Source organism: Rousettus aegyptiacus, unplaced genomic scaffold (genome assembly GCF_014176215.1).
Source record: "Rousettus aegyptiacus isolate mRouAeg1 unplaced genomic scaffold, mRouAeg1.p scaffold_m13_p_5, whole genome shotgun sequence".
Lineage (NCBI taxonomy): Eukaryota > Metazoa > Chordata > Mammalia > Chiroptera > Pteropodidae > Rousettus > Rousettus aegyptiacus.
In genome coordinates this window covers 74,252,744-74,669,763 of record NW_023416308.1, presented here as the reverse complement: position 1 = coordinate 74,669,763, position 417,020 = coordinate 74,252,744, and the positions used below count along the sequence as shown (strand labels likewise).

The 417,020-nt window shown below is 40.3% G+C and overlaps 3 protein-coding genes, 1 long non-coding RNA gene and 7 pseudogenes across 11 annotated transcripts; 7 read left to right on the top strand and 4 right to left on the bottom strand.

Moving 5' to 3' along the window:
* Positions 1-15,924: 15,924 nt before the first annotated feature.
* On the top strand, positions 15,925-16,043 carry LOC118603659 (annotated as a pseudogene).
* A 2,231-nt stretch (positions 16,044-18,274) lies between these two features.
* DGAT2 (diacylglycerol O-acyltransferase 2) lies at positions 18,275-87,677 on the top strand. 3 transcript variants are annotated; one of them, XM_016161587.2, is made up of 10 exons: positions 18,275-18,414; positions 22,765-22,915; positions 55,210-55,257; positions 70,966-71,094; positions 76,159-76,266; positions 76,684-76,754; positions 82,707-82,911; positions 83,544-83,718; positions 84,590-84,792; positions 86,463-87,677. In XM_016161587.2, exons 1-10 carry the CDS (start codon positions 18,352-18,354, stop codon positions 86,615-86,617), a joined length of 1,308 nt encoding a protein of 435 aa, XP_016017073.1. In that variant the 5' UTR covers positions 18,275-18,351; the 3' UTR covers positions 86,618-87,677. The 3 variants fall into 3 exon arrangements, with proteins under 3 accessions (XP_016017073.1, XP_016017074.1, XP_016017075.1); XM_016161588.2 differs by lacking the exon at positions 55,210-55,257 and having other exon boundaries at positions 18,276-18,414; XM_016161589.2 differs by lacking the exons at positions 18,275-18,414; positions 22,765-22,915; positions 55,210-55,257 and adding an exon at positions 55,956-56,201.
* LOC107519115 lies at positions 32,380-38,689 on the top strand (annotated as a pseudogene).
* On the top strand, positions 45,513-45,628 carry LOC118603654 (annotated as a pseudogene).
* LOC118603517 lies at positions 54,725-54,843 on the top strand (annotated as a pseudogene).
* Positions 87,678-92,906: 5,229 nt separating the features above from the next.
* LOC118603701 lies at positions 92,907-93,031 on the top strand (annotated as a pseudogene).
* A 7,707-nt stretch (positions 93,032-100,738) lies between these two features.
* UVRAG (UV radiation resistance associated) lies at positions 100,739-350,220 on the top strand. 4 transcript variants are annotated; one of them, XM_036221513.1, is made up of 16 exons: positions 100,742-101,062; positions 101,393-101,514; positions 122,884-123,001; positions 129,870-129,904; positions 136,930-137,091; positions 143,251-143,325; positions 164,128-164,213; positions 203,148-203,253; positions 215,902-216,028; positions 229,371-229,455; positions 231,090-231,177; positions 232,099-232,159; positions 241,721-241,886; positions 282,815-282,893; positions 325,954-326,045; positions 348,328-350,220. In XM_036221513.1, the coding sequence occupies exons 1-16, from the start codon at positions 100,930-100,932 to the stop codon at positions 349,025-349,027; spliced, it is 2,235 nt and encodes a 744-aa protein (XP_036077406.1). In that variant the 5' UTR covers positions 100,742-100,929; the 3' UTR covers positions 349,028-350,220. The 4 variants fall into 4 exon arrangements, with proteins under 4 accessions (XP_016016966.2, XP_036077406.1, XP_036077405.1 ...); XM_016161480.2 differs by lacking the exon at positions 101,393-101,514 and having other exon boundaries at positions 100,739-101,046; XM_036221512.1 differs by lacking the exons at positions 101,393-101,514; positions 348,328-350,220 and adding an exon at positions 331,750-331,768 and having other exon boundaries at positions 100,745-101,046.
* On the bottom strand, positions 166,074-166,192 carry LOC118603400 (annotated as a pseudogene).
* On the bottom strand, positions 265,548-279,683 carry LOC118602946. The gene is made up of 3 exons (XR_004951036.1): positions 279,580-279,683; positions 279,241-279,362; positions 265,548-265,778 (listed from the first exon to the last, which is right to left on the bottom strand). It is a non-coding gene; the product is annotated as an uncharacterized LOC118602946 (long non-coding RNA).
* LOC118603453 lies at positions 276,572-276,690 on the bottom strand (annotated as a pseudogene).
* A 41,356-nt stretch (positions 350,221-391,576) lies between the features above and the next one.
* Positions 391,577-412,650, bottom strand: WNT11 (Wnt family member 11). 3 transcript variants are annotated; one of them, XM_016161627.2, is made up of 6 exons: positions 410,714-412,650; positions 408,348-408,528; positions 400,417-400,652; positions 398,459-398,736; positions 395,415-395,707; positions 391,577-392,431 (listed from the first exon to the last, which is right to left on the bottom strand). In XM_016161627.2, exons 2-6 carry the CDS (start codon positions 408,428-408,430, stop codon positions 392,257-392,259), a joined length of 1,065 nt encoding a protein of 354 aa, XP_016017113.2. In that variant the 5' UTR covers positions 408,431-408,528; positions 410,714-412,650; the 3' UTR covers positions 391,577-392,256. The 3 variants fall into 3 exon arrangements, with proteins under 3 accessions (XP_016017113.2, XP_036077302.1, XP_036077303.1); XM_036221409.1 differs by having other exon boundaries at positions 411,506-412,650; XM_036221410.1 differs by having other exon boundaries at positions 412,374-412,650.
* Between the last annotated feature and the right edge of the window lie 4,370 nt (positions 412,651-417,020).

Genomic DNA, 417,020 nt, shown 5'->3' with positions numbered 1-417,020 from the left:
CAAAACAGAGCTTTAAAAAAAAAAGAAAAGAAAAGAAAACCTTAGACTCGAACAGGATGAGAAGACAATTCTGCTTAAGTCAATTATCTGTTAGACTTCCTCCTACTTGGGTCTTTGCCTCTTGCTGATTTGATTTGAGTTTCACTAATAAAATGATGCCTGGAACTGTTTTTCAGTCATTAGGAGATACGTTTCTATAAACAATATAATCTGATCTGACCCTTCCTCCCCCTTAATTCTACAGAACTCTTTGGTATTTGGCAGATGTCTTTTTAATAATAATATTCAAAGGTAAAAAGAGAAACTAGAAATTGGAGGGCAGGCAGGAGGGAGGGACTATTGAGATTTTATCCTTTTTCCATTCAGCAAGTCTAGTCTCCTGATGTTCACTCCGTGTTTGGGCACTGTGGAACACAGATGGATTCTATGGACCCTCAGAGGGGGGTGTTATGGGAGGATTGGGAGACACACACATAAATAAATAATTAGCAAACACTAAGGTTATCATATCAGAGGTTCATTCTCAAGGTGCTGAATGAGTGACTAATGAGAGATGAGTAGTGGGAGCTTTCCTATCAGATGGTAAGTAAGTGTTCCAAGCAGAGTAGTTTTGGAGTCAGACAGACCTGATTTGACTCTGACACTTACTATCTGTATCACTTCTTTTCTGAAAAATGGACATGGGCTAGTGATGAATCACCACCCTTTACCACCATGAGGTGATAAGCTTGAGGACAAAAGCTGCAAGCTAAGGATTCCGAAGGGACAATCTGGAGCATTAATGACGTTGTGGGGCTGCTGTACCAGCCTACCTCTGGATATTTTTTATTTATTTTTAATTAAAAATTTTTTTTTATTTCTAGAATTCTTTTTATGAAAGAAGAGAAATCTGTTTTTGATTAGGTCACTTTTATATGGCTTATAGTAGAATACCTAATTGATATAGATAAGGATTTAATTTTTTACACATAAACAGCCAATTCTTTAAGCATGGTTATTAAGCATGAATTGTCTATCCTTTCCTCGCTGATTAATAATTCTTTCTTTAGTATATAACAAGTTTTCATTTGTATGTGGATCTGTCTTTAAACTCTATATTTTGTTTTATTGGTTCATTTATTTACCCCTGAGCCTATATTATAGTCTAAAATTGATAGGGTTTATCTCTCTTCTTCCTTCTCTTTTTCTCCTTCTTTTTCTAAGTTATCATTCATGTGTTTGCAAATATTTTTGAGCACCTACTAGGTTCCAGGTACTGTTCCAGACTCTGGGATATGGAATTAAGCAAAACGGACGAACGTCTCTGCTCTTATGGTGCTTATACTGCATTGGAAGTCTAGCCCTTAATCTTTCCATATTAATTTTAGAATCAGCTTGCCAATATTTGAAAACTTTATGAAAACGAAAAATTTTATGAATTTTTTAAATGGAATTGTATTGAATGTATTGAATGTTTGAGAAGAATTTCAACTTTATGATTTTGAGACTTTCTACTCATAAAGATAGCAAATCTCTCTATTCAGTTCTTTATGTTCTTCTGTAATGATTTTTGTTGTAATTGGAAATGAGTTTCTTTCATTTTTATTTTTAAGTAATTTTAAACTTACAAGAAATTGCAAAGCTGTTACAGAGAGGCTTGCTGTACCTATCGCCTTGCTTTTTCCAATGGTAACATCTAAAACAACTATAATATTTTACCAAAACAAGAAAACTGACATTAGTATCAGACAATTAACTATACTATAGCCCTTACTTGTATTTTGCCATTTTTTACACACTCATTTTTTTTGATATGTCTTCTTGTATAGTTCTATGACCTTGTATCACATGTACAGATTTATATAAACACACCACAGTCAAGATAGAGGACTGATTTGTTAACACAAAGGATCTTTTTCTTGCTACCCTTTCATAGTCACACCTTTCCCTGGTTTCCTTGGCAACCCACTGACCTGTTCTCCTTCTCTAGATTTTTGACATTTGAGACTGTTGGAATCTGTGTGTAACCTTTGAGGTTGACTTTTTCCCTCAGCATAATTCCCTTAAGATCCATCCATTTTTGGTGAAGAAGCTACAATGTAGATTTTAAGAAAGCTTCTCAACTCGAAACTATACTTTATATTTTGAGGATTTTATTATATTCTTCTCCATTCATATTTTTGCTCCCAAGAAGGAACATACCATACACACATAGAAATGGAGGGAAGCCTTCTTTTACACACTTTATGTTAGTCTCAGAGCAAATATCAGTATGAAATCATGGATTAATTGGCAACATCCCAGTAATAAGAAAATATACTCTCCTTAATTTTTGCAAGCAACTATTTTTAAATATGCCATTGCCATGCAGATTGTTTTTGGCAGATGTTATTTTCTTTTTCTCTTTTTTCTTTTTAATTTATTTAAATTAGTTTCAAGTATACAGTGCATTATATTAGACATCTACATAGTTCATAAAATGATCCCCCCAATTGTTCCCTCCTTCCCCTCACCCTCCACCTAGCGATCATATTAATGCTAACTGCATTCCCTATGCCGTACTCCCCATCCCTATGCCCATCCATCAGCTACTAATTTGTACTTCTTTAGCCCTTTACTCTATTCTCCCAGCCCCCCAAACCCCCTTCTCCTCTGTCCATCACCAAATTGCCCACTATATTCATGAACCTGTTTTTGATTAGTTTGTTCTTTTTATTCCTTAGATTCCACATATAAGTAAAATCATATAGTGTTTATCTTTCTCTGTCTGACTTAAACACCTTCTAGGTCCATCAAAGCAATATATTTTTCCATCCCTTCCTTTTCATATGTAGGGGTCTTGTTTTCTTATCCTTTCAGCCACTCTCTTTCGGTTGGAGCACTTAATTCTTTTCCGTTTAAGGTACTTATTCATAGGAATGTAGTTATTACCATTCTTTATTCCTGTTTTTGATACATGTTTTTTCTTCTTAAAGAAGCCCTCCAACATTTCCTGTAATACTGGCTTGGTAGTGATAAATCGCTTCAGCTTATTTTTGTTGGGAAAGCTCTTATCTGTCCTTCAACTCTAAATGAGAGCGTCGCTGAATAAATTATTCTCGATTATAGGTCCTGTTTAGTATTTTTTTTTTTTTTTTGCCAGACCCTCTGTCTTGCATAGTTTCTTTTGAGAAATCAGCTGCTAGTCTTATGAGTGTTCCCTTATAGGTAATTATTTGTTTTTCTCTTGCTGCTTTTGATATTCTTTCTTTGTATTTAAACCTTGGCATTTTAATTATTATGTGTGTTGGTGTGGGCCTCTTTGGATCCCTGACTTTTGGAATTCTCTGAGCTTCCTGGGGTTTTATGTCTATTTCCTTCACCTGGTTAGGGAAGTTTTCCATCATTACTTCTTCAAATAGCTGTTCAACATCTCGATTTTCTTCAGTTATGTCGATCAGATGATTATTTGGAGCCTTAAAATGTCCCATATCCTCCTTAAATTATTTTTATAGTCTTAGCATCTTTTTTCTTGCCATTTTGATTGAGTGTCCTGATTGGCTTTACTGAATTCATTGATCAGTTCTAACAGATTTTTATTAGAATCTTTAGGGTTCTCTATAAAAAGTATCATGTCATTGGCAAAAATCAGAGTTTTACTTTTTCCTTTCCAATTCAGATGCCTTTTATTTCTCTTATTTTATTGCTGTGGCTAAGACTTCTAATACAATGTTGAAGAGGAGTGGTGAAAGTGGGCATCCTTGTCTTATTCCTAAAACTAATACAACTACAAGAAAAAAAAAAGGAAAATACACAAACACATGGAGGCTAAATAACATGCTCCTAAACAATGAATGGGTTATTAACGAGATCAAGGAAGAAATCAAAAGATACCTAGAGACAAATGAAAATGAAAACACAATGACTCAAAATTTTATGGGACACAGCGAAAGCAGTCCTAGGAGGGAAACTCATAGCAATACAAAAGCTCAAATAAACAATCTAACCTTACAATTAAAAGAGCTAGAAAAAGAACAGCAAACAAAGCCCAAAGTGAATAGAAGGAAGGAAGTAATAAAGATTAGAGCAGAAATAAATGAAATAGCATCTAGAAAAACAATACAAAAGATTAACGAAACCAAGAGCTGGTTCTTTGAAAAGATAAACAAAATTGACAGACCTTTAGCCAGACTCATTAAGGAAAAAAGAGAGAGGACTCAAATAAATAAAGTCAGAAATGAAAGAGGAGAAATAACCATGGACTCCACAAAAATACAATGGATCATAAGAAAATACTACAAGCAATCATATGCCAACAAATTGGACAATCTGGAAGAAATGGACTTGTTTCTATAAACATACAATCTCCCAAGACTGAGTCAAGAAGAAATAGAACATTTGAACTGACTGATTACCACCAGCGAAATCAAATCGGTAATCCAAAACCTCCCCAAAAAACAAAAGTTCTGGACCAGATGGCTTCATAGGCAAATTTTACCAAACATTCACAGAATTATCACGTATTCTTCTCAAACTATTCCAAAAAATTCAAGAAGAGGGAAGGCTTCTTAACTCCTTTTATGAGACCACCATTACCTTGATTCCAAAACCAGGCAAAGACATTACAAAAAAAGAAAACTATAGGCCGATATCTCTTATGAACATTGATGCAAAAATCCTTAACGAAATATTAGCAAACCAAATTCAGAAATACATTAAAAATATCATACACCATGATCGAGCTGGTTTTATTCCTGGGATGCAAAGTTGGTTCAATATCTGCAAATTAATTAATGTGATACACCACATTAACAAATCGAAAGGTAAAAACCATATGATCATATCAATACATGCAGGAAAAGTGTTCGACAAAATCCAGCATCCATTTATGATAAAAACTCTCAGTAAAGTGGGAATGAGGGAACATACCTCAACATAATAATGAAGGCCATATATGACAAACCTATAGCTAACATCATACTCAATGGGGAAAGGCTAAAAGTATTTTCCTTAAGATCAGCTTTGTTCATTTTTATTGCTGACTGTATTCCATTGTATGGGTATATCACATTTTGTTTAACCATTCATCCATGAAAGGATATTTAGGTTATTTCCAGTTTGGGGATATTACAAATAAAGCTGCTATGAACATTCATGTGCAAGTTTTCCTGTGAACTGGTTTTCATTTCTCTAGGATAAGTGCTCATGGGTATGATTACAGGTTGTAAGGCGTATATTTAACTTTTTAAGAAACTGTCATCTGTTTTCCAGCGTGTTTGTACCATTTAATATTCCCACCAGCAGTGGATGAGAGATCCAATTCTCTACATCCCTGTCAGCAGTTGGTACTATCATTCTTTTTGGTTTTAACCATTCTGATAGGTGTGCAGTGGTATCTTATCATGGTTTTAATTTGTATTTCCCTAATGACTAGTGATGTGAACATCTTTTTACGTGCTTCATTGAAATGATATATTTTTAAATTATATCTTTCATTGTAATTATACACAACAGGATTGTTGAATTTTTACTTGTAGTGATCTCTATTCAGCAACCATACTAAACTCTAATTATCTTTAATAGGTTATGATGACTTTGAATTTGTTTACAAAAATGACAGTTTTGACTCCCTCTTTTTATTTATACCTCTCATTGCTTTCTCTTATCCCCTTGCTCTTAAAATACCTCCAGAATTACTATCCCCAACTTCATTGGAAATGCTTCTAGTATCTCACTGTTAAGCATGATGTTGATTTTTGGCATAAAATATTTAGAAATTATCTGTCTGCTCCAATTTTACTTAGAAATTTTTTAAAAATCAAGAATATATGGTGCAGTTATCAAATGTCTTCTTGGTTTCTTCAGAGGTGGTCGTGTCTTTTCTACTTTGGTCTTTCAACATATTTAATTCCAATATACATGATTAATTAACCAATCTTGTCTTTTTTGGTATAACGCCAATTTGGTTGTGGTGAGTTGTTCTTTTAATGTGCTTCAGAATTCTACTCACAAAAATGTTCAGGATTTTTTGTATTAATACTTATAAGTAAGCTCAGTATATTTTCTTTTTTCTGGGCCTTTTTGTCAGGGTGGCTAAGAGTGTTATGATGACTTTACAGAGAGCATTTGGATGCTTTACTTTTCTGTGCATTATAACAGTGTAAATGGAATTGGAGCGATCCCTATCCTAATGACTTGAGATAAGTCACCTATGAATCATCTGGACCTGGGGTTCCTAGGGGGCAGCTCCTTGCTTACCTGCCAGAGGGGTCATGGCACTCCCTTGCCTATGATTCTTCAGTGGCTTCCCACTGATCTTAGAATAAAACCTGGCTGCTCACCATGGCCTTCAAGGCCCTACATGACCTGGCTCAGGTTATTAACAGCCTGCTCTCATATGGTATCTTGCTGTTCACTGCACTCCGAGCTGCATGGGACCCCTTTCAGTTCCTGAATCTCACCAGGCTCTTTCCAGCCCCAGAACCTTTGCACTTGCTAGTTCCTCTGCTGGAATGTTCTTTCAGCTCTTATATTGAGCAGTTTGTTTTTGTCCTTCAGATCTTGCTTAATATCAACACCTTCAAACAAGCTCTCCATCACCATCTTATTTAGTGTGTACTCCCTTAGTTCTTTGTCATCATTCTGTTTATTTCTCTGACTTATCATTCATTGTGCTCTATAATTATCTTGTTAAGTTGTGATTTGCTTACTGTTTAATACACTACCTTCCACCCTACTGTTGGCTGTGAACTCCTTTGAGTTCTCTAGGACCTTACCTGTCTTATCTATTCTGTTCGTATTCCCCAAAACTGGTTTTGGCACATAGCAGATAGTTAAAAACAAAAACAAAAACAAACAACAACAACAACAAAACAAATGATCAAGCAAAAATATTGTCAACTAAATGAACCCATCAGAGGACCAGTGAAGGGGGACACTGGGAGGAATAGCAGTACTGTACCATTGTTAGAAAAAGTGGTAAGGAAAGTGGATGGCTGGATGCCTGGTGTCCAGCTTCTATCAAAGTATTCCTGTGAGAAAAGGTAACACAAACTTGGCACACCCTCTGCTTCCTATCAAAACTTCCTGTGGCATTCCCATATCCATGCCTTGGGTGGAGTTCAGGTTTGTACAGATTTAGTTTTAGATGACAGCTAAATGATAAGCATTTGGAGATATAAGAATGGAGTGAGTTGGAGAAGGTTATAAATGTAGATTTGAGAGTTATCCTTAATCACCCATTAAAGCACTTAATCACCCATCCACTCATTCATTAACCCATCTGTCTCTCTATTCATCTGTCTGCATCCATGTTCATTCCTGGATTCAGACTACAAACATTTGAATAAATCATGAGCCAAGCCATGAGAAATGGGGATACATTGACTAATAGACAGTCTCTGCCCTCAACCAGTATAAGTCTGGAGGAGATGAGGGAGTAGTGGACATAAACTTAGAATAGATTGTGTGGGTGAAAATAAAGAATTTAATCTTGAGGGCATGCCAGAAATTATGGAGTATTGAATAGGAGGATCTGACAAGAGCTCACAAGCAAAGGAAGAGGTGGGTCAGGGAGATAAAAGGAAAAACAGGAGAGAAATTATGTCACAGTAGAAAAAACTTGGACTTCAGAGTAAGAGCAACCACATTTTCAATTTCAGCCTTCCTTCTTACCAGCTGGGTAACCTTGGAGAAATAATTTATTCTCTCTGAACTTTGGTTCTCTCCCTATTGGAGAAATAGAGATAACTAACCTCATAACAATGTTGTAGGATAGACTTTATCTGATAAACAGTAGGCGCTCAAAGATGATAGTTGGGTGGTGGTGATGCTGTTGCTGGTGGTGATGACGAGGGTGGTTGGATGGTGATGATGGCGATGATGACTTAGCGGTACTGATGGTGATGGCAGTGGTGATGGTGGTGGTGGTGATAGCATTAATGGTGATGGTGGTTGTGAAGCTGTTGCTGCTTGTGATGATGATGGTAATGATAGTGATGAAGATGATAGTGATAATGACTAGAAGACAATTTGGAGATCTAACTCCTTGCTCGTTGAGCAGTATTTGACTCAGATTTCTCAAGGCATTACCCCTGGATATGAGAATGCCACATCAAGTTTCGATGGGGAACAGAGGGTGGGTCAAGTATGTGCTGCCATCTTTTATAGGAATACTGCAGTTTTGACAGAAGCTGGACACCAGCCATCTATCTTCTGCAAGGAAAATGCATTAGCCACAATCTATCATACCGATTTGCTGACTCAAAATATTTCATGATGCATGCTGAAATTAAGTGATTACATTTTTTTTTTCTATTTTAAAAGGTATGTCTTCCTGCTGGGCTTAAATAGTAGGGTCAAATGCAGTGGTCAGAGGAAATAATTTTTAGTTAGAATCAGTTTTCTCTTGATCGACATGAGGGATTGCTGCTTAGAACTTGGCCAAGAGGGTCCACAATTTGTTCCTCTGTGGAGTGGCTGAATACTGGGAATACTGAGGGCGAGGAAGAAGGAGCAGAGCCTGTTGGGAAAAAATACATATTTGTCATTCTGGCCTTAAAAAGTGATAATGTCACCCAGCACTGTGCCCTGCACACATTAACTATGAGGCAAATTGACCTCTCATTCTCTTGTTCACATAGGATTGACATACTGGTGACCTGGTGACTAGGACCACCTAAAAATGGAAGGAAGTCAGGACATAGTTGACCAAATTCAGTGACTGGTAATATTGTGGGTTCAGAAATGGCAGGAGGAAAGGAAGCCATTCTTTACTGAGTGCCTACAGACTGCCAAGCACTGTACTAGTGGCTTCATATTTGATCCCGGCAATAATCCATGAGTTGGTATTATTCATCTCATTTTCGAGATAAGGAAATCGAGGCTCAGAGAGGGGAAGTGACTTACCTCAAATCATAGAACTACTTCAAGGTCGAGCCAGCATATGGGTCCAGGCCTCCAGTCTTTCCATTACACAGCTCTGTGAGGTTGGAATGCTGGGGAAACGGAACACTGAAAATGAGACTGAGGTGTGGGAGAACAGGAACTCTGATCTCTCTCCACTTAGTCATATCAGGGCCTTAAGTTCTTCAAGGCGCCAAACTTCAAGAGACCTATGTCTGAGCCAGTAACACGTGGGGTGGGGGACAGGTGGACAAGATAACAGCAGGAGGGTACAAGATTAAGTAAGGGATGCTCGGAGTTTCCTGGATCTCCTCCCCACCCAAAGCCTCTTTTCCCCTAGTGCTCATCGCCAGGCCCTCTATGGCACAACAGGGGTAACCTTGATGCCCCCCGGTGAGGAGCTTGGAACCCTCCTGCCCCAGCCACTCAACTCTGATGCAAGCTCAGTCCTAAGCACTCTGGGGGGCCAGGTCTCTTTGCAGAAACCCAGGGATCTTTTCACAGTCTCAAAGCCTCATGGCTTGGGGGCCCATGAACTTTTCAAGTGCTTACACAAATATTTAAACCCTGAGAAGAAAAATATATTGGCTCTAAAATGTGAGCAGAAAAAGAGCAACATAAAAATTAATATATGTTTAATTAAATATCTCCAAATGCAATATTATGTCAAATAGTCATGGGCATCCCACACCAATTCTTATTTAGTTATAACAAATAGAGTTAAGTTATGAAACAAAATGAATACTTTACTTTCCAAAAAACTCAAAATTGTAGAAATTCTTTTCAAAACTTTTACTATTGCAAACGGTATTTGATGAGGAAGCAGTTTCTTATGCTTGTGGCAAGGGTGGATCCTCAGCCTATGAAGGCCTTAGAAGGGCTCAGCTGGCTTTGTAGTACAGGATCTCTCCTGGTCACAGCGGTAGCCACAGAGTAGAAAGCAGCAGCTGTTTCCTAGTGGAACTGGATATCACAATGAAGTAGGCAGAGATGGGGCTAGGGGCCATCTGCCATCAGCAGGTGTGATCTCTTAGAAAGTACTGAAGAAGGGCAAGGAGCAAGGCGGCCCATTGGCTGCTGGAAACCAAAATAACTATCTGTCATCTGCTCTGCCTGAGCAAGGAGAACAACATGTTCAGATGTTAGCAACTCTTTCTTACTGCTACTGTGTGGAGAAGGGGCTGGCTGGGTCCAGCCTGGAAGCAGAAAGACCAGGGAAGAGGCTGTTACATGATCCAGTGAAGAAGTGATGGTGGTCTGGCCTGCAATAGAAGCAGTAGAGACAGAGGAAAGAAGATGGATTTGAGAGAAGAGGCTAAGAAATTACAGGACTTCTTAAATAACTGAATGTGGAGAGTGAATGAGAAAGAGTCCTGGATGACCCCAAAGTACTGAATTGGAAGAGGGTTGGGCAGGGGAGTAGTCAGGGAATGCATGAGAAGCACGTGTGTGGTACATGCTGATGCCAATTTGGAACATAGTAGGCTTGAAAGACTTGTGGGATGTCCAAAGGAAACTGTTCAGGATGCAAAGTAACGTACTGGCTTCACAAGGCAGGTCCAAGGTGAAGGCACAGATGAGGGGACATACCCAAGTCAGAGAGAGCACATGTTTATTTCACTGGAGGACTATAGGGCAGAGCCATCTTCCACCATGGGCTCTCACATTATATAGTATTCACTCATTCCATCCACAGAACTACAGATGTTCAGGCTGGTGGGGAATTAGACATGAATAAGGGCAGCTGTGCTGTGAGATGGAAAGGATTCCCTATTTTGAGTTTTGTGGGTCTCCAGTTTTACCTGGTGAGATGGTGTGGGATTATAGCAAGCTTTGTGGAGGAGGTGGCGTTCGAATTTGGTTTGGAAGCGTGCATGGGATACATATGGGAGTCATTGTAGGCAGAAAGAGGAGCAGGTTAGCTCGTGGAGCACAGATTATGGGCTAAGTGTGCTGCCATGGCTGTTTGGGAGAGGAGGAAAAAAGAAAACTTTCAGAACCAAGACTTACTGAACCCCTGCAAAGCACTTTATTAGATTTTTATCGCTATTGTAATAAATTGCCACAAATTTAGTGGCTTAAAACAGCACACATTTATTTTCTTACAGTTCTGGAGGTCAGAAGTCTGAAATCAGTTTCACTAAGCTAAAGTCAGGGTATTGGCAAGGCTGGTTCCTCCTAGAGGTCCTGAGGGGTAAATCTATTATCTGGCTTTTTTCAACTTCTAGTGGCTGTCTATATTCTTGGCTTGTGGCTCCTTACTCAATGTTCAAAGATCATCACTCCAATCTCTGTTTCCTTCATCACTTCATCTTCTCCTGTGACTCTGACCTCCCTGTATCCCTCTTATAAGGGCTATTGTGATTATATAGGGTTCACCTACTTATATAGCATAATCCAGGATAATCTCAAATGCCTTAATTTAATTACACCTACAAAGTCTCCTTTACCATGAAAAGGTAGCATTCACAGGTTCTGGAGGTTAGGATGTGGTCCTCTTTGAGGACCATTATTTAGCCTACCATAGATGCCCAGTACATTCATCATTTCTGTAAGACTCCCTCACAGGTTTTCCTATTACACAGGCTTCTTCCAACCCCTTGCGGATCCTGCCCTGGGAAAACAAGTCCATCCTGCCAGCATCTTCTCATAATGACCACCAGAGGGAGTGCGTCCTCACAGCTGGTGCTTTCAAGGCTCTTCCCTCCTCCTCCCGGCAACTCTCTCTTCCCTCCCTCCCTTTCCCCTCTTCTGTATCTTTCATCAAAACTTTCCTCTCATCTTCTCATACTGAGGACACAGGGTTCCTGAGCTTGAAGATTTCATGGACTGTTCGAGAAAAGAAACCAGTTATAGTGATGGAATGGAGAATGTGATGTACAGGGAGAGGAGGCTCTGGAGTAAGAAAGACCCAAACTGTATCTTAATTCTGCCTTCTATGAACTGTGAGATCTCGGATAAGTCACTGCACATCTCAGAGCTGTGATGGAACTAAATGGAACCTACATTGGAGAGTTGTGGGGATTGCATGAGATGTCAGTTTTCATATGTATAAATTTATGCTACTAATAGCACCTACTTCATAGGATTACTTTGTGAATTAAATGAGATAATGCACATAGATTGCCTTTTTCATACTAAGCACTCAAAAATGCTAGCTCTTTAATAAGCATTTATATAAACCACGACTCATAGTAGGCCCTTAATGTCAGTTCTTTCCCCATAACTCTAACCCTACCTCTTTTCTGCAGATGTAGAAATTGAGGCCCAGAGAGGGTCTGTGCTTCTCTAAGGTAATTTAGGAAATGAGGAGAACAGGGATCTCTCTACATCTGTCTTCTGTGCCCAGCATAAAGACAATAGCACAGACAGAAATCCTGGGCTCTCAGGGCCAAACTGTAAAATAAGTTCCCTTCATTGTTTGCTAAAGGCAAGAGGCTACCAGAATGGCAAAGCAGGCAGGAACTTGCCCACACAGGCTAGGGCTCAGCATCCAGTAGTTGATGGAGTCCTCTGCATAGCAACCACCTGCAGCACTCGCATGAGTCTCAAGTCCGTTTGGTTATTTCTGGTTAGATAATTAGCATTCAAGGCCTTTTACTAACTGGCCCTAATTGAATTCCTAATTCCATACTTGTATCCCTCCATTCCCCCAACAATTTGTGTTACTTACTTAATTCGTTTATTCATTTAATAAATATTTGAGTGTCTACTACATCCCAGACAAGGGAGCTCTTGCCACTCATAGGCTTGAAAGGGCAAGAGGAGGAAGCTATAATTGGAGCCTGGGAGCATGGCCATATGGAGAGAGCCACATGACAGAAACTAAGCCTTTTAGTAGAGGGATGCAGCCAACCAGTGGAGACCCGGAAGGGAGGGAGTGGAGGAGGCCGCTTTGCTGATGAGGAACTTAGGCAAACACCGCACCAAAGGAGTGTGCGTGTCTCAAAGGCACGCAGGTTCCGGCACTAAGAAACGAGTATTAAAATTAACGGAGATGGAAACAATAACAGAGTCAAAATGAAAATACTAGAGCTAAAACACAAAGATGAAGAACTTCTCTGGGTTCATTAGTAGACTCAACACATCCAAAGAAAGGATCAGTGAATTTAAAGATAGGCCAATGAAATTACCCAAACTGAAAAAGAGAGAGAAAAAGGAATGAAAACAGAACAGAGCATTCGAGAGCTGTGGTACTGTGTTGAACAGTCTAACATCCATGTAATTGAAATCCCAGAAGGAGAAGAGATAACAAAGCAGAAGAAATATTTAAAGAGATAGGCTGAACATTTTCCAAAATAATGACAGATATGTTTTTGGAAACTATAGATCCAAGAACACAGAGAATTCCAACAGAATAATTACCTTTAAAAATCTAACACATTATATTAAAGCTGCTTGAAAAAACCAAAGGCAAAATGAAAATCTTGAAGGCAACCAGAGAAAAAAGATACATTATATATAGAACAAAAATAAGAAATACATCTTTAGAGAGTTAAAAAAAAAAAACAAAATTGTCAACCTAAATATCTTTCGAAATTTAGGGTAGACAAAAATAGGGATATTTTTAGACAAACAAAAGCCAAGAGAATTAATTCCTAGCAGACTTGTGCTGTAAGAAATATTAAAGGAAGTTCTTCATGCAGGAGGAATATGAGAATATGATACCGGACAAAAACTTGGATTTACTCCAAGAAATGAAGAACTCTAAAAAAGATAAAAATGAAGGCAAGTATTAAATACTTTTAGGGGTTTCCAGGTACATAATCACATCATCTGCAAGGGATAGATATACTCCTTTTCTCTCCAATTCTTAAGTCTCTTACTGATTTCTCTTCTCTGACTGCTTTGACGAATGCATCCAGTACGATGTTGAATAGCACTGGGAGTTTATTGCTGATCTTGGTGGAAATGCCACTAGTACTTCTTCATTAAGGAAGAATCTAGCTTTAGGAACAAAGCATATATATTTTATTATATTAAGAAGACACTCATCCATTTTGCCTGATGGTGAGTTTTGTCAAGGGCTTCCTCAGCATTTATGGAGATAATTATATGATTTTTTTCTTAAATCTATTCATCTCATGTATTATATTTATGGTTTCCCTAAACCCACTTGTTCATGATATATGGTAATGTGACATTGAATTCTTTTCTAGCATTTTTAATATGTTTTCTAATATTTTATTTAAATATTTTTTGTTAATATTCACAAACAATTCAATAAGTCTATGGTTCTCTGTTTTTGTGTTTTCTTTAAAAATGAATTCAAATATTAAAATTACAATTGCACATAAGAAATTGGAAGTTGTAGGGTTAACTCAGAATATAGCCCTTCTACATACTCAGAAGACCGATAGCTGCCCTGCCAGCAGCCAAGGAAGGCAGTGCACAAAGTGCTTTCAGCAGCGCCTACTCCCAAGGACGTTTTCTCCTGCTTGCATGGATGTTATCTGCTCCTGCAACCAAGCAGCACATCTTGCTCCCATCTGTCTAAGAAGGTAGCTTCCCCCGCTCCCCCCCCCTCCCCCCCGCCAAAGATAACCCATTTCTCTGCTTGTGTGCATAAAAAACTCTGCTTGGTCTTGGTCAGTAGGCTTTATACTTGCAGCTCGATCAGCTGACCAGTCAGTGCTGAAGCTTTCCTGCCTTGAGAGTAATAAATGGCATTTCTCGTCCTTCCTTTTGATTCTTCCGGTCCTCCTTGTGGTTCTTCCAGAATATCCAAACCCAGGTGCAAGTTCCAGGCCTGGGGCTCCTGCATTACACAAGTTTTTCTTCATTTTAAAAGCTGTGTAGCAATTTATGAAGTGCTGGAGCTATCTAGTCTTTACAGATTTAGTAAACTTCGCCTGTTTACCAAAAAAACCTGGTGCTTTTTTGTGGGGAAATTCCTTGTTAATTTTCTCTCTTCTATGGAAACGAATCTAAGTTTTCTATCTTTAACTGGATCCGTTTAGTAAATTGTATTTTTCTAGGAAGCTCTCCATTTCATCTAAAAATGCGAATTTCTATAAATTGAAGTTTGCAAAGTATAGGTGCTTCTCAACTTACGATGGATTTATGTCCTGCCTAAATTGACACTATTGTAAGTTAACATATTTAATGCATCTAACCTACCAAATGTCATAGCTAAGCCTAGCCTACCTTTAATTTGCTCAGAACATTTACATTAACCTACAGTTGGGCAAAATTATCTAACACAAAGCCAATTTTATAATAAAGTGTTGAATAGTTTATTATGTATATCACTTTTGCCCCATCATAATAAAAAAACTGTAAGTTAAACCATCATAAGTTGAGGACCATCTGTAGTTTCTTTTGATTTTTAAAATTTCTTTTGTTACAATTATTTCTTCATTGTCCCTTCTTATTTTGTTTGTGTGATTTGTCCCTTTAGTCTTTATTACATTGTTTATTTCACTGACTTTTTTAGAAAATCAAAATTTTAATTTATTAATTAGCTCTATCCTCTTTCTCATTAATTCTTGCTTTTATTTATTTTTTCTTCCTTGTACTTTCTTTTAGGTTTCTTTGTTGCTCTTTTGTTCGATATTATGACCTGGGAATTCAGTCTTACTTTCATTGTTATTCGCATGTGTGCTTCCTCAAAATGAATTATGGATTCAGTATTTCATGAATTCCAACATCCCAATAGAGATTTTTTTTGGAATTTGTTAACATGATTCTAAAATGTCATGGAATAGTAAAGGGTTAAGTAAGGCCAGGACACTTCTAAGATAGAAAGGCAGGGAAGCTTACCCTCTCAGATATTAGAACAAAATAATTAAAATGGTGTGGTGCTGGTAGACATAGATAAATTGATTGATGAGAAAGAATAAAAGCCTTGACATAGACCATGTATGTGTAGAAATCTGTTGTATGACAGAGGTGGCACATTACATCATTGGGGGAAGGGAGGAGTGTTTGATAAATGGGCTTGCAAAAAAAATGATTATCCATATATTGAAAGATAAAACTGGAACTTAAGTTATACTACATAAAAATCCAGATGAATTAAAAACTTACATATGAAAAAGCAAAACTTAAATTTTTTTTTGCATCTATGGTCATACAAGCTTGAACAAGCCCGATTCTGTCTGATCTCAGAAGCTAAGCAGGGACAGGCCTGGTTAGTACTTGGATGGGAGACCACCTAGGAAGACCAGGTGCTGTAGGTGTAAAAAGTAAAAAATAAAAAAATAAGGAATTGTAAACTGACAGGGTCTTTGCAATCTATGAGGTCAACCCAGGATTGCCTTGCCCTCCCTCACAATAAACAAACAAACAAACAAACAAATAAATAAATTTTTGCTATGTATTAATTTTTAAATTAAATTTGTTGGGGTAACATTGGTTAATAATATTATATAAAGTTTACATGTAAAACATCATAGTGTGACATCTGTATTCTAAATTGTATCCTCACTACCTGATGCCTAGTTTCCTTTTGCTACCATATATACGAACCCTTAACCCTCTTCATCTTCCCTCCACGTCCCTTTCCCTCTGTAGTCTGTATCTATCAGTTTGCTTTCTGTTTATAACTTTACATTCTTAATAGAAAATATAGGTAAGAAAAGATTTTCTAAATCAGACCAAGCAATGTCTATTTAATAAAAAACTGATAAATATGAATAGATTAAAATTAAAAATAACCATCCAATGATATCTTAAAAGTTAAGCTAAAAATTGGGAGAAGAGATTCACAATATACAGAATGAACAAAAGATTAGTATCATGACTGCATAAAAAACATCAAATTCAAACAAAAAGTGTAAACACTGTAGAGAAATGAGCAAAAATTAAGAACAAGTTTTTCACAGAAGAGAAAATGCCTGTGAATAAAGACCCATTTAGCATTTTAAATCAGGAAATGCAAATCAAGGCCACTACAAGATATCACTTTACACCCTAGCAAAAAATAAGAAGTCTAACCAAGGATCAGACAAGATATGCATCTATGAGATCTCTCATATATTTCTGGTGAGAGTGCAATTTGGCGCTACTCTTTTGGAAAACAGCTTGGCACTAATCCCAAGCTTGAGCATTCACATGCTCTTTGGCCCAGCTGTGTTGAAACTGTGGGAGGGAAAATGGGGATAGTGACAGAGAGATCTTAAGTAAAATAGCCAGTGACAGCATCAGAGAGATTGGCTGTGGGAGTGGAAAGCGGTTTTCCATTGCAAAAGATGTTAAAGTCAACAAAAGACAAGAACAAGAGCTTCACAGAAAGTGATATCCAAAGGGCCAATAAACACATTAAAATGTGTTCACCCTCATAAGCTGTTAGGAAAATATGAAGTAAGTACCTTTACACATTCGCTAATGTGATTAAACTGCGGAGGAGGGTGTAGAGCGACCAGAATTCTCACACAGGGAGTGTATATATGCACAAGTGCTTTGGAAAGCTACATGGCTTTACACCAGAAGGTCCAGCAATTCTGCTCCCAGAACACACTCAACAGAAATGAATAAACATGTGCACCAAAAGACAGGTACAAACTGCCCAAACTGCTGTGCAATAGACAGGAAAGTTGTTAAGAAAGTGGGTCCTGAGTGTTCTCATCACCAGGAGAATTTTTTCATTTTCTTTGTATCGTATCTACGTGAGATGATGGGTATTAACTAACCCCATTATGGTAATCATTTCACAATATATGTAAATCAAATAATCAAATAATCATTTCGTACATCTTAAACTTATACAGCCATGTATGCCAATAGTTTTTCAATAAAGCTAGAGGGGAAAAGGCCCATAGCAACACGGTTCATAACAGCCAGAACAGGAAACAACCCAAATGCTTCTCAGCAGCAAAATGGGTAAGTTGTGATGTATTCACACAATTAAATCCATATAGCAATGAAAACAAAATGACCACAAATTTGGATAACTTTCAAAAAATATACTCTTGAGCTATGAAGCCAGCCCTGAATGAGTACCTAGTGTAAGGTTCACTTTGTACAAAATTCAAAAGCGGAGATGAGGATAGTGGTGAGCCACAAATATGACCGCATGTTTGTGGAGGCAGAACAATGGACATGACAGGAGAGGGAGGAGACAATTATTGGAGCCAGGTCATTGGGCAGGTGGGAAGAGGACAAGATTGTATTAAACTTGAGACTTTACCTGCTCAGTGAAAGGCAAGATGCAAGGAATCAGAGAAAAGTGATCTCACAGGTAAGTCATCCTCAGGAAAGGCAATTGCCCTGGATAGGGCTGTATACTTCTCTTCCTTCTTATTTTTAGCTGGGCTGTGGACAGATGGATTTAAAGGTTTCTCCTAGGAAACAGGTCCCTGCCAGGGTGGGGATAGAGAGGCCTTCGGGCTAGCCTGGACAGGTCACCTCCTCCCCTACCCACAAATGCTTACGCAACCTCTGCCAGCAATAGAAACCAGTGGATGCCCCTGACCACAGCAGTGCCAGAGAAACCTCCAGCACCAGCAGAAGAACCAGCATAGTGAAGTTCGCACCTTTGTTCGTGCCATGGGAACGCAGGCTGCAGACCCTTGTGGTCCTGCAGTGGGGTCTTCTCTTTCTTGGCCCTGGGTAAGCGAAGCTGGACTGGGGTTCAGAGAGACCATGGGCACCTGTTACTGAAGGGGACTTTGCTGTGCTCAGAGCCCCTGACTGGAGGCCTTTGGAGGGTGTCATCAGGTGTGGGGTAAGGTGGAATAGAAGTCACCACCTGTGCCTTTGAGCAGGTTACTTAGCTTTCCTCGGCTGTGTGTTCTACCTGAGTACTAAGACGGAGCCCCGCCTCAGGCTGCCTGTGGTGTGGGGAAGGATCTAGGCAATGGTGGGAAAGTTCCAGGCTCCTCAGGCTGTTCAGAGGAGATGGATGGATTTTCTTTTTTTCAGAGAGGAAGAAACAGAGGTGGTGGGGGTGGGAGGAGGGAGTGGGGAAAAGAGAGGGAAACAGGGAAAGAACAGGAAGGGGATAGAAGGTACAGGCTGAAAGTATAGTGGGGAGTGAGCAGGTAACCAGGCAAACCTGGGTCCAACTTCAGCTGGGCAACTGACCAGCCGTTTGACCTTGGTGGACCCATGCCTGACCTCTCCAGGCCTTCATTTCGTCATCTGCAGAATGGGACTGAAAATCCTGACCTTAGAGAGCTGTTGTGGGGTAAAATGAAGAGACGTGCTTACTCTGCCCTGTCTTGGGGCCTGGGCTGGGATTGTATACGAGGGCCCCTTACCTCCCTCACCCTGACAGTGAACACATCAATTGTGGCTGGTGCGGCCACACTTGCCCAAACTCCAGCTTTGCTGAAGGAAATGTTTTCGAGGAGGGCCCAGGCCTGAGGATTGGGAGAAAGAGTGAGTGGAGTATGCAGAGTCTTCATTTCATCTGTTGAGACCAGACCTGGTAGGAACTGCTACCGTCATAGCTGGTGTTTAGCCTGTAACCAAATGCCACAGTCTTGGTACTAAAATATAGACGTACTCTGTACAGGTTGGTCAATAGCAATCACACATGCACACACACACACACCACACCACACCATACAGACATACACACAACACCACAACACACCACATCACACCACACCAGATGCTTTCTTAGAATCTCCTCACAATTTTGCAGCTCAGAGATTCACCTCCAGCAAAACAAGCCCTTCAGTACCCTGCCCCTAGCATCCCTTATGTTGATCTGTGTCTCCACCTTCAGGGTTGTTAAACATTTTAAATATCCCTTGTTATGCCCATTACACAGATGAGAAGAGAAACTAGGTGTCTTAAATGTCCAAAGCTATAGATGCAGAGTCCTGGGCTTTTCCTGCTACCAACAGATGAGAAAGCAGGAGACAGAGGGAGGAGAGAGGGCAGAGGGAATAGGAGCAGGTGTGAGAGGAGGTGTGGGCTAGGAGGCTGCAGAGGAAGAATGGGGAGGGTGGTCTATATCCAGAGCAGGCTGCAAGTGCTGGCTCCTGGACAATGGGCTGTGGCCTAGGACCACAGGGGATGAGGGACCTCATACTCCGCTTGTCTCGTGTGAGCTCTGTGAGTGAAAGTGTTTCCGACTGGCCGTGCCCACCTCCAGCCCTGTGGACCTGTGCCACAGGAGTCTTGGAATGTCAAAGTCACCCTGAGCCTGGAAGACTAGAGGGAAAATAGCTGAGAAAAGAGATCTGGGCCCACTGGTTCCAGGAGTGGGAGGTTTTACCTTATCCCTTATCCTGAGGGAAAAGGGGAGTGCCAACGGGGCTTTAAGTAGGAGAGTGACAAAATCCAATCTCTGTGTTAAAGCTTCCTGTGGGTGCAGTCAATAAATCTACTGTGTTTGGGGTGTGATACAATAGACCTATGGCATGGAGCAGTCACCCTTTAGATTAGGGGTTGCCAAATCACGGCCCATTAGTCAACTGATTGTTTTTGTATCTGCACAGTCCATGAGGTAAGAATGGTTTTGACATTTTTAAATCAATATATTTTAAACGGTTATGTGCCTATGTAATATCCTCCAAGTTGCCTCATGAGCTGCAAGGTCTAAAATATTTAAAGTGTGGCCCTTTAAGAAAAAGATTGCCAGTCCTGGTCTAGGGAGGCCAGCAGTAGATGGAGAGAAGTGGCCCCTTTTAAGAGATATTTAGGAGATAGATTTAAAGGCTGGCAGGAGAATAAGGGCTTCCAGTAGAGACGTAAAGACTCTATACACTTATTGAACAGCTGGCTCACACTGAAGTTAGAAGAGGCATTTTGGGGAGTGGTAAAAAAGTGGCTAGAGAAGTCAGCTAGGACCTGTCACTGAAAACTCAAGGCCCAGAGCCAAATATTTTCCCAGTGGATTACTTTTTACTGTCTATTTCCTTTCCTCTTCTCTATAACTCACACAGTCACACAGGAAGAAAAGCTCCATTCAAACAGTTCGTCTTGTTCTCAGCTGAATCTCGAGCTCCTAGAACAGTTGGAGTTTATAAATATTTTTTTGAATGAATAAATGGGAGCATGATATAGCCAAAATAATGAGTTGAATCCCAGGTCTCATCCTACTACTGTGTGATCTTAGCCAATTTGCATACCCTCTCTAGACGTTATAGAGTGGGGTTTAAAATTTTTCCCTCTTAAAGTTGTGAGGATTAAGTAAAAGAAAGTGTCTCTCTTCCTAAGTGAACTAGTTTGGTTTTGCCTGCTAACAGGAGTTAAAGGGTGAGCCCAGGATGAGGGGGCTGATGTGGTACAAATGCTTTGTGTATATTTTTTCTAAACTTTTTTTTTTTTCTGACAGCAAAACTAATATATTCTATTGTAAAACATTGGAACAAAATATGAATCTTAAAAGTAAAAGTCTCCCCCAAAGCCCTCCAGGTAGACACTGTTAACAATTTGTTTTTATTCTCTGGAACTGGTTTCCTTAAAGTGGGAGTCACACGCATGGGCTTTAGATTTTGCCTAAAGGAGAGAGCCTTAGCTGGAGATCCTTATTATTTTTTCACGTGAGCTTTTTTAATGTGAGAAAAATAAATAAATAAAATTTAGGTCAATCTCCGAGCTACCTTTATCCCCTGGCACCCTGTCTCCTTCCTCCAGATCAGCAGAGTCCTTCCATCCTCTGTGCACGCGCAACCACATGTGTGCAAATGTTCTTTCCAACATCCCGTGCCCTTACTTAATTCACGTGCCTTCTGGTAGCTTCTTTATAAATTCCTTAGGACAGTCTATGTATTGAGTTGTGTGTTTGTGAAGAGAGACACTTTGCTTCTTCCTTTCCAGTCTTGATGCTGTCCATTCATTTTTCTTGCCGTGTAGTTCTAGCCAGGACCTCTGGTACAATATTGAAGGGAAGCGGGGACCTTCTTTCTTCACCAGGAGAGAGCATTGCATGCAGAGAAAACAGCACGAGCATAAGCTAAGAAACTGATAGAGCTCGGTGAGCTGTTGGAACACTGAGCAGTTCAGTCCGGCCCAGGTGTTGGTTGTATATGCCAGCGAGGTGAGGCTGGAGCAGGAAGCGGGTAGGGCCAACTGTGCAGAGCTTGATTGCCATGCCGAGCTGCGTGGGCTGTGCCTTGAAGTCATGGGAAAGCCATGGAAGGCATTTCATTAGAGGGGAGATCTGGTCAGACTTATCTTTGGAAAGGTGGGCCAGAGGGTGGACAGACAGAGGGCTAGGCAGAAAGAGTGTCTCCTTTTTCTCTAAAATCCCAAAAGATCAAAACTAGAAACAGTTAATAAAACGGTTGTCCACCAGGCATTTATTGAATACCTGGTGAAAAGCAAACTACAGTTGACCTTTGAGCAATATAGGAGTTAGGTGTGCCAACTCCTCCCCCCACTGCTGTCTAAAATCCATGTATAACTGTAACTCCTTTAAAACTTAACTACTGATAGCCTACTGTTGATCAGAAGCCTTAACAATAACATAAACAGTCAGTTAACACATATTTTGCATATATGTTCTAGTTATCATATGTTATATTCTTACAATAAAGTAAGTTTGAAAAAAGAAAATGTTATTAAGAAAATTATAAGGACAGACTATACATTTACAGTGTTCTATATATCTATTGAAAAATAAAAATCCACATATAAATGGACCAGTGCAGTTCAATGCTTTGCTGTTCAAAGGCCGACTGTACTTTACAGGAGAGAGGGAGAAGGAGGGGAAAGACCGGAGTGAATAAAGCAACCTGGTGCAGTGGGGAAAAAGAATTTTGGAGTTCGGCCTACCTAAGTTCAAGTCCATGCTTCCAGCGTGACATTGGGCTAGCTGCTTTCACTCCTTGAAGGCATGGGAAGGTGATGTCTTCTTCCTGGGGCTAAGGGCTGGACAGGACAGCTAGTGCTGGGTATGTGGGAGACTCGATTTGGGCAGTCTCACCTCCCTTCTGTCACACCTCTGACACTGACAGCTGCTACTTCCCTCCCCAACACAAATATGCATTGTGGTTTTCACAGGCCTCCCGTTCACAAGATTCTGGTTCTTTAGTGTCCCATGTGCAACCTGGTGGTACCTCGACTGAGAGAAACAATGGCAGTGGGCAGGCGCATCCAGATCCTAAGACACTGGGTCATATGGAAGTACATGAAAGAGTATTTCCCCATCTCGGTGAGTACTGGGGCTGGGTGAGATGCGGCCAGGGTCAGAGTGCCCCACATCTCATGGGGGAAAGTGTGGTCCTATGAGCAATGAGAAGAACTGGACTGGGAGGCAGAAGCCAGAGCTTCCACCACTGTGTGGCATGGGGAAGAGTCCAGCTCCTCTCTGGCCATCTGCAGGGATGTGGGGCCAATATAAAGATTGATAAATGAGCAGAATTTGAAGGAGATCTGTGGGACATGTACTGTGGCCCACATGTATAACTTATAGGTGTAAACTCCTCAGGTTTGGGGATGAAGATAATAAACTCAGGGTCCTGAGAGACCATCTAGCTCTACTTCATCAGATGAGGAAATTGATAACTGGAGAGAGACAAAAGTATGACCAAGGTCATACAAGTTCTTTAACTGGTTTTAAAGTTTGTGCATTAACTATGGGTAAAGCGGCAGGGGAGAGAGCCCCAAATTGGTTCTCAGGTTTTCTCCTGCCTTTAACTCTGGTATATTATGTGTCTTTGGCCAAGGCCTTGTCCCATTCTGAACCTCAGTTTCCCCATATATCCAGTAAGCCGACTGATTCCTCCTACTCTGAGTGCTTTTGAATTTCTGTCTCTGTGACTCAGGGTACCTAATGGTCATTGTGGACAATTGACCCTGGGCCCAAAGATCAGTCCTAAGTGAACAGACCCTTTAGTTCCTTTGCCGAACTACAGACAGACTAACTCTTGAATGTAAATAGCTGGGCAGGGTTGGTTTATTGGCCAGATGGGATAGGATGGGGCAGGCAGAGGGACACAGAGAAATGCCAGGCAGGGACAGTAGGCTCTCTTCTGGAAACAGGAGAGAAAAAAAAAGGTTTGGAATATGACCTTGAGCTAGACAGACTAGGTTCTAATACCAGTTCTGACAAATACCAGCTGTGTGACTTTGGGTGAGTTACACAGACTCTCTGAGCCTGTTTCCCCGTATGTAAAGTAGATATGATGCCACATACATCACTGAGTTGTGTGGATTCAGTGAGACAATGAGTAAAGCATTTTGTAGGTTCTCAATGCATTAGTAACTAGGATCATTTTTCTGAGTCCTTGGGGACTCTGGGGAGGCTTGGCCATGGCTGCGGGTCTGGGGAGGACTCTGGTAGCCCAGAGTCCTGTTGCTCTGATCTTCACACCTGTATAACTTCTTCCTACTCCATCTGAGAGCCCCACCTCTTCTTGCCCCTCAGGAGTTAGGTCCCCAGCTGGTAAAAGGGGAGGGAGTGGAGGAAACAGGCTCACAGAGGTTAAACAACTCACCCAAGTCATGGGCACTTGGTGGCAGAGTCAGGGCTCCTGCTTTCTCCCTTCTGATAGTCCCGGGGCTCTGGAACTAGGGCACAAGAGCCCTTAATGCCCCAGTAAGCAGAGCCTCCTGGGCAAAGGGCAAAGGTGGGACAGAGCAGGGCAGTAGGTCAGCGGCTGATCAGAGAGTAGGAAGTTGGCCGGCAGAGACTTTCATGCTCATGTGGAGTGATAGATGTTGAAAGGCAGAGCAAATGGGCAGCACTGAGCTAACCTGAGGGCCCCAGGTGGGGGTGATCTTTCTCACCCCCTATGTCTGCTTCTTCTGCAGTGTGTCCTTTCAGGATCTCGTCATCAAAGATAAGCAGGGCTTGCTGGGTCCAGAAAGGGGGCATAGGCATGTCATGGGCAGAGTCCTTCATTCCCATCCAGGACCTCTGAGCTTGAGATTCTGAATTCTCTTCTCTTCCTCTCCTCTTCCCAGGTCAGGGCTTGTTCTCCAGAGCCAAAGTCAGAGTTTCCAAGGGAAAGTGTGTGTGAATGTCAGCTTCCAAGCCAAAGAAAACTTAAGCAGGCTCTGGCCTCTAAAAGAGCTTTGTGGGTTCTGGCTTTGTGGTCTCACCTCCCACTGTGAGCTGAATCCTGAGTTCACCAAGGAAAGAAAGGGAAAAGTATAAGTGCAGGCCCGGAAGCTGGCCACAGTACGGCTTTTGAGCAATAAGCCTGATGTCCAGTGTGATTAAAGTAAAAGGTACGACTAGGATGAGGATGGAGAGGTTTTCAGCGATAAGGTAATGGAACCCACTGAAGTCATTCCACAGAACTGGGATGCTGCAACTAAAAGTTCTCCAGGGGGCTGTCTTCCAGTCACTCAAGAGTTTACAAAGGATTGCATCTAGCTCTTTGTACCTGGAGTTGCTGCCAGTTGCAGGTCTTGTAGAAAAAAGATACTGAGATGGCTCTCTGCCTCTCCTATCCACTGCCCTTCTTGATTCTTCCCCAGCCAGGCAGCTCTAAGCTGAGTTTCTCAATCTCTGGGATATTGACCCTGGCAGGACACTGGACTTGATTTACAGAAATCCTACTTGCACACTGTTTCAGGATTGGTGCCCCTTGCAGGCCTGTAGCATCGAGTGGCCAGCAGAGGGCCAGATGACGTTCATTTTTACTTTGCCAGTCCTAGGCTGGGAACCTGCAGGGGTCGATTGTGGCCTGAAGATTCCTTTCCCCAGAGGCTCCCAGGAGACCCTCAACTCTTCCAAAAGGATCTACAAGAACCTTGGGGTGGGCAGGAGATAGGGAAGTCCCAGGGAGGGAGTCTCAGATCTGCAGAAGCTCTCCCTCTTTCACAAGCCTCTGCACGCCCCCATCAAATGCATGTGGCTTTCCGAGCTCCTATCAGTTCTAACTGTGATGTTATAACTAGCGTCTAATGGTGGAATTTCAAGCAAAATTAGGAATCTGTTTCCAGGCCCTGGAGTTTTCTAAACTCACGCTACAGGGTTCCTTAAAAGCTAATAGTGGAGAACCAGGCGATGTTTCACATAGGGAGGAGCTGTCTCCACCTCATACTGAAGACCATGAAGACCAGCTGGGGAGCTGGGCTTCCCGTGGGTGGATGTCATCATCCTGGACAGATACTGCTTACACAGGCCAAGGCCTGAGGAGGGGCGAAGTGCTGTGACCAGGGCCGTGACCTGCCGTCAGGAAATGGCTCAGTGCAGGATACCTCACTGACCCCTCCTGCTCACACCTGCAAGTTGTTCCTCCACTGCCCTGTAGGCATTGCTAGGGTTTGTGCTCCCCTTCCCAGCCCTGCCACCTCTCAGCTCTGAGGTCTCTTAACCTAAGTCAGAGAGACTCAGGCAGCCAGCCACCCACCTGGGACAGAACTCCAGCTTATATTGTCTTTGGATAGGACACTCGCTTTCTCCTGCAATGGCTCCTTTCATTGTGGGAGGGCTCTGCCTATGAAAAAGTCTTCCCTCACAAGGAGCTGGGGCTTGTCTCCTGTGCCTGTCCCCTCAGGAGTCCTGCCTCTGCTATGGGCACAGGGACCTGGCACAGACCACAGCTGTCCCCTCAGCCCTAGGGCTACCCTGAAGGGATTGTGGGAGGGCCTCATTTCTTCTGCCCTTGCTGCCATTCCCTATTCCAGCCAGGTAGCTCTCCAGGAGGCTTTCTCAGCATCATTGACATTTTGGACTGAATGATTCTTTGATGTGTGTGTGTGTGTGTGTGTGTGTGTGTGTGTGTAATGATTCTAACTTCATCCCTGGCCTCTACCTACTAGAGACCAGTACCACTCCCATCTACTAGTTGTGACTCCCAGAAATGTCTGCAAACATTACTAAATGTCCCCAGTGTGGAGGCGGGGGAAGGGGGTAATGAGCCCTGGTTGAGAGCTGCTGCTCTAGAGCCTGGGGTCTGTCTCGCAGAGTCCTCCAGACCTGCCCTTCTCTCCTCCTGACTCTCTAAGTCCTGACCATAGTCACCTCTTCATCTGGGCTCCACTTCCACGAACGCCTCCCTCCCCAGTCCATCCTTCACTCAGCAGCCAGAATAATCCTCATATAATGTTAAAACATAGCAGTGACTCCCATCACACCTACAATAAAATCTAATTTTTGCTGCGGCCTATAGACCCCTGTACCCCAGACCCCTACTCACGCCTCGCCTGCCTCTCCTTCCCCCTTTGCCATCCCAGTTCTGCAGGCATGAGCTGGGTCACTTGTGCTGCTGCCTTTACTTGAAGTGCACTTCTCCCCCCACCCCCGTTTAACCCCACCACCTTTCACCTGGGTTCTCCTACGAGGCGGCCGAGCCCACTGGTCACACGCTTGCACCTATGCTGACTCTTTGACCTGCCCCTGCCACTTTACTAGCTATGTGATCTAGACTGAGCCAATTAACCTGTGTCTCAGTTTCCTCATCTGTAAAGTGAGGGCATTGGTGCCAGTACTTCCTTCCCAGGGCTAACAGAGGATGAAGCGCATTGTGCCTGGCACAATAGATGCTGGGGATTCCCCCCTTGGGCACTGTTCCCAGCTTTCGGTACCTGGCACATAATATACTTCTTCAATTCTAAGATAGCCTCAGTGGTAAAACATACCAGCTTTTAAGTACCACTAAGAAAAAATTCTTCCAATTAGAATTGTCAGTTGTATTTTGATAACAAAATGTTTAAGATGTGAAAGAAAGTGTGTCTTAGAATAGAGGGAGTAGGTCTGTGGTTGAGTGTCTATTAACTGAGCACATGACTGTTGAAGGATGAGAGGATGGAACTGAGAACTTATCAATGGAGAAGGCTAGGGATGCCGAAGCCTGACTTAAGCCATGATGAGTCACTGCCAGGGCCAGGGAGACTATCCAAGCCTTTCATTTTATCTGGCCATGATAGGAAGAGTCAGGAAAGGATTCCAGTATACACACACGCGCGCGCGTGCGCGCGCACACACACACACACACACATACACACGCACACACAGAGCCAGCTACCTGAACCTGGAAGGGGACTCTTGATATATATCAGATTTCCCTAGGAAATTTGTCACACATCAGATGCCCAAGGCCAGAACCAGACCTTTAAAATCAAACCCTACTTGCTCTGCATTTTTATTCTACTTAGTTATCGAGGTACGTTAATAGGCCAGGAACAGGTTATCCATGGATAAGCTGCTGATGCAGGAACCTCTGTCCTGGAGTGGGCTCCTGAGTGCCCTGGACCTTCCAGGACCAGAAAGGAGAAGTTCCCCAAGACAGTCCTGAGTCTCAGGTTATTTCCTCGGGCCTGGAGCAAAGGCTTCCTGGTTCTCTTGGGTGCTCTCTGCAGGAGACGGCAGAACTCAGACATGGTCATCTGTGTGCCTGTAGGCAGGTCACTTACCCCTCTGCATCTCAGTTTCTTCTGTTGTCCAATGGGAGCTCTTGTCCTGCAACTGGCTTCCCTACGACCATGGTTAAAGAGGCCAGTGGTGTGGGTGTTTCATGACCCATAAAAGAGCCATCAGAACAGTAGGCTCTTAAGGCATTTGGGTTCCCCGAAGGATGTGAGAGGGCATAAGAGAATTTGTCAAAAGATGGGACTGAATAGACATGGGAGAACCACAGCCCCTCACTGTCCTTGCTCCCATCCAAGGTTGAGATGTCCTCTCCTGGAATGCCTGTGCAGGGCTGTGATCTTCTAGCAAGGGTCTTGGGGTTCAAGGTAGCAATGCCCCTGGGAGAACTGAAAATATGTTTGCACAAAGACTTGTACAGAGTGTTCATGATCACATTATCTGTAATAGCCAAAGGCCATTAAATGGGCAAACAAAATGTGGTCTATTCATACAGTGGAATAGTATACAGTCATAAAAAGGAATGAAGTGTCAATAAATGCTTCAACATAGATGAACCTTGAAAACAGTCTGTGAAGTAAAAGAAGGCAGACACAAAGCCACATATCGCATGATTCCATTTATATGAAATGTCCAGAATAGGCAAATCCACTGAGACAGAAAATAGATTAGTGGTTGCCAGGGTGGGGGCAAAGAAGAGTGACTGCTAATGGGTATGGATTTCTTTGAAGGATGTTGAAAATGCTCTGGAGTTACATAGTGGGGATGGTTGCACACCTCGAAATATACTAAAATCACTAAATTGCACACTTTAAAAAGGTGAATTTTATGGGGTATGAATTATTAAATTAAAAAAATAGCAACCCCCATTGCCTAACAACCTGACCATCCTCTTCCCCAGTTGCCTCTACCTGGTGCCATGCCCAGCCTGCCATGACATATACCCAGAAGGGGCTTTCCCCAGATATCTGTTGTTGCTTAGTCACACTCCGCTCCCCTAAGAGAACCGAAGGAGCAAGCAGAGAGCACAACAGTTTACAAACCTTCCTCCTCTTGGTTTACCTCACCTGAAACCAGTAATGACTCTGTGAGGGAGATGTTATCACTGTCCTGTGGGACAAAGGGGAAGCTGAGGCATGGAGAGGGCAAAGGTCAGATGATGGGCCAGCGGCAGAACCTAGGTTTCTTGACTCGCAGCTCAGTGAAACCCAAGTGACATGTCAGGACAGGGGCAGGGACAGGAGCCCTCCCTTCCAAAGCCAGCTCCCTCAGCTTCATCCATTCATGGTTCATTCTTTCCTTCCTTCATTCCACAGTCTCTCAGGGAGCATCTCTTCCGTTCCAGACCTGCACTGGGGACACAGAGATGCCACCACCAGGTGGTCTGTAATCTCAAGGCCCTCACCATGATGGTGGGATATCACTTGGGCATAGAGGGGCAGATGGAAGAGGTTCGCCCAGAAAGTGAGCAGGAGAGATGTGGACCAGGCCTCAGAGGAATAGCAATGGCCTCATCAGTGTACACTCTTGAACATGCACATGCAAATATTGACACACTTTCCTAGACACAGACCCTTACACTCACCAGGATAGCTCTCCACACACAAAGACTTCTTTACTCAAGGAATAATCATTTTTTCATTCGTTTATTTATTTTATTTATTTCATTTGTTTATTAATTCATCGTTCATTTAAAATAGGTAATGCATTCTTTTTCAAAATGTGAAAGGGACAAAAAGATACGTAGTGAAAAGTCCTGTCCCACTTCACATCCCATCTCCCCACTTCCTTCCCCAGAGGCAACTATGAGAGGCAACCAGTGTTTGGTGCATCTACATATCAGCACATGTATGTTCCCCTGCTTTTCCTGGCACAGTCGGTGACATTCTGCACACATCGTCTTGCCCTTTGCTATTTCACCTGACGAACCATTGTGGCCATCTTTCCTTCTCAGGACCAGAAGAGCTGTCACACTTTTCTATGGCTGCATAGTGGTCCATCATGTAAATGTTTCATAATGTTTCTAAACAGGCCTTGTTGATGGATGTTTGAGTAGGTGCCAAGTTTTTGTTATTACTAAAAAATCATGCTTCAGTTAACAATCTTGTTTTGCACAAATACAAAAAATTCTGTAGCTAAATTCCTCAGCAGTGGAGTTGCTGGGCTGAAAGATGAATTACACATTTGGGTTGTATTGACAAATCGCCTTTATGGAGGTTGTACAAAATTACCTTCTCACTTGGTAATAAAAAGAATTTATAAGCCAGTGATTCAGTGCAGGGAGCCAGGTATGTTTTTAAAGAAACATCCGAGGAAGCAGCTTTCCCAGTGAGCTGGTGAGAAATTTCTTGTTATATTATATCTCCGTCTTTATTTTCATTTCCAATGAATCCCCACTGCATAAATGGAGGAGGTTTGTCCCTGTCTGGGAGGCAATGGTCCCTGCAGCCTTTCTGCAAAGTGTTGATGGTTTACCGGAGGGCATACTGGGAAGGGGAGTGGGTTGCAGAGACCAAGTCCAGGTCAAGGACAAGAGAAGTTGGATGAGACAGACAGGCTCAGATCTCCATTGCTTTCACCCACGTCCCTCCAGGCTGCTCTGAGGGTGGGCGGCCAGGTTTCTGAGGCCTCAAAGGCAGCAGCAAGTATCCTCAGGGAGTCACCTACTAGATGTTTCAGCTTGATGACAGGATGAACTTTCACTTTCAAAAAGCTAAGTCAGAGTGGAAATTGCCTGGGCCTGAGCAATCCTATCAGGGAGAGCCTCCTGCCAGGGGCTTGGGGCCCCAGGGACCTTCAAACTCTAATGGCTGTGGTTCCCAGAGTGCAAAGCACTATAAAGCGTGGGCCTTGCAGTACCCGGAAGGGTGGGGAATGGATTGGTCCCCCACCCACCCACCTACCCACATACGCTATCACTGCCCATGGCAATAATCTTTGCAGACTGGGTCACATCACAGACTGTTCAGTAACTGGCTGGGAACAGCATTTGTTAACTCGGTTCCTGCCTCCTCCACTCATCCAGGTTCACCTGGAAACTGCTAATGACGAAAGGCTCTCCTCTCCCACTCAGTGTACAATGTCTGGTAGTCCCTGCTACACCCTCAATGCTGAAGGCCTGACCAGACCCAGGCAAGACGCTGCGCCAGCAAAGCTACCTGTGGCTGGGGGAAGAGTGAACAAAGGGCAAGTCAAGTCTGGCACGGAGGGAGAAGAGAGCTGCAGGGGAGACACCTGTGTTGTAAGAGGTGAATAAGACTAGGGCTAGCCTACTGGTCTGCATGCTCTTTCAACATAACAGGAATCCACTCCAAATATGTCTTGCAAATGCTTATTCCCTATGCCAATTTTTATATTGAGTTTTGTAGAACCGGGCTCTTCTATGGTGGTGCCCCTAGAATTTACATTCAGCCTTATAGTAGCCTTGGTAATTCCAGGGCACCCTCAGAACCAAGCTTCTCGGCAATTCTGGGAGGTAGGTGGGACAGAGCCAAATGTCCCTATCTACAGGTGAAGAGCCTGGGAGAGAAGCAATTTGCCCAAAGCTAGCAGTGAGTCTGAGACACACCCAGCACCACGATATCACCAGGTACATTTACACACTACGTCTCAATCTTCATGAACACTAAGGCTCAGAGAGGGAGAATGACTTGCCCAAGGTCACACTGGAGAGAGGCATACTCAGGCTGCAAATGCAGATCTGGCTCTGGCTCACCAAGTTGCTGTCCTTGCAGCTGGTCAAGACTGCTGAGCTGGACCCCTCCCAGAACTACTTTGCTGGCTTCCACCCCCACAGGGTTCTGGCCACCAGAGCCTTCGTCAACCTATGCACCGAGAGCATGGGCTTCCAGAGCTCTTCCCCAGCATCTGCCGCCACCTGATGATGCTGCCCCTGTGGTTCCAGGCTCCTTTCTTCAGGGATTATCTCATGTCGGGGTGTGAGTCTTCCCCACTTGGGTAGCTTAGGAAGCAGGCATGGGAGGAGGGATCTTAGTGAGGGCTGCCAATAGTTGTGTTCTTCCAAGATCATGTGCAGTGGCAGAAGGAGGCTAGACCCAAGGAAGCACTTCCCATAGCGCCAAGTGGGACAATGAGCTCAGTGAGGGGGTTAAGGAGTTCCCAGTCCTCAGGGAACCCTCAGCTGGAGTGGGAGGGGTAGGGGACCCAGGCCTCTGTGGGCACTTTTGGTATTCTTTTCCTTGGACCACATCTACCCCCACAGTCCCTGCCACTTTGCCTTGTACGTGACCATCATCTTCTCTCCCCAGAGCTGGTCACATCAGACAAGGAGAGCGCTGCTCACATTCTTAACAGGAAGGATGGTGGCAACCTACAGGGTGTCATTGTAGGGGGCGCCCAGGAGGCACTCAATGCCAGACCTGGCACCTGCACACTGCTGCTGCGGGAACCACAAGAGCTTCATCAGGCTCGCCCTGATGGATGGGTATCTAGGAAGAGGGCTCTGGGTTCACCTGGAGATTGGCGAGAATTATATTTTGGTAGGAAGACAGCAGAGACTAATGGAGATTCTATTTTGGCAGAGAGATCTTCAGTCCATTCACAATACCAACGATATTTTGGAGAGCAATGTACTATCTCATGCTCAAATACCCAGGAGAGATTGCAGAGGGGAGACTTGGTGATCAAAGGGACTAGATGGGAAGGGATATATTGCCCAAAGCTGACACTGGATCTAAGACCTGTGGGATCTGGGATAATGGGATTTGAGGCATATTGTAGAGCTGTTCTCTTAATTCGAAGTATCTTTGAAGAATCCAAGCTAACTGGGGCAGAAGAGATTGTTCTACAATGTTAGTAGGTGTTTTCTATCTGAGAGGACTCTCTGATGTAACAGAGGTTGTGGCCCTGAGCAGGGCCAGGACCTGCTCAAGGTCAGAAAGCAAGCTATGTATGACAGGTCTGAGAGACAAACCCAGGCCTCCTGCTTTTGGCCCAGAGCTCTGTCTTCTGCTCCAATTCCTGGTTACTGGGTCCCTGCCAGAAGCTAGGTGCCCAGCTGAGGCCTTCCTTAGGGCCTCCCACATGCCTTTTCTCCTCTGTCTCCCTCCAGGGCAGCTCTGGTACCAATATTCTCCTTTGGGGAGAATGACCTCTTTGACCAAATCGAGAACTCTCCTGGCTCCTTGTTGTGCCGGATCCAGAACCGGCTGCAGAGAGTCACAAGTGTCTCCCTCCCACTATTCCATGGCCATGGCATCTTTCAGTACAGCTTTGGTCTTTTACCCCACTGCCGGCCCATCACCACTGTGGATAAGCCAAGACCCAGGCTGGGAGTGGGTAGGCTGCAGGGAAAGGGGCCTGGGCTGAGTGCTGCAAGGGGACATGGGATGGGCCAGGTACTTCCTTGCCCTCATGGAGCTCACATTCTAGACTGGGAAACGGTCACACAAGCAGATAACCACAATACAAGACAGTCTGGGATGAGAACTGTAACAGAGGCACAAAGAACTATGGTCACTACCGATTACTGAGCTCCTGCTGTGTACCAGGCACTGCATTAGCTCCCTTACATGCAGCATCTCGGTTTGTCCTAACAACCTTCAAGGTAGGGACTATGATCCCTATTTCATTGGTTAGAAACCGAAGTTCAGAGAAGTTAAGAAACTTTCAAAATAAAAAAAAAAGCACACTGCCTTTGAGTAACAAAGTTGAGGTTTGAATGAGAATCTATTCAACTTTTTATTATACCAGAGAAAGATGGTCTAATTCTGACCAGGAGGATCTAATAAGGCTCATTGGAGAATATGGATATAAGGTAATTGTGTAAAGTAACAATCATTAGAGCGGAGGTGGGGGGGGGGTGATTTCCTGTAAATAATAGGCGTGAGCTTTAGTGTTCGGACTTAACGTCATCTTTTTCAGCTATTTGGAAACTTTGTTTGCTCTCTTCTTGGATTCCAACTAGGTTGCTCTAGCAAAGCCTGTAGAGAGAGGTCCATTTATCTCCAGCCACCTGTTTGTTAGCGGAACACAGACTTAGTGACCTGCCCTACACCATGACTTTCCTGTGCTGTGTGGCTACCTTTCATGAATGTTAATATTGCTGCTGCCTCCAGAGCTATTCCCAAGAGAAGGTGGGAGAGGTGCCTTCTCAGACCCAGAGAAAGGAGGTTAGTTAGGGGCTTCCTGACTCCTCCCTAGAATGAAGGGGGCAGTGCAAGCCAGCATGGAGGGAGAAGAGGGAAGAAGAGCTGCCTGGGCTGCAGGCCCACCTCATCCTAGAAATACGTGTGCTTCTAATCATGGCAGCTTAGATTCCCAGAGGTTAAGAAGACATCACCCGTTTTTAAAACCTGACACTGATTCTTCCTGGCTATTTGACCTTGAACAAGTTACTTAACCTCTCTAAGCCTCATTGCCTTACCTGTCAATGGGAATAATACAGGTTTGATCCCCAGAGGATTATTATGAGGCTTAAAGGGATGTAATCTTCTTTATGTAAAGCATCTGGCACATTTCCTGGTACATTACAATGCTAGCTGGTGGTGTTGCCATTATATCTGAATCTTGGAGTTTCTTTAACATCTTATAAACCATCACTTGAAATAGGGTTGAAAGGGATGGTAATAAGAGCACTTTCCTGCAGGGATGATCACTGGGGTGGGCACCTACTCCAAGGGCCCCTACTCTGAGCTACTGTTCACCTCTGTGCTTGCAGTGAGAAGCCCATTCAGGTGCAGAAGATACCGAATCCCTCACAGGAGGAGGTGAACAAGCTGCACCAGCGCTATATCAAGGAGCTGTGCAATCTCTTAGAAGCCCACAAGCTCAAGTACAATGATCCCATGGACCAACACTTGGAGTTCTGCTAAGCACCTCCCCAGAGGAGGGGCTGCCCCAAAGGGCAGGGCTAGCATTAGGGAGCCCAGTGGTAGGTGCTGTGATCTGAGAAGGCTTCCTAGAGGAGTGTTGAACATATCTTCAGAGCCTTCCCAGACTCCTGCAAATCTAACCCCAAGTCACAACTGGCAATGTGAGAGGGGACACTAGACTCTGGCATTGGTGATTTTTACTCCTGTGCAACACCTCTGCAAATTTCCCTCTCCTTTGTCTGCTCATCTGTAAAATGGGAGAAAGGGCTGGAAGAAAATGATTTTTGAGGTCTCCTCTGTTGTAATCTCACTCAATGGGCAGGAAAAAGAGTAGCAATCGATTACCAGGGTTTTCATCCTCTATCTTGAGTGACAGCACAAAAGAAGCCACCAGCTCCAGCCTCTTCTACTAGCTCCCTCATCCTGCACCCTGGGTGTCCCAGCTCCTCCCTCCCTGAGCTGGAGAGAAAGGGGTGGCCATGAAGCCCCTGCAATTACCCTAGGCACCTTTGCATTTGGGGATCCTCTGAGCTATGGAGTTGCAGCCAGAAGGTGAATAAGGAGAAATGTACTCTGTCACTGGCTGTATGACTCTGGGCAGGTCTTTTCATGCTCCCTCTGAGTCTCAGTTTCTCTGACTGACTAAGATGATCTCTGAGTCTCAGGTTTGACATCATATAGGCCGAGAGCTCCATGAGGTACCTCATATTTGAACTTTGTAATTTCAGCACTTGACCTTTGCACAAAAAGTGGGGAGGCTCCATAAATGTCAATTAGATAAATTAAGGGATCCTACTTTAGCCTTCTCTTTCTCCCCACCCCGCAACTAAGAGAGCTGGTCAAAACCTCACCTCTGACCACCAGCCTGGGCCTGTGGCCCTAACAGCCTTGTCTCATCTTCCCAGAAGGTGGATCTGATTGGGCCAGAGAAGGCCATGTTGGCTCTTCCTTCCTGACCCATCAACCCCAAGCTTACCACCTCAGGCCCTGTTGTTTTTGGAAAGAAAGGGGAAGGAAAGAGTATGTTAAGACACAGTGCAAGGCCACTTCCCACTGTCCCGGTGCGGCTGCAGTCTCTGCGGCAGCACACTGCCTGGGGGACTGGGCGATCCAAGAGCAGCAGCAAAGGCACAATGACAGATTATGGCAAGAAGCTGCGCAAGGAGCTGGAGGCCCTGGAGTCCATCTGTCCTGACTCCTTCACAGGCAGATAGATGTCTCTCAGCTACACCTGCGTAGCTCCAGTCCTGTTCGTGTTCTCTTTCTCCCCCAGCAGCACAGCTGTACTGAGAGGCTATAAAGGGGATGAATGGAGAGGGGTTTCAGAGTGTCAGTAACCGGTATTATCAGAAAATCTAACCAGCTTCATCATTACTGTGACATCTGAGGCTGAAGAAAATGATTAAACTGTCCAGGCTACACTCACGTTTACATATGGTGAAAAATATCCAGATGAAGCCCCCTTTTATGAAATATTCTTTAAGGAAAAATCTAGAATATAATGATGTTTCAGGCATTTAAAAATTATTAGCATTACAGCAGAAGAAAATCTTGGTATAGTGATGATCTTTACTTTAGAGACATTTGTACAAAAAAATTAAAATAGTAGATCAGATAAAAACTAGAAGAGAACAAAAGAAACAAAAAGAAAAAGAAGCAGAAGAAGCTGAAAATCAATTATTTCATGGCATTGCTATTGCAATTGAGAATTTCTTAAGTTGGAAGGCCAAGGCTGATGCAGAACTCTTGGAAATTAGAAAAGAAATAAGTGAAAGAAGAACAAGTAGGAGAAAATAAATTAAGTGGGAAACGGCTACTTGAAATGGATCATAATCTCGATACATTTGATATCTAGTATTTGGAGGGTGCTGGTACCAATGAGGAAGTCAGTGAGTCTTTGTTCTGGGAAACAGATGACTTGGAGCTGGAGGAAGATGAGGATAATCCAGTCTACAATCCTGCTGAGTCAGAGAGTGACTTGACCAAATTAATGGACTATCCCATCTGCAGAGAGGTTTGACTGCTACAGCATCTGTGGCTACGCTGAGAGGGTGTTGGTTTTCTTTTCTTTTTTCCTAAGAAAAAATATTTTTTAGGAGAATATTTTTCTGAACTTAATAAACTGACCTTAAGATTAACAACAAAACTCAGGATAGACCATCACGGAGAATGAAACCTAGACGTGAGGAGTAGATATTTGTATGTGTCTGCCAGGTGAGTAAGACAGGGACAGATGCCCTGACAGAATAATTCTGGATTCCTGGGTTTGGTATATGCATGAGGGGACAGGGTGCTGGGTAGGACCAGAACCTGTGAATCCCCCTCATCCTTCGGGAGGGAAGCAGCGTCCTTTGCCTCTAGGAGCAGGTCATAAAAACAACTGCAACGTGGGAGGCATTTGAGAAGTGTATGTTTGGATTCCAATCCCAGCCCATGCCTTTTCAGTAACTCTGGGCCAGTCACATCACCTTCAAACCTCAGTTTTGTCATCTGAGAAATAAGGATGACAATATCTACCTCTGGTGTTTTGAACATAATACGGCATCTTACAATTTTAAGCCACTCCACATTCTTTCTGGAATGACGGGGATGACATGTAAACTAGGAGTCGGGTGATGAATGTGCTCAGTGTCTCATGGAGATGAGGCAGTGTGCTATCTGGGTTGCAAGAGAATTGGGATGAAGAGCAGTATAGTTCAGAGGAGGGAGCGTTCAGACAGGGGAAGACTTGGAGGACCAGGCAGGCAGGGAGGACCCTGAGGAAGGATGAGACTTGCAAAGGAGAGAAGTACCTGCCCATTGTAGTTATCCCTTGCCGTGCAATGAACCACTCCAAAACGTAATGGCTGAAGATGGCAAGGACTTACTATTTCCCACAATTCTGTGCATTGGCTAGGTGGTTCTTCTCTGTCTTGCCTGGGCTCTCATGCTGCTGCATTCAGTGGGTGGGTTGCCTGGGGATGGAAAAGCTGGGGAGCTGGAACTGGTGAGCCTCTTTATGCAGGTGGGCACTGAGTCCCTCTCTTATTGACTGGTCTTTTAGCATACAGTGATGGCTGGATTTTAGAAGAATGAGAACAAGGCTGCAAGTTTTCTTAAGTCCTAGGCTTCACAACTTTCATGGCATCACTTCCACTGCTTTCTGTCCATCGAAACAAGTCACGGATCCTGATCAGATTCAAGGAGAGAGAAATAGACTCTACCTATGCCTAGGAAGAGCAGCAATGTCACAGTAAGAAAGGCTGGAGACACCTGGAGGGACTCTTGTGACCATTTTTACAAACAATCTACCAAAAAGTTATAAATGAAAGTCTGCAGCAGAACCGCCCCTCCCTCACATACCAGGAATTTCCCGTGTGACAATGACAACAGCTGCAGTGTACCCCTGGGCCCCCAACTCTGCCTCTGCATCACTTTCCATCCCCATCTCGCTCTCCTACTTCCATCCTTCATGCACAGCTGCAGTGAGCTGTCAAAATCGCAAATCCAGGTCAGCCATACTCAGAATCCTTCTATGGCTTTCCATTGCTCCTAGAGTTTATATCGGCCCGGATTCCCGCAGGGACCACATGACATACGAAAACAAGGATAATTTTCTGAAGTGTGTGTAGTGTTGGAAAACCACACAGAACAAACAATAAGTCAGTAAGCCAGTAAGCAGTAAGCCAGGGCTAGGCTGTGGCCACAGTGCAGACCACTGCTGCCACCCTGAGGCCTGGAAGAACAAGTGGAGGCAGAAGTTACCTACACCAGGAGAGTCGTGGGCAGGGGCCATCGTTGCAGGGAAGGAGCCAGGTGAGCATTCCCACCTCACTCCCCTCCTTCCATCTCCCGCCAGGGCTCCCTATTGCCTGAACCCAATAGGAAGTTAGAAGGTCTGAAGGCCTGAGGTAGCAGTCCATGCAGGTAAGTCTCTCAGGAAGGAGCTGGATGGACATGGGTAGAGTGGTTCTGGAGGGGTCAAGGAAGACAGAAGATGTTCTGCTCAAAGCCCAAGCTTCTTAGCTTGCCCTTTGCCATTCTCCACCACATGGCCCCATCTGTTCTGTCCTCATCTCTCCTCCTCCCTCAGCCATATGCAGCTTCCCATCATACTGAACCATTTGCACTTCCATGTATCAGCCATGCTCTCACTCTCACCTCTGGGCCTTGCCCATACCCTTCGTTGCCTGGAATGCCTTGCTCCCCATTCCGGTTCCCCCTTCGTCTGGGTAATTCCTACTCATCCTTCAATACTGATTTCATTGATTCAAGAAAGCCTTCCCTAATGCTCTTGGTTGAGACAGGGTTTCTGCTCTGTTGCCCAGACTTTCTCTTTCTCTGTCATAGCACTCAGCACCTTGGGTGAGTGCTATGGATGATCCATGTAATAAGGGATGAGAGTGGGAGACATCCATATAAATTTGTGTTTGGTTTAATATAGATACAGATGAATAGATACAGAAATTATATATGTATGCATGGACCAGTATACATACATATTTTTCTTGGCTTTGTCTTTACATTTAGAGCCCAGATAATCTAGGACACTCCTCCTGTCTTAAAATCTTTCACTTATTCATACCTGCAAAGACCCTTTTTTCTCTTTATAAGGTAACATTCACAGGTCCTAGGAACTAGCATGTGAATATCTTTTGCATGGGTGTTTTTTCAGCCCACAACACATGCCAAGTAACTATTCATTCTCTCTGAGGCTCAGCTTCCTCATCTGGAAGTTATAAATGCAAACGTATGTAAATGAGGAGACCTGATCTGCTCTGCTACTGGACTGCTAATTGGGGAAGGCAGAAGCCTGAAGAGCATTTTGTTCTGGTCATGAGTTTTGACATTGCTTCTTCCCCACGTGCTCCTCCCTTCCAAATTAGTAGGGGTTTGTGGCAGGGACAAGGCGGTAGGGAACCCTGAGACTTGGGTTCAAAGCCCAGCTCTGTCAGCAACTTAAAGTGTAACCGCAAGCATTTCATATCTGGGATATAGTACAATTCCAAGAAACATATTTATGTTAATCTTGGAAGAGGGACCTCTGAGGTCACACTTGCCCTGAGATGTTATGATTACAGATGCTCATATTCTTGGTATCTTCCTATTGGCTAAAGGATCTCAGTCTCTCCTGTTAACAAGGGTATATCTCAACTGGAGCCCTCTGGAAGCAGTGACCTCTCTCAAAGGAGAGGCAGGAATGGTGGAGGTCCAAGTACTGGGCTTGAAGGAGTGAGGAGGAGAGAGGAAGCCTCCTTTGTTTCTCACTTGTTTCCACTCTGGCCTCATTAGTCTAGACCAAGTGTTTGAATGACCTGTGAACTAAGAATGATTTTTATAGACGAACATTTGCAATCAATGTGATGGCGGAGAACACTAACTTTGTGCCTCGGTTAAGCAAAATGTCATTCTCCAAAAAATTCCAGTCTTCTCATTAATAGATCTGTATTACAAAATATTGAACTCAATTATTTATTTTGAAGTTTGTCAATTAAAATGTAGAAATTTGTTTCCTCTTTCGTTATATAAGCACCTTCCTAATAGCCTCAATTTGCCTCTTGGCCTACAAAGCCCCTACCAGCTAGCTGCTACTTAATTAGTTGCTCTATGTTCTATCTCAAATCAATATTAAGCCATGCCCAGATTCACCCTGCACTTTGAAGCCAGAAGGATCTTCCCAGTATAGGTATGACAAAATCATTTTTCTCATGAAAACCTGGTTGTTTCTCTGTGCCCTCTGGCTGCCCCTAGCTTCTTAGCTGGCTTACAGCCCTTCACAGTGTGGCTCCTGCCTCCTTCTGAGCTACTCCCTACTCCCTATCCACTGCCTGCCTTCTGAACTTCTTCCAGTTCCTAGGGCACCTTGCTTCCCTTAGAGTCAGCATTTTACCTAAGCTGTTCCCTATGCCTAAAATGTTTTTTACCCTTCTCCCTTCTACCCAAATCCAATTCTTTTTGGTGTTTTAAAAGTCATTTCAGACATCACCCCCAGAAAGCTGTCCCTGATCCCACCTCCCTCCAGCTGTCAGGGGCCTCCTCTGGGCTTCCACAGTCCTCTGCTTTCTTCCAGCCAGCATTAATCACACGTTTTAAGTGCTTATGACCTATATCAGACTGGGAGCCCTTAAAGGTGAAGAAGTCAGCTTGAATGGACACTGATGTCCTTTGCTTCCCAATAACAATGGTCCTGCTGGCTCCTAATATTTGGAAAGGAAGTGGGCTACTTGTTGGGGGCTGTTGCTACCCGCTGGGTGCACCCCCCCTTCTCTGGATTGCAACTCTACATCCTTACAATGGAGACCTGGTCGGGGGAGGAGACTGGCCCACAGATGGACTAAGGCCTGGGTCAAAGGTGGGAGCAGAACCTTGGGGGACATGGAAGGAGTGGGGGAGGTAGCAGTTAAGCCTCCAGACAGCTTTATCAGTCCTCCACAAGCAATCCCAGACAGATATGAGCCTGGGCTCTGAAATTGCCATGATCTAAGCCATTCCAGCCAAAGTTCAATCCTGAGTGGTCAGCTGCAACTGGCCTGGTCCTGAACCCTGCCTGACCGTCTCCCTATTTTTCCCTCCCCTGAGAGCCAGGAATAAAAAGAATCTTGGTCGGCCATACTTCTGGGACGGATAAACTCAGGAATAGGTGTGTGTCACTGAGTGTGTATTTCTGCAAGAATATCCATGTATGTACATGGGCTTGTGTGAAAGTGTGTGCATACCTATGCATGAGTCTCTGTGCGTGCATATTCATATAGGGGCGTTCCTGTGTCTCATGTGTCCAAGCATGCATGGCTGTGGTATGACTCTGCACATGTGTAAAGGCAGGAGTTGAGAGGATAGAAGGAGAGTCAAGGCCACTCAACTCCGCCAAACTGTGACATCTGATTCTTTGGGGCTCCCCTGATGCTATATTCTCCATTCTTACTCCAAAGCTCCCACAGTCTTTATTTTCCCAACCTATTGGTGCCCTTATCCCTTCTCATAGATCTAGTATTATTGGGAAAGACCCAGAATTCTAAAATACTAGGATGAATCAATCCTGAGGGTGATTTAGGGGACACTGTGAGTATTCCACCAGATTCCCTTTGATCATTGCTGTGGACCCCATTCTGTGCTTCCATTGACATTTCCTCAAACCACCTGCCCCTGCAACTCTCCTGGGCTTGCCTGAGGCTACCGAAGATACTTTTCCCTCTGTGCAGAGTATGGTAAAACCCTGGGAGCTTCCCCTCCCACCCACCTGACACCCCAGGTGAACCTTAGCCAAGTCTAATTGGTGAAAGCCCTGCTAACTGGAACAATCTCCCGGTATCCTTTTCATTCCAGGGCTCCCCTGTGGGATCTGGCTGAAGCTACTCCTGGTCTGAAACCACACCCTGCTTAGCTTCTTCCCCTTCCTTGCCCTGCTATCCCAACTCATTCTCAGTTTCTCCTGCAGGCATTTCTTCAATAAACCAGTCTCACAAGGCTCCTCATCTGAGGGTCCGTTTCTAGGGAACCTGACCTAAAACATGGAGATGGGCTAGAAACTAACTCCCCACGACCTCACTGAACAAAGAGGATGCTGAGGCCTAGACAGGGGACTCGTGCTTCCAAAGCCTCCCCCTTTGGCAAGCTGTACTCCTACCCTTAGTCACCTGTAGCGCCACCTGTCACCATATTCCCTACCTCCCCTGCAGGCTGGAGGCTCTCTCTGCAACACTCCCAACAGACCTGGGTTAGGAGGTTTCTTGAGCCTGCCTGGGTCCTCCTTTCCTGTAAGCCATCATCTCTCTTTGGAAAATGAAGCAGTCAGAGTCAGAAAGCAGGAAAAGAGAAATCTTTTAATGTAGGGGTTAGCGAGGCATGAACTACTCTGCCAAGACCCTTCAACACACGGCCTTCAAGGCTGCACAACTAGGAGGCAGATGGGGCTCTGGTGGACGACGTCTACACCTTTCCTTCTCAGATGTCTCCTATTATAGAAAAGCCACCATTCTGGGAATTGGGAGGCCTGAATCCCCATGGCAACTCCACCATTGCCTGGCTGAGTAATTTTGGGGAGTCAAGTGATGCTCTGAGGGACTCGATTTCCCTACCTCTGAAAGGCTTGCAATGGGGTACAGCAAGGCATTGCATTCAGAGCACATGATTCAAGCCTCAAACCCACTTCTGATGGTGTAGCACTCTCTGAATGAGTGAACTAGCAGCTTACCTGTCTGCGCCTTGTTTCCTCTTGTCAAAGTTGATGACGGCAGGATTGACCTCAGGTTTGTTTGAAGGATTGAAAGAAATTATGCACGCAGAGCATTTGGCAGGTCCCTGGCACATGGTGAACTCTGGAGAGCGGGTGGCTATTTTTGCTTATGTTATGTACCATCCAGTGTTGTATAACTGGCTGGGCTCTGTGGCCTCGCTGACTTGACACAACTCCCATACTTTGTAAAAGCCAGAGGTCATCACCAAAGGGGACACTCTCTGGTAGACAGAGAGTTGAAAGGGCTTCCTTTCTCCCGGTCCCACCTGCCTGGCCTCTAAGCCTCCCCTCTCTTCAGAAAAAAGAAACAGATTCCCCAGGATTTCCAGGCCAGGGCTGGATGCCCTCAGGGCAGGTACGTTAATCCAGGTAGGGAGCAGTGTGTGCTCATGTATCTGACAAACTCATGGCCTTTTCATTTGGTGAAATGGACAGAAATAATGCAGGCTTAACCTTGTTTTGTTTCTTCTGGTTAGAAGGTGTGTTTATTTGGTCAGATTTCTTTTCAAATCTTTAAAATTATGGTAAAATGTAAGTAACATAAAATTTACCATCTTAACCATCTTAAAGTGCACAGTTCAGTAGCATTAAGTACATTCACATTGCTGCAACCATCGTCGTTACCATCCATCTCCAGAACTCCTTTCATCTTGCAAAACTGAAACTCAGTACTTATTAAATTACCTCCCATTCCACCCTCCACCCTCTTGTCTTTTATTATTATTATTATTATTATTATTATTATTATTAATCTGTGCAAGAATTGGTTTTGGTGGTGTGATCCCTTTAAAAAATATTTACTAGTGGTTTCCTATGCCCTGGTACTGTGCTGGGCCTGAAACACAGGAGGAACTCAAGGCTCATCACCAGCTCTGAAGGTTTATGATTCAATAGGCCTGAACAAAAATGGAAGAAAATTTTTTTCATTTCTTCATTCAACAAAACTCTACTGACCCTGTCAAGCTCATGGGGCCAGGAAATAGTGATAAAGGATACCCTCTTCCTGCCAGAGGTCCTTACATTTGGTACAGGGCTTCAAACACCGACCATCCAGGTGATCCTCCCACCTTCCCACAGACGGAGGCACAAATTGCTGCAGAAATGTAGGGAGCCAGGCACCTCCTGGAGCTCTTGGAAGAGCACTGGATCCTGGGTTCCAGCCCAGGTTTACTCCGACCTCACTGGGTGACCTTGGCCTAATCTGCCCCCCCCCCTTTGGGTATCACTCTGCTAATTGTCAAATGGAGACCAATAATCTCTGACATGCACACTGCAAGCAGCCCTTGTCATAGCTAAATTAGATCATGAATATGAGTGAACTCTAACAAAGTACTCTGCAAACACTTTAAAAGATAATTGACTATCCAAAAATAGTAATAATATAACATAGAATTTATAACATCTGTAGAAGAAAAATGTATACCAAAAAATAGCACAAAGGATAGGGATGAGGAAATGAAAGAATTCTTTTGTAAGGTTCTTACCCTGTACATAAAATGGTACATTATATTCAAAGGTAGACTCTGGTAAGTTTAAATGTGTTGTAAACCCTAGATTAACAATCAAAATATTTTTAAAAAGGTATGATCAATAACCCAGTAGTGGAATACTAAATTCCTTCCAAAAAGGTATGAAAAGAAGAAAAAGGTATATTAAATCAGCAAAAATAGAAAATAATTATCAAGGTGGTAGATTTAAATCCGGCAATATCAATAATTATATTAATGGTTAAAAAATCTAAACATCCAATTAAAAGGCAGAGAGTGTCAAAATAGATTTTTAAAAAAGATCCAACTCTATGCTGTCTATAAGAATCTCACTTTAAATATAAAAACATAAGTTAAAAGGGATCAGAAAAGTTACACTATGCAAACACTAATCAAATACTAATTGAGAGAAAGATAGAGAGACTATATTAATCAGACAAAGGAGATTTCAGAACAAGAAATATTACAGAAAGAGAGATGGATATTATTTAAAGATTAAGGGGCCAATTTATCAAGAAGACATAAAAATCCTAAATATACAGAGCCAAAAAACCCCAGGTCTTTAAAATACATGAAGCAAAACCTGACGGAATTGAAAGAAAAAATAGATAAATCCACAGTTATGGTTGGAGACTTTAAATTTCATCTCTCCATTCAGTAATTGATAGAACAATAGAAAACCACAAGGATATAGAAGATCAACATAACGCTACCAGACAGCTTGACCTAATTGACATTTATAAAATACTCTACACAGAATTGGCCAAACACACACTCTTTTAAGTGCATGGTAAAGATTTGGGGGAAAAAAAATTGCAAAGATAGACCATATTAGCATATTAAAAGAATTAAAATTATATGAAATATGTCTTCTAATCTAAATGGAATCGATCTAAAAATCAATAACAAAAAGATCTCCAAATATTTGGAAATAAACACTTTTCAAGAAACAATGGGTCTATAGCCCTCCTACCCTGAACAAGCCTGATCCTATCTGATCTCAGAAGCTAAGCAGGGTCAGGCCTGGTTAGTACTTGGATGGGAGACCTAGAAAGACCAGGTGTTGTAGGTCCTTATAATCTGTGAGGTCAACCAAGGGTTGCCTCGCCTAAAAAAATTAAAATACATACATACATATATACATAAATACATAAACAATGAGTCAAAGAAGAAATTTCAAAGAAAATGTTAAGACATTTTGAACTAAAAGAAAATGAAAACATAAGATATCAAAATTTAAGGGATGCAGCTAGAGAAGTTTGTAGAGAGAAATTTATAGTATTAAATGCTTATATTAGAAAGTAAGAAAAGCTTAGAACCAATCACCTAAAGAAAAAAGCAAATTATATCCTACACAAGCCAGAGGAAAAAAATAACAAAGAGCAGAACTACATGAAATTGAAAACAGAGAAAATTACTGAAACCAAAAATTATTGGAAAAATAAACTGATAAATCTCTAGTCAGACTGGTTAAAAGAAAAAGAATGAAGATACAAATGACCAATATCAGGAATGAAAAAAGCAACTACAACTCCTATAGATATTAAAAGGATAATGATTGAATATTATGAACTTTATGCCAATATATTTGATATCTAGTTTAAGTGTCCTAATGGAGGGCTCTCAGGGTGGCAAAGCTATTTCTTCTCCATCTGTGCCTGGTATAATACTAAGGTTTAGGGCAGACAAGAGATGAAATGTGGCCCAAGGGAGTTGGCCTGGCAGAGGCCACACTGGGCTAGCTGCCAGGTTTAAATTCCCCAAAACTTATTTCATGTCTGAGCCTCTTTCTCAATATTAGGTATATAAGAAGGGACAACCGTGACTTAATTCTGAGGGTTGCCCAATGGCAGTTTTAGGGAATCCCCAGCTTTCGGCTATCCTTCTTGCCCAAGTCACCTCCATAGCACCATCGCAATATAAGACTGAGAAGGTGGTTAAAAACCTGGATTCAGGTTCTCTCTCTCCCTCTCTACATCCCTCTTTTTCTCTCTCTCACTTCCCCATCCCCCCCTTCCATCCAGGCTCAGGTAAATTAGAATAAGCAAGAGCTTTGGCATCAGACCAAGCAAGATTCAGTCCAAGATCTTCCTCTAACTAGTTATCACCTCTCTAAGCTCTAGCTTCTTCATCTCTATTTTAAGGTTGTTGTGAAATCATACTTCCAGGGTTGTGAAAGTCAAATAACAGGACATATGTACAATGTTATACACAATGTCAGGGCTAAATTCATATCAGTCTGTGGTCTCTTTCCTAAAGGACACTTTTCCTAAAAACTCCAGTGAAGACTACTCCCTCTTCCCAATTTGACCTCGAACTGCAAAAGCTCCAGGAAGGCAAAGACTGGATCTCTTTTCTCCTAACCATTGCATCCCCAGTGCCAACATAGGTCTTGGCACATGCTAAATGTATTCAATGAGTGAATAAATGGATGAACGGATATTCTGGGCAAATAAGATGTAATATTGGATTCCACAATATTATTTTCCAAGTCCTTAGAATACACATACACATGATTGCAGCAATAGGGAGTGGGCAACGAGATGAATAAGATCCAGTCCTTACCCTTGAGGAAGTCAATACATTTTTTTCTGATGTCTTCTGTCTGTTTCAGGTCTTATGCTAGTGCTAGGAACTCTGAATCAGCCTTGTCTCTGCCTACAGTCAGGTGGGGGAGTGAGGAATTTAGATGGATAAATTGTTATATAAACAGTATCTTCAGAATGTGTGTTTCTCCAAATTATGTACTTCTGCAAACTGTAAACTTCCAAAAGGCAAGAACCCTGCCCTTTATATGTCCAAATTCCCAGCCCAGGTCCTACTGTTAAAGTTTAAGTGAAAGTTGGTTTTATGTTGTTGTCGTTGTTGTTGTTTTTAAGTGGGTTTAGTTCCAAGGAAGGCTTCTTGGAGAAAGGTTCATAGAGATGAGAAAGATGGGCAAGGTGTGGAAAAGGGAAGGTTGGGGGAAGGATATTTCACTTTAAGAACACAGTGTGAACACAGACCCAGAGGAAGAAAAACACATTCAAAGACACAGAAAGTGACCTGATGTGACCAGAGAACTAGATCCATATCAGAGAGAGCTGGCAGGGAGAAGAGTAGAGGGAAGTTGGAGAGGGGTTAGAGCAGGATCATGTGAGGCCTTGAATGCTAAGTTAAGGAGCTTGGGCTTTATCCTAGAGCAATGGGAGCCAAGGGAGAAACTGATTAGATTGTGTCTTCCAGGGGTCACTGTGGAGCACGAGGCTAGAAACAGGGGACTAGTGGAGAGCTAGTATAGCTGTCTCTGCAGGGGGAAATGACATGGCCAAGGAAGCAGAGATGGAGAGCACCGTGTCCTGCTTGTGGAGGTGAATGTCCGAATGTATGTTTCTAGACGTGCTCATGAATGTGTGCACAGATGGTCAGCCTAATTAGAAATCCCAATCCTACTCAATTTCACAACCCATCATACCCCAAAGCGTGGGGGAGGCCAAGGATACCGAAGAAAGAGCCAATGCCTGGCTTTCTATTTCCTCCTCTTCAACTTTATCCTGTTAGATTCAATGTTGTTTTATAAACTTTCAAGTCTTCTAATCTTGGTTAGCTCACAGAAAATATTTGCTTTCCTGTCCTTCTTTATGTCTCCTGCACTCTGTATCAAAATCCTTGTACAGGTTGCTGATTTTTAAAACACTCCAAAGACCAGGCTAAGACTAGAGCCTGGCGTCACTAGAAAACCTCATTTTAGGATTAGCTCCCTGCCAGGGACCATGCTGGCCTGCTGGTCATCCTCCATGCTCAGGATCTATGCCGACACCCACAAGCTTAGGCCAGCTTGGGAATCCAGTGAGGCTATTGGAGAGGGAACTGGTGCTTTAAAACCACTCCATCTTAGTGACTCAGCCTCAGCTCCTGCTACTACTAACCAATGCTTCCTTCTCTTAAGGGCCACAGGACATCCTTTAAAGTATGAACTGGCCAGGATTTTGTAGTTATTATAGAGCATGGACTCTGGAGCCAAACCACCTGGGTTTAAATCTTTGTTTTGTCACTTATTGGCTGCATGACCCAGGACAATGTTTTTAACCTCTTTGTGCCTCAATTTCTTCATCTGTAAAATGGGGCTGATTATAGTGTTTACTCCATAGGGTTGTTATGAAGCTTAAAAAAATCCATATATGTAAGGTACCTAGAGTAGTAACTGGCAGATAATAAATGCCCATTGAAGCTTAGCACCTGTTACTCCCCCCACTATAGTTCAGAAAAGCTATTTTTCCTTTAGAAAAAGTCAAAACTGCTTGAGCCCACATCCAGTCTCCCAAGGCTTCTCCATCCTCACATTTCCGGTTTCCTCTGACCTGGCTGCCACTCCTGCCAGGACCCTCACTCGCCCTGAGGTTTTTCTTTGGGAGGAGTGGCTATCTTCCAGGTTGAGATGCCTGTTTCCCATTTCTAGTGTCCTTCAGTTTCATTGGTTTCTCTCGACATTTTACTCTTCCCTCCCTCAGAATGTCTGTTCAAATCCTTTCAGTCAGGTTGCCCTGTCTCCAGGTAAACCTGTCCTCCTAATTCTTTTTTTTCAATCATGATACTTTTACTGATAACAACATTTGTCAAGTACTATATGACAGGCCCTGTGTTGGGCAATTTATGTTTATTATTTGAGTCCTTACAACAACTCTAAAAAGGAGGTACTTTACCTATTCCCATTTGGATGGAACATAGGGAAACTAAGGCTCGAACACAGTAAGCAACATTAACATGTAGCAAAGTTAGGGTTTATTCCGTCTAGGGCCCAAGTAATATGGATTAGGAGAAGTGCCTTGTCTAGGCATTTTTACTATAATTATCATAAAAATGATTCATTAACAAACCTGTCCCGAGCCCCTGTTCAGTAAGATGGACCTGACCTGGTCCCAGCCCACCAGGGGATGCAGCTTTCTTCCAGTGTAGGGGGCATCAGCTGCACCTTCCATCTTCAGTGAGTTGAGTCCCCTGTCCCAGCACTTACTAGTCTGTACTTTAAGAGTTTCAAACTGTGTTCCCAGAGCCCTGGGGACTGGGGTGTGGGAGCTGGATGAGTGAGCGGCTGACCACGTGGAACCCTGGGACCACTCCTGGCAAACCAGAACAGCCCCATCATCTGTGTCACCTCATAGGCTTCTGAACAAGGCTGCATTTGAAGAAGGGGTTACACTGCTAAAGAGAGCTGAAAAAGTACTGCTAAATAGTCATTGTCTTTTTAAAAACATATACTTGATATATAATATTACATTTATTTCAGTTGTATAACATGATTTGATATATGCGTATATTATAAAATGATCACCACAATAAGTCTGGTTAATACCCATCGCCATGCATAGTAATTATCTTTTAATGTGTCTGTTTCTCCCACCAGAATGCAGGCTCCTGGAGAGCAGGGACTGCACCTGCAGACCTCACGGGGTTAGGAGGGTCTCAGGAAAGGTGGGCCAGACAAGATGGATGAACAATGAATGAATGCATAAGGAGCAATCTGTAAATGTATGGTTTCCCCCCCTTTGCCGGCAGGGGAGAGGTCTTGAGGTAGTTGAGTCAGAAACTTACAGACAGAATGATGTAAGGGGAACTTTCCGTACATATTGCAACAGAGCATTCTAAACTGGGGCCAGGGCTGCTCTGCTGGCCTGTTCCCAAGGATTTCCGGTGTACTCCTCTCTAGTTGGTCAGACTTGTCACAAACAATAGTGCCAAAGGCCACTACTGAGCCCCACTAAGACCTGGCCACAGAGCTGGGAGATCAGTATTTCTGGTTTGAACACTAAAGTCATCTTCACTCATCCCTTGTTACCTTCTGCCTTATTTCCATGTAACCAAGTCTTAGAGACTCTAGGGCCTCAGCATCTCTCTAACCTTCCCTTACTTTTTGTCCTACTGTGTACCTGTTATTTCAGGCTGTGTCATTATCTCTTGCCTCCTCCCTCTCTCCCTCTTCTCTCCTTCCTTTTTTCCTTCCAGCATTATCAAGTCCCTCCTATGGGCCAGGCCCAGTGTTTTGCACTGGGACACAGAGAGCACTTTGATTCCACCTTTGCCCTCAAGTAGCCTCTCCTGAGCAAGACAGGTGCTCTGCAAGAGAGAAGTTAGGGGTCTGCTGGAGGTACCGAGGTGAGAAAGGTTCCTCCTAGGGCTATGTGCTATGCGCCATCCATTTATCCCCCAGACCCACTCTCCACTTTTCTCTACCTCACGTCTTCTTGGGTTCTCTATATGGACGGCATCGTTGGGCTCCCTTACCCTCTGGTCAATGGAAAGTCCTGGCAAAAGACTGGAGGGAGGGAGCAAGGGAGGGACTCTGCCAGGTAACTGTGGGTTGTCTGTGCCCCTTCAATGAAAGCCACAGCTATCGGGCAGCCCTCTTCACACAGATCCCACTCTACCTGGCTTCCTCCCTTTGCCCTTCAGGCCACATCCCCCACAATGTTATTAGCCTCAGGGTACTGCACCATCCATAGAGTCTTCCCTATGCCTTGGTTACTCTTTACAAATGGTTTTTGTATTAAAATTTCCTCAAATTACCCAATTACAGATGGGCCTTTTCCTTTCAGGACCCTGACTAATCCAGGTTAGAGGTAATTAGGAAGGGTGCCATGGAGGTGACACCTGAAGGTATTTTGTGCTTTAGCATCTTTCTAAAGCACAAAACTGGCCATACATCACCCCTGCTAAAACCCTATGTTTCCCATTGCTCTGGCACTCAAGACTATACACCATTTGGCCCCTGATGACCAAGCAGCATGGGGTGAATTCTCTCAGAGAGGGGGCAGTAGGGGTTTGGAAAAGGAGGGTAGGAGTCCCAGGAAGGGTACAGCCATGTCGTGAAGCATCCCTGGCTGGCAAATTCCTGGATAGGGAAGGAGGAGGTGGGTAGTTTCTATCCCACAGGGCCATGCCTGCCTCTTCCCCTTGCCATAACCTCTGCCCTCTCACCCTCCAAATGAGCTTAGTACTGGAAATGAGTTTGGCCCAGACAAGCCTTAGTCTCAGGGCATGAGAACTGGTCCAAATCCCAGCCCAGAATTGACTCCTGACAAGCTCTTTGATTCCCTGAACTTCGGTTTTCCCAACTGCAAAGTGGGCATAACCTCACAGGTCTATGGGGGAAGCTATAGGAATTTGCTTTTGTCAAGTAACTCCGCTGTTTGGGTTGGTTCATCTCCCCAGCCTTGTGAGGCAGGGAAAGCCATGGGCTTGCGGCTCAGGAACACTTGGGTGTGAATCCCCAGCTTTACCATTTACTCATGATGCTATCCTGGACAAGTCACTTTACTTTTCTGCACCTCATTTGCAAAGTGGGGTGAGATTCACCCCTTGCACAGTGGCTGTGAGGACTGGGTAACTTCACACAGGCCAGGGCCTAGAGTGGAGCAAGGTTCTTGGTAAATATCTGTTTCTGCCATTTGCTCTGTGCCTCTCTTAGGGCAAGTATCCCCTCTGTCTTACAGGCTGGCCACTTATCCTCCTCATCTGTGCAATGGAGGAGGTAAGGCTGCCGTTACATAAAAGGTCTCAGAAGGACAAGTGTCCAACCCCTCACAAACTACCAGGCTACACCCATAATTCTTAATGGCAGCACAACACCGATGACTGAAGGGGCATGGTGGGATGTGCCACCCCTGGTTAAGCCCCCCTGGTCAAGACTTGCTTGGTAGCTTGACTTGACTTCTCTATTTGTGGTTTGGCCAAAGCACCTGTGGGCTGGATTGGGAGCTGACAAAGGGAAGATGAGTCAGGCCCCAGAGCAGTCCTACCCACACACCAGCAGAAGGAGCAGGACAAGCCATTACAGACAGGAATGTAGGGATGGCAGGATGTGTGGGGAGGGAGCAGGAGAAGTCAGTGCCCAGTGTGAGCCTCCATGCCCATGTCAGGCAGGGGACAACAGTCCCAGGACACAGAAACCTGTCGAAAAATTTCCTCCCTGGGGTACTGTAATTCTAGGTTTGGTTTTTCATCCAAAGCCAATCTGGACCAAACTGCTTAAGCTTTTGCTCTTGAGAGCTGGGGGCCAGCAGAAGGGAGTTGTCACTCTGTGAGATGGCCTAGAAGCAAATGAAAGCTCCTCTCAGCCCTTGGACTTCCTCCTGCATCTTTTGGTGGATGTTCCCACATGTGTATGAAGAGTTCAGATTGGAACAGGTTCATTGCTCCATTCCCCAAGCCCCAAGCCCCCTCCACACCACCAACCCACCTGATCTGTCTAACCTTCCAATTTAATCAAGGTGCCCTTCTGCTTACACCCCTTGGGATGAAGCCCAAGCTTCTTGTCTGAATTACAAGGTCATTCAGATCTTGCCCCTGTCGACTTCTCCAGCCGCATCTCCTACACCTTCCCTGTGTGCAACCCTCTTCTAGCCCCACCAGGACACTCATGGCTCCTATTTGCAGGCCACTGCCTGATCAGCCTTCTTCTTCCTCTGCCTGGCATTATTGTACTCATCATCTCAGATCCAGTGGTAATGTCATCTCCTCTCAACCTTCCCAATTTATATCCCTCCTTAGTGTTCCCATAGCACTTTGTCCCTGACGCTATTGTACTCATTCAAATGGTCATTTCACCATTTATTGAGACATTATGCCAAGTCAGGTCCACACCGAGGCACAGAGTGATGAAATTGCTGCCCTTGAGAAGCTCCTGGCCTAGCAGAGAAACAGACACAGCAAACAGTAACAGCACAGGAGTGAAGGAGTGCACTCAGCACAGCCTCCCACATTCCCCTGCATTACAGCAGCCAGTGGCTGTCTGGCTGCAGCCATTGGCTTAGGGAAACCATCTCTTGGTTGGGTCTCCTCAATGGCAAGGACTATGTTTCATTACTCTCTGTGTCCCAATGAGAGCCAGGCCCAGGAAGGTGCAAAGGAAAAATATGCTGAAGGAGATGAACTTAGGATCCAAACGTTTCAAAGAGGCCTTGGAGACCCAAAGTCTTACCATTTAAAGTAATGATATCTTACTTTTCATAGCAGAGTGGTAACCCTTTTACATGTTACAATTTCATTTGATCCTCAAATATTCAAATAAAGTCAGCAAGATAGGAACTGTCACCTCTGTCTCATGATTCAGCAACTGAAACCTACACTGGGATAGGGACTTGCCCAAGGAAAGGCCAGAACCCAGATCTCCTGCCCCCCAGCCCAAGCTCTGCCCCTTGGATAATACTATGAAGTGAATGAGTGGGCCATGGGTTCCAGCCTAAGGCCTCCTCCACAGGAGACCCTCTGGGCAAGCACTAACCTGGGGTCTTTCTATGCCAGCAGGAGCCTTGCCTCCAAGAGGACCCAAAAACACCTCTGGAAAAATGATGCAAGAATTCAGTGGCACCATCAGCATCTACCTGGCTGTACTCCTTATCCAGAAATACATTATACCTGTTCCTACCACCTAGCCTTTGCACATACAAGCTCCCATGTCCCCTCACAAAACTGGTATGCCACTAACCTTCCCTCAGTTTTCCTTAAAGACACCAAGCTCTTTTCAGGTTTAGAGCCTCAACACATGCTCTACCTAGAATGCTGTTTCTTCTACTCTTCTACTCTTGGTCAACTCATGCCTCAGGGCTCAATGACATTTTCTCATTGAGGTTTACTCCTATGGCCTTGAGAGAGTTGAACAAATAGAATTGTTTCTAGGTCTCATCAGTGGCATTTGGCACATGTTCCCCTGGCAATGTCACTTCTGTCATGGCCTCCACCCACCTCCCACTCAGATGGTAAAGACCTCAATAGCAGACTCCCTTTCCTCTTATGCCGAGATCCCACAAAAGCTTGCTCAAACTGTGCCCAATAAATTTCTTTTCACTAAAATGCTTGTTTGTCCCCAACCCTTCTTTCGCTCACCATATCCAGTAAGTCATTCTACCTTAGTCCAGCAGATCTCACTACATCCTATGCTTTTCTCTAGACTAGGCCTTTCCCTCCATTCCCTTCACTATTGCCCTAACTCAGGGCACATCCTCTTTTACTTGGGTTCCTCCCACAGTTCCTCACTGCCCACCTGCTTCTATCCATTCCTCACTATAGTTGGGGACTCTAAAAACTAATTTGACCACCGATATTTCCCTTCTCAAAGCCATTCCAAAATCCCCACTTCCACCCCAATGTCCCAAGAGTAGCACTTGAGGATCTTCATAAAAATCAAGCCCCAGTCTACAGCCATACCATCCTGAACGAGCCCGAACCTGTCTGATCTCGGAAGCTAAGCAGTGTCGGCCCTGGTTAGTACTTTGATGGGAGACCAGCTAAGAAGACCAGGTGCTGTAGGTGTAAAAAATAAAAAATATGCGATTGTAAGATGACAAGGTCCTTGCAATCTGTGAGGTCAATCAAGGTTGTCTCTCCTAAAAAAAATACAATAAATAAAATAAAATAAAATAATAAAATCAAGCCCCAGTTTCCTTTCACACAACTTCTAGAGCTCCAGCCACTTCAGGCACCCTAGCCAGATATGCTGGCTTTTCTAAGACTTCATGCCTGTCCTGCCTTACCCTCAAAATTTCCATCTACAAAACTACTAATCAGTGTGCAATGAAAACAATCTATGTACCTGGCACTATGCTAGGCTTTTTTCATACCTAACCTCATCTAGTTCTCAAATCACCTAACGAAATAATTGTTATTCCCATTTTACAGACATGGAAACTGAGGTTCAAGAAAAAGAGGGCCGGAATTGGACTCCAGGTATATGATTTCGAACTAACCTTTCTGGGAAATACACCCAGCTCCCAGCCCAAGGCAGGGCCTTCTCTCTTGTCCCAGCATTGCGGCCAGAACCTGTGTGTGGCTGTCTCTGCTAACACCTGTTCCCAACTTTTGCACCTCAAAGACAGGGCCTGGGCTGACTGGGCTGAATACCTGGCACGCAGCAGTGTATAGACTGATGCTCTGTGGGATTTCTTAAAAACAGATGGAAAGGTAGAGGCACCTGGGATGGTTTAGGAGCCCAGCCCTAACCTAAATAGTCTCAGATACCACCGACCAGGGCGGGACCATAGCATCTGTAGCCAAGGAAAGGCCTTGCCAAAAGAATTAAAACGCAACACTCCAGTCCGCACCTCTTCAGCCTGCCTTGCACGTGCTTGGTTTCCTGGCCCACATTCTAGCTGCTGGGACATACCAATCTTCGCAAAGGAGCGCAGAGGGGCGGACAGAGAGAGCAGCAGGAATAACCAGGAGCGCTTCCTGCAACAAGGGCTCGGCCTCCATACCTCTCCAGCCCGCCTCCTCACACGCGAAGAGCAGGGGGCCCCGGCGGCGCGGAGCCCCAGGCGCGCTCCCCTGGGAGGAAGTGGGGCCGGCCCCGCCCCCGCTCGCGTCGGGCCCCGCCCCGTTGTGAGGTTATAAAGTGCCGCGCTCCGCTCAGTGAACGCAGTGGCGGCCGCCAGGGCTTCGTTTCGGTTTCAACTCTGGACGCGGCCGGCTACCCGTCCGCCCCCAGCTCCCTGTGCGGCAGCCGCTCCGGCGTCCGCGTGGTCCCCGGGCTCCGGTGCTCGGCGTGAAGCCCTGGCCCCGGCGGCCGGGGCATGGGCTAGGGGCGGCGGGTAAGGCGGCTTCCCGCAGGGCCGTGACCCGCACCGGCTTCAGCATGAAGACCCTCATAGCCGCCTATTCCGGGGTCCTGCGAGGTGAGCAACGGGCCCACGCTGCCTCGAGTGAGAGCTTTAATGGAAGATCTGTGGTATCGTGCGAGGGGTCTGGGAGATGACCTGTCACCAGCGAAGGGTCTACAGGGCCTTGTGGGCTTTCTTCCTGGGGTTATGAAGCTGCAAGTTTTCCAGGAAAGGTTGTGATAAAGGACTCTAAGGCAAGCAAGAGCATGTTCTTATAATGAGGATACGTTGCTGGAGGAGTAGCCACTATGTAGGCTGAAGTCCCGACCTCTTTTCATTTCAGAAAGCTTGCCGCCCCCGTTCTCCTTAGATCATGTGCGTCTGGGATGAGGGGAGAATCATGGTTACCTAGTCTGATCCAGGCAGTCCGGCATGGTAGTCAAGTCTGGGTTTATTCTCCAGTCTGGCACTCATCAATATTTGCAGTTTCTGTTACATCACTTCCCTCTCCTCAGCTTATTCTTCTCATCTGCGAGATAGGGGTCATATTTGAGAATTCCTCTCCAGCCCTTAGCATTGTTGGTGGTCCTTGGCAGTTCTTCCCCTCTCCTAGCCAGGCAGAGCAAGGCAAGAGAGACTGCAGGGGTAGAGCGGCAAGGGTTTTGCAATCCCCTGAAATAGCCATCAGACAGAGAACATGCTTGGCTGGGACAAGTGTGCCCGTACCTGCCCTCTACTTCACACCCATCCTCCAGCCCAGGCTCTGGGACCCACTCAGCAGCGACTGTGAACTGGCATACTTAGAAGGAGGGCCAGAGGACCCTGGGTGCCCTTTAGTGTGGAACTGAGTCCCTCAGTGGATCAAGGGCAGAGCTTTTCCCAAGTGAAAGAGCATCCCTTCCACCTCCCACACTGCCCACCTATAGTTGGAAAAAACTGTGGTTGTAGAAGGCATAACCCGCCCAAGGTTTTTTAACAGATGCCTTGGCCATGGGATTAAATACAAATCCAGAAGACCGTGGGAAGTCATCATAGCTGTCCTGATCTGAGTGTGTCTTGCTTGAATCCTCCTATCCACTAAGACTTTTTTCTGCTTGTTGAACCTGCCCTACTTAGGGTTTTTCTTTAGTAACTAACAATCGCCTACTCCACCCACCTTCATTATAAAAAATAAAACATGCTAACTATTGGAATTTTGAAAAATATAGAAAAACAGGATGAAAATAAAAATCGCTGGTATCAACTACCCAAAGTTAGTTTTCTATTGCCATTTTAGTATATTCTTTATAACTCATACACATTATATAGATAAAGTTGAGGGCATGCTGTAGATTTAGTTCTGAATCCTGTTTTCTCCCTCTTGATGTTACATCATGAGTATTTCCTTCTCTTACTCAAAATCACTTATAATATAGTGGCTGCAAGGTAATATACCCTAGAGCTGTATCCCAGTTTAACCGTGTCCTGGGCGTTAGTGGTGTTACCTGTATGATTGTTGTTGTGATTGTCCCTCTTGGTCTGGATGCTGCTTGTTGCCCTTGGAGAGGTACAGAGCTGCTGTTGTCTTCTTGGATAGCAAGCAGACTGAGCTGCTCTATGTACCTGGCCCAATAGCCTCTCACTTAGAAGTGCTGGTCCGTTCACCGTGCTCTTCGATGCCCATAACAGGAGAAGGAAGGGACTTACTCATGTTCATGCTTTTAAAAATGCCTTTATCTCTAGGGAATGGGCCAGGTCTCTGTGCTAGTCCTTCCTGGAGATACCTTTTCTTTGCCTCTGCTGTCCAAGGGCTGAGAGCTGTATCTTCTAGGAGCCGGGGACCCTGACTTGCATTTTTGACCTAGAGTTTGTCATTCAGGAAGACTTCTAGTGAATGATTTTGACCAAGTCACTTAATATCATATCAGGAGCATTTGATAACCATGTTGTTATCACATCTTGAAAACATTTTTTTTTTTTTAATTGGCTGCAAGGAATTCCATAGTGGGATGTAGTAAGGGCTGATATGAGATGCAAACCAATCACTTCAGTTCTCTGTGATCTACTTTGGTGACAGACTGGGTGGGGTAGGGGAGGGTGCCAAAGCAAATTTTGTGTTATCTAGGCATCTCTGTTAGACCTGCTTTCTACATCCTTGGTTTTTGATGACACTTCCCAGTGTCCTGCTTTGCCTCTGCAGTTTCCATTGTTGTGAGGTGGTGAACACCTTGTTAGTGGCGGTATTCAAGGAGAGAACATGGATTCTGTGAAGGGAAGTCCTATGATGGGTGAGAGATTGAAATAGATATCCTGGTATCTGGTTTCTTAACCAAAAGAAAAGATCACTTGTGGCAGCATGGGTAGGTGGGTGTCTTTTTTGAGGCAGGGAGATGGGAGTCTCTGTTGGTATTTTCTAATCTCTGAAGGTCTATCCTGGAACCAGGGTGGAGGCTGCAGAGTTAGTCATATTTGCATCCCTGCCTTTGCCCCTGCATGGGAGGCTCTTTGGGTCAGATCCCTCTGATACCTGCCTAAATCCCTAGAATTTAGCACTTGACCCAGCATAAAATGGTGGCAGCCTCGGTAAAATTCTGAGCTGATTTGTTTTGTGTATCTCCAAAGAGCAAGGCGAGGAACAGGGGTGGGATTATGGGTGACAGGTTTTGATATAATGGAAGAATTATTTCGAACAGCTGTTGCAGATTGCAGCAGCCTTGGTGTGGGTTGTGGTGGATCTCCCCATCACTGGGGATATGCAAGCAGGCAATTAATGGAGGTAAAACGAAGAGGCTAGATTGTTAGGGGATAACTCTGAAACTGAGGGTTGGCAGTTACCTAGCCTAGTCTTAAATTATGGGATGAGAACATCATTCTCATGTTCCCCTGTCCCTCAATTCTTTGTAGCTTTCCCCTTCCTCTATACCACTTCCCCAACTGCGCAGAGGCCATTTTGAGGTTATTTGTGTTACCGAGGACTCTTTTGGGCTGGGAAAGGAGGGCCAGGAGTAATACTTTATTAGCATACTTTATTGGATGAGTCAGCAGTGGCCAGTGTGGAAATCCTGCCCCACCCCCCAGCTTCCCACCCTCAAATTCAGCAGCAATAATTGAGTCATAAAATCATAGCTATCTGTTAACGCTGGATCTGGCCCAACCCTCATGTTACAGATAGGACACTGAGAGCCTCAGAAAAAAGGCACTCCTTAAACCGAGAGAGAAGTATGGTGAGACAACTGAGGGATGAGCACGAGGCTCTAGTCATTGTAGATGCTCAGCAACTTCCAGTCTCCATGATCAGGGTGGCAGATCACGGCCTTCGCCCCCTACTCCCACCCCTCCCCCACGGAAGCTTTTTGAGGAAGCTCTCCCAGCTTGCCTGGATGCAAAGAGGCACCACAAGCCCCCAGGGCTTTGATGTCGGGTGAACTGCCAGTTGTCCCTCATCATACTTCAAACCTTCCAAACTTTTCCTTGTGGCCATGAAGCTCCACATGAGCACCTCCTGACCTAATCTCCTATAGTGGTATACTCCAGAACTGCCAATGGTCTTCCTCTTCCTGCAACATTCCCACCAATTTAGACCTATCTCAGGGCCTTTGTGTGTGTGCAGCCCCCCTGCCCAGTCTTTGCATGGCTGGCTTCTGATCATTCAGTCTTCTCTCATAGGCTTTTTCTGTCCACACCACCTGGAGAGCCTCCCCCTAGTCACCACATCTTGTTTTATTTTTCATGGCCCTTATCATTACCTAAAATATCATATGTACTTCTTAGTTTGGGTAATTGTCTTTCCCATAAGAATATCAGCCCCTTGGGAATGAGGACCTTGTCTCTCTTTCTCAGTGTTGTGTCCCTGGCATCTAACGCTGCACCGGCATGTAGTAGGTACTCAGTAAATATTTGTTAAATGAACGAATCATTACTGGGCCCTCAGCCCTCCTGGGAGCTGCCCCATTCCTCTTGGCAGGAAGCCCTGCTTTTAGCCTAAGTGCGATTCTTCGATCCTTTCTCAGGCTTCCTCTATGCCTGCCTGTGCTGGGTGCTGGGGTGCAGCTGGTCCCTGCCCTAGAGACATGCACAATCTCATGAGGAACTGAGGACCAAGTGGGTATAGCCAAGCTCACCATGGTTCCCCTCATCACTTCCAGGGCTTAGAAGCCAGGGAGCAAGGATCCAGCCATGGCTTCCCTCTGTGATGTGGCTGGCAGCTCACTTCCCTTTGGGGATCTCACTCCCCCATATGGAAAATAGGATCAGAAATATCAAACTCTCAAGAATGTGAGCTTTGAGTGAACGTGAATGGAAAGTACTTCGTAAACTAACTTGTGACGCTCAAGTTAGTCCTTGTCATTTATCCTGTGTGACACGTGCAACAGGCCACCAACACTATGGAGAATTGCAAGCTTTGCTCTGGAGCATCTAAGAAGTTTTGCCGTGGTGGGGACCATATGGTTTATGGATGTGTTGGTCAGCCCTGGTCTCTGCCTTTGAGGAAGTGAGACTGGGGAGATGTACACTGGTTGGTCAGCCCTCGTCCCTGCCTTTGAGGAAGTGAGACTGGGGAGATGTACACAAGATAACAGTGTACAATAATCCATGCAGTGACAGGGAAGGAAGCAAGGGGAATTATGGGGACTTGGAGGTGAGGGTGGGGTAGCTAAATCATCTTGGGGTCAGGGAAGCCTTCCTGGAAGAGTTGCTATTCAGTCTGGCTATTGAGAGATGAATAGGCATTAGCAAGGCAGGCAAGAATAGTCAGGACCTGGGAACAGCATAAACAGAGGTATGAGATTTGGGTGGGGGAGGGGCGGTCTGACTGCAGGTCCTCTTAGCGAACAACACAGGCCAAGGTCCTGGTGTGCTGAGAGGCCTAGAGACAAGGGAGACAGTGGACGCTGTGTCCAGGCCCGGAGTGGTTTACCTGAGCCCATTGGGAGCTGGTTTGAGAGTATTGGGGTAATGGGGGAGATTCGAGAGGTCCTGGGAGAGTAGCATAACACATTTAGAATTTCTTGGCCTCCACCACTTCTGGGGCCTCCTGATATGGAGATGCTGCTGGCAAATTTGAGCGCCTGGAGCTAGGGGTCAGGCCTGGGTTCTCTCTAGCCCCTGCTCTGCCCCTGAACTGCTGTGAAGCCTGAGCAAGCCATGACCCCTTCCTGACTCTCAGTCTCCTGATCTATAAAATGGGCAAAAGCATGATACCCAGGTTGACCTGCAAACCCCAGGATGCTGAACCCTTGAACTCTGTGTACAAATCAACAGAAGTAGGAAATATGAATCTCTTCATTATTCTAGCAGATTTAACAGCCCTGAGCAAAGGGCCAGGAACCTTACTCTGCATCTGCTACCCATGTGGCCTTGGGCAAGACCCTGCCCTCTTTGGAGCCTCATCCTCCTCATCTGTACAGTGAGGAGGGCTTGATGAGATGACCCCATTGGGTTCGTTCCAGTTCTGTGCTGCAGAAATGTGATTCCAATCCTGCTCCAGACTGTGGTGGGACTCTGGGGCTCAATCTCCTCCTCATTCTTGTCCTCAATTTGTCTTTGTGAAAATGGGCTCAGGTCCTGCTTGGGGCCGAGGTAAATGCCCCCAGAGCTTAGCTCCCCATACTTGCTTATGTGTAGTGATAGGGGCCTATTTTAAGGACTCCTTGGTGACTGGTGGTGTTACCATGGCAACCCCTTCCACTTCAGTAGCTGGGTTTTTTGTTTTGTTTTGTTTTGTTTTTATGTGTCAGAAGGTGGAGGTGGGGAAAGGGGGCCATTTGGGTCCTCAGCAATCATCTCCATGGTCCCAGTCCAAGTTCCAGAGTGTCAGGAACATGGAATTACTAGAGCCCCACTTTCTTGACCTCACCTCCCAGGACTCTCCCTACTTCATGAAAACCAAATTCTTGAAAACCTCTGGAGTAGCTAAAGGAGGGGCCTGTCGTCTCTTTAGGGGATCTTTTGTGAATGAAAATTCATTAGTAGATTCTAATAGAGCACAGAAGACCCAGGTTGTCAGGACCTCAGATTTCAGCTGATCCAACCCAAACCCCTCTTAATGGCAGTGGGGGAACTGAGACCTAGAGATGGTTTGAGGAATCCCAGGTTCCTAGCATATCCGTGGATACTCAGGATGCCTGGGTCCCTGCCCAGATCCTCTGCAGAAGGCCCTGAGGACCGAGAAGCAGAAATCTACTGAGCCCAGGCAGGGTCCTGATAGGCCAGCCAGGGGCTTCCCAGTCAGCACACCTGCCACAGCTGTGTGTTGGCTTCCCAGTGGTTTGGCTTCCCTCTTGAGTTATTGTCCTCATAGCCTTGCTTTAAGGACTCCTAATTTGCAAAACAGAACACTTAAAGTGGAGATTATTAGCCCTTCCAGAAAAGAACTCACCAGTCTGTTGGGACCAGGTAAGTGGCTGGCTAATTGCATAGAGACCCTTAGGCACCATCTGCAGTGTCTGGAGAGAATAAGAGGAGTGGGTAGCAATCTTCCTGACCTTCAGGGTTGAGTTCAGGACTCCTTGGCCTGGCATACCCAACCTCTCATAACTCTCTCCCCACTTTCTCACCTAGACTCACACACTCACACAGTCTCTGCTGTAGCCTGGCTTAACTACTTACAGTTAATTCCTCAAACTTATGCTCTCTATCTTCCAGGCCTTTGCAAAAGCCATTTGCAGAACTCTAGTACCTGAGGTCCTGACTCTGCACCTCCCTCCTGTCAGCCTGGTAAAATCTTACTCATCCTTTACATCTCATCTGACCTATTACTTCCTTCAGGAAGGCATTCCTGAGAACATCCTCTAGGCTGGATTGGGGGCCCCCTCTGGATTCCCTGGCCCTGACTTAGCCTCTGTGTCTAATTATTCACAGCCCTAGTTCCTGTGGCTGTCATAGCTGGGTCAGATAGACCTGGGAAAGAGCTCAGCCTTCAGCAGGTGCCCAAGAAGCAGAGGAGGAGACAGGGTCCAGAAGCTCTCACCCTGGTGCAGCACCTGGCATGTAAAGGGTACTTAGAAAGCATTTGTTGAATGAACGTTAATGTTTGGCTTCACCCTTCTCTCCCTTCCTCTGGAGCCTTCCATTGTTGCCCCTTTCTTTAACCCTTCAGCTGGAGGAGACCTTGCCTTCCTGATTCCCCAGAAAGCTCCCTTTGACCCTCTGTTATGGCCTAGGTCAGTCAGCTATGGACTGGGCTTATCTCTGTTCTTGTCCGGGCCCTGTTTGTTCATCTCAGTCTCCTCGAGCATCCATTCATTCAACAGACATTGACTAAGCGCCTGCTCTGTGCCTGACCCTGTGCTGGGCACAGGGAGCTAGATGAATAAGATATGGTCCCTGCAAACAAATGCACCTACTTCCCATAATGAGAAAGGCTGAGTTGGGGAGTGAGGTGGGGTTAGGGGGAAGAAGGCTTCCCCCAGGAAGAGGCAGCCTGGATGAGTGAGGAAGATCTTCAAGGGGCCAGTGCCCAATCCCTGGCAGGTGCTGAACCACTGACCAGACTGGACTTAGAGGTGACAAGACTCTACCTGGGGAAACTGCAAGCAGGGCCAAGAGTGTAAGGAGACTTCTGGAGGGAAGGAGTGTCTGGCTGAACATGTGGTGAGACGAAGAATGGGACAGCTTCGTGTACAAGTTTTGCCACAGCACAGCCTAGACTTGGGCTCTGAAATAGTAGGCAAGCCCCTCTAGAGCTATGATGGGCCCTGTTGTTATCACAGGTGTGGACTCCTGCTGAAAGCTACCTTGGGGTGGGGGGGGGGGGCGGCGGGGAGCAGAAGAGAGCTTGCCTCTGGCCTTGAAGATGTGGTATCTCTTTGGTACTTGTTTTAGCTTCCTGGACCTCCCTGGGGCTGGAAGAGTCAGCCAAGGGGTTGGTATGTTCTTCCTCTGCTTCCAGGCAGACTTGTACTCAGCCCTTTGGAGTAGCTTAGAGCAATTTCCTCACTGCCCACTGGCAGTTGGTGACTCAGTGACATCTCTGAGGAGCCACTGAGTATCTTTCTGCTCTCTGACAGACATGCCAGATGCTGTTTCTTTTCTATAAGTTGTTTAGATTCCTCACAACAATCTTGGATCATAACTAAGAATGACACTGAGTCTTAGATAGGGGTAAAGACTTTCAAGGTCTCATCGCAGGTAAGAGGTCAGAGCCAGGATTTGAATCCCAAGTCTGCTGATGCCAACGCTTCTGCTCCGAAGCAGGGCAGCGGTTGTTATTACCATTAGGCAGGAGGGTACACCAAGGCTCACTTGGTAATTACTGGCGTTCATGTAGGTCGTTACTTTTTATGTAGCTCTTGCCTATACATTATCTCATTTAATTCTCAACAACAATCTGGTGAGGTAGGTATTAGCTTCATTGTACAGATGAAGAAACTGAGGCTTGTGCAGGAAGTGACTCACAAAGCTATGCTTCCGACGAGTTAGGGGCCAATTCTCCTGACTCCCAGCTTCCTGTCCTCCACACCTTCCCCAGGTCGGGTGGCCCCCTCCCCAGATGCCAGTAGTGATGGTAGGTGGAGGAAGCATTGTGGGCCGTCAGAGTCACGACCCTTGTGCTCCTGCCTCGCTGTGGAGACTGGCCATGCTCATTGCTTCCTCTCCATAGGTCAGAGGGTCCTCTTACACTGCTCTCTAGCTTATTATTCTCAAATTATTTTTCTTCATAGCTCTCATCACTGCCTGACACTACATCATACCTTAACGTATAAGTTCTTTCTCTCTCCCTCAAAAGAATTTAAGGGCCCTGTGGCTAGTATAGTGCTTGCTACCTCCTAAGTGCTCCATGCTTCAAGTCCTCTCTCTGTTGCCACTCACCTCAGGAAGCCATTTTTGACTACTGTTGCCCATTCCAGCTTCTCTATTCTCAGCTTTGTTTGGGGTAAACATGGACCCCCGTTCTTGGGTTCTAGAACATTCCCTTTGGGCCTGCCTCTTTTTGACTCCCTCCCATACTGTTTGTTCCAGCAGTTGCCCCCAACCACGGCGCCCGCTTTCTTCCTCTTTGCCTCCCAGATCTTGTCCTCAGAGTCCTGCCGAGGCCTCATCGCCTCTGTGGAGCTTCCCCTGTCACTACCCTCCCTCTGCTCCCTCTTCTCATAACACACAACTTTGTGTTTTCCCATTATTAATACCCCTTCCCACTCTGGCAGATGGTAGAAGCAATGACAGTAGCTACCACTTAATCACCTAACATGCATTTTCTTCGTTTAGTCCCCCTGACAACCTGTGAGCTGGGCTTATTGTCCTCATTTGACAGATGAGAAAACTGAAGCCAAGAGAGCCTAAGTGACTTGCCCAAGATCACAGAGCTATGCAGGACCAGAGCTGGCCCAGGGCCCTTTTTCAGATAATGAGAATTAGAGATCAGACCCTGCCCCCTCAGGCTTATGTGAGGGGAAATCTTGGTTTCATCAGCTCTGGGTGTGCCTCCCTGGTCACGGTGCTATCAGATGTTGGGCAAGGAGGTTTTCAGACACGCAGATGCCCCCCCTTCCAAGCTGGGCCTATGAAGAAAGAGTGTTTGGGCCTACTGCCATGGGCAGCTCTAGCTTAGCCCTTGCAGAAGGGGCTCGGCTTATGGGAACACGTGTGTGTGGGGGGCGGGGGCCGGGTTCACATTCCTTTCGTAGCCAGTCTACAGGAGAATGTTCCCACTAGACTTGGGGCATGGAATAGGGCAAAGCATGCAGTCTTCCCTCAGCTGGGGGTGTGTCCCTGAAGTGTGGACTGGTTTGGTTAGTGGGGGCCAGCCCTCAACAGCATGGCATTTGGAAAATGAGGGACTCGGAGCTCAAATACCTTCCTTGAGTCCTGGTTCCCCTACACTCTGACCTCAAGGAGGTGGTTTAACATATTTTGGCTTTTCCTCACCCCAGTTTCCTTTTATGTGAAATGGTGTTGCCCATCCCTGCCTTGTCTACCTTCTTTGGGAGTGCTGTGGATAGCGAAGTCCCATATAGACAAGAGGAGAGACGATTCTTTTCTGGGTGTAAGAGAGCCGCTCTGGGCCCATCTGGCAGCTCCACCCTCCCCAAACCTAGGAGCAAGTGAGCCATGTAAAATGAATGGTGCCTGGGAGCAGCTATTTGAATTTGACGTTGGGAACCTTTTTTCATAGAACTAGTCAGCTCGCTCTATAGTTTGTCTTGTCTCCCTGCATGAAAAAAGCACAGGGGTTCTGTTCCCATTACAGGTGGGAAAACTCATGCCGAAGAAGGGTAAGAGACTCACTTTCCCCACCTCATCGTCAGGGTCCTCAGTGATGGGGCTGGGGACCTTCCTGTCAGGCAGCCCAGTTTAACTTGAGCATCCAGGCCTTCAACTGCCTCTGGGCCCTATGGATTTGCTCATTCATGTAGTGAACAGGCTTTCTTTCACAGGCCTTGTGTAGGCTCAGGGCACACAGATGAATCAGGTGGCAGCCCTAGTGCCCGGGAGACACTGGCAGTGGAGGATGGCCAAGTAAATAGACACTGGCTGCAGTGGGACTGATGTTGAGAGGGCGTGCAGAGAGTTCCATGTGCCAAGGGAGAATGGGTAAGGAGTGCCAAAGAAACAGATTAGAGTTAGGACTTGGTTAGATGCTGAGGCTTCTCTCTGGCCCCTCCCAGTACCTGATTGTGAAGGTGTTGGCAGTGGCAGCATCTGATTGCAGTATTGGCATCCAATCAGCTTTGACTGGACCCATCCTAGCCACAGCCAAGGCAGAGGAGGTGCTGACAGCTGAGTGGTGAGGGCTGGCAGTAGCCTAGGGGTGCCCAACTGAACCCTCACTTCCCACCTACCGGGCGACTGTGCCAGGGCTGTTGCAATGTGGTGAGGCTCTAAGTGGTGTCCTTCAAGCAGTTGAAGAGATAGATCATAGAGTTCATCCTCCCAACCCCTATTTTATAGATGGGGTAACTGAAGCCCAGAGAAGTTAAGGGATTAGAGGTAGGACGTGGTGGCAGAGCTGGAACTGGAACCCCAAGGCTTTCTGCCGCTTCCACTTAGACTTCTGCTACACAGGACCCCTGCTTCTGACTTGCTCCTCTGATGGAAAATAGGTCATTCATTTCCCTCCATCCCCTCCCAACCTTCCCCCACTTTGTCATGGGGAGACGAGAGGAGGAACTTGGGGGACCTATGGCATAGAGATAGAATGCTGGCCCGTATGTTAAGGCTGAATTGAGGCCAACTCTAGCACCCTTTGGCCAAATGTCATTGGCTATGTCACTTCCATGAGCTATTTTTATCACCATCAGAATGGGAGTGATGATGCCAAACACACAGGCCTGATGAGGAGTCAGAGAACCTGTGGAAGTGCTGTGGAAGCCCCCAAAGCTTCATGGACCATGTGGGCACATATCTGTCACCCAGCCCTACAGGGAGGGAGCCTGGGGGCCTGAGGAACAGCCAAAGCAGAGACCTCCTCTTCCTCTCACTTAGCAAACCTTATTGAGTGTTCACTCTGGGCCAGGCCCTGGCAGGACACTAGGAACCCAGATGTGGCTCAGAGCCAGGCCTTGCCTTTGGGCAGATTCTGGGATGATGGGAGGATGGACTTATAACCAGAAGTGAGAACAAGGTGTGGGGCTGTGGGAACCCAGAGGGAGGACTCCATTTCTCTCTTATTTCTCCAATCTATTGGTCTCTCCTGGCTTCATCTTTAGGAAGGGCAGGGGGCGGGGGATGGGGGGCCAGTGATCTGGTGGTAAAATGGGCCCTGACAGTTCCAGGCTTGTAGGTCTTAGAGTTTATAATCCCAGAGAAGGAAAGACTACCTCTCTTCTCTCCAAAGGTTTGCCCTGTCTGGGTTTTGAAAGAGAATTGCCTTATCCCATTATCAGGGGATCATCAGGTAGGCAAGGTGAGAAGAGGCTTCCTAGGCAGAATAGCAATGACTCAATATTTCGTAGGTCCGTATGGGGCTTCCATGGGGCTGGGGCTCAGCATCATGGACAGGCCAGCTCCTGGGGTTGGGCTCTGTGGTCAGCTAGGTTGGAATTATCTGGCCAGGAGGCAACCAAACGGGCCCTGGGCTGAGGAGTGTGGAATGGTAGCTTGCTCCTGGCCTCCCTCTCTAGGCAGCCTGTCCCTGATTCCCAAAGGGACATCCGACATTCCTCAGTGGACTTGCACATTTCCTACTTTGTTGCAGAGCTGGCTATGGGCCGTAGTTGAGACGAAGCTGGTTGAGAGCAGCTTGGGTAGCATGAGAAAAGCCTGGCTCTGGCCGACTTGCCGTGGGGTTTGTGCAGGTCCCCCAGGCCCTCTTCCTGTCTGGGTGAGGGCTGGACAAGATGGTCTGCAGTTCCTGCATTCTGCTCTTGTCTAACTGTGAGAGACTTCTAATAAGCTTAGCAGTCCCAGGTTTTTTCAGTTGTTTCAATGGGGGATACGTTGCCAACATGGAATTCCTATATATCCCCCTCCTCTCCATGCAGGAAAGCTCACATAGTGGCAATAAGTACAACCGGTTGGTTGGCTCTGACCCAAAGGCAGGGACTGGACCCAGAGGCCTTATCTTAAGCACTCATCAAGAGGTTGGCCTCAGGTCTTATTGCAGTAGACAGTGGTCAAATGAGACAATGTCTGATGTCCTTCCCCGCATTGCCTTTTTTCCCTGCCTAGGGGATGGTGGAGGCCCCCAGCTTCTCCCTCTCCCCCTGCCCCAACCCCAGACTTGCCCGTCCTGAGACTTTGGACTGAGGAACTTGTGAAAATGCAGATTTTGATGTGAAAATGCAGATTTTGATTAGGTAGATCCACTCTGGGGCCCTGTATCCTATACTTCTAAACAGCTCCCAGACCACACTTTGAGTAGGAAGGTGCTGGATGGAGTCCATTCTGTCTTCTCTTCACCCAGGGCACCGGCCTGTTCCAGACCCAGAACAGGGACTTGCCTACCCCCAAGCCTACTCTTAGCTGTCATGGCCCCTGCTTCACCTCATCTGGCATAGCTCAGGAGGTAGAGCCAGCTGCTAGAGATGACTTACGAGGCTAGCCCTTGGAGCAGGGGTTCAGGCCTATGCTTGGGCCTCACTTCCCTCTCCCATTTACCTCCCCAGGCTTCTCCCCATTTCTTAACAGGTTTAACAGGCCCTGAGCATACCCTATCCTTGGACTTGGCTGTGTCCTGTGAGCACTTAGTACCTGCTATGAGGGGAAAGAAGATACCCTGAGCAGGGGGCAGGAATCCTGGGCTCCAGCCCTTGCTCTACTGCCTGGGTAACCCTGCACAAGTCAGTGAATTTCAGAGTCTCCCTGATGGTCCCATTGGGCTATTCTAGATGACCTCAGAAGGCCATTAGTCTCCAGGATGGGTTGTTAGGAAAGTGTGGAGATGGGAAGGGCCTGTGACAGTAGGATTTTTATATGGAGGGTGAAGGAACATTTATGTGCCAAACCTCTAGAATGCCTCTGTGGCCCAGCCTTTTTATTTATTATTTTGCCACCTCCAATCCAGTTTACCTGTGGAGTGGTAGATGCTTCTGAGCACCCAATTTGTGTGCCATTCCCTGGGGACATGTTAGGAGGCCCTCGTGGTATTTTCCGGAGTCACACAGTGTATGGAACCAAGGTTTGAACTGGAGTCTGACTCTTCTGCTGCATAAAGCCCCCTCCCTCTGATCCATTAGACCAGGTAAAGGGGAGAGGACTGGTATGCCTACCTTGAAGCCTAATGTTATCTGTGTACCTCCTAAAAGTCAAAGTAATTGTTGACTTTCAGGTGATGAGTGTTATGTTCCTTTCTAAACTCACTGTGACCTTGCTGTTCTATAGATTTTGAAGAAATACAAAGGCTTGAGTGTAAGCCCCTAAACCCTCTCCCTCCCGCTCCCAGCAGTAGGCCAGGGTGAAAGGTCCTGAGACCCTCAAGGACAAGATTATGACTTAGTATGAAGGAATGTTTGACCAGCACACAGTAGACACTCAGTGAAGATGTGCTGAGCATAGGGCATATAGCTGGGGCTCAGCAGACGTAGGGTTTGAAATAGCCCACTCCTTTGGTCCCGCTGGCTGAAGGAATGCATTCGGAACCTTGCCCACGCTCTTCCCCAGTGCTGTCTCTCCCGCCATCACCAAGCTTTCTGGTCACACTGCCCATCAGCCACTGGAGTCTGGGATGTCATCCTGGGGACACAGCCACAGAGTCAATTAAGTGGGCATATCTTGTTCTAACTTGCAGGCTTGGTACTTGCTTGGTAGCAAACATAATTGCAGCCCTCATTGTTCAAGGCTGCCTGAAGCTCACTGGCCACTGGGCGCTTTGCGGAAGTAAAGGCTCTGGCCTAATTCTTCTCTGGGCTCCAAGCTTTGGGCACTGAGATGAAGATGAGAGTGCTGGTGGTTATGATATTAGTGGTGCTGAGGGTAGGGGAAAGAGGCCTCAGCTCTAGGGAAAAGGGTATCAGTCCTGGGGATAAGGGAAGTGGGGTGGGCAGGGATTGGGCATGCTCAAAGTACAGTTGGAGAAAAAAACATTACAAACTGGATGTTGAACCTATGTCCTTGGGCTCACAGAAACAGATAGCACAGATCAAATATTTGTACTGGATCCAGATAAAGGAAAAGGACAAGAGTTCGATTGGGGTGGAGGGAGGGAAGAGACTGGGCAATAATGGATAGCCTTCCCCTAGCCCCTTTAGAGACCTCCAAAGTAAGGGTCTCTAAAATGACGCTCTTAGAGGACATTATTCCAATTGGGTATATATAGAAACTGGGGCACAGGAAGGCCCAGAATTATAAAGCTACTGGGTGGCAGAGCTAGGATTTGAACCCATGCTCTTCTCACATCTAGGAAGGTGACTATGGGCAGTGTTGGGGACTCTGAGGTTGGAGGGAACTGTGGAAGCCAGCTGACATCTTTCCTCTGTTATAGGCACTGGCTCCAGCATCCTCTCTGCCCTCCGGGACCTCTTCTCTATCACTTGGCTGAATAGATCCAAGGTGGAAAAGCAGCTACAGGTCATCTCAGTGCTTCAATGGGTCCTGAGCTTCCTCATGCTCGGTAAGCCAGGGCTTAGAGGGTGAGGGCAGGTGGAGGCCATATCCCAACAGAGGTTAGGGCAAGAGCTCTGCTCTTCAAGGGTGAGGGGTAAGAGCATCCTCCTACTTTCCACTTTTTGGGTCCCCAATCAAGTGCTCTACCTCTAATCATGCATGAAGATTCAGTGGGATTCGGTGGGAGGTAGTGGTATGGTTCCCATTTTATATATGGGAAACCTAGGTCTCAGAGAAGGTAAGTTACTTGTCCAGAGTCACACAGATTTTAATTCAGGTCTATAGGACCCCAAAGCCTGTGCTTTTCCCGTGTGCCACCCTGCCAACCAACAAACATTTCCAGCAGGTATATTACTTTGTCTTAAGGTACTATGTGCTGGGTTTGAGTCTTGACTCTACCACAAATGAACTCTGTTCCCTTACCCAGGTTCTTTGAGCTGTCTGAAAGTTAGTTTCCTCATTTCAGATGTGAGGAACATATTGCCTATTTCACATGGCTTTTGTGGGGATATGGAATGAGAGCAAGTGACACAGAGCCTGGTTGTGGTGAACTCTCACACACCCTGTGAACAGTCCCCAGCTGCTTTCCACAGCAAGCCCATCTAATGCTTGCTCCCTCCCTTCTCAACACCTCCCACATCAGTGCTTTGGTTGTTGCTTCTGCAGGTCCAGGTTGGTGCCCTCATTCCCTAGATTGCCGTCCAGACCAGGCTCAGGACATTGTGGGTTGTGTGGGAGGAGGAAAGAGTCGACGCTGGGGCCACCTGTTATCTCCCAGCAGCTTCTTGTCTTCCCCAGGCCTCCGTGTCCCCAGCATAATAAGTGGCTTTCCCAGCACATCAGGGCAGACAAACCTGCAGCAGAACGGCATAGAGTACATGCCAGTATCTGTGGGCAAGTCCCTTTTAGTGCCAGTCTCAAAACTGAACTGTCCAGGCCGATGGGAATTATCAGGAGTTACTCTGTTAGTGCTGAGCAAGCATACTTCCAGTGGGCATGGGGGCCTCTGAGCTTACATTTCCAGGCAGCTCCATGCTGCCTTTCCTGCCCTCTGCAGGGCACAGGGTGGTACACGGGTACTATTTATCAAGTCCCCATAGTGTACCAGGCACTTTCCATGTATTGACTCCCCACTTTACAGGTGAGGAAGTGGAAACTCATGGAGGCTCAGTGAAGCCCATTAAGTACAGAGCTGGGATCTGGGTGGAGACCAGGGTGCCCACCTTAACAGGGAGTGCAGAATTGTTGGACCTGCTCTGAAACGGCCAGTCTTCAGCTTTGGGCCCAAGAAAGGGCTTTAGAGGGAGGTGCATGAGGCCCTAAAATTCAGCACAAAGTAATACATGAGAGTATGTGCACATTTTTCTGGGGTCAAAGGCAGTTGCTGATCTTTTCTTACAGGGACATATGGCCTCTAGGGAACAGGGCAAATTAAATTGGCTCCCTCGGGACTCAAAATCCCAACTCAGCCTGCATTCGGCCACTTATTAGAATCCTGGAGTAAAGAGCACAGTATAACCCAGATTATTCCATTTTCAGGTAGGAAGCAGAGGCCCAGTGGGGACAGAGCCTTATCCAGAATCACATGAGAAGGAAGTAGTAGCACCAAGAAAAGACCCTGTAGACTTCAGCCTCCCAGACTCCTGCTTTGTTTGTGGCAGCAACTCCCTTAGTCCCCATTTGCACCAAGAAGCCACCACTATCCTTGTCTGAGTGGGTCAGAGCTTGGTTGATGGGGAGTTGAGCAGCAGGTGAAACCCAGCCCATGCAGCACACAATAGGCTCTGGCCCTGTGCTGTAGGTTAACAAGCCCAACCACAGCCCAGAAACCGGCCCAGCATCTTCCCAACGCCCTCACGGAGGAGGGAGCCAAGCCTGGTTGGAACAGCAGGTCTGTTGAGCTGCTGCTAATTATTACTCTGAGCAGCCCAGCCACTCCCTCTTGCTGCCACCCATACCTGCTGGCAGAGGCTCCCCTGCAAAGGTTGCTGTGGCCCCATCAGCTTCCGTCTGGAACAGAGTGACTCTTCACTACTTTTCTTTTACCATGGACCCCTCTGGCATCCTGATAAAGCTATAAACCTTTCTCAGTGTTTTTAAGTATATAATACAAAGTACATCAGACTTCAAAAGAAACCAATGATACTGAAATATAAATATTCACATATTAAAAAATCAAATTAGACATATAGTAACACATGTGCTTTTTTATTATTATAGCAAGTAGAAAGACCTAGCAGCAGGCATAATCATTGCTATAATTCTTAAGTAGTAATGAGAATAAATGATTTTTCGAGATATCTGCAATAGCTATAAACATGATAGGAACACACCTCTATTTTCTATTGGTGTCACCGTCAATAGCACTGCTAATATTATTGTGGTCTTAACATTTTTAAATGAAGGAAGTACCAAATATCTGTAAGAGATGGGTAAAAATTAATATGTCGGTTTTTTTCCCCATCCAAGTCCATGGAGTTTTGATTAGACACTTAACTGTCTGTTAAGTCCTCTTCACACTCATCTCATGTAATCTTCCCAACACCCTGTAAGGAGATTGAAGGTCAGGGATGGGCTGTGGCCAGTGAGTGGCAGGGCCAGGGCTTTGTGGAAGAACATGTTCTTGCTCTTCATAGGGCCTTCTGCTGCTTCTCTGCCACTGAGCAGCCACAGGCTGCCATGCTCACGGGCCACAAGGACCAGAGTTTTGAATCACAAACTTCACCATGATGTGTGGGGAGTGGGTGATTGTGCAGATGGTCCTGAGCCTTCCACATGTGGAGCCATTGGGGCTTTTAAGCAGTTGTTCACATCTCATGACCCTGTGGTGCTGGTTCCCGTGCAGCCCCACAACCTAAGAGAGTGGAGCAGGGAGCCCATTGTTCAGAGGACTGGAATTAGGCTGTGAGAAAGGAAGGTTGTTTGGTAGGTTTAGTTCACTTTTGCTCAATAAACCTTTGATGTGTTGGTTGCTGGGGCTGGAGAGGTTAATCTGACCCAGTTCTGGCTCCCAAGGTGCTCAGGAGCTGAAGGGCTACCTGACAGAAAGAGTCTGATGGGGGAGGCAGATAATGACAAGACAGGTGATGAGTTCTGCAAGAGAGGGGCTGTGCACATACGGGAGTTAGGGAGAGTGGGCACCCCAGGCTGAGAAGGTTTGGAACTGGAACGCAGTCTTTGGACTCTTGTCTGTTCTCTTTACCTCCATCCAAGCTGCCTTAGCACCAGAGAGAAGATAGTAGGTAGGGATTCCTACCTTCCCAGAAAGCCTAGACATCTAGGCAGTAGGCCTGGGGTTCAGCCCCTCTGGTTCTTCTACCTCTCGGGAGAGTTAGTAGTTTGATGGCAGCTAAGTTTCTAGGCTGTTCAGACCCTCACCTGAACTTCACAGGCCCTCTCAGGTCTGCCTAGAGCATCTACCTGGCTTCTGAAGGAACTTGGATACCTGTGGAATCTAGGGGGCTAAAATGTCCCTTTGCAGGCCTGAGAAAGGAGACCAGAGGCAAACTCCTCAACAATGCGTATGACTTTGTGAGTGGCTTTAACTTAGACATAGATATTTACCAAGTCACCTCAAGTACTTCACGGTTTGCCTTTAACAAAGTTTGGTAGGCTGCAAGTGTTTCTCTGGAAACTCACCTTACCTGTCTGTGATGTCATACTCACTTTAAGCTGGTCCTAAAAAACTGGATGCCTGGTCATTCTATGTTCACTGTCCTTCCCTAGATAGTTGTAACATTTCACCTACCTTGGGTAGAGCCTAGGTCAGGAGTCTAGAATAGGACTGGATTGTAGATGACAAGGGACTGCCATTTTCCTGCGCTTCGACTCATGGAGAGTCTATGCTGGCCCTCCCCAGGAAACCAGAGGAGGCTCAGCGTGGGGGGAAGAAGAGAACATGGAATTAGAGCTAGGTAGAGCTCTAGAGCACCCCTGACCGGCCCAGTGCCCAACAGAGGGTGGACATACAGCAAGGGTTGGCTTCCTTCCTTGGCGGTGGAGAGGGTACTAGATGGAGGCCACGCTCCTACCAAGTATGAGTACCTGCTGCCCCCAGCCCTGTGCTGAGTGCCAGGTGGCAAAGGAGACATGCGAACCCCCCTCCTACCCCCCAGTGTGGAAAATTCAAAGATGAGAGATCCATGTGAGAGGACAGTATCATATTGGAGAATGTCTTAGCCACGCCTTGAAGGCTAGGGAAAAATCGGAAAGATAGAAGCCCTGATGAGGGCATTTAGGGGCAAGCCATGAGGCAAACCAGGCCTGGCATGGACCTTCCTTCCTCTCTGTGCCACGTTATTCAGCTTTCTGGCCAACAGGCCCAGAACAAAAGTGACTACATGAAAGCTGGCCCCAGGGAGGCTTCTGAGTGTCCTGCTCATGGGCTCTAGGCTTTTGCTTGGGACTACCTGGCACTTTGTCATGTTGGAAGCAGCCAGTCCTCTTCCTGGGGCAAGACCCCTCTCACAGGTCTGCCCTGTGATAATCAGGGGCTTCTAATTTTTGGTGACTTTCTAAAGCCTAGTACAGATTATGGTTTTAATCCTGGCTCTGCCACTGGCCTGCTGGCTGACCTTGGACAAGTTACCCTCTCCTAGAGCCTCAGTGTTCTCATTTCTAAAATGGTGTAAAAGTCGCCCAACATCAGGTTTAAGACAGTGGCTCAGCCTATGTTGTGGGACGTGGAGGGGCTTGGTAGGTCCCTCCCCTTGTTTGTGGTAACTATGCTGGGCACTGGGGTGGAGAGAACGCGCAAGGAGGGGACAGGAAGAACAGCTCTAAGGCAAGCTTCACAAGAAGCTGAAGTCCACCTTCACTGTCTCTTTTGCCCAGACGACATGGAGCCCATGGGCCGTTTGATGCCAGCACAGTCCGTCAGAGCCTAAGAGACAAGACTCATGTCCACATGAGCTTGCTTCTCCCCAGGCTGTGCCCATAGCCCCAGCTGTGCCTAGCTTAGTGCCACAATAAAGGCTCACTCAGTCGCTTGGCGAGCCCTCAACCAGAGAGGAGAGTAAGGCCCAACTGGGAAGGACAGAGCCTGACCTGTGGCCATCTGCCTGCCTTCCAGGAGTGGCCTGCAGCATCATCTTCATGTACATTTTCTGCACCGATTGCTGGCTCATCTCTGTGCTCTACTTTACCTGGCTGGTGTTTGACTGGAACACGCCCCAAAAAGGTAAGGGCATGGGTTTCCCTGCCCCACCCATGCACCCTTGGAACTCTCCCTCTTGCCCAAGCTGGGGTTCCTCATTGTGGGTCCTGCTCCTTTTTACTTAATACCTACAATGTGAAAAGCATCGGGCTAGGCCAGGGTATGGTTTTGAGTGTGTATGGGGGGAACAAGGGGGTAGTACAAGTTCCTCAAAGGGCACCATTCAGGTTCTGTAGGAGCTCACGCTCAATCAAGGGTTTGCATAACATGAGGGAACAAACATAGAAAGGGAGAGGTGCAGTGGGAAAGGGAGAAGATGCTGCATAGGGTGATAGTCACCTACCTCAGAGTTTCACCTTGGCTCTGTCATGTCTGCCTTGCTTGAATGTCACCCTCCTTTACTCCCACTCCTTCCCAACACTGTATTTTGTTCTCTGGAAGGTGGCAGGAGGTCAGAGTGGGTTCGAAATTGGGCCGTGTGGCGCTACTTTCGAGACTACTTTCCCATCCAGGTAAAGACTCGCGGGTATTATCTTGGGAGAGTGGGGATGGATGGGAAATCTGAATTGATGCCTGAACGTACCCATCCACAGTGACCACATGTGCTGAGTTGAACTATGTGACATCTCCCACTATGATCATTGGTTCATATTCCACACTGCTTAATGCAGTATTTGAGCAAGTTAGGATACATAAAATGCCATACCAGGTAAAAAGAAAAATCAATACTTGAGAGAAGAAAATACTAGTATTTCAGCCATAAGGGTCCACAAAGTTGTGGTAGTTGAGCTTCATCATTAGCTCCGAGCTTCCTGGTAGCCAGGGCAAAAGGGGAAATGTGACAGTTGTTGGAGAAAGGAAAACGCTTGCTAGTTCCTTGGGAAACAAAACTCATTCTAGCATTTGGACCTAAAAGATGTTTCAGACACTGAGATCCTGAATGATATAATGAGCAGGTATAATAGCAGATATTCTGGCCATTGCTTGTCTTCCTTTCAGTGAATGTGAAAGGCATGACTGAAAATGGAGTTGATTTATCAAGAATAATGCTGAAGTAGTCCATCGGCTTAAACCAAGGTTAGCACTGAACCAAACATAGCAATAGGTGTGAGGGACCTTCTTTCCTTCTGAAGCTTTTACAGAAATATCACTTCTCTCAGACAATCATGGGTGGGTTGCTGGGGATCACGGCCATAAAATTAGGGCCCAGGAAATTTGATATGTAGTGAAAGAAGAGTAAGACCCTAGTTGCTGAAGGGCTTGGGGAAGGCTTCTAGAGTAGCTGCTCCTAGGACTGCAACCTAAAGATAATTAGCACTGAAGAGTCAGGGAAAACAATGAGAGCATAGGCACCTGAGTTTGAGAAGAAACCTGTGGAATGAAGAGGGAGGATCTCCATTTACTGGGCTTTCCAGGAGCCAACGCCTTTCTCCAAGGAGTCTCCTTTAACCCTTACAGCACCCTGTAGGGGGTATTAACTTTATCCCTGAAAGCTGAAGGTCAGAGTAACAAAGATGACTGGGGTTAGTGAGGGGTAGAGCCAAGATTTCAACTGCTATCTTTCCTCAAAGTCTGGGTTCTTTTCACTGTAGCACGCTTCCCTTAGGCTTGGCAGACAGAGGCAGGAAAAGCCCAATATGGCCCTGGGTGAGGCACCATCTCTTTCAGGGTGCAGTCTCCCCATATGAAGCAAGTTTAGACCAGTTTGGTCTCTGGGTTTTCTTCCTGTTGCACCATTGGCTCCTCTGGGAGCCCCACACTGGTCTGCTGGTCTTCTGAGCCCATCTTCTCTGAGATCAACATTTAGGTCCTGACAGAATAAATGGTGGCTTGGTCTGGCTCTCGGTCTCATCCCAGTCACTCTGCCTGTGGTCTGCAAGCTCGGTTGACAAGGCAGAGGAATCTGGATCCTGGTGCATATGAATGATGCCGGTAGATTCTAGATAACTCTGGCAGAATCTTGAAGGTTTTCCCTGCAGGGGAAAGACCTGTCTGGCCAGCTCGCTCAGTACCTCAGCCCCGGCACACCCTAGCTGCTGAGGTAACCCAGCAGGAGGCAATGGGGTCTGAAGAGTATGAAAGTGTGCATGACACAGCATGGTATGTGTTTGCTGTTGTGAGTCAGTGACTGGAACATCCTGGCATGCTGCCTAAGGGAGATGGCCAGGTAACCCCACATTCCTTCACTGCTCTTGGTGTTGTGGGGCAGCCCAAGGGCTAGCTCCCTCTGCCCACCTCAGCCTGAGCCCACTTCTCCCAGGATCCTCAGGGTCAGGGTTCCCACTCCTCTTTTTCCCTGGCCCCATCTCTCTGGCTGCAAAGAATTCGAGGATGTTGTTGCTGCGAGGATGTCGCATCATAAGACCCAACCCTCTCATTTTGGAAGTGAGGAAACACTCCCAAAGAGGGGCAAGGACTAGTCCACATCGCACAGGGAGTCCATGCCAGCGTTAGTACTAGAATCTGGGCCCCAGGCTCTTTCCCACTGGATTCTTACCGCCTCTTTCTCTGCGAGAGATTCAGTCCCAGATGTCCTCTTGGATTGAGCCTCGCTTCCTGAGTCTCTCTCTATTTGGCTGTTGTAGATCTGGGTTGAGTTCTTGCTCTTTGTCACTCCATTCATGGATCGGCAATGTCGCTCCCTGTGCAGTGCTAGGCATGGGGACACAGAAGGATCAGCCTTAGTCCCTGTCCTCAGGTGGGCTCACCATCTTAATTGATCTTGCTAGACTTTGTCATTTTCTGCCCTTGGGACCACAGGCTCACTTTCTGAAGCTCAGTGAGCTTCATTAACCTTGTACAGAATGGAGATGGTCATGTGATAAAAAGTGGTAAATTATGGTTAACTGTGAGAGACTGTAGACTGTTCTCTTTACTGCGGCCCTCACCCAAAGGGCTAGGCTTCAATGTGCAGGGTGGCCTGCCTCTCGGGAAACCTCCTCAAGGCCAATAGGCCCCTCCACCCAAAAGGAGGGTGACCTGATGACTCTTGGTCAGAACCGGGACAGACAAATGCTTTTCCCTGGTGATCTTTGCCCTTTTGAAAAAACAAAAACAGAATCCCATGTTCCTTATCACACTTCTGTTCTAAGAAGTCAGCTGGGAGTTGGAGCCACAAGATGCATGTGAGCTGGCCCTGGGAGGGCCCCTGAGCACCAGGACCAAAGCCACGCTGGATCCGAGACAGGCTGGGCCATTGGATCTCAGTCTGGGCTCTCTTCTCGCCTGCTGATAACTTTAGCCAAGCTACTGCTTGGGGACTCAGGCTTCTCTTCTGTGAGAGGGTTTGGCCTTGGTGACCTGGTATCAAGGCTGATACACTGTGAAGTTGTATATGAGCCTCTTGTCTCACCCCCTTCTCCCAGCCTCTTGCCAATGGTTGTAGAATAATCTTTAGCTGTACCACCTACCCACACCTCACCTCTCCTTTCTTGGTGAAGCTCTTTACTCTTTGCCACCTGAGCAGTGCAGCTGACCCAGTGAGCATCCCTTCTCTCAGCAGAGGTTGGGCTCATGTGTTAGCATAGCCACCAGGACTGTTGGCTGGGTGGAGGAGGAGTGGCTAGTGCCTGGGTCACTGCTTTCTGAGGGAGAGGCAGGATCTTTGGAGAGGAGACTAGGAGGGACTCTCTGAGCTTAGGATCATCTATATATATGCCTAATTTCACATATGGGCCTACTGAGGCCCAGAGAGGAGGGACTATCCCAAGGTCACAAGACAAATCAATATCAGGGCTGGTATAGGAACCAAGGCTGTCTGCTTTAGGGCTCAGGTTCTCACTCCTGTGTTCTTCTGCCACTCTGCCCTCCTGTGTTAGCTCAGGCAAATCTCTGCTCTTCTCTGGGTCCGAGTTTCCCTGTATATGCTTCCAGGGTGGCACAATCCTATCTGAGCACCTTTCCTTCTCTGGGAGGCAGAGTGTGAGGAGTGACTTGCTGAGAATGTATTCCAGGCTTACATGCGCTAGCAGGCCTGGCCTGGCCACCACATTGGACAGAGACTTTGTTATGGGAGGCAGTCAGGGGACACAAGAGCAGACATGACAATAGAGCCTTTACCAGTGTCCTTCCTCTTCCCTCTAGGATGGACGCTCTGTACAGTCCTAGGGGGAAGGTACTGTGACGCAAAGACAGATCAAAGCTGCATCAGATGACTGCACTCTTCTGGGTACTGCACCAGGGCCATTAACTTGTACTGTGACCCCAAGGCACCTCATTTAACCAAATGTCCTATCAGACAGAGTCTTGGGGAAGGAGGAAATGAGTTAAAGAGCCAGCTAGGGTTCCACCCGGTGACACATCTATAATCCAGGCCCCAGGAAAAGCACAGCTGAGTGGCCTCTAGGAAACTGAAATCTGAATCTTCAGGTGAGGAAGACTGGAGAGGTAGAGGATGTTTCACTGTACTCTCTAGGAAAGCAGCAACTCCTTTCTCTAGGCCTCAGTTTCCCCCTTCTTATGAAAGGAATGGCATAGATGAGGGCTCTGCCAACCCATTCTGTACTTTGGGCTCCCAGGCCTAGCCACCAGCTCAGGAGCAGGTTTCCAGCGTGCTACTGGCTGCCTCTGCTTACCTCAGCACCTTTCTTCTTCGTGGAAACTGGCACAAGGTGCTTTTTCATTCTAGCTTACTGAGAGCGAATGTGTTGGGCAGACGTGCTCTTTAGGTAACGAAACCTCAGGACGACCTCCTTGCAAAGCTCGTAAAGCTGGGCTCCCATTAGATCTCATTGCCTCTACCCCACTAATCATGGATTAAGCTGCTGCTTGTCTCCGTTTATGTAGTTGGCAGCTAAGAGTTGTTTGGGTTTTGAGCAGCTTTAATCTGCTTGCCAAAGGCAGAGTGGGATAAAGAGTAAGAATGCCCCAAGCAACAGTGGGTAAAACTCAAGAGGTCTTGCTTACCCTTACACATATGGGCAGTTACAGAGCTGGCAATAGTGCCAGCCAATCTCACTCCCATCTCCCCTCCAGCCTACCTCACCTGAAGATTCAGATTTCAGTTTCCCAGAGGCCAACCACCCTGCCCCCACTCCCCACCCCGCCCCCATAGAAAACCCAGGTCCTTGGTATTCTGCCAATGACCAGTGTCTGCTTCCCGCTGGCGCCAGTGCATGGAGGTGGCACTTTCATGCGCTGCAGGTAGCAGTGTCATCAGTGCCACCTGTCCAGAGAGGTGGGGCAGCCCGTAGGACCAAAATGTTCATATCCTTTGACCCAGGAACTGTTTTTCTAGAAGTTCGTCTCAAGGAAATAATCAGACATGTGGGTAAAAATGAGATATTTATAGAAGCAATATTTCTGAGAGAAATTTCGGAAGCTTTTTAAAGGTCCATCAGTTGGGGTTTGATTATAGTTCCATTACGTGTAGCATAGCTGTGTGACAGAATAATACAGCCATAAGAAGACATGTTACGAAGGAATCGTGTTAAGGAGAAATGATATCATATGCTTGGTAATAAGTTATATAAAAATGGTATCTAACACATGACCTCTATTTTGTAAGTTTTTTTTTTTTTTTTTAAAGCATGTGTATATTTGAGTAGAAAAATGACTCAGCATATCAGAGTAGTTTAGCCGGACAGAGGTATGACAGGTGCTTTTGTTCTTACTTTCCAGTATTTTGAAAATTCTCTCTGGTTAGTCATTGTTTTTCTAACTAGCAAAAAAAAAAAAGTGACGATTTCCAAACAATATTTCAATACTCTCCACCCTTCTTTCTACCCTCCACCCCCACTGTGTTTGTTGTAGCGCTGGGTAGGTGCCTCCTGTTGCTCAAGATTCAGGGAAACTTGGCATCATCCATCCCACCCTCCAGCCACCGGCCCCAGGGCAGCGGGTGTGCCCCAAGGAAGCCAGTCATTCTTTAGAGCATCCCAGGACAGCTTTCCTAATAGTACCACACATCAGCTGCCCAGCTGACCTCCCTGTCTCCACTGTGGCTGGCACAAGGTTTGTTGCTTGCCCTTGTCCTTCCTGCATCAGAGCCGGAGCTGAACCTTGCTGCCCAGAAGGAAGTTTCCATTCTGGCCAGCTACACTGTTCGCTCTCTAGCCAGACTAAGGGACTTGGACTTTATCCTGATGGGAGCCGGAGAGTGACAGGTGTTGCATTGAGTTTTAGAACAGTCACTCTGGCTGTGGTGAGGAGGATGGTCCCAGAGGAAGGGAAGGCAGGAGGCTGGCAGAGTGCGAATAAGAGGACTTGGTGTGTTTGGCTGGAGAAATAGGAAGAATGAAGGAGAAAGTCTCCCTACTCCACATTCCCAGAGACTCGCAGTCCAAATGATGACCACCGAGCACCAGGTACTGTGGCCCCAGTGATGAGAGTGAGGTCAGGTATGGAGTCACTTCAGGCCCAGAGTGCCAAGGGGCATGGCACACCCAGTCTGTCTCCTACCTTCTGGGCATGCCCCAGTACCCATCACCTGGTCAGTTTCCTCTCACCTCGGGTTTTCCCTACAGCTGGTGAAAACACACAACCTGCTGACCACCAGGAACTACATCTTCGGATCCCACCCCCATGGCATCATGGGCCTGGGTATCTTCTGCAACTTCTGCACAGAGGCCACGGAAGTGAGCAAGAAGTTCCCTGGCATAAGGACCTACCTGGCCACATTGGCCGGCAACTTCCGGGTGCCAGTGCTGAGGGAGTACCTGATGAGTGGAGGTGAGAATCCACCTCTGTCTGTCCTTGCTGGGCTCCACTGTCAAGGCCTGAGCCTCTCAATTGGGCAAGGTGACAGAGAGGCCAGGAAGCCAATACACCATGCTCCGATGGCTGGTCCTTTGCTGAGAGATGCAGCCTTCCACAGGCACGGTGGGTCAGGGTTGAATAGGAGAGCTGTTGATATGGTCTTCAGGATTCAACTTGGATAACAGCTTTCCTAGGAAGCCTTCTCTGACTCCTTTTCGCCGCACCCCAGTGCCTGTGCTGCCCTCTGCACAATCTGATTGTTATCCATGGCTGTGTCATTATCCCCCTGCCTGTGACCCCCTACCAGCTTGATTCACTGGACTTCCCAACACTTGGCACCAGCCTGGCAGAATTAAAACCTCAGGGAATGTTTGCCAAATGAATGAGTTCCCTAAACAACCTTGTATTGTTGTCCTAATTTTACAGATAAGCAAGCCAAAGCTCAGAAAAAGAATAGCTTACTCAGGGCTATGCAACTTCTAAGTGGCTGGGTTAGGTGTGGGGCCCAAGTCCAAGGCTCTTTATTTTTATATGTGACTGTGGTCAGGGGATAGGGGAGTGCTTCTGTGAGTGGCCCTGACTGTGTGCCTCCCCTCACCCCCAAGGCATCTGTCCCGTGAACCGGGACACCATAGACTACTTGCTTTCGAAGAATGGGAGTGGCAATGCCATCATCATCGTGGTTGGGGGCGCAGCCGAATCCCTTAGCTCCATGCCTGGCAAGAATGTAGTCACCCTGCGCAACCGCAAGGGCTTTGTGAAACTGGCCCTGCGTCACGGGTAAGTGCCTCCTGACACACATACGCACACAATGCATATACGCATGCACATGTACGTACACATATACCCCTCCGAAGCTTTGCTTTGCCCAGGGCAGCAGCTCCTTGGCTCCTGGGGGCATGGCCTAGACCCCAGGAAGGCACAGAAGGGAGTTCACCATCCTATGTGAGAGGGGAGGTTGGAGCCCAGACGTTCAGGCCAAGTTGTTCAAGTATAGCCTGGGTGTCTGGGCTCTGGGCAACCCCAGGAGGAGGGCCCTGAGATGTTCAACCTCCACCAGAGATGTAGCTGGGTATGAATGTAGCCTGCTGTCAATCTCGAGCTAAGGATGGTACTAACCACCTAGGCCCCACCCAGGCTTCCTCTGTCTCCTTAGGACATTACCTCAAGCTTCAGAGGAGGCTGATCTTCTGGGCCCACAGGCACTGGGGACACAATCAAATCAGACCCAGTCCCTGCGTTCAGGGCAGGGGCAAGTGGGGAGGAACAGATAGTGACAGCACAGCATGCTGAGGAGCTGTGACACAGAACCGGGAGAGGCCTAGGTTGGGCCTGGGACAGGGAGAACGTCCCAGGAGTGGCAGGCCCTGAAGGATAAGAAAGAACAGGCATTTTAGAGCAAGGCTCTCTACCTTCCCTTTGCCTAGTTGTCCCAAAGCCCTGACATGCTCTGCAGTCACTAATGGGTGCAGAGTGAGGGCCTGTCCGAACCTGGTAGTGGGGGGACAGATGGTTTGGGATCCTCTGGGAAATTCTGGCATAGCCCTGGAGGAAGAGGGTTTGGCTAGCGTCCAAAGCCTCTAGAGCCGACAGAAGGAACCGAAGCCCGTGATTGGGGTGTGACAGACCCTGGACTGTCTCTCCCTTGCAGAGCCGACCTGGTTCCCACCTACTCCTTTGGGGAGAATGAGGTCTTCAAGCAGGTGATCTTTGAGGAGGGCTCCTGGAGCCGAAAGGTCCAGAAGTTGTTCCAGAAGTCCATCGGCTTTGCCCCATGTATCTTTCATGGCCGAGGCTTCTTCTCCTCCGACACCTGGGGGCTAGTGCCCTACTCCAAGCCTATCACCACTGTCGGTAAGTCCCCCTGCCTGTATGCCCTGAACCTGAGGTGCCACCCCGCTAGTTAGTGATAGAGTTAGGATTCAAATCCAGGCCATCGGCTCTGCTATCCATGCGCTAAACCATGAAGACATGTTGGGTGCTGCCATGTGGGAATGATTAGTGGGAGGTGGGTGTAGGGAGATGGAGACTATTTATACTACTGTGAGCCAAGCTGTGCAAGAAAGAAAGCAAGACCCAGCAGTTCTGTGTTTTCAGAACCCAGTTGTCTTATCAGGGAAGACCTTTTTATAGTAAAGACCAATGGGGGTGTGAGAGGGATGTGCAAGGTGCCCTGGGGGTCATAGTGGACCCCAGGGAGGAGGTGACTTTTACACTATTCGCTGAATAGGAATTGTCCAGCAAAGGAGGTGGGGGAGAGAGAGTTTTGTCAGAAACAAAAGCCTAAGTAAGGTTCACGGAGCAAGAGTGTGTAGATTTTTGAGGAGCAGAAATAAAAAAATCAGCATGCCTGGAGCATAGGCTTGTGAGAAGTGTAGCAAAAAACCGGCTGCATTTGGCCCTCAGCTATGTTGTTTTGGGTTTATTTGGGGCCATTTAGAGGATTCCAAAGGATTACCTCTTGTAGATGGTGTGCGTGTGTGTATTAGTGGTTCACAAGCTAGAGCATGTGAGCCACAAGCCATGGACGTTAGGAGCCAAAGCTCACATAGATCTTTGAATTATCAGGGCCAGGTGTTCTGCTTTGCACTTTATACAGAGACTGACTTTTTGCAGTTTAGGCTACATGACCGAGACTCATCCTTGACTCATGCTATATATAAATTCCATACCCAGTTTGATCTCTGTGAGGCAGCAGGGACATTTCCATACTCAGGGGGCGTCTGAACAGGGACAGGATCCTGTGGGCAATGTGAAGGAATTTGCTCTTCTCCTTAAGAATGAAAAGTTACTTGAGGGTTTTGGGGAGAGGAGGTTTAGATTTGCATTTTAAAGTGATCCTTGGAGTTGCTGGATAGAAAATAAGTTAGAAGGGGCAAAAAGGGAAGCCACAAGACCAGTCAGGAGGCTTTAGTGGTAGCTGGTGCCTTGGACCAAGGAATAGCAGTGGAAATGGAAGAGGCTTGCAATGAACTTGGGGGAAATTTTAGAAATGTCTTTGAGAGGACTTCATGATGAATTGAGTATGGAGATGAAACAGGATTAGGAAATGAAACATAGAGGTATGAATGTTGGTCTCCTCCCTCGTCCGCCCTTCTTATCACACTTCTCAAAGCATGTCACCTTATTTCACAAAATCCTCAGCAAAGCCCCTGTGAGGAAGGTTCTCCCTGTGATAAGATGAGGAAACTAAGGCTCAGAGAGGCAAAGTGACTTGCCTAGAGCAAGGCAAAAGCAAAGCCATTCCCTAATCCCACTCGCAGGAGCTTCCAGCTGAGTGCAGTGGGTGCAGCCAGTTTTTATCCCACCTGCTGCTTAGTGGCTCTGTGGCCTTGGGCAGGTCCCGTCCCACCTCCCTGGGCCTCAGTCTTCTCATCTGTAAAAGGGACAACCTGAGACAGAGCACATTCGGCACTTGGTTGGCACATAGCACAGGGTTGCTGCCATCAATATCATGGTGGACGCCCAGGGAGGGTGGGCCAAATAGCATTGACTAACCAGAGGCCTCTGTCCCATTGCTGCAGTGGGTGAGCCCATCACCATCCCCAAGCTAGAGCACCCGACCCAGCAGGACATTGACCTGTACCACGGCATATACATGGAGTCCCTGGTGAAGCTCTTCGACAAGCACAAGACCAAGTTCGGCCTCCTGGAGACCGAGGTCCTGGAGGTGAACTGAGCCAGCCCTCAGGCCAGCCGCTGGAGGAACCAGCTGCAAATCATTTTCTACCAAGTTCTCAAGTGATTTTTGTTCTGTAAATTTGGAAGCGTCATGGGTGTCTGTGGGTTATTTAAGAGAAATTATAATAATTTTGTTAAACCATTACAATGTTAGGTCTTTTTTAAGAAGGAAAAAGTGAGTATTTCAAGCTCTTTCACTTCCAGTTTGTCCTGTTCTAGGTGGTGGCTAACACGTATGGGTTTCTATGGTTTCTCAACCAACCCCTCTTCTTCCTTTCCCAAAACTACAGAGAAAACTCAGTCCTGGTGAATTGGGAAAGAAGAACAGCGATTAGTGGCTCAGGCCAGTTAGAGTATTTATTTGTTCTTTGCCCCTGGAGGATGAGAGGCAGAAACTACTTCTAATACAAACACCTCTATTCCCAGCTACCTTGACTTGACAGCAGGACTAGTCCCTCTTGCCAAGGGGAAGACTCAAAGGGCACAATTGTCCCCATTTTGAAGAGTGCAGTGATGAGCATCTGGACTGTTCCAGCTTGATTCTCCTTTCTACCACTCCCCACACCCCCAGTCTTTCAAATCTGAGCCTGGACTGGCCTCCAAAGTGACAACAAGGGTAGTGATGACCCCATGCTGGGAAACAGGGCTGTCCCAGATGTGCCATCTCGTAGATTATCCAGCCACCACATTCTGGTTGGAGTGACTGGTTTTCCTCAGGGGGCTGATGGCACGGCCCCAGCACTGACCTAGCTTTCGTCTGAATTCCATACTTCCAGTGGCTTCAGTTTGCTTAACCCACACCCCAAGTGTGGGCGTGAGGAAGGAATCCCTCTTCCTGTTCACAGAGGGGCTTGACATTCTCAACAGCAGATTGGTTCCAGAACAGTCGGCACCCAAACCCAAGCCTCATATATGTGTGCCTTTCTGAGAAGGTGGGGGCCAGAGAAGAAACCAAGCCCTTCCTTTGCGTGTTCTGTTTTTTCTTAATGAGATCATTGTATCATGTCAGACTTTTGTATATTCTTAAACAAATAAATAAAAACAAACATCCTCTATGAGTTCTTGCTGGGGCTACATCTGCATCACTTGGGGAGATCATGGCCCCAGCGAGGCTGCCTGCCAAGCCCTCTCCCCCTTCCTCCTTTGGCCCATGTGACCCTGTGTACTATATTAGTTTTCTGTTGCTGTGTAACAAATCACTCCAACACTTAATGGCTTCAAACAACACCGTGCCCACCATTTCTGAGAGTCGAGATACAGCTTATCTGGGCCCTCTGCTTCAGGGTCTCTCATAAGGCTGTAGCCAAAGTATCCATTGGGCTGCAGCATATTAAGGCTTGACAGGGGGAGGATCCCCTTCCAAGGTTATTCATGTCGTTGTTGGCAGGATTCACTTCCTCACTGGCTATTGACTAGAGGCCATTTTCAGTTCTTTGCCACGTGGGCCCTTTAATAGAGTAACTTACAGCATAGCAGCTGGTTCCATCAAAGTTAGTAAGCAAGACACACCAGAAAAAAGCGCGCGAGACAGAAATCAGTCTTTTATAACCTCATCTTGGAAATGATAATCTATCACTTTTGCCGTATTCTCTTCATTAGATGCAAGTCACAAAGTCCAGTTCACCCTCAAGGATTACACATGGAGTGAATACAGGAGGCTGGGATCCTTGGAGTCATCCGACAACACCTACCATATGTGTTAAAGGGCTGCTGTCCAGCTGTAAGGTCCCGGAGTGGATGAGCCATAAAGGTCCTTATGGATTGCTCAAACTGTGCTCCTTGCCCCTGGCCTCGTTCATATCATGCAGGGGGAGACCTGGCCTGCTGTCACTTTTGTCACTTTAGTGCTTTCATGCCACACACCGGTCTCACAAAATACCACCACTCTCTGTTCTGATTCTATTCAGTTCAATGGGTACTAGGCACCTGGGAACCCTTCCCAGCTGAGACTAAAGGACCTTATTCCAACTTTCCCACTGCCTGAATGCCTGTCGTTGCCATTTATCCACCTCAGGGACCACTCCTCTGTGCCAGAAACTGTGAGCGAGCTCCTTGGGAACAGAAACAAACATCGGAAAACAGCTGAGGATATGCAGGAGAGTCAGAACTGTGACAGAGATGCCTCTACCCCCAACCTGGGGTGCCTTATTGAACTGGGATCTTGATGCCTGACTCAAAAGGTGACTGAAAATTTGACAGGAAAGAGTTGAAGGGCAGAGCAGCAAGTGCAGAGGGAGGAAACTTGCTGATTTGAATGACCAAGATGTGGCAGTAGAGAGGTCTGCAGAGGGATCTGCTGTGGGGCTTCTCTTGGAAGAGCAGGGAGCTGGCTCCTCCAAAGGTTCTCGGGTGGGCAGGAGGCCAGGGCAGAGAGAGGAGGTGCCCTCTCTCTGTTGGAAGGGCAAACAGCAGCTGGATGCTGTAGCACCAGGCAGGCCTCAGGCCACAGAGCCCAGGTCAGAAGACATATACTTTAGGATTTTGGAAAGGCCCGTTATCTGATGAGTCTCAGCTCCACCCCAGCCTCAGCCTGAGAATAGCCATAACCCCTCAGCCTCTGGTCCCCACTAGGTCCTGGCCCTAATCTAAGCCACCCACAAACATAGGCCATTATTCTTAGCATTAATTTTGTGGAGACTGAACACCTACTGTGTGCTAAGGAACTCCAACATCTGTCTAAGGACAGCGACAATAATCAGGCCCTAAATCCCAGAAGGGTCACCTCACCCAGGGCAATGTATATCTAGCAGGAACCTGTGCAAAGCAATGTGTGGGGAACTCTGGGTAAATTCTGTAGACATTGCCTTGGGTTGGGAGTTGTTGCCTTGGGAGAATGAACTGGAACCTCTTTTTCCTCTGTCTTTGAGCGAGTGGAACTGCAATCTCAGCCTGAGTCATCAAATTCCATGATTCTGCTTGTTCCCAGATATGGCCACCAGGGGGCACTAAAGTGACTTCTGAAGCAAGTGCCACACAGCTTCCTAAGCCTTCCTTCCACATTTTGACACTTATTCTACCCTAGCTAGAAGCTAGAGATAGTAAAATCACAGACTCTCAAAAGCTCAGAGCTAGACAGGAATTTAGCATTCATGTACAGCAACTCCTCTTAATCTGTGAAATGGCACAGAGAAGCTAAGTGCCTTAACTCTTATCACATAGCAAATCAACATTTACCACATGCCTCCTTTTGACAGGGAACGAAGGGTTCCAAAGTGAATGTCCCCTTGTTATTAGGTGTTTGTAATGTAACAAGGAAGGCAGAAACTGTAAAGCACCTACTTTTTAAAAAACTTTACCTCCTTTTATAGTTCCTACCTAGGTTATAAATGTCACTACTGCCCACCAGTCAGCGAAACCAGTCATTCGGTCACAATGGACTCTTTTCCCCTCCTCCTTCCTTACCCGACTCCAACATCTGCCTGCTGATGCTACTGCTGAAATTTTTGTCTCTCAAAATATTCCCTCTTTTATCATATTTAACAACATATACTCATGAGTGTGGGGTGATCCAACCTGTGACATTGCCATTACCAGCTACATTACCATGTCACTTAACCTCTCTGAGCTTCAGCTGCCTCATCTGTAAAATGGGAATAATCTATATTCCTGAATAAATGAGAGAATATATATCTAAATATATGGTATGTGAATGAAAAGTATTCATCCCAGGGCTTGGCCTCTAGTCCCTCTATAGGAAGCGATAACTGTGAACACCATCGTCATCACACCCTCAGCTGGGGCTCTCTGACATATTGAATTGAGCTCCCTGTTTCCAGGCTGCTTTCCAGTTCACTATTTCAGCCTGCCTTCCTTTTTATAAGTAAAAGTTTTATTGATATATAATTCATATATCATAAAGTCTATCCTTTTTAAGTAAATTCGGTAGGTTTTAGCATATTCACAAATTCGTTCATCAACTACCACTCTCTAATTCCAGAACAATTTTATCAACCCCAAAGAAATCCTATGTTCATTAGTAGCTACTCCTTATTATACCCTCGCCTTTATCCCCCCAGCTAATCAATAATCACTAACCTACTTTCTGTCTATAAGAATTTGCCTATTTTGGAAATTTCATATAAATATGTAACCTTTTGTGTCTGTCTTTCACTTAGCATAATGTTTTTGAGGTGCATCCATAATGTAGCTTGGATCATGAATCAAAGGTATCTTTTGTTCTTTGAAACACAGAAGGGTTTAATCTTGATGTAATCAAGTTTATCTAGTTTTCTTTTTGTAGTGTGTTTATGTATCTAAGAAGCCATGGCCTAATCCAAGACCACAAATATTTGCTCCTATGTTTCCTTCTAAAAGTTTTAGAGTTTTTAGCTGTTACATTGGGATCGCTGGACTATTCTTAGTTAATTTTTTTTTTTTTAATGTGGTTGAGGTAGAGTCCAACTTCATTCTTTTGCATTGGATGTCCAGTTATCTCAGTACCATTTGTTGAAAGATTATTCTTTCTTACTGAATTGTCTCGGCACTTTGTCAAAAATCAACTGATGACAAATTTAAGGATTTATTTCTGGGTTCTCAGCTTCATTCCAGTGATCTATATTTGTTTACAGCACTTACTTCAGTACCACACTGTCTTGATCACCTTTGCAATAAATTTAGAAATTGGCAAGTGTGAATCCTAACCTTTTTTTTTTTTTTTTTTTGAGATTGTTTTGGTTATTCTGTGTTTCTCGCATTTGAATATGATTTTTAGGACCCATTTAGTGTCTGCAAAAAAAAGGCAGCTGAGATTTTGATAGGGATTTCATTTGAGTTTATCGAGTGATTTGGTGAATATTGCCATTTTAACAATATTAAGTCTTCTGGATGTCTTCCCATTTTTTTGGGTTTTCTTTACTTTCTTTCAATAGTATTTTGTAGTTTTCAGTGTGCAAGTTTAAATTTCTATTAAATTTATTCTTAAGCATTTTATTCTTTTAATGCTGTTGTATGTGGAATTATTTCTTAATTTCATGTCCACATTGCCTAATTAGTGTACAGAAATATAATTGGTTTTTGCATATTGATCTTGTATCTTACAACTTTTTGGAACTCCTTTTATTAGGTCTCATCATGTATTACTTAGAGTTTTCAATATACAAAATCACGTCATATGTGAACAGAAATAGTTTTACTTCTTACTTTCCATTTGGATGCCTTTGTTTCTTTTTCTTGACCAATTGCCCTGGGTAGAACTTCCAGTACAATGTTGCATAGAAGAGGAGAGATCAGATGTCCCTGTCTTGTTACCCATCTTAAAGCGGGGAAAGCTTTTGGTCTTTCACCATTAAGTATGTTTGTTAGCTGTGGGGGCTTTCTTTACTAGGTTGTGGAAGTTTTTTTACAGTCTTAGTTTTTTGAACATTTTTATCACAAAAGGATGTTAGATTTTGTCAGATACTTTTTCTGCATCTACTGAGATGATCATATGGTTTCAGTACTTTATTCTATTAATATGGTGTATTAATTAATAGATTTGTGCATGTTAAAGCAACCTTACATTCTTAGTAAAATTCAAATTGGTCATGTGTAAATCTTTTTTGTATGTTTGGATTTCATTTATTAGTATTTTGTTTGTGATTTCTATGTCTATATTCATAATGGGGTAAAGGATGTTGGTCTGTAGTTTTCTTGTCTTTGCCTGGTTTTGGTATTAGGGGTCTTGCGGGCCTCAGAATAACTTGGGAAGCCTTTCCTTCTAGCCTTAGAAGAATTTGTGAAGGATTGATATTAATTTTTCTTTAAATATTTGGTAGAATGTAACTGTGAAGCCATCTGGGACTGGGCTTTTCTTTGTGAAAAGTTCTTGAATCAGTTATTTGTGTGTTTCTAGGAATTTGTCAATTTCATTTGATAATCTAATTTTTTGGTACACAATTGTTCATAGTACTCCCTTATAAGGAACTCCTTTGCCCAGAAACACATAGCTAGAAGGTGGCACAGCTAAGATTCCAGAAGTGCTTGATTCCTGTTGTATTTGACTCTAAAACACTTTATTCTTTGAGCTGCATCAGTCCAGGTGGTGGAAAAATTCAGTTTGGTGGGGGGGGGGGGGGAGGCAGATCAATATCCTGCAGAAAGACTCAATGCTATTTATTAAAGATTTGGGGGGGAAAATTGCGAAGATAGACCATATTAGCATATTTTGCTCATGAAACAAACCTCAACAAATTTAAAAGAATTAAAATTACATGAAAAATGTTTTCTAATCCAAATGAAATCAATCTAAAAAATCAGTAACAAAAAGATCTCCAAATATTTGGAAATGAACACTTTTAAATAAACAATGGGTTTATAGCCCTCCTACCCTGAACAAGCCCTATCCTGTCTGATCTCGGAAGCTAAGTAGGGTCAGGGTCAGGCCTGGTTAGTACTTGGATGGGAGACCACCTAGGAAGACCAGGTGCTGTAGGCATAAATGATAATAATAAACAAACAAACAAACAAACATGAATGATATATATTTTAATGTATAAAGATATAAAAATATATTTAGAAAATAAATATAACTTTACTTTAGAAATAAAATTTGAAATATATGCTGTTACACTCTTTCTTTAGAGTCAGTAAAATGTAAAATTAATTAACATTGGAGTCAGACTGCTTTCAAATCACAGCTCAGTACTGGGAGAAACATGACCTTGGGCAGGTAACAGCACTCTTGCCTTAGTCTTAATTTCATAGCACCATTGTGAATACACAGAAACTGCTTACAACAATGCCTAGCACATACCAGCACTCTTTTTATCTGAAAAAGTTCCTCAGTCTTTCCTTGACTATCATGACCTTGACAATCTTGAAGATTACAGGCCAGGTATTCTGTAAAATACCACTTAGTTTTGTTATGTCTAATCTTTCCTCATGATTGATTCAGATTATTCATCTTTAGTAGAAATATCACAGAAGTGATGATGGAATCTTTCTTCTCACTGTATCCTATCAGGTAGTGCATGATTTCGATTTGTCCTACAGGTAATGTTCACTTTGATCACTTGATTAAGGTGATCAGGCTTTCATGCTGTAAAGTTACTATTTGTCCACACTTTGAGACTATGTAATATCTTTTTCTTTATAAAGCAGCTTATTATTGATTTATATGCATAAAGACTCATGGATTCCTATTTATTTAATGGGCTATAAGCTGTTCTACTATTATTTATTTCAGTGCTCAAACTACCCCAGATTTAGCCAGTGGAATACCTTCAAATTGACTTCTGTTTCCTTTTGACATGCGTCCATGACCTTTTTTTAATTTTTTTATTTTTTTGAGAACTTCCTTACTTTCTGGCCCAACTAAATGTCCTAGGATCATGTTGTACTTTTTGTGGCCCTGTCCTGGAACTCAGACACTTCTCCAAAGAATCTTGGTTCCTCTTAGTAGAGGATGGTATTTAGAAACCAGGATCTGGGTAATTTTAGTCTGCCACCATGGGATTCATCCTAGTTTTCTCTCTTCTTGTATTTGTAATGCCCCCCCCCACCCCACCCCCTTTCTGATAGAGAAAAACTGACTCCCATTATCCTGTTAAAAAACAAGAGAATAGGCCCCAAATGAAGTCATTTTATGCTAAATCCCACATCACCAAACCAAGGCTTCACTTAACTACAATTTCAACCTCTCCCAGAAATGGAATCTTAAACCAGTCAATCAGGAATCACCTAGTCAGCACTAGCAAAGTAATCTGCCTGATAGACCCCTGTATCTATCTCCCAAAAGCAAGTGACCTTGATATAATGCTGTTGCCTTCACAAATTATGGAGCCAATCCTCTACTTGTCCTGCTTGGACTCCGACACTTTGCTCTAGGCTGGCCTCACACACGGACATCGTATTCAGCTACTCTAGTTGGTTCCCAATCTTGTGCCAGGATCTCCTCCTTCACCACTTCTGGCCCTGTGTGGACATCTTCACCTTGCTCTGGTTCTGACTCCCTGCTCTGGGCCACCGCACCACCTCCCACCCTGTGCTTACCCTGACATAGTTCTTGGCCCCACCCTAAGGGCTTTTGGACTAAACTATTCAGGAAGAAAAAGAGGAAGAACAGGGTAGGGAGTTTAATCCTTTGGATTTTTGCACGTATACTTTGCTGTTGATGGGAGTAAGATTCTCATCCTTTTGGTAAAATCCAGAGTCCTTAATAGTGTATTTCAATTAATGCAGGAAGTGTGGTATGGGGAACAGAGTCCTGGCCCAGGAGGCAAGAAACCTAGGTTCACAAGTCAGTCTGCTATTAAGAACCATGAGAATTTGGGCAGTTCATTTCCATTTTCGGAGCCTCTTTTCAGGCTGCTGTAAAACTGGGGCAAAATACCTACTTCAAAGGATCCCGTGGGGATTGACCACAGTAATGTCTGTGCTTACCCTTATTTAGCAAAAGTTAATTCTCTTTAGTCCCCAGGGAAACCTGTAGGGGAGGAAATCAATTTGCCTAAAATCATCAGCCAATAAGCTACAGGTCCAGAAAAATCTTGTGATTCCTGCCTTCTGACTTGGAGCTCTCTCAGTCACACCGCTTTAGAAGCAGAATGCTCATTCTCAGGAACCCTGTGAAACCATGCTCGCCTTGGGGCATGAACAAGGGAACTCAGGCATCCTTTGAGCTCTTTTGTTTCCAGGAGCTTAGCCATATTCCTTTCTTTTAATTGTCTTCTGACTCGATGAAGTAAAGTCACAATTTATTGTTACCATGTTCACTATTCCACCCATCCCTGAATTCACTCTTCACACAGCAGACAGAATGACATTTGTAAAATGTAAATTAGGTTATGTCGCTTCCTTGCTTAGACCCTTGTCCATGCGCCTCAAAGGCATACTCCACAGGGGCTGAACACCTGGCAGGTTCTGGCCCCTGCCACAATCTCCAATTTCATTCTGTGCCATCAAGGCTGGATTAAAACTTCAGAGTCTCTAAGCACTAAAAAGATAACGTTACTTCTGCTGTCCAAACAAAAGCAAACTAAACTGTAAAATAAATTGAAGGAGGTCTTTGATTTTATTTTTGAAATATTAATTTATTTCAAAAGAACAAAAAGTTCTTTTCCTCCTCTGCCCTCGCTGCCTCTCTCTGCCTACTCTAGCTTGGCCTCTTTTAGGTCCTTTGATGTTGCATGCTCATCCAGGTTATTCCTTAAATTGCACCTCTTGCTCTCACTAACCTCCATTGTCCAGTTAACTCCTATTCATCCTTCAGACCTCACTATAAAAGTCAGTTCCCAGGGGAAGCTTTCTCTGGGTGACTCCCAGTAAACCAGCCCCCTGGATTAGATGCACTTGGATCCCATGTGTGTCATCCACTGGCCCATGAATTCACAAGCTCATGTGCACAAATTGGGATGTTAATGTTCCATGGCAGTGTGAAAAACACTGGTATTGAGGAAGGAGTGCTGGTCTAAGGGGAAAGAAGCCCGAGTCTTTGTCTCAGCTTTGGTACAAAGTTGGTGTGACCATGGGTCAGTTCACTTCTTCCCTCTGGAGCTATGTCCAGTGAGGGTGGTATGGAGGCCTGTGTCATCCAAACATTCACTTACACAGACATTCAACCATTTATTCACTGATTTCATTCATTTAGTCAGTCATTTCTCATGGAAGCCTATGGAGCATGTCCTGTAGGTCAGGATGCTAGGGAATCTGAACAAAATCAAAAGCAAGAATTCATGGTAGAGCAGGTAAGACAAACATACACTTCTTAGTATATGACTAGGCACATGTATATGTGTACTAATGAGAAGTCAGGCAGCCGCAGTGGGAGCCCACAGCGGGTAGCAATTAGTTCAGATCTAGGCAGTCTTTTTCAAAAAAGTCACCTTGAAGGCTTGAGGAAGGAGAAAGAGAAATGCTGCCCAGGGACCTGCCTCTCAGGTTTGTTGGGTGTGTGCAGACTCTTTGGGTACTAACCTCTTTGTTTTCCAATTCTCACCTGGTCTTCTGCAAGATTCCTGCTCTTCTAGTCCTGCCCCTACAAAGCTGCCTCTCCAGGGCTGCCTGAGGATCTTTCTAAATGACTTCCTGTTGCCTAAGATGAAGCCCAAGTTTCTTCAGCATGGTAGTAAAGTTCTTCTCACCGGAACTGTCTTCCACTTTCAGCCTCTTTGCCCGTTGTTCTCTGTGCAACTTTTGTTTCAGACACATTAAACTATGCAAATGAGATGGCCTCTGCCTCAGTGCCTTTGTTCTTGCTGTTCCTTCTGCCTAGAGTACTGTTTCTCCTCTAAAAAGCATTCCTGCACAACACACAGCAGTTAGCGACTTCCTCTTCTGTGCTTCCATTATACTTTATACATCATCTCAATAACTGCACTTACCTCTTTGTACTAAAATTATATGTGAACTCCTTAAGGTCAGGGTTTCCATCTGCGTCATTTCTGTAAACAGAGTGCCCAGTCTGGGCACCCGGTAAAGGTCTGATGGATTTTTGACTAAATGAGTAAGTGAGTAGAAGAGGACTCTGTCGAAAGAAAGGGGATAGTATTAATTTAATTAAATTTGTCATAGCAAAAGACCAATCAGCCCCATTTTGCTCTGATTTACCCAATCATGTCTATGAGGTCTCGAGAATAAGGAGGGAGGCAGAAGGAGGCAAAATGGATGGGAGAAGGTTTGGCTTTTTGGCTCTGCAAACCCAAATGTTTCATTTCAGTATCCAACATGGTAACATAGTTTTAGATGTTAAAACAACAGCCATCCATGAAACAAACAGATCTAAATCCTGTTGTTCATCTATCAAACTCCTAAGCATCCTTCAAGACTTTGTGAAGTCCGCTCTGATCTTGCCCCTCAGCCTCTATGGAGTTGGTTACTCTATCACCACTTAACCCCAATCCTTTTTCTATCATTGCATGTATATTGTATTTGGCCACCTTAGACTCCATGCTCCTTGAACTTGGATACATTTTTCTCTAGGGAATACATAGCATCATACAATATTATAATACTCTAATTCTAAATGATTAAAATATTTCGATGTTGAGACAAATACAGCCTTATCATAGAATGGGACCTAAAATAATACAAGATTTTTAGAATGAAATAGGACATATAGAAATAATGATAAGAGCATCAAATCTGGCCACATTCTTGACTGCCGCTGCCTCCCCCGCCCCCGCCCCACCACGCACACTAATTTGGGTTCCCCCTGCTTCCCCTAGAACCTAGATACAGGCCAGGGGAGGCTGGGCCAAGTTTGATGACTTCAAATCATTCTGGAATCAAGACAAAGGTTGGTACTGTCCCCCTTCTTGCCCTCACTGTGCCAGTGAGCCCCAGCTTTGGCTCAGTGGAAAATGTTTCACTTTAAGAATGGAAAACTATTAAAAAAGAAAGAAAGAAAGAATGACAGGTAGCCTTTATTGAACACCTACTATACCCAAGGCACTGTGCTAAACACTCTACATGCATTTCACATATACTTTACATGCTGGAATATTTTGCCAGCAGCAAGCTATTTCAGTTTTCTGCCATGTCCCTAAGGGTGAGAGTTCCTGCTCTCCTAGTTTGTGGCATATGAGTGGAAAAGTTTGAAAACAATTGTTTACTTGAGGCCTGTATTTCCGGTGCCCAGCACCAGCCTAATGCAGAATTGAAGCTCAGTAAAGTCTTGTGAAAAAATGGATTCTGCTTTCTCTGCTGAAATATTCTTTTCTACCTCCTTGCCTAGTGAATTCTTATTGGTCTTTCAATACCCAGTTTACATGTCCCCTCTACTGAGAAATCTATTTTCTCTGGCTTCCACAGCCCCTGGACTTCTCTTAGGCTCAGCACGTAGCAACTGGATTATTACTCCTTCCCCATAAGGAGGGCAGGTCTTTTGGAAATGAATCTGAGTCAGATTTCCCAGCACCTAGCAAAGGGCTTGACATATGGAAGCCCTCAATGAACATTTGTTGAATGAATGAAGTAACAAAATCAGCTAATTTTCAGAGCCGATCCCTAAAGGAAAAAGAGGTGATTCTGTGTTCTGTCTGCAGGCTCATTTTCTTGGCTGGTGTAGTGGGTTAAGTGATGCCTCCCACATGAGTCCATACTCTAACTCCTCAAACCTGTGCACATCACCTTATTTGGAAAAAGAGTCTTTGCAATTATGCATCTCAAAATGAGATTGGGATTATCTGGGTGGACCGTAAATTCAAAGACAAATGTCTTTATAAGAAATAGAAGACACAAGAATTGGAGAAGGCATGTGAAGATGGAGGCAGAGATTGGAGATATGTAGCCACAAGCCAAAGAATACCCGGAGCTATCAGAAGATAAAAGAGGCAAGGAAGGATTCTCACTTTTGAGAGAATGTAGCCCTGCCTACATCTTCACTTTGGGTTTTTGGCCTCTGGAACTGTGAAAGAATAAATTTCTGTTGTTTTAGGCTACCCAGTTTATGATAATTTGATACAGTAGCCTCAGGAAATTAATATGGCTTGGAAACAGAACAGTGTTTTCTGTGAAATTCCACCAGATCTTGGCACTATGTGACTTGAACCAGATGAGATTTGGGATTTCCCAGCGACTCCCTTCTCAACAAACACCTGACCACACACCCTAGGCTCTAGCCATGAGGAACCACTCAATGTTTCAGAATAGAGACAGCGTGTCATTCATATTAGTCAAGTCTGAGGTCAGATCCAACGTGTTTCCAGGCTTCTAAATAACCCTGGAAAGATAGTATGCTTATCTTTCATTAAAATATTTTTAGTACAATTATATGTGAGGTCTTGAACTGGGTACTTTACATATGTTGACATACGTTGACTGATTCCCTACAGCCACCCTTTATAGATTACTCTTTAGAGATTGGAAAAATAAATCTGAGAGAAAGGAACTCGCTTGCTAACGAAACACATAGTTAGAAGGTGGCACAGCCAAGATTCCAGAAGTGCTTGATTCCTGTTGTATTTGACTCTAAAACACTTTATTCTTTGAGCTGCATCAGTCTAGGTGATGGAGAAATTCAGTTTGGGGGGTGGGGAGGCAGATCAATATCCTGCAGAGAGACTCAATGCTATTTATTATAGAAGTTGCTATAGACATCATTGTGATCAAGGAAGTCTTCATGGAAGAGGTGGCATTCGAGTTGGGCTTTCACTTCAAAAAGACAAAACAAAAACATATCCTGACTATCTGTCAGGAGCTAGGAATCCAGAGATGAATGACAAAGTCCTTTTTCTTGAAGAATTCAGTATATATGTGTGTATGTTTGTGGGTTTGTGTGTTTGGCTGCATGTGTCTGTTGTACACTTATTGAAAGACAATGTAATAGAATACGGTAGAGGTAAGGTTCCTAAATCGGGGTCCCAGAATGAATCAGGGTAGCGTTTGGAGAGTCCCCAGCCCCAGATGAGATTTAATGGGAAGTTAAGCATCAGGAAGAGAAAAGTAGCCAGGCTTTCTAGGGACAGCATAGCAACCCCCCTCATAGAGATGAAACAGCGTCCTGGGTGTTTGGCACACCTTGTAGCTCAGCATACTAGTTAGTAGAGTGCGAGTAGGGGCAAAGACTTGTGGGTTAGAGTTAGTCATGGAAGTACTGGTGGTATTGCCTGACAGGTTTCTGATCTCAGTGCATCCTGCATGCCTTTCTGCTAAACCATAAAGTATTCCTTTTCAAATCCCCGCACACTGACCAGAGTATTTCAGGAAAATTGTTTAGGGAGCCTGTAACTCATCGCGACTCAGCGGGTGCCAAGAAAGTCCCCGCCCTCCTCTGAGGCCGGTTACTATGGCAACTAGGTTAGGGCGGAAGTGGCTCCAAAGACTGACTCTCACTAATCAGGTGACTCTTGCCTCCTGCACGTGACAGCGGAGCTCAAGCGCACTCCCTACCTATTTTTACCCCGCCCCTATTTTTCTTTACTGACAACTGACAGTGACCTAGAGCAATGGTCTTTGCGGCTCCACCAGGAGACTCCGCCTCTAGTAGTGAAAGAACCAATTAGACTTGGAAAAAAAGAAGCAACGCCCCAGGTTTCACTCGGGTTTGACAGAGGCAATTTAGGCCAACCTCAGGTCCCTCCGCCCCATTCCCATTCCGGCGGGCGATGGACAGACCTTCTATCCAATAGCACTCCCCCTGTCTGTCGTTGGGTCCCGCCCCTGTAGAAGCTGAACCAATGAGCGAGCCAGGTCTCGGCGGGGTGGTGAGTATTGCACTGCGGTAATATGGCTCTTCCTTAGCCAGCGGTTGCGGCGGCCGGAGGTAGGGTAGAGCAGTCCTGCCCCTTGGGCGGCTGGTGCTTGGGCTGCAGAGGCTCGGCAGATCGTGGCCGAGCATTGGTGGCGGATGCCGGAGGAGTGCCGGTCCCGCCGCTTGGCGGCCCTTGGGTCAAGATGAGCGCCTCAGCGTCGAGCGGGGGCCCGGTCCCACTGCCGCCCCCGGGCCCGTCCTCAGCGCTGCCTCCCGGTTCTGCCGCGCGGGCCCTGCATGTGGAGCTGCCGTCTCAGCAGGTAACCCCGCGGGCTCGTGGCGCTCGGGAAGGGCCGGGAGGAGGCTGGTGAGGGGGCCCCGTGGGCGGTGGGCTGACTCCGTGCCAGCCAGGAGACCGAGAGAAGTGGCCGGGAGATCTAGGAGGACTGACAGGGGCGGTCCGCAAGTCTTGTAAGGGGAGGGATCCAGTGATGGCCGAACCTCTGGGAGATCCCCGAGTCCCGGGAGAAATCCCGTTGCTGAAGATGAGCTATTAAGGGAGAGGGAGCCAGTGAAACTCCCTGGTGGCTCGGCCTGAGTTCGCCTCTCCCCTGGTGGGGAGCTGGGGATTCCCTTGCTCAGACCCTCCCCCTTACCGCCCCAAAGAATGGACCTGGGGAAGCCCTGGTGTCCCACGAGAGACAGGGACAGCGCTTTTCCTTTTTCAGCCTACTTGCAGAGAATCTAGTTGGTACTCATTCTTATGGGAGAAGCGAGGAGTCATTAGGGTTTCTAGCGTTTACTTTCAATCTCTCCTAATTATGAACTACTCTCCTCAGCTTCTGAAGAGAAATCCTCTGGGACCTTGGGGTTTCCTTCCTAATTTCAGACTTCCAAGGAACTCATTTTAGCAATTTAGGGGGCTCTTTACTACCTCATTCCCTCAAATGCATATCTGTGGAAGGAGGATTTCATGTATATTTCCATGTCTTGAGAGTTTCTTGGATCCACATTGTAGGGTGATAATGAGAACACCGACTTTGGAGATCTGACAAAATCCTTTGTCACCCATATAAACTGTAGAGTATTTCTTTCCTTCTCTCCCTTGCCCTATTTCTATCTCCCAAGAGGAGACTCTTCGGGAACGTTAGCATTTAAGAGACTCTCAGACAGTACCTTTTATTTTGCCTATTCTTTGTTCCAAAAAGGAGACCTGAGAAAAACTGTCAGTTATTGAGAGTTTACCATGTTGGTTTTGTGCAAGGTGCTCAAGGACCGGTAGTTCATTTAACCTTCACAACTCTATGCGATAGCTATTTTTATTAGCCCCATTTTTTAGTTCAGGAAACAGGCTTAAAGATGCAGAATCACTCCTGCAAAGCCTTTCAGTTATTAAAAGTGGTGGGGCTGGGCGTCTGGTTCTAGCCCATCCTTGCACGTGATTATATGCTTGAGACTTGACCCACTACCTTCACACAGGACAGATTCCTTCATACCCTTCCTCCAAATTTCCATGCCTGCCTTAGTACTTAGGGAAAATCTTCAAAGAAAAAGATTGGGAGCAGAGGGCAGATGGGAAATGGGATGGCTTTGAAATCAAGAAAGTGGGGAGGGTGCTAATGGGAAGAGGGGAGTTGAGGTAATAGATACAGTGGAGGCCATTGAGCCGTACTGTTTGCAGAAGCAAGGGTTTGTGTGTGTGTGTGTGTGTGTGTGTGGCATAGAGGATTTAAAAGACTAGGATAGCATATGCCCTGGTTTTGTGGTGCTGTGGGAAGCACGTCTGTGGAGAATATTAGGAGTTTGAGGGGACTGAGGTTTGGATTGTATTTATGAGGCACTGGGGAAGAGTAAAAGCCTTGGGAGGGGACACTAACCTTTGGAATGAGCTGTAATGTGAATTTTCGTGTGTGCAGGGAGGTGGACTGTGAGGGTGGATACTAGGAAAGGCAATGGTGGACACTGTTATAAACAGCCTGGAGAAATCCTAAGGAGTTGAGGGCTTAGAGGGTTTTAGATTGGGTGAGTTTTGGGAAAATGTGAGACTGGTAAAGAGAAAGCATCGTTTCTTGTTCTCTGATAACAGTTAACAGTTTAATATTGGGAGAAATAATCCAAACAAACTGTCCGTGGAATAAATTCAATTGCATTTGTGAGCGTTTGTCAAATTTTTGTATTTGTGCCAAAGGATATATGGTGGCTTAAGTGTACAGTGAATGCTGTATGAGTGCTGAGTATGGTATTCACAGCTTTTTGGGGGTGTCATCCTTGAATTCTTGGAGGGCAGCTTATAGTATAACAAAACACTTTTGCTTTCATTAATTTAGCTTTCTGGGTCAAAATGCTCAGGTTTTAAAGCTATAAATGTATATTACAACATTTTTAAAATAAACATTTTTGTTAAAACAATCTGTATACAGTAAAGTGCACTGATTATTGGTATACAGCTTGATGAATTGTCACAAAGTGAACATAATTATATAACTACTCCCTGGATTACGAAATACAAAATTATTAGCATCCCAGAAGTCCCCCTTATGTTCTCTTCCATCTCTACCTCTCCTTTCTGAAGGAACCACTCTTCTGATTTCTAACATAAGAGATCAGGTTTTCCTGTCCTTGAACAACTGTGTGTAAGTGGAATCATGCAAAAATGTATGATTGTGACTGCTTTCTTTTGCTCAGTATTGTTTGTGAAAGTCATAGGACGTGTGTGTGTGTAAAACTTTTCTTTTAGCATTAATTCATTGTCTTTTTTTACTACAGCTTTTGTAGAATTTCGAAGGTTTAGATAAATTGGAAATCCAATTAATTAACTGTCTTTTAAATAACACTTTTTGAAAAGCATGTTATTTTAATAGATCCCATGCTATTTGATAAGGTATCAGTATCTCTAAACAAGTTAACCCTGTCGATTTAGGATTTCTATGATAAAGTTGATTATCTCAAAGCATAAATTTAGTGGTTCCCCATCTTACTTCTAGGGCAGGATTTTTCAGCTTTGGCACTGTTGACATTTTGAGTGGGTAGGTTGAGCTATAAGACTTTTTAGCTACATCTATGACCTCTACCCAGGAGATGCCAACAGCACCTGCCCAGGCCTAAAAATCAAAAATGTATTCATATGTTGCCTATTGTTTCTTAAGGAGCAAAATTGCTCCTGGTTGAGAACCACTGTTCTAAAGTATATTTTCATTTTAGGATAGAGAGTATTCCTGCCATTATCTACTCATTTATTCTAGCCTTCATTGAATCCCATTGATTCTAATGGCTGTAATGTTTAAATATTAATTTACAAAAGATTAGTTCTAGAAGCATGGGTCTCCGCTTCTGCCTCCAGAGAAAGACTTACTTTGTTTTTGCTCAAAGAAAGTCCACAAAACTATGTATAAGACTTAACTTATTTTTGCCTTATTTTAATTTACTTATCTTTAAAAAGAAAAAAAACTTTAGTTAAGACTGCATAACTCCTGAACCTTTATATGTATGAGCACTAACTATAGTCCATATAGCTACTCAACTGTGTCAAATGGAACTACTACTTAATCTTTGTCTCCTTTTGCTTCTGTGTGATCTTTAACTGTAATTTCAGTATGAACTAGTCACACATTTTGAAGACTGTTTTTGCTCTTTAATTTTTGGTCAAGGTTTGTAATTACCTAGGAAATACAAGCTCATATGAAGAATAACTTCCTTCACATCCTTAGCGTTAGGAGTCTTGAAGTAAAATTGTGTTCTATGGTAGAAACATTTAATATTTCCTTAAACAGTTTGAGAACGTTTCTTTTCTCCCCAAAGGCTTCCGCACTTGAAACTTAACTATGTTTTTAGATATTCAGAATTGGGGAGGCTTTTTAGTGATTGTTTAGGGACCCTTTTGGTAGGTCACGTATTTCTGTAAGATTTGGTAAAAGCTATAGACTCTCTCCTTAAAAAATGCACTTACACACGTACATAAACACACCGTTTTGCATGCAGGTTTGGGTTCCCTTGAAGTATAAATAGAAGAGCTCAGATTAAATAGTCCTAATCCAATTTAATCCCTTTCTTTGAAAAAAATTAAGATTTTTCCAATTTAATGTTATTTTTCTTAGTTGTCCATGTCAGTATACTTATGTCTACCATATGTTGCATAATAATTGTTTAGTTATGTTTAACCCCCCCATTGGTAGTCTTTTGGACTCTTTCCAGTTTTTCTTTATTACATTGTTGCAGTGAGTTTCCATACACAATTTTTGTAGGGTAAATTTTGAGCAGTAAAATAACTCAGTCAAAGGAAATATATATGTGTGTGTGTGTGTATAACTTTTAAAGATATTAGCAAATTGTTTCCCTAAAAGGACATGCTTGTTACACTCCTACTGAATTATAACAGGTCCTTTATTGCCACTTTTTTGGTCAGCTTTGGGCATCATAAGTTTTCTCAGTGTTTTCCAATCTGATTTTATGTGTGCAGATTTTATATATGTTTTACTTACACACACACACACACACACACACACACACACGTTTTTGGTCTTTAAATGAGCATTTCTTTAATTATTAGTTGTATTTTAATAGCTTTATTTTTGCATACCAAACACTATGCTAACCACATGATCTCGTTTATCCTTACACAAGCCTATAAATTTCAGTATCTTTACACAGATTTATGTAGCATTTTAACCTCTTTTGTGAGTTGCTTGTTCATATTCTTGCCATTAATTTTTCTGATTGCTTACTTTTGTTTTTCATTGAAGAGCATTTTTGCTTGTCAGTTTTTCGGAAGGAAGTGCAGCATGTTAGTGTTATAAGCCTGTATCTTCCTTGCATTTTTTTGGAAGTGAGTATCTTTATTGTTACTGTTATTATTCTTAATTATTATTATTACTTTTTCTCTCCATCATTCCTCCTGCACTTACTCTGATAACTGTCTCAGCCTTTGGGAAATTGCTTCCCCCTCTATGTAGCTTTTTTCTTAATTGAGATATAGTTGACATATTAGTTTTAGGTGTACAACATAATGATTTGATATTTTTATATATTTTGGAATTTTTAATAGGCTAGTTTTAGATTTATAGAAATATTGTGCAGAAAGTTCCCATAGAGCCTATACTCAATTTCCTTGATTTTTAACATCTTCTATTAGTCTGGTACATTTTTTACAAGTAATGAACCAATAGTAATACATTATTATTATTATTATTGACTGAAGTCTGTAGGTTGTCCACATTTCCTTAGTTTAAAAAAATTGCGACAAAATATATGTAACATAAAATTTGCCATTTTAATCATTTTTAAACATATAGTTCAGTGGCATTAAATACATTCTCAGTGTCTAGCAACCATCACCACTATCCATTTCAAGAATTTTTCATCATCCCAAACAGAAACTGTACCCATTCTCCTCCCTCTTCAGCCCCTAGTAAATTCTGTTCTGTTTTCTGTCTCTGAATTTGCTTTCAGAGGTACTTTAGATAAGTGGAATCATACAATATCTGTGATTGGCTTATTTCACTCAGCATAGTGTTTTCAATGCTCATGTTGTAGCATGTATCAGAATTTCATTCCCTTTATAATAATATTTTATTATATGTATATATCACCTTTTGTTTATCCATCTGTTGACAGGTCTTTAGTGTTTACCTAATGACCTTTGTTTGTGCTAGGATCCCATCCTGAATACGCCATTATACGTAGTTGTTGTATCTCCTTAGCCTCTTCTTGGCTCTGACAGTTCCTGAGACTTTCTTTGTTTTGGATAACCTTGACAGTTTTGAGTACTGATTAGGTATTTTGTATAGGATACTTTATTGGAATTAGTCTGATTTTCTTCCCCTCATGATTAGATTAGGGTTATGGTTTTTTGGGAAGAAGGCCAGAGAGGTAAAGTGCCATTTTTATCATACCGTATCAAGTGTACATACTGTTAACATAACTTATCGCTGTTCATATTAACCTCATCATCTTTGGTTGACATAGTATTTGTCAGGTTTCTCTGCTGTAAGGTTACTGTCTCCTGATACTTCTCCTTACTGTCCTTTTAGGAAAGAAGTCACTATGCTCAGTGGAAGTTTTGCTCCCCTTCTTGAGGGCAGAGTATTTACATAAATTATTTGGAATTCTTTTGAATGGGATATTTGTATCAGTCGCCACTTCCTTTTACAGATGAGGGATCTAAGTTCTAGGAAACTTCCTCAGAGTCACACAGTGTCAGCACAGGGATGCAGTCTAGATCTTTGATTCCTAGTTGCCATAGCATCCACTTTTTATAGGGGTCTTGTGCAAAACAAGTTTTAAGTTGCGTTGAAGTTTTTTTTTTTTTTTTTTTAATATTTATTTCTCACAGTACTGTGCTGATTACATAGTAAGAATTCAGTATATTTTTATTTTTTGATTTTTATATGGGTTTTTCCTTTGAAGAACTTGACAGCCTAAAGAGAGGAAGGAAATAGAATTGAAACATTCAAGAAAAAATGATAGAAGCACAAAAGCTTAATAAAGCTTAATTTAGCTGCACACGATATATATTTCCCCATTACATATTTATCAGATATTTTTGCCAATCTAATTTAATCATCTTTTTATTATGTTTTTAAAAGATCTGTTTTGTTGATAAGGCCACTGAAGGTAGAGAGTAAGCTATATTTTATTGGAAACATACCCCATGCAGCAGAGTGCCGTGATATGTACATTACTCCTTCCACAGATATTTATTGAGCCCCTTCCTTGTGATTCAAATAAAAAGAATAATACGTAGTTGTATATCTATGAAATAATAATGGCAATTTTTAAACTGCTTTGGATCTTTTAAATAAAATTATATGAGGAAGCTTCAGAAACAAGACAACATCAACATCCTAAAATCATTTTTATGTGACAAAAGCCATCAGGAATTTAAGATTCTTTTTTCCTGTGAAAATAGTTTTCCTTTGAAAGGAAAAGCTATTTCTTCTTTAGTGTTTACTTTAAAATTTCTCCACAGAGGCGCAATTCTTAACTTTGGCAGAAAATTCAGAAGTGAAACGGACTGGAAATAGAGCAAGAGCAGAATTGAAACTAATAAGTTGGGCCTGAAATGTGTGGTAAAATGAAAAAAAAAAATTAGATCTTGGTAGTTTCCAAATGTGTACTTCGATAATTCTGTGTATTTTAACCTGTCAGACTGGGACAGGGAGGGAGCATTATTTGTCATTTTTAATGTACTCAAATGTGTGCAGCTACAAAATAGGGGTGTTATAGAAAAGTTAAAGACAGATTTATATCAAGAAGAGAGTTGAAACATTTTAGTTTTTATGCTTTGTTTTAGGTTTGATGACATGTCTCAGGTAGAGTTACATTTTTTTTAATGGCTTGTATTTTAACAGTTGCATCCTTAGATTATCCAGGTATAGGAGCACACAAAGAATGGAAAACTTGACATTGGAGTTTTTAAAAAACATAATTCATAGTATACTTTCTTGGTTTAGTACTATATAACCTTGTTTTCTATCTTATTAGATGGAAACGTGAATTTTGAGTGATAGAATTTGATAGATGCAAAATCCGAAGCCCTCAGGTGAAACTATTCCCCTGGCCATAGCCTTGTTCCATCCTTTTATTCTGGTCCTCTAGGAGTTAATAAAGAGTATTAGTTTAACAAATCTGAATCGAGTGTCTTGCTGGTCCTGCTAGCCTTAAAGACTTGACCAGACCCTAGGTCTCTCATGAGTGGTTCCACTGTGCTTGGCTTGGTATTTTGAGAACGTGTTTCTTAAAGTAATCTCTGTGCTTTTACACATATGCCCAAAGCTTTGAGGATTTTAGGCTAGAATTAAAATGGAAGGAAGGCTGTATTTTTAACTTCTCTTCACAGGTTGAACACTCAGACTCTATCCCCACCCCTCTTTTATGGTGTGAGTTAGAGTGAAACTTTGGAATGTCCCTCTGTAATTAAGTGATCAGTCTTCCTGTTTTGTCCCTAGTTACTTACCATGCCTATTCTTTTTTGAATATTTCACTTAAGATGTCCTGATTCTTTACTTATTTAAATTTCTGAACAGCATAGTGATTGTGGGTTTTTGAAGTCAGGAATTTTATTCTGTGTAATATTTGATGCTGATTGCCGTAGACCTCATTTATTAGTAATGTTATTAGGCACTGAACTCTGGTTTATTGGTTAAGAGGCTGAGACAGATAATGTTAAAGCTAAGCATTAGAACCCAATACTTAGGAGTCTTGGTGCGTTTGTTGGTCCATTGAAATACCTAGCACTTTTTTCCACTGTGGTTTTTAGAATGTCCTAAAAGATGCAGTCAGACTTTTTTCGAATTTAATGAGGAAAACCAGGAAGCTGAAACTGGCAGCTACCTTTGTCTTTTGTCAGTACTCTTGAGTAAAAAAAAATCCACACACACACACACACACACAAATGTGAAGAAGACTTTCTAATTTTTCATTCTGAAAATAGATCAGAAAATAAGGTAGGCTGTGGAGTATTCTGTATAGGTCTAGACTACTTTACGGGACTACATTCATTATGTGGTAGAGTTGGTCCCATTATAGAATTGTATATATAGTAGGTATTTCAGGCTTGTTTTCATGAATTGACTTAATGGAGTTTATTTTATATGGAAGGTATTTAAAATAAATGTAAAAATAAAGAAGTTGTCCAAGTGCTCTGGAGTGACTGTTTTACTTTTGATATTCATACATTTCTATCAAAAGACATCAGTCCAATTATCAGATGGGGACACTACAACTGCAGAATTTCTTAATTGTATATTAGCCTCATTTTTGATATCATTCAAACTCAGCTATTTAAAAATTATCCGATGATCAACTTGTTCCAGGGTAGTGGATGGGGGCAGAGATGTCAGGAAGGTTGTCTCCAAGTGGAGATTCTGAAGATGAGTCCTGAAGAACCATCCGGTGTTTGTCAACTTAATTGTAGATATTCATTTTACTCCAACTTCGGGATTACCATTTGCTGCTGAATTTTCCCCCAGACAAGATTCATGGCTCATTGTCACACACCATTAGCAATTATCCATGAACAAATTTCCCATTCTTATCTTTTTATCTTTTGCCATGCTGCCTTGTGTTTTTAGTAGCTAATCTCTTTAAAACGATTCTTATAGTATTTTTATCCATAGTAGTTAGAACCATTTTTCCCATTTTATAGGTGAGCAAGTCAAGGCCCAGAAAAGAACATGGAGGAGACTGGGTTCAAACTCCACTGTTCTGGTTCTAAATTCAGAGTCTTTCCCATCTTCTTTTTCTGTTTATTTGTTGGATTTAAAATAGATTTCCATTTCATCTTTGTTTCTAACTTCACAAACCTGTATAGCTTGACTTGGCTGGGTAGATTTTGAAGCTACAGATAAACTGATCACTAAAGACTGAGGAAACTTTAAGGAGATTGATAATAATAATTTTGTTATTGAACTATCACATGTGCCAGCACTCTGCAGTTACTCCATTAACTCTTCATTACAACTCTGTGAGATAGAAACTGTTATTAGCTCCATTTTACAGATGAGGTATCTAAAGCTTAGGTTAAAGTTTAGGTTATTTCTCAAGTGAAATAGCAGAACCGGATTTCAGTGTTTGAGATAATGAAATAAACATCTGATTTGGAACTGAAGCACTCTTTGTTTTTTTCAGGTTGATTTAGTTGAACTTAGTTTGAACGAGGGAGTCTCTAGAACTGCTTACCCTAGTGCTGTAGTGTACATGTACAGACTGTTGCACACAAGCTAATGTCCATGTTCTGGGTGGCTTGTTCTGTCTTTCTATTCTTCTTGTGGCTGAACATCTATAAAAGTCTTCCCATATTATTTGCTCTAAACAACAAAAAAAATCGAAACTTCTTGGTGCAGAAGTGGAAATGGGACAGATACCAGGGCTTTTTTTTTTTTTTTTTTTTTTTTTAATTAATCACGCCCTCCCCTTTCCCTCTCTGCTCCCACCTTTCACCTCTGGTCTTTCACCTCTTGCCTATGGATGTTACCATCTCCCCTTAAGAACTCAACTCTGAAGGCAGGGCGTCTCCTCCCATGTGCTTGTGGATGCACCCGGGGCCTGGCTTGCACCCAGGGCCTGGCTTACCCGGGGCCTAGCTTACCTGGGGCCTGGCTTACCTGGGGCCGGGCTTACCTGGGGCCTGTCACTCCTGGGGTGTGGTCCAGGGCTCCACCTGGGGCATGAACCCAGGAACCTCTGTGTGTAAAGCAGACTGCTAACCACTACTCTATGGAGCCAGGGCTTTTAATTTTATTGAAATAATGGAAATGAAGAAGACATGAAGGTTTTGGGTTAGTTTTACCAAGTTGTAGTTTGCTAGTTTTGGTAGGTTTCAAACATAGATTCTGCCTGAATTCAGTATGTTAACATTTTATGTCTTGAGCTCTTGTTTGCACAAGAGGAAGTTGATACATCCATAGGAGAAGGAAGCTAGTTTTTCATAATATAAAGAGCAGGAGGAATTTTAGGGCAATGAATGAGGGCTATGATAAAGAAGACACATATGCCAGAGATACTGTGAAGAAAGAATTGATGGGCTGGATGGCCGATTAGAAATGGGGTTGGGGTAAGGGACATCGGCCAGGCAAAGATGTCTGAAAGGTTTTGAAATAGGGTACCTGAGAAACCGTTATATGGTGTAGACGCATGTTCATACACAGTCCAGGGTATCAAGCCTGGGTCCAGATCTTGATTTTGCTATGTATTAACAGTGTGAACATGGATAAGTCCTTTTACTTAGGGCCTCAATTTTAGTATCTGAAAAGTGAGTAAAATGGTTTAGATTAGTGCTTTTTAAACTTAAAATGTACATACAAATTACCTAGGGATCTTGTTAAAATCTAGATTCTGATTGAGTAGGTCTGTGGAGGACCCAAGAGTCTGTATTTCCAACAAGCTCCCGGGTAATACTGAGTAGCAAAGGCTTCAGTGACCTTCAGGAATTTTTCCAATCCTGCAGTTCTATATTTCTGTTTACTGAATGTTTGTCCTCTGGGGATCTGTTCTCTCTTGTGATTTTTATCACCTCTGTTTAGATAAATGAATTCTAAATCTGTCTTTTCTCTTCAAATTAGAAATGCCCAAACCAATTCATCATCTTACCCTGATAACCACATTCCTTTCTTGACATCTCTATTTCTGTTAATACTCTTTATAAAGTCCTTTACAGTTTTTAGGAAAGCTTGTATATCCATTATTACATTTCATCCTAAAATAACCAATAGGCATGCAGGAAATATCTTCATTTTATGGAAGGGGAAACAAGTTCAGAGAGAGTTAAGTGATTTGCTCACTAGTGAGTGATGGACCCATCCTAGAGTTCAGGATTATTTACTCTAGTTTAAGGTCTTACTACTATGTCACAGTAATTCTAGTAATGGCTGTCACAGATGTCACTGCTTAAGGGTTGGTTACCATCAGTTCTTTAAAAATATAAATTAGTTTTATTTTTAAAAAATAGATAATATATTCGTGTGGAACATTTTCAAAAGTTATATAAGGGGATAAAGTGAAGGGTCTCCATACCACTTTCTGCCCCAAATACCCATTTTCCCTTCCTTGAGGCAATTATATTTTATGCATCTCTAATAATTACATAATTATATTCTTTTCCCCTATGAAACACAAATAACTTGTTGAATATATAGACTTCATAAACTTTTTACTTTTTAAAAAAACAAATAGTGTGTCTTACATATTGTACCATATCCGTCTCAAAGGGCTGCCACATCATTTATTCTTCACGGCCATTCCACTGTAGGATATATCATAATTTAGCTAGTTCCCTATTGATGGACATTTAACTTATTTCAAGTTTTTTGCTAATATAAACAAGTGTATTATACACATTATGTTGCATATCTGCAAGTATATTTTTAACACAAATGCATAAGTGGAATTTCTGAGTCAAAGAATATGTGTGTTTGTAATTTTGGTAGATATTTCCAGATTGCTATCTGTACAGGTAAACATTTATACTCTTTTCAGCAAAGTGCCTGATTTGCCACTACCTTGCCTCTGAATATGTTATCAGACTTTTTGGTTTATGTCAAATTTAGTTTTAATTTACATTTTTCTTATGTGTGAGGTTGAGAATCTTTTCATGTTTGAGCACTATTTGTATTTCTGTTTCTGTGGATTATCTGTTAATATTCTTTGCCATTTTTTTCCTTTGGATTGTTGAACACTTTCTTATTGATCTCTAGGAACTCTTTATGTTTTAATGTCTTTATTATGTGACAATTTTTTGTTAGTTTTTTTTCCTTTGATATTGCATAGGATAGTTTTTGCCATGCATAATTTAAAAACATTTTATGTGGTAAAATTTATTAATTTTTTTCTTTAATAACTTCTGAGTTTTATGTCATTCTTAGATCTTTGAGGTAGTAAAATAATTCTTCATGGTTTCTTTTAGTACTTTTATGCTTTAATTATTTACATTTAAATATCTTTAAGCCACCTATAATTTGATATAAGTACAGGATATGTTGCCTACATATATACCTTTCATTTCTTCTCTTCTCTTTTCCAATGGCTACTCTATTGCTCTAACATCTTTATTGATTAGTTCTTATTTCCTTAGGGGTCCTTTGACTTATTTATCTCTTTTATCAATCTTCTCTTCATCCTCAACTATATTCATTATCTATTTAGCTCCAATTAAGTCCACTTTCTCCAGGCTCCTGTATGATCTTATTCTTTCCTTTTGTTCCTATTCATATTACTTTAAAGCTTTTTTTTCATTATGGACATTTCAATGAATAATGAAGTATGTATATTAAAATGTATATAGTTGTGGGAAATTGGTTCCCGGATCCCCCGATACCACCATCCTCAGATGCTCAAGTCCTTTATATAAAATGATATAGTATTTACATATAACCTATATATATATAGGCTACAGCAGGGTATGCCCGCTGTAGCCTTACTTTTTTTTATGTGGATTAAGAGTAGTACTCATCAGCACATGACAAACTCAAGGGGGAATATGATGAACTCTCAGGTACCTATTACTCAGCTTCAATAACTGTCACCTCATGGCAGGTCTTGTTCTATCTATACACCTACCTACTTGTCCTCCCTCACCCAATTATTTTGACACTGATTACAGGCATGATATTAATCTTAACACTTGGACCACTGATAACTCTCTTCTGTCTTCCAATTTGTATCAGCCAGGTCATCCTGTGTAATTCTGTGTCTTTCTTTTTTTGGCCTTATAGTTCCAAAATAATAGTGCAATAATAAACGCTCATTGAAAGTATACTGCTGGATATATATATATATATATATATATATATATATATATATATATATATTTTGCCTCAAATTGACTTTTTTGTGTGCACAAACTCCAGTATTTTAATAAGATTACATACAATTCCTAGCAGTCTGAAGGAAATGACAGCATGATAAAATAGAGAAGGGATCCAAGAGAAGGAGGATGAGACACACACGCAGAGGATAGTACTGGATCTATCACTACAAAGGACTGCTTCCTTAGAGCAATACTACTCAGAGGAAACTTGGAGAAGAAAAGGCAGGTTTGGACCTTCCACGAAGATTTGGGGTGAGTAGGTTGGAGATAAAAACAACAACAACAAAAAACCCAGAGCCAAAAGTTCAGAGAATTTTTTTTTTCCTGTGGAGAAATCTGCTTTATAATTTAGTAGTGTTTAGTAAATGACTGAATTAAATTCTAGGACTGATTTGAGAGCAGAGTTAATGTCAAAATAAAGGCTTTAGTTCCAAGACTGTGTGATTTGTGTCAGAGAAAGCTCGTAGGGGCATAGGTGTTATAAAGTATTTTATGAGAGATTAGAGTTGGTAGATTGTTTATGTAAATCTGTAACATTGGCTGTTGGCACCATTTGCTTATAGTCAGGGGGATCAAGTGCTAGTTTTAAAGAACTTTTGTGTTCTTTCAATACTTTTCACAGTGAGTCTTTCAGGTGGTTTCAAAAGATTAGAAAAATAGGTGATTGATACTGCTATAATATAGAAGGGGCTTTTGTATTTTTTTTTTTTTTTAAAGATTGACCTAATTTATTAAGCTTAAAATTTTGATTCAGTAATTCAACATTTTTACCTTCTGTGGAAATTTAATTTTCTCCTAGGTTTGCTTTTGTTGCCCCTCAGAAAAGTATGCCAAAGTACCAATAATCTGAGTTTACCTGAAACAACCTTGGCCTTAATGCTTCTATGCCATTTGGCCTGGTCACAGACTAAGAATAAATGCCTGACCTGAAAACAAAAGACTAGGAAAGCAGGGAGATGTCCAGAAGTTTGACTACATTTCCAAACCAAATGCCACTTAAAAAAATTATCTCATAAAATCTGTGATTATCTACATTAGGGGTTAACAGACTATGACCAATAATCACTGTTTTTTGTAACAACTGATGAGCTAAGAAAGGTTTTTACATTGTTAAGCAAAGAACAAATCAACCTCAAGAATAGGCAGAGACTGGATATGCTCTGAAAAGCTTAAAACATTTACTCTTTGACCCTTTACAGAAAAAGTTGGCCACCCTTGATCTACATTAATCAGGATATATAGTGATATTTCTATAAATGAACATTTAAAATTTTTTGCTTTTTTGTTTATATTCCAAATTGGCACTTTGTTTTTTTAATGGTTATATAGTTTTCCACTGTATGAATGTACCACAGTTGGAGTGGTTATTTAGTTTTTGCTTTTATAGTCAATATCAGAATAAACATGCTTGCACACATTTTGGAACTTGTGGAATTGCTTGGTCAAATATTATATGCAGTTTAAAAATTTCCCCCTTCAAATTGTACCATTTTATATTCTCCAGCATTGTTTTCTGTACTTATATCAACCCTGAAAGAGACTAAAATAGTTTGACTCTTTTAATCAGAGAGGGCCCTTCATTTTCTATTGCTGAGTAAAAACAAAAATTTAGTGGCTTTAAAACATCATTATTTATTTTGCTCACAAATATGCAGTTTGATTTGGGCTTGGTGGGAGCAACTTGCCTGTGCTTTACTTGATGCCATTTCTGGCTTCTCAAAGACTGGGTACTGAAATGGTCATATATCTGGTTTTAGCTGGGATCTCAGCTGGGGCTGTGGAGAACACCTACGCAGCCCTTTCCATCTGGCTGCTTGGCATCCTCACAGTAGGTTGACTGGATTCCAAGAAACAGAATCCTATAAGAGGACAGGGTGATTTTATGATTTAGCTTTAGAAGTCACATAGTGTCATTCCTGCCATAGTCATAGGCTTGCCTAAATTTAAGGGGGAGGGAACATAGATCCCACGTCATAATGGAGGAGTGGCAACCTCACATTATAAGAGCACGTGGAACAGGATATATTTATTGGTGTGGCCGTTCTTTGGAAACTGTAGTCTGCCACAAGGCAGAATGTCTGTTTTGGTGTGTATATCTTTAATTATGAGTGTGATTATAGTTGACCCTTGAACAACACAGATTTGAACTGTGCAGGTACACTTATATGTGGATTTTTTTTCAATAAATACATTGGAAAATATTTTGGAGATTTCCTTACTACCATAAAGCAAGTTTATTGATTACACTAAGCAGTCGTATTGCTGCTTTTTCATTATCAATGTGTGAATTGTTATACTTATAAATAAATTGAATTTCTATTTCACATTATCTTTTCATTTTTGATGTCTAGTGTTAGTAATAGGTATGACATCTTCAGTGTTTTGTATCATATAAAACAGTATTAATATAGACAGATGATTCAGCTGGTAAACAGACGGTGTAAACTTACTGTGTCAGTAAATCTCGTACAGTACTGTAAATGTATGTTCTCTTGCTTATGATTTTCAAAATAACATTTTGTTTTCTCTAGCTTAAATTATTGTAAGAATGCAACATATAATACATATAATATACAGAAGATGTGTTAATCAACTGTTTGTATTATCTATAAAGCTTCTGGTCAGCAGTAGGCTACTAGTAGTTAAGTTTTTTGAGCGTCAAAAGTTATACGTGGATTTTCCACTGCACCAGGGATGAGGTGTGTGGGTGCCCCTAACCCTTCCATGGTTCAAGGGATAACTGTACATCTTTTCTTATGTTTATTGCACTTCCGTTTCTTTTTCTGTGGCCTGACTTTTTACCTCTTTTCTTTTGCCTCTTTTGGGCTATAAATGATTGATTATATTATTAATTTGTAATGGCTCTTGTAGATTAAGTAAATTAGACTCAAAATTTGTTTTGAAGATACCTTACTGTGGCCTTGGGGGTCATAAAAGGTATGTTTAGGATGATTGTTTGGTTTGGTGATGGTGGGGATTTGTGTCGTAATTATATTTAAGAACCATGGTAGTTTTATTTTTTAAGCAAAGAGTTCAGGGATAAGGAAAAAGATTAGACACCTCAGTTGTCTTTTGTTATTATTATACCTCAGAAGCCAGAAAATTTTAGATGCCTGCAAGGGAAAGGTAAAACTTGGGAGAACATAGGGCCCCAATAGCATATTTCACTACTGAAAATTGCTTTGGATTCCTTTTAGTTCTGGGGTGTGATTTGACTGTTTTTTAAGCCTTGCTGTTGTCCATGTTGAGGTTCAAAATTGTATCAGCAAAATTAATTGACCCACCAGAAATGATCATTTTCCAAAATATGGGGATGTTAAACACACTGAAACATTTCTTTGAACTTGCCACTAAATTAGAATGTTCTTACTCTTCATCTACAAACCTGTTATGGGATAAATTCTTAATAAACGATTATAATATAAGTCTTCTCCCTAGTTGTAATCTTTGACAATTTTATAGGAACTGGGCCGGTGGTGTTACCGGTCTAAAGTCCTCATGCTTGATGGTTCCAAAGGCCAAAATTCAAAGTTCAGACTTCTTTTCTGTCAAGGGAAGGGGAAATGGGAGACTCCGTCTTTGTAAAACTGAAGTCACGAGCAGAATTTCTCTAATGATTAGAATCTATTAGCCTGAAGGCCATGGAATTAAAGCAGGCATGAACAAGATGAAGTCAGAGAGAGATGGAGCATTTCACTCTATTACAGTGTTTGTAATTATAGTTGTCATTTTAGGTATGATTTGATCCAGAGACAAATTCTGTTGGCATCTCTTGATTCTGCTCTCTTCTTGGTGGTTTCATTCCCAGGTTTCACTGTAATGAAAAGATGTCCGGCAGCATCCCTAGTCCTAGGTCCTTCCAGGTTCAGGGCCAATAGGAAAAAAAAGAATTCTCAAGAAATTAATACAAGTTCTTGGTTTTTCGTGGACCCTGAGTGAATCATAAGTTATGGTTGGAGGATGGAGTCTGCTGATTGGCCTGTTCTGAGTCACGTGAACATCCTTGGAGTTGAAGGGCGTTAATTCTACGTGAAGTAGATGTTGATAGTAGGGTAGGGTGGTCTTACAAAGGAGAACCTGGGTTTGTTTTTAAACATCGGTGCTAGGCAAGACAAAACAAACAAAAAGTACAAAAACAAAATGAAATTTTTGTTAAGACTTCTGTTAGGTTTTAAAGCAGTTTTCTAAGAACAGTAGTACTATTAACAAAAAACAACCATTTTTGGTTCTTTAGAGGCACTGGTTTACAATCATACTAATGAGTAATTTATATATATATTTTTTACTAAGGCAAATGTTTCAAATCAATAATCTATGCCACATAAGTCTTGTTTTAGAATTTATTATTGAAAGATTTGTTAAATAGTTAAGGAATTTAGGGTCATACTGTTTTTGCCTACTGCCAACATTTCAGATAGCGGAGTTGTGCTTTACGTACATCTTTCAATCCTCCAAAGCTGAATAGGAGGTTTGAATTTTATATGTTAGTGAATGTTTTTAACCTCTATATAGAATGTTTTATAGGTTGTGTTTTAAAGAGTTTTAAGTTATGTTAATCCTAACTTAAAAGTTAAAATCTATTCAGCTTTAGTTTTGGGGATAGGTGTTATTAGTGCACTACTTGGCTGCAAAAGCTACTGTTATAGAATGATACACCGAGAGCATTTTGTAGCTGAAAGTATGGAGCGTTTGAGAAAGTTCGAAGAGATCGCTGGTGAAGAAAACTGCATGGAATGTTATCTTAAAGAGTAATCCTAAAGTCTGTGTAATTTAATTATTCAGTATTTTTACTTTTCTGAGACATTTGAGCCAATTTTGATCATAAAGACAGATTTGATATTAACTGTCTTTAGATGGGCCTTTTGAAGAGATAATCTGATATTTAAGTCTACTTAGACAAGTCTGAAGCAGTGTATTTATGCTAGATGGTGCACAAGGCCATGAAGTATCATTAGATTGTATATCCTAGGACATTTGAAGGTAGGTGAGTCCTGAGGATTTGTTGTAGTCCAGAAGCAGTGCTAAGACTTCATCCCACTTTTAGTTCCTAGGTCCATTCTTAGGTTGGACCTAGGAACTAAAAGTTCTCCCATCATCTGGTGGGTAAATGTCAGAATCCACTAAGGGTTCCAGGCCACTCAGGACCATTGCAAGGCCTGTGTTACACAAGGACTTTCTTGACTGGATTAATTCACTGGAGATTTATTAATTCAATTAAACATTTATTGTGTGCCATCTATTTGCTAGGTACTCATCTAGATTTTGAAGATACAACTATGAATAAAATAAAGTCTCTTCCCTCATAGAACTTATATTCTAATTGGGGAAGGTACACGGACATCTGGAACTATCTGTATTTGCATGTTAAGTATAATTACATGCTGTTTTGGTCAAGCGTAGATCACCCTGATTTCTTTAATACTTCCTTTGATCATAGGGGTAACAGTTTAGGTGAAGGTGGATGATATCTTTAAAACTTGTAGTGATTTTTGGTATAGCTATTTTGGACTAGGTTTTATTGATTTAAACTTTGATTTTTAGTATTGCTATTTTGGACTAGGCATTATAGATTTAAACTTTTTCTTATTTATTTAACTATTTTTTGAGTATATAAAACATATGGTACAGAAGTCAAAACTACATAAATATCAGAGAAATCTTATTTTTATCTCTGTTCCCACCAACCTGTTCTTACTCCATAGATAATCATTTTTCTGAATTTCTGGCTTAACCTGCCCGCATTTCTTTTTAATTGCATTAAATCTTGGGGGAAGAAGAGGAGAAGGAGGTGAGAGACTGAAGGAAGAGGTGAATGGGTGAGAATGGATTAGAAGAGTTACATTTATAAGAAATGCTTGTAAAATGTTTTATTGGCACCACTTCCACTCCTATTAACTCTGAAAAATGCAGTAACTTTAAAAAATAAACTATTTTGGAATAATTTTCAATTTACAGAAAATTTGCAAAGATAACAGAGAATTCCCTTCATTCATTTTCTTTAATGTTAACATCTTATATTACCATTTTACATTTGTCAAAACTAAGAAGAAAATTGGCACATTATTATTAATTAAACTCCATTTTATTATAGTTTAGCATTTTTAAAAAGCAGCTTTATGATAAAATTGGAATGGATATTATTAAAGAAGAAGCCAAGACAAAGGGCACAAGAGGGCTCATATGGATGGACATTTACTGTCTTTCACCAAGATTACATCAGTAATTTACCCATAAAGAGTTGATTTCCTTTGTCTGTTCCAGCTGCTGGGGGCACCTTGTATTTTTAATCATGGTGTAATGAGAATACTTACCTTAATGCTTTTTAAGTTAATAAAATAAAAGAAAAGGCAAAAAGTCATACAACCCAAGGTCAATGCTTTAAGTATAGATGGCTAATTTGTGGAGGAGTTTTTTTTTTTGTAAACTTTTTTATAAAATTCCCTGATGTGGTCAGTTTTGTTTTATCCACATCAGTGGTGGGAAGCATAGAAATAATAATGATACATTGGGAATCCACCCAGGTGAGTGTTTGTACATGCCATTGCTGATTTTAGAATCCTAAAGCTTTGAGTCAGAAGGTGCATTGGAGGCGATTGTGCTAACTTCCTATGTAATACAAAGACCTCTTTAGTAATTTATGTACATTTATTACAGGTTTAATCTCTGTCCAAGCCCTGCATACTGCTTTGTAAGGTAGTCAGTTCCCTTGTCCTGTATTTGTCATAAAATTACACTTTAGGGATAAAGGATAGGCATTGCTTTGTCTTCTGTAGCAATAGAGGAGTGTAAAGACCAAATTATCTCTATATATAGACATATAGGAGATATAGGTGCGTATATACCTACACGTATAGGTATACCCCCTTTGCTTGTTTTCTGTCTTTTTTCCTCCATTCTTTAGAGATATCCTCTCATTTATTATTCACTTTTTTGTTTCTTTGTATTTGGTTGCTTAGAAATGTTGGGATAAAGAGATGGATAATGATAATGAATAATCCTAACCTTTTAGGATTATTATGAAGATTAAATAAGAGTACATGTATTAAGTGTTTAGCACAGTGTTGGCACACAGTAAGCCTTTAATAAGTGCTAATAGTATAATGATGGTTGTGGTCTCTGTCATCAAGTCTTTTCTTTCTAGATTAACAAGGAAAATAACTGTAAACAACTACCTGTAATACAGGTTGAATGAAATAAGTAGTATAGTAGAGGTAGGAGCAAAGTTCTTATTTATTAACTGATTTCAGTTAGAGAGTCAGGAAGGAGGAATCTCTTCTCCTTAATTTTGAAGTGGAAATATGATCTCCTTGAAGAGAATGGTCTTCTAGATTGAGGTGCTAGCATTAGCAAAAGCATGTAGCTGTGAACATGCGTGATCTCACTCATGGAACCTTAAGCCATCATGTGTGACTAGGGGGTGGGTATTTGGAAGATCTAGTAGAGAGTAGGATAGGATATGAAGCATTTGGATTGCACAATGCTTTGAAAATAATATTGGTAAGTTTGTACTTTATGCTAGAGGCTTTGGGTAATATTTTTAGGTCTTTGAATAAAGGACAAGATTGCAATCTTATAGCAAAGTAAATGTGATCATTGCATATAGGCAATTAGTGGTTTCTGTCAATTTAAGATCTTGACTGAGAGGACTAATGAAAAATATATAGTAGGAGGAAATAGTTGCTGTAATCCAGGATGTGAAATGGACACTGTTGGCAGATTGTAGGAAAACGTCTTGTGGAGTAAGCCCTAGGAACTTTTTGTAAATACATTTGGGGCTTTTCATGCTTGGAGGATTAAACAAATTTATTAGACAATAACCTTTTCTCTCAAAGAATCTTAATCTCTGGATTGGGAAAAAGGATTGGGTTGGTATGTGCATAGAAAGAAAGAACTGTACTTTTCTGGTTGACTACACATGTAATTGAAGATGGACTTACCTCAGTAGAACGGTTTGCCTTTCAGCCTGAAGGGAGAGCTTTAAGTATATTTTAAAACTGAGAACTTGGTTTCTATTTTTAAGTCTCTGAAAATAATGATTTGACACAGGGAACTAGCTTTTGGGAATGAATCTGATGTGCTCAGATTTCAGCATTGCCAACATTTTCTCTTTGTGATATGAATTGACTATCCGTTAAGTTACATTGTATTTTTGTTGATTTCTATTGTTGCTTAAAGAGTTTTTGCCTTTCAATACCTGTAACTCCAAATAATTCTTGCACCCTACTTTGAGAAATTGTTCGGAAGGACGCCTGATTAGGAAATAGCGATTAGTTGGCTACTCGTCAAGTGGGAATTTAATTTAAGCTCCTAGCAGTTGAGTTGTTGGCTGGATGGAGTGACCAGTGAGTTACTGTTTTTATTTTTTTGCTTTAGCCTCTCTCCTTGGTTGTACAGAAGATCTGGCATCTAGACTGAACTAGCAACAGGGCCATATGTATGCAATAACTGCTGATTTTCTGTTGGTATGTGATGGACTTTCTATATCCATAAACATCCTTCTGAAGGGAAAAAAAGCAAATTACTATTTAGTTCATGTGCCAGGAAATCTAATGCTATTCTACAGATATAGTGTACTTATATAACATTTATACTTTTCAAAAATATTTTTTATTGTCATTTCATGCTCACAACATGAAAATGACACCTTGTAGCATAAATGAGATAGGGTGGGCATAGTTCCTATTTGACAGAGAGAATGCTGAGGCATAAATAAGTGATTGGGTTAAGGTTGCTGGTTCAACAAATAAATGACTGGGACAACTTACTATGTTTCATTTTTGATTTGTAACTTTGAGGAAATTTTATAGGAGGAAAAAGCTGAATGCCCTTCTTTTTTTTTTTTATGGTTATTTTTTAGCGTCGTCTTAGACATCTTCGGAATATAGCTGCCCGGAACATTGTTAATAGAAATGGCCACCAACTCCTCGATACCTACTTCACGCTTCACTTGTGTAATACTAAAAAGATATATAAAGGTAAGGGAATCTGTGGATTTTGCTACCCATAGATCATTACATCTCATTTTTCGTTTTTCACATGTACTTCTATCTATTATTGCTTACTGGAAAGCTAAATTGTCATGCTGTCTGAAAATAGTTTATGAACAGTTATATATGGTTAAGAAACATGATGTTTGGATGGTATAAGAGAGGAAACATGGGATAATGACAGAAATATTGGATTTGGATTGAAAATATGTTGATACTAGTTCTAGCTCAGCTGTTTACTAGCTGTGTGATTTTGGACAAAGATCATGGCTTTTTAAGCCTCACCTTTCATTTCTCATTTGTAAAGTGAAGAAAGTGAGGTCTTATGAAGTCAGAAAAACAGATTTTTATGAGGATCAACTAAGATAAGGTGGTAAAACTTAGTTACTAAAGGTCTATTTATATTAACAAAAGGTAGCATTATTTTAATAAGAGGTACTAACGAGTTATTTGAATTCTGTCCTGTGGCAAAGATGAGAAATTCAAATGACATTTTATCTTTTTGGTTTTATTGACTGTTAAAAACAGTTATTAAAGCAGCAATTGTTTAAGAGCTTTTTACTTTTTAAAATTTTATTACCAGCACATGCTCATTAAAAATTCAATCAGGAATTGTGTAGAGTAGAACTCCGCCCACCACCATGTAAGTAGCATTAAAGTCATTTTTAGGCTGACCACTCTTGGCAGCCCACTCTCCCATCTGAGAGTATACTTTCACTTCTAATAAAGCTAGCTAGCTTGCTTTTTTTTTAAGGATAAAAAAAATCCCCTCTAAATTCTGCCATTTTCATGTAATTTTATTTCATTCTTATTTTTTATTCTAACCATTGCATATTTTATAAAGTTTTAATCCAAGTGGTTAATGATAGCTACTATAACAAATATCACAAATCTCAGTCGTTTAACAATAAATTTCTTGACACTAAGTCCAGTGCAGGTGTTTTTTATCAGGTGTTGTCTTGGCAGCTGCCCTGTGACCAAGATATTCAGTCTTCTATTTTGGAATGCTGATGTCATTAACACATGATATCTAGCATGACAAGAGAAGGATTATTTGAGGGAGATTTGGTAATGGAAATGACCCACCTCAATTTGATCACATTCCATTGGCCATAAGTCAATTGCATCATCCTTTTTAGAGGAAAAGGGAACTGAGAAACATTGTCTTCTTGTATGTCCAGAAGGAAAATGCAATAGTTTGGTTGCTATTTGTTCTAAAGGTATAAGCATTTTTGCAGATCTTAATTCATTTGGTTTGCTGGTCACTAATTGGTTCTATTAGTAGCAATGTATGACATTACCAGAGTATTTTAAATTTTTAATAGGTTTCTATATGATTAGTCCTTGGTTATATTCGTAGAATTTCTGTGTCCTTGCTCTACTGTTACCTCTAATGAGAGTAATTAACATAGTACTTAGCACATTTTAGGTATTTGGTAAATGATAGAAATTATTATTATAAATGGAATGTTAACAGTCATAATAGTAGTTTTTAAAAAGAGTAGTTATGAGACTGGTTTTACCGTGAAAAAAAACTTGTCTAAGAGATACAATGAAAGCAGTGATTTTTTTTTTAGTTCTTGTTTTCATTTTGTCTTCTTCTCACTCAGATTACATCTTGAGTTTACAAGTTTTCATAGACTGTTTTTGGAAGTTATCTCATAAAATGATCGTTAACATGATTAGGGAATAGCTAGTCACAGATCATAGGAAGTTAAGTGTCTGGTTGTGATTTTAAGTCTTTCACTAACTGGCAAACCCTTTGGCTAGGGAATTTGTCCCCTCTTATGAGTTTTAGTTAATTTACCTCAAAATGAGAAGATTAGTGATTTCCGAGACTTCCTTCTGCTCCAAAATGTCATAGATGAATGAAGTCTATTCATAGTGGTCTTGTTGGGCCCATATGTTGGGCCCTATAACTTTTAACTACCGTAGGAAGAGCCAGGAAATTCTTCCCTTATTACTAAACCTAGTCAATACCACCTTATCTTATGGACAAATGAAAATATTCATTTCATGATCATTATGTGGCGTAGGATGACTGTGATAGAAGGCCAAAACCATCTACACCACCTATTTTGTGGTATTATTTGTTAGTTGTAGAGGAAAGATTTTTTTTGAAGAATATCTGAAATGCTGATTTCTAGGTTATTTTTTTTTATTTCAGCTGAATTCATAGCAGATACTAAGAAGTTATACATGAGGGTTTTTTTTTTTTTTTTTTTTTTTGTCATTTTTTAGTGCAGTCTACCTTTTAGGTAGTTCACATCAAACACCAGTTATCACATCCCCAGAGAACAAAACCTCGTGTTAATGGATGAGGAGCTAGATTCTAATCCTGGTTTTCCCTTAAACTTGGAATTTTTATAAAATCAAGCTTGTTCTTCAGCCATAGTTATTTTCCCACTCATGAAATGTGAGTGCCTGTCCTCCCCTGCAACACCACCCAGCTGTTTGAGTACATCAGAAAATTAACTCTGTATAATCCAGCTGGTGATCTCATCCAAGTCTCATACTTTTAAATATCATTTATCTCTCTGACAACTTGCAATTTAAATCCTTAGGTTGGATCTTCTTTCTGACCTCATACTTCTATATTCAGTTGCCTGCTCTACATCTTCATCTGGTGTCTAGTAGGTAACTTAAATTTGGTATATTCAAACTGAGTTTCTGATACTTCAGTTCGTCTTCCTTCTGTCAGAAAATGGTAACTCTGTCCTTTCATTTCCTTGGCCATAAACCTTAGAATCATCCTAGATTGTCTTCTTTTATATCCCACATCTAATATTTCAGCACATAGATTTCTAACAGATCTGCCTGTCCATTTACCCTTTTCAGTATGTTCTCAACCGAGATCCTGTTAAAATGAAAGTGAGATCATGTTATTCCTCTCCTTAAAACACGCCAGTGCCCTCCATCTTACTCAGTAAAAGCTAAAATTCTTATGGTTTTCTAGAAGGCCTTCCATGAGCTGACCCTCTGTTAGCTCTCAGAACTCATCTCCTACTCTTCTAGTTCCCAGTTCTAGCTACACTGCGCTTCTTGCTGTTCTTTAAATACATCAAGTTTACCTCAATTTAAAGGCCTCTGCACTTGCTATTTCTTGGGCCTGGCACTCTTCCCTCCTAATATCCACATAACTAGCGCCTCCACTTCCTTTTAGGTCTTCACTGCTAATGTTTTCTTAGAGAAACTCTCTTTGATCACAGACTAAACTCTTTAAAAAGTTGTGACTATTCTTCTTTTGTCTTTTGTGCTTTATTTTTCTCCACAATACTTAAGATTATTTGACAGTCGCTTCATTTCATTATTTGATTAATTTATGTGTCTCTCTACTAGAATGTTAGCTCCATGAGAACCGAAATTTTTAGGTCAGTAATTTTTAGGTCATTTTTGTTTACTGTACTCTCTCTAATACTTGGAACAATGCTTAGCACCTACTGAACCCCCAAATATATATATTTTGTTCATTTAATTTTTAAATAGCTAATGTAGTTCATGGTTGAGAATATATATAAAGTGCAGTTTATGGTTCAAAGTGTATATAAAAGTTTGTATTAATGCACCTGGTTTTCTGCATCACCCTGGTAACCACTATTATTCATTTCTTATTTATCTTTCTTGAGATTCTTTATGCAAATGCAAGGAACATTAGTACCAAACTATATATATTTCCGTCCCTTAAATTTTTCACTTAATATGTTTTAGATGTTTTCCCATATCGGTTCATAGAAAGCTTTCTTAATGTTCTGCACTGAGTAGCTATACCATAAATTATTTAACTGGCTCCTATTGGTAGGCATTTTTAGGTGGGTCCAGTCTTTTGCTGTATAAATAGTACTACATTTAATAACTTTATGAGTATATTATTTTGTATGAGTGCTAGTATAGCTTTAGGTTAAATTCCAAGAAGTGGAAGTACAAAGAGAGTGTATATTTACAGTTTTGGTAGGTATTGTAAAATTGTCTTTGTTTATGTTCCCACTTCCCACTTGTTTTGTATGAGTGCCTTTTCCACCAGAGCCACACCAATGGGCTGTGCAATCAAACTTTTGAATTTTTGCCAGTTTGATAGGTGAAAAATAGTATTATGGTATAGTTTAAGTTTGTGTTTCTTCTATAATGAGTGAGGTTGACGTATTTAAAAAGCATGTATTGAATAAATGGAGTGCTGCATAACCACGAAAACATGCCACTGGAACCATGCTCTGCAATCTCTGCTTTGTTTCTTTAGGTCTTGGCAAATGGATAGAGAAATGTATGTATTTAATGGTCCCTTTCATATAGAAATAGGTCTTGGATGATATCTTTTTTGAACATTTACTTGTGAAATAATTTTACTGAAATTGAATGAATAAAAATTAATAGAATTTTATTAATAAAAACTAGTTTATAAAGTATTTTAAATTCACTATTTCTTTTGAGCCTTACAACAACACTGTTATTTTCCTTTGAAAGGTAAAAAACAACTATGGCCCTAAAAGATTAATTGGTTTGTCCAGAGTCAAGCTTATACGTGGTATATTAGGGACTGGAACTGATTTTTAATTCTGAATTCTCCTAAATTCACTATTTGCTTTTGCACCATGCTGCTAATCGCATTGAGAATATTTTAGATGTAACAGAATGACATATAGTGTAGACCTGTGTATAGTGTGTTAGAAATTACCTCAGACTTGGTGATTTCTTTTCAAATTGTGTGGCTACTTTGTTGACCTCTATTTAAAATAGTGAGTCCATTTTGAGGGTCTCAAGGAGAAGGAAAATTGTTTAGTTTCATTTATACATAGTCAGTTAGCAAAGTTTTGGAAGAAATAATGATATTATTCATCTTAGAACTAGAGAAACTTATTTTGGAAACTTTAATTTTAGACACTTGGCAGATTAAGCTGAGGAATTCTCTCTCAAAAGAAAGGAACTTATTTTTTTTTTTTTTACTGATTTTAAAACTAACACATACTTGTAACAAAATCAAACAGTACAGAAATGTAAAAGTATAAAGTGAAAGTACTTTATTATAAAAAGAAAACACTTTTTTAACTTTTTTAGTCTTTTTTTTCCCCTAAAAGTTCATATGGCACATGTAAATTAGAATACATGTATCTATATACATACATATACACATGTTTATATAGTTAATTTATGATTAGAATAATTGATTAACCATTTGTGAAAAAATGAAAACAGTAATACTTAAAGTTGCTAATGTTGGGGAAACAAGTATTTTCATAAGTGAAATTGTAAATTGGTACAATATTTTTAGAGAACAATTTGGCAATACCTATCAAATTCAAACTATTTTTCTTTTTATTTTGCAATTTTACTTTTAAAAGTCTATCCTACAGATTCAAGTGTCTTAGAATACCTATCTTTAAAAGGTTGTTTATTCCTTGAAACATCTAAAAATTAGCAGTAACCTAAATGTTTATCAGTAGATTTCTTTGAAAAAGTTAGAATTATCCCTTTTCTTACTTAAAATAAAAAAATTAGAAGACTGCTAAGCAAAAAATAAAACTAGGACGCCTAATTCTATCATCTAAGATAAACATTATTACATTGAAAAAATTAAAAAAATTGGAGCCTGTTGTAAGTTCTCTCTTAGAACCTTTTTTTTTTCCATTTAATACATTGTGACTGTCTCTCTGCAAAATAGAATTATTATCTTTATCTTTTTGTTTTGTTTTACTTTTTAATGAAGACAAACATAGAGTAAGGTAGATGGTATGTGTGTCAAGAAATACTTTAGCCAAAAGAGCTTGCCCATAAGAGTATTACGTCCAGGTTTGCTTTTTATTTACTTTTTGATGAGTCCTAAGCTTTATTCATTAGTGGACCACTTTCACAATTTTTTCTATATTTGAATTTTACCTATATTGTTGCATACTTAATAAAAATTTTAAAGTTCATTATCTTTAAACTCATGTCTAAGCATAACCTGTGAAATTGTTGATTCAAACAAAAAATTTTATTGTCTACCCAAGAATGTTTTACATACTGAAGAGATGGCAATTGTAAAAACAAACACCTTATGGAGCTTACAGTTAGGGGTCGAATATATGAGACATAAATTTCAATGTATTAGAAAAAAGTAGTTTGTGAATCACCTAAAATCACCTCAAGTACCAGGGCATCATATTTGGGAAATAGTATCCCACCGCAGCCTGAGGATGCAAGGGTCCTCACAGGCTCTGCGGACAGAGCGTCATGGAGGTTTCTTCAGCAGGGAGTCAGCACAGGGAATGTTGGAGGATTGTTGGACCTCTGACACACTTCTCTTTTGATTGTGTTTTCACATACGTGAAGGTTTGCAGAATCATAAAATTTTTATGCTTACAGAGGACCTATGGTTATTAGTCTAATTTGCTAAATTGTTTAATGAAAAATAGGCCTGAGGAAGTTAAAGATACAGAATGTTAATGACAAGTAGAACTAGAACTTTGGTTAGCTGGTTGCTAGATTTGGATTCATTCCACAGTACTACAGTGGGTAATCATTAGAGATATTGGAGAAAAGGGGAGCATATAGAATCAGTTGTTGTAGAGGGGGGTCAGGGGAGAAGAAAGTCTGAGTTTTAAGGGCTCAAATTTGAATCTATGGTAAAAGGAGTCAGTAAGGTAAACATCACTAAATTAAATCTTAACAGATTTTGGGCTTTCTTGACTAATGTTTTCTCCTTTAAAACACTTATATTTAATCTTTATTTTGAATTTTTCTTTTGCAGATATAGAGAGAATAGATCCCTTGAAAATGTTTTAAATATTTTACTGGAACATATATTGAAACATTTACAGGATTAAGAGTTAAAGAGCTTATTTTTTCCCATATCACTTATTGTTTTTTTTTTCTTTTTTTCCAGAATTTTATAGAAGTGAAGTGATTAAGAATTCCTTGGTAAGTTTGCTTTCTGACAGGTACATATGACTAAGCCTATAACTCTTCTTTCAGAAATGCTGAGTCATAAATAAATTCAAGTTCTCTTCTGATATTATGATCCTTCTACAGTTAAATCTGCTCAGTTACTGCTTAAATCTTCATTGATTTGATCATTACTGTATCTCTGTCTAGTACTTAGAACATGTCTGACACATAGTAGGTACTTGATAAATGTTTGCTGAATGAACTGATATTTTTCTGTTAAAAACTTTGATGTTTTTCAACTCAAATTTTATAATTCTGTCACTTCTATTTAGTATAGAGGTTTTTGACTTACCAAACTTAAAAAACGATACCTTTGTTTAGATATAGTTTTAAGAATTTTATATCTAAAGCTATTGTATAGGATCCTTTCACTTGTTTTTTGGCCATGGCATTGCTCAGTTAGAAATTTGGCAAGTGTTTTACTTTTGATAATGTGTACACTTGATATTTGCATAAGTGGCTCAATTTATTGGGTCATGCTGATAACAAGGAGAGCTTTATAGTAATGATAATATCTTTTTAATGGTTCAAGAACATACTGGATTTGGCCCCTGTCTACTTTTTCAACCTCATCGCCTAATACTTTTTCTTACTCGTTGTGTTACAGACATACCTCATCTTTTTGGTGTTTTGACTATGTCAAGCTTATCTTGTTCCTTATAAAGCTATATAGAACACTTGTTTCTCAGCTTTTCATTTGGCTGAAGAATCCTTTGAGGTCTCAGCTATGTCACTTCCACTGGGCCTCCTATGACTATTCCATCTAAAGTAGTTCCCTTTCCTCTTGTCACAGTTTTTCATATCACCTGTTTCATTTTCTTTAGAGCATTCATCACTGTTAGAAACTGTTATTCACTTCTTTGTTCATGTTTATTATCTGTTTCCCATCTCCCAGAATATAATTTCCATGAAAGCAGGGACCTTGCCAGTCTTGTTCACCACTAACATCCTGCAATGTAGAATAGCGTAGATACTGAGTGAGTGTTTGTTAGACCAATAATTGGATATCAGTGATGTGTTGTATTCGCAGAATCCTTTTACATATGAGATTCCATTTTGATCCTTAGAACAATCTGTGAGGTAGATGGGGGTAGATCTTAAGAAACCAATATCCAGAGAGCAATAATTTTTACAGTCACAGAACTGCAAGATCAGAACCTTGCTCCCCAGACTTTCTATTTTCAGGTTTCTACTACTCTTTCCCCTTCATCAAGCTGTCTTTTAATGTTTTTACAATATCATAATAGATTTAAGTCCCAGTCCAGACAGGTTCCTTGAACTCATCTCTGAGGAGCTCTGATCATCAGTAAAACTCTTTTTCTATGTACATTACACAGTATATGATAAATGGCTAGCACCATGCCCAACGCATATTTGCTGCTGAGTAAATATTAGTTTTTCCTCCTCTTCTGGCTGAGGTGGAATCAGAAATAGTCTATAGGCAAGCAAGAGCTGAGGAAGAGGGGGTTTATGGAGAGGTAGAATAGAATGCTATCTTGGTTTATCTACCTCCTTTTCTATAGTCAAAATTCTAGTCGGGGATGGTTTTACAGTATCCCACTGATTTTTCTCTGGATTTATGTCATAGTGGACTCTGTGCTATGTATTGTTCTACTTTATTAGTACTGTATTTACTTGGTATTTACTTAGCTTCCAAATCCATATTTCTGAATATCATCTCTCTGAATATTATCTCCTATCGTTAGCTCCTTTTGTCTCCTATCTTTAATTGCTTCTGAACTATTTGAATTGTGACATCTTCATCCCTGGTGTACTTAGGTTGAATAATGTTTTATACAGTGGATTTCAAACAAGAGAGAGGATTGAACCAAAAGACTTCCAAGGTCCTTTCATCTTACAGTTTGTACTGTAATTATTTCCAAAGTATACCACTTACAACATTTGCTTGCATTGTAATTGTTGATGAGCATTTCATCTCACAAAGTTGATGAAAGCTACTGCGGGTCAAGGACTGCCAAAATATCTTTATGCCTCCCTCGCTGCCATTGTACTTCTCCTATCAGGTATTTTATTAAATATTGATTCGTCGACATTTCTTTTTAAGGATATTCTTTGAGATGATGATATTTTGGGCAAAGATTATTTTTTGTTTCTTTTTATAGCTTAATATAGTTTGATAAACCTCAATTCATTTCTTCTTTTTTAAAGGGTTCTTTCTTAGCTTTCTGCTAAATCATTGTGACTGGTTCAGATTTACAGGCATTGGACACCACAGGAGTCAACAACCCTCAGAGAATATGCTGGAGACAGCACATTGTTACCTCCCTTCTTGCTGTCTCAGAAGAAACAGATGAGCAAAATTTATTGGTTTCTTTTCTGCTTAGGAATTTACAATTTCTTTGCAGTTGTGATATTTGATGTATGGAGTCAGTCGCTTGATTGCTTTGATTCCTACTGCTTATGTTGTGTTTGGCACATAGAAGGTGCTCAGCAAATGTTTCTTAATGAATGGATTCTTCGATACATATAATTATTGATTGACTTCTAATTATCTGCTAAAAGATTAGGCCAAGCACTACTTTATTTTAACTAAGCTTTGGGTAAATTTTCACTCTGGTGGACTCGGTTGGACTCTGGTGAGCTTGTGACAAGTATTCTTTTTTTAATGTAACTTTAATAAGGCTTTGACTATTTTTTCTAGGTTTATAGTCTGAGCTTAGTTCTCAGACAGAGTGGCCTGGTTTTGCCACTTTGATGTCAAAGGACACGTGGAAAAATAGACACAAGATTAAAAAAATATTTTTTCCCAGAAGTTAGATAAACTGCCCTTATGTGCTTATTCTGTGCCTCTTTCTAACTCTTGAATACTCCAAATTAGTGCCGTTTAATAAACTTCTGTGATGACAGCAGTATTCTTTGCACTGTCCAGTGCAGTTGCCACTAGCCACATATTGGGCACTTGAAATGTGGTTAAGTCCTACTGAGAAATAGAATTTTTAATTTTATTTAATGTTAATAGCCACAAGTGGCTAATGGATATTGTATTGGACAGCATAGTTCTAGAGCTCTCTGAAACGCTTTCTTACAATCTGTAACGTTAGCAGAAAGAAATTTGTGTGTGCTTTTAAAAATTGTGTGTGTGTGTATATACACACTTTATAGTTATGTAACTACTACCATTTTTAATCAGTGTAATAGCTGTTTCTATGGTCGTCTTAGCTCCTTTAACATGTGGGATAAATCTCATGAAAGTAGAGACTTTGTGTGTTTTATTTTTGTAATCCCCACAGGCATAGTATTGTGCTTGGCTTATACTTGGCAAACAAACAAGGAAAAAATATGTCATAATGTGTATATATGTGTGTATATATATGTATAAATACATATTTATGTGTGTGTATGTGTATGCAGTCATTTACAGGACTCACCATTATTTTATGTTCACCAAGAAACAATAAACACTTCTGATTAAACTGAAACATGGGCCCTTGGCAATAGTCGGGTGTGAATTATGATTCAATTTTACTAGCCTCTTGTTACTTTGAAATTTCTTTCTCCCATTCCAAGGTAGTATTTATTTAGTAGTTTTTCCTTTCTTTAGGTACATTGCTTGACCTGCAGTAGGGAATCTTTTGTATGTTTCTGAGCAATACAATGTAAATCAGCTTCCTCAATTTGTGGGAATTTCCTTAAGTCCCATAAAAAAGGCAGATGAGGTTATTTCTTCATTGACAAATATTTGTTTCTCTGATACCAAATTCATGCCTTGTTGCCTACACAAAAACTCAATACTTTTTATTAAAGTTTAATATACGTGTTTACAGATCTTAAGTATGCATCTTGATGAATTTTCTCAAATTAAATACACCCATGTTACCAACATATAGATCAAGAAATAGATTTTCAATGCCCCAGAAGCCCTCTTATGCCCTCTTCAGTTACTCCTACTCTTTTGACTTTTAATACCATAAAGTAATTTTACTTGTTTTTGAGCTTTATGGTAATGAAATCGTACAGTGTACACTTTTGTGTCTGACTTCCACTCGTCAGAGTCATTCATATTGTAGAGTGTATAATTTGTAGTTTGTTTGTTATATAGCATTCCAGTCTGTGAACATACCAGAATGTATCCATTCTTCTGTTGATGGGCATTTGGTTAATTTCTAATTTTGAGCTTATATGACTGGTGCTGCTATGAACATTCTTGTATATGTTTTTTGGTTCAATGTATGTATGCATTTCTCTTGGGTATATATCTAGAAGTGGATGTGCTGGGAATATGCATGGGATCAGCTTTAGTATATATTGCCAGACTGTTTTCCAAAATTATTGTTGTATTTACACTCCCACAAGCAGTCTGTGAGAGTTCTGGTTATTCCACTTTTTCTTTTCATTTCTTTTCTCTTCCTTCCTTCCTTCCTTCCTTCCTTCCTTCCTTCCTTCCTTCCTTCCTTCCTTCCTTCCTTCCTTCCTTCCTTCCTTCTCTTCTCTTCTCTTCTCTTCTCTTCTCTTCTCTTCTCTTTCTTGTTCCCTCCCTTCCTTCCTTCCTTCCTTCCTTCCTTCCTTCCTTCCTTCCTTCCTTCCTTCCTTCCTTCCTTTCTTCTTCTTTCTTTCCTTTTTATTAGTTTCAAATGTATAGTACATTGGTTAGACATTTATATAGTTTATGAAATGATCTTCCCTCTGGCTCTACACCTACCATTACATTACAGCTATCTGTATTCCCTATGCTATACTCCCCATCCCCATGAACATCTTATCAGTTACTAATTTGTACTTCATTAAACCTTCACTGTTTTCTCCCAGCCTCCCCACCCCCTCCCCGTTGGTTGTCATCTGATTGTCTTCTATATTTGTGGGTCTGTTTTTGATTTGTTTGTTCTTTTTGTTCCATAGATTCTGCCTATCAGTGAAGTCACATGGTATTTTATGTTTCTCTGTCTAACTTATTTCGCTCAGCGTAATCGCCTCTAGGTCCATTCATGTCATTGCAAATGATAGGATTTCTTTTTTTTTTTTTTTATAGCAGAGTAATATTCCATTGTATATATGAATCATAACTTCTTTATCCAATCATCTGTTGATGGGCATTTAGGTTGCTTCTATATCTTGGCTATTGTAAGTAGTGCTGCCATGAACACAGGGATGTATAGACCTTTACAAATTATTATTTTGGTTTTCTTTGGATAAATACCCAGAAGTGCAATTACTGGGTCGGGACAAAAGGTAGATAGATCCATTTTAATTCTTTGAGGAACCTCCAGACTGTTTTCCATGATGGCTGTACGAATTTGCAATCTCACCAACAGTGTATGAGGGTTCCCTTTCCTTCACATCCTCACCAACACTGTTGTTCTTTGATTTATTGATGATATCCATTCTGACAGAGAAATTTGCATTTCTCTGATGATTAGTGACCTTGAGCATCTTTGCATCTTTATATATATATATATATATATATATATATATATATATATATATATATATATTTTGGTGAAATCTCTATTCAGGTCTTCTGCTCATTTTTTAATTGGTTTTTTTGATAATTGTTGAGTCACATGAGTTCTTTATATATTTTGGATATTAGCCCTTTATCTAATGTATCATAAGTGAATATCTTCTTCTATTCAGTATGTTTGTTGTCTTTTTTCATTTTGTTGATGGTTTCCTTTACTGTGCAAAACCTTTTTAGTTTGATGTAATCCCATTCGTTTATTTTTTTTTTCTTTCGTTTCCCTTGCCTGAGGTGGTTACTCCACATTTTTGTAAATACTTTTCTATTTCTTTATCTTTTGAATTAAATTTTTATAGGTATTATATACAGGACTTTTTTTGTTTTATTGTAAATCAATAGAGATATTTTAAATGACAGTTAAACTCAGCACATGCAGTACCAACACTGTGCTTAACTTAAAAGAATTGATATTAACTACTGCTATTTTTAAGGTTGTGCATGTAGAGATACCTGATGACTGCCACCTGGTGGTCAAAGATTGTAGGATCTTACTGATTTTAACATTTCTTAAATCTGAATTCATCTTACAATGTGAAGAAAAATATGTGTTAAAATTGATAAATTTGAACATGTTCTATGGTAATAAATATAATGGAGTAAAATAAAACAGAAAAAGGGAGTATCTGGCCCAGTGGTTGCTTTTTTTTTTCTATGGTAATCACATAGAAGATATTTGAGCAGACCTGAGAGAAGTGAGTGAACAAATGATGTCTGTATGTGGGGGAAGACTGTTCCAGGACAATAAGCACAAAAGTACAAAGGCAGGGATATACTTGAAGTTTTCAAGGAGTGTACTTTGGCTAAGAAGTTTGTGTGGCTGCAGTAGAGTGAGGAGGGGTGGTTTGAAATTTTAATAGATTAAGTATGCCAAAGGCAGGAGCAAGACAATTGAAGATCAACAGCAAAGGAAGTGACCTATGAAGGTAGGAGATAGTAGTCAAGGCTAGATAGTATGAGAGTAAGGTTTGGAAGGGATATAATTAGATCACACAAAATTAGGAGCATCTTTCGGACAAGGACCCCCAACCTAATTCATTTTTCTATTTTCTAATGTCCTTAGTACAACACTACCCAGAGAAGGCCAATAAATGTCTGTTGCATTAAATAACAAGAATAGTTCACCTTTGACAGGTTAGATGGTAGACATGTATCTGTAAGTTATATGTCAGAGTGATGGTTTCTTCTCAGATATGTTTAGCATAGAATAATTACTGATGGTGTGTAATTCAACTTTAATGTCTCTGGTTTATTAGGTATTGAATAAATAAATGCATTACTATGTGAAGCTGTATTAATAATTAGAACATATGCTCCTTTTAGTGGCTATAATAAATAAGCAGAGAAATTTTAAAAATGCCAGTACCACCCCTGGTGTGTTAATTGGAATGTCTTCTTGGTTCACTTAAGTTTGCAATTTAAAATATTTTCGAGGTCTTTAGTATTTAAAAACAAAATGATTTACAAAACCTAATTGCAAACAAGTTAGAGTCATCCTAAGGCATGTTTTCTTTTCTATCAACAGAATCCAACGTGGCGGAGTCTCGATTTTGGAATAATGCCAGACCGTCTTGATACATCTGTGTCCTGTTTCGTGGTGAAGATATGGGGAGGAAAGGAGGATGTCTACCAGCTGATGATTGAGTGGAAAGTCTGTTTGGATGGGCTGAAATACTTGGGTCAGCAGGTAATTTTTAGGCTGAAGTTTTGAGTAGTTGTCTTCTCTACATTAACCTCTCTAACCTTTCTGTCGATTCTTCTGATTCTACATTTCCTATTATAAAGAGAGACCTTTTATGATTGTTTACTTAATTGTAGAAATTTGAGTTGTTACCAAGTTTAAAAAATAACCTTTAACTGAGGAAATTTATGAAGAAAAACCCTAACTTGCTAATTTAAAATGATTTTTTTTAGTAGGAAAGAATATGCTTTCTTATATAGCACAAGGCTTCTTCTGTGTTATTGGACATTGCCCTCTAGAATTTGAAAATTAAGTTGAAAATAAGGAACAAGGAACATATTATTAAATACCTTCTCTTATGACCAGCAGAGCCGGGTTATTCTAGAAATAAAGAAGAGCCACTGTTTATTGAGCATGGACATGACAAATGCCTGGCTTATATATTGCTACCCATCAACCATGAGTGATGTAGCTAAGTGATCATGCACTCATCTAGCTGAGCTCAGAAGTAGCTCCATAATCCTTTCTAATACGGTGTTTCAGGATGCAACTAGTAATACATCAGAACTGCATATGAAAGTACACTTATTTGCCATCTCTTGACATAGGTTATTAACAATTAATGTTTATAGCAACCTTGTTAAGGTCAATAGTAATTGCCCTTATTTTCCAGATGGGAAAATTGAACTTCAGGGAATTTAAGAAACTGCTCAAGCTCACAGTGCTAGGTAGATCTAGGATTTAAATCCAGACTTGGCTGATTTAAAAATTCTTTCTCTTTGTGCTATACCACATTGGTACAACACACTGGTCCTTGGTAACCACCCACTCCACCATGGAGTGAATGCCATTTATACTTTGTGATACCTGTGAGACTAATTGTTAAGAGTAACCCTAAAATGTTAGTCACATACTTTCTGGTATGTTTCTTTTATGGAAACAATTCTACATATTTTTTGGAGGGAAGAGGTTTTAAAAAAAAAAAAATCTCTGCCCTTATTTTACTCACCATACTTTGTGTTCTTCTGTGGTTACTAGAACAATGCATACAATAGACATTTTCCTTAGCTAAATTCTAGCCTGCTACAAATTCTTAATCTTTTTATTTTTGTATTTTTACTTTGTTTTAGGGATGGTCTTAATTAAAACTTCTAAAATAAAGACTTCTGGCTTAGGCCTTCCTCTTCTCTTTCAGGACCAGGCATGTGTTGCCTTTAAGCTGGTCAGCTGGAGTCTATACTGAAGCATTTACCCTCTTTGTCTCCCCACATACTGTGTTGGCTCTCTGTGGGTAGACCATGATATTAAGAACTTATTTATTTTTCTTTTGAGAGTACCTACATTTTGTGGAAGATACTGCTAAACATTAGAGTTGCAGGGCAGCAGGCTTATAGGAGAGTCTTTGGCCAGAGAAAATGGTCATCGTGCTTTTCAACTCACACATTCCTTAGGTGGATTTCCTTAGATAGTCTTAAAGTACCCAACTGTGCTTATGTCTAACCTGACCTAATTTCAGAGTCAACATTCAGGTGTCTTCTTACAAAGTTGATTATGTCAATATAACAGAGATCAAGAGAAAGAAAACTTGTTTTTAAAGCCAGTTAGAAACTTATCATCGTAGAAAGTTAAAACTCACCTATGTATTAAATAGGTATAACAAGTAACATACTATTAGAAAATCAGATAAAATAGAATTACAGATTTTTAGAGGAAAGCAAGACTAAGATGTATCAGCATAATAGCCAGAAATATTGAGGTTATTGATCCTCTTTTTACCAGGCATTGTTCTTAATGTTAAGGATCCAGTGATGAGTAAGTTATGATTCCTAGGTCCTGTAAACTGATGATTGATGAATTCCGACCTAGAGAGCTATGGGAGTTCACGAAAGAGGTATTTAGATAAGCCTCGATAGAGTCATGAAAGGCTGACTTTGGAATGAAATGTTTCTTACAAGTTAGGTTCATTGAGGTATAATTTACATACAATATAGTTCACTCTTTTAAAATGAACAGTTCAATGGGTTTGAAAAACATATAAAGTTGAGTAACTACCACAAAATGAAAAAAGCTGCTATAAATATTTAAATATAGGTCTTTGTGTTGACATATGTTGTCATTTCTCTTGAGAAAATGCCCCGGAATAGAATTTCTAGGCCTAATGTTAAATGTATGTTGAAATTTATAAAAAAACAGCTATACCATTTTCCAAAATGACTACCATTCTGCATTCTAATGGGTTTGAAGTGGTATCTCATTGAGAATTTAATTTGAATTTTCATAATGATGAAAAATGATGTTGAGCATCAAGAAACTATTTGCCATCAGCCTCTCTCGTTCTTGCTCTCTCTCTCGTGAAATATTTATGCAGATCTTTTGCCCATTTTTAATTTCGTTGTTTGAATTCTCATTATTGAGTTATAAAATTTCTGTATGTATTCTGAATATGAGTCAATCCTTTATAAGATATGTATTTTCGAAATATTTTCTGCCAATCTGTGGCTGGTCATTTCATTTTCTTAAGTGCCATTCAAAAAATGGAAGTTTTCAAATGTTGAAGTACACTATATCAGTTTGTTTCTTTTGTTTCTTTTTTTCTTTTGTGTCTTCAAGATATCTTTGCCTAATCCAAACTTCCTCCTACAAAGTTTTCTTCTAGAACTTTTTTTGTTTTAGGTTTATGTCTATGATCCATTTTGAATTAACTTTGATATGAAGTGCAAGGTTTATTGTTTTACAGATGGATGAACATTCATTCCTGTACTCTGTTGTAAAGGCTGTTATTTCCTCTATTGAATTACCTTGCTTTTGTTGAAAATCTGTTGTTGAAAATCATTTGTGTAGATTTATTTATGGACTCTATTCTATCTCACTGATCTACACATCTGTCTCTGTGCCAGTATCATAGTATCTTGATTACTGAAGTTTTATATAGTTTTGAATTCAGGTAATGTGAATCTTCCAACTTTGTTCTCTTTTCAGAGTTGTTCTGGCTCTTCTGGATATTTTACCTTTACATATACACTTTAAAATTAGTTTGTCAATTTCTACCAAAATCCTACTGGGATTTCGATAGGTCTTGAATCTAAGAAAACATGAGGGAACTGACATCTTAGCAATACTGAGTATTTTTTTAATCTACAGACATGATATCTCCATTTGTGAACACCTTCTATCTAGTAATTGTTTGGTGTGTGTATTTTTTTTATACATTGCTGTGTAGGCAGTATGTTTGTTGTCTGTGAATACAGACAGTTTAGTCTTCCTTTTTAATGTGTATGTCTTTCTTTTTCTTATCTTATTTCACTAGTTAAGATCTCAGTATAGTATTAAATAGAAATGAGTAGAGTGGCCATCCCTGTTTTGTTGTTGATATTGCGGAAAGTATCGTCTTTCTTTATTAAGTATATTAGCTGTAAATTTTGTAGACACTTTATAGGTTCAGAAGTTTTCTTCATTTTTAGTAGATTTGATTTGCTAATATTTCATTAAGGCTTTTTTCATTTATGTCCATGAGGGATATTGATCTATTTTTTCTTGGAATGTCCTTGTATGGTTTAGTATCAGATTAATGCTGGTCTCATAAAATGGATTGGGAAGTGTCTACTCTTCTATTTTTGTGGTGAATTTGTGTAGAGTTGTTCTTTATTTCACAAATGTTTGACAGAATTTTTTAGTGAAGCCATCTGGGTTATAGAATTTCTTTGTAGGATGTTTTAGAAGTATGACTTAAATTACTTGATTAGATATGGGGTTATTCAGGTTATCTATGTTTTTGTAAGCGAGCGTTGAAAGATTGTCTTCCAAAGAATTTGTCAATTTCACCTAAGATTTCAAATTTATTGCTATAAAAATATCTGTAATATTCCCATATCCTTTTTTAAATTTATTTTTTTAATTGAAGAAATGATTTAAAAAATTTCCCCCTCCGTCTACCTCCTTTCTCTCCACTCCTTTTAATGTATGTAGACTATATAATGATTCTTTTCACTTTCCTCTTTGCTATTAGTAATTTATGTCTTCTCTTTTCCCTGATCACTCGACTAGAGATTTACTAATTTTATTAGCTTTTCAAAGAACTAGTGTTTGGTCTCATTGAATATCTTTTTTGTTACTGTTTCACAGTTTTTGATTTCTGCTTTTATCTTTAATACTTTTTTCCTTTTGCTTTCTTTAGGTTTAATTTGTTCTTCTTTGCTGGTTTCTTCATGTGGGATCCTGGATTACTGATTTAAGACTTCTCTTGGCTAAAATAACATTTAATAAATTCTCCTCTAAGTGTTGCTTTTGTTGTGACCCGCAATTTGATATTGTATTTTCACTTTTCATTCAATTAAAAATATTTTTTAATTTCCTTTTATTTCTTCTTGACCCAAGGGTTATTTAGAAGTATGTTGTTTAATTTTCAAACATTTGCGGATTTTCCAGATATCCTTCTTTTGTTGATTTCTACTTTAATTCTGTTGAGTTTACAGAAAATAAATTTCAGTCCTTTTAACTTTTTTGAGATTTATTTTATGGCCCAGAATATATGGTCTGTCTTGGTGAATGTTTCATGTACATGTGATATGTATTCTGCTGTCATTGAATGGAATATTTTACAAATGTCAATTAGATTAAGTTGGTTGATAGTCCTACGTGAATTTCGAGTGATACTTGGAATTAGCTGGAGAAAAGATGGGAATAGACACAGAAGTATGACATTACAAAGCATAGTCTAACCCATTCATTTTTACTTGAGGAAACTGGGACCCAGAGTGATGATGCAACTTGTCCAAAGTCACATACTTGTTTGTGCCAGAGCTACAAATAAAACACAGTTTCCTGAATAGCCTTTAGAGATAATAGAGTTAATCAGGATGTTTTCCCCAGAAGTCATGAACTAAACTGGTCCTGACTTAGATTTTGATGACAGAGAGACAGAAGGGTTTGAAAACCTAGTTTTAGGCTATTGCTTAAATTTACTTCATATTAAATTTACTCCTGTTGGTAGTGTCCCCCACCAACCACTAGTTTAATGGTATATTTTCTTCTAATTTTAAAAGTAGTACGCATTCTTTGTGGACAATTCGGAAGATTTTATAAAGCAGTCTTTTATCTGCCTAAATATATGTGTATTAAAATATTTTATGTTTCTAAAATTTTAGGTCCATTCTAATCTTTAAACTGATTTCTTAATACTTTTCTTTTCTCTCATAAAAGGAAGTACTTCTTGAGATTGATTTATAGTTTTCATTATAAATTTATTATTTCAGACTCATATTTTGGTGGTAGTGTATTCAGTTAAGTAGGTAATTGTAGGGAAACAGGGAACATGTGACTAATTTTGCTTTAGTAATAGAGGTAGGAGATATGGAAGTCAGAAGAGTGTTCACAGGAATTTTCTGCTGCTGGCTTTGGCTATTCTGTCTGTAGAAAGAGAAAGAAGGGATCGCATATTCTATTCTGGTAATCCTTGTCTTTCCCCTCTTGAACCCTCACTTAGTTCTTCACCGCAAAAGCAATTAAAAAATTTTTTCAGCCACAACTCTTTCTGATCAAGCACCTAAATCTATTTTCACTTTTCACAATTGGATACTTTATACTATTTTGAGTTATTTTTTTTTATCTCAGTTCTTCAGTTTTAAAGATTTAATCTGTCCACTTATTAGGTGAAGTTTAATTTTAGGAGGCACTGACTGAAGCTCAAATCAGTTACATTTGAAAGACAGTGGTATGCAAACCTTAATCAAGTAGACATTTAAAGACTTTAGGGATTAGATATTATCTTTAAGCTGTCTCTTTGAAAATAGAGAATATTAATCTTTTATTTTTTTCTAGGACTTTATATATTTAAAAGTACTGGATTGTGTTTTCTTTGAGATAAGAGACTGTATGATACGCCTCTGAATCTCCTGTACTTCAGGAATAGCCTTTCCATAAAAACCTCAAGAAGTATTTGTGGAAAATATGTGTGAATAATGGTGCCTGATCTCATGTGAGGTCTTTGACTAAAGCAGGAAACTCTGAGTTGATTACCTGGTCTGGTGATTTGTGTTCTGCTGACTTGTCAGATACAGCAGCCTATTTTTTAGCACTGACGTGTTCTGTCATAACTGTTGCTCTTTGATCATATTAAAACTTGATTGGAATGAGAAGAACTAATAGTATGTTTTCCTCCTCTCTTAGATTCATGCCCGCAACCAAAATGAAATAATTTTTGGGTTGAATGATGGCTACTATGGTGCTCCATTTGAACAGAAGGTAAGAGGATTTTTCTAGTGTTATAAGTTTATTTAGCGCAGGTGTAACTTGAGTTATAGGGTAAAAAGCACTGTGTAAACAGAATCATGTTTTTAAAGTATCATCGTAAGTTTGTTCTTTAGTGTGGCTTAGGATGAATGCCTTTATTTTGTGACCACCCCAATTCATTTTTTCTAAATCCAGATTGTCTTCATTTTCCTAAAATAATATCTGAACTGATTTTTCTTATTCTGCATAATTCTTTGGGGGTTAAGAAGGAATGGTGACTTTTGATTAAATACAAAACAGTTTTATTAAATGTTTCGGAAAGCTTTTACAACTTTCAGTACATTTAAGAAACTATGAGTCAAGTAATGTCATAGTCAGTACTATCTTTATATCTAAAGGCTATTAGAGAAAGGAGAGGGAAGAGAATCCATATTTACTAAATATCTAATGTCCGTGGTCCTATGCCAGGTGATTCATGTTCTTTATCCCATTTCATAATAACCACTAACCAATGGGGTAAGTGCTTTACATTATTTGTTTTTAGTGATCAGGTTGCTTCATAATTCTTGATTGTCTTAAACGCTGTTGCTAGAATGCTCCATTCATTCAACAGCTTTTTATTGAGCACCTGCTGAATGTCAGCTACTGTGCTCTAAGTGCTAAGGGTACAATGGCGAGCAAATGGATATTTTCCTATTGCCATGGAGTGTATGAAAGAGACAAACACTGATAAAGGAACTTAACAGATAAATATATAAATACAAATGGTGGTAAGTGCTATAAAAGCATGTAGTTAGGACCTCACCTACTCTAGGTCACCTTGGGGACTTGATTTTTAATGTTACAGTCCAGAGGATGAGAGGAAATGAACTATGTAGAGGGAGTCGGGGCTGAGTAAAGAGCACATTCCAGGCAGAGAAAGGTAACATGTTGGAAAGCCATGTAGTGGAAGGGGACATGGTAAGTTTTAGGGACTGAAGGAAGGTCAGAGTGATGAGGGGGAGTGATACAGATGAGGCTGGGGAGGTAGGGAAGGACCACATCATACATAACCTTTTATGGGATTTCATCTTAATAGCAGAGGAGCGTGTTGAAGAATTTTTAGCCTGGTAGTGTTACATATTTGTGATTTAGTAATTTCACTTGCTGTAGTAGGTACTGACAATATATGTGGGAAGATAGTAAGGAGGATCTTGCAGTATATCAGCTAAGAGGTGCTGGGACTTTGGAACATAGGGTTATAGTAGAATAGAGAGAAGATGGATATGAGAAAGTTTTAGGAGGTAAAATCATTAGGACTTGATACGGTTTGAATTAAAGGTATAAAGAAAAAGGAAGTGTTAGGGATGACTTTTGGGTTTCCGGCTTGGGTGAAGTAACTGAGTGGATAAAGGTTCTAAACACTGAGAAAACTAAGGGGTGCTTGAAGGTGACTAGGTTTGTGGTGGAGGCAGATCATGAGTTGAAATTCGACTGTGGACTTTGAGATGCCTTTGAGATATCCATGTGTAGATGTCAGGCATTTGGATATATGAGTCCAGAGTTTAGAGGAGAAAAATGAGTTAGTGATATAAGTATGGGGCTCATGGCAAATAGTCATTGAAGTCATGAGTACAGATAAGTTAGATTAAGAACAGGCCACACAGTGAGAAAAAAGGGGCCTAGTAACCAATTTTTGATGACTTCTAACTTTAAGTCCAAATAGAAGAGGAGCCATTGGAAAAGGTAACTGAGAAGGAGTGGTGAAAGATAAATAAGGAAAAGAGAGTGAAGTCTCTTATAAACACCCAGAGGCCAAAGAAAGAGTTTTTGTTTTGTTTTGTCCTGTTTTGTTTTTGAGGGGAAAGAGTGGTCAAATAAGATGAAAACTGAAAATTACTCATTGGATTTGGCATAATGGAAGCTAAGATCTTGTTTGACTTCTTCAAAACTCAGCTCAAGCTCTGATAAGCTTTTTTCTCCCTTTATTTTAAAGTCCTCATCTCCTGAGATCCTAAAGGTATATCAACACCTTATATATACCTTTTACATAACTCTCATAACTCTTTCTTCCTTTCTAGTCTGTAAGCGTTTAAGGACAGATTTCTGTATGTAATTTTGAATTTCTAGTACCTTTCACAGTTCTCAAGATATGGTATTTGCTTTTTCAAAATGTTTGATTTGATGAGAGAATTGTGGGAATGCTACTGGTGTTGTTTGTAATATCTCATTTACAGGGTTAACCATTGATTAAGTTTCTCCTGCAACTGGGAACCATACAGTACCATGTCTGGCCCATAGGAGTGATAACATTAGTGGCTAGTACCTATTGAATGTTACCGTGTATCAAATACTATTTTAAGAAGTTTATATCTATTATTATATTTAATCTCCCTAAGAATCCTATAGCCAAATATAATAGTGGTTGAAGTTTTGGGTAGGCCAATAATTTACCCCTTCTGTTTCCTCCTGAATTTGGAACAAGTTTAGAAGTAAGACAGATGATAGACAAATAGAGATCAGAATATTGGCTTTATTACTGATAAAACTAATTGGCAAATGTGGCTTAAATTCCGCAACTAAAAGAACTTATATATACTTCCTTCCACATTGAACTGCTCTCCCCGCAAAACAAACAAACCCCAAAACTCAAAAACCACTACCAACAACAACAAAATAAACAAGCAAAACTGGGATCTTCCCCTTGCAGGGACAAAGCCTGATCCTCCACGCCCAAAACAGAATTTATATGTGTTTTAGACAGGCTGCTCCTGAATGGGAGAGGAGCAGAAAGAACTGAGGCAGTCAAGCTAAGTTTCATCTTCCAAGCTCAACAATCAGATAAGGTATTTGCTTGTTCTGGGGAGGGGAGTGAGTGAAGGATACAGAGAAACCGGAAATGTTCTTTTTAGACCCTCTCCTCTGGGAAATGGAGTAGGAAGTTTTTCTGGAAACTTATGTGTCAGGCACTATTCTAAGTGCTTTACACGTTTTACCTTATTTAAACCTCACAATTGTTCCTGTATAGAAGAGGAAGCTGGCACAGAGAAGTTAGTCACTTCCCCAAGATTACATAGCTACTCAATAGCAGAGCTGAGATTCAAGACGAAATGGTCAATATTTATTGAATATAATTGTCATAAGTGGTACATTTTATTGTATAGTCCTTCAGTTAATGCGTTTTGTTATTTGTAAGTCTCACTTATCTTGCCCCTTGTACCAGCTTTCAAATAAACACCTGACATAAAGCCCCCTCCCCTCCTTTTTTTTATAAGAAAGCAGAGTTTCCAGTCAGGATGGCATTGTAAGTGCACACTTTGAGACCCTTTGCTGCACCAGAGAAAAAGCAATGATTGTTGAAATCAGAGAAATTTAAAGAGGGCCTACCTTGCAAATACAAAGAAACAAAAAGCAAGATATAAACATCTTTGAAGCAAATGGAATAGGAACACAAAGAAGTGGGCAGAAACAGAAGCTTTGGGTGAAAGATTTGCCCCTCTGGGCAAATGAATGTCTGATGAGCACTAAAAACTTAGCTAGAGCGCTCTATAAGACATCTTAGAGAAACTGCAGATCTTTAAGTATAATTTAAAAAGGGACAATCTTAAAAGCTAGTGGAAAGGAAATATTACATGAATTAGGCAGACAGCCAGCTTCTCATGTGACTGTTGGGGTGCATCGGAGTTTGGTGTAGCCCCAACGGTAGCGGGGAGGGCGAGGGATAACTACAGCGGTGCAAAAGTGTAGTTAGCATTTTCCCTAGGTTCTTCCTCAAATGAAGGCAGTGAAGAATCACTGGTCATTGAGATTTAATAGTTTTATTAAAAGTATATTTTAGAAAGACAAAGAATGCCCCAAGGAGGCACATGGTCCCAGTGCTCTAACCAACACAAAGGCCACAAAAAAGAGAACCCAGAAGGGCAAAAAGGAGGGCCCAGAAGCATGAATGTTTGCCTTATATTTGGGCTATGATGGGATGGTTCCAAAGGCAAGTCTCAGGTCATTTTGATTGACATCTGGTTGCTATAGAACTTTGCCTATTGCGCATGTGTGTACCTAGAATTCTACTACCATTGGGGTATTCTTTGGGCAGTCTTTAGGCTTTCCCCTTATTCCTTTGTTCTCCCTGTCATGCATGTCTGATTAGCTACCTAACATCATCACAAACAAGAGATGCCAGAAGAAATATATCTTCAAAGTGCTGTTAACTATTAATGTATAATTCTATTTCTAGAAAACTGTCAGTTGAGTGGCAGATAGACAATTTTAAATGCACAGAAATTGAGAGTTTACTATCCACAGACCCTTGATTTTTACTATACCGAATGATACAGATAGAGAAGTGATCACAAATGATGATCTGGGTAGTTACAGCAAGTTTACAGCAAGGTGCATAAAAATGGTTAAAATGTTAGTGAACTGTAAACTAGTAAGCAAACAAAAACTAATATAGTAAGTGTGTATATTTTAGTGTAAAACAAACTAGACCATTGTTATTCAAAGTGGAGTCTGCAGACAAGAACTAGTCCAAGAACTGTCTATCACTAGTCTATGGTGAGCCTAGTATAAAAAGTGAGAGTAAATGTTTCAAAATTTTTATAGCAGTTTGAAATGTGCCTTTTTACTATATTTTACAAAAAAAATCAGTTCACAAGGCATTGAAGGAAAAACAACTGGTATTTCTTCCCCACAGAGAGTTTGAGAAGCATTACTCTAGATAACAATAATAAGATGAGGAAGGGCATTTAAGAAGTTTAAATATTCATTGAGGTCACTGATTTGTTTAGGAGGATAGAGATACTAACTAACTTTAGAATTGCTTAGAAAAATTTGTGGTTAAATGTGCATGTTAAAAATTAAAGATAGCTAGTAATGACTAGAAACAGGATACAGATTTTTAATTAGAGGAAGGAAAGGGAATATAAAGAGCAGAGAACCCTGTCAACTTGATAGGAGACAGAAAAGGAGAACAGAAATGAAAACAAATGGTAAACAAAAACTCGTAGTAGAAATATCGTGGTAGAAATAAGTCCAAACATATTCATAATTACAATAATTGCGAATGGATATCATGTCTGTGTTTCAAATACTTCATGAAGGATTTAAAAAATGCTGAAGCAGCCAGGCTTTGAGAATAGGACTGTGTTTTAAGAATACGTGTTCTATACACTTGTGAAGCAGTAAGGAAAGATGTTTCGAAGCAACTTTTAAAGTAGTGACTAAAATTTTTGTTGAGTTCTTTTTTTTTTTTTTTACATTAGCTATAATCAGAAACACTTTTAATATTTCTGGTGATTATTTGCTATTAATCTTCTCTCTGTCCATATTACTTAAAGTGCCTTCAGCCATTATGGCTCTAAAAGCTAGAATTATTTATTTGCTCAGAACTTTTGACTCTTTATCTGTTTTCCAAAATGTCTTTACTCACTTCATAAAACTGTTGAGTTTTTAGGAACCTAGTAAATGTCTCAACTATATAATACAGTGGATGTTCAGTTTCACTACCAGGAGTGTGTTTAGAAACTAATACATTTGAACGTCTTTGATTAAAATGTACACCGTGGGTTTCAATCCTTTGTTCAGTAACCTCTGCTGGCATCATTAGAGAGTGACATGTTGTTAATTTTATGTAGTAAAATTTTATTTATTTGGCATACAAATGTGGAACTCAAGTATTTAACAGCAGTGCAAAGAGATAATTGAATAAATGATGATGAAAACTTATCTTTAGTTGTAAAAGTGATTCATATTTTTTTTTCCTATCAATAAATATCATGTATCTATTATGTGCCTGTTATTAAACTAGGAACTAATATGAAAAAAACAATGCATTGTTGTAGGGAAAAACCCAGTTCTTCCCTACTGTATTTCTCTTTCTTATATGTCTCCTTTACTACTCACACTTCACTCCCAATGTTTCTGGTCACCGAATATGTCAAGGTTTACCCCCACGCCAACAAGCAATTCTATGTGACACTTGCTGGGTGCCCTACAATGTAGTTCAATTTTAACACTGTCTACTTGGAGATAGTGTCAGATGACAGAGGTTAAGGGTGTAGTCCCACAGGCTGCCTGCCCTATCGCCACTTCAGATGCCAGCTGCAATCCCAAGTTTGTCACCTGTTCTTCTGACCAAACAGCTGTAGATCCAAGGTTCCAACGACCCCCTCCTTGGGTTTGATTAATTTGCTAGAATCGCTTACAGAACTCATGGAAACACATTTACCAGTTTATTAAAGGATTTCATAAAGGATATAGATGAACAGCCAGATGGAAGAGACATAGGGCAAGGTCTGGGAGGATCCCAAGAGCAGGAACTTCTGTCCCTATCAAGTTGGGTATGACACCGTCCCAGTGTGTGTGTTGGCCAACCTGAACCTTGTATTTTTGGAATCTGAAGGAGGCTTCATCATGTCGGCATGATCGATCATTAACTCCATTTTCAGCCCCTCTTCCTTCTCTAGAGGATGAGAAGTGGGGCTGAAAATTCCAAGTTTCTAATCATGGCTTAGTCTTCCTGGTGACCATTCCTCATCCAAGAGCCACCCAACAGAACAGCCTCATTAGAACAAGACACTCGTTTCATCCAGGAAATTACAAGGGTTCCAGGAGCCCTGTGTCAGGTACTGGGCTCAAAGATCAATTATTAGAACAAAAGATGCTCCTAGGCTCTTAACACCCAGGAATTACGAGGGTTTTAGGAGCTCTGTGCTAATAACTGGAGCAGATTATCTGTCTGTCTGTCTGTCTATCTATCTATCTATTATCTATCTATAAAAAATTATTATTTGAGATAAAACACATCTATTCCAGAAGAGCTCTAGTTTATAAATGGCTTTAGTTTGAAAAATTGTTTTTGATATTAGTTATTTGTGTCTTGTAGGTAACACAGGTAAATTATAGCAAACCTTAAATAATTTGAAGAACACCTTAGGAATAGGTTTTTTTTAAAAAAAAATGTTTGGGGATTGTAGAGAAGCAGAAAGAACACTGTTGTAGCTTGAAGTTGAGGTAGATGGAGGTTGATGAGTAAGGCAAGGTGTCTAGAAGAGATGTTTCCTGGGTGGATTTATCTGCTAGGGTGGCAGCTGGGGAAACAGGGAGGATAAGAGGCTGTTGGGACAGCTTTTTATCCAATAAACTGGAATCCTTTCAAGTCCAAGTTCAGGAATTTTGACTTTAATATAGACATGTAAGATTATCTTTACTCGACTTTCTTTCTGCAAGTACTCTCCTTTCTGGGAGGATGCTGACAGCTACCTGGTGCATAGGTTTTGGAGTCAGATAGATGTGAGTTTATTTCCAGGCACTTCTGCTGTTTACCTAAGAGAGATATTGGACAAATTAAGTCATCTTTGAGTTTGTTTTTTCATCCGTAAATGGAGATAACAATTTCTACCTCATCATATATTGTTTTGAGAATTAAAGGTGCTAATGTATATTATAAGCCTAGCACATGAGTAGAGTTCAATAATGAATGAAAACTACTACTCACTAAGTTCTAAACCCTATGATAAGAGGGATGTTTACTATTATGACAGCGTTGTCTCCCTTGCACAATGGCTGGCATGTAGTGCGTGCTCAATAAAAATTTGCTAATGAATTCAGGTGAATGCTTGCTATGTTTTGGACTATCATAGCAATAGTTGAGATTAAAATCTTGAAGGGATATGCTTTTTCTCTCACACACCCTATTTTACCACAGCCCCAACTTTGGGAGTTTTATTTTTATATAACTCATACAGTTATAATAACTCCAAGTTTTGTGTTGTTGGCAAAGTACAAAAAGCATTAGATTGGTAAGAATTCCTTTCTCAGATTAAAAACTGTAGCAGCAGTGTCTTCAGAGTCCAGTAGATGGCAATGCTTTCTCATTTTAGTGGAAAATAATTAGCAGGAGTAGAATCCAACAAAAAAGGATCACATCTTTCTGGAATGAAATTCTCAAGAGATTGAAATAGCAATTTGGTGATTAATTTCACAAATGCTGCCCCAAAACTTCTTAAGTATGTAGTCAAGCTGAGATTTAAGATTTTGGGACAACAGCAAATTTCACGGTCTAAGAGCCAGTACAAATGAAAACTCATTTTATATTTTTCAAGGCTTACTTTTTGGAAAGTAGAAAACCTGAATTCTAATCCCAGTTTTGTTCTGGTACTGACTGTATATTTCTTGAGCAAATCACTTAACCTCTCTTAGTTTTAGGTTCCTTATCTCAAAAGTAAGAATATTCTAATTAGCTGATTAACATTGGAGGGAATACTGGAGTTATCTAGCCCAGTGCCCTTATTGGATGAATGAAGAAACTCAGGCTCAGGGAGCCTATTGAGCTCTTGAAGTGGACGTGGCAAGTCAGTTTCATACTAAAGATGATAACTTAGACATAGCTATAATAATATCATATATGTGTAATATATAATAGAATAAAATTACTACATATTTACTTTTATAGCTTTTACCTTTAAAGATTTGTCTGTAAATTATTTCACTTCATCCTTACGACACCCTCTGAACAAGGTAAAGCATATATTAGTAGTAGTTTTAGCAGTAATAGTAGTAGTAGGAAGAGGAGGAGGAGAAGCAGGCATCTAATAGGTATACAGTACTGGGGAATAAATGAATGGCCAAGATATCAAGAGGAGTTAGTGGCAGAACCAGGATCAGAACACATCTCTTTATTTCTAGATAAGCACTTTCTTCATTATACCATGTCATCTGTATAAAAGTGCTGGATAGATTATTTTTAATCATTTAATTTCTTTTTGAGGTTTCTTCTATCATTTAACTTTATTAACTTTTATTGTGATTAAAAGCTCTTCAAGATATCCTCTTTAACTTATAGCAACTCAGGTGGGCAACTATTAGTATTTTTATTTTCAGGATAAAGTTAAGAGATTTCCATTTCGTTAACTTTATGGAACGGAGAAATTAAAAAGATGGATACTTCCTCTTGCTAGTCAAATTAATGGATGCTAACTTGTTTCCAAAGCAGGTTCCACTTAGTACACAAGCAGAATGTTCAGAAGTGGGGATTAAGTGTCCCAAATAGCCTATGTTTTAACAACAGAGAAAGGGCTATGGTATAATTTCTGTCCAGGTCTCAAGGAAAAATTGGAAAAATCACAAAAATAGCTCATTTCTACACATATCCTATTCAGCCCCCTTCCCCCCTCCTCTAGCCCCTTACAAATTAAAAGAAACAAAGACTAGATAAATCCTCAGGGACAGTTTTTAATAGCTGCCTGTTTTATAATAAAACATCTAGGTATCTGAGCTCAGATTACATCTTGGGTAAAACTTTGTTTCTGAATTATTTGAGCTGGTGTGATATCCTAGTTACAGTATTACACCAGGTAGATATAAAGCTTTTTTGAAAACTACTATTGCTAATTTTCATTTTCTGAGTACCTACCTACTTTATCTCAGACACTATGCCAGCTACTTTACATGTTTTTATTTAATCTGTGTAACAGCTCCACAAGGTAGTTATCCTCATTTTATAGGTAAAATACCTAGAAGAGAACATTAAACTACTGACCCAAGGTTATATAACTAATAAGGTAGCAGATCTATGATTCAAACCTAGGTCTGACTAATTCAGAGACCTTGACATCTCTACATTTCTTCCAAATTCATATAGCATGTCAAAGTACCAAGTCTCTATCTTTAGATTTCATCAGAAATATCTACTATTTGCATTGTGAGAATAAAATGATAAAGTACATGAGAGAGTGCTTTGAATAGTATAAAGTGAAGTACTGCACAGACTTTGGATATTTATTATTGCGGAGTGGGCATGTAATGCTCATGTGGCCATCAACCCACTGAAATCCACAAAAGTTCTATACATTAGTCATTATATTTGGCTTCCCTCTAAGTCTCTCTTCCCCCTTCTCTTGGATCAAATTAACTTCTGACAGATGTTTGGAAAATCATTTTATCCTGTAATTCATATTTATAAATCCTTCTGCTGCAGTGTGGTCTTCATTCTCTCGCTTCATTGAAGTCAGAGAATAATCTGGGAAAATGCCACATTTCCTGTTATGAATTTGGAGGCTCTTCTCTTAGCATAATTTTTGAGCTTTTTAAAATTTTAATACTAGAAAATTCAAAGCTAAGCATGGTTCTTTGTATAAATATTTTAGATTTTTGTAAAGTAAATAGAAACAGAGTTCTAGACTCATTCTAGCTAGGGGATTCAGAGAGTTTAAAATTTTTTGTTTAAAATTTTAAAAACTAGTTTTTTGGGTTTTTTTTTTTTTTTTTTACTACTCTCTCTTAGATTCATGATGAAAGCATTCTTGACTTTCCCTTACTTCCTATAGTTTTGGTTTAAACTGTTTGTTCTTCTGCAAAGCTGGGAATCCTTTCTTTTATCTAAAGTCTCTTCACTAATGCTAGTTAACATGATGTCATTGTTGCCTTTTCTTCTTTTACTTCTCTCTTCTCTCGCAGTTATAGCAGTTATAGTAATTTGTATATGCATCTTTCCCCTCTTAGGGTATAAGCTCTTTCAGTACTCAGGTTCTGTCTTACTTTCTAGCCCCAGGATTTAGCACAGATTTTGCTTAGTAAATATTTTTTATGAGTGGATGAAGTCTACTAGGATCACATATTTCCTATCTCTATTCTAAAATATGCTTTTCACTCAAAGGATGACTACTTTATCAGAGTCACTTTCAGTCTTCTCATCAGGGAGTTTCATTAATGACTTTTAGTCCACTTTATACCTGACGTTTGTGACTATGATTATTTTTTGAGGGTTGTTTGAAAGACTGAAGTATGAACAAGAATCTATTCATTCCTGTTGACTTTAATTTAAAAAAAAGGAATTGATTTTAGTTTTAGGATCTGTATACCTTTCCTTAATAACACTATTCTTATTTCTCATTGGTTTGCACTGTTTTGAGGGAGAAGAAAACATCCTCTGTTGCCTCAAACCTTGACCAAATCTGGGGAAGTATACATATTCACCTCCAATTCGGTGTTGAGAAGAAGTCTTGCCCCTCCCTTCCTTAATAGCTCAGCATCTGGACTTTGTCAGAGCTCAGAGGTGGAGGTTGTCCAAGGCTTGAAGGTGCTTGACAGAGATACTTGGACAATTTTTCTGAGTTTTAACTTGGCTAACACATAAAAGTATATTAATGTCCAAGTGAACATATACACATAGGAACACAGGCTCTATTGATTCATTAGGTAGCTATTTTAGGAGTAGTTGTACAAATAAATACTATATTTTTAAAAAGTATACACATTGCATCTGAAATGTGCTCAACTAGTAGAATGAGCCATGGCTTTCTTTTTTCTTGCCCATAGTAATTTCTTATTATACTTAAGTAGAAGAAGGAATGCTTGCAAAGCTCACTTACAGTTTTAAGAATAACATCTAGAACACTGACATACTTGCTGGGAAAAGCTTTTGATGGAGCCTGTAATTTGTTGTCCTTAGCCTTCTACTTGGGTTTTCTGTCTTCTTGTTAACATGTTGTATGAGATCCCTCCCAAGCCTTCCTCTCCAGTCTGTATTTTCATATATCTAGACTTGTGTCAGATTGTTTCAGAAACACAACACTCTACAAGTCTCAAACTGAGCTCATTTCTCCTCCCCCTTTCAAAAAAGCCCCGTCTTTCTGTTGTGTTCCTTAGTTCAGTGAATGATAGTACTGCTATCCATCCACTTTCTTAAGTTAGAACAGGGAAGTCATCCTGATAACCTCCTCTCCCTTTTTTTGAATCACATTTTTGAATCACCGCTGATGGTGCCTGCTAAATATCTACTTCTTTTCAGGTTCTCGATGTTGTAGCCAGATTTATCTTGCTTACATGCTGATCATTTCAGAGTAATTAATGAATGACTTGTAAGACCTTGCTGTGAACGGCTTCCGGATTTCTAAGCATCTCACCCATAATACTTGCTTATGCTAAAATTTATCCACCTCAGTTTTAGCTTAGATCCTATTTTCATAGAATGATTTCCTGTGAATATCCCCTAAGTCCAGTTTAGGTAGCCCTCTGATATTCTCCTAGAGCACCTTGCATTTCATTTTCCTTGGGACTGACCCTTATCCTATTATGTTCTGAATGCCTATTTGCGCATCTTTTTTTTCTTATTAGAATGTAAGCTGTGTTAGGGCAGAAATAGTGTGTCTTCATCACTAATTTAGCCTTAGTACTTAGCATTGTACCTGGCATATATAATACTTTAATAAATATTTGTCGAATGAGTGAATGAAGCTTCTGTAGCAGCAGATCATTAAAACTTCTATTGCGATGCACTACATGGTTGTCTTCAGTTGCTTAGCTTGTTACTCAGAATTCTAGTTCTCTATGTTTAAGTAGTTTCTGACCATTTCTACATAGACACCTGTCATTTGTAAATTATTTGTACTTTAATGGAACTCTTTTTCTCTCCAGGCTTGCTTTTCCCTTCCAATTTTCCACATTTTTATTAACTATTTTCCCATTTATCCAGGCCTCAAATCTTGTAGTTAGGTTTGATTGATTTCTTTTATCCACTCTATTCAGTCACTAGACAATTTTGACTCCTTCTTTGAAATGACTCATGTCCATGACTACTTTTCCATCTCCTTTGCCATAATCCAAGCTCAGATGGGCACCCCCAGAGGACTGATTACTGCACTAGTTTTCTAGTGGGCCTATGGACTCTAGTCTTTTTGTATCCATTCTGTCGTCTTCACCAATGCCTGATTAATCTTCCTAAAGCATACTTTCATTTGGGTCATATAGAGTAACTGCTCATGTGTCCAAATCTCTAATCTGATTTACTCCTCTTCATCAGCCTATATTCAGTCAGCGATGTAGTACTTTTGTTTCTATAGCTGCTTTTATCACACCCCCTTCCCATTCTTACCCTTCTCACCGCCCCCCTCCCTCCTTCCCTGTCTGTCTTTTTTCATAGTTTGAGCTCTCATTACCTTTAGTGTGGAATTTTTAAAATAGTCTCCAAATTGGTATTTGGACTTTCTGCATCTTCCAATTCATCGTAGTTGCCATTACCAGAGTAACCTTCTTTATGTGTAATTCTCATCCTTACCATACAGTGTCAGAAATCTTTCATGAGTTCTTACTGACCAAATGTTGTCTTTGCTTTTTAGCATGGCATTCAAGGCTTTCTGTGCCCTGGCCCACCCAACCTACTTATTCGACCTTATCTCCCACTGTTCCAAGTAATTTCCACATCTCTGAAGCTGAGCAGATTGGACCACTATTTAATTTTTTCTGAATGCAGTTTGTGTCTTCCCACTGTCATGTTTTGGCTAAAGGTGTTCAGTGTGGGACTTTCCTTCACTGCCATTCAGTTTTTCAGTACTTCTTAATCTATCTCAAATACTGCCACGCCTTGCAAACTTTGATGTTCCTGCTTCTACTAGATGGAATCTTTACTGCATTAGAACTCCTGTAGCTTTTTAAAAAGACCTTTCTTATGCCACCTTTGCATTTCGACTTCACTTGGAAACTTAACTGGCTTGTATGCTTTTATAAGGATGGTAGCAATCACCTGACACCCTCTATGTATTAAGTGTTTAGTAAACACTGAAATGAGTAAGTATATGTATAATACTATGCTGTATAATCAGTTATCTTGTCAACTTGATTATTTCAGCATAACTTGTAGTATTAATAAAGGACAGTCTTATGATGGTTATGGCAGCGAAGGACTCAAGATGTACAGTAACATGTTTTAAAGGTTGACTCATCCAGTGATCATTAGGGGGAACCAAACTACAGTTCCACATGTGTTTTTGTGTGCCCTGAGAGCTGAGAATCATTTTTACATGTGTAAAGAATGTGAAGGAAAAAACAAAGAATATGTGGCAGAGATGACATGGGGCTTGCAAGACCTAAAATATTTACTATCTGACCATTGACCAGGAAAGTTTGTTTACTGCTGATCTGGAAACACACCTGATCATCTGCCTAGAATTACTCCTGCTATTGGATATGTGAAATTATCTGCTTCTTTGAACAGTTTAATAGGTACTCACCCAGACCAGTGCCTGTTCCCTTCCTTGAAAAAGAATGGTTAAGCCTGGCTTCAGAAGAATTTTGAGTGACGTGTAAATCTCCTCTGGGCTCTTTGGCTCTTGGCAGTATCTCACAGAGATAACCAGATACAAATGAGCCGTTTCTTTCCATTATAATCTTTCATCAGAGGTCTGTCAGGATTGCACATCTGGTGAAGTTAGATGTCATTCAGAACAAGGCTCTTAGCGTATTTCAAGAATGATAATTGCTAAGTGGCAGCTGAAGCAGAAGGATTTAATAATGTCCGTAAGTTGCCTTAAATGTACATGGACCCAGAATTTTAGAACTGGAAAAGGTCTTAGAGATCAAGTAGAGCATGGTCATTAAAAACATGGGCTGTGGAACCAGACTGTGTGGCTCTTCTACTTAATCCTCTTTGTGGCTCAGTTTCCTCACCTTTAAAGTGGGGATAATAATAGTATCTGTTTCACAGGGTAATACGCTACCCTTAGCATATTAACGTTTAAGTATTAATATTAACATGGAAAACCACTGCTTGGCATGCTGTAAATGCTCATAAATGTTTCCCTTGTGTCTGTTGTTGTCATTTAAAAATTTTTTTATTAGTAGTAGTCTCATCTCATTTTATAGTTAAAGAAACTGAGGCCTAGAGGAGTTAAGTAATTTTCCTCACTTCCACGAGAGGGAGAGTGGATTAAAACCTTTCATTTGAATGCTCTTTCCCTGCTATAATATGTTGCTTTTAGTTGTGTTAGTGGGTGTGGATGAGTTTTTAATAGGAAAAAAATGTTTGGTAGCTTTTTGAAAAGTTAAGTGGAATGTTATTAATCATTTCTCCTGAGAATCTTAAATCTACTTCTAGTGTTTTTAATTATTTTGGATTTTGTAGTTTTTTAAAGACAATCTCTTGTCTCTATATCCTCATCTGCCCTCGTGATATGTAGATTATTTAATAGCTATATCTTTACTGAAACGAAAGGAACTCATGTAATATAAAATTAACCATTGATATGTTCAGAATTTTGTGCAACCATCACCACCTCTATCAAGTTGCATAACATTTTCATCATCCAAAAAGAATATCCCATACCCGTTAGACATTCACTCTCCATTTCGCCCTCTCCAACTCCCTGGCAAACACCAGTCTGCTTCTGTCTCTATGGATTTACCTGTTCGGAATATTTCATGTAAGTAGAATCATACAATATTTAACCTTTTGTATCTGGCTGCTTTCACTTAGCAGAATGTTTTTTTAGGCGTATCCATGTGTAGTATGTATCAGTATTTCTTTTCATGGCTGAATAATAGCCCATTGTATGAATATGCCATATTTTCTTTATCCGTGTATATAGATGGATGTTTGAATTGTTTCTACCTTTTGGCTATTATGAATAGTGCTGCTATGAACATTTGTGTGCAGATATTTGTCTTAGTACCTGTTTTCACTTCTTTTGGGTATATACCTCAAAGTGGAATTGCTGGGTCATATGGTAATTCTGTTTAACTATTTTAGGGATTGTCAAACCTTTTTCCACTGTGGCTGACCATTTTACATTCCAGCAGCAATATACAACGGTTCTAATTTTTCCACATCCTTATTAACATTTCTTTTTTCCTTTTTTCCCCTAATTTTAAAAATTCTTTCTTTCTATCTATCGATCGATCGATCGATCGATCGATCTATCTATCATCTATCTATCTGTCTGTCTATCTATCTATCTATTCACCTATTCTAGTAGGTATGAAGTAGTATCTCATCGTGGTTTTCATAGTGACCAACGATGTTTAGCATCTATTCATGTTCTTATTGGCTATTTTTATATCTTTTTTGGAGAAATGTCTCTTTAAGTTCATTGCTCATTTTTTAATTGGTTGCCTTCTTATTGTTTGAATTGTCAGAGTTCTTTGGGTATTCTGGATATGAGGCCTTTATCAGATACATGATTTGCAAATATGTTTCTCCCATTTCATTTTGTGGGTGGTTTTTTCACTTTCTTTAGAGTGTCTTTTAATGCATAAAGTGTTTTTAATATTGTTGCTCGTGCTTTTGGTGTCATATCTAAAAATCCATTGACAAATCCATGGTTATGTAGAGGTATCCCTGTGTGTTTTCTTCTAATAGTTTTATGATTTTAGCTTTTAAAATTAGTCTTTGATCCATTTTGAGGTAAGTTTTGTATATGGTGTTAGAGATGGACCCAACTTCATTCTTTTGTGTGTGGCTAGCCAGTTGTTTCAGCATCATTTGTTGAACACTATTCTTTTTCCATTGAATAGTCTTGGCACTTTTATCTAAAATCAATTGACTATAGATGTATGAGTTAATTTATGGATTCTTAGTTCTGGTCCATCAAACGACATGTCTGTCTTTATGCTAGTACCACGCTGTTTTAATTACTGTTGGCTTTGTAGTAAGTTTTGAAATTGAGAAGTGTGACTCCTCCAGTTTGTTGTATTACATTGATTGATTTTCGTTTATTGAACCACACTTACATACCTTGGATAAATCTCACTTGTTCCTGGTGTATAATTTTTTAAAAATTATTTTTTATTGTGGTAAAATACACACAATATAAAATTTTCTATTGTAACTTATTTATTTTTTAAATTTATTTTAATTAGTTTCAAGTATACTAATTAATTAGACTCCATCGTAACATTTTAAGTGTACAGGTTAGTGGTATTAAATATGTTTGTACTGTTGTGCAACCATAACCACTGTCCATCTCTAGAACTCTTTTCATCTTATAAAACTGAAACTCTCTACCTATAAAGCAATAATTTCCTAGCTCTCCAAGCTCCTGACACTTCTTACTTTCTATTTCTATGAATTTGACTGCTCTAGGTACCGTATTTAAATGGAATCATACAGCATCTGTCCTTTTGTCACTGGCTTCTTTTACTAAACATAATATCCTCAACAGTCACTCATATTAGAGTGTGTGTCAGAATTTCTTTCCTTTTTAAGGTTAAATAATATTCCATCGTGTGAATTTACACATTTTGTTCATCCATTCATCTCTTGCTTCCATCCATTGACTATTGCGAATAACACTGCTATGAACAATGATGTAAAAAATATCTCTTTGAGTCTTTGCTGTTAATTTTTTTGGAATTGCTGGATCAGGTTGTACAAGCCTTTTAATATGCTGCTGCTGGATTAGCTTTGCTAGTTTTCTGTTGAAGATTTTTGCATCTGTATTCATAAGGGATATTGGTGTATAATTTTCTTGTGATGTTATTGTCTGGCTTTGGTATCAGTATAATACTGGCCTCATAGAATAAGTTAAATATTTCTTCCTCTTCCATTTTGGGGCAGACTTCGAGAAAGATTGGTGTTATTTATTTATTTTTAAATGATTTGTAGAATTCAGCAGTCAAATCATGTGGTCCTGGGTGTTTTTTCCTGAAAGTTTTATGTTTGCCTTTTTACTGATGTGATGACTTTGTTAAATTAACATTTGTTAAGTGAAGTATAGAGTGCCAGATGGTGAGCCATAATTCAACAGCAGACCACAAGAGAAATTGAAATAGAGAAGTTTATTACTCACAGATCCTGGAGGAATTACAGGATATGTCTCAAGGGGCCACATGGGGAAGTCAAGGCAGAGTGCAGACCGAGGCAGGACCTGGGTATGTGCCTTGATTAGTGTCTGTGGGTGGAGTGCTTTGGGATTCCCAGGCCAGGGCTGGATCAGTTATTTCAAACCAAAAGAGCAGGGTTTTAGTAGTCTCCGTGGGAAGCAGGGGAGACTGTTGATCACCAGTCATATCGAGAATGTATATTTGAGACTCTGTGGGTTTCTATCTAGGGCATGCACTTGCGTGAAAGGTCTAATGCTAGTTTAAGGTCCTTGTAGGCTGCTTGGCCAAATAAAATGGATGATGAGGCAACAATACCATGGAGAAGCTTAGCTAACCTCTACTCAATTCATAGGTCTGTTCAGATTTTTTCTTTCTTCTTGAGTCATTTTGGAGAGTTTTTGTGTTTCTAGGAGTTTCCATTTTATGTAGATTATCTGATTTGTTGGCATTCAATTATTCATAGTATTCTTCTATAATATTTTTTATTTCTGTAAGGTTGCTGATAATATGCCTATTTTTACTCCTGATTTTAGTTATTTGAGTGTTCTCTTGGTCAGTGCATAGTTACTTTTGTCTGTCTTTTCAAAGAACTAACTTTTAGTTTTGTTGATTTTATCTATTGTTTTTATAGTCTCTATTTCATGTATTTCTGCTCCAATTTTTATTATTTCCTTCCTTCTTGCTTTTGGTTTAGTTTATTCTTATTTTCCTAGTGTCTTAAGGCGGAAGTTTAGATTATTGATTTGAGGTCTTTTTTTTTTTTAATGTAGATGTTCGCAGCTGTGAATTTCACTGAGCACTTACTTTTACACTGCATCCCATATGTTTTGATATGTGGTGTTTTCAGTTTTATTCATGTCAAAGTATTTAATAGTTGATATACTTGTGATTTGTTCTTTAATTAGCTCATTGTTTAATAATGCATTATTTGCTTTGCAGTTTGCAAATTTTCCAAATTTTCCAAAGCTATTGATTTTTAGTTTTCATTCCATTGTGGTCAGAGAAGATACTTTGTATGATTTCAGTTTTAAAAAATTTATTGAAGCTTATTTTGTTGCTGAACAGATGGTTTATCCTGAAGAATGTTCCATTTGCACTTGAAAGAGATGTGTGTAGGCTCTTGTTGGGTAGAACATTCTGTATACATCTCTTAAGTCTGGTCGACTTATAGTATTGTTCACATCTTCTGTATCCTTGTTCATTTGTTGTATGGCTGTGCCACCCTCTGTTAAAAATAGGATTTTGATGTCTCCAACTATTTCCCCTTTAGTTTTGCTTCATATATTTTGTTATATGTTGTTAGGTACATATATGTTTATAATCATTTCTATCTTCTTCACCCTTTTTTCATTATATAATGTCCTGCTCTGTGTCTTGTAACATATTTTTATCTTATAGTTTATTTGTCTGATATTGGTATAGCCAGTCCAGCTCTCTTTCGGTTACTGCTTTCCATTTGTTCATTTTCAACCTATTATTGGTTCTAAAGTTCATCTTTTATAGGTAGCATGTAGTGGATTGCCTAAAAAAAATCCATTCTGCCAACCTCTGCCTTTTAATTGGAGTGTTTAATCCATTTATTCAGTATAATTACAGATACAGAAGTAGTTCTGCCATTTTTCTATTTGTTTTCTTTTGTTCCTCATTTTTTTCTGTTACTATCTTCTTTTGTGTTATAGGTTTTCTCATGTAACATTTTGATTCATTTCTCATTTCTTTTACTATGCACCTTTTCATTATTTTCTTAGTGGTTGCTCTGGGGGTTACAATTAACAAATTAATTCATAACAATCTAGTTCAAATTAATAACAACTTAGTTTTAATATTATATAAAAACTTTTATATATAGCTCTGTTCCCCCACCTTTGTGTTACTGTTGTCACAAGTAACATCTTTTTAATTGTGTGCCCATCAAGATAGATTTATAATGATTGTTTCACATGTTTATCCCCTTGATTTTTAAATGCTAAGTCAACCTTGCATTCTTAAAAGAAGTTCAGTTAAAAATGACATGTTTTTGTTTTATTCTTGTAATGGATTGCTGGTTCAATTTGCTAATATTTTGCCAAGGATTTTTTCTGTCTGTGTTCATGAGGGATGGGATATTGGTCTGTAATTGTGTATGTAAGAGAGATATGTCTTTGTCAAGTTTTAGTATCAGTAATGCTAGTCTTATGAGTTGAAAATTGTTCCCTCCTCAATTTTATGAAGGAGTTCGTGTCAAATTGATGTTATTTCTTAAATATTTGATAGGATTCATCAGTGAAACCATCTGGACATAGACTTTTTTTTGTAGGCAGCTTTTCAATTACTTATTCACTAAAAAAAAGATAGGATTAATCAGATATTGTTTCATTTTCAATTTTAGCATGTCATATTTTTTCAAGTAGTTTGATTGATCTAAGTGTTAAATTTAATAACAGAGTTGTTCATCATATTCTAATAACCTATTTTTGGGATAACATGGGTTAATATTGTTTTAATGTCTGTAGCAATGTAACTTTAAAAAATGCTTATATTAACATAGCAGACATTTAAATCGTACTTATTACAGACCTTTTACTTTAAGAATATTAATTTTTAATTTTCACAATAATTTGTGAGGTAGGTAGTATTATCTTCTCCATATTATAGATGAAGAAATCAAGATTAAACTGAGAGCTTAGATGCTTTGCTCAAGATTACAGAGCTGGTATATTAAGGGTTTAAATCCAGGCAGTCTGAGTCTAGAGTCCTTTTTTCATAACTACTATGTTCTTGACCTTTCTTCAATGACAGATGCCTGTTCTGTTTTTATGGAATTATACTGTATTCGCTCTAGAAACCATTCCTGCTCCCAGTATCATCGTGGCCCTGAGTGGAAATATTTGTTTCTGGTATTTCTAATTAGAACTTGAAATGTCTTTTTCCTCATGAAAGCATTATAGTGATGCTAGACATATTTGAAATATTGTTAATACTCTTCATCATGTATGTTAAAAAGATTTCTGGGGCTTCTCTGGTTCACTGCAAAACGAGTTCACTACAAAATGAGAAACACTGTTTGTTTGTTTCTTTAAGTTCACTTGCCCAAAAGGTTAAACTTTACTTATTTAGAAGTTGTGCTTTTTGGAATCACTTAACAAGTTGAATTTGCTGAAGTGTTTATAAATCATAATTTTAAAAAGACAAACATTATGATTAATTTTTGCACATATTTTATTTTGTTTCATTCTAATTAACTTGTTGATTAATATCTTTCAGGGTTATTCACATGCTCAGAAGAATATTCTTCTTCAGGTGGATCAGAACTGTGTTCGCAATTCTTATGATGTTTTCTCTTTGCTGCGGTAAGATGCTTCTCAGAGTCTTCCTGCATTTTCTAAAGAATTTTCCTCATTTTGAGTTAGTGACATTTCGGTGTGAGGAAATTATGGAAGCTTTATAAGCTGTTATTCAGGCTTGGCATTTTTTAGTGAGTGCTTCATAAATTTTGTAGCTACAATGATTTAGGTTTATCTCTTTCACAAAGCCTTTGGAAAGCCATTTCCTCTCTCTGGAAAGTGAGAGAGAATGATTGGTAGCCAGTGATCTTAAACGGGACATGAACTGTTTCTGGTCTTCTGCATTATAAAGAGCATCAAGCAGAGGTACAAAGTTTCTACTTATCAAAGTCTTAACAATTATAGCATTATTAGAAATGCCATCCAGTAGCTCCAGATATGGCTTACAGTTTTGACCTGCTGTTCATCTTTTAAAAGAATCATGTTTGGCAAGGCAAAGGAGCTTAGCGTGAATCTCATGCCTAGAGGCTTAACTGCCTCAGCTGTGTATTTTCATAATGTCTGGGCTTAATTTTGAAAGATTTCAAAATTTGGTTTTAATTTTCAGTGTGGTGGTAGATCATCAAGGACGTTTTCCCAGGAGGCAGGTTACCAAAATAAATGCAATTCAAAATAAAGTTAACAGTGACATTCAACCTATATTCACTCTCCTTAGACAGATGGTTCATTGAAATTTGATTTTGGCAGTATTTTTGTAATGTTTATGTAACACATCATGAATTTCAGACCATTAGATGTCCTTTATTTATCTACTAGAGGAAGAGTCCAGAAAGATGATTGGACTCTTGTCCAATTGGATGATTGTTTGTTTTGTAAACATTATGAAATGAGCCTTTCCTTTGCAAATCTTAAATCTTATTAAGATATGATGAGAGAGAGTTTGGTCACATGGACTGTATAAATTACTCTTAAGAGACCATGATTTTCAACTAAAGTAACCACACACATTTGATGACTTTTGATTCTTATCTGAGAGGTATTTTCACTTTGACTTCTTGGGCTATTTACAGAATGAACAGGAGGATTTAGTAAGCGGATGGTGGAGAAAGCAGGTGTCAAAATATATAACACATATTGAACCTGTTCAGTTTGGGACTGCATTAAATATTAAGTATTTGAAAGAAGAATGTACAGAAATAGTTTGAAATATGAGTAAGCCACGAGTATTTCTTGACTTGTTTTCCTCAGTAAAATGAAGGTATAGACAGAATTATTTTAAAGATATTTTCCAAGTATAAAATTGTGTGATCTTATTAGAGAAACTCGTGGAATTAAAAGAAAAGGGAATACAGAGTCAGTGAGATGACTCTGGGATAACTTTGGTAGTTGCTCAATTATTTAACATTGATCTTGTAATGATATGTCTCTTGGGGGTATTGTTCCTAGGGTGCCTTTCAGATTCCTTAGATATATCAACAGTTTGAATTGCCTTATTAACAGTGGACTTCTCATCACCACTGTGTAAATCATTTATAGCTGGTAACACAGATATGCTTTTCTGAACCAGACTGAGTGTCTTTTATCAACCAAATTGCTGTAACCCAGAGAGTTGCTCTAGAACTAGGAACTTCAGCTTATACTTGTCAAAGTTAATGAGTAAAATAGAACGTTCTCAATAATTTTCTCAGACATGAATAAAGAGTCACCATCATCTATCTGCTCAATCAAAAGCTCTTCTTTCCTACAGTTTTTGTTGAGATATGTAAAGTGCTTGCTGGGAAACAAAGTTCATGCCCATCAATTTTACTCATAGTTTTCCTCTTTAACTCAGACAACATTGTTCTGGGTGGATCAATTTTGAAAAATATACCTTTTATTTTCCTGATGGTTTCTTGATTTTTGAAATTGTTACTTTTTTTTTTTTAACTCCTAAAGCACCTGGTATTCCTAGGTGGTCTCCCATCCAAGTACTAACCAGGCCCGACCCTGCTTAGCTTCCGAGATCAGACAAGATTGAGCACGTTCAGGGTGGCATGGCCATAGATGAAATTGTTACTTCTTGATCTGTAATTTTATGTGAAAACAGAGAGTCTGAATTCTTGATTGATTGATTGATTGAATGAATTCTTTAAAATCTCTTTTAACTTCACAAAATTCTCAGTGCCATTTGGAGTCAGGATTAGAACCCAGGTCTCCTGATTCTGTTTTTTGAGAGTATATTCTAGTTAATAACTTTCAGTGTGTTGTGTCATTAGTATGCATATAATTGTTCCACTTTTTATGTTTTAATGTCATAGGAAAATAGGAAATTTTGATTAAGGTAAAGATTTTGGAGTACGTGAGCCCAAGGTGTTAAAATACCGTCAGATAGATGTGTTGTTCAGTTTAGTAGGAAAACAATGACCTGAGGTTTTATTCAGATTTTTTTCACCAATCGTTAAGACTTTAGGCTAACTTCAGTTGCCAAAGTAATAGAAGCTCTTTCCAAATTTAGGTTTGGTGTGTGTGATGGTAATTCAATTTTTGCTTCTTTAATCCTTGGAAATCCCTGGATTAAGGGTTAGTTTTCATGGAAGCAGACATTTAATTAGGAGCCACTTTACTCATTGTTCCTTTGGTACTTTAATATAGGATGTTCACCACAAGGTGTCAGTGTTACTCTTTAACTGGCATTTATTTTAGTTTTGAAGTGAGAAAAGTAGGGTTATAAATTACAAGTGAGCATTTATTTTTATGAGTTAACTTTTTCCTCTCTATTATTCCTTCTAGGTTAGGAATTTCTAGTCTTATTGGATAGCTTTCTCTTTTTGGTTCTGTTGATTTTTTTTTTTTTTTTTTTTTTTATCCTGCTGGTGATTAGGGAGTTATTGAGTGATTAGGGAGTTATTGAAAGATAATAAGGAGGGGAGGAATGACATGGTCAGGTGTGTGATATAGAATTCTAACCGTGGGGACAGCAGGAAATGGACTTGAGAGATGAGACTGGAGGCAAGGAGGTGCCTGTAATCCAACCTGTTCTCTGAGATTGAAGGATAATTTTTGATGTTTAAACACTTATTTTTTTCCTTTCATACTTTCTCAAAAAGGTTGCCCTGTTGTAGTGAGATAAGTAAAAATAATTCTGGTTTTCTTCTAGTATAATAATAATAATTATTATTATTATTATTATTATTATTTACTATTATTATTATTTTTCCCCCTTTGACATGTCCTACATTAGCCAGTTTAATGAGTGGAAGTATGGTGGGGATATCATGGGTCTTCCACCTAGATTCCAGTCCTAAAACTGCCATATGCCCATTACTGGACGCAAAATGTTGGTCAAGTTACTTAACTTTGGTTGCCTCGCTACTTTTGTAAAATGGGGATAATATTTGTCTCAGGAATATTATGAGAAATAAGGTAAAATACTTGAAAGGTTGTAGGACAGTTACTGTACTAGACATTCAGTATATAATAGTTTTCATTTTCCCTTTTACTTCTCTCATCTTGGAATTAGCTTTCTCCTTTATGTGTGTTTTTTATGTTACCACTAGCTTTTCCAATTTTCAACACAATTTTTCTTTCTTGCCATTCTAGTGACATTGAAAACTTCTTGAAGGAAGGGATTATTTCATATGGTTACATTTTCTCCTCTCTTTCTATCTTATTGGTAGTTCTAGGTTTTATTGGAGTTCTTGTGGATCCTGCTGTGATCCAAGGGCCCTAATTCTTGTGGATCCTAGGATTCTTTTGCAATACTCTTTCTCCTTAAGTATGCTCTTCCATTACCACAATGTCAACCAACACATCCACGTTTTAGCAACTCTCAAATCTATATCTCAGGTTCCTGACTCTTAGATTTCTGATCCATGTTTTCCAATGACCATTAGACATTTATAGTTTCACGTTCATGTTCTGTAGGAACCTCAACCCAGCAGAGCTACACTCACTGGCTTAATTCTCCTCTTCATTTTCTTTTCCGTGGTTTGTTTAGTAGTATTATCATTATCTCAGGCACCCAAGAGAACATACCCCTCTTTGTTCTCACCTTGTATTTTCCTGGGCTATTTCCTGACCTCCTAACTAATCTCTCTACTACTAGATTTTCCTTTATGCCATTAATGCTGCTAATTGGTGAGTATGTACTTTGTGCCCAGATGTATTCTAAATGTTTTACATTAATTCTCTTCATTCTCAAAACAATCCTCTCTAGTAAGAACTATTCTTATTCTTATTTACAGATGGGGAACTTGAGGCACAAAACAGTTAAGTAGCTTATTCAAGGTCACACAACTAGTTAGTGTTGGCCTGTATTCAAACCCAGTCTAGCTCCAGAGCCCTCGTTCTTTACCAGTACATATTACTGCTTTATAATTTTTTACACTGCTCTAGTATAATTCATCTTCCACATTGCTGCCAGAGTGACCTTTAAAAAGGTACATCGCTTTGCCACTCATTGGGATTAGAAATCTTTGAGCAAATGTATTTAAAACACATTGTTCCAAATACTCCATAGGGACTAGTGTCCTTATTTCAAGTCCTCCAGCCACTCACTGCTTGTGCAATTAATGGCTAGCAATTATAGAGAACTTACTGTGTTATAATTAGTTCTTCATTGTCTGATTCTTTTTCTTCTCTGCACCCCAAACTGAGAGCTAGCTCCTTTAGGCAAGAATCCTTGTTTTACAGATCTTTGTATTAGCCTTATCACAATGTATGTTGTCACATATATTAAGCGTTTATTATCTGCAAATTGAACTATTGTTCAGGTTACAGAGGACTAGGGTTTTGTTGTTCCTATTATTGCTTAGCATCTGGCAAAATGAGAGTTATAAAATATTTCCAGGCCATTATCTAAAGTGTTGAAAATGTAATCAGATACGTGAACCTTCAGATTCTTTTTTTTTTTTTCTACATAACATCTGGTGAAATTTCAGGATTTTGTGACTTTTAATTTGATTCCTTACATAGATTTTTTTTCTGGAATATCTTTATCTGGCTGTCTGGTGGCAAATCCTGTTCTCTTAGCCAACCTACTTTTATAGAAAATATTTTCTTATATAAACTTCAGTTTTAAAAGGGAAATGCTTACATCAAGTAAATTATTTTTAGGGTGATATTTAGAAAACAGATGGGGTAAGATGTATGAGGCATAACTGTCTATAAACTTTGCATTTTGGATGTGATAATCAACTTTTGGGTTGCAGGGAGAGTTTTTCTTTCCCCACCTCATGATATCTTCCTAAGTGATAATTGCATGTATACAGAATATAGCTAAAAACCCAGCTGAAAGAAAAATTTATGTACAAAAAAAAAAACCATACTTTCTTATACATAGTAGAGACTAGACTCAACCTAGTGTCTCTGTGCTCATTTTTAAAAAATTAGAAGGGGAAATTAAGAGGATTACTGTTAAGGTAGATATACTGATGGCAAGGAAAAGGGAAAGCTGATAGTTTGCTTTGTGATTTACTCTTTGATTCTGGAATATAACTGAGTGATAAATAATATCAGCTACTGTCCTGTCTTTATAGTTGCTACATTTGGATTCATAAACAGCCCTCTTTTACTACTTCATGTAAAAGAAGGGCGGTGTGGGGGGCGGGGTATTCCAACTGTAAAGAGAGACTGAGTAAGAAAGCAGAGCTTACCTCTTTGTATGAAGGTTCAGTCCTTTCCCCAAGCACATCTCCACGTTGCAGTTCATAACTGAAGTTAATAATAATTATTGAGTGCACTGTATTGTTTTTACTAATGTTATTTCCATTTCATAGATGAGGAAATCGAGGCTTAGAAAGTTAAAGGACTTGCTTAGCACGATGATAAATAAGTGTTTGAGCAGGTTTAAATAAAGGAAGGCCAGGCAGTGCATGTCCTTTTCTTTCATTATACCATCTTGATATCAAATTATCAGTAAAATATACAGTTGTGATTGTCAGAGCTTATGTAAGAAAGCAGTCATGTGTGATAAGTTTTAGAAAGATTTTCAATTCAAATTTAGAATGAAAAGTTTTGGTATTTAATGTAAGTTTTGATTAAACAAAACTAGTATTTATGTGTAATAGCACATTTTATTTCTCTGTATATACACACATATGTATGCATACACATAAAGATACACATACATATATTTAAAAAAATAGAATTTAAACAAAATACTGGAGTAATTTTAGGTGTGTTCCCCCTCGCCCCCCATTTTTACTTTTTGGCTTGTCTTCTTCCTTAAACCCTTCTCTACTACTGTACTGCCCCAAAGCCTGAATGCTTGTCACCCTCCCCCTTCCCCACCAATCCATACACTGAAACCTAATCCCCAATGTGATGGTATTTCAAGCTCAGGGCCTTTGGGAAATAATCAGGTCATGAGGGCAGAGCCCACATGAATGGAATTAGTGCCCTTATAAAAGAGGCCCCGGGAAATCACTGCTCCTTCCATCAGGTAAAGTTATAGTGAAAAAAACAACTGTGAAGCAGGTTCTCGTCGACATCGACCATGCTGGTACCTTGATCTTGGACTTCCATCCTCCAGAACTGTGAGGAATAAATTTCTGTTTATAACCCACCCAGTCTGTGGTATTTTATTATAGTAGTCAGAATTGATTAAGCTACCACCCAAATACAGAACACCTGTCCACATGATTCCAGGTCACCTATTCACCCATGTGTATCTGTCTGTGTTTTTTTCCCATGGTCTCTCTGTATATGCCATAGATATCACTATGTGCATTTATACATTATGTATGTATGTTAAGAGTTTAAATTGCTGTTTTACAGAATTGGAGTGGATATTATATAAATGACTCTTCACCTTGTTTTTCTTATTCAGCATTCCATATACTAATCTCTTCAATTCACTCTGTGTTTCACAATAGTTCATGGTGAGGGTCTACCATATTTTTCAACCATTATCCTGTTGATTGGCATTTAATATTTACTCTGGCTCTAGTTTTTGTTTGTTCATTTTGCCACTATGCACAGTACAGAAGTAAATATCTGTATATGTTTATGATGTTTTTATTTCTGTGAATTAAATTCTCAGGAGTGGGATTTCTGTGTCAAAGGGTATATATATTTTAATTCTAAGAGCTAAGATAGTTTTCCTAAAGAGTACAGAAAATGTGTGGCCATTACTCCTTACCCTGAATCCCTGCTGGCAATGAGTATCAGATTTTTATTAATCTGATGATAATCAGATTTTGCTTTAATTTTCATTGTTACTTTAATTTTCATTAGCCTCAGTATAGGTGCTTAGTCTGAGCTGCAAGTGAAAGTGAACATCTTGGCTTGAGTTTGTTAGCCATATAGTATAATCTGTGAATTTGATATTTATATACTTTATCAACTTTTTTATTGAGTTGCTTAAATATTTTTCCATAAGTTTTTAAGGGTCCTTGGTATTTTTTCCAAGACTATCAATTATACCTTGACTTAGTATACCTAATACAAAAAGTTTATATTATGTCATAAATTTTATTTTTTATTTTATATCTTCTGGACACTTGGTCTTGGCTTAAGAAGTCTCTCTTACACCTTCATTCTACATATATTTCTGAGTTTTCTTTTAGAGTAGTATTATTTTGCCTTTGAAATTAAATCTTTAATACAATTCAGGATTATTCTTAAATATATTATGTAGATATTTATATACGGTGCGATAGAGATTAATTTTCCTCACAGATGAACATCTAATTGTACTGCTTCCTTTTCCCACTGAATTAAATACTGCCTTTGTCATATATAAAAGCTCACATTATACTAGGATCCATTTCTGGATTTTTTTTTCTTTGATCTTTTTGTCTATTCCTTTGCCAATTTCAGATTGATTTAATTACAGTGGTTTTTTGATATGTTCTAATATCAAGTAAGACAAGTTGCCCTCCTTTACTAGTCTTTTTCATACCATTTTTGGCTATTCTCAGAACTTTATTCTTCAATATGAACCTTCAGGTTATTTTATCCTATTTTCAAAACACATTTTTGAATTCTAATGAGAAATTTTTATATTCATTGGCTTCTTATATATTGGATGGCTGTCATTTTTATTTCCATGTAACACACGGTATGCCTTATATTTGTTTAAATTTCATTTTATTCCTTCAATAAGATTTTTATAGTTTCATTAAATTTGTTCTTGAGTAGGCTATATTTTTTACACTATTTTGTATAAAATATATTTTTCATTTCCATTTCTGTCTTTATTACTATTATAGAAAAAAGCTATAATTTTAAGAAAATCTTATATCTTGTTATTATCTTTTAAGGAAAACTCTTTGACTTTCTTGGCATACATCATTGCTGTTAAACAAAAAGAATAAGTTTATCTGTTCTTCTACAGTGTTTGTACTGATTTTCTACTTTTATTGCATTTAATAAACCTTATAGAACTTTAAAAATAATGTTGAAAGTAATGGGCATTACTTTTAAAAACCGAACATTCTAGTCCAGTTATTTTAATCGAAAACATTCAGTGCTTTTCTGTTCAAAATATTTTCTGTTAATTTTGGAAAATGTTTAGTTTTCCTAATTAATGTTTTTATTAGTAATAGATGCTGAATTTTTCCTCCTTTAATTTATAGTTGCAATAAGGTATTTAGGTTTTCTGATATTGCATTACTGGTTAGCTAAGGTTATCCTTTTGCTCATCACTATAAGTGAGACCGATGTATAGTATTTGTAGTAGTTGCTTTTTTTTGCAGAGAGTGGGGGAGGGCAGGTAACCATTTTTTCCTAAGGTCTTAAAATTGAATTGTGAAGTTTTTTGTCTTTTTCTATGACCCTAATCAGTAAATTGATAATAATAGTATCTATCTCATTGGGTTGTTTGAAGGATTAAATGAATTAATATGAAGTGCTTAGTACAGTGCCTGAATATAGTTAGCAATATATATGTTAGCTATTAGCATCAGCATCAGCATCAGCAGCAGCAGTGGAAACACATTAAATAATTTTAGAAATTGTCAGTTTTTTAAAGGTTTGCTAGAATTTAGCTATTAACTCATTTCTGTCAGTGTCTTAATAATGATAAATATCTTTAGTGCTAATTGCTTTGTCTGTATTTTCCTATAGAATGTAATTTACTCTTGGCAATTTATTTTTTGCAAGGAAACTGTTTTCTCTAGATTTTAAAATTTATTGCTGAAACAGTACATACAGTTTTATTTTATAATTCTCTTAATCATTTCAGTAATTGACAGCATATTTTCTAATGAAGTCTCAAAACCACTCTAGTATTTTAGTTATAGAATTATTGTTATATTATAAAATCTTCTTGGACAAGATACTTTCTGATAATGAAGTTGTAGTACTTTGTGTAAGCTAAAACAAAGTATTTGAGACACTTTTTGCTTTTAAAATGTTTCACAGAATGAGAATGGAGAACATAAACTATAAAAATTTAGGGAATTTGTATCTCTAGTTTACAATTTTGTCCCCAGCATATAGCACCGATCTGGCTCAGAGTACATATTCTGTAAATATTTGTTAAATGAATGAATGATTAAATTAGTAAAGGAATAGGTAAAATGCAATCTGATTGGATAATAACTGAGTAATAGGTAGGTTTCTGGAGAATTTTTTAAATGATGGATCTTTAATAACCTTTCTAAAGATAATATTAACCTTGAATATGTTCTCCCATGATTCTACTATATTTTTAATATAAAATATCTGAGTAATTTTAGACAGAGCACTTGCTAATAAAAGTCATGTAAAGGCATTTTATGGTAAATTAACTCCAACTTATTAAGTTAACTGGTAGTGATGAATTACTGATAGATCTCATAGTCTTTAACTAGGACCTTTCGTAAGCTATTCATGCTGCTAAGTCTGTTTCTCGAATGTACTGAATGTTAATGGGGAGTAAGGGATAATGGGTAAATTAAATGAGCCCTCCCCCAAAACAGTGTTCAGAACTCCTAACTTGGAGCAGTAGTTCATTTTCAAATGTTGGAATGGTGCAAGAAGTGTATAAAATCAGCGTAAAGAAGTGAAGAGCATCTTTTGAGTGCAGTTAAGTGTATGAGTAGTCTTCTGTCTAAGAGATATTCTCTTTCTCTAACCCCTGTCTTTAAGTTCTGGCTTGAGTTCACAGGGTTACTTTGCTAAGACTGCTTTGTTGAAGATGTCACTGCAAATCAAGGCTTTACCATCATGCTCCTCATAGCCGCCTTGTAACTTCTACGTTCCCACTGGTGCCAGGCATGTTCCAAGGCAGCTTTCCAAGGTTTAGTGATTTTGCCCTGACGTCTCTGCCAATAAAAATAACCACTTGCCATTAAATACCTTCTCCACCCATAAGCTGATTTTCACATGCTGTTTTATTAAGAGAACTTATCAGAGATTTTAGGAGAATTAATGTATTATGCTTATCAAGATATCACCTGGCCTTTGAAGTAAACTTTATTAAAAGTGTGGGATGTTTTACCTTTGAAGAGAATTTGAAACTTGGTGTGTTTGTATGTTAGGAGAGTGGACATTGTAATAACCTCATTACTACAGTTGATTCTTTATGACTGGAAGTACTCTATTAACATGAGAAGCCAGATTCTTATTTTGGGGACTTAGATTCTAGCTGGACAGATGAACAGATATAGCAAGCAAGGAGTCTCACTTTGTTGAGAAGTTAAAAATAATTTTTAAATATTTTCTTGACGTCATAGGAATAAGTCAGAATCTTATCCTTTCCTATGCCTGTACAGGTAGTAGTAAAGGAAAATAATATTTGAGTATGTAAAAATATGAAAGGCATTTAAATGCTAAAAACCTAGCATGTAATTTTTTATAATAGTCACAAATAGTCTTCTATTTGAATTTTGTCTTACTGGTAAGCAAACTGCAGCTTGGAAAAGTCGAGATAGTATGTTATTCAAAGTCCAAATCTGTCAGATGGCAAAGGCCTTTCCCATATATTTCTCTATCTCATGTGGAAGAATTCGCTGTGACAGTCCTTTCTCCCCTTGAGCCTACCTAACAGCACCCATTTTAATTCCAATGAAATATCTTTGGTGGTGCACCTGAGTATAAAGCGGGTCAGGCATTTCTCAAAGAGTTTTGTGGCCCTTGCACAGCAGAGACTTTCATAATAGGCCTTCACCTAGAGCCATCGAAAGTATGGTTAACACACCCCTACCTCTGTTTGGGGGTGTTAACTAAGGTCTATAGATTTGCCACTGAGGAGTCTCTCTGTAACTATTTTACTGCAGATTTCTTTTGTTTCTATTCCCTAATATAGTATGTGAAGTAATGGACACATGATTTTTCCTTAGTTGACATCTCTCTGTCTTTTCAAGCTCCCATCTGTAAATTCTGACCGCAAGATGCATACTAACACCATAAAGGTACAATGACTTTTCTACAGTAGCACTGATTTTTCTGTCTCAGAGATTCATTGATTCTACTGATAGAGTCAGATACGGATTTTGGAGTAGAACTGACTTTTAAACAGCTGATGGGGAGAACACCTAGGGATTTAAATTTATGAAAAATTCAGTATAAGCCTAGAAATTGACTCCACAGCTTCCAAAAAGGAGCTAAGATTATCTTATGTTTTATTAATTCAAATATAGTATCTAGGTCAAGGGAAGTAATAGTATTCCTGGACTTTGTGTTCATTAGATCATATTTGGAGTATACTGTTTAATTTGAGTCCCAGTTTACTTTGGTGAGAAGGAGCTAGGGGAGATGGCCAGGACGATAACGGGTTTTAAAACAGTTATATAAAAATTATTTGGGAATAGAGGATGTTTAGCTTAGAGAAGAGAGGACTTTGGGAATATAGTTGTTGTCTTTAAACAGTTATTTAATTATTTGGCAAACAGTTACTGGGTAATAGTAAAATGTACTGCCTGTCAGATAAATCTTTTACATGCTTTATCTCATTTAATCTTCAAAGCAGATCTGTGAGATTGATTCTATTCTTTGTTATCCTTATTTTGCTAATGAGGAAACAGATCCAGAAAGGGGACTTGACTTGACTAAGGTTGACAAAGCCAGCTAGCCAGCCAGCCAGACTTTTTGACTTCATTTCCTTTCATTTCTCCTGTGCTACCACCCACATTCGTAGAATCTGGCTCTTTTTGAAGAGATGTAATTTGGAAGAGGAAAAGTATATAAGTATAGCGTTCCTGTGGATAGAATAATGATAATACTGAGGGGGATAGAAAGTACTGAGGATGGTGAGATGAGTTGTTTTAGATAGGGAGATCAGGGTAGACCTCACTGAGAAGAAAATATTTGAGCAAACACTTGAGAAAGATAAGACAGCACATTGTGTGACTATCTGTAGGCAGAACATCCCAGAGTGCAAATAGCCAGTATAAAAGCCCTGAGGTGGGAGTGAGCTTGGTTTGTTGCAAGAACAATAAAGAAGTTAGTCTAGTTTGAGAATAGTGAGCAAAGTTGGCAGAGGCCAGATTGCGTGGAGTTTTAGATTTTTTCTCAGTATGATGGGAAGATGTTAGAGAGGGTTTTGGGCAAGGGAGCGATGTGATCTGATTTGTATTTAAAGAAAATAACTCTGGCATGGAGACTAGACTGGTGGGGGTGGCGGGAGAGAGGCAACAGAGAGAAGAATTAATAGATTATTATAGTATTGAGGTAGAGATGAAAGTGACTTAGGCTGGTCTGGTAGCAGTTGAGGTAAATGAAGAGAAGCAGTTAGATTCCCAATATATTTTGAAGATAGAGCTAACTAGACTTGCTAATGGATTAAATGTTGGTGTGTGAGAGAAATTAGACCTAAGGATAACTCCTAAGTATTAAATCTGAGCAACTAGGTAAATTGTGGTAGTGTTTATGAAAATAAATGGTGTGAGGTTCCTGGGAGGAAGGAGGAGCAGGTAATAGGGAATCAAGGATATAATTGGGACATGTTGAACTTGAGATATGTATTAGTTATGTAGGTGAAGGTGCTGAGAAAGCAGTTGGATATGGAATTTTGATCTCAGGAGACAACTGGTGCCAGAGATGTGAATTTGGGAATTATATCAGTCAAGTTTCACTGTAGAAAACATTAAACCACTCTAGATATTTTTATCAGAAAGAGATTTAATACAGAGAATTGGGTATTTACAGAATCATTAGAGGGCTGGAGGAGTAGAAGTTTGAAGACCATTGCTAGGCTTCAGGGACACACTACCACTAGGCTTCAAGGTCAGCCCGCCAGAACTGTGATCCACTGATCACAAAACTGCTGCTGGTGAGATAGCCATCCCACATCCAGCAGACGCGTGAATGAAGAAACTGGCTACTGCAAAATCTCACACCAGCGAGAGCTCGACACTGCTACTGGAAGAATGGCTTCCATCCCTTCTACCTTCCAAGTTTTGTTCAAGGTTCTCTGACATTTAAGAGGAGGAAGATATAGCCGAGAAGGGGCAGCTAATGAGGTGGGGGAATATCTAGGACAATGTGATGTTCCAGAGCCAGAGTAAATTAAGTATGTTCAAGGGAATGATCAACTGAATCAAATCCTTGTTGATTGGTTGAATGAATAAGGTGAGGACTGAGAATTGAATGCTGAATTTAGCAATTTAGAATCACTAGTGACATCTATAAGAGCAATTTTGGTGGTGTTGTAGAAGTAGGTTAAGGAGAGATTGGGAGTGAGGAAATGAAGACAAAAGAAATATACACTACTCTTGTGAAGTTTTTCTGTACAGAGGAGTAGGGAAATGGTACTAAAGTTGGAGGGAAATGAAGGGTTAAGAGAACTGTTTTTTGTTTTGAGATGGAGGGTATTTAGCATATTTTTGTGTTGAAGGAAAATTTGTAGATGCCTGAGAAAAAGAAGGGATAATAGCAGGCACAAAAACCTTAGTTAAGTGAAAGACAGTGGGATTCATTGTACAGGTGAATGGTTTGGACTTAGGAAGAAGGGTTGTATATCTGGGGAAGGTAGAGTATATGGGTACAGATACAGATTCACTTGGTCAATTTCATGATGGAAGAAAGAATAAGTTGTTCTCTGATTGTTTCCGTTTTTCAGTAGAGTCATCAGCCTGATGTCAGGAAGGTAGAAGGAATGTATAAAGTTTGAAGAAAAAAGAGAAAGTTTAAAATCTTGGAGAATGAGAGAGTGAATTACTTAGGCCCAGTAATTCTCAAATATTAGCCTGCATAGCAGTAAGCTGGAGGGCTTGATATATTCATTAGGTCTGGAGCGAGGCCTGGGAATTTGTTTTTGTAACACTCCTGATGTTTCTTGTCCAGGGACCATACGTTGGCTATAAATTTAAGGGAGACCATTCAGCATGCTGAGTATATTTCTCCAGCTGTATCCAGCCACTTGGGTGCCAAGGTGGCAAGGTGATGAGTTGAATTGAACCAGAATTAGGATTTTGCTAGGTGAGCTCAAGGAGAAAAATAGAAGGCCATAGGAATGATATATAGTGATGGAGCATAGAATCTAAGCTGGATAAGGAGAGAAGTGAGGACATGAAGAACGTAATCATCAGTGAAAAAAAATGGTAGGATCAATGAATTGGAAGTTCTGATGGTGAGGACAAATTTTTGGAGTGAAGTGATCCAGAAATATGGAGAGTGGTCAGAGGTTGGTATGCTTGAAATTGAAGTTTGTAAACTGCTACAGTTATTAATTATGATTTAAAGTAAGAGAATAAGTGACTGAACTAGGTACAGGTCAAGAACTGAGAAGTTGAGTAGTAGATGGATCTTTTACGTGGATGTCATCAAGAACAATGGCAGGAGTAGTGGTGGTGAGTCAGGTGCTATGGATCACAGCAGCAGGAAGAGAGAGTGGCATAATCAGTATGTACGATAAAGGGAACTGGAGAGCAGGGGTCTAGGAAGCGGCAGTGGTTGAAGGAAGACAGTATTATGCAGGGTGTAGGAGAAAACACATGAGCCCCACTCGAGTCATACGCGGTCTTATTTATTTCTCACAACAGCCCTGTAACAGTAGATATTACCTCATTTTTACAGATGAGGAAACCGAGGCTTACAATAACTGGCCTAACATTCGTAGCTTGTGAATACTGGAAGTAGCATCATATGAATCCAGTGGAAGCCAAAGGAAGTCACATGTTGACTCAATGTTAGGAGGTACTTTTAAGCAATTAGAAGTGTTCAGTGGAAGTGTTCCTTTAGAGGACACGTGAGCTCTCTTTCCCCGGAGTGTGTATCTGCCTGCTGTCATCACCACTAATTTAATTACAGAATGAGATAAGGAGAAAAACAGTATAGTAAGTCCTCGATGTCATCAATAGTTTCTTTGACTTAAAGAGAAACAATGATTGATGTATAATGAAACCAATTTAACCATAGGCTAATTGATGTAAACAAGAGTTATCGCATCAACTTTATAATGAAATGACGTTGAACAAAATGATGTTATTCAAGGACCTGCTGTGTATATAGTAAAGAAGGAAGGGAATTGATATTTATTAGCTGTCGAAGGAAGAGGCAGGGAGGGAGAAAGTTGAACTCCGTTATCTCTAATGGAGAGTCAATGATTGTGTGGTAGTTGCACAACATTGTGAATGCACTAAATGCCACGGAATTATACAATTTAAAATAGTTGCATGTTATGTGATTTCACCTCATTTAAAACGTCTGTGATTAAACTGGTTATTTCCATTTTATTCTGCTGGCAAGCCATCATTCTACAGAGTTTTACATGAGGTACTTTGGGTACAAAAAAGAAGAAATGTAGTTATTACTTTCATGGAATTACAGTTTGGGTAAGTGGTGTATGTATGTGTAAATCTAAAGTGCCAAAACAATGGTGTAAATAATTGTAGTGGATCTTCTGAGGAGGAAGGGCTCAATTGGGTTCTGCTACCTGTGCTTACCTCGGTGTACTTGGCACAAAACAGCTTTCCAGATGTCCTACTTTTTCTCAGCATTAGAATTTGAGGCAGCCAACTTTGTTCAGTTTTCAAGATCTTTAAGTTTGAACTGTGACATCAGTTTAAAAAATTTATGGAGGAGGATTAAGTTGATATATTAAAAGAGAATTTTGTCAAATAAATCCCCTGGGAAAGGACTCAGTGGTAAAAATACTGGATTGTTGATCTTGCATGGGATGGTGTTTTGTTTTTGTTAGGCTAGATAATAATCTGGTAGATTTTTAAAAATATATATATATATACTTTTTTAAATAAAAACTATTTTTTTCAGCTTTTGTTGGCTAATTTCTGTTAAATATTTTAGGTATTATTTTTTTTTTTATGACGGTATTATAAACATCCTGAGTCTGATGTTATGAAAAAAATCAGCTTTATTTTGTTTTCAATTTTGAAACTATCTATTGTTATTTTACAAAATGTTTACAGAAACATCGTAAGGTATTGCAGAGGGTTCCGATGTACCCTGCAGTGTTTTCCCTATTCTTAATGTCTTTCATTAGTATGGTCGAGTAGGAAAAACTCAGTCTTCCTCTTATGCTTGTCCTTTACTCTCACACTATGATCACACTCACAACGTTTCTGACACTTAGACATGTTGGCTCTTTACTCACACCCAGAAATTCTGTGACACCAGCTAGGTGTTCTACAATTTAACTCAATTTCTGACACCGTCTACCTGGAGATAGTATCAGATCCCACAGGTTAAGCTTAGTCCCATGAGACTGCTTCCCACTTTAGACATGAGTCTCAAGTCCAGGTTGTCACCTCTGCTCCAGACCAACTGGCTATAAATCAGAGGTTTATAAGTCAGAGGTTTCTACAACCCTCCTCTGTGGGTTAGAATGGCTCACTGATCTCAGGAAAACAGTTTACTTACTGTTCACTAGTTGATTATAAGAGGGTATGATAAAGGGTACAAATGAAAATTCAGAGGGAATGAATGTGAAAGCAAGTTATGTGGGAAGGCATATGGAGCTTCCATGCTCTCTCCTGGCATGCCATTCTCCCAGTAGCGGCATGTGTTCAGCAACCTAGAAGCTCTCCAAACACTACATTATGGGGAGTTTTATGGAGGCTTCATCATGTAAGTATGATCAGTTATTAACTCTGAATGAAGGCTAAAATTTTCAAGCTTCTTATCATGGCTTGGTCTTTCTGGTGACCAGCTTTCATCCAGGAGGTACCAAGAGTCACCTCATGAAAACAAAAGACACTGCTATCACCCAGGGAATTCCAAGGGATTTAGGAACTCTGCATTAGAAACCAGGGTCAAAGACCAAATATTAGAACAAAAGATGCTCTTAATGCTTTTATCATTTACATAATTACCAGGTTTTTAGGAGCTCTTTTCAGGAACCAGGGGCAGAGACCAACTGTATGTTTTCTATTATCTTACAGTGGTCCATTTGTTCTAATTAGTGAACCAATATTGACATATTGTTATCAATTGAAGTCCATACTTCATTTAGATGTCTTCCTCCAGGTTCCCAACCTGGATCCCATATTGCATTTAGTCATGTCTCCAGAGGTTTCATTTTGCTGTTACATTTTCTCAGACTTCTTTTCGTTGTTGACGACTTTGCTAGTTTTGATGATTACTGGCCAGGTATTTTGTAGAATATCTCTTTATTGAGATGTCTGATGTTTTTCTTGTTATTAAATTGGGTCTATGGGTTTTCTAACATTTTTTATTATCAAACAATTATTGTATGATTGTGAGAATGTGTATAGAAACTTAAAATTGAGACTTTTACTAATGTCGTCCATATGAATCAGTGATGGAGCGTGCTGTGATAAACTTTGCAGTTGAGAATTGTAAAGTGAATTAGGTACAGGGTTTAGTAATCTAGTAATCTAAGAAAAGAATGCTGGTCGATCATTTGAAATACAACGTCACTAGCAACAAGTCTCTTTTTTTTTTACATTTTCTTTTATTTTTTTATTAAGTTTATTGGGGTAACACTGGTTAATACAATTACATAATTTTCATGTGTACATTATAATTTGATATCTATATATTCTATTGTGCGTTTACCACCCAAAGTCCAGTTTCCTTCAGCTACCATATATTTGATCTCCTTTACCCACTTCACCCTCTGCCTACCCCCTATATTTGACCTCTTTTATCCCGTCTGCCTCCCCGCTCCTACCTGACCCCTTACCCACTGGTAACCACTAGTCTACAGTCCATGTCCATGAGTCCATGTTTGTCCTATTCATTTAGCAACAAATCTTTTTTTGAGAACCTGCTATTAGTAAGGCCTTGTGCTGCTTTGTCAGTCACCCCCTCCTCCCTATCTGTCTGGTGGGGGCTCTGCACAAAATAAGCAATAGCAGAATGAAAATCAGAGTGTTGCTTTATGAGTAGATGCTCAAAGGAAGAGTGCAATCAGAGCAGCTCTTAGGCAAAAGGCTGAGTTGAAGCAGGTAGTTCAGGCCTAAGGGAGCCTTCCACCTTAACCTTAACCTAAATCTAAATCTTGTCCTTAGCATGCTCAGTCATATTTTCATTTTGGGGTGGGTATTGGTAGAGTAGAGAAAGGAAGCACCTTGCCATCTTCTATTATAAAACTTTACATCATGATGTAATTGCCTATTTAATTACCCTGTTTCCCCCAATGAATTTGTAGGGACAGAGAGTATGGTTTATCTTGTTCTCTATTATAGCTTCTGATGCTGAGCCTATTCCCTAGCACATGGTAGGTGTTAAATTAATAACACCTACAGTGTTATTAATTTAACACTGTAGGCAGTACTACGAACAGAAGATTACACCACATATCAGCATGCAGAAAGGTAGGGAATGCTTGCCTGACATGTTAAATAAATTCTTCCAGATGTAGATCACATTCCTCTGCTCTAGGAACCTTCTTGGATTTTGCTTCATTTCCTGTACCCTTATTGTACTTAACAAGCATTCTGTGCCCTGAACATTTAGCTTTATTAACCTTGTATTATTACATAGATGCCTTCTTATATCTTCAGTGCTAGCTATTTTTTTTTTTTTGGAGTGCCCATCGTGTGCAAATATTGTGCTAGGTGTTGTACATATTTTATTATCCTACTTTATGCTTTCAACAACACGGCACAAAAAGCAAATGAGGAAATTGAGGCTTAGGGAGGTTTAATAACTAGCCCAAGGTTATACAACATTTTCTTGGAACCCTCCAGAAGCTTGAGGCCTCTTCTGCTCAATGCTGTTTTTAACAGGATACATTGCTTCAGTAGGATTTATATGCTTAATGAAGGTCATTTATACTGTTTAGGCCTCATCACAATTCATTCCATTCTGGTTGGTTTTTTTTTTTTTTTTTTTTTTTTTTTTGATCAAAGGGCCATGTAATCCTGACGCTTCTCAAACTTTGGAGCTGAACAGCAAAACTGGTGAAATAACTAATTTCAAATGTTGCATTGTTCAAGGCTAAAATGAATGTCTAACTTAGTGATTCCTTTTATGATAATCTATTATTATAGATCTGTTTTTATATAGAACAGACAGAAAAAGAAAGTTTTATAATTGCTCTGAGAAAAAATATACTTATTCGAAGTGTGTTAGACATTCCAGTTTTGATGTGTCAACATTAAGCTGTCCCCTGTAGCCTTGGAAACCATAACTTCTCAGTGCTTGTTTTTAAACTATGGTTTTCTTTTTAATATAAGTAGATTTTGATGATAGAAAAAGTTGTCATGTGGAATTACTCTGTGGAGCCACTTGAATAGACTCGAAAAGTTGTTTATACATAAATAAATTCACTAATCTGAAAAATATTCTGAACAAGCACAGTATGTGCTGGCTTTTGCAAGTCAGCCTATATTTGATACCAAGTTTAGACTACTCAGTGAAGGTGGCGAAAGGGCCTCTGATAGAAAGCAAATGGGAAAGGCAAAGTGTTGGCTTTTTTCATTCCTTTTGTTTGCTTTTTAAATTTCTATTAATTTTTTCTAGGAATTCATCAAAATCTTTTCAAAATGATTTTTTTGGTGGCATATAATTAGTATGACACAACTATAAATGTTGATGTTCGTTTTATTATTTTTTTGGTTTTTTTTTTAATGCTGTTTTTCAAATGAGAAATTGATATTATCAGTTTTGTTCTCTGCGACCATCACTCACATGTTTTTCATTCATTCAGCAGCTATGTCTTGCTCTCCTAGTTATTGTACTTGTTATATAGTGGGGATACAAATGTAAGTAAGATATGACGCCAGCCTTCAAGGAGATTTTAATCCATGATTAGTCAGACAGCTAAGAATGGAAACACAGTACCTTATAATAAATGCTCTGATACTCTCCCATGATTCCTTCTCTGGGAACACAGAGAAAGAGGCCCCAAGGTGGTCATAGGAAATTTCCTGGAGGAAATAATACCTTCTTTCCTTTCCTTTTCTCCTCTATCTCTTCCTCATGCCTTTTTAAAAAAATTAAAGTGAAACCTGCATACTATTTTTTTTTTAAAAAAACAAGCTCTAAAATGAAAAGTAAAAGTTCCTTTTTACCTTCCCCAACCTTGCTTCACTCTCAGTCCTTAGTAATAACCACCTTTAACACTTTGTTTTCTTTTCTAATGGTTATTAAAAAAACTTGAAATAATATACTTTGTTATTTGATCAATAAACTTTAGATAGTGACTCTTGGCTTTGGACAATGAAAGAAAGAAATTTAGCAGATTTATGGTACTGCCACCTTCTCTCTCTCTCTCTTTCTCTCTATTTCCATTTTGTTAGTTATCTTATTCTTGTATTATCGAGTTTTTAAAAAAATTATATTTCCTATGTTACTATAATTAATTCTCCTTGTTTATAGGATAATTTAAAAAATTGAGCCATAAAGAAACAGCCTTCATATCATTACTATAGATCCAAAGACATTAATATTCATAGTATATTACAGTATAGAGTAATATACATTATAATACTATAAATCCAACTGTGATTAGCATATAGCAAAGGACTATAATTTTATTGCTTACCCAGCACTGGAATAATTTCCTGAATTAGGGTCCAATGGATGGATTTTTGGCTTTTTTTTTTTTTTTTTTAAACACACACAGTCTTATTTCCTGTGATTGGATATGTGAATTCCAACCTTCTTTCTGGGGTGGGGGGGGGGAATTCAGTGTCTTGCTTTGAAATTGAAAAGAAGTAGTGCCTCATTTGTTCAGCAGTATCAATTTATAATAGCAAAGCAATAATCTAAAAATTAACATAAAAAGTCTTAATAACTTACAAAAATATCTCATGCCTACAGTATTCTATGTTTTATGCATAGGAAAAATCCATAGGCCTCAATCGGAAACTGTTTACTTTTGTTTTGTGTGGCATTCTATAAATCATGATGAACCAGTTTCCAAATTCATAGTAGATTAAATATTATAATTTAGTGATGCTACTGGAAAGCACATTGAAAGTTCTGCCTTATAGGAAGAGGAAAGGCAGAAAAAAAAATTAAAAGCTGACATTATAATTTAAAAAGTATTATGATGTAGGATTATATGATATAGGACAGTTCTATAAACCTCAGCATCTTGCCGATGTTCATAATGTTCCTCAATCTTTAAGAAAGTGTTATCGTTATTTTCGTTATATACCTAGTCAGAAACCAGAAGAACGAGGATATATTCCTATCCAAAATAGTTAAATTTTAAAAAATTGTTTTTGACAATTAAAAACAATAAGCATATGATGAAGTTATCTGAAAAGTTAATTTCCATGAGAGGTCTTCTCTGAAGTCAGCCCAATTGTATAGTTATTCTGTGTAGTAGTATATTCGTGATGTTGATAGAAATGCTTGTTAAGTTATTTAAAACTCAGTCCCAACAAATTAACTACCTTGCGGTTTTTGCTGTGAGACAGCCATTGACCTCGTTCTGAAATATGTCAGTTGAGAAAAAAGGAAAGTTTTTTCCCCCTTTGTTTTTGTCATGAATACATGGTTTAGATGCTGTGTTAATTTCCCTGCATTGACCTTTATTTCCACAGAATAAGGGACTGGACAGGTTGTCTTGCAGAAGAGTCATGGTTTGGAATACTGCTACTTTCTTCTAGTACTCTCTGAATTTATTTTTTGAGCATTTTATGTCTTTTTCCTTTGAAATATTTTCAAACTTATAGAAATATTGCAGAATGAGTACAAGAACTTTTACCCTTTTATCATTTGAGAGTAAATTAGAAAGATTATCTTTTATCACTCCTTAATAAATTAGTGCATATTTTCTACAAATAAGAGCATTCTCTTTTATAACCACATTAGAACTGTTGAAATCAGAAAGTTAACATTGACACATTATTGCCATCTAATTTACACACTACATTAAGCTTCTCCAACTGGCATTGATTAATGAAATGCAGTAAGTTTCAAGTATACAAAAGAATTCCATCCAGTGTCACATGTTGCATTTAGTGGCCACGTCTCTATTCTCTGTCAGTCTGCAATAATTCCTCAGTCTTTCCTTGACTTTTATGACCATGGCATTTAAAAAGATTTTAGGCCATTTATATGGGTAATGTTCCTCAATTTTGGTTTGTCTGATATTTTCTCATGAACAGATTCAGGTTATATATTTTTTGAAAGTAATCTTATACAAGTGATGTTGTGTTCTTCTTAAGCGGTACACAATTTTGATTTGTCCCATTACTAGTGATGTTAACTGTGAATACTTAATTAGAGTAGTATCTACCAAGTTTCTCCTCTGTGAAGCTACCCTTTTTCACTTTGCAACCTATAAGTATTTTGTGGGGAGGTGTTTTTAATTATGTAAATATTTCATTTCTCATCAAATTTCCACCCATTAGTTTTAACATACATTGATGTTTCTTGGCTGAATTAATTATTAAAATGATAGTTACCAAGTGGTTATTTTTTAATTCTATCATCTCTTCTATGTTCATCTGTTAACATTCTACTATAAAGAAAAGCTTTATTCGCTTCCTCTATTTATATCAATATTGATTCATAGATTCCTATTTTATCCAATGGGTTATATAATCTGTTACTTTATTTATTTTGATACTCAAATTTTCCAGGTTTGGCCATAGGAACCATTTCAAGTTAGCTTCTGTTTTCTTATGACCTATTTCCATCACTCTTTGCATACTTCCTTACTTTATGGAACAACATATTCCATATATTCCCTTTGTCCCTGCATTAGAATTAGTCATTTTTCCAAGGAGCTTTGGTTTCTTTCAGTGAAGAATAGTTTTTTAGAAACCAAGATCTGGGTCTCCCTGTGTGTTTTTTATAACTGGGGCGTCACTACTCCCAGGCCCTCAGGTGGAGAGAGCTAGGGAATATATGCATGTATATATACATATACTCATCTATATTTTCCTATCATCTATCTGTCTGTCTGTCTACCTAGCTAGCTAGCTAGCTAGCTACCTACCTACTTCCTTCCTACCTACTTACCTACCTGCCTGCCTGCTTGCCTATCTACCTACCTGCCTACGTCAAAAACCATGAGTTCACAGAAATATCTTTCAATTCTAATTCAGTGTCACAGGTTCATGTTAGTTTTCTTTCTGTACTTATAACTCCCTTTCCCAAAAATGAGAAACTTGGCTTCCTATAACCTTTAGTATACTTACTTTTTAGATCAGTTCCCTCTGTATATAATCAATCTGTTGCTGCTAACATCCCATCACTACCATGCGGACACCATCCTTATTCCACTGAGGTTCTCATAATGAGTCATCATCATCCTTCTACCTCAGTTTGGACTCCCCTGTGACCTTGCTCAGGCTTGTACACTCTGGGTCAGGTTGCCACCCTTTCCATGCCATTTTCCATACTGCATGGAACTCTCACATTTTTTGTGGCTTTTCTTTTTAAAGCAGATAATTTTATTGTATAGTCCTATACAGGAGGTGGGTGTGATGGGTAAAGCAGCTTACCTGGATGGTGGCTAACATGGGGTCATAACTATAATAAATCCTGCTTTATTTTTATCCAGTATTTTCATTTTAAGTATTCCAAATATTGATGGATTTATTAGGATTATTAATATAATTTTAAAGGAACTATGAATAGGTAATAGATGTTCATAGATGATACAACCATATGATGGCTAAAGGCATGCTGCTGTAAGCTGTTTATCTCAAAATATATGGGTAAATGGTAAAACTCTCACCTCATGTGTTTGTTATGCATATAGTAATGCTGAAATTTCTACCAACCTGGTGATCAAGCATATTTAAAATACAGAGAAAAATATTACATCATGTTTGTAGAGAGATGTGTATGTGCTTGTGTGTGTGCATGTCTATAGATGAGGGACTAGAAAATGAGGAAGGGCATCGTTTCCTATTATCAGTAAACATTTAATTAAATCTTTTAAAAGAGATTGTTGGAATATATTAGATCTATTTCATCTTTGCACCATTCTTAGTATGAAGCCCAGCACTGGTCTGCATTTAGGTTTTGAGTAAATATTTGAAAGGACAAATAGAATGTTTGAGGGTGTCTAATATTTGGTGAATTTCCCACAGTAGTGTTTAGGGAAGTACCATGATGTCTGTCTATAGGGCTACTTGTGTACCTGTGTAAGAATTAACGATGGTAAAGAGTCTTGAGTTTTGGTGCTAAGAACTTTTTAAAAAAAACATTATTAAAGTATAATTGACACAATAAACTTCATATAGTTAAGGTATATAGTTTGATAAGTTTTGATTTGCAAACATCCATGAAACTAACACTGTAGTTAAAAACAATGAACATATCCAACAGCTCTAAAAGTTTCCTTGTGTCCTTTGATAATCCTTCCTTCCCACTCATTCTTTCCATCCCCAGGCAACCACTGGTATGTTTTTTTCTCCCCAGAATTAGTTTGAATTTTCTTGAATTTTCTATAAGTAGAATCATATAGTGCGTGTTCTTTTTTGTCTGCCTTCTGTATCTCAAGATGATTATTTTGAGATTCGTCCATGTTGTCATGTATATCAAAATATTGCATTTAAGTGGATCCATGCAGTTCAAACTCACATCATTTAAGAGTCAACTGTAGTTCATTTCTTTTTGTTATTAAGTTGTATTCCATTGTATGGCTATTCCCTAATTCATATACCTACCTTATAACCCAGCTTTTCTACTCCCAGGTATTTATCCAAGAGAAGTGAAAGCATATGTCCAAATAAAGATTTGTATATAAATGTTCATAAAATCTTTATTTGTATTAGTCAAAAACTGGAAAAAATCCAAATGTCCATCAACAGTCGATTCCTCTATAAGGGACCATATAATGAATTGAGAAATAGTCTCTTTTCAATTTTCTGTAAGCGATTGTGTTGAATTGGTATTCTTTCTTTATATAGTTGGTAGAATTCACATTGATGCCATCTGGGCCTGAAATTTTCTTGGTATAAAGAGTTTTACTAAAATTAAATTTCTTAAGTATAGGACTATTCAGATAATTTCTTCTTAAGTAAGCTTTGGTAGTTTGTGTCTTTCAAGGAACTTGTCTGTTTTGTCGATGAAGTAAAATTAAATCTCTGTAGAATCTGTAGTATTGTTTTATTCTTGCAATGGGTAGTTTGGGTCTTTTCTTTTTTTCCTGGTTAGTCTAGCTAGAGGTTTACCAATATTATTGATCTCAAAGAAACAACTTTAGATTATTAGAGTAGATTATTATTAGAATAGATTATTCTCTATTGCTTTTATTTTCTGTTTCATTGATCTCGGCTCTGATATCTATCATTTCTTTTCTCCTGCTAACTTTGAGTTTGATTTGTACTTCTTATTCTAGCTTTTTATGGTGAAAGCTGAGGTCATTGGTTTGAGGCTTTCCTTGTTTTCTAATATATAGCTTTAGTACTTTATTTCTCTGTGCATTAGCTGAGTTTCATACATTTTGACATGTGCTTTCATTTTCATTCACAAAATAACTTTGTTTTCACACATTTATTTATTTTTCAGATTTAAAAAATTAATTTCTAATTTTTCATTGTGAGAGAGAAATTAACATTACATGGCCTTTTATATTTATTGAGATTATGTTGTGGTTCAGAATATGTTCTTTAATGTTACACATTTAATACACACTTGAAAAGAATATATATTCTGCTGTTGTTTAATGGAGTGTTCTATAAATGTTAATCAGGTCAAATTTGTTGAAGTGTTCTTTATCTTTACTTATTTTCTTCCTGTTTTTTTCTGTTACTTATTCAGAAAAGTATGTTAAAATCTCTTGTAATCGTGGATTTGTCTGTTTTACCTGAAAGTTCTATCACTTTTTGCTTCATATATTTTCAAGCTATTAATAGTTGCATAAACATTTAGAATTGTTAGATCCTCTGGACAGATTGACTTTTTTATCATCATGAAATTGCCATCTTTATTCCTGTTAACATTCTTTGCTACAAAGTCAACTTTGTATAATATTAATACAGCCATTCTAGTTTTCTTTTGAATTGTGTTGGCATGGTACATGTTTTCCCTATTTGCTTTTTATGTTTTAACCCATTTTACATTTTTATATTTAAAAGGAGCTCTTTATATATAGCAGCACGTTAGGTCTTGCCCTTTTTCTTTTTAATCCAATATGTCAATCTCTACCTTTTAATTGAGGGGTTTGGACTATTTTAAATTTACATTAATTACTGCTATTGTTGAGTTTAAATCTATTTTGCTATTTGTAGTCATTTTGTCCCATTATTCTTTGTTCTCCCTTTCCTCTTTTTCTGCTTATTTTTGGATTTTATTTCTTTTGTTGGCTTAGTTTTTTTGTTTTGTTATTCTAGTGGTTGTTTTAGGGTTTATGTTATACATCTTCAAGTGGTAGCGTACAGTGTAAGGATTTCACATAAGTGTACTTAAATTTTTCTCTTACTACTCTTTTTGTTATTGTTGTCATGTATTTTACTTCTAAGTGTGTTATAAATCCCATAAACCATTATTTTTGCTTTAAACAATAGCTAACATTTCAAGAGATTTAAATAATAACAGCAGTTTTTATATTTGCCCACATAGTTATCATTTTTAATCTTGTCATTCCAAGATGTAAATCTCCATTTCCACCTGGTATTATTTTCCTTATGTATGGAATAGTTCCTTTTGCATTTCTTGTGGTGCATTTTTGCTGGTAATTGAACTCTTTCACCTTTTGTATGTCTGAAATGTCTTTATATCATATTAGTTTTTGAAAGATAGTTTCTCTCAGTATAGAAATCTAGGTTATTTTTCTTTTAGTTCTCTGAGGATGTTGTTCCACTGTCTTCTAGCTTACATTGCTACTGACAAGAAATCTGTCATTCTTGTATTTATTCTCCTCTATGTAATATGTCATTTTCTCAGGATGCTTTTATGATTTCTTCTTTATTACTATGGTAAGCAATTCGATTATGATGTACTTTGGTATAGTCTTCTTTGAGCTTCTTATCTTAATGATTTATTGGGGTTCTTGGGTCTGTAGGTTTGTAGTGCTCATCAAAGTTGGAAATTTTTGTTATTATCTTTCTCTCTTCCTCCACTGTTTTCTCCTTCTTGGACTACAAATACATGCATATCGGGCCTCATGAAATTGTCCCACAGCTCACTGATACTCTTTGTTTTGTTTTTGTTTTAGTCTTATTTCTTTCTCATTTTGAATATTTCTTATTCAAATATCTGTAGACATTTAGTATATCTTTTCTTCTGTAATCCTCAAACTGTTCACCCATGATTTTTTTTTTCTTTCTTTTCAAACACTATAGTTTTCATCTTCAGAAGTTCAGTTTGGGTCTTTAAAATTTTTTTCTGTTGTCTGTATTTAACATGTTTAATCTTTTTTTCTCACTTTTGAACATATGAATTAACAGTTTTAATGGCCCTGCACTAATTGTATCATCTCTGTCAATTCTGGATTGGTTTTGATTGATTTTGCTACTCATCTTGGATTCCGTTTTGCTGCTTTTTTGCTTATATGGTAATTTACTGGATGCCAGGCATTGTAAATTTTGTTGTTTACTGGGTATTTTTGTAGTTCTCTATATATTCTTAAAATTTATCCTGAGATGTAGTTACATTATTTGGAAAATTTTTGATCCTTTTAGGTCTTGCTTTTAAGATTCATAAAGCTGGACAAGTCTAGAGTTAATTTTATCTACTCCTGAAACAAAACTCTTCTCAGTACTTTTTTATGTGGTCCATGGATATGGTCTGTACTCTGTAGGGAATAGGCACTATTCCTGGCCCTATGAAATCTCTGCTTATTTTTTCTTCTAGTCCTTTTAGATATGAAACACCTTCCCACCCTCTGTCCCCCCACAGTCTGGCGTAGTTTCTTGAGATGGGTAGATTATTAATCAGTATACAACTGAATACTTGAGCGTGACCCTCTGCAGATCTCTGGAGCTATTTGTGTGCACTCTCTTTTCTCTAGAATAATGTGCTGAGAACTCTAGCGCTTGCGGTTTCCCTAGACTCGACCTTCTCTTCATCTCAGGGAGACCACCTTGTTCTGTTAGGATCCTCCTCTCTGTGCCTGAGCCTTTAAAATTTCCCCAGGCAGTAAGCAGGGGCAATCACAAGGCTTACCTCATTCATGTGTTTCCTTACTCTCAGGTATTACTGTCCTTTGTTGCCTCATAGCCATAACAATCTTGTTTTATATGTTTTATTAGTTTTTTCATAGTCATTTCAGATGGGAGAGTAAATCTAGTCTCTGTTACTCTATCTTGGTCAGAAGTAGGATAAGTTATGCTGGTCCTAAGGATTTTGATATCCTAAAGAGCTTTTTAGTAACTTCAGGGTAAAAAATAACTTTAATGGAAGATGTGAACCAGACCTTACCATGCTACTACCTCTATATCATTTCTTTGTTTCCCTTTGTTTCATTCAAAATTGAACTTAGCCAAATTTATGGAAAGTCTACTATGGGCCAGGTACAGCAGAATGGGAGTAAAAATGATTAATATGATCTGATCCCTTTCCATAGAGTCCTTAGAGCTTAGAGAGGTTATATAATATCCTCTATGTCATTGCTTTTAAGCTGGTAGAACTGGGTTCAAACTAGACCTTTTAACTTCCAGTTTAATGTTCTTTCCCTATGGCAATGCATGCTCATATAATCCCATACACTTACATATATGAACATAAAAACATACATATATACTTACATGTGTGTGTACACTGTAGAGCTCAGGATACCTCATGAACATGTAGTCTAAAGACTATAACACTACAACATCTCACCCTCTTTAGATTGTTTTTTGCTTATCAGTGACTAAAAGACTTATGAGGCATTTGTAAGTGTGCAAGACTAGGGGTCCAATGGATTGAAAAGGGAGATAAAGGGAGAGTTGTGCTGGTTTATAGTTTTGGAACAGACTTCAAGAGTTGTTAAGTAGTAGTGTGCTGGTAGGAACATGTCTTTGGAGACACTGCAGTAATTTTGTTTTGTGTCCAGTTAAAATTGCCAATCTAGAAAAAAGTCTATATTTTCTCATTTTCTTCAGATAGTAGGCCAAATGGAGAAATTTGTTAAGCCAATTCTGAAACATTATACTAAACACCACAATGAGCCAAGTTCCTATCCAAAATAAACTGGTAAGGGTTACACTAGCCTAAAATGAATTTAGAAGCTCTCAATATTTTCCCACGATTTGAGACAATTTATTTAATTTATATTTAGATGGTAGTTCTCACGAATAAAACCATCAGGGCCTACAATCCCTCCACCCTCCAAAATATTATTCTTTGGTTACTTTTCCAGTTTCTTTATGGTCATTGATTGATTCAGGTTGAGATAACTCGTTAATTTATGGTTTTCTAGGAAATCATTTACTTTTCCTGAGTTTTTTTAGTTTGTGAGCAAAAAGCTATATATAGTATTCCTTTTAATCTCAAAAATCTTGCCCATATTATAGTTAGTCCCCTTTCTTGTTTCTAATTCTGAAGTACTTTTGAATGTACTTCCTCAAGTATTATACAATAAATATTGTACAAGTTTATTGTACAATGGATATATTTTAAATTTAACTTGAATTTTAGCACATGAATAGTATTATGAAACAATCTGGAAAGGATTTAGCCTGCTTTTATGCCAAATGTGGTTCTTATTGCCTGAAATGAGTTATTTGAGATGTAAATTGGAAATCTGAAGAGTTGATTATTGTTCTATAACTGTTGCTTCATCAGTGTTGTTTATTAGTTTTTGAGGGCACATCTTGGTCAGACCTGACACACTCGTTATCACGTGTCTTCATACCATCTGCCGTTTCCTCAACAGAACTTTCCCACCCACAATGCTACCATTTACTTTTCCATTGAGAGTATGTATATTAATTTACTAAGTAGTATTAGTATTCTGTCTGATGTCATTACCATGAGACTGTGCGTTCTTCTCAACTATATTCATGGTCTAGACAGAAGAATGTAGAAGTAGGCTTTAGGGTAGACTGCTGGTTTTTTGGGAAACTTCATATTTAATAAACCCATCAACAAGTGTTTGAGTCATTCCCTTGTGCCTAAGACTGCTGTAGGTGCTTTGGAAATGAAAAAGATTTTTCAGACATTGAAAGTCCACAGCTCTTTGGCTCTGACCAGTCTTCCCCTCATGACACTGCTCTCATGCACCCTTTGCTATATTGCACAGTCCCGTTCTGAACATGCAAGCACTCTGCTCCTTTAATGACTTTGAAAAAGCTATTCCCAATGTCTTTATTCTATTCTTTTATGTACAGTTGTCAGAATCCTACCTATCTTTTTTTCAAATTGAGATATAAATCTCTTTCCCTTTGGTGACCCATTCCCAAGAACACGTTATCTCAGATTAAAGTCTCCATTTTGAAAGAGTAATCAGATTTGTAGATCCAGATAATAACCCTAATAAGGTATTTGGCAAGTTATGTAATGAAAGCTTTGGGAACAAGATGATGTATAAGCTAGATAATAGTAAAGATAGGACAATTCGTAATTGCTTAATGACTTATTTTCAGCCTAGAGGGGAATTTCTAACAGCATGGCATAGAGGGCTCTGTTTTTGATCTAGCCTTGTTCAACATGTCTATTCATTTAGTTATTTACTTGCCAAGTATTTATCGAATACTCTGTGTTGGAAACTGCAATATGCTAGGAATGTAATGGTGAACATGGGAGACATAGTTCTTCCTTTTACAATACAACAATATAAACATTTGAACAAAGATATAGAAAATTTATGCAAAGCTCAAAAACTTAGAAAGCTAATACAATGGTAATATGGAGCTTATAGAGATGGTTGTTACTTTCTATAATAGAATTGGTGTGTAAAAAGATCTCCGGGGACAGGAAAGATAGAATATATATTCAGCCCATTTTGAATTTCAAGATGAAATCTAGCTGGGATACGGATATAGCCTTATATTTGAGAAGAGGATGGCTTGACTTATGGGCACAGTTGGAGTAAAAAAAGATATAGAGCCTTTAGTCAATAGTTAAATTAATTTTAATAATCAGTGGAATATGACTGCAGAAAAATTCAGACTATTTTGATAGACATGGGAGTATCTAGAATGAGAAATGACTTTACCTACGAGTGGAGCTTCCTGCTCATACAAAAGGTATATATTGAATTTATTAGAAATTGACAGTTTTCCAAAGTAGTTGTGCAGTTTTACAATCCCATTAGCAATGTTTGAAAGTTCCAGTTGCTCTACTCCTTGCCATCATTTAGTATTGTCAGTTATGTAAATTCTAGTTATTATAGTGGGTTTGTACTTGTATATCATTTTGTTTTTAATTTTTAATTCTGTGATGACTAATGATATTGAGCACCATTTCATGTGCTTATTGGTCATTCTTATATCTTCATTTAGTGAAGTGTTTATTCAAATATTCTATTTTCATTTATTGGGTTGTTTGTATTTTTATTGTTGATTTTATAGTGTGTGTGTGTGTGTGTGTGTGTGTGTGTGTGTGTGTGTATGATATTTTCCCCCTCTTTGTGCCTTGACTTTTTATTTTCTCAATATCTTTTAACGAGTAGAAGTTTTAAATTTCGATAAGGTGTGATATATCAGATTTTTATTTTATAGATAATGCCTTTTGTATTCTGTTAGGAAACCTTTGCCTAATACACGGTCATGAGTATATTTTCCTACATTGTTATTCTAGAAGCTTATAGTTTTAGCTTGTACATTTTGGTCTTTGATCCATTTCAAATTAATTTTGTGTGTGATGTGAGGTAGAGATTAAGGTTCACTTCCCCCATATCCATATCTAGTTATTTCAGTGTTATTTTTTGACATAGCTTTTCTTTCCCTAATCAGAAAATAAATTGATTGTATATGAACAGGTCTATTTCTAATATGAATTTTTTCATCACTCTATTTGTTTATCCTTATGCAACTACTACTGCTTTACAAACTATAGCTTTATGATGTCATAAAATCTGGTAGTATAAGGCCTCCAACTTTGTTCTTCAACATTTTCTTGGCTATTCTAAGACTTCAATTTCCATATCAATTTTAGAATCAGCTTGTCATTTTAGAAAAGACTGCTGGGGTTTTGATTGGGATTTCATTAACTATATAGATAATTATAGGGAGACATGACTTTTTAAAAAATTTTCAGATGTAATTGACATACAATTTTATATCAGTTTCAGGTGTATAACATAGTGATTAGACATTTATGTAATTTATGACATGATGACTCTGATAGAGACTTCTTAACAATAGTGAATCTCCCAATCCATGAAATGTTATATGTCTACATTTGTTTATGTGTTTTAAAATTTCTTTCAGCAGTGTTTTACGGTTTTCAGTGCACAGATCTTTCACATCTTTCATTAGATTTTTTTTCTAGATACTTGTTGATATTATATAAAAATACCAATTGATTTTTGTATTTTAATCTGGAATCTTGCAGTCTTGCTAAATTTATTTTTATTTTCACATAGTCTTAGCATCTATGAATAGATATTTTTGCTTCTTCCTTTTCTATATTTGTGAGATCTTCTTTTTATTGCCTAATTCCAATGGTTTGGACCTTGAGTACACTGTTGAATAGGGTGGTGAAAGAAGACATCTTTTCTTGTTCATGATCTAAAATATAATATTAGTTGTAGATTTTTTTTTTATATAAACCCTTTATAGATTGAGGAAGCTCTCCTTTTTCCTTAGTTTGTTGACAGTTTTTGTTTTTAATCATTAACAGGTATTGAATTTTGTCTAATGCTTTTGGGGGGCATCTTTTGTAATAATCATGATTTTTCTCTTTTATTATATCATGTGTTTATATTCATGTATGATATTTGTCTATAAATTTCTTTTCTTGTCATCATGTTTTGGTGTCAGGGTTATTCTAGACTCATAAAACAATTAAGAAGAGTTCCCTCTTCTTTGAAAGTTTTTTTTTAAGATTTGTATTTCATCAGTGAAGCCATCTGAACCTAGAGCTTTCTATATAACAAGGCTTTTAATTACAAATTATTTTCTTAAACTGATAATGGCTCTTCAGATTTTCTGTTTTGTTTGTTGGTTTTGGAAACTTACGACTTTTAAGCAATTTGACTATTTCATCTAAGTCGTTGAATTTATTTGCGTATTTTTCATAATTTTCTCCTAATTTCTTTTAAATTTCTATAGGATCTGTAGTGATGTCTTTTCTTGCATTCATGATGTTGGTAATTTGTTTTCAGGCATCATTCTTTATCTCTTGTTTCTCTGACTTTTTATATCTATACTTATCCTTCCTGTTACTATTACAATGCCTAAATTTTTGCTAGGACTTTTGTAATAACCTTATACTAACCTTTTCTATTTATATTCTTGATTCTCTGTGTCCCATTAGCTTTATTATAGGAAGAAAGATCTTTCTAAAGTACAAATGAAATTAAATTTTCTCCAGCTTAATACTTTTAAATGCTTTTTAATACCTTCAGAATAAAAATCCCAGCTTCTTCATATGGAATACAAAGCCATTAATGAAAGATTCTGTGTTTCTCTCAATAGGCTCCTGTATTTTCTTATTTTCATCTCTCTGAAATCCATAGGGAACTATACTACACTACCTTTCTAGGTGTTCTAATTTGTTATTCTTTGTCTTAAAATTGAAAGCAGTATTTCAGATGTGATATGGTCAACACTAAGAAGACAAAAATGGTCTCCTGACTCATCCTTTACTGAGATTATTGCTAATATCTCATTGGTATTGTCTCAATGTTTATTAATGTTTATTTAACAAAATACCGTATATTCAGTGTGACTTTACATTCATAGCAATATCAAACTGCAAAGCATTATTTTTAGCCCAGTTCAATTTTACTGTTATATCATATTAAGTAATAAGGATATATCTATTTGCTGTAATCAGAATATCTGTCAGATAGCTACTTGACCCATTTCCCTACACCAGTGATAATAAGTTCTATTTCAGCTTGGAAGTATTAGTGTTGGCTCTTACTGCCCCAGACGCTTTACAATCTTACCTTAAGGGCTTAAGATAAGGTAGATGTCACCTAGATGACTAGATGATATATATTTCTTTCTTTATATTCTCATTTAATAGTTTGCAAAATTAAGAAACAGATCTCTGAAACTGGCTAGCTGGTTTAGAGGTAAAGCAGTTGTTTCTTTTCTTGTCAGTCCTTCATCGCCTCAGCCCCAGGGGAATTAGGATGTACCACCTTCTGTTTAAAAGCCCAAACACTTCAAACTGTTATCCTCCTGTTGAGTTTGAAAGGGGGACGTTATTAGCTCTGTCTTGATGTAGCCGGGGCTCTGAAAGTCTATTTGGATAACACTGAAGATTGGAGGAAATGTGACTCTGTCTGTGTGTTTTAAGCCCCTAAGGTAAGATCATAAAGCGTCTGGGGCAGTAAGAGCCAAATAGTTGAAGTCATACATTAATTATGGTCATGAATCATTTTTATTTTTAAAGTCTTTACCATTTGACACAGTTGTTTGCATAGTACCAGTGAGTTTTAGGCAGCCTTTTCCTGCTTTTAAAGTAACAGGCTATTTTGTTAATTTCTGTTCTAGGTTGATAATACCTATCATTATTAGAATTCTGATAATGTTTTCGGTAAAAATTACTTGTTTCCTTACTCAAATGAGTGGTCCTTAATTTATGTGATCTTTGAATATAATGTTTTGAAATTATAAATATAGAAAATTATTATGTTAATCTTTCAATCTCCCACTGATATCAATAAAAATAACTAGATCTTGAGACTGTGCTTTTATATTCGGGGATTAGTCAGCAAACATTTTTGGAGTGCCTCCTTTGTGCCATATTTTGTTCTAAGCATTGGAAATTGTATATAAAATGTGAACCCCCCCCCCCCCGAAAGATCTAGTAAAGAAATAGACAAGGAAATAAACAGTTTTTGTGAAATGTATTTCTGTAATTTTTGTTAGTGACGTTTTATACAACAGATGCCACAGATTTCCAGAGGAAAGAGTTCTTCTACCTATCTGGAATAGTCAGGGAAAGCCTTTGAAGAAGAGGTTATACTTGAGCTGCCTCTTAATGGATTTAGGCATGTACTTATCTGAGACAGAGAAAACATATAGACAGACAGAACAGCACACTCAAAGGTACAGAAGCCAAGAAATGGCATGAGGTGTTTGGAGAATCGTCAGTAGTTCAGTATTGCTGGAGTTGAGCATATAAGGTAACAGATATCAGGAAATGAGGCTGGAGGTGTATACTGGGACTACATCACAAGGGCTTTTCTTTGCTTTTAGATTTCTTTAGAGCCACCTTTGTAAGAGAGTATTACTATCAAGAGAGCACATACACATACATACCCAGAACAAGAAGCAATAGAACGGAATATAATCTCTTCTATTGGATTCCTTATGAGCCCAGAGGAAGTTGCTGAATAACTCATTTCATGAGGAAACTAGCTATAATAATATAATAAGAGTTACTCCCTGTTAGGTGATCTAAGAAATCCTTAATAATTACCAGGCAATTTCCAGAAGTGCAGAATATGTCATATTTTTAGTGTGTAGAATAATAATAATAATAATAATAATAATAATAATAATAATGATGATGATGATGGCAGAGGTATTGCTGTTATCAAATCCCTAGTAAAATTAACCTCATATATAGGATAACTTTCAAATTAGGATTTTTGACAAATTTTTTTAAAACAAGTAAAATTTACACGCAGCAAAATTCTTAGATCTTAAGGTTAAATTCTGTGGATAATACCCATGTACTTTTCACCCCAATCAAGATAGAGAACACTTCCTTCTCCTCAGATAGTTTCTTTGTTCCCTCTACTCTCTACCAGTCAATCTTGCCCCACATAGGCAACTAGCCACTCTTTAGGATTCTGTTACCATAGATTCTTTTTAACTTTTCTTAAGCTGTATATAAATGTGATCATATAGTATGTACTTTTGTTTCTGGCTCTTTTCATTAAAGATAATATTTCTGAGATTCATTCATATCGTGAATGAATATCAGTGGTGTGTTTCTTTTTATTGGTGAGTCCAATTTCATTGTATATCACAATTTGTTTATTCTCCTGTTTAATGGACATTTGGGTTGTTTTCTATGTGCTATTGGCATATCAGTGAGAGGGACTGACCCTCAGGCTGACTGGTTGTGAAGACTGGCTGTGACTATAGTGGAGGAGCTGTTTTTCAGGGGTTGACTCCATGGAGGAGAATTCGCTTTCATGGGGCTCTGGTGTCTGCCAAGTCTACCTTGCTATTTGTGGAGGTGGTTGTGTGGTGCTTTTGTGTGGTCCAAGGCTGGCCACTGGGTGTGTTGGTTCCGGAGCCTTGTGGGAGAGGCTCCTTTGTAGGCCAACATTAGCTGATGCCTGTGCCCTGTCTAGGGGCACTTAATATGAGCTACAAAGTGATCTGCAGATGGTTGCCAGTTGTTCTGGGCTTGGGCTTGGAAGTGCTTGGGAAAGGCTAAGTTTCAAACTGAGGCTGGCTGTCATTAGTACTGGGCTTAGGGCCACTTAGCAAGAAGGTATGGGGCACGCCGAGGCTAAATATTGCTTGTTTGAGATCTGTAAACCTTTGAGAGATTTTAGGAAAGTTTACAGCATGAGCTAAGATAGGCTGTTTGTATGGAAAGGCCTCTGGAAGAGTCTTGGGTGGGCCTGCAGATTGGGTGGGGTAGGGTCTTGGAAACACCAGGGCCAGGTGAATGGTATGGTAGCTAGGTTGATGGTGTCTCAGATATGGCAGCTGTCTTTGTGTGCAGGCCGGGTGAGGAGAGGGCTCAGCACTTCTGTCGGGAGAAAGCTGTCCCTCTAGCCCTCACCCTGAAGACAGACAATTCAATTCCTCCCTGTCCTTGTTGGCTTTTGAGCTGCTACCCCAGCTCTGGAGCTCAGAGTAAGTGAGTCCATCAGCAAGTAAGTCCATGTGCAGGCTCTTTAAGAGGAATCTCTGGGACTCTAGCTGCCCTCCATCTCTCTTGGCTATAATCTCTTCCGATTTTCCTAGCAAGAAGTTACGGGGACTTCTCTCCCCAGCTCTGGAACCTTGGGCTGGAGAGCCTGGTGTGGGGCTGGGACCCCTTGCTTCTTAGGGGGACCTCCACAGCCAAGATTTTTAACCACCACACATGGGTGTGAGATCAACATGTTCCACGTCTCTGCAGCTCCTATCAGTATCAAAGTGGCTTCTTCTGTGTATCCTTAGTTATGGGACTTGTGTTCAGCTAGACATCAGAAAATTCTCAATGAAGGTTGTTCTGTAGTTGTAATTTTGATGTGGTTGTGGGAGGAGGCAAGCACAGCATTTACCTACTCCACCATCTTGACTGGAAGCTTGAAATTTAACCATTTTTAATATGTAAGTATATACATATATATGTATGCATATATGTACATGTATGTGTGTATATATGTGTATATATACATATATGTATCCACACATTTGAAGACAAAGAGATCAAGTAAAACAAACCTATAATTAAGTTAAAAATGAAAATAATAATTTTTTTTTTTTTTTTTAGTTTTGGGTTTTTTTTATTTTAATGGATGCCTTAGGGTTCACTGGATATATCTTTAACTTATCACAGTTGAACTTCAAGGTATATTTTACCACTTTATGTAAAGTATGAAAACCTCACAATAGTATACTTCCATTTTTTCCTTTCAGCATTTGTCATACACTTCACTTTTACAGTGTTATAAAACCCACATTTTAAATCCCAAAAATAAAACAAAAATTGTTTTTAGTTTTATTTAAAGTCAATAACCTTGTGAAGTGATTTTAAAAATAAGAAAATAATCATACATTTACCAACGTAGTTACTATTTCCAATGCTCTATATTGTACAGATATGTTTCCATCTGATAAGATTTTCTTTTTCCCTGAAGGACCTCCTTTAGCATGTCTTATAATGCAGGTCTGGTGGTAATTAATACTTCCAGCTTTTTTGTATTTCAGGAAAAGTCTTTATTTTGCCTTAATTTTTTAAAGATTTTTCACAATGTAAAATTCTAGGTTGATAGGTTTTTTTGTTTGTTTGTTTGTTTCAGTACTTTAAAGATATTGTTCCTCTGTCTTCTGTTATATGCTCCAAAGAAAAGTCTACCGTCATTCTTACTTTTGTTCTTCTGTATATCATATGTGTTTTCTTTTTTCTGGCTCCATTAATATTTTCTCTTTATTAGTGGTTTTGAGCAATTTCATTATGATGTGCATTGATGTAATTGTCTTCATTTTCCTTATGCTTAGGGCTTTTTAAGCTTACTGCATTTGTGGGTTTGTTTTCACCAAATTTGGGGAATTTTAACCCTTACTTCTTCAATTAATTTTTTCAATGTTGATGTTTCATGGTGGCTACTATTTTAAATTAGTCTTCCTAACTGAGACTTTTCTTTTTTCTTTATGGATTCCCATAAGTAATAGTCAGCTTTGATGGCAGTGAAGTTCACTTGGTAATTTTAGCAATCCACTAAACTTCTCTTGGGCCTCATTTTCCACATTTTTAAAATGAAAGGATTAGACCAGATCATTTTCTAAGCTCTCTTCCAGACTCCTAAAGGTTCTTCATTTCAGCTCTCAGTGCATCAGAGGCAGTCAAGCAGTTACAGAAAGGATGTTTTTAGAACATTTTGTATTCTATTGTAAGTATGCTAGAGAATTGTGAAACATTCAGTTTGAGTTCATTCTTAATTCAGTTTGTCCTCATTTCATTCCATTTATATCTGTGGCTCTGTGTTGAGAGTTTATAAACTCACTTAAATTTTTGTACAACTTTTATTTCTAGGCTTCATAGAGCCCAGTGTGCAATTAAACAGACTCAGGTAACTGTTCAGAAAATTGGAAAGGAAATTGAAGAAAAACTGAAACTCACATCTACAAGCAATGAGCTGGTATGTTTTTATATGTTTGTCTGTTTAAACTCCTTGATTTCTAAATATGATCAGCATATTCTTCTTATAGTAATTATTTTTTTCCAAAAACTTCAGGTAGTTTTTTTTCTTTCTTTTCTCTTAATGTTTCATTCAGACTTCTGCTGGCATTTAAATGTTGGAAATAAACTTTTCATCTGCTAATAATGTAACATACAAGGTGCTCGCTTTTTCTGCTAGATGAGACTTTAGACAATTACTTAGAAGATAATTTAAAGCTGTTTTTATTGATGTCTTATAATTGTAAACTCCAGGCATGAACTGTATAATGAATGAAAGATAGCTGCCAGAAGAAAAACAAAAAACTTTAGGGCCTAACCTATTGTTGAAATATAAATTTAAAATTATTTGGATTAAACTTAATAAGCTGGTTTATAGACAGTGTTCTCTTTTGGGAAAGATTGTTTTAACAAGTCCTTGAGAAAGAAATAGAAATTCCATTCCAAAAGGACAGATTTAAGATACTAATATATCTTGGTTGTTCTTTCTAGTGGAGAAAAAAATATTAATTTTGGAATGAAGAGTCTGTCTTTGTAAGCAGAATAGTGGTTATAACTAATAAATTGAGTTTTTTTCAAAATGAAGCCACATGACTATGGATAGCTTTTGATGAAATTTGTGCTATGGCTTATGATACTTAAAATCCAAATGCTAAATGAAATCCTGACTAAAATTTTTTAAGTATTTACACATTCATTATCATAAATAGGCAGTATCTTCCAGATATCATTTATAGTACTGTCAACTTGGCAGAGGACCTTTTATTCCCAAATGGAAATTTCATGTTACCTTGAAGATTTGCCCAAGATAATTATTTAATAGATGAACTGTAGAAAAGCAGCACCACAATTAACCTATTAAGATTTATCTTTCTTGGAATTTGAAATTAATGAATGAAAACCTATTTAAACTATATAAAATTGCTGATTTTGACCTATAAGTGACAGTTTCATATAGTTCAACCTAATATATAAAATGGCAAGTACTGTACCTGGCACATAGCAGGCATACGAAATATGATATCTGCGATAACTATGGTAGTGAGCTGGGAAGGATTCCCTCTTCTGTTTTCTGGAAGAATGTGTGTATAATTGGAATCATTATTAAATGTCGGTAGAATTTGCCAGTGAAACCATCTGGGTGTGGAGCTTTCTTTGTGGATTTTGAATTTAGTTCTTTAATACTTATATGGTTATTGAAGTTACCTATTTAAGCTTTGGTAGCTTATTCAAGGATTTGTCCATTTCATTTAAGAGGTCAGTCTTTTTAATTTCACCTCTTCTAATGGATATACAGTGTTTTCCTATTTTGGTTTATAATAACATTTCTATAATGAACATTTTTTATTCTTTATTGGTCATATGTCTCTAAGAAGTATAGGTTTAAATATTTAATAATAAAAAATATTTAAATATTTTTGTCCATTAAAAAGATAAACTCTTTATTTAGATTTACAGAAAACTTGCAAAGAAAGTTCAGAGTTTCCATAAACTTTTTATCCAGTTTCCTCTAAGTTAACCTCTTATATAACTATGTTACATTTGATGTGGTACATGTGATGTAGTACATTATCAAATCAAGAAATTAACGCTGATACATTACTATTCACTATGGACTTTTTATTCAGGTTTCACCAGTGTTTCTACTAATTCTTTTTTACATAACTAAACTTTTTATTTTATAACAGCTTTAGGTTTATGGAATTATTACAAAGATAGTGTGGAGAGTTACCCCACATACCCCACACCAGTTTCTCTGTTATTAACATCTTACCTTAGTATGGTACATTTGTCACAATTAATAAAGCTGTATTGATAAATCATCATTAACTAAAGTTCATCCTTTATTCAGATTTCCTGAAATTTTACCAAATTTTCCTTTTCTCTTCCAGAGTCCCATTTAGGAAACCATACTACATTTAGTAGTCATGCTTTTTCAGATCCTTCTAGGTTGTAAAAATTTCTCAGACTTTCATTATGTACCACATCCTCTTTATCCAGTCATCATTTGTAGGACACTTAGGTGGCTTCCATGCCTTGGCCACAGAAAATAATGCTCCTATGAATGTCGGTGTGTATATATCTTTTCTGATCAATGTTTTCAAGTTTTTTGGGTAAATAGAGGGATTGCTGGATCGTATGGTAGATCAATTCTTAGTTTTTTGAGAAACCTCCATACTGTTTTCCATAGTAGTTTGCAGTCCCACCAGCAGTGTACAAGGGTTCTTTTTTCTCTGCATCCTCTCCAACACTTGTTACTACTTGTTCTGTTGATAATAGCCATTCTAACAGGTGTGAGATGGTATCTCATTGTGGTTTTGATTTGCATTTCCCTAGTGAAGTTGAGCTTCCTTTCATATGTTTGTTGGCCATTTGTATGTCTTCTTGGGAGAAGTGTTTATTCACATCTTCTGCCCATTTTTTATTTGGTGCATTTGTTGTTGAGTTGTATGAGTTCTTTCTATATTTTGGATATTTGGCCCTTATTGGAGGTGTTGTTTGCAAATACATTTTCCCATTTGGATGACTGTCTCTTTGCCTTGTTGACAGTTTCTTTTGCTATGCAGAGGCTTTTAGTTTGATATAGTCCCATTCATTTACTTTTGCTTTTGCTTCCCTTGCCTTTGAGGTCAAATTTATAAAATCTTTAAGCCCAAGGTCTAAAAGTTTAGTACCTGTGTTTTCTTCTTTGCAATTTATTGTTTCAGGTCTGATATTCAGGTAAGCCTGCTGGAATTTTGATAAGGATTTGTGGATCAATTTGTGGAGACTTGCCATCTTAACAGTATCAAATTCAATTCTCTAAATAATATCTTGTGTTTTTCACTAGAGATTATGACATCTTTTGTTAGAGTCCTTTCTGAGTGTTTTATGGTAGGGTATTTTTTTGGCATTATTGCAAATAGAGATTGTTTTTGCATTTTTATTTCTCATATGTTTGCTACTAGTGTACCTTTTAATTTATTAAATTCACCTTACAATCTTGTATTTTAGTTTCATAAATATGTTGTAGATTTCTTGGGATTTTCTATATAAACATTGTACCTTCAAACTTGAACTGCTTTATGTGCCTTATTTAATTTTTCTTCCTTATTTCAGTAGCACAGTGTTAAATAAAAGTGATAAAAATGAAAATCCTTTCCTGTTCCTGATTTATAGGAGGAGGTGATTCATCTTTTCTCCATTAACTATAGTGGTAGCAATGCCATTTATTGGTTTGGGGAAGTTCCCTCTTATTTCTAGTTTCTGAGAGTTTTTATCATGAATGGATGTTTAATTTTGTCAAATACTTTTTCTGCACGTATTGAAATATGTGATTTTTCTCCTCGATTCTGTTCATATGTATAGTTGAACTACATTGATTTAATTTCAAATTTTTAACTAACATTGCAAATCTAGAATAAACCTGAATTGATTACGATATATAATCTTTTTTGGATCTTGCTAGGTTTGATCTCGTAATAATTTAAGGATTTTTGAGCTTATATTTATTAGAGATATTGGGACGCAATGTTTTTAATTACTTTATCAGATTGGTATTAGGAATATGGTACTCTGGTAAAATTATTTGGACAATGTTTCTTTTTCCTAGTCCATCTTGACCAGAAGCAGAAGTATCCTGGACTTTTAATATTTTCTGGTACTATACTGAGAATTCATATGCTTATGAGAATACTTTATGCATTATGAGAATATTTTACTTATTCTCACTCAGCATATTTATAATAGTGGCTTTAAAGTCTTTGTCTGATATTTCTAACATCTGGATCATCTCAGAGTTGTCTTTTCCCTAGAGAGTGAGTCACATTTTCCTGGCTGCTTGTATGTTGGGTAATATTGATTGCATAGTATCCTGGACATTGTGCGTGTAATCTTGTGGAACTTCCGGATTTGCTACTTTGCTCTGAATAATATTGGTTTTTATTTTAGTAGATAGTTAACTTGATTAGGCTAGTCTACAATGAACATTGGCTCAGATTTTAGTTTAGTATTTTTACCCTTCGGCATACTAAACGTGTATGTTTGCTCGTGCATTTGTAGTTTAGAATTTGGAGACTCACACTGAATTTAAACAATTTGGGGATGCCTATTATCTGGCTTCCTCCATTCTGGTGGCTTTGCTTACTTGATCTCTTTTGGTTCTTCTGGCCAGAAATATAGTTGTCTTTCTTTTGGAGTTTGACCACAGTCATCTTCAGGGCAAAGCCACAGAAAAGGGGAAATTCACTCTGTGTGTTGGTTGCTTATACCAGGTTCTTCCAAAATCTGCCTACCAATGACCAATCTCCAGAACCCTCAATCAGTAGCTTTTTGTATTTTATCTAGAGTCGATAGCTATTATTTATGGGAGGACCAGTTTGTTAGGTGCTTTCTCTTATACCAGAGGAGAACTCCCATCTATTTTATTATGATAAACTTTTTGCTTTATCTCCCAAGGTGGATCTGGGTTCTAGGCATGATGTCGCCACTGAGTCTATGAAATTAATGAGTTGGATTAAATATTTTCTGAGGAAAATTTTTCCCTTCTTTAGTGGTTGAGTAAGTGTGGGTGCAATAGAAACAACTTATAAATGACATTTAAAAGCAAAATTGTTAACTTATAGGACAACTGTGAACTTTCTTTTCAGATTGTTAATTATTTTCAATATTGGTGGGAAAACTAATATAGATAAATATGCCCTGAGCCACCAGTTCTCAAACTTTTTGATCTCCAGACCCTTTTATGCTCTTAAAAGTTGTAAAGATCTCGGAGAACTCAGGCTATATCTATTGATAATCCCTACATTAATTAAAGACCAGTGGATTTTCATATATACTTCTGCAATCTATCTGTTGTGATATTACAAATCTTATAGACTCTGAAAAACTCCACTATACAGTAATGAGAAAATGAGAGTAAAAAGGGGAAATAATAGCTTAATGTTATTATGAAAATATTTTTGATCTCATAGATTGAAATGGTCTCAGGAACCCTCATGGTTTCCTGGATGATGCTTTGAGAAATTTTGCTTAAGGCATTTTTGCTCCAATGTAATCTATGAGAAGAAAATTGTTTTCTCTAATGCATCATATACAAATTAGTCTGTCATTCTGAAATGACTTTTTAACATGCCCATCACTGCCTTTGTAAAGACCCATAAATAGGAATATGTGTGTTTTCAAGTAAATGAAATGTATCTTCAGATAAGAGAATATTGTATAAAAACACTAAAATCCAATTAAAGCGATTCATTGGAGATAGATACACATATTACATTACCTATACATGGAATAAACAGATAAATGGAATAGAACACAGAAACCCATTAGAAGATACTTGCAGAACATTAGGATCTTTGAGCATTTGCCTTAGATATATTAGAAAGGGTCAGAAGCAGATCTCACTTGGGCAGGGTTTGTTTACTCATCAGAAATTAGAGCTCACAGTCCTGGGTTTAAATGACTTGATATGTTTCTGTAAATGGGCCAGTTTCTGCACATGGTTTGAAACACAAACACAGTATTTATGCGCTTTCCTCGATTAGCTTAGAATTTAGATTAACTGGTATCCTTAGTTCTTTGATTCTAGAAAACATATCTGAATTTGAGCATCTACCCTGCAATAGAACTGCTTAATCCACTACCTTTGTATATCTCTTTATTCTGAAGGTTTGATTTTTTTTTCTAGTTCTTCCCCTTGCCCAGGTAGAATTCAGTTGATATATTTTGTGGAAAACTTCAAGTTAAGGAAATTGAACACTTACTTCTTTGTGGGAAAAGGTTGCTTCCTAAAAATACACATATTTCTTTCCTCCGTGTTGTAAAAATTCCTAGGACTTCCTGATCACAGTATTGGATTATTAAAGAAATGCAAATTGTTTCTTGTTGTTTGTTTTTTTCTTCTTTAATGATAAGTAATCTCATTGACTTTCAGTCTTTGTTTGTACAGTGGGTTGCCAGGCAAAATATCTTTTGTCTCTGCTAGACCCAAACTCTTAGAAAGCAGAAACCATTTCTCATTCATTGAAAAGCACATAGTAGGCTGGTTATTAAATGTTTGCTTTGTTCAGGAAAAATTGATTAGCAATATTTCCATATTTCATAGAGTTCCTCAGTCAAATATAATAATGATGATTGGAAATAAGCTTTTCTGCGTATTTTCTTGGCTTACATGTCTTTAACAGATGGTCATGCCATCTGTTTAGAATGAGTATTTCAGAGATGAGGCATTTTGGGTGAGAAATGATAGCTATAAAGTGTTTTCCTCACAACTGTCAAGTCATTTTCACGCCATTCCTTCAACAAGGCCATACCACTACTCATTTTGCCAAGTGCCCATGCTTCCTCATTGTCAGTGAATCAAAAAGAGATGCTGACTTTTTTCTTTTAAAGTTTTCCACTAACTTATCCCAGGGCTTAGTAACCTATTAAGTTTATTTAATGAATGGATTTTTTTTCTATTACAATTTAAATTAGTATATTTCTTAGGACAGACAAGAATTTACTAGGTACAGCCAGATTGCTGTTTCATTAAGATTCATGTCATGGAAAATCAAGAAAAGTATATTACTGACACTATTAATAAAGAACAGGAGAGAAGAGTACATACATTCTTAATGCAGTAATTGTGTATAAATGCAAACATGCAAGCACACACATGTTCATTTTGGGGGCAGGATTTCAGATTTTATCTGGAGGCAAATTCTGACAAAGTATTTGTATTAAAAGGGAGCCTGAATAAAGTTTAAACCATTGTTTTATAGGTTTAATTAGGAAATATTTTTATGGAAAGATAAGTTAACAAACTTATTTAACAAACTTAATAGTATCTCTGTTAGAATGTCTAAGATTTGTTTTATTAAATGAACAGTCTGTAAAATTGACTTTTTTGAAAGTACAGTGCCATCATTTAAAAAATAAACTTTATTCAGAGTAGAATTAGGTATACAGAAAAATTCTGCAGAGAGTACAGAAATTTTCCATTTCTCCTTTTTTCCCCCAATTTTTTTTATTATTACCATCTTATGTTAGTGTACATTTGTTACAATTATTCAATCAATAGCAATACAGTTTCTTAACTAAAGTCTGTAATTTACAATAGGGTTTACTCTTTGAGTTGTACATTCTATGGTTTTTTATAAATGCACAGTGTTATGTATTCACCATTATAGTATCATACATCATATTTTCATTGGCCTAAAAATTCCATGTGCTCTACCTGTTCATCCTTTTCTCCCTTCCTCAGAACCTCTGGCAACCTCTGATCTATTTACTCTTTCCATAGAGTTGGAATCATATAGTATGTAGCTTTTTCAGATTGACTGCTTTTAAGGCTCCTCCATGTCTTTTCATAGTTCATTTCTTTTTATTGCTGAATAATATTTTATTGTACAGATATACTAGCTTTTTTTTTTTTTTTTTTAATCTGTTGACCTATTGAAGTACGTCTTGGTTGCTTACAAGGTTTTTGCAACTATGAATAAAGCTGCTCTACATATTCATGTGCACTTTTTGATTTTGGGGGGGAACATAAGTTTTCAACTCATCTGGATAATTGTCTAGGAAGGCAATTGCTGGATCATACATTGAGCCTATGTTTAGTTTTATAAGAAACTACCAAACCATCTTCTAAAGTGACTGTACCATTTTGTATTGACACTAACAATGAATGCAAGTTTCTGTTGCTCCACATCCTTGCCAGCATTTGGTATTGTTAGTATTTTGGATTTTAACTATTTTAATAGGTATGTAATGGTATCTAATTATTATTTTAATTTGCAATTCCTTAGTGATATGTTGAACATCTTTTTATATGCTTATTTACCATTTGTATGTCTTCTTTGATGAGGTGATAGTTCAGATCTTTTGCCCATTTTTAATTGGGTTGTTTTATTGTTGAGTTTTTAGAGTTCTTTACATATCTTGAACACCATTTCTATCAGATAAGTGGTTTTCAAATATATCCTCTCTGCCTGTAGCTTGTCTTTTCATTCTTTTAATAGTGATTTTTGCAGAGCAGTAGTTTTAATGAAATTCAGCTTATCGATTTTTTCTTTAATAGATCATACATTTGGTATTGTATGTAAAAAATAATCTCCAAGCTCAGGGTCACCTAGATTTTCTCCAGTGTTATCTTATAAAAGTTGTATAATAATTTTTTATTTCACATTTAGGTCTGTAATCCATTTTGAGTTAATTTTTGTGAAGGATGTAAGGTCTGTATCTAAATATTTTGTTTTGTTTTACTTGTGGCTGTCCAGTGGTTCTAGCATCATTTGGTGAAAAGGCTATCTTTTCTCCATTGAATTGCTTTTGCTCTTTTAAAAGATTAGTTGACTGCATTTGTGTGTATCTGTTTCTGGGCTCTTAACTCTGTTCCACTGATATATTTGTCTCTTCTTTCATCCATACCACACTGTCTTGATTACTGTATCTTTATAGTAAGTCTTGATACTGGATAGTGTCAGTCTTCCAACTTCATTCTTCTCTTTCAGTATTGAGTTGGCTATTTTGGGTTTTTTGCCTTTCTATGTAAACTTTGGAATCAATTTGTTGATATCCAAAAAATAATTTTCTGAGATTTCACTGAATCTGTAGATCAAGTGGGAAAATTTGATATCTTAATATCTTTTTCCTGTCCATGAACATGGACATTCTCTCCATTTATTTGGATCCCCTTTGATTTCTGTCATCAGAGTTTTGTAGTTTTCTTCATTATATCTTGTACACATTTTTTTAGCTTTATATCTAATTATTCTATTTTTATGCTAATGTAATTGATATTGTGCTTAATTTCAAATTCCAGTTGTGTCTTGCTATTACATAAGAAAGCAATTGACTTTTGTGTTATTAACTTTGAATCATGCAACTTTGCTATAATCTTTTATTTGTTCCAGGAGGGTATTTTTGGGGATGGGGTGTCGATTCTGTGGGATTTTTTGTATAGACAATTATATAATCTATAAACAAAGATGATTTTATTTCTTCCTTTTCAATCTATATAGCTTTTATTTCCTTTTCTTGCCTTATTGCCTAGCTAGTACTTCTAGAACATGTTTAAGAGAGTGGTTAAAAGGGACATCTTTAATTTGTTCTCCAACTTAGGAAGAAAGCATCTGGTTTCTCACTATTAAATACGGTGATAGCTATACGTTTTTTGGCAAATGTTCTTTACCAACTTAGGAAATTCTTTACTCTCAGTTTGCTGAGAGTTTGTTTGTTTGTTTTATCATAAATGGGTATTGAATCTTGTCACATCTTTTTCAACATCTATTGATAAGATTATATGATTTTTTTTCTTTAGCCTGGTTTATGTGGTGAATTCCGTTAGTTGATTATTAAAAGTCAGACTTGCCTTGCATACCTAGAATAAATTCCATTTGGCCACAATATATAATTCTTATACATTGTTGGATTTGATTTGCTAATATTTTGTTGAGGAATTAGCATCTATGTTCATGAGAGATATTGGTTTATATTTTCCTTTCTAGTGCTATCTTTGTCTGGCTTTGGTATTAGGAGGATGCTAGCCTCATAGAGAGTTTGGAAGTTTTTCTATATCATGGAAGAGATTTTAAAGAACTAGTATTATTCTTATTTAAATGTTTGGTAAAATTCACCTAGATGATGAAACCATCTACATCTGGTGCTTTCCATTTTGGAAGGTTTGATTCGATTTCATATATATATGTATATAGGCCTATTCAGATTATCTATTTTTTCCTAGAACGAATTGGTCCATTTCATCTAAATTATCAAATTTGTGGGCAGAGGGAAAAGTTGTTTCTAGTATTAGTTATTATTTTAATGTTTATGGAATCAGTTGTGATGGTTCCTTTTCATTCCTCATATTAATAATTTATATCTTCTCTCTTCTTGGTTAACCAGGCTAGCATTTTATCACTTGTATTGAACTTATCAAAAAACCAGCTTTTGGTTTCATTTATTTGGGGATTTTCTCCATTTAATTTATTCTGTTTGGGATTCATTAACTTCTTGAATCTGTAGATATATTTCTTTTGCCTAATTTGATAAGTTTTAGCTATTATTTCAACAAGCACTTTTTCACTCCTGCCCTTTCATCTTTCCTCCTGGTACATGATGATACAAATGATAGATCTTGTGGCTTTGTTCATTTTTTTTTTTTTTGCAGTCTATTTACTCTCTGTTGTTTAGATTGGACAGTTTCTACTGTTCTGTCTTTCAGCTTAAAAATTCTTTTCTCTATCTCCTACATTCTGGCTCTTGGGCTCATTCACTATGTTTTCCTTTTCCTTTTTTTAAAAAAAATTTTAGCATCTATTGAGTTTATTCAGCATAACCACAGAGGTATTGTCTTCATGCCATCACATACAGACACAAACACAGATACAGCACAATATCTATCTATATTTAGCTCGGTGCATTCTTTCTGAGGCTCATTTATATATGTCTTCATATGCCACAGCCCATTGTTTAAATAATTCCTTTGTTGGCTCTCAAATCTCAATATTATGATTCCAACGCACAGAACATGTTGTTTTCCTTCTGGCATGATGGCAACAATCATATCTACTGCAGCAGGGTAAAGTTTCGCTCCAGGAATTAAGCCTGGACACATGATACTTGCTCTACTGAGTATAATTTTGATGGGTCCTTTATCAGCTTCCTGGTGTGACAGGATAAAAAGATATTTGTGAAGTAATCTTAGGGTTGGATGAAAAGGCGCTTCTCTTTGTCTAAAAAATAGTAACTCGCCATTTACTGTAAGGATTTCTCTATGTGCATGTCATCATACTATTTTGACAGGATCTTTCTTAGGCATGATTTGATTAAGCCATGGTTCAGTACCTGCAACTTGCTCTGTCAGTTGGTTCTTAACACCCTTTATCACTGAGGTTTTCAACTAGATGTAGTTGGACACATTTTCTTTTTCATCAGATTTCTTCAACGTGATCCAAGATGAAGAGTGTGGCAATAGGGAAGGGCCCAGAATGGGGAAATAATTGAATTATCAAGGATCCAGCAGATCCCCTTACATGAGGAAGGTACTGACAGTCGGACCTATTGTTATTATCCTAGTCCTGTTCTAGTTATTTTCAGTTCTGAAATTTCTATTTGATTCTTCTTAATATCTTCTTTTTCTCTACTGAGACTTTGTTTCTTTGCAAACATATTCTGTTTTTTCATTATTTTTTAAGCATGTTTTTAATTGCTGTTGAAGCATTTTTATGATGGCTGCTCTCAGGTCTTTGTCAGGTGATTTTAACATGTCTGTCTTCTCAAGTTGACATCTATTGATTACCCTTTTTCATTTACTTTGACATCTTCCTGTTTTTTGTTATGAGTGATTTTTGATGGAAATTTATACATTTGGAGTATTATTTTATGAGTCTCTGGATTTTATTCAAAATTTCTGTTTTACCTGGATTCTTCTGACAGCTCTCCTTCTAGTAGGGGAAGGGAAAGGCACCATCTCATTACTGCTAGGTGGGTGTAGAAGTTCAGGTTCTCCAGTTCCTTCAGTTGACACCCAAATGATATGTGTGTGTGTGCGCACTTATTACTTCTGGCTGGGAGTGGGAGTTCCAGCTCTCCACTAGGCCTCCAATAATGCCTACCTGGCTGGGAGAAGAATGAGTGCCTTGATTCTGCTCCCCAGATGGCCTCCACTGATATCATGAGGAATAAGGTGGCCTACTAGTGCTGCTTAGTAGTGAAGGTTCTGATTTTTCACTAGGCCTTCTCTGATGTCACCCAGCAGGGACGGGGAGGGTTATCTCATTACTGCTGCAAGTCCAGGCTTCCTCCATATGGGGAAGCTTAGTTGGTTACTGCCTGGAAGGAATGAAAGCCCTAGGTTCCTGCTTGGCCTGCTCTGAAATCTGCAGGATATTAGAGTACCTTGATTCAATTTGGCAAGGATGGAAATTTATGTTTTTTCTATAGATTTGCCTCTTCTGGACATTTTGTGTAAATAAAGTCTGTGTCCCTTATAAACTGGCTTCTTTTACTTAGCATAATGTTTTCAAGGCTCATCTATGTTGTGGCATATATCAGTACTTTATTTCTTTTTCTTGCCAAATAATATTCCGTTTATAGATATGCCACATTTTATTTATCCATTTACCAGATGATGGACATTTGGATTAATTCCACGGTTTGACTATTATGAATAATGCTATTATGAACATTCATATTCAGGTTTTTGTGTGGACATGTTTTTAGTTCTCTTGGGTATAAACCTAAGAATGGGATTGTTGGGTCCTTTGGCAACTCTTTTGTTTAACATTTTAGAACTCCATTTCTTTTTTATTAGTAATTTTCATCTTATTGTATTGTGATATCAGGAAAGAGGTCTGATATATTTTTTAGTGTCTTCTGGATTTTTAGAAAGAACTGTCCTCAGACTATAGATTCATTTTTATTCTTATTCTTTTCTTACATCTGTACTCTTTCCATTAAAATGATGGGTGCTGATAATTAAGTTACATTAATTACCTATGATAACTAAGTTGCCCAGGAGATCTATAAGTTAGATGAGTATTAAAGTGCTTTAAACCATTATTCATTTTGAAACATTATGAATGCATAATTATTCATAATTATGACTTTTATATTCATAAATTTACTTATGCTTTAAATTATTTAGAAAAAAGAAAGTGAGTGCCTGCAATTAAAGATTTTGGTGCTTCGAAATGAACTGGAAAGACAAAAGAAAGCTTTGGGACGGGAGGTGGCGTTTCTGCATAAGCAACAAATTGCATTACAGGACAAAGGTACGTAAAAACACCATACGCATAGTCTAACCTCCACATTTAAGTTTTCCTTTCTTCTCCATAGGCTCAAATAGTCATCTTTGTATAAATTTGCTGATATATTTAAAAAATTTTTTTGAAGTATTTTAGAGTCGATACATACAGAAAATTGTACAAATACACACTCACACACACCATATTTCAGATTTTCAAAGTGAATATGCCTACATAAGCAGTTTCCATCAAGATATGGAGGATTCTGAGGACCCCAGAACCTCGGCAGCTCCCTTCCATCCTGAACATCTCCAGCCGGTCTAACCACTACTTTTACTTATTGTACCAAGATTGACTTTGCCTAATTTTGAACTTTATATAAATAGAATCCTACATATGTACATTTAATGTGCTGGCTTGTGGTCAAGAATTTGGTTTGTAAAATTCATTTCTACCTAAATGTAATGTAGTCTTAGTTTACTCTTACTGCCAATAGTATGCCATTGTATGACTATGAATTTATTCTTGTTTTCGGCATTTCGGTAATTTCTAGTTTGAGACTATTACAGTTAATGCTTCTGTGAATGTTATAGGACATGTTCCTTAATGCTTTTTTATGCATTTCTGTTGGATATAAATCAAGAAATGGAATTACACAGTCATGGTATACCATATCTTCAGCTTTAGTAGCTTGTGTCCAAAAGTTTTCTAAGGTGGTTGTGCCAGTTTACCTCCTCTCCGTCGAGCAGTGTGTGAGATCTGTCCTACATCCCTGTTAGTGTTTAGTACTTTCTGTCTTTTGTATTTTAGCCTTTCTGGTGAGTATGTTGTAGCATTACACTGCAGTTTTAATTTTAAATTTCCCGAAGACTAATGAAGTTGGGCACTACTATCTCATATGTTTCTTGCTGATTAAAATACACTCTGACTCCTTTGTGAAGTACCCGTTGAAGTTCTCCTCCCACCCGCCACCACCATTTTTTATGGGTTTGACATTTTTTTGATAGGTGCTTTTTTATATATTATGCATGTGAATTCTTTGAAATAAGCATTAAAAATATATTCTCCCATTCTGTGGCTTGCTAGTTCCTTCTTTAATGATACCTTTACATGAACAAAAATTCCATTTTATTCATCTTTTCTTTTATATTTTTGGCTTTTTATGACCAGTTTAGGAAATATATGCCTATTTTAATGTCATAAAGATGTTATTCTATGTTTTCTTTTTAGTGTTTTACTACTGTACTTTTCACATATCAATTATTGATCGGGAATTGATTTTTTGGTGTGTAAAACATAAAATAAAAATCAAGATTCATCTTTTTCATGTAGTCATTTGACCCAGCCCCATTTATTGAAGGCCTTCCTTTCTCCACTGCACTGCGGTTTCACTTTTGCCATGTACATACATATCTGTTACAGGACCCTCTGTTCCATTGATCTGTTTTTCTATTCTTTTGTCATTATCGCTGTGTTTAAATTTCTCTTATGTTATAATGGTCTTTTCTAGCTGTTAAAGTTATTCCTCTTAGATGTTCTTAAAGGTCACCTTGGTTATTTATTCTTGTCCTTTTGCATTTTCATATAAAGTTTTACACAAAAGAGAAAATCTTGTTAGGATTTTGATTGGGACTACATTTAATACATTTATCTATACAATTAGGGAATAATAGACATCTTTACAGTGTTGAGTCTTCCAACCCCAGAATATGATACATGCCTTTATTAGATCTTCTTTACAAAACATTATTGAAATAAACTAGTCATTAGCATAGGATGTTCCTCATGACTTATTGAATTTGTTTGTTTTTTGATGTTTTATGATACTATTGTAAATATCTTTAAATTTTATTTTTTACTTGTTGCTGATATATAGAAACACAATCGATTTTTGTCAGTGGTGTTGACTTTTTTTTTTTTTTTAATGCACAAAAAAAAGTTCCTCAAAAGTCTTAGGGACAAATTAGCAGTTGCTGTTATGGTAGTGGCCCTACAGCTGTAGCTCTTGCTGTGGTTATTTATTTATTCACATTGTAAGTCAATTACACTTATAATTAAAGCTATTTAATGAATCTTGAACCAAATCGAAATACTTAGAAGCACTTAAGTCACTAGTATTGGTAACACAAAGAGGGAAAATATGTTTGTCACTTGTGTTTGCAGCTTTGGTTTAGTGTTTACTAGCCAGTAGTGAAGAGATTTGCTAATGTGAATAATACTAGTGGCTTTTTACATATTAAGACTTCTTTTTGGCACTTGACACTTATCTAGGCACTTTGTTCTCAGCCCAGTTAGGATACAGAGTCAGTAATATATGATTTTTAACCTTTGCTACAAGTTTTTCTGAATGACCATAAAGGAATTTCTTAACTTCTGCATCATTTTACATATCTATGCAGTAAGGATAGCAACTCATACTAGTGCCATAGGGATTAATTTGTATAAACATTTGGAAGAAACCAGGTGCCTGTTATATATTTTATGTTTTTGTTTATAAAAATTTATTGGCACAGGCTGATTTCTTGGGTAGAGAAATAAAGATAATTTCTATCCATGCTGCTGACTTGCTGAGTGGCCACATAACTGTGAGGGCCTCATTAACTCCACACCCATGATCTTCCCACTCCCGCACCTCAAAGGCAGTGGTTCCCAACTTGTGGTCTGTAGCAGCTTCCAGCTAGGTCATGAGCAGATCTTTTCAATATTAATGTTCATTAATATATACATTTTCATTTTTGACAGATATTAGTAGTTTAATTTATGATGTTTAATAAAAAACAGATTTCCCCACATTAGTGTGTCAAGCTGGATAACCTTCTCATTAAATAATTATATGTTGATTTACAGGGTCTTTTGCCCTGTCTTAACCCGCAAGTCTTTGAGAAGCAGCAACACTCTATCTAAATTAGTTTGCTTGATATTTGGTTTAGTAAATGGTATGAAACACTGGTCCTGAGGAAATGTGTTTAGTAGAACCTAAATATGTTTTATAAATCTTGATAAAATTCAAGAATTCACTGGTGGCTACGGAGTGATATTAACTTTATAGAAGCAGAATTCCTTAATATTTGTAGGAAGAAGCTGCTTTTTAATGCTATTTGTATCTTGATTGTAACAATAACACCTTTATACTTTATAGTTAGAAAGCGCTTGCACAAAGATGATCATATTTGATCCTTAAAGCATTCCTGAAAGCTAAGGATGGCAAATATTTTTCCCTTCATTTTATATATGAGATACTGAGAATGTAAGTGACTAGGCTAGGTATACACAGATATTTAGGAACACAGTTGAGATGTATACCCGGACCTTCTGTCTCCAAATTCTGTGCTTTTCTCACTGTTCCATGCTATCTAAAGCCTTACAAAATACATTTGTTTGAATCCTAATATATCCTATGAAACAGATAACTTTTGTTGAAATCCCGTAACATGCCAGATGTTTCACTTATGGTATATCATTTAATTATGAAAATAGTCCTGAGAGATAATAATTTTTACCTCTTTTATCCTGGAGTAAAAGAACTTGGGCTCAGAGACATTTCCCAAGGTCATACAAATTACTTACAGATCTAAATTCAAATTTAGAATTCTTTGATTCCAAAGCCTGTCTTGTTTCCACTAGGCAAAATATCGTTGCTTTCTCTAATATGTGTCCAACAGATCAACTAAGTGATGTTTTGCTATTTTTCCATTTGGCCTGTGGACTAATAGATGGTGAACTTTGTTCTGTTATATTCCTTTTTATTACAGGATGGGTGAAGTGAATTTTCCCCAAAGATTTCTTTGATTTGGTCTCATCGAATTAAGAGATCTGAATTAAAGATCTATTATTCTCTCGGTCTGTACTTAGACAAGTCATTCAACTTACTTGGACCTATTTCCTCTTCACAAACCAAACAGAATTTTAAATTATATAGTCAAGATCTCTTACAGCTTATAGATTCTAGTTATCTCAGGATAAGATTGGTAGAAAGGATGGAGATCTGTATGCCTTTTTAATGAATCTCTTTATTCTTCAAAGTTTGATGCCAGTGGTATATTTCTCAGCAATGAAAGATGAAACAAGAAGATTCTCTAACCCAAATATGTCTATAGATGTAGCTTGTTAACTGGAAAGCCATTTGATGGGAATGACCTGTTAGACTTCTGTAACTAGCCATATTCAACTCCTATTTTACAGATTCTTTCATTCATTTTTGTAAGCAGTCACAAAAATAAATACATTGCTTAAGTGACATTGTGTGTAGAAGAGGTTAGATATATCAGATTCCATTGTTCATATCTGGGGAGAGAAATTCCTCTTGGTAATTCCAATGAATAAAAAATTGTGATATTTTTTATTGCCAAAATAAATTATATGAAGTTCCTGTCAGTTATTATTTCTTTTTGTCATTTCACAATAAATATTAGTAATTAAGGTGAACTATATATCCAGTTTCTTCTATTTAATTAGCTTCTGCTTGGTCAGCAAATTGTTGTCCTCTTTTGTCCTGCATCTCAAATAAAAGAAGAATCACGCAGTATATTTAAATTGGTGCTTTAGTTTCTATCAAAGGTCCTAGATTTTCATTTGAAGTTATAAAGATATTAAGTATTACATAACAATTTTCTTCTCTTAGGTCATAAGGTCATAAGGTGATGGTAAATGTGGTTCCTAAATAAACCTCAGATTTTCTTTTCAGAATGATTAATTTTACATATATTTGTAATGATTTATTCCTGTAGTGTCTTAATTGGATTGTAGGAAAGTCATACTATCTCATTTTAATCTCCCTGATTTGAAATGGAATGTATACATATGTGAAAATAGGCCACCTAACAGAAATTTACTTGGTTTGTCATGATTTTTTTTTTCCACTTACTCCCAAAAAACACTGAAAGTGGCATTTATAATTAAATGGTTCAACATGGAAGTAAAAAGAGATTATAAGGCATACAAAGGAAATAGGAAGAATGTTGAGAATATGTATATGTGTGTGCATGCCTTCATCAGTTCTTTTATCTATTATTCATGGAACATCTATGAAGAACCAGGTGCTGTATAAAGAGTTAGAAACAGTGAAAGGTGTGATAACTATATGACAAAGATGTATAGAAAGTGCTATAGGAACACAGAAAGTGCGCATCTGGAAATCAGAACACCAGGTAAAGTAGGTGATACTTGGGCTGGGTCTAGAAGAATATGTAGTAGAGAGAAAGGAGGAGAAGGGGAGACTTTCCAGGTAGAGGGAACAGTTTATATAAAGGCATAGAAGTAGATTAGAGAATTACAGGTAATTCCAGTAAAGCTTCAACTAAGGATACATTTGAGAAAAGGTCCGTAGGAGAGACTAGAGGGGTAAAGAATGGACCTAATCATACAGGAAGTTTATGTTGAAAGGGCTGGAGATCTGTTGAAATAACAAGGAAAGTTTTTAATGACAAAAAATAAATAGGACTGTATCGATGACTATAATCTAGAATGGAGATTAGATGTGTTATGCTTTAGAAAGTTCTCTTTGAGGAGTTGAGTACAAAGAATTGTCATTTAGGCAGTTATTACAGTAATCTAAGCAGTACACAATTAAGATCTAAACTAAACAGATTGGGACTGTTAAAAGAAGAGGGAGTATATTGATTCAAAAGATATTTATATTTATATAGTACACTTTATTGTTAATGGCTTTGTGGATATGATGAGAGAGGGAGAGAAGCAGATTTAGAATAGTTTTCAATTTCTGGTTTGGACAACTGGTCAGATAATTAAATCACTCATCAAGACGAATACTGAAGGAAAAGCAGATGTTGGAGGGAAAGGGAAGAATTAAGACTTTCAATTTTGGATACTTACCTAGTGAGTGAGACCGTAAATAAGAAACCATCAAATAAATTAAATATCAGATTGTGACAAGTACTAGAAACAAGCTGTGGCAAGAGAAGATAAGATGTGAGACCATTTTTACAGAGATTGCTCAGAAAAGGTTTGCTTGAGGAGCTCAGTCTTACAAGAAAAGAATTTCTGGAGTACCTACAGAGAGAACAGCAAGTGAATTAAAGTCTTGAACATAGGAAGGGTCTGGACTGTGAAATAGGAAAGAGGCCACTATACCTTTAACATAATTTGTTAGGAAGAGAATATTATGAGAAGGGGTTGGGAAGAGAAAGAATTCAGAGTATAAATGAAGATACTTGCCTTATCTATTGAGCAGGAGGAGAAGGTTAAGAAAATGGCGCAGGGACAGGTGAGTTCAAATATTAGATAGTAGGTAGGACTATGAAAATCCTGTTTCAGGGTAGTATGAGATAAGGTGATTATATATTGGATTTAAGGGAGGTTTAAGGATTTAGGGGAATGTATGGAGTAATCATCTCTAAGAATGGGAAAGCAAACTAATGAGGAAGTTGTAGTAGGATTGTCGGAAAATGTGCCTGTTCGTGCTTTGTGGTTATTATTTTTAAAGTAAAATGAATCAGGCCAGTTCTGTAATTTTCTCTACCTACCTGGAACTTCATGGAGGCAGGTTGAGATGCAAACATTGAATAAAAGTGAAATTATCTCTGTTTTCAAGAGGAGGAAAATGAAGCTCAGAAAAGCCGAGACTTGTCTAGAGTCTTGAAAACAGCATAGATAGAATTTTACCCAGATCTTTCTGATTTCCTAAGACCATGAGCTTTGCAATACAATACACTATCTCCCAAAGGATATACCTATTGAATTTAAGCACTAAAATAGCTCTGACCTTTATAGCTGTCAAGCCAATTGTGTAGAGTTACGAATATTATTTGCTTCCCATTGCCGGTTACGAGGAAGTATATCAGTTCTTTAGGGAGAAGAAAATCTTCTGTTGGCACTAAATTCTGAGAGGAATTTAGCACTAGTTTCTTATGTGCTAGATATTAAATATCTTAATGAAATATAGTCAATTGCAATTTTGCAAAAGTTACAGCAAGAAATATCTGTTAACCCTCGAGAAAGGCTACATCATAAATCATAGTACAGAAAAGGCATTTCTGCAGGGAGGAAAACTAAAATTGTTGAAGTATATTGCTTTTTGGTCATCTGGCTTGATATAGAAAACCGGAAGAATGACAGTTTATTGGTTTCAACTGTAATGTTGACAGGAGCTGGCCATTAGCCAGTCTGAGACCAAACTCTAAGTGAGAGAGAGAGGCTAGAGAGTCTGTGTTTTGTTTTGTTGATGGGAGCAAAATTTATATTCTCTAGCTATTACATTTACAGGAGACAGCATTGATATTCAGTTATTAAAATTAAAGGGCTTGACGAGTTCTTGCTGAACAGAGGGGCCATCTTACTTAACAGAGTGGAACATTGCTGTATTCAGGGCCAAACATTTTAGAAAGCAATTGGAATATTGTAAACCAAGCACATGCATTTATTTGCTTTTTCTCCCTGTCAATGACCCATTGATAGATACATGCATAAAGAATAAATCTGTGGTGATGGTGAAAATAAAGAAGGTGTCATAGGAATAGCAAAAATTTTGACACAGTTCTCAAAGTCACAAAGTAGATAGGATTGGAAAACTGCAGCCCAGAACACAGATGGAAAAGGCTGCAGTGGAGGTTTCCGGTAGAGCTCTCAGAGTCCTCAACTTTGAATTGAGGAGAATGGTGGAGCAATAGTTAGGGTAGCTGGGCCTGCTGGCCTAGTTTCTTTCCTCTAAGAATTTCAAATAACTTCTTAAAACATTTGCTCCAGCTGCTTTCTAAACATAATGGATTCTTGACCTGGTTAAGTCCCATAGTATGAGTGTTTGGCATAGAAAGGTAGAGCAGACTGTGGCCTTTCACAACCTACCCAGAGGAAAACATGAAAGGTAGTTCTACTTAGGAGTGAAATATTCTAAATAACACAATCCCAAAGTAAAGTTGTGGTAAAGTAAAGGTACTACTCTCTTCTAGCATGTGTATTCTGAAGGAAAGCCTTATCAATAAGACCTGCCCACTTTCACTGAGCTGGCACTCAGGGATGAAGCCTTACATAAATAAATTTTTATAACGTCAAGGGAAACTTACATTAATTACTCATACTAATCAATCTAATCATGTATTAATGGGTTTGAAGGGAAAACCAAGCTTCATCGGGTATTTTAGGGAAATAGTGTGAATGAAACCAAATTGAACAAACAATAGCTGACCCAAAAGAAAACACAAATAGAGAACTTTTAAAAACTCAACTTAATATCCTCAGATTTGATATGCATCCTCTACCTAAGAGGCAGAAAGGTAGGAGTAGCTTCATTTCCATCCTAACAACAAGAGAAAGCTGGATAATGTACAAAATCATAACTTCTTGAATCTATCAGAGAACTAAGATTGCAGGGCAACCAAATAGCCAGCTATGTGAGGAAGGATGGGCATCTTTATGGGGAGGCAGGATATGAGGTCTGAATCACCAGTGGCAGAACATGAGAGGAAGTTGGGGCCACTGTATAAGAAGTTAAAATAATTCAGCTATAATTTTTAACAAATTGCTAATCGCCTAGTATGGTCTACTGTGAGACTTCAGTAGATATAAGGTAGTTCATACTTGCTTGCAGTTTATTCTGCATGGACCAACCTTGGATAGTCACAAGAAAGATTAGAGGTGTAAGTCTGGAGGATAGTGATTGCTGTTGTAAGAAAGGTATAACCCTTCTTCCCTAAGAACAAAAGCATTAAATCTCTAGAGGAGGAGCCTGCAAATCCTTCAGTCCCCAGGGCACAGATGGAAACCTATTGTGACTGGAGGAAGAAAAAGAAGAGGAGAGAAGGGAAAGAAAGAGAGGGAAGGGAGAAAACAAAACAAAACAAAAAACACTGCCCTTGCAGGTGGGGTAGGAAACTGTGTCACTATCAGGAAATGTTAAAGGGGATGTGGTGCCATGGTGTAGCCATTAGCATGTCTGCTTTACATGCAGAAGGTCCTAGGTTTCTGCCCCAGTGGAGCCACAGTCCATGGTCTACAGCCATGCCACCCTGAACAAGCCCAATGTCTGATCTCAGAAGCTAAGCAGGGTTGAGCCTGGTTAGTACTTGGATGGGAGACCACCTATGAAGACCAGGTGGTGTAGGCATAAATAATATTTAAAAATGTTAAAGGAAATTCTTTAGCAGAAGGAATATGATACTGGACAGAAACATGGCCCTACACTCAAAAAGTTGAGATTTCTGAAAATGGGTGAAATGAAGATATTACAAAAACATTTTTTAAAATTTTTAATTGCTCTAAAAGACATTTTTTTTTCTAATGCAAAAATAGGAATGTTTTGGGGTTTATAAGGTACATAAGTAAAATGTATGAAGAATTTGAAGAACGGGGAAAAGAGTTTACTATTTTCAGGTTTATTATTATTATTTGAAGGTAGATTTTATTAATTAGTTATATATTGTAAACTCTGGGGCAACCACTAAAAAATTCAACATGGAGGTAATAATAAGCCAATAGGGAGGAAGAGAGAATCATAAAAAAAGAAGAGGAGTAAAGGAACAGAGAATAGATAGAGCATGTAGGAAACAACTAGCAAATGGTAGATTTTAATGTAAACATATCAATGATTATGTTAAGTGTAGAAGATCTAAATACCTCAAATAAGAAACATTGTTCAGATTTTATATTAAAAAGACTCAACTAAATGCTATCTACAATAAAACAAATTTTAATAGAAAGATATAGATAGATTAAAGGTAAAAGAATAGAAAAGTACCATGCTAATACTAATCAAAAGAAGGCTGGAATAGCTATATTAATATCAGGCAAAGTAGACTTCTGAACAATGAATATTACACTAAAGATGAATTTTACATTGTGGTGAAGAGGTCAGATCGTGAAAAGATACAACAAATTCTAAATATGTATGACTATAATAATTGAGCGTGTGTGTGTGTGTGTGTGTGTGTGTGTGTGTGTGTATGGCAAAAACTGATAGAACTGAGAGGAGAAATAGCTAAATCCACAATTATTGTTGGAACCACAATACTCATTTCTCAGTAATTTATGGAACAAGTAGAGAGGAAATCAGTGAGGATAAAAGACCTTAACACTATCAATTAATTGACAGTAGACTACTCTACTGAACACCAGCAGAATATACATTTGTTTCAAGTACACATGGAATATTCAGTTAGGCTGTATTTAGTGTAATTAAACAAACAAATACAAAAGAATCAGAATAATAGAAAGTATGATCTCTCACCCAAACAGATATAATCTAGAAGTCCTTAACAGATATCTGGAAAATTCCAAATATTTGGAAATTGTACCACCCCCACACACACTTGCATGTGTGTATAAACATAAACAATGGGTCAAAGAAGAAATAACAAGGAAAATTGGAAAATATTTTGAACTGAATGAAAATATCATAATAATATTTGTTGGATTGCAAGCTTAGAGGTAAGTGTATAGTATTTGATACTCGTACTAGAAAAGAATGAAGATCTTCAATTAATAATCTAACCTTGTAACAATTAGAAAGGAAGAGCAAAGTAAGCCTAAATCAAGCAGAAGGAAAGAAATAATCAAGAGCAGATATCAGTGCAACTGCAAACAAAGAGTATAGAGTATCAATGAAACCAGAAGGTGTTCTTTGAAAAGATCAGTAAAATTAATAAGCCTCTTGCCAGACTGACCAAATAAAAAGAGAGAAAGTACAAATTACCAATATCAGGAAGGAGAGAGGGGACATCACTACAGATTTTACGGAAATTAAAATGATAATTAAGTAATATTTTGAATAACGTAATAGTAGAAGTAATGTTTTGAATAACAGAATGGTAGCATGTCGCAAAGACACTGGAGCTAAGCTGAAGAGAGTCCTACTAGCCGAAACTGGGACTCCTTGAGCACCAAAATACTTATTTGAAGTAATGAATTATAAATCATTGAAAAATAAAATGGAATTGATGGTTTCACATTGATAATAGCTAATAGAGAAGGGAAGGCTCTTGCTAAGAGAAGAATGCTGAGTGCTGACTGATAAATATGGAAAGAGTACTGGAGTTGAAATGTTATTCTTTGCAACTGTCATAGTAAAGATTAATACAAGCAGAAGACACCAATCAATGTTAAATCTGGGTAGAAATATAGATGAGAAGCAGTACATATGCATGATCTTAAAGGTGGACATCAGTACTTCTATATGTGATATCCTTGGAAGGGCACAACACCAATCATATAGTATTCAAGCTGGTAATATATAATGTGAACAACATCTAAAGAAGTTAAGCATATCATTGTCTCAGTATTATTACTGTTTATGATGTGACTTTTGGAATTTAGGTTGAGTTTTCTGAGGTATTTTCGAAAATTTGGTTCTTTCCTATCTGAGCCTTAACTAAACCATATTCAATTTTGTTCCAGAGACCACCTTGTAATCAATGAGGTATATTACCTTTGGACAGAAAAATGAACATGGTATGTGTTGGAGAGATGATGCCAGTGTGCTTTAGTTCTAGTAAAGCCTATGGAAAACTATAGCCACGTAGGTGACCCCTTTCTGGGTTTTGATCTTTTACTTTTTATTTGGAGATCATCTTAGACTTACGGAAAAATTCTAAGAATAAGAAGAGTATAGAGATCACCTATATTCTTCACCCAGATTTACCATTGTTCACATTTTACTCTATATGTTAACTGGCTAATACATTTTAAATGTTACTTTTCCTTTCTTCACTTTGCAAGAATTTTTGTTTGTTTGTTTGTTTTTTTTCTCTTTTGGTCACATAACATGTTCTAGAGAGTCTTCAAAACTGAGGAGAGTACATACACTTGCATCTCGAAGTCCAAATCTGTCTTGTTCCTATTTATATTACAACAGGAGTGTTAGAGTTGAGGCAGCCTGATTTATCTAGGATAAAGAATAAGATTGCAAAGTTATATTGTGGTGGAAGAATTTATGTGCATTCTGGTAAAAATACACGGTATGGGGGTAGAGGTTGTCAATCTGAATGTCTTATGAAATCATTAAGGGTGAAGATTTGGGAAGGAATTCTATTGGGCCTAAAGAAGATAAATGGTATTCCTTGATTAAGTTCTGTTTTTATTTTTATTTTTGGTGGGGGCAGAGTTACCAACTTACTGGTCATTTAAATATGGTTGAGAGAAAAGAGTAGGATGCTTAGAAATGTGATGATAAAATTACTTTGGTTAGTGAATGTCGCGTTAAGGTCCAAACTGTGTTTTAGTCCTGTGTTTTGGTCCAAACTGTGTTAAGGTCCAAACTGTGTTTTGGGCTCTTTTTCCTTTGGGATCACAGTTCATGAAACAACTCCTTTTGAAGATCTAGAATTTAGTGTGTCAGGATCTAAGACTATTTCTCTGTGCTTCAGGACCTTTAGAATTATCAGGCCTGAATTGTCAAGAAAATTAGATTCTCTCATTTTCTTACAGTAGGAAGATGTAAAAGGATTTTATGATCTCATAAATAGAAATGGAGGCTCCAAAAGTTGATATAAATACAAAAAATTAGGCATATAAGCAAATATTAGTCACCGCAGTGCTAAAGCAAACACTTAAGGGAAATTAAATGTCTTAAAATGGGTTGAGGTATGGGATATCAGTTAGAATGTGGAGTTGAATTTTCATATAATTTATACCCATGGAGTTGAATTTTACATAGCCATTAAACATTATAACTCAGACTGTCAACATGTAAAAATGCTCGTGACATAATACAGAAAAATCAGAATATGTACATTTTCTGCACATTGATTATAACAAACTATTTATCTTTATGAATAAGATGAAAGTTCATAAAAACTACTTGTATTTGTGAACTGTGTTATAATAGTCAAAATGGAGGTAATTTTTCCTGTTCTACTTTTTATACATTCAGTAATGTTGTATAGCATCTGTGGCTCAAAAGAAATTTACCACTTTTAAAAAATAATAAACTATTTTTAGAGTAGTTTTAGGTTCATAGCAAAATTGAATAGAAGGTTCGGAGAATTCCCATATACCCATAACCCCCACATGTGCACAGCTTCCCCCATTATCAACATCCCCTACCAGAATGGTACATTTGTTAAAATTGATGAACTTTTAGTGAATCATCATTAACATCCAGCAACTATAGCCACTTTTTAAAAATATAAAGTTATCTGGTTTTTGAAATCTTTTCAGGGTTTCTTGGCCAGTAATCCGGAATCTTAGACTCCTACTCTCTGACTCCTGCTTGAGACTGGACTTCAGTAAAAATTGAACCAATAGGGAAGTTTATTCTAGTTAATCCCCCCAGGGAAAACCAGTATACCCAACCCATGCTGCCTTTTAACTCTTTTTATTTCCGTCTCACATTGAGGGGACTAGGCTCTGCCTATTTGGTTGGGATTGAGCAGTTCTATCTGCACTGTTAAAGCTGGAATTGTCTCCTTCCATCTTTCTCTAGGAAGTGCATTTTCAGCTGAACACCTCAAGCTTCAACTGCAGAAGGAATCCCTAAGTGAGTTGAGGAAGGAATGTACTGCGAAAAGGTAATGCAACCCCAAGAATAATTGTTGTGTGTTGAGTTTATTTTGAGGATAGGATTGGGAAAAGTAGGATCTTTCAAAGCTGCTGTTATTAATTTATATTTCATATACCTCAGTGCTGTATTCATTTATTCAACAAATTTTATTAAACACCTACTATGTGTCATGCACTGTGCTTCAGGCAGTTACTAGAGCTCCTAGTATATAATCATAATCAGAAATGTTAACACTGTTCTAGTTTTCAGGGCCACAGCACCATGACTTAATATTCAAAATTTCTTTCTTCTACATGTAGTGTAGCTTATAGTTTTTTCTTCAGTAATTTCTTTAGATTTACTCCTGTTTAGTGTTAGCTCATTTGGATTACCGTAGCAGCTCCTCTTTCATCAGACTCCGTCTTTTGTATTCATCTCCATGTTGCTGTCTGGCTCCTCCTCTTAAAATACTATTTTCACCATATTTTAAGAGAAAAAATATGGTGAAAATAGTATTTTAAGAGCGCATGTTGATTATTTTGCTTAACATTCAAATAACCATCAATAAATTGGCCCTATACAACTGTAGCTAATTTCAGTCACTCCACAACATTGATTTGACAAACGCTAATAGTTTTTCACCTTCTTTTTTTTCCCCCAGCACATGCTTAATTTGTTGCCTCCTCTGTTATTTTGCTCATCTTTTCTCATTTTTTTTTTTTGGAAAGTCATCTTACCCTGCATTTTTCTTCAAAAAACCTTAGCAGTTGAGGATTCAAGAATGTTAGACCTGGAAAGAACCTTGGATTTTACCTAATCTAATCTTCTCAGTATGCAGATAGGAAAATGAGGTTCTGGGAAGCTGCTGTTTGTCCAGCTCACTAGGGAAGCACTTGATCCCTTTAAGTCTTCAGTGCTGTTTGCATTAAACTACTACATTTGCATTCCTTTTTGACCTACAACTTCTCCTAAATTCTTTTTTTCTTAAATTGTTAACTTAATTGAGCAGATAATTTGTTCTGTGGGTATTTTTTCTGTTGGTTATGTTTCTTAAGTAGTTCAAGAGAAGAGCTGCATCATCTCATGCCCCAGCTTTTCCCCGTTTGTTCTTTTTCTTATATTATTTTTCAAATGTGGCAGCAGGTTGTTTTTTGAGGTAGTTATAGTATGTAGTTGTGAGCGAAAATAGAATACTTTTTTGAGGAAATACCATATAGATATTTATGAAATCAAATTGGCCTCAGATTAAATGAGATGTTAGTTAGCTTATTGATCTCTTTTCTTGTTTCCTTGTTGTGAAATAGGTATAATAATATCACCCTAATAGCTTTGTTATAATAATTACATAAAGTCATTTGTAAAGCTCCTGGCATATAGTAGTAGGTGCTCAGTCAATGATAGTTTGTACCCTTTACATCTCTTAGCATGATGCTGGAAATATGCAATAGGCCTTAGTATGTATATAGTTAGCATGATTGATAGTGTTTAGAGATAGGTCAGGACTCATGTTAGCTATTATTCTTGCCTATACTTATAAATTTCTGTGGCCCACTGTAGACCGTGTATGCAATCTTTTTCTGCATCAGTTATGTGTAAATAAATGTCAGAAAGCATGTAAACATATTTTTTTAAAACAAATGTGCTTTTTTCTTTTCTCATTAGAGAACTCTTTCTGAAGACTAATGCTCAATTGACAATTCGATGCAGGCAATTACTATCTGAGCTTTCCTACATTTACCCTATTGATTTGGTAAGTTTAAAATTTTCTGAAAAAAAAATGTTTAAAGATTATTTCTGTTTGAATTTCCTGTCAATGAAAAAACTCATTGCTGTAGGCTTAATCAAATGCTCTGCCATGATTCATTCAAGAGCTAATATCTGTTTTAAAAGTAGATTTAGACTTATTTGGTATTAGGTTATACCATTTGTTTTTTTATCGGTTTGGTGGTGGGATGCACTCATCTGCATTTCAAAGAACACTAAATTATTTTGGGTTTCTTTAGGATCGTTTCACTCAACCAGATTATCACCTACCACCATTTTTGACACATACATGCACAGATACATGTGCACTGCTTTAAAAAATAACTGCTAATTAATTTATATTTATTAGTATAACTTAAAATATTCCTAGGGTAACTATCAACATACTAAGTTTTTGAATCTAGCTTTTTAGAATGAATGCGGAAAATAAAACTTTAACAAAACTGATTAGATTCTTTTATTTTTTAGTGAACCAAATCTGCTAAATTTAGTGTGTTTGTTTGTTTGTTTTTAATGAAGAGATTTAAAAGACTAATTTTCTGAGAAGAAAGCAAATAAGATTTTAGGTTGCTCACAGAGTCTCGTTAATTTCATTAAAATTTTCTCATTTTTTACCTATGAATTGGCCAAAAGATTTTTATGATGAAAATTTTACATAGCTTTTTCTTAAGCATATGTTTTAAATGTTTATATTATAGTAAATTTCAAGTATATATAAATGTAAGAGATAGTAGCATAATGGATCATCATGTACTCATAATCCAGCTTCAACAATTGTAGATTTTGAGTCTAGGGCAGTATTGTCTTTGTGTTAACACCAACATGCTGAATTATTTGAAATTTTTTTTAGAGTTTCTTTGCTGTATACATAAAAAGAGTTAATTTTATTCTTTGTTTATATTCACAGAATGAGCATAAGGATTACTTTATATGTGGTGTCAAGTTGCCCAATTCTGAGGACTTCCAAGGTATTTTATTTCTTTTTACTTCTTAAGATTTGGTATATATAATATATGGGTGAAATATATTTTTGTGCGTTGCAGGGAAAATAGAGATACGTTGAAATATTGGTTGCCTAATACTTTCTCCACAAGGGTTTTTGGATCATCTTTCTCTTCTCAGTTGTAAGGATATAGAGTCAGATTCCCTGATGGGAGACTTAAGATAATCATGGGAAAAATTATTGAACTTTATATTTGAAATTTAAAAGAAAATAATTTTTAAAAGGGCTTTAAGAAAGTTAGACAATAGAATTCTTAAAAATACTAATAATCTTATCCCTTTGGTTTGAGTTGCATGAAAAATTTGTGTATGGTTGGGAGCAGAACAACAACAAATATTAATTTGTTCTATTGTTATTTTATTAAAGATATTATAGACTGACTCTTAGTAATTGCTACACTTTAAAATTTTATTTTAATTTTTCTAATCTCTTTACCAGTATGCCAAAGAAAAGAACTTATTTTGTTTGGCAATAAAAGATTTGTTTTTTATTGTTAGCAAAATGGGTTTTTTTTCCCCCATTAGTCTAAACAATGCTTTGAAGCCTGCTGAGTAGCTTTATAGATTATTTTCAAAGCTAGCATATTTTCTTTTTGGGAAGAAGTTTTTCAGGAGTAGAGCATTAGCAATTTTGATTGGGACTTTCTTCCATTTCTCTATAAAGGAAATGTTATTATTTATGGTCCTTTAACATTTAGGACTATTTGGCCTTTATAACAACCCTTGCAATGAGTAATTGGGACTTGATAAAAGAAGAGTGATAAAACAGGAGTAGGAAAACCTATATTCAATTCCTGGTTTCCTTTATAGAGACCATGTAATTTAGAGCAAGCTATCTAAGCTTTGGGTTGATTTCCTAATTGATAGTATGTCCTACCTGTTTCTCATGACTGTTGGGAAGATGATACCTGTGAAAGCAGGACATTTTGCCTTATCTTTAGTACTCACAAAAACAAAAGAAACTCATAAGGAAGGTAGTATACTCTCATTTTACAATGTATAAGTGAGCTATTCAGTGAATTGCTTGAGTCCACAAAGCTAGATAATGATCTAGCTGCGACTTCTCTGGTTTTCACTGTACGACATTCCTTCCCATTTCTGTAAGTCATACAATGTGCTTTAGTGTTAATTTTAGGCAAAATTGTGGTGTCTTAACGCCCATGACACATCTTTTTCCTCATTCATTAATTTAACAAAGCTACTGAGTACCTTGAGCCCTGTGCCGGGTTCCAGAGATAGATTCAGTCACTAAAAAAATATTAATCGAGCCAGGCACTGTGCCGAGTTTTGAGGATATGGCAATGGAAAAAACAAATAATGTTCTCTTCTTTCATGGAGCATACACAGCCTATTGACAGAGATAGCCAATAAACAAGAAACAAGTATTTAACTAGTATTCAATAAGGGAATATGCTATCAAAGACAATAGGGTAACCTACTTTAAATAAAGCAGTCAGAAAAGAACTCTCTGAGGAAAAACATTTAACAAAAAATTTGAAGGCCGAAAAGAACCAGCTATGCTACAGCTGGGGAAGGAGCATTCCTAGAAGAGAGGACAGCAGATACAAAAGTCAGGGTAGAGGAATGAGCTTTATTTATCTGAAAAAAATCAGAGTGAAGGGATATGGGAGAAAAGATCTGTATTTTAGGCAATCATGTAATCTCTCAGAGCTTAATTTCTTTACCTATAAAATGAGTAATAGCTATATCTCTAATTCTTGTGATGATTGAATGAGATAACATTTAAAAATGCTTTTCATACAGAAGGCACCCATTAAATATAATTGAAATTAGTTGCAAGAGAGAGGAAGGAAAGAAGGAAGAGAAGAGGGAAGATCAGCAAAGACCATACCAGACCTATATGGGTGGAACATAGTAAAGGAGAGGAAGAGTTATATCAGACGAGGTAGGAGACGTCAGCCAAGGCCTTGAGGCCACTCTAAGGAGTTTATATTTTATTCTCAAGAAGGGGATTAATATGAGCTGATTTATGTTTTCGAAAGTCTCTCTGCTAAATACAGAATGCTAAATACAGAAGGGAGGCAATAAGGGAAGCAGGGATATCGGTTTTGGTGAACTCTCCCTTTAATCCACTCTGAGATGTTTCTTGATTCTGTTTTTATGTTTTTTTTGAAGTTCTTTGTTTCTTAGTTTTTCATAGCTTTTTATTAGCTATATATGCTGTGTGGATGCCCAACAAGCTGAATAAATTCTTCCTACTCTAAAAAATTAGTTCAGGTTTTTAGTGCAGTTGCTGAAAAATGAAATGGGGGATAAAATGAAATGAATATTTAATTTTACTCTAAGGCTCTATTCACTCATCATTAGTCCTAGGAATCAGAAGTTTCAAGAAGCAGACATGGTAGTATTGCACTTTAAAATCTTATGGTAGTGTTTTGCATGGCACTTCCATATACTAAATTTACATAGTGCCCTGTATGTGTCATCTACTGTGCCAGATACTGAGAGTATACAAAAATGATTAAGACATTGATCCTACTTCAGTGAAATTTCAGTCTAGTTGAGGCCATCAAACTTGTAATCATGCCAATCGAGAAGTATTTGTTGAATTCATACTCTGTGTCAGATACTGAGAAGTTTATACTGAGTACATGGGACTCAAAGAAGAGGGAGTAATCAGTTCTATCAGGAGGGGATCAGAAAAACCTTTTAAGCAAAGGTGATGGCTGAGATATCTTAGAAAATGAAGTTGTATTCCCCTGTTGAAAAAAGGGTAGGTGGACATTTTAGATTGGATAAGTAGAAATATAGTATCATGGAACATCATACATGATGCTATCTTGTTTATTTAATTCTTACAACTCTGAGAATTAATTCCTTCTGTGAGGGAAAGAATTACACTCAAATTTTTTAAAGACAGGAAAATTGAGGCTCAGAAAGATTAGTTAATTTTTCCAAAGACTCACACTAGCCAGTGACAGAGCTAGAGTCACCCCTGGTTGGCCTGATTTTAAGGTCTGTATTATTCTTGTAATGAGACAGTTTTCTCCCTTGTTGTGAATAATAAGCTCTGCAAAACTTCTTACAACTTTTTAGTTTTCTGTAACAGCTGCATTCTCGGTGGGACTCTGGTGAAGAGATTCCAGACTGGTTATTCTATGATATTCATGGGATTTCATACTGTTTGGGATTTCATACTGTTTGGGAAACTCCTGCATAGTGGCCCAGCATTTATTGTGCTTTTCATATGGGCAAGAGTATGTCAAAGAGACCTGGACATAACAGGAGAAAGTTGTCCATGAAGGATATTCATTTGAGTTCCATTGACAGAGACATTTCTCCTTAAAAAAAAAAAAAAAAAAAAAAAAAAAAAAAAAAAAAAAAAAAAAAAAGTTTGTGTGTTTTTAAGTTATCCATAACACCAGAGCCTTTTGTGGTAATGAGACCCAGATTTCCTTCTGTGTCTATATCCCTTTATGCAGGCATGATTTCTTGGAAGGGAGAGTCCATATGTCAAACAGTGTCTCATTGAGAACATGGAATGATTCCATAGATGCAGTGATTAGAATCTTAAATATTTTGTCCTGTCTGGATCAGTGGGTGCTTGGTTCCTTAACAAATCAGCTGCCTCAGTGATTGGGAAGGTGGGCTGGTAAGAGCTTTTAGATCACTTATTGTTTTTGGATGCATTTGAATATTTATAGTTTGTCCAACATATAAATCAGAGGGACATTTGAATTAATTTATAATGTCACGGCCATTGTGTGTTTGTGGAATTTATTATGAAAAAAAATTACACAAAAGCTGCAACCCTGAGTAACAACCAACATTTAAAAAAGCAAATCAAAAGTATTTATTATGAGGAAACTGCAGATTTTTGTTTTGTTTTAAGCCCCTTAAAGCATTGTTTTAATCAGAATCTTTTTACAATACCTGAATCTTACAGTCTATTCCTATTCTTCTCTGAGCCCTTCAATTTCTCCTCACCAAAGAAACTATCATCTGTGACCTTTTTAACCCCTAGAGCAACATAAGGAACACAAACCTCTGTTCTGCATTAGGTGTTAGGGACGTCATTAATGCTTACTGGAAAAGTATACCCCAGAGAGCCAGGTTTTGGCTTTGGTAGGTAAAAAGTCTTTTAGATCTTGGAATGCTGGAAACCTTAAACTTTTTGGTTTTTTAGCTAAAGTGATTGGCAACAGAATGTGACATCTGAGGTTTTGTGGCCAGCAATAGCCATAATTAACCACATGAGCTCACATTTTCCCACTGGAGGTTCAGTGGTCTTGGGGTGATGAAAGTGACTTCCCTACCAGGAGGTGGTTTTCCTTTTGAGGGTATTGGAATACCCTTGGGCCCTGTAATGCCTCACCCATGGTCCTTTTAAAATGCTTTTTAATATAAAGCTTCAATATTGGAAATCCAATACCACAGTGTTTAACATGAGACTGTGACTGAACACTATAGCCTGGAATGGGAAACAACCTAGGGTTTTTAATAGGTAGAAAGGGGAGTCTTGTGGAGTCTTGTGGTGGAAACAATGGTGTGCGTGAATAACTGGAATCAAAGCTGATTTCCATTATTATCCAGTTTCTAGTTTTGCTGTTTGTTTTTGGTTTTTGATTTGCATGGGTAGGCTTCTCAGAGATAACTTTTTTAACATTAAATTTATGCAAAATTGTTTTGGTTATTGATGTTAGAAGACCAATTTTTGTTCTCTTAATAGTTATGTACATATAGTCTCAAAATATGCAAACATAACCTTTCATATTACTTACCCCTTTAGTAGTATGCAAAAAATGTAGATGCTTGAGTATTTAGCATTCGATAGGTTTTTTTTAAAACATTAATAATTTGCATTTGGTCTATTTAGAAGACTAATTAAGAGGCCTTCTGTTACTTTCTGGAGGTTTTCAAATTCTTTTCAGTCAGATCATTTAGGAAGGGAAAAGCTTGGTGTGAAGCACGTAGAGGAAAGTCCAAACTTAGTGTCATATTGTCCTTCATTACTGTAAGTCTTCTTCTTCCTATCTTCAGCCTTCAAAAAGACCAAGTCCTTAAGATATTTTCAATTTGATAAGTACTATTCTTGACAGAAAGCAGTAGGCAGGATTCAGCGACCTCTGATGGAACTCACCGTTCAGTTGTGACTCCAGGAATAGATATTTTGGAGGCTGGATATAGACACAGTTCTCCTTCTTATTACATCACTCATGATTTTTTCCTTTATAGCTTGACCAAGTCACTTATAATTCCTGGTTCTCATTTTTATCATCTCTAAATGGATAGCATTAGACCCAGTGATACTTATGTTTTCTCCTAGCTCTGATATTATGTGATGATTAAATTATAAGGTGATGCATTTACAATATACCGTAATTTTAGTCTCCGAGGTGTGATATACAGATTTCAACAGAAGTAAAGTGTTGTAGTACTCAAGGTACTTGGGTGGCACTGGAGCAAGAGGACAGGTCTCTAAAAATTGTTAGGATTTTAGTCAGGGTATGTCAGTACTGTCAGTTGAAATGAATGTTGTTTGATATTTTTCATCAGTTTGATTTAAGGGAACACCAAACATTAGTTGAGAAACCCATTCTTTGTCTAACACTATATGAGTCACTAAGGAGTCACGGATTGTTTTTTGAAGATTTAAAAAATAATTTTTAATTAGTTTCAAGTATACAGTTTATTGGTTAGACATCTATATAGTTCATAAAATGGTTGTACCCACAATTGCTTCCTCCTTCCCCTGACCCTCTACCTAGCCAACGTATTAGTGCTAATTGCATTCCTTATGCCATGCTCCCCATCCCTGTGTTCATCTATCAGCTACTAATTTGTACTTCTTTAACCCTTCACCCCATTCTCCTAGCCCCTCAAACTCCCCTCCCGTCTGTCCATCACCAAATTGCCCACTATATTTGTGAGTCTGTTTTTGATTAGTTTGTCCTTTTTGTTCCTTATATAAGTGAAATCATATAGTGTTTATCTTTCTCTGTCTGACTTAAATAACCTCTAGGTCCATAAAAGCAATATCCCCTTCCTTTTAGTCTGTGTCTTTTAATCTGAAGTAAGTCTCTTATAGGCAACATGTAGGGGTCTTGTTTTCCTTTCTATTCGTCCACTCTTTTAGTTGGAGCACTTAATTCTTTTCCACTTGAGGTACTTATTGATAAGAATGTAGTTGTTATTATTCTTTATTCCTGTTTTTGATACATGTTTTTTCTTCCTACAGAAGCCCCTCCAACATTTCCTGTCATACAGGCTTGGTGGTGATAAATCCCTTCATCTTATTTTTGTCTGGAAAGCTCTTTATCTGTCCTTCAACTCTAAATGATAGCTTTGCTGGATAAATTATTCTTGGTTGTAGATCCTGGGTCTTCATCCTGCCGAATATTTTTTTGCCAAGCCCTCTGTCTTGCATAGTTTCTTTTGAGAAATCAGCTGCCAGTCTTATGGATGTTCCCTTATAAGTATGTATCTTTTTCTCTTGCTGCTTTTAATATTCTTTTTTTTGGTATTTAAACTTTGGCATTTTAATTATGTGTATTGGTGTGAGCCTCTTTGGATACCTGAATTTTGGAATTCTCTGAACTTCCTGGAGTTTTATGTCCATTTCCTTCACCAGGTTAGGGAAGTTTTCCATCATTATTTCTTCAAATAGCTGTTCAACATCTTGATTTTCTTCAGTTACACCGATCAGACGATTATTTGGAGCCTTAAAATGTCCCATATCCTCCTTAAATTATTTTAATAGTCTTGGCATCTTTTTTCTTGCCATTTTGATTGAGTGTCCTGATTGTCTTTCCTGTCCTTTAGGTAGGGCATTTGATCTTCTTCTTTATTCACTTTGTTTATTTCCCTTAACATACTTCTCATCTCAGATAATGTGTTGTTCATTTCAGACTGGTACCCTTTTATAATTTCCTTTTCCATTTTTATGTTTTTTACCTCTTTGTTGAAGTTCTCACTGAATTTAACCAAAAGTTCATTGAGCATCGTCATAACTAGTGTTTTGAACTCTGCATCTGTTAGATTACTTGATGCTATTATATCTGGATCTTTGTTCTGTTTTCTCATATGATTTATGTTTCTTTGTCTTCCCATTTTGGCTGCCTTTCTGTGTCTGTTTCTATGTACTAAGCAAAGCTCCTAAGTCTCCTGGTCTTATTAGTGTGGATTTGTGAAGTAGGTGTCCAGTGGGACAGTCCTTAGAGGGGCTCAGCTACAAATTTAGCTCAAGGCTCTATCCCTCCAGGGCCACCTGTTAAGATTCAGCAAGCAGTCCAGAGATGCTGTGCTTATAGTTGCCTCAAAAGACCATGCCAGAAACTGAGGCCAGCTGCCTCCAGTGTGAGTCTAGGCATTGCTCAGCAAGGAGCACTTGACACGATGAGGATCAACCTGGATGTGGCTTGGGTGAGGCCACGAGCTGGGGGAGGTAGGGTTTTAGGGAATCCTCTGGGTGGAGTAACCTCTGTTATCCAGTCTTAGGACCTCACAGCAATGGCGGCACTGTGTCCCCACACTGGGAGTGGGGAGGGCTCAACAGAGAACAATAGAAACCACTGGCACTTACTTCTGTACAGGGTGAATCTCACCTAGGCCTTCATTACAACAATGTCTCCCTGTAAGTCCCTGGTGCCCCCTGTGCGCAGCCCAGTCTGCACTGCTGCTCAGAGAGAGCAAGCCTGTCACCACAAAAATCCCCTCATGGATGCAGCCCTTTTAAGAGGCTTCTGCCACTGCTGCAGACTCCATCTCACTCAGCTGCTCGAGACTGGGTCGTCCCGTGTTCTCGCCCTGTCATACCTTCAGTCGTTGTATGGTGCTTTCTTGGATTTCTCGTAGTTGTATGGCTTGTTCATCAAGATCCCAGGTGATTTTTCCTTGCTGCTGCTACTAGTTTCCGTCACAACTTTGATTTGGTCGCCAGAGGAATGAACAGAGCCTCTACCATCTACGCCATTTTGGTTGTCCACAGGAGTCACAGACTTTTTATATGTTCTTTGCCATTACTAGAAAAAAGTGAAGAAGCTAAGGTGGTACATGTGTATTGTATACTTGGTGTGTTCTAGGCCTCCTGAGACAGTATGGTGGAAAGCCTAAAAGACCGAGGCACTGGTGTCAGGTCAACCTATATACATATATATACTAGCTGTATTACTTTGGACATGTTCCATAACTTCTTTGAGCGTTAATTTCTTTATCTGTGGAATAAATGAAATAGCATATAAAAGGTGTTTAATAATTGTTGCCCTGTTTAGTAATTGTTGATGAATGAATGATTCTCATAAATAAAGTACTGTGGTCAATGCCTGGTGGAAGAAAAGTATACAATAAAAATTACTTATTTTTATAATATGATCAGAGAGGAACCAAGAGTCTGCTGTGGTTGTCAAGGGTAGAGAATTCACAGAGGAATATTAGCTATCATGGCATCCCTGCAATAAGAATAAGTTTAAAAGGAGAATGTGAAATATATTACCAATAATTAAAGTTAAAGGTACCCTTAGAAATCAAGAAATACTCAAGCCAAGATTATACCAATTGTTTCAGCCTTTCTCTAGTTAGAGATATTAAAGGTTATATGTTAAATTGTATGTGTCTGTGTGTATTTTTGTGTTAATTTTTAAAAGTATTTTGGGAATACTGTATATCAAGCAGTTACTTTTTTCTTCCTTCTGGGGCAAACTTAAAACTTTACTCTCAGTTTTGAGTACTTGAACGATTATTTGTCACTTGATAGATAGTAGTAGAAATCTGGATGGTGAATTAAAAATGTACTTATCTGTGACTTCTTAAAAGATAGTTGCTTAAGTTTGACTGTAAGATATATGAATTTTTTGCAACAGTTGCTTCCACCTAACTTTATAAAGAAGATGTGTATTAGCAGTGTGGTTTTTGACTTTTTGATTTTACTGTTTAAAATGTTTTTATCTCTTATTGTATCTCAAACTTCACAGAGTTATTTATGTACGTATATTTATGAATATTGAAAACATACTCCATAAGGATGCATTATGCTATTTCATGTCACCTTGGAATTAATAATGTTGTGTAGTAGTACAACAGTACAACTATATTGCTTAAAAGTTGTTAATGAATAAAGTGTACAATGCTTTTATGCATTATATAGTATGTTATGTTTAAACCTCAAACTAATTTTTGCATTGTATAATAGACTCGAGCATTATTTTTACCTTTAAAATTTCTGGGAAAGAAAGTAATGGATATATGAGTGCACTAAGAATTTTTTCTTACAATATGTATCAGATATTAATCTCATCACATTAATTATTGGGAAATAGTTTTAAATATAGTAGATGAATTTTCAGGTTTTATTAATGTGTTTGGATTGTATAAAATTCACATAATTTAAGTACATTTATAATATAAACAATTGTGAGTTTAAAATTATAAAATATATAATTTAGATAAGATTAATATTTTATTTGTCAGTTTTTAAATAAAATTTCTTTTGAAATTGATTCGTTATGGCCTTATAGCTACATTTGAAAGGTTAATAGTTGTTTCCTTTTCCTCTGCTTTTGAATTTACAGCAAAAGATGATGGAAGCATTGCTGTTGCCCTTGGTTATACTGCACATTTGGTCTCCATGATTTCCTTTTTCTTGCAAGTGCCCCTCAGATATCCTATAATTCATAAGGGATCTAGATCAACCATCAAAGATAATATCAATGACAAGCTGACAGAAAAGGAAAGAGAGTAAGTATCTTTTTAAAATAAATATACCTTTAACATCAAACCAGTATAAAACACGGAGTATGCTAAAAATATAAAATGTGACCTAGATTGTGGCAATTTTTGTATATTCTTTGTTAAGTACTCTGTTTCTTTTAAATAGAATGTAGTCATTCATTTAGAGTATAATAGATCATCTCCTTCACTTGTTAAAATTGCTAATGAGAGCAAAATTGACTCATTTAATTTTAATTTGCTTTTGTGAGGACAAGTGTAATATACTTTGTAAATAATCATGTAGTACCTGTTTCATTTTAGTCAACAAATGAAATAGGTAAAAGATTTGTCAGAAAGACAGCCAAGAAAAGGGTAAGAGACTTAACAGCAGATTGTACATATCTGAAACATGGTTTAGTGAACTGGTCAATATAAAATCTGAGCAAAGCATAAAGAACAAAAGAGATGGATTGTTTAGGAAAGTGGTAGAAATGTGTAGGACACAACAAAAAGTGCTAATCTACATATAACTGGAGTCACAAAGAGGGAGAAGAGAGCACATAGGGAAAAATGCAATATTTTAAGAGATAATGGCAGAATTTTTCAAATCGATAGGGGGAAAACATCAAGCTATAAATTCAAGAAGCATTAACTACAACATCAAATAAGTACAGAGCCAAAATATTTAGGGAACTTATAGAAAAACAGCTGAAAACCAAAGACAAAGTAAAAATATTAAAAGTATCTAGAGAAAAAAGATTAAGCATCAAAAGAGCAAAATAAGACTGAACGCTAACTTCTCAGTAGAAACATTGGGAGCCAGAAGGTGATGCAGTGACATTTTAAAAGTACTATAAAATAGTGCAGCCAACTAAAAAATTTATATTCAGTGAATATGTCCTTCAAAAGTAAGGAAAAAAAAAAGACATTTCACACCGTCAAAACTAAGAAAATGCATCCCAGCAGACCTATACTAATGGAAGTAACTAAAGGTAGAATAAAAATAATCTTGCATAGAAACTTGGAAATGCAAGAAGGACAAAGAGTAAATATGAGTATATTTAAATTAATTTTGACTACAAAACAAATAGTAATGTCTCATTAAATATAATATACACATACATAAAATATATTTAGAATTGTAATGCATGACTCTAACACAAAAGTTGTGAATTGGAAATGGAGTTAAAGTGCCCTAAGATCCTAGCAATGTTTAGAAAGTGGTAAAATACTGATTTATATGGGACTCTAATAAATTGATGCATATTTTAATCTCATAGCCCCTAAAAGTGTTGCTTTGTACAAACAAAAAATTATTAGAGGAAATAAATGGGAAAAACATTTTAAATACTTGAGCAATCCAAAAGAAGTTAAGAAAAGAAAGGAAAATGAATGTTAAAACAATTGGGACAAACAGAAAACAAATAGTAAATTTGATAGATATGAACCCAAAATTATCCTGTAATCACAGTAAATGTAAATAATATTCTACTTAAAGATTGTCAGGTTGAATAAAAAGCTCTCATCCTGCTTTCAAGAGGCACCTCAAATATAAGGATACAGAAATGTTAAAAGAACAAATAAAGACATATTCAAATATTATTTAAATGAGAGCTAGTATAACTATACTATATCAGACGATGAGAAATTTTAAATAAAGTGGGACATTTTATGATAATACAGTCAATTCTAAATATATATATTTACCTAAAACCATAACTTCAAACATGTAGACAGAAATTCATAGAACTACAAGGAAATCCACAGTCATAGCAGAGGATTTTAAATTTCCTTTCACTATTAGAATAAGCAGACAAAAACATCCATTAGAATCTAAAAGACCTTTTACAGTACAATTAATGAACTGGGCCTAAGTAATGGATATGAATATTACACCAAAGTTATAGGATATGTGTACTTTTAGATACATATGGAACGTTTACTAGACTCGATAATGCTGGGACTCAACAAATTTCAAAAGATTAAGATAATTCACAATTTGTTTACTGACCACAGTGGAATTTACAAGAAATCAATAATAAAATCCATTAATGTGTGGATATTAAACAGTATACTTCTGTACAACCTACAGATCAAAGAAGAAACTATAAAGGAAGTTTGAAGTTATTTTAAACTGAATGATAATGAAAATATAGCATATGACACCTTGTAAGATGCAGGTAAATCTGTGCTCAGAGGGAAATTTATGCCCTCAAATGCATATATTAGAAAAAAACACCTGGGGGAGTTTTGAAAATGAGCTTCTCACCTCCAGATACCTGGCCTCTCCCTCAGAAATTCTGATTCCATTGATGGGGCCCAGTCATGAGGTATTTTTTAGAAGTTCCTGGAGGTGATTCAGATGCACAGTGGGGGTTGAGAACCACTATTCTAGATTAAGAGATGTTGTGATCATGGGCATGAATCAATGAATATCCTCTAGTATATTCAGGAAACTGCAAAAGAAAAGACAGGAAAGGTAGGTACCAATGAAAGAATTTAGTACTTTATCTGTTAGGATAAAGGACTCTCAGCCTGTAAGTTGGGGGCAGGGAACACATGTGTGTGTAGTTTAAACTAGTGCCTTTTAAAGACACTGATTAATTAGTTTATAGCCCAAGTATTCTTTTCAATTTTAAAAATATTTAAAGAGAACCTAAACTGTATATGTTTGACAAAAGAGGATGTAGATATGTTTTCTTTTTTAAAAAGATCTTGGTGAAATTCACATAACATAAGGTTAACTTTTTTAAAGTGTACAATTCAGCGGTATTTAGTATAGTCACAATGTTGTGCAACCGCCACCTCTCTCTAGTCTAAGACATTTCATCACCCCAAAAGAACACCTTGTTCCCATTAAACAGTCACTCCCTGTTTTCCTAGCCAGCACCCTGTTTTCTCAGCCCCTGGGAACTATCATCTACTTTCTGTCTCTATGGATTTATCTATTCTGTATATTTTATATAAATGGAATCATACAATATTTGACCTTTTGTTTAAGGTTTTTTTCACTTATTCTGACGTTTTCAAGGTGTATCCACGGTGTAGCATAATCAGTACTTTATTCACTGGCTGAATAATACTCCCTTGAATATATATGCCACATTTTGTTTAACCATTCATCTGTTGATGGACATTTGGATTATTTCCAGCTTTTGGTTATTGTGAATATTGTTGCTATAAACATTCATGTAGAAGTATTTTTTGAGTATCCATTTTCAATTATTTTGCATAGATATGGTGGAGTAGAATTGTGGGCCATATGGAAAGTCTATGTTTTACTTTTTTGAGGAATTGTAAAACTTTCCCACAGCAGCTACACTAGTTTACATTCCCTGTGATTTTTATTTGTTATCCTTAAAGACTAATGGTGCTGAACATTTTTCCATATGCTTACTGGCCATTTATATAAATCTTCCTTGGAGAAATGCCCGTTTAAGTTCTTTGCCCATTTTTTAATTGGGTTGTTCATCTTTTTTGTTTTTGAGTTGTAAGCCTTCTTTATGTATTTTGGATACTAGACCCTTATCAGATATATTTCATTTGCAAATATTGTCTCCTCTCCTCTGGGTTGTTACAGTTTAAGGCCTAAAATTAAGGTCGATATTATATGCTGCCTTTATTACCTTGTGACACCAGGAGGGCCTTGAATAGCTCTGCCCAACCCTGTTCCTGTGGATAAGTTCCCCTATCCAAATAACCCTCCTTATCCACCAATAAGCGGGTGTAGTTACTGCTTATTCCTGAGTAGTGAATTTTAATTCCTTGGGAGCTAGGAAATTATGGAAATCAACCTCCTACAGGATCCATTTGTCACTATATCATTTGATACTACAAAATTGCCTCTCATAGCCCTTGGTTGTTCAATAATGTTGACCTCAAACATAGAGACAGCCAGCTATTTCTCCAGCAAAATGGATTTATTCGGGAACAACAAAGAACTGCAGTGTGGAACACGTAGTCTAATGGTGAGCCATGCACAGGTCTAGAGAAATAAAGGAGACGAACTCTCTTTATTGGACTTGGGGAGGGGTTGTTGTAAAGGAAGAGTCCATTGGAGGAAACTAAAAGTTCAAGTATAGTGACTTTTCATTGGCTGTGTTATGGCAATCTTCTGTTGGCTGAATTGTTATTGGGCAAGGAGAAATCTTTTCTTCTTCCTGATGAGGTAGTAATGCAGTATCAGTTTCTGTTGGAGATACAAGATACTTCCCGTCTTGTTGGGGTCAGTAATATGCATTCACTGACACATGCATGAGAGTTCTCTCTTCTGGCCTACCGAATACATTGTAAACGAGGTTTCTGTTTATTAATTTTCCCACTGTTTTTACTTGTAACCCCCACGTGATCCCACATGGCATGCAATGTCATTCTTCCGTGGGCTGTGAGAGTGTAACTAATAAAGTTCTCTCAGTTTCATCTGTCCAGTGTCAGATGTCCAGGGTTCAGCTATCTCCATAACCCTAGGGCACTAATCCCTCCCTTATCAATGGGTGAGTAAGAAGCAATTAAAAGTTTCACTTTCTTATTTGTTTGTTTATTTATTTATTATGGTGACATTGGTTAATGAAATCCAGTAAGTTTCAGGTGTACAATTAAGCAGTAAGGCATATATATATATATATATATATATATATATATATATATATATATATATATTGCATTGTTTGTTCACTGCCCATAGTTAGATTTCTGTCACTTCATATTTGACCCCTTTTACCCATCTACCTCCCCCACCCCTGCCCCCAGTAACCACTAGTCTGTTGTCCATGCCCATGAGTCTCTGTTTGTCCTGTTTGTTTATTGCTTTTAGGTTTATATCCCACATATAAGTGGGGTTATGTGGTTTTCAGCTTTTTCTGTCTGGCTTATTTTGCTAAGCATGATTATCTCAGGGTCCATCCATGTTGTCACAAATGGCAGTATTTCATCTCTCCTTATGGCTGAATAATATTCTGTTGTATATATGTACCATAGCTTTTTAGCCAATCATCTATCGTAGAGGACATTTCGATTGCTTCCATGTCCTGGCTACTGTGAATAACGCAGCTATGAATATCAGTTTGTAAATATCTTTTTGGTTATGGGTTTTAAAGTTTTTGGGGTAAATACCCAGCAGAGGGATGGCTGGATCATATGGTAGATCAATTTTTAGTTTTTTGAGGACCCTTCATTCTGTTTTCTATAGTGGCTGCACCAATTCGCAGTCCCACCAGCAGTGTGTGAGGGTTCCTTTTTCTCTTCATCCTCTCTGGCACTTGTTATTACTTGTTCTGTTGATTATAGCCGTTCTAACAGGTATAAGATGGTATCTCATTGTGGTTTAGACTTGCATTTTCCTAATACCCAGTGATGTTGAGCATTTTTTCATATGTTTCCTGGCCATTTGTGTGTCTTCTTGGGAAAAGTGTCTATTCAGGTACTTTGCCCACTTTTTAATTGGATTGTTTGTTTTTTCGTTATTGAGTTGTATGAGTTCTTTGTATATTTTGGATATAAGGCCCTTTTTGGAGGTGGTTCTCTCTTTACCTTGTCGATGGTTTCTTTTGCTGTGCAGAAGCTTTTTAGTTTGATGTAGTCCCACTTATTTATTTTTGCTTTTACTTCCCTTGTCTTTGAGGTCAAATTCATAAAATTGTCTTTAAGTCCAAGGTCCATGAGTTAAGTTCCTGTGTTTTCTTCTATGCAAATTACTGTTTTAGGTCTCATATTCAGCTCTTTAATCCATTTTGAGTTAATTTTGGTTTGCGGAGATGGACAACAGTCTAGTTTCATCCTTTTGCAGGTGGTTTTCCAGTTTTCCCAACACCTTTTATTGAAGAAGCCTTTCTTTTTCCACTGTATGTTTTGGCTCTTTTGTCAGAAATTATTTGTCCTTATATACATGGATTTAGTTCTGGACTCTCAGTTCTGTTCCACTGGTCCATGTGTCTATTTTGTTGCCAATACCATGCCGTTTTGATTATTGTTGCTTTGTAGATTAATCTGAAGTTGGGCAGAATGATGCCTCCAGCTTCGTTCTTTTTTCTCAGAATGGCTTTTGCAATTCGGGGTCTTTTGTATTTCCATAGAAATCTGATGATTTTTTGTTCTATTTCTTTAAAAAATGCCGATGGGATTTTAATGGGGATTGTATTAAATCTGTATAATGCTTTATATGCTAAGGTCATTTTAACTGTGCTGATTCTTTCAATCCAAGAACATGGAATATCTTTCCATTTCTTTATATCTTCTTCAGTTTCTTTTAATAGGGTCCTATAGTTTCCATCATATAGGTCCTTCACATGTTTCGTTAAATTTATTCCTAGATATTTTATTATTTTTGTTCCAGTTGCAAAAGGAATTATTTTTCCATTCTTTTTCTGATATGAATGTTATGGATTTTTGAACATCGATTTTGTATCCAGAAACTTTACTATATTTGCTTATTGCTTCTAGTAGTATTCTTGTGGAGTCTTTAGGATTTTGTATATAGAGACTCATGTCATCCGCAAATAGTGACAGTTTGACTTCTTCAATTTTACTTTCTTGATATGCAAAAAGTTTAAAATTTTGATTAGGTATATTTCGTCTGTCTTTTTTGTTTGAAAGTACTTTCATTTGCATATCTAAAATCCATTGCCAAATCCAAGGTCATGAAGATTTACCCCTGTTTTTTTTTTTTTTATAATAGTTTTATCATTTTATATTTAGGTCTTCGAGCTGTTTTGAGTTTTTGTATATGGTATGAGGTAGGGGTCCAACTCCATTTTTTTGCATGTGGATATTTATTGTAGAGATCATTTTGAAGAAGGTATTCCTTCCCCCATTGAATAGCTTTGGCACATGTTGAAAATCAATTAGCCATAGATTATTTCTGGCTCTCAGTTCCAGTCCATTGTTCTGTATGTCTGTTTTTATGCAAATACCACAGTAAATTTTGAAATTGAGAAATGTGAAACCTCCAATTTTTTGTTCTTTTTCAGTACTGTTCTGGTTATTTAGGGCCCTTGTAATTCCATGTGAATTTTAGGATCATTTTTTTTCTATTCCTCCTTCCTCCCCCAAAAAAGACTTTTTAATGAACCATTGGATTTAGTTTGCTAGTATTTCATTGAGGATTTTTACATCTATATTCATAAGGGATATTGTGTATAGTTTTCTTACGATGTCTCTGGCTGGCTGTCATATCAAAGTAATAGTGGCCTCATGGAATGAGTTAGGAAGTGTTCCCTTCTTTTCTGTTTTTTAGAACAGCAGAGCCAAACTTTCTGGCACCAGGGACTGGTGCTCCTATGAGAATCTAATGCCTGATGTGAGATGGAGCTGAGGTGGTATGCTAGCGCTGGGGAGAGGCTGCAAATACAGATAAAGCTTCACCAGCGACTTCAACCGCTGCTTACCTCCTGCTGTGCAGCCTGGTTTCTAACAGGCCACAGACGGGTAGTGGTCCATGGCCCGGACTTTGGAGACCCCTATTTTAGAAGAGTTTGAAGATTGCTGTTAATTCTTCCTTTAAATGTTTATTATAATTTCCCAGTGGAGCCTTTGTGGCCCTGGACTTTCTTTTGTTGGAAAGTTTTTGATTACTGATTCAATTTCTTTACTTGTTATAGGTCTGCTCATGTTTTTATATATTTTTGAGTTAGTTTAGATTTGTGTGTTTCTAGGACTATGTCCATTTTATCTAGGTTATATAATTTGTGCACAGTTGGACATTGTATTTCTTATAGTTCTTTTAATTTTTATAAGGTCTTTAATAATGTCTCCATTTTTGTTTCTTATTTTAGTTACTTGTGTCATCCTCTTTTTTTTAATCTAGTTAAAAGTTTATCAATTTGGTCGATCTTTTCAAATAATTGACTTTTGATTTTGTTGATTATCTTTGTTTTTCTGTTCTCTATTTTATTTATCTATGTTATTTCCTTCATTCTGCTAGGTTTGAGTTTGTTTTCTATTCCTTAGATGTAAAGTTAGGTTATTGATATGTTGTCTTTTTTTTTTTTTAATGTCAGTGTTTATACCTGTAAGTTTTCATATCCTGTACATTTTGGTATGTTGTGTTTTTATTTTCATTCATCTCAAAGTATTTTCTAATGTCCCTTATGATTGCTTAAGAGTTTAATTTTCATATATTTGTAAATTTTCTAGTTTTTCTTCCATTACTGATTTCTAGTTTCATTTCATTGTGATGGAGAAGATAGTTTGTATGATTTCAATGTTTTTACATTTATTAAGACTTGTTTTGTGGCCTAACTTATAGTCTATCCCTTTGAATTTGAGAAGAATATGTATTCTGCTGTCATTAGATGCAGTGTTTTTATATGTATGTTAAGTTTAGGGGGTTTATAGTGACAATCCTCTATATCTTTATTGATCTTCTTTCTAGATATTTTATTCATTATTGAAAGTGGAGTATTAAACTCTCCAACTATTATTATAGGAACATTTCTCCCTTCATTTCTGTCAGTGTTAGCTTCATATATTTTAGGGCTCTGTCGTTTGGTGCATATGTTTTTAGTTATTATTTCTTCCTAATAAATTGACCCTTTTTGCCTCTTATAAGTTTTTGACCCGAAGACTATTTTGTCTGATACTAGTATAACCACCCCAACTCTCTTTTGGTTACTGTTTGCATGAAGTTTCTTTTATACCTTTTCGCTTTGAACCTATTTGTGTCTTTAGATTTAAAATGAGTCTCTTGTGGGCAGCATATAGTTAGATCATGTTGTTCTATTCATTCTGCCAAATCTCTACCTTCTGATTGGAGAGTTTAATTTACTTATACTTAATGTAATTATTAATGTGGAAGGATTTCTGCCACTTTGCAATTTGTTTTCCATATGTTTTTTCCTCTGTTACTGTCCCTTTTTTTTTGGCTTGATAGATTTTTTTGGTAGTGTACCATTTTGATTACTTTCTTATATCCTTTTCAGTATATTTTAAATGTATTTTCTTATTGATTACTCTGGGAATTAAAATTAACATTCTATATTTATAACAATCTAGTTTGAATTTATACCAACTTAGCTTCAGTAACATATAAAATCTGCTTCTCTATACCTCTCTCCCCCCGCCTTTATGTTATTGTTATTATAACAAATTATATCTTTATATATTATGTGCCCATAGTGCTGTCTTTTTTTATTTACCTGTGTGGTTACTTTTATTGGAGATCTTTATTTCTTTGTACAGCTTTGACGAACTGCCTAGTTTCCTTTCATTTCAACCTTAACAACTTAGCCTTCATGTCTTGCTTGCAGTTAGACTAGTGATCAGCCAGAGATAAAAGCCTAGGATCTTCTCAGGTCTTTTCCAAGCATACATCTTGTTCTGGGAATATTAGTAACTCCTTCAAACACTTTCAAATCACTAATTTCTCAAACTCTGTCTGGCTTTTTCTCTCAGGCTTTAGACAGTCTGTTCTATGTTGCAACCTTAATCTTTTGCACAGCAAAGCCGTGGGTTCTTTGTTTGCCATACATCTTGAACAGTGTCCCCTGTTTATCACTTCTAATTGAGTTCTGACTAGGCAAAACAAAAGCAGGCACCTTGTATTAGTCCTTCAGGTGTTCTTTGACAAGTGATAACAGACAAACACAAATTTTTTTACAATAAAATCTCCTCCGTTCCCTTAAGAACCAGGGATCAAGGCCTTATACCGGGGATATAGGCGGCTGTCTTCAAGAGCAGTGCTGAGCTGAAGAAAGGGTTAGGAACAGGGCATGTAAAAATGCTGCAAAGCTTTCCTCCTGATTTTTAATTTCCTTCTCTTGATTCAACGTTCATTTGGTTGTTGTAAACTTTTGACTGTTTTCCAGAATTTGGGCAAAGTTGATTCTAACAGTTTATGCTGGATTTTTTTTATTTTTTTATTTTTTTAGTGTTTATCTAAAAGGACCCTTAGATCTACCTGCTCCGTCTTTTTTGCTGACATCATTGCATTTGTTTGTTTAATGGTGAAAAACATTACTTATAAGGGATAAAGGGACCTCTAGGTGATTATAAGTAAGAGAGAGCATCATGGCCAAATATGTCTTTGACGAAGATCGCCTTGTAATTTTACAGAGAATGATCACCCCTCCCAACCTTTCCTAGGTTCCATAGTAATAAAATTTAGTACCTCTCCAGATTTTTATCAGATTAGTGCATGATGATCTAACTTAAAATATTAGTTATGTAGGAAAATCACTTTGGGAGCTCGAAGCAAGAGTGTCCCTCAGAAAGATAAATAATACTCTTTCTCCAGAATTTCTTAAGCCGCCTACTTAAATTTGTGAAGCAGCAGCCTAGCAAAAATTAAAGCATTGTGCCCCAGTGTGAGTAGTAGTGATGATTTGTTTATTGGTTGACTGATTTTTCCTAAGTAATCTGAGAAGGCCAGCTAGATTTAGGAGATTATATTACCTGTTTTTTCTTTGGCATCCAGGAGAACCACAGGAATTGCATTTTAGTGAACTAATTCTACCTCTGTCTTCCCCCTTTTGCTGAAACACATATTGTATTTTATTGATTCTGTTATATTTATTTTGACATTTTAATGTTGCTAAAAATGAGATGCACCTTATTAATGACATGTCATATTATGATTGATAGCATTTATCTTTTAGTGGTACATAAGCTAATAATGATGCAGTTCATGATTGATGCCATCTTAGATTTTATGAACTATCAAATATTTTAGCAGGTATGTATACATGGTTTCCCTTTCTGAGTGTGTTAGTTTTGATGCAAACATTTCCAGGGTATTAGGTAGACTCAGGTCTTCACGGGAGATGAAAAATAGGAATTGAATGACCAATTGGACAAATTATTCTTAATATAATATAACAGGACTAGGAATCCTCAGCCTCTGCCCTCTCTGATTGCCTACCTCATCTGGCTTTTGGCCCATGAAATGTTAGAGTTCAAAGCCCTGTTTAGCCAGTTTTGCTGGAGGGAAAAAGTTCTTTCTTTCCTTTGTCTGGCCTGTTCGAAACACTTGTCCGGGTTGATGCCTTGCCTAAACCATTTCTTGTGCACCTGCACACTGTAAAGGGACACTCTGAAATCTTTTCCGCATTTCATTTTGAGGCTCAGACCACAAAACACGAAGGAATGTAACCAGAGTCCAGCTGCAATGCTCTTTTCCCCCCTTATTTCTTCTTTCACTGAGGACTGAAAAGTAGGTTTTAAAGTGACTTTTGAAATGAAATGTATTAGTCATTGCTATTGTGCTGCTTAACTGTCTGTTAGATAATACATTCAGAATGGATTAGTGAAACAATCATTTAGCTAGGACATAGCTGGTCAGAGCATATGGCTTTTTCAAGCCCTCGAAAGATGTCTGACATTTTTTGTTTTATTCTCAGAAGGAGAAATAGGGAGTGGTATAATTGGCAGGCACTTTTGAAACTTTCTGGCCTATCCACAGCAAAGCTTTTACAAATCGCTAAAAGGTGATCCACTATTTTTCTGTAGTGGAATTATTGGAACCTAGAGAAATGTTAATGCTGCTTTTCCCATTTTCTCTATTTTTTTTGTACATATGCTTATTCCTATATAAGATCTTGACTAAAACCCCAGGAGTTGCCTTTTTTACCTTATTGATTCTGATTTTTGTAAGAGATAGAAATTGTAGAGTCTAAAAAAATTATGGTGTGTCCAAAATCAGATAATACTGGGTTCAGATCATAGTCATTGCATGTGAATCTGATGCTCACGAGAGAGAGAATGGTTCATTTTAATAATCTATCACCTTTTTTGTGACCGAGTGTATAAGGCAGTCACGCACAAACTATATATATAAAGGAGCTGGCCTGACAGGTAGGTCCCTAGGCCTGAGACTTGAGTCTTTTATTTTTCTTGCAGCTTCCTTGGCATGTCTGGAGGTTCCCCTTCAGCATAACTAGGTTGCATTTTGCCAGGAGGGAAGAGACAAAGGAATTTGTGGAGTGGCAGTAAGCAGACGGATTCCATTTCTGTGTTCCTTCAGCCTGCCTCTCTGGCCTGGCAATATTGCCTTCTTGAATAAATGAATGAAAATATTTTTCTATTGGTGTCTTCCTGAAGCAATTAGAATACCTGAAACGTTATTTGTATAAGAAGCAAATTATCTCTATAAATAGTGACTTGGCTCCTGGGATTTTGTTGGCATAAGGCTTATACTGAAAACATAAATATTTTCAGACTGCTGTAATTCTGACTCCTCATTTCTATTATTACCTGCATCAGACATACTTAAACACCTGTTGACAGCATCTTATATTTTTAGAATTATAGATTCCTTCCTTTAAAATTTTTAGCTTCTGTTTATTTATCAACCTGTGAATTCAGTAATGGCTGCTATTTTCGCTAAATTCTCATGTTTGCTTGCATGGCATTCAGTTAAATCTGATGACTTCTCTACAGAAGTGGGAGATTTTCACATTGTGCTTAGGCTTAAGTCTTCAACTTTTGTACTGCTTGTCATATAAATTAGAACATTTCTTATAACCTTTCATCTTTATTTTGTTATAGGTTGTTGCTCAGTTGCTGGCATATAGAGCCTTAAGTAACCGAGATCTCAAACCTTTAAATTAAATGACAAATGTGATGACTTGAGGCAGTGGGTGACCAAATGCTTTGGTTTTGTTTACTTTTTTCTTTTCTGATACACGACTTTATAATCAAACAATAGTTTCCAGGGTGAATACTATCACGGAAATAAAGGAAATTATTAGTTATTTCAAGTTTTTCATTCGATTACAGGAATGTGACCTGAATTGAAAAATCTTTGTTCATATGAGAACACCCAAAAAATGTCTTTAGTCCAACTCCAATATAACTACATAAGGGTACGCCATGGGACAGAAATGAAGATAGAAAAATGTATGTCCATGAAGAATTATAGATTTACTGTATTTTAGAAACAGACAGAATATTATTAGGTCATATAATTCAATCTTTGATTTCATAAATTGAGAATCAGGTTGAAAGATGAAGTGAGGTCACATAGCAAATTAACTAAGCATTCACTTCGATATGGCCAACTGAGGAAAGCACACCCAGAAGATTATGTGCTGATTTTAAGTGTAATCCTTTTAAAGCAAGCATTTAGGAGATGAAAGAAATGTTTTTATCAAAATGGGTCTGTATATGAGACTGAAATACCCCCCTTCCTGATTTAGGGAAAGCTCTCTAGTGAAAAATACCATGATGCAAATCCTTATATATTAAGCAGAGTCACTATGTTAATTTCTCACTGAAAATGTTAATTATTTAAATTCTATTTATCAGTTGGTTCACTTGACATTTTTCTTTAAAAGGTACAATGTAAAATGGCTCTCTTTCCTTCTTTCTTGCCTCAGTTTATTTAAACTTGGTCGGAGTTTTGCTTTTTATTTAATTATTTAAGGCTTTGGAGTTATGTTGGCTTCACCTCTTATCACTGAGTGACTGTGGAAATGTTGTCCTCTCTGAATCTTAGTTCACGTGGTAGACTTCGTCTCCCACCGGGATCTTATGAGGCTTAAATGAAGTGTAGTACTTGACATATAGAAGATGCTCAATAAAAATTTGCAGCAACTATTATGTATGCATTGAATTTTGCAACAGAAATGTCAGTAATTTTTTACTATTTCCAGGCACTAAAAGGAAAGATGGGCCTAAGAAAAAGTTAAGGAAAATTTTAAATGCAACCCGGTGGTATAATACTAGATTTCCTTTTGTAATAATGCCATGAGGTACAGTGTCTTTCAGTCAATTGTATAAATACAGAGTACTAAAGTTTCCCAGAGTTTTGGAAACAAAGCTGTTGCAAGTCTGAAGGCTTGTCTTTTTTACTGCAACGACTCAGGGAGTTCACCGCCTAATATCTACCAATGAATCAAGCAAGTGTCTGTATCTTAGAAGCTATCAGATAGTGACGCCCAAGTAGGTTCAAACTAAACAGCCTAGCCTGCTATTTACTTTTTTTTTTGTCTTATCCCAGTTTTCCCTCATTTCATAACCTATGCTTATACTATTGTTTTCCGAACATATCACATTAATTCCCACTTTGATGCTTTTGTCCATGCTATTCTGCTTATCTGGAATGCCTTCCTTAGAATCAAAATTGTGTTTGAACATAAAGCCCTTCCCTGATTATCTAAAACTTTCCTTATAATTCTGTCAGTAATTCTATGTGGTATCTCAGAAATGAAGTGTATGTATGTATACACTTATTTCATTTTAACAACAACCCAGTGATAAAGTAGGTTTTAGATTTATTTGTCTTATTCTTTTCAAATATTGTCAATGTAGAAACTACTTCTTACTTGGCATTAACCTTACTCCAGTGCTTTGCAGAGAGCCTTGTATTGTGTAGACACTCAATAAAATTATTCTTAAATTGAATTAGAAGAGCAAAAGCGATGTTCAGTTTTTGCAAATGCTATTAAGTAATCTGACACTCCGCACTGTAGCCCACAGTTTTTAACTGTAGATGCTCTGGCCAGGACAATCATTATTTCATACAGTCCCTTAGGACCATGGCAAGCTATTAACTTCTGTGTCTGTTGTAATCCAAGGCACAGGCAGCAGTGCTGATGGGGTTGTGTTCAGGAGTGAGAGCAAAGAGCCTGTTTTAAAATAAGGAATCCCCATGGAAATTTAGGCAGGAGAGATCAACAAATAAAACTGCAGAAGGTGGTTGCTGGGTGAGACAGGAAATGAACACCTTGTGAAGATTAGGCATTTCACTAAGAGAGGGGGAATGTGGAAAAAGAGTCAAAAGTAATTGTGCAGAGATTTCATTACTGACACTTGGAAGCATTTTGTTGTGTATGTTGCTTTTAATGAAGTGTGCTTTTATAGTGCTGATGTTATTATCGGGATGAGGAAGTCTTCCCTAGTATTATTGTCATCTCAGCTTTCTGTAACTAACTAAATTAAAATACAGTAATGTAATGGGACAGTGGGATAAACAAGAAAACCAGATGATTCTGACATGTGACCCCAACTTGAACTTACTGCTTTTCTTGTTTGCAGTATCCTCAAATCAGAATAGAGGTTCAGTGTAATGCTTGAGGGTTGGAGGGACAGAGGAATAATATATTTAGTTAATAGTGGGCTATGTCATGGGTTACATTATAAGAATAATAATGTATTTAGAATAAAGGTTGTTACAATATTAGAATATGTGAGATCAGCGTTTCTTAACAGGAGTTCCCTGGAGCATCAGTGAGCTTTCCAAGTAGTCCATGGACTGGCCTTTTGCATTCTGTTAATACGTATCATAACAGCATACATAGATGCTTTGGGTTCTAATGTGAATTAATCATTTACTTTAATAAATAAATTTATTTTGTTGCATTGAAAGTAGCAGCCATTCCTTAATTTTTAAATGTTTGATTTTTTTGGTAGGAAAACAATGAAAGATACGAGTATAATTATATAAAGCCAGAGAGTTTTGAGTAGGTGATTTGTGGAATCTTTTGGTTTTCTGAAGAAATAAATGGATGGAAAGAGCAAGGAAATTATTTTTAGGTAATGTGAGATTATTTTAACTTCCCAAGGTATCTTACTATAATAGTTCTCTAGAATGTTTTCTAAGGATAACATTCATGTCCCGAGTCATTGTAAAACAGATTAATGTCATTCTTTTAACCAGATAGTAAAAATACGGAAAATATTCACTGCTAGATTCCTATACCTCTCCCCATTATAATTTGTAATTGAGAAGATCACCAAACTTAAGTTCTGAATCAGACTAAATGATCAATCGATTTTCATAGGGTTTTTCTGCTCTAATTCTTTGAATGAAAAAAAAAATCAGTATGAGAATTCTTATATAATTAAATCACAAGAGTTAAATTATGAAAGGGTTACATCATGACAAAGTCAAACCATGTACTGAGGACTAATACATATTAGTCACTGTACAAGATGCTGGAGTTAGATAAAATTACTCAGCTACTGAAGTGGCATCAGGGGTGGACAGCAAGTCAACAGACAGTCATACTCGGCAATATAAGGGCCATGTTAGAGATTAGTTTAGGGTTGAATTGGGGATAGCAATCAAAGGCATACTCAAGGAGATGGCCCCTAAACATCTGAGCCGCTGAGTGTAGAAGAGAATTATGAGCTGTCCAAGTAAAGGTTCGGTGCAACAGAAAACATATACACTGGTATAAAACAGGTATCGTACCATTCCATTGACCATAACCTCCAGTTTCTCACTTTACCTGGTAAGAGACTTCACTTTAAGTTGCTCAGTAATTTTCTTTTAGGCATAGATAAAAGAAGGATAAGTTTATAATTTAATCTTTAGTCTACATAAAAATAAAAATTACTTTCAAAGGTGATTAACTTTAAGTATACATATACATTCAATATGCATTTATTCAAAGCATGGTAATATATCTTTATAAATGTTTTAGATCATGGATTGGTTATAATAAACATAAAACAAATTTGACTTAAACATATACTTGCTTCCATATATAACTATCTAACAAGGATAAGCCATATGGACATTATTTTTATATTCTGTTATTAAAATTTATTGTATGACAACCTGTTACTGCTACAGTACTAAGATTACTGCCATTACAACAGTATAAGGTCCTTCAAATGGCATTTGAATAATAAAAATTGAGTATTCTAAACTTAAGAAAGGAAAAACCATGGCTTTTCCATTTTACTCTTCTGAAAGAACTTTGGCATCAAACACACCTTGAACCAGTTTATTTAACTTCAAGTCTCTGTGCTCTTATCTAGAAGTGAAGATAGTGGTTTTAGAGAAATGTGAAGAATTTATGTAAAATGACCACTGTATGTAATAGTCACTCAGAAATATCTGTACAAGGAATAAATGCACATAGTACTCACAACATTAATCTCTTTCCCTACCTGAACTTTTTGATCTTATTTCACTCCAGTAGAAATGAGACTCATAGATTTTTAGAATTCGAAAAGTCCATACCTTTCAATTCAGAAAAAATTCTTATTAAATAATCATAGAAATGCACAGACCACAATATGAGAAGTCTCATAAATTTGATGTCATTAAAAAAAAAACCTTGTTTTTAACAAAAGTAAACATAACAAAATGAAAAAGCAAGTCACAGATCTGAAGATATTTATAGCACATAGATTAACCAAGGGTTAGTAACCAGAATATGTAAGGAAAACCTTTATATCAATAAGAAAATGAGTAATCAACCAATAGAAACATAGACATAGTATATAAAGAAGCTGTTACAGAACAAACACTCAATGTCTAGTAACATAAGAAAAAATACTCAGTAATCAGGGAAATGCAAATGAATACCAGAGGAGGATATCATTTTATGTTCATCAACCTGGAAAATAAATAGAATGTTTATTTAGTACCTAGTTTGGGGAGCATAGAGGAAAAGGAACATTCAGTCTTCATGAGACTTTTGACTAGTTCATCTATTTCAGAGAGCAATTTGATAATACAATAAAATCTGCACAAACCTTTCTCAGCCTAACAACCTCACTCCTGATTATATATGAGACTCTTGAGTGGTTTTTACACTTATGTAGTCTATAAATATTTATTGTGTCTGTATTATATAGATAATTAAACAAATTATCTCTTAGGTACTCCTATTATTCTGTATTGGAATTATTCACAATTAAATAGCTGGTATTTAATTTTTGAAAAGTGCCTAGTATTGTGCTAGTGTTTCTTTCAGAGTCCTCATTACTATGAAACATTACTTTCTTTTTTTTTTTTAAAGCTACTTTCTTTAAGACTAGAATATATGATTCTTTGCATACAGCTTTCCCCTTCATTAACATAGGGTTGATATGGGTTACTTTTTCTCTTAATTCACATTGTTTTTGTATACCAATTCTTGCTTCTTGATTAGTTTTAAATTTATAGTACTAGTTCTTTATATTTCCTTTTGAGCAAATATTGATGTTAATAATGCCTTGAATTTTGAGTGCTACTCATTATATTATTGGAAACCTTTTATAAGGACTTACAAAAGAATTAATTCTTCCCATGCTGCTTGTTGGTAACTCCTGTTAATATAAATGATGGCTCCCAGGTTCATGATGTGGAAAGTCTAGTGATGAAATACTAGAAGTGTTAACTGTGGTTAGTTATAGGAATTTACTGCTGTAAGTTAATTAAACACACCAATAAGCAACTGGAGCATTTTATTATTTTAATTTGTATAAATATAAGGTTGGTAAAGTAATGAGAAGTGGCAGGTCTCTTGGAGTTTGATTGACACTAGTACTAAAACTCTTTTAAATGTGTAGATGATGAATGAATTTATTGAGACAGCTTCTGTTGTAAGATATTCCATACAGAGAATATTTATTTTTGAGTGTGCAGTAGCATAAATTTGTCATTTCCGGCTTTAAAAAATTACTTACTAGAGGAAAACTTTTTAGAAGCCACCTCCTAATATTGAATTTACTAAATAGTGTTATGTATGAGAGATACAAGAATTTCTTTTATTATTTTCTGGATTCTATATTATTTGTAGTTTCTGTGTAAATCACAAAATGAGAGATTCATAGGTTGGTTGAAAGGAATTTAGTAAATAGCATATTATTTTTGCTCAGATATTTCTAGAAGAAATGATTAGTAGTATTTTATTCTAAGAGGACACAGATTGGTGATATAATTGAAAGAAGTTTCCTTTCCTATTTTGTATTATTTGGGGTTGGGGGACCTACCTGTTTTTTAGTATGCAATTTAGAATAGACATTTTACTCAGTTTTATATGATTAAATGCTAACTCAAAATCAAGTTTCAGAATTATAAATGCACACATAAACCTGCTCATCTGTTCATTAATTCATCAAATGTTTAATAAGTGTGTACTGTGTGACAGACATTGTTCCAGGTCTTTTGAATATAGTAATGCGAAACATCAATAATTAAAACAATTTTTTTCTTTAAAATAATTCATTTAAAATAAAATCTGTGAATGGTACTGTCTACCATATGAATAGACTTTATACTTGATATTTTTAGAACAGACATAAACTAAGAAAGTGAACATATTATCTGAGCTTATTGTCTCATTTGAGAAATAACAAAAATTACCTTGTTTCATTCCTCTTGTTCAGTAACACTCTTTACCTAGCATTTCCTTGTCTTGTAAACACATTGCAGGAAGGACAATCTGATTTTGAGTAGAGAAAGATAAGGTTGGTTGATAGGTGGTTTAGGACCAGTCTTAACAGTCATTTTGTCACTAAGAATAAAGACCTGATGATTGACTAGAAAGTACTTAAAAGAATTTTTAGGACTAACTTAGAAGTTACTATGTTCAGAACATTTACCTTAGTGTTTTGGCTTTTCAAGTGAAAATAACATTATTATGCTTAAATGACTCACTGCTCATACCCTTCAAAAATATGCTAACATCAGAGCCTATTTGTTTGACAAAACTAATTTGGAGGAACAATAAATAGTGTTTATTTGCTCAAAACTAGCCAGTGAAATACAAGTTACAAATTTAAATTAGAAATACCATGCATGGTTTATTGTCATGAGTTTCACATATGAGTGTGCCTGAGTGCACGCATACATCACATAGAGCAATATCAGATAATGTTAGAAAAACATAGGATTTTTAGAACTCAACTAGTCATTATGTTCACCAGATGTCTTGAGTAAAGTATTCCTCTTATCTCTATGGTGTTCCAAATGCTGGAACTCATGGGAGATACTAAAAATCAGTTTGACTATAGATATGCTTAAGAATTGCTCCGTCTACTCTCTCCATCTAGGAGCCATATATTTACTCTTCAGTAAATGAAAGTAAATTGTTTATGCCTCCTTCTCTTGGCTCTTTTTCTACTTTAGTCTTTTTAGGAAACATCTGAGGATAGAAAATTTAAAGGAGATATCCAAAGACATGGTGAGGGGAACCAAAATAGAAAAATATGCCTCTAAAGAAATTGAAATAATAATTTAAATAAGGCTTAAGTATATTCAGAATTCTCAAAGATAAAGGAACAAATAGCATTTATAAAACAAGATGGGAGTTTACGAAACAGAAACAGGCAGTTATGACTCACAGAAAATAATATTTGTTTAAAGGTCATAGTGGTTAAGGAAAACCTATTTATTTAAAAACACTCATAAGATAAACAGTAGACTGGACACACTTAAGGAGAGAATTTCCTTAAGTTAAAGGAAATCCAGTAAATCCAGTAAAATAGAACAAGACCCAGAATGCAGGACACAGAGCTAAAGAGATATATGAAACAGTAGTTATAGGACATAGAGGATAATTGAGAGGTGTCAACATATATCAAATAGGAATTCTAGGTTAGAGCTTAGAAGGAATGGCGAGGAAGAAATATTTTTAAAAAATGGGTGAGTAAAAAAATACAAAGAGAAAATTTATGACATAAAAAAAAGGAGACACTTAGAGATTGCAAAATCATAAGAACATAACTGTGTACAACTTTTGAAAGTTGGGAACAGAGGGAGTTTCTTTAAAATGCTGGGAAATGATTATTAAGCCTACAGCAAGCATTAGGCTCAAGTGGTGAAATTATTCCCATGAAGATAGAAAGCAGATAAGGAGGGATTGGTAGAAGTTATTTGACATTAAGAAATAGAGCATAAACATTACTGCAACCCTAGGAAGGTTGACCAACAATATAAGAAAGTATATGAGAAATTAGTTTGGCTAAAAATAAATAGGATACTGGAATGGTTTTTGGAGATTTTGGTTTTTGTCCAGAAAATCATGAGAGAATCCCTTCTTCCTGCCAGGATTCAGTAAAGTTTCCTTTTGTAATTAGTGAGCAAACATTAGCACAGAAATAGCAAAAGAAAGAAAGGAAGAGAGGAAGGAGGGAGGAAAGAAGGAAGAAAGTCATGATTCCAGACAGTATAAGGAATCTTTTGGTTCAATAGTTATAAGAAACAGCTCAATTGAAAAATTATGAAAGGATATTACATCAGTCAGATTTCAGTCAGGAAAGCAGAATCACTATGTGTGTTATGGTATAAGGGATTTATTATAGAAATAAGTTACCACACAGTTGTGGAAGAAGCCAGAGAAGAGTCCTAAAGGGGGAGTGGGAGGATCAGAGAAAGTTACTAACTACCCGGTCAGAAACTCAGTGCAGGTGGACAACTCAGGCCAGGAGGTGGAAAGCAAGATCTCTCCAGCTGCTAAGTGGAACCCCAAAGGAGAGCAGGTGGAGACATCTATGGACGACTATATCTGGTAGTGAGCCTGGAGTTACTATTTGTCAGCAGGGTAAGCAGCTGGGAACAAGACCTAGTTGCAGAACAGGAGCACAAAAGAACAGACAGAATCTGCAGGCAGCCTTTTGTCTGTCTCTTACTAGTCTAACCACCATTAACTTCAGAGCATAATGGCTGCTGCTTTATTTACTTCTGTCCTCCAAATCTCATGCAAATTTATCTTCCATTTAACTCTAGCCCAGATCCATACAGACAGTGGTATTCTGGGAAATAGTTCCAGCTTAGCCAAGTGAACACTATGAAAACCCACAATAGATATGAGTGGGTCCTGTACTCTATTTTAGAAATATAAAGATTAATAACAATAATAATTACTCAGAAAATTATAGTTGCTCTTACTATGCTTCAGGTACTGTAAATTATATATCTATATTTATATAGTCACAAAAGCAGTATGAGATTAATGCCATTAATTCACTTATTAATGTGTAAGCTGAGTCACAAAGAGGTCTAGAAATTTACTTCCAAGGCTACAGATTGTTCTTCAGGGTTAGCAGCAGCAGCATTTTGGCAGAATCTAGTAAAATGGGGACATACTTAAAAACTGTACATACTAGAGAAACTCGCTCAGGGCATATAAAGATGTTAAATGTGTCATTATTTGTATTAGTGAAAAAATAGAAAAAATTAGGAACAGCCCAAATCTTTAGTAGTAAGGGAGTGGAGAAATAAAATCTGAATAACTCTAATGCCAATAGGAGTTCAAAAGAATGCATTAGAGAAGTGTATCAGCAAAAATAGCTCTCAGAAATAATATTGAGGAAAAAGTAAGTTGCAGAATGATATGCAAGATCCATTATTATTTGTATAAACATATGTATTTTAAAAGTATAAAAAAATGATATACACTAATGTTCACCAAATATGTAGAGCTAGTAGCCTGTGGGAGAGGCTATGGCGGATGGAGTTTGTTGTCTACCCACAGCCATTCTTGGCTTCCTTTTTATCAGCAGAGCTCCATTTTGTTATTCTTTCTCTTCATTTGCTATATGGAAGTGGGCCCTGTCCCAGCACCAGAGAGTAAACCATGACTAGCTTTTTACCAATCATGGTAGTCCCATTTCATTCAGCAGTGATTGGTTTAGTCATAAACTGTCACAGAGTTTATGTCCAGTTCTACAGTGTGTTTCTAGGAATGGTTTTCTGCACTGAGACATATGGCTGGGGTGCTAGTAGTAGTTTGTTTCTTGATCTGAGTACTGGTTTCATGGGAGTATGGCGTGAAAATCATGGGTTTGCATTTATCTGTATGTTGAACCTTAATAAAAAGTTATATATATATATATGTATATATGTGTATATATGTGTGTCTGTATGTCATATATATACATGTATTTGTATATAGATAGATAGATAGATAGATAGATAGATAGATAGATAGATAGATAGATGTCATCATCTACTAGTGTAGCAACAATGTTATCACCATGAATGGACCTAGAACAATTTTCTAAAGATGGCAGGGTGGAATGATGGAAAAACCTGGGTCCTGGATAAGGTCATTAAGCTCCTGAGTTAGCCAATTCTGGAACTAGTTTGTCTCCTTATTTAAATCATTTGATTTGGTTTTTCTGTCTCTTGAGGTTGAAAGTATGGTGAAGGTAGGGAGGTAATAGATGTGGGAAACAAAGGAGACTCACTTTATCTGTAATGTTTTATTTATTTTAACTAAAAAATGCAAAATAACATCAATTATCAAGTCTGGTTAGTGGATATATAGTTATTTGCTCATTATTCTTTAACTTAAAGATATCTTTAAAAATAAAAAGAGGACAATGAGTGCCAGATGAGTTGTATAAACATAATGAACAAAGATGTGGGAATGATCATTGTAAGTTGAGGGGCAACTGGGAAATATTTCTCAGCAAATGAATCAGGAATTGATTTGTTTGTATTCATGTAATAAATACTTCCTGGGACTTTATCGTTTATAAGCTACTGTGACATTTAGTTTGGGGCTAATGTTTGAAATCACTATGTTTTTTATTTGTAAAGAGCATCTCAATATATTGGTACCTATCTTCAGTGTTCTATAGAATGACTTCCTCTGTGTCTGTTTTAATGTCGACATTTTAAATTAGATTATCTCCAGCATTATATCCAAATTTGGTGAAAAACTTTTATAACCATTTTCACATGATTCGAAAACACATTTGTTCCCATCATTCGACTAAGTAAAACTCATAAAACAAATTATTCTTACCCTTGGTGAAATAGTGAGCAGAATTCTGACTCTTACATTTTTATTATTCTTTCTTGGAGTAGTAATCATACTCAACCCTTAAATTATGACATACATGTGTATCTGGTTCTAGGATATTATAATTTGAAGAAAGCCTGTGGTTAAATTATGAACTTTGGTGTAAGACTTGAGTTAGCTGTCTTCATTCTCACCCTAACCTTGGGCAAGTCACTTTCCAACCTTCAGTTTGGGGAAATTGTATCAGTTTGGAGTTTTCTTTGTATAATAGAAACCGCAAATTAACAATGATTTAAACACGTAAAATTTTATTATCACACATAAAAATCTAGGCATCAGTAATTCAATGGTGGTTCCGTAATGCTTTGGAAAATCCAGGCTCCTTCAAGCTTTCTACTCTGCCATCCCTAGGGTGTGGCCCTCGTACAAGACGGTTGGTTATTGGAATGTCGGTCATTCAACCAGCAGGAAAATGGGTGCTCTTTCCTTCCATAAAGACTTCTACATTCTCCAGCCTCTGTAAGAGACAGAAATGTGTTTCTTCTGAATGGACCACTAAACTTTAGGGATTCTGTAAACCACAGAAGAGGTTGGGTGTTGGGTAGCCTTAGGGTTGTTTTAAAAATTAAATGGTACATGTAAAGCATAGCACAAGAGCCTGACACAGAAAAAAGCAAAGGAAGCTGCTATTAATCTTACTTAGTGAACCTCAGACTTCTAACTGAACAATTGTACTTATTTTTTCTCCCCTACATGACACTGAAATAATAGTACAGGGATTGAAATTTAAAAAGCATAAACCCATAGTCACAAAAAGAATATGAGAAGCAACCTCAAGTGAAAAGAGATGGCAGCAAAATTGTGAAAACTGGAAAACAGATGGAGGGTAGCAACTGACTTAGCCAACTGGAAAAACTAAAATCTAAGTGCTTGCAAGGGCGAAAGCTAAGACGCAAGCTAATTTATGCTGTAAAAGTCCAGGAAAACTCAGAATTAGGGGCTAAGTATCTTTGAAGATGAGGCAGGTATGGCTGGAAGTCTGTATTAGAAGTTAGTGTACCCTAATAACTCCTCTCTCATGCAGCTACCTCTCCCTATACCAGCAGAAAACTTGAAGTTTCCTCTAAAGAGATTGAACCAGACCAACCCTAGATTCAGGGACAACCTGAATAACTAAGAGCAGAGGAGCCAGGCAAAAAGATAAATTAAGTAAATGTCTACAGACTGAAGGATGAAATTGATAAGACCATAGAAAACTGATTGATCCAAGAGAAAATACAGCTTACAGTTGTACATCTTCCACTGAAACTGCCAAGCCTCAGCTGATCACTCCAAAGTAAAACTTGCCGTTTGACCAATCCTATTCTTGCAATTTTCAATTAGCTTTTAATACTTCATTTTTAAAAATGAATGGTCATTTGAAAATCACATGATATCACTTATATGTGGGATATAAACCTAAAAGCAACAAATGAACAAGACAGACAAACAGAGACTCACGGACATGAACAACGGACTAGTGGTTACCAGCGGGGAGAGAGGAGGGGAAAGGGAAAAAAATAAAATGTTAAAAAAATGATTAAAAAAAAAAAAAAAAGAATGTCAGCCAAGATCATCAGCTATTTGGGGAGAACTCTCACATAAAATACAGAAGCCAAAAAAAAAAAAGTTGAAAAAGAAATGGGGAGAGAAGAAAGAACATAGGGATCAATCAAAAACAAAAATTAGGGGGAAAAAACCCAACAATGTTCTTCAAGAGACAAGGGAGAGTGCTACATCCAAGAACAAAAACAACATAGTATAAAAAAACGAGCATTTGTTAAAAGACAGACTAACAAACCTTGAAAATGAAAATGATGAAATTTAAAAAACTAGACAGAAAGTTGAAAGGTAAAGTTGAAGAAGTCTAGGGGAGAGGAAAAAGCGAAAAATTGGAGATTGAAATTAGAAAAGATAAGAAGTGAGAGGCTTCCTTCAAACAGCTGATGATCCAACAGTGAAAGGAACAGAAAAAGAACAGCAAAAAGAGAGTAAGAAATTCAAGAAGTAATATAAGAAAAATTCTAATAATTGAAAGATTCGATTTCAGATTCAAAGAGCCCAGCGAGTGCCTGACACTGATATTTTGAAATGCTGGAGGTAAAGTGAAGATTCCGAAAGCTTGCAAAGGAGGAAAAATACATACAAGTAGGAATAGAAATCATGGTATCTAACTGGTCAAAGTCAAGACTGAAATCTAGAAAGCAGTGGAACAAAGCCCTCAAAGTACTGTGGAAAATTATTTCTATAAGCTAAATTTCTATGTATGTCAAACTAATAGGTAGAAAAAAAGACTTTTCAGACATTAAAGTCCTTTAAAAAATCTGCCTATGTACCTTTCCTAGGAAGCTCCTGGAAGATGTGTTGTATTATAAAAGGGAATAAATCAAGTAAGAGGAAAACATCATTCAAGGAAAAGAGGGGATCCAACACAGAGAAGCAAAAGAGATATCAGGATATGATGAAAGGAAATCATAGATCAGCTCTTCAGGTGGTCTAGAGAGCAGGAGGACGAAAGGCTCCAAGAAAAAGTAAAATGGATAGACTATCTAATGTATTTAATGATGTTAAGAGGGAGTTTTCATTGCTTTCAGGGAGTCAGGGTGAATTAGTGAGAGGCACATCAAAACATTTAGCAATTGAAGAAACTGGAGGGTTATTAACTCCAGGAAAAACTAAGTTTAAAAGTAAGAAAAAATAAATATACATTATATGGCTCAGCCCAAAATAATAATTACATAGTTATACTACTATAGTGTTGGATATTGATTTAACAAAAAACTGTGGTGTTGACCCTACTGAGAAGAGAGGAGGAAGGGGAAGTGTGGATGTTTTGGGAAGAGATGGGGAAACTATGTGTAAGAGAGATAAATCCTCATCCTCCCCAGTAGGTTGTCAATAGATTGTTTTTAAAACTGTAGAATCAAGAAACAGGAATATAGGATATTAGTTAGATATATGTAAGGTAAATACCAAGAAAAAAAAATCAGCTTGGAGTGTTGAATAATTGGCTCTGAGATCTGGGTATTGAGGTAAAAGGTATTAGCTAATAAACATGTAAATTAATGTTTTTACTATCAGGTTTGCAGAGCAATTTGACTTTTTCAACCTCTATATTATTTTGATAAAAATATGAATTTTAAAGTGTCCTTCATTTATACAAATCTTTTTATTTGTAAACCAATTTAATACAACTCAGTGAATAATTTATTCAATGCCTGTTAGATCATTGTAGAAGAGAGACATGGAAATACAGGACTGTAAAACAAAGCCTAATGTGATTACATGTTTTCAAATGATGGATAAATACTGATAAATCTTATGGTAGCATTTCTGATTTGAGACTGAAGAAGGCTTCAGAGTGAATAGAGTATTTGCACGGGGCCTCAAAGGATGAGAGGAATTTGAATGGGAGATTAAATGCCAGCTGTGGCCAGTGTTGTCCCACCATAACTGGAAAAGTAAATGCGTGTAGGAAAGAAGTTTGGGAGAGCTGTGTTGACTTCTCTGCCTTTCCTAGACATTTCTATTAGTCATTTTTTCCTGAGGATTTACTCCTCCCTGCCCTATCACCCAGACACTCTTACTTTTAATATTGACTTTAGCATGCTGGGTGAGGTTGTTGTTCTCTCTCAGCTGGCACCCTGCCTCTTAAACTTTTGGTCTTATTTAAAGAAGGAGAAGGGAAGGGAAAAGAAAGTCTTGGTTTTACCTGGCCAAATGTAGATTTATATTCCTGAATGTAAAGGTAGGAACTCTCTTTCCTGACCTCATAGTCTGCTAGGTAGATATGGCTGTTAACCTTTTTTGAGATCTTGAGATTAAACACTCATTTTTGCAGTTTCAACATAATTTTTAGAACCCTCGAGAGTAATGTAGGATACATCTAATTTCTTGTGAAGAAATGTAATAATTTCATAGCTGTGAAATAATTCATTCCTGTCATTTGTTAAAAGTGCTATTCAGAAATAAGTGGGCAAGTAAGTGGTGCGTGTGCATTTGTGTGTGTGTGTGCACGCATGCGTGCATACACGCACAGACGTCACATCTTCCAAATTTAGGTTTTTGTTCTCTGGATTTGTTTTCTTTTATATTGTTGGGTCCATAAGAGGAAAGGCTGGCTTAGAACTAAATAGCAGAGCTAAACCATATGTTTTATACCAAATTAGAAACAGGTGAAGGTTGTTAAAATCCAGCAAGAGCTTACAAAAGCTTTAGACTCGAGTTTGTATTAAAGGCAGGTGGTTATATGTACAATAAAAAACAGTCACCAGCACACCAGCTTATTGATACATATGTGATTGATCTTTTTGGATAAAAACAAGGAGGAGTTAATAAATCACTGCACATAGCTATAAAGATGTTTGGGCTTGAAAGCCTGGCCTGTAAGAGCAAATGTGGACCCTGAAGGAAATTTATGAAGCATAGATCCTTTTAGCTTTACTTAACAGCTAACATCTGACTGACCCAGGGGGACCGTGGAAATTTATTGCTGGGCCATTCAAATATTTAAGCTGTTGTGTGATGTAGAACAGGTAAAGATTAGCCCAATAACAAATATGAGGCTATAAAATAAAATGAGATTTCGATGACTTGTAAGTACTTGTCAGAGGTCAGCTCCAAATGACTGGTCAGAAATGGGAAAAACTTGTTGATAATTAGGGCAGATTGATTATGACAACCTAGATGTTAGCTTTGCTTTCTGTTGGATCAGTGATCCTTGGCATTTCCTCCTCCTGTGAAATCCATACACAAACAGAATAACTTTAGAGATCTCTAATTGTCTTTTTTGTGTGTGTGCTCTGAAGTTGAGTAAAATGATGAGTTGAGGTGATTCCTTTTGCAATTTTGTAATTGAAATGTCTTTCTCATATATATTCTGAATATGTGGAATTCCTAGACAGCATATTCATTCTAAAAAACTGACTTAATAACCTATGCATGTGATTTTGAGCTTTGACATCTAGAAAGCAGGTAGAAGTTTTTAGGCTTTCTGATAGATGATCTAAAATTAACTTTTAAAACTTACATAGTTGACAGATTTATACACATGGTAGTTGAAAAACCAATTTAGTAAAATTAACTGGATATTTCAAAAACTTTCAGATTTATTTTCAAATCTTTTATCCACTTTTCTTTATATAAAGTCCCCAAAATAAGAAATGTATATAATATTGATACTAGGACATTAGAAGTTACATTTTGGACTTAATGAGGTTTATAGTTTTTGGTGTCGACAATCTCTGCCTTTTTGACTTAGCACTAAACCCAAAATGGGGTCAGATTAAAGCTACATGTGTTGATTTTCAGAGTGCCAGCTTATCAAATCAGGTGATGAATTTGGTGATAATTTGGTTCATGAACATTTGATTTATAGGGAGAGGAAATCCCACAAGTTTTTATTGAAATCTTGAGTAAGTGAAGTTTACAAAATAATACAATATAAAGTGGAATTATTACTGGGGTGGGGGGAGACATAGTATAGAATTAAGCATAGCATTAGGAATTGGATAGGCCTGGGTTGGAATTCTAGCTCTACCACTCCATCTGTACATTTACTTTCTCCATTCCACGAATAAATATATTCTAGACATTGTGCTCTAGGAACTGAGATACAATATTAATAAAATTTAGGCTCATAGTTTTTGTTCTTGTAGAAGATACTACAAAGGAATAAATAAGCAATTGCAGAAGAGTGTAAAATGTGCTGTTTTAGTGAGTGTACAGGGTTCTGTAAAAACACATGGGGGAGTAATAACTAATCCAAATTCAGGACAGGGGTTAGGTGATGAGGAGTGGGATTGGCAGTTGTAGGTGTTGGGAAAGGCTGTGTGACCAGGGCACCTCAATTAATAGTGCCTATAGGACAGTGACTTGCATCGTATGGATAATGTGTGCTAAGCGCAATACCTAACGCATAATAGATATTCAGTAAATTCAGTCCAGCATCCAAGTCATGGTTGCTGTTCTGGCAGTGTTCACTGGCCCTCTTACTCTAGTGCCAGAGGGTACTCCCTCCTATTAATCCACTGCAAACATCATTCTGTAATTTGACATTTTCTCCCCATCAAAGAATTTGTCTTTTGAGCAAAACTCAAAGCACTTTCTAAAAATAAGAGTTGGATATCTAGGTATATTAAAGTTAAGAAAGGAGGATGAAAATGTTTCTGAAGCTAAAATTTATTTTTTAATTCACAGAGATGTATGGCACCTAGATATTTGTTCAATATTTAATTTTTAAATTTATTCCTTAATGTATTCATTTATTTGCAGATATTTGTTGAATACCTGCTGTGGATAAGACTCTGAGCTTAACACCCATGTCCTCAAGGAGTTTACATTCTAGTAGAGGAAATAAGACATTTGTGTAAACAACTAAAATATAGGGTAGAAAGTGTCAGGTAAATGAAGATGCTTTATGATTTCAGGAGGCAGCAAAATGAATAAAATGTGGTATCTCCCCTTGTGGCACTTACAGATAGGTGTGGGACAGGTGAGGGGGGAGGAAACAAGTCATAATAATAATAATAATAATAATTGTCTCCTATATTCTTGTAACTGTGCTAGGTCTTAGATTTTTGTTTAATTCTCACAGCAATCCTGAAAGATTGGTGTTATTAAACCCATTTTACAGATGTAGAAACTGAGGTTCTGAGTAGTACACCCAAGTTTACACCACAAGTAAGTAGCAAAGCTGAGATCTGAGCCTATGCCTCTCTGACCTTAAAGCCTTGACTTATTACCTCTGAATCTCCCTTCTACTTTTCCTCTCTTCCCAGAAATTGGTTTTATAATTAAATAAATAATTTTGGTATGGGAGATCTGTTCCCAGCCCTGATAAGTGGTTTACAGAGAATATACCATTAGACGAACTGGTGTATTTAAGCAAACCTATATTATATGCACACATTGTGAAATTGTCTTTAAAAAATTAAAATAATGAATGGTTTTTCTTCCAAATTCATGTTCCAGATAGAAGCATCTTCTGGTGTTACCAAGCATGGTAGTTTTATGCACCTTGCATGCATAATTGTAGGGGTTTTGTTTGTTTGTTTGTTTGTTTTTAACATATACAGATCTTTGTGGGAAACAGGTGCTGTTGAACCCGGGCAAATGCAGGACAGCTGTTAATGTTGTGGAATATGATTTTGATTTACTTGGCAGAATTTTTATTTTACAAAACTGACTATTAAAAAAGACATGGTCTCCATCCTTTAATTTTGCTCTGTTCACTGACGTTTGCCTGTAGACTATTTTTCAACAGTTACCAAAAGAGTGTGGAAAAACTGGAAGTTTTCTACAAGGAAATTGATATTGAATTCTTTAACCATTTTCACAGCCCGGCAATTTACCAAGTTTAAAAAAAAAAGGGCATTATTTTTAACCCTCTTACTGAAATTATTTGGAATTCTATTTCCCTGAAACTCCATCCTCTTTTTAGTACAGTTCTCTCTAAATAACTATATCTGTATTGGCAAAGAGAATAATCTGATGTAAACCTTTTCATTAAATGATTTCTCCTTTAAAAACTTGTGATGGAATCTTATTACCTATCATATCAAATTTAATCTTCTTTGACTGGCATATATGATCTCCTATTATATATTCTCTCCTTTTTCTTTCCCCACAGGAGGTGGAGGCAGGGAATCACTCTACTTATTTTTCCATAAGGACTTATGTCACTCTCTGCTCATAAATTATTTTCACATTGCTATTTTTTGTTTGCTGCCCCTCTCTGATCTATTACCTCTCTCCTCTCCTTCTTCCTAGATCTTTCCTCTGTGCTTTGATTATGATATACATATTCTCAACCTCTTTAATATAGAACTGTGTATACAACTATGGGAAACAACAAATATACAGCTGTAGTATACAACTAGATGTAAGCAAAATAACTGGCCCACCTGAAAGTATCACTTACTCTGGAGCCTTTTCAAGTAGCAACTGTTTCTTGTCTTAACCTCCCACATCTCTGTGTCTAGAGCAGGTAATATTCTCTGTTTCCCTTTGTCAATGCCAAGTCTTTTCTCAGGGGCATGTACCTAGTGTTTTTGACATGGAGTGGATCATTTTTAACACTTTTTCTCTATATGATATAATTACTTTCAGTAATGATTAGGAAATGAAACAATAACAATAGCTAAAAAAGAAAAGCAGAAAATGTTATTTTATTGGAAAGTATGTGTATATTTACTTTTAAAAATTGAACACAATTTCTGTGTGCTCATCTGCAAGGAATAATTTTAAAGGTTTATATTTCACTGTACCTTGTTCAAGGCTGATTGTAAATATTTTTATATCTGAATAATCTTATCTAAAAAATTCTCACCAGAACAAAGATAACTCAGAAAAGAAAAACTGCCCATTGCTATCACTGTTTATTTTTAATCTACTGTTTAAACACAAGAATACGTAGCACCAGACAGTTTGGAGACACAAACTGTGCCCAAAGCAATCTTGGAAGATTACAAACCATTCGGCACTTAGAAGAAATTAAGTGTGTTAGTCCACTTTTTTGAGCTGAGTATATAACTGGGAGTTCTGCAAATTAGCTTCCATTTACATAAAATTTTTATTAGAGTGTACATATGAAAACACCCTAATTTGAAGCTTACATATATAATGAAATTAAATAGTTAATGGCAACAATTGTTTAGAACTTAGACCAACAAAAGATTTTTTTTCTGGGAGAAATATTTTATCACTGGCATTATTTAGATCTGTTGGCTCACAGTGATAATAAAAAAGACCAATTTTTAATTCATTTTATTATCATAATAAAAGTGTTTACAGGTAATTCACTCCCTTATACAACTCCCCATCATCCTATCCTTTCTTGTTAGGCCGCTGTCATTACTTTTCCACCCTAGTAGCTTCACACCTATAGATTCTCTCTTGTCAATATCCTAAAACATCCTTATTCCATCATTCTTACTTAGCTACCAGTAAAAAACCAAACAGCTGGAAAGATTGGTAGCATTGTAAATTCACAGTTGCCTATTTCAGTTGGACTAATACATACTGGATATTTGGTTCTCCTGCCACAAGACTATCTCAAGCCTTCTCTCCTTTTTCCCCATCATGTTTTCCCTTTCATTCTTGGTAAATCACCTCATTTCTGACTTTACAGAGAAAATTGATGCTATCAGACAGGAAGACTTCCACCAAAACATCTCAAAATCTTTTGTACTCATCTTCGTCATCCTCAAAATGCCTTCTACTCCTTTGACCCTGACTTAGCTCTCCAGTTCTTCAGCTGATCCTCCGAAAATCTATATAATCGACAAACTCACCTACGTTTTCAGGCTTTTCTCAGATAAGTCAGCCAACCTCTTGCCCTATCTGAACCTGAATTTTTCTTGAGAACCCCATTTCTCTTGAAGCCTTATTATTGGCAGCTTTTAATTTTCATATATGCTAGTTATTCAGATTTAGGAGGTGAGGTTGGGGTTTTCTTGCTCCTCACTGCTGAAAGATTCTTCTCTGCTCTGTTGGTAAAGCAAACATACAAAAACCCTATTCCTTTGAGACGTATGCTATTCAACTATACCACCTTTCCCTTACCAATCTCAATTATTACCTCCTTACTCATCACATATTTTGGCAACAGAGAAACATAAGAAAGAGAATATAGGAAAGAGAAACAGTCTTTCTCTCTAATCAAAGGCTTGCTGTTACGGGTAACATTAGCACACAAGCGGATGATTCATCCAACACCCTGGCTTCTTACTTTCTTGATCTTTCTCATCAGTGACCTCTTGCATTTCATCATTTTTATTTGCTTCCATGGTTACACTCTAAATCATGTCAACATTTCAGTTCATGTCCAAAATCTGATCAGGCATCTTGCTCTCAGAAGACTACCTCTTCTCCTTCTGCTTGTTCGTTCAGCCACTTGTTCATTGCTCTTCTTGGTGACCTGCAGACCCTGGTCTTTTTATTCCTTTTAATTTATTTTAGTAACATTCTTGTCTTGGCACCTATGATTTGTCATTCTTACAGCCCTATCGTCCATTTTTTCTGTACCTGCCGTACCCAAGCAGATGTCACATAATAGCATCATTATGTACTCGTGATTAATTACCACTTCTGTGCTCTCGGTAGTGCTCAACAGTTCTATTACATTTTTTTGTTTAAGTTGTTCTACAATTTGATCAACCCTCTGTCCAGCTGGGCAAAACAAAACATTGAGTTATCCATTGTTTGTCCCTTTCATCACCCTTCACTTCTATGATTTTATCTCCTAAAAGTCTTCCAAATTAGTCTCCTTTTTTCCATTTCTAATACCTGTCACGTTAGTTCAAGCCACCATGATCTGTCATCTACATTACTGCAACAAGCTCATCTCACCTTCTACAGACTATTCTCTACTGTAATCAGCATAATTTTTTTGAAGATGTAAATCTATCATTGTCAGGAAGGTTCAAAGAGAGAAGGTTAATTTAAGAAGGAAGGTACCAGATGCAAATCTGAGCATTGTTTAAAGTCCTTCCATTTTTTTCTCTTAGGAAAATAACAGCAGACTATGATCCGACATGGTCTAGAAGTCTCTGCATAATCTACCTTCCTATCAGCTTCATCTGTTGTCACAACTCCCCTCAGCTCAATTACTGTTCTTTCAATTCCTTGAAGCAACATGCTTCCTCCTGTCATGAGGCCTTTATATATGCTGTTCCTCTAATTGGAACATTCCTTTCCTTCACTCCTACCCATCTCTGAGATCTCAGCTAACGTTCCGCTTTTTCTCAGAAGTCTTCCTTGATTCTCTTAGTCTTTTATCTACCTCTTTTCTGAAACAGTATTCCTTTCCTTTGGAGTACTTAATTTATAAATTATATATTTATTAGTGTGATTATATGAGCAATGTCTGTCTATCCCACTGGACTCTAAGCTCTGTTGTCTGTGTTTGCTCCCTCTTCTATCTCTACCACCTGGCATTACCCCTGACACATAGTATGAGTTCAGGGAAAATTTATTGAATGAATAAACTATCGATAGTGATTATTTTTTCTCAACCTTCCCATTATAATGGGAGAGCTATCCCACCCGCCATCAAAGGCAAATCATTCTCCTCTAATCTCACCTATAGAATGAAGAGCCTGTCCCCTCTCACCTTGCCAGGCCGGCCGGCCTTCCTTCCTTCCTTCCTTCCTTCCTTCCTTCCTTCCTTCCTTCCTTCTTTTCTTTCTTTTTAGGCAAGGCAACCCTTGGTTGACCTCACAGACTGCAAGGACCTTGTCAGCTTACAATCCCTTATTTTTTTGTCTTTTATGCCTACAGCACCTGGTCTTCTTAGGTAGTCTCCCATCCAAGTACTAACCAGGCCCGACCCTGCTTAGCTTCTGAGATCAGACAAGATCGGGCTTGTTCAGAGTGGCATGGCGGTAGACCAGGCCATTTTTTCTGCTATGTTTCACCATGTCCCTCCAGTTACTGAGCTCTCCTCTCTCTATGCCAAACTTCTCATCATCTCCATTTCCTTACTTCCAGTCACTCCTGAACTCATACCAGTCTTTCTTCATCTCCCACTGCTTCATTTAAACTTATGTTTACTGTATTACCAGAGCTACCTACCAATGAACTCATGTAATTACTTCGAATAGACATGTTTTCATGTCTGTTTTGCTTAACCTGTGAGCAACATTTGACTACTGATGATAACTTCCTTCTTAAATTAACACTTTCTCTGAGCTTTTCTGGTGAGATACTTGGTTTTCCTCAGATATTTCTGAGCAGTACTTTTCTGTCTTTTTTTTCATTCCCCTAACCCTTGTTGACATTCTCAAAGCTCTGCAACAGCCTTCTTCTCTATGATTTCTTTATGTCAGCTCATTCATACTTGTAGCTTCAGTTTCTGTCTAAATTTTTATAATTCCCTAGTTGATATTTTCACTCCAAATTTCTCTCCTACTTTTACACATAGTAAAATATGCACCTGCTGCCTCTCCAGTGTTTCCTATCTCAGTTCAGAGACACCGCCACCTGCCTAGTTACTCAGTCGAGAAACCAAAGGGTCATCTTTGACTCTTTCCTCTACCATTGTCAGAACCAGTCTATCTCAAAGTCCTTTCAGTTTTACCCACAATTTATAGCTCAAATCTCTTCATATATGTACCTCTTCACTACTGGAACCCTAATCGAAACCATCACCGTTCTGGCCTGGCCTATGGAAACAATGTCCTAACTAGGTCTTGTTCCTCTTCATTTATTATACTATAGCAAGAGTGGCTTTTAAGAAATATATACCCCAATCATGGCATTCCCATGCATAAAAAAAATCTTTAATGATCTTCCCATTATCTTTAAGGACGTAGTCTAGATAGATGTCTTACAGTGCACAGGAACCTGCGCAGTCTGGTCCCTACCGACCTCTCCAGCCTAATATTTTAACACTGAGCCCTCATACTGTGGTCCTCACCCCAACCCCTAGCTGCTTATTCTAATGTCACCTGTACTTTATCAAAGTTAAGATGACAACTTCATTCGTCAGTTGCTTATGCCAAAAACTTTGACGTAATCCTTGACTACCTCTGCCTCTCATACCTCATATGAAATCAATCAAATCGTGTTAGTTCTCTCTTCAAAATATGAGAATTCAACCACTTCGCACCACTCCACAGCTATCATCTTGGTTTAAACCTGCCCTCTTTTCTTCTCTGGATTTTTGGAGTAGCCTCACCATGTTTCTTTTCTTGCTCCCCTGCAGTTTATTCTCACAGAGTGGCCAAGCCATCCACGTCCCTCCTCTTTTCAGAACCCTCCAGAGCCCTCCTCTCATTCAGAAAAAATGCCAGAGTCCTTACTGTGACCCACAAGATCCTGCATGATCTGGACCTGTTCTTGCTGACTTTATCTCCTTTTTCTTTTCCCTGACTCTGCTCCAGCCATTTCCCATCCTGTACGCCTATAGCTGCCTTAGGGTTTCACTGCATTATCATCAATTTGCAGTGAGTTAGAGATAAGGCTTTGGTGATATACAACTTAGCAGAAAAATGTGGTAGTTTTTTTTTTCTTTAGATGTGACAAAGTGAGACATAGTCTTTTTCACTCTGCCAGATGGAAGGAAAGAGAGATGGGCATTTCTGGGAAGTAAACAAAGGCAGAAAGAGATGAATCTTATATGTTTATAAGACTATGAGGAAACCACTTGAGCATAATAAAGTAGCAGATAAATCAAGCAGACAGGTTAGATCAGTTAGGCCTTGAAATCTAGGCAGAGAAGTTCAAATTTAAGATAATGACTGATTAGGAAGCAGGGTAAAATAATAATACTGGCTTCTAGTGAGTAGAGGACAGGAATGCTGCTAAACCTCCTACAGTGCACACAACAACAAAGAATTTTCCAGAGTGGCAGTGGGAATGGAGAGATAAGACTGTTTCACAGGAAAAATAACTTGTTGACTTGATGAATCACTGCATGTGTAAAAGACAAAGAAGGTGGATAAAAATGGAATGTCACTATAAGCCTTAATAACTGATAAAAGTTGTGGTGGAAAACTAGTCTGGACTGGAGAAATATGTTAAGTTTGAAGTAAAGTCATGGCTCCACAACATAATGCCTGTTGTCACATTTTCTATAAATACAGTGGTCAGAAGTGGTCTTAATACACATAATACAGTTTTTGAATTAACTTATAGCCCTATCCTCATTCCCATTTGAGCCCTCAAAGAACCAGACTTGGATGTGGTGCTTTAAAGGTGAAGGCAAGAAACTGTCCCCAGTTAGTAGTTCTTTTTAAATGTATGTGTTGGGCAAGAGAAGGTAGCATTTATAATAAATATACCTTTTTAAAGTAAGAATGATTCAAGATCAGTTTCTTTTACAATTTTTTTCCAAATCGAGACATATTTTTCATATACACACACATACACTACTAATTAGAATATATATGCATATATATACACACATACCAAAATTTTTAATTTAAAACATTTTCTACCTTGATGCCATACATAGGAATCTTTTTCTCATCTTCCATTTACTCGCACTGTTTTGCAGTCTAAGCTGATGCCTATCATGATGACCCTTTGGCATTATAGTCTTGTAATATTTTCTTAGTTTCTGAAGGAAAGACAAAGTTATATTCAGTTTACTTAGTTTTGCATATCTAGAATTATAGAATCTTAGAGGTGGAGGAGATATTTTGCCTCATCTAGTCCAGTAGGTCATCCAAAACAAGTTGCCACAAACTTGGTGGCTTAAAATAGCAGAAGATCATCCTCCCATAGTTACGGTGAAGTCTCAAGTCTGAAATCAAGGAGTCAGCAGAGCCACGCACCTTCCAAAGGCCAATGGGAGAGAATTTTGCCTTGCCTTTTGCAGCTTCTGGTGGCTCCAAGCATTCCTTGGGTTGTGACTGTGTAATTCTGATCTGTGCCTCCATCTTCACATGACCTTCTTTCTCCTCTTCTCTGTATCCCTCCTCAGTGAGTCCCTTATAAGGATACTTATGGGATATAGGACCGCCCACCCTGATGATTAAGAATGAGCTCATTTCAAGATCCTTAACTTAATTGCAGACCCTTTTTCCAAATAAGATCACATTCACAGGTTCCAAGGATTAAGATATGGACAAATGTTTTGCAGGCCACCATTCAGTCCATTAAACCCCCTGGATACATGTTCATCATTCGTTGCCCAGCTGATTGGCTGCCTCTACCCAAGTTCTTTTGGATTTTGACTAACTGGTGAAATCAATTTCCCTGTAACTTTTACCATTAACTTTGTTTCTCCCTGCTCGAAGCCACGAAAACAAAACCAGCTCTTTTTTTCTCTCTGAAAGTTCTTCATTTGTTTTCCTCAAGGCTTCTGTCCTCCAACCCAAACACCTCTGATTCCTTCAATCATTTCTCTCAAAACCGTGGCTCCTGTTCTTCTAATCATTTTGCTTCTTCTTCTTTAAAGGACTCAGAGGCAATAGAAAGAATATGGAATTTATAATTGAAGACCTAATACTGAGGTCATACCTCTTCTAAGTACTTAAGTAGGTGACCGAGGAAAGTCAGGTTTTTTTAGATAATAAAAACCCTGAACCACTCTACTTCACTGCTGATTATAGTCAAATGAGATTATTTCAAAACCTATAAGAAATATAACCTACAAGAAAGTTTCCAATTATTTATCTGTATACTTATAAAAAAAAATTAACTCCCAGACTGAACATAGATGTCTCAGTATAGTCAGACCTAGCATGAAGTAGTTGACACTAGCATGTTTCCTGGTTATCTGCTCTTTTTCTTTTAAAACAAGCTGGGATCACATTAGCTTTTTGGTTGTCATCTTTATTCATACTGAAATTACTGTGTACTAAAGAGCTTCATATCATTCACATATAATCTGTTTATTGCTTTGTAATTCATTGATTTATACCATGTAGAGTCAGTGAATTTTAAAAATAATTTGGAAATTTAATTTAATTTGAAAAGGATTTTAATATTGTTCATTTTAATTGCCTTTCTATAAAAGTGTAATAATGGGAAATGTATAGTTCTTCGTCTAGTTATTTAATGTAATACTCTGCTTTAATGCATCCTATTTGTGGTGCTAAGGATATTTTTCTGGTTGTACTTGAATGACCACATTCTTATCTAAACCTTCTATAGTTGGCTAATGTGATTCTCTATCTATATTGAATTAAGATGCCTTTGATTTCTCTCGTCCTGAGGGTAGCAAGTTTTACCTTTTAAAATAGGTTTCATTTTTATAGATTGCTTAATAGATCTACAAATCCATGCACTTTTGCAAAGTAAGATGAATGTGTAATAGTTATAAACTATTATACTGTTCAACTTGAAGTGACCCTTAAGAATTTCAAAACAATTTAAGATGTGAACTCTGTCCTAATATTTGATCTGTCTTAAAATTACCCTGTTTGAACCTTTGGCTCTAATTACTCTTTAGATTTGTTTTAATGTTCTATACGTACTTTGTGGTTCTTTTTATAAAGAAGTCCCAGTGAAGTAATAAAGTCAATGTTGTGTGATCCACTTTTCAGGAATTTAGAAGCTTGGTTTTCAATGCATGCTTTTTTCAATTTAGTCTTCCAACATTTGAAATAGTTTCTGTATTTATAACTTGAAAGTGGAGAGAGAGATTTATGGGATTGGAGAGTTGTGCAGATAGTCTACACGTCATGGTTTATAGAATAACAACTATTCAGTACAAAGTTTTAGGACTCATAGATTCCTTTCAAAGTGCCCTCATGTTGTTTTGTCTTTCCAGTTAGGTAGTTTCTTTGCAAACTACCCCATACAAATATGAATGATTCACAGACATCCTATGAATGCCCGGTGTTGCACTTTGCTTATCCTGAATTTGCTTTGCTGTCATTTTTATGCATCTCAATTTAAGACCAAACCACATGTCCATGTCCTAGCTTATTTTTTACTGTTTCAATTAAATACAAAGCTGTATCTCTTGATGGTGTGTGAAGCATTTGCTGTTCCTGTAGTAGACAATAAAAACAGTTTATGACCTTGCCTATGAATTTACAGCAGATTTATATTTGGACACCATGTAATCAGCATCTTTCGTGAGTTTAATATAAAGCTTTTAAATTCTGTCTTCTTCAATTTTCCCTAAAAAAAGCAACATTCTCCAAGCTTTATGGATGTATATTTTCTTTAGAAAATTGAAATTAAGAATATCTAGTAATTTTCGCCAACCATCCATTTCAGTAAAATAATTTTATTCTCAAGAGTAATTGTATATTGCAAAGATAAGGAAGGTGAAGTTTTCTTTTTGACTGTAAGTTGTGATTCATCTGTTTGTAGAGAAATCTGTTTTAGAGGATAAAATGTATGCTTGGTCTTGAGAATCAGGAAAATATGACTAGAATATAGGTATATACTGTAACCTTTTCTTCATTTTAAGACTATGAAAAGAAAAATAGTAAGGGAAAATTATCCTCTAACATAATTTATTATCTTTATAAAGATCATGGATCTCAGGTCTTATGCTTCAGCGAGTCAGGTTAAAATGGAAAGTCATCTGAGAGCTGTGTGGCATGAGTTCATTGTCTTGGACTCATGTAACATCCACATAGCCATTGCTGCAAATGAATTTTTGATGACTTTTCACTCATATTGGTGCTGTTGATTTGACTGGCCACCTTAAAAGAAACAGAAATCTTATACATTGTTTTCATGTCTGATTTTTTTTCTTAATCTTCTCCAATGTAGTAGAAGTTGAGATGTTGGGTCCAAGGTTATGATATGTAAATTTGAAGCATAGTGGCTTCAACTCCCTGAGGTTAGTGGATTACTTTTTTATGTATTAGTCCTCTGTTGCATGACCTAATTCAATTTTTTTTTAAAACAAAGCAGTCATTGTTCTGATTTAACTAATATAATGAAGATATTAGAGTAATAGGTTGCAATGACTGTAACTGAATGTTTTAGTCCAAGTCTTCAGATATTTCTGCTGTAGCCAAGAAACTTTCACATTTCTCAACAACTTGGAGGTTGTTTTACTCAAGTTTTAGAAAACTCCTGATCCTACTTTACCTTTTTTAGGTTTCCATTATATCCAAAAGGAGGGGAGAAGTTGCAATTCGACTATGGTGTCTATCTTCTCAACAAAAATATAGCACAGGTAAGTAACTCTTCGCTCCTCTCCTACTTCCCACATACATGCTGCTTCCTTGGGTTGCTAACCTTCTTTCTTTATAAGTAAGTACTAGAGTTGGCCGTTTTATTTAACCAGTTACAGTGTTAATGAAAAGTTTTGTGGGATTTTTTGTTCTTTTTTCTTTTTGGCCACAGTCTTGTTCTGTGCCATTATAAATACTACAGAGAAACAGTGGGTAAAAATTGAAATCCTCCTGCTAAACTCAGAGATCCTTTACTGAGTTGTTACTTGCTAGTAGACTATACTCATATGTGGACTTTATAACCTCTTGCCTCTTCAACTTGACTAGTAATAGCTTTCTTCTCGCACAACTTTCTTCTCTGAGACCATTTCTAGAAACTTACTTTGCATTGGAAGTTGTTTATGGGGTAAAAGTTCAGTGGCTTTGGCAAGTCCTTAATGGTCTCCTCACCTTATTATCCAGAGCCAAAAGGAAAGACCAAGCATATGGTCCTTCCACACCATCTGGATTTTTGTGGCTTTCTCAACATCACACCAGTTGGTATCTCATTTAAATAATGTCTGTAGAAAAACTAACAGATGCTTGCTTGGGTTTGCATTTTTCTAAAGGAAATATGCAGCATTTCTTCAGCATACTCTGCTCTACTTAAAAAGGTAGACATTCTATAAATTCTCTAGTTGTAAAGGAAGTTCATTTTCAGTACCTTGTTTTTATTTGGGCATCCTTCCAATTGAAATAGCTTATGGATGAGTATCCAGGTTTCGCTGTTATTTGAAGTCATTATTAACTGTATCCCCAGACTTTTCCATTTTATAGAAGCAATAGATTCATGATTCATGATTCTTTTGTTTACATGAGCTCAAGTTGCCTTGTATCTATATAAATCTAAAGACTCACTAAACAATTTCCTTATTCATTCCTGATAGATCTAGAATGATTTCTCTATCAAGTGTCATCTTTGACTTTCTTCCTGTCATCCAACCTCAGTTTGTGTTTTATTTTTTAATTTGGTTTTTCTTAAGATTCTTATCCTTTCTGCTGTTGGATCAATTTTCTAGTTTTTAGTCCTCAGTCATATGCTTTATAAACTTTATATTCATTGCCCTCTCAGTTGTACTGCTTTTATTGTTATTGTCACTCCAGCGCATGTCCTCCATTCCAGGCAAGCAGCCTTGTTCACAGATTCTGGCCCATGACTCATCTTTTCATGTGCCATTCTTCCCACAACTGACACTTTCCCTTCTTCCATATTTGGCAGAAAAGTGTCTCAATCTAAGAAACCAGACTTAATTTCAAGGCTATCTAGCTCACAGTTGTCATACCATGGAAAAGATAATGTTTAGACAGAACTGGTCAAGAAGTGACCACACTAAGAGTGCATTAAGGAAGAGGAGATGCATCTAAGTAAATTAGAGAGCACCTCCATGTAAAGTCAGCCAAGGTGGAAACGCATGGATATTGGGGTCCAGAGTCTGGGAGTCAGGATGTTGGTAAGGTTGGCCTCATTTCATAGAACAAAGTTCTGATTTGAGCTTAGAGTTTCTTCTCCCTGCTCTGTTTTCTCTTTCTTGCTCTAAGAACCTATGCCCTAGGTCAGAAGTTTGTTGGAAGATTTCATTTGAAATCTCCTCCTGATTAAGACTAGAGCCAAAATGCTTGGATTTCCTCATAAATCCCAGCTTCAAACACACACACATGCGCACATGTGCACACAGACACACATGCCCACTCGTGCGTGCTCTCTCCCTCTCTCTTCTTTACCCTCTCCTCCTCTTCCTCCATCCCCCTTCCCCTCTCCCTCTTGCCCTCTCTCCCTCCCTCCCTCCCTCCTTTCTTCTTAGGGCCAGTAGGAATTCCAAAGATGATATAAAGAAGTGCTAAGAATAGCCCAGCTTGCTTTGAAAATAGGACAAAGGTGGAGGCTGAGCATGTGCAGTGGAAAATTTTGGAAAGTCAGCCCTCCACATCAGACTCTTAGCTCTAGTATTTGTTTGGTCCTTTCTTTGGAACATTTCCCAAGTAGCCTCTGACTTTATTCTTAAATGAACCAAGGTTGCAAATGTATTTTAAAAAGTGGATTCCTTCTAATAATTTTGTATCTTTTGCAGCTTTATACTATTTTTGAAAATGAGAGAGTATACTTGTGTTTGTGTTTAAGATCAATAGTTTAACCAATCTAAATCCAGAAGGAGCAAGTATCTTGCTCTCTAGCGGTTTTTGTTTTTGTTTTTTGTTGTTTTGTTTTTGTTCTTGTAACTGTTGTGGCAGTTTTAAAAGGAGAGGAGAGTAAACTTCTTATAAGCAGACTTTCCTAGCTTTCAGAGTTCATTCAGGAAGCCCCTTAGCATTTAGAAAGCAACTTTTAGCAGATTTGTGACTTTTAACCTTTTTTTGCTTCATCTCTATTCCATCTCTTACTATTTCTTAGGAATGTTTCATTTTGTCTTTGGCCTTACTACCATCACTTGATTGCATTTCTATTTATAAAAATCACAGAACTATTAATTATCATGGCTTCTAATCAGGTAGTACATCAATAAGATATTTCTAACTTTTGAAAGTTTATTTTTCTCTACATTTATACCGATACATGTTGTCAAAGGAGAGTTTGTCTTCTTAGCCAGTCTCATTTATACCCCATCTCTAGAGATGTGAACAAATCATACTATTAAAATGACCCCACCTCAGTAATTTATAAGCCACGTTAGTGGAGGTGGATGAAAGCATTGGCATGTGTTAAAGTGCCAGAGAAAAAGTAGTGAAGTCATTTAATACTACATCCATAACTTGGTTGAGGATTTGAATAGTCAATAGGACCTTTCATCACAACCAGAAGTAGTAGTAAAATCACTTTTTTGGTAGAGGAAATGACAGAATTTAGTAATATTTGTTACTTCAGTGTTTGGGATCAGTCCAGCCCAAGTTTTGAAAGCACAAGCTTAGAAAGACAGGCCTTCAAGTAGAAATCCTCAAGTGTTGTTTGAAGAGCTGAGAGGATTAGTAAGGCCTGCTTGCCCCCTTCCTGTCATTGCTGTCTGAAGGTGTGTGTGTGTGTGTGTGTGTGTGTGTGTGTGTGTGTGTAGTGTTTGTCCATTCTTGGTATTGAAAGTGAATAAAGCGAAATGCCTTATTTTTAGCACCATTTACTAATATTTTTCAAGGGTCAGCCTTTTTGTCTGGAACTAGCATTTTTTGTTGGTCATCACATAATATACTAGGAATGGACCTGGCAAAATTCAAAATTCAGGTACAGTATAATTAAGATCAATTTAAAAAAACAAGTTTTGCCATAACTGTCAGTAAGTTTCTAAGTATATTAGAATTTACTATCATAGTAGTTCGCTTTTAGGTTCCAGAACATAAAAAATAGTAAATCAAAAATTATAATACTTTATCTAACATTTATGGATAGGTTTTATAGTTCGTAACATGCATTAATATATATTCATGTGAACCTCGTCATCACTGTGCAAAGTGGAAAGAGCAGCTAATATTAAATGAATGTGAAGACAATAAGACTTTTGACATTCATCAGCCTAACGTAGCATCACATCATCTGACAGGCTTACCTCCATATATTTCATTGTTTTTTATATTTCCATCCTAAACATGCACAGAATCAAAGAAGATGGCATTCCCAAACAGAAAAGGAATTGAACGTTAGTTGAGAGCAGAGACAATAATTGTTTTACACATTATGATATTTCCATTTGTAAGCACAATGCCTGAAACACTGTAAATTCTCATAAGATGTTTAATAAATGAATGAATTGTGATACAGCTCCATTACACAGCTAAGAAACCGAGATCCAGAAAATCTGTGACTTGCTTAAAATTGAGGAATTAGTTGATGCAACAAGTGTATGTTGATTATCTACTGTGTGCTATATATACTGAGGTCTCAATTGATAGGGCATTGAATAAGACACACGAGATCTTCCTCATAAATAAAATATAAACAAAATGACAAGTACTGTATGGTTCCACTTATATGCATTTTCTAGAATAGACAAAATCATAGAGACAGAAAGTTGATTAAGGGTTACCAGGAATTGGGAGAAGTGGGAAATGGGAGAATCATTAATTCATGATTACAGTTTCTATTGGGGATGATTTAAATTTTTGGAAATAGATAGTGATGATGGTTGTACAACATGTGAGTGTAATTAATGCCACTGAATTATACACTTAAAATAGTTAAAGTGACAAATTTTATGTTACACATTTTACTACAATTAAAAAATTTAATAAATCAAAAATCATTAAATTATACAGTTTAAATGAGTAAGTTGTATGGTATGTGATTATATCTCAATAAAGCTGTTTAAAAAGGGTTAAAAAATCCTTGCCTCCTTAAACTTATAATCTAATGGAAAGAGACAAAATAATTTTAGGTAGCAGTAAGTGATATGATAGAAATTAATTAGGTGATAGAATAGTAAATAACTGGAGAGAGACTTACTTTAGATAAAACTGTCAAATAAGCCTTACTGAAGAAGTGATATTGAGCTAAGACATGGAGATGACAAGGAACTGGCCCATGCAAAGAGCTAAGAAACAGTAAGTTCCCTAGGGCATGGAAACAGTGCAAAGGCCCTGAAGTAGGAAAGAGCTTGTTGTGTTTAAGTAACAGGCTAATGTGGTAGGAGCATAGTAATTGAGGGGAGAGGTAGCCAGGGAACATATCATAAAAGGCCTTAGAGATTACAGTAAAGAGTTTGAATTTTATTCTAAATGCGAAGAGAAGTCAATAATTTAAGCAAGAAAGTGGCTTAATTTGATTTATTTTTTCAGAGATCAACATAGCTGCGCTATAGATTATAGGGAACTAGAATAAAGCAAAGTCACCATTTAGAAGGCTATTTCAAAAGACCAGATGAAGGTCGATGCTTGGACTAGGATAGTAGGGATAGAGACAGAGAGGAGTGCACAGATTTAAAATATATTATGTATACTAAACATCACTAATCATCAAGGAAAGGCAAATAAAAACCACAGTGAGGTATCACCTTACACCTATTAGAATGGCTATTATAAAATAGAAATTTTAAAAAAAGACAAGAAATAACAAATATTGGCAAGGATGTGGATAAAAGGGAACCCTTGTGCACTGTGGTGGGAATGTATATTGATACAGCCACTAAGGAAAACAGTATCGAAATTCCTCAGAAAATTAAAAATTGAACTACTTTAAGATCCATCAGTTCTACTTCTGGGTGCTTACTTGAAAGAAATGAAAACACTAACTTGAAAAGAATCCGCAACCCTATGTTTATTACACCATTATCTATAATACTGAAGATGTGGAAACAACCTAAGTGCCCATCAGTGGATGAATGGATAAAGAAAATATAGTTTTACATTTTCTTTATGTATGTGGTATACATACATACACACATACACACACATATGTATAGATATACATATACACATATATGTATATATACATTTATATATATAAACGTATACACACATACATACATATCTATACATACATACAGTGGAATTTTATTCATCCATAAAAATGAATGAAATCTTGCCATTTGCACCAACATGGTTGAACCTTGATGGCATTATGCTAAGTGAAATAAGTCAGACAGAGACAGACAAATACTGTACAATCTCACTTATATGTACAATCTTAAAACTGAACTCAGATACAGAGAACATGTTTGGTGATTGCCAGAGGCAAAGGGTTAAGGGATGGCCAAAATGAGTGAAGATGGTCAAAAGGTACAAACTTCTAGTTGTGGAATAAATAAGTCCTGAGGATGCATTATACAGCATGGTGATTAATGTTTACAATACTGTACTGCATATTTAAAGTTGCTAGAAGGTATACCTTAAAAGTTCTCACTACAAGAAAAAAAACTGTATAACTTTGTGTGGTGGTGGATGTTAACTAGATTTATTGTGGTGATTATTTTGCAATATATACATGTATTGAATCTTTATGTTGTACTTCTGAAACTAATATAATATGTTAATTATATCTTCATAAAAAATTTATTATGGGAGATGAGCTAATGGTTTGAATGTGGGAGGTGAGGAAAGAGGAGTAAACAAGAATGACTCCTAGATTTTGTGTATGAGCGACTACAAGGGTGATAATGTTATTTATTGCAATAGGGAAAGGTCTAGAAGGGTTAGGGAAACCACATGTTTTGCTTTCAAAATGTTAAGTTTGAGTTGCTACTTAGAAATCCAAGTACACTCATTAAGTAGGCAAGAGGATGTGGGTCTGGAATTCAAGGTAATGAGGTCAATACTAGAAATACAAATTTGGTAGTCATCAATATAAAAATGATTTTAAGTACATGGTACCAGATGAGATCAACCAGGGAGAGAATGAAGAGTTGAAAAGAGTGAGACACAATTAATATAGACAGAAATATAGAATGGGATTTAGCCCTGAGAAATCACATTTAGAAGTTAAATAGAAGAGGATGAACCAGCAAAGACTAAGAGGAATGGCCAGTCAAGTAGAGAGAAAACCAAGAGAAATCCAAGAGAAAGTAATAATTTGGAAACTAAGGGAAGTAAATTTCTGGAAGGGAAGCATAATCATCTGTGTCAAATCCTACTGTAAGATGAAGTTTCCCGGACCTGGGAACATGGAAGTCATTGACAGGAGCAGTTTTCGTAGAGGAGTCGGTTTGTTGAAAAGTGAATAGGAAGTGAGGAAGTGACATTGATTATAGAGAACTCTTCTGGGGTGTTTTTTGTGAAGTGAAATAAATGGGTTCATAACTGGAAAAGATTGTGGGGGTAAGGGAAGTTTTTTTGTTTTTGTTTTTTATCTGTTTCGTGGAGATTAGAGTTTTTTTTTAAGATGGGAAATACCAGTTTATATACTGATGAGAGTGATCAAATAGAGAAAAATTGCCAATATAAGATAAAAAGAGACACTTGAAGGAATAAAGTCTTTGAGAAGGGAAGAGGAAATAGGATACAGAATATAAGTGAACTTGTTGACATAAAATAAGAAAAGGGGATACTTTCAACAAGCTTATAGTTTTTTAAAAATCCAGTTTCACTTAAGAATGTCCTTCATGAAGCAGTAAAAATTATTATATTAAATCTTGACCCTTTTTATATTCTGTGTGATGGAAAGGGAAATGTGCATAAAGCATTTGCACTATATGCTGAACTATAAGGTTTGTTCCAAGGAAAAGCACTTGTGCAATTGAGTTGCTAACTATGTCATTCTTTCATGGAGCACAGTCTTTAATTGAAAGAATAACTGACAGGCAGTTGACAAACTATTCAGGCTTAGGTATTTTCGAAACATTTTTTAAAGAACAAGTGAAGTGAGCCTCTCAAAGGAAATCAACTGATGATAAAATTCAAGATTTTTAATGAAAATTAGTATTTCGGAAAACTTGTGTTTGCCGCCATGAAATTGACAGCTTCCCATTCCTTAAAGATGTTTTTGATAAGGTTGGTAGTGATATTTAACAACTGTGACTTTTGAATATTTTATAATTGATGTATTAGCACTTAAAATCTGTGTAACTTGGTGAGCCAGTATTTTCCAAGTGACCAGTGCATGATGCTTGCAAATCACTTACAAATAAAGATCTCTTCAAAGTGCCAAAAACCAATGAATTTTAATGTGTAACAGATGCAAAAAGTATGTTGATATGGTTTCTGATTCTACCTTTTTACTAACCTTCAAGAAAGTACTACTTGTTGAGCTTGAGAGTAGTATTAGAGAAGAATATCCATAGTTATCTGAAAAAGCTATTAAAATGCTCTTTTCCAACTTCGTATCTGCATGAGGCTGAGTTTTCTTATGGAACCACATATATGGTAACAAAATGAATATATGTTAATCCAGCTGTCTTCTGCTAAGGCAGAGATTGCAAAAGAGACTTGCAAAAATATAAAACAATGTCATTCTAAATTTCTTTTTTTGAAAATATGCTTGTTTTTTCGTTAAAAAATGTTATTTATGTTAGCAACAAATAGATTTCTATTGTTTTTTAAATGAATTAATAAATTCTTAAGAGTTTTCTCAGTTTTAACTTCTAATGTGATAAATAAACACTGATATACATAACTCACATAAACAAAAGCTCTTACAGGTCCTCAATAATGTTGAGCATAATGGGGTCCTGAGACCACAAATTTGAGAACTGCTATTCTAGGGAATGTGGAAGAATCCAGATTTCCTATGAAACACCTCAATTGCTCATAGTTTAATAAACCAAGACACATGTGTCGCCAAATGTGGAAATATTATATAAGAGACTTGCTAATTTGAATTCTGATAATACTCTGCAGTGTAATCGAATTCATAAGGCTATCAGTGGATTCTTCCCTACTGCTTTTGGCTCTTAAGCCAGACCTCTTCTTTCCTTTCTTGAAAGCTCAGGGACTTAAGAGCAATGCTTTGAGGATATAGTTTACAAATACTAATGTTGATTTACATTTGTATTGAATGTAATGGCTTTTGGTATGTTTTTACTTCTATATTTCATTTCATTCTTTCTGAAGTATGTTAACCAGATCTATCTTTAGATAGAAAAACTAAGCTGTTGCTATGCTTACTTTCCTGAGGATGACAAAGTTATTAAATGGCAAACAGGATTGAAAACCAAATCTTCTGAAGTTAAATACAGTTATTTCCTTCCTTCCTTGTTTCCTTCCTTCCTTCCTTCCTTCCTTCCTTCCTTCCTTCCTTTCTTCCTTCCTTCCTTTCATTTGTGCCTTATTACAATCCTTTGAAGTAGGTAGGCACAAACAATTATCTGCTTTTTACAGATGAGACCCCTGAGATTATGAGTTAAGTAGAAGAACTGGATCAGAACTTAGGAGTTTCATGACCTCTCTCTTCCTTTTACTCTGTTACCTCCCTTTCCCCTCAAGTTATTTTAAGACTTCATAGAAAGTAAAAGTAGCTCTCCTTCCAGAAACAATTGGAAACCTCCATTCTGCCAAGAATATGGTCTTTCTCTAAAATTTGACTGCTCATGGGGCCCATAGTGCAAAGCTGTTTAGAGAGGATCATCAATGCCAGCTTACACCCAGCAGCTTAAATTCATGTCTATTTCTTTAACGTACAGCCCAATATATGTGACACATGATAGGAAAATGTGTTTTTATTTTCTTAATTCTTCTTGGAATCAAGAAAACAAATTCTGAGGATGTTTTAATAGTCAAAATGCCTCCCCCTACCCCTGCTGGCTACAAAATTTTCCAATAATGTAGTAGAAACTATTTTTAAGTTTTATATCTATACCTTTAAAGAGAAACAACTTTACAGAGATATAATTCACATACCATATAATTCATCTATTTAAAATATACAATTCAATGTTTTTTAGTATATTCATCAAGTTTTCCAATTATCACCACTGCTGATTTTAGAATATTTTCATTGCCCTGAAAAGAAACTCTGTACCTGTTAGCAATCACTCACATTAGCCCAAGACCTCCATCCCTAGGTAGCTACCATTTTACTTTCTATTTCTATAGATTTGCCTATTCTGGACATTTCACATAAATGGAACCATAAAATGTTTGTTCTTTGTGACTAGCTTCTTTCACTTACCATAGGTTCAAGGTTCATCCATGTTATAGCATATATCAGTCTTTGTGTGTGTGTGTGGCCAAATCATTTTGACAATTTGAAGTTGTATATGGGTATGCCACATTCTATTCATCCATTCATCAACTGATAAGCATTTGGGTTGTTTACGCTATTTAGCAATTATTAATACCGCTATGAGCATTCATATAGAAGTTTCTGTGAGTACATATGTTTTTCTTACTCTTGGGTATATACCTAGGAGCAGAATTGTTGAGCTATATGGTAACCGTGTTTAATATTTTGAAGAATTGCCAGACTGTTTCCTAAAATAGCTATATCCTTTTACATTCCACCAGCAATATATAAGAGTTTCAATTTCTCTACATCTTTGGCAACACTTGTTAGTTTCTGTCTTTTTGATTATAGCCATCCTACTGAATATAAAGCTGTAGCTCATTGTTGTTTTGATTTGAACTTTCCTAATGGCTAATGATGATGAACATCTTATCATGTGCTCATTAGACATTCATATATGTTCTTTGGAGAAATGTCTGTTCAGACTCTTAGCCCCTTTTTAAATTGAGTTATTTGTCTTCATTATTATTGAGTTATAAGAGATCTTTATATAATCTATACACAAATTCCTTCTCAGATGTACAATTTGCAAACATTTTCTCCCATTCCACAAGTTGTCTTTTTCACTTTCTTTGTACTTTCAAGCACAAAGGGTTTCAGTTTTGATAAATTCCAATTTACCTAAGAAAGCTTGGCCCAAGTAGTACTTTTAGGTTTTCTTCTGTGATTTACCTCATATATTTAGGCCTGTGATCCATTTTGATTAAATTTTTTTGGATAGTGTAAGGAAGGGATCCAGCTTCATTCTTTTGCATGAAAATATCCAGTCGTCTGAGAAAAATTTGTTGAGAAGACTACTCTTTACCCATTGGATTATCTTGTCACACTTGTTGAAAATTAACTATAAATGTGAGGGTTTATTTCTAACCCCTATCCTTATGCTCATACTACCCTATATCTTTTTTCTTTAAAAAATATTTTCTAAATACGATAATAATATATGTCAATTATAGAAGTTTTAAGAAGTACACAAGAAAATAGAAGACCAGAATTTTTAAAATAATCCAGTCTCACCATTCGCATGTACCTTCTGGATCTTCCAAACTTTTTTGTCTTTTTCTTACATAGTTGAGCTAACATTATATATATTGCTCTGTATCGTTTTTTTCTTGAGCACAAGCATTTTGCCAACCCATTAAAAACTGTTAGTATTTTTAGTTAATATATATTTTTAACATACAATATTTCATTTGTGTGCATATAACTTATTTAACCATTCTTCTACTCTTGGACATTAGTTCCTCTAGATTTTTCTTAAACATAAGGTTTAATTACCATTTTAGTTAGCATATATATGTGTTTTACATGTATATGTTTCTGCTCTGTAGAGTGACAGATTTAGATATAAGATACAGTAAGTACTAAAGCAGTTTGTAGTAACAGAAATCTTGTCTCAAGCTTTTTTTGTGAGTCCTACAGCGTTTCCACTAAATCAGTTTAAACTTAAGCTTTATGCAGCTGTGGACAAAGCAGATTTTTAGTCTAATCCTCAGTTTGAAATGTGATGATCATTTATTATTCATCCTTTATGTAATTTTTTTCTAAGAATAGAAAAGTTCCATTTTCTTGTGTGTGTAATATATATCTCCGCGCATAAATATCTGAGTGTTTGAGCTATACAAGGCCTATGAGAGGCTGATTATACCCTCAATGGGCTCATATTTGAGGGTGTGGGGTAAAAATATGCACAGTATGTAAACAGTTAACCAACAATAAAGGCACACAGTGATCACTGTCAAAGAAGTTCCATTCAAGGTGCAGTTCTGACTTTCAGAAAGGAGAGCCCTATGGTAGTTTAGAGTCCCACAGACCAGGATGTGCATCCCAGTGACTGATGAACTTGGGCATGTAATAAAATCGCACTGCACCTCCATTCCTTTATCGCTATAAAGACTGGAAAATCTTCGTAGGGTTGTTGAGGGGACTAGAAACAATGAATGTCCAGTTTGTAGCTCAGGATTCGTCCTCAGAAAAGGTACTCATTAAATGGTAGCTGCCATTTTTTGCTCTTGTCGTTATTGACGTTCCCGTTAGGCTGATGTGAAGAAGGAATGCTTAAGTAAAAAGAAATGGCACCTAAACTGGAAAATCAAGGATGGAGGTATCTGACTAGTGAGAGAGGAGGGGAAGCTAAGGTACAGAGGTAGGACTGCGTAAGGTATATCAAGGCCAGCCTGGATAGAGCAGAAGGTCACCTTAATAGTAGGGATAGGAAATATCCCTGCTATTGACCACAACTGGCCCCAGCACCACACAGTTACCAGTGTTTATAATTGGACATAAATGTGGTATGTGTGAGCTCCCTGAGCATGTTTCGAGAATTCAGTAAATATTTATCAAAAATATGAATGGTGAATGAGTTAGCCAGGATATTGTTCTTTCCTTCTTAATTAACTTATTTCTTTCTATTTAATTGTGTGTATTTAGATATACACTTAAATGTGTCTTGACTTACATCTTTTAAATGAAAGCTTTAATTGAGGTAGAAAAATAATATATGTAGTTGTTTTCCAAAGGTTTCATTCTGTGTTTAAAGGGATAACATGTTAACTTTTCGTAGTTACAGGTAATTGGTTAAATGGTCATTATTAATTTTTTTAAGAACCATATCAGCTATTAGCCAGTTTATTAGACATTTATAATAGTATATTGGCTGTGATCATAATACCATCTGCTGAAAAGTGATAAATTGACAAGATAAAGCAATTTATTTTTACCTCATTTGGACATTTTCCCCCATTTCAGACTGAAACTAAAAATCCAATGCCAAAAATATCTTCCCAATGAAAAGTAAAACAATTGTAACTTACATTTATACAGCTTATTTTAGGGTACAGTGATCTTTCACTATATTCTTTGAAAAGGCCCCAAAAGTCTTTGTATTATTATTTCCATTTTACATTTAGATAAACTAAGTCTCCGAAGAGTGTGCAAAGAAATACAGATCCTATACTTGCTAGTTTCCTTTTATTAGATGGAAAGAAACATTAAATGACAGTTTTCTCTTTTATCCATGGCTACCTAAGACCTAAATTTGGCACCTTTATCCTTGTCGTTTTTTTAAAAGATTCACTTTAGCCTTTTACTTTGCATATTTTAGTATTTTAAGCTGGCATATTATTTTCTTCACTTAAATAAATTGCTTATTCAGTAATGATGTTAGCCAAAGCACCACCATGAGCGACTTTTTTTTGCTGAGAGAAAAATATTTTAAAAATGAACTTCAACCGAAATAAAATACACAGTGCTTGGTTTAGAAAAAGTAGAATATAAATTCTAACTATTTTTTGTGGTTAAGCCTCATAAAATGAATTATGAAAAATAACATATATGAAAAATGAATTTGGTCTGATTTTAGTTGGCATCAAAGTGACCAGCATTGTTTAGGTTTAAGCAATTTAAGGACATTAACTTCAAAATTTATTATATGTAAATTTTGGTATGTATTAGAGAAAAACATTTTAAAATGTTCAAACTTGGGTTTCCAGGGAAGATAAAATTAGTATCCTAATAAGTGTACATTTATCAAGTGAAAACCAAAATCCTAAAATAAAACGAACTAAAATAAATTCACCATAGCTGAGTGTTTAAGAAAAAGAATTATGAATCTAGACTCCAAGAGTTCAAATGCCAGTTCTGTCACTTTAACTGTATGATTTTGGATAAGTTACTTAATCTCTCTGTACTTCAGTGTTCTCATCTGTAAAACGGGGATGATAATTATACCTATAACTATAGGTATAATTCCTATCTCTTAGAGCTGTTATGAGGATTAGATATTTGTAAAGCACTTAGAATAGTGCCTGGAACACATTAAGTGCTAAATAAGTGTTTGCTAAATAAACAAAATGTAAAGTACAGTGTAATCTTTGTTGTAAAGAAAGCCCATATTCCATAAATATAAAATGAGGTGAAGATGTGTGAAGTAACTACAAGGTAAATGCAAGTTAAAAATAAATGAAGAAGGAGGGGAACATTGCCTTTTTAGTTATACCAGTGAGAATCCTGTGTAAAAGAAGGAAAAGTATTCAGACACCTACCTAGTTTATTATCAGTGAGCGTTTAGTTTCAAGTTAAGGTAATACTTTTTCATCTTTTTTTTTTTCCCAAAATAAGAATAACATTTTTATCATATAAATCACTCAGTTACAGTATAAATTTGTTTTAAAATACAGACAAGCATTAATGAAAAAAATTAAAACCACTTGAGATTCTACTACTTAGAGATAACCATTGTGATATTTTGGTGAACATTTTCCTAAATATCTGTGCAAATATACATATATATACACATAAGTTAAATAAGATATATTTACATAAGTGGTTTCACACTGTGCATTCTGTTGCATGTCTTACTTCTTTCATTTAACTGTATTGTGAAGATAGTTTCATATTGATGATTATAGTATGAAATTTTGTTGTCTGCATTGCATTCTAGTATGTGGACATACTGTAATTAACAGCTTCCTTGTCAATAGACATTTAGATTGTTTCCAAGATTTCTCTGTCAATGAACCACATTGTAATGATAGGCATCCCTCTACTTAGATATTTGTACACGTGTTCAGTTTTTTCCTTAGGATAGATACCTAATTGCTGGTTCAAAGAATATATACATTTTAAAGTTTAACGTATCTGTTTCTGTACCCTTGTCAATATTGTTTTATTAGCTTTATATATATGAGAGAAGAAATAATACCTTTGTGCTTTTATCTATAGCTCTTTGATTATTAGTGAACTTAAGTCCATTTATTTGCTGTTTCAAGGTTTTTTTGAATAACCAATACACTTATGCCTTTTAAAGATGTATAGATAGACTGTAGAATCTACAAAATGATGTAAGATCTAAGGAAATAATACATAGGCTTTGCAACTAAGTGTGAAGAATTTGCTAAGTTACAAACTTGTGTCCGTGTTTATTTCTCTGTTTTTACCTTCTTTCTCTCCCCAGTCCTCTCTGGGATTGTCAGTTCCTTTGCTATATAAAAGCAGTCTATGGCAGTAGAGCAAAGGATGGACTGAAGATAGCTTTGGAAGAAGCATCTAAACTCCCATTTCTCAGTGTCTGGCTCATTTCTCCATTCTTTTCCACTGCTTGGCACTGTTCATCTGCTGTAAAATGTTTCTGTTCTTTCATCTGAGTCCTATGACTAGTATGACTGTTTTCTCTTTACTCTTTTGGTATTTCTGTGACTCTAAGTAGCGCCGATTGATCACTTTCTCAAGTCAGATGTTAGGCTGGGCATTGGGGAGACAAGGTTGAATAGGACTTGGTTCCTAAACCTGGTAGCTCACCTTCCAGCCAGGGTGGCATTACAGTGTAGTATACACTAATAATAGAGATATGTGAAAACTAGTTTGAGAAGTATTCCTAAAGGAAATATGCAAGCTGGGCCTTTAAGCCTTCATGGTTTGCTTTCAAGGAAGTAGAGAGGAGGGAGGAGTGGAGACTGGAAGGGCAGAGCTCGGAGGTGACTTACACACTGGGATCAGTCAGGGCCTCTCCCCTAGGCCTCTTGATGACATGACTTTCTGTGTGTTCCTGGGCAATAAAGTCCTCACTGTCACCTCATCTGCATTTATAGGCTATGACATATTACCCTTTTCTGGGACATTACATTTTTAATCAGGTGGAATATTGCATTCCTAGATCACTCCCCTAAATTTATCAATGTTCTTTGTTTTGCTGTTAGTAGACTGATGATATTTTTAACTCATTATGCAATAAAGTGAGGCCATTGTAAGACCATATAAAAAATGCAATGTATATATTCAAGTTATTAATACAAAAAAAAATTACAAATCTCTTATTATGTTCATCCTTATGAAAACAGAAATTGAGTCAGGCTTTGATTCACCTGAACTAAGGATGGTAGGTTGGGCTTAGAGTATTAAACTTTTATCTCTTCTCTGTTACATACTGTAATAGTTATTATAGATAATTATAATAATGTTTATAGCCTAGCATTGTACAGCTCACAGGGCACTGTTCCTTATAATCTTCTGTAACCCTTTGAGGCATGGAGTTTCTCTTGTCTTCTTTTGCTAATAGGCAAACAAAGCTTTGAAGAAATTAAGTACACAGCCTCAAGTGCACACATATCTTTTAAGGGTAGAGCCAAAACTTGAGCTTAGGTTTTCTGACTCAAAACCCAGGATCTCTAGCTTTTAGGAGTGGATAGCACAATTGACTTGAAATTCTAGATTTTAGAACTTTTAATTATATTACATTTTGCTAATTCATCATTTTTTATAAAAGAGAGAGAGAAAAGACAGTTATCCTCTCTAACAGACCCACAGTTATCTGTGGATAGACCTAAATCAGAATCCTATATTTACAACAATAGCTTTGTATAAGTTGTCAGTTTATAGATGTATATATTATGAACTCAGATGAGCATTTTACATTTAAATAACTTAGGTAGATATGATAGAAGGAATGAAATTTTGTCATCCACGGACTCCACAAATATGGATGGAATGGTTTAATGGAGAGAACATAACACCAACAATTAGAAATTTCGGTTTTGTATTCCATCTCTTTTAGCTTGCTGATACCTTGGACAAATGGTTTCTTTCTACTGGACCTAGCCTTTCTTTAAAGAGTAAAAGCGTTGAGCTTTATGTACTCTGAGGTCCATATCAGTCCTAATATTCTTTGAATCTTTCCTTCTTAACTTTATCATTCATATTTCAGTCTGTTTGTTGCTTTTTTTAAATCATCACCTTTTTTATTATTATTATTATTATTATTATTATTATTATTATTATTTACTCACCATAACATCATCAAAGAGATTTTAAGATACGATTTACAAACAGTATGCTCTTTGGACAAACGTGGAATAATAATGGTAATACCACCATACATTTATGGAGCACTTTGTAGTGTTCATAGTGCTTTCACACAAAAAGCTGATAAACTGATCCTCACAATTTCTTCTCTGGAGTAGATTTACTAAGAATTTTCACTTTGATTTAATAATTCTTCTTAGGAACTCTGTCATAAGGAAATAATTTTAACTTCCTGAAAACATTTAAAAAACATTTATCATAACGGAAAATAGCTATCTAGGGGTAGGTTAAATAAACTGAAAAACATCCACAGCCATTAAAATTTTTATGAAGATTAGGTAATAGCATAGAAATATATTTGTTATTAGTGGAGAAGGAGAATATAGAGTTGAATGCAAAGTATTATTATGGTTCTTAAAATAAAAAATGTAAAGGCACCAAACAAACATTTAGTGTTTATTAGAGGGAAAAATACTTCCTAGATGTATGCCAAAAGTGTGATTATATGTTTGCTCTGTGAGATTTGGGATAATCTTATTTTTTATTTCTGATTTTTTTTTGAGTACATATTTCTTTTGTAATAAAATATATGTGTGTATATATATAATTATAATTTGATTTCAAGTAAATCTGAGGCCTAGTGAGGTTTTTTTGACATTCTCAAAATGGCACAAATGCCTTCCTGGTGAACCTGGGACTAGAAACTGAGTTTCTTAATCTGTCCATTAGTGTTTGTCTTCTGCCATCAAATTATATGATATGCCAACAGATGTAAAGATTCCAACTTTAAAGTGTTCGCCCAGCTACATTTTTTCTTAGTAGTTGTAGTTCTCCTTTGATATTTATTACTTCATAGTAAAATTAACAAAATCAACATTTTTTTTCATACTTTCTAAAATATGGCAGTATTTCCCCTGGCTGCGTAGATTTTAGGGGAGCAAAATGTGGTTAGGAGCAGGACACAAATGGACATGGGTTCAATTCGTAGTTCAGTGTTACCACTTGATAACTGTGGCATTTTATAAGAAATTTTTTTCTGGGGCTCGGTGTTCTTATTTATATAATGGGCTTCACAAAGCTCTAATGTACAACATAATGTTGTTGTAGACTCGTTCTAAACTGCTCTAACATTTCTATCTTGTCCCTCTTGTGTTCACATCGGTAGATAATAGTTGTATATTATTGTTTATAGGCCGTCTTGCCATGCAGCTTAATGTCTCTAGAAAGAGCCCTAGATTATGTTCTAAACTTCAGAGTTGCCTCTCTTTGGTTCTCTTAATTCAGTGTGCCTCTTACTCATTGTGGCATTATACAATTCTCTTAATCTTTCTAAGCCGTAGATCCATTTAAAAAAAAAAAAAAGTAAGGAAGTTAAAGTAAATAACCTTTTCATTTCCTTGTAACAGGAATCTATGATTCCTCCACATCTTGTTTGAGCACATACATGTTTTTAAAAAACAACAACAAATTGATAAAATCATTTTAAAAAACAATTTGGCATTATCCAGTGAACTCGAAGATATGCATATGAGAATGTTTATGGCAGGACTATTCATAATAGCCAAAGACTGGAAACAGCTTAAAATCTGTCAGCAATATGTTTATCATTAATCATGATATGCAATCCATAATTATGTAATGGAATACTGTGCAGCCATGAAACCATAGCTATATGCAATAATAAAGACGAATTTTATAAACACAGTATTGAATAAAAGAAGCAAAACAAAAGAGGATCTCCACAATGTTAGTCTATTTATGTGTAGTTTAAAAATATTACTATATTTTAGGAGTGAAAACTATATTAAAAAAGCAATGATAATGACTACCTTGGGAGAGAGAAGGGGTTAATGAGAAAGCTCATGGGGAGCTTCTGGGGTACTGGCAGCATTCTGTGTTTTTGACTGAGCAGTGATGTAACAGAGGTTTGCTTTATAATGATAACAATGTACACGTATGTTTTAAGCATTTTCTTATATGTATATTATATCTTGACATTAAAAATTACAGGATATCAGCAACAAAAAGTATATGTGGCACTGTTTCATTGAATTCTTGCAGTCTCTGAGAAATATTTGTCATTGCTAAGGACTTGCTATTTCATTGTCATATACCAGAAGAAAAAGAATTTTGAACTGGAGCACTTGGAAATTCATTTATCTTAGCTTCACAAATGTGAATGTCTACTTTTATCGATTATCTATATGCAAAAGAGTTTTTATTCTTTATCCTTAATTTTTACAATAGCCCTTTCAGGTTTTTATTGTTATCCTCATTTTGCAAATGAGGAAACTGAGGCTTAAGGTATTTAAATAATTTCTTGTTTGAGGAGGAATTTTAAATAAATCACTGGAACAAATCTGCATAAAGTACTTTTTATCTTTTTTGGAAACAACATTTGGGACCATTTTAAATACCCATAATATAAAAATAAGCTATGAAACTAATAGACTGAGTTTTGGCTAGGTATCTTTTCTTAAAATATGCCTAAAAGAATAAAAGATTTCTCAAACGCCTAGTAGTTAATGAATTTGTGAGTATTTGGGCATTTACCACTTGCAGGTCAAGCCCTTGCACTGAGTGTTGAAATTGAACCTAATTAGAAGAGAAAGTGAGAGAAACAATGTCTACATTTTTGATACACTGCTTGTGGTGTGGTGGTCACTTTATCCAAAGTTTGCTGAATTATGACCACTAAACTAACCACGAAACGGAAATTACTTTGTATAGCCAAGCCAAGCCAAAAAAAAAAGGAGGGGAGGGTGGTTAGATTTAGTTTGTAATGTCACTTAGGATTCTTCTTAAAGGCTTGTGAACTTTCACCTTCTTTTAATAAGCCTTTATAATGACAAAGTCCCCCGAGAATGAAATCATCTAAGCGGAATGTGCCTATGTCTTAAAATCTGATAAACATCACTTCATGGTATTTAGGAGATTAAAAAAGACTTAAAACATGTAAAAATGTTACTTTCAGGTTATTATAGCCAAGGAAGCCTGTGGCCCAGCTATCAAAACAGCTTAGCTTTAGCAAGTTCCAAGAAGTGAGCTTAGCCAAATTGTTTAGCCCTGCTTTAGTACTCATTGCACTGTCTTTTGAGTTGACCTTTAACTTGTGATATAAAATATAATTGTTTCATCTCCGAGGCACATTTATGTGTCCCTTTGCCTCAACACTAATTCATCATTCACTTTATAGTAATTCCGTTCAGACATCATAGCAAGCCCTGTTAGAGGCTTCTAACGGATGTGAGTAGATAGATTTCCTAATCAGTGACATTAGTTTATATCTCCTTATTAAGATACCCATTAAATTCATACTTGAGAGAGATAACATGAACACTAATGCACTTTACATCTTCCATCAGTGCTTTTTTTATTTATTTCTGTAAACATCTGAATTTAAGAATCCAGAAGACTGTAAAGCTTTTAGCAGTGGTCTAAGATCTTTCATTCTGGTTAAGACGTGGAAGATGTGAAAAGCAAAGACATTCATCATTATGTTGTCATTTTTATTCTCTTACTCTTCCTAAAATGTAGCCATTAAAATGCAATTTATTTTAAAAGTTAATCAATATCTTACTTTTATGTAATCTCTTTTCCTGAACACAATACATTATCCTGATCCCCTGTACTTTGTAAGTTATCTTGGTTTTCTAATTTTAATCTGAAGCTCAGAATATATACAGAGTTGTGTGTACCTTTTGGATATACCAGCCAAAAAGTATTAATTGAATGTATTGCACCAGGCTTTGGCAGGAGAGGAAGTATGAAAGAAGTTGCTCCATATGAGAAATAGTTTACGTATGTGTTAAATCTAATTATTCTAGTGAATTCCTCATCATATTGCTTTAATCAGAATAGATATTCAGTAAATATTTCTTAATTCCATTCATTATCATACCCATTTGAGACTTTGGCAAAATTGCTGATGTGACTTTCCACTTGCGGAATCCATAAATTACTGTTCACGGTGGCTACGACAACACCGTAGCAGCATGGTACCCTTTTGCTTTGGGTTTTTGCTATTATTGCTTTTTCAAAGTTGGCAATATGAAGTTAATAATTCCAAAAGGTAGCAGTTTTATGTATCTGCTAACATACTCACTTCTATCAGTCGAATGACCAACATCATTACTGTCCACCTTTGGTCCTCACTCTTACTCTGTTATCCCAGGCGCCGAAAGAGGAGGTTGGGCAGTGGCAGCCTTTTCAATTTGCTCCTTGTATCAAACTTCCTTTACTATAACTAAAATGCAGTATCTTAGACTCACTGTAGTTAATTCTATACTAACATTCTCTTCTCCCAAAATAATCACATAATTAAGTATCAGTACCTATATTTATAGCTACATTAGTTTGGATTCAACGAGAAGCAGACTTCAAGAGGGGATCAGATGTACAAAAGATTTACTGGAGAAGGTAACAGAGGGTGCAAAGAGCCTTTGGGCTGTCATGCAGATATTATATTTGTAGAAGGAGAGAGGGAAGGAAGGAGAACTTGGTGGGAAAAGTCTTGGACTGCAAATCAGTTCTAGAAAGGTGCAATCGGGTTGATGGGAAGTCCTCAAGCCAGAGTTGCCCATTGGTGAAGTCCCATGTCTCACCCGAATGCACCAGCCTTAGCACCACTGCTATGCACAGTCCTAGGGTGGGAGCAGCCTGCAGGAAGGGTAGCATGAATGCAGTAGGGATCCAGAGGTGCAGTAGCTGGAACCACCAGCCAGTTATACTCCATGCCGCAAGAGATCTAAGGGTACATTGCATGGCTTCTGTACTAGTTGCATGACTTTAAATAAATATGTTTAGCACCTCTCTGAACCCTAATTCAGAAGAGTAATACTGCCAGCACAGGGTTATTATAAAGATTAAATAAAAGAATATATGTAAAAACCTTGAAACAGAATAATACTTAACATTAGTTTCCTTTATGCCCCCCCCCATACTAGCATGTAATTAATTTTCAACTTATTTTCCTTAGAAAAGCATCATTAGGGTATAAGTTGCACTGAGGTTGTCTATACCAGTGCTGCTCAAAGTATGGTCCACAGAGCTGCTCGTCGCTATTCTACAGCAGGTAGGAACTCACACAAAATGTAGATCAGCCATGTCAATAAACACACCAATTAGTTCAGATGCATTATTTTTTCCTATCAAGACATTCTGAATGAAAGGAGTTCATTTATTTATATTCTATCAATCACTAGCTTCTTATTTATGCATACTGGTATTTTGAGTATCTTTGAAGTTTAGTCAAATATAAAAAAGCAAATTATAATATCCTTTTAATAATCAGATTTTCTTTTACACTGTATAGGGGGCTCTATCATATGTCTTTCTGCTTGTCTGCTGCAGAGGAAACCACTCCAAGCTGGGCATTGGCAATTATGTCACTGGTAGTCGATGGCACCTTTAGCTTTGTCAGCTTCAGGGCCCGTGATCTAGTATCAAAGCAGGCAGGTTTGTCATTGTCATATTTCCAGGGCCTTTTCTATGTATCCTTTTCCCAACTTATTTATCAGCATATATTTATTGAACTCCTGCTACCTGCCAGATACCACGTGCCTGCTGGTGCCCAGTGCTATCACGCTGCTCTGTTACAGCCTTACTGAGCTTCAAGTCATGGTACGTCACTAAAATCCACTTTCTCTCACTGTCCATAGTACTCAAAATCCTGTTCCTTCAGTAAGCAGATAGGTGACTTACCTCCTAGTTATATATTTGTAATTTAAATTCCTGTTAATGTAATTATATAAGACATATTTTTGAACTGTGGATGCCCTAGCTTAATCCATGAGGGAGAATCTTTCTTTAGTTCTTTTCACCATGTATTTCAGAAATACTTGTCATTACACATCTGTAAGGCTGCTGACCTCTGCCTTAAAGTAGGTGTTGGGTTTCCCCACAGTTTTTTACTTTCTTTGGTAACCTTCTTCCATGGAATAACCTTGGGCAGGGAGACACGAATCCAGGAAGCCAATCAGACCTATGTTTTGTGTTTAAAGATTTAAAATATAGGTTGTATATGATTTTTAATTTAAGGATCCTTTTAGATTTGAAACTGATTAGATGGAGCCTTGGTGTATTTTTTTTCCCTACGTATTCCCAGATCCTGATGGTTTGTTAAAGTGATGTAGTAGACTAGGAATATCTAGTTTTGCTTTCATACTTTTAAAAACTAAAGTGCATGTTTTGTAAAATTAAAGCATCCCTAGAGTTAGTTAACATAAAGTAATACTTTACCAAGGTCATAAGTGATTTAATATGAAAGATTATATTTTATCGTAACCATAACAGACTTAGCAAAACCTAGGCAGACAAATTGCTAGTTGAGGAATGATCTGAACTTTTTTTCCCCAAAAAACAAAACCCACAAGACTATATATATATATATATATATAGCAACAGGCATTATTTCATTGATCCCCAAGGTTGTGTGTGGATCTAGCAGCAGCTTTTATAACATGCTTTGTTTTTATTATTGCACTGTTTAGTTAGTCATCCAGATTCTAGCCACTTGTGCTTATAGCAAGAAATAGTATCCCAGTCCAAGCAGCACAGCTAGTCATACCTTTTTATTGATGTAATTTGACTTATTTTGGTTCCTTTCCTAGTGTCTAACATTTTGTGAAACCCTAACATAAATTATTGGCTTATATAATCCACTGCATCACCCTCACCCAGAGATTTGCTGCCTATGCAGTTCCTTAATTTTCAAGTGTGGGAGATTTATTTTTCCTTAGTGAGTCCTAATGTTTCTGCATGCATGCACGCATGCACACACACGCATGCTTGTGAATGTGTGTAGGTACACAAGAATGCCAATGAGAAAGTTAAATGTATTCTTGATTAATTCCTGCATGAGATTCTGGAGAAATCTTAAAGCTTATAGATAACTGGCTGCTATTTTCTTATGTTGACCTGATCATGAGCAGTATGATAGTAGTCTTAAATTTTGATCCAGTTTTGCTTGTTTTTCCTATTAACTGACTAATCAGGACTCTGTACACTTCATGTCCTCTGTGAGTACTCATTGACTGCATAATTGACCAATTGATATTCCATAAGCCAACATAAACAGCAAAGATATTATCACAAATATTATGTTAGACATAGCACCCAATTTAAGATAAGTGGAATTATACCCACTTTACCAATGAGGACTTTATTAGAAGCTCAGAAATGTTAAACAACTTGCCCACAGTTATACAGTTTATAAATGAAGGATCAAGCTACATTATCAAAAAATTTTAGTACACATTATTTTATTTGATCCTTAACACAGTCCTTATGGTAGATAGAATAAATTATTGTTTCTATTCACATTTTAGAACTGAGTAAAAGGGTTTGAGAACTTACTGCAATGAGACTGCTTTAGTCTAGACTATCTGAATTCTGATAGTACTTGGCATTTGTAGACGTTTATAGGCCAGTAATGGCATTGGTCACACTACTGTCCCATTGGCTAATTTTTACTAAGAGATTCTTCATTGCCTCCAAGGTAGGGTCCCTGCTCAAATACTTGGCATTCAAGTAAACACTCTTATAATGAAAACAAACAATTGGGTGGGAGGGAACCTTGCAAAGCTGTTCATATCAAACACTGCTTGAAACCTTTTTAATGGTTTGCCATAGGTTACCTTCCCAGAACCCTTCCCCCTTAAGAAAAAAAAAAGAAAAAGAAAACTGGAATGGCAAAGACTTCATATGATCTATCTTCTTCCTCCCTTTTCAGCCTTATCTCCTGCTGCCATTAACCCCAAAACCCCTGCCACTGGCCCTTTATGCCAGGAAAGCTGAACTACTTCTCTGAGGTGAGGCCCACCTTCTGCTTTTGCTTTTATACTCCCTTTGCCCCAAATCTTCCCCCTATCATCTATATGCGAAAATCCCATTTATTCCCCACTCTCCAGCTAGGCCATCTTTTCTATGAAGCCTTTCTTTGCCCTCCTGAACAAAGTTACCATTCATCTTTCATTGTCCCTGCTGAACTTTAAAAAAAGAAAAAAAAAATGATCAAATATATCAATTTTATTATATTTGTTGTTATTCTTTGTATGTGTATGTCCCCCAACTGGACAGATAAGCTCTTTAAGGGCCAGAGACAGAAGCTTATTCATCCCTTTATCCTAACACAGTGCTTAGCACATAAAATGGACTCAGGAAAGGTTTGTGCATGGAAGATGGAGTCAATCAGTGACCTTCCTACTTGGACTAAGGGCAAGAATTCAACCTCAAAGGAATAGCGTGCCATTTGAAAGGGAAAGAGGAGTGCATAAGTACTCAGATGGAAACTGTCTTCACTTGTAAATGTGCTTGGCTTTGCATGTGTCTAGGAAGGTAATGCAGGGCTTGGAGAAATGGAGTGAGATTAAGGAGAAATTATATAATAAGTGAGCATTTTTCCCAAAACATATGCTTTTGGTAATAAGTTGTTATAAGTTTTTGTGTGCCTTTTTCTGTTATTCTAGTCAAACAGAGAGCTGACAACTATTTTTGGAAGTGTTATCAACATTTTCTAATAGTTTGTCTTTAGCCGACGTTTTTACTTAATTATGTCAAATACAGTAGCCAAATTACTGCCCTTATCTGTAATTAAACTAGTGTATTTATAATTGCACTATAGGACAGATTGTTACCAACTCAACAAGGATACATGACATGTTGCCATTTGAAGATCTGAAATAGAGGGTAAGGGGTTGTGTAGTGTCTTTAATATAACCCTGGAATCTACTAACACGTTTTTTTAGTTTTATAAAACTTACAGATACTATTAAAGAATTAGGTAGTTCCTTAAGACTTATTATGAAAACAGTATTTCTCCTTGTTCCCAAAAGCAACCACTTTCAACAATTTAAACATATTCTCTTAGTATTTGCCTCTAGATTACTAAAACACTTTATAATATTGCTACTTCTTGGGTTTTGTTTTAGGATTATTACCAATTCCTTCAACAAGAGGTGAGAATTTAGTTCCCTTTTACCACCTCTTTATTACATTTTTATGCCCTTTCTGTTCCCCTGTTCTACCAATATAGGTTAGTGTTTAAATTACTACATTTGTATAAATCCCACGTGCAGATAAGCCATTCCGTATACTATGATTACTTTTTTTCCTACCTAATATTTTTTGTTTTCTTAGGGGTTTATGATTCACTTTTTTTCCCCCCTTTGATTAGTTTTCAATGTAGTCACAACTAATTTCCTGGATGGATCCCAGGTCTTCCTCTTTCTCAGTTTATTCTCTTGTTTTGTTGGAATATATCATCCTATAGCTTTTTAAAAAAGAGCATATGGAGGTAAATTTCAATGACTTTATAAATCTGAAAATATCTCTATTTGGCTGGATGTAGAATTTTAGGCTGGAAATAATTTTCCTTAAGAATTTCGAAGTCAAAAAAACAAACGATTTAGTCAAAAAATGGGCAGAGAACTTGAATAGACACTTCTCTTTAGAGGATATACAGGTGGCCAACAAATATATGAAAAGATGTTCAACATCGCTAGCTATTAGGGAAATGCAAATCAAAACCACAATGAGATACCATCTCACACCTGTTGGAATAGCTATAATCAACAGGACAAGTAGTAACGAATGTTGGAGAGGATAGAGAGAAAAAGGAACCCTCATACACTGCTGGTGGGACTGCAAATTGGTACAGCCACTATGGAAAACAATATGGAGATTCCTCAGAAAACTAAGAGTTGATTTACCGTATGATCCAGTAATCCCTCTCCTGGGTATTTACCCCAAAGACTCAAAAACTCATATCTGACATTAGGTGTTCTGCAATGGCCTTTTCTCTTGGACTTGTCAAGGATCTTTCTGTTATCTGCCTGTAAAGTACAAGCCTGTAAACTAGTTGCCTATATTCTGGAAGTAGAGTGGGATGGAGGGGAAGAGGACTGCAGTTCTCAGAATTAAGTATGTATATGTTTACTTAATCACCTTATTTTTACCAATTGCCTTTGTCCTTAATTGTGCTAATGTTTCCCTCTCCAAAGAATAAAATTCTAGTTTATTTGCCGGGGAGTGGGAGGGATTGTTGCCTGGCTCTATGGAGTTGGAGGGGATCTGGAGATGTTGTCTTATAAGAGATTTTCAATCTGTCTTCTTCATAACCCCAATTTTACTGCCTCTTAAAGAAGTACTTTGGGGCCACCAGTTCCTGAGCCTTAATGGAGTTATTGAAGTGTAGCTTCAGATTACTTCTCAACTCTTCTGGCTTAGAACTCAACTTCACTAAATTAGTGACCACTTGTCCATTCACTTTGCAGTTTCCAAAAGTTTGTTGTTGTTATAGCTTCTCCTATTCTCTGTCTTTGTTTTATTTATGTGTAAGCACAATACATGCAGGGAACAACAGTTTAAAACATTACTGTCTTCCCATTAGAAATGATGGAAACATATGATAGAAAATCCCATTACAGACATGTCAGAATTACAGGAGGCTGCAAAAGTAAACATACACGTTCCATCTGCCATCGTAAGCCTCAAGTCCCCAAAAGAAGTTTTTAAATGGAGGAGAAAGGTTTTTAAAAGGCATAAGAAAACAATGAACTTTAAAATATTCTCTTAATTTTAACCGAATTCCCTATGATTTTATTGCATTTCCAAAAATATAAGAATGAGATCCAAATACAGCTAGTACTGTCCCAAAACCACAGTCAGGCTTTTCCGAATATATGTCTTTTCCTGCTCAAGTCCAGAGTCACAGAATTTAAAGATCAGAGACACCTCCTGTAATTCCCAGCACTTTTCTACAGCATTCCTAAGAGACATTTATTGTGCTTTTTCTAAAAACTAATTGATGAAGAATGTATTACTTTCTGAGACAGTTCATACATTTAGACTGTGGAGGAAGAGAGGAGGGAGGTCGGAAGGTTGATTCTATTGCTCTCATCATGTACATGCTATAAAGAAGGTGGACAGTATTACAGGAGCAGCATTATTTGATATAAATGGGCTTTAAATCAGATAGACCAGAGTTTTATTTGTTTTATTAGTTGTGTAACCTTTAGGAACCACTTAACCCTCTGAACCTCTATCTTCATGTGTGAAACAAAGATAATAATACTTTGAGAGTTTATAAAGTTTAAATATGATACAATATTAAAGAACCTAGCAAAGAGCTTGGCACCTAGAAGCTGATCATTAAGTGATATTCATTTTTCTTCTTACTGGTTCACTCAGAAAGCTTTTTAGTATATAACATTTGACTAAGCAAGAAGAAAGGGTGAGATATAAATAGAGAAAGCCAGCAATGGAAAGGACTAGGATGGACCTTCCAGACTAAAGGAAAAGCATGACAAAGGTATAGCTGTGTCAAAGAATCAAAGTGTAGGGGTTATTTAAGGAATGGCAAGTACTTCTAGGCATTTGGATTGTAGAGTGGATGAAAGGGATCCAGCATAATGTTAATGAATGTAGGAAGGTTTTGACATAGGGCACCTTAGAAAAAAAAAAATGTTGGTGTTCTCACATATTACAGCCCTCAGTGAGACACAGACAAAACAAAGATCCACTGGGAAATCAAAGATCCCTTCTCTGGTAAAGCTTTACTTAATATGGCTTTTGAACAACTTGACCAGATAGAGGTCAAAATTGTAATGGAAGTTATTGATAAACCTGAAAAAAATGAATGTTAAATATATACTTAGTCTAGGCAAGTTGAAAATTGTAAGTAAAAAATATATCCAAGGGAAGGAGATAATTGTCTATTTGAAAGATGTCAGGAGGAAGGAGTTTAATTAAACTTTGCTGATAGATTAAATTAATACAAATAGAAATTGGTAAAGTTTTAACTCCCATGAAAAATAATATTTTTTAACAGATACAACTGCCTGACAATGGAATGGAAAGCCTGGGGATGAATTAAGTATATAGTCATTAGAGGTATACATACTAAAGCTACATGATTGTGAAGGGTGCTGTAGAAAATGAGTCTGTTCTGTAAAAGTAAAACCAGGTTCCTCCGAAGGTTATACTCTATTCTGTACGATTCTGTGCTTAACCAGGGCTCTTGCTCTCTCTCATCTAGGTGTAAACCTTGCATTGGGCTATGCCTGATGATCTAAGGTGGAGCCAAGTTGGTGACAGTAGCGCTGAGGAGCAGTTGCAGATACAGATACAGCTTTACGCACTCACCCGCTGCTCACCTGCTGCTCACCTCCTACTGTGGGGCCTAGTTCCAAACAGGCCACAGACTAGTACTGGTCCTTGGCCCAGGGGTTGGGGATCCCTGGCCTAGAACATTCTGTTCCACAAACTAGGACCTTAACAATTGTTACAAATATCCCGAGACAGTCCCTTCGTTGAGTTAAACATTTCAGCTGCTTGAAAGACTTCCAGTGGCTTTCACTAGAACGAGCTCCTGATGTTGCTTTAACCAGGGACTTCTCCAAAGTCCTGGTGAGCACAGTGAAGCAGTCTTCATCCAAACAAGGCCTTTGGTGCAGCTTCACGGATCTCAAGGGCACCCTCACCCAAATAGGAGCCTCCAGACACCTTGACACAGGCTTGCCAGGCCCTTGCAAGCCCCTAGTAGCTACAGAACTCTCTTCATCTCTTTATCTTAACTGAAACCTGTAACCTTTTCCATTGGAGACTTGTTTTCTGACTCTTTACCAAGCAAGGAGGGGACAAAGGTGGAGGGAGAGGTGGGTAGTTTGTCCATTTCTCCAGACCATAGTTTTTCCCTTCCTGTGTAAAACCATCATCCTTCTTTGAGGTCATTTAACTATTCAGCTCTCCATCACACCTAATCACTGTCACCTAATAGGCTGATTACTTCTTTGGGGTACTCAGAATTTGAAACTTTGCTAAATTTAAAGTTTTCTTTTTGAGGCTGCTGACTCCTGTGGTCACTCTCCGTGACTCTAGTCTCATGCCCTGTTTTTCCCATACCAAACTGCTTGCTGTTTCCCATGTCCTCTCTTGCTTCTTGGCTTTTACCCATACACTTTCCTCTGTTTGGAATACTGTTTCCCTACTTTTACCTAGTAAACTCAAACTTGTACCCTGTGGCTCAGATAGGTTGTCACACCTAGACTCGGTTAGGTTTCCCTCCTCTGTGTTCCTATAATTTCCTCTAGTGTGATACTCATTATTCTTTAATATATTTATTTTCTGATTTTTAAATATCTTTTCCCTTATATTATGATTACTTTAAATGCAGAAACTACCTCTTTTATATTTTGTAACTTCAGCCTATGGCCTAGCATGTAAAAGGTGTTCAGTGTCTGTTGACTGAATGAATACTTGATTACAGCTGTTTGTCTTCGTTGTACCTGTACAGGACTGAAAGTAGAACGAAGAGGTGTTGTTGCCATAGCTGGTTTATATAGCTAGCTCAAGTGTGTTGTGCTTTCCCGGTTTGATAAACAAGGTCACTTAATGCTATGTGCTTTGCTTTAACAACCAAAAATTTTGTCCTGTTCTGAACTAGTTATTTATGTGGTTTTTAGTCTTTTAGTCTGTCTTCCATAAACTTGAACATCCATATTTGGCTCTTAGCCTGACAAGATCTTCCAGAATATTTTAGAGAACCATAATCTCTGGAGAACAAAAACTCAGACTCCCCCAGAGGGATAAAGTTGGGGATGATTCTTCGGTGTCCCTAGCCCCTTGCCCCTGAACACTTAAATTAGCCATTGGAGAAGTATGTCCCTGCATGTGTGTAACATTCAAATATTATTTTCTAACTAAAAACCTCTGTGCTCTTGTGTACAGCTATCCCCATTATGCCTGACATATAATAGATAAACAAAATGTTATCTGTTCATCAGGGAACTTCTCAGGCCACATTTTCCCCATGATTTCACTCCACATATTTTCAGGTAAAAGGTAGAAGTAATCTTTTCTACCTGTATTAGTTTTCTGTTGCTTCAGTAACAAATTACTCTAAATTTAGCAACTTAAACAACATCCACAGTTCTGTGGGTAAAAGTCTGGGTGGACTCATTTGGTTTCTCTGCTCAGGGTCTCAAAGGGCCAAAATCAAGGTGTTGGTCAGGCTGGGCTCTTCTCTGGAAGCTCTTGAGAATAATCTACTTCCAAGCTCATTTAAATTGTTGGCAGAATCCAGTTCCTTACAGCTCTTGGTCTGAGGTTTCCATTTACTTGCTGGCTTGCAGCCAGGGGCCACTCTTTGTTCTTAGAGGTCTCCCACATTCCTTCTCACATGGCACCTCCATCTTCAGACCAATGACATCCCATCAAGCCTTTCTCACAATTCAAATCTCTCTCAATTTTCTCTTCTGCCAGCCAGAGAAAACTCTCTGCTTTTAAAGGCTCATGTGATTAGATTAGGCCCACCCAGATAATCTTACTTGGCCATAAACTGTTAAATAATCAGAGGCATAACACCAGGGGATGAAGGTCATGCAGGCTATCTTAAACTTCTGTCTACTTCCCCACCCTTCAAACTCTAACAGAAGGTTGTAAGAAACCTTACAGAAGGCCCTTTCCCTCTAGGTTCATTTAGTTATCATTCATTTAAGAGGTAACCTCTTTCAGGGTGGCATCCATGGCTGGGTCATTTTGTCATACCCCATCTCACCTTGCACACCTTGCCTGTCATAGGTATTTAGTACATATCTAATGAATTACTTCTTGAATCTCAAAAACATAAATGAACTGTGAGATCAAAAGACAAGTGAAATTTTTTTCAGACCAAACTATAAGAATATCTGTTCAGTTAGAGGAACAATGTGCACTCAACAGTTCATTGCTGTGTGGGGAGAGACTTGTTTTTGTTTTTCTTGTTTCTTTCCTTTTCTTTCTTTCTTTTCTTTTTCTTTTTCTTTTACTTTTTATTTTATTTTATTATTATTTTTTTTTTTGAAGCTACATTTATTTATGATCAACCAGAGAGACTAAACAGTGGAGACATGGGCTTGGACCCTAAAGTAATTCAACTGAGGTCAGAGGAATTTCATCAAAGAACTTAAAAGGCATGAAGTTGATATTATAGTAAAATTAATATTTTAAGGAAAAGAATCATTAAAGAGAGAAAAGAGCATTCTGGAAAACTGTGTTCCATTTAGGGCACCTCATTACCAGATTCTTTAAGGGAAACTGGAGGGAGTTCAGAGACATAAAGAATGATGAAGAGGCTGTAGGGATTAATTTGCAAGCAAAGATTTAAAAAGACTAAATATGTATACCTTAGCTGAACAACAGCTAAGTAGAGATGTAACTATTGTAAATATCTTATACCAAGAGAAGGAAATGTGTTTCTCTCAAGAGTTCATGGTTTCTTTCTAAATATTATAATTAAATAAGGAAAAACAATCTTTTTAACCAACTTGTAAGCAATATTTAGACTATGTAGTGAGATGTAAAGTATCAGAGCTAAATTCATATCTCAGCTTTTGTATTTGCTGCCTGTGAAACTTTAAGCAACTCCTTTAAACTTTTAAACTTCATCATGTGCGGAGTGAGAATTATACAAACTACCTTATAGGATTATTATGAAGATTGAGTGAAATGACAAACAGTCAGGTTCCATTCCTGGCACATGAAGTTCTACTATTTATTAGCTCTATCTCTAAGTCTCAGTTTTTTCAATCATAAAGAGTTATAGTGAGGACTAAATGAAATAATATAACATTAAGTGTTTAGCATAATGTGTGGCACATAATTAAACTACTCAGTAAACATAGTAGCAGCTGTAACATTATTTTTGTTATCATTAACACAACCATAGAACCTTGCCAAAGGTCTAGTCTAGCATATATTCAAATTATTTCCAAATTTTCTCTATTATAAACAATGCCATCTACATATCTACATTTCCACCATTATCATCACCACATCACCATTACCACCACACACACAAACTATTCAGTAATTATTTGTCAAATTTAATTAATTATTTTTTTCCAATGATAATGTCAAGTATTTGTGGTCATTGTACATTTCTGGGACAATGACAGAATGAGCTTCTGTATTCCTTGTGTAATCAAATATATCAGAACAGACTTAAATGTATTTCCATTCCAATAAAACTCTGATACTTAGATTTACTTGAATTTCTATGAAATAATCCCTGCATATATAATAAGCTTTTCATTTTTGTCTTTTATACACGTAAGAACCCTCTGTGGCTCCTCATTACAAATAGAATTGTGTTGTTCAATAAACAGAGTTTACTTTAGCTGGATTAAGGAGAAATGTTATTAATTAGACAGTTTCTAATTAGAGTGTATTAAGATTAATCAGATGTATTAGGTATTCATCAGAGGCAGCTCACAGAAACTATAAGGGGGCCTGTAAAAGAGATACAGGTGGCAAAAAAAAAAAAAGCACACGAAAAGGTACGCATTTTATTAGTCATTAGGGAAATGCAAATTAAAGCCGTAATGAGATAATGCTACATACTTATTAGAATGATTAAAATTTTTAAGACCGAGAATATTGGGTCCTGATGATGATGCAGAGCAACTAAAACACAAATTCCTGGTGGGAATGTAAAATTGTATATCCACTTTGGAAACGGTTTGGCATTTAAAAAATCAAGTTTAACATGTCTACTATCCAATCTAGAAATCGCACTCTTAGGAATTGGTCCAAGAGGAATAAAAATACAACTCCAAACAAAAACTTGTGCTATACACAGGTATAAATCAAATGTTTATTGCACCTTAATTCATAAGAGGCAAACTTGAAACAACCCAAATGTCTATTAACCGGCATATAGATAAGCAATTGTAATATATCCTTATACTGAAATACTACTCAACAGTGAAAAAGAGTGAACTACTCATACATGCAACAACATGGATGAGTCTCAAAAATATAAATGAAAGAAGGAAGATACAGAGGGCTAAATATTCTATGATTTCATTTATAAAACATTCTAAAAAACTGTCTCTGACCTATTGGACTGTGATCTTCATGATCTGATATAGTTCTTTACGTCAAGATTGCATCAAAGTCAGTGAATTGGAAGCAGAAGTACTGAGTTTGATCAGTTTAGAGAGGGAAGTTTAGCTATCAAGGGAATCAGGAATCCAGACTGGGTCAAAGGTCAGTACAAGGTAGTGTAGGTTAAATCGGGGTGCACAGGACTATTGACATGAGGGCTGGGAGCCAAAGTTGAGCCTGCTGGACCTGACAGCATGAATATCTGCTCTGACAAGTTTGTCCACTCACATAGCCTTTAGCCTCTAGAGAACATAATCTTTCTTTGATGATCATTATTGAAAACTGATTGCAGTTGTTGTCAAAGGTATGACAAATTTCCAGTTCTGCTTTGCTTGTCCATTTGCAATATGCTTTGCCAACCCTCTCTAGCAACTCACAAAAATTGGCATTGATAGAGACCAGACTTTATGGATTAGGATGACCCCAGAGTTGCATCAGTTTGATAGTGCTTCAGGTTGTTTTCTGGCAAACATAAGATTCTGAAGCAAAGGACCATCTTAATGAAAGTGTTTTTAATGCAACAGCTTTTACAATGATAAGTTTGATTCAAATATAACCTGTGCCTCATAAATACAAAGTGTGATATAAAGAGTCTATGGTTAGAACTCTGCAAACTTAGATTCTGATCCCTGGGCTCAGTCTTAGGCCACTTAACCTCTCACCTTACAAGGTAAATGAAGCAGATGGGCTGGTGGTCCTTTCAAAGATGCCATTCGGCTCAAACATGAATCCCATGATTCTAAGAATTAGTTGAGGGTATGATTGGGAGGAGGAATGGAAGAAACCTCCATTTCTTAGACTTAAGAGCTTTTAGACTTGACTTCTCAGCTTTTCATACTTTAAAATGGCAGGCCTCAGCTGTGTCCAGTGTTTACATTATATCATATCTATTTTGGAAAAGAACTGGCATGGTTTACATATGGGGATGGAAAAGTACTTAGGTTGTTCTTGCAACCAAAGGCCCATAATCAGGTTTTTATACTTTTCCTTAGAGGTATATATTGCATTGACTCACTGTAAGAAACAATATTATTGTTCATATTAAATATTCTTTAAGTAGCTTTTCCACATCTTTGAAAGAGTTGTATTTTCTTCTAGGAAGACAGATTTTGTTTTGGACATGGCGGTGCCCTTTTTTTGAGCTCTTAATCTAGTTCTTTTTATGTCAGCTAAACTTTAGTGTTGAAAATGAATTTAAATATTGATAACTACTCCTACAGAGATTTTTGAATAGGTAAGCCAAACTGTAAATTTAAGTCTTTTATGCATATGTGCGTTCTTAATTTCTTATTTTTTGAGTTCCTCTAGACTAGTTTTCTTTGTAGTCAACTTCATTGTAATCCCATCACGAAAGTGTTGATCTTTTAGTAACCTTTATTGAAGCATTGTATTAATCCACATTCCCTCACGGTAACAGACGGTTTGTATCAAACATATCGTGCAGCTTAGCTCAGGCCCCATATGGAACTAATAAGCCACGCAATAAGTGGCCTTGTGTAGATGAATATAGTTTGGATGGATGTGTATGTATGTCTGTGTGTGTGTGTGTGTGTGTGTGTGTGTGTGTGTACATATAAGTGTGTTGTCTGAACGGAATTTCTTTTGCCAAAATCTAAATGACAAAATGATTCTTGAACCCCCAGAGTCTTTCTTGGCCTGGAAAAATTGTGTTTATAAAATAAAAATAAAATTGAGCACTTTGATATTAAATTAGGCCTCTTAGTTCAATAGGAAGATGCTCACTAAGTATAAGAACTCGGCATTTATTTCTCAAAAGTACAATCATACTTTATTTTAAAATATAATCTCCACAGTTGCAGGCAGTCTTACCTAGTCAATGGAGCACCATTTATCTAGCTGAACTCACTGATTTTAACTACAGGAGCTCTAACATCATAGTTAATCTTATATGGTGAAACTCACATATAAGTATGGTGATTTGGGGTAAAACAAACATGGGCTTTGGAAAAAACAGCATTTTCATACATAAATACAAAAACAAAGAGATAGTTAATGTAATTAACATGATTATAGTTGGGTTTTTTTTTTGCAGTTTAGCTGTATTCTTTGCTCTCATTTTTTTTTTTTTTTGCTTGTACCAGTATCTGTAAAGCCAGATCTTTCTGATTACTTTAATATAGGAATTTTCTTTTGCCTGTAGATAATAGCATTTGTTCATTTTTCTAGGGAAGCCACTGAATATTACTTCTCCCCATTTCCTATCTAATTTATCATCTATGTGTCATTTTCACTTAGTAGCCTACCATAGAGTTGTACAAAAATTTAATTGCTCCCCTGGAGTTCTAAGCCAATCAGAGTAAAGCTGAAATTCAAGCTAATTGAAACCAAAATTCCACTTAAAAACTGCTTAGACTCTTTGGGTGGTAGTGCAATAGGAAGTTGTTACAAAAGGTGTTTATTTCAGAGTCTAATTTGAGGCAGTTAGACCCAAAGCAAGATTTTTTTTGCCTGGGTTTCTTGGCATTTGCCTTCCCCAATCAGAAGTGAGAGCACAAAGCTGCGTTTAGGGAAGTGTGGTATTGATAGAGTTGGTGAGGGCAGGATTTGATGGAATGTGCAGTAAGGTTTCTTAAAGAAAGGCATACTTCAGCCTTTTAATTTATCTTTCACAGTTGCCTCTGGAGATGTTTTTCTCATTCATTCTCCTGCTGAAAACCCTGTTGTCGATTCTTAAAGCTGACAAGGAAGATAACGTCTCAACTCTTGAGCTTAGCGCTCTAGGCCTTCAACAGTTTTCATGAATACCCTCTAAAAGTCAGGCTTCATGAGTTTCCATTCTCAATAAAAATTCTAATTGAACTCTTAAAACAATCTTACAAGACAAATATTGTTGGTCCTGTTATATAGACAAGACACAGATTGGTTATGTAACTTGCTCAAGTTTACACACAATAAATGGTGAGAACAGACTATGAGTCCAAGTCTGTCATTCCAAAGACAGAGAGAACTGATTCATAGTGCCTAGCCTAGTGGACACTAAATTTTTTTGGATGAATGCCTAGGAACTTATGTAGGAACTTAGTAAATATAATTCTTTCTCCCCTTTCTTTATCCTTGACTTTCCTCCTTGACCTCGTTCCTTCTTTCCTTCCTTTTTTTACTAACACCTTAGCAGGGAGTTAATGTGTTAAAGAATTGCTTAATAAGTTTTAGATTTGTTCCTCTCTGGAAGTATTATTTACATTTTAATAGTGGGTCAGCCCTACTTTACATAGTATAGTATAAAACAAACCCATCCTGCCTTTTCTATTTTTAGACAATTCCCCTGAGGTGTCCAGAGAAATATCTTCTGTAGACTCTTCCATCAAAGCTACCCCTCAAGGGAACATGTAAAGATTTGACTTGTAGCCATATTTGACTCTGACATCAGAAGTGGGCAAAACCAGAAATGGAATTGAATGGGCTAATAATGTTTCTTCCTTGCTCACATTGTGAATGTGCACTACCTTAACCATATTTTTTTTTTTATCAAAATCCCAAGATGCATGGTTCAAACTCGTAATTTTTAGAGCATTTAAAATGGAGTCATAGGAATTTGAAAGGCCCTAATTGATGATCTAGTCCAGGGGAGTTTAAACTACAAGATGGGAATGCCTGCATGGGCTCTGACTCCACCACCACTTCCTACAATTAGAGCAGTCCCCTATTTGTTTTATATTTTGGACTTTAACATAATATTTCATCTGAACAAAGGATTTCAGGGCTACCAAAAAAAAAAAAAAAAGAAAAAAAAAGTTTTAAAATTGTATTTGTAGCCTAAGCAGGGAAGGGGCTTGCTCATGGCCATACAGCAGAGCAAGGTCTATCCCCCAGGTCCCCTGAGCACTCACATCATGTTATCAGTTTTCCATCTCATTATGTAATTATATTAAAGATATTACATGTATATAGGTTTATTGCTGCCTCTCTGGAGTGCTTTTGGTTAGAAGCTTAGTAAATTAGTTTTAAAAAAAAGCATTTAAAAATGCAAACGGTGGACTTAAGATTTTTTCCCTTCAATTTGAACTCTTTTTTTTTCCTTCTCTGGTTCTCATTCTAAGTTAAGTGATAAGCCATTATTGAGCACTAGTTTTATGCCTAGCCTAGTGATAGATGCTATAATAATGACAATGTAGAGAGAGTATATATATATTATAATGATAATAGGTATAGTTTATCGAACATTTACTATGTCCCAGATATTGTTTTGGGTACTCTGTATACTTGTATCTTTTTTAAATGGCAGATAACATCTCCATTTACAAGCAAGGAAACTGAAACCCAGAGGAGTGAAGTGACTTTCCCAAAGTCAAGAAGCTAGTGAGGACAGCACTAATATTTAAAACAAGATCTTCTGTATCTGCGCTCATTCTAATATGCTGTGATGCCTCCCAGTCCCCCACCCCATACTGCATTAATTAAAATTATTAAATATTTATGAACTACCTATTCATTTAGTTAAGGCTTTTCAAAGACAGCAAATGGAAAGGTAGTGTAGGATTAGGAGAGAGGAGTAAAATGTCCCCTTATCCTGGAATATCAGAGAGAGCTTTCTACAAGAAATGTAACTTGTGTTGGTTCTTTGAGAAAGGGTAGACTATAACCAGATGTAGGATGCCTAGAGAGAGACTTGGAGACAGGAAAGATGGCTCTCTACCAGAGCTGTAGGTACTATGTAAAAGGCTGTAAGGAAGCTTGTTTGCCAATATTGAATAGCTGTTATATATAGGGAACTTCATAATCAACAAATTGGATATACTCATTTATGTCCACTCCCTAATGAAATGTTACTGATAAAGATAAAACAAAATTTGTAAACTCACAAGCATGAAAAGAATAGAAGAAACAAGAGCAGGTGATAGAGCTGACAGAATTTTAGAAAATCACAAGCAAATAAATGAGTGATAAACTGAGGTGGCAGAATAAAGTGAAACCTAAAGTCTTCAAGAAACAATGTAATGTAGGACATAGAATTCTAGATGTACTTAGAATTTGGACCTCCAAGTAACTCGTAGAGTGTAGGAGGGGTAAGGAATAGGTCTAAAAAATAGGAGGATTAGTTGAAAGTCTGTAAAAAGAAAAATAAGACTCTTAATCATTTTTTCCACTCTGTATAGCCAAGCAGCTACCTCTGCACATAGCCCAGTGGGATAGTGGAGGTTCACTTTCTGAAAAAAAATTGAACCTAATGAGCTCTGAACTCTCAACTGCCCAGTGTAGTGGGGCAAGAAGGAAGATACCTTACTGAAAACAAGGAGATTCAGTAAAAGTCCAACACACCAAAACTGAATTCCCCAACTGCTTTTTTCTACTTATCTCCCCAAATAGGATCCAGATTATACTCCTAAGCAGAAAACTGGAGGACTTCCTCTGGGAAAAAAAAATAGTTTCTGCAATGATAGCTATTGGGACTGACATGTCCTCTACAGAAAGAGCTAAGTTTCCATCCATTCATCTAAAAAATTCCCCAGTGCAAAGACTATCTGATCGACTTTTTAAAGTCTTATTTGAAAAGATGAACTGACAACTAAAGATTACTAGACATTAAAGGAAAGCCTCTAATGTGTGTGTGTGTGTGTGTATTTTAAAGTCTAAAATGAAAAAAAAAAGAAACTCAGAAGTAACAGAAAACGAAGGATAAGACAAAATCATCATCATCATCATCATGCAATAACATCATCAGAATTAGGGGATAAGAGTTTTCATATTGAAAAAATTCGTTAAGTGCCTGACAGAATCAATGAAAAAGGATCCAAACACTGTGAAATTTCAGAAAAGTGGGGTTCAGGAATAAAATCCTAAAAACTTTCAGAAAAGAAACAGCTCACATACAGGAATCAGAATGTTATCAGGTTTCTCAATTGCCATATGCAAAACAAAATGACAGTGAAACAACACTTTAAGAAATTCGGAAGGAAAAATATTCTCAGCCTTGACTTCTATACCCAGGCAAGCTCTCATTCAAATGCGAAGATGGAATAAAGATATTTTTAAATATTTAAGATGTCAAAAAAGATACCTTCTATTCTCTTCCCAGAGATCTATTATGTGGTCCACCAAGATGAGACAGTAAATCAAGAAAGAAGTCATGAGATCTAGGAAAAAACAACTTCAACACAGAAAAGAAGTAAACAAGATGTCCTGGATGATGGTGAAGGAAATTTCTAGGAAGATAACAATGAGACAGGCCTAGAGAGTAGCCAGTTCAGATTGGAGCAGAGAGAGGGATACTTCAGGAAATATATCTTCAAGGGGGGAAATGGACTTAATAGGTTATCTGGTATATTTAATTAAATTGAGAAAGATTTTAAGGTTTTGTCCTAGTTTGGGGAGGATCTAGTGATAGATACACAGGTACTCAACGAGTAGTAAGTACTATCAACAAGATAGGGATTCAACAAGTGGGGGGGAAATGTCAATTAGCGCTTCAAGAAAAACAAACAAAAACTGAAGACCTGAGTGCTTTCTATGGCACTGTATTGGACACAATGAATTTCTCTAGGAGTCCACATTGGCTAGAACAGTTTAGGCTTTTCTTTTAGTCACAATGACATACAACAAAGAAGAGAAACACTTCCTCCCATCAGTTCTTTTTATTTCTGGGGACAACTTTCCCAAAGCCACATAGCAAGCTTGCTTTTACATATTATTAGCCAGGAGAGAATCAGTGTCATTCCTAAAGCAATCAAGGGGCAGGAGAAGAGAGAAACCTCCCTGACTGGCTTAGGAATATTGAGATCCTCTCTTTGGAGTATGTGTAGAGGTCCAAGCTGACAAAATGATACAGTTACTGTAAGAATGTGGATATACTCACCTTTATAAGCAACGAATTGGAAATATTTAGGTAGACAGCCAAGAGTAATAGCCACAAGTAGCATTAGAACAAACTTCTCAGAGAGAGGGAGCCATTCTTCTCTTACAAATGAACAAATAGCTGAAGAGGTAGAATCAAAATAAGGGAGGAGAATTTTAGAGATTTCAAATTCTATTTGCATGTATCTAGACTCAGTTTTAAGGAATAGTGTGTTACATGGCTCAGCAGTAAACAGTATTTTAGTAGATATAATAAGGTAAACACTAAATACTGATTTAACAAAAAACACGATTTTGAATGTCTTAAGAGGATGAGGAGGAGAAGTATATTTGGGAGGACAGAGAGTTAAATCCTCATTCCTTAATAAAAGTAGGTAGTGTATGAGCGAGGGGATAAAATGTTTGTGTAAGAGAAGAGTAATATGGGAGAGTTAATTTCTCATTTTTAATAGTTGGAACATGGTAGATGATGTCTAAAAGTAGGAGGCAGAGAATAACACATTAATATCAGCATTTTAGAACTATGAAGGTAAAGAAGAGACAGCTACAAGTATTTGTAACTGAAGAGCAAAGAACTGTTGCTTTTTCGTTGTAAGACTTAACAGTAGTTCAGACTTATTAAACAGTACATGTACTTTATTTTAAAAATCAAATTAACATATATGTATTATGTATAAGTTTCTTTTTTAGTTCTACATGTTGAAAATTTAAAAAGTGACATGGTAGAGAGAATATGGAGTTGTTATTGCGAGGTTCCAGCCTTGACTTTGTGCCTTATTAGTTCTGTGACCTGGGCAGGACACTTGCTTTATTGAGTCTTAGTTTTTTCATTTGTGAAGGAGGTTGGAAAAGATGATCTCCAGGATTTCTTTAAGCTATAATAGCCTAAGATTCTATGATTAAAAAAAAAAAAGTAATTGTACTGTGCAGCAAATGGAGAGTTAAGACCTGGGTACAGGCTTGAAATGCCCACATTTTCCTTTTTTGGTTGAAATCAAACTTGCAGACAAATTTTCATTGTGGTCTCTGAAAAGAATTCAACACCCACCTTCCACTGTGGAGCCTCCGACAGCCAATTGACTGTGTACTGGCTCAGGGACACGTAGCTCAGTGTTATTTCAGTAAGGTTTTTTTTTGATATTTAATATTTTTCAGTATGAATCACAGGTGAAATTTCCATGCCATGTGTAAACAATTTCACTTTTTTATTGAAACAATGAATTCAGGAATGTCGTATTGGGATATCAGCCATTTTGCTTTTATCAATGTATGGAAAAAATGCTTTTATATTAATATAAGAAATGATGTCATTCAATATAGAGTAGATCTTATAATTCAAGGTCAGCAAATCTCAGGAGGTGATTTAGGTCGCCAAGCTAGCTTTGGGAGGAAAAAAAGAGAATATTTTCCCTTTGTCTTCTCAAGTGTTTTTACCAGTTTTCCTCTCACTTTGGGGTAGATGGCAGAATAGCATGGTTGTGAAAAGGAGAATCTGGCTAATAATATCTTTGCCATCAAAACATATGGTCTTGGAGAATTTACTTCCCCTCTCTGGGCTTCAGTTTCCCCATCTGCAAAAGGAAAGGATCGGCTTAAATAATATTCAAGATGCCTTTTGACTTTAACATTCTATGTTTCTCCCTCCTTTCTTTATGTGAGTATTCAAGAGATCTGAGTAGGTTTGGGGATTTTTCTTAAAAAGCTCATTGTAGTGAGAGTGAACTTCTCTGTTAAGTGTCACTCACTCATACTTAAGTGAAAAATCAATTGAGTACTAGATAGAAACAAAAGAAAACTTTGATTTTTTTGTGTTGGTAGTGGTTTTATTTTTTAAGAGAGGAAAATATTTAAAAGTTTGACTTAGTCACTTTTAAATTTAGGTGTTAGAAAAGTAAAACAGCAAATCTGGTGACCCTTCATATTTGTACACCAGTATACAGTTTACAAAGTACCTTATTCATATATATTATGTCATTTAAAAAACACATTTCTACAGGGCTGTGTTATACACATGCTATGTATCTGATATTATGAGTGCGAGCATGTGTATGGCTATGCACATGTACCTAAGATCTCTGTTATGGTCAGTTGAAGAAGCAAATGCTATTCAGAGACAGAGTGAGAGGAGGCAAGGAACAAACAGGTGAAGACTGTTTAGCAAGTTACCCAAGGAACCTAGAAGGATACTGAATTTTAGAAAGTCAGCCTCTAGCAGAAATCAGTAAAGCTAAGAGCAGATCTAGTCCCCAGACCGTAATTTCCTTATAGTCCCTCTACAGCTCTGTTCTCTGGTTCTGGACAAAGAAGGAAGTTAGAGATACAAGAGTAATATAGAGCACACCCCCTGTCAAAAGTGGCTTGCTATTTATGTGTTTCATAATCATTGACTGAGCACTAGCACTATGTGAGACACTGTTAGGAATCGGATAAATACAACATGACGCTTACCCTTGATTATACAAAGGGAAGGGTCAATGAAAGAAGGGCTGAATGTGCTTGGAGTATGGAATACTAGCCTTTAGTATCTAAAATCAAGTATTGGTTTTATGGTATATGTCCCTGGAATTGATGCTATCAGATCCTACAGGTGTCTTTTAAATATCTAAATTCCACAGTTAGTCTTTCTTAGTCTTCTCCAACTTAGGGGGCAAGAAAGCAGAACATGAAGCGGCTTCCTTTGAATACCATCCCAAAAGTGCGGTTTGCTGACATTGGGATCAAACATTCACATTTCCTCTATTAGAGTTCAAAAACAAAACAAAAGAAAACAAACAAAAACCATTTAGTGGATCATGTTCTTGAAGCATTGCCTAGTACTTGCCAGAATTTATTTTAATTCTACTTTTCTACCTTTGTAGCTAAGATATCAACATGGACTTGGGACTCCAGACTTGAGGCAAACCCTTCCTAACCTGAAAAATTTTATGGAGCATGGCCTACTGGTCAGGTGGTGAGTACCTTTATTTCTGCTACTCAGAAACTGTAATGTGAATAATAATCCTGAAAAACTGTCCTGACTTTCATTCACATTGCTCCACACCTCCCCTCTGGGTTTTCTTTTAAGACATCGGAAGAAAAGGAAAGGCAGCCATCGTACTTTTGTAGGTCTAAACACCAGTCTGGCTAAGGAAGGTGAAGCACTCTCAGGAGGGGGTAGGGTTTGGTGGGGTATTGGATGGGCAAGCAATCCTTGAGTACGTTGCTGAGGCAGAAACTGAAGGACAGACAGTGCGATTTATAAAACAGAGACGTGAAACCCCTAAGACTTTTTTAAAGAACAAGCGAAGGATATAACTATTGAATGAGCATGAGCAAGGAAGAAAGCAGACAAGGCATAGGTCAGGTTGTCATGACCTAGTCTTGAGAACAAGAGGCATATACTAGAATGTTTCTTGTATTTAATGTCAATGCCTATTGTACCATGAGGGCAAGCTGCTGTTAAAAGTACTTTGTCAGGATAGACATGACCCTTTTAAAAAGAGAAAAGGAGAGGGAAAGTGTGATACAAAGAAAACATTAGATTGACTCACTCGACTTAAATAACTGGAAAGCTGTTGGCTCTAGCCATGTAGTAATTCTTGAAGTTTGAATCCTTGAATGATAGGCAGTGACTTAGAAAATCATGTGAATGGAAATCAGGCCTCCAGAAAGTTAGGCTTCATCTTAAAATACTAGAAAAGGAAGAACAAATGAAGCCTAAAGTCAGCAGGAGGAAAGAAATAATCAAAATTAGATGAAATTGAATAAATGAAATTGAAAGCAACGACAACAACAATAGAAAAAATAAATGCAACAAAGAGCTGGTTCTTTGCAAAGGTCAATAAAATTGACAAACCCCTGGCTAGACTCACTAAAGAAAAAAAGAGAAAGGACACAAATAAACAAAATCAGGGATGAAAGAGGGGAAATTATGACAGACACCACAGAAACACAAAGGATCATACAAGAATACTATGAAAAAGTATATAACACCAAATTTATTAACCTAGAAGAAATGGACCAGTACTTAGAAAAATACAACCTTCTTAGACCGAAACAAGAAGAACTGGAAAATCTAAATAGACTGATCTGCAGTATGGAAATTGAAACAGTCATCAAAAAACTACCAAAAAGTAAAAGTCCAGGACCAGATGGCTTCACCACTGAATTCTACCACACATTCAAAAAAGATTTAAAACCTGTTCTCCTCAAACTCTTCCAGAAAGTTAGACAATTGGGAGCAGCATTGTTTCTTTGAAAGAACACTGTTTTTTGATCCAGGCCTTTGTCTAACCTGCTGTGTGAACTTGAAGTCCAGTCTTTCTGAAACGTAATTTCCTCATCCATAATCCCTGCCCTGCTCATCACACTAGTTTGTGGTGAGATTGAAATGTGATGTTAGACAGAAAAACTATTTGTGGGGAGGAAAGTACAAAATTGGTTTCATTTTCTTCTGTGCCATGAGGATAGGTCTTGAGGATATTAAGAAAACAACATATATGACTGACCTTTACTTTGACATTTTTTTATTCTTGTCTCATATGATCTTCAAAATGCAAGTTCTAGATATTTGATTTTAGGCAGGACTCTTGTTAAACAAATACACAAATGTTTAAAGAAATCTACTCAGAATATAAAATAATTATAAAAGCTTAGTGTTGATATGGACCTCTATGCCCTGAAAAATGAGGGGTACACATTGAGTGTTACTTTAAAAAATAAAGAAGACGAAGAAGGAAGAGGTGGAGAAGGAAGCAAGCAGACATTTATTTAGCATCATCTCTGCATAAAGTCTGAAGGGTAGCAAGAGGCATGAGACTCAAGCCCTACCTTCAAGGGATTTGTGCTCTAGATGGAAACAAGTAGATATTTCATGAAAGTTTTTATAACCGAAATAGTAAGTAACCTAAAAATAATTTTAAAAAGAGGCAACGTACAACACTACTTGGTTAATCCCTAAATCCCAGTATCATTTATTGAAGAGTCTGTCCTTTGTCTACTGTTCGATAATGCCACCTCTTTCACGTACCAGGGTCACGTAAATAGATGGATCTGTTTCCAGGCTCCCTGTTCCTCTTCATTGTTTTGTCTATTCATAGGCTAGTACCACATTTTTAATTGTCACGAGATGTAATTTAAGTCTCGTTGAGATTTGAGGATGCCCACTAGATAGCTTTGCTCTTCCTCCTGACATTTGGAACAATTTGAGAGAGAAGATACAAGGGATAGACTAATAGAAATCAAAATGTCAGTTTTATTACTAATAAAGTCACTTGGACAATGTGGCTTTAGATCTATAACAAGAAGGGATTGCAAACACCTTCTTACTCAAAATTAAATTTACCCTCACAATCACAGTGTGAACTGGAGAACCCCAGGCTTTTCCCACAGAGGCAAGCCCTTAACCACACTGCAAAGAACAGTCACATGACTCCTGCAGGAGCCCAGATGGGGCCAAGCCTAAAAATACTCAGGTTTTTTTTTTCTCTCTCAATTCACCAATCAGAAAAGACTCTTCTCTTATAAGAGCAAGTGAGTGAGAGGGTGGAGAGAGGCCAAAAGTGCAACTCCTAAGTCAGGTTCCTTCACAGCAAGAGAAAAGAAAGGTACCCAGACCTTCTTGGTATCTGGCAAGATGAAGTTCCTACTTAGGGTTCTTTTACAAAACTTTTTTGGCTTTTCTCGACTTATGAATTATATTCGACTGAGTCGACAGCTTTATGATATTGAGTCTTAACAATGAACATGGTATTTCTTTATATGTTTTCTTTGTTTTTTTTAAACATAACTGAGTAAAATTTTTAAATTTTCTTCTTAATTGTCTTACAAATCTTTTTATTAAATACTTAGTCCTAGGTAGCTTACCATTTGGTTGCTGTTATAAATTTTTTATTACAATATCTAACTTTTTTGTGGCTATTATACATGAATACCACTGATTTTTGTATTTTGAGAGTGTATCCAGCAACATTGCTAACATTAAGTGTAATAGTTTGCCTTAGATTCTCTTGGCTTTTCTGTGTATACAATCTGTGTGTGTGTGTGTGAGAATAATGATGTCATTTCTTTCTGTTTTTACAACTTTTGTTACTTTTTCTTGTCTTATGTTTTATTATATCCTTATCTTATTCCTGACTTTAAAGAGAATGCTTCTGATTTTTCACCATTAAATATTATATCTATTGGAGGCTTAAATAGATATTCTGTTTAGCAAAAGGAAGTTTCTTTCTATTCCCAGATTACTAAGAGTTGTTTTTAATCATGAATGTGTGGATTTGAATTTTATCAAATGCTTTTTTCTGCAGCTATTAAGATAATACTGTATTTGTTCTCCTTTACTGTATTAATGTGTTAATAAATATCAATACATTTTCTAATGTTAAACCATCTCTTCTTCCTGTGATAAACATTACTTAGTCACGATGTATTATTTTCTCCTGAATTATTAGATTTGATTTGCTAATGTTTTAAGAGTATCTACACCTGTGAACAGAGATGAGACTAACCTGTAATTTTTCTTTCTCATGTAATCCTTGTCTGATTTTGGTAACAAGGTTGTAACAGCCTCATAAAATAAAATGAGGACCTTTCCCTCCTTTTCTGTTCTCTGGAATAGCTTATTTATGATTGGAATTATCAATATGTTGAAGGTCTAATAAAAGTTAGCACAAACCTAGTATTTTTTCTTTGTTGAGGGGTAAAGTATAGATTTTTAACTACTGATTTTATTGTCACAATATTTATAGGTCTATTTATGTTGTTTTTTTTCAGTTCCTCATTAACTCACTCCAGTGCGATTTCCATTTCTATCAATGTACTGAAATTCCTTTTTTCTACGTAGGTACCTGTTGGACTGATAGATATATTGCCAAACCCAAAGGTCACTTTTCTGTCCTTATCCTGTTCTGCATCTAAGTGGCATTTGGCCTTGCCGGTCATCCCCACCTTCTTGAAACATTCTTTCTCGGCTTCCACACTACCACCCTCCTATGGATTTCTACCTTTCAGCTACTCTTTCTCTGTCTGTTTTTCATATTCCTCCTCCTTTATTTGATCATTAAATATGGAGTTCTCTGTGGTCCCATCTCAGGTTCTTTTCTCTTTTTCTCTCTCTACTCTCTTCTCAAAGTTATATTTTCAGTGTAACCTCTCCTGCAGACTCTGTATAGTCAAAGATCTGTTCGACACTTCCCCTTGAAATATCACAGGCATCTCATCCTCAACATAGCTAACTGTCCTTCCACCAGTCTCTTCCTCTCAGCAAATGGACCTGTCTACCCAGTTGATCAAACCGGGAGATCATCCTTAATTCCCTTCTTTTCTTCACTCTTATCAGATCCAATCTAATTAACCAGCAAACTCTGTCATCTTTACCCACAAAATGTAGATCAAATCTGACCATTTTCTACCATCTCTACTATCTGAACCCCAGTCTAAGCCACCACCTTCTCTTGCCCAGACACTGCATTAGTCTAATTTATCTCCCTGATATCACTTTTTTCTCACCTTTGTTCATTCTCCACAGTAGCCAGAGTGACCTTTTAAAATGTTAGCTCCGTCTTAGTCACTCCTGATCTTCAATGGTAGAATAAAATCCAAGCCCGTTTTCATGGTCTCCCTGGCCCCTGCTTCTTCTCCTGCGTCTGACACTGCTCTCTCCCTACTCTCGTGTACAGTCATGATGCGGGCCTCCTCTTAGTTACATGAACGATTTCTTTCCTGATCAGAGTCATCACATTCGTTGTTCAGTCTAGAATGTGCTCTCCCTCTTCCTTCTCTCCTACCGTGATCCTCACTCCAGCCCCTCATACAGAGGGAACAGTTTTAGAAAAGGCACAATAGCTTTGTTAGAGCACAAACTTATTTTAGGAACAGAAAAAATCTAGGTTTTGTCGTACTTAGAGCTTAGAGCTTAGAATTTAGGAACCCTTTTCAAAAAAAAAGAATACCAAACTGTAAATACAAAATTGGGTGGGGGGAGTAAGTATTTAAAATGAGAAATAAAATCACAGCAAATTAGTGGAACTTTAGAGATTAGATCCTTTTTTTTTTTTTTGCACTCTCTTAGACATTTTACCCAATATGCTTACATTAGAAATCCTTCTTCATTGCAACCTGACTGCCCTTTCCTTCCTAGAACACTATAATCTCTAGCAACTCCCCTATCTAAGTTACCAAGAAAGTAAATGACTTTCTAAGAATGATTGACCCATGAACCTCTACCAATAAAACTAGAATCTAGGTCTCTGATGTAATGAACCAGTTAAGCCACAAATTCACACACTTATGTAGTACCCGCCTGTGCCAACTGTGCCAGCCAGGCATATTGACACTGAATGGATAATATGGTACCACTTTATGGTGCTCTGATTTAAAGTGGGCTACTGAGATAGATGCAAAGTACCACAAAAGTGAATGCTACATCGTGATTCCAAGTAAAAACCACTGCAGGAAGCCAGGCTGGAAGTTACAAAGCTAAACAAAGTTAGAACAAGCCCTTGTAACCTCTGAGGAAATCTGAGAATTTCCGAGAGCAGCCATGGGCTGAGGAGTTACCTCCCAGGCCTGTGCTCCTTAGGGCAGAGGGTAAAACAACTCATGCTCCTAAGGGAGCCTCTTACATCTTTTATAAAAGAAAACACTGCCATTTTTGGTGTGGTTGTTACCATTCACAGATTGGTCCCTGTGGAAGCAGATTGCTGTATGTTCTTTTGGTGTCGAGAATTTCAAATTGGCTGAGGATCAGTGCAGTCACTGAATTCCTACTTATGGTAAGCTTCAAAGTTATGTGACAGTTTGTTTGGTTTTTTTAAAAAAAGACAATGCGATTTAAATTCCTTTAATGAAGTGATTTTTTTTCTTTTATGTTACAAAATTCAAAAGCATCTACCTGATTAATCCTAGAACTAATCCCTATTCCTCATAAACACAGTTAGGTGGGGCACAGTCCTCAGTGCTTCATGCCAGCTCTCCAAAAGAAGTCCCTGTTTTCTCATACTAGGATTGCTAACCCTATTGTAGCCGCCAAGCAACGCAATTTGTAAAAGCAGAATTTCAGCCCAGAGATTGTACTCTTGGATATTTTGGTTAAAAGCCATTGGCATACCACTTAAACATCCCATTTTTCTTTCTTCAGCTACTAAGTACAAGTGGTCCAGTATTCAAATTGACGCACACATGCACAGCTGATGCTGGTGCTGAGTTATGGTCAGGGAGGAATGTGCACACAAGCTGCTGCTTGATGGCTGCCAGTAAGATGATAAGTGTAGAACTAAGTTAAAGAGATTATGTGCTGCGGTTGCCGTGAACAGGCTGTGCGATGGGGCCCTAGCATCCAGGTCTTGGGACAGCGCCTCGATTATGTCTGTCCACTGCTGTCTCACCCTGTCTCAACAGATGTACCACACTCATTTCCAACCTCAGTTCTTTTCTCAGACAAGCTCCCACAACCTAGAATAGCCTGCCTTTGCCTCTCACTTCAAGATCCAGCTCATGTCCTATCTCATTTATTCACTCATTCAACAGGCACAGTGACAAATACAGAGATAAATATGTATTTCCTTAGTAGCTTAGGTTCACTTCTCCCACCAGGTCTTACCCCCTTGGCTTCTGAGCAGCTTGAGGCTGGGTACTGTGTCTTAACTCTACCTGGGGTCCCATCCCTGGCATTAGGGAAGGAGGATATGCTCCTCGAACTTGCATTCAAGGAGTTTATACTCTAATTGAGGCAACAAAATAGGAACAAACTATGTAATAGAAGACAGAAAGTATGAAGTAGTATAAGAAAGGTAGGTGAGTTACTTAGAACATTCCTCTGAATGTTCTAAATAACGCCCTGGTGTGAGTGAGAATTGGATAAGCCTTTACTGTAGAGATAGCATCTGAGTGGACCTGGAGCACAAGAAGGATTTGGACATGTGAAGATTGGGCTGTAGGACTGAGTGTGTTAAGGAAACAGTTGTGCAGCTGTAAGGAGCATGTAAAGACTATGGGTTTGAATGCCAGCTCTACCACTTACTGTCTCTGTGACCTTAGGCAAGTTTAAGCTGTCAGTTTAAATTCATGTGTAAAATGAGATAATAGTGCCAGCCTAATAGAGTTTACTCATAAATATTAAATATGTAAATACATAGCATACCGCCTGGCACATAGTAGCACTCAATACACGGTACCTATTATGATTCTGTAATGGATAAATGAATCATAGTTCTCTGTTCTAAGAATTAAATCCATTCTTTGTTATATAGGTGTTTTGTTTTTTCTTTAAAATCTAGTCATCTCCTTACACATAGATACAGACTATGGTTCTTGGTTACATTTTTAAATAATGGCTTATGCCACTTAATAGTACAAAATATTCACCATCTCCCTCTCACTTTCCCCATGTCTTTTTAAAACGCTTCTGAAGCCTTAGAGATGAGTACCCTATGAATCTGTTTGCCTTTTTTGGGTACCTACCTTCTTAGGTAACTCTCGCCTGTAGTTAAATAATAATAAAAGGCTCTTCTTTGCAAAATTTTCCATGTTTTTATTTAAGCTTTGCGACAACTCTGTGAGGGAGGCAGGGCAAAGACAATGACCACTATTTACACATCAGAAAACCGAGACTTAGAAAAGTGGGGTGACTTGTCAAGATCACATAATATATAATAGTAAGTGATGGAACTGGGACCAGAAACCACATTATCTGATTCCTAGTCCCATCTTGTTACATACCTTGCTACCTACCCCTTATTAGTAAGAGATCATTCAACATCTGTTGCCTTCCACAGGGAAATCGAAGTTAGATCCAGAGTACTAGAAAATACACTGCAAAATCAAGGCAGCAGTTCTGGTGAAAACATTCCTGATTGCGTATCCTACCCCATTTACCTCAGAGAGGTAGGAAACTAAGAGTCAGAAACCGTGTGAAGAATTTAATAAATTTAAGACCAAAAGAAATAAAATGATTATGTTTCAAACTCCATTTGTTAAGAAACAGGAGAACTAAAGGAAGCACATGGTGGGCCTAAAACATATGTTTGCCCTAGTGTTTGTCTTCTGTTCATTTTTTTTTTTTTCCAGAATAAGACATAATAAAAACAGGATTTCAAAGCCATCTGTCCTGTTTTATACATGGAGATTTTTTATTCTAAGTTTAATTTTTCCCAACTATAAAGCTTAAACTGTCTAACAAACAGCAGGGCAGTGTATTACAGTAGATGAAGCACTGGATCGGGGAATCTGAAAGTGTAGGCTCCAACTTTAGCTCTGTCACTTAAGTTTCATAAATCATTTTGAGTGTCTGTTTTTTAAATGGAGTTAATAGCACCAGCTCTACTTCCTGAGCATCATCGTATGAAGCAAATGAGATAATGTCTGTCCAGGTGGTTTATAAACTAAAAAAGACAATGTAAAGTATTATTTAGTATTATTCATGAATTTCACAATTCTTTAAATGTCTCTTCTGCATATTGCACTATTCAAGGGATGAAAGAAGATTCAAAAGTGTAAGATTTGCCCTGCCTTTGTGTAGTTGACAGTTGTTTGGTTCATAATCTAAATGAACAGATAAGGCAAATTAAATATTTTGAAGGACGCGAGTTGCAAAAAGATTCCTATGCATTGTTCACTCTTGCTGTCCTGTGGGACTTAGACCCTGAGACCCACCTTCAGTGGACAGTCTGTTACAGTGACGGAGGACAACCTTGGACTGACTTATTTGATGTTTTAGGACGAAGGGTGCCATTTTTATAGAGACTGCATCAATTTCAGTGAGCTTGGTGAGGACACAACACTTAAGGAGAAGTATTCTTGGATGATCTGCATCTTGCTGGAACATACCCACAGATTCCATCTAGCATTTGTTTAATGATGTGACTTTGGGAGAAGCAACTCGTGGCTTTATGCAGGGTCATCTAACTTAAAATCTCCAGGTAGTGCTTCTGCTGACTTAGTCTTCATTCCTTTTTATAAATAGGAACAAGCTCAAAAGGTTTTTTAAATAAAGAAGTAAGTTAGTAAGTAAGAGCTTTGGCACATTTTAAGAAAATGTGTGCACCCCAACCCCCCCACCCCACCGCCTAGTAAACTGAGAATGGTGAAAACCTAGAGCAAGTGAGCCAGTCTACAGAGGCTAACTATATAATAGTTTTGCTTTTAAGCCAAACCATTCACCTTTGACAATGAGACAGTATATAGCATTAATATTTTTTTAAAGCCTCACTTTTTAAAAAGCAAATCTGTCATCTTTCCTTCTCTCCCATCTGTTTATGCTGAATTCAGAACTAATTTCTGGCAGGTGACCGCTGAGGGACTTAAAAAACTTGTTGTCTAGCTGATGTTGGTTTTTAAATTTAGATCAAATGACATTGTCTTTGAAGTCTCAAGAGTACTACTTTAGGTAGCTGTATCAGATAGGATTGCTTTTCAGAAGGTACTTCTCGCAGGCTGAATTCCTTAATAGGAAAGTGAAGCCTGGTCAAAAATAAATGAAAAAGAAAGTTTTATTGGAGTTATTTATTCTAAGATAGTTATTTTAGAAGGAACTTTGACAAGTCATCTCACTGCCTCTAGACAAGAACACACAAGGCATATGGGTATCTGTAGTATTTTAAAAGACCTTGGGGGCCGAGGCTTCTTCCATAACTCATTTCAGAGTTTAAACACCCTCACTTCAGGAAATTCTTCCCTAAATTTAACTTACAGGCCCCCTCCTGCGGTTAACACCCATTTCCGCTTTTTTTCTGTCTTAGGATGAAGAACAGCTGGCCTGCATTCTTTGTATGCTAACCCTCCATCAGTGACAGAAAGCCATGGGGGTATCCCTACGCTTTTTTTCTCAACTTGCAGTAACCAAGTCTTTGCACCAAATTGTGATCTTTTTATCTTTGTTTTTTCTTGTATCTTATTTATTTCTATTTCATTCCTTTGGATTATAAAATAATATATGCCCAATGAACAAAATTTGGAAGATGTAAAGATAAGCATAAGAGGGGGAAAGCATAATCCAGGGACAAAAAAACACTGTTAAGTTAGTTTTCTGTGTGTTTCTTACACAGTTGAGATCATATCATCTATTCAGGTGCTGTCCAATAGAAGTATAATCTGAGCCACGTATGTAAATATATATTTTCTGGCAGCCACATTGAAAAAAGGTAAAAAAGAATAAGTAAGTTAATTTTAATAACATTTTTTACTTAATCTCAATAAAATCCAGTAAAAGAATAAATTGTCAGCATGTAATCAATACTTTACTGTTTGTATTAAAAAATAAAATACTTTATTTTCTTTTTTTTATACTATGCTTTCTAAATCCAGGGTCTATTTTACACATACAGCACGTCTCAAAAGCACATTGCAGATACTCAATAACCCATAGCTAGTGACTGCAGTGGGAGATGGCACAATTCGTGAAGTTGTCATACTGCTTTTTTATATATCACATCCTAAGACTTTTACCAATGCCATTAAAATCTTAGCATCATTTTTAATGGCTGCATAATATTTCTTCATTTAGATTTACTATCTCTTTAGATAGTTTTACTTTAACATTATAAGTAACCCTGTAATATTCTTATTTCGCTTTTTTTTAACATTAACTGAATGTTTCTTAACACATTGCCAAAAGAAAAAAAATGTAAATTATTCCCTTTGAGTACAACTAATCGAATCCATTCATTCATAAAACAAATATATTTACTTGCTATCTACTATGTGCTCGGTACTGCATTAAATTAGAAAGTGAAGGAGTTGATTGCAAGAAATAGAAGACCAGTCCCTCCCGTACAGTGTTTACAAGACTTAGCTCCACAATAGGACTGCACACATATTGTATTTTATTCCCCCTTAAATATCCTTCCCTTCATTTCTTATTCTGTACCCCTACACAGTACACAGTATGGTTAATTCCCCCTTATCCTTCAAGGCACCAATTAAATATAGCCTCCTCTGATGAGTCCTCCAAAAGATTACAGTTTTCCTTCTCCGTTATTATGTATAAAATGGATATTGTATACAAAGCACATGGTGTTCTAGTTGTTGATCAACTCTCTGTCTTCTCTACTACTAGAGTGTGAACTCTTTAATAGTAGAAACGTTATTTTATAGACCTCTTTATTCCCATAGCCTAGCAGACTGCCAGACAGTGAATGTGGATTTCAATAATGTCTGCTGGAATCTGTATAGAAATACAAGTGATTATATTAAGCATCAGTTGGATGGTATAATTACAAGTACTACATCTGTTCAGAGTTCAAAAAGGTCACTTTAGATTGGCATGGTTAAAAAACACTTAATGAAGGAGGTAGGACTTGGGACTGGCTTTGGAAGATGGAGATACTTAAATGAATGGAAGGAAGGAATTAACAGAAAAGCCATTTATATAATTTGTACGAAAAAGTCAGTGTTTTTAGGAGGGATTCTTAAGCATGTGCTAAGTATCAGCAGATAAGCATCCTTCTAGATCTAAAGCACTGTACTAAGTTTCAATAAAGCTGTAGGGACATGGTCTTTGTCCTTCAAAAGCTGACAGGGATTTGCAGCATTAGAAATGACCACTGGCTACTTCAGTATGACCTTTGAGTTTAAGCTCAATTTAGATATAACCCTGTGTTATATCTAACCTCGGAGTTGTTAAAGATTATTTTGTGTGATACTTGTTCAACGATTCTTCTGCTAGTGGATAGTAATGTTTAATAACTAAGTAATGTCATTATAGCTAAATCAAGTGACTGTTAACTGAAAAGCAGGTACTCTTCCAGAGCATTTTGAATGTTATTATTTAATTAACTCATTTAATCCTTACCACAACCCTGTGAGTTGGGACCCATTATTCTGTCATCTCACAAATGAGGAAACTGAGGCACAGACATTAAAAATAACTTAAAGGTGACACAGCCATCAAGTGGAGGAGCTAAGATCTGAGCCCAGACAGGACAGTTTTAGGGCCTCTACCTATAACTCAGTACAGCCTCCCTTATAACTATGTTAAGATTAAAATGTTTACACGGGATCATTTAGCATCTTGTGGTTCCAGAAGAGGAATCCTGTGTTATAACCTTCTCCTCATTTTCTTCATTCCTCTCTGACTGCTCCATCTTATCTCATTTGTGGACTCTTCTTTTACCTCATCATAAAAACTGGAGCCTTTCGAGGCTCAGTACTAGTCCCTCTTTTCTCTCATTTTATTTTTCATCCCCAGGTGACGACTATCATTTTAATTAGCACCCACATTGAAATGAAGCACAGGTGTAAATTTTCAGCACAGATCTCTGTTGCCTTCTCGGTGTTTTCACAGCACATTCTGCGCGCTCACGTTTGTTTCGTCCTGTCATCTAACCACCATAAGCCTCGTTGCCTTTCAGTGCTGTTTTCAGCAAAGGAAATCTCCATCCATTCTTTTACACTGGCCAGGAAGCCAGACATAATCCTTGGCTCCTCTTTTCCCTTTTCTTCCTGTATCCAACCTTAGTGACTCCTGCTGCTTCCCCTAATATGTCTATTTGTCTCTATCTAGACATTTCCATTCTGGCCCAAGCCTCCATCATCTCTCACCTAAACTACTGAACAGCCTGTGGTTCCCCAGCATCTGCTCGGGACCCTTCCAGTCTCTTCTCTAGCTTCAGCCAGAGTGCACCTTCCAAAATACAAATCAGTTGATCAGTTAATTAATCTCTCTCTTTCCCTCTGGCCCCCCATTCCACACCTAGCCTTATCTAATGACTTAGATAAGGAGAAAAATTCTAAACATGGCCTTTGAGCTTCTGCATGGTCCAGACCTTGTCTTCCTCTCTAGCTTTATTTTCTACCATGCTCCTCTTCACTTGATGACCTTTCCGGTCCTCACACATTGTTCTCTCTCATGACATAGGGTCTTGGCATATGCTATTTCTTTTGCCTGGAAGACGCTCTCACCCACCAATCCATTCTTCACCTGGTGAAGAATTCTACTAGCCCTTCGAAGCTTGGCCTTTTCTGGGTCAGTACTGTTATAAGCTCTCAGCCCTGTTACAGGCTCTCAGCCCATGTTCTCCCCACATAGCATGTATCAGAGGTTGTCATTTCACGTTTCTGTCCGTAATTTTGTGACAAATGTCTGTCCTCTCCCACTGCAGTGCAAGCTCCACAAAAGCAGGAATCATGGCTTTTTTTTTTTTTTCTCAGTCATTATTGTAGCCCCAGAGTCTAGTGCACAGTGCCATGTGCATAGTAGACACTCATTATATATCCAAATGAAGAAGAAATTATTTAATTTGTTACTATAGTCTGTTAGTACTCATGCAGTCTTAAGCTGCACCTTTTTTAGTGGTACAGGGGATTATGTAAGATAAGATTCCCAAGATGTTGTCCCTAGACTCCCACAATCCCTTACTAAGCAGTAATTAAATGATGGCTAACTGTAACTCATGCACTTCTGAAGGCCTCCAGCGTCTCTGAAATGGTGGCAGAGCTATCCATTTTTCTTTTAAAAGTAAATAGCTAAAGCCCCGTGGTTTGGTTCATGTCAGAACTTATTAGAAACGTGGCAGTAGTTCAGCTTCAGCAGTGTCTTTCCCAGACTTAATTCACAGATTCTGTCATTGGCCTCTGGAGTCTAAGCTTCCCTTAGCTCTGCTTGCAAGTCAACTTTTGAAATTCTGAAAGTGTTCTCTGACTGAGGTTTTAATTTCCCCATTGAGTTCTTTTTGGGGCTGGGCTGTGTGAGATTGTTATTCCTCGGGTTTCCCTGGCAAAGCCAGAGTTTCGTTTTGTTTTGTTTTTCTAGTTTTCAACATAAGCACTTTATTACTTCCATGTTTTAGGTGCTGACCAGACACTCCAAGGGGTCCCCAGGTGTCTTCCCTGGCATCTGTTTCTGTTTCTGCAGTGTTTGTTAGCTGACTGTGATAGTCAGTAGATTAATTTGGATAATGATTTCTTAAAGTGAAAGCCGATGGGTGAAGTAGTTGACCTGACTTTTTCTGAGACCTCTCTTTGTCTCCCTGGAGGATCATTCTTTATTCTCTGATATCAGGGATCTCCACCTTGAGACCAAAAAGGCCTCCGGAGGAGCCTCCTTGCTGTGGGCCCTCAGCTTCTGTCCACTGGCTTGTGCTGGGCCCCTCTGTCTAAGCTGGTCAAAATACTGAATCTTGATTGTCTGGATGCTCAGAGCCCTGGAGGCCTGCCCGATGGCCAGACCCTCACATTACGTAGCCTGGGGAAATGGATTTCTTCAGCTTACTTGTTTTATCCTTTGCTTGTGAAACTTTGTCTTTCAGAAATTCGTCAGTATTCAATTTAAATAAAATCTAAAGGCTCCCTTGTTCACTTATACCTTTTTAAACTCTCTGTTTTTATTTAGTCAGACTTTGGCAGGAAGCCTTTCAAGCTGAGCCCAAGGGAAAAGTGACCATTGGCACAGATTTCAGTCTATGCTTTTGGCCTAAGATTGTTTCTATTTTTATTTTGTTTCTTATTTTTGTTAACATCTAGGGCAAAGAGTAAGCACTTTCACTTATCTGGTAATGGTGAGAGGTCTTTAGATTGCTCGCCTGTGGCGGGGAGACCCTATGCTTAAAACTATTAACCCCCGGCTGCCTCCTGGGAGATAAGAGCTAGCTGTTAAATTTGGCTTTCCCCAAAAGGAGGCTCTGTGCTTCTACTTGATCTGAGAGAGAGAAAGGAGAAAGATAAATCCCAACCTTTGCTGGATCTTGAAAAAGGATAGTAGCCTAATTTATGGAGTTTGTTTTTTGAAAAAACTAACTTTATGTCATAATTTCTTAGCTGCCAAAAGACGTAATTCTACCTCAGCTTCGCCTTGGCAACCTGTTTTTGGCACTCCGTGCAGCCCTGTCTTTGCTCTGCATTATTTAAGCAGTAATCTTTAAGAAGGTGAGAAACTATTATTGCTTTTTAGCACAGTTGACATGATATTGGCGCAGAGTAGTACCTAGAGCTTCAAACATTTCTAATGGCTGTAAACCAACTTAAACACCTCCATGTAGAGGCCTCACTGCCATGAGGTCATTGCTTGCTGCAAGGGAGAGAGAGAAGAAGATCAAATGTTGTTTAAAGTTTTTTTTTTTTCTTTTTAAGTATTCTTATTCCACCGAGTTGTAGCTGTAGATTTTGGCCAGCATCCAGACAATCAAGATTTAGCATTTTGACCAGCTGTGATCTAGTAATGTTCCTCAGAGGAAACATTTTGTAGGAGGGAAAGACACATATTTGAGACTGTGAATTGTACTCTTTCCTAATACTTTACAGTGTGAGTCCTGGTTGTAGACAGATAAAACAAGCACAAGTGACTTTGAAAGAGAAAAGGAAAAAAATCTTTTCACATAGCTAAAAATTTATCCCAGTTTCAAGAACTTTCTTGATGTGGTAAATCTTTATTTTTCCTTTATTTTGTTTTCCTCTGAGTCTCCATATTTATATCATTTTGGGCAGAACGTATTTCTGTTCATAATTGATGCTTTAAATGCATTCACATTCTTTTAACAGCCTAGCAAGTCCTAGAAAGTCAGAAAACCCACATGGACTTAATATAGTCAAGAATTGAAGAGAAGGAAATGATACCAAGCCATCTGACCTAAAAATTATTGTGATTCTCACTCCTCCATCAAACTTAAGTAGATCAAATGTAGGTATTTTGGTGGCAAGTCCTAGGGATTGGGAGAGAGAAGGGAACAAACATTTACTTAGTTGGACTGCCTTGGTTAAATCACAGTTAATTGCCTTGTGACCTTGGGCAGGTTACCTGCCTTTGTGCCTCAGTTTCTGTAGAATGAAGATGATGTTCATAATACTCCATAGAGATATGAGGATTAACTGAGACTATAAAGCCGTTAACAGAGTACTTACTCCACAGTACATCATAAATATTAGTTGCTTTTGTTTTATTATTATTAATAATTTATGAAGTACCTACTAACTGTATAAGAATTCTATTCGTATGCCTCATTTAATTCTTACTACAACTGTTAGATGGATATGCCCATTTTCAGAAGAGGAAGCAGGTTCAGAGCAATGAGATGCTTCCCCCGTCTCCCATATTTTATAATGGTGAGCTACAGGTGGAGGTCTGGAATGTCATATATGGGAGATGCGGAAATGGGAACGCATTTGAGCCAGTGCTTTCTTACCTTGTTCTCTCTCTCCCAGTCTTTTTTCTATAAAAGGAGGCTATAGCTTCCGACAATAAAACCAACAGAAAGAGGAAAAGAAGGGAGAAGTGGTGGGGGCAAGGACTGTGGAGTGGAATGAACTGTGTTCTATCATCTCCAGGTTGGCTTCACGACAAGGTGTTTGTCTGATAGTTACAAAAGTTCTGACCATGGTTCTCCTTGTTTAGGCTCGAAAAATAGAGAAATTCTCCCTCTTATAAAAACTCTCTCCCCCTGAAGCTAAATTCATACAGAAAAAAAATGATACATCAGGGGTTTGGGGACAACTGGAATGTACCACAAAGGATTCTGGGAAGTTCTTATAGTCCCTAAGCATTTGGTAGATCATGTAAATAGAGGCAGTTTGAGCATTTCTGTTTTATCCAAAGCCCTCTCCACCCCACGTCCTTAAGAAAAAAAGAAGAAAACACTAGAATTGAAGTTTCACATTGGGCAGAATAAATCTTTTGATTGATTTAGTACCTTTATCTCCTTGAAACCAGCTCCCTGATGTGCAGAAGTGGAGACGGGGGTGGGTGGGAAGAGTTCTAGTTGTTCTTGCTTTAAATAGTATTCCATATGGGAGAAACAGCAGAAGGAAGGCGATCTAGATTCTGGTCTTTCCTCTGCTACCTATTACCCCGTATCCCTGTCTAAGACATAAATGTCTTTGAACCTCACTTACCCTTCTGTGAAATAAGGACAATACTTTTGGAATCTGAAGCCCATGGAAGCTAATAATAATACAGCAACCACAATTGTAGCCACTACTGCCATCGGAATATATCCTAGGCATCCTGCCAAGGATTCGAAGTACATTATTTTATTTACTTCTTACCATAGTCTAATTATCTCTTTTACAAAGGAGAAAACTAGAGCAGAGAGAAGGTAAATGACTGCCTGCAATCATATAACTAATAAGCGGTGAGTTCAGCCTTAAGTCATAACTCCAAATGTGGTCGTAGTGGTGACAGAGTGAGGAGTAGAATTCAGGTCTTTTAACATCATTTCTCATCACTACCACTATCTCCAGATATAGCTGAAGGGATTAAAAGGGTAAATGACTGCAATAAATAAGGACTCACAGAATGAAAAAGAAATTAATCACCTTAATTTATAGAGATCAGGGAAGATTTGATCCAAAGAAGCCGTTTAAACCACACTGTTCTCCTTGACCTCTAAACTCCAAACCACCTGGCTCCTCCCTCATCAGGCTGTTGTTTGTGATCCTAGGATATCCTTTTTTACTTGTAGCAAAAGGTTTATTGTTAAGTAATTTAATTGGCCCAGTGTGGTTCAGTTATTCAGCAGCCCATGCTGTATGTCACTAAACTATGGCCTAGTAAATTTGCAATTACAGTATCTTTGGGTTGTTGATTTTTAATAAATTCCTTTTAATTGCAGCATTAAACCCCACATGTCATGTTTCCAGATTTCTAGTTTGGACCTAAGCCAAACTGGAAGAGATACCCACTTAAAGCAAATGGCTGATGAGGAGGACGTGTGCCGTGAACTGGGGGACTTGGTTTAGTTGTTTAAACCTCAGGCTCTTCACCCCCAAACTTAGTGCCTCAGACACGCAGGGACCCTTGGCCGGAGTGGAGGATGGAGCAAAGCTCCCCCATCTCCTGCTGTTTCCGCTCCTCCCCAAACACCAGCATTTACTCTGGTTGTTTCTAAGAGTAGACATTCCCTATAAGTTAATCATCATAACTTAAATAAAGTGCTAATTTCATTTGATAAGTAAATTGTCAACAGCCTTTAAAATTGGTCATATAATTAAGAAGTCTGTGCATTTCAGCTTCTTTCATCTAGATGAAATAATCATGAAATTAGACTGTAATCAGACACAAAGAATCTTAAAACCTTCTGGGCATTCTTTTTTTTTTTTATCAATTATTTGCTTTATTAATTGCTACCTTTCTCTCTTTAGACAATAAAAGAGGCAAAATGTTCATTGTTCTTGTTAGAATGCTGTTAATACTGAAATGTCAAATAAAAGTTTCTGGGGTGGCTCCATAGTGTAGTGGCTAGCACGTCTACTTCACATGCAGTAAGCCCTGGGTTTGCACCCCAGGTGGAGCCATGCACGGACCATACCCTGGGGGTGCCAGGCCACCAAAGTGTACTAAGTGCGCCCGGGGCGCCAGGCCCCAGGTGCGCGCTGCGAGTGCGTGGGAAGAAACACCCCACCTTCAGAGATCCAGTTCTTAAGGGGAGATGGCAACATCCCTAGATCAGGGGTGGACGTGGGGGAGGGGGGCAGAATTAAAGAGGGGAGAAAAATGAATGAATGAATGAATGAATGAATGAATAAAAGTTCCTTCTGGAAACTTATTAAATATGAAAATCATTTTATTGAAGATCTATACATTATGTTTTTATACAAAGATGCTGCTCACAGCAGTTTAATAGCAAAATTTTAGAAATATCCTAAATCGATAAAACTAAGGGAATGATTAAGCAAATTTTGATATTTCAATGGAGCAGTCATTTAGACTTGTTTACCAAGAGGCTTTAATAACATCCCATAGCAGGATACAGAATTGTATATATGTACTACAAATACAACTTTAGTTTTGTTTGGTCTTTTTAAATTAAACACACTTAACACGAATTCAAAGTCTAAAAGGAAACTATCTAAAATTAATAGTGGTTATATGATGAGTAATAGGCTTGTGAATGATTCTGATTTTTTTTAATATGGTTGATATTTTTTGAGTTTTCCAGAGCAAATTATTATAATAATTAAAACACATGTGTGTTTATATATATTCTATTATAATCATTCAACACTTCAGCTGTTCAGAGCTCAACTATCTTAAAAATCTGGAACATTGCTAAGATCCTGGTAGTAATAAAAAATTTAATTCTGAGCAGCCGAAACTAATGTTACAAAACTCATATCATAAAGCATATTATGAACAGGACATCTGCCGGACCATCACTCAAATCCTATTTACTCTTACTTTGCACACAATTCTCAAGAACACAGCAAATTAGAAGCAAACGTTGAAAAAAGAGAAGCCCCAGCAGGCAAGAGCATTGACACAGCCATACTGACCATGAGGGTTGGAGAGGGCATGGAAAAGCTTAAGTGCAGATAAGAACTCTCAGACTCACGTCCTGAGCGCACCACTGAAAATCCCATAATGCCTTCACCATGTCTTACTTTAGTTACACATGTTCGTAGTGGTGGCCCAAAGTTGTTAGGAAGATACCTTTTTTGTTCAAATGAGTCTTTTTAAGATTATAAGAAAGACTGACATAAAACAATTTAAAAGATTCCATTGTACATGGCTAAAAATGGGCGGGCGGGTGGGGGGGAAATATGATTAAAGGATAAACTTTAGATACATAGACTTCTTTACTGCCTACCCATAATAATTCATTTTCTAACCATTCTTAAGAGGGAACATTTTATTGCTACTAGGATTTTCCAGATTGTATCTCACACTATCATTACCTGAGTTTGCATAAAAATCTAACAGAACTGGAGAATAATAGCACAAAATCAAGATATCAGTAAATACCAAAGTCTTCACCTCTTAAAGCCTCAGATTCCATCCATTAAAATAAGAATAACACTCCAGAGCTTAGATACAGGTTGAGCAAGTTAAATGAGGACTGTGGAATGGCATGTAGCTTGATGTCTGGCATATCAATTGCACATAGCAAATGCTAGTTGAATTCGAATATGATCTTCCTCTGTGGGATGCAACAGACTGCATGGGCTCTACCGTAATATCAAATCTAGTTCGGATGTGGGTTCCGCAACCTTGAACAAACCGCAGAACCCAGCCACCTGCCTACATTTTTCACAGGGTAGACGTGAGGGTTCAACATTATCGGTGCTCAGGAAAATGGTAGTTCTCTTCCCACTGTATTTGGGAGGAAGTATGTCACACTTGATTACTTTCTGTTTCGCAAAGTTGAGGAGAGCTTTCAGGGAGTCTCAGAATCCAAGAAAGATACAAAACAAAAAACAAAAACCCTTCTTCTGTATCATTAGCACTGCTTTTTATACCCTGTCCTGTTCCTCATGCTCTGCATTTTGTTGGCCCACGTGGAGCCCACCAGAGAAGCAGAGCAGGATGGGGCCGGGAGGGTGATGGTGGCAGGGAAAGTGTCATGTCATTTTCCCTTCCAAGCCATGAATGGTTAAGCAACTGGCCCTTAGTTCCAGGACGGCACTATCACCTTCACTGTTCCAGACTGGTTCATCTGGTGTTTCCTACCTGTCCTATGGCAACTGAAAGCCTTGCCTGTCTGCTCAGAACAGACAGTCTGGGGGTGGCGCTGACGCTTTGTTTGGGTTTGATTACCTAGGCCCCTTGCAGAGTCATTTGGAGAGGGACGCTGTCGGCAAGTGGTAGAGTGAAAACAACAAGATTTCCAAAAATGTGAAGCTTACCCAATGACCGTGAGTTTTGACAACATATTAACTGAAAACCTAGATTAGGGCCAGCAGATTTTGCTCTGATTTGTTTTATTTTTCTTGAGAACTAAAAACAATAATTTACTGGTTTACTTGCCTGGTTCTGCGCACCCCACTGACCACCCCTAATCATGAAATCTCTCCTGGCATCAACACTTACAGCCACGCAAGGAAGTCTGACGGTCTCATGGATTAGAAGCTTTGTGGTTGCCTTTTCTCAAGAATAACCCTGGCTTAGGTGTCTGAGACCACAGAGATAATCTAGCATCAGAAAAAAATCTGAGAGAAGAGAGAGCAGGGAGCTGGTGTAAGAGCTTGTGGCTCTGGACATGGATAGAAGGAACCCTAGATTCTGTCTTCTTTTTCAGAGCACTTATCACAATTTGAAAATGTATTAATTCAGGAATTACGGGTGTCTTTCTCAGACTGGAAGCTTCTCAGAGGCAGGGCCTGCTCTGTCTTGCATGTGTTTCCCCTCCCTAAGGCCTGGCACAAGCAGTAGCTATTTGTTGGTTGGGAATAGTTTCAAGTCTAGCCTCTACTCCTGCCTGGGCATTGTCCTTTGCAAACCACTCCTCTGTGTGTGTTTCCTCATTGAAGAACACAAGTCAGATGGATCTTGTATTTGTACCTCCCTCTGTCTCTGGACTCTGTTCATATAGTTGTATTGAATCTAACCAGCTCCATCCAAGTATAATATCAAGAATTGTGAACTATACACCAGGAGTGGTTTAACTGGTACAGTATATAACATGACCATTATTTCCAGGGTCTGGGTACTCTATTTCCATTAACTAATTATTATTTATTATTTCAGACTTAAGAGCAGTAATGTATACTCTGCTTTCTTGACAGAGTTTTTGTGAAATGATGTATGTGAAATTACTTTAGAAACTAAAAGGCCTTGTATCACTAAATAATGACTATTATTGCTGGCCCAAAATATCTTCCTGAGAAGTAACTCAAGTTTGAAAGAAGGTTCTGAAGACCAAACTTATAAAACATGCGTGAGACTAGCCTTTAAAAGAAAAGTTATTTCCCAAGTTAATTTTTCATTAAAAAAAAAAAAAAAAGATAGAGAAAGAGAAAGAGATATATATCTATGTCTATATATCTAGCCTTGATCCTCTCTCTGCCAGTTCTCTAATCCAAGGTGATTAGCATTTGGGTATTGGAAAAGCTATTGATTATCATGTCATGAGTCCGGGGTTTTAGTCTAGCCTTGCCGCTGCTCTAATGACTCTCATGGACGAGTCATTATCTTCTGTGCCAAATTAGGATATGAATATAAAATAAGTTGAATATGAAAAAGAATAAGAATACGGATAGCCCTTCAGAAATATAAAGTTGATTATATCCCTCATGTATTTTTCTTTCCAGATCCAACTCCTCCCATTACTTCAACTCTTCCCCACATGACGTGGTGTCTATCCCCATCCTCCCCGGGCACTCTCCGCCGGATTTAGTTCAGTGTGTCTTGTATCCTTCTTGAAAGAAGCTCCCAAAGTTGAACTCACAATGCTTCATGTTGTTTCTTCCATTCGGACACTATAATTAGTACTAAGAGTGATTATTACCAGTTTTTATTTTAGACCTAGATATGCTGTTTCCTGACTCTGGATCCCGAAGGCTTAAGCTGAGTTCTGAAGTTGAAAGTTAACTTCTCGTTTTTGTTTATCTTCTAGCGACAGACATAATACCTCCAGTGCAATCCCTGTTCCAAAGAGACAAAGCTCCATATTTGGCGGTATAGATGTCGGCTACTCTGGGGCCATCCCTTCACCAGAGAAAGGACAACGAAAACGGGCCAGCTCAGAGAATGAGCGACTCCAGTACAAAACCCCTCCTTCCAGCTACAACTCAGCGTTAGCCCAGCCTGTGGCCGCCATCCCCTCCCTGAGAGAATCCGAGAGAAAGACAACATCTCTGTCCTCCTCCTTGGATACCTCCTTGGACTTCTCCAAAGAAAACCAGAAAAAAGTAGAGTTGGGTGACAGCTTAAGTGGTGGCCACGTGAGTGTGACCACTAGCCAAGAGCCAGAAGAAGTCCTGTCTGGGCATCCAGCCACAGTAAATGGCTCTCTCTTACCCAGTGAGCAGGCTGGCTCCTCCAGCGTTCAGCTTCCAGGTGAGTACCGCCCGATCTCAGAAGCTGAGCTCTGCTGTACCGTGGAGCAAGCAGAAGAGATCATTGGGATGGAAGCCACAGGTTTCACCTCAGGTGATCAGCTGGAAGCATTTAACTGCATCCCAGTGGACAGTGCTGTGGCAGTGGAGTGTGATGACCAAGTTCTGGGAGAATTTGAGGAATTTTCCCGAAGGATCTATGCACTGAATGAAAACGTATCCAGCTTTCGCCGGCCACGCAGGAGTTCTGATAAGTGAGATGAGCAGGCAGACAGTAGGGACCAGGACAGGGTTCGCTGCCTAAAATGAGCTGCACTGGTTACCTTTGTAATAATTATGACACAAAATGAATATTAATGGAGGATATTCCTCAGAAAAACAGACTTTGTGAATCGAGGAGGGACTCAGGATCATTGTGTATCAGTGGGCCAGACAAAGTTAGATTTTTGCAAGATTTGCTTTTAAGGTCCAATGATTGTTTTAAGGCAAAAGTCACTCTCTAGCTCGAGTCACCTTATAGGTATTTGTCTGCTTTTTATTTACACTTCTATGTTATCCTCAGAGGGAAGATGATAATATATAAATAATATAATGAACTCACCTTTAGTTTCTCATAAGCATTTACCCTTACCAGAGTTTATAAAACTTTGGGAAAATTGAATATTCAGAAAAAGGTTCCTGCCATTTCTGAAGGATCCATTAGGTTGATGAATAAGAAGCACAGTGATCTCCTCAGACCCAGGCCCATCCGCCCCTGCTCCCAGGCCCCGCAGGCAGCCTGTGCACTCCACTGTCGCCCCATTTCACAGTGGGTGGGTTGTGCATCCTAAAAACTGAGGACATCAGGTTCTCTGGTTCTTCAGTCCAGTAGCCTTGACCTTCCACCTCCTCTCATCAGCCATACCCTCACAAAGCCCTCAAACCAGATGAAAAACCTCACCTTTGGTGGAAACCAGAGAATCCTCAAGGACCCAAGGTCACTACAGTAAGATGGCATCCAATCCCCTTTGAGGGCCAAAGTTTTTATGTGGGCAGATGCTGCAGTCAAAAACTACACATACTTTCTGGCAGTGCATTCACCAGACAAAAACCCCTATATGTAAATCCCATGTTAATTTATTAAATTTCAGCTGGAAAAGAAGGCCTTGTATGTGATGAAATATATGTAGAGAGTCAGGCTGTCTAATGTGCAAACCGGAAGGCATCTGAGGTAGTTGGATTAAGAGACTAGCTGAGGCATAGAATACTATTGGTATGTGTGCAGTTGCATAAATATTAAATTATGTTTTTGAAGTTCAATTGTCATTCCTGGAGCTCAGATTTCATTTGCTGTCGCTTTATATTTTATATACCCAAGGACATTGCCTCAGGGTTGCAAGATCTTTAAGAAAAATTTATCCATATATCCATGTATTGTATAAAAAAATAAAAATTGAGTTTACTTCGCTTGACCCGATTCTTTTTTCCACTTTAAAAATTCCTCTTGAACCCACATCTCCATATGTTGCATCATGACAGACTAGCCTGAATGGAAACCGGGTCCGTGTCTAAGCCAGTGTTGACTTCGAGGTTACATATTGTTGTAGCAGCACGAGCACCTTCACGGGGGTACCTCTAGTAGCTGCATTTGTCCTACATAACATCATAACATCTTATGAAATGGGTTTCATAATCATTCTTATATTTTGTCTAAGCACTCCTGGGCTCAATTTTAATTTATAACAACATCGTGAAATACAATAGTGCATGTTGTTATTTTCCATGTAAAGAGAACACAGAGAATCATTGCATGACAGATGGACCCAACCTGCAAGCAATTAAAAGCTTTAACTTGAGCTGAAGAAATCCATATGAATTCCACATAAAGAGATGGGACTACTCCAGAGCTGAAGCAGAAGCCATCTGTAGAGTCATGGCTTCTTTGCAGTATACTGTCATTCATTTTAGTCTGATATACATCAGACTTGTCTGCGGGGTCGTCCAATGAAGTAACTAACATCTACTACCACCACCTCCCCCACCCCCAAAAAAAAGGGTTTTTGAAGGACTATGTTAGTATCGAACAATAGGAGGTGAATCCCCTGTGATTGTGATTTCCCAAGACATGGGAGTGGACCTTAAGCTTTATGCCAAATTTAAAGACACGGTACATTCACCTACAGGCCCTTCACCCTGGCTCCTGGCACCACCAAGCAGAGAAACTATGCACAAAGCAACCATAGTCACAGTGGTCACCTCAGGTTCCACACAGCCAGACAGAGCCTGGAGCTCTGGAGTTCTACCTGTCAGTGTTCAGTGTGTGGACTCCTTAATGATTCTGGGGTCCACAGGTTTTCACCCCCACAACATGGAGCCCTGAACTGATTGTTATCTACACATTTGCTTGATTCACACTGTCCATTGTAGTTATGCCTCAAAACACCACTTAGGTTTGAGTTTGTTTAGTTTGGGTTTTGTGTTTTCATTTGAGTTTGTTTGATATCTGTAGTTTGTTTCTGCTATGGCCTGGGTAGAACCGACAGTATTACATGTCTGCAGGAATAACTGTGTTTGACATTTTCCAATGCTACAGAATTTTAGTTGTGCCTCTGTTTAAAGTGGTCACAGCCAAAATATGAGATGTTATTATCCACTAAACTTTTTAATTAGTCTTGTAAATCACTAAAAAAAAAATCAACTTTGCTTCGGGAGTATAAGTCAAAATGCAAACTCACTACTATCCTTTCTGAATGGCTAAGAGTCATTTCAGCTTTCATGTAGCTGAGACATTTTTGACAGCCAGCAAATATCATCAAATGAATATTTGATTGTGTTTTCTCTCTCCACTTCCTCTTACCTACTTTAGAAATTCCAGAGATTTTTTTTTCCCCCTCAGAATATTAGTTTTGGAAGATTATATCCAGCTATATTTTTTTAGCAGTTCTAATGGTGTCCATTTATCCTGACCTAAGCGGTTATTTAAATAATTTTTTAAACCACCACCAATAATAAATGGCATGTGAAACTGATCTGTTGGTAATTGGAAGAAAACTCAGCATCTGTATTTATAAAATAAAATTGATTAGTATTTATTTTGAGAGGAAAAGTGTATGTTATTTCCCTGCTATGTTTGAGTCCAGTCTTCTTCCTCATTGTTTTAAATTTTATATCAAAGCTGAGTAAACTATGAAAACCTTATTCTTGAACACTCAGCCAGCCATTTCACATTTGTTGAATTAGCTCTCTCTGCCAGGGACTGGGCTAAACAAAGTTAATACAAAGATTAATAAGCCTTGACCTCTGCCACATTCTCTAATGGAAGGGGGAAGGGGTGATAGGTATGTTAACAGTTATAATTCAGTGTGATAAATTATATGATAGATGTATAGCCATCCTATGGAACACAGAGAAAGCTATTCTGACTCAAGGATCGGGAAGGGTTCACAGAGGGTAATGCAGATGAAAGCTTTCACATTACAGATAGCGAGAACTGCATGAGCAAAGGCCCAGAGGCAAAGCAGGGCCTCATGTGTGTTAGCAAGGAGTTCGCTGTGCTTGGGGCCTGAATGGCTGTGAAGAGTGAGAGAGACTGAATCGCAGGCCAATGGGAACGACTTAGGTACCAAGTTAAGAGAGGTTTGAATGCGTGCAGTGGGTGACTGATGGGTACCCTTCCAGGCTCTAAAGCAGAAGAGTAGCCTGATTAGATCTGAATTATGACTAGCAGCCAAGTTGAGGCTGGACGCTAGTGATACTTGCTTGATTCCGTTTAATCTTTCCTTTATTGCTTAGGGAAAAAAAAAAAAATCTGTCTGAAAAAGAAGTGCATCCCTGTGTCCCTAATGTTGTCAGGGTAAATACCGAATAACAAACTGGATTTTTAGTGTGGTACAAAGAATGTTGCCAGTATCTGTTCTTCGGAAGCTTGATTCTGAATGCCCAACTTGGCTGCTTTGAAGCTATGCCTCTGGTAAGGTCATTGAACTTTTAAGAATACCCGTTTCTTAATCTGTAAAAAGTTTAGACTCCTGCACTTGCCATTCTGTTTGCATGGGGCCTTCCCCTTCAGTGGTGGTCCCCTCTTGTCCTGTGGAGGCCGCCACACAGTGACAGACAGACCATTTCCTGATCCAGCGTTTGAGCACAGCCACTGAATCTCTCCGAATCTGGCTCCTGATCTGTGAAATGGGGATAATACCCGCCCCACTCCCAGGGTTGGATAGAGGGTTAAAAGAGGTAAATATTTCTATGAAAGCACCTAATGATCTTTACAAAGCACCAGGCACATTAGGAGGAGTTAGTCATTCAACAGAGATTTCTTGCATCATATGCGTCAGGCTTTGATGGGACATTTGAAATACAGATATTCATTCCACGCACACTGAAGATGTATCAGGGCCGAAACTGGTCTTTTGAAAAACTAAGTTCTAAACAAATGTCAAGTATTTCTAGGTGTTTTGGTGGGTGACATGGACACGGTGTTGAGATGTGGCCTAGAAGCCCAATTAGCTTAATTGTCATGTTTCTTAACACCTGGCAGACGAGCTGATTTAGGCCCACCTTATCCAGAAATATTCTCTAGCACGGCTTCTGGCTGCCTCACTGAATGCTGAGTTGGTGCTCAGAGCTCTTAATTTTGCTTGAAGTAGATAGAAGGTTTCTTTTTCTTCTTTTTTTTTTTCTTTTAGTGCATCTAATTACAGTTTTGTAGGTAGACAGCTCAGCCTTGTGGATTTTAAATGAATAAAAATATACATCTATAAAATAATTCCACACTTTTTAGTGGCTGGCAGTGTCAGCAACCCAGAAAAAAAATAGTCAGGAATCAAGATAAAAATGGAAAAGACAGCCAGTTAGTAAAATGGCCACAGCCAGCCAAGCCCAGGTACAGAACTACAAGCTTGGATCCCTTGGGTTTTGTACAAAACACAGTTCTAACAAGCTTCTCAGTCCCAGTTAAAACAGAAGCAGAAAACTAGAAAGACTGGAGAGTGGGAGGTAGACAGAAGTAATGGATAAGCTGACTCTGAGAAGCACGTATGAGCGGCCAGAAAGCAGTCTGGGCAACTTGAATGAGGAGCCCTCAGCCTGACCGAACAGCCAGTCCAGAGGATTCGCATCCCAGCCCTGCCGCTCACTGGCTGTGTGACCCCAGCGAGGCGCTTGACTTCCCTGAGCCCGTGTGCTTCTCCTCAGCCCTGTGCTCAGATTTTCCCCTGGGGCTGGACAGAGAGACTCTTCTTGCCCAAGTGTAAATTTGTATTCATTCTTCAAAACCTCTCAGAAAAGGAAAGGAGAGGACCCTCCACTGTCACTGCCTATGCTGAAGAACTTGGGGCCAAACCATTTAACAACTACCACCCTGCCATCTCCTCAGAGCCTTGACACGTGGGTTTATAAATATATAACAAAAATTAATAAAACAGCTAGCTAGCTTAAAAAATTCAGCTTAGTCTAACCAATGTACTGTATACTTGAAACTAATTAAAATAAATGTTTTAAAAATCGGGAGAAGGGGAAGGGGAGGTAGATGGGGTAAAAAGGGTCAAATATGTGGTGACAGAAAGAAATCTGTGGTCTGTGAACACAACTCTCTCTCTCTCTCTCTTTATATATATATATATGCCTTACTGTTAAATTGTATGCCTGAAACTTACTAAACTTTGTTAACCAATGTCACCATAATAAAAAGTTGTTTAAAAAAAATGTGTATATATATATATATATATATATATATATATATATATATATATATTTAATTTCACCTTAAATGTGACTTACTGTTCCTAAGGAGAACCCTCAGTCATCAGAAAAAAGATAAATTAATTTTAGTTCAATAGGAAAATGCAGAAAATATTTTAAGGTGGTAAATTATTCAAAATGATTAGATAAGTTTTGATGCTTTAAGAAATAAACTTCGCTCAAGAACATGCAAAAGTAGTTTTAAGAATCATTTTGTAGGGAATATCGTACTTATTCCTCAAAGAAACCAGCGCCTCTGTGTGTTTCCACGAATGTCTTGCTCCTCAGGTCAGGGACTATGCCACACTGATGTGAGGAGATCCGGGCTGCCTTCCACGCAGAGGGTTTGCGACCTCTTCCTCATGCAACAGAGGCCTCTGGAGCTCACTGACCCTTGGCCAGGCCCTTTGCTCCCAGAAGCCTGTCAGTTGCCTTGGCTCCTCTGCCTGCCCCCTGCCACCCCTGCCCAGGCCTTTAGTGGCACACGGTAGGTGCTCATGAAGTTGGGGGGAGTGGGAGCACGAGGCAGAACATAGATCCAGGGGGTTCATACTCACACCTGTGTCTGTATCTTGGTCCCCTAGATGCTCTGTGAAGGACCAGCATGCCCAGAGTCAGCATCAGAAATGATTTGTGATGTTTAGAGAATGGTCCGAGGATCAAATGAGACTGGAGTCAGGTTTTTGTAAACAGTAAAAAGAGATGCACGTTTGAGGCCCACGGTTACCACAAGTTAGTAAACATCCCGAGTGAGCTACCACCCGGGGTTGGGGCGCGATGCAGGGGCTGAGCCTCTGCTGCCTTCCCCTCCCCTGCGCTGCAGTCATCTGCACTGAGGTGTCTGCTTTCTCTCTCTGGTGCTGCAATGACTCCTCAAACATGCTATGTTTTCCTGTCCCAAATCGAAGCCTTAACATGATAGCAGTTGATGCTGTGGGTAGCCCTGGGAGGATGTGTTACCATCACGACTTGACCAAGGAGCCCACAGGAATGACCTGCCCAAGATCACGCAATTCCTGAGGCCACACTGGGGCCAAACCAGCCCCTGACCTCTGCCCAAGCCCTCTTCTGCACCTCAAGGTCCTGCAGTCTGCTCCCTCTGCCCCACCCACATGAGCACCCTGCCAGCTACAAGCGGCTCTTCCATCCAGCAGCCCCTCACTAAGAAGGTGGAACAAATCGGGAGGACATTCCTGCCAGAGTGTGGGACATTTCAGTACCTCATGAGCATTGCTTTGTGAGACATGGTGCAATTTCTAGAAGGCGGAGAATATATTTGTGTAACTGTCAGACATGTGATATAATTGTCAAAGTCCAGGAGATATGCCGCATAAATTGTGACTCAGACATACGAGATGGAGCCCGAGAAGCAGGGGAGGTTTCTTTGAAGACGCACTTTGGCTGTGTCTAACCGGTAGGTCAAGGGGATTCAATGGAGACAGGGCGGCCGGCCAGGGTAAGAAGCAGGAGAAAAGAAATTGCCAGGGACCTGTCTATTCACTCATTGAACAACTAGTTACTGCCTGCATCCTGCATCCAGCGGTGAGGAGGCCGGGGAACAGTGGGCAGTGAGAGCTTACGGTGAGGAAGTGGAAACAAGTGCACACAACTATTGCAAGAAGCTTACCTGTAGAGAGATGGAGGAAAACAAGGTGGAAGATGGGGAGAACTATGCGTAGACTGGAGGTTTCATATAAACGCTAATGAAAGGAGTGAGCGGCAGGGAGAAGGAGAAGGTTCAGGGAAAAGACAATGCAATGAAAGGAGCAAGGTCTCAGAGGAAGTGGGAGGGAGTCGGGGAGAGCGGAGGCCCTGGGTGTGGTGAGGACATGACCTGGGTCAGAGGAAGGCAGGACCAGACTAGAGCTGTCCGTTTGCACAGGGTGGGAGGCCACCGGCGTTCTGCCCTGGACCCTGGGGGATGGCCTGGGATGCGGCCCGATTGGAGTGACCATCCAGGGTACAGGCCAGGGCAGAAGAAACACCATGGGGGTGGCTCGGAGCTTCTCAGGCCTTTTAAAGGAGATTCCTGAGGTATGGGGGAGAGGATTGGCTGGCTGCCCAGAGGTTTACCATGGCGGCGTGCCACCTAGATTGTGATCACCTCCTCCCCTGTCTCTCTCCAGCCACCCTCTTGCCCTGCCAACCAATTTTGCACACTGTAAATGCAATGCTCTGCCCTAAACACAGCTGTAACCCTCTACGAACTGCTACATAAAGGAAAGAATCAAACATTGAATTACCTTTGCTACACGCACAGTACACACTAGTTAGCCAAACAATTGTCGAGGGGAAGTTTCTCTTACAGAAATATCCCAAGTGAAAAGATTTAGAAGGGATAGTAGAATCAGACTATCCCCACTTTGCACCTTCTAATGAATTTGTGACTCTAAAATAATAATCATCGACAGCTGCTAATATCACAAAAAGAGAGAAAACCAGACATTTTATGACTTCTGATGAAAGAACACCCATGAAGTATTATTGGCAAAATCTTGGCCCTAAATATGATTACACCTCTATCTGTGATGTCCAATATGGTAGACCCTAGTCATGTGTGGCTGGCTATTAGGTAATTGAAGATTGGCTTGCAAAAATTGAGATATACAGTAAGTATAAAATACACAGTGAATTTCAGAGACAGTACAAAAATAGGATGTAAATAATTTTATGTTAATTTTCATATTGATAACATGTTGAAATGATAATATTTTGGATATCTCGAATTAAGTAAAATACTATTTTTAATTTCATGCTTCTTTTCACTTCTTAAAATATGGCTGCTAGAAAACTTTAAATTACCAATGCGATTCGCATTGCGGGTCACCTTATGTCACACCTCCCACCACAGCACCTTGTACACTTCCTCGGAGTTCGTGTTTCCCCGTCTGCCACCTCCGGTAGGCCGTGAGCTCTCAGCAGAGAGATGCCCCGCTCTAAGGCACAGGTAGTGCTCAGATCACTGTCAGCGTCATGAGTGCCCTTTTTACAGATAAAGCAGTTGAGGCCTTGAGAAGTCAGTGTCATTGCTAAGTTCACAGAGCTAACACTTGACAAGTAAGACTTGAAACCAGAACTTTGGAGTCACTACTCACTACATCTGAGCCGCAGGCCACAGTTCCCCTTGTTCATTCGTCCATTTAACATTGGTCGGGCGCCCCCTGTTGGTCTGGCACTAGCTGAGTCCGTGCTATGAAGAAAGCCCACAGGTGACCATGAGAGCATGACATGAAGGACCCACTTTGTCCTGGGATCTCAGGCAGGCCTTCTTTGGGGAAGGGAAATTTAAACGGATTTGAAGGCAGAGAGCCCGTTCCAGGCCCCGAAAATAACACATGCAAACCTCGGAGTAGGAAGGAACGTGGCACATGGCGCATGGGAAGGACTCCGGGGTGACCCAAGGGCTAGAGGAGAGGGATGCGCAGTGAGCTGTAGAGGTGGACAGCAGCTGGCTGTTCTCACACCGGGGCCCACAGACATCAACCTTTCCCCTGGCCAGGGTTGTTTTCTTCCAATGGTATTTCGTACTGTACTGACGATTTTTTTTTTTTTAAGTGCGTCCTGGTCCCCTCCCTCTGGCTGGCCCGCTCAGGACTCGGCTTTAGTGCTGGCCCCTGCATTTGCGTGGACCTTCCCACTGGCTCAAGGAATACCGTAGGTGGCAGGTTTTAACATCTAGCCACGGCCTAGATACGCGGAAATGTAACTTTATTTCCCCATAACCGTCTTCAACCACGCTCATGGATACCCTTTGGGGCCATTTGCAGAAAATTCTTGCTTTTGCCACTTCAAGGCAACTCGGTCATTTCTAGTTAAAACTTAATCCCCTTTAGGGTGGGTGTTCACATTCCCAAACCCTCCCCGCCCTTACCCTTCAGACACTCTGACTGGCCCCGGTGTTGCTCGTCAGGCCGTCTGGTGCTGGCCTCCACGGCCAAGGCCCTTTTGTGGTTCTGGACTCCAGGTTCTCACACCCTGTGTCGTTCTGCCCTGGACTCAGACCTTCTCAGCCCTGCTTGGCTCCCTTGAGGATATGACTTAGGTAGACTTGGCCACTTTCTCTCATGACTCTGTGAGGCTGCCCTAAGGTCCACCTGCCTGGACTTCTCCTCTCTGCTAGGTGGCTTCCCATACCCCCTGAGGAACATGGAGCTTCTACCAAGGCTTGTCAAGATCTTACTGGCCTTGGCAATTGGGTCCCTTGTCTGCCACTGTCCCAAACTTTCCTTCTGTTTAGACCCCAAATGGGGGTAGGGACAGGGGAGGAAGGGCCCCTCTCAGACTCACCAGCCTTTTGACTTTGGGGTCTAGCTTTGCCCCTTCCAAATAGCACCCCTGCAGCTCTTCGAACTTTCACTTCCTTTTTCAGAGGTGGGAAAACACTCCTAGGTCACCGGCCTGCATTCTTCTCCCCTCTGCAGCTTCTTTTTTTAATGGCTGTTCGCTCGAAGTTCTCCAGGCTCTGAGCTCTGTTTGGTCAGAACTCACAAATTCTTTTCTTGCTCAATAAGCCTGGCCTTGCTTGCAATGAAAGCCTGGCTTTTGAGACATTCAGCCTTTCAATTCCCTTTATTGTTTTGGACTGTATCCACACTGCCCTGGAGGTAGTAAATGCAGGGGCAAGTGAAAGGGTCACAGGAATGAAAAACACCTAACTTAATGCTACACTGCTCTCACTGCCATTGAGTAGGGACAAAGGAGGCTGCTGGACAAATACTGAAGCATTCCTGCTGAGTGAAGTCCAAATGATGTCAGGGCCTGTGGCCCAAACAAAGGAATCTCAGAAGTTCAGAGGGAAAGAAATGGTGGGAGAAGTGAGTCGTCACTGGTGTGTGGGCATTTTAAAGGCCGAAGAACTAGTCAGAGGTGATTTAGTTTCAGCAAAACATCGTCTATCACATTAGGTTAATGTTGCTAACGAGAATTTAATTGGCTTTGTAGTTTTGTGTGGTTTTAATTTGTAAACTTGCTTTGGCTTTATGGTTGTAGGACAGATATAAATGTTAGTTTTTATGTAGTTTTTTGATTGTGAAAGGTTCTTGAGAGTAAAAATGAAAGAGCAGAACAGCCTATACCGAACAATTTTTCCTTGTGGTAAAATTGCAAAAACAAAACAAAACAGAAACCAGGAAGAGATTAAACAGTCTTCACTTCTAGGTTAGAATATACCCTGAAATGGGGGGAGGGGTATAGAAGAGGCTGTACTTACCTGTCCCCAACCTTGACCTTTGCTCTAGATCCCAGAGTGCCCTCTGTGGCCAGCCCCTCTCTTCTAGCCCCTACCCCCTCCCTATTATTTCCCTGGGTGCCTTCAACTCCTAGGTTTCTCTCCCTCTTTGGGTTCTACTTTTTCTTCTTCTTAGCCTCTGGAGGGCCTGGACAGGAGGCAGGGCGCTTTGGAAGGGAGCAGAGCATCCATCGGACAGACTGAACATTTGCAGTGCTCAGACAGGGCCTCTCTTACCATTGTTTTGCCAAAAGAGTTTCTGTCTCTCGCTTCACGTTGGCCACATTCCCAAATGCCGCCTCTGTTTTCTGGCTTCAGCGTATGCCAGGCCCAGGAAGGGGGCGGAGAAGCAAAAGACCCTATGCTGGCATAAACTTGTTCAGGCAATTTTATGAATAAAAATAAGTTTTAAGCCTTAAGGGACCTACAGGAATTTTTAACCTTAAAAGAGTCTACACATTACTTTTTGTATGGTGTCAAAGGTCTTGCTAGTGATTTTGTGCTTTATCTTAAGTGCAGTGGGAAATCTCTGAAGGATCTTAAGCATGGAGAGCGACATGTGCTGGTCACTTTAAAAAGGATGAGGGGGAGAAACTTCCTGTAATGGTGGCGGTATTAAGTGAGGTGCTTGTTGCATAAACCTTTCTGCAGATAACAATTATGAAATCTGGACAAAAAAAAATTTTTAAGTAGACTTATTTATTTAAATTAGTTTCAAGTATACAGTACATTGGTTAGACATCTATATTGTTCATAAAACGATTCCCCCAATTGCTCCCTCCCTCCCTTGGCCCTCCACTTAGCCATCATATTAATGCTGACTGCATTCCCTGTGCCGTGCTCCGCATCCTCGTGCCCAACTATCAACTACTAATTTGTACTTCCTTAATCCTTCACACCACTCTCCCAGCCTCCCAACCCCCCTTTCTTCTGTCTGTCACCAAAAACTGTCCACTATTTTTGTGAGTCTGTTTTGGATTAGTTTGTACTTTTTGTTCCTTAGATTCCACATATAAGTGAAATCATATGGTATTTATCTTTCTCTGTCTGACTTATTTCGCTCAGGATAATAACTTCTAGGTCTATCCATGTCATTGCAAGTGGTAGGATTTCATTTTTTTTAATGACTGAGTAATATTCCATTGTATATATGAACCATAATTTCTTTATCCGATCGTTTGTTGATGGGCATTTATGTTGCTTCCATATCTTGGCTATCGTAAATTGTGCTGCCATGAATATTGGAGTGCACAGATCTTTACGAATTATTGTTTCGGTTTTCTTTGGATAAATACCCAGAAGTGCAATTGCTGGGTCAAAATGTATATCCATTTTTAATTTTTTAAGAAACCTCCATACTGTTTTCCATAGCGGCTGTGCCAATTTGCAATCCCACCAACAGTTTATGAGGGTTCCCTTTTCTCTACATCCTTGCCAACACTTGCAGTTTTTTTGATTTATTGATGATAGCCATGCTGACAGGTATGAGGTGATATTTCATTGTGGTTTTAATTTGCATTTCTCTGATGATTAGTGACCTTGAGCATCTTTTCATATGTCTGTTAGCCATCTGTATTTCCACTTTGGAGAAGTATCTGTTCAGGTCTTCTGCACATTTTTTAATTGGATTGTTTGGTTTTTTTGCTGTTGAGTTGTATGAGTTCTTATAAATTTTGGATATTAACCCCTTATCAGGTGTATCATTAGCAAATATTTTCTCCCAAATAGTTGATCGTCTGTTTGTTTTGTTGGTGGTTTCCTTTGCTGTACAAAAACTTTTTAGTTTGAGATAGTCCCATTTGTTTATTTTTTCTTTTGTTTCCCTTGCTCAAAGAGATATATCTGAAAAGAAATTAGTAATATCAGAGAGTTTACCGCCTATGTTTTCTTCTAGAAGTTTTCTGGTTTCGGGTCTTATATTTCAGTCTTTAATCCATTTTGAGTCTATTCTTGTATACGGTGTAAGAAGATGATCCAGCTTCTCCTTCTTTTTTTTTTTTTTTTACAAGTATCTGTCCAATTTTCCCAACACTGTCTTTACTCCAAAGGATGTATATTCTTACCTCTTTTGTCATATAGTAAGTGAGTATACAGGTGTGGATTTATTTCTGGGCTCTCTACTCTGTTCCATTGATCAATGTATCTGTTTTTATGCTAGTACCATGCTGTTTTGATTACTGTAGCCTTGTAGTATAGTTTGATATCAGGTAGTGTGATACCTCCAACTTCGTTCTTTTTCAAGATTGCCATGGCTTGGACAAAATTTTTTAATACAATTATTTAAAGGCCCTGGGAAGTGTCTCAAAACAGACAGAAGCCGAAGGAGAGTTTGTTTACTCTTGAAAAGCTGCAGCTGGAAGAGGTAAGAATCATGAAGGCGTTCCCAATCCCCCTTGCCTACGTCAGGTGGGGAACCACAGCCTTGCCACCTTAGGTTACAGAGAGTAGAGTTCAGAGCTCTAAATGGAAATTTTGAAGCTGAAAAATACAATAACTGAAATTAAAAATTTACTGTCCAAGCTCAATAGTAGATTGGAGATAGTAGGAAAAAAAAAAAAAAAGAATCAAATCACTAACACCAAAGATAGATGAACAGAAATTAATGTGAAGAGAAGAAAAAAATTAAAGAAGAATGGACAGAGACTTGAGGGATCATATTAAGAGGTCCAAAATTTGTGTAGTTTGAGGGCCAGAAAGGATAGAGAGAATGGGAAAAGGCTGGTAAAGTACTTAAATGCATACTGGGCAAAAACTCGCTAAATTTGGTGAAAACTTAAATTTTAAGAGCTGATAATCTCAACGAATTCCAAGCAGGAAAAGACAAAGAAAACCACTTCTAGGGCACATAATAATCAAACTGATAAAAGCCAAAGATAAAGGGAAAATCTTGAAAGCAGCCAGAAAAAAAAAAAAAAAGATACTTTGCAGACAGAAGAACACAGATAAAATTAATGATTGATTTCTCATCAGAAACAATAGAGGACGAAAGATATTAGAGCAACACGTTCCAAGTACTGGAGGAAAAAAACCATTACTGATAATTCTATATTTAGCAAACTATCCTCCAAAAATAAAGGTAAAGCAAAACATTTTGAGATAGATAAATAAGGAAATAATTTATCTCCAGGAGAAGTTCATGACAAGAAATGCTAAAGAAAACTCCTCAGGCTAAAGGGAACTCAGATCTGTAGTAAGGAAAGAAAAGAATTGGAATTGATAAATGTGTGGGTCCATTAAAGGCTATTTTGGGAGGGTTATGAAGTATGTATATGTAATTGACAACAATAGCATTTAAGACAATGGGGGTGGGGGTAAGTGGAAATATATTGCTGCAACATTCCCAAATTCTATCTAAAGTAATTCATTAACTCTAATTAGACTCTGATAAAGATTTGCGTACATGTACATATCACACATGTCTAAATACAATAAAGATGTGTGTTGTACTCTCTAGAGGAACCACTAAAAGTTATGCAAAGAGATGTAACTAGAAAGCCAATGAAAACTGAATAAAATGGAATACGGAAAGACATCTGATAAACACAAAAGAAAGCCAGAACAGAGGAACTAAGAAACAAAATCCAGGTGAAACAAATGGAAGACAAATAGCAAAATTAAATACCAATCGAAAGGCAGGGATCGTCAGACTAGATTTTTAAAAAACAAGAATAAGTTTTATGCTGCCTAAAAGAGACATACCTTAACTATAAACACACAAACGGAATTAATGTAAAAGAATAGAAGGAGAGATCATGCAAACAGGCCTGAGACAACTGCTGGGGCCACGTTTATATCAGATAAAGTAGACTTGGAAACGAGACTATTACCATGCATAAAGAAGAACATTTCATAATGACAATAAAAAGCTCAATACATTGAGAAATGTAAGAATTATAAAAGTACATTTCAAATGCGTACAATTTATTGCCTGTAACTGTACCTCAGTAAGATGGATTTAAAAAGAAGAAAAGCAAAGCCCAGTGGATGCTCAGGGGTGGAGGGTAAAAGGGAACTTAGGCTGGAATGGAGGCAGGATGGAGGGTGTAACGCAAAGAGGAAAAGCAAGTTATCAGGAGAAATACTGATTTCAGATTAAATGTGTGCAAGAGGTTCACAAGAGTAGATGTTAGTAGGGGTCATGTGTGCAGGCAAGAGGTCACTAGCATTAGTCAGAGAGAGACTGCAGGGTGGGAGGAGTGGGTTCAGAACCGATCTCTGAGGTTCATTTGGAGGTGGGAGAAGGAGGAGGAAAGGAACCCTCACAGGAGACTAAGAAGGAATGGCCAGAAAGGTGGGAGGGAGCCAGGGATTCCTAAGGAAAGGGTATTTTAAGAAAAAGGGTGTGGCTAGCCCAGAAAGTGTTGCTGAAAAGTCAAGTTGGAGTCTGGCGCTGTGGGGAGGCGGAGGGCAGGAGCCAGGTGTCCACCCCCCGGACTGACAGAGGCAATCCTGGGAGGAGTACAGGCTGGAATTGCGGCTTCATCCTCTGCGCTTGGCAGGGCGTGCTCACCAGGCAGGCGGATGGCAAACCTTTGTTGAGTCTAGCCTCAGTGACCTCTCTCTGCTCCTCGGTTCTCCAGGTACAGGGAGGACCTGACCTAGTCCCCGCCCCACTCTAGGAGCTTCCAGTCTGGGACACGGAGGTGGGTAATTATACTTCCCTGTGTGGGAGCTCCTGGACTTTGGAGGTGAGATGGGGAGCAGGGAAAACCTACCTCAAAGAGGAGCAATGTTTGACCAGGGCCATGAAGGAGGAGTAGGAGTAAAGGGTTTCCAGATGGTGAAAGGGAGGTTGGTTTTGTTCTGCTTGGTCTGAGGGGTGGGCCTAAGACCCATGGGTGGGTGGAGGTCACAAGGAGGCAGATGTTCACTCCGCACAAGGTTTCTCACAGGTGTTCCTGGCCAGGGTACAGTTGGCTGGAGAGGGGACAAGCACCTGTGGAGGTGTGGAAAGGTGCGCCAGCAGAGGCTAAGCACCGTGAGGAGGAAGGCTGCAGAGGGTCTGACTGACACAGGACCCCCAGCCCTGAGACAGGACTCACTGGAAATGCGGGCTTGCCAGATTCATTTCCTAAGCAAGCTGCACTCCTGGGGGCCTTATTGGACACATGCAGTCGACTGCAGAGGCCTGGTGGAAATTTATTACTGATGTCTGCTCCTTCAGAACCCCTGCTCTCCTGGCCCTGGCCAGCCACCGAGGCACACTACCTGCTGAAACGCACCCCCAATGTGGGGAGGCCTGGGAAGGGGAGGTTTTCAAATTGTGGAGAGTTTGTATGGGGTTGGAGGAAACATGCAGACAGAGGTACCAAGAGAACAGGTGAGGCCTGGGGCCAGTGAGTGCCTGGATCTGGGGGAGTCCCTCTCTCTGGTCACACAACTTGCAGTTAGAGACAGCATATTGTAGAGGTTACGAGCGAGGCCTGTGAGGCAGGCGAGAGGCAGATCGAGTTTTGAGGGACTGAAACTTGTACAATCTGGAGGGCCCTCGTTGAGAAACAAACTTTGCCTGACATTTCATCTGAAACGGTCGGATTTCATCGGGACAAGATGAGTCAGTATACTAACATGGGGTTCGGTGAGTTGGGGTACACAAACGTGCAACTTAACACACAATGTATTTGCCGTTTGTAGCACGGCTCCAGGTTTGCCAAAACCACGGGACTTGTGGTAAATTTTATTTTGCGTGATTGTCATCAGAGAAGAGAAAAAAACGAATGCTTCTTTATTGAGTATATCCTTGACAGGAGAGAACTTTCATCTTGAGTATACACTGACAAGAACCAAATCTTCCAGTTACGACTTCACACAATCTGATGATTGGCAGAATTTTCCACAGACTACCATTTGGCTCTGTTCGTTTCAAACATTGCCTCCCCTCCATTGCCCACGTGTATCAGGGTCTGAGGACATGTCGATGTCACAATACGACATGTGGCTCCGCACCACGATGTCATGTTGCTGGGGGCCCCAGGATGACTGGCACTAACAGAACTATACATGCAAGGGACTGTGACCACATATATATATATATATATATATATCCCCCTAAGCCCAAATGAAACTCATACTCTACACAACTTCCCCTTAGATCCCAAAAATATCTAGAGCTGCTCCAGGGAAGGCAGTACAGTAGAAGTCAAAGTGGAGGGAGACAGAGTTCTTAACCAATAGGAGTTAAAACATTATACTTTTGGAAACTTCACAAAAACATATGTGAACACATGGCTAGCCCCCACCCTCTCTGGCCTCGAAAAAAGCTAAGAGACCCGATGAATGAAGGACCTAAAGCTCGAGCCTCTCGGGTTTTATTTCCAGCTTAGTTCTGCCCTGTCTGTCCTTGCCCGACATCCTTCTGCAGTTCCCCATTACCTTCAGGGAAAAGATGGGCATTCAGGTCCTCAGAGGTCCTTGGGGGCTTCGTTAGCTCTCCCTTGTTCCCTGAGGAGCTGTGGAAGGTAGGCTTTAGAGGAGAAAGCAAAGATAGGGAGCCAATGGCTGAACTCTGAGGACAGCAAGAGTGACAGACCTTAGGGGTCAGTAACCCCAGGGGCACTTTGGGGAGAGGGCTTCACTGATCTCCAAGGAAGCCGCTGGCACCCACCCGTAGAGATAAGGGTCCATGGGTTGGTGCAGTCCCCGCACTCTTCCTTCCGGCATCTTTCTTTGCTGAGCCAGTGGGAACACCAGGGCAGAGCCCCATTCTCCTGTGAAATTCCTTTCCGGGCCACAGAGTGGGGGTTGGGGTGGGGAGAATGGGTGAGGCAGGAGAAGGGCCGTGGAAAGGACCCTGGACCCAAGTTCAAGTGCCTGCTTTGTCCTTTGTTGGCTGTGGAACCTTGGGCAAGTGACTTAACATTTCTGATTGTTAAGTCCTCATCTATAAATCAGGAAAAACTTGTTCACTCCCTGGGTCTTGGGACCCAGACACACAGTAGGGCCTCATCTCACCCTGGCTGGCAGAGGACACTGCACTCATTCGTCTGTCTTGATCCTGAGTGACTCTTGAACCTCCTCAGTAGGTTAAGCAATTCGGTTGACTATGTATGAGCTTTATAAACTCTTCTGATGTCACTTGGCCCCATCCCAAAGCCCCACAAAATCCTGTTTCCCACACTGGCTTCCCCCATACCACTCGGCTGTGGGGACCATCTAGTGTGGGGAGAGTACTGGGCAGTGGCCAAGCAGCCGAGATGAGCTCTGCACTGGGCCAGGCCTCAGTCTCCCCGGCCGAACCTCGAGGGGCAAGCAGGCTGGGATGAGTCCAGAGCGGCCCCTCCCGTGGCCTCTGGTTCTCATTACCGCGCTCTCTTGTGTTCTTCCAGGCCAGCCTCTTCCAAGCCCCTTTCAGCACCACTTCTGCTTCTTCTCCGGAGACGCCCTCCGCCCGTCCCACCTCCCCATACACCTCTAGGCGCCCCACCTGGCCACCTGCCTGGGCCTTGTCAGGCTACTCAAGGTGGGAGTCTGAAGGGTGGCCTGAGGCCGAGGGGCTTAAGCTCCTAAGCCTGAGTGGGTATGAGTGCTCACAGAGTCCCCAGAGATGCGAGGCTGACCCGATTGGTGACACCCTGACCTGGTTGACCCCTGGACCGCACTCCGAGTGGCCATGTGACTCTGGGTTGGTCTCTTCCTTTGCTGAGCCTGTTTCCTAGAGGTTAAAAGGGGCTGCTGGGAAGTTTACAGCAAAGGGCCTATCCATGCTCTCAGAGGAAGCCCTCTGACCGATGCCACGGGGACCTCCCTGAGAAGGTGCTCCCCATGCCCTTCAGAATAAGTGGTCCCCGTGCTCGGGCCCTCCCAGTGTGGGGTGACTGATCCCAGGCCCACACTGAGATTGGCCCCCCTCCAGGCCTTTGCACAGATTGTCCCCACACCTGGGCGGTCACCTAGGTTCTTCCCTCACATTTCATTCGTATTTTGAACATTTTACAATTTGTGATGTACATTCATATCGCTCTCTTCCTTTGACTCTTGAAATACTGTGCATTCTCTCAGGTATGAATCGTCATTCCATTTTACAGATAAAGAAACCAAGGCTCAGAGAAGGGTGGTGGTTAGGCCAAGGTTGCCCAAGTGGCAAGGGGCATAGTGCACCCAACCCAAAGCCAAAGCCCAGCCTCTCCCCATCCCTCCTGGGGCCTGGCAGGGACCTGGGATCTGGCAGGGAACAACACTTGAGTTTGTGATTTGGGTCGTTGATGAGAGTAAAGATGAATTAACAGTCATTTTTTCAGTGAGGCATTTTTGAACTTCAGATAGACGTGTGTTATGGGGAGGTAGGGTCCGGAGTAGCTTGAAAGTGGAGATGCTCCTTGAATTGTGTGAAAGGCCTCCGTCTGCTGCTGGGCACATGGTCAGGGCTCCAGCACCTCAGGGGACAGTGGACAGGTGCACCACGGAAGGCAGGGGTCAGGGCATGCTGGGGGAGGATGTGGGCATAGAACCTGATCAAGGAAAGGCTTTAAGCAGGGAAGAGGCCTGGGGCCCAGCCTCCACGGCAGGCGTTTCTCGGGGCGCTGACTGGGCAGAGGCCCTTTGCGCAGAGAAACAGCTGTACCCATGTCTCCTGCAGCGGGCTCAAGCTGGGCCTGGACAGCGCCGGGCTGGGGACTCGACACCTGAGTTCTGGTCCTGCCTGGGCCTTTAGTGCCCTGTGTTGACCCTCCCTGGACCTGGGGGTTTCATCTACTGAGTAGGGTGGCATTTCCTGCCTTGTTAGCAGTTCTGGGCGCCTGGGAGCTCAGAGACAGAGGACATGGAAGCCTTGGGGGCGACAGCCCAGTGCTGAGCTCAGCTGGGCCTTTTCTAGTTTCCTCATCTGGCACACGGAGCATAGGCCTTCCCTGTCCTTCATCTTGGGACCCAGGAAGTGAACGCAGAGGCCCTGTGTAAATGGTGAGATGCGGGACTCATGGGATATTATTACTGAGCAAGGAAATAGAAGCACTTTTCTCTGGACCCGGTCTCCAGTCAAGCTTGGATTGTAGGCTTTGTGGATCCTAGCTGCTTCTTATTTAGTCACTGATCCATCTACCTCTCCATCCAACAGCCACCAACTCCTGTCCCAGAAGTTGCAGCTAAGGCCTGGACAGCATGATCCAGAGCCAGCCTTGTACCCCCTGCCCCGGAAAGACCCTATAAGCACTTAGATGCCCTTAGAGATGACTTGGGGTTCCCTACTCCACTTCCAAAATGTGGAAGCTGAGGTCCCAAGAGAGGCAGGAGGGAACCCACCCTAGGATGATCTGACCGGTTCCAACCTCAGCTTCAACCATTCCTCCCTCCTTCCCGGGCTGATCTTTGATCCTGCCCCGGACCAGCCTGGGGGTTTTCGGGCTTAGAGTGAGTCCAGTGGGACAAGGGCCAGGTTGCATCCTGAGCACAGAGCAGCAAGACCCCTTCCCAAAAGCTGGAGCTCAGGCTCAGGCAGGAGTGCGGAGCCTGGGGGGACAGGTGGTGAGGGAAGGAGCTGGGGAGGCCCCGCCCTGCTAGCCTCCAGCATATGATATTATCTCTGGCCTTGGCTCAGCCCTCTAAGCAGGATGCAGCTTTCAACACCTCTCTCCCCTCGGATGGGCTCAGGGCTTTTGGAGTTTCTCACGGCATGGATCAAGGGACTGGGCCTGGGCAGAGGAGGCCCCCAACCAAGGCGGCCAGTGATCAGACAGTCACAGCCCCTGATGTAGGGGGATGGGCCATGATGCATGAGAGGGAGCAAGTCACAAGAATGGGTCCCCTGATCAAACGTCTTCCCAACTCCCTCCCCCCCTGTTGTCCACAATCCAGGGCGCCTGTTCAAGGAAATCTCCACCCGCGTGTTAGTGATTTATTTAGACTCGACTCATCCTGCCTGCTCGGCATCCTGCCCGCCTGGCCTGTGACAGACCCTCTCCCCACCTCCACCCGTCACCCGGGTTCCTGGGGCGGTTTTCATCTCTAGCTACGCAGGCCTGGCCCTGCTCCATGCTGCTCCAGATGGCGAGTGCTCTGCTGGACATTGCAGGCTTTCAGGGGACCCCAGAATCTCACTTCTAGGGCCCCAGACAACCCTCTAATATTCTGTGGACTCTGGTCCTCAGTCCTGCTGGGCCCTTCCTTCCTAACTAACTGTGAGGTCTGTGCAAACACCCCTGTATGATACAATGAGTCTCAAAGAGGTTAAGTGACTTATCTAAGGCTGCATGGCTTAATGGGGACAACATTGTCACCCTCCCTGTCTGCTTGCTTAGCAGGGCTTCCTGGATAGGGTGGAAGGAGGGTCTAGACCAGAAGAGGAGACAGGCTGCCTCTGTCCTCTGAATGTGTGGAAACTGGGCTAGTGAAGGACCAGATGGTGGCACTTAATTGGCGGATTGGGGTTTGGGTCTGTGGCCACAAAATATAGGTTGATTTGGGGGTTTCTTTCACTGGGTCTCCGAGTTTCTCCCCTTCTCACACACAAAAAATTCTCCCTAGTTCTGAGCTAGCAGAGCTCTCCTCCCCAAGGTGACCGTCTTCATTTGCCTGGAGACAGCAAGGACCCAAGGCTCTCCATCCCCGGGCATAAGTGGAGCATGGGTGGGCCAGGGACAACCACTGGGCCACGGACCACCCTGTGCTCAGCACCGGCCTCTGGAGAATTTTGGTGCTGGTCGCTGTTCTGCTATCATCTTCTCTGCAGCCTGGAAGTCTCCTCCTCAAACGGACCTGTGGAGGCAGCTGGGGCAGACATATCTGAAGAGCTTTGGGGCAGGCATATCTGAGTTGAGTCTCACCAGGGGCAGATTACAACAGATTGGGCTCCGAGTGTCACACACCTCCTCAAATTCCAGCACTAGAGTTGTCCGGTTGCGTGGCTGTGGGCACATCACTTCACTTACCCGAGCCTTGGTTCCTTATCTGTGGAATAGTGGCAGTAATGAGGACCAGGCTTACTGGAGTATTGTGAGGATTAGAAGAGTTAATAGTACAAAGCACTTAGCCTGGCTAATGGCACAGGGAAAGCAGACAATCATTGTTGGCTCTTATTATTTCTATGACTGATCACTGACTCCTTTGGGCCATGGTTCCTTTTCATAGGGTGGGATTCCTGATTTAGGCAGTGTGGGTTGCTGTGATGAGCCTCTGTAGCAAGATCTGCTACACACACACACACACACACACACACACACACACACACACACACGGAACATGGTCCATATGTATCAGCTCTCTCTTTCTCTCTATTTTTTACAACTGTGAAATGGAGAGTAAGATGCCTGCTTACCCACTGCCTAAAGGGCTAAAAGATGGGATGTGAAAGTGATAGGAATGAAAAAAAGATATCATAAGAACCCCAGAGCATAATTCAGGTATCATTGTTTACTTAAGACCCAGAGATGGATAGTGACTTGCCCAAGGTCACACAGCAGTTAGGGCCAGTTCAGGGTTGCAGTCAGTTCTTCTGACTTCAGCTCTTTCTCTGAGAGGTCTCCAAGAACTGGGCAGGGAGAAGTACCTAGAAATGTTTCTTGGATGAAGGTTGAACATCCACAGGGTGGGATCATGGAGGCCTTGAAATCTGGATATGATCGGGCAGGCTGCAGGGTGCCCTGGGGGATTTGAACATTGAGGGGAAGCCACCTGTCAGTACTGTGAGCAGAGTCCTACCCTGGAAGATAGGGAAAGTGAGAGGGGCCCAAGGATGTATCCTATCAAGGGCATGGCTGTGTCAGCTGGAAGCCATGGGGCGGTTTGGGAAACATGATGTCAAAATTCATCCTGCTCCATGACCCAAACACGAGCCCAAACCCAGGACTTGGCAGGGTCCTTCCTGCCATGCCTATCAACACCTCCTTCCCAATCCTTTCCTAGCAAATGAAGGGCTGGGTGTGGCTGCTGTCATGGCTCATCAGGGTCACAGCCCGCCACGATCGGATATCACAAAGGCCAAGTTTCATGGCAGCAAGGCCCTGGGCCTGAGCCTATGAATGAAATCCAGCAACACCCATCATTGGGCACCCTAGGATAGCTGTACCCAGGCTGGTGCCCAGCTCCTTACCCCTTGGCTGGCCCAGAACTACATACAACAGGTACTCGGGGGCCAATTACTTGCACAATGGTGGCTTGGGAAGGACAGGGAGGTGGCAGGGACACCATCTATCCACAGGTCTGGGCTGTAGATGAGGCAGAACAGGAAGGGGGTGCTGCTGAGGAGGTGGAGAGAGCCTGGGCAGAACCTCTCCCTCCAAGCATCCCCTGGGGCTTCCTTGAATATTAATCTGTCAAACTAGGAGGATAACAAGGAGTAGAAGTCACAGATTGGAAACACAGGCCTTTGCCTGTTATTTCAGGTGTGTGTGTTGGGGCCGGGGGCAGGGCGGCAGCAGGCTGGCCCTTGGAAGCTAAACCGTCCACTGGCGGCCTCAGCCACCAGCCTTCTGTTGGATGTCTGTCTCCTCTCCCCTCCAGGGTGGCTCAGGAAGCCAGTCTGAGGCCTTGGGGGAGCAAGAGCTGCTGGTGGCTTCGGCAGGCAGTACAGGTATCCTAGGGGTGCGAAGGGCTCCCCCACAGGGAGGGCACCTTGGGCAAAGGGTGCTGGAGCCCAGCAAGTCAGCTCTTGTGTGGCCCCAGCACCCACAAGTATGAGTCTCTGTCCCCAGGACTTGGCACATCGGTACCACCGTCAACAGGCGCCCCAGCCCCTGAGAGAATGCTCCCTGCTCCTCAAACCTCATGTTCTCTCTGGGTCAGTCTTGTAGTGAATGCGGTGAATGTGGTAGGTTTGGGACAGGCTGGAGTCTTGCTCATATATTCCAGAACCTTTTCAGACCCTCCTTACCTGGGCTGGAGGAAGATTTGACCCAGTCCTCACTTGGAGGTGCCCCCAGTCTGGGGTCATGGAGAGCTGGGTGACTTCATGTGAGTCTGTACCTGATGGGATTCCTCTCTAGTCCCCAGAGCCCAGCAATGAACTTGTTAGGAAATGAGTGACCAACTGAGGCAATGCTTGCTGACTGCTCTCCAACTTTGTGTTTTTAAGGGTCCTCTAATTGCAAACTAATCTCCTGGAGCTTCATCCACCTGAGGTGCGAGGCAGAGGCAGGAGCCCCCACCCCCCACCTGCCTTCCCTAGCCCAGGTGTGCTATGTGTGGGCGGAGTGTGGAAGAGAAAGGAGGACCTGCATGAAGGGGAATCAGGGAAGGGCCAGAGCTCCGTTTTCCCAAGCCAGGCTGACTGCTCACAGGAGAAGGGCCCGTGAAAGAGCAGGTGGGGGAGCCCAAAGAGGTCCATGTGGTGAGGGGGGCTCAAGAGACAGATTTACCCAAATTCCTTTCCCAAGATATCGAAATAATGAGTGGCCCAGTCTCTGGAGACATGTGCCCAAATGAGGTTCTCGTAGACCCAAAGGGAAGACAGATAAGCAAGGCCCTGGGGACATAGAGCCACTCAGAAGAGCCCAGGCCCAGGAGGGTAGAGGTGGTTGGGTGGTGCCCTTCCTCCCTGCCTGGTTTCCCTCCATGCCTTTCCGGATCTCCCTCTTCATTCTTCCAGATGAAGCATGAAGTTGGTTGGTCAGTCAGTTTATTCACAGAATGTTGTTACGGGCCAAGACGGCCAGCCAGAATCTGTTAGACCTTGGTTTAAACTAACTAAAGCTTAGAATCAAAACTGATAACTTTAAACCTGAACTCAAACCTCAGATGTGGAGCCCAGCTGGAGGACTCAGAGTGTGATTTAGGCCAACAGCCACCAACCCTCATGTTTCTGAAGCTTTTAAAATTCATGTTCCCTTTTGGTAAACAAACAATCTCTCATGCTATCTTTTAATACTATTTGAAATTCAAGGTGAATTCAATCCTGTGACTAAATGTAAATGAGAGCATCAGGACTTAGCTGTGCCCCATTTTCATAGGACCATTTTGCCCTGTCTGGGTTTAGCAATTCACTGCACACCTCAGATTTGCAGTGCACAAGGGCTCTGGTGTCCCTTCTCCTCATGGGGGAGGGGATCTGCAGGAGGCCAGTTCCCTAGGCCACACTGTCTTTGGACAGGTCAGGCCATTAGACTCCTTGGGCTGGTTCAATTTAAACTCTCCTCTGTGGGGTAAAACGCAATCACTCACACGTTAGTGTGAAAAGGCAGCAAATGGATGCTCGTCATCACTCAAACCCTAGTAAGTTCTGTGGCTTTTTATTTTTTTTTTGGAGAAAGAAGGGTGACTTGGAGACCCAGAGAACTCCAAGGTCACAAACCTAGAGGGGAGGGTAGATATGCTATCATGGTCAGGTCTATGGTCTGAGTTCCCAAACATGGCACGGAGGGAGAATCACCTGGGACTCTTGTTAAAATGCAGACTCCCGTACCCACCCCCGCCCGCATCGATGAATCAGAATCTCTGTATTTTAACCAGGTCCTGACACAAAAAGCGTGTGTGTGTATGTGTGCGTGCACGTGTGTGTGTTTATATGTGTGCACGCATGTTATGCAGGGGTCTTTCTGCCCAGGTATCACTTCCACTAAGCATGGCCCCTTGGGCTTTGTGGGCACCTCACAGATTGGCATGCCCACAGCCATGGCAACGACCGATGGAAATGTATAACTTGCACATCACTATTTGAAACTCAGTTTGGGCATTTCTTCATTTCTTTTATAAACCAGAGCTAACAACAAGGGAAGAGGTGGTGACCCCTCAGGACCCCTGAGAGGCTGGAGGTAGTTCTGAAGAGAAGCCTGGCCACTGCCTCCCATCACGATTCTCACGAGTTCTGTGAAGTTTTGTGACTACACAAATGAAGGAAATGATGGCGCCAAACTCCCTCACTTGTGGGCCCTGTGGGCTCCAGGTGAGTCCTTACCACTTCGACCATGTGAGGGGTGGGGAGCCCCTGAGCCAGCTCCTGCCCACCACTTGTTGGTATGGTAGGAGTTTGACCGGAGGCCCGGCTGTGGGTCTCCTTCTCACCTGGCCTCCCCTGGTCAAGTTCACTGTGAAGAAAGGAGGTGAGACGTCCGGCCCGCCCAAGGAACCCCACGGGAGCCCAATTATTTACTGGAAACAGTGAGAGATGAATTCTTGGCAGCTTCAGTCGGTGCAAATCAGAGACACGGCTGAACTCAAATCTGGTTTTGATCAATTTCAACCTAAAAGATGGCTCATTAAATCTGAGCTGAAGAGGCCTCCTTTCTGGAACCCCCTCTCCAGGCCTCCCCGTCCCACCTCAGGGCTGGAAGTCTCCTTGAAAAGCAGTGAATCCAAAGCACCCATTTCACAGATGGGGAGATAGAGCCCTGAGACCTCTCCAAGGCCTCTGTGGCTGCCGTCGTCTGGGAGGGCCGAGCCAGGCGAAGGGGAGCAGTGGCCCTGCAGCTCTCTGAGCTGAACAGGTCAGGTCCGGAGACATCATCCTGACCTCCCCAACCCCAGCTTCCCAGTCAGGATGCTTCCACTAGGTTTCCGTGGATATGCACTCTCTTTTGTGGTCAAGGATGAGGGGCAAGAGGAGACCCAAACAGGAGACCTCTGGGCCTCGGAGTCCTCATCTATGAAATGCATCATCATGACACAGGCACCCAATTTAATGAAGAGGGCCAAGCCCTACCCAGTCTGGTACGCAGTAGGTGCTCTTTGCTGGACTGGAATCTGCCTCAATGTAACCTCATCCTCAGGCATCTCTCAACCTCACTTTCTTGAGACCTGGACTGTCAGCTTGGGTCAGCAAGTTCAGTGGGCCTGGCCCAGCTGTCAGCCTCATCCTCAAGGCCCTTTGATCCACTGCCAGCTCCAGTGGCTGGAGCCTGGGCTGGCAGGCCCTGGCAGTGATGGATGTGCCTGCCTGGCGTCCCGCTGGAAAACACATGTCCCCTCTGTAGGTTCTGGGGCCTCTGTCTGACACTGGAAGGCCCCCGGCCTCCACCCCCGTTGCTCTCTTGCTCACATCCAGCCCTTTTGTCACCTCAGCCCCTTTATCCCCACCTCTCACCCCCCCCCCCCCGTCACCAACCACCTCCAGTTTTCTCTCCTACTGTCTCCTCCTCCTCCCGTAGAGCTCTCCGAGCCAGAGTCAAGTTCACAGCTCCCGGTCTAGTACACAATGGCTTTCATGTGTGCCCCTTACTTTATCCCTACCACAACCAAAGTGTGTGAGGCAGGTGCCATCGCAATGGTCCTAATCTTATAGATGGAGCCGCTAGGGCTCAGTGAGGCACTGTTACTGGCTGTCGCTGATGAGCAGGGGTCGGGGTCCTGATCTGTCTGCTTACATGCTATGGGTTTTAGCTGAGAGGACTCTAGAGGCTCAGAAAGTCCTAGAGTAAGGGGCCTGGAAGGAGCCTTGGGAGGCAGTTGCATTTGATACAACTTCAGGGGAATTCTCAACTCAGGGGGTCACTGACACTCAGAATCTCAAAACAGGGATGCTTGGTGGTCCCTGAGCCCACGCACTGAACCTCTCCAGTGGCCTCCAGCTCCTGAATAACCCTAGGGACTGGGGACTCCCTCTCTACAATTTGTGGCAGCCTCTGCCCTTGTAGGACAGCTCTGGCTGGAACAATGTCTTTCCTCCTACAGATTTCAGTGTCCCATATCTCCCTGTGGCCCCTTGGAGTCTGGAGACAGCAGCCAAGGCCCCTGGGTCCTCTTCCCTCCAGGCAGGGAACACAGGGCAGGTGTGGGTGTGGGGCAGACATCTGGGGCTGGGCTGGGGCAGAGAGAGTCCCAGCTTAGGTCACCAGGGCTGGGCAAGAAGTCCAGCCCCACCTGCCTTGATGTGTGGCCCCCACTAAGTCTCTAATCCTCTCTGAGCCCTGTTTCCCCTTCTGGAAGTGGGAGAGGGCAGCTGAAGGGCTGACAGGCTCCTGGCTGGTTCCACGCGGCCACCGTGAGGGGCTCTGGGAACCTCACGTAACCTTTGGCTGCCCTCATCTCCCTGGGGGTCGCTGCGCCAGCGGCTCCTTCCAAGCACTGATTAACAGCTGGGGTGCACCTGGCGGGCAGATGTGGGCTCCTCATCACCCCTGCTGATCCTGCATGTGCATACGCACAAGTGCGCATCTGTGTGCATGTGTGCGAATGTGTGCGTGTATGGGTGGATGTGTGTGCACATAGATATGAGGGCGTACTGGGGAGTGGAAAAAGCACCAAATCAGGGTTCAAGGATGAGCCAGCTCTGCCGGGGCTCACAGTGGGACCCTGGGAAGCCCCTGCCTGGTCTGCACCCTGGCCTCCACGGCCCTGAGTAGTGCACTCAGCAAGTGCTGGGAGCTGTGAGTACGCCTGAATGCACTCTGTCTCCTGGCCTGGGGGTCAGCCAGCAGAGGGGCCTTCACAGATGGGGTTTCTTGTGAAGAGATATGAGGCCGTCTCAGGTGGCTGTGGGAATGAAGGGCACTTGCTGAGAGCCGAGGCAGCCTGGTGTCAGGGCTGGGCAGAAGGGTGCAGCTTGGTACCGGCCCTTGCCCACACTCTGCCCTTCGGAGTCTGGTCCGAGGTATAGGGAAAGGGGACTGGCTCCTCCGGAAGTCAGCACAGACTACCTCAATGACCCTGAGAGGTCAGGGTTGAAGTCCCCATTTAACAGAGGAAGAAACCAGGAACAAGGGAACCCAGCCAAGGTCTGCCTGGTGGGGCTGACTCCTAAACCAACACTTGCCCCACATGAGACTGGAGTCAGAAGTTTACCCAGGCCCGGATGGAGCAAAGGAGGGGCTCCAGCAGGGTCCTGCTGTCCTGCAAACTGGGGGAGTCTCTCCCTTCCGGCTGGGCTGGGCTGACGAGTCCTAACAGACTCAGGCTGGGAGGAGGTCAGGCTGCAGGAGGGAATCTGGGAACAATTTGATAATTAGGCGAGAGGCCTTGACAAGCAGCCTCTGTGGGGTCCATTAGGGGGCCCTAGGGAGGCCTGTGGTGAGACTGGCCACCTGCCAACCCTCACCCTCCTGATCCCCCACTGCCCACACTCTGCCATCTCCCAATAGTTTCTTCTACTGGGCCCCAACAAGCCCCTCCCAGTAAGTACCCTCCAGGCCCTTGCTGTCTCTGCTCCCTCATCCCTTCCCCCCCAACCCCAGTGCACTAACAGCTCTGATCGACACAGGGTGGGGCCTTCATCCTCTTCAGCCTCAGTCACCTTGGATGGACTCTACAGCACTGTGAGACCGCCTTCTACTGACCCGAGAGCACAAGCAGCCTTTGTCCAAGGCCGCACAGTGAAGCCATGAAGAGCCAGAGCTGGGCTCAGGCAGCTCCCTCCCTGGCACAAGCTCAGTGGGGAGCAGGGCCCCACGAACTCAGAGCACGCAGGGCTCCTAGAGATGACATGCTTCCCCCCCCCCCCTACTTCCTTGCCTAGTCGCATCTCATAGCTAGTCATTGTGCCACAGAGCCAGGCCCCCAGGGAGGTGAAGGGCACTGGGGGTACAGCCAGCTCTGCCTTTGCTGAGAGAGGCCTGGGGCCTACAGAAACCCAGGCTATGTACAAATAGCTGGGACCCGTGGTCAGGATGGGAGTGGCAATGAAGAACAGGCAAATGCTGGGGTTCAGCCTCTCACTGCCCTCAGCTCACGAAGGGAAGAGGGTTGCCGACATCCCTACCCTCCCGGAACTCGAGAATCCTGGAAGGTCCCACACGGGGCCAGGGACCTGCCTTGGCCTCATCTTCCTGAAGTGAAAAGGAAGCCTGGGCTACTCTCGCCCTCCCCTACCAGCATCCGAGGAGCGCCTCCTCCTCGTGGCGCCCTGCCCCAGCGGGGATGGCTGGCAGGGGCTTCGACAGGGGGCGACCATCGGGCCTGAAGCTAGAGCTGTGAAATTGTTAATGATCACCAACCGTATGCTAGGTTTTTCACTGAACCTCCGCAAGGGAATGCTCCCACAGCAACCCCTGTCTGTGTGTCCTGATAACGACATGAGCAACAAGCGTCCCATCTGGAAGTCGAGGCTCACAGACGTTAAGAGACTTGCGCAGTAAGTCGTTGAGTGTGTGGCAGAGCAGACGCGCAGCAGACCCCTCTGACCCCAGAATCCATGATTTCTCACCCCCTCCTGGTTCCATGCTGCCTCCTGCCACCTGGCATAACCCTTGCCAGGGTCCATTGGCCTGGAGATGAGCAGTGGTATGGGCAGGTTCCTAAGGACAAGCAAGGGGGCAGGGAATTTGATCCAGACATGAGGGGTGGGTAGGCGCTGACAGGTGGCAGTGGAAGGAAGGGCATGTTTGAACAGGGCACGGTGGCTTCTGAGTCCCAAGCATGTGGGGAAAGCAGTTGCGTGGTGCACGGCAAGGGCGGGAAGGCAGGCGGAGGGAAGGGCCAGCCGGCCCCACCGCCAGGGCCGTGACTGCAGGCTGAGAGTGGCCTTTACTTGGAGACCAGCCACTCCTGGAGGGAGGAGGGCACCTTGTTCCGACACTGTCCCGGGATAGCTCAGAGTCTGCACAGGGACAGGTGCTCCTTGAATCCCCAAGGTTTGTCAGACAAGGGCCACTTCTCCAGGGGGGCCTCGGGAAGCCACAAGACCTTCTCCAAAAAGCCCCCAACCGATGTCCAGGTGAAAAGCATTTGTCGGTTCCTGAGGGGTGGCTGGCTGACCAGTGGGGGTGGCTGGGTGGAGGGCAGTCAGGGTTGCGGGGGGGTCTTTCGTCCCTCTGCTTGCCTCTGCTCCTGTGCCAACTCCAAAACAATCCCAGAGCTTCAGCACAACCAGGAGCTTTCAGCACGGCCTGGTAGGGAGGGGGGGCCCCGGGAGAAAAAGGCCCCCAGCTGCGAAACTGGGCCCTCCTCCTGTCCCCTGGAGCTCCTGGCCTGCCTGCCATCCACACCCTCCGGTGGAGGCCAGGCCTCACCCAGATCTTTGGCAGTAGCCAGATCTTCCAGCCCTGGGGGGTCCTCCTCTCTCTCCTAAACCCTTTCCTGGCCCAGGGCAAACACTGCTCCCTGGGTGTGGTGGGCCCAGGGGTGGGAGCCCTGGGCTGGGTGGCCAGCATCTGGAGCCAAGAACCACAAGCTCAGCTGGAGCACTGGGGCCTGGGAAGCGCTCACCCACGGAGGTGATGTTGAATCTGTCCGTGCCCCCCTCGTCAGGGTGTCAGAGTGATTTATGCGCAGATGCTGAGAGGAGAGGCTGGAGAAAAACAAGCAGGCTCAGGGCACAATCCTCCCCACTCCTCCCTGCTACCAACTCAGAAGGCGAAAGAGCCTCACTGCTGTGTGACCTCGGGCAGGTGCCTTCTCTCTCTTGGCCTCTGCTGCCTTTGAAATGGGTCTGAAACCCAGCCTTGAAGAATTGCCAGAGGTTCAAGCGAGAAGTCGGATGGGAAGCCCCCAGCTCAGAGACCAGCACGGGGCAGGTCAGATTGGGCTGTTGTTCCCAAGCTTGCGGTGGCTCCCCTGCCCCCTCAGTCTGTTCCTGCTGGTTTCTAGCTTCATCTCCTACCCTCTCCCCCTCGCTCACTTTCGCCAGCCCCTCTGGTCCCAGAGGCTCCTGCCTGGAATGCTCCCCCACCACGACCCTGTGGCTTGCTTCCTCATTGCGCCGGACCAACCTAAGTGATACGGAATCTTTCCTCTCCGCCAACCACCCCTCCTCACACCAGCATTCTCTTCCCCCTTCAGGCCGTTGAATTAACTTTCTCCTTAATATTTGCCACCACCCGATTGAAAAATTTTTATTGGTTTATTGTCATTCTCCTCAACTAGAATGTCAGTTCCACAAAGGCTGAGGAATCCCTCAGTGAGTGGAACAAAGTATATGCTCAAAAAGTGTGGAGAGATGGGAAGTGGGAGGGAGGGCCATTGAACCTTGAGAAAGGGAAGATAGGGGTTGGCGAAGCCAGGGAACTGGCTTGCGGAGGCGGCACTGAGTTGGGCCTAACATGACAGTTTGGCACCTGAGAGATGGCAAGGGAAGGTCCTCTGGTGTGAGGCCCAGCCAGATGCCTAGGGACAGGCACGAACATGAAATGGGAACATTAACAGGAAAGCAAGGAGGCCAGGTGTCTGGAAAGGAGAAGAGGGCAGGCAGGAGGAGGGACGGGGCAGGTGGGGCCAGACGGAGAGCTGCTGCATATACATAACGGGCAGGATTGAAAAATGACAGTGTGTTCCTCACATAATTTTTTAAAGATTAGGGGTAGTTTAAAATAAAGGATGTAGTAGAAGTCTTAAGTAAAAGCCCTTAGATGGAGTAGGAAGTCAACTTATCAACCGCATAGTAACCTATGTAATGACTGCGATTAAGATAACATTTAGCTCTGAACTTTCTGTTAACCACAGCAATAAAGGAAATAATGATGAGTTAAATACTTGACACCATCTGACCAAAGAAAGCACAGCAGTTTAGAAGAGATTAAGTTCTAAGAGTAATTAATTACGTGGTTGAGCTATCAGAGGGAAGGAGCAGAAGAGCCCAGAAGAGTCAGGTGCTATTATTTACCCATCACATTTTGTACTCGGCGATGTGTCTGTGCCATCACTTATATTTCGGCAAATTTGGGAAAACTGGGGCTCGGAGATGAGATGTCACTGGCTGAGGTTGCCCAACTAGAAAGGGGGGCAGCTGGAATTCTAACTAAGGATCATGTGACTTTGAAGGCCGAGCGGAGGGTTAACCAGAGCAGGTCAGTCAGGGCTAAGGGCAGGAGGTGGGAGGGGTGGGTGACAGACACTAGTCTGGAGCCAGGAGGAAGGCATCGATGTTGGAGGTTTCCAAGGGAGGCTGTCTTGCTCCAGAGCAGCAACAGCAGCTCCTAGGAACCTCCGCAGCCACAGACAGCTGTGGGTACCAAACTAGGGTCTTTTCTGCCTGGAGAAGCCAGGGAGGACTTCCCAGAGACAGAGTGTGTTACAGGATCAAAAATGTTTCCAGGCCACCTAGGGACAGGCAGGAGGGGTGGAGATGTGAAAGGAGACTACATGCAGTGTGAGAGGTGTGGAGGAAGAGTGTGGGAAGGGGCAGAGGGGTCGTGTGCATGCATGTGAGTGTCCAGAGGGGCCGGCTGGGAGAGGGGGCTGGAGAGGGGGGTTGGAGGCCAGACCAGAGGGCCCTCCATGCCAGGCCGTGGAGCTAGGATTTATCCTGCAGGCAACAAGGAGCCACAGAAGGTGTGAAACAGGAGAGTGAAGAGGTAGGGTGCATGTCTAGAGCAGTGGTTCTCAATCTCTAGCACTAGATCCACCTGGGGCCCTGGCTACAATACCCATTGCCAGGACCTCCCTCAGCTTCTGGTTCTGTAGAGCTGGAGTGAGGCCTGGGAGTTTGCATTTCTAACCCATGGGGTGGGGGTGGGGGGTGATAGGGCTTCCCATTCATGGTGATAGGAACCCAGAGGGGCTCAGGACAGGATGGTGGGGAGAGGGTAAGTCTGAGGCTTCTGGAGCCCCCATGGGAACCCAGATCTGGGTCAAGTCACTGCAGCCAGGCTTAAGGCCAGGGGCAGGGTCCTGGCTGCAGAGGAAAAGGAGGAGCCTGGGGGACAACTGGTCCTGAACATGACCTGGAGAGAGGCCTCCCTCAAAGCCTGGGCTGATCTGAGCCCTAGCTCCGCAGAGGTGGCTTCCCAGACATGTGACCAGGACTCTGCATCTAGCAACCTACTGCTCTCTGTGACCCTGGACAAGTCACATTCCTCCAAGCCCAGCTTTACCATCCAAAATGGCAATAATAGTACTTGTCTTCTAGAGCTGTTATGAGGTAATGGGGGATATGAAAGCCCCATGCAAACTGTATGTCCCTGTGCATGCATGAATTGCCATTACTATTATTATTATTATTATTATTATTATTATTATTATTTATTATTACTACTACTGCTACTACTTCAGGGAAGGGAGCTTAGCAGGAAGATATGACATCTTAACCCAGAAGAATAATGAGTGATTTCGGTACGAAAGTATTTGTGATGAGGGTCATAGGACACGTCAGGGGCGGGGGCCCACTCCCCTCTGTGATGTGGCTTCTGGCACAGGGCCTGGGATAGGCCACAGGGCCGAACCTTAACCCTGGTCCCTTCTGCACAGATGAAATATTTAGGCTTCTCCTTCCCAGGCCTGGTGGGATCCAGGCCCCGCTCTGGTGTGAACACCCTCGCTCTTGGGACTGTGGAGAGAGGAGGAAGGACCCTGCTTCGGGGACGTGGCAGATGGGATGGTTCAAACTGACCATGGCAGGCTCTGCTCAGCCCAGGCCCCTATGCCTGAGAGCCCCTCAAAGGCCAGAACATGGCTGGGGACTCAGCCCCTGATATAGTGGGACCTGGTGTCATCCTACCCCTCTGGGCCTCAGTTGCCCCATCTGTAGCATGGCGGTAGAGGCAGGAGGGTGGACAGGCTGACTTTCAAGGCCTCTACTAGCTCTCCAGTGACCACGGCCTCTCTGAACCTCCACCACAGGGTACCCATCCCACAGTAGCTGTCAGTGAGCAGCAGTGAGGGGAACCTTAAAAAAGGGACACACCTCCTGAGCAGGGAGGTGGGAAGACTCAGCGGTAACACAGATGGACGTCCTTCACCAAGGATGGAAAGCCTGGAGGGACCCTTTACCAAGGTGGCATTCTGGAGACAGGGTCAGGCTTACCTGAAAGCAGCTCCAAATGCCACCATAGCCTCCCTTCTCCCCAAAGCAATGAACACTGCCCATTTGTAAGCACATGCTCTGTGCCCAGCATTGTGGCCAGGGTGGAACAAGAGGCCGGCTTCATGCTCCCTAGGGAGTTGGGAGCTCAAGGACTTGTCCTGATGGACGAGCCCAGGCGTCAAGTCCCACCATGATCTCCACAGCAGCATTTCCAGGGCCTCACCTGGGCCAGGGCTGTCCAGAGCCCTTGACCTCACCTACTTCTCTCCACATCCCGAGAGAAAGGTACTGCATTGTCCCCATTTTACTTATGAAAGAACTGAGGCACACAAGGTGACACAGATTACCCAAGAAGGACATGAGGGACTGGCTCCAAGTCAGGTATTTCTTGGGCGATAATGGTGTGACTGGCTCCCAGGGCTGTGTGAAGGATGACGCCGTCAGGACACGTGAGTGCTACAGCGCACAGTGTGTCTGCAATGCTCATTCCCACACAGGGTCTCAATCTAGGTTTCAGATTCCACGGCATACGAAAGTCGTGCCAATCCGATTCTAAATCGCAGTGCCGTAAGGTGGCACCTCCTTTGGGAGCTTCTTCCAGGGTAGAGACCACATCCTGTCTCAAGCAGCCAGCCACCCCCAGAAGCCAGTTCTGTGGGAGGAGAGTGTGGGGCTCTGAGCTCTGCTACTTCAGCCTCAAACTCTGCAGGAGTCAGGGTCCTCAGAGAGCTTTGTGGGTGCCCCATGAATACTCGTACCGGGGCAGCCTATTACATCGTAGATGCACAGGAAACATGAGTGCAAGCGAGATGGGGCAGGAAAGCCCTTAGTACAGGCTGGGTGAACCACTGGGAGTCAGAGCCAGTAGGAACAGTCTTCTCATCTCAGTTTTCTCATCTGTAAATTGGAGTTAACCTAGAGGAGAGCAAATGCGAGTCTGGCTGCTGCCTCTCTGGGTGCCCATCGTCACCGAGTGAGCAGCATTCTCCAGAAGGCACATGTTGCTCCCTGTGCCAGGTGGGCAACGCCCACCTACAGCCTAGACCCAAACCTCAGCCCCAGGCCCTGGGGGACCGCCTGCCCCTCTAGTGCGGGCCCTCATCCCTCAGACCTTGTGCTTCTGTTCCATCTCTGAGCCAGGCCTGATTGGGATTTGAGGAAGACCATGGGAACAAGATGGCGTCAGCAGGAGCCCCAGAAACGCCTGAGGTACCAGTGAAGGTGCTGTGCGGAGCTGAGGCTGGGAACCTGATGGTGAGGAAAGGCCCGCCCAGAGGTCTGCATTCTCCTGGGTAAGGACGAAGGGTGCCCACTTGCTCAGGCGGTCACAGGGTGTCAGAACTTCATCAAGGAGCTGGGCAAAGCTTTCCTTTCCCCTAGCTCCATTCCAGCTGTCGAGGGAGCAGTGTGTGAGGGTGGAGTTGCACTTTGTCCCTGCATGGCCTCCTTCCCACTGCCTCCTGTGGGATCCCCCCGACTCCAGGGCTGGGCTTGTCCATAAACCCGAGGCCCCTGACAGTGTGCCTCTATGCCATGCTGTCCCCTCTGCCTCGGTGTCCTCCAATCCACCTGGGCATTGTTCCTTGTCCTTCCAGATCCAGCTGAAGGGCCAACGAGCCTTCTCTGGGAGGGCCACCCTGACTTACTCACCACCCCCTGAGCCTAGGCTCCCAGCCCACTTTGCTTCCCCCATGCCTGGGGACTTAAAGGGCTGGAGCCACACTGGTCTCAACTCTGATCCCTCAGCGCCTGGCAGAGCGAAGGTCAGTACAGCACTCAGGGGAGGCTTGCCAACTTGACCAAGTGACTAAATTCTGATTCGATAACAATGACTACCAATGAATAACTCTTGCTTCCTGCCAGGTGCTTGGTATCCATTATCTACTTTGAGCCTCACAACAATCCAAAGAGGTAGGGGTTGTTATTCACACTGCTTTATAGGTGAATAAACTGAGACTCAGAAATGTTGAGTAACTTAGGTCACGTGGTCGGCAAAGGCAGAGCCAGGAGTCGGAGCCAAGCCTGGCCTCAGCTAAGCCGTGCTCCTAACCTCAGTGGTGCTCCCTCTGTGCTGCTCTCTCCCCTGGCCAGGTATGCCATCCTGGCGGGGCACGGAGCCCGAACTCGGGCAAGCTTTGGAGGAGGAAAAGCGGAGTGCACTGTAGGGATCACTAAGCTCTGGCTGCACCATCCAGCCCAGTGTCCTGTTTGATGCTTGATCCTGAGAGGGCAGGAGAAGCCTGTGTTTGCCCTCCATTTATAGCTGAGGAAATAGAAGCTTGGGAGCCAAAACTTGTCCAGGGTCACTCCGTTTGTAAGGGGCAATAGTAGTGGTAAATCCTGGCTGTGTGTCTCTAACAGGTCATGGCCCTACTTGCTATACAATGCATCCTCTCCACCTAGTTTATGCATTTCAGGTGTGTTCTGAAGAAAGATAGAGAAAGGGGTTGGTGAGGTGTATCTGGTGTGGGGGGAGTAAACTGTGTATGTGCAGAAGGTGGTAGGTATCTGTTTTCCTTTGCTCCAGAAACGGATTTTAGACCCATCAATGCTTTGGCCTGGACAGGGTATGTCAAGAGCAGTTATCCTTGCCCCATTCCTGAGGATCCAGGTACCCATTGCTGGTGGGGGGCGGGGGGGGGGGAGTGGGGTTTAACAGTAGGATCTCTATTTGCAGGGAGAGGAACCCTGAGGGGCAGTAGGAGGGTAGGACAGCACCTGCCAGGAGGGAAACAGCCTCCTCCACTGACACCCAAGGGGCCGGGGGACTGCTGGTGGATGTCACTTGGCGCATCAAGGATAAATCCCATCACAGACCCACAGGGAAAACCATCCAGATGAGTGGTCTGTCCCCAGGAGGTAGCCTTGGATAAGAGGGTGCCCAAGCTATTTGTCCTTTCACTCAGAAACATCCAGGGAAATACTATGTAGAGCCAAGTCTGCAGGCTTCCTGCCTGCCAGCTCCACTCTCCCTGGGGTCAGATGTGACTGGAAGTGAGGACAGCTGCTGGGGGAGGAGAAATAAGGGGAAGGAAGGATAATGGAAACACTAGAAAAACCGCAATGACACTCCCACTACAGGCGGAGGAAAGCAAGGCACACAGTTTCAGACTCTTCAGATTCTAGACACTAGATTCTTGGAGTTGACCACTCCTGGAGTCCTGAACTCCCAGGCCCCTGGAACATGTCCAGCGAGGGTCCAGAATCTAAGAAAAACTGAGTCAGAATCTTGAGTTAAAAGGTGCCTTCAAGGGCATGGCACCTTGGGCTGCTGCAACAGTACCTCCCAGACGGCCTCCTGCCCCAGATCCCCCAAGAGGACAGCACATTTTTATGGATGCAAAGATGGTGGCGACATAAAATAAACACTTGGGTTTTAACTACAGCCACGCTCCTGTCCAGGAACACTGGGGTTTGGGCCTCTCGCAAGCCTGCTGCGCACCTGCCAGCCCCAAGGCAAGGGGCTTGCCCTCTTGCCAGCATGGATGGGTGTGTCCAGGATGGTTGTGTGATCTGCCTCCTCCTTCGCATTCCACCGGGGCCCCAGCCCTTCAGTACCCGCCTCCCTTTCCCACTGGAGCCCAGCAGGTGAGGCAATAGGGACCAAGGGGCCGATAAGGAGAATGTCTTCAGCAGCCACAGGCCCAGGGAGCCAAGCGGATATTGATTTGGTCTATGGGAGCAAAGGGACCCATTAAATGTGTGACTGTTAAATCGTTCTGCCTGAAGCCAGCATCTCTGCGGGTGGGCGGGGGACCTAGCAGGCAGGCAGGGACAGAGCAGCCCATGGCTAACACCCTGGTGGCGGTGGTTTTAGACACCCTGGCTTTAACGTGCCAGCCCAGGGCCTGAGGCAGTTTGGCTTGGACCTGTGCTGCCCTGGTGCCCACAGGTCCCTGAGTCCAGCCACGCCCCACTTCTTGGCATCCTCCAAACAAACCTGTTGCCATGCCTTGCTCACGCAGACCCCTCCCCTTCACCTCCTCTTCTGTCTCTTAGAATCCTACTCAGTTTTCCAGACCCAGTGCAAACAGCACCTTCTTCATGAAGTCTTCCAGACTTTCCACTTCTTACCCTGTATACCCTGAAATAAGTAGGCTTACTTTTCCCAAAGCCCCAAAGCTCCCAGTACTCCTCTTGTCTTTCAACCCCAGTCATTGCTGCTATACTAACCAGGAGTTGTGGGCCCACTGAAGTGGGACATGTATGTTTCACACCCTCACTCCCCACATACGGAAGGGCTCTGAGAGTTCAGACACCCAGGTGATGGTGAACTTCTCAGCTCAGGTGGACGGGGCAGGAAAGTGTTGGCTGAGCTACAGCCTGATGGCCATGGGGTTGGGGGCACCTGGCCTGCGGTCTCCAGTCCCTGTGACAGGTGTCAAGAACTGCTCAATCTCGGATTGTTCCCTCTCCCTCCTGTGTGAAGCGCTGTCTGGCCACTCTACTGCCTCAGAGTCAACGACGCACTCAACCGGAGGCCACCTGCATCCCTGGGATGCCATCACGGACTCGGAGCGAGGGCAGTCTGGGGCATGAATCTCCGCTTGGCCACTCACAGCTCTGTAACCTTGGATCTGTTGGTTCTCTCTTTGGGTCTCAGTTTCCTTGTCAATAAAATAGAGATACTGGGCTCTACCCTACAGAAAGAATGGTTGCAAGAATTAAGACAACTGCAAGAGAGGCCCAGAGAGGGCCAGTGGCTGCCTAGAGTCACGTGGCAAGAGAGTGGAAAAGATGCCGGGGTTCCTGTTTCCCAGCCACAAACTCTCCCCCCACCCCCGCCTGCTTCCAGCCTCTCTCGGGTCGGGGTCCAGAGCTGAGGCCTGCGTCCTGCTGGAGGCCTGGTCTGTGTAGCCTGGCAGCTGCTCTCCATGACCTGGGGAACAGACCATGGGCCTGCTTGGGGCTGGGCCTGGCCCCCCTAGTTGTTCCTCTGGCCTGACCTGGCCTCCCCAGGGGGCCTTATCTGCTTATTCTCTCCTTTCCCACAGGCTAATCTCTCCTTCTTTTCAAGAGTTCCTGTTTCCTCTCTGCCGCCTTCGTGTCTCTCTCTCTGGGCCCCCGTTTCTCCCATGTCTCCGGCCGGTCTCCCTCACTCGGTTCAGAAGCTTCCTAAAAACGACTGGTACTACCATCTTTGAGGAGTTTCCATTTCTCAAGGGCTTTCTGGGCCTCATGGAGTCCAGTCTGGATGGCCACCCTTACAAAGAGGAAGATGAAACATGGCCTGGGGCAGGGGCTGGGAATCCTGCCAGTGACAAGCATTCTGACACCAAAGATCAGTACCTGGGCCTTTTAAATTTTTTGAGTTGACTATTGGCCCAGGGGACCTCTACAGGGCTTCTGATGTAATGGTTTGAGGATTTTACTCCGAAAGTCCAAGGCACCAAGATTTTATTGTTCTAAATCTCTGAACACAATAAGCTCTGAGACATTAGAGCACCGAGGTTCTGGGATGCACACTGGAGGAGCCTCACCTAAGTGAGAGGGCTCAGCCTAGCTACATGCTGAGAACCCTGATCTGGCTGGGAGGAGCAGGTTAGGCACCAGCTCTCCACCTCCCTCTGCTTGCCCAGCTCCTGACCAGCCAGAAAGATGCAGGGCTTCACTGCAGGCCCAGGCACTGGCCAGCAGCAGATACATAAGGCCCGCCAAGTAAGAACCCAGCTGGGCCTGTCTTGAGCCAGAAACAGCCTTCTGCTTCCACACTGCCCACCTGGTGCTTAGCTGGAGTGAGGACATGTGAGAAGGGGTTTGGTGTCATATACAGCTGGGCTCCTGGACCCGCACTCCTATGAACTGACTGTGAGATCCAAGCCAAGTGGCCTCCCCTCTCAGAACCTCACTTTCCTTACCTGTCAGATGATAATAATAACACCCACCTGGAGCCTGCCCTGAAGATGACTTGGGACAATGTGTTTGAAATAGCACACAGTAAGTACACAATAAAGGGTAGCATATGTATTATGATGACTGCCTTTTCTGAGGGTCCTTCTGGGTCCTTGATCTGGTTTCCCTATTGGCTTATCCCACTTAAGGTCCGAAGGATACCCCCAAATCCAACATTTCCAAGGTACATCCTCAGCTCTGAGTGTACCGCCCCTGGATCCTGGATCCTGGGGCCATATCGGTGCATTGAGCTGGTCCCAGCTCATGAGGAGGCCCCAGACAGGTAGGGGAGGCAGATCCAGGCACAGTATAGACCTCCACAACACCTTGGCCCAGTGCAATTTCAGAGGGGAACACAGAGGCCATGGGACCCAGAGGAGACCATTGACCCAGGTTGAGGGTAGTCAGGGAAGTGTTCCTGGAGGAGTGGACTACTTATATGGGCTTTGAACAAAGAGTGGACAGTGGCTGGCCATTGTGATCATGAGTGCGATGGCTGCTTTAAAGGTTCAAAGAGTTGTAGGGAGCCCAAGGGCACTGGGGAAGGCTCTGTGGAGATGGCTGTGAAGGCTGAGTGGGATTCCAATGGGAGAAATGACACTCCAGGCCTGCTGAAGAACAGCAGGTGCCCAGAGGCGGGCTGAGCGGAGGGGATGCCTGGGGAGCTGCAGGAACTGTGGCTGGAAGAGTCACTTGGGGCCTGAGGGAAGGACCTTATATGCCAGGATAGGGAACTGGGGGTTGATTTTGCGGACCATGGGGAGCCAGTGAAGGTTGTGGTGCAGGGCAGCCCTGGGCCTGAGAGAGCGAACACTCCAAGGGTTTGTTCCATGGAGGCTGAGTTTTCTGCAGAGATGCTGGCGGGAGCCCCACCCTAGGATCTCCTGCAACCCCACCACCAGCCCTCAGCCCCTTATCGGCTCTGTGACCACAGGAAAGGCCCTTCCCATCTCAGAATTTCCTCATCTGCAAAACAGATTGAGAGGAGACCAGAAGACTTATCTTGAAGTTCCTTCCAGCCTGTGATTGTGACTCAGGCCGCCCCTGCTGCCACCTCAGCCACACACTTTCGGGCAGGGACTTGGAGAAAGGCCGCATCTCTTCCCATCCTGTGATTGGTCCAGCCTCTGCAGGTGTGTCCTTGCCATCCCGCCCCGTGTGCCTGCTTCATGTCACTGAATCCTGTCCAGACTTCGAGCCTGTGCTCTGCCCAAGCCATCTCAGGCCGTGCCATTGTGGGCTCTGGGGAAAAGAGAGCCTTCCCCTCAGTGTTAGTGCCTGTTCCCCCACACACAGAAATTCAGTTTTTAACATTGTTTTATATCCTTTGTCTCATGTGGTCACCCACAGACACACTAATACAGGTCGCTAATTGCTTCCATTTTGGCGGACCTTAGCATAGGCCAGTCTCCAGAATATTCTCCTCTTGCTCCTCAGTGGCACCCCCATGCCAGGAAGTGAAGCGGAAGCTCAGAAAGGGACAGTTTGTGTGCACTGAGACTCCGCCTTCACTTGGCCATAGCTAGGACCTCTAGGTTTCTCTCATCTCCCTGGTCATCACTTCTTCGCCTCTCTGCCTCTTGTCCTCTTCAGCTCCCTGACCTCTGGAGGAGAAGTGCCCAGGCTCGGGCCTTGGTCCCCTTTGCTTTTTTATCCTACCCTTTAGTGCTGATGCCTGAGCATGCATCTTGGCTCTGGCCTCTCCCCAGAACTCCAGACTCAAACATCTGCCCAACTACTCAGTATTTCCACTTGGGACCGAATCGACATCACCATCTCCATGTGCCCAAGTCTGAACCCAGTCCTCTCTCCACCCTCATCTCAGCATTCTTCCAAGTGCTCAGCCAATACCCTTCAGTCCTTCTCCATCATCCTTGCCCTCACACCCCACAGCCATAAAGAGAACAAATCCTGATGGAACACCACAGGAATTCCTCCACTTCTCTCCTCACCCACTGCAGCCAGCCTGGTCCAGGCAGGAGGCTGGGGCCTTTCCCAACCACCAACCTTAATCTCCACCACCCTCGTTTTACGAATGAAGTAACTGAGGGACAAGGCTTCCCCACACTCACAGATAGCCCACAGGGTTAGCTGGAATCTGAGTCTGCATCCCCAGGTCCTGGGTTGGGTTTTCCCTTAAGCTAGCTTAGCAGATCTGACGACATGGCCAGGCTGTGTACGCCTGTGTGTGAGTCCCTGAGGAACAAAGAATCTGCCAGCTGGGTTTATGTTTCAAGACGTCTGTCCTCGCCCTTGACCGAGAGATCTTACATGGAGACCAGGGCCAGATCCTACAGGGTGGGGGGAGTGTTGGGAGAGGCACATCAATCGGAGCCGCTTTGCTGGAAACTGGAGAGCTCCCCGCCCTCCCAAGCCCCAGGATCTTCTGAGCTCACTTGAGGAGGCCAGAGACTGCAGGGGCGGTCTGGGGTTCTCTCAGCATTTATTTCATACAGCTGTTTAAAAAGCTTGTTTAAAATATAGATCATTATATATATATTTATATATATAATATATAAAGAGGAATTGAGGCAAGCCACCCCAAAGGAAAAGCTATGTTTTATAAATATTTCTGTAGCTCCCACATCCCAGAGGAAGAAAAAAACAAAACAAAACAAAACAAAACAAAACATTTACAACCCAAGCTAGTGGTTCCATGTGGTGGGCCCAGCAGGCTCGACCTTAGGGGGTGAGACGGGGGGGGGGGGGCGGGGGGGTGCGTCGCAGTGGAAGTCTCAAGGGCTGGGCCTGCAGAACGCTCCCATGAGGGCAGGGAGACCCCCACACACACCCCTTCTTCCCAGGAGGTTGGTGTCTCTGGCTTGAAAGGTCAAGTCCATACTAGTCTTGCCAAACCCATGCTCCTGGCTTCTTAGATCAGCCTGAAAGGCAACAAGTGGGCACTCCAAGGCCTCAGGCTGCCAGGTTATTTTTAATCTTGTCAGTTTCCTTTGATGTCCCGGCCCTCCTGTTCCTGGTGGCTTCCAAGTGGAAGCACAAGCCGCTTCCCAGGCCTGGCATCTGGAATTCACAAGCAAAAATCCACGGGGTGTCTCCAGGCCCCCTGGCTGGCCTCTGAGGGCCCCAGGAGCTCCCACAGGGGTGGGGCAGGCCTCACTTGCAGACGTAGCGCTCCACCGTGCGCTCACACCTGCGGCAGGTGACATAGCAGCACCAGTGGTACTTGCAGTGGCACCGCTCGACCACGCGGTCTGTATAGGGGTTGTAGCCGCGTCCACAGCACATGAGATCACAGCTGTCACTGCCGTGGGATGTCTTGTTGCATTGCCTGGGGGAAGGCGGAGATCAGTGAGTGCTTCCGTCACCTCCCAGCCCCACGCTCCCCTCCAGGCAGCCCACGGCCTCCCCCGCCAGGACTGCAAGACATCTCCCTTTGGGAGGTGTCTTGGTCTTTGAGAATTTAAAATAATCCTCTTCCCAGAGGGTACGTCTCACTTTTCCCTATTAATTCTAATAGGCATTTGTCAAAATGATGGCGGTGTTTTATTTCTTGGAGGTATCTTTTTCTATTTCTTCCACTTCTAAATACTGGAAGGAGTCTCCGACCACTCTAATAATCTTATCTTCATATTTAATCTTGAATTACATCGTAACAAATGTAAAGATGATTTTTACTTTTAGAATCCCAGGATAAATCTTAAAACAGACAAAATGGCACTGGACGTGAGGCAAAGCGAGTGTCTGGCACACTGTTCCTTAAGAGGGAGGGTCCGTCACCCATTCGCCCCTGTGTTCCAGGTGCTCCTCTCCAGTATTTTATCATATTGGAGGCATGTGGGTCCTTGGGTCAGTGGAATTGTTATGCCCTTTTTATGGATGGAAAGAGGCTCAGCAAAGGGCAGCGGCCTATTCAAGTCTCACGGGAGTCTGTAGATAAGCAGAGCTTAAGCTCAAGGGTCCTGAAACCAAGTCCAGTTCATGCTGTCCCTACCCTAAAGGTCAGAGAACTCAGAGGCTGCTAGAGGCTACATTTCTTCCAGAATCACTTGTGCAGGAAAAGAAGATATAGAAGGTACCTATAAAATCTAAATATCCTTCTTTTGCCAACAGCTCTTATGTCAAATGAAGAAGTATCTGTGTAGGCTGGCAGCTCTTCTAGCTGGGCTCAGGTTAGACAGGGAGGTTGTCGTGGGGACAAAGCTCATTTCCATCCAACCCCCTATACTCCCAAATTCTCTAGCAAAGTTCACATTTCCCTTCCTCAAGGAACCCTTCCCTGATGTCTAGGCCAGGTCAGGGCCTCTCTGGGCTCCCCTCACTCCTAAGCTTCCCTCAGCCACAATCTAAGCACTTGATGCCTCTTTCCCTCTGCTGGGCCTCATGTAATGGGTGTGAGGAGTGTCTGTGGTTTTACACTACTGAGATATTGGGGCTGTTTGTTATTGCAGAAAAAGCTGACCAATACAGGTGTCTGCAAAGCCCCATCCCCAGAGGAATGGCTGAGAGCTGAGCATGGCAGAAAACCCTGGGGTGGAGCAGGGAGAAGGAGCATTCCGAGAAAGCAAGGAAGGCCCCTGGTGCTATGGGATGGGGCATCCTTGTCAGTTGTCTGTCACAGGGGCAGACTGGGGCAGCTAAGAAAGAAGAGGCCTGGGACAGGAGACTGCCATTCATCATGGGAGCCCTCATCATGGGACTGACACCACCTAGCACAGGGGAGCCGCTTGGTAAGTGTAATTAGAGATAACTCACCAACACTCTGAAGTGTGTGATATTGACTCCATTGCACAGAAGATGAGACTGAGCCTCAGACAAGTAAAAGGATTTGCTCGAGTTCCCACAGCTAGGGAGCTGCGGAGTCAGGGTGCAAACTGTACTTCTCCAAAACACACACACACACACACACACATACACACACACAGCACCCCGCCCCCTCGCCAAATAAAGGGAGACCCTCTCTTTGCTCTGCGGTTCTCAATGGGCTTCCCCTAGCCCCTCTGGGTTCTAGAATTCTCCTCTCCCCACCCCATCCTCATCACACCCACCCTGGCTCCCTCAACCCAGACTCTCACTCCTTCCTGTCTCCCTGGCCTGACCCGGTTCCATCTTCACTCTGCTCGACCCCCTCAATCTGGACTCCAGATGGGAGCCTAGGCCTCCTCGTAGAGCCTGCTGCCCTGGCCTGTGAAGACAGAGCCCCCCGAACCAGCCCCCTCTCCTGGAGACAGGAACATGGGCTGTGGAGGAAGCAAATGCTGGCTGGGCACCAACTATGTGCCAAACACGTTCTCAGACACCCTCGCTCTGGTTCAATATTCTTTTAACCCCGCAAAACACTCATTTTGTGGAATGCTATTAGGGGCTCCTTAATAAAAGAGTTCCACAGCCAAACACCTCTGGGAAACACAGCTTAGACAGATCCTTTACTGTGGGATTCCTCAGAGCCTTTAATATGTACTCATGCCTTGTGAATCGCCAGAGAATTTCCCAAACGTATACGATTGCAGAACTATCTCTATTATAGCTCGTCTGGACTGGCTTCCTCCAGAACCATCTCTGCGAAATGCTGCTCTCCTGAATCCCCACCAGCCCTGATAGCACACAGTAGGTCTGCAGTCATTACTGGCTCCCTCCCTCTCCCTTGTCCTGAGCCAGCTTCAGCAGCCATGACGGGGCCAGCTGTTGGGACCCCTGCCCTGGCTCTGAAACTGTCGGGGAGAGAGCCAGGGCCCAGAAGGTGGGGGCACGCATGTCAGGAGACATGGGAGTACTGTCTCTCCACAGAATGCAGGCAGACCTCGCTTTCCTGCTGCCCCTCTAAAATGTGGTTGCCCTGATTCTGCCTCCACTCTGTGCAGACATTCTGTATCGCTGTGGGCTAGCTGATGCCCCCACCTCCCCTTGCGCCTCACTCAGGTCCTCATTTGTCCGATGGGCAAGTTATATAACATTTGTCTCTCACTTTCACTTGACAAACATTTACTGAGACCTACTTTATGTTGGGCAACTTCTTTCCAAGCCCCTGTCCCCTATTGTCTCTTCCTATCTGTCTCCCCAACTAGCAGGAAGATAGGGCAGGGGTCTCCCAGCAGCCTTCATTCCCAAAGGGCCCCTGTCTGGGTGAGATGTTACAGCGGCCATTTCCAGAAGCTCTGCCAGGGGTCCCTTAAACCCTGGAACCTCCTCTCAGCATTCCTGGGGCCACCTTCTTTGACTGGGAAGAGACTCCTTGCCCCAAATGCCAATTGAAGCCTGACAGTGTGCCTGGCCCCGAGCTGGGATGGGGCATGTGCAACACAGCTGACCCTTACCTGTCTTGCGTCCCATGGGAGCCCACCTTCTCATTCTTCATACAGAAGTCAGGTGAGCTCTGCAGATAGACGAGCTCTGAGTCCTTCACAGGCCGGATGTCCAGGTCCTTGGGCACCAGGTGCTTGCGGGTGCCCATGGGTCGGTGCACTACCTTGGTGGCCGACAGGTAGCGGGTCTTGAGGTCAGCGGCCACATCTCGAAGCTCCTGTAGCCCCTTCCAGCAGGTGCGGATGGAGCAGGAGCCAGATACCCCGTGGCATTTACACTTCATTTCCAGAGAAGCACGCAGGGCCTGCGGACAGGAGAGGGCATTGGCTGGGCGGCCAGGGTTTCCTCCCTGGCCTGCCCCGGGATCCTGCGTCCCACTCCCCCAAAACCCCCATATCAGAGCTGGGTGCTCTCAGGAAGTCATCACCCACTTGGGCTTCAAGTAACAGAGTTTTCTGCTCTAAAGTTGGGGAGTGTAGTAGGTCCTCAGCTCCCCCTCCAACTTGGGGGGCAGCTAGGAGGGACAGAAAGAGAGTGGCAGCTGCAGGATAATGAATGCCACATATATACCTACTGTATACCAAGTATTCTAACATGTAATATGGCTTAATCAGAACTACAGCCCTTCACAGGAGATCTCTATTTCCTCATTGTAAAGAGAAGAAACAAAGGCTCCTATAGGCTAAGTCTCAGGCCCAGTGTTGCATGGCCAGGAAATCTTGGAGCTGAGACTTGAACATAGGTCTGAGAGTGATTCCGAAAGCCATGCCTTTAATTGGTGTGTGCTTTTCCTTTCACACAAAACTGGAGCTCACTAAGTGCTTGCTGGAAAGAAGGGGGGAGGGAAGGAGTGTGGAGGGGAGGAAGAAGAGGCAGGAGGTGAGCGCATGAGGGGGCGTTCCCTGGCCTGGCTGGCCTCCCCTTCCACTGCCAGCGCTCCTGCCAGGGGACCCTCAGCAAGTCACTTCACTCAGCGCCTCTGTCTTCCTATGTGCAGAGCAAACACACAATTGCCACCTTGCACAGCCATTGTAAGGTTTCAGTGAGATGACATATATGAAAGGATTTGATGAACTATAAAAGTTAAATCAATACTAGTTTTGAAAAGTCAGTCTAAGTAATAATTTGGTGGAGGGGGGGAGGCTTGGGCTTTGAGGCTTGGGGAGACTCTAGTCCTGGCTTCTGAAGTGACTCTGTCCCACCACCTTCCCTGGGCCTCAGTTTCCCCATGTGTACTTGAGGGGCATGAGTTCTATCTTTTCAGTTCTGCTGTGTAACCCCCGCTTCTTTGCACACAAGACTCGGTTCTCTGTGTCCAGGCCAGCTCTCCTGTCTGCCCTGTGCAGTCAGCTGCGAGACTTAGACCCCTGGGCCTACCCCCTGCATCAAAAATATGGGGAAACTGAGGCACAGAGAAGGCAGAGATTTGCCCAAAATCACTTGATTTAGTGAGGGTGTTGGCCAAGGTCTCAGGGCCCCTTCTCTCTCACTTGTGCCAGGAAATGGGGAATGAGGGAGTCCACTCAGGTGTAAAATCTAGAATTGTCTCAGTGAAGCCTGAGGGAGAGAGCTCAGAAATGAAGCGAACACAGCTGCAGGGCATGGTCAGCCTCCCAAAGGTGGGGAGGTACTTTTGAGTCACCAAGGAAAGGTAAGCTATGTTCAGTTCCTCAGCTCAGCTGTGTGCTGGCACTGAACCCACTGTATCCTAGAGGCCATTTACCCCTCACGGGCCCTCTGCTTGCGGGGAGGGGGATTGCTCCCTCTTGCAGATGCCCCAAGGAGCCCAGCTCCTTGCAATCAGGACCCCAGAGACAAGTCCAGGGTGCTCCTAGGCTGTTTGGACTTGAGGCAATGGTTGTGTCCCGGGCAGCACGAGGCTTGGGCCCGGATGTGAGTGGGAGTAGGGCCGGGGTCTTGAACTGGGGGCTGGGTGAAGGGCCCCCACTCAGTTTCCTAGGGTGGGGGGGAGCAGGCCCCCAGGGTTGGGAGGCTGGAGTCCTGGGTCCCTGGTCAGAATCTGCTATAGACCCACAGTGTGACTTGGCCTCAGTTTCCCCAAATGTCCAAAGATGGCCTGAACATCCTAGAATCCTTACATGAGGGAGACCAGTGAGAGAGAAAGGTGAGGACGTGGAAACCTCTGGACTTGGTGTCCCACAGACCTGGGCTCCATCAAGCCCTGTGTCCTTGGTTAACACACCTCAGCTCTTTCTGCCTCTCTTGGTGCCTCTGCAAAATTGGTCTCACAAGGCTGCAGGGAGGAGGTCATGAGAAGCCGTCTGCGGCTGACACCGTTCTCCATCTGTCAGAAGGGGTAGCAGTACCTCTTCACAGGCAGTTTATGTGCCACAGGAGAGAAAAGTCATCCAGCACCCAGCACAGTGTCTGGCACACAGATTAGTATAAAGTTTTTTTTTTTTTTTAACTTTCAAAAAATATAAAGGTCCATTCATTTGCTCACCCAAACTTTTGTGGAATGAGGTGAGGAATTAAGAAAAAATTGCTAACAGATGTTGAGGGAAAGCGCGTTTTGGAGGGTGGGGTGGGTTTTGGAGTCAGGAGGGGTTCCCATTAGATCCCAGCAGATGACTCCTTAGACTAAAGCTCTGGTGCCCCACAGTGCTCCCCATGCGTCCTCCACCTTGGCCCAGAGCCCCAGAGGATGAGCCTGAGAAATTTAGCCAATGGGGATTCGAGAACACCAAACCCTCCATGTTATAGACGGGAACAGCCAAGGCCAGAGAAGAAGTGACTTGCATACAGAGCCCCGTACCAGAGCTGAGGTAGAAATTCGGAGCTCTTAACCCCTAACTCAGTGCTGCTTCTTCTCTGCCAACATTCTCCAACCCAAATCCCAGTGGAACCCCTGGAAGAGGAGGAGCCAGGCAAGCCCCAAGTGGCTAGAGAGGGAAGAACGGGGAGGAATGTTAGTGTGGGTGCATCAGGGCCCATTCCACTGCCCTCCACCCCCTCCATCGGGCCACACTGGGTGGCCTTTTCTGGCCTACTGGCACAAGCACAACCATCTGGGGTGGGTGGGGTGGGTGGTTACCTGTCTCCCCACTTCACTGTTGTGTAGACGCATCAGTTTATTGGCTTGGGATCCTGTTTTTTTCACCTTCATAGGAGCATCGGAAAACTTGGCCCCCATGAGGAGCCCGTAGCTGAGGTTGTCCGCACATCCTCCCCAGCGGTTCCCGGGCCCGGGTGGCTCACCTGGGACAGGGCCGCAGGAGCAGCCAGGCAGGTCGCCGGAGGTGCAGGCCCGGGCGATGGCGTGGCTGATGGCGGCTGCCGACAGCGCATACACGAAGGCAGACTCCCGGGTCCCTGTGGGGAGGCATGAGGTCAGCCGGGGTAGAGTGACCCAGGGATAGCACCCAACCCAGGCCTGAGGGGCTCCTCCTTGGCCCCTACCTGCTTCTGTGAGGTCGGGTAGGGATGGGCTGCAAGCAGGGTAGAGCAGGTGGAGGACAGCACTAGGGCCATTAATCAGTCCCTCCACATTCTCCCATAAAGGCATGTGCTAACTTTCCCAAGTACACGCGCGTGCACACACACACACACACTCACAATAACCTGCAGAGTCCCACACACGCACAGGCACGCCTTCAGTCCCACATACTCTCAATCCCATATTTCCCCCTGCCTGCCCCACACTCAGTGTTATGGGCTGCTTTAGAGAAACGGAGGCCCAGTCCTTGAGCTCGGCAAAGCACTCATGACCTGATGGGCAGGATGAGTGTGTGAAGAGCCTGCTGTGGGTTGAAATGTTTCCCCCCCTAAAGACCTGCTCAAGTCCTCATTCCTGGTACCTATGAATGTGACCTTATTTAGAAATAGGGTCTTTGCAGGTCTAATTGAGCTCAGGTCATACTGGATCAAGGTGGGCTCTAATTCAATGACCAGTGTCCTCAGAGGAAGAAGGAGTTTTGGATTCAGAGACACATAGAAGGAGAAGGCCATGTGACAGAGGCAGAGACTAAGATGATATAGCTACAAGCCAAGGAACACTGAGAACCACCAGCCACCACCAGAAGCTAAGAAGAGGCCAGGAAGATCCTCCCCTAGAGCTTTCGGAGGGAGCACTAACCCGCCAACACCTAGGTCTCGGACCACCAGCCTCCAGAACTGTGAGGCAATAGACTTCTGCTGTTTGAACCTCCCATCCCCTATTTGCGGTGCTTTGTTACAGCCACCCTAGCAAACTCACACAGAGCACAATGTGTCTTGGCTGTGGAGTATCCTCGCCTTGGGTTCAAGCCCTGGCTCCATCTCTTACCTAGCATGTCACCTCCCCTTCTTAAGCCCCCTTATTAATGGGGAAGATGATACCTACCTGAAAGGCTATGTCTAGAGTTCAAATAATTCAAGAAGGAAGGAAGCTTTGTTAAGTGCTGTACAAATGTTAGCCGTTATGTGCAGAGGAGAGATTAGATTCATTAGGGAATATCTGCTCATCAATAGCCTCTCTGTTGCACACATGACCCCCAAATCCACCCCAGGAGCCACCTTCTCCAGGCAGTCTTCTCTGCAGACATTCTTTGTCTTTACATCATTCCGTATCTTTCAACGACTTTAGTTGGCCTGGTTTAGAATTACCTGCAAACACCAGTATGCCCCAAGGGTGACATTCTCGTTTCGTACTCCCCTCCAAAGAGCCTCCCTGGCATCATTCATTCCTTTATTCATGCATTAGGGCACGTGTGCATTTGTGCTGTCATTCAGGCTCTCCTGCACTGATATATTCACTTACTATATGATTATTCATTCATCGATTCATGCCTACATGTCCGGATCTATGATTAATTCATCCACCTATCCATCCATCCATGCCTATAACCTTCTGTGTATCCATCCATCATCCATTCACTCATCCACCCATTATATATCCATTCATCCACCCATGAATTCATCCACCTATCCAAACATACATGCGTTAACGCCTGAACGCATCCAGCCCTACCCACATGCATTCCGCAGCCCCTGGCAGCCCCACTGGCTCTCTACCTCTCTCCAGGTCAAGCAGGTAGTTGGGGGCAAGCTCGATAGAGGAGCAGTTCCAGCGCATGTCCGAGAAGGCCTTGCGACAGGCCTTCATGACCTCGCGGGCGGCGTGCACGACGGTGTGCATCAGCTCCAGGTTGCTGCGGCACAGCTGCACCTGCGCGGACACCAGGCCCTCCAGCTGCTTGCAGTGCTGCGTCTGGTTCAGCGCCAGGGCTGCCGGCGTCTTGGACAGCGCCCTGCACACAGCCAAAAGGCAACAGTGATGAAGGAGAGACAGGGCATGTGAGGGGCCGCGTAGCATCAACCCTCCGGGCCCCAGCTGCTCCTCAACCGGCCGGCAGCTGTTGCTGGAAGGAGCCAGGAAACCAAGAGGCAAAGCACCATCCCCCTGATCTGCTTCGCTGTGACCTCGGGCACATCACTGTCCATCTCTGGGCCTCAGGCCCTCATTCACAACATAGGATCCTGACCTCCATCCTACCTAAGCTTTATTATAATTCTACTAACAATCAACAATTTTGCGGTTAACAAGGTACTCACATTCATGGTCTTTATTTAGCTCTCACAAAGCTGTGAATTACTACTTTTCATTCAACATTCATTCAACACTGAGTACCTACTAAGTGCCAGACACTGTTAAGTGCTAGATTACTGTAATTATAGTAATAGGTTATAGTTAATTGAACACTTACTATATGCATAATTTAGGAGTATCCTATCATTGCTTCATTTAATTATTAAACTCATTTATTAAGTTATAAAGTCCCACATACGTGTGAGGGATTTGTATTAAAGAGCCATTCATTTTCTGATAAATCAGAAATAGCCATTAACTTGCTGTGTGATCTTAGTAAATCACCATCTCTCCCTGGACCTCAGTGTGCAGACCTATAAATGTATTTCCCAGAATGGGTTCCAGTGAAACACTCTGAAAAAAGAGATCCGTGGTCAAGCATGTTTGGGGAACATGATATACTACAAATCCCCTTGGAGAGTCATGATGTACATTCATATTTTAAAGCCCTGAGAAATGTAGCAGCAAACCAACAGGCTTGGTTTTGCTTAACTCCTCGTCTGCTGAGCACGAAGCCCTTTGAGGAACACTGACCTCATCTGTGCTTTGGGAAATGCTGGCCTAGGGGGTCTCTATGAACCCTGGTGATGCTATAGGACCTAAGAAGTTCCCAGACCCTGGCCCTGAGCACTGGGATTCCAAGACTTGAGGAGCAGGGGTCCATCCTGGATCTGACTTTTTCCCCAGGCCTTCTCTGAGGAGCATACTGCATCAGGCAGAACTTCCTCTAAGTGCAGGCTAGAGGGACCACAGCCTTAAAGAGTTCCACATAGACTTACCCCCTGCCCCAGGGCAAGCTGACCCTCAGCAACCCAGGGGAGACCCTGGAGGGAGAGGGGTAAGAATAGGCCAATCTGAAGCCACAAGTGCACCGTGCCCACAGCAGTCCTCACTCAGGGTTGCGGTTCAGCCCTGGCAAGGGTGAGATCCTAGAACCCCTGGCCTGAGATCCTGAGAGAGGCCGCCTGGCGCCAAAGAACAGCACAGGCCTGGGTGGGCAGGTGGCTCTGCCGCTCCCCTGGGACTACGCAAGTCACCTAACCTCTCTTCTCCCAGCAACTTCCCAGCATTATCTGAGGGATTGACTCAGACAACGTGCATCACTTCTCTGCCTGGGGTTGACACGCCATGGTCAGTGCTCGGCTCTATTACTGCCTTAGTGGTCTTTTCCTACCTGTGGGCTGCCTCGTACTCCCACTTACTCGAGGCCCAAGGGCTGCCGCCTGACATTTAAGGCCCCTCCGAACCTGGCTCCTTGCCTTCTCCAACCTCTCATCCTTGTCCCCCATGTGTCCTAACACCTGGCCACACAAGGCTCCTGTCTTCTCTGACAGGGACTGTCGTACCATCTCACTTTTCCCCAAGCTTTTCCTGATGCCAGGAATGCCTTTCCCTCTGCTCCTGTACCTAAATGAATAAATTAACTTTATCTGCTTGTGGAAGACATATGTACTAAGCACCATCTCTTCCCAGACTCATCTGGTAATGAACATGACACAGAACCCTTCCTCAAGGAGCCCCTAGACTAATGGCAGCATAAATCTATCAACAGTTAAAAGGCAGGGACCCGGATGTTCCAGCTCATGGGCTGGGCCAGGGAAGAGCACAGGCTTTGGGAACCACCTGTGTGACCTAGGTAAATTACCCAACCTCTCTGGACCTCATGTTCCTCATCTGTTATAAGAAAATAATATCTACTTCAAAAGGTGATGATAAGACTTAAATTATACAATGAGTGCAAAGCATTTGGAACATCCATAAGTGGGATCCCCTTGGTTGTTGCCCGGTGAATCTTGGACCAGTGGGAATAAAAGACCTGGATTCTAGCTCAAGCTCTGCCCTCTATGTGCTGAGCGATTTGGGGAAATAGCTGCCCCTCTCTGAGCATTGACTACAACGGGGCTCCTAGAGGCCTTGTAGGGGCTGAATGAGATAATACGTGCTACACTAAGTACTAATAGGTTAGTGTGCTTCCACTTGCCTCTCATTCTCTGCCAGGCCCCACCTATCCTACAGCTCCAAAGCACAGAAATCTTCCAGGGGCCCAGGAAGCAGACCCAGGGTAATGGCACGACCTGGTGTCCACAGCTGGGGCAGCACAACGCAGGCTCTCTGACATCGATGTGGCTGTCCTGTGCAGTCTTCCCTCACTGTGAACCCTAGCACAACCCCGCCCCCTCAACCATGAGCAGGGCAATGTCCGGCGTACCTGGATGCCAGCGTCCAGCATGCAGAGCAGACCTCAGGCATGCTTTCTTGCCCTAAACTGAACAGTCTGTCCCAACCTAGCCTTTTGAGCCACTGAGGCCCACCTATACAGGAACACCTCAGGGAACGTGTGGTCTGACTTCCTGCCGCCTGTACTGGGCGAGGTGTCACCATGCAGAGTTAGAGGCCACCCCTCAGTTGTGACCCCTTCTCCACTTCCACCCAGCAGGCACTGTCCACGTGTGCAGCCCCACATGGATGCCACACTCCCCAGTCTGCAGAGCCTCACATCAGGCCTCATCCCATTCTCACAACGCTCAGAGTGAGCCTCCTTCATACAAAGGAGGACACAGAGGCCCTCCAGTGCGTGGGTGCTCTGCCTCCTCCTGACACCATTCTCCTGCAGACCCGGCCTCCCCTTCCCAGGTCCCTGCTCTGCTGGGCTGGGGGCCGCCCACACTCAGCCTGTCCTGAGCCTGCTCTGCCCCTCACTTCACCCAGCTTTCTTCCCCTCTAAGCCAGTTTTCTCTCTCACAACAGGAAGGATCACGTGAGATACACCAGAAAATCCCAGGTGCGGTAGCAGACACACAGCGGGCACTCGAGTGGTGAGGGCTGCCTCCCTCCCATGCTCCTGCTCAAGCCAAGAAACGGGGTAACATGAGCCAAGCCTTTCCTGGGGACCTCACTTCAGGCAATTCCTGAGTGCCCGGTGCTGCAGAGCCCAGGGAGGGGTGCTCTGTGTTCCTGGTCCCTGGGGACCCTGGGCCACTCTTAGTCTCAGCCTGTCCACCTCTGAAGTCATCCAGGACCCGCCTCCCCAGCTGGCAGTGAGGGCAGGTGCTATGAAGGAAAACCACAGTGAGGGTGCTCCCGGACGAGGCTCGGACTGCACAGGCGGGTGGAGGACAAATAGGACAAGGCCTGGAGGCCCCTGACGGGCCCAGGGTGGACACCAAAGGAGCTGCTGGAGAGACTGGCTGGGACAGAGAAGCCTGCTCGGTGTGGAGGGAGCGACCCGCCTACAGGAGTGTGCGGGCTGGGAGACCAGGAGGCGGGAGACAGCGGATTCCACTCCCGAGGAGGGCCATGCGGTCATCTGGTAATTAGTGGTAATGACCGTATCTAACTAAGTCCCCCTTGGGGAGGTAATCAAGGATTAGGGCAGGAGGCGGGGGAGTTCCCCGTCTGGACATCTCCACCGGCTTGCCTCACTGCAGCAGGCCCCTAATTGAAAACATTTTGGTTTATCTGGAGGTGGGGGCACGGGAGAGAGGGTGGAAGAGAGGACAGGAGGGAATAGAGAGTTCACAGGCAAGGCCTGTGCCAAGGGTGCTGCCGGGGTGGCTGAGGACTCTCCACTTGGGAGTCAGGGGTCCTCCTGGGGGGCAGAGACCTAGGTTTCAGCTCCAGCTCAGCTGTTCACCCAACATGCCCCCTAAGGCAAGTCACTGGCCCTCGCCAAGCCTCAGTGTCCCCACCCCATTGTGTAAGTGGGGACACTGAGGCTCAGGGAAGGGCAGGGCTTGCCCGGGCCTGTACATAGCCAATCAGAGGCAGAGCCGAGCTAGAACCAAGGCCTTGCAGATGCCGGGCTACGGTTCTTTCGCTCCCGTTTTTGAGATGAGGAAACAGGCTCGGAGTCTACAGTAATTGATTTGCCTGAGGCCTGGCTCATGGCTAGTGAACTGGCAGAGCTCGGGCGAGGACCCAGGCTTCCCGACTCCAGTCCTGTGCTCTTTGCATCCACTCTGCAGCAGCTCTGTCCTTCGTGGGGACTCCTGGGATTCTTCCTCAAGAGGCAAAATCCCTAGTGAGCAGCAGGCTTGGGGCTGCCCAGGGAAGGGGGGTGGCCTTTATGGGCCCTCCCAGCTACCCCATGCCTTTTCTCTCACTGACAACCCAAGAGGTTCACCTTCCCCTCTGCCCCCGCCCCGGGCAGCCAGAGAAGGAGGTAGACAGCCCACCTGGGTCTCCCAACACTTGCTGGTCTGAGAGCCTCCCAGCACCTGACTTGGGTGAGAGGTGACCACCCAAGGGGAGGGACACCCACATCATTTCTGGTCAGCTTCTTTCAAGGGCAGCCAGGCTCTGTCCTCCTCTCCCTTACTCTCCATCCCACCAGGAAACTCAGGCCAAGTCCTAGGTCCCCAATGGGTGGGCATTCCAGGTCACTAAACCATATCTGGTTTCAGTTCCTATGTCAAATACCTCTTTCATCTTCAGCTCACTTTTTAAATTCTAGGGCAGCAGGACCCCCAGGACGATCCAAGGGCAGATGAGCCTCCTGCATGAATCCTCAGCCTCCCACCAGCACTGTATACTTCTCTGGCCCCAACTCTCCTGTGGCTCCCTGTAACCAATAGGCCGCAGAACCAGGCAGCCTAACTCCAAATCCTGCCTCTGCTGCCTACTAGCTGTGACATCCTGTTAGTTAGAGACATCCTATTAATTCCTCTTCTGTTTAGATAGCAGAGCACACCTCACAGGGTAGTTGGGAGACTTAAATGAAGCAATATACACAAAGCACTTAGAATTGTGCCTGGCATGTAGCAAGAACATATATAGTCGACCCTTGAACAAGTCAGGGGTTAGAGGCACCAATGCCCCTGGCCCTACACAGTCAAAAACTCACATTAAACCTTTGACTCCCCCCAAATTTCACTTGTCGCTCAGTATCCATGGAAGATTGGTTCTAGGACCTCTGCGGATAACAAAATCCATGGATGCTCAAATGCCCTATATAAAATGGCATCAATAAATGCGTACAGATGACTCTGCATATCCTTGGACCCCCGAGCATGGATAGAAAACAGTGCAGGTATTTAATGAAAAACATCTACGTATAAGTGGACCTGGCAGTTCAAGCCCATGTTGTTCAAGGGTCAACAGTACACACACACACACACACACACACACACACACACACACACCTGTTATTCTTAAACTCCACCTTTTCTCCTGCTTCTCCCTCTTTTTTCAACTACAGCAAGAGTTTAACTACTAAAAAAAGGTTCGGCTTCATGAAGCCAGTCTGCCTGAGTTCTGAAGCCACAGCCACCATTAACTAGCTGTGTGACTCTGGGTCAGTTACTTAACCTTTCTGTACCTTTGTTTCCTCGTATGTAAAATGGTAGTGATAACAATATCACCTACCTCATAGGAGTGTTATCAAAACGAAATGACTAAAGCTCTTGGAACAGTGTCTGGCTCCTGTAACCCACGGTTTCTGTTTCCCCACATACACTGTCCTGCCTCTATGCTTTTGCCCCAGCCCCAGCTGTTCCTCCTGCTTAGGGTGCCTGCTTTGCATTCCACCCTTAATCATCAAAATCTTACCTATCCTTTAAAGCCCAGCTCGAAGTCGCCTCTCCTAGGTAGGACTAACTGCTCTTCCTCTGGGCTCCCACGCTCCCTCTCCAAGGACACAGCCCAAAGTCTGCTCTGTTTTTTATGCATGTGCACCTCTCCCCAGAGGCTAGGAGCTCCTTTAAGGTAGACACTGAACTGTACCCATTTTGAAGCAGCCTGAGCTATGCAGTGGGGACAGCATGGATATTGGGCTTAGCTAGCCAGCCACATGCCAGCTTGATGGCTTGTGCATATCACACTCCTTGAAGCCTTGGAGCCTCGGCATTTCCACTGTAGGGCAGGAACAACAGCAGCACCCCCACGATGGCCTAGGAGCAAGCCCAGTTCTCGACCTGATGCTCCTTTGCTCTTTAGCAAACCCTTTCCCTCTCTGGATGTCAGTTTCCTTCTCTGTAAAATGGTGGTGGTGGGCAAGGAGGACTTAGACTTCCTGGTCAGAAGTTCCCACAAGCTGGGACAGTGCAAGGTTCCAGCAGAAGAAGGAAGGTGGCTGATTTCTTACAAAACTAATCAGGAGTGGCTGAGCCCAGGCTTCTTCTCATAAACAAAAAATTCAGGAAGATGGGGTTCCCCTATTGAGTCACCAATTAATCGATAACTCAGCCCCAGAAGGGGCAGGGCCGGTGACCTCGAGGCTGTTTGCTAGTGGCCTGGTCGCTATCGCAGCTCAGTCTTCCAGCTTATCCATGAACCTCCCCCAGAGGCCCTCCTTAGCCCCCATAATCTGTCCCCTGCCTGTGTTATCTGCACGGCTTCCCACCCCCCAACCCCGAACTCCAGACTGTGTCCTGTCCTGGACTTTCCCACCACTCAGGGAGTTCCTCCATGCTAAGCGGCCTCCTTCTTGCTGTCCCCACCTGCCCCACTCCCTGAGCCTCCTCAGGCCCAGCCTAGGGGCACTGCCCCAGAAAAAATCTCCCCAGGGTTTCCAGTGTGTGCCCTCTCACCAGGTGGTCTCCCCTCCTCTGGGCCCCCACAGAACCACCCTGGTCTCTGCAGGGCACTTGGAGTTATTTACAGCCTGGGCTTATCTTTTCCAGTCCAGAGGGCAGCTCCTCCAGGAAAGGGCTGGGTTTGACTCCTCTCTCTCTCTCTGCTTGCAGGGCCCACAGTCCTGCAGAAAGCAGGCACTCCCTTCTGCGGGATGGAAGGGTGCCTCTTTCTCTTCCCTACCCCTCCATCATTTCTATCTAAAGGAATACCCTTCGCATGTGCAAAGCATCTGAGAGTTTATGTGGTGCTTTCAAGAGCCGCTTCTCATCTGATCTGAGTGACTTACAGACACTTACCCCCTTTTGACAGAGGAGGACACAGAGGCTCTCAGAGACTATGTGACACTTCCCCAAAGTCACCCAGGTGGAGGGGTCGGGACTGTTTGAGGACCTCCAGCTAGTGTCAGAAGACTAACAAGGAAAGGTAACAGCAGGCCCCAGTGCAGGGCGCAGACTCTCTTGATTGCACCCCTTGCCCGCGCTATCTTTTTCCATCTGCCCTTGGGGGGCGGGGGTTGTGTAACCCTCAGCTGCACAGGACAATTCCATCGCCCTCCAGGCCTTTGTCTCGTTCCTGCTTTGAACCCTCCGGGAGGTAAGAACAATATTTTACAGAGGAAGAAAAAAGGACGCTTAAGAAGAGTGTCTTGCTCCTGGTCTCTAAGCCAACTTCTTCTCCCAGGATTGGGGCGTGCTCGCCCCATCCAGGAACGCCTTAACGCTCCCCGCCGCCCCCAGCTGCCCATTCCGGGGCCCATCTGAGTAGACTCGGGGTCCCTACTTACAGCCACTTGATGCCATAGCACACGCCGGTCTGGAGCACCAGGGCGAAGAGAAGCGCCTCGCAGACCTGCGGCCGCGCCCTCATCGTCGCGCGGCGGGCGCGCACGGGGGTCGCACCCTGGAGGAGCCGCGCCAAGTGCCGCCGCGCTCACGGCCACCTCCGCTCGTCTTCGCGCTGGTCGCCTGCAGTTGAAAAGAGCAGAGGCGGCGGGTAAAGGCAGCGCGCAGGGCGTGGGCCGCCGCGGGGATGGGGGGCGTTTTATTCAAATTACAAAGGGGGGTCGGGGCCGGGAGAGGCCGAGCGCGCGGCGGGCGTCGCCTCCCGCCCTGCTCAGTCCCGGACGCGGCCGGCGTCTGGCTCAAATTAGGTGCCGCCGAAGCGCGGCGGAGGGCGTGTCCACCTCGCACGGCCCCTGGCCCGGCGGTTCCTTTGTGCCACTTGGGCTGGGACCCAGGCTGCCAGCAGGAGGGGGAGGGGGCGACAGGACCAGAGACACCGGAGAAACCTGGCAGAGAGAGAGAGAGAGGAGGCCGAGGCTGAAAGACACTGAGCAGAGGGAGAAGCCGGGATAGACACACGGAACTCTGCAAGGACAAAAAGGAGAGGGCGGAGGGGGTCGTGGCGGAGGGCGCTGGCGGGCCAGTAGATTTGGGGCCCAGAATCAGGGTTCTTATCTATGCGACAGTAATTATTATATTATGGCCCTGCTGATTTTCCTTCCCCATTAGGCCTCAGCTGACCTGCTCTGTAAACTGTGGACACAACTGTGATTCGAACTGTGATAAAGAACTTTCACCTAACAAGATCGCATTTGCTCCTCACAGCAACCCTGTGAGATAGGTACTACCACTGCGCTCATCTCACAGCCAGGAAGACTAGGGTCCAGAGATGTGAAATGGGATTGTTCAGCCAGTGAGCGCAGGTCCATGCCTGGTGTTCCACACCCACGTCTATTCTGGTGTCCGGTGAGATCACGGACCAGGAGAAGACCAGGACATGGGGACTTGCTGGGAATCAGTTCCTCAGTTTGTAAAGGGGAGGATAAGAAATGCGATGGCAAAGGTCTTTGTATTGTAAGGGCTGTTCAGGATGCCAGGTCTCCTAGTCCGTCTCAAGCCTTCTCCCTTCCGAGGGTCGGGTAGTGCTCGGGCTGGGGAGGGGGATGGGGTGGGGGGCGAGACCGCCTGGTCTTGGCTGAGCAGGGCTCACCGAGCCTGCGCGATGCCCCCTCCGGCCGCCAGGCGGCGTCCTGGGGCCGCAGAGCAGCTGCTACACCTCCCTCCCGCAGGCCTCAGAACCGCTTTCTCTAGCTTTTTTCTTTTTCTTCTTCTTTTTTTTCTCTCTTCATTCTCGCCTCATTAACTCCATTTCCAGCTTCTCCCAAATTTACCAACACCTGGCGTTTGCCTAGAGTCATTTACAGCCCAAGCCCTTCTCCCCTGGGGAGGAGCAAAGACAAAGGGATTCCTTTCTAAAAGATTTGGGGGAGTTGAAAAAGGAGGCGTCTGCCTCAGTGCAGGCGCTTGAGCAAGAAGGGGGCGTTCTCATTTGGCTGTGTGAGCTTGAGTAAGCCCTCCACCACCCAGAGCTCAGTTTCCCCCTCTGTAAAAACAAGGTTCTGGACTTCGCCATGCATCTCCTGGAGGTCTTTCCAAACTCCCAGAAGTCTGCGGGTCTTTGAGTTCCCCTCTGCCTGTTTCCACTATTCTGAATACCTGTGTAGTGTGTGCAAGTATGTGTATGCCTTAAACACACACACGCACGCACACACGCAGATTTGAAACCCCACTGTATTCTGGCGCCTTCCAGCATGACCCAGAGGAAGGCAAGGAGAAACCCCTGAATTACATTTATTTTCTCCTTCTCAGAGTCTCCCACTAGACGCCTAACACAGGCGTTGGCTACAAATATGCGAGTCAAGGCTGAGGGTCTCAACGGGGTTCTCAGTGTAACTCCCACCCAGCCTGTATCCAAACCCTTTGTCTTCCTGGCCCTGAAAGTTTTACCACACTTGAGAACGAGAAAAATATCGGCTGGATGTGGGGAGGAGGGGAGATGATCAAACCTCTAGTCACTGTCTTTCTTCCCCCACACCCCTCCCAAAATGTGAGCTTCCCTCATACACACCCCCAACGCGCTCAGCATTCCAGGCTGAGAAGGGGCTGCACCCAAGGAAGGAGATCGCAGACTCACAGCGAGGGACTTGTGTCCAGCCCAACTTGCCCAGAGAGAGGAGGGCCCCCCCGGGTCGCACGGCGCCGGGAGACCCAGGCCTCCAGCTACTTATGCTCTTTCCGAGCTGCCCTGGTGGTCGCGGGTTTCTCCCTCCGCCTCCCCAGAATGTCACTGGGGGAGGCATTGCCTGACCTGGACCTCTGGGTTCTGACGGATTATTCCTGTCCCGTATAAGAGCGTCCAGGACAGCCGCGCCGGCCTCTGGGTCACCCTCAGCCTGCGCGGGTTGGGTAAGGGCGCACGCGCCTCCTGGAGCCCCCGACCCGCCAGGGGGCGCTAAGTCGAGGTTCGAGGTAGAATCGGCGGATGCCTCTGGTGCCGTGGGACTTTGGGCAAGTCCCCTTCTCTTCCAGAGCCCCAGTGTCCCTGTCTGGGGATGAGATGAGGTGCAGTTTAAGTGCCTTCTCAGTTCTGATCGTCTTATAGACATTCACTTGCCGTGGACAGTCCTGAACTTCCCGAACCCTTGCTTCAGTCCGGGCGCTGAGCCTCCCTTGATACCAAGGGGTAGTGTGGGCCCGCGTCTAAGCGTAGTGTCTTTGGAGAGATAAGTGGTCCCTTTCCAACCCCGCTGGGGATAAGGTCTAAGGTACCCCGCTTGCCCTGGGCGAGAGAAGGGACCGCCTGGACTGAGCACACGCTGGGCACGGGAGCGCAGCCGCAGCCCCGCTCCAACAGGTGGTTATAAGGATTGGTGTCTGGAAGTCCCTGGAAACCCAGCTGCAAGAGAGACCGCCCTTCTGGGCCAAGCCGGAGGGGACAGGAGAAGCCTCCCCCTACCCGATTGAGCCGGCACCGCGCGCCGGAGTAGGGTGTCCACGCCTCGCGTAAAGCCGGCGCTGGCCGGGCCTGAAGCCTACTGCTCCGCAGCTCGCAGAGCCAACACCGCAAGCCGGTAACGCCCAGCAACCGCTTCAAGGTTACCTGCGACACGGAGCGAGGCCAGGCCTGCAACCTGGCTTTGACCCGAGAGGCTCGAGTCTTGCTAGATGTGCCTGCTCCTCTGCGAACGATGCGCCCCGTTGCCCACGGAGACGGGTTATTTTGGAAGTGGGAAGGGTGGGGTGGGGAACTCGGGGTACCTCTGACTGCTCTTTTGAGCCCGACCCTGGGCGCCTAAAGATCGTGAGGGTCACAGAGGCACCTCAGCCCCGAGAGGTGGGGGGTGTGGGGCTTGTACTCGAGCTCAGCCAGATGTTCGGGGCGGCTCCAGATGTGCCTCGCGGCAGGGACAGGACTCTCCTCCTCCCCACCCCCAGCCTGGATCTCAGGTCTGTAAACAAACTCTCGGCTCTCCCCGCTCCCGCCGCTTCTGGAAACCAGTCTCAAAGCGAGACGCTGGCCCCCACCCTCCAATGCTGTATGAGCTGCCGTGGTTCTCTGCCTTCTGCCACCCTCTCCCACCTCACCACACACTCTCTGCAGCAGGATCCAAATCCCCCACCCCCGGGATGGCTCGGGCATGACCTCATTCGCTGGGCGACTGGGAGGGAGGGGTTCTGATGCGGGGACAGGGCCAGAAGGCTCGCGCAAGAACCGCACAGCCCACTTCCAAAACTCATTCGCGGGAAGCCCGAGTCTCCAGACCCCGCAGCTGAGTTCCATAAGAGGAATTCCTTGGAGTGCCGCGGAGAAGAGGTGTGGAGGAGGGTTTAGTTTTCTTACGGGGGAGTAATTGCCCAACGGGGTCCTGCCGTAATCCTCGGACTCGGTCGCTCCCCCCACACATAGCCCCCGCTGCCCTAGCCGGTTCCTGCTGAGCACCCGCCAGCTGCCCGCCGTCGCTGCTCACCTTCTGGGGCGCTCGCCCGCCAGGCGCGCGCTGAGTTCTTCGCTGCTCGGGCCCGCGGGAGAGCGGAGAGCGCGGCCCCCAGCGGCCCCCAGCGCTCTCTGAGCTGGGGAGGCGGCGAGGGCGCCCTCTTAACAAAGTGACGAGAGAAACACGCCCGGGATCCTGGCGGGCGGCGGCCGGCCCGGGTCCCGCGGGGACTCTGGAGAGGACTCAGGCTGCTCTCGGCTTTTTGGGGCTCCTGGGCCCTGAGACTGCCCGCGTGCCCCAGTTCTCCTCCTGGCCCCGCACGGTCTGAGGCGCGGGCGGTCCAAACTGCTTTATAAGGCGCGGGCAGCCTCTTTGATCCGCCCACGTCAGCGCGCCGAAACCCCATCGAGCCGCTCCCGCCGCGAGCGGGGGCCGGGGGCGGGGTCCCCGTGGATGCCACAGACCCGCGGTGCCAGCAGTTCAGAGGACTCCGCACCCTGTTCAGTTACAAGGAGCGGACTTAGTAACTACAGCTAGCGTTCATGAAGCATGCCTGCTGTGAGCCTGCTGTGAGCCTACTGCGGGCCTGCTCCACGTGGGGCCCAGGTAGGTCGGTTTCTAAACTTCGGAGCAAGCTGGTCGGGGACCTTAACCCGTCTTGTTTCACAGAGGAGGAAGCCAAGGCTCAGAGGAAAGTCCCAGTTAGGTCTCATCTGGAACCCGGTTGGGCATCACTAAGTGTTCGTCCTGCAGCTCGGTTAATCTAGCCGTTGGGGGTCTGAGAGCTGCGCTGGCGTCTCAGTCTGTCCTTCGCGGGGTCATCTTTCCCGGCCTCTGGTTCCAGTAACTGGAAAAAGGATCAACCATCCTGAGCTCTGGGATGACTTGTTGAGGAGTCTTCTGGCCTCCTTGCCCCTGATCCCCAAGGGTCCACCAGCAGAGGACTGGGTTTCAAAAACTAAAGGGGACTACAGAGGAGCTTCCTGCAGCCGCTGCGTTGGCCTGGGGCAGGCGCTGTATTTCTGCGGCAGCTTCCCTGGGACTGGCTGGGCAAGTGCGCATCCCTCTAAGGCCCCACCTTGGCCTTCCTGGCCCAGGCTACACCTCCCTCCCCCTTTTCTAACTGCTGAGTCAGGCTGAGGTTTCCATGGCTACCATCTTCTCCCCACCTCGGGGGCCCTCAATCCAGAGGATAATCTAGTTCACTAGTAGAAGGAGAAACATTCTTACTGGAAAGGGGTTTGTCTCAGGTCTCCCAAAAGGTCTGATACTCTTTTCCCCATTTTTTTGCAGCTACCCATGAAGTGCCACTCATAGGCTGCCCCAACCTAGCTACAGGTACCTCCACAAAATACACATCTGTACCCACAGATGCGCACTGCACTCTCAGCCATACAAGTAACTCTCTACACGTGGACAGCCAGTCCCCCTGGCACACAGGGCTGGAACATATCACCCTATAAATGGTCACAAACACAATCAGGAGATACTTGCACACATTGTACGCCCACACACACTCAGAAGCACATTCAAGTGAAATGGCTATATACATCTTAAAGATGCTGCCAAACATACGACTGCCCACGACCAATTCATACACAAACCACACATGTGCTTCCATGCACACATAGCTTCCAAGTGTGCAACACCAAATGCACATATTCTCTTGCACACACTCACAGGAATGTCCTTGTAAACACATGCTGGGTCACACCCATCTCCTCTCCCAGAGCACTAGGGTCAATAAAAGCTGTGGGAAGGTAGTGGGGATTTGGACGGGGCATCTAGGAAGAGGTGGGAGGGACAAGATTTCTCCACTTGAGGCTAGGGACAGAGGCCTCCAAAGGTCTCCAAGAGTGTCCTTAGCTCTTCTACCCCAAGGCACTCTGGCCACCACAGCCAGAAGCATTCCAGGAGGCCTCTGTCCAATTGGGACGCACTGTCCTCTTTGTCTAGCTCTCTGCTCATTTGACAAGCTAAATCAGTTTCCTCCTCACATGTGCGTAAACAGTCCTTTGACCAGAATCTATTCTGGCTTTCAGCTAGAATAGGCACGGAAAGCAATTTGGAGTCACATAGGGCTTGACTTCCAATACTGATTCTGCCCAATTTTATATTTAGCTGTGTGATCTTGAGCAAATTGCTGATAATCTCTGAAGCCTTAGTTTTCTCATTCATAAAATAGGAATAATACAATCCCATCAAATCCTCTGTTTTCCAATGTGGGGATTAGTATTCACATTTTACAGATGTAGAAGCTAAGGCTCAAAAGGGAGGACCTGGCAAGGGCTCGAGCTGCTATTTGAACCCAGATCTTTCTGGCTCCAAGTGCAGTGTAGCTGGTGGCCCCCACTGAAATAGATGGTTGGAGAAGGATAGTGACTTTTCATTGTCTTGAGAGGAGTTGAGGGAAGCAGGGAGAAGATGCCAGGACTCCTGAAGTCCAGCCTTGACCCCTCTTGGTCCCTCCTAGCTACTCAGCTATGTCTCCAGAATCAAAACCCAGGCATTGGCTAGGGCTGGAACAACCCTGCCCTGTGTGGGAAGAGGGACATGAGGAAGTGATGGTAAAACCTTGAATTGGGAGTAAAGGGAGATCTGAGGCAAAGGTGTGCTCCTCCCTGTTCCCCAGTCTCCCCATTTGTACAAGGGGGAGTACTTTACCACCTCAGGCATTCTGGAATTTCCCGAGACACTTGCAAGAAGAATTTTTTTTTAATCTCTAGAACTAACTGACTTTTCCCCTTCCCTGTTACTCCTTCCTTCTGTCCAAGGTCTCTTCAAGGGCTGTTGTGGGTCAACCTGTGCTGTCCACCTGGGCTGCAAGCTCCCTTTCAGAGGGAGGAGGCTCTGGATTGCGCAGGATAGACACATTCTTGGCAGTGGCTGCTATGGACATTAATATATTTTCCTTCTCCTAAGTTACCACCAGCAATTCTGGTTATCTTATTGCCCAGATGTGCTGGGGGCTTCCTATCAGTGGGCTTCTCAGCCCCTGCCTGACTGCCATTGATCAGGGATACACACCTTTCACCCCAACCTCTGCACACAGCCTGTCCATGGGACACCTGGGCTGAAAGGCCATGGAGTGGGAAAGCCACAGTTCCGTTTGCTGTGCTGACCTCTATTGACCCTTCCACTCACCTCAGCTTCTTTCCCTTGGGGCCAAGGTCTTGGTAGAGGTGGGTAGGGGTGAAACAGCTATTTCCAGGAGCCTTTGGATGAGTAGACAGGTGACCTAGTTGGTCCTTACCCTGTCAGTAGTTTTCTGTGTGATAGCAGATGATAGTTTTGCCCTCTCTGAGCCCCGTTCACCTCATCTGTAAGTAAGGGGGTTGAACGAGATAAACTCCAATGGCCTTTTGCTCCAGAACCTACATCTTAGGTCCCCTTGACCTTTACCTGTGTCATAGGATAACACAAACATGGTGGACACAATAAGGCCAAAGGGTGCTGTTTTAGCACCAGGGTGCTTTTTAGAAAGGCATTCTTGGGAAGTCAGGTAAACAGGGGGTCTGAGCAGAGTAGCCCACCCAGCTTTCCTCTGACTTGGGGATCGAGCTTCCAGGCATGGGGGAGGAAGGCTCAAACAGCAGCAGTTATGTCATCAGAGTACATAGGCCTGGGTCTCAGATTCTCCTTCGCATACCCACTGTGCGACCTTGGGTGAACCACCAAGTCTCTGTGATCCTTGATTTCATCATCTGCAGAATGGAAAAACCACTAAACCACTCCCTCCCAAGGTTACTGGGAGATAACATTGCAAAAAAGAAGTAATATTGTTGACTGAGCACCTACTGTGTACCAGGCAGGCAGCTTCTATACCTGTGGGCAAGACAGGTCTTGCTCTGCAGATGAGCATGTGAAGCCCAGGCCTGTCTGGTGATTTCTGCAAGAACTCATAGTCAGTGGGTACTAGAGCCTGGCTACAAACCCAGTGCTGTGGGTGGCTCAGCCTCTGCCTACTGGGTTCCCTCGGGGGAGCAATTGTTTTATAAGGCTCAGAGAGCAGGCTAGGGGGCCAGGGTCAGCCAAGAAGTTTCTTTCCTGGGTGCACATAACAAAATGCCACCCATCATGTCTACTGAGGGCGTCACTTCCAAAAGGCCGCTTTCAACTCTCCATTGTTTAATTGTGGTGGTGGCTGCTCAGGAGACAATGTTTGTGTTTCTGAGGCTTCTTTCAACTCCAAAAAAGAAACCCAATGCCAAGTGGCTTACACATGAGAGAAACTGATTGGCTCATGCAGCTGGAGGAGAAATTCGGGTGGCTAGTGACCTGAAGGGAAAGCTGTATAGGGCCAATGCTCATTTCTGCTTTTTGCTGCTCTCTTTGAGCTGCTGTGGGCCTGATTTCTTCCCCCTGGAGTGTAGCCACCATCAGCCCCAGTTCAGAATTCCAGGCAAATGAGAACTTCTGTTTCTCTGAGCCTCTGTATTCATCCCAGAGAAGGCAGCTGATTGGCCTTCCTGAGTCACATGCTCTCCTTTTGCTTGACAGCTGTTATTGCCATGAGGAGAGGCCCCTGGGAATGGCCAGGGAGCAGTGCCTGTCGCCAGGATAGGATGAATGGGAAACAGTGGACCACTGGGGCACTTGTGTCTAGGTTAGCAGTTCCTAACATGGTTGAGCTTCCTTCCACTTCTCTGATAGGATACAGTGGTGTTTCTGCACCTGGGT

Excerpts from the sequence above, each read along its gene's own strand:
- DGAT2 (XM_016161587.2), top strand. The coding sequence starts at position 18,352 with ATGGGAACGCAGGCTGCAGACCCTTGTGGTCCTGCAGTGGGGTCTTCT. Across the intron at positions 71,095-76,158 it reads CCTGAGCTTCCTCATGCTCG|GAGTGGCCTGCAGCATCATC; the intron begins GTAAGCCAGGGC and ends CCTGCCTTCCAG. Across the intron at positions 83,719-84,589 it reads AAACTGGCCCTGCGTCACGG|AGCCGACCTGGTTCCCACCT; the intron begins GTAAGTGCCTCC and ends TCTCCCTTGCAG.
- UVRAG (XM_036221513.1), top strand. The coding sequence starts at position 100,930 with ATGAGCGCCTCAGCGTCGAGCGGGGGCCCGGTCCCACTGCCGCCCCCG. Across the intron at positions 143,326-164,127 it reads GTGCTCCATTTGAACAGAAG|GGTTATTCACATGCTCAGAA; the intron begins GTAAGAGGATTT and ends AATATCTTTCAG. Across the intron at positions 231,178-232,098 it reads ACATTTACCCTATTGATTTG|AATGAGCATAAGGATTACTT; the intron begins GTAAGTTTAAAA and ends TTATATTCACAG.
- WNT11 (XM_016161627.2), bottom strand. The coding sequence starts at position 408,430 with ATGAGGGCGCGGCCGCAGGTCTGCGAGGCGCTTCTCTTCGCCCTGGTG. Across the intron at positions 398,737-400,416 it reads CCTGCTTGACCTGGAGAGAG|GGACCCGGGAGTCTGCCTTC; the intron begins GTAGAGAGCCAG and ends GCCTCCCCACAG. Across the intron at positions 395,708-398,458 it reads ACAGTGAAGTGGGGAGACAG|GCCCTGCGTGCTTCTCTGGA; the intron begins GTAACCACCCAC and ends TCCTGTCCGCAG.